The sequence below is a fragment of the Oxyura jamaicensis genome, chromosome 7 (genome assembly GCF_011077185.1).
Source record: "Oxyura jamaicensis isolate SHBP4307 breed ruddy duck chromosome 7, BPBGC_Ojam_1.0, whole genome shotgun sequence".
NCBI classification, from domain to species: Eukaryota; Metazoa; Chordata; class Aves; order Anseriformes; family Anatidae; genus Oxyura; species Oxyura jamaicensis.
In genome coordinates this window covers 874007-1348033 of record NC_048899.1, presented here as the reverse complement: position 1 = coordinate 1348033, position 474027 = coordinate 874007, and the positions used below count along the sequence as shown (strand labels likewise).

General features: G+C 43.0%; 4 protein-coding genes and 4 long non-coding RNA genes across 16 annotated transcripts; 5 read left to right on the top strand and 3 right to left on the bottom strand.

Annotated features, from left to right (window-relative positions):
* Positions 1 to 1320: 1320 nt before the first annotated feature.
* LOC118169856 (MOB-like protein phocein) lies at positions 1321 to 9815 on the top strand. The gene is made up of 7 exons (XM_035331601.1): positions 1321 to 1386; positions 1872 to 1972; positions 3536 to 3578; positions 3837 to 3923; positions 4856 to 4935; positions 5814 to 5925; positions 6494 to 9815. Exons 1-7 carry the CDS (start codon positions 1360 to 1362, stop codon positions 6623 to 6625), a joined length of 582 nt encoding a protein of 193 aa, XP_035187492.1. The 5' UTR covers positions 1321 to 1359; the 3' UTR covers positions 6626 to 9815.
* Positions 9816 to 12260: 2445 nt separating this feature from the next.
* RFTN2 (raftlin family member 2) lies at positions 12261 to 43806 on the bottom strand. Of its 3 annotated transcripts, XM_035331595.1 has the most exons (10): positions 43317 to 43806; positions 42698 to 42893; positions 37778 to 37961; positions 35766 to 35877; positions 33494 to 33806; positions 30627 to 30827; positions 26144 to 26265; positions 25114 to 25217; positions 18704 to 18782; positions 12261 to 14602 (listed from the first exon to the last, which is right to left on the bottom strand). In XM_035331595.1, the coding sequence occupies exons 2-10, from the start codon at positions 42834 to 42836 to the stop codon at positions 14333 to 14335; spliced, it is 1524 nt and encodes a 507-aa protein (XP_035187486.1). In that variant the 5' UTR covers positions 42837 to 42893; positions 43317 to 43806; the 3' UTR covers positions 12261 to 14332. The 3 variants fall into 3 exon arrangements, with proteins under 3 accessions (XP_035187486.1, XP_035187487.1, XP_035187488.1); XM_035331596.1 differs by lacking the exon at positions 43317 to 43806 and having other exon boundaries at positions 12261 to 14599; positions 42698 to 43207; XM_035331597.1 differs by lacking the exons at positions 42698 to 42893; positions 43317 to 43806 and adding an exon at positions 41887 to 41947.
* Positions 43807 to 49634: 5828 nt separating this feature from the next.
* BOLL (boule homolog, RNA binding protein) lies at positions 49635 to 89048 on the bottom strand. Of its 3 annotated transcripts, XM_035331599.1 has the most exons (13): positions 86708 to 86839; positions 84354 to 84416; positions 72306 to 72446; positions 70482 to 70640; positions 68453 to 68544; positions 66173 to 66227; positions 63606 to 63681; positions 61538 to 61665; positions 60712 to 60783; positions 59680 to 59727; positions 58900 to 59028; positions 57632 to 57730; positions 49635 to 51149 (listed from the first exon to the last, which is right to left on the bottom strand). In XM_035331599.1, exons 4-13 carry the CDS (start codon positions 70530 to 70532, stop codon positions 51075 to 51077), a joined length of 825 nt encoding a protein of 274 aa, XP_035187490.1. In that variant the 5' UTR covers positions 70533 to 70640; positions 72306 to 72446; positions 84354 to 84416; positions 86708 to 86839; the 3' UTR covers positions 49635 to 51074. The 3 variants fall into 3 exon arrangements, 2 of the variants coding, with proteins under 2 accessions (XP_035187490.1, XP_035187489.1); XM_035331598.1 differs by lacking the exons at positions 70482 to 70640; positions 84354 to 84416 and adding an exon at positions 88993 to 89048 and having other exon boundaries at positions 86708 to 86836; XR_004752313.1 differs by lacking the exons at positions 49635 to 51149; positions 57632 to 57730; positions 58900 to 59028; ... (6 more) ...; positions 70482 to 70640; positions 72306 to 72446 and adding an exon at positions 76530 to 77036.
* A 192-nt stretch (positions 89049 to 89240) lies between these two features.
* Positions 89241 to 283457, top strand: PLCL1 (phospholipase C like 1 (inactive)). 4 transcript variants are annotated; one of them, XM_035331590.1, is made up of 6 exons: positions 89241 to 89630; positions 240956 to 243427; positions 245533 to 245736; positions 256380 to 256455; positions 260395 to 260504; positions 281541 to 283457. In XM_035331590.1, the coding sequence occupies exons 1-6, from the start codon at positions 89379 to 89381 to the stop codon at positions 281721 to 281723; spliced, it is 3297 nt and encodes a 1098-aa protein (XP_035187481.1). In that variant the 5' UTR covers positions 89241 to 89378; the 3' UTR covers positions 281724 to 283457. The 4 variants fall into 4 exon arrangements, with proteins under 4 accessions (XP_035187481.1, XP_035187483.1, XP_035187482.1 ...); XM_035331592.1 differs by lacking the exon at positions 89241 to 89630 and adding an exon at positions 214189 to 214526; XM_035331591.1 differs by lacking the exon at positions 89241 to 89630 and adding an exon at positions 215435 to 215683.
* Positions 283458 to 309370: 25913 nt separating this feature from the next.
* On the top strand, positions 309371 to 332221 carry LOC118170257. Of its 2 annotated transcripts, XR_004752603.1 has the most exons (3): positions 309371 to 311026; positions 313321 to 313410; positions 330162 to 332221. It is a non-coding gene; the product is annotated as an uncharacterized LOC118170257 (long non-coding RNA). The 2 variants fall into 2 exon arrangements; XR_004752604.1 differs by lacking the exons at positions 309371 to 311026; positions 313321 to 313410 and adding an exon at positions 329300 to 329399.
* A 4110-nt stretch (positions 332222 to 336331) lies between these two features.
* On the top strand, positions 336332 to 350577 carry LOC118170319. The gene is made up of 3 exons (XR_004752643.1): positions 336332 to 337793; positions 338981 to 339138; positions 348793 to 350577. It is a non-coding gene; the product is annotated as an uncharacterized LOC118170319 (long non-coding RNA).
* LOC118170317 lies at positions 341410 to 345193 on the top strand. The gene is made up of 2 exons (XR_004752642.1): positions 341410 to 341997; positions 343314 to 345193. It is a non-coding gene; the product is annotated as an uncharacterized LOC118170317 (long non-coding RNA).
* Positions 350578 to 414771: 64194 nt separating the features above from the next.
* LOC118170301 lies at positions 414772 to 421847 on the bottom strand. The gene is made up of 6 exons (XR_004752634.1): positions 421675 to 421847; positions 418866 to 418945; positions 418389 to 418488; positions 417734 to 417805; positions 416570 to 416654; positions 414772 to 414931 (listed from the first exon to the last, which is right to left on the bottom strand). It is a non-coding gene; the product is annotated as an uncharacterized LOC118170301 (long non-coding RNA).
* Positions 421848 to 474027: the final 52180 nt, after the last annotated feature.

The following is a 474027-nucleotide window of genomic DNA, read 5'->3' as shown; positions in this document are numbered from 1 at the left end:
GCCCTGGCCCCTCGGCCTGGCCCCGTCTCCCCGAAGGGCGGTCTCGGAGGTGCGAGGTGCGTGCCTCGGGCTGAGGTAAGCCTCCCGCGAGGCCCTGCTGGCTGGAAGTCTCGTTTCGTTCGGGCTTTGACCGGAGAGGCCCCGTGTCAGAAGCAGAGCGCTGCGTGACAGTGTCGCAGCAAAACGCGTCTCCTTTCCCCGCCTCGTAACGCACAGAGGTGGAGTTACACAACCCTAGGCCGGCTCGTCTCTACAGGTAGAAGTCGCGAAGAGCAGGGAAAGCGTGTTTTCTGACAGAGATCTCGGGCGTCCTGAAACGCTCAGCACAGAGCTGGATTTGGTGAAGTTAGATGTCAGAAGGCCATGTCAGTTGAAGAAATCTGTTGAAAAGAGAAAGAAATTGATGAAATCACGTTGTTCTGTGGCTGTATTTAACTTGTAATTGTGGATGGTATCGCAGAGGAGCTGTTCTGTATGTCAGTAGAATTACTGAACACCTAAGCACTGGCTATTCACTGCTTTTCTAGAGATGGCTGTGCTCTCTCAGGAACAGCTTGCTAGGCTTTACACTTGGAGCATCTTCATTGAGCCTGTGAGGAGGGCTGTGGGAGACTGACATGTAATGCTTTTGGGTAAAAAGAGGGAGTAGCACAAAATTTTAGATATACATTTTTTTTTGCATTTTTTATGTATCTGGGATTATATTTCCCCCAGATGTGAATTCCTGGATCTGGTGCAAAACTTGAGGTGGCTTTTCTCTTTATCAGTAGCTAGCCCATAACTGCCCAGTTACCCATCGCTCTGACCATGCCAGATGAATGTAGTGCTGAGCTGGGTCAACGCTGTGTTGTATTATCTCAGGTTAGAGAAGGTGTTTCCAAAGGTGTATTATTATGAGAATATTATCACCAGGATTTTATTTCAATACTGATTGTATAATGGTTCTCTCTAAAGACCTCTTATCTTCCCCATTCTTACATGATCTAACGTGTGAGGTCAGCACCATATGCAAATACTTCATCTAAGAAACACAGGCTACGTAGCTGTTAGAACAAGATGTGTGTAAGGGAGGATGTTTATGGTATGCCAAATCAAGTAGAAATTTGATTTCAAGATGTTCTCATATTGCGACTTGAGGAGCATAAGTGCCACTTCACCCTGTTCTTGCTAAGTTTGCATGCTGTTTCTGTTAAGATGCCGCTTCCTGGAATTGTATAAACATTCTACCTCTATTTTCCTGCGTATTTAAGCATATTGTAGGTTGTGTGCTTTTATTTCTCTCCATGTATTTTTGTTAACTTGATTTAAACTTTTTTTTATCAGGATTTCTACAATTGGCCTGATGAATCCTTTGAAGAAATGGATAGTACATTAGCTGTTCAGCAGGTACTCCTGTTTTTTAAGTTCAGTTTCCCAAGTTTTGTATTTTATTGGTTAAAAACAACAGGGAATGTGGCATGTTATTTGTCTGCTTAGTGTTGCTGCACAAGAATGAGTTTCATAAGCAACTTAATTTAAAAAATTGTAATTATTAATTGGATATAAATAAATAGCTAGAATTCTCATGTATAAGGAAATGGTGGGATTTCCCAAGGGTTTCTTTTTTTTGAGAAGGATTTTGTAAAAAAGCTATGCAATTTACCCATTCTTTTACATTTTTTAATTCAGAAGAATTTTTTCAGATCTGGTATTTTTTTATACCAGTTGCCTTACTCCACCCATCGACTTCTTAACTTTTTAGACTATCAATCACTTCTTAAATAAAAGGAAAATGACTTTTTATCTCTGGGAAAATAAGTCTTAAAGATGTGGTAATGTCCTAAATACATACTATAATTACAAGAAAATCTTATTCTACCCGCCTCCCCTAGTATATTCAGCAAAACATAAGGGCAGACTGTTCCAACATTGATAAGATCCTTGAACCTCCTGAAGGCCAGGATGAAGGTGTGTGGAAGTATGAACATTTAAGGTAAGAATCTGTCTTCATCAACGTAGTGTTCTGATATCAAGCTTTGTAGATCGATAGTGGTACAGATTTTATTTTTAATATGACAGGTCAAAAGTAACTTAAATGAAATGTGATATTTCTACTACGAAATACTTTGATAATTTTGTGTTGGATGGTATTCTGAATTCCTTGTTCTTTCTAAAGATGTATAATGCTCTCTGATGTAGTGTTTTTTAATAAAATGATTGTACTTCACTTCAAAAATTATTCTGGCATACTTTGAATATGAAAATAGTCATTAATTTCCACAGGTCTTTCTCCTAGAATCATCAATTCTTCACCGACTGAAAATATCGGTTCCCTCCCTCCAGATGCTGCCAGAGTTTTTCTCTGGAACTTGCAGGAAAATAGGTTTTAGATGGGAAAGCAAGAATAGTCTTGCAGTTCTTGTTGTAAGGGAACTTGAAACATACTGTCCTCTCTTCATTTTGTGCAGTAAAATAGATTCTGTTAAGCATAGGTGCTTTATGCCTGAAAGTATTCCAGTACAGTGTAGCTTTACATCCTGTTAATACGTATGTATTAATCTTTTTTTTTTTTTTTTTCCTGGCATTACTTATCATTCTTGTATCTTGATTTTTTTTTCTTAGTAAGCTTATCTTCTAACTTTATCAAATGTATTTTCAGAAATAGTTCTCATCCTAGATGTACAAATCATGATCTTTTGCCTCTCATTTTCCTTTTTTTTTTTTTTTGTCTTCTCTAGTCTGAAATATTTCCAATAGATATAGTGAATCCTGAAAATAGGAAAAAAGTGAATATGTACAATGGCAAAAGACACATTTTAAGAATTTTGTTGGTCGTCTCATGTACACTGAAAATCACAGTAGATTAATAGAAGTGATTTCTCACTAAATTCTTAGCACTTCTGGAAAGTTTATTCAGTTATCTCTTGTAGTTTGGTGGTGGTGAATTCCCTAAGTTAAAAAATGTACTTCCAGGCACATTCTAGTGGAAGCAGCGTACCTGGAAGTACTGTTCTTTAGTGGGACTTTAGGTACTTTGATTTGGAGGAAGTATATCTTAGAGGGATGGAGTGATTAATCTATATGAATTTAAAATTCACACTCTTAAGAAACTGATTTTCTTGAAGTGTTAATATTTTTTTTAAAAAATCTGTATTTGTGAAATAGCATTTCTTACCTAATAGAGCTTAACAAACAATTTAGTGGAGGTGTTTAAGCTTAGCCTCTACTATCAGATAAGAATTAAAATATAACTGTTTTGCTAAGTAAAAAGATATGCATTCCATATCTCTCAATGAGTAGTCCTTTTATAGTGTGTTAATTAAAAGGCACATACGCCTTTTCAGGTCTTATCTGCTGAAATTATGTGATGATATTCTTTAGGTATGATTTTTTTCATATTATACTTTTTCCAGTTTTAAAGCAATAATTACAAAACATCTTTAGAGATCTGTGAAGATCAGACCAGAATGTTTCATTTTGTCTTGTATCCAGTGTTTCCAGCGCGAAACCAAATTGCTTGATTTTGATGCTGCTGTGTCCAAATTCTTTTTTTTAGACAATTCTGCCTTGAGCTCAATGGACTAGCTGTCAAGCTTCAGGTAATTCTTTTATTGATATTTTTATATTGTGTCAGGGAAGAGACTCTTCTTGTACATAAGCTGCGAAGTTTGTAGAGCTTTACTTTTTTTAAATTAAAAACCTACACTTAAGCAGTAGTTTCAGGTAAGAGTTTTTTAGTGTTTTAAAGGCTTCTGGCAAATAACTCTTCGGTGGTAGACAGGGCAAGAAAGTGATTTCAAAAGACGATCAGATTGTTGCTGTTGGATGATTTCATAACTGAACAATTGTTTTAACAGAGTGAATGTCATCCAGACACATGTACTCAGATGACAGCAACTGAACAATGGATTTTTCTTTGTGCAGCTCATAAAACTCCCAAAGAGGTATGGATGTATTTTGTAAAACTGCCCCAACTGGCATAAGACTTTCTTTTGCAGCTCCTGTGTTCTTGGGGAGACCATTAGTGTTGGCCTGTTAGTCAAACTGAGAGCTTATGTCTGGGTTAAGAATGATCACTTGAGGTTTCCTTCTTTCCTACTTGTTAGTGCATTTACAAAATTATGGGATGAGGTAGGAAGGAGCTGCTTTTTACAGCAGCACCAGAGAGACTGCGTTCCATCCAGGTCTGGTTCACGGTCAGTGAGAAGAGGAAATACTGGTTTATCTCTTAACACGTCCTTCATCTGCAGTTTTCCACCTTGATAATAGTGATCACCCAGTGGTCAGATAGTGGGCGATGCAACCCTGAGAGTCTGCTGACAAAAATGTACAACTGAGAAGTCATTTTCCTGCAACTAGGGGACAACAAAACTTGCAGACATTCCCGATCTCTTTGTGCCTGTCCTAGCTCATCTTGACATCTTGACTTTCTTTTGACAAGGTATACTTAGGGGCAGGTGGCTTTTTTTTTTTTATATATATATATTTTTTAGGGTAGACTGTCAAAGAAACAGTCTGGCAACTTGACAATGTGGAAAGCAAGTGAACTGTGACATAATGATAGTGTACTTCCAATATGTATTCTTATTATATGGTATTACTTAAGGAGATGCATAAAATTCACTACTCTTGTATGTGATCAAATTTCCATAGTAACTTTTCTCTTGAAATACTTGACATGGGTTATAAAACAGAGAAGAAATATCTCACTTAAGGAGGAAATGTAGTTGGATTTTCAGAGAAGCTACATGAAACTTCTGGGAATAAAAACGGCTAGTGATCAGGAAACAGAATTAAAATGTTTTTCTTTAAACATGTCACGTGATAATATCATGCAAACATTCATGCATGTGCTTGTTCACTCTGTGTTTTGTAGTGTCCTGCTATAGATTACACCAGACACACACTTGATGGAGCTGCGTGTCTTCTGAATAGCAATAAGTATTTCCCCAGCAGGTAAAAGTGCTTCCTTTTGGAAGGAGAGGTGGGGGGAGCAGATGGCACCTAAAGTCTTGCTTAGCAACCACATAGAAATGTGTTACATGTTCTTCACGGACTGCTACTGAAACTATCCGAGATCCTACAGAATGTGTCAGTGGTGCTGGTGCAGCTATTATCACTTGTAAGCCAAGGAAGAATTCCTGCCTGTTGAAATAGTCTGCCATTTACCGGAGCTGACGGGTGCTTAAATTGGTGCTTAAATTGGTGCTTAAATTGGGAAATGTTTGTTTTCCTATTATCTGTTGGTGTTACCGTGGGGCTTCCACTAGACTAGTGCCAGTCTAAGTAACAGGATGGCCTTTGGAGGGATGCAGTGACTCAAAGGACTTGAACACTGCTCCGCTGAAAATCTCCAGAAACCAACATCAGTCTAATGCAGGACATCAGTAAGCACAGAAGATAGGCTGAGTGTGTTCAAGACACAGCCCACGTGTGGGATGACAGAAACCTAAAAAGGGAAGTCAGAATGGTGCTTCTCTGGGAATCCTGTATTGGCAAGGAGGTGCAACTGGAAGTCTTTCCGTTTGCTCATCAATAGCTAGAAATCCAGCCCTCACCAGAATAACTGATGATATTTGTATATTACAGGAAAAGCTTTTTTTTTTTTTTTTTTTTTAATTGTAGTTGGGGCAATTTGTAAATGTACAGAATGCAGCAACATTTTTGTTATTCCTGCAAAAACAAGCAATTGCAGACAGATGCCTGCAAAACTTCAGTCCTAATGTCATATGTAATTTGACAGTACAGTTTAACAATCAGAATTCCTGTCAATGTGTATTTTGCTAGTCATTTTAATAGATCTCTCCTGGTAACCTCTCTCCTGGTGCTTACAGGGTTAGCATAAAGGAATCTTCTGTAGCCAAATTAGGATCGGTGTGCCGAAGGATTTACAGAATATTTTCACATGCTTATTTTCATCATCGGCAGATATTTGATGAATATGAAGTAAGTAGTTGAACAGTTCAATCACTTCTCGAGTGAAGGCATTTACTGAAGTTACAGCTGTGATATAATTGTATTATACACTTTGTTTATTGCTACCCGAAAATCTGCACCCAAGTAAAGTGTTGATTGTAGTAGGTAACACGTTTATGAACTGAAATTCCATACTGTAACCTAGTCTTAACTTTAAAGGCATTTAACAGCTGTGAAAGGGTTGTGCCCTGTTCTGTTGGGAACACTATATGCAGAAGGTGTTTCACAATACCTTCAAGTTCTCTTCTGGAGTAGATCAGGACAACATCGGTATTTTAATATATTCTTGTGTAAGTGCTATTAAATTGAGCTGTGACTTAAGCTTTGGGTTTTGATTCATTGTATATTAATCAAGTAGTAAAGGAAAAGTTTTAAAAGAAGTAACAAATGTATCATTTAAGCATTACTACTATTGTTTCTAAGACTTGTAAATCCAGTGAGGCAATTACATATAAGGAGTTTATCTTAGTATGTCTTCCTCAATTGTTTAAAACATTCCTTCTGTATATACTGTTTTCTCCCCTTTTTTCATCTCCAGAATGAAACTTTCTTGTGTCATCGGTTCACTAAGTTTGTGATGAAGTATAATCTGATGTCCAAGGATAACCTGATTGTACCGATTTTGGAAGAAGAAGTGCAAAACTCAGTGGCAGGGGAGAGTGAGGCATGACGTGGATGGTAGTACAGAAGTCTATACCGAATACAAACAAAACATTAATTATGTACTGTATATATCATTTTAGACACTTCAATCACGTATCCTCATAGCTTTTAGTATACTTTTTGTATGCTGTGTGCATTGCCTTTTAATATGGGAAATACTTTAAGTTATTCATGAGCTGTATATTCATCAATGTGGCACTCATGGTTTTTAAATAAAAGTAGTAGTATCTGTTTATAATGCCTGTTAATAAAAGAATTTACAGTTCTTTAAAATTGCTGCTAAACAATCATTGAATCACAATCCTGAAGATGTGTCAGATTGGGTGGGGAAAAAGCAAGATTAACATTACACAGCAAGCCATTTTTTAATGCAGTAGCTATGCTAGTTCAAAGATTATCACCTTAAATATATAATTCTGCAGGAAGCTGTTTGCAGTGTAGCTTATCCCTAATTTAGCTTTTATTTTTTTAAGATAGCTTTTGAAGATTTCCTTTTGGATGTGCATATTCCTGTATGTGTATATCCAAACAATAATAGCATCTATAGAATTAGTAATACCTAAAGGATAATTTTACTATGCTGTTGAACGTATATATTCTTGATATATGTCTAACATACTTTCTGGACTTTTTGTTTTGTTACCAGTGGAGGCTTGTGTACAGCAGAGGGTGGTTTCTGTCCTGCTACAACAGACCTCTGCTGTTCTCCAGTCCACACGACTTCTCTACAGACTAACTGTGGCAGGAAACTCAATGGCTTATACTTGTACATATTTATGGCAATGGCTTACAAATTATACCTCACATAAATATTCACATTACACTACACAACCCGCTAGCATAGTATTTGCTTATATTTTTAGTAAAAACATTAAGTACTTGAAAAATTGAACCTGACTCCTTGCAGGAGCTAATCATGTTTTCAACATAAGTTAATTGTTTTTCTTAATTCACCTGCATTATATTCTTTGACAGAAAGATTTGGATTCACACTACTTCTGTTCCCTTTTAGACGTTTATTTCAAGTTCTCTTTGCAGATTTGCAATAACTGACAATTTCCATGAGTGCTGCTTAATTGTTATGTCTAGAATGATAGAATTAAATGTTGTAGTGTTAATATAGCAGAGACATACTGTTAAGTGTGCATGAATGCAGGGTCTAAAAGCACTAGCAGAGTTCTTATGTGAAATGAATTTTGCTTATCTGTTCAAAAAGGTAGCTGGTTGTTTGTCTTGGAAGTTGCCGGGGGCCTCTTCTATTTCTTTAAGCAGGTCAGAACGGGCTAAGCAAGCTCGTTTCTGTAAATTACCCTTTAAGTTATGCTTAGCTGGACAGAAGGGAGTTCACCTATTTTTAAGAAGTCTTTTTTCATAATATACTAAACATGCCTTAAATTCTATTTTTCTTTATACAAATCAAGCACACCTCAAGCAACTGTACCACCTGGATGTAAAGGGAATTTAAACAATGAGAAAATAAAGAGACTAAACTTCTGAAGTACTTCAGCAGCTGTGTTCTTCAGCAGCTCTTTTGTCTCATGTTTATCATTGTATTTAAAACTGTCAGCAGGGTAATTGCATGAGATGTCTGAGTGAGCGTAGCTTTAGTTATTGTCTGTACAGTTAGCTATAACTTGCCTTGTATGGACCAGATTACTTGATTTTGATAGATATCTTGAAGCTTGTACTGCAGGTAGGAGAAAGACTATTTTGGAAGTAGTCAATTTATTTAGTTCTGTTACACTCTGCTGTAGGACCATTCACGGTGTGTTCTTTAGTACAGTCACGCGGCATGCTTATACTGGTCATAGTGACTGAGACAGGCAAAAACCTGTAACTGGTGTTGCTAATTACATCTCCTCTACAAAATTGAAGAAAATGTGGTGCTCAGGACTGCATTAAAATTTTAAACCTCTTTTCTTCTTATGCTTTAAGAGTTTCACTTCAAAACAAAACTCTGGAAGCTTTAATCCTGTTTATTCTCATTCAGATTTGCACTGTAAAATTGACTTGCTCTACTATTGATTTTATATAAGGCCTAAGTGAAACACTGCTTGTATTTTCCCTTGCTGTTGTTTACATGAGTATGGTGTACACACATGTGCCTGAATGGTACCATAAAACTTCCTTTTGCCTAAGCAAACCATTGATTTGTCGAGTAAATACATGAACAGATTTAACTTACAATCTACATAATAGGGAAGGCAAGACTGTCTTTGAAATATATTGTAAAAAAGGAAAAAAATTAAAATTAAACTGTTTCTTTATCCATACCGCTATGTTTTGGTAAGTGATTCTCATTTTTCAAGTCGTCCAAAAACAGGCAACTGAGTGCTTCCAAGACAAAATGCGGTGCTCTCCCATCTCTGCTACAAGGCGTGCTGATGTGCTATTGCTTCTTTCAAAAGCAGAGAAATACAATATTCATTAGCACCTTAAGGTCAGACCTCAAATTCATACATGGCTCAACTCAGAAAATGCTGGTTCTACAATTGAAGAGTTAGTGAGATCTACAAGAGGGCCTTTCAAATACTCCAAGCATGTTATGGGCAGTGTGTCACAGCTAAAATGGCATGTCACAAGCAAAGGCTAATTTTCAAATAACTTGCTTATTAATTATTTTTCCCGCTTGCTTTAATGTATCTTGCTACAAGTCAGCCCCAGTGATTTTGCTGCTGAGATTTTTATTCTCTTAATGTTGTCACAAGCTTCTGCTTAAAAAATCAAACATGTCATCAGCCCAGTTTCTCTAAACCACTTTGTCTCAAGTTTGTCCCAAAGAATATTCACCACTTCAGTTCATACCATTCATCTAAATTTTGACACAGGAACTTGGCTTTGAAAATTCTCAATCCTAACACTTGTATTCTATAAATTAAACCATAGCCAACTCTCAGAACAGTGACCCGTTTTTTATTACTTACAGAACATTAATATACAACAGAGAAGTAAACTAATCAGCTAAACTAATCAGAAGTAAACTAATTTAATAGATGATTAAATCTAACAATCTTTGCCTTGTGAGCTGTAGGTATGTACTGACAAGACTCACAAAAATATAATTGAAGGAAGTTAGACATTGATCTAAAGAATGTAATGCCAGTGTGAGACAGACGTAATGAAGGACATTGATAGCCGATTAAGTGTTTTTAATGATGAGAATTTTCCTATCAGAAATATAGACCTTAGCTTTACAAGAAGTAAATAGTGCTTTATAGATCAAAGCCAGAGGTTAAGCAGCAGTTTATTACAGCTGATCGGGTAAGTAAATGAACTGTTGTGACAACTGTAAGCAGGGCAAAGATTTTTTTATAGTGGATTATTTCTCCTACTTGCAAACACTGTTAAAAGTATTTCATGTCATAACACTTTAAGATGAAGTATTAACAGTCTTTTGGAGAGGTTTGGGAACAGCAATAATGTCTTTCCGTCTTTGTTTTTTAATAGTCAGGGTGTAGCTGTTGTCACATATAGGTGAGGGATTCATCTATTGAAGTTCAGACTCATAGATGAGTCCATATTAGTGTACTTTTTTTTTGGTCAGAGAATGCATCTAGGCTTTAAGTTTGATCCACAATTCTTTCAATAAAAAGGCTTGAGATAATGAAGTATGTAAAATACATTTGATTAAAATGAGGAGTGTGTGCGTAGTAAGAGCACATAAAAAAGCTTGCTAACAGGAGCTACTAGTAATTTACAATTAGGAGAGTCATATAACTTAATGCTCTAGTATAAGAACATGCTGAAACACATAGCTTTAATTAGAATCCCCTCAATGCAAAATACACCCTCCCCTTCTTTCTTTCCCAAATAAGATGAATTGGTTTCCACATTTTTTCATGGCAAAGAAAGATTTTCCATAATTTCTTTTAAAAGCAGTTTCAACTCTTTATTTCAGCATCCATGCCCTAGGAAGACAGGTTGTTTAATCTGCTCTTCAGCTAGTGCATGAAGTCAAATGGTTTGTGTACAGTCTTCACATGGACTGAGCAAGCAATTTACTCCCATATTTTTTGAAAGAAGTTTTGCAGCAGGAAACCATTCTCAGCTACACTCCCACCATGGTCCTGCTCAATCCACCTAACCCAAGGATGAAGAACTGGTCCTTACAAGAAATAAAAGGAACAGGATGAGCATGCGCATGCAAGTCAGTCAAACCCCTGTTTATAGTCTCTAACAGCTTCTGTCTGGTTCAGTGACTTTCAGAGAGTTTTTTTTCCTTTCAGGATTTTTTCAGTCACCTTTTAAATCCATGTAGTTTTACATACAACATCCTACAGCAAGCAGTTAACAGCCAGCCAAATAAGTACCTTCATTTGGTTCAAACCTGCTACTTACCATTTCCATGATTCCCTTGAATTAGAATGCTGAAGAATTTATTCCTTTGCTACCCTCTCCATGCCACTCCCTTTACACATTTGTATCTTGTCTCCTGCCAGGTTGTCATTTTTTTTTTCAAGGTGAAGTATTATATTTTGTTTGTGTGCAGTACAGAGCCCAAATGTAGCCCTGTGAGGTGAAAGACAGAACTAGGAAAACGCTCTAGATTCGTGTTTGTACATCAGGGACAACTTTATGTACTGTATGCAAAACAAATGACATTCAAAAAATAAACCAGCTGTCCTTAACTAAATAGGCATTTCTAAAGGAGTTTAAAGGAAGCAGTTTAGCATATTTACACTGAATTAAAAGGACTAGAAATAAATTTACAGAAGCTTGCAACACAATCAAAACCTACTGAGATTCAAGAGCAAGGACTGAAGTACAATTAAAACTCTGAAATAAAGCCACATTCCCTTTCTGTGGCCTACAGTTTAAGAAAAGGCTTTCTTAAGAAAGCTTCAAGTGGGAATATTGTAAAATGTACCTGTGGACATCCAGACTACCCTTGTTGCAAAAACAGAATCTTCTTTGTTTATACACCATTAATCATATGGGAAAAGCTCTTTTAAAAAAACATCTGGATGCTAGTTTTGAGTTTTCTGCATTTTTGCTACCTGATATGAGGAAAAGATCTCAAAAGTTAAATGATTCCTTTTTATCCAATAAATGCATTCTAGAAAGAGTAACTGCATTCAGTCTAGTACTTTATACGTTATAATGTTCTAAAAATATTTGCATTTCAGTTTTGTTTTACAATTTACTGCTGTGAATTTTCTTAAACAGTGATACTACTTTATAAAAGGTAATTTCTCTGATACACATTAAAAGCTTTAACTTGGAATATTCAGAGTCCCTAGTTTTTTGACCAATTTTTGCTGCTTTTTACAAATTTGACTTGTATGGAGAACCACCAATAGTTAGTTGCACACGTGAGAGCGTGGGTTTTTTTGATTACTTTTGACAAATATTTTTAGAAGTACAGCATTATCCTCCAAGTTTTACAAGACCAGCTGTTGTCCCATTTTTAATATGCTGCAATTATTTATCTTTCTGCCAGAGACAGATGTGTCTTTTCATCAGTTCTTCCCCATCTGTAGTACCATGGGGCACTACATGGTACCATGGGGTACTACACGAGGAGATGCCTGCTACTGAATGACCGCTACTCAGCGGGCTGTGTGAGAAGACAGGGGTTGGGTCAGGCTCTGGGAGGAGCACCCAGCTAGCAGGGAATACTTTGCCAGACTGCCGGTATTTACCTTAAGAAATTCTAGTGAGAAGAGAGAAGCTGCACTTTCCAACAATGTTCAATAGGAAAATTAGATAAATTTAAAGGGTGTCTCCAGAACCAGGGTTTGGTGAAGCTGAGCAGGAGAGGGATAAAGTCTGCTACAAACAGTTGTTAGGAATTGCTCTTCCAAAGGGAAAAATTAACAACAAACCTGCAACAGTTTTTACCACGAAACTGGGAAGCAACTCCAAAGCCATCATCCTTTCAAGCCCCTAGTACAACAATCAAACCTCATACAAGTGGATAAGGCCCTGTAAAAATAAACTGAAATAGTAGTAAAGCTTCATGCTACTTCTGCTTATCACAGCAAGTGCAACTTTTTTTCTTTCATGAACTATTTCTTGCTCATTGTTATAAGCAGCTCCTGCCAGAGTCCGTTCTGCATGGCTCCCTGCCCTGGAGATCACAGGCTGAATTGCCCCATTCTGTTCATCTTGTAGGTGCTGCAAGTCAGTTGCTGGCATTGCTGTCACTGCATTCTTGTGCCCACTGTGCTGGTGCCATCATCCCACTGTGGGCAAAGAGACTTCTACAGCAGCTGGTGGAACACTGCCACCAGAGGCAGGTGATTTTGATACCTGTTTGACTGCATGCTGTACTGCAAACCTTGAAAGAAATGTTGGGAGTATGATTGATCAGTTCTGTCCTGATTTTTCATCTGGATCAAGTTATTTTCTTAGCTTGAGAGTGACAAGCACTTGAAGTTTTTGCTTCTAAAACTTCTTCAAAAATACATTTTTTTAAGATTTACAATCACCTTTATCTTCTGGAAATGCATTTTTCTTTAGCTTCTCTTTTACATTTTTAATTTTGAAATTTCCCTTAGTAAAAGCTTCTTACAGACAGTAACTAAGTTACAGTATTTTATGTAAAATACCAACAATGATCTGAAAAAAAGAAAAAAAAAAGTAGAATTTCTTTTCCCGTGGCTTTTGTTTCCCAGCTACTGTGGTAGATCAGCTTAGATGGAAGCTGAACTATTATTGCCAGACATAATTTCAAGATAGCACCATAAAAATAATTCCTGTACATGCCTCTTCTCCCAGAAGCCTGTCTTCACTCCTCCCCACAGTGAGGACAGAAGCCAAAGAGCTCCAGTCTTTCCTCTGAATAGTGTTTCTGCTATTTGATGCAATTGGGTATAATTTTTCTGTTAATTGTATATCCCACTAGATATTTTATTTTGCATATACATCAGCATATTTGTAAAAAGTCTCTCATCTAATATTACATTTTGTCTACTTCTTCCCCCTGTATATTATTAGCATCATTGTGCACCTGGCTGTCGGTGCTTCTTACTGTTTCTCAAACTACTTTTTCATAGAAAGCGAATTACCTTTTGGAAGGTGAGAGGCTCTTCATTTCCTCACGAGTAATTTTTTCTATATATACACAAAGCTAAATGCTGGGGTAACTTTTGGCTTACGTGTACATGGAACCCTGGTAAATGCCGCAGAGGTGAGATAGTATTACAGGAGCCTCCAGAGTTCTTCTGTACATACCAGGTCTGAATGCAGCTTAAATTATTAACTGTCTAGCATATGACTTGCATTTCTCTAGGCTTTTGAGCTTAGACAAGGCAAGTAAACTGAAAATCACATTAAAACTTAACAATATTGAGAGATTTAATCCCCCCCCCCCCCCCAATATTTACAATACCCTTGTGGGAAAAAACAAACAAACAAACAAACCCCGCTCCTTCAGCTTGCGGAGAACACCAAACATCCACATTCCTTTCTTTCCTACAGAACACAAACTGTCATTGTTTTGCAGCATTTGCTTCCTTGTTTGCCAAAGAAGATGAACAGACATTAGCAGAGCACCCAGTCAGGTAGTTATTCTATGAAAGAGAGACAGGAAGCCAAAGCATTTTGCAGTAGTATTATTACTACAGTAGGGTTAACACAACAGATAAAAATACAAAATAAGTCTAGGAAAAGTCATAGGATTATATCAATGCATTTAAAGGAGCATGGACTTGGTTTGTTTTACATTTGTGTGAATTATGTACATGTCCATCTGATGCAGTTACTTACTTCATCACATACATGTGACCTGAGTGACTCCATCTTCCTGGTCAAATTGTCCATCATCCAGTTCCCTTAATACTCCATCACTGCTACTGAATCCGGAAAAGCCTCCATACTGGGAGGAAGCCTCTTTGATCCAACATTGTTTAGAAGGCGACAGATGAAACTCATCAGGTGGTTGTCCAATTTCTACAGGGCGAGACGTAGCTGTGTCTAATCCAACACTTCTGCTACCAACTTTGCCTTTTTCCTCCACAATAACTTGCCTTAGGGATTTCTTCTGAAATAAAAGGGGGTGCTTTAATGTTAGCTTATATAGAAAAAAAGCCAAACGCTTCACAATGAGTCATGTATGAATTTAATATGAGCTCCATTTTAACATAAGGCAGCATTTAACATTGGCTTAAACTATGGACTCCTCTCGAGAAAAATCCTAACGGATACATTTTTGTTCTCTAGAAAGATATTTAAGGAGAGATGCAAAAGATACAGCACAGTCAAAGTTCAAAAATGCATAAGCAAATGCTAAGAAAAAGCACTTATTTTGGCAATGCTCAATTCCTATGCTTTACTTGACAGACACAGAATGATTTACAAGTCTTAACCCATGCTAAAATCAGCTGTTTGAAGAAAGCTTTATTTTTGCACCTAACGTACATGTCTGACTCTGACCAAACCAAAACTACAACTGCTTGTGCCAGTTCTTTGCCCCCCCTTCTATACATCTGTAACATTTTTCCCAAACTCTTTTGAAACAGTAAAAACAATGGCCCTTGTGGCTAAAGGAAATGTATTTAAGGGAAGCTGTTACAGGAGACATTGGGAAATTAGACTAAGGGGAAATAGTGTTGCCTCAGGAGAAACAGAAGGAAATAAGCTTTGCCTAGATGCCACGGTAAGAGGATGGAGAAGTCTGCCTAAAGGAAATAAAAAAGAGAAATCCCTCAAGTATGTGTGCAGGTTCAGTCTCAGGTGTCCTCTGAACTATTTTCTTAGGAAAGCAAACGGTGTGTGATAAAGAACTTACTGAGACAATATAGCCCTTCTAAATCCAAGGGGCCTTTGAACCATTACATAAATTGCAAGCCAGATCATAATGCACTAACCAACAAATGTACAAGAAGGCAGAGATAGGATCTGTGAGGACTTGAAACACACACTCTTCTGAAAAGAGACCCTGTGGGAATATCAGGCCAGGTAACAGAGGAGTTCCCTCAATTCTTACTGAATTAAAAGTTCCTTTAGAACTGGCAACTTCAACCTCAAAAGGAAAAACAAAAACAACAAAAAAACACCTACAACAAAACTGACCTTGAGTACACAAAGCGGCCGGTACCATGTACTGCCAGCCCCCAGAAGGCAAGTCACAGGGGTCCAGGAGCTGGACATGCCTGGGGGACAAAGCTGTGCCATGGCTGGACCCTGCCACACTGCAGGCAGCTGCAACGTGGTCAGGCTCTGAGGGTCTGAGACACTCTCATGTAGGCACCCCTCTAACACTGAATTGCTTTCTTAATTAGGTTCTGTTAATGAAAAAGCCTTGCTGGTTTTGTAGGTTGGCTCTCTTAAAGTGAGTATTCTTCTCAAGATATCCGAGTTACCAACACGTTATGGACACGCATAAATAGACAAACTGATGCATTTTATTTAGTTTGGAAATTAAGATATTTTAGATATCTGCAGTAGTTTTGTGTTTCAAAAGCATCCTGAATTATGGACTCGATTTTATTTTTTTAAAACAGCAAGAAACACAGTCAGTGTAAATGCAAATGAAAGTGTCATGACCAACAACGTAGAATCACAGGAGTTAAACCTGTTTACTAAGGTGTTTTCAAAGGTTTGTTTGATAGAATTCCACAACTCTGTTGTCCCTGTCCATGTATCATTTTAAATAAACATATTTATTACAATTTCTAGAGTAAAAGTTAATAGTTAATATTAAGAGTTAATACTGAATGCTTTCAGATTTCAGGAGCTTGTTTCATACCTGCAATCTAGCTATTCCATGCAAAGCTAGCATGACATGCTGTACCAGTTAGGTGTTGTTAAGAAATCGACAGATTACCTCATCTATGAATAAAGGTAATATGCTATTTTGCCAATTGAGACATTTTGGTAATACATAAATACAAAAATGGAGAGATTAAGATTTAGGGGAAAACCTACATGATTGGAAAAACAGAGGGTAAATGCTACTTCAGTACATGTTTTAGCTTTAGCCTGAGCTACCAATTTATCCCATGCTAACATGAAAAACCTCATCATACTGAGATTTCCTGTTGCAGAAGTAAGATATTCGCTGGTACTTAAGGGTCACAGTTTGATACTGTGTCTCTTCAGATTTTAAATACAAGAATCCTCATGTACATGGCTACAAATCAGCTATTTGTTTACTTCCACGATCTTAATGCTTAACTCAAGGGTGTTGCATTACAATCAAGTGACACAATGACCACAGAACACAGGTACCGTTATACTTGTAAAAATAAAGAATATGAAGGTCATTCCAGTACTAACCACCTCACTATTAAGCAACAGAATTTAAACAGCAAACACAAGGATTCCTCTAATTTTAATTTTAAACACATCTCAAAGATTCATGAAGTCCTGACAAGGAATGCTTTTACCGAAGTGTTTTGTATTACAGTGTCTCCTGACAGAATCCAGTATTAATCCTTCCAACCCGAGTCATGTAGTTACACTGTCCTTTAAAAGAAGCTTGTAGTTAGAAGTACCATTTTTTATAGCTACCAATGAAAGAGTACTCACATCAGGAGTCCGGGCACTTATTATACATAGCAATAAAAGGCTATGTATAGGGAAACATCAGGAGAATTTTGACTTTATTTGATTGTGACTGACATAAAATAACATGGTTTTATATACTTACAACACTGACATCAACAAAACTATGTTCCAAATAAAGAACAGATGACAAAGACGAGAGCAGGGACTGTAAGCTTTGAAAGCAAAAAGCCAAAGATAAGTGATATACACAGGAAACTGAAAGAAAACTGCAAGAGGAACTGGCAGAATTTGGAAAAGGGCATGAATGGATGACTGAAACCTTGGCAAGGGAGACTGCACAGAATACTGATGTGGAAAAAAACTAGGAGCTCAAATTAAAGACAGCTAGGAACTGAGTCGGTGATGGAGATGGGCAATTAAATTCCAATTTTTCATGTTGCATGCCATTCTTCCAGGCATGGAAGAATTAATTATCAGGGGACACAGTGAGAAGGAAGTTAGGCTGCAGACAAGCAGAAGTCTGGAGAAGAACAAAAAAGGAAGAGTGTATTTTAGAAACACGTATCAGAGGAAAATACAGATGATGACAGCAATCTGGATATAAGCTGCAAAGTTCAAATATGAATTCCAGCTATTTAGAGTCTCATGAAACATTTATACAGGTGGGGAAGAAGAGGATAGGTACCACTGCTTCATAAAAGTAATCAAATCATGACGGACAGAATTTGTGAAGTTAGTGCTCCAGTGCTTGGCCTGAGTCAAAATGCCTACAGCTTCCATAGCTCCTTAAAAGGCTACTACAGGAGAAGAAAGTTGATTAGCTGAAGACAGAATACCCGCTGAAAAACAAAGGGAAAACCCACCACAGGGTGTAGGAAGCCTTGATAAGGAAGAAGCCAGCGGTTATCCTCCCCTGGCCGCAGCAGGCTTTGCTATAGCACTGTACAAGTGCCACCGCTGTTGTGACCTTGGCCCTGAGCAGGATGTGATGACTACCAGTTATTTAATCCTCAAAGTACTTTTATACAACCACTGTTATGGGAATCTCACTTAAAGGGGACAGGTAGCTGTTGAAGTTCAGCTGTAGGAATTTTAAGTCCTATATTTCTGTCACATGCTTTCACTCACACAGCAATGGCTAACACTCCTTCACCCTGGCAACCCCCAGATTACGGAGCCCCTTGCACAGCTTGGCGCTTGTATCCTGCTACAGGCATGAAAATAGACATTTCGGAGGTCAAAAAAAGTCATCTTTTTCATGTGCAATAGATGCAGGAGTTGAGTCAGCTCACTTAGGACTTCCTCAAGGCTTCTAAACAAATGCTTGCAGCATAGCCAACTTCATCCACCTGAGAAACAACTGTTTCTCAGAACAGGATTCTTAAAGTAACAGGCTTTTAGCATACCTACACTTTTGTTCTCTACAGCTTAGTCTAAGAGCCATATAGCTGAACAACAACAAAAAAAAATGTATCAACTTGCAAGCGTATCTGCAAAAATGTGACAAACAGATTTTCTCAAGCAAAACCTGTTTCTGCCACTCTTTTCCCATTAATTTTGAAATCTGTTTCTGTACTTAACTATTTCACACAAATACTAATTTTTATTTTTTTTAAATCAAGACATTACTCACCTCTGGCGTCTGGACAGCAGAATTCCATATAACAGGTCTCTGAAGAAAAACAACTTGCTTTGTGGCCAGGTTTCCTTCACTAAAATTTAAGGAAAATCAGTTGAATATTTCAGGGCAATAACATTTCTGTAATACATTCATGCCTTTCAGTCTACTGTAAATTGTGTGTATATGAGTCAGAAGAGGATAGATTATCAAGCATTTGCTGGTGTTTTAATTCATAAACTGGTTTGTAGTAATAATAATAATAAAACGAACAGAAGCACACAGCTAGGTTAAGGTGTTGCACATGAAAACTAATATAGAACAAAACATTTTTATTAGTATGACTGGAGTAACTTAACAGGACTGCGCTTGAAAGCTTAAGTACTCAAACTCCTACTTTTAATGAAAGACCACACCTTAGCAACATCTGAAATTAAACATTAAAGAGTATTTTTTTCATCTGTTTGCACTGATAGATATACAACAACATGCAGGTACCTAGTAACACCACAACAAACAGCCTCTATTTCAGAAGATATTGAACATTCAGAAGATGTTGAACAGCTTCAACAAGTATCTCAATACCTTTGACACAGGAAATTTGTGAAGTAAGACTCTTTTAGTTAGCAGTAAAATTGTTTTCTGGTTGTAACGTAACATCTATGACAGTGGGATAAGCTTCCCTTTTCACTATCTATGGACAAAAAGTCTCAGCTCAGTTTAACCAATACATCCACAATGAGCTAAATGACACAGGTGGTTTTGTACATGGGATGGACAAGAGAAGACAGAAGTAAGAGAGCAAAAAAGACTTCAGTTGTGGGTTTTCTGGTGGAAAAAGTTCAAAAACAACTCCAGTGTTCATGTCTCAAAAATGTTGCATTCTTTTACTACTGGTTAAAACACAAAAACAACAAAAAGAATAATCATGTACAACCTCTTGAAGATTTTAGATATTTGTTTTCAAAACCTTTTCAACAAAAATAAAGGCCAGCAAATTGACTGCTCACATGCGACTTACAAAGCAAGACTCTTTAAGGACTCAATGCATGCAAGAATTGTGAGACCAGAGGTCTGGGATGGGAGGGTTTAAAAAATTCCTGTGCTCTTCCACATATCAGAACTGTGTTTTGATAAACTCTTCTTCTCTCCTTACTTTACTTCTGTGCAGTACTCAATGAGCTCTTAACATGCATAAAGGAAAAACACTGAAACACTTTAGCAAGAAAGCAACTACAAATATGAGTAATGTAAATAAAAAAAGCAAAACAGAACCACAAAACTTTAACGACTTAAAACAGACTTGTAGTGATTACCACACAGTGAGCCCACTTCAAGAAGTCCTGATACCACCTATTCCCCTATCAATAGTAAAACTATTTTTACGCTTAACACTCTGGAAGGAAGTACTAAAATAACGTATGATCGCACTTCAGCATGGTAAGTCACAATCTCAGCAACCACACACATAAGGCTGAAATAACTGATATGTATTTCATGCCAGGGCTAGGACTGATAGTATGAATTTGTTTTTTATATTAGGGACTCACTCCAAGAAAAATCAGGGACTAAAACTGTTGCTATGGGATCAGGAAGAACTTACTAACAGCCTACCCTGGTAGAGTGCCTCAAAGTAAGCTCTGAGAACATACACAGAACAGCACTATTCCCAGCTGTATCCGATCAATAGTCAATTATGATGATTTTGTGATGGTGCTTGGCCCATCACAACCTTCCTCTCAACCCAGCTGAACTCAGGTCAAGGCATGTCTTCCTTTGCATACCTTCCTTGGATTAGAGAACTATCCCAAACTGCAGCCTTTGGGGAAGACAGGGAAGTGAGGAGGTTAGTTTCTTCAAGTTAACATGTTTTCTCCTCTGAGAGTCCCTACCCTCCTTATTTCCATTCATTGAAATAAAGTAATACATGTGTTACACTTTTACATTACGAAATCAGCAATCCTGCAAACTTACTCCACATTGCCAGTTAATCTTCCCCTGCCTCATTTATGCCTATTTTGGTAATATCAACTGGGAAATCTCTTTTTCAAGCAAGAAGGTTGCGCAGAATGCCTGGCCTGGGGAATTGCCTATGCTCTATTTTGTAACTGTGTCTGCATTCCTGCAGTGAAAAAAAAGAAACAAACATTAAGCTTCAGCTTGTACAAATTCTACTAGAACAGAGAAAGGACACGATGGTGAGTAGACAATCAGTAAATTAACAATTTTCTAAGTCTGACCTTATTAAAATGCTGCACACGACAAAGTAGCTATGAGCTTAATTCACAAAGAACTCAATGACAGTGGGATTTCCACAGAATTTAAATGAGAAAAAAAAACGCTTAGAGTAAGCCACTCCATAGCTTCCCTCTCATTTCCGCACTTCCACTTTGCCTTGTAAACCAGGGCATTTTGCAAACGTAGATGAAGTTGTTTGTGATGATAAACTAATAACCACAAAGTCAATGTTTTTGCACTGTATTTGCCTGCTTGCTTTCCGGTGCTTGCAGACAGTCCGTCCTGCTGATTTTCAGGGACGACAGCAATCAGCGAGGGGAAATTGAGGTCACTGCGAAGTAAGGCTGCTGGAGCCTTTTTCCTGTCTCTTCTTGTAAGAGGGGTGAGGAGCAACAGAGACTCTTTTGTTAAAACACCAGCTATTTCCTTGTCTGCTTATGCTGCATTGGCAATAAGTCTGTCCTCTTAGTATATGTATATATTAAATAAATCTCTAAGAACAATCATCCAACTAGAAGCTAGTCAGGCCTGCCAATAGCTATGATTTTTGCATCTGTTTTTATTTTCTTCATGCATACACTTTCTATGTATGAATCAACTAAGGTTAGACAGTGTTTCTTGAAAAAAAAATGAAGAAAAGGTGCAGAATACTAAGTTCTTTTAATCTCTTTGGTTTATTTGCATTTGCCCAAAATGAAGTTTTGCACTCCTTTGCAGTTGCACTGCATTTAGACTTTGAGTTATGAGACACGTACCAGTGTGGGACAGTAAGGCTCCCAGCTTACAGGACTTGAGACAACTGTTCCAGCCAGAACAAAACCAGCAAAGAATTCTAACTTTAGACCACAAACATGTATGGAATTCCAGAAATTCACTATAACGTTATTTTGATAACTCCAGTAGCACTAAATTACCAACATAATATTTTCTAACTTTTTTTTTTTTCCCTAATCACTAAATTTAACTTCTAAAAGGGCTATTCATCTTATCCTTGATATACAGCTTCTGAACTTGGCATAATTCTTGTCAAATTCCTGTCATGGAAACATTTAACTGTACGTTACAGCTGTATATAATGCAGGAGGCTCCTGAGGTCACTAGTACTATTGTGGCTCTTCCTTACATTCTTTCCTGGTCTGTTTGGGTCAAAAATACTTTAGTGACTGCTAACCATATTTAAATATCCAAGATACGGATGATATCCAAGAGATGGATACAAACATTGCATCACATCCATTTTTTCATGCTCTGTTCTCTTGTATGTCTGGAAAAACAATCACTGACAGAAGACTAGGAACTTCTGTGGGTTTTATACTTTGTTAACAAAAAAACACCCCAAAATGGTCCTTATCTTTCAAGCAACACTGCACAAAAGGCAATTTTGCATGTTCTCTACTATTGCTCTACTTGTAACAACAAAGATCACATTTCTTGAGGAAATGCTTCCTGTATCCTGCATGATTTAGCCCTTGAGGTAGGGGCTAAAGGACAAAACAGGCCTACAGGCTGCTGCCCAAGCCTGAAATGGGACAGTGATCCATGACATTCAGCCAACATGTGGCATGACACTCCGTGCAACAGGACATTATTTTATGGAGCGGAACATCTGTACAAAAAATAAAAACTTCAAAGAACAGCAACATCAAAACCACACAGGAACAGACTTTACAGCCTGACATTTTTACATTCTGTTTCAAATCCTAACCGTATTTAAAAAAGAAAAAAGAAGGGAGATAGAGAAACACTCTGTGCGTGACAATCCCGTCACACTCCAGGCCTTATTAGCCTGTGGTCACATCTTTTGTCCACAGATGAGCAGTAGGCTTAATGGCTAGGAGCAAATTGTAGAAGATCTGAGATGAGGAAAGTTTTGCAAAAAATTAGGAATAGACTAAGGCAGAGAATACGACATAATATGGAGGTAAATAAAAATGTGGAGCAGGCTGCCTTGCTAACATTTTTTATTCTTAAATAGAATTTTCATTATATATTTTGCATTTTAAAAAAAACAAACATGAAAACATGGATTTGCCAAATTGTTAATTTGTTCAGTCTTTCTGAAACCTGTTAATATTCAGGCTGAGTTTTGAGGTCAGAGATCCCAGTCTGGGAAAAGGACCGCTGTTGGGCAGCATGAAGTTTCTTTCTTTATTCAGCACTTAACTTGAATTCCTAGGATAATCTACCACCACAGTACCAGCATCTTTCCTATCAGACACACAGTAACCATGTAGGAATTTCTTTCGCTTTTTCAAATGCCTGGATCAGTGTCTAATAACAGTATTTATCGATCACTATGCAGGCTGTCAGGACAGAAACACATTCTTTAGAGTCTTTTAAGAATTCCTAATTTCCAACTAGGAATTCTGTTAATGAACATTTATTTTATTTACTTCTAAAAAGAGATTTGAATAGCTGTATATTAGACATACTACAGGCACGCTCAAAATGTGATTTACCGTATTTCTTCTAATGTGGATGTGAGATACTTTCAAGACAACAACTATTAGACAATTCATGCACACACCTACAGAACTATTTAAATCAGAAAACAAATGCTTTGTATTCATCCATCATTCCAGTGTTAATACGAAGTGAATCCAACTTCATGTTTGGCCGGAATACAATCTCGTTTTGCATAATCACATCCAGCACTGGGCTGGTTGTCTCACATCTGGAAAGCAATGCTACTTCAGACACCTAGCATAACTTCAGCGTCTTGCTAATACATCACCTTCTCAGTAACTCAAGAAACAGACCTTGTCTATTGAATCCATTATCACTTCATACTGCAGTTTTTTCTACTATTGTTATTATTATTATTTTTAATAGCACTTAGCTTCTTCTAAGCAGCCCTGCTTTTGCTCTGCAATCTACCAGGTGCAAAATAGCATCTGCTGCCTGCAGTAAGCCCAGACTGAGCTAATGTGGCTGCTCAGGACAGTTTCACCCCTTCTGTCCAACCCCTCGGGGATGGGTACAGGTACACTGCTTCTGTGATAGCAAAGGTTAAGGGTTTAAACCTCTCTCATTCTACGACTTTCAGCACAGCAGGAGTACTAAAACCTTCCTATCCCACTGTTCACTCATGACCTTCCAAAACGTTGATCAGATTCGGAAAGGCTACTCCTCAATCTTTAAGATCAGGCCCAAAGTTTCATCTGTTTATGAAAATCAGCCTCAGCATTTTGCATACCCTAAGAAGTCACCAAGTTCAAAGATAGCACACATAGATTAAGAATTTAAAAAAAAAAGAATTGAAGGATAGATGTTTTGTGTTCTGAAAAATACTTCTTGATGGAGCAGGAGCTTTGTACAGTAAGTTCAGAATTTCATACGTTCCAGAAGAAAACAAAATATACAGAAATCATTAAAAACAGAAAAATGTGCTAGATGTTTTACCTCAATTTCTACTGTCTTAGCTTGTAAACAGTTGACTAATAGTCAACTATTAAAAACAAAACAAAACAAAAAACAACAACAAAACACAGATAAAGAGGATAGCTATTTTCTGACCAGAGAAAACTCCTTCTTACATGGGTGAGTTAATTTAACTACGTCAAATCACTTGAACAAAATTCCGTTTTCTGTAGTGGTTCTCTTAGAAGCTTCCATTCACATCCTTTTTATGCTGTCTTGATTTAATACAGTGAGGTCTGGATCCAGAGATTACTAAAGTCACCCAGCTTCTCCATTATTTTAATGAGCTCTAAGCTATGCCTCAGTACATTTTTTCCCCCAACTTCACCAATCTTAATATGATGGAAGCAGAACTGAAAACAAAACAAAACTGTGTAAGCTTAATTCAGTGATGCATTTGCCATTTTTGATGGCAGGTTCTCTGAATAAAAGCACAGTACCTTTTCCGTTAAAAAGAAATTCTGAAACATTATATGGGATCTAGGTCTACTATTTAGCTCTTCTTACATATACCTGTATATGTAAGACATCCAAAGAAGATAAGAGAACTGAAATCCAGTAGTTCATTACTATATGTAAACTGAAACAATATCTACGTTAAGGAGAAACAGCTGGATTAGATTGTAATTTGCTGGGTTAGCAGCAAATTCTCCTCTTAATTTGCAATAAACAGTGCATGACTGTCTTGTGACAAAATCACTAGATAATTCACCAAAATGTGCAACCGTGAAGACACACCAAAATGCTGCGTCCTGCTGTTTGCGTACCTGTCATGTCGAACAATAGGTGTAGGCAGGACACAGGTCAGGAGCCATCCAAACTCAGCCAGTGTGTGCAATAAAGGTCCATAATCTGTTTTAATTTCACACCCCTACATTAATAATTATAAAAAGTAGTAAAGACACTCTGCACAGGGTTTATTTGCATTTCTACACATAAATTACAACCCCTCTTCTTTCTTAGTTATAACATGATAATTTGAATTTGGTGTGAAAAGGGATTCCCTATTTCAAACTGAAAGCAATTTGAAAAGTTCAAGACAACAGATTAGGTAAGCAGAGGAATAGTAACTTTAGATACGAGTCCTGATTAGGCAAGACACTCAAAGCCCATTTATCTTGTTGAATTTGTCATGTTGCTAAATCAACTCCAGAACACAACTTTTTAAACCAGCAGAAGTGATTTCTCAATTGATATATTTAGGTTTTTACTTCCAATCTGAGTAACAAGCATCTCACCTAGCTATAGGCCTACTTGTACTTTATTTCTAGGTCTTAGTCTTGTGCCATGTCTGTTCACTTAAGTAAATGTATTTATTGCTGAATATTTTAAAAGTAAGCCCTTAGCATCCTCCACTAATTCATATGTAACTTTACTAAAAAATTAAGTCTTTTGATATTTAAAAGTAAATATTTTACTAAGAATATACATCTGAAAACTCTACTTAACTCATACATGATCAGTTTTTTGTTCTAATTCTGAGTTTTACTTCCCCTTTATTTAAGAATACTTCAGCACATTGTCAGCGGAGCTGCACTTGCTGAAATTAGGTCAGTTTTGTTCTGAATATGAAAATTTATGAGCGTCAAGCCAGTACTTCTGCAGCTTATTTCTTTTATGCATATGACTACTGGGCACAGGCCTGACCTCACTTTTATGATTCAAGGCTAGTTTAGCTTATTCAGGCTGCTTAAAGAAATCATCCTGAAATGTTTATCAAATACTGGTACAGTCATTCCATGGAAACAAAGAAAGCTAGAAGTAGGAAATTGTGTTGCTAAATAATTACCAATTTACCTCAATAACTGTCCATTGTTCAACTACTATTGCATCATTTCCTTTCCTGTTAGAACCTGGAACCCCAGCACCTTCTTCTTCATAGATAAATATTCCTTCTAAAGATTTGGGCAAATAATCACCTGTGAGCAAAGACAAACATAAGCAAGAATATACATGTTTAGGTCAGTATCTTACTGAGATGTATACATGGACTTATATTTTCCCACTTCAAATGAAATGAAACTAAGACAGCAAATAACTCAAAGTTCTTTCTGCATCTAATTACAATTTCATGAAGCGTGCAAGTCAACTTATTATTCAAACCCATTTTTCAATACAAATTGAGCTATGAACTGTTTTTTTCTTCCCCTCTAAAGAAACTCTGAATTCACGTTTCCCATATTTAACATATCCTCTGCAGCAAACAGGCACAAAACCTCTTTATTCGACTCCAATACAATAAATGTGACTGACAATAAATGTGGCTTTTGGTGTGGTGGGAGAGACTGTAAAGATAAATGAAGCATGAAGTGTAAAGTCTTGCTACAGTTACTTAAATAAATACATAAATGGCCAAAGGAAAAGCCTGAAAGAAAAGTGATTGTAGGAAGATTCCTGATGTGAAGGACATTTCAGAGAATGCCTCCCTGAATTACTTGTGGAAGTCTAACAGCATCCAGTTAGCCCAAACTAAAGCTGTGCATCAAATATTAGTTCATTTTCTGTCTTTTCTCCTAAGTGCAATCGGGAAGCCTTTTGTGCAGTTCTGCCTTGCCAGCTGGCTATCCTAAACAATTAAACTAAATTTAAACAGAACAGTTATGCATTCCTCAATACTTGCCACATCTTCGGTGGCAGAAATAAGCTTCAAAGGTGTCTAGCAAAGCAAAGCTATGGAATACAACTGGTCTGGCTTTAAAATTGGACCAGACTGGCATGGAAGCTTTCCCAGTCAAACAGGAAATCCTGTTTTGTTGTCGCTGTTTTATTTGTTTTAACAACATGCTTGTTAATGTACAGTAAGACATTGAGCATTTATTCATATTATTTTCATTTTTCCTATATTGCATATAGGAAACTTACTTTGAGCTATGATTATTTAGATACTTACGTATCTATATCCTATGCTTTTGTAAAGCATTGGAACATGTTTTATTTCTAGAATATATGCAAATAAAATGCAGATACTGAATATATGGCTTCAGGCACAAACATGAACGCCTGCAGAATTCCTAATAGTTCATAAATTCTCAGTCTCATTAATTAATGAATTTGAGCCTGTCTTCAGTGTTCAGGCAGATACTTATAATCGTCAACCAGTAACATGGTTAACATGCTAGATTTTATTTTTTTTAAATTATGCTAATACGACTCTAAATTTTAATGCATTATTGAAACAAGGCACCTCCACTAAGTGGCTTTTGAGACAAATGGTTAAGTCGAAACTTCTGTCAAAATAACATCTAGTTTATCCTTCTTACTATTATTTTTTTTTACATGACACTGCCTGGCAGATAAAGCTAAACAGAAAAAGCCAAAGTGTTGTCACAGCACTCCTTCAATCTTAAGTACTTCTATGATTATGAGAACCTGCAAGGTAGCAACAAACGGAAGCAACACTACCTTGACCCAAATGGAGCTAAAAAAGAACTTACCTGGATTACTTTTATGACTCCCTTCTGTTGTGGTTGTCATTGAGAATTAAAAATGACTTAGTTCTTTCAAATTTGTACCTGCCTTAAATTGGGAATTGCATTTTGATCAGAATTGTTTACTGCGTACAACATCCAAACAAAATGAGAATTTCTGCGGCTGCTTTACCTGCATCGTTTTCATTTATATTAAGACATTATCTAAAACTTGCTCATTTCACTACATCAATATAGAAGGACAACTGCTGTTGGAGATAGCTCGCAAACTAAAAGCAAACTTAAAAACTAAAGTGAAGATGACAGACAATTGGATGCACATGCAAACACACAAGAAGTGTAATTCTGGTGATGAGTGCAAACATTTAAACACTTTTTTTCCCCTAAAAAGCATTTCATGTTTCTGCCTGTTGGATGCCCAGTTTTTATCTGGTTATAAAACTCCTCAGCGCTCGTCTCATGAAAAAATATTTTAGCTTATGAAGAACTCAGAAGTGGTTACAGACACTTGATCAGCTACAGAATGCCATCCACGTAGCGGGTTGTGCCTTTAAATACTTCCAGCAGAATTCAGCAGCATCACACCCATGTGTCTTACTGAAATACATCCCAGCCAAGTGGGGCTGAAGAAGCAGCAACTGCTGCGAAGAGGCAGCATGGAATCCCTAAGTCAGTCATAACCTCGGTATTAAAGTTGGGACAGTTATGCACACAGAAAAAAAGCAGACAGCAACAGGGGAACGGAAAGATTGCAAAAACTGTTTTTGGACAACAGCTGCAAAGATTAATTTCAACAGCTGCTGAAACCCCCCTGGTGAATTGTAATGCATCTCCAAAGAGTTATTTTCCAGCTCTAAAAAAAACTATTGAAAACTTGCAGTCTGATTTCTCACCTCTCCTCCCCCAAGTGAATCTTTGTTTTTCCACTGATTTCGATAGGAATATAATTCAAGAAAAATAGATGGCCAATACAACCTGTGCCATTCAACACTTTATGTGCAAAAAATTAGGCAATTTGAGAGAGAATAGCTGACAAATTCAACTTGATGGAAATATAATGATCTTGATGCACTTGTGTTCCTTCACAGGTTCTGGCAAATTACTAAATTTACTTTATTGCCAAGCTACAGAAATATAATTAACATTCAAGGCTAAGTTACTGAGAAGAAAACAAATACACACACACACACACATATATAAAATCAAGCTCTTATTTTTTCAGGGTCGGATTTTTGAAGAACCCATATTTAAACATAAAATCTTTAGAACTTTTTTTTTTAATTCAGCCCTTCACTAACCCAAGCATCGCAAAGTGAATGTTGATTGCATTATTTTTAATCAGAACATCAGACAAGTATGAAGTAAAGCACAAAGAAAATCTAAAAGCTATGCAAAAAAAAAAAAAAAAATCAGCTATCTACTCTACCTGTATAGTTCATATAAGCAGTAGATTTAAAGAGACTCATGAAAACCATTCTGGTATGCTTATCATTACATAAACAACTTCATTTGATAATCAGTCTAAGTCTTGCATAAATTGTTAAGGGGTCTGAAGCCTTGACAGTGAACTTTTTACAACATCTTTCTCCTCCCCTACAGCCTTGTGTTTTATTTACTTATACTGAATTTCCATAAGCAATTCTGAGGGAATACCAAGAGCTGAAAATATGCTACAAGCAAGACACGAACAAATTCAGCCAAAATATCACATTAGTTAACTATAAACCCTAAGTCTCTTCAAGTGAACATTTTTTTTTGCAACAGTCGGTAAATTCTGAAAGAATTAATTACCTCAGACTCTCTTGACCTGTTCACTGAGCACTAGAGTACATTCTTTATACTATTTTTAATTAATTGCATAATGGTAACTACATAATATTTTTGGAACTCTTCTAATTTCTGTCTTTCAGACAAATTCAGTTCAAATGGAGATGAATCTCTTGATCACATAGGAATTCTGAAAGAGCTAGGAGGTTCCCTCCAGGGAAGAACTGTGATCAAATTGAAAATGGCAGAATGAACAAGACAATTTAGGAATTTGAGGAGAAATCCTGTAGCCTGAAGCTCTACGATTCTAACAATTTTAGTGTGCTAACTGGGCTCGTAGGCTCCTGCAGAAGAGAGCAAGAAGCAGGAGGGACCTGGGAAAACTTCCCTCTTCCACCTTCATGAAAAAATGCTGGAGAATCCATCTACAGTTAAGGGTAAGAGCAAAATCAGATTTCTCTACTTAGCCTATGTGTCCAAATCCAACCAGAACCACCTACAGAAAGATGCTGGATCTGAAACTCCAGGATAAACAATCAAATTAATTCAACTCCAGGTTTTGGTAGGAATTTTAATCCTAGCAGAGAACTGACGAAAGGAGAAGTGTGGAAAGTCTTACTTTGCTTAAGGCTTAATGGTGCAGTAAGCACAAGGAGAACAGAAGGTGCTTTTTTGTCTCATTAGAAATGTTCCAAGTGCAGCACAGTGTCTAGAGTGAGCAGCAGCAGAACACAACTGAAATGCATCTAATGATTTTTCCATTATCTTTTCATTTTAAAAAGAGAAAAAGGAAAGAAAAATAGTGCAAAAGGTTTATTTCATTATAATGCTACACTCCTTTTGTGCTTTGGATGTCCCGAATTTGATTAAAAAAGCAGAAATTGCAATTATTCAGAGCTGCAACTGCACAAAAAACAACGGTATTTCCTTTTCAGGTATCAGATTCTACAAGTTTACAATGACTATCTGAACACGTTTACATATTGCCCTTCACACCAACATGCAAAACATCATCTACTTTTTGCAAAATAAGTAGATCCACGTGAATAAGTAAAAGTTTCAAGATATTGTGGGATAGCGCTCACCTTTAGAAGTTTCCCAGTGTACAAAAGAATCGGTTAAGGACAATCCTTGTTTATAATAAAATGTAGTTAGTTCTAGCCAGTCTGCTTCCAGTGTACTAATAACTGGTCCCTTTCTTGTTACTTTCATGGACAAGATGCCCTCGTGATAGGTCCAGCAGGTAGAGTCATCATCAAAAACATTGAAGACTGTATACAGCTTGTCTGAGAAAATAAAAGAAAAAGGAAGAAAAATGAGCTCTCAAATAAAAAGATGATCATCATCTTTCTGCCTGCTTTTGTATTTTAAGCAACAGTTTTACAAATCGCTTCCTTATGCGACTGTACTCACCTAGAGCCCTCAACACCAGAAAAAAACAAACCACCATGATGAGCTGTGAGGAGGGTAAGCTATGGGACACAACAGAACTTTGAACATACTGCACTTGGGTTGTTGCTAGACCTTCGAGGTAGGTGGATTTTGCATAGGGGAGAATATAGTAGATTAAAGAGAAAACCCAGTGGAAATGGGCTTTATTTGTCACTCATGGAGCTTTTGACTACAAATATTCAAAAGGACTAACTGAAGATTAAAAACATTTTTCTAAATGTTTTAATATTATGAATGCCTAGCATAGCATTCCTTTTTACCCTTTTTTTTTTTTTTCAGATTATTTAAGTACCAGTATCATCAGCTCCATACTGGGGTTTTCCACACAGTAATTGATGAGAGTATGAGCTTATGCAAAACAAAAAAGATCTGCACATTCTCAAATGCTTTTCACATCTAGCCATTAATACAATGATGTTACAAAAAGTCAAATATTCAAAAAAAGTAAATTCAGAAATCCATAGTATTTTAGGTATTCACTGGCAATGAGTTATGGAGCCTTAGCTAAATAAATGTATTCTAAAAAGGAAGAACATGAAACAAGTACAGTCATGTCTGGGTCACTGTTTCAGGGAAATAACAAAACAATTGCAAAAAAATTCCGAGATTATGTCTACTACAACTTCTGAGCAGCCTAAATCAACACAAACATCTAGAAAGCAGAAGTATTCACATGGCCAAAACAGAGGAACTTGGTTTAGATGACCCCAGTTAAGACACTAGTCTCTCTAAGCTCCAGAAATAGAGGAAGATTTTCAAAGCCTTATTTGGACTTTTAAGTTTAATCAATCTCTAGGAGAAACCTAGATGGGTGATAACCTAGTGGGTGTAACACATAAGGTATCTGAAGTAAGAGAGTAAATTCAGGACAAATTACTGAACTCCATCACTATGAGATGACTTCTCTTTCTATACAGTTGTATTTTGTCACCTCAACAGGTGGAGGTGCTACCATTAACGTGTTTATCCTGGTAAAGCTTGATTTTCCTGTTAGGAAAATTTTTGAAAATTCCTATCAGTATTTTTAAAAGGATAGTTAAATAGAACATTTACAAAGAAAGGTGTTTACATTTTCAGAAAAATTGTCTTAAAACTTCCAATAACTTTACTGAGTAACTGATTAATAGTAGAGAAGATAGGTATATTCCTGCCAAAACTTTTAGAAGTTTAGAATTTCCTGAGAATTCTGCATCTAGGGGCTGCACTGGTCGGTAATCCACCTGGTTACACCTGTATGCATGAACCAAAACTCAACTGTGAGTTTTCTCATTTTTCCTAACAGGATCTATATTCTGCTACGTATAGCAAGCCCACTGTCTCAAGCTGTAAGGAAAGAGTTAAGGTTTAACAGATCGTGCTCTAATAGCTCAGCATGTTGTAAAAGAACTGCTTGAATTCAAGTGTTAAAAATAAGAGGGACATTGATTATCTCAGTGCATAGAGTCATTATCCTGACCTTCTACCAACTAGAGAGGTGCTTAACTCTTTAACAGGAAAGTGAAGAGGTTGCTTTTGAGAGCAATTAAAACACGTCTGGCACATCACAGAGGACCCTATTGTATCAAAATTCAATCTTAAATGAAAATTTCATGCTGCCTTACTTTCAATACTATAATGCTTTAGTTCCTATAATGCATTACTTCTCATGCGTTAGGTTACTTCTTCCTTTTCGCCTTTTCTTCCTAGTAAGTGTGAAGGGTTTAGCGTTTCAGTATCAGGGATCATTGTTTCAGGCAGTAACTTGCAAAGACCACACTATCTACCTTACAGATTCTTGTACAACTAAGTCTTCCACCACAGCACCAACATCTTTCAATTATACTTTCCCTTCCTAAGCAACTTTCCAACGCTTCATTTTCTCTAGTGTAAATTTGCTTTTTAACAATTATCCTCTTTGATTACACGGTCAATGCATTAGTTTGGTGATCTCTTTTAGAGTACTTCTTGAAGGCATGTTAACCAGAAAGAATCCATTATTAACGGATTTGTTTGCTGTATGTGATGTGAGTTGGCTAGAAGCACACAAAATTACGTCTCTAAACAGAAGGGGATCCCTTTGTTGTCAACTTTAAAACAGGAGAACTGGTTTCATTACAGCATGTTCTTGGATATCCCTTACAAATTTATGGTTCAATATTAGGAGTAGGTAAAAGCCAATGTTATTTGGGAGATATTTTAGAACAACTGCATCACATTTTTCTTGCTATATGCTTACAAGACATATCAAGCAAAAAAAGTTACCTGTTCGCACCACATTTAAAGCCAGAATTATGCCTTTTATTATTACCATAGTTCAGATATATAAAGCAGAAGGTCAATAATTCTTCTGTTTCCTCAGTGGTGACTTTTTTGGAAGTACACATGCATTTAAGGAAGATGCATCTTCCAAAACCAGTACTTGATGACAGAATATGCTGTTCTGTTATTTTTTTTCCAACTGCTTCTTAAAACAACTCAAGAACATATCTTATTTCTGCAATAAACAAACAGAATTCGTTACCGTCTCCTTCTTGTGGCTTAATAGGATTGACTTCTTTTCCAAACTGGAAATCTGCATCCTGTAACAGTCCACTCTCTGCTTGCATTTCCTCTTCATTCCCACTCTCAGATGAGTGACCACACAGTGACCTTTCATTCCAGTTTTTGTAGTCTTCATCAGAGAATCTTCTTCTGGGTTCCCTCTGTCTTCTGCACAATGTTGATTCCAGCTCTGCACTTCCATCTGTGCTTGCTCCATTACAGGCTTTAGGTTGAGGAAAATGTTGTGTTACAAAGCCCACAAACTTCTTTCCTCTTTTAGCTGCTTCATTAACCTGCATTTAAAACACAAATTTACCTGCAAAGTGGTTTTAAGACAGTGTGCAATTTTATTTTATTTTTTTTCAAAACATCTAAAATGCATGCTCTGTTTACTCATTTGCAGATTTTCAAGGACACCCAAAGACACAGCACAGTACTATGCAAGTGTAGCTTGTTTATATAGGTTGGCTGTGTTTTTAAAGTAAACAGAAACCTTCCAGCATGTCTTTGGGCTCAGGCCAAGAAGGGTGGCCAACACTGTTACTGACTTCAGTGTACATAAATTCCTTCAGTTAGGACAAACCCAAAGTATTTCACTTACTACGTCACAGTGACAGACAGTATACTGGTGGAGGAATGTTTCAAGAAGTTTCATGGTGGATCGGTTAGAGGATGGTTAGAGGAATACCATTCCTCTAAACGTGTGGTTCCAGTTCCACTACAATTACTAACTCTTAGCTTTTAGCCAGTGGTGTTTCTTTTTCCCCTCTTCTGGGATCTTAAAATACAACTGCAGAATATGTGCAATCAGTGGGATGTATGTTCTTTGAAGGAGATTTTCTTTTGCTGGGATAAGGAGCACTTTCACGTATGAAGGTGACCCCACTGCAACAAAGTCTTCCCAGGAACACACAAAAAGCCCAGCCCAGATCACAGAAATCACCTGGGAAATACTCAATTAGCAAGGGCAGAGAAGGAAGGATCTCTATCTACCTAGTTAACCCATGTAAACTATTTAGAGTGATTAACTCAAATAACTGGTGGTGCTACAATGCCATTTTAGTATCACATCAGACTGAAGTGGTCACTGTTTATCACCATTCCATATGCACAACAGCGATTTTACCATGTATCCAAATTCAGCCATCGTTATTGATTATATGAAGCTGTAGAAAAAGATGACCTATCACTGACTACCCCCCCGTGCCACAAATTCATAAGGGTTCAAGAAAATATATATATTTTAATAAAAATGTAAATTTACATTTTAATAATTTTAAAATCAGATCAATTTCATGTAGCTTTTCCAGATTTTCTCGCAAGACAGAATCACTTCTTCAATGCTTAATTTTTTTATATATTTTTTTTCCCTGTTGCTTTGTTTTATACTTTTAAGTGTTTGGTATACTCTACCACAAACATGGCAATACACAAATGGTATAAATGGAACACAATTTTAAATCTTGAACACCTGAAAAATTCAAAACAATGTTCAAAAACTTTAAACAACTCTGGTAATTTCAGTGATCATTAAGAATTGCCAGTATGCTTTTTCCTCTGCTTCTTTCTTTCGCAACTCATGTAAAAGATAACACTCAAACTCTTACAATAACAATAATTTCCTGTTTCAGCAAGTCTTCAATTTTGCAGAGGAAGTGAAACAAAAAGAACTGGAACTAGAGCTTGTATTTCAGTGGAAGTTTACTTTTCTGTAACTTTACAATATTTTCAGAAGTTGTGCCAAGGAAATATTTTAATACAATTACTGTATATATTAAATTTCTGTTGAAGGAGGAAGAAAAAAGTGTACTGAGAAAATCAATATATTAATGTACATTATTCCTACTGAACATAACACAGAACATCAAAAAAACTTTTTTTTTTTTTTTTCCAAACGCTAATTCCAGAAGAAGCTATCCAGAAAGTATTTTATGAAGACTGAGTGAAAATTTGGGCCTGCTTCTGCTTCCAGTGCTATAAGTGACCAGTCTCCCAAAATCTTCCACAGCTCAGTAATAAATTCTAAATTACAATAAGCAATTAGTGAAGAAAATGAGCTCTTTTTGCACACAGAAAACACTTGGCAGCTTCTATAAAACAAAAGCAAAGTTAAAACTCAAAGCTAAAAAGAACCATAAGCCTCCCATCATTGACAACTACCTACGTGTATGGGAGAAAAAAATATTTGAAGAGATGTTTAAAAAGAAACCAAATCAAAACAAACAAACAAAAAAAACACAAAATTCCATTACCTTTTCTAAAAGTTCTTTTACTACCTCATTTGTCAGTGTTTCATATGTTAAAGGACATTCCTCAATCACCAGCCTGGGGTGCCTTTGTCCTCTGGGTGCTGCATGCTTCTGGCTAGAACGCAGAAAGAAAGCAGTCTTTGTCAGTAGTTTGCTGCTAACTTGGGCAAATGCTGGCATATAGAATTCTTTTCTTTTGGTGTAAAGGTTATGAATTAAATCCTGGCAATGCTTTTCCACATTTAAAACAACAGTTTTTGGTGCTTCATCATGTTTTTATACAAAGTAGAGTGTGCTGTGTATTAAAATGTCAGGATAAGAATGTTAGTATTTAACAGAAATGTCATTTCAAGATGGTTTACAAACATCTTCTGAAACTCAGCTTTACTGAAAAAACAACGCTGTCTTCCTAGCAAATGTGTCCAAAATGCACTTCCAAATGCAAAAAGTACAGATAGGAGCTTTAAATGCAGCAGGCACAAAACAAAGTATCAGTTTTGCAAGAAAAACACTATGCTATGAAAAGAAATGGTACTTGTACACTGTTAATATACTGCTGCTTACTTTTAGCAATTAAAGCAGAGTTACAGCTACTGTATGAAAAAACAGTGCAGGCACATGCCAGAAACACAGTGCACTAAAATCCCTTTGGGTTACATAGTGTTTATTTCACTCCTACATTTCAGAATCCTACAAGCTTTAACTTCTATTTTAAAGAATAGAATTGATAATTTTTTATCTAAATTAAGTTCTGTTGTTAATCGCGTAACATTTGTTGTATATCATCAATGTAGTATGGCTTTCTTTGCTGTTTCTTTCACAGAAGCTTTGGAGTGAAACATAAGTTAAATATGTTCAAATATAAAAAGGTTACTTTCAAGGTAGTTGCTGGAGAAGGTGCATCCACCTGCAGGAAAACTAGAGGTATGTACATATGGTATCTGCACAAGAAGTCAGGAACTTAGAGCCAGCAGTTTCAGAAGGAGGCCGCTGGTTCTTGTCCTTCACCTATTCAAGGGCCTACTTCAATTACAACTTCATAAGGAACCCACATCTACAGGGATAAGGTGTGTTGAGGGAGCTGAGCACTGCCAGTGTCAGCTCATAGAAAGTTCAGCTCCAGAAAGCAAATATTCTGCCTTTTTCTGTAAGCATCTCTCCATATGGAGAACATTCACCTTGCCTGCAGGTGAATTTATGAAGGTGAGATGTATGAGAAGCAAATGCCATGCCATGGGCAATGCTTGTTTAGTCAAAACGTTTGATGGATAATCTCCCTCAAATGAACTACATATTATAGAACTGCAGAAGTGGGAGGGGGCACCTTCAGAGTTACATCCCTGTAGATTTCCCAGAGAAGCTGAACAAACCTCTGTGCATCACACCAGGACTTGAGATGGAAGGGGAAGCATCACACCTCACAATATAACATGAAATCCACGTTTCTAGTTACTCAAGAACAAAAAGGTTGTTTTTGTTGCAGTTAAAGGAGCTAACTGTAACATTTCTTTGTACATTTTCCTTATGATCACATGGTGATTACAATGCAGCAAAACCAGGAGTAATAAACAAGATTATGGAAGTTGAAATGAAAACAAACTCTTGACTCTCTCCTCACTGAAAAAAAAACAAGCTTTTGTACAGCCTCCCCAGTCACAGAGTATTTCCTTCATAACAATGTTAAATGATTTCTCTGAGGAACTGTGAGTATTTCACACTTTACAGGTACCTTCTACTGTGTAATGCTCTTACAGAAAAAGTGAAAAGAAAAATGTTGAAAACAAGACTAGATAGATGTGAGGGAATTAATTGCAGCTTATTGGTCTCCTAGTGTTCTGTTTCATCTTGTACTTAGGGTTAATTAAAAGAACATTATTAACTTGGTCACCTTTCTAGATAAGGAACAGTTATGTGATTCTTTGAAGTACTTAAGTTAATAAACTATGCGTAATGAGCAACCCTCTTAAAAATAACTTAAGTAATGGGCCCATGTAATTAAATTATTTCACTGTTACCTTAATTTTAATCTTGAAAGTACCACCCGATACATATGACTTGCAGGGAAATTCCTTCTACGTCCAATTGGCAGTAGAATAGGATGAATAGCTCCTACAACATATCCTTTGTTGTAATATTCTTCCACCTTCGATGCTATATCCAACACAGAACTGATTTTGATAACTTCAGGATTTGAGGAAGCTAAAAGCAGTGAAAAAACAGAAGAGAAGCACATTATACTGTGTATATACACACACTTTTAAGTGAGTTCCTTTGATGTAAACTACACAAAACCTATCCCAAAGCATTTACTATCAAGGTAAAGTCCTCTTTGCACACGAAAAAAGAGACTCACTGTGATTATGAAGTATACAACTAGTGAAATACGTATTTTTTTAGGAGACAATATGATATATTTGTAATCTATTTGGCAATACTTCGTTGGACCTAGCCTTGTCAAGCTAATTTAAGAACTGCATCAACATCTTAACACGCAATTGGTCTGGATATTAAGCAACTATTTTGTCTAGTCAAAGACTTAAGCATGCTGCAGCAGTATCCTTTAACCCTAGCTGAGAGGTAAACTTCCACAAAATTAATTTAATCCTAGGAGAACAGGTTTGTTTTCCTCAAACACATTTTTTGGACCCCTTAGAAGTCATCTGTGGATTGTAGGATGGAATTTTAAAATACACACATTTATGTCCTCCAGTAGACTTAAATCCCTATCACAGTAAGATAAATGGTATCACTGATTTCTAAGCTGGATACCTCTGAGTGTATGCAAGCATTTCTGATCAGTAACAGCCAGGTATCACACGGGAGTCGGCAAAAACTAGTGACTGATCCGTGGTCTGGTCCACCGTTTTTGCACAGAGAAAAGGGAAGACTGTGCACCGGCAGTAGTGTTTTGCCACGGTGAGCCTGACTGTCAGCATTTCCTGTTCCTCTCAACTCCAACTGTAATTATTATAGATGCTCTCAGAGCCTCCACTAAGCAACTAGTCAATACGAATATACAGACAGTAACTTAAGAGTAATTTTGCTAGCATATATTTGCTAACATGAACAATTTCATCCTCCACAGATATGGTCTCTTACAACAAGGTAGCTTGGTCTGGAATTTGATGCTTTCTGTCAGTTACCTCTGCTGCAAGTGATGCACACCCTTTTCATACTCTGACAGGTCCCTCTCTCTGCAAAACTCACCGCTTTTTAAATGTATTCCTTAATGTTCTTACCTCCTCCTTTATCTACATGCCAATCCTATACATGCACAGTAGCAAGAAATTTAAGGAGTTTACCAAAGACACAGCAAGTCACAACATCTTCTTACCCTACTGGTCTAAAGTATCATAAACCTACTACATATGAGTATTTTTCTTTGCCAACACTTTTATTCTAATAAACGGAATTAGATTTCTGCTGGTTGCGTGATTTGTTTGCTGTAAAGCTTAAATCACTGTACTGTTTTCCAAGTATAAAGTTGGGATAATACTGATATATACGCTCATTATAGAAAACTTTGCTTTCTTTAAAAACCAAAAATCAACAAAACACCTTTAATGGTATTCAAATTTAATGCTTTTAAATAACAACTTTTATTAAAGTGAAAAAGGAATGGAAAAAAAAGCTGCTACTTTGACTCTTACTGTAAAGCCCTTACCAGCTCAAAAAAAAGCTATCAAGAACCAGAATACCGTGTACAGTGTGAACTGCACACCATCAAAAAGCAACGTTAGCATATATATTGATAGTTTATTGCTGATAGCTATCAAACAACCTAGTAACATAAACTCTACCGCTCTCAGTCACAGCACTGAGTTGTTTCACTTTCTTGAGCTACCTTACAACTCACTGTTGGAACTGCACTGCAATAGGAATAGTTACACTTGTTTTTTTAAGCACACTGCATTACAGAGCTCTCTTTAACAGACTGATGACATTTTGCTCTACAACACCTCTATCCCATAATTCTACCCGGAATAAATCCCAGAGACATTAAATATTTATTGAAGAAATAACTGCTCTACAGCACTCACAAGCCAAAAAAGCAGGTATGGATGCAACATGATCATCACTTCAGTGATTTTCCAATCACCTTAACTGAAAATTCCCACTACAGCTAACTGGCCAATTGTATAGGAAGCTTTGGAGATGATGACAAAACAGCTACCCCATACATATTCATACTGTTATTCAGAGTGACAAAAACTTCACAGCGTGCCATTTTAGTGGGCTGAAATGCAATACACTTGCATCAATATTCCTTCTCTCCCTAGTAGGGGAGTTCTAGAAAAGCTGTAAGCTTTTTGCTTAAGTAGGAATATTTGATCTATCCCTACTTTATATTTAAACTGATCTCCAAAAATAAGAAGTTTTTGTAACTGAGATATGCCTCATGACCGAAACCATTGTATTTCCTGTCTTTGACAGGCATTTAAAATTACATTTCAGAGTCCACTGAACCCCTGCAAAATGCAAGCCTGGCTGTATTCTTCTTGGCTGGGATTCTTCCTTCCCACAAGTACCTCCATGGAACTCAGAACTCATTTATGTAGTACGGATGGGAATACTTGGGTGAACAAGAAGAGACAAATCAAGGTAAATCACACTGCTAATAACTAGTTAAGATGCTCGTGGACTCCAAAAAGCAGATTTAGACACCGGCATGATTGACCTGATCTGCACCACAACTTGAAGAAAGATCAAAAACTCCTGAAAGTCTCTCAAGCAGGACCATTTCAACTCTGTATATCATAAATCTGATGAAGCACAGAATACAGAATATTAAACTGAAATATAATGCATTTATGCTTGCTGTACTTTTACCTGAATGCAGGCTATAGATTACTCTGGGAAGATTTTCTGTTTTACTTGGTTCCAGATCCAATAGTAACATGGCACTCAACAGAACAACAATCTCAGATGCTGGGGAAGACCTTGCTCTGGAAGTCAGCGTGCCATGAAGATATAACATACAACATCACAGCATACTGAAAACTAACTGGTCTGACATGATAATAGGCTCTTACTTAAGCTTCATTTAGCCCAAGAATACTTGAATAGAAGCAACTATGTGAATGAGTTGAATGGGTTACAAAAAAAAAAAAAAGTAGTTCAACGTATTTTCTACAGTATCTCAGCCAATCCCCATGTTTCACAAGCAAACAGCATTCAGAAATACCTCCACGAAAGACAGTATACACCATTTTTCCCTGTATTCATTCATGACCTTACTCTTCAGAAACCTCAAATGAAAAAAAAAGTTAAACATGTAAACATGTGCATGCAGCTAAAACCATCCAACAGAATGATACGTACATTTAAAAATTTAATTGCTTACAGTTAGTGCCTAAAAACAGTCAGGCAATCATCTAAAATTTCTCTCTGCCAATGTTATTTAGCATTTGTAACTCCACAGTACGTCACTGAAGCTAAGCACTTCTGAAATGAATCTTTACTGCTGTAACAACAGGTTATTAACGTACTGCAAAAATGGACCTGTTTAATACGATTTAACTTAAAGCCACCATCTTCTTTAAAACAGATCCCTTACAAAGCATTTCAAGAAGCTCGTTACTTTAAAATAGAGAAAAACTCTAGAACACAGACTATTTAAGAACACCAAACACACTTTAGTCACAAATAAAGTTTTATTATCTTTTCTATTATTAGTAGATTAGTAGGTAATTCACATATACATTCGGGGGTCCATCTTTATTTCCATTATGTTACCACTACTACCTGCCCAAAGTTTTGTTTCTCCAAGAAGAATAAACCAATGAGAAGCTCATCTCGCTATGTGTAAATAAAGAGCCATAAATACAGCTGCCTGTCAAGTACTGTAACTTGGTAAATGATGTTTCTGTTAGCTCTTATAGTTCTTCAGTAAACAGCCAGCTACATTTTAAATAAAAATATGACTGATATGACTGCATTCCTTTAATTTGGAAAGAAAACTAAACAGAGGCCAAGTTTTGTTTGTAAAAAAGTTCCTGAACACATAACAAGACATGCACTTACACTTTCTCCCTTTATCAAATGCCTCTAGCTATTACACTTACTTTAAATCCTCACTATCAAGAATTTCCAGTAGATTCAGTTCTTGTAAAATGCAAGTTACCATGAAGTGACTGCAAAACTGAGCTGTCTGTTCTCCGAGGGCAGCCATCTGGGCTTGTTTATGTTTTCAACTTTCTGGAACAGGGAGTTGCTCTGTTAGAGACGGGACACCCTCGGGAAGGAAGTATCCCACAGAGCACTGTCTGCCTCCAGCTACGCATACAAATTTTGTCTCATTTCGGTCACAATTTCAAAAGCCTATTCAGCAACTATAAATAGAGCATTTGCAAAAAAAAAAAAGAAAAAAAGAAGAAACAACTATAATACTCTTACTAAAACATCCACCAAAAGGCTGGGGTGGGCGTAAGAGAGGAGACTATTACTTGTACAGCTAAGAAATAGACTTGCTTCTGCACAAAGTCACGAGGACAATGACAGCCTGTTTTCCAAAGTTGAACGCATTTTAAGAAACTGTTATTCAGTGAAGGCATTCTGTTACCCTTGCTCAGGCACAGTGTATTTTCTGAACACTCACACTGAATTCAGACAATCATTATTCAAAGTGAGTAAGGATAGCAGTATCTGACTCATAGGAAACTAGGAAAATCTCTAACAGTTTTTAGCCAGCTTCCTTAACAAGGACAGTTGTGTAATTTGGACGGTTTTGTTGTTAAAAATACTTCAGTAGTTTCCATTGTAATTTTATCTAAGTGAAGACCTTCGTCATGATTTGTGTTTCAAAATAAAAGTCTTACATTTGGGCTAGCTTGGATAAAAGCATCTAAGTTTTACTACAACTCAGACAAAACAGAACAAAGTTAAATCCTGTTCCTTACTTTTTCAGAGTAACAAAAGATATAACAGATAATTACCTTCTAAAGTAAAATCCAGCAATACATATTCATAAGCATAATCCGTCTTTGTTTCAACTTGTGGTCTCTTCAATGTAGAAAAAATTTTTCCAGGGCTGCTATCATCTGGGTCTTCCAGCTTTCTCAGTCCGCACCCCATGGCAAGATCTGCAAATGATTAAATCACAGGAAAAGGAGGGGGGAGCAACGAGATCTGCTGCTCTCACAAAAAAAAAAAAAAAGTAACCAATTCCCTTTGATTTTGTTTTCTATTAGCCGTAAATCCAAATACAGAAAAAGTCTGCTTCCCAAATCAAAAGGTGAGGGTACTTTCCATTCATTTTCTTTTATGTATATAGTAACAGTAAGCCTGTAATGTTTTCAAGCTACAAACTTAGTATGAGTAGGCTTGATTTTGCAGCGATGTTAGAGCTGCTAGAAACTAGCAGAGATTTTCCATGCCACGTCAATTTACAGCCAGCCCCCTATCAGTGCTCCCTTGCAGAGGACACCAATAGTGCTTTGTTTGTCCTTCTAGACTGACTGGGAAGGAAGGAGGGGCGGTGGGTGGGTGGGTGGGGGGAAGACAAGAACTGAATAAGAAAGTTATAGAGAAAGTTGTTTTTAAGTAATTACTTACCTCCAGAAATACTACTCAAATGCAGCAGCAAGTCAGAGGGAAAAAAAACACGTTAGTCAGAATGAAAGAATGAGAAAAGAGCCTCAACATGGTTGGAGACGAAAATCATTTCCAGAAAGGAAGTCAGCTTCAAGAGGAAATTGCTTCTGGCATCTCAAAGGGCAGAAAAGTAAATGAAAAGGAGTTTAGTCCTTATTTTAGATTTCAAAGTTTGGTTCCCATTTCCTTTCCACAGGAACTTTCTTCCAAAGAAAGAAAAACATGAACATAATGTAATATATTGTAGTAATGTAAAACCATGTAGTAAAGGAGCTTCTTGTCAAGAAAATCATGTGCGATTACAATAAGCATCTACATCACTAAAATCAGCTTATGTAATTGGTTTTGATCAACACTAACAAGTTACACTGACGTTCAAATCAGAAAGTCCTTTTCAAACTAATATGCACATAGTTACAAGACCTTCTGCCCCGTTTTTCACAGGTATGTAACGACTGAAGTCCTCTCCTCCATCAGGCTGACCTCAGCTGCAACACCAGATGTTCAGTTCTGCTCCCCAAGTATCTTTTTCTTCAAGTCCTGAAAACTTGGTGTAATTTTTAACAAATTAAAGGAATATACCGGGCCCTTAAAAATAATATTAAAAAACCTTACCACTACCTAACATAAGCACTCAGTACTCTTACATTAACTACTGCAAGTAGCTACTACAAGTATGAGCCCTGATGCAGACCACAACAACACTTGGGGAAAAAAGGAACAGTGAGTGATTTTTCGAGGTACTGTTACTGCAGGGATGGGCAGTTCAATAACATAGGTTTTTTTACTTTTAGACTGCATCTAGAGCAATTCAGAATCATCTAGAGGAAACCAGAGATTTAAATTAATCCATTTTGGATTTAAGGGACCATGTATTTGAATTTAAAAAGCTTTATATATTTTTATTCACTGTACGCTATTAGTCTTATCAGAATTGCCCACATTTGCTATCATCAGTCAACGTGATTTAGACATTAACCGCTTGTGGTTTTCTTCCTGTTCACCTATAAGCAAAGTGATGTAACTTTAAGTAGCTTACCAGGAATGACACATCAACAGGCTACATTACCTTTGAAATCCACATTACAGTTTAAAGTTACTTAATTTTGGAATACCTGAATAATCTCTGAGTGCAGAGCCTATGCAACATCACCAATTCAATCTTATAGTCTTAAAAAAAAAAAATCCCATGTACTGTAACAAAGGGGAAATACCTGTGTTGTCTTCTTGATTAAAACCAAGGAAAAAAAAACATATTCAACAATTAAGTTCTCCAGCTTCCCGAATATCTGCTTATACAAAAATTGTTTCCAAATACATTTTTTTTTTCCCCTCCAGAAAAGGTCATCCGTGAACTGCTGCTATCCCAAACATCCACGTAATGGTCCACTCGACCTGGAAAATCCTGTTGATTCCACAAGGGTCTTAAGATCCGCTGCAGCCTCTTGTATAAAGCCACGGCAACAATGGAAATAGCAACAAGTGAAGAAACCTTTTTGCAACGCTAGTCCAGTTGCCAGCTGCTTGCTTTTCTGTTTTTGTTTTTTATTTAACTAAAGATAGCTTTGTTTTTAAATGAGGCCAGAATGCTGTAATTTGAACTCTTTGTAGCAAGGCTAATATCAGATTCCAACCCTCTCTCTGAGACAGGATTTTTCATAGTATAAACAAACCCTTTTTGACACCAATGCAGAACACTTATGGATAAAAATTATGATGCTTATTTTAGGTAACCCCAGATTAGTCAAGTAGTTACAAGCTTCCAAACTGGAAGTCTGTCAATAGCTACTATTGAAGACTTGACTCCAAAGTCATTGGACTGAACCAATGCAATGAAACAGCACACAGCAGAACAAAGGAAACAAAACCAAACCAAAATGAGCAGCATTCCTCACAGAAGTTCAAAACTGCACCAAGATACCTGGACCTGTTTGGAGAGAGACAACTTCATAACATTCCTGGCTTCAAGAAGGGTTTTGTTTATAGATCCATTTTGCAACAAGGTTCTGCAACACTGCCTGCTTCGGTGACTCAAAAAGCAAAGGTTCTGGGAAGTGGTACCAGAGAAGGAAGAGATCCCCATGCTATGCTGGGATTCACTGGGGTGTGCCACTCACAGCAGCTCCCACGGAAAGCACATGAGACTCACTCATCCAAGCTCGGCATCAGTTTTAGACTTCTGAAAAGGCAAACAGAGATAGGCCACGGCCTCACCAAACCACGTGTCAATTAATCCAAAGTGACTCTGCCTCTGTGGAAAGCTTCAGTTTTCATTCTGATGAAATGGGAAACTGATACAAAGGTGGACTCTTAAGAAGGCCTATTAAATCTGTAAGCGCTATCACAGTCATGGGAAATAACTCCTCCTCAGCCAAGTGATTTAGAACCGGCTGGAGCTTCCATCACCAAGAGCACTTCTGTGAGAGGATTATTCACTAACACTTGAGCTGATGAGCTTACCTGGAATAAATTCAGGTATTACAAGCTGCACAGCCTTTTCTATAGAAAAACAGAACCATTTCTATTGTGTAGGGTAAAGGGTTGCGATCATCAGAAATACCTTAAAACTGTACTAATTACCTACAGAATAAATCACCGCTGTTTATAAAGATTTCACTAGGCCCCAAAGTGACTCAACTAGCAAGAAACAAAACAGTTTATTCTTAGTTCCCCTGCCAAAGCCAAAACGTAAAACAACATTTGGACCAAGCGAATTTCCCAGTTGTGATCCTAGCAGCTGTGACTGCAGCTTACAAAAGTGTATTTGAGCAATACTGAGAAAAATAAGCATGATCATTTGGTACAGTGTAGTCATCCCTGACCCAATGTTTTTAGCAGAGGACAGAAATGCCAAGACTCAAGAGGATGAATTACAAATTAGAGCTGAATCAGTGAAATAGCTCCAGAACCTGAGGCTAACTGAGCAATTACAGGAATCCAAGACAATGCAGTAACTAAATAATATTATTCACAAATTGCAACAATTTTGCACTTCTCTGTATTTCTTTCTTGGGTTGCCTTTTTTTTTTTTTTTTTTTTTTTTTAAGTGACACCAGGAAAAAGTAAAGGTTTTGCTTGGGAAAGGACAAAAAAAAACAGTAAAAAAAAGAGAAAAAAATCCATTAGAAAAATACTGCAATTTGATAGCCAAATAATTTTCACATCTCTATCTTCAAGAACTAGTAGAACTATTATTTTTAAGAGAAACTAAAACAAAGCACTGCCATTTACTTTATTCTCTGTAGAATCATTTCAATATAACCACTTTGACCCGCCCCTTTTATCTTTTTAAATTTCACACAGGTTTTTTTTCCCTAAAAGGAACAATTTTGTGAACGCAACAGGAACAACAGTCTTGTTAAACATGTTAGCTTTGAGCAGAAATGCCAGATTTCCTCTTTTAATATTTATCTTAAATATTCTAAAAAGTACAATCAGATGACAATAGGTTGTTTTGATGACTGCAGAAGCTTAGTTTAATGATATCAATTCTTTTTTCACATTTTTCTAGAACTGTTTCAACTATTAATTTATGCTACAATTAAATAAACAAGTTACAATTCAAACCGTATATAGGGACCAATGTATTTGCATTAAACTTTCAGCTACCAAACCAGAACTTTACTAGAAGTTACAAGCCACAGAACTTTTGTTTTTGCTTACTGCTGCATCACAAGCAGCTTCAACAGAAGGAGCTTTGGATTTATAAAGCCATGAACAGTTCTCTAACATGAGACCTACAAATTTATCACACATTTATCTATGTACATCCACAGTATCTCATTTAACAAGGCTGCATTAACTAGATCCTCTGAACCTGCAATACAGTATCGAATGAAACAACTATGTAGTTAAATAAAATCATGCATTTTCAAATCAAACTGGATGTCCTCGTTTAATAATCTGATTAAAAAACTATTTGAAATTTTATGAACAGCATTTTGCTTACATTTAATATACACACTTAAGTAGACTAGAGCTCCACCGATGGACAGAGAAGTAAAATAACCATAGGAAGCCCTCAACCCTAATTTCAATATTTTCTAATTATTTGTGGCTCAAGAAGTCTACAGTGCCAAGTATGTATCCAACGAAACACATACTTCTCCATTACATCTTAGCTTAATTACTCAACATTGTTAAAGTTAGAGCCACATATTAGTGTTTTGCTTTCTGTATTTCTAGTGGGATTTTCTGAATAAAAGCTTTAAAGATTAGCCTACCATGTCCAAAATTGTACATGCGTATCAAGACACTAGCATTATATTTTAGCTCTTTAATGTAATGATTTACTATGTGTATCTTTTAAATAGGAAACAGAACCAAAGGAAATTTTAAACTACTCTAGCAGTTCAATATTACAAAGCTAGAAATCTATTTTACTGTCATTTCTACAGTAAAAAACAACAACCAAACACCCACTATTTCACACCCTTACAGCTTCTGACATTTTAAGACTGTTAAAAACTTAAAAATGTTTCACAATAGCCATGTATTCTGTGAGGTTTTGCTCAGTTAATATTGGAATGCAGTTTACTCATTAACTGAACTATTTGAAAAATGCATTTCAGAATACAAATAATCACTTTAATATGAAATATATAAGCAGTTTTACAGGGATGACAAATGGACTTCTGGTGCTCAAGATTAGAAGTAGCAAGAACTCAAAACATTAGGGAACCAGAAAATTCTACTTAATGCAAGAAACAATCCTTGATCAAATACATAAAAAAAAGGGAGAGAGAAATTTTGTATATCTACAGGTTGTTAGCAAGCGTTACTGACAAAATGTTAGAACTAGCACTTGACCATGTAAATATAACACTAACCAATGGTTGCTAGAAATACTGTAACAGCTAGCTCTGTAGAAAATAAACAATACTAGCAAGGGTCGCTAAATGCTCAGGGAGTGGAAATGAGAAAATTAATTTGGTTTCCTATTACGTGACAAGCAGTGCACAAAGACAAAGATGATTATTTGCCATTAGCTACGCAGTGTCCAGGGACCCTATTCCTAATCTGAACCCTCCTACAGCTACCAAAGGGAAACTACAGAGGTTCAAAGGAGACGTTAACCCTTCTCCAAACCCAAAATCACTGGGAGGAATCTCAATACCTGCACTTAACTAGATGAATTCTGTATAGAAGTATACGAATCTCCCCATTATGAAAATTTTAAGTGGTAGGAAGGTGATACTGTGTAGCCTACGAGATTTTTTAAATATCGTGAAAGCTAGTGTTAAAATAATGCAATTTTAGGCACCACCTGTGAGAAAATTGTGTAGTCCTTTCTTAGTGTAAATTAGTGTATTCCTGTAATAAATTACAGAAGTCAGACACAATTGAGGTCCCTGAATTACTAAGATAGGGTTCAACTACTGAGAGCTTAAAGGTTCAGCTACTAGTAATTCATGTTATGCCTTCATTGTTGGCAGACATCTTAAAAGATAAACTACAATATGAACGGAGAACCATCAATGTTTCAACAGCAATCTGTGGCTCCTCAAGAAAAAACACCTATCACCTTGGTTCATTTTGGTCTTTTCCAGGTGTCAGAACAAAATGAAGCATTGTTAAGACCTGGTGATATAATCCTAACAACTGCTACCTCCAGACTGAAGTTATAGACCTTGCAGTAGAACACTGTGGGTAGACTTCTGTGCTTAATGCTGAATATCCTTCCAAATGATCAAGTTCATATGGAAGCAAAAATGAAGTAAATGTTCTTTGAAGCAAAGGCCACGGGATCAACTCATTATCAACAATCTAACATCTGTTCAATAAACAGAAATAAATGACATTCTGTATTTGCATTAGATGCAACTTAAACTGATAGATGTGTAAATGACTGCACAATATTTACACATTTTGAAGCTATTAGTTCAAAAGACTTCCCCATGAGCACATGTTCAATATAGTACTTGTTAGGAAATTTACCTCTTCTATCTCTAAACCACTTTAGAAACAAGGAAGTCACGTTTAGTAAACTGAAACTGCTAATCCCCAAAATAAGGATTTAGGACTAAATCTTCCAAATTGTGGGTCAAATGTGCATTTGCTTCATGATCCAAGAAAAGCCTCTAACAGAACACACAACTTTCTTTTGGCAGCTTCAGAGACAGCACAGCATTTACAGAAAGATTCACTACATAAAAATTCTCTCATGGAAATGAGTTATTGTTAGTATGTACCAACATTCCTGTAATATTTAAAACCATGAATTCTAAAATCCAAATAAAACAGAAGAATAACTGGACAGATATTTTTGGCGGTACAGACTGGCTCAAAGACACGACAAACTAGAGCAGCAGCTATTTACCCCCTCAGAAATATGCTGATATCCCTGTGGACCCAGTAACTTGCAAATATCTGATACTTGTTGGGCAAAACAATCTCCACAGCTTCCACAGTAACACATTTTTTAAAAAACAAATCATGCTTAAATCATGTAGGATTTTTTTTTCTACCTAGCAAAAGGTATGAAGTAACTTGAGTAAACATGCAACTAAGTACATGGCATCTCCTTTCAGAACATTTTCAAACAACTGTAAGAACAGCACCAGTTTCCATCTCTTTTCCTGCACACTAGTAATACTATTGACTGCTAGAATAATCTTTTAAGATATTTACATATTAGTTACATTGACTGACAATAATGTCAGTCACACTCTGTAAGATTCCTAAGTGATTAAGAAACAAAACAAAAATACAATCAAAAATAAACCAGGGTATTTTACATATATAAAGATGCCAATGCTACTATAAGCTTGTTTTCCTATTAAATACAAAGGTTATATTTTAACCTTTGAGGAACCCAAGTTTTACAAAATACATAAGGTATCCTAGCGGGATGAAAGGAGAAGCAAGGATAAAAAGAAGAAAAATATTTTCCTGCAATTGAGGAGGAAGAAGTATCCCACCTCATTACATTGTCGAGGAGTTCCTAAGTCTTGCTCAGACAACAAAAAAATTCAAAGCAGAGAGGTGAAATTTTCAAATGTTTTCAAGTTTTCATAAAGCCAAATACATTGCTTACCATATAAGAAACATGTCACCATCATATGAAGACAAGCAATTATTCAACTAGTGGTCCAAATTTTGAAAAGTTACTATACCCAAGCACTGAAACAACACGCAAGCGAAGACAACTTATAAGAACAGAGAATTCCGATTGAAAAAAACAAATACACAAAAGCTATTGGAATTGAAACAAAATGCACATAGATTTAAAAAAAATCTGTAACACACAGATGCTGCTAGTGTATATGTGGGAAAATGGCTTTTTCACTGTAATTAAAGGACCTTTTAAATTTATGTAGTACAGAAACTAAATGTGAAATTTTCTGTTTAATAACTTGTATGCCATTTTTCAAGTGTATGTTAGTAACCAATGTTTATACATTAGGCTGTATACCAGAAGTTACAGTTTTGTCCTGTGGAAGTGTTTTTATTAAGAAAAGGAAATGCAGGATAAAAATCATAGTTTCACCTGTTTACCTGTCCTAACTACAAAATTTGATTTTATTTCTTTACGAAACACTATGGCATTTAAATTTAGGCACACTCAGGCAAATGGTAGAAGATAGGAACTACATATCCTCCACGTCAGAGGTGCGTTAGCAAACTGAATACCTAAAAAGACATTTTGGAGAATCTGTAGAAGAAGATGGTATATTCATCTTCCATTCTGTCATGTTTTCCAGGGTGAAAATGGGGACTTCATGTATGTTGAGGTTTGAGACTCACAGACGGATGATGTAAAAAATGTCTTCTCACAGAATGCAATCTTGATTCCTAAAGAGAGGGGAAAAATGCTATGTTGTTTCCTCCAATTCCAAGTGTATCTGATTTATTACATTAATTATGCTTCAATGAAAAAAAGAGTCTATTTTGCTATGGCATCTGCTCAACAGACTTGATTTAAAAAGAAAGTCAGATATCCATTACATACTATAGGTGAAGTTGACAGTGGCCAAGAAATAACTCCATAAGAATGGAGCCTTCAAATTAGTTCAAGTTTATTTTAGCAAAAACAAGTCTTGTTCACTCATCATATAGCTTTACAGAAGCGTATCAAGTCAGCAAAGCAATAGCTATCCTCTTTCAAAATGAGGAGAGAACATTCATTCTTATAATATACTGTGCAAAACTATTTAACCAATGTATATATATATTAAACTTTTGCATTCTAACAGATTAGAATAGATCAAAAAACCACAAACTCATCTTAGCACTAGACCTTCCTAGTAACTGTTTTAGTTTATTTCACAGGTTTCCTAAGTATATAACCTGATACCTGAGCATTTCAACTTAGCTGGGAAAATATTCTAGATAGCTTTAAAACCTTATGTATCTTCATACTATATAAACAGCCTTAATTCTGACTCAAACTGATGGGTCAGCCTTAAAGTTCTTTTGATTTGTATGTAGTTTCCAGTATCTTTAATAACATACAATTCTGAAATTACTATTTGAAATTGTAATCATGCTTATATTATTTTCAGTAGCCAAAGCTCACAGATTGATAAAATGAGTTGAACAACTGATAGCTGTCCTGTTTGTAAACTAACCAATACACAACTGACAGATTAACTTGTCAGCGGATGACACTTGCTGCTGACAAAGGGATGACAGGATCCAGAAAATAGGGCTAATGTTTTAGGTGCTAGCAAGAACTGTTTCTAGAATGCTTGTATTATTCTGTTTTGCCTTCCTGAGATCAGGTTCTTCTCCTACAATCTCCCTTTGCATCTCAGCTGGTCTGTATTCCACTTGTGAAACTCCCAGATATTTTATTTATTTAACCATTCTGAGTCTTTTTACCCCTTTCCTACTATGCCACAGGATAGACTCAAAACGATATTTGTTTTCTAACCTTAGCTCTCTGCTACTCCTCTCTCTTCTGTTATTAAACTTACTTGTCTTTTCCCCTCCCTTCTAGCGCTGCCAGTTTTGTAGTACTACTAGCTGTAGTTCTTGCATTCCTATCAGAATATTCAACTCAACTTAATGAAATCTTTATGAAGATTTCAGTTTCTTTTCATCATCTACTTGCTCCAAATCTTGTACATTTCCTTCCCAAACTTCTAGGCTCGTGGGCCATCTCTAGTATCAGCCTTCATCCAGTACCCACTTTAGCCACTGTTACATCAGCCTTCGAGTTCCAATCTTTCTCTAACTCCTTTAGTTTTGACTTGCATGAGGATATAGAGGACAACACGTTTCCTCCTCTGTAATGCCTGGTCCCAGCAGGACAGTGAAGAACTAATGCTTAACCCCACTGTATTTTTTTTTAAAAGCCACCTCCAGGGATTTATTGTACAGATGCCAACACAGATAAGAAGTCACACCCTAACCAAACAGCAAGCCCCTGCTACACATTGCTGGGCTGTTAAAAGGCTAACAAATAATAAATGGACACAAATAACAACATGTGCAAAGGATATTCTTCCCTAACTTCATCTCACTAAAATATTAAATTTTAAAAGAAAAGTAAGCAACTAAAAGCAGCACCTTTTTCACAACAAAAAGCATGGTTAAGCACTTGCCATATATAACTCCATAACACAAATATAACTCGTATAACTCCATAAACACAAATCACTGTAAATCACCAAAAAAATCAGGAGAAGAGGGGAAGAAGCTAGTTGCTAATAACAGAAACAAAAATCATACATTGAAAAGCTAAAATTTTCCCTTGTTGTTAAAGGAAAAATAATCCCAACATGCACAGAATTTGGAAACTTGAATATGAGAGGAAATAATGATGGAATGAATATATACAAAACTGTCTTGGGAATGAATTACAGGAGCTACTAAACTTTGTTGTCTATAAATAACAGGAAATTTACCAACATGCATGAAGCAACTAAGTCATTTTGCAGATCATACTAAATTCTATCTTAGCATGTTTTATTATTTACCAATTCGTAAATATCAAGCATTGCAATGAAACAACTGACCCTAAGTTCCACAACAGGCAGCTGCTAGCTGGTATGTTGATGATGGATCTCAGCCACATGGGAACGACTGGACAAGAAAATCAGAACAGGTAGACTAAAGCTGCCCAAATGGCTTAATAGTGAATGCTCCATAGCGTCTGTCAAGTAAAGAGACAGAGAGAACATACAGATCAGAAAAAGCAAAAGAAACCACTAAACTAGAATGAGAACAAACTATCAGAACAGAAAAAGAGGAGCCTGTAAAGAGAACGCAGAAGGAAACAACGCAAGACAAAGCATGCCATTCTGCTCTATGTTAACATACAATTAATGAATATGTTTTTGGTGGAGTTTAAAATACCCTTTAAAGAGCAATAAACCATGCCACAGCTCGTGACAAGCCTCCTGTTAATCATATATGAGGACAAGTTTTGTATGCATGTTTTTAAAATTTAGGTAATTTAAAACAAAAGTTTTATTCTTCCTTAGTTCATTACATGTATAAATGAAGAAAAAAATACTTACCTATACTGAAAATTAAACTTGTTTTTTTGTTGTTCCACATTCCATGCTGTTAAGTACATAGTTCTAGAATAAAATTACTATGTTTTCCAAAAATGCTTACACCAAGACTTTCCTTCAAAAACACAATTTAGGTATACATACATTTGTATGTATATGCGTATCTACAGACATAAACATAGGTGTACTTATGCGTATTATAAATGCACATAAACCACAAATTTTACCTTATTGCTCCTAATTGCAGAGAAAAATGGAGCACTCTAAGTTCAGTTAAATTTACAGAATGGCCACTACAAAAAGACCAAGGTGTTATCACCACATGCCATTATAACCAGAATGTAAATATATGAGTACTCGTAATACTACATTTCAAATTAATACTCTAAATTCTCTTTTGACATGGGCAGATTCTCCTGTGCCTTTTGAGTTAGAGGCAATGCAATTACTGCCAATGGACTGTAGACTGGAAGTATCTAAGTTAAGGATCTTTGACCTTTCTGGAAGCCTTTTCTTATGGCAAGTAAAAAATTCCATTTTAAAGCTATTGAAAAGATTGTGGAGAACAGAGAACAAAGTGGTGGCAAAAAAACAAGCAAACAAATCTGAAAGCCAAGTTATATTTCTATCATCGATTGGTTCTTGCTTCAGAGCCCAGCCAGTGGGGTTTTCAGGAAAACAAAACAAAAACACAAAAACCAAGACACACACACAAAACCAAAAAAACCCACAACCTTACTACCTTTGTACTCTTCTGTGACTTTCTAGAAGATTTTCTACAGGTTACGCTTAAGTCCAACCTGGTATATGGCACTTTTAGTTTTCAAGAACTGGATTATGAAAGATTATCAGACTCTCAGCTAAAACTAGTCTACTGTGAGGACAGGCATAAAGGATATAGGTAGATTGATTTCCTTCCCCTTAGACTGTATGTCCAAGAACAAATAAAAAAGAATGCCTCCTAAGAAGTCTTGTGCAGGAAAAGACAGTGTATTATCTCAGAGTTCTCACACCGGCCAAACCATTCCATTGGATTCAGATCACGGGAACAGCAAAGTTACCCCCCATGGGTACACCCTAGTTGGAAAAGATGACCGAGAAAAAAAAACAAAAAGCATAAAACAAAGCAACAAACCACCCTCACCTACCCACCTCCACTTGCCACAACCTTTTATACCTTTGCTCAGTTTTTTAGACTGTAACTGTAATGCACAGCTCCCCAGGCCTCCCAGACAATATCCAGGAAACAGTGACCATGCCAGTACTTCCTAATTCAAGACAGCCATCTACCAAAACAAAAATTTAACTCTGAAGTAATACTTCCAGGTCTGAAACCTGGAAGACAAAATGAATTCCAATCTTAACTTATGTTGCTGCTATTACCATGGACTATACACTATAGCCTGTAACTTCCTACTATATTTGTGCGTATCTGTATTATATGTGGATACTGGCTGTCACCCATCCTGCTCTCACCACATGACTTACAGCTCCTAGTAGTAGTAATATTAAAGCAGATGTTGCAACTCCTAGTGCACTGGGGACAACAAATAACTATCCATACAATGCCTTCATTTTAAAATCTGTTCCCTCTTACATGGCCGTTACTCGTAATTTTCAAGCAGCAGATACATGTTTGTTGGCATATTTTAACAAGAAAGCAGCCAGCAGGCAATATTTTCCTGCAGCTGGGGAGCAGGTGGTAATGAGACAAACACTTGCTTAATACATACCAGCCTGCTCTCAACATTTGCTCTTTTATTTCCAATCACTCTCGAGTGCCCAACCATAGTGACAGACAATACATGCTGATCAAAGGCATTTTGCATGAAACATACTCAAAACTGTAAGAGGGTATGTAAAAAGGTAAGACGAATGGAGGATTATGTTACAGAACTATTAAATACTAAACAAAACTATAAATAAATAAAATTAACTGTCAGAAATTATTTGATATTAATTTATAATGAATAAAATTATAAGAACTCTTCTAGTCTTTGTAAGGGTCTAAATGTATTTGGTAATCTATTTGAGACCTGAATAGAACTTAGTTTTAGTTATAGACTCAAACAAGACTTCTGAGAAAATAGCTGAGTTAGAAAAAAAAAAAAATACAAATAAAGGAATACATAGGATTAGCAGTTCTATGCTTAAGTGAGCACTGCTAACACAAGACTTAGCTCCTCCAACATATCCCAAACTTCTAGTGTAAGTACAAGAGTTTGAGCTATTGCTTGACAAACTGGTTTGAGGAACTGATGCAAATTTTAGTGCTTTATGTGTACTGGGAGCGGGGATTCATCTTTACCTGCATCAGTCCCCTGACCTGTTTTACCATATTGCCACACAAAAACCTGTATGAGCACAGGAAATGGGTGGCATGGAAAAGGAATGAGCTCCTGGGTTATACCAGATTAAGCTGCATGTGAAATTACTGCTACAATGTTTTGTATGTTTTTTCATAGCTGTATCATGAGATAAATGAGTATGAATGTGCAGCTCATTTCCTATGCCACAATAACTTTTCAAACATGGCTTTACCATGCATACACATTCTACCCCAAATTAATATATTATCACTTACCACAGAGTAAACCACTTTGCTCTACGGAAAAGCATGATACTGTGGTCATTAATATGGAAGAGGAAAAGCTAACATGCTTTAGATCTACCTTGTAACTTACTGTACACTATCTTGCTCTTCTTGGTCCTACGATAGATAATAAAAGTCAAGTTTCAAAGTAAAAAGTTTGCTTCTGTATTTGATACAGAAAATATGCATTTGTTTTTGATTCCGAGACTATTGTGTATTTTTTTTGCTTGTGTGTGTGTGAGAGAAAATGGAATGTGAACTGGATAATATGATCACTCTGTCATACCAGCTCCTTTTTAAGTATTACTTGAACAAATGAATCACCCAGGACTATTCTAAAATTCATATTCAGTTTCTATTGTCTTTTTTTTTTTTATTGGAGTAATTGCATTTTATTTCCAGACAACACTTAGTGTTACAGCCCCCTCTGCTGGATAGTTTAGGACATACTGTTACACAATACTCTGGAAAAGATGCTTCTCAAAATAAATCTAAAATAAATTAAGGAAATATATGAGAGCCTGTAACAGGTCTTTGAGTCATTCTTACTCACTGTCATTCGTAATTTACTAATCATCTTTACAGAAGAAGTGCTGTAGTATTAAGTAAACCTACTGACACCTTCAGTCTTTTGTTATCAGGCAAAGTCTAGGCAAAACCTAATTTCAAAAGTTGTGTTAACATCCTTAGAAATTTAGGCAAAGGGCTCTTACACTGAGACTCAAGAAAAACCTTACATCAGGTGATATGGAAGAACCACACTTTTTAGAATGGCCACTCAATACCAAAACTGTGCAGAAAAACACCTGCAGGCAACCAACCCAGACGATTTTTCACACACAGCATTCCAGAACTCCACCTTGACACAACTTGAGGTGCTTATTTGAGGCTGCAAGCAATGAATTCAACTTCTCAAGATCCAGAGACAAAGACAAGGATTTGTACCATCATTTTCTCTCAAAACATATTGAGATTTTGCACTTCTCTGATTCTCAATTTCATAGTAATGAGTTATGCATTTTTTATTTCCAAAAATAGTTCTAAAATCAGTCATCTCTATGCTCTCTCTGTAACCAAGCCTCAAGTGAAGAAAAACCTCAGTTTGTCTGCAACATCTGTTTTCTTTATTTATTAATTCATTATTAAAAGACCGTCACCTTTGCCCCTCTTATCTTCCTGTCCCCCTTCAGAAGAGGGGACAGTAAGACTACTGTGCTTACTTTAACTGGCTTAGTTTGACTCACAGGTGCAGGCATGGCTATGGCACTCTGGGCGTAAGGCTGGTGATGGGGCGCTTGAACTCCATGATCAGAATATGGCTAATATAAAAAATAAAAATAATGATAAAAAAGTGAGCAGAAAAGCTTATTTCATCATGTGATTTTAAATTCCTTGTAACTTCAAATTGTCGAGTAATATATACTATTTATATATGTATATATACACACATATATAAACAGCTACTAAACTTTTTAGAAACAGAAATATCACTATTTAAACATGTTGTTCCTACTGTATCGAGGTTGGGCTAATTTAATTTGTTTAGATCACTATCATATCTTTATCTTATTTATATTAGTGACAGAAAGCATTCTCTTTTACTGAAGTAGCATGCTTTTGTAGTACAAAGCTATTTCACTCAGCTCTAACTAGAATGGTGTTTAAATATTATACAATAAATACTGAGAATCATATGTTTTATAAAAGGAGAAAAAAACAGCAACACAAGTTTTGTATTATTCAAGAAGAAGGCTGTAGTGGTATTATTTACGTGTGTCAGGATTTCTCACCAAAGATGTCTGCAGTATCAGTTTTGGTACTCCTCTCTTGTAGCATTACAGTTATCTCCAACTTTTGGTAAAATACTTTATTACTGAGCTAATTTACCATTTATTCTGACATCTCTGTTACGGATGATGAATTAACAAAGTAGAAGAGTACCAATTAATCATAACACATTTTCAAATTTTAATAATTTTTTTTAGCCTATTACTGTCATTTTTCATACCTAGCATTACTGTACATTAAAAATAGCATTATTGTACATTAAAAATCTCTCACAAATTAGAATTGCTACTGATACAGAAGCAAAAAAAAATCGTAAGCAAAGCATAGCAGAAACTACTCACAATTTACTCTGCTCTTCTGAATATTCAGAAACTAGCTTCTACTTACACAGAAAAAGAACTACTTATTAAGAACTAAATATTATCTTCAAATAAAACAATTTGATGAGCCTTTATACTGCTGTCAGACACCTGTGACCCTCTAAAATAGTTCTGAATCTAAGCATCCTCCTAGAAAATTGCAAGAGTTACTCTAATCTGAAGACAACTAAAGATGAATTAACACTGCAACAGTATGGATTTGGAGGAAAGTACATGGAACTGTTGACGTAAATGCTCTGAACTACCTGTGCTTAAACTAAATGTGTTTTTCAATTGCAGATAAATGCTTTGATTGAGAATAAAAATGATCATGAAAATACCTCTGGAACTGCAGCTTCCACTAGAAGGAAAGGAGGAGGTACACAACCACCTTCCTGGGCAATCCCTGATGGCTGATAAATGACTTCGGAAGGGTGCACATAAAAGAACGAAGGTGAAGAAGCAGGAGACTGAAATAAATCACATTTCTTCCATAAATTAACATGATTTATACGCTATAAGTAGCGAAGCTTATTTTACAGTCATCTTTGCTACATATAAACAAAGTTAAAGCTTTAAATCAAAGTGCCAAATTCATCTTCACTAAGGAAGAACCTAAGAAACCTAAAGAAACAATCTGATGGGGGAAGTAGTTAGGCAAGTCAGATAGCAGGATAAAACAAAGATGTCCTTAAATCCCTTTAAAAGATTTTTCAAATTTCGTTGACATTTTAGAGAGCATTGTTAGAGAATTCCAAAGCTTTATAAAACTGACACTCAAAATCACATATTGCTTACAAAATTGTTATACAAAAAAAACTTTTTGCTAATTTAACACAAACTTATTTGGAAGAAGAGGGGAAGCAGAAGATGATTTCTTTACAAGAAGTTTTTGCTTCATATTTCAGTAAATGCTATTTTATGCCTTCTATTGTACCAGAAACATTGCAGATGCATTAATAAAATATAACTATGTATTTCACCAGCACTGTAAGTAGTGGGAAATTTCATTTTAGCATTTGATTTTAAGAAAAAAATACTGAAAAAATGGATGACCGCATCCTATCTTTAAACTAGATGCAAACTACTAGTAAAATGCTGCAACTATGAACTGTATTTACCTGTGGAACAGACCACTGCCACTGACCTGGAAGACACTGTGTTGGTGCCTAAACTCAACGAGACAGAAGATATTACTTATATAATCAAGAACATATGCACAGAGAAACACCTTCCCAACATACTAGATTCAGAATCATCCCAAATCCTCATTCAAATCTTAATTAAGAACTAATGATTTTCATAAACCCCCAAATAATTCAAAGAACATAATTGTCTTATTTCCACTCAGTCTCTGAGCTGGGCATTTCATCGCTTCTAAAATAACGAAGCATCATTAAAATGTGGCTAAGTAAGAAAATGTACAAAATGCAGTTAACTTTCCAATACACATGAAGCATGCTGCAGAAGTTCAGCAGTGGGCCTCCAAGACAGTTAGGGAACTGGAGAACAGACATGTCAGGATACTGACAGAAGTGGGTTTGTTCAACTTCAAGAAGGATGAAGGTGGAAGGGTACAGCTATCACTGGCTACAACTACCTAATGGGATGACATTAATATGACCGAGCCAGACTCAGAGGTGTTCAGAGCACAAGAGTTAATGGACAAGTTCTGAACTTGAACATTCTACTCAGACACAAGGAGGAAAAGAAATAAAAACATTTTTTAAAAAAAATCTTTTACCAGGAGAAGGATCAACTATTGGAAAAGTCTGTCCAGAGAGGTTGTGGAATCTCCATTGGAGATTTTAAGAATCCATCTGGACAGCTTCCTGAAACACCTGACCTAACCAACACTGCTCTGAGCAGGAGTTTGGCTTAGAATGATAAAAAAGAAAAGAATGGTACTAAGACAGTTGTCTAGCAACAGAGAAAAAAATAATTTATCCCATTTCCATGTAATTAGACAGGTAGGTAGAAATCATATGCTAGTCAAAAATCATTTTCTATGAAGTTAAAATCTGTTTTAAACAGCTATTTTGAACAGTCTTTCTATTTTTTTAAGAATAAACAAAAGTGGGACAGCATTGCAAACAAAAAATGCATGTCTGGAAGGAGTACCAACACTCTGAAAGTAATTTCCAAATGGATACCTGATAATGATAAGTAGGAGGCTGATAAACTGGTTGAGCTACCATCATGGGTGAGCTGGAAACAGAGCGTGGCTTAAAGACAAAAAAGTTACAAGTCAATGCAGCAATTTGATGAATTGTCACTCCTTTAATTTATCTTAAATACTATATGCTGAACCACCTCCCCTCCCTTTTGAAAATGCATTTTCCAGGTTTTAACTTTCATTTAGGTTCTTCAAGACCACCGATTCCTGACAGCCTACTCAATAAATGAAGCAATATGGCCAATTTAAGTTATCACTGACGTATTCCTATCCTCTCCACAGCCCCGGACGTTATCTTCCCTTTTCCAACTCCCTTCCTTGCACCAGCCCTGGCACTTGTATGATTTGGCAGTGAGACAGTTTAAGGAACTAAACCAGCTGGAAATCTGTTTATTGTGGGGGACCAGTTGAGGGTCAGGGAAACACTAGCAAAGTAAAGGGAGCCAACTGCACCAAACCCACTAAAGTCAAACAATTAATCTACCACATTCTTCCTCCTATAAGCAGGACTCCTAGCATAGTACTGACTGTAAGATTACTTTGTTCATCTAGTAGTATGTTCTCCTTTCACCCTCAACATAGCAGCCATTGCAGCCATAAACACCTCACTCACAGCAGAATAATAAACAAAGCCAATCAAGGGTCATAAGCACCAAGAACTCCTCAGTATTAGTAAAAACAAAACAAAAATTTAAATATCAAACATAAGGCATAGCTGGAGAAACCAGAAGCAGGAGGGAATTAAAAACGCTGCACTCATCCTTGTCCATAGAAAAGGATGTATACAAAAATCTGCTACTTACTGGCCATGGCTGTGGAACAGAAGCAACTTCAGGAGTATGAAAATAAGCCACTCCATTATGGTAAATATAAGGATATCCACTTGAAGTAGTCAAGTACATTGTACCAGATTCTGGTATTACAGTAGAACCTGAAAGTGAGTTAATAGTAAATTATTTTTTTTTTAGTGTGAAGATCATAAAAAAGGAGTGAAGATCATTTCCGATCTTCAAAGAATCAAAGGTGCCTAGTGTAACCTCAATTCCCTGTAAGAGAATCACAGGATGATGCCAGAGGTAACTTGGAAGGGCTGCAGAATATAACATGGGTATCAGTTACTCAACACAACTAGAATGTGATATATAGCAGTACTTGAATTTTGAACCCTGATTTTACCCACTTCTGGCAGAGAAAGTAGATATATATACACCTAATACACATCTAAGAAAGAAGATTGTTTTTCTTTTATTCCTACTGCCTTAAATTGAAGTTTAAGAGATCCATAACACTAGATTAGTTGGGCTGGTAAAAACAATGATAAATGAGACTACCAAAGGAATGATTTCTTTGATTCTGCTGAATACAATACAGCTGCAGCCCTACAGTGACTCTGCAAGTCTAGACTTGCACAAGCCTCCAAATGAGCAAACTATCCTAGCCACTAAGGTTAGCGGGCTGAACATGAGAGCAGAAAAACTGAAATCCAATACCAGGATATATACCCAGATGCCAATATGATCTTGTATCACACTTTGAGCACAAGAGTCAGGAGAAGGAAGCGACAAAAGTCTGGCAATGCAACTGATGAAGTCCAAATCAAAGATGAAAAGGAAAGCAAAGCACAACAAAAACAAACAAAAACCCCTTCACCAACCATAAAAAAATACAAACAAATATAAACCCTCAATAATGGCTGAGCAAAGACCATGCAGAATAACTTCTGAAGCAACGAAACTATGCAGTTGGAATAAAGAATTCCATTTCCCCTGGGCAAATGCTACCCTACAAATTTGAAAGGGAGAAGGGCATACCTACGCATATGGAAGGAGAAGAGAGAAATTTCTTGTCTTGAGTGAAAGTATGCCTACAGCAACAGTGGTAATACACTTATGAACTATTTCTCATCAATAAAATGACAATAAAAACTGAAGAAAACTTGAGAATTCAACTGAAATTCTTCTGAGTATAGTCCTCAAATGGAAGAAAAGTATACTTAATTTGCTGCTGCATTCCTAAGGCAAAATATTTCACAACTCTGATACATAGCCTTTACTGAGGAATAACAAAATAGCATGTCTGGCTACATCCAAAAAAACTGTCAGATCTTACCATAACTGGTATGATTTAATCTTTTTCCATGTATTATGGAAATAGAACTGTCCTTGGCAGAAGGCGAGGGCATCTTCTCCAGAAGGAAGTCAGTACAATGGAAAGGTCTCCCCCAGAAGGACATGGTAACAGCATACTTGCCCAAGATAAAGACCAGTTATCTGACAAAGGCGTCTCATCAACGGTCCTCTTACGCAAGTGTTCGGCCCAGATAGTTCTTTGTCAGAGAAGGAACCCCTAGCATCTGTATCTTTATTGCACAGCAGAGAACTGTCATAACTGAGTGGAGACTGAAACTACCCACTCTTTATGGTGTCTGCTGAAGAAAGCAAAGTGCAACGGTTCTGATGGATTTTGCTAAGATAAATAAATGATTAGTGACAACCCAATCACTGAACCAGCAAAATCTGCTTTGTGTTGTAGAATCTGTGAGGATAGATTCTTTATTTTAAGTGTTTAGACTTGAGGTTGTGTCTGGCAATTGAGATAAAAACTTCCATTCAGCTTGTTCCTACATAGATAATCTTTTCTAAGACAGTCATTTTATACATTATACATTTATACATTAAGAGATAAAATAATTCATCAATCCCAGACACTCCAAATCTGGTCATTTCCACTAGTATCTACTTCCAGTGCTAACTACTATGAGTCTGTTCTGTCCACAGTATTAATGCAATGCATGACCAGGCACATCTTGGTTAGAAACTAAAACAACTAATGACACACATGTAACAGAGAAAGGCAAGTGAAAATACATACGAGGAATCCGTATTTGTTGTTTTCTTATTGCTGGACCAATATTCAACTTCTTATCCTTATAATTAAGCTTTTTAGCCTAGAATTAAAAAAAAAAAAAGGCATTCAGTATTTTTATTTTCTACATAAATCTAAGGACCCAAGAATCAGAAAACAGAGGCAGGCAAGCTACTTAGGGTTTCATCCTCCACTGCTTTTTATTTACAGTGCCTCTCAATAAAACAAGAACTACACTAGATCCTTTTTTATGTTATACTTCACATACACCTCATGGAGCCTCTTGAGTAACAGATACCTACTTTTTTGTGGTTTTACCCTTCTCATACAATCATGTTTTTACTGCTTTTATAAAGCCAATGTGTACAGAAATGGGTAACTGCAAACATAAATATTAAATTTCATTTTTTCACGATCATGATGTTATTTTACAAAAGATGACAGCAGTAAGTAATTCTAGGTAATAAGCCCAGAACATAAAACATGTTTTTATTTTATATGAGGCTGTCTTAAACCTTCCTTATACCCAGGGCAACAAAACATAAAAGCACACCAAAACTGATATCCTAGTAAGGTTAAACTATAGCAGAACTAAAACAAGCGCCAGGTTGCTAGGTACAGACACGTAAAGCTGTTTTTTTTCCAATAGCCATACAATTCCTAAACCACCACATGACAGCTCAAACTTTTCAGTGTCAAAGCCATAATTTTTCCAGTAAGGAGGTAATAGCTTACTTCTTAAAGAAGATTATAGACAGAAATAGAAATTACATCCAACAGACGAACAACAGTTAAATAATGAAAATATTTTCTTCATTTGAGCCCTACTTAGTGAAATAACAACTGAACATCTATGCATAATACAAAGTCCCACATAAAGGCTTAAAAGTTAGGAAAAGGCTAAACTTTTTTTTTTCTCTTAATTTTGATGTTCATAAGAAAGTATTATCTATTGCAAACATACCTAGCTTATTAACCATTAAGCAACTCCTGGAAAACTGATGGAAGTTTCAGTCAAACTGCATTCCACCACAGACAACAGAAGATGAACCTTCCCAATGGAATATATTGCATTGATGTGATCTATCACAATTTAGCCTGTTTTTTACATATGACTTCCTCAGTTAAGAGAAATACCTAATCTGTGGAAAAGTTGTGATGATGAAAAAATGAATACAGGAAGGTGGGAAGAGGTAGTACTAGATGCCATAAAATATGACTGGAAAGAGTGTTCCAGTGAAACTCCCCACGGTCTGTTTTTCAGACTAATTCAGTTTAATACACTCAAAGGCTGCAAAACAGAAAAAGAAATTTCTGAAGATGTTACTGATGATAGAAAAGTAGGATGCAAAAATAACTATGCAAACAACTATCAGAGTGCCATATAAATGCAAAGAAATCCAACAGTAGAAAATGAAAGATCATTCATTAGGCATAATAAATTATTAAAGCTTGGAAACTCCACAAAAAAATGTGTGAAAAAAAAGAGGATCTTAAGATGACTAACAGTGGGATGCAGAAGTGAAAAAGGTGATGTTAATGTAGGATATCTACATTAAAGCACTTCCAGCAGACAAAAAGCTATTAGGCTCATTCAATGAAACACCACTAAGACTTCATGGGAATAACCTTTCAGTTACAGGCAAAAATCCTAAACAATTTTCACAATGGTAGTAACTACCCTTGAAGTTCTTCTAGTTCACAGAAAGAGAACAATAAAAACTGGGGAAAAAACAGGTGTTCCTCTCTGTGTACTCTTTCGTCTCCATATGACCATGCTTTTTGAAAGTACCCAAAAAGATTTCTTTTAAAATGTCCCAACTTTTATCTTGAATTTGAGCACATGAATTTTCAACAAAGTCCCAGTATTTAAATATTTTAATTTTTGCATTTGGCAGAGTATGTTGTGCACGGAAAGGAAGAAAATAAAATAGTATTGAAGGCTTCCTAAATCTCAGTACCTTCACAGGTATGGATACCAGCCAACCAACCTACCCAATATATTCCATCCAGAGAACGGAACACACGTTTTAAGTAAGAAGTGAAGAGCTAGTATCCAGCTGAACAGTTAACCCAGTCTCAAGGGAGGTTCTAGAGGGAACATCACAACAGTAATGCAGATAAGCAAAGAAGCAACCGTTACGTGACATAAAATAATCTTACCATTTAAGACTTGAAGTGAATTTCATTATTTCCGAAAAGAGTTACATCAGCTCTGACAATCAAATATGTCAGAATAAACGAAAGCAGATGTCTTTCCTAAGTACCCACAGGATTTTGACAGCAATGGATTTTCCAGTAAAGCAAAAGAAAGCAATTGTGAAGGAGAAAGAGTAATTAGAATGCATAAGAAAAACAGTCCTTATGGAGCAAATGTAGAATAAGTAAACACTGTATGTCAAAGTAAAACATTGTACTAGGAAGTGGCAGCTCCTTTCCCTGGTTCCACAAGATACTGCTATGAAGACATAGTGACCAATCTTAACAGATCTACAAATCCACAGTAGCAAACTAAAAAGAATAAAGTGAAATGAATTATTTAAGAGAGAATCATAATGGGGAATATTACTTACCTCTTGTAGTATCTTCTGTGCATCTTCCTGAGTTTCAAAAGTAATGAAGCCATACCTAAACAAAAAGAGAGCTATGTCTCTGAAGTTCATATTTTCATACTTTGCACATCAATACTTTACATCCAGTAGAAATGCCAATAGAAAGTAAATTACTAGGAAAAAAAACAGCTAGGTAGAAAAGAGACTGTAGTACCAACAGAAATCTTCATTTGTTAATATAAACATATTAGAAAGACTAGAACAAGGATTATTAAGTAGATCGTCATACGTTATTGTTTACATGCAGTGAATGAGTAGCTCACCTAAAGAGCTAGGCAAAACCTGCTGCATTATCTGTGTTGCACAATGAATGTCTTTAGTTCCTTCTTTTTCTAACAAAGAGATTTTGATTTGAAGCTCTCACTTGTTATGAGTACCCAAGATGAGACGTTTGGAATTTTTTTAAAATTATTATCATACATATTTCATAGCACAGTTCCCATCAATGTCAGTGACAACTGTGAATGCTCCATGCTTCCATAGTCACTGCCCAGTACGTTAGAGTTCTCAGAAAAATCAGCAATGCACAGATGGTGTTTACCTGTGAATTACTGTTGTCAGTCTTGACATGACTAACATTAAACAACAGTTTTGTGGTGCACTCGAGGATGAAGTATTCTCACATTTCACAACATAATATATCTCTTTCACCACATCTCTTAACTGCTGCAACAAATCAAACAGGCTTTCTATAAAGAACTCCTACTGTACCAACCCCCCTCAATTAATTCCCAGAGAAATCTATGCTACTGAATGTGGTATTGTCTGTACAAAAATAAGTATCTGATCATAAAATTAAAATCTGTACCACAACGTGTACATACATTTTTTTTCCCCCAAAAAAATGAACTTCAACTTTCAGAATTTCAACTAATAGTTTTGGGTGCATAATTTCTAAGGTTCACGGCTCATTTCCCAAGTTCAGACTTCAGGAAATGCTGAGAAGGCCTCTGGCATTCCAGCCAGCATATCAGAACTTTCAACGACAAATACCAAACTTTCTGAGTATTTCTATGCTTATGTGAGTACAGAGGCTCTGACCAGCCATGCTTTAAATCCATGAGCTTTTGCTGATTGCCTTCTCTAACCAAATTTGGAAACATTTTTAAAACCAAAGACTACAGAAGCTAGTTCCCTAGCTGGGGACCTTACCTACAGAGCCTCTTCATTCTGTGTGCTATCTGGACAATAAACTAATTACGTGTACTCAATCACATAGAGTAAGTTTCTTAAATCGCTTGTTAACTACAAGCAATAAAGCTTGTGCTTGGATTTCAGTAGAAATCCCAAATACCAACAGAAGATTATTTCCCAACATCTTCAGTTTTTATATGGATGTATGTCAAATTGTCAAATACTTCTTGGAATTTAGTGAAAGGACAGGAGACTTCGCGACAGATCTGGGACCACGATCATGCAAGTGTACTCTATGCTATTATGACCTTCAGCTCAGCGAGTGATTTGCTGACCCATGTTAACTACTGACAGCACTAAAATTAGGAGATTCAGACAACACAACATCCTGCTCAGAAGAAAACTTCTCAACTAAGAAAATAAGTATAAATTGTCATGCATATTCCTTTTTGTCTCAGCCCTCTTTCCACCCTTCTGTTGTAGTACCCCGCTTTACTGTTCTTCACCATCCCCTACGTTTAAACAAGTACTTTACTGCCCAGTCTGAATCTTTCTCTGTATTTATTCTTTGGCATTTTTGTCTTTACTGACTTCTAGTCTTAGTTCCCTTTTCTGCAATCATGATTCATTCTCAGATTTGTCCTGCGTTCTTGTTTGAAAAATCTTCACAAAATAATCCTGGTTCTTGTGCTGTACTCCAGCACAATGAGGTACATCTCGCCTCTTCCTCTATCCTCAGGTTCCTTTCCACAATGGCTCTCAGCAATAAAAATTATGTATTTTTAACAGATAATCCAAAAAAGGGTAATTTAATTTAATTATTATTAAAAAAGAACAGAAAGGATCACAATTTCTGTCTTGTTATACACAGCTTCATCTTATAATAAGATGACCACAGGGTTTTAGAGTTATGCAAGTCACTAAGCCATTTATACGCTGATATTAGAGAACACAAGCAGATTTGTGTATACATAGAATATTTGGGGCCACCAATTACATGTATTAATAAGGTTCTGAGCTATGAAAATTTTAATAAAATTCACTGTAGTCAGGCAACTTTCTGTTATATTTTCAATTCACAGAGCATGCTTACTCTACTATACCAACCCCTTTGATATTCCAGCTCTGTCATTTACTATCTTCACCTCTCTCACACAGCCATACTGAGCAAAAAACTTCCTCAGGTCATTTTCATTAGTCTAGTAAAATAAATTAAGAGGAGGGAAAAAAAAGAAAGAAAGAAAGAAGAGCTGATTTGTGTAGTTATTCAAGGAATATTTCCATAAGACTTTTAAAGGATATACTTTGAACAAAGTTTGCCACAAACAAATTATAACCCTGGATCAAATGACAAAAGAGTAAGCAGAAACATGTGACTCAAAGCAAGAGAACAGCATCACTACTTAATAACTGTCTTTTCATATTCAGCAATAACACTAGAAAACCACTAAAATATTACACTGTCTTATTGGATTTACATAACAATCCCTTTACAGGTATGATCACTGAAGACAGTTAACAATATGTGATTTATATATATATATACCCACACACACTTTATGTATTAAGAGTAGTTTACAGTATGAAACAAATCACGTTTTCAACGTCAACAGCAGACTGCATTGGCTTTCATAATGTATATGTGGATATGTGTGTGTATGTATACAAACACATATGCACACACACATACACAGATACACTGAGGGAACTCCCCAGCATAAACTAAGCAAGAAACTTTTGATAGAAAATGCTCTAAATACTGTTCCCTTCTAATCTGAGTACACATGGAAGAAAAGGAGTTCCTAGGAAATGCACACACTTAAGCTATGTGAACACTTGTCTCCCTTCTATGAATTAGTTTTCCTTAACAGTGTTAACATAATAAATATGGTGCCCTAAACACATTTCAGAAATGGAAGTGTTGTTCTGCACAGTCCTTTGTTAATACAATACGTAATGCTGTCAAGAAGTGTGCTTATACACATGGATTTTTATCCACTTTAGATAATTCCTGTATTCATCTATAGTTGTCATTATTTTTAAGGATGTATACAAGAAGTGCTATTTTACCTTTTAGTAAAAAACTTCTGTTGCTTTTAAAAGTATGCATGTAATTTAGCAAAAATCTCCTCCTATGTATCAGAGGCTTAACTGAGTTTGAGAAGGAAAAATAATTTGAAAGAAAAGCAACAAAAGCTGTAATTTAAGTAACTTTCGTAACTGGCAAGAATATGAAGCTAACACTTTTTGAGTAATTCTACCCTCAAGATGTTATTTTACAAAAATAATGTAGTTTGCAGCAACCTTTAAGACCAGAGAGCACTGATGGTACAAGACTTACCTCTCTCACTATTCCAAGCATTCTGCCATTAACACATTAGAAAATAGTCACTCTGAAAGCATGGGGATGAATGACAGATAGGAGTGCACTGAATAGGCAGGAAATAAACTTCATTCAGTAATTGTCTTCTCCTTGGAAAATTCCTGCACCAGTTCCTGAGCAACTATGCACCATCGAAAGGTTAATAAATTACTGAGTGCCATCCAGAATCATTCTCCTCAATAGATGATCATGTTCTGCACTTAAGTAGAAATATGAAAGTCTATTGATGTAGGAAGATAAATCCATTCAAACAACTGATAGCATATGCTGTAGAACCATTTTATATAAGCTGAAGTGTTCTCAATTTCTTAAAGGATAAGAAAACCAAAGAGTTAAAAAAAAAAAGACTGATTTTAAGATGTGCCTTTCCCTTAAAACTTTCCCCAATGAACACCAGAACTTAACCACTTAGAAACTGAAGCTGTACAGATAAAACATTTCCATTTCTAGCAGACTGTCTCTTTTAAGCTCCACGTTATGTGCAGCTCAGCTGCTTCACAAAATTGAGAAAAGGAACCTATGATAAAGTAGCTGAAGGCTAAAATACACTCAAAACAGTTGAAGAGTCCTAAGACTGTGATCAGTGCAGAAAGTTAGACTGAATACCTAAAAGATGTGAAGGATGTATACACAACACTGCAAGCTTCAGAAGCTATGAGATTAATTAAAAATATATGTATCTGTGGAGTAGTGTATTGAAAAAGAATAAAAAAGAAACCCTGTTCTAAGATTCACAGTGCTGTTTACAAGTACCTGGATAAACACAATATCTGTAAGTTTGCTAGAGACACCTTCAGGACTCATGTTTCCATGCTCCTTACAGGACCAAGGCACTTGACAGATTCTGACGAAAGACTAATGTAAGCCTACAGTATGTCAAAGATGACACCATTGAAGAGAGACCCCTTCAGAGTGGATCAAAAGATACACAGCTGTAACTTCTATTATTGAACTGTTTGTCCAAGTTTAAGAAGCCAGGTGTTTCCTCTTACAAATTGGAATCACTGCTATGGCAACACACCAAATGAAGTGTCCAATGAAATGATAAAAGAGCTTGCTGGAAAGCAAGTTATCTGTGTGTGCAAGCATCCATTTTTCACAAAAATAGCTAAATAAAGAGCTTTACATTTTTTTCCAGCAAACTTGAAAAAACAAAATATTGTTTTTTACTGAAATCATAGCAAAGAGCAATCTGAGACTGACAGATAAATATCCTATGATTTGAAAATAAATTTAAGACTCTACTTAGTATCTGAGTCACAATGACTGGAAAGGTAGCTGAAAAGTCTACAGAGGTTTCATTCTCTCCAATTCCTTTCCAAATAAAATCTATCTTCTTCTGTTTTCCAGGTACAAACACATTGTATTCCTCTGCCACTGAAACTAAATAATATTGATAACAGATTTTGACCAATCAGTTACTGAACCAAAGTCACAAGACCTTTCAAAATGTACAATAAATGACAACTAACAAGAATACTCGTAAGTTATATGGAAAAATGTTTTAACCTTTTACATTGCAGTGAAGACAGAACAGACTGAGATCTTTTTACAGCCCTAGTAATTTGCCTACTATTAATGCAAAGTTACTGTGCCTCTTTGCTAAAGCCCAAATACACAGAAGGCCTTGTACAGCTTATCTTGAACTATGAGCAACTCTATCTGAATTGTCTTGGACAAACGAGCCAGGAGATCCTGGAAGTTCTTGTATTATCCAAGATAGTCTGAATACATTGTCATTCTTCCTCCTCTTCATCTGAGTCAATGCTTAAAAGGTCCTCAGCCTAGGAGGAGCGAGGCAGAGAAGATACTGTTGGTAGAAACAACATTTAAGTTGGTGGAAACAACATCTAAGTAAACCAAGACTGCTTCACAAAAGTCCATGACAAACTCATTGTCTAAAATGGTTAAGAAAGAAGTACGACAGTAGCTGTTGTAAAGGTCTGGTGCATATCTTGCTATGAATGTTCAAAATGGCTGAAGAATCTAAGAATGGCCTGATACTCAGTGGTATTTGAAGTCTTTACGGCATATGCAAAGGCACAACCATTTTAAGAGTTCAAATCAATACTGGAAATTGACCAGAGAAGCTTTAATGTATGTTTTAAAAAAAATACTTGCTTTTAAGAAAATGACTGCAATAGATTAAGAATATTGTTACCATAGTTCCTTCTTTTGTATGATCTCAAAGTAAAGTGCTAGAGGAACTGAAGATACTGATGACTGCTCTGTGCAAATTATAACACTGAGCTTACAGTTTAATAAATTAAACTAAATGTTATATTTAAAATTTACATACTGTATTATCTGCTTATTACAAAAGCTACCTTCTTTGAAAAAAAAAAAAAAAAAAATCCTAAGAACCAGCATGACAAAAGCTTCTAGCAGCTGGGTATGGAAGTTTATGCAACTTTGTAGTGCAGTTAGGTACATCAAGGTTTAAAACTTCATTCTCTACTGTTCATTTGAACTTTATAGTGAAAGGCATTTATTACCTGAATAAATACACGTACTTCTGTTATTGTTTTTTATAGGTTATACAATATCATTTAGTAGCAAAATTAGGAAAAAAAGTACCTTAAAATCAATTCCACCTACAAAGATGCGATTTGGAGTAACTGTTCCAAACCTTGGAGCACCGGTTGAATTATTTAATGGCACTGGTGACACAGTGTTGGGAGTTGAAGGTGAAGATTCTGTTTGCGTCTGATTTGCAGCCTGTTGATTGAAAAAAAAAAAAAAAAATTAAAACAGCTTACATAGTACAAGCTACTAGGAGAAGAAATTCTAAATAGAAAATACAGAATTTTTGGTAGGCGCAGCAAGTGCTGAACAGTTGAACATTAAGCACATTTATTTTTATTCTGAATCCAACCCTATAAAGTATTTAAATACAGGCTTAGTTTTAAGCAATTTCCCTAACATCTTAAATATACTACAATCTGACATTTCACCTACACTTAAATACCTTACAGAAATTGGCATTTAGGATCTAATCTGCAAATCCTTTTGTTTTTGTGTGTATGTAGGCGCAGAGTACCCTGCTGTATGAATCCCAAATTATTTATTCTATTTTGGAGATGAATTTATATTAACTAGAAGTCCCTTAATTTATGTCTTTCTTAGCAACAACTTTTTAAGTCAACAGCTTTTAAGCTGCACTCTTTCTCTCACATATACGTGACTCTTTCTCAAACGGTCTCTGGATCAGCAGCCGTACTGCATGGACACAAACGTACCCATTAATACCCTTAGCCCTTTGTTATGGAGCACAGTCTGCCTCACATGATATGATTTGAGACTAGCCTTCCCTGATGGGACATTAAAACAAAATTAATAATGTACTTTAGATTAGTCATCTATTACATACTAAACTCATCTGTCTCTGGTAAACAATGGTAGCATGGATAACACTACTTTCTGCTTGTCACCTAGTCTCTCTTCACAAACTGTTCTAATACAAAGACTCAGAGCAAGCTCTCCAAAACTCTTTCTGTATCTTGTTTTAGCTGTACTGGTCATAATACTCACATGTCAAAAACAATTATAATCCCCATAGACCCAAAGGCTTTTAGATTGAAGAAGATTTTCTGTCAAGAACAACTTCTGAAGTATGAACAGGTTTCTTTCTTCACCTCTTACATAAAATACAACATTCTATTTCATAATTAGGTGCAGAACCAAAATATCCTAATTTAACTATTTAACTACAAAAGAAGACTTAACATTTGACTCCACATCCAAAAGTCTTACCTTCTCTTCCTAAATTTTACTTTCCAACACAAATTTCAAGAGTTTTAAGTGTTATACAAAGAAAAAAAAAAACACATGAAGAAGCCAAATGGAAGAAATGAGGCATTAAAACACACCAATCATGAACTCCCAAGAGAGTAAAAAAACCTCTAATATTTGAAAAATCTTAAAATCTTTATTCTGATAGTCATCTCAAACAACTTCTCCTCTCTTTAATGCCATTGTAGCAGTAAGAAAACAGGATCAAAAAGGATTTGTGTGCTAACTTTATGTGATGATTATTTGTGTTTTTTAACTACTTTTATCACGTGATTTGTTTAGAACAGTGTGCATGTGTAAATTTGTTGGTACTTTTATGTCTTTAGTGTTTGACAACTGCTCCTTTACCAGTATCAACAGTTTTTCATTTCTATGTTGAATACATCCACGATCAGAAAACCAAATACTACATGGGCCTGGTGATTAATCCCACCTTCCAACTTCGACTTGCCTCTTTTTACCACTCCTATCCCGTAACATCAGAAATTGGACATCAACCTCTCCCAGTGATTTACGATTTTACTTCTGCGGCTCTACAGGCCTCCAAAACACGGTCATCCTTAACTGCACTGGGACACCCAAGGAAGCTGAGATCTGATGCAACGCCAGGGGCTGTTCAACACAGAAAGCGGGTGGGATGGCCGGCAGCTCTGACCCTTCTGCTAAGGATAAAAGCTGAAGGGCTTAACTGCCCAGACCGCCATGTCCTGTGCCGTAAAAAAGAACTATACAGAAGGCAAACTACACAGCGGCTCTGCCGCCTCGGAAGGGCCGGGTTTTCCAACTGCGTATGTCTGGAGGCGATGGCAGGGGGCTGCTTCACCAGCCCGTTGCCACCTCAGCGCGCAAAATGGCGGCAGGCCGCAACCGGCGGCGAAGGCGCTTTGGTGGGAAGCGGCCGCCGACAGCCGGGCGGAGGCAGCCCCGTCCCGGCAAACGAAGCCACGGGGCGCAGAGCTGGGCCCTCGGCACCCAGCCCCGCTGTCTGTTCTTCGGCGGAGCGGCTCGTCCAGCCTGGGCGGCTGCCCGAACCCGCCTCTGCCCGCCGCGCTCCTCACCGCGCCGTCGGGCTCCATCTGTCTGCCGCCGCCGCCTCAGCTCCGGCACGTTCCCGGCACGCGTCGCGTCCTCGGCTCCGCCTCGGGCCCTGTTGACGAGCTCCGGGGAGGAGAAAGGGGAAAGGCTGAGCGTGCGGGGACGGGAGGGCAGCGGGGTGCAGGGGAGGCACACAGCAGCCCTCACCCCAGCACCCGGCCCCGCCCCGCCGAGGGGCTCCCCAGCACCCCGGGCCCCGCCGCCCTCCTTCCTGCGGGGAGATCGCCCTTCCTGCGGCCCCCGTGCCTCCGGGGCCTCTCCTCCGGTTCGAGAGCCCCGCGGCTCCCTCTTCGTTTCCCGACCGCCGCCGCACCCGTCACCCGCTGGCGCCGTCACTCACCGCCCGCCCCTCAGGGCCCGGGGGAGGAGGGCTTCGGGAAGGGGGGCCCGAGGCGGGCACCCGGCCCCCGGCAGCTTCGGGGGGAGCCTGGCGGTACTGCCAGGTGAGCGCAGCCCAGCCGCCTCCTCCACCCTCCTGTCCCTCAGGGAGGGGTCGAGCGCCTCGCCTCTTCTCTGGCCTCAACGGAAGAATTTAAACCCCCCCCCCCAAAAAAAAAGAGAAGGTGGTCCCTACGGGTGACTCACCAGGCCGTACCTGATGGAGGCAAAAACACACTTCAGGCTTTCTACTTGTCAGACTTCGTAACTGGAGAAGCCGGAGTCCTTCACACAATTCTGAGACCTTCCAAAGAGACTCAGAGGCAGGCTGCCCTGGCTACTGTGCAACACAAGGCCAGGGATAACCTTAGAGATGCAATCTGGGGGCCAGAGGACTGGAAAACACCAGTCATTTTCATGACCAATTCTCAAAAAGGTGCAGCTTTTTTCAGCTTTTACAGAACCAGAGGAGACAAGTTGATAGTAACACTTCTGTTAGGTGTTTGTCTGTGGTGTTTAATGAACTGCACCTGTTTGCACTTACATCATTTCATGCTGGTTGCAGATGCAAATTGCCCTGAAAGTAGCTGTGCTGCTTAAACAGGTCTGGGGAAAAATAATAAAAAAAGATTCTAGATCATAACCAGCAGAGTTGCAAGGTACAGCCTTGCAGAAATGCTTGGTTTGATGATGGCAAGAGCTAAAATCCCTACAAATGTATTCTGGGAGAACCTTCCCAGTGTAAAAGCTGCCTTTCAAACTGATTAAACAACCAAGAAACAAAAATCAGACATTCACAGGCTAGGTCACAGCAGCTCAATACCGAAATACAATGTCAGGATTATTGCAGTGTCAATTTATCATGGGCTACTCTCCTGCTGTACTTGTTTTGGGTGCTTTGAAATAAAATCTTAAATTAAGATTATCTTGTCTGCAACAAAGTATATTTTAGTCCTTAGAATATAACAAATTATGTTTTAATCCTTCCATCTTGCTTAAATTTGTTTTACGCAAATGGTATGAACCCAATCTAAAACCAACAGTGCTTTCCACGTATTGCATCCTTTACTTCTCAATGAGCATAGGCAGGGCACAGATCCACACTCCATCGGGATATCCTACACTGTTTTTTACCTTTCTGTTCTTGCTTCAGCATTTACCAGTTTCTGCAACATTATTGTTACCACAGGGAATTAAAAAAATAAATACATAAGACCTGTGAATTCTGTGTCTAATGCTTAACTGTTAGCAGTGATTTCTTTAAGCTCTTTGAGTCAACTATAAAAATAAAGGCAATTTTAGCAGAGCTGATGAGATTTTTAGAAATAGTTGGTATTTCATGACAGAACGCTGTTGAACTGCATTTATTCACAACTTTTATGAATATTTATCATGCAGCAATACAGCTTATCCTAGGAACAGCAGTACATTTTAATGATCTGTAAAGCAGAATAGACCAAACCTTTCATGTGCTTCATATGTTGATTTGGGGAATTCAAAGTCCAACAGCTGAAGGAATACAGAAACATTAAAGTGTATTTTGCACAGTTTTAATTGTTGGATATTCTGCGTTACACCTCTTTCTCAGGTTAGAAAACTAAATCTAGGACATTTACATTTAAAATAAGGATATTGTGACAAAAATAGGACGTTCACAAATAAGTGAGAACGATTGATCTATTTTTTATTTTGGTAACTTAAAAACTGAAAACCTGAAGATCCAACACATCTATACATTTAGCAAGATTACTAGCAGAGCTGAAAAAAAATGTTGCCACACATGTAGGTTTTAAATATTACACCAAAAGTTGCTGGGCTGCCCTAGAACCGTGTGGCCGCTTCATTCATGGAACAGCATTCTGGTCTAGCAAGTCATTCTCAAAGGAAATCGGGAGTATGTCTGTTTTTTCCATCTCTGCACGTCAGCAATATACACAGCATGAAGTGATCTCTCCTACGGTTCTCTCCCACAAATTAAAAGGCAGTGCTGGACAAAGACAAGAGTCTGACTGTGCTGGTTCCTGTAGACTCTTGCCTTTTGTCCTTTTTATAGGATCAGAGAAAGCCAGAGGTTAAGTAAGAAAAGATAAAATGAAAAAAAGAGAGAGAAAAAAATAGGGAGAAAAAATGATTTGGGAGGATAAAGGAGGAAAATGATTTTCCAGGCTCAAAAAGACAAGTGTAATTTTATGAGTAATACCTGGCCCTGGCAACGGACTACTCTTTCAGTGATTGATTGCATGACCTTCAAAAGACACAGTACCTCTTTTGCTAGTATTACTGATCTGCAGATAATAATGGCAGATTACCTACCTGCATCTCAAGATCCTTCAGTGGAAATCCAAGCGTTAATATATTGCAGTTTTTAACTTGACCTGATAAAAGATTACTTACTATCTCCTCTCAATTTCAGTGTCACACAGGATGGAACTAAAAGACTGACTTCTGTCTCTATTGCATAGAATGCATTTGTATTTTTTATTTTTTTAAGTAATTTATGAAGATGTACGTGGCGATTTCTCTTACGAGCTTGTGAATGGATTCTTCACATCTTGAACCTGAACCAGAGCAATCAAGAAAACAAGAGCTCTTATGTAAGGAATGTGAGGAATCCTTCTGCAAGGAAGGATTAACGTGCTTATCAGCATGTTATGGTGGTCACCTACGGAGTGCCAATGAATAAAAAAAGTATGGTTGGTGCCATGTGAAAAATGCAGAAGGAAATGACTCGTTTCTGGGAACTTTTCCATTTACTCAAATGTGTATGTGTATTTCTCTGCTACGTTTCCATCTCAGGCTCTCTTTCCACACTGTTCCCCTTACGTAGGTTAGGTGTACACATCTCTCTTGTGGATGAGCCATAACTCCTCAGCCCATCCCAACTTCACCCTTCTCTCTGCCCCGTTTCTACCTCCTACTTTGTTTCTGATTGCTCTAACTGTATTTTTGCTCACTCCCTCTTGTCTCTATCCCCCTTTCTTATCATAATGGCTGCACTGGTATGCTCTTCAGCCCCTGCAGTCATCATAGGGTGGGTACTGGGGGCTCTGGGAATACTGCAGGACTCTATGATAGTACTGAAGGGGCTCTGAGAGATACTGGGAGCACTGGGGGGGCTTTTGGGAGCTCTGGGGACGCTGGTATTACAGGGGAGGTATTGAGTAGTTTGGAGGGGGGCTTTTGAGAACGCTGCAAGGTACCTGGGGACTCTCTTGGACACTGGGAGATCCAAGGGCAGGACACAGGGGTGGCTGAGTGGGGTTCCCACCCTGTTTCCTATGACTCTCTCCAGCTGAGTTGCTCTGCTCAGATCTGATTTGCTGTGTCATATGGAAATGTCACATGAATATACGTCACATGAAATATTAATAGATCTCCAATTAGGTGGGTGAAGAGAAAATTATCAAACTCCTCATTTACTTTAACTTAGCCTGACAGCCTTGATTGGCTTTTCCTCTAATTTTTTCCCTACTGTGTTTCCATTAGTCAAATAAAAATGTAATGTTCCTCCTGACTTTGATAAATTTCACGTTTTTGACTATTCTTTTACCATTGTCATAATATTTTACATGTTTCACTGAACTAAATGTAAAATTCTGCAGACAAAAATACCTAAGTAGAACAGTTTATAAACAATTGATGTGTATTATTAAACAAATGGGAAAAATACTTGCAAGAAAGAGAAAGTATCAGGCTTTGCTTGCTCTGGGAGTGTAAAGCTTAATGAATGTAAGTGTAATCTAACAGCACCTATACACCATCATAATGTTAAAGAGGTTTTCTTATAAGGTAAATGTGTTCACTTGATCACCATCATGCAAATGACTCTATGTTCTATATCTCAGAGGGTGGTGATAGGCGGCGCAGAGTCTGGCTGGAGGCCTGTGACTAGCGGCGTTCCCTGGGGTCGGTGCTGGGTCCGGTCTTGTTCAACATCTTCATTGACGACCTTGATGAGGGAATAGTGTCTGCCCTCAATAACAACGCCGATGACACAAAGTTGGGAGGAGTGGCTGACATGCCAGAAGGCTGTGCTGCCATTTAGCGAGACCTGGACAGGCTGGAGAGATGGGCAGGAGGAAACCAAATGAGATTTAATAAGAGCAAGTGTAGAGTCCTGCACCTGGGAAGGAACAACTGGAAGTATCAGTACAGGCTGGGGGACAACCTGCTGGAGAGGAGCTCTGAGGAGAAGGCCCTGGGGGTCCTGGTGGACGACAGGTTGACCATGAGTCAGCAGTGTGTCCTGGTGGCCAAGAGGGCCAATGAGATCCTGGCGGGCATTAAAAGGAGAGTGGCCAGCAGGTCAAGGGAGGTGATCCTCCTCCTCTACTCTGCCCTGGTCAGGCCTCACCTGGAGTACTGTGTCCAGCTGTGGGCTCCCCGGTACAAAACAGGCAGGGATCTCCTGGAAGGAGTCCAGCGGAGGGCCACAAAGATGATACGGGGCCTGGAGCATCTTCCCTATGAAGAAAGGCTGAGAGACCTGGGTCTGTTCAGCCTGAAGAAGAGAAGACTGAGAGGGGATCTTATCAATGTGTACAAGTATCTGAGGGGTGGGAGACAGAAGGATGTAGCTAACCTCTTCTCAGTGGTTTGTGGGGATAGAACAAAGGGCAATGGCCGCAAGATAGAACATAGGAAGTTCCGCACTGACATGTGTAAGAGTGACGGTGAGAGTGACGGAGCACTGGAACAGGCTGCCTAGAGAGGTTGTGGAGTCTCCTTCTCTGGAGATATTCAAGGCCCATCTGGACACCTACCTGCTCTGAGGAACCTGCTTTGGCAGGGTGGTTGGACCCAATGATCTTTTGAGGTCCCTTCCAACCCCTACAGCTCTGTGATTATGTGATTCTGTGATTCTAATCCCACTTTTTACAACTTGATTCCTTGACTTTCATTAGATGTCTAGGAACTTATGTGATGCCAAATTAAAAAAAAGAAAGAAAGAAAGAAAGAAAGAAAGAAGAATCTCACTGTAAAAATAGGATGTTGCTAATGTGTTCCATACACAAAATTTTAAAGAGTCTTAATTGTCTTTATCTTGTTTCGGTACCACTACTCCAAAATGCCAGGAGCTTTTCTCTCTACTGACTTAGTGATTTAAGATGCTGTACATAAATTCATTATAAGAGCCAAGCTATGTTATTGTTGTCCATTACATATTTTATTTTATTTTTTATGCATGTGGTGATTTACTTCTTACATGCAGTTTTTCAGATTCTGATAAAACAGCTGCTTCTGTTTTAGCAGGTACCACATTTATGGGGGAAAATTTGCATATATTCCTGCACGTTTCTCTTGGTTTTGTTCTATTATCTGCTTTTCAAAGCTTATGCATGAAAAAGTGGAAGAAAAGTATAACAACATAATTGCTATTACTTAGAAACACTATTCTGAATAGCTGAACATAGAAGTAGTCACCCTTGATTTTTTCTCATCTTTCCCACAACAAGTTCTATACTATATAGAGCTGTGCATCGAGTGCATACGGTACACACTCCACATAATGGAACATTTGTCAACCTACCATACACTTTTGTGAATGAAGAACTTCTGTAGCTGTAGCCCTGAACAGCTTCGATTCAGCATGGTTGTAAAGATATGAAACATATCAAGAAGTAATGTCTTTTCCAGTGTTTTCCTTCCATCTTTATGTGAGTTAAGTACCTAGAAGGAGTCAAAAGAGAATTGAAACGGGATGAAGGCAGCTGAGTACAGGAAGAAAAGTTTGTGCTTGGTTTCATTCTATACATTATGGTTTAAATTACTTTCCATGTCAATTGACTGAAACGAATAGGGAATTTAATGCTGAAAAGCAGAATTGCAACTGTAAAGTAGCAATTGCAGAGATGAAAGCAATACATTGTACAATGCAAGACTGATGACCTCTTTTAAATACTTGGTTTCTGACATTTATTATTCAATTTTAGACAAGCTTAGCAAACTTTAATGGACAACACTTGATCATAATCTACTTGTATAGTGACAGAGTATTTTACCTGGAGATCTCAAATAACTCTATGAAAAAGGTCCCTTCCTCTGAAATTTTCTACTATTGCTTTACTTATTTTTAGTTAAATAGGAAGAACAAGAACTCAAAGCATTGATTTTTAAAATTGATTCCTTATCTTTCCCTACTCAACACTGAACTTGAGTTATTTTTAAGTAATGTGAAATAATATTTCCATATTAATATTTCAGGTAGAATAAAGCTGTAAAAGACCACTTTTGTTGTCTGTGTGAGTGACTAGGGGATTTTTTTTCTTTAATTTTGCTAAATTTGTAATTCTGCATTTTGTAGAATGCAATTGCTTTCTCTGATGTGTGAGCTTTGTAACAGTTTTACCTTTTGACTTTCACTCAAATTAAGGCTTTCAAAGTATCTGGACTGATATGTAATTTAAATTCTGTTTGATTTATTGGTAGTGGCTCATGGGAAATAATTCAGTGTAAAGTTGGGCCTATGTTATGGACGTGGGGATTTACAAAACAAGTGCTACCATTCAGATGGACGAGATCTTTTCCAACCTTAATGAGTCTATAACTCTTCCTTTCCTTTTCCCTATTTTGCCTCAAATCACAAACCCTTGAGAAATGATCTGTTCAGGTATAGCTAACTGAGCCTCACCATGGCATAATACCTACAGATAAAAGAACATTTCTTGGAATCCTTGGACATCTCACTTGCAGGGCATTTACAGGCCAAGTCCTGCTGTCTTTTGGCAGCATCATAGCCTGAAAAGTTAATACACTTTAGTTTTAACTTTCCCTAAATCTTGCCACTGAGTCTGACAGCACACCTGAGATTAGATGAAGAGAAGGTAAAATTAGACTAGAATGGGGTAGTTAAAGGATTCTTCCAAGCCACAGTCTGAATAGGTGTCTTCTAAATTTGCTCAGCACAGGTATAATTTTCACTTTTCCTGGGGATTTCAATGGAAATTGCTGCATTTGGGAGTAAAACTCTATAGTATTTTATGTGCAAAATGCTTCACTTTTGCTAATGCTGCTATAAGCTACTGTGGGTGTTAGTATAGACTGCACAGATTTTAACTACCAGCTTATTTAACCCGACTCAGAAAGATATAGATAAACAGTGCTTAACAACACTTTCAACTTAAGCACATTAGCACTCCCACGGTGGCAAATTTCAGGAAAATAAGCTTACATAGATTAGTCATTAGCCTTTCTATTCAATGTCCCTAGAATAGCTTCTAACCTGACATTTAGCAACAAGAGATTTTGCAATAAAAGATTAAGTATACTTCATCCCTGATGGAAAGTATTTTTAATCTTCTTAAAATCCTGTTAAGTTAACATCGGGGAATGTAAGTTATTTGGCAATTACATTTTCATCAACAAATCTTTTATATTTTCTTGGGGATGACTTTCTCTAATAAATTAAGTGAGGCCAAATTTGCATGCATGAGAAACACACATGCATACTTTTAGCAAGTCTTTAGATCCATCTATCCAGACACATGGAAGCTTTTATTTGGCAGTGATATCAAGGCCTGGGCCAAAGATTGCCTAACTTCAGCACCAGCATAAGAAAGCAGACTTTACAAGGTTCCTATCTTTTTCCCTTCACATCTACCACCATCTTAAGCCAGTGTAGGAACTGTCAAAAACACTGGGAAAAACTGCCTTGACGTTTTTCAAACGTTAAGAAATCAGCTTTCTTTGAAATGAGGCAAATGAGGTATGGTTCTTTACACTCTTTCCCTGGGTAGCCAGTCATGCACGGGAGATCTAAAAGTAGCAATGTTCTTCCAACATTGACATACTTTGGGTGCATTTGGTTTAGTGTTTTTGTTTGGAAGAAACGTGCAATTTTGAAGCAAGTCTCCTGATCATCCTAACTTACCTACTTGGTTCACATCACACAGCAGTTTCTGAGTGTGCAAACCACCTTATTCTTGTTGAAACTAAAGTAGAATTTGTTCCCCAACAGCTCAGCTACCACACCCTCCTGTAATGCCTTTCTATTCATGGGGCTGCATTAGGGATTTTCCCAAGTAACCCTCACCCAAAACGCCTGTGGTATGGATGTCAGACCGTCCAGTCCTGTTATATTATTTGTTACTTTTCATGAGATCATTGTCAGGAGCCCCCCAACAGAATTCCTAATGATGAGTGGTCTTTTCTCCTGAGGGCTGAGCTACTTCATACCCCCTTGTTTACAACCAAACTTAACTTGTTTACGACCAAACCTAGTTAAGCAATACAAAACCTTTCAGAGAAAGTTGTGTGTCTGATTAGCAGGCAGAAGAATAGCCTAGATTCCATGCCTGCGATACTCACAACTTGCCTCCAAGCTCTTTAACTGCAAAACGAGTATGAATGTGACTACTGTTGACATTGCTACCAATTTTCTTCTGAGGTCGCAAAATTACGGATGCTGATAGGAGCTTTTTAATTGGGATTATCAGAGAGCATTTTATCCTCAGTAAAAAGAATTCCTGACTAAAAATATCATTTAACACTAATGCTGCTTCCCCAGCACTGTTCATGATAATACAAATGTTCCCAAAAAAATTGCATATAAGTGCACAGGAACCACGGTGCTATTCCTAACACTGAATATATCCATTGAGTTGGCAAGGGTGCCAAGGGCTGCAGCATATAGTATGCTGGCATGAAATTGTATCTTTTGGTAGGTGAATTGCCACAGAAAGGGAAAAATGGATGGTATCGTTCATAGCAGTTAACAAGCAAGATCACATAGCCTGAAAGGTAGCAACAACTACAGTTAGGTTTCTATGCATGTGTCACAGCCAAAGACATAATAAAAGCACTATCTCGGGAGTTAAGAAGAGCTCAGTGAAAAAGACAGTCATTGGTAACCGTACTCATTAAATGGAATTACCACCTACTTTAAAGAGGAGCCATTATTATTAAGTATCATTAGACTTGAAAATGAATTGATGTTTACAACTCCTCCAAATTCTTCAGACAATTTCTGTTATAACATATACAACCTGCCTTTTCTTTCCTTGCACAAACTTAAGCAACCTGCAACTAAACATGGGGAAATTGACAAAGCTTCAGAAGTTACACCAAAGAATAAAGTCTATCAATGCATATAGAAGGGTTTTGCCAAAGTTGTAGCACTGCTTCTGGGATTATCTGATGTTGTCCATTTGAAGATCTTGATGTCAATTACTTGTTAACTACCTGAGCTTCAATCACTTCAGACAACATTTGAAGATGGGTGCATGCCTCATGGTGTGATTTTTTGTTTACATAAAGGGAAAGGAATTCTTGTGAAACATCTGTCCTTGAAAACTGAATAGGAAAAAATGATCATAAATTATTTACAAAAACAAACCAACATATGACATTTTTCCACCCTACCTGTGAAGAGTTCAGACATCACTGATGTCAGATTTGGTAGAGGAAGCAGGGATGTTCTCTTTCCTGTCAGTACAAAAAATAGGTCAAACGTTGCTACCTGCTATGCCTCTGAAAAAAATGTTTAAAGAATCTCTGTATCACAGATCTTATCCCCCTGTTCACACCAGACATTACCTAAACCAGGCTCCAGTCATTCTTCTCTGCAGCTGTGGAGCAGTTGTGCCGTATCACATCCAAAGCCAACCAGCAGAGCTATCAGCAGCAATGTTCTCTCTCTGCCCGCAATGACCCATCGCTATGCCCAGGCTGGGGCTGAAGAAGACATGTAGGTTGAATGTATTGTGGCAAGAGCTGAGCCTGCAGGAGGGAGCAAATGGGTAAGGCAAGCCTACAGCATGAGCAACGAAAGAAGTACCCCCAATTGTGGTAAAAAACATGCCACAACTGTTCTGTCATGGGTGTCCAGTTGTTGTCCCTGTGCTGAGTGGTCCATGGCAGGTGGTAAGCAAAAGATGGTAGCAGTTACTAGGAGGATCCAGGTAAGGGAAGGAAGAACAAGAGGTAGTGAGTATCAGAATGCCTTGTTAAAGCTCATTGGAGAAGGAGCTAGGTGACAGTGAAATGTGGCACCTGCAGAAAGGTGAGAACTGGGCCAGATCTCACAGTGGGGAAAGCAGAGAGAACAGTCTCGTTCCCAGGGATTATCATATGTAGTAAGAGGAGCCAGGGTCCTACAGCATTGTAAGTGATTGCAGTGTGTACATCAAAGGATATTACACTGCATGAAATTAACCTTAATTTTGGTGTTGGGTAACTTTTGGGTGGCTCTTTGCAGTACTCATAGTCCTCTCATATGCACTGACCTCCACACAGAAATCAATACATTCCCCTACAAGCTTGAGCCTATGTCTACATAGTAAACAGTGGTTGTAAAATAGGGTAAGATCAGGACCTGAGTATTTGAGCATGAGTTAAGAATTGGTGGCCTCTTCCAAAACTGGAGTATTCTAATTATTAAAAACATTGGATGAGCCTGACAGTGCTGCCGGACAGTGAAAATAATTCACCGGTGACTTCAGCTGGAACAAGAAAATCATTAAGACAGAGACACATCTAAAAGCTACTTCTTGCTAACTCAGAGAAGACACAACATTAATACTACCTAGAAAATAAGAATATATATAAGCACAGTGAGACTTTTTTTTTTTTTTACAAAGTAGGAGGCAAGAAAAGAGTCATCCAAAGAGAGGCACTGAATGAAGTAATATAAATATGTTTTAAAAACAAACAAACAAAATTTGAAAACATACATAGTATGTTTGAAGTTAAAGATTATGACCTTTTGACTGTATTTGCTGAATACTGACGCAAATTTGCAAATTTGCTTTTTTTATCTAGTTTAGAAACATAGTAATAGTTATATAGGCAAAATAGGAGTTGGAGGTGTTTTGCAGAAACCTGAGTGGTGAAGCTTAGCAAAAAGTACATCTTTGTATAAATTAATTAGACTATTACTGTGCTTTTTTGTTTTATAATCGTGTATTCAGGATATAACAACACAGAAAAACAGGCACAGCAACCACTAAGACTAAGGTAATCACTACTTTAAGAATTACTTAGCAGTACATTTTCTCATCAATAGCTTTGCATGAGTCTCATCAATTCCAAAATGAATTGTGACTTACTATCATTGAGGATGCATACTTGGAGAAATTACAACTTGTTCTCTATTGCTCTTTTCCAGTCTTGCAAATGAAATGTTCCTGACATAGGAAAAGGTGTCGGTTTTCACACTTCATCAGTCATGGTCAATTGCTGCAGGAGCACCACTTTCATGCTCCCAGCAGAACACTTAATTTTAAGAGCTTCCCAAAACACACTATCTACGGGGAAAGTAGTGGCTTATGTAAGCTATATTCCAGCACAGCTCTGAAAAGACTGTATTTTCAGCTCTTTTATGGTACAAAATACACCCACTGAGGAATAATTGCATGCTTCGAGGACAGAGTAAGTTGAGTATACCAAAAACATTAAAAGAGACACTGCAGGCACTTGCTGACTCACGCGCTCAGACGAACACAAATAGATTTTTTTATCTATCATCTTGCCTTTCTTAGCCTGAGTGAATTCCTTGACTGTTTTTGAAAAAATGTCCCTATCTCTTCTTTTCTACCCATTTTAGGATATGTCTGTGCTGCAGATTTCATGCAGGATTGAGATACAGAGAGTTGTTTTAGATGAGTTGCTTCAGTATGAAGCAGAAAGTCTGAGCAGCAGTTACACACAGACTACAGGAAACACTATGTAGGAACCTACAGAACATCTTCTCTGCCTCCACCATCTAAACTACATACCTGCATAAGAAAGCATTCCAGGATGTCCAACATAATGCCAAAGAGAAAATGCCTCTGTCTTGTCATTTCCATTGCTCTGCAAAAAAACTGATCCTTTTGAGTGTTGTCCTGAATATGTAGCCCCACGTCCTGTAAGATTCAATACAAAAATTGTGAACTACAATATAATAAACAATAATTTAATCACTTCAAAGTTGCATAAAGTATTCTTGTAATTATGTTCTCGATCTTTCCTTTTGGGTAAAGTCTGAACCTCCACACCGTACTGCTGTGAGGGCATGGCCCTGCTGGGCTGTCCAGGGCTGTGTCTGGCCCTGGCTCACCTCGCCAGGCCTGATTCTAATCCCACCTGCGGACTGATGTCCTGGTCTGTCCTCAGCCTGTCCCCATGGAGATGCATGATGCCCTTGTGCTCCCTGGCAGGGGTGCTGTGAGTCCCTGACCTGCCTGCCCCAGTGCAGACCCCAGCCCCTGCAGCATGCTGACACGTACAAGCCAACAGCATGCTTACTGCCTTTTAATATAAAAGAATGTGGCTGAAGTCAATTTGTTACAATTTATGGTTTTTGACTGTTTCTACTCTAAAAAAATTAAGCATGATTTCAGCCACTGTTGTTGTTTGCAAAGCGTATACAAATGGCAAATCAAAAAGAAGCAATTGGGGAACACTGGACTGCACCAGATCAGTATCAAAAATGATTTGAGGAAATGATTTCCTCTCAAATTCCTGGTTCTTCATATTTAGGAACAGCAATAGATACAGAGATGTGAAAGGCATCCAGAGGTGTGCAGTCAGAAATATAGCACTAAAAATAGTTAATGTTTTATTATCTTCTGGAGAGAAGTTTTACTGAACCCTCTCTTAGCTGTACTACACAACCTCTGCATCCCGGTGACAAAACAGATACAATTTGTTGTGTGTTCCCCACAACAAATTTTTTGATGTTTATGAAACTTATACACTTTGGGATACTTGTAGGTCCTTTTCCATTACAGATGTCAGACAACAAAGGTTATCATTTAAGGTGACAATAACATGACTTTAAACTTCTGATCTCAGAAGACAAATGCATTTTTTCATGCATATGTTTGCATCTTTCTGCAGACATACCTGGAGAAGGCAGGTAAATCTCTAATTTGAAATGTTAAGAAATACCCTAGGGAGGATGAAGTTGTTTAGCGTTACACGTATCTGCATACCGACAGTTCCTGTTGGCCGCGGCGATGACAGTACTGTGCTGTTTCCAAATAATTAATCTGCTGATTAAAATTCACATGCTGGCACAAAATGCACAAAAAAGCTGCATTGTTTCCAGTAGTAATTCTTCCTGTGGCATACTGCATTGTAATTACCTTTCCATCATCTTTAAGTTAGTTTTCTTAGGTCTGTTTGCGTGACAGTGCGGAGCTGTGCAACCACGAGCTTTTGTTAGCGCTTCTTCCCCCCCTTCTTGGCTGCAATGCCTCAGCCATACACTGACTACGCTGTAAAATACAGGCTGCAACTGAGTCTTCCACTCCCTTCCTAGTTTGTTCTCTCCAGCATTCAATGATCAACATTTCTTCAATGCGTTTTCTTTATTTTCTTCTAGGGTTACATACTTTGTGGCCTTTCCCAATGAAAAACAAAACAAAACTGTTGAACAAACACGTTACAACGTCATTTGGGGGATCTCATTTAAACGCATGGGCTCGAGAAAAGAAGTTTGATGGGGCTTTCATCTGTCCCTCATTTAGTATTTCTGTGTGCTGAATGTGGTAAATGCTCCAGTAGCCTTGACAGAAACTCTCTTCTTTTTTAACGCGGAGTTACAAATACGATGCACGATCCGTGCACGCAGCCCTCACCTCACACCCGCTCGGTGCCAATTACGCCCTGCAGCTCACGGCCGGCTGAGGTGAGCAGCCACCTCGCGTCTCCCCCGCCTGACCACGGGCTGCCAGCAGGTGCCCACCTCAGGAGTTAGGCGGTTCCCGAGGAACCCCGAGGCAGGGGAAGCCTTCGGACGGCCGCGGCGGCCCCGGCCGCCCTGCTCCCCTCCAGAGCAGCGCAGCGGGGCTCGGGGCCCGGCCGGCCGCCAGGGGCCGCTGTGGGCTCGGCGTGTGGGGCCGGCGCTAAGCGACGGAGGCTCGGCCGGTGCCGAAGGGGCTCCCTCCCGCCCTCGGTACCGCGCCTCGCGCCGCGCGCGGCCCTTCAGAGCGCCCAGCACGCGCCGCCTTCCCGCGCCGCCTTTGCACCGAGCGCCGTGGAAACGTCCCGCGGGCACGGCCGCTGCAGCGCTTACCTGCCCCGCGACCGCTCGCCTCCGCGCGCCGCCCGGCCCACCTTCGGCGCGGCCCGCGGGCACGCCCCCTCGCCACGCCCATTGGCCGTGGCGGCGCCCTCGGGGCGGTTTCCGCGGCGCTGAGTGGCCCGGCGCGCCGTCCGTCAGCGCCGCCTGTCACAACACGCCCGGGCTCCTGTCAGAGCGGCGCGGGGCCGCCGCGGCACTTCCTGCAGCCCCGCTCCCGCCACCGGCCCCGCGGCCGCCCTTGGGGATGGCCCCGCGGCGGGCAGGCGCCGCTCGCTGAGGGCAGCGCCGCCGGCCGCTCCCCCCGAGCCGCCCAGCCTCGTCCCGTCCCGTCCCGTGCCCCGGGCGCCCCTCGCGAGTCGCCGCCGCCCGGCGGGGCGATGGCAGAAGCCGCGGGCGGCAGGGAGCAGCCGGCGCCTCCCGACGCCGCTCCCCGCGCCGACGAGGAGCCCGAGGCGGCCCCTCACGAAGCGGCGGAGGGCAGGAGGCGGGAGCGCCGCAGCGGCGTGGCGGCCGTCGGGGCCGCCGAGCGCTTCCCCGGCGGCAGCCCGGGGCCGGCGGCAGCCCCGGAGCCCGATGCCGGCCTCCTGGAGGCGGTCCGGGCCGCCCCGCGGCGCAGCAGCATCATCAAGGTAAGGGCGGGACGCGGACCCCGACGGCGGCTCCGGCTCCGCAGCGGCGGCCCCGGGGGATCTCGGCCCGGGGGCGGCTTCCTCAGCACCGAGCCCCCCCCTTCGCCCCCCGCGGCGCACCGTGCCCCATCGCGGCCTCGGGAGGCGCCTGCAGCGGCGAGGGTGCCCGCGCCGAGCCCGGGTGCCTTTGTCTTCCTCACAGGCTGTGAGGAAACGGCCCCCTGCGCGCGCTCAGCCGGTGCCGTTTGTTGGCTCGTTTTCCGTTTGGTTTTCAGCCAGGGGGAGTTTGCGGTGAAGCGGGGCCGCCTCGCCGCTGGGCTGAGGGCGAGCTGGTGTGAGGGTGCTGGACGGAGCCGGCAGGGGAGAGTTAGCCGGCGTGTGGGCAAGCGCGGGGGGACGTCGGTGGGAGCGCTGCGGGTCGGGTTCGTCTTTGTGAAGGGGGCAAAGCCCCGGCTCCATGCAGGAAGCCAAGGACACAGCGCTGAGAACTTAGAACATCCGTTCCAAGGGGTGGGTGGATAAACAAAACGCCTGCTATATATATTTTTTTTTCTTCATTTTAAAGCTTTAATAATTAGAGGAGACCCGGCTATCAATGAATATGATGGGAACGCTTCCAGTCTGAAGTTACAGAAACACATGGGTGCTTTGCTAAATCAGGACCAAAGTTCTGGAAGTGTTCTGGTGCAGAAATCCAGTTCCCTCCTGGAATTGTGTGAGGGTTTTGGAAATTGAAAATGCACAATCTTGGATGCAAATGAAAGCACACGTTGTTTCTGCAGACTACACTAGCTCTATGAACTCTCACAAATGGCAGATACGCTTTAATGGTTGTGTGGCATTTTCACTATAGGTTGACATTTAGAAATATTATTGAGTATAGAGACATGTCTTCCAGCTGGAGGAAATTTCTTGAGATGCATCCCGGGATGGTGTTAATTGACAGAGATATTTCTGACAGATGAGAAAGTATTAATGTTAAGTAAGGAACTGGTAAGGCTGCATCTGAAATACTGGGTAAAATCTGTTTCATGTGTTTAGAAATGATGCATTCAAACTGAAACAGGTGGTAAGAGAGATAACTAGGATGGGTTTCTAAGGTCAAGGGATGAATGCTATGTGAGCATGGTTTGCTTAGCCTGGTGAAATAATAGCAAAGGGGGATGTGGCTGACCCTGAGTGTTATGTTACAGAGCGAAAATGTGGTTTATAGGAAGCTTTAGAACAAAGGATGCCTGTACATAAACCTGGTCTGGAAACTAGAAAACTGTTGCAGACCATCGCTGTAAGGTCTGAACGGTCATGAGACCATCACTGAGTGGTCTCATGATAGAAATACTAAGAACAAAAAAGAACGTATTTCATCTAAAAGTTAATTGTTAGGGTGATGATTTAAGTAAGATGACATGGTTGTGTTTGAAAGCAGGTAGCTGAACTTGAGCATTTGCAGGCTGTGCATCTCTAAGGCATTATGCTGTTGAGACTCCATATAAAGCATGATTTGTTTTTCCACAAGGTTGTCTCAGTGGTATATGTTGTGAAGCACAGTTTTCCTTTGTTACCACTAACTAACTTGGAAAATACTATTATTTCAGAAGAATTGAATGATTTATTTGTCTGCATCTTTGGGGAATTTAAGGTCCCCTAGAGAATACTCATCAGGTGCTGAGTGCAAATGGAATTAACGTTTAGAAAGTAATGCTTATTTCATTTTTTCAGTTTTCAGCCGAAGGACTTTGGTATGCAGGAGTTCTGGTTAAGCATTGTACATTTTGTAGTGGAAGGAATTTTGCAGTGTTTGATTGTATTCATCTTAATCTAAAATTTCTTTGCGTTCAAGTAAGTCCACAGGCAGAGTAGCATTCCATCACTTTCTTTAAACTGATCTTATCAGGTGGAAAAGAGAGCTTAAGAAAGCAGTGCAAGCTGTATGGTAACGGCGAGTTTTAATTCCGCAGGAGTTGAGCACTTGCCCTATTCTCCAATTTCTTTCCCAGTTCTTTAAAGGTATACTTTAAGCACAAGCAGTCTCACTGAAGTGAACAGAAGGCTTACATTCTGTAGATGAAAGTGATCAAAATGTACTTGTAACACCCTTTTTTCCAACAGTCTTCTAGAGCTCTGCAAGTTTCAAGGTTAGGGTCAGAGACCACAGTTCCAGTAGAAACCAGAGTTGCTTACGTTGGAGGGCTTTGTGTCCATGGGATAATTAAGTGTAAAGGACTGAACAGAGACAGTATATGCCAAACATAATTTGCTGCAGAGAAGGTTTTTAAAGTGAGTAGAATATGAGCCCTTCTAGATAATCTTCAGTGCATTCAAGTGCTCTATATTTGGCCACAGAAACAAGAGAACTCATTTATACAAAAGGAACAAAACGTAGCTGGATTTTTTTTTTGTTCCCATTTTGCTTTGCTAATGTTCACAGCTTTGCATATTGAGGTAAATTTGAAATAGCATCTACGAGAAATAATTGTATCTGCTCCTGTACTTTGGAAATATTCGTAATACACATGCATTAGTGTTTGTTTTTTTTGGTCTTAAATGCAAGAAAGAGGTAAGTGGTCTTAGCACAGAACTGGAGCAAGAAAGGATTATTTTTTTCCATGAGGATCTTGAAATAAGCAGTGTATAATGCTTGGGAGACAGAATTAGAAGACAGGCAATACAGCTTAGAACTTGCCCCATTTTCAAATAAGCCTAAACATGGAGCACGCGTATTGGCTAAGCTTTTTTCCAAGTGTTCCCATATTTCTTTTTTGCTTGTGAATAATCCAGGGCCAATTGTTTGCAAATAAAATGTTAATTATGACCACTTTTAGGGCAGGGGAATGGAAAACAGAGGTCAAAAAACTCCTTTATTTACACGGAATGTTTTGCAACCTTTTCTGCTTCAACTTCCAAACAGTGTTGAATGATGTTTTCCTGCTAGCATGTTCCTTTGGACATCGCCACATACAGGCATTTTAATAAAGAGGTAGGAAGGCTGTGTAATTCATTATGTAATGCCTACTGAAAGATTTTGTAACTTTCACCAAGATATTTCTGGTCAGTGCTTATCAGACTTCTCGCTCTGCTTTGTTTGCATGCAATACATACGGCTGTGACCATGTGTTTTTTCTTCCTGGATCTTTATATGAAGATACTATAGCAGATAGCATTGCTCTGTGCTTTGTCAGTAACACTAGACTGTGTCCATAAGGTGAACTTCAAGTAGGATCTGCAGAATCAGACTTGAACTGTAGTCACAGCAGACCTGTGAGACCTTGCACTTCTAATGAAGTTCTTCCAAAGGCTACGTGCTTCTTTTTCATGCACAGGTACTTTTTTTAAAGGCCATTTGAGTTACCCTTGTGTCTCATATGCTGCTAGTCTAAGAGCTGCAAGGGCTGGGATTTTGCAATTAAATTGCTTAGTGGAAGAGTGTCAAGATAACTAGTTCTTTTCTTTGAAGAAGTTTTATTTATCCCAATGACATTTTTTACCTTTAAAAAAAACTTATAATATCTTTCTTATCAAAAAGAATGCAAGGCTTAGTTTCTTTCAGCTTATGTTTGAAAGCATGGTGACAGAATTTAAATGTTTAAAATACATGATACATCTGTCTGTGCACCGTGGCTATATAATGTTTTTATTTTATTTTATTTTTATTTTTTATTTTTTTATTTTTTTCCAGAAGCCAGTGGAGTTGTTCAGGACTGTGATGTTTCTGCAGTAACTTAGGTACTGTTTTGCCGTGTAAGCTTGCAACTAGATGGAAGAATGATATGCCTAGCCTAGTTATGGAAAGACTGCTACCAAACAAGAAATGCGTTAAATCAGTCTGGAAGAAGGCACCTGGCGGGTGGTATTTAAGATCTGTGCAAATTCCCAAACATTGTGGAAAGAGTAACATGGAGCTGTTATTCCTTCTTCACAGAAAATGAAGTAGGGAAAACCTAGCAATAGCAGCAGGTTTAAAGTAAATGAAAGTATTTTCTGACACAGCATGTAATTAAATTGTGCACTTAACAGCCACAGAAAGTTGTGGCAGTCAGAAAAGTAAAAGGGTTCAAGCAGGTTCAAAATGATAAATTGATAAAGGAGAGCTTCACAAAGCACCAAAAGCATCTGGCTTACCAAGTCCCTAAACTACAAACTGTTGAGCTTTGGAAAGCTGCAGCAGAGGATTGATCGCTTTGTACTTAGTTTCTTGTGTGCCTGCGCATGCATGTACTCCTGTAGCTGGGATACCCGTAGGGATTGACCTTTATCTAACCTGGTAAGGAAAAACTTAGATGCACTGCTAATACACACAAAAGAATGTTTTCTGTTATTGCTAGTGGAATACCTTATTAAAAAGAATCTTTAGTTAATTAGTAATTTAGAATTTTTTGGATTGCAAAGGCATAGCTGTCTGTAATCCTTTTAATATTTTCATAACACTGCACCTGTATTCCATGCACTGCTGTTTTTTCATAAACATGAACTTAAGCCAGAAACTATACTGGTTGTAGACCTGCTTTTGTCAAATTAATTACATCTAGGAGTTAGAAAAACCTACTCCATCTCCAGTGATGCCATGGGACTGTTGCATTTCTTGCTGTGATGCTTTCTGGTGGAGGCCTGTGGGCATTTTAGACTGGACTTGACCCCTGCCCCTTCCTTTAAAGCCAAACAATCTATCTGGCTTTGAAGATAAGCCAAAGATAACAACATTGTAGTGAGCAGAATTTAGGTCCTGTGGAGTTCTTAGAGTCAAATTAGCAAGAATGACTTTCTGTAACAATGTATACAAAGAATTTAACAAAGATTTAAGTGTATAAAATGGGATTCAGGCAGGATTTTAGGCACAGGGGTCCCATGAAGCTGTCTTGGGGGCTCTGCTACCTTCTTATGCATCTCTGGCTTTTCAGGGATTTAAGTTTTGTCAGAAAAGTTTCTTAGATATATTTCTGTTGTGCATGCCCAGAGTTGCTTACACTTGCTGCTGAGCATTTTCATATGACCCTTGTGCCCCAGTCAGTCCATGATTAATAGGTGAAGGTTTCTTTGCTTTCTATTTCTTGGAGTCTTTCATGTTTCATTTAGACTTTGATAGCTTTTTTTTTGTTTGTTTTAATGGAATAAATGTGATTTCCAGCCATCTCACACACAAGTAAATTGCTCTTTAGATTAATTTCCACTGAAGGAGAACTTGAGGCCTTGCTAAAAGTCCCTTAAAAATCCATGAGAGCTCTTAGTTATCCATGAGTGGACTTCAGTTAGTGCTTTTAAAATAAACAAACAACACAAGCATCCAGGGCAAACTGCTTGTATGAAAACTTGTAGCGAATTTCTCTGACATTGGCTGTGAACTGTCCAGTGATTTGCTTGTCAATTGGTTTGATGTAGTACCTACAGTAACGCACAGTCTCATTAAACACAGAGAGAAATGAATAGTAGCACAGCGTTTGTTGTGCCTTTCCATACAGGATCATAATAGTCAAGATTATGTGAATGCCTTCCACTAAAAGTCTCTAAAGGTGACATTTGTCAAACTGGTGGGACAATGTCCTTTCGGTAGGATGCCAGCAAGTGTAGCTCAGCTGGTCTGGTGAGCTGCACATGCAAGTTCTGGCAGGTCTTTTGGGGAAGTCATTTGCTAGATTTCCTAGGGAAGAGATAGCAGCTGTTATTGTCAGGAAGAAGAGATGAGGTTGGTGATAAAGCTTGGTTTGCTTTTGAAGTATGTTGTGTGCACAAAGACCATTATGCAGAATTATGTAATTGTTTAGGAATAATGTTCTGTTAGAGTGATGGCACTGGTGGGTAGGGCAGCAGCAGAGGAATGTTTTCTACGGTTTTGCAAATCTGTTCAGCAGTTTAGTTAACAGAACCAAGTTTTCATATATGTGCTGAGATGCAAATCCTATAATCCTTTAATAATCCTGATAATAATCTTTTATCAATTTTTTTTGTAGTTCCACTGAGATCAACTACACCCATAAGAAAATGTTTTATTTGAATTAATAGTACATTTGCTGCAGGGAAGGAGAGAAAAAAACGTGAAAATGCAAGCAATTATTGTAGAACCAATAATGCATCCTCTGTGGTGAAACATGTAAGTGATCATGCTTACAAACCTAATTACTCTATTTTTCTTTCCAGGATGCAACTGGTAGGTGTAGTTTTTTGTAGTATACCTTGATGATTTTATGAAGGAATGGAGAATGATGATGAATATAAGTATTTATATACTAGTATTTTACTTTTTTTTTTTTTTTTTTTTTTTTTTCCTTTAGCCAATATGACCTGGAGGTTTTGTCATGCATTAAAGTTAAGAAACTCCTTATTTTTTTGATGAATTTTAACTTCTGCAAAAGGCTAAATATGTTTACTGGATATTAAAAAAAAGAAAACGTCTGAAAACGTCTTTGTATATGTTGGTGTAAGAGTGTATTTACCATTGAAGCATTGCTTTTAGTTCTTTCTGTATCATAAACACTTTCAGTTTTGAAGCCTGCTTATGCGCAATACTGTCTCTGGGGGAATTTTCATGTCAGAAGTTTGTTGTAATAGTTACTGAGTCCCTGAAACACGTTTAAATTGAGATTACAGTAATATCTTCCTTTAGTCTCAGCACATTGTTAACTCACATATTTATTAAGCTGGAAATCTCTGACCATTAAGGGTATGTACAGGCTCTCATTTAAATAATTGACTGGAAGTACAGTGAGATACAATATTCCTGTTCCAGAGCCACTTAAACCAAGAAAATTAGTTTGGGGATTATTTGGGACAGTATGTGTCAGGTGATTTTATTGTGACATGCCTGTCTGAAGGTAGATCAAAGTCTGGAAGCTAACTGACATCAAAGTATCACTACCTTGCTTGTGCACTGAGAGGGCTTGAATAAATACATGAATAAATTCTAGCTGTGAACATATAATGTGAAGGTTTGATTATTTTTTCCGAGTTGCATGCTTAGGAGAGTAGTAACACTCACATTGCATCTTTGTTAATCCTGGCAAAAACAGCTCTAAAGAGATAGGAAAAGAGAGGATCCTGAGCTTATATAACTCAAAGCAAGCATTAATTGCATTTATACTGATTATTCCTAGGAGGTTCTCTTTAGGTCTTGTTAGGTCTTGTCTCTCCTGATTGACCTATATTGTGCTGCTTTGGTACTTCTTCAAGGGGCGGAGGGAGCAAGTTTTTTCTGCCCAGTACCTAGTTTGAGGATTCATAGAGAGGGGAGATTAGTTTGAGTACTGCATAGTTGTCGTGTATTGATTTGCATGCCTGTGAACAGCTACAGATGGTAGATAATTAGGATGTTAGATAATTAGGTTTCCCAAATCCTTTTTGTTCACTGAAAGTTTGTTTTGGATACAGCTTGTGAATGTCTGTGATCTGATATCTATTCAGCATGAATCTGCGTTCTCAGTTATATAACTTTCAGATAAGTCAAGGATCAGACAAAGTTCATTGCTCATGGTTTATGTTTTTTTGGACCCAAAGTGTCAAGTCATGCTGAGCAGTGATCCTGCAGTGTGAGATGTAATTACCTGGATAGTGTGTTTTAGCTGCAGGCATAGCATGTTTTTAATTCATTAGGCAGTTCTGATGAATTGTGGATCTCTTTTAACTATATATATAAAAAAGGTGTATCTTCTTTAGCTCTATCAGATAACTTTGGGAAAAAAATGCAACCAAAAAAAAAGGAGTTGATTCAATGAAGTGTGAGGTGCATTTGTAATTTAACAGCAGGTCCCTCTTTATGGACACACAGCTATACCCATCTTGTTTTTGTACTCTGGTGTACCTTTCTTTGCAATTTGTCTTGATGCATGTTCTAGAAACTGTTCCTGCTTTAAAAAACAAAACCCAAAATCAAACGGGGAAAAAAAAACACCAAACCAAAACTCCTGCAATGAGTATTTGAGAAAAAGATCCCCTAAGTTCTAGCAGTTCTGTAATGTTGGACCCAACTGGATCATTAAATCTGTGGGTATGTTCTTCTTGGATTCTGGCCGTCTTATCCTACTGTTGCTATTTGAACAGAAATATAAAAAGCATTGTGTTTTACTTCATGTTGTTTTCTCGTAAGAAGCTTGTAAAATGCAATATAGGCAACTCAAATGTGGATGATTTCTGGATACTTGCATTGCTTTATTTTACAAGCTGTACTTTTATTAGGAAGAGCCGTATGATTTTATTTGCTTTGTTCATATAATTTAATTTTATAACAATTTTCATAAATATCTGATTAGAAGTTGCATTTTACTCGGCTGGAGTGACTGCTGATGTCTGCAAGTCAGAGCTATCAGGGTAGAGTACTGTGAATGAATTACTGTAAGATCTCTCATATTTTTTTCAATGAGGTTATGTTGGAGCTTTATGAAATGAATTTAGTAAATGTACTAGCTTAATAAAAGAATTATATTCCATTGGAGTATCACACACCTCCAGGCTACCTGATATAAATAACGAAGTATTCTGTGAGCACTGAGCATAGACATTGGAATTCATTAAACAGATGAAAACCACTTCTTGTATGTGTTGTGTTTTGCAGTAGACAGAGCCCCGTCCCAGAGCGTGCCTGGAAGCTGTGCAGCCTTCAGCGGGAGCTGTGCTGGGGTTGGCATTGCTCTGCGTGTAACGCCTGATCCTTGGTGCTGTGCCAAATGCAAAATGGGTTCTGGGAAATGTGGATGTAGCCTTCTAATCTCACGTGAAATTGGTTGTGCTTATGTATGATCTGAAAATGCAAGTCATACCATATATATATAGCTTGTGATTTCCTTTCCAGTGTTATGATTTGCTGTGGCATTTGCTCCCCAAAGCAATGCAGATTTTGAGTACACACGTGATTTTGCAGTCTATGAAATCAGAGGCAGTTTTCACACTGTCATGGAGAATGGATTGGCTGAGCTTTTGCAATATTATCATCCAATCACTGTACCCAGTTACTTGGCTTTGAATGTTCTTCTTTGGGTTCATACAAACTTAAAATGTAGTCACTTTTTGTTATGGTTATCCTACTTGCAGCTAGATTAAGTTTTCTGGCAAAACTGTATCAATTTAAACTGATGAAGAATGGATTTTAGGGGATTGTTTCCAGATAATGGTTGCTCCTATTAGAAACACAATAAATAACTTAGAGTAGAGGGAAAAAAGGTAGAAGTGACTTAATAAACAAATGCACTTGCCTGTTAACAAATATAGTTGCATTCCATACTTTTTTTTCTACATCTTTATGGGCAAGTAGTTCATTTCAAGGGACTGGGCCAGATCTCACCGAGATCAAATTAAAGCCTGTTAACTGACTGCTGAATGTTTTCCTGGTGTCCTTGGTCACCAGAAGTAGGAGTGTTCTTGGCAGCAATGTCTCCTGACTTTGAAGACTTGCTTTTTTTTTTTTTTCTTTTTTCTTTTTTTTTTTTTTTCCTTTTTTTTTTTTTTTTTTTTTTTTTTTTTTTTTTTTTTCATGTTTTTTTTTTTTTTTTTTCTTTCCCAAGCCATTATATATTGCTTTCACTATGTTATAGTCTGCTCCTGAGCATGGTCCAGTCCAAAAACTGTGTTGGCTTCCAGCAGATGCAGCATCTTTCACCATAACTATGTCTCATGCACTGTGGAATGTGGAACGCCTGTGACTATTGGAGTGGCATTAAGGGGACTGTCCCTTAGCCTAAAGAGTTTGCTTTTTCGAGGGCGAATGCCTTGACTTGCATTTAGATGGGATCTGGTGCTGGGTGGATGGCCTCATTTCTCAGAAAGAGATGAGCTCAGGGAGGAATGACGAGGAGCACAAAAGGCAGTGAGATGGCAGAGCAATGTGAAGTAAAGGAGGTGTCAGAAAGCTTCACCTTGTTGGCAGGGATGTGCATAGTGCTGAAGATATCTAAAGAAGGGAGAGATTTTGCTGCAGCTTTTCAGAGAATCAGGACATGAGGTCTGTGAAGTAACACACAAGGCCTTAGGACTACATCCTGATCCCGTACCAGTAGTTGGTAATGCATCCAAATATGAAAGAACCATGCATTTTCTTAGCTTTAGGAAATTGACATGTAGCTGCTGTCTTCCATGTATCCCTTCTCTGTAGAAAGAGAACTGCACATTTCCTTCAGATCAGCTTTTAACTTCTCCAAATATACTCGGCTCTCAGCTTGAATAAACTGAGCTCTATCCCACTGCAAGTGCATTTGGCATCACTTTTAGAAATTTGAGGATTTGAAAGGAACAGTGTGGGCACAGTGTTCCATTCACTGGGAGGGGAGAGGAAAGATGAGCTTTCTCACGTAAAAGGTTGCAGCATTTCCTTTCTTGTTTGAGTCATTGTGAGACAAAAGATGTGACCCTGCAAAGACAGACCATTTATGTGGTTTAGCAGTGGTGTAACCCCAAATTCTTTATTTCATTTGCAATGTCATTTGCCTTGTTTAGCTATCGGTACACCTACTCAGGGACTGCAGAATGTCTCTAACTTGTGTTGTGGTGTATTGCAGCCAGGAGCACATATTGCACAGTTCTCCAAATATCATTCAAGGAAAACAAAGAAGTATTTACAGGTCTAGATAGGCTGAATATTCAAAAGAACATAGCTCCACTTGCTCAGTTTATTATCTTTCCGTCCATCTACCTATGTATTGCGCATACTTTGCATGCCTACAGTAATTCACAGGTTGTTACATTGAATTTTTAGGCTAGGTTTTGCAGTGTTACACAGGTATAGCAGTGGGAGATGGTTATGTTGTTTAGTCTAGTGAACCCAGGAGCTAAACTTTGTAGTTATTGTGAAATGCATGTTCTCTTCAAAGGAAAAAAAAAAAAGGCATAATTTGAGTATTGCAGAGAGGTATATGGGTGTATGTAAAAGAGTGCAAAACATGATTTTCACTGCCAAATAACTTTCCCATATTGCAAGTGCTTGTTGGGAGTTATCTGCTACTTTTTGGCCTACTGTAAATACAAGTTACAATGGTTTATTCAAGAAGGATTTTTTTTTTTTTTTAAAAGTGTATGGACCACTCTCAATTTTAAACTGAAATATTCATCAGGAGTTAGCTAAAATTCAAGGTGGTACCAGGTTATCTATACAGCCATTTGCATTAGTCCTTACTGAAACCAAGCTTGTGTGGACAAATACCAAGGGACCTTTTCTTGCAAGGTGGAGAAGTGCCTCTGAAATGAGTGCCAGAAGAGCCAGAGAATGCAAAAGCACAGATGTCGCTCCCATAGCGTGGTGGGTTTGCTTGAAAACTCCTGTGTCTACTTCCAGTCTGAGCTGGCAGTTTTTGCAGAAAGCTGCTGTGCACGTTGCTCTGAGTAGGAAGTGGTGCTGGCCATACCATGCTGCTGTGACAAACTGCAATCCTGAGCACACTTGTGCCAGCAGAATAGCTTGTCTGGAGGTGTTGTAGTCCTGAGACTTTATTTATTTTTCCTTAGGCCTGTTGCATCAAAGGAGGATTTTATCCACAGTGCATTTAGATAGAGAAGACTACTTGAGAAGCTTTTGGCAAAACTGCTGGCATCAGAAGCAAATGCTGATCTTCGTGAGTGCTGAATATTGGCGGTTAGAAAGAAATGCCATCTTTTAGGATAGGAACAATGAATGACCCTATAGAAAATAACACTAATTTGTGGTTTGGACAGTGGAAATGACTCTTGAATCTTCTTGACTGTGTGTAAAGATTGTTAAGTACACTGTTGAATTTATACAACAGTACATGAGCTCATATTTTTAGGAGTTGATTGTGATTCCCTTCTGTATTTTTAGTGGTTGTTAATAGTTCCTCTTCAGGAACTAGCTTTATATCCAGTTACAGGTTCATAGCTGAATCTGTGGGCTATGTTTGGGTGTAACGTCACATAGCCCTTTGGGCTTATTATGCTCCTATGCAGTAATTAATGGATGAATGTAAATATGGGGATAAATGGTAGGAAAGAGAAAAATATTGTAGAAAAGGTGTACATTTGCTGTGTGTTTGTATAACGTGGTATCACCAGTTACTTCTCAGTTAGGAATCTTGGCTACTCAGATTTTACCTGCTTCCAGATAGTAGGCAACCGATTTCCTGCCTCTTCCAAGTTTATGAAAATGCTTTTTTTTTGTTTGTTTGTTTGTTTTGTTTTCATGGCTTTGCCACTGTATAATGGTTGCTGTATAAAATAATTTTCTATGTTGACAAAGTATTCAGGGTGTTTGTCACACTGCTGTATTGATAGTGGCAGTTCCACTGCTATTATGATTTTAAATCTCTTCTAGAAAAGGCTGGAGAAGCTAACTTCAGCAGCATTTAAGACTCCACACATCAGGGATGCATTAAACATCCTTCTGGAAGGTCCTGAGATAGCTGTACATATTACAGAGCTTTTAAATGAGCTTCTAATGATGTCAGATGAGTCCCTAACAACCAATGGATGCCAAGCTTTTCTCGCTTTCCGTGATGATTTAGTGATCAATAGCAGTAAAAGAATCCAGGCAATACAGTGGAGTGTATTGCTACTCATCTCAAATGGTTGTTTAACTTTAAAGATAAGCTTCATGGTGTTTCCAGTGATAACAATGATTAATGCTTCCTTTGCTGTTGACTGCTCTGTACTCCTGTTTTCTTCCTCTGTAGGGTTTGTAGACTATATGAGAAGTTTACTGCTGTCTCTCCCAGCAGGTCACTTCCAGCCATACCTAGTTGCTACTTAAATGACTCATTATGATGATGGATTCATATCTGGTTTTACAGATCTGTCTGAATGCCTTCTTCCTGAAGACACTGCTGTACTTTGTTCTGGGAGGTGTGAAAAGCAAGAAGAGAAATTGACCTGCCTATAATCCTAGCTGGAAACATTCAAGGAGTTGGAGGAGAACAGCCTGGGGCATCGTTCTGATCTGCTCTTTAAAGTAGATTGTGCACAATGCAATAGTGGGCTTCTAGGGGAGGGACTATTTGGCCAGAAATCAGAGCTTGCAGAGAGTTGTTAACTGCAGGGACCTTTGCCACAGTCCCATGTAAATGTTCTGCTGGAGAAGATGCAGCTTGTGCTTATTTCTATAGTGTCTGCTTGGAGCTAAAGGTGAGGAGGTTTTGAACACTGTGTTTGTGAAACACACAAAGGTGCAGGATAGTAACGTCATCTTCTGGAGAAGTGTGTTTGCCCTTGAAGAACAGGCAAGTGAGGGTGGTAGAGCAGTGGGTGCTTGCTAGCAGTTCTGAGGCCTGTTTGATAGAAGACTATCTGTTAACACAGATTACAAAGGTTGTAACGGACCTATAAAATACTTCTGTTGGACTGGGGCATAGGGAAGGGGGAAGTAAGTCATGAATCCTGTTCAGTTTCTTGATTAGTATTTCTCCTGCAGGTTTTCCCCTTCTCCGCCCCCCCCCCCCCCCAGGTGAAAGGATCATCTGTGTGTAAGTTGGATTGTGTTTACCCTGTTGGGTGAAGCTGGTGTGTTGGTGAAGTCAGAACAGAGGGGGTTGGCGTCACTGAATGCATCTGCTGGCTTGGGCAAATAGGCTGGATGTGGACAGCCCAGGCGCAGTGGGAGAAAGCTGGCAGCGTGATTTAATAAGGCCTTGGCTAAACATTTCAGACCTTTGCTGGAATTTGTCAGCTGTTTTTAAATATGTGCTTTATCTCATTTTTACAGCCAAATGTTGCTGCTCTTTTCTATTTTTAGTCTTATCTTACTGCCTAAAAATAGGACACTTTATTTTATGGGAAGAAAAACAGTCATCACTTAATGATGAAGATCATTAATTACATTGTCAAACAAAATCACACATCAGCAAACTTTTGTCCGTGTGGTAATGTTTTTTACCTTGTATGCTGGCATGCGATCTACGCTAATTTGAAACTACAGCGAGTATGCTCACTGCTCTCCAAATGACTGCTCTGGTCAAGGCACTGCGGTGTTGATCAATCTGTAAATTCTGGCTCAGACACTGATCCGCCTGATTCGTTACCCACCACAGCCTTGTTACTGTCAACTCGGAATTTCCCCGTTGCTTTTGATTTTTGGCTTTGCGTTCAGTGGGGGATACTTTGCAAATGGGAAGCCAATTAGCTAAAGATGTAAAAACAAATAGGAAAAGTCCAGATTAAATTCCTTTTGAAAACTTTCAGGAAAAAATAGTGCTTTTAGTTTATGGCCACTTTGATTCCTTGCTGGTGAAGGTTCAGCTCTTGGTAACACATTTTGGTTTAATGCATTCAGTTAATAAGTCTTATTTCTGCACTATCCTGGCATAGTTCAAAGCTAGGTGTTAATTCAGTTACTCAGGTGCTTTTGGGGTTCTGCCTGAGACCACCTTGTGCCACAGTAAGGGTACCAGGGCTTGTCAAAGCATGCAGGGGTGGTTCACTTTGGCCTAAAGACTTATGCTGCAGGCTTCTCTAAGTTGTCATCACTGAGCTGGTAAGAATGACAATAGCCTGTTGTCAACAGGCTTTAGCATTAATGTTAATTATGTTCTTTTTTTTTTTTTTTTTAAAATCGTATTTTCATATTTCTTTAAGCTTGTGTTGTATTTGATGAAGTACAGAGCTATGATTTCTGTTTCCTTAGTAGACTCTACTGGTGTCCCAAGACTTCAAAACATGGAGTGACTGTTTCGGCATGAAGACTAACTTGGGATCATGCAGAAGTTGATTTATGTTGTTTACCTTCATGGTGTTTAAAGCTGTGTTATTTTTGTTGCCACAATAACTTTGTGGTGAGTTTTTGGCTTGTGTAACAATTCCAGAGTTTTTTGTTTTGTTTTGTTTTCTTCTCTATGCTTTGTGGTTTTGGGGATGAAAAAACCAAGGCATTGGATAAAGAAGATAAAATAGATTGTGGGCATTTAACTTTGATGATCAGATAGGAAGATAGATGCTGTAATCATAATATCTACAGGAACACCATGCAGTAAAAGTTATGGGGTGTGTGTGTGTGAGATCTGCTTTCCAAGAAGCAGAATAGCTGCAGCACTGATTTTAAAAATGAAGGTTGGAGAAGGAAATGAGAAAAAAAGAAAAAAGAAAGCAAAGATTATTTCCTTGAATGAGAAGGGAGTATCCCTCTCCAGAAGGATGAGACTTTTAAACCACTGTGTTAGAGACAAAATGAATTTTTTTACTCCATCCAACTTTGAGGATGTCAGATTTCTCTGTTGTGCCTGCTAACAGTGAGGTAAGAGAGCACGCTGTGTCTGTCGTGCCAGGCTTCATGGGCACAGCCCCAGCCTGGCTAGGATGTGTCTCTGCTGGCCCTGGCTGTCCACCCTGCGTGACTGGGGGGAAGCTTTGCTCCCTTCGCAGTAACTTCAATTATGTTGTTGTAAACGCTAACACCTCCTCATAAATATGATAAATATTGCTTGTGCGTTGAGTTGCTGGCTACTCTTATAGCAACAGCTGGTTTAAAATCTTAGAATGTATGTCCTGTTATCTTTCTGCAAATGATCCATCCTATTTGCATGTAAGGATGAAGAGTGTGGATTCGTTACTTTCTCAACTAACATGAAAAGCTGCAAAGCCTTGGATGCTGATCCTGGTATGTATTCAGTTTTTCATATTTTGCTGGACTGTGTCCTAAAGCTATTTAAGTTTCTTATTTTTCCAGACTGGTGGAATCATTTTTTCCCTAAATTTTTCCCTTTTCAGGGGAATAATGATTTTTTTTTTTTCCTAGCTTCATTGTTTTCTACAGTTTCACTGGAGTGAGTTACTGGAAATAACTTTTATATATATATATTCTTTTTTTTTCTGGCAAGGCTGAAACAATTTCACTTTGGGATTTGGTCAGCTCTGCTGGAATTTGTATGTTCTCCCCATGCTGGATACCTTCCCTCTGGGCTTCCCCCTCTCCTTCTGGACCTGCAGTGTACAGTGTGGCAGTGCGACGATCCAGACAGGCCCTAAAAAACTGTTGACAAAGGCCTTGCTGGAAACTTAATTTCTTGGCCTTTCGAGAATGCTTAACTTGGAGAACCAATTGTTTTGCTGTCCTTTGGTTTAAATTCTATTTCTCAAATCTTGATTACTCAGTTTGCTTTTAAAGAAAGCCTTCCCCTCCCCCTCTTTTTTTAAACAAACTTTGATGCCAGTGTAAAATCCTTCCCTCTGTGAGGAAGAGAGCTTCTGCAGATATGTGGGAAACTGCCTGAGGAAAGGTTGGAAATGAGAGAGAGAAGACATTTCATAGATATTTTCTTGATTACTGGTTCCTGATATCAAGACCTCCTGCTGCAGTGTAGGGAATCAGAATTGCCCATCACTTCATTTTTTTTTCCTCTGTCCCTCTTGTATGAAAGTTGATTTTAGTTGTCTTTCCACATTCGTTTTGAACTTCATTTATTTTGGGAAAAAAATACTCCAAATAATGTTGTATTTTATAGGTCCTATAAATAATCATTTCTGACTGTAAAGAAAAATACAAGGCCGGCTTAGTGAGACTGCAGATGAGATTTCAGTTATCCATACTTAAGTAAATGAGGAAAGTAACTGAAAGATGGAAGGAGTTTTACATTAACCAGTTTTCTATAAAACAATGGCAAGACCTGGACTGATTGAACAATGTAACGAGTTATTTGAATGTTTGACAAGTGATGAAAAACCTCAACCTGCAGTTTTTATGGGAGAGTTAAACTTTCATAAGGTTACTTAGGATACAAATTGATAGCGATTTCAGAATGATCACTTCTGCAGCCAAACAAAAATATTATTTCTTTGAGGCTATTGTTACCAAAATTCAGCAAGTTATTATTCTACTCAAAATCTTTGTAGCTCTTTAATTTTTCAGATAATATATATATTTTTATAATGTTGCAATCATGGGAAAGCAAGCCTGCTGTCTATGGAACAGCTATTCCTGCTGCTTCTGCAAAATACTTTTACATGTGTGTTTCTAGAGAAAAGGTGTATTACTTTCCCATCCTGTGAAACTCAGGAGAGTTTAAGTACAGCCAAACCTCCTCCTCCCACAGGAGGGGACCACCAAGAGAAGTGCTTGGTGTCAGCCACCAAACAGGTGTTATTCTTGACTCTTACATATTGGCTATCTGGATAGAAACCTGTTTATTGCTAGATTTGACTGTGTGAATTGTAACACATTTTATTCTTCAAGTATTCTTTAGTTTAAAAGAGATTCTGGTCTCCTCAGAAACCTTTATTTTAGTGGGTTGTAACATCTCATTGAAAAATCATCTCATTAAAAGTTGTAAGGGTATGTGAAAAGCCCTAGGACAGGAGGAAGTGTACTGGCTGGCTACTCTGCCTGGAGCCACTGGGATGTATGTAAGGGGGAGTGAAGAGTCACACATGAGGTTTATATGTTCACAGTAGGTCAGTGTGCAGAGCCATGTGAGCCCACATGTACTTACAACACGTCTTTTTTTTTTTTTTTAAGAAAATCAAAGCTGAGCTCTGGAGGTTGCAGTTTAATATAGCAGAGAGAACTGAGAATTCTGCAATTCAGCCTGGTTTAATTTCTTCCTGTAACTCATTTCTGAGTGTTTTTGCATGCACAAGCTCTCATTTTGGTTTTGTCCATTTATGCATAAATAACTTCCTATTACTGATTTTTGCACTCGAACAGCACATTATTTAAGGCCAAGAAGAAATTCTGAAATCCTATCTGCAATTTCTAGTTGCAAATTTTTGGAGTAGCCGATAGAACAAGTCAGGTAAACTGAATTGTGTTTTTCTGGAGGGTTTAATTTTTGGAAACACTTTTCTCACCTGTAATTACCAGATTACCGTACTTGGGTGATGTAAGAAGCTCTGCAGGATGCCTATTACATAATGTTCTGTGCTTCTTTTTTTTTTTTTTTTTTCCAGGGTGTGTGAAGAGCAAGGCCCACTTAGGAATGCTCTTTGTGACAGTCCCCGTCCTTTCAAACTTGCTATTGGCGCACACAGTGATGGCTGCTACAGTGCTGGCAACTCCTCAAGGAGCCTCGGCAGCTCCGTGTTTGGGTGGGGAGGTGGGGGGAGAGTTGAGTGTCTGCGCCTGGTGCTCAGGTCCTGCTGGTGGCCCTGTGCTGTGGCTGGGCACGAGGGGAGTGGAGGGTATTTGAGGAGCAGCTCCTGCATCTCAGGGGTGGGGGCTTGTGGCTGTAAGCTAAGAAGGACAGGGAAGTTGGGGGTGCTTTGTGGAGCTGTGGGTAATGCTAGGGGACACTGTGTTCATTCCTCAAAGCCTTTTGTTCCACAGAGTTACTTATGTGACTTCCACCTCTAATTTTCAGAGGATGTTTATGCAAAAGTGTCGTTTCTTATCTTCCTAATGCTAATTTATTTTTTGCTGGCTTACAATGACCATCCCAATTGCCCTCATGTTCTTCTCCCTGCAGGGTTGTGATGTTGGGCCTCTCTACAGTTTGTGATGAAGTGTCCTTTCGTTCACTGCCCTTCCAGCTGCTTTGTTTTAGCATATCTGTTTTCTGATGATCCTAGCCTTGTATTAGCTGAATCTGTAAATATTTTTATTGCATCTTTGTTAGGCAACATATTACTGCAGAATGTTTTGTCACAGTCTTCTGGTTCCAAATTAAGGAAGCTTTCAATTTTTTCCCTGTAATCCTGTATGTTTCCCTGTACGTTTAGATGCAGGCAGTAGTTGTCTTACACAGTTGCAATTTGGTTAAGATGTGTTTTAGCTAATTAAACCATGTTAAAAAAATATGAAAAAGCCAATTAATTGAAAACACAAAGATTTTTTTTTTTTTTCTTTTCCTCAGTTTATCCTGTCAATACCAATGGAAACCCATTGCTGCCTTTTCTTTAGCTCTGTTTTTTAGAGGGATTGATCAGGCCATGTGCAGGGTGGGACCTTCCCCTAAATGCCATCTTGATGATTCTTCTGAGGTTTAGAAAGGTCTCAAAGCCGATGGATAGATTACTATTTCTTCTTCCTGTCTTCATTTTGTCAATTTTCCTGTGAAAGTAGGAAATAGAGATCACAGAATCACAGAATTTCTAGGTTGGAAGAGACCTCAAGATCATCGAGTCCAACCTCTAACCTAACACTAACAGTCCCCACTAAACCATATCCCTAAGCTCTACATCTAAACGTCTTTTGAAGACTTCCAGGGATGGTGACTCCACCACCTCCCTGGGCAGCCTGTTCCAATGCCTCACAACCCTTTCAGTAAAAAAGCTCTTCCTAACATCTGACCTAAAACTCCCCTGGCGCAACTTTAGCCCATTCCCCCTCGTCCTGTCACCAGGCACGTGGGAGAACAGGCCAACCCCCACCTCTCTACAGCCTCCTTTAAGGTATCTGTAGAGAGCGATAAGGTCGCCCCTGAGCCTCCTCTTCTCCAGGCTGAACAAGCCCAGCTCCCTCAGCCGCTCCTCGTAAGACTTGTTCTCCAGGCCCCTCACCAGCTTCGTCGCCCTTCTTTGGACCCGCTCAAGCACCTCCATGTCCTTCTTGTAGCGAGGGGCCCAAAACTGAACACAGTACTCGAGGTGCAGCCTCACCAGAGCCGAGTACAGGGGGACGATCACCTCCCTAGCCCTGCTGGTCACACTATTTCTGATACAAGCCAGGATGCCGTTGGCCTTCTTGGCCACCTGAGCACACTGCTGGCTCATATTCAGCCGACTGTCCACTATCACTCCCAGGTCCTTCTCCGCCTGGCAGCTCTCCAACCACTCATCTCCCAGCCTGTAGCTCTGCCTGGGATTATTACGCCCCAGGTGCAGGACCCGGCACTTGGCCTTGTTAAACTTCATGCAGTTGACCCCAGCCCATCGGTGCAGCCTATCCAGATCCTCCTGCAGAGCCTTCCTACCCTCGAGCAGATCGACACTCGCACCTAACTTGGTGTCATCTGCAAACTTACTGAGGGTGCACTCAATGCCCTCGTCCAGATCATTGATGAAGATGTTAAAGAGGACCGGCCCCAGCACCGAGCCCTGGGGGACGCCACTAGTGACTGGCCTCCAACTGGATTTGACTCCATTTACCACAACTCTCTGGGCCCGGCTATCCAGCCAGTTTCTAACCCAACGAAGCGTGCGCCAGTCCAAGCCAAGAGCAGCCAGTTTCTTGAGGAGAATGCTGTGGGAGACGGTGTCAAAAGCCTTGCTGAAGTCAAGGTAGACCACATCCACAGCCTTTCCCTCGTCCACCCAGCGCGACACTTTGTCATAGAAGGAGATCAGGTTCGTCAAGCAGGACCTGCCTTCCATAAACCCATGCTGACTGGGCCTGATCGCCTGCTTGCCCTTCAAGTGCCGCATGATGACTCCCAAGAGGATCTGCTCCATGAGCTTCCCTGGTACTGAGGTCAAACTGACAGGCCTGTAGTTCCCCGGGTCAGCCCTCCGGCCCTTCTTGTAGATGGGCGTCACATTCGCTAGCCGCCAGTCAGCTGGGACCTCCCCCGATAGCCAGGACTGCTGATAAATGATGGATAGTGGCTTGGCCAGCTCCTCTGCCAGTTCTCTCAGTACCCTTGGGTGGATCCCATCCGGCCCCATCGACTTGTGCACATCCAAGTGCCGTAGCAGGTCACCAACCAGTTCTTTGTGGATGGTGAGGGCCACATCCTGCTCCCCATCCCCTTCCACCAGCTCAGGGTACTGGGAATCCAGAGAACAACTGGTATTGCCGCTAAAGACTGAGGCAAAGAAGGCATTGAGCACCTCTGCCTTTTCCTCATCTCCAGATAACTGCAGGATTGATTATAAATGAACTCCTTCAGGCTTTTCATGGATGTTGTCAGTGTAAAAATACTTCTATTTAGCAAAATTTTGCCTTTGGGACTGTTAATCCAAGGAAGGTGTTTAAATGATTAGATGGGCTTTGTAGGAGTGCTTTAACATCATGTTTATGTATTTTAATCAAGATGAATTAGACATTGGATTTAAGGGATTACTTTTTTTCTGGCATCAGTGAAGGATAACTGATGCTGTGCTGAAGCAACCTCAGGGTAACTGTGGAAGAAACTGCTGGATCCACTCATTGAGGTGATGTTGTGTCCTCGTCACTCTCTCGATAATATGCTTTATTTTTAAGGAGTAATGAGCTCAGAGACTTTGGACATGGCTTCCTCAGTGCTTCCCACTGTGCCATGTGTTTGGTGTGACTGATGCTAGGTCTCTCCATGCCCCTGTTTTGGGTTCCTGGCTCCTCTATGACAGCAGAAGTTTCAGTAGTGCTGAGCAAGGAGAATTTGCTGTGTGGGCCTTGGAAAAAAACTACACCTGGAATATTAACTTCCATTGCTACTACTTAACTTTCTATAAACAGTTGATTTAGTGGATAAATCTGGAGTAGGTAAACTTCTCTGGGAGGTGGCTGTGTTATAAAATGAAGGTGGTACAGATCTCCCAAATGACACTTTTGATGAACGCTGGTACCATACAGATCCGAAGCTTGTTGCAGCTGTCCGTCAGCGATGTGCAAAGAAGAAGACACTCTGACACACAAAGGAGGTAATCTGTAAATACAAAAATAACTTCAGTGTTTTTATAAATATCCAAGCAATTCATGTAATGTAGACAGAAGCTCAGTATATTCTAGAACAGAGTACACAGCATAGAGTAGATTGCTTTGAGAAATGAGAAGCTTTTCCCTTGGATTATTCATTATAATCACGGAAATGGACTTTTAAAGCATCACTTATACACGTGGCGCTGTTCTTTGTGCTCACTGCCAGCCAGATGACCTCCCACTGAATTTGTGTTGTAAATCACAGCAAAGTAACTGTACCAGTTACTGTCTTCCTGTATTTGCTGCAAACTTGTGGATGAGGCTTTGAAAATGTTAACGAAGGCAGCTTTTTCAATTACAGGGAGCGAAACATCACTTGTCCAAATGGACACATCATCATTGGGTTGCTAAATCTAAATTTGTTTTAGATGCGTACTGAGCCAAATTCTGTGTAATTCTCATGTTGGAGCGTTTGGTTAAGTATGGGGCTCTGATGGGTAAGTATGTGGCTCTAATGTCATGATGCGTCATGTTACAAGCAAAGACTTCTCTGCTCCCTGGTGAATGTTTCAAGAATATAAAAACTGTATTTCTTTGATGCAGGATCTACACTCTTAACACTGTTTGAATGCAGATCTTAGCCTTTTGTGCTGTATTTTCTCTTAATATGAGCAAAGATTGTGTGTTAGGAGACTTTAAAAGGTGATGTATAATTTACTTTTGCTGGAAATAATAAAGACAGCTCTGATGTATGCCATCAGCAGCAAAAACTCCTTGTGTTCAGTAAAGCTGTGTTGTTGCTGACCCATAGGAGTGATCCCTGTGACTTAAAGACTTTGTGTATATAAATTTCAAATACAAAGAACCCCCACTGTATGCAGTCCCTTTCAGAAAGGGAAAGTAACAGAGATGGGATAACTCACTTCCTATTTGTCATAGGGGGAATGGTAATTTTATAAAAGGAGCGTGAGTAGTTGCATTGTAATCCCAATGTATCGTTTAGATTTGTCTTTGTGAAACTCATTTTTGGGTTGGTATTTTTCTTGATTGGCCAGAAAAGTGACCTTAAATATGTGAACAGATGCAACAGAAGATATAAAAATTTTCTGTCATTAAGATTATAAATATATATGTGAATATATATGCAATTTCATAATCTTGATCTTGCATGTATTTGGCAAGCAGTAGGTTATTCTGAGGGTAAGAAGTAAATTATATGCTCTAGTTGAAAACTGAAGTGATTTGAGTGAGTTAATACTTGCAGGGGGGGAAAAAACAACAAACAAAACACTGTGTGAATTTGCTGAATGTGTGCTATATGTAGCTAGTGACGCTGTTTTCTGTGTATGATGACTTGAGATGTGCAGTAAATGAAGAAAGGGTGCAAACTTGATCTGCTGTACACAAACATTCATTTAAAAATGAATGCATTTAGATTTAAAAACAAGCAGCTGCATTTGCCTAGCCCTTCTCTGATATTAACAGAAACAAGTGATTTAACAGAAAATAGAGATGTGAAATATACAATCCGAAAGCATGGTTTGCATCACTTGGGTCAGGGCTTCGCTTGGAGCCTTGTGAGCCCATGTGTAGCAGGTTCTGTTCACGATTCTTTGCACGTCTGAAGCCAGGTGGTTTCGGAGGAGCCTGTGAATGAATGGATGTGAAGAGTGCAGACACCACAGAAATAATGACAATTTGCATACATGGACTGCATAAGTAACTTCGGCCCAGCTTCCAAGGCATACTTGGGCCTCCCACTCTTAAACTGAAAGAAGAGATGCCAAAGGCATTTGGTATAGTTTAGTGTAGGATCTCCACAAGGGTGGGGTATCCCTAAGCTTTTTGTGAGCCTTTGCAATAGGCAAGGGACTTAAGAGAAAATATAATAAATAGAATGCTTGTACCAACCCAAGCTATTTTTCAGTGAGTATTAGGGTTTTAGGCATGCAACAGGAAGTTCAGGCTTACTAAAAGTTACTTTGCTCTTATTTCTAAGAGAAACAAATTTCCTGCTTTGTTTCAGTGCACACCCTGGAGCCTGCAGACAGCTTCTAAACTCACAGTTTAGTGCATTTGAAAAATTCAGGGTCAGTTGTGGTTAAGGAATGTGACTTTTGTGGCCCTGTGGACAATAACTTGATTTTGTGAAGTGGCATATATTTTGGGAATGAGCTATAGGAAAGGATCTGAATTACAGCAAAATCTATCTGAGGACTGAATTATTTGGCTCATCTCTGTACCAATTGCCATTATACGTCTTTGTCCAATTTTCATACAAACAGGATAAAAAGGGTGAAGTGTTGCAAGAGGAGCTGTTTTGCAGCTTATCAGAAAATGGAATTCTGAGCAGCTGGTAGTATTTTCACCAAGCTGAACTTCTCCAGCCTCAGGCTGGGGGTTCATCATGTAAGGAAGTTGTATCTGAGTGTATACTTCAGCAGCCACCTTGCCTGCAAATAGCTGAGGTCTCTGACTAGCAGAGATATCAAAACCCGAACTGTAAACCACCTTAACAGATGCCCTGCTGATAAGGATCTTGTAAATGCTTGGAGAAAAAACTTTTACCAACATCAATGATTAAGGTATAGTAATGGGATAATTGCTGACTACAGTTAAACAGCAGCTGCCACCACGCAGACCCTGTAGATTTCTCCATTTGTGGGCATTGTAAAACAAACTGGTTGATATACAAGACTCAAGGTTCAGTAGAAAACTTAGTGCAGTGCTAGCAGCAAAGATCTTTTTTTTTAGAAACCTTCAGTGTCCTTAGAAACAGCTTGAGGTTTTATGTGTGTTACAAAGGTAAAGGGGGATGCTAGTGAAACCCTTTATTATGGGACAGCAGCTTATCCTAACAGTGCTCTGCTCCTTGGGCAGCATTCCAGCATCACTGGCAGAGAAGCGGATCCTCCCTGTCCCCTGATGGGCTGGGAGGAGAACTTACTGTCCTGTACCCTGGTGGCTTTACTTTGTTATTCACCACCTTGGTCTGTAATGCTCCAAACGAAAAGGGTCAGTTGAGCAGATCTGCAGATCCAAGAGCCATGTCCAAATTGGAGAGGTCTTGGCCTGCATTGCTTTCTTTTTCTGTGCCACTTCTTCCCCTACCCCATCTCTTTGCAGGACCTGTGTGTTCAGGACGTGAGCCTGCAGCTCCTAATGCAGGGGGCTGTTCTGCATTCAGCCATTCTGGCACAGTACATACTTGATCTGGAATAAGACCTGAAGGACTGACCATAGTACTGATAATAAATAATCATTCCAGGCTTGGCTTTGCCTGCTTGCTCTGTGCAAATTTTCAAGTAATTCAATTCTGCAGCAATATTTGGATGGGCTCAAAGAAAGACAATGCTTTTTAACAACATAACTAAAAGGAGTGTAACAGTTTTTGCAACTATTGCATGTTTAAGTCTACAATTAATTATTTAATATTTATTTGTGATTTTTATCACATTTCCAAATCAAGTGACAAAATTAGAACTGGCACAGTAAATTCTGCACAATGACAAGCTAGCAAAATTATGCTCTCCTACTCAGCTAGAGTGAGTAATGGGTTTTGATGGGTGCATAATATATCATTAGGGATTTATTTTCTTTACTATCACAGTAGGCGTGCATTCTGAGCCTGGACCACTAAGTTTCCTGCCTTCTGCTAAATGTTGCTTTACTCTTGGTTACAATTCTTAGTTCTTATTTATTTATTTTTTTTCAATGGTGTGAATTACAGAAGTCATGGCCCCTTTCTGCAGTGTTACAAAATCCCTATTGGAAATGGGATTGGTGTACAGCCATGGGAAGTCTTCACGGTGCTTGGTTCTGAAGTGTTTGGCAGTGGTAGCTTTATCTACTGCTAGATGAAAGGAAGAGTTTGGTGTCTGGCATGCCAACCTGAACCTTTTGAAGCTTTGGTTGAAGAAAAGGCCTAACATAATGGGAATTCTGCAGAGATCCTACTTGGACAGGGGCCTGGCTGCTCCCATAGGTAGGTATCTGCTTGCAGATGTAGGGCCAGCCAGTGGCAGGCACCCTGAGCTGCAAAGGGAAATGTCTGCATTGCTGTTTGGCCTTGAAGAAGGTGTGCTGAGTTGGACATGATATGTGTGGGGTACCATTTAGCAGCATCTCCAGCTGAGTTCCTTTACTGGGTGCGGTATGCTGCCTTCTGCCCTCCTCTGAGCTTTGCTCTTGCTCAGCAGGGTGCGGACCCTTTCCCACACTTCAATTCTCTTCCCTCGGCTAAGCTAGTTCATGGCCATTGCCAAGATAGCTGGGGCTGGTGAGATATTGCCCTGGTAGCAGGGAGAGAGCTTTTACAGGTGGTCTCAGTTCTTCTGGGGACATGGGGAATGGCTGTCATAAGACTCTTGCAACAAGGAGCCCTTCTTTGAATGTTGCAAGTTACACTGAAGGTAATTTCCAGAAACGCATTTCCAAATTTCCATCAATCCAGTTGTATTTGGACATACAAATGGTAAAATAAACATAGTGGTATGTTGGAGTAACATAACACTGGGCTGCATTGAGGACTCAGAAGGATATTATTATGATAAAGGCTCCATCAGTGATGAAGAGCCCACAGAAAATTCTTTGTCAACACTGTAAGCAATCTGCTGCTGTTGCTGGATGAAGGTTGGTATAGACTGGGTGGTGAAGGGAGAATGGTAGGGAGATTGCTTCTCACTTGTCATTAGATCCAGCCAGCCAGCCAAAAACTTTACCACTTGATTTCAGATCTGGAAGCAAATGTAGCTGCAACAGATTTCATACAAAGGCCCTCGCTGTCATTAGGGTTTTGTGCAATATTTCCTCTTACATGTGTATGTGCAGACTGTTTTGTTGAACAGCATGGCAAGAGTTTTGGAATCAAAATTTATAGTACAAATTTAATACATTTTGGGAAGCTGACACTTGAAATGGAAATAGCGGAGGAAAATGAACATATTGAACCACCCACTTACTGCTTACTCATTCTGTTTCTTGACACACTCAGCTTCTGCTGGGCTTGCTACAGCACAAAGATTGGGAGAGCTGATCTTTCCCTTCCTAGTCCCTTGTGTTGCTGTTAACATTTGGCAAGAATATTGTTACATGTCTCTGGACTTGGAAGTCTGCAGGGAAGGAAAGGCATCAGAGATTCTCTCCTTTGGGCTTTCTGGTCGTGGGCAGCTGGTTAACATAAGTAGGGAATTTGTCTCGTGTATATATGTGTAATACTTTTTGTTCAATAGAAATAATTTTGAGAGAGAAAAGACAGGTGTTCTGGGGCCTGGTTCTTAGAAGCTTTCTACAATTGACTGCTCCCCCTGTCTACTTCTCTGAGAAAAGGCAGCTGGCAGGAACAACACACACCGCTCACATTTAAACCTGCGTTGAGGTGAGTTTGAGTGATACAGCTCTTCCCGTATGAAAATACTTTACACTCAAAGGTTTTTCAAATGTGCTTGGGTAAGGTCAAGGCCTGCCAAGTCGGGCACTCAAAGTGTCGGCCCTCATGTGCAATTATGTTTTTTGAAGAGAGGTCAGGAGAATGCTAACGTGTTAGCAAAGCAACTTACTTTTTCCTAGCTTTGCTCTTCAAACTGCTGAATTATTTTGATACTTCTTATTTTTTTTTTCTTCTTTAAAGGCAGGCAAGTGGTATGGAAAATTTCAGCTCAAAGAGTTGAAATCTGGCAAGTGTATAGCAACTGAAAAAAAAAAGGCAAGCTCTTGCTAATGAGTAAAATTAGCAATAGGTGGTTTTATCAGCTTGGCCTTCTGAACATACAGTTCAAAGAGCTAAAAACATTTCCTCAGCACTCTATATTTAGTCAGAATTCACCTAGCAGCAGACTAATCTGCTGAAAAAATCTCAGTGATGGTCTCAAAAAAGTCAGCATCCGTTTGTTTTCTCTTTCAGTTTACTCACAGGCTGCGCAGGTCAGGCTGATACCCTTGTATTCTCGCTTTCATGAGCAATGTATTTGCTATGAGATTATAAAGCTTTTATGTACTAAAAAAAATATGAAATAAGAGGCATCTAAACCAACTGCAAAGGGCCCCTCCATCATCTCAGCATTAGGAGAGTATTTGTGGCTCCCCTCAGTGCTATTGTCTCTGAATATTTCTGTCTTCTGCTGAAGTTTTAGGGATAAGCAAGGTACTAACTTTGCTCATATGCACACGTGACTTGGCTATTTGATTCCCATTTTATAGGCAGTAAAGTGGAGAAAACTTTCCATTGTGAAGAACCCAAAGAAAATATGCTGTTGAGTTTGTGAAGTGGTTTGCTTCCAGGCTTTGTCTGGGAACCTCATCTCTGTTGCCCACAAGCATTGGTTTACCATGTCTAATGACCATGGGCCCAGAGCTTGTGGCTCTGGTGGTGGTGTAGAAGGAATCAAGATGTTGCACAGGCACAGCTTAGTTCTCTGTTCAGCAGAGAATTGCAACCTGTAAAAGGCGCTGGCTGTCTTCTAAGGCTAGAGTGGTTTCTTTTTAATGGTTTGGGAGCAAAAATAAAACTTTTATACTGTACCCACTAAGTGTACCTGAAGGCTAGTGTATTTTCAGAAGCACATATCATTTAGGTAAAGTAGGGTTATTGTAAAATTCTTAGGTTAAAATAGGATTATTGTAAAATTCTTAGAGAATTCTCGGAATCTGGAATAAAGATAACTTTGAACATAGAGACAATGCATTTTTGCTGCACTGATGCTTTTTAAACAGATTTTGAGCAATCAGATTAAAAAATAAAGAAAAATGCTTTCATTTTCACTTCTTAAAGCCCTATTTTTTATTTTTTTTAAGAGAGAAAACATTATAAAAGTCACTATTTCTTCATGGAGATGAATACTGCACTTAGTCTGCCCTTTGAGCAAGCAACTTAAGGCTTCCTCTGGGTGCATCTCGTAGTGATTCAGCTGAGAGCAGGAGCGGGCATGCTCCTGGGCTGTGCCTCCTGGCTGCCCTCTGCTACTTGCTTCAGCTGTGGGGTGGTCTGGGGAGTGCGTCTGGGGTGCTGGGGAAATCAGGGTGCCAGCAAGGGGGTCCCCACGTACCCATGTGGTGCAGTGTGATGAGCAGGGGCTTGGCACTAGCTGCTTCTATCTACCAGCCCCTGTCTGCGGGCCCACGCTGCTTTACTGATGCATGTACAGCTTGTGTAGTGCGTCAGAAGAGGTTTTAAAGATGGGCAGAACTAAGGCTAGTACAGTAAAAGATGTAAAGCAAAGTCTCCAAATGATGTTTGTGATGGCGTTTTGGTGTATGCAAAATTACGTGCAAGAAGCTATTCTTATTTTTCAGTATGTGCACTTTGTAATAATCACCAGTATTAAAAAAGTAATAAATCTTGCTTATTGCCGTTAACAAAAATCTGAGGTAATTTTGCCAGAGGGCTGCTGAACAGCTCATTTTTCATAATTACTCATTTGTGTGTGATGTAGCTGTTTCTTCCTATTTTATGTAGAAGTTTTTTTTAAGGAGCCCGAGTTATGCTAAATTGTTTTTAAAACTGTGTTTATTAATAGACTTGCTTACTCTCTTTGTCTTAATGCAGCTAATTAAATTGTTAGTAGACTGCTAATGTAGAAGACGAAACTATCCTGGAGTGTAAAATTGCTTGAGGAGATCTTAGATAAGCCATGCATACAAACTTAAGGATACCTTGGGGACTTCAGTGCTTTGCCAGGGTATGGCTGTTGTGCCGTGGTGTCTCAAAGAAGCAACGCCAAAATACCAAGAGCTTTGGGTCTTGCTTCAGGCCAGTAGGACAAAGATAATCAGAGGTGGGTGTTCCTTGGTCTGGGGCTTGTTATCTGGATCTTGGGCAGTCACCAAGGTCTGAATTTAAGCAGCAAGGTGAGGTTAGATCAACTATTTTTACACATATTTATACACACTTACACTTGTCTAAAGAACGCGTTTTCAGTGTCAGGGAACTGTGAAGTCCTGCACATACCTTGAGTGCAGACCCTAAGGAGGAGAGAGAGCTGGTGGTGAAGTGAGCAAAGCTATCCCAAAAATGTAAATGCAGAAAACTTGATTTTCTTGTGCGGAGGAAAGTTGCTTTGGTGCAGATATCAGGTGATCTATTACAGGATTTCATTTGTTCTGAAATGCATTGCAGCCATGGTAGAATTTAAATAGAAATTTATTATGGTGGATTAAGTGCTGTGTGGCATAAAGCCTGGGATTTGGTGACATTCACTTGTCTGAGTTATTTGTATTGTATGCACAGGACAAGAAAGCTATTTTGGTCAAGTTCTTTCAGAATGTCTATGATGGGAGGAAAAAAGCATTTACGAAACTTACTTGCTTTTATTAGTTTTGGCCTTTCTTGCTAATTTGTTATCCTTAAAAAGTTCTGGGATAGAAAAAAAAACAAAAAGATGAAAAACAATGTATTGTAGGGGGGTTTCCTTTCTTATTCTAGATGCAATAAAAAAATGGTAAAATGCTCAAGTCACTCTCTCTGATTTTTGGGGGTTTTCTTGCAGTCATCTCATTTAAAAATGTTTTTTTCTTCCTGCAAGCTGTGGGGAAAAATCCATATACAGCAAAGAAAATTGATGGATACTCCTTAGGGGAGTAGTTCTTGCTATGATCAAACCGTTTACATTGTAAACAAACAAAATTTAAGACTTCTACCTGCTTAATCGTTCTTTGGTCACATTGGAAGAAAACTTGTGATAATAGCAATGAGAGCTTTCCAGAAAGGGGCAGGAGTTTTAAAGCAGAAACAGCATCACCTCCTGCCAGTACTGTGCTTGTGTCCAAACTCCCCGGCCCTGACGTTGGCTGTTAAGCATGCAGCAAGGCCTGGAAGAATTTAGTAGGGATGTGGGGCTGTTTTCCCCTCTGAACAGCAGAGTTCAACTCTTCCTATCTGACTTAGCAGTTGCTTTCTAGTGAGGAGTGCTATGTTCAGCAGGCTGGGCGTAGACCAGGGATCTAATATGTTACATGGTCAGACTTCAGATATTTTTTTTTTCTTTCTGATTTCTCTTTCCAGGGTGGAAAGGGACTTCTTCATGCCAAAGGGAGGCATCTTTGCTTCCTCCTCGCAGCTGTGCAGAGTTGTAGGCAGGCCACCACAGCTCCATAAAAATGTGGTTCTTTACTGGGTGCCAGCTCAGCCAGGTTTCTGGACTTTGCAAGAGCCTCAGGGCAGAGCAGCACACCTGCTGTGGTTTGATTTTTTTTGGATTCTTCTCTGCTGCGGAGGCTCAAGTGTTGGCATTTTGTTTGCAGCCTGGCAGAGAGAGCACATACACTAAAGCATGGTGGTTTAGGACTGGCTCCAAACCCAAGTGCAGTAACTATCCATACAATTTTTTTATGGCTCTGTTTAGGATATTTGTGGTACGAGTGTGGCCAAACCCAGTCAAAAATCCATAGAAAGCATTTTCAACTCTCTTAAATCAGTTCTATTCCCTTTCAGTTGTAGTTTTGTTTGTTCCTTGCGGGCAACAAGCATAGCACAAGGTGAGCAATGAGCAGACCTTCTCTCAGGCTGCTGCTCTCTTCATAGAAAATTTGGCAGGAAATGCACATTGACCCAACAGTTGATATTTGTGGAAGTAGCGTTAAGCTGCTAGAGCATGGGAAGCTAGATAGTTATGAAATCCCAGCTTCATTTGTATTTTGTCTCCCTGACTGTGTGCCCAAGGCTAATTACTGGCTCTAGCACAAAGATTAACTTTTGGATGGAAATTGCCTATGTGGGCTGATGGAAGAAGTGCTGCCAAATGAATATCCCACAGCATCGTATTGACATATCTCCTATGCAAACCTTTATGGCCATAGTCAAGTTGTGTACTGAAAACATCTTTTAAAGAAGCTCTTGAGATCAAATGTCATCTTCTTTAGAAGCATCTGTAGCTGTCGCACACAAAGTAATCACTGTACACCTTATCAGGTCCAGTTTTTCCAATGTGACATGAACAGCGAAGGAGAAATAAAGCTTTTTGCTCCCTTCCCATCTTGGCAAAATAGAATAGAATCAGAGTATCATTCAGGTTGGAAAAGATCTCTAAGATCATCTAGCCCAACCTTTAACATACTAGTTTTATTGAATGATACTGATAGGAGAGAAATAGCATTGTATTGTCACCTCTGTGGTCTTTCTGTATCCTGTGTGCACAAAGGACAGCATTCAGGTCTCTCTTGCTCTATAAATTGCTGCAGAGGAAGACAACAGACATGAGAGACTGTTTTTGGTGGTGAGATGAATGGGAAACTGAGAATCCTTTTGTTGTTCCTTTGCTAGCTTCTTGAAGTTGGATGGTCTGTTTTGGAATGCTACATGCTTCCTGATGACTTCTACTCCCACCCTCCCCGGAATTTTAAAATACTTCAAGACTTGGATGTGAAATCCTCTAGGTGGGAAAGCACTACATGTTAGTGAGTGCAAGTGTAAAATTGGTTGGAAGTACCAGTGAGGGAACAGTGCAATGGAGCTGAGTGGTACACTGAAAATGAGAGTATTATAAATCAAAACACGTTTGTTATTGAGTTTTCACCGCTGGTCGCTGAGAGCACAGCTAATGAATACTGGATCCATAGTCCATTGGATTCAATTGGGAGAATCCTATTGTAATTAATTTGGGCCAGACTTTGAATGAATTCCTTCTTCCAGTGTGCTTTACCTTCAGTTTCTATTATAAGGTATGGATTGCTTTTCCTCATGTGTTTCATACGCTTGTTTGTATAGTGATTTTTTTTTTTTTTTTTTAAATGGTTGAGGTGAATACACTCAGGTATCTTAACCACTAATTAATATAAGCTATAAGAAGCCTTGATTAAGTAATTTTGATCCTCAGGAAAGAACAGGTAAACGAGGATCATTTTCTTTGCATTTACTCATCTGAAATAACTTTCTATGAACCTTTTAAAAAGAAGGATTAAAAGCAATGATTCAGGGAAGCTAAAAGTAAAGTTAATGTTGCTGCTTAGGGCGTGCTTTTTCCTGATCAGGATTACCAGATGCTCAAATTAATTCCATTTATTGCCTAAGCTTTGTCTAACCCCTCTTTAGAGGTGAGGGGTTAATCCACTAAAAAATTAGTATTCTGTATTGTATGCCATTAACTCCTGCAGAACAGGTTTGGGTTGTTGATTTTATTCCATCAGTCTTGTTGTACTAATTGCAGAAAAGCAGTGGTTGAGCTATGTAGTGGAGCTGTCTAATGCTGTGCCCCAGTGTCCTTTCTTAGCATTGAGGCACTTTTTGGTTTACCTGGAGCTGTGCTGGGAGTGCTGTCTGGCAGTACTGAAGCCGGTGCCAGAACTGTTTTGCATCTTTCTTTACAGCTGTCCACACAGTGCACTCTCTCTGGCTCTTCTTCCTCCCTTGTGAGTTGGAAGAACATGATGGGTGTTTCTCACCTTACTGTTTCCATTTAATTTTTCTCTGCTTTGCAAGAGCCAGGAGAGCAGAGATGCTGCTTCATCACCTCATGGCCAGCTCTGCCCCTTGGCCTGGCTGGGGGGACACAGCGCTGGGCTTTTCTTTTTCTTCATCTCCCATAAACATGCAGCTCTCGCTGTGTTATAGGACCATCATTAAAGTGGTGAAATTAGCTCTCAGAAGTGATGAAACAGCAGACTGAAGATTGCCCAGGTAGTCATATTATGGTTTACTGGTCATGTTTGCTCACATACAATGTTTTTCCTAAGACTCCTGATTTATCCAGCACACAAGGAGGATTCTGTTTACCTATAATCATCTCCTCAGTATTTTGTTTTGTCACTGATGTATGCGTGCCCCAGGCTTTTTTTTTTTTTTCTGCATGTTGTTTACATGATGTTTTTTAGGATTACTAAAATTGGTGCATAGAGAAAAACTTTAATTCACACACAATCCCTATTTTATATGGCAAAAAGCAGGAAAGACGTGAACTGCCTGGAGTTCTTTAAGCTAGCAAAATGTGCTATTTGCTGCGATTGCATGCTGCTTTGTTAACACAAGAATTTATTTCCAAAATGCCCAGCTGTAACAAGTTGAGATATGAGTATGTTGAAGGATGACTTTGTCTTTTGTTCCCTGAAAGCATTTTGTGCTAAGTAGCATTTTTATTTAGTGTTGCAAAAGCCACGCTGACCTTGACAAGGAAGCCCAAGGAAAGAAAAATAAAATGTCTGAATACAAAATAGAGACTCTCCAGCCTGGCAGGTATATTGGTTAACAGAATCCAGGGATGTTATGAGATCATGAATGAGTCAGCTATGCAGTGCTAGTGGGGCTTAAAAGAAGGTATTTGTTGTTGTTGTTTTGTTTTGTTTTGTTTTATTTTCCTGGATATTAGCAGGGTTGCCTATGTAAGATTCGGGTGCTGCTCTGTGTTTAGTATCGATGAACCATCACCAGAAAATTCCATTTAAGTTTTGTGCAGCTTAGTTTAAGAAAGAAGCAGGTCAGTTGAAGGTGGTTGAAAAAGAGGTTCTTGAGCACTGAGACCTATTTTTTGAGGAAAATGGGGGAAATCACCAGGTCTGTTGAATTGCTTCTGTCTCAAGTCTGTTTGCTTCTGTCTCCTGGTGACCTGCAAGCTGGAAAGCTGCCACTTAGTCAGGGACTTGCATTTCCCCAGCCTTTCTAAGGATGCTTATGGGAGAGGCGAAACCAGAGGAGCTGTCTGAGAAGGTGAGGCACTCTTCTGCCCTGGGATACTCTCGCTGAATCACTACAGTTTTATGGAACTTACTTTGATAAGAGTGGTGATGGGCATCTTGCTGCAAAGCATTTGGGAGGACTGCTTTGCCTTTCTTCTTGGTGCTACTCAGGTTGCTCACTGCATAGTGTGTCTTCCAGCAGGAAGAATTAAAACTCCTCACTGAGTGAAGCCACTCATCTGCTTGACCACGTCAAATACAGCTCCTGGTGGTAATAACAACAGATATGTAGACTGCAAATACAAGTATGCAAACAGAATGAAATACACTAATACTCTGATCTTAAAAGTAATTTACAGTTGTTTTTCCTTAACCCCCCTTCTTCCCTGAGTCCTCAGGGTTCTAGTTCCCTCATTGCCCCAGATGAGGAAAGAATTTAAATATTGGTCCTAAGGAAGTTGTTATTCAAGACAGGCCTTTTAACATTTGCCTAGTGTTAAACCACATGAGAATGGGGCTTAATCCGCTGTTTGAACTTTAGCATATCCTTTTCTTTTCTGAATATGGATGCTTTTTAAATTTAAGTCTGATGGGATGACTGTGCGGAGAGGAAGTACTTCTTTAGAACTCCTCTGATACAGCTATATTTTGTTCTATAAGAAGGAAAAAGTAACCTTTAACAAGAAGGCTCTTTTCTCCATTTCCCAGTTTTAACGTAGTGTTGCTTATGATGATAGAAGTACTTGGAGGTACAGGACAGGCAGAGGTCAGTGGAGTAAAACAGAACACCTGCCAATGAATGTGCTTAGACTTTCCCCTGAAAATTTCCCCCGAAATGCTCAGGCATGCAAGGGAGGCGTCAGGGACCCACTGGGCAGACTTGGGCATAGGGCAGTGGGTGCTTGGCCTCTCTGCTGCCCCTCACATGCCCTGCGCTCTGGCCCTGGCCCCACTGGGCTCCTGGGCTTTTCTGTGTAGATGCTGCATCTCCAGCTTCCTCTCCGTCCCCATGCCCTGGTAGCATTCAAGTCACTAGCTCTTGGCACTGGATTTCTGATTTCATGTGGAGTCCCTTGGGAACTGAGTGGAGACCCTTGATTCCTGTTGTGCCTTCAGCTTGAACAGCAGGATTTTTGTTGTTCTTGAAGTGCCATCCATGGGTAAATGGGTCGGATGTTGTTTTGTTGTACTAACTGGCTCCCAGATAATGGCAAGTCAATTAGGTGGGTTAACAGTCGGTCTTGTACAAATGCTCTCTGGTCCTTCCATCTCTCCTGTTTTTTTAAAATGAAGATAGAAGTATTTTTGATAAATTTCTCTTCCAGAGTTACTGCTTATGCAGTATAGATATGCAGACTGTTCTGTTCAGTAGTTGTTGTTAAGAAACATGCCTCAAAGTTACAGTGTTGTGTACTCAAGTGAACCAATAGCGTGTACCCACGCCATTTGTTACCAGTTGCTGCTGTTGGTTTGAAGATGTTCCATACAGGTTAGTGATTCTAGTGCAGTTGCTTGTGTTTTGATTAATCTAAGTAGCTGGCTGGAATGACTTGACTGCCTATTTTTGCACTGCTTCCTTTTTTATTTTAGAATCAAATACCTGCACGACAAAAGATCACGGTGCAGAACCCTGGGGTTTCCGAGAGTCCTGTGCTGTGTTTAGTTTTTCCAGTGTGGGAGATCAGTGAGGATACAGTGTGTTTTGCTCTGCTTCTGTCACCTGGGCATACTGTGCGTGTGGACAAAAACTGTCCTCACAGGCTTTAAGCACCTGTATGTTTCATTTTTTCATTTTGTCTTTATTTCTCAGAGTAAGGGGCAGGAAAAAGAGGGAAAAAGTTAAGAGGGCATTGGAAAAGCAGGGAAACGGAGGCAGACTAACCAAGTGGTTTCTTTGATGCAGACAATCAAAGTGGCACACACAGCTTTTGGAAAGGGAGGGTGCCTCACTGTAGGCATCCTGCCATCTGAAATAAGGAGGTACCCAGCTGGGTGCTGGAAGGAGAAGGCTGCTTGTGGTACGGAGCCAATGTGATGGATGAGCTCTGGAAAGGAATCGGTAACAAGAGGAAAAGGCAAATATCCTGGAGAATAACTCTAGCTGCAGCTAGAAAAGAAGAGACTCAGACAATGAAGGGATATAAGAGAAGATGTGTGGAAGGAAGGATAGGCTGCAGAGATGGAACTAGCAAGGGAGATAGACCTGCAGGAGTGAGGACTCCTGGAGATTTGATATGTAACGGGAGAAGAAAAGCAGTAAAATTAAAACAAACAAACAAAAAAGCACATACCACCACTACCACCAAAAAACACGCACACACAAAACACAAAAACTTAATGATTCACTAATTTGTCCCTCATGCCCCTCTTAAGTTCTGCAAGTCTTGTGAGATGGAAACCGAGCGGCCAATTGTTATGAGGAAGAGCATGAATGAATGCAAATCACACTATCTAAACAAATATTTTTTTTGAGAGGAAAAATGCAAGATGCATTTGGTGTACAGTCTTCAGAGAAGACAGTTGTCAGCAAAGACCTTGGTAATTCTCTTACTAGTGTAATCAGAAAATGATGTGTTTTTCATCCAGGAATAAATAAGGCTTTTGCTCACTTAAGAGACTACTAAGGCTGTGACCAACAAGCAATTAATGTCATTAGTGATTAATGTTTGATTGTGTTAGTAGCTGTATTTGATGATTAATAGCAACATCAAGGTATATTTATAAAAGAAGTTAATGGCTGTAGAACGATTTACTGGCTCAGGAGTAAATTGGTTGCTTCCTGGTAAGTATCAAGTTAATGGTGCTTTAGTCAGAGATATAACTGGAAGTAGGCAGCATTGTTTACTTGTAAAATCAACATAACTTTGTGAAATTGCTCTAAATACATTGCACAAAAATGGAATGGATATATTGAGCTGAAAGAGAACCTGAATTTTTTGCATTGTTGTCTCTCCCAATATCCACAAGCGAACTTAGTTTTGTGCAAATGTTTTCTCATCTTAATGAAAGAGAGCACTAAGAAGATCTGTAAGAGGGAAAGTTGATTTTAAATCAAACACTCCCAAGTGTTTTGTTGATCTGTAGTGAAGAAAGACAAACACTGTCATCTGTGCTTTCTCTTCCCATACAATTGCACATAATTTCCTGTACTTGTTATTTAAAATGCTGCAAAAAATATTGGTTTCTTCCATGTAGCTTTGAAAGCAGCAGAGCTGAAGTTTGATTCTTTATTTTATTCACATAAACATTATTCCTTGATTGTGTTACACAAACTGAAAGGAATGTATACATGTTTTGAATTAATTTCCAAAGCTGTCATTTCAATAATCAAAACTGAATTGCTGTCCAAGGGACCCAGAGGTTTTGCTAAAATGAAAACACCTAGGAAATGCTACTCTGCAAGAGAAGGAGGTGCCGTGGTGATGACAATATTGTGTTTGTGTAATTCTTTAGCTCTTCAATACACACTCACTATCCCAGACAAAAGTAGGAGCTCCAGACGTGTGCCTAGTGTAGCTTAGAAGGATGGGGTTTATATTACAGCCACTCCGACAGATAGACCACCTTTTTGTTATTTAGGTTTAACAGCTTAAGCAAGATATAAGGGCCTAAGGTGTGAGTGCTGTGCTGTGTTTGAGACTGCCCAGTATGCTTCTGTAGGTGCCTTTAGTTGATGGTAATTATTGCAATTATTTTCCTGAGCTTTGTAAGGCAGCCAAGCAGTCATCCTCTGCATCATTCCCTGTTGCTGGAAGCTGGATGTTGCATTGTAGCAGTGCCAGTGGAAGGGGACAGTTGGCATTTTTCTCTAAAATTTCTCAGGTGTGGTCTTCTCATCTCATTTCCTCAGGAACAGCTTCCTAGGGAAGTGTGTAGGCTTAGCATGAGCTAGTGCATGGGCAGCAACAGCCTATCAGGTTTATCTCAGGTGACCTTGGATAAGCTGCTTAGTTTCTTCATGCTTTTGTTTCCTCTCCTGCTCTTTGTCCTTATTGGTGCTTTAGTTGGGATGCTATCTGTTACTGAGCACAATAGAAGGTCGTTGTAGATTGATCATTGAAGTATTATCTTAACACAAATGATAAAGAGGATTTTTATCTTCTTCTTTTCTTGTCGAACGTTGACTGTGAAGCAGGCTAGCATTTTTTCTTTATTACTTTTTTTAACTACTAGTCCTTCTCTCATTGGGCTTTTCTGTTTGTTTTGCATCAGAAAGCATCTGTTTTGTGTAAACACCCGATACTTCCAGTTGACCAAACTGTGGATATGTGGGAAGAAGAAGGAAAAAAAAAACAACAGGTTGGTCTGACCTGAATAATATTTAGAGATGTTTTCTCACTGAAACGAAGGAAAAGAGATGTTTTCTCACTGAAACGAAGGAAAAACGAAGGAAAAATGAAGGTCCCGGTAGACTGGAAGCTGGCAAATGTTGTGCCGATTTTCAAGAAGGGTCAGAAAGAAGACCCTTGCAATTACAGGCCTGTCAGTCTCACGTCAGTGCCTGGTAAAATCATGGAGAAGATGGTTCTCGAACTTATTGAGGCGCACCTGGGGGACAAAGCAGTCATTGGTCCCAGCCAGCATGGGTTTGTGAAGGGTAGGTCCTGCCTAACTAATCTGATTTCCTTTTATGATAAGATCACCCGTATGGTGGACCAAGGGAAACCAGCTGATGTGATTTTTTTGGACTTCAGCAAGGCTTTTGACACGGTCTCCCATAGGATCCTACTGGACAAAATGTCCACCATACAGCTAAATAAAAACATCATACAATGGGTGAGCAATTGGCTAACGGGCAGGGCCCAAAGGGTTATGGTAAATGGGGCTGCGTCAGGCTGGCGGGCGGTCACTAGTGGGGTCCCTCAAGGCTCCATTTTAGGGCCGGTACTTTTCAATGTTTTTATAAACGATCTGGATGTAGGAATAGAAGGTATTTTGAGCAAGTTTGCTGATGACACCAAACTTGGAGGAGTCGTGGACTCGAATGAGGGTGGAAAGGCCTTGCAGAGGGATCTGGATAGGTTGGAGAGTTGGGCGATCACCAACCGTATGAAGTTCAATAAGAGCAAATGCCGGGTCCTGCACCTGGGACGGGGAAACCCTGGCTGCACGTACAGACTGGGCGATGAGACGCTGGAGAGCAGCCTAGAAGAGAGGGATCTGGGGGTCGTGGTAGACAGCAAGTTGAATATGAGCCAGCAGTGTGCCCTGGCAGCCAGGAGGGCCAACCGTGTCCTGGGGTGCATCAAGCACGGCATCGCTAGTAGGTCAAGGGAGGTGATTGTCCCGCTCTACTCTGCGCTGGTGCGGCCTCACCTCGAGTACTGTGTGCAGTTCTGGGCACCACAGTATAAAAAGGACGTGAAACTGTTGGAGAGTGTCCAGAGGAGGGCTACGAAGATGATGATAGGCCTGGAGGGGAAGACGTACGAAGAACGGCTGAGGTCACTGGGCCTGTTCAGCCTGGAGAAGAGGAGGCTGAGAGGAGACCTCATCACAGTCTACAACTTCCTCGTAAGGGGGTGTCGAGAGACAGGAGACCTTTTCTCCATTAACACCAGTGACAGGACCCGCGGGAACGGGGTTAAGCTGAGGCAGGGGAAATTTAGGCTTGACATCAGGAGGGGGTTCTTCACAGAGAGGGTGGTTGCACACTGGAACAGGCTCCCCAGGGAAGTTGTCACTGCACCGAGCCTGTCTGAATTTAAGAAGAGATTGGACTGTGCACTTAGTCACATGGTCTGAACTTTTGGGTAGACCTGTGCGGTGTCAAGAGTTGGACTTGATGATCCTTAAGGGTCCCTTCCAACTCAGGATATTCTATGATTCTATGAAAACTGATTTATTCTTTCTGTGCCAAATGCAGTGCTTCTGATATATCAGAATAATTTATTTTAAATGCTTCTGAGGCTAATTGTGTTGGCATTTGCAAAATGCGTTGGTTTCCCTCGAAAAGGAAAAGTCAAGTTCTCAAAACAGGGCCGGGAGCCGCGTTCCCCTTTGCACAAGGGCTGGACTGGCTTGCATATGAGGGCACTGCTCAGGGATTTTGTTCCAGGTGGAGGGGCTGCAAACCAGCCCTGGGGGCTTAAACAACCTGCCTCCCAGCAGGCACTGTTGAGCTGGACGTGGGCCTTGCAGACAGGTTCTGGGACAATGCAAGTCACATTCTTGTGTGACTTACCTTGCTTCTGGTAGCATCTAAAAACTCATCCTGTCAATACGTAGCTGGTGGAGGGCATGTCCCAGTGCTGGCAGATGGATATTGGTGGCTTTAAATTCTTTAGGTGTGTGAAATGTGTTTATTTGATTCGTGTCAGTATGGAACAATGCTAGGGCCGCATGATGAAATATAAGCTCCTATTTAAGAAAAACAGAGTGATTAGTGTACATAGTTCTTGTATCATGCAAAGGAACGATCCAGCAATTTGTGTAAATAGAGGGTTTGAAGGGCGAACATTGAGACTCTAGTCCGGGAGATAAGAGGACCAAGGAGTTTTTTTTTAGGAAACTGCAGACTTTTGCATGGGACGCTGCGCAAGCCTCTGATAACCAGCAAAGAGATCCACCAAATAAGGAGAAAGGGGGAGTTGAAGGACGACCAAAGGACAAAGCCTGGGAGGAAGACTACGAGCCTTCAGCACAAGAGACCCCCAGAAAGACCACCAGAGACTGCTACGCATGCGTCCAGAGAGGGTTTGGATTCCAGGAACTAATTATAATAACCCCGCCTTTTCTAGGAATAGTGATGAATATGTATTAGTCTAGGAGCATAAAAATCAGACACCTGATGTAACAGAGGTGCGTCCTGGTAGAGCAGAGACTCCCGGTGCACCCAGCGCTGTTTGCTTGCCTCTATTCGCTTAATAAATCACAGGTGGCTGCAGACTTGCAATATTAAGTTATGAGCCTGTCAAATGGGAGACCAGAATCCATTCAATCCTTCAGCTGGTTCAGAGCGAGGAAGAGGGATCCCCAGGATTTCATCCATGGGAGACAACATCAGTGTGCTTGGAACAGCGTTGGTTCTTTGTGGCCTGGGGCTGCCTGGGTTGTTGGGTAAAAGGGAGCAGTGGTTTGCAAATCTGACATGAATTCCAGGGTGGGCAGGTGTTCTCTAACAGAGGTTGAAATTTTGTCTTCTAGAGGTGTCGGAATCGCTTGTTCTGGAACTGCTGGAAGAAACTGTTAAGAGGTGTTTTTTTTTCATCTTTTTTTTTTTTTTTTTTTTTTCTCCCAATGTTTTGCTGAACCTGAATCAAATAAGTCCAACAGTTGGAAAATAGCTTCTCTCTTGTGGTAGCCAAAGTGTTTGGCAAAATTCACTTGAATATACCTATTGCTTTGGTTACCCTGAAGTACCTATCCTGACAAAATGAATTGTCTAAAACAAAAGCTGAAAGCTATCAAGTCTAGTTCTCATCTCGCGGGTAAATGCTAGCTGTCTTCACTACCTGCTATGTATTTTAGAAATTAATTCAGTGGTTACATGAGCTACAAATAATAAGACTATTTGTTAGCATAAAACTTTCTAATTGTATAAAATACTTCTAATCTACATTGCATTTTCTTGATTGTAGTAAACATGGCACAGTTCTCACTGAACACTAACAGTAGTGAGCTGATCAACATTCACACAGTAGCTGGAACTGGAGAGTTAGAAATGTAGTCTGGGCATGACATTTATGGTGGTGGCTGTCAAATACTCATGGAAATTCAATTCTTTCGTAAATGTTAATTTGACATGGGCTTAGCATTTAATAAGTGGAATAGCTCAGGATGATAAAAAATAAGCTTGATTACATCCAGAAGGCCTTGGGAAATACTCCTACCTGTCACTTTATTATTATTATTATTACTTTAAATAAAGATTGTTAGGGGGAGATATGAAAAGGTTTTAGGTTGTAAAAAATGAGAGGGTTGGACAGGAGTTTAATTCAGATTTAGAGCGTATAAAATGGAGTCTAAATCTTCTCTTCACGTAAATAAATTAATTCATAGCCCATTCTAAATGAAAAGAGAATGCAACCTCAATTCTGTGTAAATTTGTGAAATATCTGAAGGCATTGTTGCCCCAGCTTTGAAAATATCTGTGTGCAAAGTACAGGCTTTGTTTTACTGTAGCACACACACACAAAATGTCTTAACTGATGGACCGGAGTGACTCAGAGGTGATCTTTTGATTCGTTGCCTGCTTTAAGAGCAAGTTATTTTGGCAAGTTATTTTCTAGCCTGTTGCTTTTGCATTATGCTGAATGCTGCAGAGTCAAAACTGGTGGTTATTTGTGTTGTTCCCGTTGCAAGGTAGGCTACATAATAAGTGATTCCATTTTACTGCCTGCTGGAGCGTGCATCGGATGGTTCCTAGCACTACTGGGCTACTGAAAGAGGACTTGAGAGTATTTAAGCAACCTTAAGCTGAGTTACTTTTGTGTCTTTAATCGTTCTTGTGTGCAAAATAGTCCCAGTAAGTGAGCTGTGCAAGCATAAACGTCCTAGGCCATGGGAAAAGCTAAAAACAAGGAAGAACATCAAAGACAGAATAATAGTGTTTAATGATCTTATTATATTTTCAATATTCAGAGTGTTCCAGAAACACTGATCTTCATAAGCTTACAGGGGATAGATTTAAGTCATGTTCTGCCTGCTTTAAAGGAAGGAGACACTGCTGTTCTGTTCTCCCTGATCATTCCCTTGTTCTGAGCAGCAAAACAAAGAAACTTCATAACAAATAAATGTAGGTTGCACATCCTTTCCTGCTAGAAAGGATGGATGTCTGGAGAACTTGGTTAAGTCTTTCCCTTATGGCAACTTCTCAACTCAGAGAGCAGACAAAGAGAGGGCGATGCTAAGCCATCACGGCAGCTGAGCCTTCTGCTGGCCTTGGGTGGAGGGCGAGGATGGTGCCAGCCTTAGAGTTCCCATACAGAAATTGACGAGTGCCTTGCTGCATTGCCCACCCTGACAGAAGAATAGGTGGGAACTGAAAGGCAAACAAGATGTTGTTTTCCCCTTTTCCTGCTGTTGCTCTGTTATTAAGAGCCTCAGCTGCCCTCTCATTGCTAGTCTCATCGTGTGCCTCCCCTCTCGATGAATTAGATTTTCCTTTCTTCGATTCTCTTTGCAAAACAAGCTATATTGGGCAGATCCTTTGGATATACTGTATTTACTGAGGCTGTCTGTTCGTGTGATGGGTTTCCTTTGCTGCCATATCTGTGTGCATAGCTTCCACCCTGAAAAGATTTCAGTAATCCAGCTGAATCAGAGGTTCTCTTTAAGAGGTTTCTTTGTCCTGTTGAGAAGTTCAGACCTGAAATTTTGGTTTGCATTTAGAATCTCTATAAATTCTAATGAAGTCAGCAGTTCATCTTGTTCCCGTGTTAGGGAATCTACGGATTTCCTGAACTGAGTTTCCTGAAAAAGCAATATTACAAGAGAGAAAGAAGGCTTCCAGAATTGTCCTTCATTCTTTGTTTCCTGTTGTTGCTTTTACTTACCACATTATTTTATGGCATTCTCCAGGTCATAGGTTTGTTGTCATGGAGATGATTCTAATCTTCATAAAATAATAAAATGAATGATTTTTTTGACAGCAGGAAGAGAGAAAGTAGATCAAGTTGTTGATCTGCAATATCATAAGCAGATCTTCTTGGCAGGAAACTTGTGCAGATGAGAGGTCTCTAACAAAAAACAGACTTATGCTTATGTAGGGTTTTTAACCAGGTTTTAGATTAGTAAAGTTAAAGACTGCTTGGAGCTGTTTTTTACTTGTCTGTTTGAAAGCTATGCATCCATTTTAAGGCACATAGGACTAAATTTTTTTAAACAGAAAAACACCCCTCCCTCCCCAACAACAAACAAACAAACCCAGCCAAACAAAATGCCCCCCAGAGATACTGCAGTGCTCCTTGGTAAGGATTTTAATTTGACATTTTAATTGTAGCCCAGAAGCCTCAACACCACTTGAAACGAGGTACCTGCACATAGTAGAGAATTGTCTTTAGTGCTGGGAGCTTGAAGCCAAAGAGCAAAGCCAGAGCAGGTGCCTGAAGTAAGCAGGTGTATCAGCAGTGGGGAGGAAGGCAGAGGCATTTGCTGTGCGCATCCCTGCAGCTGAGCTGTGCTCTCACAGCGAGGAGAAGTTCTGGATCAGAACAGATCAGTTAACGCAGTCCCTGGAGCTCTGTACTCTGGTGGGACAGAGGAGGACACAGAGGGATGTGGGGCAGGAGCCCGGTTCTCTGCAGCAGTAACCTTTTGGCTCGTATTTTGAAAGCCTTTTGGTGTTGTAACAACTCTTTAAATGAGGTTTCAGAGAGCATAGTTGTTTCAGAGAGGGGCCAGTTTATCAAAATGGATCAAGACACAGCTGGCTTATGAACCAGGGTCATTTCAGCTGCACACAGATACTGAAAGCTGCCCGTGCTGCCTTATCATCTAACATACTACTAGTGCAAGGAGCAGTTGCTCCTGTTGTTATAGATACAGAGGTTGAAAATAATTGTTTTCATGTGAGCAATCTGTTCACTGTACAGGGCAGACAAAGCTGGCTCTACCAGCAGGTAATTTTGCCTGAAGATGTGCTACTTTCAGGTTATGCTTAATTTGTATGGAATTTTTCTAGACTTTAACCCCTCCGATCCTCCTTTTTTTTTTCTTGCTGGGCTCATACCTGAATCCCAAGATCTTTAACAAAAGATTATTTTTAATATTTTTGGACAGTCCCAACTAAAGTAACTTGATCTTGTGAGAATACACTAGAGAGGTAACAGCTGCAGGTGGCTCCATGTGAAAGACCCTTCTAGCTATCCCAGGACATTCCTAGTAGGTAGGGAATGCTTGGAGGGGTATTCCACAAATAGAGCCCCATTTTAGCTTCTGAATTTATAACTCCTTTTGGTTGCTGAAGTATTACAGCTGGGAATGTGGCTTTTTGTTTGTTTTTCAAAGCTCTGGGGAACGTCCCTCTAGTAAGGTAAGGAATGTGATGACAGAAAATTTACTGCGGAATTGCAATTAAAGGCAAACTTTTTATATTGCCATTGAAGGCAGTTACTAAGTTAGTCTTGAATGCTCTCCTTCATTAGTTTACTTTCAAATAAAACTAATGTGTCTTTTTTCCACAAACATCACCTTGCAGTAAAGCATGCCTGTACTGTCAGTGACAAACATTGGTCAGTTCCCTTTCTGCCACTGAGCTAGGGTAGGGAGTGCTGCACAGATTAGATGATTGCCACTTTGTTACTGAGTCTAATAATCTGTGGTTTTTTAGACCTTTCTGAGTTGTATTTTGAGGAAAAATACCAAGTCTTTCACATGTTCCCCTCAGCTGTGAAATACAGCTGTACCCTATGCTTATCCTTCCTGCTGGTGCTAATGATCTTTGAAAACACTGCAGAGCAAGTTACTGCAGGACCTGAAATCCCAGCCATACATAGCTTGGTCTTTAACTGTTGTAAAAGGAAGCATTTTAGGAATGTGAGCAGGATATGCTCAAAAAAGTGTGCCTGCTGTATTTCTTTCACATACTTTGAATGCTGAACTTGGTACATTTTGGTTTAGGATATTGGGTTGTTTTCTCTTTGCTCCCTCTCCGAACTCCACTAAATTCTGGATTCAGATACTTCATTTTAGATAACTTTTCTGCCAGAGCATCATCTGAACATTGAAGTAGAAGCTATTTAGAGGTAAATTTGGATAAACTACTGATAAGTTGGATGATATGCCCTTGAAAAATAAGAGTTGTCAACTACTTATTCTTTTCATAGCATCACTATTCAAATGTTAATGTGATAGTGTGAATTAGAGTGAAACACCATTCTCATATCGCTCACAGATTTTCTGAAAGCAGCTAATGTAACTGATAGCTTTCTTCCATTTTGCTGGGTCACGGACAGGTGGCAACAGGTGGGTAATTGTTTGGGTTTACTCAGAAAGGTATAAAAATAGCCATAACTGCATGTTCTTATGGTTTAAATTCTCTGTTAAATGGCATTCATACTTAGTCTTTCTCATGATCTGCCTAGGATAAGCATGACTGAATTACTTACAAGTGAAAAACCCGTGGGACAATGTGGCTCAGAAGTGGGCCTTTTATCTCTAGGTTGAAAGTTCAAATTCAACCCAATTTGGAAGGCCGTTTTTAGCATATGGTATACCGGATAGTTAATGCTCTCATACTGCTAAAGCTTGGATTTCCAGCAGGGTTCCCAGGTATCCAAGAGAGAGTTGAGGATAGCTGGGGCACTGCACAGTTGGTTTCTCTTTTTACTTCAGATGCATTCCCTTGGAAATGAGGCTGGGGCAGTATTTTGTTTTGCACTGCTGTAACAGTGTGTCCTGGTACCCGTCCGGTCAGCATCTTGCAGCTGGAGAACAGCAGGCTCTAATTGTAATCACATCGACCCCATCTTTGTTTTGACAAAGTAACAGAACAGTATCTTAAACTATAATTGAAAGTGGTTTTTGCCTTCCTACTTGTACAACTCTACTTTCTAGCCTCGGGGTTACTTTCAAGTGAGGTCTGAATATTAAGCCTCCTTTTAAGGGCCTCCCTCGTCAGAGAAATTAGATAAGCACTATGTCCATGGATGATGCTTTAAGTTTATACAGTGTGTGTGTGTGTGTGTGTGTGCCTGTGTGAGTGGTAGTCACATTCATACTTTATTTCCACTAGTTTTATATTTATCTTTGTGGAGGGAAGGAGTATACTGAGAGGTGGCAGAAAGTGACTGTTTAAAATTAAGCTTCTGGTTAATAATTAAAATAACAAGGAGAGCCAATTAAAATAAACACTTATTTTTCTTCCAATTATGGCTAGATAAAACTTTCAGCAGTATCAAGTAGTGGAGAAAACTACAGCATTCAGACCTTATCCACTCATCAAGTAAGGGCCTTGTTATTCCTCTGACTGATTAACCATCTGCTAGGTTTTAATCTCTAGGTGTTTGTGGAAGAGAGCTGTCAAAAATTTGGCAATGTATTTGTGAATACAAGGTTAGGTCTCTTTATTTTTCCCTTTCAGTTGCAAATTTAGCTCATTTGAAATGAAATCTAGTTACAATAATGCTGGGGTACCAGTCAAATAATACCTTGTGCCACTTCACTAATCAGTGTAAATTGTAGTGGATGGATTCATTCAATTCTTTACGTTTTAATGCATTGCCATGCTGAGAAGCTGAAGGGGCTTCCCCCGGGTGCTTGGCTGAGACTGAAGCCTGGCTGTGCAGCTTGTCAGTGGCTCTGCGAAGGGCTGGTTCCTCTGGGACCATGCTTGGGTTGTCAGTGAAAAGCCAGACTCAGCAAAGGGATTGGCATTTGTCCTCGTGTATAGGCTTTGAGAGTGAATATGAGGTGTGTACAGCTGCACAAGCCTGCCATGTTCTAGAGAAAATGAAGGAATTAAATACACTGGACTTTGTCAAGACTTGAGCACTGAAGGTGGAAGCCAGCTCTACTGTGGAGAAGGAGAAAGATTTTTGCAAGATCAGTAAGCACCTAAATGCTTTTGATCTCTTAGTATTTTTGCATTTCTCAATACCAGTAGATTACTGGTACTTCTGTTTTATTTAGGACGATAACGTACCAGCATCCCATACATACGTCTTTCTTAGAAAAAAATCTCTATAGGAAGGTATTGTTTCTAAGATCTCCCTTTATCTGTTTAAAAGGAAGTAAGTGAAGATGGAGGCAGCTGAACTGCCTTTGCAGGGCAGCATGCTTCTTCCTCAGCTATGGCAGCCACCTCTAAGCCATACTGACCCTGGCCCAATACTTTGAGCCTAGTTTAAACCATGTCTGGAGGAGGGTTTTAGAGCAGAAATGCTGCATTTTGATCTGCAAGTCTGTCTTGTGTGGGACTGGCCCTGCTGGCTTCTGGGAGAAGGTAAAACCAAAATGTTTCTCAGAAGCGTCTGCACACTCACTTGTGTATACAGAGACCTGCATCAAATGATTTTTCCACGTTTGTGGGAGTTTCTGCCAGGTGATTTGACACATATTTAATCAGGGCTTAGAAAAGAGAGGAAATGTCCTTGAAAGAGCTTGAGCAGTTAGAAAACACTTCGAAGTTGCATTGCTGTTGCCTCCTCCTTTGATCTCCAGATGCACCAGTCAGTTTTATTCCCATGCATGCTTTCCCATTCATTGTGCTTATATTTAGTGTTTTAAGGGGGATCGCTGTTTTGCCAGTAACTAACAGTAAAAGTGTCATGATACCAGGGGGTTGTTCTGGAATTAAGAGTTTACTCAGGAATAAGATGAGGTGTTTTTTTTTTTTTTCCCTAGAGAATTGTGGCCCTGTAGCTGCTACTTGTAACAGTGAGTAGCACACTGTTGACATCCTGTTCCATCTCCAAGGTTCCAACCTTAATTACAGTATCTAATTTGTAAAATGTTACAAGGTATATTAATTTTGTCTGTGGCAATGGATTTCCAATAGTGAGAGGAGGGCTGTAAAAATATTCAGGTCCTTAAGGGTGGTTAAAAGATGGGTCGTTACTGATGCTCCCAGTTACAGCAATATGTTTCATGGTCTGCCATAAGCCATGCTTGCGGCATAATTCTTAAATGTTTGCAAAGCATAAGGGTTTAGACAAACAGTTTAGCATGAAGACCCAATTTTGTAAACAGTTCTAGAAACCAGACCACTGAAGTGAGATATAATTGTTTCAATCCAAACACTAAGTGTGTTTTGTAGAAATCAGCCTGTTGCAGATAAGGAAATAGAGCTGCTACCCAACCCAGTAAAACCATCAGGAGGCATCATGCTTTGTGAGCCTCCCCCACTGTCACCCAGACTGCTGAGTCTAAGAAGTAAAGACAGGCGCAAATACAATGCCCTTGACTCCACTTGGAACTGCTTTGGCCTGGCTGTGGACCTGGGTAAATACTACTATAGGGATTATACCTAGACCACATTTTCAAATTTTCCACCTTAAGGGCTACAACATCATTTTTATGGCTTAAAACTAAGATTTTTTTATTAGTTGTCACATCACTTAGAGCCACATATAGACTTGGTCCTCCTACCTTTGGTTTTAATTCTTTAAACTGATTTCTCTCCTATTTGCAGGAAAAATGAAATAGTCTATGAATGTTTTCAGCAATGCTTTTCTCACAAGGAATGCGGTTCATTTTGTGTGCAATGCTTAAAAGCCAGTAAATAGCCCTGGCTTTTCTTTGAGACAGTAGAATGCAGCAGTCAGGGCTGTTTGCCCTGAATTATAACACAGACTGTAGGACTTGATAAGAAAGCACTGTGTGGGAGCAAGATAAAATTACATCCTTGGGCTTATACTAAAAATACGTTTGTGAAAACTGTGTTTTCATGGCACAGTTTGATTTAACCTGACCTTGAAGACATCACACCTCTTTTGTCTGGTACTGTTTTATCTCGCTTTACAGATGGTATATGGGGAAAATAAAGTACACTGATAATGGTCAGTGTCCGGTGCGTCTGAAGCTGCATGAGTAGCAGTTACACAATGTGTTTATAACCTCAGGCACTGCATGATGGTTATACTGACTCCTGCTTGTCAGGCCAGGCTTCCCACGGGGTGTGAGAGCCTTTTGGGGCTCTTGTCTTAGGAGCAATAGAAGAAATGGGGTCTGTTTTTTAGGAGTACCCGGCTGGAACATTGCCTCTACATCTGTGTTCTAGACTTGACAGTTGGCTTGAAGTCAGGATAATGTAATGAAAACAAATTGGCACTTAGTGAAGGACTTCAAAGTAAACATAGCTTTGGTACTTCATTTAAATAACAATAATAAAATTGTTGATTAGCGTAGTTGCTGCTTGGAGCTTGATATATAAAAGTCAGATGAAGTAAGAACAATTTGACTCTTCTTGGCCATAAATTGAAATATAAAGGTCGTTTTCTCTTTTACTCCTTTACGTACAGGCTGTGAAGTCCTGTGCATCTGGAGTCTTTCTCAGGACCTTGGGAGAGGTATGAATTTACTTACAAATGTGGACCTGGAATCTAGTATCCATCCAGTCTGCGAGAGGAAAGAGAAATCCATGTCTCGCTCTGCTTTACATTTTTGGCATGTCTTGTATATCCAGGTTACATTCATTTTCTTGTTTAGAAACCAATCATTTCACTTTCAAAAAGTGCATGCCCAAATTCAACTCAGTGCCTGGCACTGAATGACAGTAAAAAGAAAGATTCAGTCCCCTAAATGTAGTATGTTGTTGCAGTCAGAACTTGCTCTATTTGAGAGCAGGGAGGAAAAAAACCAACCAAACAAAAAGAAATTGAAAGTTTGTTTACAAGAGTGTTCTGATCTGAGTTTGCAGTAAAGAAGATGCTGTTTCTGGCTGGCTATCCTGTTAATGCATCTTTGCCTTTTAGGGACTTCATGTAACCAAAATTGTGTGCTGAAGAGTTGGAAACATTTAACAAGTTACTGCCAAACTTTTTCTTCAGATAGAAACTGGTGTTGGGGGCTTATGTGATACTGCACACACTTCAGATGGCCCGTCTGATGAACCTTTTGCATTTTAACTATTATCACTGAACACAGCATGGCCTGTGCTCGGGTTATGTGATATTCTAAACGTTTGCAGATAACTTTTATAGTCTGTAATACACTTTTGTTATTTTATGCTTGTTCAAATGTAAATTTAGCTTAATCTGGGACTTGAAATAAATGTTAATGCTAAACGCCATCCCAAAGATATGCGTCTGCAGCAGTTCCAGACCTGGGACCCAGCAAGTGTTCTGAGGAGGTGCTGCTTAGTTTTGGTGATAGCAACCAGCCAGAAGTTTGAATTCTAAGAAATACTGCTGATGGTAAGATAGATCGACAAGGAGTCCTGTGTATAGATCATACTTCTGCAGAGCTGCTCAGTCTCTTGCTCCCTGTGCATGACAAGGACCAGGTCTAGCACTAAATGAATATATAGAGTTGGAGTATCTCTGCCTGCAAGAAGGGAGCAATATTTTATTTGCATTCAGGGAAGGCTTCCCTTGGCTTCATCTGGCTTTATCTCATAGCAGTGAGGTTGGAGGGAGATAAAAACCATTTTCTTCCCTAAAGTGTTTCTTAAGAGAACAATCTTATGCACTTTCACCTTATTTTCATGTAAGCTTATAAAATTGTTTGCCATCTCTGTAAGGGAAGCTCTGTTGTGGTTTAAACACTATTGCGATGCTGGTAGGAAAAAGTAAAATTTGGTCGTCCATCCCTTTTCCAGTTTGATTTTGTGTTACTCCCTTTTCCTGTTCCTCCTCCTTCCACCTCAGCCAGTAACCATGAAGCAGTCAGTCATCTGTTAAATGAAAATTAAAGATCAGAGAGATTAGCAGGCAGCAGTTGTACAAAGCCTTTCGATGAGAGCCATAATGAAATTGAAAGTCTTTTCTGTAATGCTCTGCATCCACTGAAGTTATTTCTTTAAAGAAGAAAATGGGTTACTACTGTCAGCATGTGCACATGGTGAGGCGGTGTGAACTTGGAGGGGTCCAAATGGGTTAAGGCTGTGATGCAGGACTCCCAGGGCCATGCAGCTCATGAGAACTATATCAGATAGGCTTCTGAATACTGTCCCAGGGTGAATACAGTACATATTAATTAAACAGAGATGGAAACAGACCTTTTGAAACTTCTCTTTTGAGTCATTGAGCTGTGGTATTTTGTTTTCCTCTAAGCAATGGCTGTCTTGCCTGCTGTGGCAAGGGCTAGAGCAGGGGCTGGTGGAAATCAGGAGCAAATGGGTTGAAACTGCTGAGGCTAGTGAGTGCTTGTGGGGCTTGTGGCTCTTCAAAAACTGTAAACTTACTTGGAAAAAGAAACACTCAGAGCAGTGTATTGTCTTTGCTAGTGACTCTACCAAGTTTGGGGCCTTTGAGGGAGGGCAGAGAAGCTGTTCTGGTGCATCTGAACTTGCCTCCAAGGTCTAGCACCTGGGCTGTCCTGCTCCTACCCGTCACTTAGGACGCTGTGTTTAGGAAGTGAGTCCTCCTGGCCTTGGCTGCCTCCAGGGTGCCTTGGGATGCCAGCTGTGAAGGCAGCAGCCTGGGGGGGCAGGACCTGAGGGTCAGGCAGTGAGAAGAGCGGAGCTGGGGCAGGGAGCAGGAGAGAGAGGCAGACCAGGAGACACCTTCTGCCTTCCCAGGAGGCTGAAGCAAACTGAGGGGCAGGGAAGGACCCTTCTCTTGGTGCTTCCTTTTCTTCTTTGCTGCTCTGGGTGAATGGGGACATCTGCTTAGACTGAAGGCCAGATTGCAACCAGGGTAGACTGTGGACCAGAAACCTGGGTGCTTGGACTTCTTGTAAGGCATCCGGGCTACATTTAAGCAGCACTTCTTCCAAGCTCAGGATCGGTGCATCCCTAAGAGTAGGAAATCGGGGAAGGGGAGTAGGAAACCTGTGTGGATGAGCAAGGAGCTCATCGACAAGATCAAAAGGAAGTGGAAGGTCTATGAAACATGGAAGAGCCTGTCCTCTTGGGAGGAGTATAGAAGTGTTGTCAGGGCCTGCAGGGACGTGATGAGGAAGGCTAAAGCCCACCAGCTGGGTAGATGGGGGGAGAGCAGTAGATGTCACCTACCTTGACTTTAGCAAGGCTTTCAATACTGTCTCCCATGACATCCTGCTAGTAAAGTGTGGGATAGAGGACTGGGCAGTAAGGTGGCTTGAGAACTGGCTGAATAGCTGAGCTCAGAGGGTCAGCGGTGCAGAGTCCAGCTGGAGGCCTGTGACTAGCGGTGTTCCCCAGGGGTTGGCGCTGGGTCCGTCCTGTTCATCTTCATCGACGACCTTGATGAGGGAATAGTGTCTGCCCTCAGCAAGTACGCCGACAACACAAAGCTGGGAGGAGTGGCTGACACGCCAGAAGGCTGTGCTGCCGTTCAGCGAGACCTGGACCGGCTGGAGAGATGGGCAGGAAGAAACCAAATGAGGTTTAATAAGAGCAAGTGTAGAGTCCTGCACCTGGGAAGGAACAACTGGAAGTATCAGTACAGGCTGGGGGACAAGGGGCAATGGCCACAAGATGGAGCACAGGAAGTTCCGCCCCAACATGCGTAAGAACTTCACGGTGAGGGTGATGGAGCGCTGGAATGGGCTGCCCAGGGAGGTTGTGGAATCTCCTTCTCTGGAGATATTCAAGGCCCATCTGGATGCCTACCTGGGCAGTCTGCTCTAAGAAACCTGCCTTGGCAGGGGTTTGGACCCGATGATCTCTTGAGGTCCCTTCCAACCCCTACAGTTCTGTGATTCTGTGATCTGTGAATGGTAAAGCAAGTTCGCTACTCAGAGGTCTAAAATACACTTCAGTGCACTTCACGCTGTTCACACTGTCACTGGGGAATGAGTAGGAGTCTAGAAGTTGAAAGAAGTTTGAAAACTGCTATTTATACAAAGCTGTCTTGCCTGGTTCTTTCTTATCAGCCTCCAGTTCCCTTTTATGCTTCAAATTAGGCATGTGGCTGTGGATATGCCATTTCTGCATGCTCCCTGCTACTTGTCTGAATAAGTCTGTTCCTCTTGCCAAGGGGCTGTGTGGCACATGCCAAGATGCAATCAGGTTTTGCTTCACTAGAACGAAAGATCCATCTGACTCAGCGCTTCTGTTTCTAATGATGCTCTTGCTCTTTCCGCTCTCCGCCCCAGGCATCTGGTTTATGTTCTGAAAAATGTGATCGCTCATATTTAGACTTCATTTCTGTGCTACTTAACTTAGCATTTAAAATGTTTTTGAACACCTATGCTGAACACGGACTTGTTCAACAGTCAAGACCATGCATGTGGTTGTGGCTGCTGGCACTGTCTTCACTTCCCTGTAGAACAGGACAAGTCATTGAAATGCTGAAGTGAATGTTGAAAAGAGGTCTGAGGCTTAATTCCTGATGGATTTCCCCACTCTGACACTCCGTGCCTTTTGAGATTCCAGTTTTGCCAGAAGTCATAACTTTTTACAAACTACCTTCATTTACAGCAGATAAACTGAAGTCAGACTGCAGCTGCATTCACAGCTCTGCTCTGGGCCTCTTGACACACATCCTGGCGCAGCTCCTCATGCCGCAGGTAGCCCCTGGCTCCTCGCACCGGCAGGTGGAAAGCACCTGGGTGGGAGCTCCAAGGTGTGCAGTGGTCCTCTGAAACAGGTGGTTTGTCTGGGATCCTGCCTTAGATTTTCACAATAGCCTTATGTGTTCCTAAATAGTCTTATTGAATCCAGAGGTGATACTGAATTTCCTTCACTACCTTCTCTGAATAGTGGCAGGACAGTCAAAGGCATCTGTAGGTGACTGGCAGTTTTTCTCTCTGACTTCACTTTTATTTTTGAGAGAAGCATACCCTTTTGAGAGAAGAATAAAAATTAATTTAGGTGGTTAGTCTATAGTACAGGTGGCCCCTACTTCTTTGTCTAACTTCCTCATCTTCTTGCCTATTTGGTCTTTGGTTGTATAGATTTTACAGATAGAAAATAAACTAGAGTGATCCTATTCTGTTTTTACTTGGTTATGACAACAGTTTGTCTTTCATTCTAAAATCCCCATTATACCATAATATGCAACTCAGTGTCTGCAGACTAATTAATCATGACAAAAAGGAAGCAAAACCAAAAGCCCTGCAGTACACAATAGGCGTAATCAGTCCATGGCGTGGTTTTTCTTTCTTTCTTTCTTTTTTTTTTTTTTTTTTTTCCCCGTGTTTTATTTCCTCTATTTTCTCCTTATGGTTTGAAGAGGATGTTAGGATGGAAAGGAGCTATCTTTGAGAGGTTGATTGAATAGCCTCCTCAGAGCTGTTGTTAAAGAAGCAGTAAATATAGCGTAGCCAGCACCTGTTTGATTCTTTACATAAACTCAGTACCTGAGTAAACTCTTTATTAATATACAAACTCTTGGTTTTTAGAGGTCTGTCTCCTTTCCTGATACTGCTGACTTCACAGGCTGTATTAACCTTATTTTAAAATATCTTAAGGACTTAAAATATTACCATGTTATAATTCTGCCATATATCTTCTGAATAATGCATCTGATACAGGTTTGTCCACGTTTGTCTGTGGAAGCAATCAAAATACCACACTTCTTAAGAGCTGTTTGAGTCTAGATTAAACACAGTATGTAGCAATTTGGCATTTCACCAAACCATATGCAATGATGTAGGTGAAGCTTTGCCTTTTTTGTGTGCATCTTCCACAGCCCTCTCAATTTCTTTTTTTCTTGGGAAATCTACCTCATGGCTCCACTGCAGTAGCACCCAGGGATGCTTTAATAAAACCAACAGCAAGAACTTAATAAAAGAGGTGCGTAAATCTGTAGGTCTCCAGAGTGGATTTAGTGGCTTGGGTATATTCCAACTGAAACTAAAATTGTAGTATTGCCATTAAGTTTATTAAGAAAATATGTTGTGGAGAGAAGAGGCAAAAAATGAATACACAAAATGTAGTCAAGGTACGACAAAGTGTGATTATTAAAACATAAATGCTTTGCATCCTGCCTTGGTGAGTAATTATTCCCCCCAAAAGCAGTGTCAGGGGCTTCCGCAAATGCATCGGGGACTCCTAGTATTGATTTTTACAAGAAGATCCTCAGCTATCGTAGTGAGGAGTGACTGTATACAGGATCGGGGAAAAAGTAACGCACGCTGTCTCATGTGATGCGTGGATTTCCAAGCATTGATTGCTATGATAGAGAAGGGCTGCTGACAGCACCCTGCTTCAGCTGAATTCTCAGGTGCATGTGGGCCTGGGCTGAAACGGGCTCCTCCATTTCTGTCCCAGTCTATGAGCTGGTGGGGAGGTGTGCTGGCTCACAGCAGGAAAGTCTGGCTGCTATTTCTGTCTCTGCTAAAACGCATGAAGAACAGCAGCGGTGACGTCTGGTCAGAGGTGCTGAAGAGAGGCTGTGGAGGCCTCTGCATCCTGCAGAGGTGGGGAGCAGAGATGGGCGCTGCTCTGGATGGAGCCACAGCAAGTGGTGGGTGCTGCTGGCGCGGGCCGAGATGTTAAACAGTGGTAAATGAGGAGGTCTGGAAAACACAGCCAAGCGACTGGGGAGAATCCTGTGTTTTCTGGGTAATAGGGTTGTGAAGAATTCATCAGCTTGGGCAGAGCTCGCTGTAGTAATACGGTGAGTAATACAGAGGAGTATAATTGGTTTCAATACTGCTGTTGATTGGGTTATATCAGAGACATCGTTGTGGCATTATTACTGTACGGGATTTCAGCACAAGTCCTTCAGCCTGGAGTGGAGGTGGGGCCCACAAGAGCAGTGCGTGAAGCTGAGAATGACTCCCAGCGCCTCACCCGGTGCTCAATCCCTGCTGGAAGGCAGTTCAGGCACGTGCAGCAGGAGGAAGCCATTGCGTGCTTTCTGCAGGCCTTGCATCTGGCTGGCTCTGGATTTCCTGGAAAGTCTCGAGGAAGCATGGAAACCTGTCTTCCAGGGTAGTGCCTCCGAATTGAGACGACCTGCAGACTATGGCATGCTGTCAGGAATTGCAAATGCATTTAAAGATGGCAAAATAGCAAAGCAAGGCAACTTGAAACATTAGGAACGTGAATAAGAATTAATGAAGTTTGACCTCATACATAAGCAGACGTACTGCGTAGAAGTAAACCAAAGCAGACGTTTAACTGGGACAAGACACTTGGCAAGCAGCAATGGCAAAGGAGACGTAAGTGAAAATTAAACGAGTCTGCCTGTAGGTTATAGACCTGCTTTGTAAAGCTGTGGTGCCTGCATTTAAGCACTTTTATTTATTTCTGTGCTTTTTCAGTGTCAGAATGACATAGACAAACTGGAAGGAGTTTAGATAAGAGAGCAATAAATAATTAAAATGCTGGAGGGAAACTCTGGCGAAAGAGACAAGTACCGATTAAGTTTGGAAAGCGTGGGCTATGGGAAGCTATAAATCTATAGCCCCTTAGGGAGTAATAGCAAGGGAGGGAGAACAGCATTGCAACTGGATTTGTGTGAGGAGATTCTGCTGGACGTTGGGCATGAAGGGGCTGGGTGGGCCTGGATCTGCCGGGCTCTGCTTTAACAAACCAGGCTGCAGGTGCGGGGCTTCCTCCTCGTGAGAGCACAGAGCACCATAAAGGCGAACAAGATGCAAAGTTCAGGGGAAGACCAGCTGCTAGAGAGTGAGATGGGAATAATTCCTGAGCTTAAAATAGTTTAGAATTAAGCTAGAGCAAGCCTGATAAAATACCAAATACTGAGAAGAATCCTGGGGGGGGGGGAAGAGAGGGGAGCACAGGAGGTGGGTGTAGCATTACTTGGGTTTTGCTTTTGTTTGTTTTTTACAAGCTGGAAAGTGGACAGAGCTAGACCGAATGCACAGGACTGCAATTTCTTACTGAAACGAGCTGTGTTCCTGCAGTGTGAATGGCCATTTCCTTAGGAAAGTGATTAAGGAAAGCAGCAGTCTTGATAAAATAGCACAGTGATTTAAATCTCCTTTTAAAAACTCGTACTGTGCAGTGAATCTTGGTCTGAAATTAACAGGGTAAGTAATCTTGATGTTAAAACTCTGTTCTGCTGTTTATGCTCTGAGTCTTGAGGCAGTCCACAAAGCTTTCTGTTCTGCATAAAGCCTGCCACTGGTAGGTTTATACGTGCCTTCCTACCAAAACAAAGGAAAATTCCCACTCCAGAGCTAACATGCTTTTCCACCAGCCCCAGAGCTGTGTGTGGATCATGTTAATACCTACGTGGGGTCAAGTCAGGGACTCTTTGCTGTGTTTGGGCCACAGCCATGTGGTGCTAGGGTTGGTCGCTCCTGGCCCCCCGTGGTGAAGGCACCCCCAGCTCCACTACTTCAGTTGGAGGAAGAGAAAGCAAGATCCCTTCTGCGATCATCAGATAACCTGTGCTGTTCTACTGCATGCACAGTTGGTACCGCCCTGTTCTTGTTTGTTATCTGGTTGTAAGGGGAAACAAAACCAGTGCAATAATTTTTGGTCCAGTACTGCTGTACAGGGCTGGAGTAATGCTGCCCCACCTGTAGACTCTGTGATCCATGCAGTGCTCCCAGGAAGGATATTCTAACCGTGGAGAGCTGGCTTGTCACCTGCAGCCAAAGTTGAGGCAACGAGCAGCTTGTGGCATGAAAGACCTATTTTAGGAGAGCTGTGATCTGAGGCTGGAACCGAGTTGGTTGGAAGTGGCTTTTGTCCTACCAAAGGCACTGACCACAGGCTGAGCTGCCACATGAGAGAAGATAAGTCAAAGCCTGCTGCAGGCCCTGCTCTGTTGGCATCAATAAAGAATGAAGCAAAACAGAAGAAAAACAAGAAACGTTTGGGAAAACCAAAAGCACCATATGAATCTATACACCCACACTGAGTACTTAGCTGCGGAGTCTGATATTCTGTACACATCTGCTGTCAGATGCAAGTAGAAATGAGACTTAATATTGTGCACTTATAGGTTTGAGCAGATCTATCACCATCCACTGCTACCTGGCCTTCCCTGGGTATGTGATTGTGTGCAACGAAGGAGCCAAGTTGCTGACTTTGATCCATCATCTGTCTGTTTGCTGAGGCTGTGAGAGAGATGCTGGCTGTTCTAGCCATGTGGCAACCTAACCTACACAAACTGAAGCAATATTACTGCTAAAAATATGTCTAGAGTAACAGCTTTGCCAGGCTTAATCTGGCCTGAGTGTGAACAGCATCTTTAAACCTGATGTTACCTTAACGCTCACCCTCCTGGAAAGGCTTCCCAGTGAATATCACAACCTAAAATGCCTCCTGGTCACATCATGAAAATGGGGCTGCCCTGAGGACACTGTGTTTTAAAATGCTGTCAGCCTTTAGAGACGCTTGTGCATGTTGAGGATCCAGACTGTTTGCTGGGAAACCATCTCTTGCATTTTTTTCGATGAGAACAGTGAGTGGCGGGGTAAAAATGAAGGGGACAACCTGAGGACATGGGGATACAGCACCTCAAGCACAAGTGTGGTATTCCTTGTCAACACCTAGTGATTCATAGGAGAGACAGCAGTTCTAAATTAGCTTGGATCGGGTCCTCATGGCTTATAAACCAACGTAACTCATGGCTGTAACACAGTATGCGGATTCAGTAGTCCAGAGTTCACTGGATGGTTACTTGTCCTTTCTGCAACAGAAGAGCACTCAGCTGGCTTTTCTGAGAGAAGCTACTTTTGCCTACCTCTAAACTGAATATTTCTTCACTTTTCTGTCATCTGAATTGTGTACACAGAGATTCAACAACTTTCAGAACTGCATTTCATTTATGTTGATAAATGATATGACATTGGTGTTTTAGGTTAAAAGAGTTTATGTTGTAGATTACCACTGGGTTTTCCTTCTTTCCCCCACTGTTTTTGTTTTAAGAGAAGTAGCATGTGCATGCTATACAGGAGGTACTCCTGCTGTTTGTTCATGTTTTCTTCACATTCCTCAAAAATGGAGCAGTTACATGACCTCGGGATGTTCTTTCACCCTGAAAGACTCTGCAGTAACTTCCAAATGTGTGTTGCTATTTGGCAAGATCTGACTTGTTTAGTGGGTGTAAAAAGTTCAAGCTGATGAAACTGCTGAAAATAAGCTCAAGATCTTGAACATTTTTGTTTACTATAACTTCCCATGTTAGGATCAGCTTTGTTCAATTTAGTTTGCTGCATATTGCCAAGGAAAAATCTAGGGATGTTGGAGTGTGCGATGTGTGTTTGGAGAAGAGCGTGTGTTCCAGAAAGGTTAGGTATTTATAACAGATTTGTGTATTCCAGAGCCTAAGAAGATTAGCGTGCTTTTTATTTAAATACTTTCTCCTGTGGAAGCAAAATAGCAAAAGAAGATAACGTTGGCAGAGACCAAAAGTGAACAGGATTGTATCACATGAGAATTCTACCAAATCTGGATTGGCTGCGTAAGCAATATTTGCAATGAAAAAAAACTCGTGCCTTATGGAACAGACTGCATTCAGTCCTTTTTTGGATGTGCAAGGTGACTCAGGGGAAAGAGGAAGAAATGGTTTGTGCTCTATTTTACAGTTGCTTTTACTGGTACTGGGGAGTGCAGGAAAAAAGCTTCAATGTTCAAGTTTAGGAATTTTGCCCAAAGCAAGTCCCTCTGAAAGCATTCCAACTGTGTAGAGACATAGGCATAGATACTCATGCCTTGATTCAATAAACCAAGCATGTGAATAGTTTAAAAACACTTGTGGAGTGTCTTAAAGTTACATGTATGCTGGAGGAATCTGCTGGACGGGGTCTTGTGCAAACACAATTGGGTTTTGAATGGGGCCAGATGGAGTTCAGCCCACCCACTGCCCTGTATTTGTAACTAGCGGAGGGGGAGCCACAGTCCAAATCCATTCATAAGAGGGTATGAAACCCCCTGAAGTCTGAGGAAAAGTCTCTAATAGGAGCAAGTTTACCATGGCATTTACTAGATCCAACATTGCATGCTGTCCAGGCTGTTCAGTGTGGGTAAATGCCACTAAATGCTCTGGAACTGCTGGAGGCAAGCAGAGCCATGCCGAGGGTTGCTCTGTAGTAGCCCTCCCCATCGTCGAGCTAAGGCTATTAGTATTAAAAATCACAGCAGTTCTCTTGTTTGCACTGGTAAGTTGGGAAAGCTAATTTATTAGCACTTATTGTTATACTTTATTAAAGGAAATTTGTTCACATTTTGGATTTGAATAGTTACACTACAGTTCCTTGTTGCTGAGATGTTTCTTATGATATAGATTTGTTTTAATTAGTAGTATCAAGTCAGCGCTCAGTGGCCTGAAGGCAGGTACAGTTACCTCGTCTGTTAGCTGTTGTCTTGAAAATGTTGAGTAAAAATGATGGCTTTCAACTTCATGAGTGATTTTTTTTTTTTTTTTTGGCTGAATTTTTTCCCCTCTTTCTCAAAGAATAGCATTTTCTAGTAGAAATTTACAGGGGTACTCATGGCTTCCTTTGAGTCACTTCAAAAGAGAGAGGTCACCAGAGTGCTTTATGCAGACAGTTCTTTTATTACAGATGCATATTATTTTTGAGTGTAATATTCAAGATATTATCTGTCTGCTGGGAAATTAATAGTGATGCATTACTAAAAGAATTACTTTCTAGGTGAACACATCATTAGTTAACTGCAAGCCATTGTTTTAGGAGCTTACTGCTGGAAAATGTAATAAAGATGCTCGTTACCATTGATGAGCCTTTAAAAAAAAGATTTTAGCTACTGAAACTTAAGCTTCTGGGATGGATTACAGAGAGACACTTCTCCAATGTATGGGTAAGGCCATGCAGTGGGTAGTAAAGCTGTTTCCAGCATTGGAGCTGAGAAGGTGGTCAGATAGCTCCTTCTAAAAGATGGCTATGAAATGTAAAAGTATTTCAGAATGAAATATGAGTGTGCAGGAGCATGGGAATGTGCTCTTCCTATTGCAGTGAACAAATAGGCTACAAGGAAAAACAAGATGAAAAACGGGGAAAACACCAAGAAAGGAAAGAAAGAACAAATAACTGAAATGGTAAGGCACATGGATCTTTTTACAGAAAGTATGAAAATGGCTTCAATCAGGCCCCCACAAAGAGCAGATTTTGGAAATGTTGGCTGTTTTGTGTGAGGGAAAGTAAGATCTGTATATATGAGAAATGGAACGCTGGAAAATAAAGAGGGAGGGCCTTTGAAAACATCAGCTTTACAGGAATGTCCTTCAATGTATTATGGAAGTGTCTATGGATAAGATTACCAGCGATATCCAGAGCAAAAAAAAGCCCTGGAAAAGCAGTGAGAACTTGAAAGCTGAAAGCAAAATGCTGAAGCTGTTGCTCAAAAATTGCAAATAGACATTTTGGAGGAGACATAGAAAAAAGAACAGTGGTGGGGCAAGTAAATGTGGTAGTGTTGTTAAAATACTCCACTAAGATGATTGAATGATCTACAGAAACTTGTGAAGCATTAAAGCTGTAAGAGAGCAGGTCTTCTAAAGTGTCGTCTTAGGTAGGGAAAATCTAGCTGAGGTAAAGCTGACGGAAGATCTGAATTGGTCTCAGCCTAGAAGATAATGTGCTAGCCGGTTTTCACCCCCCAAAATTAGAATCACTGAGTATAAGGAAACCATTTTTTCTTAACTGTATAGGTTTGAAAAAGTGTTTGACAGTTTCCATTGCAAGTTGCTCTGGCACATTTCAAAGTGTTAGGGTATGCCAATAAAAATAATTAACAACACCGAGGCTTTAAATGAGGTTGCAACTTCCACATTTAAGTCATTCACTCAAATCTGTGTTTACTTTAACATAAAAAGTGGTGTCAAAGAAGAAGCCTCCTTTCACCCTCTTGTTTAATACTGCTCTTGAGTCTATTGTAGAAAATCCTGGATAGATGCAGCACATTTGTCATGTACCTTACAAATGGTACTTGATGATGCATTTTGCTTCTGGCACGGTTCTATTGCATGGCAGCTCAGCCCCTGCGGAAACGGGCAATGTGCTCTGTCCAGAAGATGGCAGGATGGGGGGAGCAACTGCTCCCCGCTGGATGGAGCCTTGCTGCAGGGCAGCTGCATGGGGCTGGAGCAGCTCCCACTGCCCCCAGGGGCCTGTCAGTGCCTGCTGTAGGTTAAAAAGCATAAGATAGACCAGGTTTCTGTCCTCTTGTAGCTCTGCAATTCTGTAAGCTGAAAATTGTGTCTTCCCATCATGTTTGGTAGCCTTTGATAGGCACTTTGACATGAACTTGTCTGATTGCTTTTGGACCTTGTTGTGTTTAGGGATCTGCACCACCCCGGAAACTTTTAAGGATGGTTGGGCAAAAGGTAGTAACTTTCCTTCACATTTCCAAGGGTATGCCTCCTTTTCAAAATGGAGGTTTCTGGATAAAAATTTTGGAAAATGTTATTTTTTCCAAAACAGGGCAGCCCAGCAAAGGAGGGATAGTAGGTACCTGAGGGTTTCTGCAAGAAGGTGGGGGTACTTGCGTTTAGCTTTACTGAACTTGTTCTAGAATTACACACACTGTAAGTATGGTTTTCAGAAAGTTGAGAATATTCAAAACAGTTGTGCACTGAATGAGTTCATGGTAAAATGGAGAGGTACTGTGATGCTGCCCGTAGTGCAAACAGTTCATTCAAGCTTTAGATGTTTTTATAACCGTCTTATTCTTAGACTCTTTCCTCATAAATGCCCAGCCACGCGATCTGATTATTGAACAGTGTATTTTCCACGTCTTCAGATAACCTTAAATGTCTATACAACTACATCCAAGTAGTTACACTTGTGGAAAACCATAAAGGCTAAGCCGTTGTTGCATGGTGGATCTGGCTGTGTGTTGTAAGCTGCGAATGGATTCCTGTGCTTCTGTGGTTGTGGTCAGGCAGCCCAGGAGGGCTGTGGGGCAGTGGCATGTCCCACGCTGCCTTGCTGTGGCTGCAGAGGAGCTCACCCAGTGCCCATGGGCAGTGCCACATCCTTGCCACACTGGGCTTGGACCCCAGTCCTCCCTCCCTGCAATTTGCTCCCTTCTTTGTAGTGGGCCTTCTGGGGAGACGGGGAGTGAAAAGAACAATTAGGCTTCATTAGTGACTGAGATCTGCTATTGATGCCGTTGCTTGCTGGATTAAAAAGCAAATTAATGCATATATAACAGCAAAGCTGATGCCATCACAAGATGTACTCTACTGAGTTTATTTGACAAATACAGTTTGAAGTGTTTATCTAGTTATGCTTCCCAAGTAGTTATTTATGGCATGCTGCATAGTGCTATAATAAAGGCAAAGCTCGCTCTTTGTTTCTCTGCTTTATTGAAGCTACCAGACTGTGAGAGCTTATCAAAGCTGTGGGCGCAGAGAAGTGTCTGCTGGCTCCATCTAGATGAATCATAGAACAGGAAGCCCTACAGAAACAGGTCTCTGAGAAATATTCTAGGGTCGCTGTCTTTTCTTTTTTCTGCCCTAACCCAGATTATCTTCCCCTTCCCACTTCTGCCAGTTGTCTCTTCTTCCTCCAAGGAGAGGGCTCTGAGAGCATCCTCACTGTTCATGGCGTTTCCGAGAGGCACTGGGTACCGTGATAACCTACCTAAAGTGGTGGCATGAATTTAGCACTGCACCGTGTGGACTTTCTGACTTTGTTTGGGCATTGCATCTCTGTCCCTTATAGACTTGCTTTGTGAGTGCCTCTAGAGCAGCCAAGTATGGGTTCATGCAACAGGCATCATGGGCATTTTGCCCATCAGCCCAAGGTCATGATTTTTGATGTGGGTCTCCAAGCATGTTAAAGTAACTGCTTGGCTATACCCGCTCAAGAGCTTACTTTACTCTCCTTTAAGCATTTATTACATGAAACACTGGGAAAGGATGCTTACCTGATTTGTCATTTTATGAACCAAGTTTGAATGTAAATGCTCTAAAGACAAAATAGTGAGGAAAGATTGTGGAGCAGGAAATCCAGGTAAGTACTCAGGCCTCCAACGCACTTGCTGCGCTGGTTTTGGCAGTGACTGTTGTGGTACAGTAGACACTGAGTGCAGAGTCTTCATCCTGTGCATCTTCACCTGTATTTAAAAGGAAGAAAAAATGAAAAATGATGTTGGAGTGCTGTGAATAACTTCTGTCTTTCTTGGCTTTTCACATAGTCTGTCTTTGAGTTTTGTGTTCATAGTGACAGTACTTCAAGGTGCATTTGAAACTGAGCCTCTTTACGTTTTGTTACTTTCTGATTCATGGTCCTTATCTGTGGGTCTCTTCTCTGCGTACTCCAGGTGACTTTGATTTATGTATGCAACTGCAATTAAATACTTGTCAGTGCTCGCAGAGCTTAGAGGAAAAGTACAAATAGCAGTTCAATTTTACTTTTAAAGACTTTTAGACTTACACAAATGGAATGCAGCTATTGAAAAAGAACAAAAGTTTCTTCCAGCTACAAAAACGAACCATTAATTTCTGGTTGCTTTGCCTTTACCCCGCAAATTTTACTTGTAGGCTTCCTGAATAGTTATTTATTAACATGATGCATGTTATTTTACTTCAGAGACATTCTTTAAAAATGTGAGTTCTTGTGCATGGCATATTTCATTCTGAAAGATGGATTTGCAGAGGTATCTGTAGGTATTTGTCTGAAAATATTGGCATGTATAGGTGAAATAGCTTTTGTCAGCAATTCTTTGTTCCAGGGAGTATTGGGTGTCATTCTGTTTCTAATTGCTCTTTGCTTATAAAAAATGTAAAAAAAAATTTAAAAAATGCTCCGTTGTATCATAAAGAATGGTGCCTTTCTGGGGTCTGTTGGTTTGTGGCCATTCCTCTGGCTATGGGCTTTTCCTCCTCCTCCTTCTGCCATATTTTGGCAGACCATGTCAGAAAAGGCTGAACTGGGAGCGAGAGGTTCCCCCCCCTACACCCATGTGGCCTTTTCTTTTTTTGCTCTCCTTCTGTGAGGACTGCCCTGCCCCACTGGTGTGCTACCGGCTGATGACAAGCTCTGGTGCTGACAGGGGCAGTGCAATTCCCAGGCTGCAGTGCCGGCTGCCTTGGAGTTGGGAGCAGATCCAACTGCTCAGAGCAGCCTGTTTTGCAACTGCAGTGGTAGTATCGGATTGTTTCAAGGTCTGTATGTGAAGGAAGCTTTTCTCTGTTTATCGTTTTTCTTTTAGATGGCTAGAGGTAAGAGGGCCAACACTTTGACTCTTACCACTCTTGCTTGTCAGCAATTGGCTTGAATGAGTAGGTTGTCTTAAGGTAACTGGACATGGACAAAACTATGTTTTTCACGATTCACTTGATAATTCTGAGCACCCCAGAATCACAGGTTGTTTCTTTAAAAACACAGCTTTCTGCAGTGGGATTGGCTCTCTAGTTCCTCACCTGTACGTATGGAGCCTGCATTTGGACACATGAAACAACAGCGTCTGAAATATGGTGATGTCAGGCCATAAGGGGATGTGGCGTTCATATGTACGTGGCAACTGTGATGAGGGGTTATGGAATCAATTCAAAAGGACTCAAGAATTAGTTCAAAATGAGGGGGCCATATTCACTGAGATTGCTTGCATGATCTGAAATTTCCCCCTCCTTGTTTGTGTAGCATCTTATTAGAGGATAAAATTCAAGTGACCCTCTTAGTTGAGAAAATTAGAAAAGGAAGGTTACCCATAACCATTTTCTGCTGTTATCACTGGTAGAATTTGGTTTGATTTTCCTTTTGTCAATATATTGACTGGTTAGTTATCATTTGGCGTAGGTAGTTTGGTTTACATCCTGCTGCATTTATTAAGAAATACTATCTCTGTTCTTTCTTTAAAGCATTTCACAGTTGGGGATGTTGCTTTCTTTTGCAGAGAGAGGAAGTTGTGAAATAAAGATAACTGACTCGTCTGAGGCCATACTGAAATCAGAGGCAGAAATTAAGCTTCTTTATAAGCTGCTGTTCAGTGCACTAGGTGTTTTGGCTACGTGACCTCTCAGAAAGGAGGCTTGCCAGGACGATGGAGGCAGCCTGGGAAATCAGAACTGCAAATGTTGTAATTAAAAAGGTTTGCCACTTTTCTCAAGCTCCTGAAGAGAGGATCCCATCTGGCATGCAGTGTGGTGTGAGATAGAGGAGGAGGAGACCCCCTGCTCAAGAAACAGCTCTCTTCCTGTCAGCACGGTTTCCATAATAAATTTTGTTTGCTATGGAAACATTTGGCTTTCAAGGAGCCACGGAGTGACTTAAGGGAAGAGCTCTGCGTGTGCCTTTTGCAAAAGACTACCTGCATTCTGGCGTGTGGAAGCTAATCATCTAATTAACTCCTTATTTCTAGAGTAAAGAAGAGTCCGTAGAGTTGTCAGGTAGCCAGGTAATGCCAAGTTCTGCTTTGTCATCTTGTGGTGGCTCACGCAATGCATGTCACAGCATCCTGTAGTAGTGAACAGCACGGAGGGGCATGCTGTACGTCACTGCTTTGCCGTGGGTGCTGAACTGGCTGTGAGTTCACTGCTGGTGGTCCAAAAGCTCTTCTAGAAATGGGTCCAAAATGTTCTCCTGGGGGAAAAGGGTGGCAGGGAGCAGTGATGTACGTGTTTGATAACTGCTGTGATGATGTGGCATACTGCTGAGAAGCAGGGGTAACAGGTATTGCGTGGAGGCTTCTGAGTTCCAAGTGGTTGAGATTTTAGGGCTTGTGTACCCCAGAACCTGTCATCTCCTCCAGCTTTCATATTTTTCAAATCAATGACATCATTTAATACTGCATCTCTCTGCCAAGTGAAACAGTTGAGACTAATGAAATGGTTGCATAATGTCATTGAGAATGTGCTGTAAAGTACTTAGAAGGCATGCCAAAAAAAAGAGCAGTCCATTGTGACTAACTCTTGGAGCAAAAGCACTGGTCATTTAAGAAACAAAACAAACAAACAAACAAAACAACAAAAAAGCAAAAACAAAGAACACACCATAGCACTTGCCTTTGAATTATTAAAAAATAAACAGAGTAATCTGGAATCCAAACAACTAAAAGATCTAGGGGCTTTGATAACTGCAGAACTCATGCAACCTGCAGGAGGATGGAGTAATTGGAAGAGTGGTGGTCATAGCTCCACTAAGAAAGTATATACAATTAAATCTACTATTTCATAAAAACAAAAGTGATTGCCATGGGACTGGTATTATGTGTGGGAGAGGCTGTATCGTCCTCATCTTCAACCAGCTCACCTGCAGACAAAGCACTGAACTTGTCCAAGAGCCCCTGCTCCTTACCAGAGTGCGGCTACATCACGAAGGTGAGCTGAGATCATGGCAGGTAGAGCCTGGGAGGGCGGTGGCACGGAGTGATTCTGGGACAGAAGAGAAGGACAGAAGATATAAACAAGTGGTGGCTGGAGAAGAGTGGGTTTTGCAGTTTTTCAGCTTGCTTTGCGGACAGACAAACATTGCTTCAGGCCTGAATTTGTCAAATTGGGTTTGTCCTCTAGCAGAGGTGTGGGAAAGCCTAAAGGAGCGTGCCAAATGGTTAAATGGATCAGGAGAGAGCACACTGTTCTTAATGGGCTTCACCCACTCTGCTCCGTCTGGTCGGAGCTGGAGAGCATCTGTGCTTGCAGCTCTTAATTGCAGCTGGCTTCACCTTCCCTGTGCTGGAGGAGATGCCCTGCTGCCAGCTCTTCTGGGGCAAGGAAAAGGAAAAGGAGGTCGCACAGGTCAAGGGGTGGCTCGGGGGCAGAAGAGTGAGGAAGGAGTTATGTATGCAGAAAAACAAAACCAGAAACTAAACACTGAGTTAAGTTACTTTGCTTCTTGATGTTGCATGTGGCTGCACACTTGCTTGGAGTGGTATTTCATGTTGGCACGGGCAGTTACAACTACCATTGGATTCAAAGAGTTTTCAGGGCTTTCTCAGAAGCTGCATTTATCCCTCAGGGGCAAAGGCATGTGTGTTTGGTTTGGTTCATTCCTTTTCAAGCCATTTTTACTCCCTGTCAGTAATCTGCCTGGCAAAATTAACAGATAGTAGGTGGAATGAATTTATGGATGGCTTACTGAGCATCTGAAGAGAGTAACTAGTCATAAGATCATTAGTAATTATACTGGCTTTGCTGAAATAATTCCCTTCCAAGTAACTGCTATGAGCTGGCATAAATTATTGGACTGAGTCTTGTGATTCAGATAAGCATGGATATAAGAAGTTAATATTTCAGAGAAGATGGAACAGTTGTATTTATATGGAAATGGCACTTTATTCCATATAGTCAATTCAATCCACTTTATTCTATAGCATAGGCCAACAAACGTGGTTACCACATATTTTTAGAAGAAAATGAACATAGCAGATGTTGCGAGTTACCTCTGGGAAAGCTGTATGATTGAGAGCTACGGGAGAGCAAGAGGACTGGGGAGATGTATAGGATGCAATTATTCTCGACAGTGATAATGCACTTCTTCATCCTGTTTTGCTGTGCAAAGCAACACACACTAACCAATAAAATGTATAGCATGGCTGTAAGTTACATGTGTGGGGATTTCAGCCAGAGTAAAGCTGCATAGCTCCATTGATGTTTACTGTGGATGTGCCAGTTGTCTGCACTCGAATACTTGACCTCTTGATACTCTTCTTAGAAACAAAATAGAACTGCCTAATGATGACTATTTGGTGAAGAAAATGCATGTTCTCTGCTAAACTTGGTCTTAAAAGGTGCTGCCAGATAATCATGGAAAATAGTCCAGCTATTAGGTGAAATACTCCAGCTACTAGGTCAAAAAACTATTTTGTTTGAAATTACATTATTGTTTACTCTAACTGATAAATGAGTCTTGGCAAGAGGAGGCGTTCTGGGCTGCGGTCAGATGCATGCAAATGGTTCTTGTTTTCAGCAGAGCCATGGCCGGCAGAGAACTGAGGGGTGCTCCCTGTGGTTAACACAGACTGGCACTGGCCTTCAGCAGTCTTTCAGTACCCTGTTAATCAGGAAGAATAAAAATGTGACAAATGTCATACTAACCTGATGCTCAGAATGAGACACTTCATTTTTACTGTCGGGTGATTTTTTTTTGTGACATCACTCCTGGAGTCATTCTTTGCAGTGGTTGCAATATCTCTAATGGCTGTTGACTTTTTATTTTTTTCAAGAGCACTTTTATTCATCTAAGCAAGGTCATTTTCCCTTTAAATACATGAACAATAACCCTGATTGTCATCAGGAGCATTTATGTGCACAGTGAGAACAGACTCTGTATGGTTTAAAAGTTTACATTTTAGTCCCCCCTTTACCTGCCCAACCACATTTTTAACCAACTGGAAAAAAATAAATCCTCAGTGCAATGAGAAGTAGTAAAAGCTATCATTACTGCTTCCAGATGTAGTTATTACCATGAATTGATCTCAGAGAAAAAGTCTAGGAAAAACTCCATGGGTACCTGAAAAGCCTCTTGTGGAAAAAAGACCATTTTTTTTTGCCCACATCATCTGTCCCAGTTTCCAAACAATGAGATTTACTGGGGAGGGAGGCTCTGAGTTTTTTCAGCAGAGCTTCTATGAGGATTTGGCCAATCCACGGAGAAGTACCTCTAGCAACCGCAGCAATTCCTGACGGTGCCCGCTTCCCGGTGGCACCCATCTGTTGGGCTGGGGGTTTGGTGGGCAAGCAGGATGGTGGCAGGGCCTCCTCCTGGGCTTGGCCAGGCGGAGTGGAAGGTTCCCTAGGCTTGTCTCCCCTGAGTGGCAGGGTCCTCCTGGGGCTCTGCGATGACTCAGTGGAGGTGGCCCAAGTGGGAAGAGCTGGTTCAAACTGTGCCCCTTGCCCCCTCATGCAGGCCCAGGGCTGGTTCTGCCTCTTCGAGGCCAGAGCTTCAGAGCTGCTGTTAACAGGCCTCCGACTGACCTGTAGCCCAAGGATGTTAACGGACTGGAGAATGCCGCCTTTCACAAACCTGCAAAGCAAATTGCCCTATGCGGCTGCTTCTCGGAAATGCTTAATGTTAAACCATAAATAATTACTGCACAGGGCCAGAGGAGAACTGGGTAAAAAGAAAGAGGAGGTGCTGAGAAGGAAGGTGCTTGGAACAAAACCAGCAGTCATGAAATGCTTACACCTCTGCAGTGGTGAGGCAGTTTCTTGGCTCAGAGCTGGGAGAGAGGAAGTCTGGAGAAGATCAAGCAGCAATAAACAGCATTGGTTTAGAAAGGACAAATTCTGCCAGGCACATTGGATCAAAACTTTAGATCAAATTACACGAGTAGGGGATGAAGCGCTGGCTCTAGGACAAGATGGAACCACATTGCAGTGAAGAGGTAGGCCTGCAGCATTAGGCTGTAGCCTTCACTTTGGCTCCTCCATTGGTGTGAGTGGGGCCAAATGGCAGCTCAGGGGAGGGAGTGGGGAAGAACAATGTGTAGGATGTGGAAAAATACCCAGTGATGTCCATGCAGACTGCAGGTCCTCCTTCCCAGGCTGAGCAGCCTGTGTCATGGGCCACATCCTGCCTGGGACCAGTTTCACCACATGTCCTGTGCTGTTCAACACTGTCACTGTAGGAAAGAGGAGGTGAACTACAGAGCTGGTTTCGTTCAGCAGCACAACTAATGTGCTCATGCTGCATGGCAAGCCAAAGGAATAAAGTAAAGTAGAAACTTGGTGTTTCTAGAGAGCTTAAAAACGTGCTCAAGAAATAAAATGAGATTCAAAGTGGAAGAATACAAGCTGGCACATTTGGTGGGAAATGATTCAAAACACAGATATTCCATGAAAGGGAAAGATGCTTGGAAAGCAGTAGTGCTGAGAAGGACCTAGAGCTGCTCGGGGGAAGGAAATTAACAGGAATTTGGTGTGCGACAGGAAAGACAAGCCAGCGTTCCTGGCAGATTGCTTACAGATCCTGCTGTGATCCAGATACTTTTCTGAAGGTTAGCAAGGAACTAACTTAAAATTGGGTTCACCTCCTACCCATGCCATCTCTTCCTTTGAGCAGGTGTTTGCTAGCAGTAGTTAACAACAGTGCTATAAAACTGAAGCAGGGAAAACTTTGGATTAGAAACAGGGAAAATGTTGCTGAAGCAAAATCTTGAATGCATCTAACCATACCTCTGACTTAAAGCATTCACTTTGGTGATAATCCTCTTGCACTTTAATATGTTGCATTTAAATACTGGGGATAACTGAGAATTCTCAAGCAATGCTTGACAGTTTTGGAAAGCAAATCCATCTTTGTTTTATGTTATTTAAAAGTACAATTTTTTAAGATGGTCCTTGATTTTACATTCTTTTTATAATCAAGAATAATTATGAAGAATTCATGAAAATAACAGAAAACTCTCATGATTTTTTATTTTTCAAAAAGGTTTTTGATGCATAGGGGTGTTGGTAGAAACATTTCCACTGTGTCTGTTAATTTTTTTTTATTTTTTTTTTTTTTTTTTTTTTTTTAAAAAAAAAAGGCGAGGGTGCCCTCTAGGCTGTAGAATCAGAATTTCAGGAACAGAAGAATCAGCTTAAGCCCTAACACTGGGCTAATTGAGGTAACTGGAAATGTACAGGTCTTAAGGTAACATTTCGCTACTGTGCTTGGTTCATGCCAGTCAAACCTTAACATGCATAAGTAAGCCGGAATGTCCCAGGAGCTTTGAGGGTAAGGTCTTTACAGTTCAGATATGGATTGCAAATTTTGTAAAAATAAATAATATATTCTTTCTATTTGTTTATTTTTTATAATAGATCTTATTTGTTTTGGAGAAACAATGGGTCTACAGCATGTGTCTGTCCTTGAGGAAAGGTGCTCAGCTATGCTAAATAAACCAAACAGCAGGTACTAACCATTTTGAATCCCAATCATATGCTATGTGGTTCGTGTGAAACTGGCATTAAAACAAAAGCGTGAAGTAGTGAAACACATCAGAAGCTTCTGCTTGAAAGACTACTGTTATTTTAGAGCTGTAGCAATTCAAATTAGCAGCCTTGTCCTTCACAGAGAAGAATATATCCAGAGGGCATGGCTGCAATCCAGCTGTAATTGTGAATGTTTCTTATATTCAGCAATCACAACTGTTCCCATTGAGAAGCAGATAATGTATTCACTGTGCAGGAGAGGATTATTTCAGTGAGCCCAGCCCTCTAATGATCACTTCTCCAGGTAAGTAATTTTACTGCCTGGTGTTAATCAACCCGTGGGTATGTGCTTCCAAGCGTCAGGCACCTGGAGCAGGAGCCAGCATCTGGCACTGACTCTCCCCGTTCCTCTGTGCAGACAAGTGTTCTGCTATAGCACTCCCCCATGTCGGTTTCTGAGCATGTCGTGCCATTGTAGAACAACAAATACCTGTCTTTCATTGACAGTTCTGATGTTCTGGGGGGATAGAGGGGAGAATTCACAGTATGATGGATTTCCTTCCCCAAGTACTTATGTGATTGAATCAAGTTTGAAGTTAATGGTGATGAAGGCTTCTGTTCAGCCACCCAAAGCCAAATATTTACATCCAACAGCATCTTTCTGCTGGGGTTGTGGAGGCCTTAAACAAGTAAATGGGGGTGTTCTGTATAAAACGTCACAGAGGTGTCTCTTGCTAGACATTGCTCATTCGGGAGTAGAGGGAGGTAGATAATTGCATTTTTGTTTCTTTCTTGTTGCTTTCCCCCACAAAAGAATCTGTTTCCTGACCTTGGTCTACTTTTGGAAATAAAGTGGTTCAGCCCAAGCAAGATAAATTCTGTGCACTTTTTCAGTGTCACTTAGAACAGTTTCATCTTGTTCTGACAACTTTTACAAGTGTGCATGCAGTTTGTGATCATCTTAGAGGAACGTTATGCAAACATTCAAGATACAAAACACCAAGCTGGATTTTTCGAAATGACAATAAACAGAAGTCTTTCTATTTGGGTAAAGGGGACTTGAGATAGGACAGAAGTCTGATACCAGTATGACCTGTCACCCAAGTTGCAAACACCACCTCAACAACAGCTCTGCAGGGCGGAGGCTGCTGTGTTCTGAGGGAGGCCTTTCAACTGCTTGTACTCGGTGCTTGTTGCAGGGAAGGAAGTGGTCTCAGACGATTGATGAAGGATAGTTTTGCTGGTTGATGCTCTCATGTTGGAAATAGGTTGCAACTTGAGTCATGGCAGCAAGCTGCAGAGACACAAACAGTTGTGGATCTAGACTGTAGCCACAGGGCAGGTACTTCTGCAGGGTGTTTGCTGATGTCTCCATCCCTCTTACAGAAAGGGGTTTGTACAAGTCACAGCATGGGGCATCCAGCGCTCTCCTTCGGCATTTGTGCATTATCACGTGGAGGTTTTTGTAGGCTGTGCCTCTGCTTTACAGCCCTGCAGCTCCTCCTGTTTGACACCCGCAGGGTTCAGGTCTCTGGCATCTGGCTGCTGCTAACGACCCGTGCCTGGGCTCAGGCAGTAGGCCCAAGTGCCACAGGGTTCCTGTGACTTGAAGGGGACAAATACGGGCAAAGCATTTCAGATAGGCAATGTGGTCTTGTGTAGTTCTGTGGGGTCTTGGGCAAAGAATTCAACGATGATGGACTTGGTAGGTACTTCACAGTAAATGTTTATAGTAATGAGGAGACTAACAATTCCCATAAGCACAGGAATAATCCTACCCAAGGTGACTGCAGGATTTGAATTAAACTCCCTCTAGGGCAAGGCAGGAGCTTCTCAAACAACGGAGGAAATACCTCAGGTTATTCAGGTTTAGACATCTAATAAAGTAAAAGGAAATGCCAAACATCTCATTTATCCTCAAACCTCAGTCTGTGTTTTCCTACTAGCATGTATTACAAGAGATTGTCTTCTGAGGCAAATATTTTACATCTGTTGTGTAGGACTGATGGTCTAAATGACGTGAAATGGAAAAAAGTAATTCGTGTATGGACTGCAGCATTTTATCAGACTCACTGGAACTGAATTCGCCATCTGTGCCTTTTTGTCAGGGTCAATAATAGCTTTTCCTAATAGTTTATTTGTTAGAGGGTTCTGTTTTCCATGCCAGGTATGTGACGTTAATACACTTGCTAATGTACATTTTGACGAATATTATGGGATAGTTGTTATATTTTTCTAAGACTGGTTTACATATCTTTTCTGGTTCTGTCTTTGCAAAGAAGCTTAAAAACTTAATTTTTTGAATGAGTGACTCTAACAATCTTTTCTCTGCTTCTCTGCCAAGATGGATAATTCACTGAGCACCTTATGCCTTGTGAGGCTGTCTTAAAGCTGGCAAACCAGAAATGTCACTTGAAACTTACGTTACAGACTAGAGACACTTCTAAGAGGAGCACCATGTCCCATGTTTGCACCTGGAAATAGAGTACAGTTCCCTTTGGATATGCCAAAAAAGACAGCTTCAGATTGAGTTGTGTGTGCATTTACCCCTGCCTACGTTAGGCAGTCAAAAAGGCAGCAGTTGCTTTTGCTTCTCCAGCAGCTCCCTACCAAAACAGCTCCCTCCCAGCTGCGTGGTGGACGTTAGCATTTAGCTCTGGATGTACCCATCTATACTTCCTGCCTTCTTTGAAAACTCTTACTGCTGTAATCTCTTCGCCCTCCGTTGTCTTTCCCCAGTTGTGGGACAGTTCTGATCTCCTTGAAGAGCAAGTGCTTCTGATGACCAAGCTCCAGGAAATCTCCTTGCTCATGTTCCTCCTCCCGAGCTCCGGCCAGATCTGGCTGCTGCTTTTGCTCATTAGAGAGAGGATGCAAACAGCAGCAGATGCCTGTTGGTGGTAATTAGATAAAAGAAACGAGTACTTTAAATGCTGCAGTGAGAGGGGAAGTGCTTCCCAGGCAGGTTGGAGAAGCACCATTCTGTTTCAAAAGGCTGATAGTAAACTTCCTATTGCCCTGCTTTTTTGTTTCCCTAGCTAAGCAAACGTACCTCTTATCCTCTGTCCTCCTAGCTTCTTTCTGTCTCTTTCTGACCTTTACATGTCCTCATTCTCCTCTCTTCCTCTTACTACTTTAGAGGGCTCTGTTAGGTGTTAGTTGGGTACTGTCAATCTGTACCTCTGTGTAGCAATACTCACTTGGAAATAGCGATTTCTTCCTGGCTTTCATTTCCCAGAAATGGAAAAGTGGCCTAAGAAGCCCCAGGGGCACAGATGAGTAAGCGCCCTTTGCTGCAGCTCAGGCTGCAAAGGCTGTGTTTTGGGGTGGTTCAGCTGCATGCTCTGGGGCTGGCTCTGGCTTCTGAGCCAGGCTGTCTTGTGGCATGGCCGGAGCGGGTAGGAGGTCCCTGCACGGAGCAGTGGATGAGCTGCCATGCACTGCTGGCTGTGCTGGGCTCAGGGAGGGCAATGGGCCTGGTGCCTCCCCTGGGCATCCTCAGCCATGGAAATGTCATCCCTGGAGATAAGGGGCTGAGGATGAGTGAGCCTGGGAAGGGGAAGGACATGGTGATACCTTGCTTTGAGGCCAGTGCTTTGAGTGGCCCAGTAAATAGGCACCGGTAGTTACAAAGGGCAGGAAGAATCTTTTGGCAGGGCTGCTGGAAAGGGATGCCACAAACGTGATGGAGCCTCAGGAACATCCTCCTCTGCTTTTATCCAGATTGGCACCTAACATGCTGGGGCAGGCTTTAAACCTGCTGTATTCCTATCTCACGAAGATGTGAATAGTTTACATTTAAGATGCTTTTGTTAAGCAGCAAGCTACAATAAGTGCTCCTTTGTGTATTAACACTCACAGTTCCTTGAAAACTGTAAAGACAGTGCAAACTCCTTTTATGTTTAATAGGAGCGTGCAAATTCCACTCTAGCCAGCTGGCTTTGTGTTTTGCTATTACTTTGCAGTGTTCTTAGCTGTCAAGTGGGCTTTATCAGCAGCTACGTGTAACTGCAGTATTTCATTCAAGCTGTGGCAAGGTCTCCTTATAAGCATTGTGTAGTGTTTAATCTAGGCTTTTCCTCTTGTGCTCCTTTACAGGTTGAAAATTCCTCATCTACACGACCAGTTAGTTTCCTGTTTCAGTTTACCTGTTAGAAACTGCCCAGCCTCTTGGGATGCAAGCACTCTGCTGGCTTCTGTGCCATTAGCAAGGAGCTCACCCAGCTGCCACAGTTCACCCAAGACCTTTTCAATATGGACCGGGGGCTGGTGTACCCATGCTGGTAACCGCAGCTTAGCTGGTTGGGTGTGCAGTGCTTTAGAGAAGAGCGTGGGAGTCAAGAGGGCTTTGGTGTTAAGTGGAAATCAACTGTAAATCAGAGTAGCTAGAAGGAAATGCAGATGCTTGTTTATGAAGTTTAAAGGGGGTAACACTGTTACAAGAGCAGGATAAACAGAAATTAAAAGCTGTGCACAGTAATTGCTGTCTGCCTGTCTATTTGGGTTAGCTCCACAGGTTCCTCTCTCCTCACGGCATGTTCAGGGCTTCCTGGTGGAGGCTTGTGTGTTCTTTATTTTTATCCAGGCTTGCAGAGAACAACCTGGCTCCAGGGAGTCCTGGCTCCCTTCTGTGCTTCCAGCCCAACTGAGGGGTTTCTTCAGATGCAAAACCTCCCCATGGGAATTTAGTAATCCTTACTTTGATTGGGGTGATATTCCAGTGTCCTTCACAACAGCTAATTGGCTGCCCTTTTCTGCTGTGGGAGGCTGAAGTCCTTTGGACATCGCTGGATGAGATAAGAAACTGCCCAGACTGTTAAACTGAGTCTGCTAGGGTTTAGCCAAGCAGAAGAGTCCTTCTGAGCAAATGAAGTAGAATGACAGCAACTCTTTCCTTCTAGGCCATAGGGTGACCCACTCTCAGAGCTGATTGATTTAGCATTATGATTCCTACGGCCTCTATAAACACTTAACTTGCTAATGACATTTTGGGCTGTTATGTAAGTGGGCTGAATGCAGGCAGCTTGCTTTGTACTCGACAAATAAATACGCTGCGAGCTGCAGCTCTTAGAAAATCAGCTAGGTCTTTCAAAGAGACTAATTTGGAAACTATTAGATAATTGTCTGTCTGATGTATTTTATGTAAAGTTCAGTAAATAAAGAGCTTAAGTAAAACAGCATATCATTTTACAGTGAAGATGATAAACTGGTCCAGTGAATTCTGTCTGTTCCTAATGCCTCACTCAGTTTGCAATACCCTGCCCTCACGTTAAATTATTTTCATAATAAGCCTCGAAGTGCTAGTTGTCATGAGGGAGATGGATCTTCCCCCAGGTTGGCTTAGGGGAATGTTTTAACGCATCCATGGCTGTATCCTTGACTGTCTCTTCTGATGCTGTGGTTTGAAAGCAGATGACAGCTGCAGATAAAACATACGGCGTAACGTGTGATTCACGTGGGAGTGGAAGAGGACCCTCTGAGAACATACTCCCGCTTCAGAGAGAAATGTCAGCATTTAGTTAAGTATGTCATTTAACGAGCTTTCTTAGTCTGCAGGTCAGACCTGACATTAACTAAAATGACTCGGAATAATTTTGATCGGATGGCTTAAAAGGTCGTATATAAACTGAGTTGCATGGTCACAGATGACTTTCTAATGGATTACAAGCTTTGTTGTGAAAGCATTGATTACAATCAGTTCATACTTAAAAAGGAACTCCGACTAAGATTAGGTGAAATTAGAAAAGCAGAAAGCCAGGTTGAATTTCTTTAGGGTTCATGGGGCTTAATTCCCTCTTGGACACTGAGAGCCCTTTAGTTTGGGGATTATCTTCCAAGCAAAATAATCACATTCCATCTAGAGGCATCTGAAACTAAATTGGATGAAGTACTGGAAAAAAACCTGTCAAGAGCAATCCAGCACTAGTAGTAAAATGGGCCGAACAACCTCAGACTGTCTGAAAAGGCCATGTTTACCATGTCAGCAGAGAGTACATGGCAAAGTCTGGCATATAATTATTTTGCTCCTAGGGTACTACAGTGCCTCAGATATCTCCTGATAAAGGCTGGTAGAACCGTGCTATATTTCTGTCTGCTGGACCTCATTCAACTGTTAGTATTAATGTAGAGGGAGACCATTTTCACACTGTATTTTTACATTCTAGATACCTCAGGACTGAGATATTGTAGCCAGTAGTACAGCTGACAGCAGGGCACAGAGACTTGTTTACTTTGATCAGAAAATGAGACTTTTTTGGGTGTTTGAAACCCATACTAATTGTTCCTTGGCATGGACCTCTTCCTTTTCATTGCTAATAAAATTGAGAATAACTGTTCAGACAGACTAATGCAATATGAGTGTAGTAAAGGGCACACAACAAAATTCTGTGGAAGGGTTGCAGAACCTGGTTATGGTCATAAACTTTTCAGATGCATATTAATCCCAACGATGCCACTGTCTGATTAGCAGCTCAGGTTTTAAAGTACTGGTATTTTGAATCGGGTGTTTGTAGAGGGAGCAACTGGGAGGGATCTGTAGGCAGTTGCTTTATGAAAGGTCGTTCATGGGAATGTGGCCACTCTTGAGCATGCAGTTGATGCAGGGAATTGAATGTAGCACCAATTAGAGTGAAGAAGAGCATTCTTGGAAGTCAAGCCTAAGTCTGCTTCCCACTGAATCTTCTCTAAATTCATATTTTCAGATTCCAGGGCTGACCTTCTGTAGCCTTATTTGAGCCTTTAGGTCCTCCTGAGTTGGCAGACTACACGAAAACACAGATGTTCGTTCAGTGTTTAGTCTGTGACTGCTGAAATTATTGCACAATCTATGTATTTTATTCAAATAGATTTTATTTACTTTCTGCAGCATTGAGATCTGAATTAAAATGACTTCGTAATTGGTTTGCATTATTAAGTAGTGATGAGATGTGGGAATAGCTAGCTTCTAGAGGATGTTTGGGTAATGTAATCTTAAGAGTGAATAATTTCTTGTCTCTCACTTTTAGGAACAAAAAAGCTAATTCATGTTAGTTTGAAAGAATTTTCATTTGTAATGCTAGGTCATGCTGAATAGTGTATGACAGTATGATTCAGGTTTTTATAAATTACATCCATATGGTTGGCTTGTTTTGAAAAGCAGTGTGAAAATAACAGAGGCCAAAGCATGAGTTTCTACCTTTCCTTTTTCCTTCTTACTTTACAGAGGAGATGCCTTGTTTTCAGAATGCCTTAATTAATTTCTATTTAGAAGTAAAAGTGCAAAAAGTTGCATGTTGTTTATGCACTGCAATTTTATTTTATTTGTTTTTCATGATTGGTACTGAGAAGTGTGAGCCAGACATTGGAAACAAGCCGTTCCTGTAGAAGCTCATCATGGCTGGTGAACCTGTATCAAGAAACTCATTTAGCTTGAGAGAATAATTATAGGGTAGTCAGTGAATGTTAAAGTCTTCCCATGTGAAGTGCTGGTAGGTTTGGCAAGTGGATATTTACAGAAAGAATTTGAGCACAGTAAATGAGAACATCAGTTAAGCAGAGGACATGATGATACTGTAAAATAAATTATTTTGAAAAACTTTAAATTTACTAGTTTTGACACAGTAAATCACTGTCACCATAAAATCAAGGAGCTGCAAAATTCCTCAGGCTTAGGGGGGGAGATGGTTGGTGGTCTTTGGGTGAATATTTTTAGGAAAAAGCAACAACAACAAAAACTTTTGCCTAAGAACATGTTCTTGAGTATAGATTTCATCTGTGACAAAATACGGGACAACCCCCCTCCCCATCTTTATTTAAAAGAGATACAATTTGAAGGCTTTATGTTTTCAGTAACCCAGGAGCAAGAATGTTTGGCGGTTGGCCATAAAGGCCTGGACAACCTTATTCATGAAAACCTCAGCAACTCTGCCAAGCAAGGGGTCAACAAAAAAGCATCTTTTCCAGATTCTTGGGAATTCTTTACTCCATAGTAGGTGTATGGGATAGCAGACTTCGAGCTGCATCTAGCCACAAGCACAGGCGGTACGTGTGAGCCTGAGGAGTGCTTTTACTGCCGGAGAGGGCACTCAGCTGTGGCTGGGGGCAGCAGCCTGGGGAGAAGCCATCAGCCCCCTGAGGCCCGGGACAGGATTTAGGCCTGAAATGTGGAACCGTCTCACACATTTCTGTTGCAATATGGCACGTAACCCTTACGATAGTTTTCTTTTCTTTTAATTTGTTTGTTATCTTTAAATAATAAAGGAGAGCGTAGCAGATAGGAAGAATACAACAGTGCCAGAGCTTCCTACAAGCCCAAACTTTTCCCACTCCAACTTCATTTACAGGCATCATTTATCACGTTAGTGGGAGGGCTGCAGGCAGGTCACCTTGTGTGATCCCTTAGGTATTCATCTTACTGTAGATAGTGCAAGTCATATCAAATGTGCCTGGATTACAGGTGCCATAATAATTGCTCATAATCTGCATATGATGTGGATTCAAAACGGCTTTCAGAGCTGACAAACCGTGAGGGTGAAAACAAAGCACTGGCAAACAAAGGTTGAGGAGACAGCAAGCACAGCCTGCGGATGGATGCAGGTGACTTCCCCGTTGGCTGCACACGCATTTGGCTTTTTTAAGGTTGTTTCCACAGCAGAGTGGGTGGAACTTGTGGCAGTTTTTAGATTGTAGTACAGCACATCTTCTGTTGTAGGAGTCTTCTGTGGAAAAAAAAAAAAAGGTCAACAGAAATAGAAGTGGTAATGAAACCATTTTAAAGATTGACAAGCAGTCTTCCTGTTACCTTATGTCCCCTCTCCTATGTGCTTTTGCTTGTTCATCCATGATCTCGTATCAGCAGGGCAACATCTAGGGTCTGTTAGACGGGGCTGTGGGGAAATTATATCTGTATTTGTTGTTCCTAAAGCAATTGAAATAGGGCTAATAAGGTTAAGGCTAACCCAATAAAACGTGCAACTTAATATGACAACGATTTTGGAAAACAATCTTTTTTTTTTTTTTTTATTAATTTCAGATAAATTCCTATTTTGTGGCTTCAAATACTGAAATGAAAGTCTGTTTGTTGGAAGCTTTCACAAGTGTGAGACAATGTGGAAACCTGGAATATTTTATGTGTGTAACAAGGTTGGTTTGTTTTATATGGAAAAGATATTCGCTGTTTCTGCAATGGCAATTTATATTCCAGCAAGATAATTGCCTGGATGAAGATTCACAGTTCAGCTTGCAAACGGAAGCAGGGGCTTAATTGCCAGACCATCTTCTTTGTGTTGCTCTTATATTTAACTTATAATACCACATGTAGTGATTTAGATGCAATATAGATTTAACTAGCACTTCATTAAGAATTTGGAGCCTAATGACTTCTTTTTGTTGAGGCTGTGTTTATCAGTTTGTAACAGGCTTGTCATCCTAAAGTGAAAATAAAACAAATCCCCACCCCCCCAAGCTAACCCACAAGCCCTCTCTGTCCGACCCCACATGTTGTTATTTCCTTAGGAAGCTACAAAATAGGTGTGTGTTTTAAAAAGCTTCCTGAATTAAGACCTGTGTTGGGAGTTGCATTTTGTGGGGGTAGCAAGCTCCTCATTGGATTCCTTCCTGATTTCTTATCTTAATGATTTATAGCATATTTTGAGGTTAATCTGTGCCATGCTGAATGGTGATCCGCACCACTGTGGTCTCCGGGGATTCAAGGCCCGTCGAGGGGAGCACTTTTGTCAGGCAAGGCAGGATGCATGGGGACAATGGGTCTCGATCTTCCTGCGCCCATTCCCTCCCTGGAGAACAGGCAGGTCATGGGGGAGTTTGGGCTCCTTCCATGTCTCGTCTTCTGTGGCCAGGCCAGGGAGCTGAAGGGAGAGGGTGCTGCAGGCTGGCCAGTGTTACTACCAGGATGGGCGAGGGACGGAGTAACACCAGCATTCTTGAGAGGAGCAGTATGCCTTGTGCGGGTCCTGAGATGGCACAACCTGGCTAACTGCCCTATTACGTCTGCTAAGATTTTAGAGGATGTTATTTTCCATCTAAAATAAAATTATCCAGAGAGAATTTACTTGAGGAAGATGGACCCAAAGTGCTGGCACAGAAGTGACTCACGATTTTAAAGCCTAATGCTCTGTGCTGTCTCTTGACAGCTGGATTTAGTTTTAAAGGAGAGGGAAAAGATGGTCTCTGCAGTTTATTGTGTTTTATTTGTGCTGAGGAGGAATGGGGAGCTGATTTCCAAGGGTGAATTCTGCAGAGAAACCTTCTATAAAAGATAACCCTCTGTGTGACGAGTGCTTCTTTGAGAGAGCACTTGTTGATGGAGCCAGCTTGCTGTCTTTGTCCCTGCTGTGATGTGGTCCTTGAGACGGTGTATAAATATATGAAAAATGAACTGTTGTTTCAAATGAAAAAGTTGGTTTTGTGGGGAAAATAAAAACCCTTGAACTGCACCAAATGGTGTTCTAGTTGAGGGGAAAAAAAAGGGTGTTACAATGTGAGAAATATGGTTTAAACATTTGTAAATGTCCAATTAAGCTTCCATACTTCATACTTCTCTAAGATGTGTGGGTCTTCTAGGAAAATTTTTCTTAAGCAGACTGCCTTTTTGGTAGGTTGATACATCTTTCAAGTAAGAGAAATGGAAAGCGTACAGGAGAAGAAAGAATAATAAATTAGCAGTGCAAATATGTTCATCAGTCTCAGTAGAGATGAGACTAGCGTTACAGTTGAATTGACCCTGGTGAGTAAAACCCTTATGTTTTAGGCTCTGACTAGTCCCAGTGAATCTTTCAAAATCTTAACTAGTGCTGAGGCTGGATTGCTCTCTCGTTGCTGGCATTTACAGGTCGGTCTTGCTGCCCTTGGGCACATGAGGACTGTTGGGATACCTGCTGCTGCACAACCTGGCCATTGTTCAAGAAGGCACTCCATACATGGCTACATTTCAGATTCCAAACCTGGAATTTGGAATAGGAATTTTTTGTTGTTGTTTTATTTGTTTGTTTTTTTTTTTGATCATGTTTTAAGGTGAGCAGCAAGTGCCTGAGTTTTATTGCTAAGAGTATGAAATAAAAATAGAGGGCTTAAAACCAGCCTATTTTTTTCCCCCGATAATATTGTAATGAGGAGGAAAAAAGCTGAGACTGATTCAAAGAATTTACCACCTTCTCCTATCCTTATGAACATGCAAAACCATGGAGTAACCTGTCTATAGAAGGCAGTTGTTTAAAAATCAGTGTGGTTGAGATCTGTAGTGGAAATGTTTTGGAGATAGAGCGGTGTGCTGGAGATTTCTGTCATGCAGACAAAGGCAAACCTCCCTTGAAATAAAGAATTGCTTTCTCCTTCATTTCAGAAGTGTTTGCTGAAGGTGCTACTGCCAGCAAAATGCAACTGCTCTTCCCTCAAATAGCTGTTTTCCTTTAACATTAGTCCATCTCCATTCTGTTTTTCTCTCTAGCTATGCAATGGGTTGCACAGATGGCCAAGCATAAGGAAGAAGGAGAATAAAGATGATGCTCTCTGACGGATTTATTTGTATACAAGTCCCAGAGGATCTAAGTATTAAATAGCTTCAGTTTTTTTTAAGTGGTCATGTCTGTACAGAACACTGGGTACACACTGCTAAAGCTGGATTTTTTTTTAGTAGATAAAGTGGATTTTAGTCTTAAAATTGATTTTTTTTTTTTTTTTTTTTTTAGTAGAAGCTTGTAAATGGCTGAACTTGATTTTCTGAGAGGCATAACATACTGGGGAGGGGGGGGATAGCAAATGCTGTCTGAGTAGAAAATAATATTTAAAAAGAAATCTTGAAGCTGTTGTTGAGAATAGCCAGACACCGATTGCCCCGACCTATTCCTTTCTCAGTGCAGAAGTGTTTGAACAGACAATGCGAAGTGCTATCGGCTGTTAAACCTGCCTGTCTGGCGTGGGAGCAAGTGGTGGAAGTCAGCATACCAGAGCCGTGGTGGTCAGTGTCCGCTGAAAAGCTGGTCTCTACCAATTCTGTTGTAAGCTGGGGCTGTCTGCTAAATGTCAAGAAGAATGGAGAGGTCAGAAAGAGGTTCAAGAGCTCATTTCATCTACCAGCATTGATTTTTTACTTCTTTTTCGTTTCCATTGAAGGCAACTGCTCATCCGTTGTTTGGATGGAGGGAGGCATCTTCATCTCCACTTACAGCTGTGTTACAAATGCAGTCACGGATTAGATGCTTGCTAATGCAAAGATAACTTGGCTAAAAAGTTAGCTGAAAACAGCATGTTTGCACATGAAATGGTGGAGATGGACTCCCAGCTTGTACATACAAAGGGCTGGTCAATGTTTTTGAGATTCATAGTCAGTGAATTACCTCAGGATCTGAACTATAGACATCCCAATTTTGCTTTATTGGCAACGTAACAAGCAGTACTGGAGGTACCAGTCTCTGGAAGAATCCCAGCATTCATTAACATTTGGAAATCACTTGTCTTTTACACACCGAGACTATTCACTTTTTTATTATTATTATTATTTTTTTGTGGAGAGAGGTTTAAATTTGGGGGGCATGGGGAGTGGGGAGGAATGCAAGCTTAGTACGGGAAGCTTCCCAGGCACAGGTAATTGAGAAAGGTGTTTGTGTGTGTGTGTGTTTTTTTTTTGTTTTTTTCATGTTTAAGGAATGTTTCCATTCAAGGGAAACTAGTTTGTGAATGTGTCCTGTCTTTGTAGTCCAGTTTGTGTATTTTTCAGTGTAAGATATATTTATAGTTTAATTGCAAACTGATGCTTGACAATGAAAGTTTTCGTAATTGAAATCATGTGTCAGTAACTTGAGGAAGATATTACGGTCCTGTTTTTCTGGGCATCTTCATGAACTGAACCATGAAAAGAGTGTGATTTAGTGGTGTCTAAATATAGAAAATAATTATTTCTTTTTTTGGAACTGCAAATACCAATATACTCTAGAGAGGTGTTTGGTTATTGTCAAGTTGTTCTCTGCATGTATGAGCATGTAGACAATTTGCTTTCTGTGTAGTGTCTGCAGTATCCTATTGTGTTTTTTTACTTAAAGATGCAGGTACACACAGAGGAAACTGGAAGCAACGGCAGAGAGATTTTTGCCTTCTTGCTGCAGAAAAACAGTCTGATTTGGGGTGGAAAGAAGGGGGAAGAATGAAAAGACTTCCTGAAAAATCAACAAAGCAGGTAGTATGCTGTGAACAGGAAGCTACTTAAGGGCTTTGTACCCAGAAGGGAAAGTTTTTAAACGTTTGGTGACTCCCAGACAGAATGGAATTGATCCTGGTTTGTCAGTGGATGAGAATCTGTGGAATCAAGTCAAAGAAGTTGTTCTACCCTGTAAGAACTGGGGAGTGAGTAGTATGTTTGGTGGGACTGAAGAAGGAGCGTGCAGGAGCTGAGTGAACAGCCCAGCTTTGGAAAGGAAGACTTTTGTGGACCCAGCAGCTGGGAGAACGAAGGTGGCTTTTGTGGTCATCTTAACAGAGAACTAGTAAAAACCGTGCAGCGCATTGATGGATGGAGAACGGTTGGAAAGGAAGGGAAGGTCATAAAAGGTTCAGGCAAAAAAAAGTCTGAGTCCCAAATATTGCTTATTTTCCCTGGGTGACTACCAGGGTCATGATGCAGGGTGGTAACAGGGAGAAGTGGAAAGAAAAAGATACTGTGTAGAGTTGCAGCCACAAATATTTTGTCTTTGCTGTAGGTGGTGGAAGTGAACAGGGCTGTAAAGCTACTGTATATGTGGCCATTCTGTTTTTGTGAGAGATGCCAAGCAGAGCTCCAGAGCAGAAGACTGTGAAATAATTAAAATTCTCACGTGGTAGTTAATATGTTTATCATCTGTATCCTTGTTTGAGCTTCATGACTGTTAATCACAGAAGGCTGCATCGTGATTAAGCCCACTTCATTGGTTGTGAATAGCTCTGCTGCTTGAAACGGGTGGAAACAAAAAGAACTGAAAGGATAGCTGGCTGAAAAATGTGGTTGGCAGAGTGATGAGGAGACAATTGAAGAGTCAAATTCTTGGTTAATCTAAGCAGGCACAAAATTAGGTTGTAGTCCTGGATAAAGTCAAGTAGATTGTTAGTATGGCTGAGTGCCAGTTTTTTTCTTTTCTTCTTGCTTCAAAAACTATGGCAAAATCGGAAACATGAGTGAAATGTTAAAACCTGTAAATAAAATCTCACTTTGTCAGCCCCAATGTAGCTGGTATTTCCTATCTGGAGTCAGAATGAATGGGTCAATCAACTGTTATTAATATGTAATGAGGTCTTACTGAAACAATAGCATTGCAAGCAAAGGAAAAGAGGGATTTAAAGGAGGAAATAATTTATGTAAGAGCTGGGATTGGCATACCCGTGCAGTAGTGATAATAGGGCAGGTGTGGTCCTAAAGGCTTGTGCCAATGTATTTCCAAAAGATGGAAATAGCGGGATGCTTGGGCCATGAAAGCAGGAGCCCTCCCGACATTGTGCTGTGTCACTTCTCTTGTTCTACTTCCCTGCCTTTTACAATGTATTCTCATTCCACTGTAAACTGCTTGGGACAGGGGTCATGCCTTTCATTTGTCTATAAAGTGCTGCTACTTGTGAGGAACATAATTTGTTGACTGCTGGAGGAGTGAGAGCATAAATAATAGTGCCATGTATCCAAAACCTTTAAGCCTCTGCAAAGATACGTTTTTTTTCCCATCTCCATGGGAGTCTGTGACCCCTGGGGTTTCTTTTCTTTTTTATTTTTCCTTATTTTTTAAACAACAATGACAAAAATCTGGCTGGATGCTACTGGCCATACATTATCTGGGCTGGATGCAAGCTGGGTCTGATCCATTGCTTTGTCCTTGTGCTGTATTGCATGGTCAGAGCAACCCCATTAGAGCTCATGGCCTTCCTATGTGAGAGAAATGCACCCAAAACTGCTGTTGTCCATGGAACATCACTCTTGGGGTGTTTAAATAGCATTCAGTGCATGCTTTGGTTGTAATGTACTGTTTACTGAACCAAATCAATGTCTTTGGCTTCGTCACCAAGAAATGTAGAGGCTGGGTCACTTTTGATGGACCTCAGCCTTGCAGTAGCAACACGGCCCTTGCACTCTGCTGCACAGATAATATATTGCAGCTTATTGGAAGATGGAGGATGACCTTTTTTTTTTTTTTTTAAATACAATTTACCAAGATTTTTTCCCAAGGTTTTATCACCCAGGAACTGTGCTGTGAGAGACAGAACCTGCCATGGCTAATTTTGAACGCTGTCAGTTCCTGTCAGGGGCTTAAGCCTATCAAAACGATCGAGTCCATCAAAACAACTAATCAAACAAGAAACTTTAAAATGCAATTCATATAAAAATAAATAATAGGCTGTTAGTGCAGGCAGCTCCAGTTCACTATTTACACATAACAGCAACAAATGCAGCTGGTTATGCTGGGTTTTCAAACCAGGGTGCAAATATGAAGTAGAGTAGCTGTCAGAGAGAGGCCTTGATGAGGCAGGAAGCTCTCTGCTGGGCCTGGCCTCGCTCCAAGTCTGGAAATGCCCGAAGATGGCATTTCATCACAAAACTAGGCAGCCTGAGGCCTAGGAAGTAGGGTCAGCCCTCTGACCCCTCATGGAGGCACACATGTTGAATAACAAGTCCTGCTTTGAGGAAAACATCCATGAGTTGTTTTTCAGCTTCTTTACAAGTGTGTTTCTCAGTTCCCCAGCAGGCTCCCTGGCATGCCGCAACGCTGACCAGGCATTCAGACGTGTCCAAAGTGCAAGTCTGTTGTTTGGGGAAGATGCAAAGAGTAATTGAAGGAAGAAAAGGTAAATCACCTTGATAGGTATTAAGCTTACAGTATAAAAGGGATAGGTTACTTCTGAGTTTCCAGTCTTGCTCAGATGACTTTGCTGTGCCAGCTTTTCTAGTGCTGTTTCGTCAGCAGCACTGCAAAACATGTGAGTTCTATGGGGATTGTACTAAAACTTGTTTCCCAGACAACTTCTGCTGATCTATTACTGACACAAGTAGCCAATTAATATATCCACTGACATGCTTTCAAGTCTGTATGATCTTTTAGGGTCATTTCTACTTCTAAGTTCCAGAGGCTGCTCACACTTGCACCGGTGGAGATTTAGTGGATTTCTGGTATTTTTGAAATGTTTTGTGGAAAGGAATTTTAAGAGTTGGGTCATAAATACAGTTGAGCAAAATGGATACAACGGTGGTAGGCTGACTCTTGAGAGTGCTCATGCATCTCTCACCCAAACCAGCAAATGAAAGAGACTGAGGAAACAAAAATGCACAATGTATACTTGGAAGCAGAGGAAACATAGAGGTATAACTGTGTAATGCAGACTGCTTCTGTAAACAGTGCAGCATGAGGGCAGAGATCCTAATCAGACACGGAAACTGAATTTCCAAGGATTTCAGAGGAGGGAAATACCTGAAAGCAAACCTTGATTTTCTACAGTATAGCATGAATGACTTGTCTTTATTAGCTATCTAGGAATTCAGATTTAGTAGAGTTCAGAGCTTTTTAGGATTAGAAGGGGATGTGACAAGCTCAAACTTCTTTCTGAATGGGCAGGTCTGGCCTACATGCTCTTAGGTTTAAAAATTCATTTAAAAGAATGAAATGTTTATGACTTAGCTGGAGATTACCCTTCTTTTAGCTCTCACCCTGCTCAGTATTTGGCCAGGCTGTTAAAGGCTCTTTGCTCAGCTGAGTTATTTGCATGAAGTTGTAACTGTGGGTTCTTATTAGAGGCAGAGATGCTGATGCATCTTACCTGAGCAATAAAGAAATCACAGGATTTATAACTTTTCAAAGCCTGGTAGCTATGAAGAGAATCCCAGCCACAATGATCTGTCAGTGTCACTGTCTACCCATTCATACATAGCTGTGAGAAAGGGCTATTAATCATACTGCCTGGGGACATGTGGAAACGCATGGAGAATTACCATAGCTTCAGAACAGTCAACACGGCAGGCTCTGACAGTTGCTCCATGCTTTATGTCTGAAGTGATGACAGAATCACAGAATCATCTAGGTTGGAAGAGACCTCCAAGATCACCGAGTCCAACCTCCGACCTAACGCTAACAAGTCCTCCACTAAACCATATGCCTAAGCTCTACATCTAAACGTCTTTTAAAGACCTCCAGGGATGGTGGCTCAACCACTTCCCTGGGCAGACCATTCCAGTGACTAACAACCCGTTCAGTAAAGAAGTTCTTCCTAATATCCAACCTAAACCTCCCCTGGCACAACTTTAGCCCATTCCCCCTCGTCCTGTCACCAGGCACGTGGGAGAACAGACCAACCCCCACCTCGCTACAGCCTCCTTTCAGGTACCTGTAGAGTGGGATAAAGGTTGCCCCTGAGCCTCCTCTTCTCCAGGCTGAACAAGCCCAGCTCCCTCAGCCGCTCCTCGTAAGCCTTGTTCTCCAGACCCTTCACCAGCTTCGTTGCCCTCCTCTGGGCTCACTCAAGCACCTCCATGTCCTTCTTGTAGCGAGGGGCCCAAAACTGAACGCAGTACTCGAGGTGCGGCCTCACCAGAGCTGAGTACAGGGGGACAATCACTTCCCTGGACCTGCTGGCCACACTGTTTCTTATGCAAGCCAGGATGCTGCTGGCCTTCTTGGCCACCTGAGCACACTGCTGGCTCATATTCAGCCAACTGTCAACCACTACTCCCAGGTCCTTCTCTGCCAGGCAGCTTTCTAACCACACATCTCCCAGCCTGTAGCACTGCTTGGGGTTATTACGCCCCAGGTGCAGGACCCGGCAGTTGACCTTGTTGAACTTCATACCGTTGGCCTCGGCCCATCGGTCCAGCCTATCCAGATCCTCCTGCAGAGTCTTCCTACCCTCGAGCAGATCGACACATGCACCTAACTTGGTGTCATCTGCAAACTTGCTGAGGGTGCACTCAATCCCCTCGTTCATATCGTCGATAAAGCTATTAAAGACAATTGCCCTCAATACTGAGGCCAGTTCATTCACTAATGCGTGCATTAGTGTAGGTGCACTTCAGCTGGGCAATTGCCTGCTCCCCCAGCCCTGACATTGTTCTCCCTGGCACACCTCTAACGAGCCTTATTCCCTCCCCATCCCCCTTCCTACCTAGTTTAAAGCCCTCTCAATGACAAGTTCACTGAAGTTCCTGTATTTTTTTTCTCTGCCCTTTCTAGGCTTGTTTTACAGCTGCCACCTTCTCTCCCCCTTGGGAAGAAGGCAATCAACTTAGGAAGGATTCAGGGGCAGTCAGGGTGAGATGAGAGCTGATTTTGGCAGGAGAGGCTACAGGCTATTTAGCAGGTGTTGGCACTAAGGCACTGCTAGTGAGGAGAGGGCACAGACCCCATCCCTCTGTATGGGTGAGGAAGCACAGGGGGGAGAGAGCTGGTGCTAGGGGGGAAGGTGCCAGCTTAGTTTTGTGCACCTGCTGCTGATCAAGGGCTGTAAGGCTGGAGTTATGGCTGGGTATGCTTAAGTTTTGAAAATGGAAGAGACACTTTGTGTCGCTTATTAAATCTTTCGTGGCCCTCAGGTTTGGGATACAGGTTGGGTTGCGAAGAAGAGAGTAGCATTAATTTTTTTTAGCTAAGCTATCTGTAATTAGTGATCTGGGCATTTATTACATTAGCATCCTTGTTAGTGTTAGGGCTTGTTAAAAAAGGACAAGTAGTCGTAAAAGTGACTGGGTCCCAGACCTGTGGTATGGGCTGGGGCTTTGTTTTTGGGTAATAATCACTTGTATTCAATGTCAGATTTTTTTTTGTATTGTATGGTTTTGGATGAGAGAGCGTTGTAAACTTTGGTTTCTATCAGTCTTAGGTTTTGTGCTGGGGTGGGTGAGGAGATGGCTGGCAGCCAGGAATGTTGCATTTATGTATGAACGGCTTGCATTAATTTTCTTATTCCAGACAAATTTTAGAGTTGTGGCTGGGATGGTGAAGGCTTGTGGAGTATCAGAGGGATAAGCAGTTCAATATAATTTTGGACCCTGCAGGAATCAGATTGGTAACAGAAATGCTGGTGGTACCCAAGACAAATGACTTAAATATAATTTTGCAAAGGTATTGGTGTTCTAAAGTTTAGGATATTTATATTTCTCGCTGTTTGCTCGTGATTGCTGTTCATATGGCTGGATATCCCTAAAGCTCTATGCTTCATATAAGCTGTTGCTGTAAATTACTTTTTCCATAAACACAGTTTTCCTTCCTGGCAACCAAGGATACATGAGAAGCTTTCTCATAAAAACAAATTTATTACTTATCATACTACAGCGTTGGTTTAAAGAGATTAAACACTGAGTACATGACATGATTAACAATTTAATTGTATAATAGGAAGCCTAATGCTTTCTAGTTCCCTGCCTCATTGCTGCTTGCTCCTGTGCTTCACAAGGCTTGTTAGTTATTATTATAAAAATCAAATAATACTATTGTTTCAGAAGCATCTGTTAATTTCGCTTTTATGAAAGCATTAAAAAAAATCTTGAAGCTCTCATGAATTTGTACAAGTGCAATTCTGTGGAGTACTTTTAGGCTAGTACTGAAAGTATTACTTGCCTTTTTTTTTTTTTTAGTATAGCAGATATTTACAGCATTATTGCACAATTTCTTATGCTTTATGGAGTTACGATATTTGTATGTGGTGTTTTATTTCCAGTGGGTAGCATGTGAACAACATCTAGCTTGAAGGCCATGACTGTCTTATATCTACAAACCAGAGGATAATATCCCTGTTGCATTGGAGGGTTTCAGCAAAGGAGAAAGCAGACTTGTCTTTACCCTGTTATGTCCTTCAGAAGGCCCCTTCAGTGCCAGCTAGTCCCCTTTTCCAGTTTTTCTAAAAAAAAAAAAAAAAGTGTTGATTTGCTGCTCATGAACTGAAGTACTAGAAATATGTAAGGTTTTGGCGAGTGGTTCAAAAATTCCTTATCAATCTGAGTTGAGAGCTGCAGTCTTCTTCCTGTTTAAGGGAAGTCTGTGCTGCAGGGTTGAGCTCTGCTGGAAGACGCACTCTTCCTCGGATTGCTCAGTAAGTGCTGTTCCTAAACCACAGATGGTTAGAAACTGTGAGCAAAACCATAATGTGGTCTGCCTGCGCACATGCCTGTGCGTCCCATGTCACTTCTCTGCAGGGCGGGACAACACACATCTCACCTTGAGGCTGCTAGAAGGACAGCTTTCTTCTTGTCACACAACATAATTTTGAAGACCTTGGCTTGCTTTATTATGTAAACACTTAAAATGGCCTTTTCAGCATACCTGTTTTACAGCATAAGACAGCACAGGAGAGGCTTTGTCTCCATAGCCACCTTGGCCCTTATTTTATACACAATATCTGTGGGCTGAACCTGAAAACTCCCAAGATGATGGCAGTTTTTCCTCTGTCCTTGAGCCAAACATTTTGGTAACTTCATTGTTAAGAGAAATACATGTGCTGGCTGAAAATGCAGAAAAATCATCACAGTTTATTATCTTCGCAAAGCACATGAAGCCTTAGATTTTCTGATTAATTCCAGCTTCAGAGCTGAAAGCTCACGTGTCTACGCAGGGCGTGTGGGTTAGTACTGACGGCTGCTGCCCAGGCGTATTTCTGATTTTCAGTTTGGTCTATAGGGGAGCAACAGAAGAGGGAAAGGCTTGTATGTGTTGGTAACGTAAACTGCGTCATGACTGAAGGGAGGTAAGTTAGATAATTTTGCCCGTTCATTGAAGAAGCAGTTGAATTTATTCTCTTGAATGAAAATCTTCTTTCTTGGTATTTTGATTGATACAAGTGCTTTTTAATTTTTTTTTATTTATTTATTTAATGGGAGATAAAGGACCAGAGCTGATGTGCTTTGGGTTAAATACAAAGCAGAAAAACTTCATTCCTAACAGGATGCTGGACTTTGCGGTTTGAGACAGCCTTGCAGAGCCTTGACAGGACCCATCCCCATTCTCTGCCACCTACCGAAGCACTGATGGCAAATGGGCAGCAGCTTGTCCAGGTCAGCTAAGCTAAGGGCGAGCAAGATAGTTAATGTGTAGGAGCTTTCTCGAAGAGGCTTCAGCTTTGGCTGGTGGGAGATGTTACATATGGATTTGTTCACGTAAAATACATGGGGCTTCTGCAACACCTTCTGCAAAGCCTACCCATTAATTCCAGAGACACACTAACTGATTTCTGTGTATCGTTCATCTCCCAAACAGTAATGGGCAGGCAGAGCTTCGAAGTAAGCTTTGGAAGGTCTGTTTGTTTTATCTGGTAAAAATGGGCATGGCTATAAAATGCTAGAGGTATCGGCATGACTTAGGTCATGTTCAGCTTGGAAAGGTCTTTGTTGTAATAATTTAAGTTTCCATCCTTCTGTGCAAATGGCAAGTTTTGGCTGTCAGCTGGACAGCTGTAGACCTGACATAAATTGTTTGAATTGGACAACCAAAAGTGATTAACATTTTCCTAATAAATTTAGCAGGCAAACCGTGAGCCAGTAAACCATTTGAAGGACTGAATCCCTTACAGTGTTGCAAATACCAGTCTGTGATTGCATTGTAAAATCTCTTACAATTGTTGTCAGTGCTTATGATAATCCGTATTGTTCATGAAATATATTTTACGTAGATGAGTTTTTTTTTTTTTTTTTAAACTAAATCAAAAATGGCTTTAACAAGGAAAGCAGCTGCATATGTGAAAACTCATTGTAATGGGCCTGAGATCACACACACAAAGAAAGAAAAGAAAAGGAAGAGAAAAATGAAACAATCGGAGGAAGAAAACTTTGAAAGGTCAGAATACTGGTGTCTGAAGTTTTCAAATATTTGAGTTCTAGACTCTACTTGTTGTAGGCAAGTCACTTAATTTCATAGGTGCTTCATAGCTTATGAAATGCAAAATGAAGTAGAGGAGATAATCCTCTGATAATTGATGACTACTTTCATAAGTAGTGCATGCGAAGTTACACATGGAAATACTATGGAGGTGACCGTGTTATTAGAGCTGACATTATTAATAAGACTGACTAGAGCTGCCCTTTTTGGTTGTCTGCTCCCTTATCCAAAGAGGAGGTTTTCACTGGGAAGAGTGAAGAGAATTGGAATTTTTGTCCACAGAAATGTAATACCAGTGACTTAAAAGAAATATTGTCAAATTTGGGGCAGGCAGCACTGCCTCTGTACACAGTCTGTTTGGGGAATGTAAGGCCATTAAATTCAGCAATTACTCCAGAGACAGCTTTGCTGAGGCAATATTCAACTTCCACAGAACATCTATCATGGTTAGAATTACTAGAAAAAAGCCTTGCTGTCTCTGAGTTGTTACGGAAATTAGGCAAGGAGAAGAGTTCTGCTGCTGACGAGATGGCGAGCTCGTCTTGGACCATGGCCTGCAGCACTCACTCAGGCAAAGTTCCCTCCCAAAACAGGATGAAATAGCAATTCCATCAGAGTCATGGCAGGTTTCCCACTGACATTGGTAGAGGCAAAATTTCCCCGAGGCTGTTGGAGCAGCTCTTGGAAAGTTCTGTGGAGAAACGGAGGAAGGAAGAAAGGAAGGAGCAGTGCTTTCAAATAGGGAGTTGCACTGCATGGAAGAAGGTAATTCCTATGTTTTCTCTGTGCAGAAGAGATATTACCAATAGATGTAACTGCAGTGGAGGGTTTTCTGCTGGAATTTCTTCTCTTATGCTGCAAGACCTACCTTTTACCAGATAGTGCAAGTAAGTAACTCTGTACTGGACAATATCAAGCTGCTTTAGCTCTGGGTGAGCTGCATGTCATGCAGACTTGGTAAAACACCAAACAGGTTCTCAGTCCTTTTCAGCTTGCAGCCCTGCAGCAGCTCTCCAGTAGAGAGGCAGATGTGCATGGTGCTGGTATAAGCTTCCTACAGCACCCTCCTTTTCCACAGGAACTTCTTGCAGACTCGTGAGTAGTAGCGAGTGCATCATGTCTTCAGAGAATGCCTGGAAAAGGACACTCACTGAGTTTGCACAGCTACTGCCTCATGTGCTGAACATGCCCCTGAAATGGATTGCTGGGCATCTTGTGGTTCAAGCCTACCACCACAAAAGCTGAATAAAGAAATGTCAAATTATGTTAGCATTGCCCCTTTTGAGATTGAATTTTAAATAACTCCCATGCAATTGCTAAATTCAGGTTGGCCTTCATTTCTGCAAGCAGGAAACTAAGTAATCCCTGAAATTTGACATGTATGTTGCTTAATGTATACACGGTTTTGCAGTGTTGGCAAGCAATCATGTAGCTGAAGTATGAAAGAATGATTTTTGTGCCACTCCAAATATTTATTATTTGGATAGGGAAACATCATGGTGAAAGGTGACCACCAGCCTTACATAGCCTGGCTGTAGAAGAGGAGCTAGGCTGGTGACAAACACGTTACGCAGTGACCTATCTTCCTAAGGTGTGTTTTTCTTTAAAAACAACTATCAAAACAGATCTAGAGAAACTTGCATTTTTAATGGTTCCTGTTTGTTATGCAGGGTATGCTTTAATTTTTATTTATTTATTTTAATGGCAATTTTTATTGGTCTGGTGTAACATGTCTAGGCTGAGGCTTTGACTCTGGACATTGCTTGAGGAGCACTGCTGGTTGCCTCCTGCCTTGCACATTGCCATGCAAACACTTTCCATCAGGGAAGGCTGGGATAATGCAAGCCAAGCTCAGAGGGATTGGGTGAATCAAAGGAGCTTGTTCAAGGACCCTTGGTGTCTCTGGCCTCAGTGTTCAGAACAAGAGGTTGCACGCCAAGTCAGCTCCTGTCCATGGGCCATGTAACAGAGAACTGTGTGCTGAGTAGTTTCTGAATAGTTTCCTCAGCCAGCTGCAGCTTTTCTGGCACACCACCGCATCACAGCCTTGAATTTATCCTATTATAATAGCTAGATCTTTTCTATCCAGTGGAAATTCAAAAGGAAAAAATATAAGCTGCAACTGCTCCACCCCACAAACATCTGTTTTGAAGACCAAGATGATGGATTCAGCTGAGTTTTACGTTTGCTTGACCAAATCCTCAGCTGTTGTGTCACCTTGAAGGGTGGCTGTCTAAAACCAGAACCGTTATGGTGTAAGGGCACTGCTGGCTTTAATTCCCTCCAAATGAGCTTTAATAGACTCCCAGTTTTACTGGTATTAATTGCAGCGCGTTTATTACCCTGCAAGGGCTACAATAAACCTACTGAATTATGCAGGCCAACCAGCTAGATAGTTTCCCAGTGCTCTCACTTTTCCTTTGGGTTAGTTTATTTTGAGTGCAGTTCCTCTCTGGAAAGTGTCCGTGTAGAAGCGCAGAGGTAGCGCACCAGGACTGTGTCCTTGCTGCCAGCTGGATTCCAGCACTGCGCAGGCAGGCTGCAGAGGTCTAAATCAGACCAGTTTTTCCCCCTCAATGCTCCCCCTCCCCTTTTTTTTAATGATTTTCAGCTGACTTGGCCAGTTCCAGCAGCAACAGGAATCCGCGGAGCCATGCTGCCCTGTGCACGCAGGGTGTCAGAGGGCAGCGTTTGGCTCTGGTGAGCACTTGACTGGGGTGTAGCTGGCTCGGTAGCAGAGGGCAATGTGCTTGGAGGAGAGGTGCTCGTCTTGTCCTGGCTGCTTGGCCCTGTGCTGTTGGCTGGAGCACAACCAGACAGGACCTTGGAGCCAGTCCTAAGGGCTTCGTGCTGTGTGCAGCATAATTTTTGCAATTGGCTCTCTGTCTTTATTTGCACTAAGTCACTGTCTGTACAAACAGTTTAATTCCCTCACGTGAGGAGGGGAAATGTCTCAATACCTATGGGAGTATCCCTTGTGTAGCAGGAGTAGGTATTGCTGTGCCCCTTTTAGGCGCTGGGAGTTACTTCAGAGGAGATACTTGGCATCTCCTGCCCTCAGCTTCTTTACCTCATGTCCCGAAACTGACTGGAGATGGGGCAGCCATCAGGGGCTGGGTTGGACCTTTATTTCTCTCTTTTACAGCATTACCTGATTAACTGCACAGATAGAGTTGCCATTCCTGAGGATCCCTTTAGGTGATTGTGCAGCTTGTCTGTGCAGCTGGAACCACAAAGGCCAATGGATTGTATTAAAAAGGATTGCAGAATGAAAATAGATAATCCTAAAATCTAAGGTCTGTTTTTATTTGCTGAGAGAGAGGGACAGTTTTACGTGTTTTGTCACACTAGGTTATTACTTAAAGTCATATTCCTAGAATTTATTCTCTTTTGCCCTGTCAGGCTCAACTCTGGACACATGCTTTTCACTGTGGTGGGTTCTCTCCTAGAAGCTGAAGATTGCCTTCTTTTCCATGGGTGTCCTGTCCCACAGCAGCAACATGCCCATGGGGCAGCTCCCAGTAAAACCGACAAACTCCTGTTGATTTTTGTGGGAACGTGACCAGACTGAGAAGACTGAAGTCTTTGCTCGAGTCTTGTACAGCTGAACTCTACGTATCTGGACCGGCTGCTTTCCTCATCCTGAATATGATTTCTGAAATGAGGAAGGCTATTGCCATGTTGGCCTCTCAGGCACTTCATGCGCCTGTTTTCCTTTTTTTTTTTTTCTTTTTCTTTTGTCTTTTTATTTCATGAAAACTACTAGTGAACTGAAAAGAAGGGAAGTTAGTGGCTGGAGTTGAAGGAGGCAGGGGCATCTCTGTGCTAGAGATGAAGGTGGTCGGTTCCCTGGGGCCAGGCTGCAGTGGGGCCATGAGCAGAGGCCATTGCTTGTGTCAGTAGGAGGTTTTAGAATCACAGAATCATAGTTTTGTTTTAAAGCCAGTGGATGGATTTGGCTTGTGGGAAACAGAGTTCTAAAAATCTGCTTTAAAAACTTCCTGAAACTTATGAAGAATCTAACTCTTTCAGGCACTGAGCACAATGTTGTAGAGCACTGCTGGGTGGCTTAGAATTTCTTTATGGTTTTTAGAAGGGTTATCATGCACTGTTAAATTCTGCGGGATTTAAATTCTGTTATGGAAGTAGTGTGGTTTTGATCTAGTCTTTATTAAAAAGAAGTGTGTTAGTTCATGACTGGTTACTTGGAACAGTTCTTACATTTCCTTAAAAATAAAAGGATCCAAAGAGGGTGCAACTGAAATGAAAAGCCATGCAAGGACCAATTCAACCAGCTTATTTTCCTGAACATATTTGGGATATGGAGGATAGGAATCTGTGAATTTTTAAACTTGAAGCAATAAAAAAGGACCCTGAGCTTTCAAACAGGCATGTAATTAAATTTTTCCCTGCTCCATAATTTTCCATCATGCTCTTGTTACCTTTTTTTGTCATATCTATTTGCATCTTAACAAACCCCAAATATCTTAATTTGAATAAAACAAAAGCCTATTCATACTTGTACTATTCATGTGGTTTAATTGGTTTACAAAATACAAATGTTCTTTGAAAGGAACTGATTTGATTTCAAGAGGCTGGTAGCTGTCTGTCATACATGGTCCTTCTGCTCAGGAAAGACAAAGGAACAGAACTAGACATAAATGGGTTTGTTTCAACTTGCTTTGTTTCTGATTCTGTATTGACTGAACTCTCTGTTGCCTGGTGAATACAGTAGGAAAGTATTCTTAGGGTTGTAGCTAATTGCACAAGCGAAAATCATTTTCCACATGTTAAGTTTAAATGGAGAACTGAAAATACTTCTGAAACTCTCAATTTCCCTGTTTTAGGTAGTATCTGCATGATATATCTGTGGGCTGCAAAATTTATGTTCTTGAAACCCTGGATGAAGGTTATTACAGATGTAGAGGTATTAGCAGCATATATTGATGCAAGTCTGCGTTAGAATGGAGACCTACATTTTTTTTAACTCTTATGATATGGAAGAGCGGATGGATAGGTGGGAAAAGGTATTGTGTTCTTACATTTCCAGTTTAATTAAATTTAAATTGAATTACAACCAAGAATTATTTGAAGTTAATTTCTGATACCACCTGTGGAATAGTTCATTAAGTAATGATTTGTTAATGCAGAACGAGGTTTTTCACCCCACAGGTCTCAATAAAGGCCAGGTTGGGCAGGTGATGCAGGCATGCATTGGGCAGACACGTGTGTAGTTTTGCTGTGGTTGGGGAGCTGCTGAAGTATCTGCGTGTGTAGGTGAGATCTGGGCTGGGTGACAGCCGGAGCAACGAGGACTTGGCAGCATTAAGCTTCAGGTCAATAAGGCTAATGGGAACTGAGCTTCAAAATCTGGCCAGATTTAAACAAACAAACAAAAACCAACAACATTCCTTGTCTACGTGTGGGTTTCTGTTTTGGAAAATCATGGTCTTTTGGTGCCTCCAAATATCATCACCAGTGATATCTCCACTGATCCTATTGCAGAGGTGTTCCTCGTGGAGAGGAACTCTTACTGCCTCAGAAATCCCTTCTTGGCCAGCCCCCGGGCATCCTGCCATGCAGCAGTGGGGCCCAGCCTCTGCGTTGGTCCCCAGGCATGGTGTCTGGGTGCTTGGCCTCCTTTGGCAGGTGGGATGATGTTCCCCTCACTGCGCCCACCCTGGTTATCTGGCAGAGATCTGTGCAATATCTTTTCTGCAGCTGCTGATTTGGGAGGAACAGCCCTTGGTGTCTTCCCAAAACAGCTCTTCCAGGGCCAGAAGATGAAAATGTGCTTCCTCTCAGGCTGTGCTCCCAGCTGAAGTCACTTGTCGGGGTGCCTGTTTCTTATACCTATCTCAGCAGGCCTTGCAGCTTGCACTCAGTCTCTGCAGGGTCTCAGTATTTTGGAGGCTTCTGAGATTGCATCCCTTTCCTCCTCTTCCATTGAGGGAGGGACCCTCTAGCAGTAGCTGTGCAACAGCAGTAAGGCAGTACAGCACAGGCTGAACACCTCACTGTGCAGCGTGTCAGATACAGTCTGAATACAAAGCAAGGAGCTCAATTATATATCCTTCTGCAGGAAGAAGAGGGTTTAATGATATGTCTTGTTACTTCTATTTACATTTGTTGCCTGTTCTCCAATGCTTCATATGGGGACCATTCACCAAATAATATTCATGTTGCCTTGGGGAGCAGCTGAGTGCGTGGGATTATGTGCAGGGCCTCAGTGAGGCTGCCTGCTATGGAGGCGTCTTCAGTGATGCCAGCTCCTTGCCTGTGCCTTCATGAGACTGCACCCAACGTTTACAGGCTGAACTCAGCAGGGAGACATGGGGAGCTGTCAGTCAAGTCTGAGCTGTCAATATAGTTTATGTTCAAGCACAAGGCTGAAGGGCGCAAGAAGTGGCATTGCTAGCAAAGTAAATCAAATCATGGCTGACATCAGGTTGCAACTGCTGGAGAGAGCTGAGAATGGATGGGCAATGGAATCATAAAGCAGAGGGAAGTCTCTGAGGGATACAGAGATGATAAAAATGGAAAATATTGGTTATTGGCAGCAATAATGTGAAGCCATGCTGTGTTACCTCAATGGGAAAGTACTTACATGTCAAGTTTTATGCACAGTGTCGTGTGATGGTAGTAGGAAAAAAGAAAAAAAATGCATTTACACTGTACGTTGTTGCTGCACATCTTCATGAGTTCTGAGGCTACTTTAGAAAAAATAATATTACTTACACTGAACTGCAGATTAAGTAGTCAAGTTAATGAATAATTAAAGTCTTTATTTTATCCAAAACATCCCTGCTTGGTTTCTATACTTCGCTGACAGGAAATGAGATGACAAGCTTGTTGCAATTATAGGTGTTGTTTTGTTCTCTTCTTTTGCTAAGCAAAAGCCCTGGTTTGTGCTTTGCTGAGATGGACTAGATCAAGGATTCATGGCAGTAGATTTAGCAACCTGCTGAATAGGCAACCATTTACCATCTAGTGCTTTTGTTTAACGAGAGGTTCGTTGGGTGAAACTCTTTTAAGGTATTTATCTTTTAGACTGTTTCACAGAAGAAAAAACATGTAGCAGCAAATCATTTATACTTTTTATTGTTTTTCATTTACCATGTAAAGTGGCTTACTTAACCTTTGCTCTTTTTATATGGAGCAGAAATCAGCCTGGAATACTTAACCAGTGTAGATTATAGAAGTGTTTTAGTGTGGTGGAAGCAGAGGTTCTCAGCTGATATTTACTGCTGTTAGGAAAAGCTGATCTCACTTGCTCATCTGCATGGATGTAATAAATCCTGTGTATCTCTACTGGAGAGCTGGAAGAAAGCAGATCTGTACACAACCCAGTGATACTAAGAAGGCTCTGCTTTACACAGCTGCTGTCAGCTGCTGACAGTCTTTTAACACCTTTGTGTCCATTTTCCCTCTGTTTGCTGCTAACTGATGTTCATGTGAGAGGCAGTTGGGGTGAGCCAGTCTGCCCCCAGGGTCTGCCCTCAGGACATGTCCCTCATGGCAGCATGTGGCTGGAGAGGGGCTCTAGCTGGGTTGTTTTCCTGTGTGTGTGACCAAGGCTGCTGTGCCTTTTGGGGAGAAGAAGAAATAGGCCAGCTAAGTTGGAAAAAAAAAGATCAGATGCAGCTCACAAATATGGTGACTGCTGAACAGGAGCCAAAGCACATCTAGGACCCTGTTGAGCTGTGAAGGCTTTGAAATGAACCTCTGTGTTACTTTGGGTAAAAATAATCTCTGAGGGAAGTAATGAGTGTAAATAGTAATTCATGTGCTCAAATAATTCTATCTTTGGACTTCCATGACATCTCTTCTGCAGAGCTGGAAACTTCAGAGCCTGCTGTGCTGTCAGAAGCAGCCACCATACAAGTCCGGGTCCTGCACCTGGGGCACAACAACCCCAAGCAGTGCTACAGGCTGGGAGATGTGTGGTTAGAAAGCTGCCTGGCAGAGAAGGACCTGGGAGTAGTGGTTGACAGTTGGCTGAATATGAGCCTGCAGTGTGCTCAGGTGGCCAAGAAGGCCAGCAGCATGCTGGCTTGCATAAGAAACAGCGTGGCCAGCAGGTCCAGGGAAGTGATTGTCCCCCTGTACTCAGCTCTGGTGAGGCCGCACCTCGAGTACTGCGTTCAGTTTTGGGCCCCTCGCTACAAGAAGGACATGGAGGTGCTTGAGTGAGCCCAGAGGAGGGCAACGAAGCTGGTGAAGGGTCTGGAGAACAAGGCTTACGAGGAGCGGCTGAGGGAGCTGGGCTTGTTCAGCCTGGAGAAGAGGAGGCTCAGGGGCAACCTTTATCCCACTCTACAGGTACCTGAAAGGAGGCTGTAGCGAGGTGGGGGTTGGTCTGTTCTCCCACGTGCCTGGTGACAGGACGAGGGGGAATGGGCTAAAGTTGTGCCAGGGGAGGTTTAGGTTGGATATTAGGAAGAACTTCTTTACTGAAAGGGTTGTGAGGCATTGGGATGGTCTGCCCAGGGAAGTGGTTGAGTCACCATCCCTGGAGGTCTTTAAAAGACGTTTAGATGTAGAGCTTAGGGATATGGTTTAGTGGAGGACTTGTTAGCGTTAGGTCGGAGGTTGGACTCGGTGATCTTGGAGGTCTCTTCCAACCTAGACTATTCTGTGATTCTGTGAAGTCCAACCTGCAGATGGGCATTGCTGATGGGATGACTTTGGTTTTAGGTGCAGGAAGGGTACATTTTGCTTCCAAAAAGCTGGTAACCTCCCTGGGTTCATTGGCAATTTAGTGTACGCAGCTTTTTTGGAAGAGGAGACTTTGTTTCAGGGTTAGAGTGGGCTGGTGGGAAGCTGTGTCTTTGTGACGCTGCTCTGAATGTGGCAGGTACAGGGCAGTGCTTTGCAGAGTGGGTAGGAGGAGGCTTCAGACATCTGTGTGTGATTTGCCAATGAAAAGGGTTAACAATACTTTTACTGCTCCGTCTTTTGTAAGACCATCCAGACAGCTTTCAGACATCCTCTAAAAGCTCTTTTCTGGTGCAGGGAGACTTGCAGAAGCACCAAATATTCTTGTTTCCCAAAGGTTTTCCTCCATCTGCTTAGGTATTGTCCTCTGATGTTATACGGTTCCTGTGGCAATAAATAACAACATAGTCCAAGGAACCAGCTTCATGTGAGAGATCAATAAGCCAGAGCAAATGACTTGTCAGACAGTTATGTTTCCTCCCTGTTTATTACATGGAAAAAAAGGAGGTGGATGGATGATGAGAAAGTGATAAATACTTTTGTTTCTCTCTCCAAGGAAGTATGTGCTTTCTAAGCCAAATGCCTGTCAGTTCTTTTAGACTTCAGAAGAGTTTGCAGTAATCCCCCTAAAGATGTAAAGGGAATTCAAGTCAGGGAGTTGGTAATTTCCCACTAGTTACGTCATATCTTGTGTTCCACTTATTTCCATTTCATTTTCTGTTTTGGGACCAGTTAGCCTGTAGAATACCTTAAAAGGAGCTGGAAGAGATGCTGTCAGCTCAGTCTGCAAGATAACTGGGACTCCTGCAAGTACACCACCCGGTATCGCCTCTGTCTCTCAGCCCTTCCTTGTGATCCTCCCCTCATTAGGTGCCTCTGTCATGGCCTCTGCTGTCTGTGTGCAGGGAGCCAGGTGATACTGGCCCCCCCCTTACCTGGGGAATCCACCACAGCCCCAGATGAGCTGGGGCATGGAAGGCAGCTCACAGGAGCCTTTCCAAGACCAGCCCGGTTACTCTGGGGATTTTTACACGAGGTATCTCTTCCTTGGAATGAAGGAGCCTTCCCTGTCCAGGGGGGATTATTTGGGTGGATTGCTGCAAAATGTGTGAGAGGAGGTAAAATGGGCGGTGTGTTTTCATCTAGGTTGTGTCAGTGCCGTAGTCCTCAGAAAGAACACAACCAAGTGAAGGTCCTAAGGTAAAGCTTGTGTCCTAAATAGCTGCTTTTGACATGGTTCATAAATTAAGGAAGTTAAATTGCAAGTGGTTTAACTACCAGGAAAAAAAAAAAGCCTCTAGAGTAAATATTAAACTATGTAGTTAAAAGAAAACTTCAAACTGTTTTAAAGCCTACATAAATTAAAGTCTACTTCATGTGTCATGCACATCAAAACAACTATTATCATCTGAAGTAAAGCAACAAATACTTTGCAGATGACAACATTTTTCATTGTAAGGGCACTGGTGCACTACTCAACATGTGGTGGATCATCTTAAAGGGATTAGCAGCCAATTCACTTCTTTGCTGGAAGGTTGGGCAAGGAGACCGCAGTGCTGAGTGGATTTGCTGTCACTTTTTGAGGAATTAGATTGCTCTTGCTGTGACAGGAGCACATGTGAATCCTGAAAGCACATTTGAATTCTGAGAGAATCAGCTGTGCAAGGGCAGTGCTTCAAGAGGTGGAGTGTAGCCCATGTCGTATATATACATTTGTGTGGCAGTGGGCTCTTTTTCAATACTTGCTGGAATGAAAAGGCCTGAACTAAAACAGATGTAGGGAGCAAGTCCTGCTCTGACAAGATGTGGTGGTACAACAGAGCTGCAAATGTTGCAAACTGCTGTGGTTTATGGCTGAACAGAGGAGCTCAACACGGAGTCCTCTCTGGTTAATCTCTTTGTAAGCATTAGTTAGCACTCACCAGCTGTACAAATGCCAAGGACACACGAGGATATTACCCAGGCATCTGCAATACTGCAGCATGACCTAGCAGCAGAATGCAGATGTTGCATATGCATTGTCTTTCAAACGCAGACATTTGAACAACTGTCAGGTTTAACTTAAGCCATACATCTGTGCAAGACACAATGGCAGAAGGGTTCGATGTGAAACTTTTTTTTGGGTAATGCCCCTTAAGAGATTGCAGCTCTGCCAGCTGGTGCAATTGGTCTCACCTGACAGCTTCACTTCCCCACTGCACATCCCTTAATGGACCAGCTCAGCAGCACAGGGATGATGACTGCTCACCAGCCTGAACTGCAATGGGGAGTAACATCCAAGAAGACAGCTTCAAGCATTCTTCTGCTGAAATATAGCTGCAGCTATTTAATGCTGTGGGAAGAAAAACAGTATTGGGGGAAAGTTATTGAAGCAGAACAGGGACAAGTGTAACGGCAAACTTTTTTCTTTTTCTTTTTTTTTTTTTTTTCAAGGAAAAGGTCTTAGGCTTTATTGTCTGCTATTCTATCCTGACTCTCTTAGCATCATGTATGAGAGCAGGAGCTTCCCTCCTTTAGCGCCTCGCTGTTTAAACTACTATTCTGTTTAAACCCCAGGTTGTGAGATCACCGCAGTATCAAGAGTAGCCTACAGGACGTGGCACTCAAAATTATTGGCAGAGGTTAAGTCCTGTCTGCTTTGCAGAAATAGTTCTGTTGAAGTCAACAAAATTATTTGTGTGACCAAGGCAAGCATGATTTGGCTCGCTGGGGAGACAGCTTTTGATAGTAGATGACGCAGCAGTGGTTTAGGAGGCCTTTCTCAAGTTACCTGACAATGCCTGCAAATTACTCTGTAGGATGCATGTGTGTATACACAGGTGTACCCTTAGAGATTACAGCTCCCTCGTGCAGAGAAGGGCTTTCTGATGTGACGGCAAGAGGAAGTGATGCACAGAAATGACGTTAGTTAATGCCACGATTTGGAAATCCAGATGCCAGGTCATTGAGTTAAAGTACTGGTGCTGTGTAAAGCAGAAGGCACAATTCTCGCCAGTTGTTTCTAGAAACATTATAATCTGTTTATATTCTGTTAGTTTCTGGAAGCCCCAGTCACGATGCGAACTGCATTATGTTAAGTGAGTTTATGGAGTACTTCAAAGCAGTTCCGTGTTTAGTGAGTGCTGGGCTAATCTCTCTTCCATGTCCATACGTGAGGAGCCACAATTGCATGTTCATATACGTGCAGGAAAACAGCTGTGCTTACAGAGCTGGGTGCCTACACGTGAAGATCGTGTGCCAGTACACAAGTAGCTGTATCTGTGAGGCATTACTCATAAAAACGACATACAGAAAACTATTTTGCGTGTTGTATATTTATATAAACACAAGATGGAGATGGGGATTTGTCAGAGGCTGCCCAGTCTCGGGAGAGTTGGTTCCGTGGTGCTTTGCAGCGAGGTAGGTAATGTGTGAGGGGAAAACATCTGACTGCTCAGTCTGGGTTTCCCATGCAGTCACTAACAATTTGTTCAGTGCAAATTGGAGTTAAAAGAGGAGCTTAAGAAACAACATAAGTATCAGCAGGTACAGGGGTTAAAAAAGATGTGAATAATTTACAAAAGTAAAGATTCAACAGGAACTTGCGCATCCGGTATGTGTGGGGCAGGTAGGTGCTCAGTACCATTGCCAGCAATGGTGCAGCAGGAGTGGAGGTGCCTGGGGTTTCCTCCGAGTGCTGGAGCCATGCGGCCACCTGCTGGGGCTGGGGTGTGAGGAAGGGGCAGGAGGGTGTGAGGCAGGGCCCACTCAGGTGTTTTGGTGTCCTCTGGTGTTGAGCAGCATCACCCAGAAGACCTCAGGGAGTTAGCAGCAGCACTCTCTGAAACAACAATGCTCATTTTTGACAAATCTTGGAAAACTGGGGAGGTTCCGAAGGACTACGGGACCCTCAGGTCGTGCCAGTGCTTAAAAAGGGCCCCGAAGCGTAACCGTAGTTCGTAGGTCAGGTTGATTTGATGCTAGCGCCAGGCTGAAAGAGAACACTTTGTTCTTTGGACTCTGTATTCTTTTAAGAACCCAAAGGATTGAAGGTTAGAAATATAGTTCTTCCTAGTATGGTTTAACCACTGGTAAATTTATCAACTATTTATTTGTGGAGATAGGGCTATGTGCCTTCATGCTAAAGAGGCAACAGCCTCTTGATAATGCACTTGGATTTCTTAAATTGTTTGAACCTGTAATGTTTTTCTTTTTGATTAAAAGCAATATCCAAAAAACTTGTATGCTATAGAATTAGCCTGTCGAGTGGATTTAAAACCTGAGATTTTGAAATAAATTTGTTAGCATGTACATATGAACAATGAGATCCACTTCTGTCTTACCCTACCTATTGTTGGCCTGGTGAGAGGATTTGTTGGTAGTGTTTGCATACAGAAGTGCAAGCGAGTAATGAGGATGGCAGCTAAGAGATGATGTAAATCACCTTTGTTTTCATTCAGCCAGAAGCAATAAAAGAAGGAACTAAGAACCCCATTTACATGAATAAGAAATACAGTAATCATTATATATTAGCATTCACCAGGCAGGTTTTAGCTCTAGCTTGAACTACTATTTAAAAAAATAATAATACAAAATTTGTTCCAAGCAGTCCATCAAGTGAAGCCAGAAGTGCAAAACAAAATGTGAGCAGATTGATGCTGGGGTAGAAAAGGAATCACATCCATACCAACCGTGCGGAAAGGTGAAAGCATAGAGAACTCTGCAAACTGTTCTGTGAGGGGTAGGAGTCCCTTCCTAATGCACGGGGGACTGAATTTTACACCCCTCAGGGCAGCAGTTGGATCACCCAGCCTGCAGCAGCACAGGCTGGGGGATCCCCACGTGCAACCACTGATGGCAGCTGGCAGCACAGCGATGGCTGAGTAGGTAAAGATTGCTTCACCTCCACACTGCAGCTCCAAAGGCGTGCTGATGAACTGATCAGTGTTTTGTGAATAAAAGAGCTGTGAAGGGAGTGCAGAAATCCATTATTATTTAGCTCAGCAGACTCGGGTTTCCACAGGTTGAAACACTTTGTGTACAAACTCTGGGAAAGGTGTTCAAAAAACAGTTCTTTAGTTTAAATGGCCATTTCTGAGCCCCTCCTAGCAATACATACCTCTTTTTTTTTTTTTTTTTTTTTTTTTTTTTTTTTTTGAAAGGCAGTATTCTTTCTGCCAGCTTTAATTAAATATTTTTCCTTCTTCCAAGTTTCTTGTTATTTCTGTAAATCTGCTGGCGTTGCTGGCTGGGAACAATTGGGAAGAGTGTATGTGTCTGCTCCAGCACAGCTGCGTTTGCCGACTGGCAGGGCAACGGGGAGGTGCTGGGACGCTCATCCTCTCCTGCTGCTGGGTTTTCATGCTGTGTAAGTCCTGGCAGCAGCTGGGGTTCAGCAGCATTAAAACAAGTTTCCAGCACGGAGGGCCAAGTGCTGGTAGGGGTGCCGTGGGCGCAGTTAGAGCTCAGCGGATGCCTGGCCAACAAGTGAGATCCTTCACTCCCGGGTTCAATGCTGACAATGAAACAAAGCAAAAGAAAAAAGTGGCACTTTTGCCCTCTCGTGACAGGCATGTTGGGCACCAAATACTGATCAGAGGCATGCAAAAGCTCTGATTCTGTGCTCTCTGCAGGAGTGAAGATTTGGTCAATAGCCTTCTAAGAATTCATCAGACAGAACAAGCCACACTGTCCTTGGTGTCATTTTATTAATTGAGCTGGAAATTTACATTAAGAGCATGTGGTCCTCGGTGCTGCTGGACGCTGATTGCTTCCAGCTATTAGCAGTGGCCACAAGGCATTTGCAAAATGTTGCTCTGAGTGATACAAAGTGAGTTGTCAGCGCATGCTGTCCTCTGAGATCAGGGAGCTGATAAACGATGCTTGTGGCTTTCTTTGCACAGGTGTTAGATCTAATCCAGAAACTGCTGATTGTCAAGAAAACTCAAAATGAGTAAAACACTCATTGTATTAACAAGTGATAGGAGACTTGACTCATTATTTCAAGGGTAGTTGCTCTGTTTATGTCAAAGAGAAACAAGTTATTAAAGTACACAAATGCTTTCTAGTAAGACACAAACACTTCTGTTATTGCCTCAGAAAGTTACAAATGTTGTGGAAGAGCTCTGAGACCAAAGGTGGAGATGGACTGCCTTGTTTGAAATGTAACTTTAAACTACAAATAAAATAATCCTCAGTACAGGGGAAAAAAAAATAGCTTGATTAACAAAGATTTTTTTTTCTGATGTTTTGTAAGATTGTTTCATGCCTTTTTTTCTTTTCCCTTTCTGGCCAAAAAAAAGAAAAAAAAAAAAAAAGAAAAAAAAAAAAACTCAGTCCTTTGATATCTTCCTAAGCAGTGACTCAGTGTGTGACCATTACAGGCCATCAGAGAGGTTGGGTGTCTGAGTGGTGCTGGAAGGGCACGGTGTGGGGTGACAGGAACAGCCCTAGGTAAAGGGCTCGCTTCCAAACAAGCATCGACTTCCCAGATGAAGGCTCTTCCTCCCAGAAAAGAGCCTGCAGAAAGTACAGGTAGAGCTCTATAAAACATGAATGAAACTGATTGGAAAGAACCACTTGTTTTTGCTCATAATAAAGCTAAGGGACATCAAATGAAGCTGCCGGGTGGCAGGCTCAGAACCAGAAGGTGTATATTTGAAGTAATTAAGCTGTGAAATAGGTCAGCAAATATATTTTGATAAGGATGTCAAAAACAGAGCTGGTTCCAAAAAATCAAAATCATGACACAAACATTTACTGAGAGCCATTAAACACAAAAATACCATTGCTGGCCCAGGGAGACTGTGTCGTAAATACCAAGAATCTTTCCAGAGAGCCTGCACCAGGAGAGTGTCACGGGCTGCCACTAATGTTCTCCTGTATGTCTCCTGCCTTGGCAGTTGTCAGAGAGGGACTGGCGGGCAGATGGACCTCTTCTATAACCTGCCTCAGCCTCGGCCCTGATGTCGTGATGATGCAGAGAGTTCTGAGCACCTGAGAAACTTGGTACAACTTCTCTTTATCTCAGGTATTGATTTTTCCTTTCTGGATGTGCACTGCCGTTAGAGAAGCATGTACTCTATTTGTTTGTGTGGGCCTACGCAGACATGAAAAATGATTTTTATCCCTAGGCTTAAGCATCCTGCCCTCAGGGGAAAGGAAGTGTCCTTTTTTCTTAGGAGGCATCCCGCTGGCTTCAGTGAGGTGATCTCCTGACTACTGACTTCAAAGCAAACCAAGCGGTGTGCAGATACTGGAGGCTGAAGGGGCCTTGGCACAAAATATGTTCTGTAGTTTGCCTTACCAGCTGCATTAGTCCAAATGTTTTGGTCGCTACAGCTGTTGGTTACAAGACCCTAGTACGAGGAGGTGAGCAGTTCATGGTTGTTTTTGAACTTTTAAAGAGGAAAGCAGAAACCACAATCTTGGTATGATGGTTCTTTTTTTAATGCTGCCTTTTTTTTTTTTTTTTTTGGCTGCATACTTCATTGGAGGGGAATATTTTCTCCGCTGGTGTGGAGCTGTATTAGTATTTTAACAAAAGGCACAAGAGGCCCAACAACACACAGATAAAATCATACTGAGCTGTGCTTCCTGGAATGTGGCACATCAAACAGGGCTTTGCTGGGGTTGTTAAAGAGCTGGTTTCATTTGGATACTCTTTGACAGAATGCATTGTTTTCAGAGACCCTAGAAATTATGCCTATAAAATGTGTTCAGTGGCTACGTTTGGAGGCTCGATTCAGCACTGGTGATAGCGTTGTCTGGGGGCCTTTAAAGGCCAGACATGAAAGCAGCATGGTAATTCACAAGTTGAATCTCATCTGTCATGCAAGAGCATCTTTCCTGGCATCTCATGTCCACCACTGGCTGCTGGGCAGGGGTCGCAGAAGCCCCCCTTGGCCTTGTACAACTGGAGGAAGGGATGGCATAGAGCCTCTGCTCTCTCCAGCACGTCAACGGGGTCTTCAGGCTAGTGGGCTTTGCTGGCCGACCTTTGAGGGAAAGGTGTGAAGGCTGTCCCCCCAGACAGGGCAGGTTACTTGCAGGGTGCTGTGCAGAATCACAGCCCCCGGTTGTGGACTGTTCTGCAGGCACTGCTGCTGAGGCCCGCAGGTCTTCCCAGACGCCACCGGGCTGGCAGGGTTCAGCGCTGCGGCCTTCGGGCTCATCTTGAGCTGGGAAGGTGTCCGTCAGGCAGCCCATGGTATAGCTGACCAGCGGGCCAGCTGCCAGTCGGGAGAAAGCAGGGAAGAAATCCTTCTTGTATTGAACTCAGAGCAGGCTCTCCTCGTCCTGGATGGTGTTTTCCAGAGAAATCCTCTCTGTCCTCACAGTCTCTTTCCCTAGCCTCTGTGGTAAGTTGTGCTTGAGGATACTGATGTAGCATATAGAAATACAACACATCTTACTTTCCGCACACAAAGGGGAGGAAATACTTCCTAGTCTCATCTGATACCACACTCGGATTTGAGATCGAGCTTTGGCTCCTTTGGGTGTGAATTTGGTCATGGAGCTGCTTGGAGCTTAGGGATTGGTGCGGGGGTGCTGAGCAGCACCGGGCTTGTGATGTGAACACAGGCAGAAATACTCAGGTTCTTCAAGCTATGAGGGAAACTGGACGATAAAGTCTAGAAATGCTGGCTGAAAACAGCCATAGGGTGCACTTAGCACTGAGGCTGTAGTGGGCCAAACAGACATCAGGTTAGTAACTTGTCTTCCACAGGAGGATTCTTGCTTCGTGTTTAAGTATGTAATTCTAGATCTTCACAGCTATTTGTTGTGTCCTTTTGTCTATAAAAATAAAATGAATCATCTTTATCTGTTTCAGCAGTGCTTTCTCTGTCTTAGCTAATGAGATTTCCTGGCAGATAATTCTTGAATTAGTTATCAGTGTTTAGAAACTCCCAACCGGGGCTGGATACCTGAGAAGATAATGAGAGAAAAAAAAAAAAAAAAAAAAAAGAGTGTACTGAAAGATAGGTTAAACAGCTTGGTATATTTGTGCAAAACATGCATAAAATGATCTGGAAAAATGCTGGCACTGCACTGCAAAGCATCCTATAGATAAGAAGGCAGTTTGTAACTAGAATTCACCTTCTATGCAGTTATGCATTATGGCACTGTCATTTAGTACATAATTATACTCTTTTTGATTAGGATTCTTGCCTTTTCTCACTTATGTTGATTCCTGTTCCTTCCGTGTCTGCTCTGGTACTAATGATGGTAGAAGAAGTAATCTGATGGTATCAGTCAAATTCCTGATGACTGTGGATAAACAAATTTCTCTCTGGCTCCATCTGATTTACCTGTGAGAGAAGTTTCTCATGAAAGAGCTCTCTTGGAGGGATCACCACAAGATTGCTGTCACCCGTGAACTGAATGCGGACACACGGAATGGCACGAGACACTGGCCCATGCACAAAACCTCTCAGGTGACTGGGGAGAAGTAAGAGGGGGGACCATGGTGTGATTTGCTTTGCAGAAAGAACTTAAATTACCGAAGGAGATGGTGATGCCTTGTGTCTTGCATGCAAGAGACTTTTTCTAATTAAAACCAGAATCTATTAGCATAGGGATGACAAGAGAAAACAAAGTTATTTTTAAAGCTCCCTTTCATTCAGTGACTATTTTTGAAATGCTAATGGTGGTATATTTGCCTTGTGCTTCTGTATCATACGCAAAATTTGCAAATGTTTAAATAGTATACTATTTTGACACTTGGCAACTCCAGCTCAAATTCTGCTGACATGTTTTTACAGCTTGTTACTACATGCATCGAAGCTCCAGCCTAGATACTTTGCATCATGAATGCACAGATTGATCTCTGCAGGCTTTCAGTATGTGAGGCGTCCCTTAGAGCCCAGCTAAGCGGCTCCGTTGTCACTGCTGCAACGTGCCCGTGGTCTGCACCTGGAGTTCCAGCAGAGGACTGGTGGACTGTGCCCTGCAGTGGTTACGTGGAGAGCAATTTAAAGGCCTTGTGCTGAATTTTAGCCTGGAAAAAGACTGATAAAGATGCAGTGATTATTTCAAGAGGTTTTAGTGCTTTGCTGATTCTGGGCTGAGTATGGAAACCACTCTGAAGTAGAACAACCTTGGTGTCCGTGGATTTGCACATGCTTTGCAGTGAGCTGGTCTCCAGAGTGGTGACTTCTGCACCAGGAGATGAGAAGTCCTCAAGTGGCAAATTGTTTGTTGCCTATCTCAGGAAAATATTTTATTGGAAACCTTTCCCTGGAAAACCAGGAAGATTTAGGTCTCTGTGTGAAGCTGAGCAAACAGGAGATTTGCTCCCATTTCACTCTGGAAGTGTGAAGCTGCTTCTGGGAAGCACTGAGCTTTAGGAGAGCAGGCAGCACGCTAAATCAAGAGATACTGAGCACACAAGTACTTCTCTGGGTCAGGCATTATATAGCACTGACCTGGAAATTGCGGTGCATTGGTTCTCTTACCTACTATTGCTGCAGTCTGCTATTTTGAGTTTGCATAGCTGAGGTTTCCTTGTGAATGGCCAGAAAGTGTTGAGAGAGTTCAACACCCTATCAGCCTCTGAACACTGGCACAGAAATATGTCTTTTCTTGTGAACTCTGTGATGCTAAGTGTCTGTTAATTTTTATGATGTTACCAGCAGCATGGGAGCCTTTCTCACCAGGAAAACTTATGGACAGGAATGTTATAAAGCACTTTGTGTTCTCCCAGCTCTCGTGGTCTTTTCCTTCACCAGGGAGCTGAAGTCCTGGGAAGAGGATAAGCAGAAGTGTAGCTAAAAATGATGATAATGCAACAACAACAAGTCAATCTCTAGTTCAATTCCATTTTGCAAATCAGAGTTACCCTAAGGAATAGTTTAGTGTAGTCTAATAGCGATAGGAAACTTCCTGCGGGGACCAGTTTGCATTGCTATTTGCAATGAATGGGGTGGGCCTCTCCAGTGTATGGAGGCAGATCTGGGCTAGAGTTTAACTGTGCCTTTGCAACTCCAGTATCTGCCATCTTTGGCTGTTGTTGGGCTCTACCAGCCAATTTGGTACCAGTAATACAGAAAAGTTGGCACGTGGAGCTGAGGGATGGCTTGGTGGTGGGGGAGTCACAGAACAGAAGGGCAGTCTGAACACTGAAGAGGAGCCAGCTGAGCAGGGTTGTGCTTAGTGAGGTGCTATATAAAGCATTCAGGTTGTCTTCATCCTCTTTAACGAGCAGCTGCTGAATGCACCCTGCCTCTGCCCCAGGGATCTGGGCTGTGAGCTGCTGGTATCCCACCTGTGGTTCTTTCAGCTGCCCTTTTGCTGTGGTGGCACCCTAACACTCTGAAATCTTTTCCCATGTAGTGCCTTTGCTCATAAGCAATTGCTGAGCATTTTGCAGGCATGAAAGGCTCAAGCAGGCAAGGGGAGCTGGTCGAGCATTCGTAAGGTGAATTTTTTCACCTCACCCAGAGGAGAATTTGCAGTCACTTTGTGGAAACCTGGGAGAGCCTAGCCACGTAACTGGGCCACTGGATATGGGAAAGGCAGAGGAGTGTTGAGTGGGATAAATAGAGGAACAAAGACAATTAAGTGCTAGCTGGTGAGTATTTCCTAATGTATGCAAGATCTAAGGAAGAGGGTGGTACAAACCATGTGATGGGGAGGCAAGGAAAGATAATAAGAAATATCCCAAATCTTTGTTGAGATGAGCGCTCTGTAAAAAAAAACACAAAGGCTTCTTATCTTCTTACCTATTTAAAATATGTAATTGTTCAAAATTCATACCAGTGCTGGAAGGTGAGTCATGAGATAATTGCAGTCGATCCACAGGATAGTTAACATTTTAACATAAGCAAAGGGTCCTACCAGCCTTTAAAAACGCTGCTTTCCAATACACTGAAATGTACAGCTTGTGCAGTCTGGCCAAATTTACAGCTGTAAAAAGGCCTCTAGGTCTCTGTAGGTACTTCTAAATCCCACAGGGACTGGGGGAAGGAGCCATCCTTCGGCACTGTGCTCCCCAGGTGGGCTCCCTGCTGCGAGGGGCTGGCAGCAGCAGGAAGCTCTCAGTGGCTGCCTGGCTGGAGAGCTTTTTGCACTGGAAGTTAAATGTGGCTCCTTCCTCTTCTTAGCACGGTAGCGCCTGCCTGCTGTGCAGATAGACAGTGACTGTCCGAATTATTGCGAGCTCACTTGTTGGGATGGAAGAATAATTAAAAACCTTTGTAATGTACATAATGTAAATACAGAGGCACATTCGTGGAACGACAATTTGAAAAATGTAGCTACGTGTATGGGGATTTACTGAGGTTCTGCAGCCACTCTCTGTTTATAATAAGCTGCAAAGTGGAAAGCTTAGGAAAAGATGAATGTGCAGCATTCAGCAGCAGGATGCTGTGTCAGTGATTAATGCAACTTGGCTAGTTGTACTGCTTGGCAGTTTTACCTCTATGAGGTGCCTGTTACCATGTAGTCCATCTATAATCGTATTGTCTGTAGCCATTTGGACCCACAACATAAACCATGATAGAACAAACAATTCTGGTGTGCCACTGTTCAATCAGATTATTAATAAATGCATATTCATTGTGACAATGAAGCAGGCATTTTCAAGCATTTTATGACTTAAAAAGGCATCTTTTTGGAGGTACAACATCCTTTTGAACAGTTATTAATCACTGTCAGGTTATCTTGGATGAAATGAGTTCTGGAGTTCACTTCCATCCTCCTGAAGGGCACCGTTTATTGTTTTCATTCCAAAGCTTGCCTGCATTTTTAACACAGCATCCATCCCTTGCAATCGTGTAAGCACAGCAAACGGCACTGGCTCCGTTCCTGTTGGGTGAGCCTCCAGGAAGCCTTTAGAGGAATCCCCCGAGCGGGGACACAAGAGCCCTCAGGGCCTTTGTGGTGGCTGTGGCTGGAGAAGCACTTGTGCTGCATGGGGGGGACATGCTGGGACAAAGCTGTGGCCAGAAAGCTGGGCCGGGCTGTTGGGACATGCAGGCTTGCCCTTATGCGGAAGACCTGCACCTTGGTGCTTTCTGGGGGAGTGGCACTGGCAGCGAGGTGGCTGGGGAGGGTTTGGGATGGGAGTGGCTGGCAGCCACAGGAATTGGGAATGGGGATTCCCCAGTTCTGCAGGGGGATGCCCCACCCTTCCCCATCCCCACCCGGTCACTGAGGCTTTCCGGTGTTTCTTTTCATTTCGTCCTCACCAGTTGTTGGTTGTTAAATACAGAGGAAGCCTGATTTCGCTAGTGTTCCTCTTGACAAATTTTTTCATGTTACAAAAGAATCGCTGTTTTCTCAAGATTTCTGGCCTTGACTATAAAAAAACCAGCAGCGGGATGTGGAGGACCAGTCTGACTTGGCACTGCCGTGTGAAACAAAAGCAGGGATGTTTTTTGCAGGTGTGGATCTGCAGAAAAAGCTGCATGTGTGGTAGGAGCTGACCCATTTTCTCCTTGCCTGCACCCTTGGATAAAGCTCCCTGTGGTTGTACCAGCCTTTAGCGGAGGAGGAGAGGAGACATGGGTGTCCAATGGGGTGCTGAGAACCTGGGGGCGGCGGGACGGGTGCCCACACCTGTGGACACACTGTACCTGCCGTGTCCCGTGCTGTGGGTGGGCAGCTGGCGACTCCAGTGTTGGAGTCCTGCACAGGAGGCATGGCTTGCAGGCTCGCCCTCCGTCTGTCTTGTTTGCCTGGGAGCTACATTTTGCATTCTCTTTATTCGACATGGATAATGACAAGGTTTAAACAGCATATCAGATAATTAGTTCTGAATGCATAATTTAATACCACTTCTATGAGTATGGGAAAGTGCCTTGCCCTTGCTTAATTTAATAGGTGAAAGGCAATGTATTAAACTCAGCATGGTGGAATACCTGTCTTTGTCTTGGTTCCAGTTCAGATTCACATAAATGTTCTGCGGAGCTCTCCCTGCTGTCATATGCCAGTTTGCACCATAGCGGTTGTGAGGGGATTTGCTACAGAAATGCTTCTGTACAAAAGGAATAGCAGATCAAAGCGCTGGTTAGGGCTCACTGGTTCCAGTTACTGCCTGTAGTGGTCTGGATGAGAATAATTGCAATAGGTATATCAGCATGCATAAATTACAAACAAACAAAACCCGAAACAACAGAACAGCAGGTAATACTGCATGGTTTGGACACTGTGTCCGGTGGTTGCAGTCTGTCTGTGCCTGGGGCGTTGGTATGGCAGAGCCCACGTGTGAAGCTAGAGGCTCCACTCAGTGACTGAGGAGCAGCGTGGCATTAATTGCCTTCCATCACCTCGGTGACTGCGTAGCTCTCTGTAGCATCATTTCCTTCAGGACAGAAGTGTCAGTGTTTGTTAAGCAATTCAAGATGGTGAGAAAATATTCCTGTGTTTTGTTTCTAAGCTGATTAAAAACGTGGGAGAGAGGCTATTCCCTTCCATTTTTGACACTTCCAGAAATAACCATAGTTGAAATCTGCATGACTTTCATGTTACCTCTTTGAGAGCAATAAGAGTGGTGCCTGGGTGTAAGCCCGACTGAATATGAATTACTGTGCTTTCCAAGCGTGGTGGCACACCTCTCCTTTCTGAGGAGATGTGAAGCTGTTATACGATGTAGAGTGTCACTTGTAATTTCAGTCCAGGTTGCTTTGTTTTTAGTCCTAAAGGTCTGAACACGGTGGGTCCTCTTGACTGGACTACCAGCTTAGAGACAGCACAGTTTAATTTGCTTCCATTTGACTCAAAAGCTGCCCTGACCTCAGTGAGAAGAGAATCATGTTCTGTATGGCTTTGCCCTTCAGTGGAATAAATACAATATTTACGCCCTTACAGACCGTACAAATCCTATCACTTTTCCTGGTGAATGAATGACATGCTTGTTCTCTGAATTAGGGTCAGAGTAGCTGAAATAGCATTTATTGTATTTGTGAGTGAGCTCTGCCTGTCTTCATCAGCTGTAACAAGTTACCATTTACTGCTCTAATCAGCAATTTTCTTGTTAGATGTTCTAATGAACACAAGTTTAAAATTATTCTTACTTCCAGCATTCTCTTGATAAACACAGCTCCTAAAATATACAGGAAGCAAGGCTTATAGAACAGGTTTTGCTTTGGAACATAGGCTGCATTAATGAGTGCAGGAGTTATCATACCAGATTCATCAGTAGTACTAAAATACCACGCAGACAAAATGGCAAAAGCCTTTATTTCTAAAGCTTCTTTAAAAACAAACAAACAAAAGTTTTGTAGCTTGGATGTTGTGGGGGTTTGTGATTATCAGAGTGATTACAATACTGCAACAGACTTGGCAACTACTCTGCTGCTGTGCTGAATTTAAATTATTGCTTAACTGTGCTTGTGGGACAGATCTTTTGGGGATGTGCTTTGGGTTGTAGGAAAGACCCCCTTCTATTGTTTGTTGTTGTTGTTGTTTTTCCATACTAAGTTAATTAAGTGTAAAGCTTCATTTAATTTATTTGTTTGTAAATCTTCTGTTCCATACTCAATCTTTCCCTACGTTCCATATTGGAATTGCAACCAAAGGAGAGTGGTTTTTTTTCGTTTGTTTGTGGGACAAATTACTTTTCTGAACAACAAATTGCAGGCTTCCAACACCGTGGTGTTTTTTGTGCTTCTGAGCCAGAGGGAGGTGTCAGGCATGCCCAGGTGACAGCCCCAGAAGGAGTTATGGGAGGGACCTCCACAGCACTGTCCACTCACCTGGGATTATTTTTTTTAGTAATGGGGAGATTCTTGTGGATTTTAACCCAGTTAGTGGTTGGTGCTCTTCTCCCTTAGCTCGTTCTTCTTTTACTTGAGCCCTTGAGTATCCAGCTCTGTCCTCTACCATTGCTGTCTCCTTCCACAGCAATTTTAGATTCGTTTGCAGATCTGTTAATCTGTTTTTTCAGGAAAAAAAAAAAAAAAGAAAAGCTACTTTGTGTTAACCAGAAAGGAACTTTCTCCTGTTTCTTACAGGTTAGTCCTCACACAGTCTCCATTTTTATCCTGACATTCCAGGCCTGTCTGTGCTGCACCATGCAATGAGACAAGTGATGTTTAATTATTTCGGTTCTCTCAACTGAAAAGCATGTCCTCTTAATCTCCTTTTAAACCCCTCAGTGCCTGATGCAACTCACTTTTAATCAGCAGGCTTCATTCAGCTCCTCTTAATCCAACTCAAATGCTTTTGGAGGCTGCAATTTCCCTTAATCTCCATGGGAGATGAACCCTTATTTCTTTCTGGTTGGGTAAACCAAAAAGATAGATTACCGTGATCCCCGTGCTCCACTGAGGGCTTCCCTTGCCCACCAGTGCAGCAGCCACGTTGTTGTGGCTCATGAAGGAACGTGTGAGCTTGTTCTGTGCTGCCTCTTCAGCCAGCGGCCTCCTCAGTGCCCATGCCTCTGCAGCAGTTTTACTAGAACATGGTGGTTTTACTACAGTACGTTTTGAAAGATGTGCCACTGTATTACTGAAACATCCGAAATACGGCAGCATGAAGCGTGGCCCTACCTTCTGTGGGCGCTTCCTCGCTGTGACTAGAGGATAGTTCAGTCAGGATTGCTCTGGCACCCGACGGCCTAATGGGCCGTTAAGGTAACACTGCCATTTACTCTACATTTTTGTGTTGTTTTTGTGGTGGTGGGATTGGCAGAGCACAGGAGCCTCATTTATGCCCATGGTAATAAAGGCTTGGTGATATTTACTAAATAAAACCAGTTTTTTTTTGAATAGAAACAGATGATGAAATTTCACCTGCTGAAGGCGGCATGTCTGAGGTCAAGTAGCGCCATCACTTCTGCCTTATGGGTCCTAATGCGTCTTGGGCTTGCTGAAATCCACAGTGAAGTTTCCTCTGGTTTCAGTAAGGTTGCAGTTTCACCTCAGTACTGATGGAAATTTTTGTGATAATCAGGCGTGTGATCTGTGAGTCATCTTTAAACACTTAAGGTCCAATCTTAGCTTTCTGTAACACTGCTTTTGCTGTGGTTGCAGAGAGTGACTGGAACAGAACAGCGCTCCGTCCACTCAGCTGTGTTCCAGCTTCTTCACCTTGTTGACATTTTTTTTTAAGTCTTTTTTTCTTCAGGCCAGAAGAAAGAGTGAGATGCCTGTCAATCCAGAAGTGCTCAGTGTTAGCTATTTAACAGCACATTTTTGTTTACCGAGTGGCACTACAGAGCGCATTGCTATAAAAAGTGAACTCATTTTAAATGGCTGCCCTCGGTTGACAGAGGCGTTTGTTTCCTTTCAGCAGCTCCCTAGCAGAGGCTGCATGCTCAGCCTCGGTGGCTGACTGGGACTGCAGATGTCAGCTACCGTCTGCCTCTCAAGCCACAGCTGGCTTTGCGGGTTGCGCTCGGGAGAGGGCTGCCAACCGGAGCCTCGGTAATGTTAACAGGGGAGGTGCTGTCAAGGAAAGCTTCATAGCAGCCCCCCTTTTTGCCTTCTGGAGCCCTCTTAGCCAAACACATCAGAATTCTTCTGGATACTCTCCTCTATAAGGCACTAATAGGTGAGATTGTGTGGGGGTGGCTTTGTGGAGAAACAGATGTTTGTTAGATGGTGAGCTTAGGCCGTATGATAAACTGGGAGAAAAGTGAGTGTAGAGCAAGAGGGATTGGGCTGGCATGTCCCCATGTACTGACCAGCATCTCTCTGCAGCAATGCATGTTTTAGGGGAGGGTGGCTGCTGCTGGCTGCGAACACAAAGCAAAGTAGCCATTCATTTTCAGAGGATTTCTGGGATTAAGTTAAATTTTCAGAGTCATTTAGATGTTTAACATATCTGAACTAGTGTTTCGTGGCTGCTCTCAAAGGTTTGGCTTGGGTGTTTTTCTACACTTCTAAATCTCTAGATTTTGCCATATTTTAAGATATCAATGCTCTGCTTTTGACCTGACAGAGGGAGACAGTTTTCATGGCTTCTGCTGTGTAGTAATCAGTGTGGGTATCAAAGAACCTTGGGGGCTGCTGTGCTGTGAGGGATGACTCCCACTATTTTAAAACGACGACGGAAAAATTAGGAGTGCTGAAAGCAGTGAAGAAATGTTGGCAGCCTTTCCTCCGTCAGAAATTAGAAACTGGTCCTTGAGCATTTCAGAAATGTCAGTTTCATGTTACAACAGGAATACATTTTTTTTTCTTTTGCATATGTTGAAAATCAGATACTTAACCTAAAATGAAATTTGGAAGTAATTTTTTACTCAAGCATTAATCACCATGCTACCTGAGAGAAGGCGTATGAACTAGAACGAATGATCTATGCCAGTGCAATCATTGCAACGTACTGGCAAGGTGATGGACAAAATTTTGAATTGTCCTGCAGTCTTAGGTGTGTGAGTGGGGTCTGAAGTCAAATTCTAATCTTAACTGAAGCATTTTTTAAAACATATTCAAACCTTTTGTGCAACTTTAGTAAATCACTTAGAAAGGGGGGTTCAGGCAAGGAAACATGAGGCTCTGAGTACTTTTCAGCTCTGGCTGCAGATACTGGTTTTAATGTGAACATGAAAGGTGAACTAAGGTGTGTGGCTCTGGCTTTCCAAATGTGAAAATGGAGCTGAGATGGGTCTCACTCTTCTTCCTGATTTGTCTAAAACAAATAAAAAATGAGTTTTTTTTTTTTGTTTTTTTTTTTTCCCCAAAGCTTTAATATTCTATGAAATACTTAGTATGCCAAATGTAAGTTCTCCAGCAGAAAAGTTAGGCAAGTATTTGTGGTCTGTACCGTGGTGTTTCTTGTTAACTGAAACATGGTTTTTGTTCCTTCCTATTTCTAAATGGATGGGGTCGAGATTAATCTCCTGTCAAAAGTTCATGTGCACGAGCATGGGAGAACAGGCCTTTTCTTCTTCTTTTTTTTTTTTTTTTTTTTTTTCCTGTTTTCGAAGCAGCCCAACACCAGCCCATTTTCCTCCTCCTCTGCACGAAGCTGCCCAGGAGGTTGCAGCCCAGACCCGGTGCTGCTGGCAGGTGCCTGAGAGCCTGTCCGATTGCAGACGCCAACCTGGCAGGCACCAGCAGCATGTGCCCAGTGCCCGTTCTCTGCGCTCCCAGCTCGACGTTTGCCTGCCTCTAAGCAGCTTGTGCTCGTGACCATTTCCCATCTTTTGTAGCAAACATTTGGCTCGTTTTACACAAACCAATCTTATGCATCCATCAGATGATCCTACAGATCCAAGCTGGAAAAAAAAAAAGGCCATGCAAAATGAGTGGCATTTAGCTAATCAACACCTCCGTGCAAGGTTTTGCACAGAGTACATTTCCCTGAAAATAATCTATTTGCAGGTGATGAAACTCTTAGAAAGAAGTCTTAATGATGTACTAACCAAGGGAAGCTGTGTGCACTTGTGCTTCGGAAAAATGAGAGCAATCTTTGGTATATCTTCCTTTTCATGGGAATTAAAAATATTTTTGCACCTCCCAACTTGAACTCCAACAGAATTTAAGTAGGTGAATGTGTCTCAGAGACAGCAGTAGTGAGAGGGAATAAAAGAGATGATTCTTTAAAGTGTAGTCCTGAGCAACGGATGACATTAGGAGTGGATGCCAGCACCATTAGCATAAGGAAAAGCTTTTCTCCCTCCCTTCTACAGATGCATCTTGGAGGGCGCTTGCTGTGAACAAAAGGAACCTGCAGCATTAATAGCACACAGGGAGATGTTTCTGGCACAGAGAAAATACTAGGTTGTTGTCAGTTCCTGGAAAAATAAACATAGAGGGAGAACGTGCTGCAGGATTAGGGAAAGGAAAGCCCAAATTACACTAACTGAAATGTTCCTACAAAAAATATTTTCAATTTCTGAAGTTCTGGGTTCATTAATACTTCAATACTTCATATATTGCTGTCTTTGAGGAATCTAGAGGAGCAAGTTGGTTTTAATCATGGAACAAGTGGAATATGATCCCATGAACAGATATTTTAGTGTAAGGGTACTATGATGACATCTTGCCATGTAGATATCACCAAGAAATAGAATAATTCCAAAAGCTTAGGCTACTTGGAAAAAGAAAGCACTAACACATTTGCTACCATGGTTGTCTGCCATAGGGGTTTGAAGTAGCAGGGCATGAACGTGTCAGGAGGTGCATTTTTGCCTTTGTCCTTTGCCCGGGGAACCACGCGTTGCTCTCCTCTGGCTCCTGCAAAGGTTTGGCAGGGTGCAGTTACTGTAGCAGAGGAAAACGTGATCCCAAACAGAAATTCCTCCAATCTTTATTTTCCATGAGATATTGAGTAAGGGTCAGAGGTTCTGGGAAGAAGCATCCAGTGTTCTGGCCAGTGACTGAAATACATTTGATTTGTGGGCTTTTGATTCATTTCCTGTGTGTGAGATTACTAAGGGATTTGCCATTAGGAGATGCATGTTCCAGCGCCCTTCATGACTTTGGGTCTGGAGGTAAGCTATATTTACAGAACTGCAGCTGACCTTTTTGTATAAACTAAAGCCACTGGACACATATTTTGGGTTGGAAAGTTCAGGATAAGCCATCTGTAACTTGCAGTCACTTCAGTAACATAAAAGTAGCAGTAAATAGTTGTTGCTCTGTTTGCAGTAAACATGCTCTTCTGAGAAGGGTTTCCAAGGGAAGCTGGATCTACAGGATTTACTATTGCCAAAAAAAAACCAATCCAACAAACCATTACTTGCAAAGTTTGTGCCTCTGCACCCAGTGCCTCAATGTTTAGGTGGTAGGAGATGTCTGGTTTGCGTCCTCCTCTTAACCCACGTACAGGTGGCCTGGACCTAGGTCTCTGAGCTGTGTGCTGGGGTGACCCTTCTCACCAGGCTGTGGTGGCCCTCCCCAGGACAAGGAGGAGGCACTGGGAAGGTGGAGGCACTGAGGCTTCCTTTTGCCCAGTGTGTGGTGAAGCTTGACTCAGCGTGCTGTTGTTTGATGTTGGCTCCTTGGTTCTTCTCTTTTTTTCAGTGAAATCCTTCTAATGAATTTTGCTCATCCTTCTGCTTTGTAGCTTTTTCTTCCTGAGCATCCTGTGTCAGAAAGCAGTTTGTGGTGAGGAAAGCGCTTCCTGTTTTGCTTGATCATCTTCATGGTTCTCCTTTTCCCTCCATGCTGTTCAGAGGTACAGCAGCCAAGAAGAGCATCTGAAGAGCAAACTTCAAATTTCTCTAATTGGTAGGAATTTGCTTTGTAGCAGATGATCAAGAAAAGAATTCGTAGCTAGTTGACATATTTATTCCCTTAGATGTTTCTAGATGAAAAAATAAGTTCTTACAGAGTTTTGAAAATATTGTTAAGTCATCTAACAGGAACTAGCTGTTAGAAGAGAAATTGTATATTTTATTTTGCTAGGAGTGAAGTAAATAATTTGTCAGAATTTTGACTGCAGTGGGCTTGCTGTTGCTGTTGAAGCATCCTATTCTTTTAATTGAAAATCAGAAACTACAAAGTCTTATGAGGGTTAAGTGCAAGAAGAGTTATTCTCCCCAAAACGGTCAAACAAAAGACTTTGGGGAAAAAAAAAAAAAGTTTTTAACTTATTTTTCTGCTTAAAAGTTTTTTATGATATGCTTATCTGTTGAAATCAGCAGAACTATCAAGATTTGCACCAGCTTGGGGACAGCATTTTCTCAATACATTTTAAACTGCAAACTCTTAAAAGAGTATGTACTTTTTTAATAGAAAGGAATTGTCTGTTTCAAGGTGTATGTGAAGACTGTGCGGACAAGTTAAATGATCTAAAGTCACCTGGAATTCCTTTTCCTAGTGACATATTACTTAACTTTGCACATTTTAGAGAATGATCTGTTGCCTGCAGATGAACAGTCTGTTTGTACTCCCATTAAATTCTGTGTGGAGGTGTGAATATGTATAATTAGAGACCTGGGGACAGGCTGTGAAACAGAAAATGAGAGAGGAAGGCTTCCCCATTTGTGAAGTGATCTCAGTGTCACCTGCTAATTAAAGCAACCTTCCTGTTCCCTGGATGTTTTGTGGCCTGTGGGAGCACTGCAGCACCTCCAGATAAACGTGGGGCAGGGACAGCTCAGGGTAAAGTATTTGCTTTTGGCTCTTGAGGATTTGAGTGCTGGAAGATGCATTATTCAGGGCTTGCTGTGGCTAGCTTTCTGTGATCTGAAGTATATTAAGGGTAGGAAGTGTAGTAATAATACTATAGCTCTTCACAGAAGGGGCAGCTGAAGGTGAAGCGCATGGCAGAAGACGACGGTGCTCGGCGAAAGGTAGTGTAAAACAGTTTGTTGTTATTGTCGGATGAGCCCAAATGTATTGTCACACCTGTGCAGTTCAACAGAAGTTACTTCTATAAAAGGATGTTCATCAGCAAATGGTCTTCACTTCAAGTTGCAGACCAACGGCAACATGCTTAGCAGACTTAAAAAACATGAATGGCCACTTGACAATTGAGGAAGGCTCCTCTGTCTTTTTAATTGTTCACATGGGCTTCTGCTGTGAGCTGTTGCTTTCTGTTAGGCACAATCTTGAAATGAATGTTAATCATCTGACCTCAGGGCTCAGATGTTATACTTAACTGTCACGCAGTAGAAGACAATCAGGTTGAAAGATGAAAGTTTGTCTGGAGGAAACAGAGTTCAGAATTACCATCTTTGAAGAATTTACAGTAAATGCAAAGTTAGGTATAAATACATTGAGGTACCACACGGAGGGTTTAGTAGGCAGTAGTTACAGGGGAAATGCTCTAGGTAGGAGGCTGCGGATTCTGTATCTTGCTCTTCTCTTGAGATTGCTGGTGCAGTAACAGAAACCTCAGACTCTGCTAAACAGAGTAGGGGTTTCGAGGCACTGTACAGCAAATGTTTCCAGTGCATTAGTAGTATCAACCTATCAGGTTTTCAGCTTAGAAGAACAAGCTGGATGCTTTTGAAGAATGTTGTGTAAAGCTTCTTCATGATTACAGTGCAATTCCCTAGAAAAGTCAACTAACACCCACAAAATCTTGATCCACTAAGTAGTGGGGTAAGGGGGTGTTGGTGTTTCTGTCCTGCTTTAATTAGTTACCTGCACAGATGTTAGGCATGTGGATGTGAGGGGGTGGGCGTGTTCCTTTGCAGGGCTCCATCTCTTCATGTGGCTAAAGTGCTTGTGTAGATAGGCTTGAGGCTTGGACTGTGGGTTCCTTTAGCAAGGTTGCCTTTTCATTGACGTAGCCTTCAGCTGAGCGGTGCTCTGCAAATTTTAGGGAAAAACATAGCCCATACAGACTCCACATAAAATCAGCAGTTGCATAGCTTATAGGCAGTTGCTCTGTCCTTTCTTTTTTTTGTTCTTATGCCTTTTGATGGAGAAATTTAAGGGATAATGTGCCTTGCGGGGGAAGGTGGGAATGCTGACAAGACAGATGACCATCCCTGGAGCTTGGGTAGGTCATGGCTGTCCGTAGAGGAAAGCAACAGCATCATCTTGTCAGTATCTCTGCCTGCTGTTCTCACATCTCAGCTGCTTCTTCTGGCTTCCTTGTTGCATTACTGACAAAGTTTAACAAGGCATATTGCTAACGCTTGTCTCATGCTCCCTTGTCAGTCAAAGCCATGTTTGCAAGGAGCAGAGAAAATCTCCCAGTCTGAGGGACCTCCACAGTCACACTGGATAGCCTCTCTGAGCACCACTGAAATGATTATTCAACTAAATGTTGTTGTTTTTAAAGCCCCTTGCTTACATTTTCATTGCAGCCTATGGATCTATGTTTGCTAACACTGGTAACAGCTGCAAAAGGGAGCGTGCTTGTCCCGTTGGGTGGCTTCCCTCTGGGAGGTTGACTGCAGGAGGGGGATGCAGGGACTCCCCAGCTGTGCCCTGCTCTGTTGTGGCTGCAGCTCTCCCTTGCCTCACACCGAAGCACCCAGGTGCCTCCCACTCAGGGACAATTTTCAGACTCCTCCAGTGAGTGGAGGAAGGCAGAAATTAATCTGGAGGAGAAATTGTTCTGCTTGAGCAGGCAAACTGTCTCATTGGCTGTGTTGCTTTAATCTCTTTTTATGAGCTACCTGGAGTACAGAGCTCTTTATCTGACCCACCATCAGAGCTGGCGGGGGCTCAGCAGGATCTGTGCTAGTTTCAGCTGAAGGTTTTATTGGCTTTTGCCAGCTGCTTTCCCCTTGGCAAATCTCACTGGGAGCAGACCCAGACCAGGGCATCTCAGAGCGGGCAGCTGGGTGCAGCCCCCGGGAGGTGCGGCAGCAGTTGTTACCCGAGCACTGCACTGCAACGGAGCCGAGCTCCTGCTTCTCCTTCTGGTCCTGGAAGGCCCCGCGTGCTCCATGGCAGATGGGTGGGAGCAGTGCCCACGTTTCCCAAAGGTGCAGTCATGCTGGCCGGGTGCTGCCTTCCGCTTGCTGCAGCCGGCATCACCACCCGGGGAAACTGCCTGGCTCATGAAGGGAAATTGCGCGTCCTTGCCTTCCCTTGGTCCTCCCGTGATTGCCACCCCATCACTGTCAAACTGCACCCCTCGGCCTGGGAGCTGGGACTTGCCGCCGGTCTCTCAGGGGCATTGATACGGGGTGAAAGCTTCTTGTCCCCCAGAGGCACCGGCCATGGGCACATGGCTTGCTGGAGAGGCCAAGTTCCAGTCTAGAACGTATCTGCTGCATGCAGAGATTAAAGTGACATCACGGAAAATCAGTGATAGGTTAAGGATCACAGACATTTCTGTGACAGTTTCATTGTTAAACCTTTGCTTTCTGTTTCTTAAAACTTAATATAAAAATTTGCATGTAGCACACGGTTTAAAAGGAGACCTTGAATGACGTGGTACAGGTGTTAAATTCAGCACAAAGTGCCATGCCCTCTGCCAGGCAGACGCTGTGGCGGCGGGCAGCATTAACGCTGCTGCTCCCCGAGCAAGGTGGCCCCTGTTGCGTGCACCCCCCCGTGCCGCCGCGGTGGAGCCGGGCGCTTTGCTCCCACAGACACGGCGCTGGGAGTGGAGGGAGGCTCGTGGGAATGCCGGCAATGCACACCCCTTCGCAGAGCCCTCGTGGGTTTGTTGCTCTTTCCCCGAACCTTTTGTTTAGAGTACATCAGTGGGAAGCTTAAAGGCACTTCAAGCCGCTTCCCACCCGCTTTCCTTTTTTGCGCTTAGTGAGAATTACAGATGAACCGAGCCTCATAAGGTTAATTGTTTCATGCACAACTTGAGTCTATTTTGCAATTAAATACACTTCCATGTTTCACAAACTCTTTTCCAGTTGGATTTAAAAATGACTCGTGCCTCGCATGGGAAATGCCTTAAACTCTCCCCATTCACCAGACAATGCATTCAGTGCCAGGGACGAGAAAGCCACTGTTATTAGTAGGCTTTGTCTCAAGCTTTGTTACTTGCTGTTACTGCTCTGAGTCATTTGTGTTTAGCTGGACAGTTATTGTATGTGAGTAATGTAAGTGATGAAATGGGAAGTAGTGCAATATTAACAGTCAAGCCTTTAGGCCACCTATTGCCTCTTTTTATTCATACAGTGCTAACACGGCGTTTTCCAACTCCCTGTTGCAACACCTAGATGCTGCCACCAGGCAAGTATTTACTAGCCACTAATTATGGCAGTGTTTTTTTTTTTTAGGATAACTAGTTGTTTTTGTTTCCTACTACTCCTGTAGCTGCATGCTCCCAAGCTTGCACCCCAGTGTGTTCTGCCAAAGGTGGTTTATTTCTTGTGTGCTGGTGTCTTGTTCCTCTGTGGTTGGTGTTGCGTTTCTGAGGGCAGGCCTATGAATTAATGTTCAACTGGATAGCTCTAGCAGACAAGAAAGTAAACCCACAGGCAAATAGTGGCCCACCACGGGATGAAGATTTGATTTTGAACACTAATTGTTCTATGTTTTTTTTGTTGTTAATAAAAGCAAAACAAGATAAAGCATCGTACTTCACCAGAGGAGGCACACTTCAGCACGAGCCAGTTACGCGCAGCACTGGAGGCATATGACCTGGGTAAAGCCAAATCTCTCCAACTGGTGCTCAAACCCATCTTGGCTGCCACTGGAGAACTGGCAGCTGCGGAGATGCAGCCTTGTTGTCCCGAATGCTCATCTGAGCTAAACTTTACTTTGTGTTCTGCCGTATTACGGGGTTTGGCAGGGAATCTTCCCGATGCTGTGTGCAGGTGTGTGCTCACAGTAAGGACCTCTGGGGGTTTGCTGGCTTTTGTGCCAAGACAGCGACCGTCAGGTTAGTACGCAGCAGCAGGGGTTTGCCCCAGGCTGAAATCTGGTGCGTGAAATTCCTGCCCTGCTTCCCCCTCCCCTGTCTGCATAGAGTGGCCACGTGATGAATTCGTACATCAAAATCAACCAAAGGTTTCACGGTTAGCTTTTGTTGCTGTTCATTTTTTAGGAGCCACGGGCTTATTTAAAAACTCCCTCCCCGTAGATCACTCTCCTGCATTCCTTTGACATCTCAGGCACTTAAGGAGGTGATTAACATGTGGCTGTTCAACATCAGCATGACTTACCAAATATAAAGAGGATGTTCACATGCTGGCACTGCTGACTTGCGGGGTGGTTTTTTGGTAGGTGAGTTTTACTCGTGGCCATATCTAAACAACCAAAATGACGTGTATTGTGAAAGTTGCAGGGGAGTAGTGTAGGTGGTCATGCAGGTTGAGATTTGAGTGCTGGCCTTTCCAGTGGTGATCTGCTGATTGCGATCAGGACGTTTGCTGCGTGACTGCTCGCTGTGATTAGAAGTGCCTGTTAGACAGCAGGAGTCCAGCTGTGATGCACGGAGGGATAACAGATCGGTCCTGATTCCTGGCCGTGGCAGCTACAGCTGCGTTACAGCGGTTCATGCTGTACCATGGTAGAGCTGGAGTAAATCTTCCCGTGGAAACTGAATGGCACCAGCCTGTGCCCAAGTCCTGGGCTGCTGTTTGTCTCTTCCATGCTGTTTCTTGCAAATGTTTTTATAGAAAAGAGAAGGACTTGCCTACAAGGCAGACTTGTAAGAAACATGTTTTCAAATAAGGTGCAAAATGTACTCACCATTCAATTTTCTGTCCTCATTAAGTCTGTCAGAGGTGAGTTCAAGGGAAAAAATAGATGGGAAGAGCTTGAAAATGAAGACTATTTACAAGGAAAAAAGATAAAGAACCCAACAAATATGGAAAAAGGCTGAAACTCAGTGGCTTGAGAGGCGGAGGGCAGACTCAATTATCATAATGTTCTGCAGCTGCGCTAACATGTATTATTTTCTCTTTACTCTCAGATATTTAATACACGTGTGTAGCCAGTGTTTTCTTTTTGCTCTATTTAATGTGTGCAGTACAGAATATTTATAAGATGTGGTTCCTAGTTGTTACAACGGAACAGAGATTTATGTAGCAAAAAAAAACGACCCATCAGTGTTTGCACACACCACAAATGTAATGATAGATACAGACTAATAATAGAATGTGTATTCCTAGCTGAACTGAAAGGGAAGAAAAAGCAACCAAACTTCCACTGTGAAGCTGGAATTACATTTTAAGGAAAAAAAAATCTGATAGTAGTGGTCAAGTAATCAGTTGTTTGGACTTTTGGACCAAATTTGCATAGGATGTGCAGGGTGAATCATTCTCTCTTGTTCTTGAATACGTGTGAGATTTAACTTGTTCATCTGTTTTGTGCTCCTGGAGGTTACGGGGATGTGCAGAAGAGCATCCTCCCAGCTTCTAGCTTGCAGGAAGGTGTATGTAGCCAGCAAGCCCCTAAATCCTCTGTGTCCCGGAGCTTCAGAGCTGAAGCTCTGAAATTTGTTTTTCACCATGCAGGGTACTCTGAAGAAGGCCCCATTGGGTTGCATGAGTTTTGGGTCTTGAATGGGTTAAGCTGCATCTTCCCTGTTTGAGGTAAGGCCCTTTTCTTGTGTTTGAGCTCTGTCATAGTGAGGCAGGCAGGAAAAGGGTTAATGCACAGTAGTATATTATCTGGATGTGTTTCCCATTTACCTGACAGATGATGCTACGCTGGTGAAGTTTAATGAACAATTGAATGAATCATGCATTGTCTTGTGATGCAGTCCTTGTGAGAAGGAGAAGTACATAAATCTGCAATCCACTGAAAGGAAGGAAGGTGGGAGAAAGCGCTCAGATAATTCTGTTTCTCCACACTGATGTGCTGTTTGTCACTGAGGACTTCCCTACTAATAACTAATTTAAAAGCACAACCTTTGTTAAAGGAATTGTTCCATCAGCAATCTTTTGTATTTAACTGATGGTTCAGAAAACAGTGGTGATGGTAGTAATTTCTGAGCTGAGGGAAGAACAATTTACTTTTCCCCCAGATTACTTTCTGTATTTTGACAAACACAGTGTACATTCATTTCACTCTTTCTTGTTTGGGATTCTTCTTTCGGAGTTAGCAGTTTGGTATGTGAGATGTGTGCATGCCCCTTCTAAACTGGAAGGTGTGCACCATTTGTATCGAGGAGACAATTACAGCTTGAATACATTCGATTTTCAGTATGCTTCATTGTAAGCAGGCAGAGAATAACAGCTAACGTTTTATATCAGCTGCTGTTTGCTTAAATAAGGTGTTTCAGTATTTGCTGGAGTCTGTAAGCTCAGTCATTTCAAACAGTGGTTAAAAACACAGCGGGAGTAATTTAACGTATGGATTGTGATTTGGCTCTCTGCGGTCTCCGTCTCCGTGATGGGTTTTGCCCATTGCCGTGAGGCCGATGGGAGGGCTGCTGGTGTGTGCTGTGCGCTCTTTGTCTCGACCCTTTAAGATGCTGACTTCCTCCCTGCTATTTCAGGAGGTCATTAGTGATGATGAAATTAGAGGTTTATATCTTTAGGTCCAAGTCATTATTCCTAATTTAATCAATGCATTTGAAAATGCTTCCTCTAATAAAATTGTAATGACTTTACGTGATTTGTCATGCTTATCAGAAACATGGCTTTAACATTTTCATATTCAGAGGCTCTGAGCTTCTGGAGGGGAGCATACATCACATCAGTACATCACTGCTGCACCAATTTGCTGCCTCTCCGTCTCTCCAGTGAATGGAAATAGCCCGGGCAGTGCGGTGGTGGCAACGTACGGCCAGTTAGGCCCTGCAGGCAGTGGGAAATCCTGGGAGAGGTGCTGGGCCCGAGCAGGGCTGGTTCTCTTCTGCCTTTCTGGTGGCTCAGCTGCATGCTTTGTCTTGGTGTGAAATCATCTATTAGTGGGCTCGTGATAAAGAAGAGAATAACCATCTGTAATGTAGAGTTTGACTGGAGAAATGGCTTTTATGTTGCGCAGGGAATGAGATAAATAGCACCCCACAATGGGAACGGAATAACTAAGGCAAGGCCAGAGCAGTGGTGTTACAGCAGGGCCAGGTGTTCGCTCAGGGATTTGAATAAAATGCATCTCAATGCTTGGTTCTGTTTGCGAGATTGTTCCTGGAAGGTGTTAAGACTACTATTTAATTCAAATTACCTCTGGTTTTTAAACAGTCTGCGGTGCACCTTTGTGTCCGGGCAGGTGAGGAAGGAGCAGGAGACATGAACTTGCTGAGTGCCAGCTCTGTTAGCATCCTATTTGACCCTCAGCAGCTGCTGCTCCATGCATTGTTCTCACAGCTCAGCTGGGAGAAATTCAGATTGGGCCCTTGGTCCCTCACCTGCTCCTTTGGGGCATGGTTAGTATGGACAAACCCTGGGGGCTTACTTAGTTGGAAAGTCCACTGAGAGCCCCACATGAGAATAAAGTCATTGTGGCAGCACCTCTGAAAAAACATAGGCATTTCTGAATGTCATCCTTCCCCGTAGGTGTTCAATTTATCCCAGCAGGGCTTCCGAGGGAGACATCTGGGACTTGGGTCTGGCGGAGATCCCACTCCTGCTTAACAGCTCGCAAGCAGCCACGGGATGAAGGACAAGGGGGGTTTGTCTGTCTGCGTGACAGCAGTGTGGTGGCGGCACCATGGCTGGCAGTACGGCAGCGTAACTGGCAAACGGCGGTAGGCAGATGGCAGGTCTCGCACTAGAAGAGAGGATGTGTAAACGACCAAAGATAGGTTTTTACAGTCTTGTTCAAAGCCAGAAGTATGTCACTGTGTGAGCTCTCAGTCTAAACATCCCTGTGAAATTTCAAGCCTGAAGACTACTTGTGGTTTATTAAATAGCTCTGGCAGCAGGGCTGTGAAGGACCAGCAGCTTTGTGGGGAAACACTCACCCCCAGAAGGTGTGGGGTTGTCCACATCGTTTCTGGGCAGAGCCATCGCTGGTGACCTGGTGGCATGGCAGGGACTCTGCCCTGGGGGATGGCTGGGGGTTGGCTCAGGTTGCCCGTGTCTCTCAAGGACGGGAGCTGCGGGTGCTTTTGTGCAGTCCTGCGTTGAGTGCTCCGAGGGGATGTGCTTGCGCTCTCCCCAGGCTGGTAATTTTTTCCCATTCCAACCCCCATTCTTTTTTTTTTTTTTTTTTTTTTCCCAGCTGATCCTTTTTAACAGCAAGACTCAGGGTGGAGGAATATTTCCTGTACAGAGCAAATTGCCATGTGCCAGTATGTAATGTAACTCATCTCTGTGGCATTGCCGTATCCTGGAGGAACAGCAGCACTGGAGCTGCCCGTTAGTAATATTCATTTTCTTTTTTCAGCCTTTTTAATGCTGCAGAGAAGTCATTTTGTCCCCAGCACCTGACAGGTACAGTGATATTAGATACCTCAGGAATGGAAAAGGTGATAAATGCAGTTGCTGAGAGAGTAGGAAAAAACTGCCAGAAAATTAGGCTCAAACTATTAGCAGCTTGAGCATCAGAACCTCATCAAAAAAAACCAAACTAGCTCTAGTGATTAAACTACTCTCCTTTTATTAACTTTAATAGTGCAATTCGCAGTAATGTTTGTCAGGAGGTAAACGTGCTCAACGGAGAAGGGAAGTTTCTTTTTTCAGGTCAGGTTTAAAGAGGAGGGAAAGTTAGTGTGAGCCAGGTATCAAAAGCTCTTTAGCTTGTCCACTTTTGCATGGATTTAATGACTTTTCCTTTGTGTTTATAATTCCTTCATGTATCGGTCTTTTTTGTCTGACTTATTCTCTACAACTCATGGCCTGGTTCTCATTTGCGCATTCACACCCCCATTCACAGGAAGTGCACGTGGCGGTATGTGATGTTTTATTGTCACTCTCATTTAGTTTGTACAGCAAAACCAAAGTTAAGCCATGGAATGGGCTTCATTTGTGGAATCGGAAGAGGTGTCTCCACAAACGACCATCAGCATCGGCAGGGCCTGACTGGGTGTGCTGGGGGCTTGGCCAAACCACGCGTGGATCTAGAAATTCAGACCGAAGCCAGGGGCTAGTTCGTGGCACGTGAACCCCTGTAGGGACGGTCCTGGAAACTGTTCTCATAACACAGGGAGATGGCAATGTCAGGTAGCACGCATGCTTAGGAGTGGCCGCTTCTGTTTTTTCTGGATTAATAACGGACCGATGTGGACTTCCCCTTGGGATCCTGGTGTAGCCCTCTGTGGAGCTGGAGGCAGTTGCTGTGGGAGGAGAGCGCAGAGGCAAGGGCAGGGAGGGGAAAGCAGGCGGCTGCTGACTGATGGCACGGTACCATCCGCACCCTGAGCTCTGATTTCAGGAGCCTGAGGGACTTCCTTGTATTTCAGCCGTTTCAGGATCCTAGTGAGAAAAATGTTGCAATCACAGACATCCGGAGAGCCAGCTGAGCATGTCAAAAACAAAGGAGTTCAAGGCTTCGGTTTGCTAAGTGGCGATCTTTTGTCTGATGAGTGAGAAAGCTGTCTGTGTCTTAAGGCATGCATTAGGCACACGGTGCTAATATGCAGCATCTAGGAGCTGTTCTCTTTTACATCCCTCTGCTAGTAGAATAACAGTTTATCTGGGTAGTCCTTAATCCCGCAAGCATGTAACTGGCAGCAAAACGTATGTTTAGAGAGAAAATGCAACCCCAGGACTCGATTTGATGGCGGTCAGTCCCTGATGCTGGCTGATCAAAGTATTGCTTGAAACTTTTGCTCTTTTATTTATGCTGGGGACAAAATAAATCTGTCAGTACCAACTGTGCATCACCACTGACATTTTAGATTTCAGTTAAAAGATTTTAATTAAAATCTGACATCACTTGGTGTGAAAAATGAATGAATTGAAATTATACATGCAGACTGAACTAATGTCAATTCATGTATTGATTTCAAGAACATCTCTATCTGATTAATCCAAACAGTAGAAACCTATGCTTGGAAGGGGCTCCTGGTTGCTCCTTTTGTCTAATTCTGCTGTTACTCTACCAAGGTAATTATAAGGAGAGAAGTTTTGTGCTGATATTCCCAGTTTCTCTCAGCTGGAGTTCTTCCTCTTGTTCTGTTTCTCTTTCCTCTTCTGGATGCCACCTGACCAACCCTGGGAGATGTGACTGCACTCTGTGCTGCAAGGAGACATTTGGGTGGAAGAGAGCACTTGCTTTGGAACGGCCCAGGATGTACCAAGGTGGTTTTTGGTTTGGTTCATTGGCTTTTTCTTTTTTTTTTCTGTTACAAAATGCACTTGAGAAGGAGGTGATAAAGTCCCTCTGAGGCTCCCGCTTAGGTGTGTGTTGGCATGTGCTGTGTGCTCACACAGCTGCACACATATGCTCCTCCTACTCATGTGGTCCTGACAAGTCACAGGACTGACCGTGGCTTTGTTCTTGGTTCTCTGTTATTCACAAATGGAGTATAAACATGTCCAGGATGTGTACTTAAAATATATTTATTTGCCAAATGTTGTCTGTCTCTTTGGTCAAGAAACTGCACAGGCTTACACAGGAAAACAAGTGAAAAGATTTTTCCAGGCCTTTTAGTCCCATTCTTAGCATAAACACCAGCATCTTGCAGGCATTTTCTGTTTCTGAAAATTCTGGTTAAATTATGGGCAACGTGTCACTTTCTTAGTGAAGCTCTGCATACAAACTGCTTGTGAGTGACTTTGCCTTTCCATTGCACCAGCTCTGCACAAAACTATGACATAAACTTGGTGTCATCACTTCTGTGAAGCACACAAAGGAAATGGCAGAAGTAACAGGGCACCTCCATGCATCTCTTCTGGTACTGCATGAACAAGGACATTCAAAAAAAAAAAAAAAGAAAAAAAAAGCAACAAAAACCTATTACGCTGAAACATTTTAGGCATGACACCAATACTTGGTGTTAGCTAAAGTGAATCATTTTTCCCCCTGCTTAATTGTTATGAAACTTAGGTCAAATTTATGGTTTAGGTTAAGAGGTTTCCAGTCCATTTCTCTTACCTTCCCTCAATTCCTGTTTACGGTCAAAAATGAAAAAGTTCATCTTCAGATGTGTGTGCTGTTTTACTCAAGATATCTTGAGCAGTCTAGTTCAAAAAGTGTTCAACTAGCGTGCGGTATTGTTTCTGCACTTGCAAAGAAAAGCCTGGTTTTACTAAGACACCTGACTTATTTTCACTACATGCTGATGTAATCCTGTGAAGCTGTGATTCATGGAACACGTAGAATTGATTAAAAAAAAAAATAAGAAAAGAAAAAAGCACAATCTCTGAAAACAGCGGGCTGGTTTTGTGGCTCAATATAAAGGTGTTGGCAGCGTTCATTGCTGCTCTGCCCTGCAATTCCTGCACAGCTGTGGGTAGCTCTCAGAATTCATCAAAATGCTCAAATGTATTTTACTGAGCCCAGCTCAGGTAACCCTCCAAAAATCTCCGTTCTTCAGTTCTTCACAGGCTTAGCTTCGGTCCTTCTGCAACTTAAGAGAGATCCATATTGAACCCAAAAAGATATGCTTAGAACCCTTCCTAATTTATCCCTTGTCATTGAATATAGCGGCTAATTTCTGGATAGTGCGGTTTTCATAGTTTCATTCCCTTTTCTCTGTTGAGTTTGAATTTACTTTGGTGTACGTGGTTATTGATAGGATAAAATTTTGTATCAGGGCATAGGAAGGAACTGATGGCTGAGGTGGTGTTGTGCCAGCATTTTAATGTGGAAGCACCACAAACTGAAGTCTCTGCGTGTGTGCTTGTGCACAGTGCTGGCTGAGCGACCACACTTGATTTGGAGCACTTGCACTAGTGTTTGTGTTTTAGGATGCTGGCATATTGAAATGGCAAATGGTTGCTGGATGAAGCATTAATTTTTCATGAGGGTGGTAATGCCATTTGAATTTGCTGAGGCACAACAGTGTGGTTTGATCAAGGGGCAAATATTCAGCCGCTGCAGAGCATCCAATGTGCCTCAGTATACCTGGTAGGTGAGAAACTCCTTGGCAGAAATCAGCTGGTTTTGGAAAAAGAATTAGAAATGCATTGTGTTCCGCAATACATAGTGAAAAAATGTTTTCTTCTAATCTGCATGCAGAAAGTTGATTGTTTTTCTTCTCTCGGTTGATAATGATCCCAGCTGAAAATATTGTTAGGAAAAAAAAAACAACAACACAAACAGCTTTAAGTCATTTTGTTCATATATAAGCAGGAAGACGAAAACATTTTCCATAAGCTTCAATATTGATTCCAAAATTGGAGAACAGCAGAGACAAAACCCACTGAAATAAATGAGCTATGGAGTTTATTGTCTGTGATAGTTCTAATAGATTTTTTTTCAATCTAGCTGTAAATGATCTGGTGCTACTACAGTGTTTCATGCTTTCTTCTGGTTCCAAATATATCTTGAAAGAGCATGGCTAGAAAATAAGGTGTAAATAGGAGTAGGATTTTCATGAACTTCAAACACTGTTCTGTGGTCTAGACACTTCTTTCATTATCATCCCAGTAAGTTTGTGTGAAGTAAGAGGATTTATGATTCAGACTACAGATAGTATTAGGGCATTCATACTTTACTCTTGGTCTCCTTGGTAAAACACAGGACTGAAGCATGTGCATGCCATTCAGCATCTACAGAGACACCATCCAAACTGTTTTCTCTGTTTTCTGTATTTCTGCTTTAAGAAGTGTGATGGTAGTGCTAGGAACTGCACCAAAAAGCAGTGTATGCCCTATGCAAAAAGTCGAGCTGTTGTGCCATTATGGAAGGTGCTTGACATAGAAGTCACTACGTTCTGCATCTGAGAGGAGACTTAATTAAGACAGACAAATTCTCTTGGGTACGACAAAGCAGTTCTCTGGATACAGCATTGATTATACTGCAGTTCTTTTAAATGCATTACCAAAGTCTTCATTATTATAATTAAACAGATATAAAATATGTCTGCCCTTCATTGCATAAAGCTTTGCTTTAGTGTTAAGACTGGAAATTTCATGAAGAGCTTTGAAACTGAAAGCTGGCAGGGCAAAGCAAATGAATTCTGCAATTTTCAGAAAATGATATGATTTTTTAGTTATTGTCCTTTTTAATCTTCCACTAAGAGACAGAGACATGAAAAAAAATATAGCAAAATAGCATCTTTACAGCATTATGATTTTCCTTTGATTACCAGCTGGCAAAAATACAGTATCATTTGTGAAAAATGGACCTTTAAAGTTGGCTTCTTCAAAATACTCTGCGTTTGGAGCAGTCCCACCTGAGAGAAGGCTGTGTCCCCGGCTCACCCCCCAGTGCGCGACACCTGCTGCTGCCCAGCTCTCTGGCAGGGTGCTTCCTTGTCCACCTTGCCTCTCTTTTTCCAAGGAGTTGGCAAGTCCTTGTCCACCTTTCCTCTCTTTTTCCAAGGAGTTGGCAAGTCCTGCAGCCTTTTAACCTTGTGTACCGTGGAGCAGTGTGTCAGGGAGTGTTCGTTCATCATGCACCTGCTTAAAGGAATGAATAAAAACAAGAAGGAAGAAAAGAGGGAGATAATTCTTTTAGAATAAGAAAAAGGCTTTTCCTTAATTTTTTAAAAAACCCTGTTTACTTAGGTAAAAGTACACTGACAACATGGGTATTAGCTGTGGACGTCTTCAAAAGCCAGAACAGTGGTGCTTAAAAAGGATTTGAGGAGTTGTTGACTGAACAAATGCCCAGGCACACCTCTTTTATGCTGGAAAGAACCTTAACAGATGAACTGCACGACCATGGAGACTAAATGTGCGTGTAAGTGTTTGTAATATTAAAGTTTCAAATGAGCAACTGCTAAAGTAACAGCTAAGTCACACAGTTGTTGCAAATCGTGAGCTGTTTTAAAGGACCCATTGAATGGGCTTTGACTTCTGAGCTGGTTTTTGTCCAATGAAAAGTGGTTTACAATGGTTAACACCAATTTCCTGCAAATACCTTTCCTTTTTTTGTGTGTGTATGTGCTCTCTGTAAATAGCTTCTATCCTTGTTGTGACTGTGTACGGATGTAGAAAGTGCGATGTCCGCTTGGTATGTGTGGCTTTTGCTTAATTCTCTGCAGCATAACTCTAAGTCGCTCATTTGTCCCAGCTTTGGAGGCATGGCTCACTCGTGCCACACTTCTGCCACTATCTGCAGGATCAGGCACTGCTGGTATTTAGCAGATGTCTGTCGGGTGCCATTTGGGTTGGCTTTGGGAGCATGCCTGCTGGTGCTAGGGGCAGCTGAGCATGATGATGAGCAGAGCTTGGGGCTTAGCTCGGGGGTGGCGAGAGGGGCAGGGGCTAGGGGAGTGCAGTGACTGCTGTGGCAGGGACCCATCCTCACCCTCTCTGAGCCCTGTTTCTGCTTCACATGTCCGGGCAAGTGGCACAAGAGAAGGAGTTAAAGATGTATCCACGTAAAGTATGTTGAGGGTTGTAAATCAGGTCTTGCTTTCAGGGGCTTGTGTGCTTTCAGGCAGAAATAAACCCAACTGCTCTGCAGCCTGGGTGCCAACCACTGAGTCCTCGCAAAAGAGGCGTAAAGCAGTAAGCACACTTATACTGCAGTTACAGTACAATTGTATTGCGGTTAGGTTTTTTTTTTTTTTAATACCCTTAGTGCTGCTAATTCGTAATGTACAAATATTAGCTGGATGGAAGCTATTATGCCAGGTAGGTGATACGCTTCAGCCATAACAATGCATGTGCTGTGTGAAACCCAGGGGACTGTAATACTCAGGCAAGCAGCTAATTTGCTTGTGAGAAAAAGGAATGATAATGGATTAACAAAATATGTGACCAGAGTGATACTACATTACAACTGTAAGCCTTATTTATTTAAAAAAATAGTAAATAAACAAGCAAAAATTTGACTTGAGCTCCTGGGAGTAGGAGAGTTCTGCCCCTGAAGGTAGGCAGCTTTGGAGAAATACGCTAAAACTTTTAACACCTCTCCAGAGTAAATCAACTATTCTTTAAATAAATGAGATGTTTATGATGCTGCAGTTTGCTGTGAAAGCTTAACAAGCACTCATAATCTGCACCATTTACTCCTGATTTTGATGAGTAATGCAAACATTCAGAGTCTGCATTGGGAAAATCTTTGCTTCTGAGGCAGACATTTAGCTCGTTAGACAATTGCCAAGTAGGTCCCTGTAATCCCCCATCACTTGCATGTCAGTTTTAGCCCTCTAACTCTACGTTTCTGTACTGGAGCGTGGCAGCATGGATCATTGCTTGGTGTGTGTGGTGGTTTTACCACCTGCTCCATGGGCTGGGATTTTATCAGCAGGTATAATTTACACCTCAGCTTAGCTTGTCAGCCTATGTGTGCTGAAGGTGAAAATAGTTAATATTGGAATGTGTGCCTAGTTGCTAAAGAGAACAAACAAAAACCAACACTGACCAAATAGACAAAAAATCCACAGCCCCCTGTAGATGGAAGAAATAATTGGGCCTAAGTATCCATACAGACACGCATGGCTAGCTGTATGTGTGCTTTGATATGGAGGAGCTAGCAGAAAGTTTTCCCTAAACCTGATTTTGTGAGGAATCTTATTGGCAGGGGACAGTAAAGCACAGAGAGGACCTCCGAAGGCCACAGCCTGTGGGAAGATGAACCCGCAGCCTCCCACCCCAGAAGAGCCCCGGGGCAGCAGGGTGCCAAAGGGATCTGTGTCTTGGGCTCCCATGCAGGTGGTGCCTTTTGTACCGTGCTGTATGAACTCCCGCACCTCAAAGACACTTTGCTAAATTCATAAATGATTTCCTCTGAGGAGCTAATGACTTTCTCAGATATGCTGGAAGTTACTTTTCTCTCTTATGGAAAGCTGGGACCTTTAGACAACAACCCTGAGTCAAAATTTCACCCCAAGTACGTTGCAGACCGACTAAAACAATGCTTGCCCACATAGCTCACATTTGGCTCTGTCTCCTGTCTCAACATGTTTGATAATTCAATTATGAATGACAAAGAAAAACAGTCCTATTAGAACAATTTGACTACCTTGTCCTATAGATTTTTTGGAACTTCATTGCTAAGCTTCAGCTAAATTTAAGGATTTGTGATGATCTGAATCAGCATAAATGTAATTAATGAAAAAAATATTTTAAGCTGATTAAAAAGGGCTTAAAATAATGTGATTAGACTATGGAGATTTGGGTGGTTTATTGGATTATGCATGTTATTCCTGGAGGATTGTTATAAGAGTCAGAATGAAATTAAATTGGCCATCTTACTTTGGGCCCCCTGTGCCTAGTAATGTACGGTGCCATGATAGCAGACTAAAATGTATAGTCATGTTTAACAGTTTTCTACAGAAAAATACGGGATTGAATTTTTGAGCTAGTATCAGGCTAAAATACACTGCTGAAGTCTGCAGTGCTCTTCATTATATAGGACTTGAATGAAATCACAACTGATCTGATGTGACATCCTTTTGGAAGGAGTGCTGCTGAATGTGTGTCAAGCGATGGAGACTCTACTGTCATCCTGGGGAGTTTGTGACCATGGCCAGCTCTCCTCACTGTTTCTTGCTGTTTTCACTTTGAGTGTGTCAATTTACTGCAGATTAAAGGGTGTATCACATGACAATACTAATCTTTATATAATCATCTATAATCTGTAAAAATCAGTCTACGTTTTGAGTTTATACAGGGTCAATATCAGAATGTAATATGAAGGACTTCTTAAAGTAGATTGATTCACTATTTAATTCAACTACTGATTTGAAACCATTAAATTCTGAATAAAATGGCCCAAATATGGCTTTAATATGTCATAAGAAGTGTGCTTTAAAGTTGTTCCTTATATTAATTTGGGCTTCTACAATTTTCTTGCAGTTAGACAGCGTGTGTATTGAACTAAAAGAATCTGGGATCTCTTACTTGTATATGTCTTCCAAATCTTCCTGATTCTTGTGGTTCCTGTGAACTCTCTCCAATTTTCAGCATAATTTCTAAACTGAGAGTATCTCATGATCAATGAATATGGAGATACTAAACTTCCCTGTCCCTAGCAGGTATTATATTTATATAGCCAAGTATACAATTTTGATATTTTTGTCACATTCGCTGCCAACCCAGCAGATGGTTGTGGTTGTTTCGTTGTTTGTTTTGTTTGTTGTTTTTTTCCAAAATTACTGTTTCCTGGATCACAGTACTGTAAGTAAGGCTTGCTCTTCATGTCTCTATAGATTCATGTCTTCACATTTTGGTCCCTATTGGAACATACTTTATTTTTTTATGCATCACTCGTCAAGCAGTCTTTTGATCATTGACCCATATTCTTTGTTATTCATCACTGTTCAAATCTCTGGACTCCATGTATACTGATTTTATACTTCCTATCAGGTTACTTAAAAAAATGCTAAGCGGAATTGAGCTAAGAACAGGTCCCTGCAGAACCTCATGTGAAGCACATCTACGTGACGAGTGTTTCACATTTACTCTAGCATTTGAGACTTTGTTTATCCAGTGTTTGATCCATTTAATGTCTCCTGAATTGATTTTTTATTGCTAAATCTTAATCAAAATCTCATCTAGTACCAAGTCAAATGCATTGCAGAAACCATAATAGAGTAGTGTCCAAGTATATTATGATGACTTTATTGCATATATCAACCAAACTTTTAATCTCATAAAACAAGAGCTATGAGCTTAGTCTGCCAGGCACTGTTTTCTATAACGTTGGAAATAGTGCTAATGATTATTTTATTCTTTGCCAGTTAAATCTTTTTGCAGCTCTTCCATAATTTTGGAAATGGAAAGCATCCACTCATGGATAAGCCATAAATCCAGCATTTGGAGGTGCAACACAGATGAGTACGAGTGGTACAAGTTGTTACTTAGCCAGGTCTATTCAAACCTGTTCGGCTTTTCCTCCTGAGTTACTACTGGAATTCTATTACCATTTTTGAGTAAACAAATCCTCTTTTGTACTATTAAGAATACCGGTGTTGCTGCTCAGTGATGGGCTGCTGGTGGGAACTGCCTGTTCGGGGTATTTTCAGGAGCAAAACAAACGATCCCTCTGCGTGCTCCCTGCCTAATTGCCACTGGCCACCAAACCCTTCTGCTTGTATCAGCTCCTCCGGTTGCTGCAGTTCCTGCTGTGTTTCTTCTTTTACTGACGTCCTGCTCTTTCTCACTTTATAACCCACACCAACAACTTTTCTTATGTTCAGTTTGTAATATACTGCTTTCTTGTAGCTGATTTTCTTTCCTGCTCAGAAGGCAGTGTTTTTAACCAGCATAACCTTCTTTCTGCCTTGTCTGGCTTAGGTAGCGTTTTCTGTGGGCTGACTGATGATCAGAGAAGGTTTAGATGCTTTAACTGTATCCTGTAGGTCATCTCCTTGTGTCAGATTTTGAAGAGGACTCAACACAGATAGAATGGAGGTCTCTTCAAGAAAAGAAAAAAGAAAAAAGAAAAAAAAAAAAGTCTTCAAAGTTCATCTAGGTCAGATCCTTGCTATTTTCTCAGAGCTGTAGTTTTCGTTTTTCTCTGAACAAGGGGTACAGAGAAGGTCTTGCTCAGATTTAATGTCTGTGTCTTAATAACTAATTTCTTCCGAATACCAGGTGGGTATTGTTCCAAAGAGCTGTGGAAATGAACAAATTCACTGCAAGTAAAAGCCCAGGGGAAGGTGTATGCATAAAGTGCCCTTTTCATGTTGGGATTTCTGTGTCATGAGCTGTGTCACTGTTCTGCCAGGTGCCTGGGTGAAGTGGCAGCAAAAAGCCCATCCTTTAGAGTTTTAAAGGCTTCCAGCCTTACAGGTGCTTTCTAGTCTGAATGCCACCACCCTGCTGGGGATGGCTGGGTTTTCTGCCACGGGTTATCTCCTCTGGTCTCTCACTGTGGGCTCCCAGGAGTGCAACCTCTGCCGTCCCACCAGACTTGGGCTCCGTTAGCAGAGGTGTGGGGCGGCTGCTGAGCCATGTTGCAGCTGGTGACAGCGGGAGGCTGCTCCAGTCTGGTCTGGAAAGATGTTGAGGCGGTGTCCTCTGTGCTCGCGGTAGAGCTGGTTGATCTCTGACTAGCGGAAGTGATGAACGTTAACGCTGTGCTGAGGTGTGCAGACATTGCTGTGCTCATTTTCCTATCCCCCAGGACCATGGTGGCCCTTATGTCAGGTTAATGCTGTAACTAAGTGAGCCTGAGCAGGGTTTGCCAGCAATATTTTCAAGTCCTTCTGGTCAGGGTGCACAGTGCTGTCAGGAAGATGCTAAGACATTGGACCTTTGCTGTTTTCCAGCTCTTGATCCCATTCTTCTTCATGCTTTTTTCTTATTTATTATGCCTGGTGGAAGAATAACCCATCTGCTTGTTTAGATTATATGGGTACACTAATGAACGGGATTTGTGTTCCTTGCACCATGGCCCCACGAATCACATCTTGCAACATGTCACCAGAATAAAGGTCGCTCAGCTTTAAGGTATGTCCCCTCGCCCAGTTTTATAAACACACCCCCTCTTTTAGCGTGCCCTGTAAAATGGTGTTACAGCAGCAGCAGTCAAGAGCATGCCTGCCTGTCCCTCCCTTCTGTGAAGGCTGCTCAGCTGCAGCTCCTTCTGCTGCAACCTGTGCTTTGGTCAGCACAAAGCCCCATCGCTGCAGTCCCTTCTGTAAGCCTTTACATCAATTTGGGAGTTTTAAGTAGGTATCAGTTGGGGGAGCTTGTATTGCCTGAACTTTTCCAGTTAGTATTGGTGCTGGATTGTCTCCAAATTCAATTTAAGGCATGAATCTATTGCATCCAGGTCACTTGGGACCTTCCAACCTGAGAGGGACTTTTGCTGTGGCACTTAGTGAAAGACCTCTGTTCTTTTTACTCAGTTCTCCGTGGTCTGGAATAGCACAGATCAGATCTCGTAGTACTCAGTACATCCTACTTGTCTGCAGGTGGGAACTGATAGGAGGGAAGAGGAGCTCTGTAAAGCAGGTCTGAGACTGCTGTAGGGTTAGCTGCTTTAAGCAGACACCCTTTTTAATTTTTGCCTTCAATTGCATCCAAAATAGACTCAGTAGAAGATTGAGGGTTTGTACTATGGAGACCTCCTGGGAATGCTGCAGCTGAGATCTCATTTTCCCAGGGGTTGCTGTTAGTGCTTCTGCTTTAAGATAGACTGTCTTCCTGTCTTTCTCAGGTTTATATTCCCCTAGAGCATGAAGATAAATTCAATCTATGTCCAAGGTGCCCTCGGAGACTCATAAGCGTTGCAGCCTGCAAGCAAGCAGAATGCTTGGAAATAACAGAACATCTGGGAGAGGCAGTGGTTGGAGACATTAAGTCCAGTGGGCTGTGCGAGACCTTTCCAAACTAAAACCATGTGGTTGGATGTGGCTAGGAATAGATCTGGCACTGGGAGTGTCATAAAGGAAGGTTTCGTTCTGGGAGTATGAAGAGGATCCACGAAAAATCTGCGTCAGGTAGGGTCTTCCACAGCGTAATACAGAGGTGTTGTGTGTATGTATTAAAGTGTCGTACGGAAATTAATTTCTGGATAGAATAGGTAGATACTCACACCTTTGTTTAAGGGATGTCATGGAAACCAGTTGGATGGTGAAGTGTAGAGAGAACTTGAGGAACAGTGGTGGCAGACAAAGCTGTGACTGGTAGGATCACTACAGGCACTGAACAGTTCTTCATGTTCTTGTGCTCTTTCCCGTTTCTTGACATTTGGCTTCATGGCCCTAAAAGAAAAAAAGTTGAAATAGTAACTCAGTGTCATACCATGCCAGAAAACAAACCTTTCTTGCATTATGTAGACTTTGTTTCTTAAAGTACTTCCAGAAGGAGTCTTTACATACTGCTGCTTTTTTCTTTTGCTGTCATTTGTCATGTATGCAGCAAAGGTAAATTTTCTTAAAGGAAAAATCAAATAAATTTGGCAATGCTAGTGATTTAAAACAAACCAACCGACCCACACAACAAAGCATTCTTTGATCAGCAAATTATTTTGGTTCAGATGTTTCTTCTCAAAGATCTCCAGCCATTCTTTTCTATCTCTCTGTCTCAACTTGTCATTTCTCTTCAGCATGCGCTCCAATATTTGAAAGGGATTTTTAGTACTGGAGAGAAAGAGGATAGCAGCCCAGCTGTTGTAATCTTGCCTCCTCTTGAACTTCTCTGGAGGGGACTATCCAGCCTCACAGAATAGTTGAACTACTACTGTCTTCACTGTATTTTCCTGCCCTTGGGGTGCCCATTCTGCAGGGTGACATTTCCTCCCTCTTGGATGAGAAGCTCACCGTAATGTCGTTGTTACAGGGCTTGGTGACAGTCCTTCCCTTCCCATAGCCAACAGCTGGGCAGTTCGGGGGAGCTAGGAAGAGCCTGCCATAAATGCTGGTACTGCAGTTCCCTGCCGTAGTTTTCTCCCCCCCCCCCCCCCCGTGTGTGAGAGCCCTCAGTCATTGCTGTCTCATGAATGAAAATGGTGCTTAGGCTGTTGCGTGGAGCTTGAGCTCAGGTTAAATTGCTACATTGTGAGAACTAGTTGGATTTCTCAGACTGTTTTGGTATTTGCAAAATGGTTGGATCTTGCCATCTGAAGCTATTTCTTATATATTTGTCCATGTCGTATTTTCGATCCGCCTTAAATTTTCTGTTTATTCCATTACGTGCATATCTCAGTTTTTAAGAGAGGGTGTGTTAAACTTTGGATTCAGTCCTTATTCCACATGTGGTCAAATCCCTGAATTAGCAGGAAATTTGCCATGAAAAGACTACCACAGCATCAACATCTGCTCAGCTAATCTGCGTTGCGCTGTTTCCCGGGTGCGACTGGCAGCACCCCTGCGGCCACCTCAGCGATATGCATGTGGTGTTGGTGAGTCCCTCTGCAAAGGTGGCCGCTTCAGGCCCTGAGTTGTCAGCACGGATGCATGTTTTGAGTATGTAACCTTTTCTTTGTGATTCCGTAGGCTGTCACTGTGGTTAGCGGATACTTGTGTCCTGCAGGCCTTGCCAAGAAAGCTTACGGGGAGTTCAGCTCGTTAATTTGTTGTACAGCAGAGGCTGTAATGAGAACCAATGAAATCTGTGAAATGGGCTGTTCTGGGACGCTCTGTGAGGGTGGCCAGAATGTGTCTGAGATTCACAGCAAAAAAATCTTTGCTAATGAATGCCAGTTTCTCTAACGAGTGCTGTCACCTTTAGTAATAACCTGCTAGTGCTGTGTGTGCAAGCTCTGAGTTGCCTCATGTGCACAAGGTCTGCTGGCAGCCCTGGCCCCAACACTGGTACAAAGCTTCTCAGCTCTGGCTTACTTCATTATTGAAAAATTATGCTATCATTCGTCAAGCAAATTCGAGGTGTTTTGAGTGCATTGGTGGCACACTGACTTCTTTAATGTAAAGGTACATTTTCTCACCACCAATTCTGTAAACCTTTAACAATCTGGGGGACTGGGATTCTTGCGCTGTATGACAAATACCTAGAAGCATCCCAAAAGGTCAAAATGAGTGTCCTTATTCGGTGGGATTCGTTTTGTTTTTTAAAACCAAAAAAAAAAGGGAAAAAAATGAAAAAAAGAAAAAGAAAATAAAAACCTACCCTGTAGAGTGTAAAGCTAATTAGTTTCTCCTTGGGGAAGAAAATTCAGGTAATCAGTTGGCCAATTAAGTGGATCATCTGCTGTCTGCAGAACAGGTAGTTTTTAGGATGCATTGTTTATCACGGTCTATTTCTGAGTTCAGACTACACTGCCTGTTATTGATTTCTTAGTGCTAAATTCACAGGAAATAGCAAAGATCCGAATTAAGCTTTTCTTTTAGCAATGGTGGTACTCACTGGTGAACATGAACATTTTTTTGGGGGGGGAATGACTCTTAACTGCACTTAACAAGTTTAGCTCTCAACATTGATACTGCATTTCACAGCCTTTCACAGAAGCCTTGCACCTCTTTAAGAGCTTTTGGTGTCTTCTGTTAGAGATGCTTTTTGCCTTTCTTGTTCTTCTAACAGCATCTTGGAATGCAGTTGATTTTGTAGTGGTCCTTCAGGTAATTTAATTTCAGATAAATTATACATGAGCTTGACTTCCAAGTGCGGGCTGTTATGTAGCCGTTGCTGCCCTGTTTCTTAACTTCAGACTCAGCAATTTATGTCCTGTAGTTTTGCTAAAGGCAGTGGCATGAGGTGGAGTGTTTATTCGTTTTTTTTTTTTAACCTCACATATTTATTTCTGTTAGCTCTTTGATTTAAACAGCCGAAGATTGAATGGTCAAAGGTTAGGCTGGATAGGGTGGAGTTTTCCCACAGCTGCTGATGGCTTACTGGTCCCGCTGTTTACATATCCAGTCCCTCTGACGAGCACGATGTGTTCAACAGGAGAGCTTCTACTATTCTGGGAGCATGCTTAGACTGGAGCTCTGGATCCCTCCCTTAGAAACCTTCGGAAAACAGTCAGTGGCGATTTTAGGGTGCCATCAGGCCAGTGCTCAAACACGTCCTTGGTGCTTACAGATTTCAGTACAGCTGTACATACAATGAAAGCTGAGCGTGTGCTGAAGTGGGCCTGTGGCTGAGGTCTCAAGGTATTTTCACATAATAGATATTACGCAGGCTCAGGAGCAGGAGATGGGATCAGCCCGTTCGGTCACATTACGGGGGTATCCAAAGGAACCAAAGTTTGAGTCACTTTGAAAGAGCCTTTCCCGTGAAAGTACAAGGGTCTCCCATGTAAGCAGATTTACTCTTTGTGTGTGTGCTTTTCATGCAAAATGGTTGTGTTTTGTTTCCAATAACAATGTTTGGTATGGAGCCGTGTTATTTACGTGGAAATCTGCAGAAGTTCTTGTTGAGAAGTGCAACATGAAGCTGAAGCAGGTCTTTTCAGCTGAACATATTTATGGCAGTTTTATTCATTTGTTTTAAATCACAGGAAATCAACTATTCTTAAACAATATTATGCAGCTTATGCCTATTCTTGATGAATTTTACTAAGCCTATGTGTTGTAAATGGGAAGAATTTTTGAAGTGCATTTTTACAAAATGCCCCAGGAAAGAAAAGGATGCATAGGACTGTACACCTAATGTCTGGACCTATTGTCTAGATACAGTCAAAACTACTTGATAAGTTTTAATGTAATTGCTTTTGGGATTCCTGGCAACTGGTCTCAGTACATTCCTAGAGAGGGTGCTTTATAGGTCGAAGTCAAGCTTGGAAGTGCTATGGAGACAAATTCTGCTCTTAAGACACAAGACACAAATAAGTAGCAAAAGGGAAAGGAACTGAGAACTCCAACATGAGATGCGACATTTCTGAGTTTTGTGCAGGACACCCTGTTATCAAATGGCCTTCTAAAGCTGACCTTTCTCTGTATCATCAAAGTATCTGTCACTAACCAATACTGGGTGCCTCAGAGGAAGCGGTACATGTTTTGTTTCTGGCCTTCCCAAAATTCTTATTTGAGGAATAGTTTAATAATTGATCCCTTAAATCTAAACAAAGAAGAAAGAAAACTCTTCTAGAACCTGCAGGGTGATCAGTTGTATTTGTTTGTATTCATTAGCATCTATTGCTTGAAGATTTTCATGGCTGTAGCTGCATATTAAAACACAGGGTATTAGTGCAGCAACAGGACATTTTAACAGAAAGCTGTAGTTAATAAGGCGACTGACCCAAGACACTCACTTCATCGACTTTCCTCCATTTTTTTTTTTATCTTAAAAGACCGATTCTGATAAGTACTACAATAAAGGGCTAGCATAATTCTCCTTGTCAGTCAAAGTCACTCTATCAGTTTAATGAGAAATCTTTAGCATAAGAAATTTAGAGGTTTTGTGTTTGTTTCCAGTAGCTCCTATGCCTTTAAGCCCATTTGTGTGCAGTTGAGGTTTTGGAAATATTTCAGATGTTATTCAATGGAGTGAGTGAGTAGCGAGCAATTCTATAAAAATGTTTATACTAATTTGCTGAACATAGCTATACAAAATGCAAATTATGAGTGAAGACATTCTCACAAGTGCAAGACTGCTCTATAACCGTGAGAGCAACACGGGATCCTGCCTGGGTGCAGACAGTGGGGAGCATCGTGAAGACAGTGATGTCTGGATGGTGGGCGTTCCTAGAGTACAGGGGCTGAATTTAGGATTTGCAGTGTTGTATGACTTGAGGAAGGGTGAATGATACAGCAGGTGCAGGGGGGCTGCAGGAAATCAGCTCCTGGGGTAGTTTGTTCTGCAAAGTGTTTGGGAACTGCAGATTCTGGTGTCTCAAAGGGGGTCCCCCGAGCTGCTGGGAAGCTGCTCCCTGGTGCATGTCTAAGGGCTGTACACACACCTCCAGCAAGAAAACTTGCTCACCTTGAGACTCCTCTTCTGCCTGGAATCCATGCAGGCAGCAGAAGTTCCTTCAATGGCAAAAGGCAGAGAACTGAGGAAGTATTGCTGGTGGCCAGGGAAATAGGAGGGAAAGCAGCTGTAAGAAGTGTTTCACTAGGAATTGCATCCTTGAATGATGTTTTAAAAATATTTTTATAGCTATTGGATAGTTTGCATACTAACAGAGCAGCTGGAAATCATGCAGAGAAAAAGAATGATTTGCAATTTATAATTATTGTGAAATGTTTTGAGTTGATAATACGTGGGGAAAGACTTAAATTTAGTTGCGGCACTAAAATCACAGAAAGCTTTGCAGGCGGTTGGGTTTACATCCCACAGTAAGTAGGTAGTTGCTATTAAAAACACAGTCACACATGTGCAAGTATTTTCTCCAAAGGAGTTAGAAAATATGCCCTAAAGAAAAGAGCTTTGGCTCTCTTGCCTTGTTGTCTACTTTCCAATGATGTCTTGTGATCCTGTTTCACAGAAAGTATCAGAACAACTACTTTCTAAAGCAGATGGAGAGATGAGCAAGTGTAAAGAAGGTTAGGGCTGAGCAGAGCAGCCACAAGAGCCATGCAGTTGGTTGTGCGCACGGCTAAGATGAGCTTCTCTGCCTGGTGAGAACATCCTTTGGCAAAGGACACTAAAACTTGCAGACAGGAAAGCCCAGACTCTCCTGGGTGTGTATGTCAGTGGTCTGACTCACAACTGTTGTTTGTTTGTTTGTTTGTTTTTTTCACTTGAGGTATTTAAGATTACCGAGAAGAGGCAGAGTTGAGGCAGGATGCTCATCTGCGGAGCACCTAGGTTTCACAACTGAATACCACCTCCTCACACCAGCAGCAAGTTGTTGAGATCTGGAGGGGAGTTTAATAGCTACAAAAGTCACTTATGAAAACTTGGTATCTGTAATGCTGCAATCAATCAAGTCACCGTTGTTACATTTTATTGCTCAGCAGGGAACTGAATGGTGGGAAGGGATAATGTGTTTTGAGGTTCAGAAGAACATGAATAATCTTTACATAAACATCTCTATTATTTATGCACTTGTGGAATGGCCAGAGAAAACTTACTCTCTTTTTAATGTAATTATTCTGCAGGATCCTTCAAACCAAAAATGTGGAAGAAAGAAAACTGTGTCCTTCAGCAGCATGCCATCAGAGAAGAAAATAAGCAGCGCCAGTGACTGTATCAGCTTTATGCAGGCTGGGTGTGAACTGAAGAAAGTTCGTCCAAATTCCCGGATTTATAACCGTTTTTTTACTCTGGATCCTGACCTGCAGGCTCTTCGCTGGGAGCCTTCCAAGAAGGACCTTGAGAAAGCCAAGCTTGATATTTCTGCTATAAAAGAAATCAGACTAGGGAAGAACACAGAAACATTCAGGAATAATGGACTTGCGGATCAGATTTCTGAGGACTGTGCTTTGTCAGTAATTCATGGTGAGAACTATGAGTCCCTCGACCTGGTTGCCAATTCAGCTGATGTGGCCAATATTTGGGTATCAGGATTAAGGTACTTGGTTTCTCGTAGCAAACAACCCCTGGATTTGATGGAAAGCAGCCACAATACCCCACGATTTGCCTGGCTAAAAACTGTATTTGAAGCAGCAGATGTTGATGGTAATGGCATAATGTTAGAAGATACATCTGTGGAGCTAATAAAGAAGCTTAACCCCACCTTAAAGGAATCAAAGATTAGACTGAAATTTAAGGAAATCCAGAAGAGCAAAGAGAAACTGACAACGCGAGTAACAAAAGAGGAATTCTGTGAAGCATTCAGCGAACTTTGCACGAGACCTGAAGTTTATTTCTTACTTGTGCAGATATCTAAAAACAAGGAGTATCTAGATGCCAATGATCTCATGCTGTTTTTAGAGGCTGAGCAAGGAGTGACCCACATAACAGAAGAAATGTGTCTAGACATTATACGCAGGTATGAGCTTTCTCAAGAAGGACGATTGAAAGGTTTTCTTGCAATTGATGGATTTACTCAATATTTGTTGTCCCCAGAATGTGATATTTTTGACCCAGAGCACAAAAAGGTTGTCCAAGACATGACACAGCCTTTGTCCCATTACTACATCAATGCATCCCACAATACGTACCTAATAGAAGACCAGCTGAGAGGACCAGCTGATATCAATGGTTACGTAAGAGCTTTAAAGATGAGCTGTCGGAGTATTGAACTAGACATCTGTGATGGCCCAGACAACGAGCCGATTATTTGTAACCGTAACAACATGACGTCGCCACTTTCCTTTCGAAGTGTTATTGAGGTGATAAACAAATTGGCCTTCTTTGCTTCAGATTACCCCCTTATTCTCTGCTTGGGGAACCACTGTTCAGTACAACAACAGAAGGTAGTAGTGCAGCACATGAAAAGGATCTTTGGAAACAAACTCTACACGGAGACACCTTTATCCTCAGAAGCCTACCTTCCATCACCTGAGAAACTGAAAATGAAGATCATTGTGAAGGGGAAGAAGCTGCCCTGTGACCAGGATATATTAGAAGGAGAAGTCACGGATGAAGATGAAGAAGCTGAAATATCCCGGAGACTGTCAGAGGACTTCTCAAGGGAACCAAAGCTTATCTGGCTCTGCAAAGAATTGTCTGACTTGGTGTCTCTATGCAAATCTGTCCAATACAAAGACTTTGAGACATCCATGAAAGCTCAGAATTACTGGGAAATCTGTTCCTTTAGTGAGGCAGAAGCCAGTCGGATTGCAAATGAATATCCTGAAGATTTTGTCAACTACAACAAGAAGTTTCTCTCCAGGGTGTACCCAAGTGCTATGAGGATAGACTCTAGTAACTTAAATCCTCAAGATTTTTGGAATTGTGGTTGCCAGATAGTGGCAATGAACTATCAGACCCCGGGGCCCATGATGGACCTGCACACTGGCTGGTTTCTACAGAACGGGGGTTGTGGGTACGTTCTCAGGCCTTCAGTCATGCGTGATGAAGTATCTTATTTCAGTGCAAATACAAAGGGCATTGTTCCAGGGGTCTCTCCCCAAGTCCTCCATGTCAAAATAATCAGTGGTCAGAATTTCCCAAAGCCCAAGGGTGCATGTGCAAAGGGGGATGTCATAGATCCCTATGTTTGCATAGAAATCCATGGGATTCCTGCAGATTGCACCGAGCAAAGAACTAAAACTGTTCAGCAAAACAGCGATAACCCCATTTTTGATGAGAGCTTTGAGTTCCAGATCAATCTACCGGAGCTGGCCATGATCCGTTTTGTTGTTTTGGATGATGACTACATCGGGGATGAGTTCATAGGCCAGTACACCATCCCGCTGGAGTGCCTGCAGCCTGGCTACAGGCACATACCGCTGCGGTCTTTTGTCGGCGATATCATGGAGCATGTTACCCTCTTTGTGCACATCGCAATAACCAATCGAAGCGGAGGTGGAAAGGCACAAAAGCGCAGCCTCTCCGTCAGGATAGGAAAGAAAGCAAGGGAGTACACCATGCTGAGGAACACTGGTCTCAAGACTATTGATGACATCTTTAAGCTGGCCGTGCATCCGCTCCGAGAGGCCACCGACATGAGAGAAAACATGCAGGTATGGCCGTCATGTGTGCTGGCGTGTGCTCAGCGTGGAAGCAGAGATCCCGGTGAGAGTTGCCGGGAGGGCAAACTCGCCGAAGCTGGTGAAGCTTCGGACCCACAGCCGTTGTCAGCTTTTAACTGCACGTCAGGAAGCTGATAGCTGCAGCTGCTAACTAGCAAGCGGATGTGGGATTAGGCAAAAATGTTTTAAAAATCAATGTCCCCTCTGAACACACACTTCGCTGGTTTTGTTTGAGGAAACAGAATTTGAGGGTACATTTGTGCCCCCAGGCCTCGGGTCTTAAAAACTTAATTTCCTCGCTGTTCCTGGAAAATGTCAGTAAGCTTTTGTTTTGCTAACTCAATGAGGGTTATGCTGTTATTTTATTTTATTTTTTGTCTGAAAGAGTGAGTGGATGTGTCATTAAGGTCTTGTCTACAACAGAGAAACCCACTGTGCTAAGAGCAGCAGGTTTCCCTGGGTGCCTGTTGCCACTGTTCACCCAAGGGCTGCGAATGTTTAATGTACACAGCTGAAGGCTACTTGGGCTGTAATTTCCTCCCTGCTAAATAGCTGTGTTGCCTTGGCTGGCTGAGTGCCTCACAGACACCTCTGACGCATCTTGGCTCAGCCGCTCTCCAGGCACATCCAGGTGCTGGCGCTCAGCACAGCTCCCCACTTCAGACCTTGGTGGTCAGTGGGAGCTGATGCTGCAGCACGGCCAAGCCTGACCAGTGCTGGCGTCTGCTCTGGTGGGCGACTGTGCAGCTTTGGTAAGGGTCACCTCAGTTCAGAGGCCCAGGCGCTGCCTAGAAACAAAACTGAGTAGCATTAAACAATGAGTTTTCTGTAATAACTAGCTGAAATCAGCCACAACTATCTCCTTGGTAAAGATACAAAAATGATTCATTTTTCTTTCCAGAAAACAGGAGGAAAATGCATAGCATTTCATTGACCCCACTCTTCTGGACAGAGTCTAAAGCAAATTAAATGCTGGCAGCTGGAAAAGTTTACAAAATGACATAAGTTTTAAATCACTCCCGAAGGAATAGTCTAAGCATATTTTTAAGAATGGGAAACTCTTCCCAGCCTTTCCTTTCCTGCGGGCCTTGAAAGTATCAAGTTTGAACCGCTGACTCCACCTTCTGTCTAGGTCAGGATTATATCTATGAACTGTATGAAATAAAATGTTCTTCGACTTTGCTGAGGAATAGCATTAATCTGCCTGCCAAATGAAATTTCAGTACAGTATCTGAAATTTCTTGATCTTGGGAATGCTCTGTAAAGACCCAGTCATCAGCTTTAACTGCATGCTAATATATTTGATTAATGAGAGAAGTCTCTATTAATTAGCTGGGCGTTCTTCTGATGACTGTTTTTTCAGGAAGATGTTTTGGGGTAACAAGGTATGGATTGTTATAATATTGTCTTGCTTAAATTTTGTGTGTCTTGGTCACTACTTGTATGACTCAAGAGAAGCTAAATTATGAGGGTGAGTCAGCCGTGCATCCATCGACTTGATAAATAAATAAACTCTGGCATGTTGGTTTGGTTTGACCTGTATATCCTGTATTGATTTTCTTATATGCGACCTAAAAAGGAGAAAAGAGTGTTTGTGTTTCTTTATGATGTGGAAATGCAAGGCTGAAAACAAAGTGTGTTTTTCCTGCTTGTCTTTCCCATGGGAAATATGAGGTCTGTCGAACTTGTTCTTGCTGGAGGATGATAATGATAGGAGAACGAGGTGATTACAGCATCAAAAGCAGTTGGAGTTGGAACAGCTGAGAAGAGAAATAGCATTTTAGGCTGGTGGTTTAATGTGCTGGGGACCAACGCATGTCCCCATTGGGGCTGGATTTGCAATGCAGAGTAATTGCAGAACTGGCCACTGGGATTTCCCCAGCAATGTTGTCCTGTGGACGTCTTGAGCATGCAAAACAAAAATCTTACAATCCTCAGAATGCTAGCGTGACCCTTCTGACTTCAAGGCATGCTTGTGCTTGTACGTGGGCACGCAGTAGAAAAGAGAAGCAGAAAGGCACTGCCTAGGTATTAGCAGGTGGGTAGCTGAGAGCAAGTGGGGATATGTGCTCAGGTATTTCTTTTCCTTCCCCCAGAACGCCATGGTGTCCGTCAAAGAGCTGTGCGGGCTCCCGCCCATTGCGAGCCTGAAGCAGTGCATCCTGACCCTGTCCTCGCGGCTTGTGAGCAGCGAGAACACGCCCTCCGTTACCCTCTGCATGAAGGACATGTTTCCTTACCTAGAGCCTCTGGGGACCATGCCCGACGTGCAGAAAAAGGTCCTGGCTGCATATGACCTGGTAGGTGCTTCCCACTGCTACCTGTGGCCTTCCCCAAGGCTGTGAAAGTGGCAGACTGTTTGCTGGCTTTCATGCACCTTGAAGTTTCTGTTAAGTGAACGGATCTCTTCAAACGACTTAAGCTATGCAAAATTGACCTTTTATTGTCCAAAATGCCATACTGGGCTTTTTGTTGTTTATTTTTTTCTTTAAACACAGTTGTGACTAGCACAGGTTGGCACTTGAGGAGGGACTTTTGTTTATAAAAATAGCAACCATTCAACATGTACCAGCGGCTGTTCGTTGTTGTCCTTGAGAAGACACAAGATTTGTGTGTTTCTCTTTGCTTCCCTGCCCTCAGCAGAGGGCAAGGCCATCAGACAGGGAAGCGCAGTGGGGGAGTTCCCAGGCAAAGCTGAGCCATCCCCCTCCTGATGCCTTTTGGCAGCACTGTAATGCCTGTGTTCCTGCTAAACCAAGTAAATGTCACCGTTGGAGTGAACGCAGTTGGAAGAGAAGTTTTAAAATGCTGACTATTTTGTGGGAGGAAGGAAAGGGCAATATGGTACAGCAATACTTGTGAAATTAGATATATGAGCTAAAATAAGTTGAGGCAAATGCTGCTGTGTGCTGAGCACATATATCACAGCCTCTGGCGACTGAGTATCAGCTGCATGCGACTTAGAGCAGCAGTAGTTGCTCTCACGTTGTGCCTCTCCGGTTATTGGACTGCTCCATGACTTCCCATCCTTAGTAGTTGATCCGCATCAACTGATAGAAAGCTGTATAGTTCGGTGAAACGTGACTTAAATATTACACTGTGGCAACTAGACGAAATCACAACGCATGTTCAGTGCGCCAGCCACTATTTCCACATCTTGCGTTTGTAAGGAATGAAATGGCAAGCACCTCTGGGGACATCAAATTGCTTCCAGAGACCCTGAAGTGCTGCGAAGAGTGATTGCATCTTTGACCAGCTATTCTGTGTGCCAAATGCTCTCCTCTCCATCTCAGTTTTTGCTGCTATAACACACTGTGCAAGAGAAAATCAGCTGGGAGGAGGGGGGGAAAGGGGAGGCACTAATGTAATTAAAAGACATACTAAAACACTCTGAGAAAACTTTGCATTCCTTCTGGGTAGTTTATCTTACTTGGAGGTAATAAAGTTGTGGTAGTGAAATACCAGCGGTACCAACACCAGAAGGAGGATTTGGAAGACCAGTCAACTGCCATGTTTTAGATTTTACTTCTTTGTACGGAGTTGTTACATGGTGTGATGTTTGTTCCAAAGAGCAAATACCACAAAGCTAGGACGTTTTTCTGTATTTGGAGGCCTGGTTGTGGAGATTTAACAAAATGAATGTGTCACCTCTTAACTTTGTAATTATGTACCAAAGAGTTTACATGGGACATTTCAAGGCCTCCTTCTGCTTTATAAAAAGCTTTTCAGTTTTGAATAGGTGAAAGACCTCTTTCAGATGCAGATAAAAACACTTTTACAACTGCTGTTAGATGGTTGCTTTCACGTGTGTCTCTGATGGAGGAAGATATAGCTCTAATGTCAGGATACAGCACAAGGGCTTCAAAATTAGAGTGAAGAGAAAGAGAAGGGAATTCTTCCATGCCTGTATAAAGGCTGATATGAGATGCAATCCTGGTTAATGAGAACGTATTGCTTTAAAATATTGTTATTCATGTTGTCTGGCTTGGCCTGCATCTTATTTTTCTACAGCTATTTGCTTCTGAAAAAGCAAAAGCCAGATTTAATGAGTGTTTTTGCTTTATCTTGGATATTTTCTTTTTCAGACAATGTCAGCAGCAGAAGATTGAAATCTGTCTTTCGTCTATTAAAAAAACATTAAAAAAAAAGTTGCTGTCAATTTTAACATTGAGATAGGACTCTTGCTATAGTATTTGTAGTGACTTGGTATAATCCAGGGTGTATTTCTTTTGTAAGGAAATTGCTGTGATGAAGCTTTTCATGGTCAGTTTGAGTGAGAGGTTAAATCAGGCAGGCAGCATGAGATTCACCTGGCTTGGTGAGTGTGAGCTAGAGCACGTCAGCGAGCATTGAGGAAGATGTGAGGACAGAAAGAGAAAGGAAGAGTTTAACAGAAAGGGGGATTTTTGTTGTTGTTCTTTTGTTATCCAGGAAGAAATGCTTGGTAGCAGTGCGAATGAGGACACAAAGAGATGTTGGTAGAAAGCAATATAAAATATTTTAGGTATGGTTAAAACAAACAAACGAAGAGGATCTACTGAAATTTGGCTTTTCAAGTTGTTGATAAGCATGGCTTCAAGGAACTGGATCTACAATTGCTTGCATGTCTTCAACTCCCCGGAATGTCTGTTCAACCCAAAGCACGTTTTGGGTGAACAGGCCTGAAAGCAATTTCAAATACATTTAATATAAAGTATTGATGTTGGCCTCTCTCTTGTATGAATGGTTGTACTTCATTTCTGTTACAGTATGGTGGAGAAAAGTTTGCCCTTAAATCTCGCAGTGGAAAGCTGTTGGCTGCAGGTGTGCCTTGCTCAGAGGTCTGAGGGCCAAGTAGCTTGGGGCCAGCATCTGTCCCTCCCCGCCTCAGAAAGCATCACACATTTGAAACAATTGAAAGAGTCTGCTCTGAAAGTCATCTCTGATAAAACAGCCCTAACATGCTGATTTTTTCCCCCTACTGGAAATTGCCAACTGACCATATCTTTTTTTTTTTTTTTTTCCCCCAAAGAAAACACAGACTCTGTCAGTGTGTTTAATGGGGCATGGGCAGTTCTGACAGCCTGGGCAAATGGAGGTGCAACTACTCAGAGACCTGCCACAGCCATCCTGAAAACAATTAGCTGTCTGTTCCCTTGTGTTCAGCCTTTGTCAGCAGGCGATAGACAAAGATCGTTTTGTGCAGTTTTTTGTTTGTTTGTTGTTTTTTTTCCCAGGGTAATTAGTTTTACCATTGTGTTCTGCCTTAAATATTTCCTTTTCAGAGAGGCCCTATTAGAATAAAATTTAATGTGCTTTGTTTAGGGAACTGAAATGATTTTTTCAAGGCTCTATTTTTTGTTCTTCTGGTTATGTTGCAGCGGTTTTGTGGAACTCAGCTACTGCTGTGTCTTGTGGAGGAGGCTTCGGTGATGATACCGGGTTGTAAGGGAGTTCCTGCAGAGAACAGGGAGTGGAAGCACTTGAAAATAAGATGGAGCGTGGGCAATACACAGAAAACATTCTTGGAAAATACGCGAACTACCAGAAACATGGTTTAGAACAGTTTATTTCAACTTGCATACAGTTTTGGTTATTATCATACATAGTGTAGCATATAATGAATTGATTCCAATGCTGTCATCCATTCCCACATACATCCGAGGGTAGTGCAGCATGCCATCTGCAGAGCTGCTCTTCAGACCTTTCCTCTCCACCAGGAAAGGACTCTTCTCCTTTGGCTCCACATCACCTGTGGCCAGGCACTGGAAGAAGCTCACTCAGGTGGGGGCAGCTCATGGGGTGCAACTTATAACCTGCCAAACTGGTGCCAGTATTCAGTGATCATGCGGGGGGGCGGGAACGAAAAGAAAAAAGGAGCTGTCAGTGTGAAGAAAAGGGATAGGGCCCAGCTGCACGTGACAGATGGCAGAATTATTCACTGCAAACACTTATCTTGTGAAGTTAGATTTTTTTTTGGTGGAGATTTTTTCATGGACAGATTGTGGTTTCTTATCACAGTATATTCATTTGCTGATGCAAGTGTGTGTGAACTCAGAGACACTTGTGCAGTTTCCTTTTCAGTTATTGGTTCAGCATTATTTTTCCTCTGAGGTGAAACGATTGAATCATTTGAAAATCAAAAGTAACAAACAAGTGATAATAAATGTTTCTGTTGTTACCTGTTCTTCTGGCTCTTGTGCACGTAGAATTTTTTCTAGAAAAATGAAAGCCTCTTTACAGGGACTGATTGTGATTATTTTGTACCAGGTAAGGAAGGGCAGCACGTCTGCTGGTACAGTTGAGGGAAGGCAAGTTGGAGTTAACCTCTCGGCTAATGTGGAGATGGACTGGGGATTTTTGAGCAGTGAAATGGTATCTGTCACACTGTTGTAGACACCGAGGTATTTAATGACAGTGGTATTTTGACACAGGGATTGGTCCATGCATGCTAGCAGAAGTCTGCAGAGGTGTGTACAGAGAGAACCTGACCTGCTCTTCTGTCTGCTTTTCTTTCAGATTCAGTCCTTGTCTTGATGCAGGCATGACAGTTATTTATTCTCAGAGAGGAAGCCCATTTTCCCAGTTTATGTAAATACAAAATGACTAAATAGATTTTTGGTGAGCTTTTCCACTGAAATCCCTATTTCAGCTGGGACAGTGTCATCCCCAAAGGGCCATTTTTCACAATTCTCTGAACAGCTGAAAACAAGGGATATTGCAGAGCATAATGCTCACTGCCAAGAAAGTGTCATAATGCACTGACGTCAAACACAGTCCGGTACATGGACACTGAATTCATAGCTGTCTTAAAGAGCTTTCTATCCAAAATTGGACATAGACTGGGAAAGCAATTATCCTTTTTCTTTCTCATTTTCTTGTAATTCTCTCTCTTTTCCCACCACTCTCTCAATTTCTCTCTGAGAGCCGCATCCAATAGACCCTTCTAAAATAGGAAAATGGTCAGATCAGAACTTTTCTTACAGAATGGGATTCCAGTTGGGTGCTTTAGATGGCCTGTTTTAGCACAAGCATGTTGAAAGCTGCCCCCTTCCCCTGTTCCTCCACTGTTCCTGTTGTTTTGTAGAGAACTGGTATTCATGCACGAGGTCACATTCTGCAATGCTCTGACACCATATTTCCCCAGAAATACTTGGAAGCAAAACCATAAAATTAGAGCTTAAAGTGAATTTTTCTTTTGCAGTTTATGTGGCTAAGGTGTTTCAGAGATTTCCGGCTAATGTAGCCGTCCCTGATAACTGTTCCTCTTACTGGGCTGTTGCAGGTAAAGGCTCAGATACAGAAAACTGGCTTGGAGGGCACTGGGACACCAGCGAGGCTTAGTAGGCGGCCAGCATTCCTTCCCACGTCCTGGCACCACGGGGACATCCTCTTAACAAGACTTGCTGGCACATGATTAATTGTCTGGCAGTTTCATGTCCCAAATGTCTGCAAGAAATGCTTGATGCTAAGGAGGGAATCCTGCTGAAATTTTCATGAGCTCAATTTGCACTTCAGATGTTTTTCCAGTTGGCTGTGTTTCTGTAGCTTTTTTCTTTTACTTTTGGTAGCAATAGAAGCATGATGTGGTTACTCCTTACCAAGACAAAATTATTCATTGTCCAAGGCAGGCATAAGAGACTGGGACAACAGCAAAGAGGAGACACTTCAGAGGGAAGCTCCTATTGGATATATATATATATATAATTTGATGTTTTGTTGGTTTCTGTTCTAAACTTTGGAATATTTATGAGAAGATTCTTTGAACTGTCCTTTCTGTATCATTTATCTCCCCAGCAGGAGCAGGACTTTAATTTGCCACCAGGAGCTTTTCTTGTCTTCTTGTCTTCTCCTTTTATTTTATTTATTTATTTATTTATTTATTGTGCTGATACTCTGCTGTGTTAATTTCCTCTCCCCTTTTAAATTTGTAGAATAGCTTCTAGTAAAAGGTTTCTAGCACAGGAGTTCATTAAAGTAAAAAATAACATTTGTTCATTTTGTACTGATCCTGTGATTAAAATGTCTTTAGTACACACAAGAAATAAGTCTGTTAATTTCTTGTGAACTAAAAAATGACATCTTTAGTGTTAAAAATATTTTATGTTTCACTTAAAAAATATTTATCTTTGTATTAACACTTAACAGGTATGACAAAGTTAAATATAATTCCTTCTGCAAATGTGATTTTAAAGTTGATATTTCAGATTATGTTTGGATGCTTAAATAAGCCAGGTCAGTTATGTTTTCAGCTTGTGGTCTGTTCTCCCTCTTGGTTCTCATGCCCTGTCTGTTAGGGAGCTCCTGGGTTTGTGCCAGCTCCTGCTTCCCGTGCTGTTGTGAGAAACCTGCATGACTGTAACAGGGTGCTTCAGGTGGATTGAGGTGAATTAAGTTTAAGATTCTTGTTTTCGGCCGTTCATAAGAACATTTCAATTAAAAGAGCTAACTTGCAGAACAAAGCTAACACATGCAGATGAGGGTTTGTGTTCCTCACCCCCATTAGCTCCTTAAACGTGACACCTACTTCAGGGATCTGTGCCACGTGCATCCTCTGTCAGGCTGAACAACCCCTTCTTTGCCGTGCAGTGGAAGAGCATTTCTTGCGCTGCAGCCCCTACAGTCGAGTCAGCAGCTCCGGGACGTGTGCAGTCCTGGTGGCCCCGCTCCATGGAGATGTGGCAGGGCTCATGACGGAGGAGCACGGCCATCCTTTGCTCCCGGAGGGCTCTGCCTCCAGTGCAGCTACCAAGCGCAGAAGGGCCCCGCACACTCTCTGTGGGTCCCCTGTCCATCAGGAGGCAGAGCCCGGTTCTGAAACGAGTGGGATCCCAAATGGCATTGAGCTGTGCGCCAAATAGCGCTCAGAGGATCCCAAATGGCACTGAGGTGCGCAGCAAATAGCAGTCAGACCAAGTGGTGACTCAGGGTGTGTAACTCGCTCCCCAAGTTTCATGGTAATGTGGATGCTGAGGGAGTTCTGTTCTCGTGCCTTGAGTAAAGCTTCTGTTTTTATGCTCTTCCCTTCTGCGTCTGTTTTAAAGTCTGTTAAAGGTAGTTTTTCCCATTCACCCTATTCCTCGTGCTTACTTTAATAGGTGTACACTGCTGGTCAGCAAAGTAGTTTTATAAGTCCCTATAGCAAAATCAGGTTTTTGTCTGGCTTCACTCTTATTTTTGTCCTTTTTCTCCTTGTAGTTATTTTAAACACATCACTCTCAAAATTAATCTTTCCAACATGGGAAACAGGAACTGTCCTAGCTGCAAGTGGACCCAGATATAGCATCCATCCTTTAAAGGTTGCTTTTCGTACATGTTTCTGTGTGGTTAATCCCTTGCCTTAGCAGAGTGAAGATGAATGGAAATTCAGGCTGCAAAGAGTGCTCATTCTTCGCATCTGAGACGTGTTGCTGGATTTCATAATATTGCTGGCAAGACTGGGCTTGAAAATCTGGGACTGTTGTGTGAATTATGGGGTTACCTTCCCAGAGGAAAATCTCACAGCCCTCCCTGTTGTGTTTAGAGCTTCTGGTTCTTGTTTTGGCACCACAAATAGAAGTAGGTGACATCCACAAGCAGGGCTTTGGATTTGATGCCAACTGGACAAGCTGGGAGCATTCAGGCTGGGAGATGGAGGAGTCACTTGAGAACTGGTGCCAAAAAAAAAACACACCAACCCTGTGTATCTAGATGCCGTATCACAGGGCTGTGTGCTGGCGCTGTTGACATGATCAGAGCCATGGTAGCTACATCTCCCAGGGGCTGATAGTAGGGCCCAAGTGGAGGTGCCTGTAGCCAGCGTGCTGCATCTGTGGACAGCATCCTCTGCTGCAGCTGGGAAACCTGCTGAAACTACTGTCTGCTCTCCAGTGTCCAGCACGAGGGGCCACGGGGTGCCAGCTGAGGCTGTCACCTGCTTTCACCTGTGCCAGGCTGAGCAGTGACCAACTGTTAGCATTAATTCCAGTATGCAGTTACCAGGAACAGCTTCTTAGCTGGTCCTTACAATGAGGACCTAACTTAGTAAATATCCCGCGAGGATATTTACCTCACGTGCAAGTGAAAACATAAGAGGGGAAGGGGGAGGGAGTAGATTTTTAATTAGTGTTTGACTGTTTGTTGAGGGTTGTATCAGTTGTATTCCCAGGATTTGAAGAACATCTACTGTGACAGGCTTAAAGAAACAAACAAACAAAAAAAAACCAAAGCTCCGTGCTATAATTTTATTCTTGGAAAGCAGTTACTTGCCTGTCGTACTCTTACCTGCATGAATCCGTCTCTGATTCTTCAGAGTGAACATCTTTGCTTCATCCACACCAACTTGTCATTACAGTCCTTAACAGTGGAGCTAGGAAGTGTGATCTCAGGCCAGTTAAAAATGTGCACCTGATTCTTGATGGTAGCAGAGTCTGGCCTGTAATGCAGAAGTACTGGGTCCTGCGTGCAGTGTTACCACACCTGGGAAAGACACCATAGGCCTGCCAAAGTCTTGTACAATAGTAGACCCAGGATGTTTTATTTCTTCCTAATGCATACGTCCTAAAGAAACCTCTGAGAACAAATACCCGGTGGTGAAATAAAGGCATCGTTTAACCCCAGATACTGAGCCACAAGACTCTGAAATAACTCTCTGGATTTATCATGGGGCAAAAGCAGCTTATTTTTGTCAAGAGTGCTGCTGTGTGAGAAGATATGAGAAGCTTTAATTCTGCTGTATGATCTGGTTTTAATTGTTCTTGCTGAGGGGAGAGCAATGAGACTTTGATGTCAGCATCAAAGGAGTGGAGGGCTGCTCTACCTGCTCTGCAGTAAAGGAAAATTGACATCCTGTTGCTACTTCTCTCTTAAAAGCAAATGTAATACCTTCATGTTTGATAATCCAAAGACAACTGCACCAGAAGCTCCTGGGAGTGAGTCCAGTAGTTGGAAGAAGACGTGGTCAAACTCATTTGTACCAAATTGCACGTAAAACTCACGATTTTCAAACTTGGTTTGTGTGTGTGTGGCATAAATGTGACTCCCGTAAATCAAGTTTTATACTTTGGAGATCTGAGCACGTGACAGCCAGGCACTTTGGCTCCATGGGTCAGCTCCCTGGTGCTGCTGCGTGGCACAGACCCATGCCCCGGTGGTGGGCAGGCCTTGGGGGTGATGGGGATGTGAGGCATGGAGGAGCCATCAGGGCCTGGCTGGACAGGGTGGCAGGGGAGCTGCCTGCAGGCACCGTGTCTGTGTGCCGCGAGACCACCTTCCACCTCTGCCTGCCTCTGTAGTGACTTGCTGCTGGGGGGTTCTCACTCCCTGTGCTGTTCAGACCAGCTGCAGAACTTTTAGCTGGCAGCCGAACAGCTCCTTTGACACAAAATGACTACATGCTGCAGCACGGAAAAGCCAGAGGCTGGGTAGAAATTGTCATTTCTTTCTAGATGTCAAGCAAAAATATCAAAGAGAAGAAATCAACGCGATGCACGAACAAGCAAGTATTAGAGTGAAAGGCCAAGGGTATACGTCTCAGGTATATCCACCAAGCATCTTCTGTTGAAAAATAATTTTACACCCTATCGATGTGTCAGACCTTTTTCTTTCTGCCTGTGAATCTGGTAATGGATTTTATTTTTTTCATGTTCTTGTTTAGGTCAAAGTAAAGGCGTAGGTATTTTTTATTAAATTAAGCCGATCTTAATAGCTTTGATTAGTGACAGAGATGGCAGAAGCAGCAAAATTTGGATCTGCATTTCTCCAGAATTTGGAAGTTTGGGTGTGACGTGTGGAAATGTCTCCTCCCTTGTATCTAATTAAAACAATAAGAAGTGCTAATATGTTAGCTTAGTGTTAGCTTAGTAATTTTATACCGTCTTCCACCAAAATTGTTGCGATTGACTGGTTGTGTTTTCATACTTAGTACATTTGAAAGTAGGAATGCTTTTAACAGTTGTCACATTTTGGCAAAGCTTTCAGATGGTGGCTTCTGTAATTTCGGGATGTAAAATTAGGCAGTACTCGGTTTGCTTCATTTCTAATTGGCACCTCTTTCATGCTGCCTGGATTTGATTGAGTTTTGCAATGTAGGTCCCAGGAGAGTGAGATTATTCTCAGACATAGTTTGCTATACAGCATGTTCATTCCTTCTGTAACAGATGTATGTGCCGCCTCCTGCAATTTCACAGACTATAGCATTGAAACAATTTGTTTGTTTGTCCGGGCTTCTGCAGGGCTTTGGGAGGATTGTTAACAGCAAAGGAGAAAAGCAGTTGCAAGAAGGGAGGCTCAGGAAACTTGTCACGTAATGGGTATTTTGTCTGTGTTTCTCTTACTGGCATACTCTAGGAAGCCGCATAGACACGGGTCTCTCTGAAACTTGTGAGCATTCTTGGTGAAACTACCTGCCTTTTTTTTTTTTCCCTTTTAAACTTCAGCAGCAGTGTTGAGATGCTGAAAGCTATAGGATTTAGATTAGAATTTCTCCAAAGGGAACCTCAAGAAACACTGAAGCTTTTTGAACCACCATAGTGCATAAAGATGTGCACAGGCTTAAGTATCTCTTGAAATCAGTTCTATTCATGGCTTGGTAACATTTTTGATAGCAACTTATGTTGAGCACTGTATTTATTTCTCCTTGCATTTCAATAAAAGTACTGATTACAAAGGGCTTGGTTTCACATAGCGTGAGTGTTGTTTGTCTACTAACTCTGCTTTCTCCTGAAATCACTTCACATTATTTACAGTGGTGTCTCACTGATGTAAAACAGCTGTTCTTTGGTTTCTGGAACAGAGTTCTTCTGAGCAACTGTCACTTAGCCTGATGTAGATCTAGGGGACGTGATATGAAGCAATGATCCAATTGTTATAGTGCTGTTTGCAGAACAGAGCTCTTCTTGAGTTTTACCCTTGTTGTACCATTCTGTGGACGAGATGTTGCAGGAAACCATAGTAATGAAGTTGTTTTCTGTTTGTTTTCTGACAGATGATTCAAGAGAGCAAGGTTCTTATCGAGACGGCAGACATCATTCATGACAAGATCGTTCAGTGTCAGAAAGCAGGTAATTCTCCTCTAATGTGCAGTTCTGGATAGGAGATGGGAAACAACGTGCCATCATTTTCTTAGTTTGCGACTTGAGCAGGATCTTTCACCTGGTGTTTAAGTGAGTATCATGGTCTTTCCGTAGATCTCCTGAAGGCTCATCCCCCAGCAGCAGTGGAGGTGTAATATCAGGGAGAAATCCTCAGTTTTCACCTCAAGTATATCTCTCCATCTGCTTTACAGCTCTGAAATGTCTGACAGCATTTAAATGAGTCAAATGAACTAGAAAGGAATTCAATTAAAATGAGGGAGTGAGAAGGTTTGCTGCCTTTACTGAGCTCTGTTCTCTGCCATAGTTATTGCCTTAAACACTAAGGCTTTGAAACCTACAGAACCAAGCTGTCTTGCCTATGTTTATTTAATTTTGCATTTTAGGTTTGATTTTGAGCTTGGAAACTTGCACCAATATAATCCCATCATGTTACAACGAATCTGTGTGGCTATGCATTATGTATGTTAGTTACATGGGTGCAAATAGGTGTAAGTAGACTTAGAGCAGATCATATTTTGCTGGTGTATGATATTGGATGTCTCTGCCTGAATTAGTGCTGTCTTGTGTGCATCAGTAGAAAGGGAGGAGATGATTTCAGAAGTGGCTGTCTGTATGCTGTCTGCTCTGCCACGGGTTCACACTCCTTTTTCAGGATGGTCAGAATGACCAAAGTGTCTGCGATTCACAGTTCAGCTTACTCATGCAAACCCTCTTCATCACTTGTTCAGGACAGTAAGCCAGACTCCAAACTAGGACATTTCCTGTAGTTTCTGCTGGTACACAGAAATAAACCCTGCTTGAGAGATAAGAGTCCACATTTGGTGTTAGTAAGATCTTAATCCTCTACAGCTAAATCCGTCAGCTTTCATATATCAAAAACCATGCAGAATAAATCCTTGCAGTGTATTTCTATTACGGGTTTACAATGCTGAAATAAAATCTGTTTTCAGTCTAGTTGTACAGCTGCACCTTTGGTAATCTGCAGCAAGCCTCAAAGGTCAGGAATGCAAACACTTGCTACTGTATTTAATTCCTGATCTCAGAAAAGTCTTCTGGGACCACAACAATCATAAATACTGTTTTATTCCAATAGGCATTTTGGATTTGGCAAGTGACAAGAGGCTACAGCCATTTGTTTCTATTAAGTGTAAATAATGAATGAAACTGACACTTTGCAGTAAATTCCTTAATTCATCTTTTTAATTAGAAGAAACTAGGGAACTGTTTCAGTGATAGCATTTAAGTGATTTTTAATGTGGTACAAGAGCAGGGTGGAACCCAGTCTTTGCTCTTGGAAATTCAGAGCTCTGGAGCCATGGCCAGAGCTGTGGTAGCAAGGGGAGGAGAGGCGAGCACATTTGTCTTTGTGCATTTCGTGGGCCTCATCTTGGGTTGTGCCTTGGCTCCTCCTGTGTATCTGCACAAACAGCATAAATGTCCTCAGCACAAAGCCTTCAACAGGTGCAGAGCGTTTAGGAAATGGGACAGTGACCAGAAAATACAGCACTAATGGTCTTTCTAGCTGCTATAATTTAGAGCAGCACCAAATTATGCAGACCCTCAGGAACATCAACCAGCTCTGTACCCACCCAGCTCTGTGCAAAGAGAGAAGGATCTGTGAAGTCCGTGTGAGCTGGGGGCAGGTGACGTGGGCAGAGAACACAACACAGGACTGTAGAACAGCTCAGGTTGGAAGGGACCTTAAAGATCATCTAGTTCCAACCCCCTGCCATGGACAGGGACGCCACCCACTAGATCAGGCTGCACAGGGCCTCATCCAACCTGGCCTTGAACCCCTCCAGGGAAGGGGCATCCACAGCTTCTCTGGGCAAGAAGCATATCACCAGGCTGATGTCCAAAGTTAAATGCAATTCCTTTCTCCTTCCTTCCCCCAGCAAAAAGAATAATTTCTTTACTCTCTTTACTATTGTATCTCCTTGTACTTGCACTGGTTTCGCTTTGTTAGCCTTAAAATATTTCTGATTGAGAAGAAGGCTGGAGAGAGACACAGTACTCATATAAAACCTTGGGATTTACACAGAGGAAAGGAGCAGGAGAGAGAGGATTGATCCCTCACAGTGCTTGATTGCCGATTAGTTTGTTGCAAATGTTACCCAGGCAAATTGTCCAAAGAACAGTTCAAATGTGGCAAGATGAAGAACTCATAAGTTAAGAGGTGTCAGAGGTACAATTGCCAGTGACATTGTCCTTCACCTCAGCCCAGTCCTACTCCCTTTGGACACGTGTTCCTACCTGACCTCTGCTTCACCGCCCAGCCCGTTTTGGTCCCTGCTCCCTGTGCTACAGGACCCTCTCTGCTCCCCCAAATGACTTCTCAGACTGCTGAGTTTATGGGGGGGGGGAGGGTTCATGTATGGTTTTGGCCCAATGCATTAGCAGGTTGGAGGACTGACCTGCCAGATTTCCAGTTTACAAGTGGGAAAGTGAGATCTGGGAAAGGGGAAAAACAAAGTATGCTACATAAAGGCAGGGCTGCCCAAGTGGAACTGAGCAATGTATTTCTTCAAGTCACTTGGAGGTTTTCTTCCACTTACTCAAGTGAAATTATTTGAGTCAGTTGGCACAAGGCAGCTTGCAGGGGAATCTTTCTTGAGGTGCAGTTGTTTAGACTGTTTTCCAAAGGAGGTGTTGCAGGAACTCTGTTACCTTAGATATGCAAAACTTGTGAGTGAAGTTTTGGAGAATAAACAGTAGATAAACCTTACATTGTGTGAGGTTGAAGGCCCTCAGTGCTTCTCAAGCAGTGGCTCTGCTGCCTCCAGATTCAGTGCAAGGCAGAAGGAAGCCTATTGTCAGTCTTCCAGGAGAGCTTTGGGCAAGCTTACACTGACTGCAAGCTGCCTTGGAGTATCAGAGGGCTGACTCCTTCAGTCACCCTGCTAAAACAGCCCCTCAGTGCTCCATGCAGGTGTTCTCTGTCAGGTGCCGATGGGGGTTTCTTTGATGTAATTTCAATGAAGCCTGAACTTGTGAGTGACATTTGCCTTAAAACAACAGGGGAGGGAGAGCTATGAAACAACTGGAGATTGAACTTGGTTTGTTCAGCTGGGATGGGCTTCAGATATTTTGGAATGATTTAGGGCCAATTTGGCCTTTGTAAGGTACAAATTAAGGGAACACAACCAGCTCTCTCTCCGATTTGTCTTTTCATCCACAGCAGCCTTGGAGAAATGTTTGCATACATTGTGCAAATCTCACAGAACTGGTGAGCTAATTGGGCTCATTAAAGTTTTTAATCTGCTCCCAGATTCTCAAGTTCTTGTGTCCAGCAAAGGATTTGCAGACATTTGCTACAGAAACTAGCAACGAAATGTTGCCAGTTCCCAAGTCTGTGGTTGGAAGTCTCAGTTCCACAGGCTGTAGGAATAGCAATCTTGTGATTAGCAGTGTGCATTAAAGAAATAATCTGTCATTGTGGAGTACAAGGGTTTTTCTATATGACTGTGATTAAGACTAATGAGGAGTTGTGCACTTGAGTCTGTATTTGCCGTGCTGCACAGGTACCTGTCCTGTCTGCCAGACTGCCTCCCAAGGTACATCTATTGAAGGACAGTGAGAAGTGATTGCCTTTTGTCATGATACTTCCAGCAAAGCAGACTGCAATCAGAAGCACTCGGGGGTGTTTGTGTGGGGAACAGGCACGTGCCTGTGTAGGACCCCGGCACTGGAAAGGAGAGTTAAATACACAATTGGAGGCAGAGCTGCAGGGCTGCACATAACACTTCTATTTGGGAGATGCTCTCCAGGGTGGGATCATGACAGGGAAAAGGGGGGAACACAGAAAGAGGATGTAGGAAATATCAGCCTCAAGGGTGAAAGTGCTCACTGAACATTTTACGGGGGTAATCAATCATACAGAGGGTGATGTAGTGATCTGTTTTTTAGGGATGGAATTCCATGAAGAGCTCCATAACCTCGGCACAAAGGAAGGCTTGAAAGGAAGAAAATTAAGCAAAGCCATTGAAAGCTTTGCATGGAATATCACAGTGCTGAAGGTAAGCACAGAAAGCACCACCTGGTGTCTCCTATTAACTTTATAAGCACATCCTTGCTCTTTTTAGCTTATCTCTTGGTACTGTGTTATTAACACTGGAGACACATTTTGTTTAAATGGGATGTATAAATTACTCCCCAATTATTAAGATTTATCAAATACATCTAATTACAACTGTGGTTTGGAAGCTGTGGAAGGGAATTTATCTAAGCCTGCACAAAAGAGGAAGGATAGCTCATTAGTTTGTATGCTCAGAGACCTGGTCTCAGTTGCCTGTTCTGTTTCACACAGAATGTGTGAATGTGACCTGTCTGAGGTCACTGGGTCTCAGACACTTGATGTGTAGTATGAAGACACGGGAATCTCTTCAGGAAGGAGAGGGGAAGGGGGCAGGCTGTCATGAAAGCACACACAACAAATACTATAGATCCTGCAGGTGTCAGGGGTGTGTTTCAAAAGTGGAGCACCATCTAAATGGCTAAAAGAGCCGCCCTCCATCTTGGTTGCACAGTGACACACTGTCTAGTGAGCACCTCAGTCAGTGGGCTTTAGCTCCTGGTTCAGCTCTCATCAGCCAGAAACTGCCATGACAGCTGGATGTCTGACCTTGCGTAAAGTTGCCCAGGGACAGCCTAAGGTGAAAACAATTGAGGATCTGGTGCAGCCCCAGCAGATGGCAAGGAGAGGACCTGAGCCAAGCATTCAGGTCATTAGCATTCAGGTCACATTTTGTTTCACAGCCTCATTTCCCACCTTGCTCTGATAGATCACACATTGCTCACTGATGTCCCCTTGCTCCCTCCCTGCTGCTTCCTCCCTCCAGCTGCCATTAAGCAGGTTGCCCTCTCTGTGGCCCTCTGTCACCTTCCCTGCACTGGAATCCCAGGGCAGGCCAGCTGATGACAGGGAATTTTTACAAGGTTGCTAATCAAATATACACCAAAACATGATGTGCAACAGCAGTAGCAAAATCAGCAGGAGGTGGCATGCTTTCAGCCTCCTGGAGATGGAAAGAGCACTAACAAAAACAAGTGGGGAATGGAGAGAAACAAAAATGGTTGGGAGAGGCTCTTGGTGGTGGGGAAGGGTTAGAAGAACCGGGGGACATCTGCAGTTCCTTGTGTACTTTGATTCACTGTGAGAGAGGGATGGAAAGAAAGTAACGGAGTCAGCACAGGATCAGTTCATAAGACCTCTGATGAAGAGAAAAGGCAACCAATTCAAACATGATGGAAGAGACTGACCTTTTCGACACAGCATAATTAAGGTGAGTAGTTAGAGGACAAAAAAAAAATGCACTAGGCAGTTCTGTACACTATTCTGAATGCCTGTAGCTGTGTTAGGTAAAATAAATGCTTCATGCTCAGAGTCAACATAAACACAGTCGGGGTTGCTCTAAACTTTTAAATTTTTAGATGCTTGTCAAATGAGAAGTTCAGACCTCTGAGGGTGATCTGTGATTAATGAAGATATGAGTAGGGTATTATAGAAACATTTCCCATGAAAAATATTTGCTGCCTAGCACACACTGCCACAATCAGTATTATGAACATTTAGTCAAGGTCAAAAAATAATTGATGTGTCATTTCTAAGCCACAGCTTCTTGGGGATTTTTTGATTTTTGTTTGTTTTACTTGTATATTGAAATGCCAACAGTGTGTGTTGCAACTATCCTCTGGTACAAAAGCGGATGAAACACCTTTTCCTTCTGACTGAAGTCCAATTCAGCAATGACAGTAGGCAAAGGAGAACCACTTTGTACTTCAGTTGTCTGATATGAGGCAGTTGGTCACCATTCTTTTTTTCTTTTTCCCTCCTCTTCAAGAATACTGTATTTCAGTGACCTTACCCCTAACAAACCTATTGCTGGTTACAACTGCATCTTGCGTTTGGCACTGTCTCTCCCCAGTGTGCTGGTGAGAGCTCCCCAGGAGGTTGTGGTGAGGAGAGATCAGCAACCCTTCCCCACTCGAACCATCGGCGTCCACCGGGTGCCTGGTCTCAGGGTGGTCAGGTTAAACCACAACAGTTGCACATACATGTCACTAGCTGTTGGCATAGCGATGTAAGAAAAGAAAAAAGTGCCTGCAACATTTAGGAAATGCATCGGCTGCTTCACACTGGGTGAGGTGAGAGAAAGGCAAAACAACTCCAGAAGAAAGCTTCTTTGTGTGCTAGGGGTTGTTGGAGGCAGTTACGTCATGCAGTAGTAGTCAGCTTTGCTTGCAAGTTCGTGCAAGGTGCCCATGAGCAATAGCGGGTATTATGTTTTGCTCGTGCCTGCCAGATGATTAATAGTCTTTTCCTGTGCTAATGAAGCAAAAGCATATTTAATGAAGGTATTTATAAATATTCATTGCAGTAGGTAAGTTTTGAATACAAAGAATGGAAACAATAAAAAAAATTGCTTCTGGCAAAATCATTAAACAGTAACAGTGTAAGATTAAAGTATATTTTATAAAAAACATAACTGTGGGCATTCTTCATGTTTAAAAATCCCCTGGGGTACTTTTATGAAGTGCATAATAAGAATGAATCAAAACAATATGCTTTTTTTTTCCCTTAGTTTATATAATGAAATTACATGTTAGCAATACACACCAGAAGGACGAACTATTTGCCAGAACATAAAAATGTTAGTAAGAACAGGGAAGCCACAATTCGGTGACAGTCGAGCAAGTCAACTTTGACACGTATTATTAAAATGGTACATCTTTTTGTGTGTCCCATGTAAAACAGTGTCAGACATCCAGCCAGTAATATTGAGAGGCACAGCGTAATTAAAGTAGACAGAAGAATCATGTTCTTACAGCAAACTTAGTCATTAGGATCCTAAGTGTAGGCTTGCTTTTGTTTTTATTTCCATGCACCTCTGTTTCTGTGCCTCCGTTTTTCTTTCTGTGTTTATGTTCCACTAAAATGCAAATGTGGCAAGAAACATTTTGTTTGCCACCTGAGGCAAGCCCCCATGCTAGGAACCACTCGTTTCATCCTGATGGATGCAGCAAAACCACTCTGTGGGATCTGCTTGGCAAGTAAGCTGAGCAAGGTTCACGTGAGGTTCAGGTTTATTGCTCTCATGTGGACGTGCTTTGTCTGTCCGCAGACATGTCTTCCTGGGCTATCTGTGCTTTGGTGGTATCAGCAGATACCAAGTCCAGTAACAGTGCCACCAAATACTTGGCTGCATGTTGATGGTAAATATCTAGTTAGTATACCTACATACAGACTTATTTATAGACTAAACACGGAAAGACAAAGTGGCATTTACTGCTTTGATCTTCTACTGAAGGAGAAAAAAACCACAGAGGTTTGTGTCTGGTCTTTGCTCTGAAATGCATTCATGTTTCTAAACCCTTCTTGCTGCCCATGATAACACTTTGCTTCTAGTGCCATAAGTGTGTTCTGTGTGATTAGGACTCCCAGCTATTATTGTGTGCTGCTTTTCACACTGCCAGGCTACAAGACATCAAGTGGTTAATTTCAGAGATCGTTTCATCACCTGTCCATCAGTGTATCTGCTAATTAACTTGCATTTAAATTAATGCTGATTAGATGTATAAAGAGAGAGGTTGCTGAATGCAGAAGGCATGCAATTATTAAATTGCAAATGCAATTCACTCTGAGGGAGAAATCTGCACTTTTATGATGTAGTCATCAACAATGTTAGCTCTGGTATAATGTTGTTATGCAGCAAAACTGTGCGTGAATAGTGATTCCGGATGATGATGTCCACAAATGACCTGTTTCTTCATCAGAGTCATTTGTGCCAGCCTTTGGTTGCTTGAGAGATGTGCAGCATCCAGACCTCTCACTTGGGTGGTGGAGACCCAGAACACTCTTGTGATCTTGTCACTCCAAGAACCTTGAGGCTTCTTGGAGTGACTAAAGCCAGATTTCTGAAAGATGTACATACAGATAGGCGTATACTTACCTAGCTTCACCTAATCTGAGCTGAATTTTGCATCACTAAGAAGGTATCAATTTTCTTTAGGAAGAAAAGCCATGTATCTGACAGTGATTATTATGCAAGAACATCCTTGGGCACAATGGCACCATGTAGAGAGATGCTGCTGATCCTTTGGAAGAACTAGGTCCTTTCACAGTCTTAATTTAAAGATCATTATATTACAGTATGGCACTGTTTTTAATGTATACTGTACAGTACTCTAAAGCCATCTGGTAAGTAAGATTTGCTTGTTTCCACATCAGTCCTTTTTTCTGTAGTTAGGCAAGAACACATGATTTTGCTGCTTGGCATGCTACAGAGTGGACTCCAGAGCAGCGCGGCATTTTCATGAGGACATTTCATGTGATTAAACTTGACTGCAACAATATATTCTACCCCATGTCATGCAATTGCTGCCAAAGGATTTGCGTGACATTTTACTCTCCAGACATTAAGCTAGAACCTGGTGAAATCGTGAGCACCTGTAAAGTTGCTGTATTCCACGAACCGTGTATTTCCTTCCCTGGAAGTGTCAGTTAGGCTCCCACCCATGCCTCCCCAAAGTATCCCTCGTATCTGACATTTCTTGTTTTCCCAGCATCTCTCTGTGAACACAGGTGCTCAATCTGTGAAGCTGCAAAAATAGATGCAATGCAAGCCACGGTGGCTTAGCAACAAATTCTGGTGATTTGCTGTCACCTTGTGACAGTGATAGTCCAGCAAGAGCAGTAAGGCAGGAGCAGTTTGAGTGGCATGGAGAGTTCTCACTTGCCTTTCAATGCAGGCCTAGTTGGATTATTCCGTGTCTACTCATCTCTAGATCTCCCTAGATAAATATGTTTTGAATGTGGTTACCCTGAAGGCTCATTTTCCAGAGATGTCTCTGCTGCTGTCTAGTCCCCATGTGGTTTGCATTTCCATTGTTGCTGCAGTTCAGTGTTGTTTCTAACTTTTAAACTTCTCTGGGCTGCATGACCTGGCTGTTTCTGAAGTACCTGATGCATTGCTCAGTCTGGCTCAGCTACAGCTCAGGTTGGCTGAGCCCATCAGACTTCACTGAGACAACAGATTTTGCAAAGGTAGGAGGAAATGTAGAGCTGAGCTAATTATTCATGCAGTTACTAGGTCAGGTTTGTCTTTTACGCATTAACTGAAGGACAAAGAAGGAAAAAAAAATAACATAAAAAGGTTGATGGAGAGGGTGCTAAATAGAAGGTTAAGAAGTCCAGTCAGCATCTGCTTATTCTTGTAAATGCTGGCCTGCTTGACTGGATTCATTTTATTTAACAGTAAAGGGAAAGGTCAGGGAGGACAGAAGTGTTTAGGTTGCTCCTTGTTGAGCATGTGAAGAGCTTGGAAGAATGGCATAGGATGGGAGTGTGGTTCTTTCCTGGTCCTTGTGTGGCCAGAAGATGGTGGCAAGTGTGGTGGAGGCTCCTGGCTGCAGGAGGCTGCCTGTGCCCTGATGCTCAGGATGCCCCTGTTTATAGGGGCTTCATGCCTTTTGGGATGTGTTTGGTGATTTTTCTGGGACCAAGGTGGGGTTTAGAGACCTTTAAATGATACTGAGTTAGAAAATAGAGAAGTAACAGCATGTGATTTCCACACAAAGCTCTTCTGATCAGTGGATTTTGTATATAGACAAACCCAAACCACATAATTATTAGGTGGATCCTTCTTGTACTTCGAGTGCTGTTCTCTGCTGATTAGGTTGGTTACTGCCTCCATGAGCTCTCCCTCATACTGCTCACTAGTTTTTGCCTTTCTTACCCAAGCCTAAAAGTAGAAATGCTCCTGCAGAGCTCATTAAAAGACACTTGGTCTCGGTGGATCTTGTCAGCTGTATGTGGTGATGGAAACTTCTCAAGTTACTTTAACAGTGTGTATCAGGGTAAAACAATTGTAATCCCAGTTTCTCAGCGGTACTAGTTAATCAGCTGGAATATCCTGTTCTTCTGGGCTGTCAGCCAGGCTGCAGGGACATTGCTCCAGGGAGGGTGCAATCTCAGACAAGTACAGCACAGGCTCTCTAGGTACCTCACTGCTCCGTGCAAGCTTTTGAAGACCTAATGCTGTTTCTGACAAGGTGTCTGTTTTCTTGGCCAAGGAAAATTTCAAGACATAAATCAGATTTGGAGCAAATTAAATATTCACGTTTAAAATATATGTGAAGGCCACCCAGGCAATCTTAAATCTGCAAACACCAAATGGTGGCAATTGAAGAGACTAGCAGGGAAAGGGAGAGCACCAACTGCCGGCGTTCACAGCTCTGGCTCCCTTGTGATACTTGAATCTCTCAGGAGCTGTGCTACTGCATGGAGTGCCAGCATGGCTCTCAGTTTGACAAAAAGAAGAGACTTCATCCCATGTTGGTTATTCCTGTTTTTTTTTTTTTTTTTTTTTTTTTTTTTTTGTCCAGTACTGGCATAAGAGGAGTGCTTTGTTAACTGGCAGGAAGCAATGGTCCAGACACTCAGGTCAGGCAAAGTAAGAGCCCATCAAGTATATACAGAACAACAGGAACATTGGGACAAGAGCAGATTAGAGAAGTGAAAGATGGTATGAAATGCCTCTGATGATATCTTGTCTTTGCTCATTTTTCTTGTGTTTGACTAAAGTAAGCCAGAGAGAGATGGCAAGGAATATCACAAGATGCCTTTTATTTCCAGTGATGGGACAAATTGCCAAAAGCTGTGGACATGATGCTGCCACTGGCCGACACAAGGAGCACGTCGCGTTGTGGTGGTGGTGAGAGGCATGGCCAGGAGCTTGTGGGGTCGCTGTGCCTGGTGCTCCTTGTGCCAAGGCTGCCTTGGTGGCACAGGCTTGGAGCCCAGCAGAGGGTTGGCACGCTGAAGTCCTCTGTGTAGAAAGCGGATTTTAGCATCACTTCACAGAGGCTTGTCAAGATGTTTAAATAGCCGTGGTCTGCCAAAATAGATGTCTCATTCTCTTCTGGTGTAGGTTGGCTGCTTGCTGAAGCCCCCTGCTTGATGAGGTCCTGCCTTGGATTCCCCTTGTGCCTCCCTGTCATCACTGTCTTTCCTGGCTCTTCTCCTTGACCCTAAATCCTTGTTCCCTTTGTGTCGCTCTAGCCCTATTCACCATTCTTATTCTGTTCAGTGCATCCCTTCATTTCAATTTTTTTCCATAACCGTAGGCAGTGAAATGACATACATTATCTAAATCACTCTAAAACAGTTGGAGAACTCCATTTAAAGTATAGCGCTGTGTTTATGAAGATATATAAAAAAGAGAGCCAGCAGATAGTACATGGTGCTGCTCACTGCCAAGGTATTTGTTTCACCCGTGTGTCAGGTTCTTCCCCATCCTTGACCTGGACTAGGCTTCTCGTGGCTCTGAAACTGCCCCTGTATGTGACCCAGTTCACGTGAGTTTATCACTCCAGGTCCACACCAACTTCCCCCTGGGGTGGCCGTGTGTGGGAGCTGGCACTGCTCCATGCTGCTGGGGCAGACACAGCCTGCGCCACGGCTGCTCTCGTCTTTGTTCTCCACCAACCTGGAGCTGGTTTTAATACCTAGGTGCAAAGACCAGCTTCTCGCACATTTGTGGGCCATCCTGTGCAAAGACTGCGCAACTGGAAAAGTAATTAATAATGTTCAGGTGAAGATGTGTGACTGCAAAGAGAGTTTGTTCTATGAGAGCTGCTCTGAGCAGTAATAGGATTATCACCTGTGAGGAGCTTATTTGAAAAATCAACAGATATGATTACAAGTACCTTGAGGGAACTCATCTTTTGAGGAAAGTGAGCTGTTTCTGCACGTGTGTGTGTGTCTGAGCTGAGCTTGAAAATGGGTAGCAGTAAGAAAAGAAAAATGAAATACAAAACAGCTGAATGGAACAGCCTTTGTAGATGGTTCCCCACTGAAGAAGGCTTACATGAAACTAGGTCACTATCATCTCCCATCCTTTGAAGGAGACGGTGAAGGCAGGAACTGCAAGTAGTGTAGGAACTTCAGCAACTTCTTCTACCATCCCCTCCCCTGCACTGGTGACATCTGCATCTGAGACACAGCTATCAAAGGCTGCCGCACCCGGCAGTGGAGTTAATTAGCACAACCTGGAAGACGTGGAAGTCAGGAATCTTATTTGTGCCGATCTGACAACGTGCCCTCATTCGGAAGAATTAAAAGGACTGTATTGAAAGTATAAGTTTCAGCTGAAATTTGCACATTTCATCCTTCTATCTGTCACTAGCTGAACTAACAAAGAAAGAAAGGAAATGAGGAGCTGTCTCTGATGTGTTGAAGGTCACGTTATAAACTGCACCGAGCTGTCATCCTGCCAGGCAGTTGGGCAGTTGCTGGAGGGGACGGGAGCCTTTCCCCTGGGTCTTTGCCCGACCAGTGGGTTGGCAGTGGGCTTGTGCCCCCTACGGTGCCCCTGCCTCAGCTCCTCATGGCAGTGAGGGGCTTGGTGAGACCTCGTCCTTCCCAGGTTGGCCGTGTCCCTTGGTACCTCGCCTGGGTGGGGATTCAAACACAGAAGAACTCGGTGGTCCCCTCCTTTGCTCTATTGCATTCACTGTTGATTCATTTCAGGGCGATCAGTTAAACAGGGTGATATTATTCATTGCTGAGACGCATAAAATGGATGATTTTTCTTGGACACAGTTGGCTAGATTTGTCTGTATCAACTTGGGCACTGACTATTGCTTAGGAAACTCCAGTTATCTCTTTACACAACTTGGAAGATTCCTGATGTCCCTTAAATAATATATGAGAAGAGAGATTCAGTTGCATGGTTATTTATTATTGAAAAGACATGCTACATTTTTAAATTATTTCAGTTGTAGTTTAATCTCCATTATTTAGCAGATTCACATTACAACCCAGGATGTGCTGTTGCTGTGCTGGTCTTGTCCCTCCCCAGCTGATACGCGTTGTTGCTTCTGGTCTGTGTAGAGATGAGACTGCGTGCCTGGAAGGGCATTTTGCCTTCCTTGTGTTTTAGGTTGTTAAATGCCATTGCGAATCAGCATCACACGTCCTGATAAAGGTCTGGTGGAGCTGTGATTGTTTCAGAGCTAACAAAAGGCAGGTAAAATAAACTCCCTTTGTTTTCCTCTAAACATGGAGCTCGTATGCATCAGCTCAGTGCCCTAACCCAGCAAGGGTAACCCACAGGGCTCTGGAAGGACATTTACCCTAAGTGTTTGTGTTCCTAAGCTGTTAAATTCACCAGTTCATTTAGATGACAGGGCTGTGTGCCACAGAGTAGCTTCTTTTGGCAGCCTGTGCATGCATTGTCATCGTATGAGGGTGCCTGTGTCTGAGCCAAAGGCTCTGTGACTTGGTTATCCATCCTGGGACAGAGCAAGCGGGGGGCTCTGCTGGAATCCTCCAGGCACAGTGAATTTTCCCAATTTTGTGCAAGGCTGTTGAGTATCAGGGAGAGACTGGGGGACAGATTTGTGCGTGGGGGAGGGCCCTACAAAGGGATGACATATATGTTGCTTTTTCTCTAGTGTTTGCTTGTTGTTAAATCTCAGTGGTGTCGTTCTGGGAGCTTTAAACCAGTGCTAGTCTGAAACGGTTGTAGTTGAATGTAAACTTTGGTGTGTGCCAGGAGGTTAACGTCCTTTAAAAATTACCTGTGTTGTATGTTTTGAGCTCACTACAGCAGATCACATATAGTTTCTGAGTGTTTATAAAGGATGTGAAGTTGACTGCCCCTTTTGTGAAGTGAATGACGTGCCCGTGTCTACAAAATGGTGCTCCCCGCAGGCAGAACGGGTGTCTAATTGAGGCTGATCCCTCAGGGGGCTCAAGAGGTGATGAACACTGACGTTTGCTCCGTTGAAACTTCCCCTTCTCCTGTTGCTGAGAGGGTGTTTCTGGTTTTCCCTGGCACTGTCAGTGGCCTCAGTCACATCTGGTAACGTACTTTACAACTGTTTTACTGAAGCTAGGGGCTAGCATACCTCTTTATGAATGACAAGTCCTCCCCGCCTCCCTCATGAACATAGATAGGAATCCTCTCTGCATTTGTCAGGACGTGTATGCCGCCATTGCTAGCAAGGACCTTTGTGACTTTTTCTGCACTCACATGAGAACAGGAGTCAGAAGAGCTGAATTCTGAATCTAGCAGGCAGTGACTTGTTTGTGTGACCTTCCCCATTTCAATATATGAGTCCTAATTCCATTTTTTGCCTCCTTACATTGAAATGAGAAAATGTTCATCCACACTGCTAATGTATTCCAAGGTCTGAGGTGAACAGAATAAAACGCTCTTTAGCACAATGATGATATTGATTTATTTTTGTAGTCTGGGGTCACTGGCTGTTGAGTAAAGACTTCCATGTTAACATACACATTTATTGGCAATATGGATCTGTGGATTGGGCTTAGGCAGTCAGTGGAAAGCCACAAACTGCATTAAACAGAAGTCGTAGGTGTTTCTTCGCAGTTATTCTTCCCCAGCAGCACTGGTGGATCCTCTAAGTTGCAGCCGTGGCAAGTGTTCCCAAAAATGCACGCAGGAGCTGTGTGGCAGTGCTTGAGGAACGAGAGGCTGCAGGGCTTGCAGGTGGAAGTAAGCTTTGCAGTTTCCCATTCCACTGTACAGTAATCTTGTTCCATATCCGTGACAGCTACAGTTTTTTTTTTTTTTCCCTTGGATCATGTGAAATAAAGTGCAAGATGATGAGCCCTAGGTGAGGGCTGGAGCCAAAGGTGATTCTCTCTCCTATGGGTTACTGCCCACTTCACAGGGTCCTGTGGGATATGTCTGGTGAGAAAAGCTGAGGCAAAAGCAGAGACTGTTGCTGCGGCAGGTTCTGTTTATTTTTAGATCACAAAAAGAAAAAGGCAGCATTGCTTATGTCAGGCTATGTACACAAGAGAGCAGACTTAGAGAGACACAACAGTCAGACATAAAAGAGTAAATTAAAAAGGCCTGTGCTCAGGATCCTCCATGTTACAGATCAGAAATAGGTCCTGTGTTGGCAGGAGAAGCTTTACTGACGCACTGTGCTTCACTCTGTACAATGACAGTTAAGCGCTCTGCCTGTTCTCACCTGGTGTTGCCCAACTCCTGCTCCTTAGCACCTGTGGTCTGGTCGTGCTGGTGTACCGAGAGGAGGTGAGCCAGATGAAGGCAATGAAAAGCACCTGAAAAAGACACGCGTTTGTGCAGGCTCCTTTGGGATGGCTTGGAGGCCCCACAGCATGGCAACCATCTCCTCGAAGTCACACCAGTGTGAATCCAGAAGAGCTCCTACTGACTGGCCTTGCAAGAGGTGGTTCAATAAGGATTTTTAGCTCTCCATTATTTAAATGGAGGAAGAAAAGATTCTTTAAGTTTTGCAATTTCTTTCCTAAAGCTGTGACTAGGCAGTTGTGTATAGATCCCTGCTCCAGGCATCTGCACGTTGTTTTAGTTTTGACTGCTCCAGGCCATCTGTATGGTTAACGCAAGGAGGTCACCAAAGACCATTCCCAAAGCTAGGTGCCCTCAACACCCCCTTGATGTCCCTGATACCTTTATTTTTCAGACAGAGACCTCACACTCTTGTTTAGTAACCTGTGATAAATAAAGCATAGGACTCAACTGAGGTCCATAATCTAATCATATGCTTTGCTTTGCTGAACAAAATTCAGAGGAGCTGTCTGAACGAGGTGTACTTGTCAGAGATAAATGAGCTGAGTCTGGAGGCTCCCGGCAGCATCAGCAGAAGGACAGCCTCAGTGGGTGACTCGGTGGTCTGAAGCTGGGGAATCTAAATTCCCCCAGTGTAACCTCCTCTCCAGCCCTCACCAGTAAATTTGGAAGTATTACTATATCAGGCTTACAAATTGTTCTCAGTCCACAAGTTGGACTAGATGATCCTTATGGGTCCCTTCCAACTTGGGATATTCTGATTCTCTGAATTAAATTTGATTTTGCTGAAAAGTCTCTTATTTTCAGTGGCATGGCATCATAGCGGTTTGGAAATCGTTTCCCTCACTGAAGTTTTAGGGGAATGAGTGTGTAAGTCAATACTACACTACCCATCTCGTGCCATTTTTTTGGTGCTTGGTTCACTTGATTTGCTTTGTATTTCCATTTCTGTGTTTCATGGAAAGTTCTCACATCCAGTCATGCTTGTTTGTGACCCTTCCTAATTTTTTTATTCCCTCAGTCACTTTGTTTCAGTAGCTCTTTGCCTCCTGGGTCAGTGTGTTTCTTACAAAAATAACCTTATACGCTCTTGTTTGTAGTTGGTTTCACATCTGCACTGGGAGGGAGAAGCTGGGATTCTCCCAAGGTAAACAAGCTGTGTTAGCACACGGGTCCCAGAGTTGCTGGCAAACAGCAGCCTTTCTGACCTCTGGCTGGGGGAACGTGAGCAGAGAACATGGCTCAGTTCTGTTTTTACCAAACTCTCACCGGCAAACCTGCTGTTACCTTCAGGGCAATGACATTGGAGCTGGCGGACATGAGGTGGATCAGATCACTGGAAGGTACCTTTTAAAAAAAATGTTTCATCCTAACTGTTAGTTTTTGTTTGTTTGAATACCGCCCCCCCCCCCCCCCCCCCCCAACACACACACACCTCTCCTGTCTTTCATGTGATTTAGCATTTTTTGGTCTCAGCTTAAAGCTTTCTGCTACAGCATGAAGTCCTTTATTTGTCTGTGCTGCTCATGGGCAGGTTGCAAGCTGACTGCCCAGCACCGCAGCCAAAGGGAGGAGAGTTTTACATGTCCCCTGTGTAGAAACAGGGAGCTGTGGTGGGCTCTCCAAATTCCTGCACCCTAATCAGCTGGTGTTTGCCAGCCACCTTCAGAGAGACAGAGGATCTGCAAACCATACAGTTCCTTGTGCCAAGCAATTACTCTGAGTCCAGGAGAGCGTAAGGAGCAGTATGTATGAAGAAGTGCTGTGTGAGTATGCACTGTTGCCCGTCCAGAGACTCAGTGCTCTGTCTGAGCTAATTTAATTTCATCTTAATTAGATTATTTCAGTTAGCAGTAAGCACAGCTGCAGGTATTTTTTTTTTAGCTATTGCTCTAAGCAGTGGTCTGAGGAGAGCAGGGAATAATTGTGCTACATCTCCTGTAACAACCCCCCTCCAAAACCCCAAAAAGCAAGCAAGAGAAAACACCTGAAAGCCAAAAATAGCACAGTTGCCTGTTCAGTCAACATAGAACCAGATCTGAGAAGGCTCGTAAGGCCTTCCCAGTTTCCGATGAACTTAATGGACATTTTGCTGTCACCACTTGTGAAGAAGGACATGATTTCAGTGTTAGCTGTGTGGTTTGCAGCCGGTGCGGCTGTGCGTCAGTGTGGACGACATCGGGGGGTGGGGGAGCGCCAGCTATTTCCAGCCAAGTGTTTTGCTCAGGGTTTGCTTTGCACAGGTGTTCTGTGAGCTGCAAAGCATATCTTTTCCCACAGCTGGTCCTTTTATTAGAAAAATGAAATGCAAGAAAAGTCTGCCCTTAGTGCCTTGTTTTTCCTCCCCCTTGTTTTGTTTTTGCTAGGACTTTTCAGACTTTACTAGAATTACGAGCTGGTGCTGGTACATGTGTGGAACTGGGTTTTATGACCAAAGGAGGACCAAAAAATGCCTGGACACACAGCTTAGACTTCCACCTCGTGGCTGTGTATTAAAAATAAGTAGCGCCTCTATTTCTTCAGTGGTATGGGGTTTTCTTTCTATTGATTATGCACTCCTGGGCTTCCCTCCAATTTCAAACTTAGCACCAGAAAAAAGACAGGCTCTGAGTATGGAGGGGTTGAGAGCCAGAGTCCGTACATTTGTGTCTGTGCGTGCAAACTGTGAGATGCAGTGCCTGGGAGACATACAGACAGCTGAACTGCTTGGCGTATTGCTAACGTGAAATTAATGCCGTTATTTCTGAAAGCAAATTCTTGCTGCAACACAGTTACAGACAGTCAATGTTCACATTTATGGCTTTTGACAGCCTCATATAAGGTAATTTAATTGAAACACTCAGATGAGAGAGAACCAAGAGGCATTAAAAAAGCCTGCTTTTTTATACATAGAATGCCTGCGTGAAACAATAGGTTAGTATCTGTACAGTGCCATTGATTTACGAGAGGCCATAGATTTCAGTAGAAAGGTCTGTTTAAAGATCAATAGGGAACACTACAGCGTGAGTGCTTTTGCCACTTAGTAGGTCAAGAAAGTGCTTGACGTTAATTCCTTCTCCGGCTTTGGTCTAGAGCCAGCAGTGTTTGGGAGGGCACTTGACTGTGTTTTAGAGAGCAAGCTGGCCACATAGGTCCTTCCCAGTTATTTCATTAGGCAGATCATGTAAGAGAATTACAAACACAGACAGTCTTCCCTAAGTTGCTGCAGCTGCACAAGGCAGTGATATCCTTGCACTGGGAAGGCTGGCAGCCAGAATCGGAAGTTTTTCCTGAGTATTTGTGTTTTTGCTGGTTGCGTGACTGTATTTGAGATTCTCCTTAACATCACAGCTGAGTTTTGCCCGTTTCCACCTCCCAGGCTGCCCTCAAAGTCTCCATTTGGCTGTGTTGTGCCATTTGGAAATCTACAAGTGGTAGGCTGGCAGTTGTGTAGTAAACTACTAGTAAAAGACCTTGAGTGTCTTTCTACTCTCTGAGCCTTCTCAGCCCCCTCTGTAATGAGAGAGAGGCAGGAAAGCCTGGAGTCAGCATCCATGCAGCTGGTTCATGAAATGTATGGGGGTTGTCTTGGCGTCTTGAGCCTCACCTCTGTCCTATGAGGAAACATGCCCATAAGCAAGTCATCAAACAGGATGGTGGCTCCTCCTGGGGAGAGAGGAGGTGTCTCTGCTATGGCTGTTCTGATTCTCACCCCAGCATGTAAATCTGCCTTTCACCTCAGGCAAACCTTCTTTCTGCTGGTGTCCCAGCAGAGCCTGTTCGGGAGGCAGGTAGGTTGTGCTGCCCTGGAGACAGCAGCTAGGGAACAGTCACAGGTCAGGGGGTGCAGCTGTTGCTTCTGTAATTAAAAGAATCTGAACGGCTCTGATTGCAGGAGACTGTTCCTCTTCCTCTTCCTTCTGTATTTCTCGTCCTGATCTTCCTCTTCCTTTGCTGTCTGAGCTGCAGGCTATGTTGTGCTGAGCAGATCAGCCCTCATTGCTTGGCACAACCTTTGATTCAACTTTGATACTCATCTAAAAACTCATGTTCCCCTTATCTTTATCATCTCACCTTGTGTCAAACAAAACTGCGCAAAAAAGCTATTCAAAAATAGTTTCCCTTTCCAGCTCTCATTAAAGAGATTTAATGCTTCACATAATGGTAACTGCCTTTCCCTGGGTGGATATTTTCTTTTTCATGCACCTCAGATCTGTTCTCTGTGTGATATAATTGATACTCAGCTGCATTTCCTTCTTGCAAAGTTTTGCAAGACCCTGCTTTGGGAAGTGGCAGAGGAGGTCTCCAAGCAACACACCAATACCAAAGTGAGGCGCCCAGTTTGACATCTGTGATTGCTCATGAGTCCTGAGAAACGGGGGTGACTCTGGCCTCAGTGGGGATTCATTTGGCTCTCCTGTTTTGCTCAGTGGCTGGTTTAAGCCGTGTAGGAACAAGCTGTTGTGTTTGGATCAGAATTTGGTATGTGGGAAGCTACTCTCCAAAATCCTGCCCTTAAATGATACAAGAAGTGCCATTTAAATGCCAGCTTTTATATTTGTGGCCTTCCTTCCTAATTCATTTTCTGACAGTGAGTAAATTTCTCCTATGCCAGAGCTTAAAAAAATGGCAAGTAACATTTGGTCCCTGCTTTTTCCGTGAGGTAACTTATTTTCACAAGTCCTTATTTTTGAGATTGTGTGTGATTATACGCTTTGTGGGTAATCTTTGTGTAGAGTCATTTTTCATGCTAACATGGACATTATGATCTTTATCACAGAGAGTAAAGTAAAGCTCCTGACAAAAGAAATACAGTAATAATAAAAAGTTTTTTTTTTTTTTTTTTCTTCTTTTTCAAGTCTGCATTGATATAGAAATACTCTGTATATTTTTGGATCATTCTCTTCTGAAACCTGGATGTATCATAATCAAATTCATATCAGTTGTTCCCACGTTTGACTTTGAGGAAGGCTTGGAAAATTATCTGCTCTTTGTAATAAGTTTAAGATAGCGGACTAATCATTTCATTAATGATTTCCTCCTCAGGATTACACTTTCAAAGCCATGTGTGATCATTTAATTGCATGCCTCCTTATTAATATTAAACACAATTAAAGTCTCGCTGTGACACTTTGAAAATGTGCCCCTCACAGTAAATGCAGCCTTCGCACAGAGTATATGAATACCCCAACCACTTCAGCATTTCTGCTTTCCAGGGCCCTCAGCACTGATTCTCAGTGCTGTTATTCTACCTGTGCCACATCGGAAATGTGGAGTGACACAGTGCTTACAGTTGTTTTATTTGGCTGTGCCTGGCTTCTTCAGCCAAGCACTCTGGGGTGGGGATTTTACTTGGAGATTAAATAATAATGCAAAGGCTTCCTTATTTGTGAAAAAAAGTTTTTTTGGTGTTTTTGTTTGTTTGTTTTTAAAAAGTAGCATTAATATCATGAGTATGATGTGGCATGGACAGCAGGGGAGGAACTGAGATCTCTGTCATTTATTGTTTGTGTACTCAGTCCCTGTGGAATGAAAAGGAAAGCTCCCATAATATGCTATCAGGGAATGTGTCTGCCAGGAGATACGTGACGTCTGATTTAATAAGAAGCAGATTACAAAATGGCCTTCGCGGCCAGTGTTTCAGCCTGCCTGAAAACACAGCTGATTTTGGATGTTGGAAAGGCACTTTTGCCCAAAACAGGCTTTTCTGTGTGGCTGGTGGCAAAGAAAATCATTTGTATCAGCCAGCCTTCTAGTGCTGCTGGTGTCTGAGTGGGCCAAGCTGTGGCCTTCAGGGACCTCCTGCAGCCCCCTGATGCTGGTGCGGGCAGCCACAGCCTGGGGGTCCCTGTCCTGCCTTTGCCACCGTCTGGGCCCCTCTAAGGGTAGGAGCCCCAAACTAACAGTGCATCATGATGTAAATGTGTTTCCTGGAAACATTAGAACAGAAATAATAATTTATGTACATACCTTTACCAGAGTTGTTGTATCTGTGTAGAAATGTACATGCATTGTATTAAAAAAAAAGTGTTGTGGAATCAAACACAGAATAGTGTTTCACTTGCATACCTAAACCACCACCACCTTTCACTTCCCCAAGACCTCAGTGTCTGGCTGGTAGGTGGATTTAATGAGCTGTGGTCTTGACTCATAAAAACTTCACAGTCTGGAAAAAAGAAAAAAGCATACAAAATTCATCCAATCTGTAGCCATCACCACTATCTAACTGAGCAATATTTAAAGCCATGACAGATTATTCCTGGTTCCTAAATAGTGTTAACCTGTCAAGGTACGGGTTTGCAATCTTACGCTTGCTTGACAAGCTTTGTTATTTGTACAATAATGTCAATTTGTGCTGAGGTTTCACAGCTAGTTGTAGTTGGGCATAGGGACCTTACATTTAATGTTCCCTAACTCTAAATAAAAATGGGTCTCTTGATCAGATTTTCAATTGCAACGCTTTATTAATCTATTTTGGCTTAATTTAGTGTCTTGCCAAATACGAAGTTCAACCCTTCTCACAAGTATTTATTTTTAGGAAGGCTGGTGATACCAATAGCAGAAGGAAGATAGATTGATAGATGTCCAAATGGACCACTGTGATCTCTGTATGGAAAAGAGATGCTTTGTTTGTAAGAGCAAAGAGGATTGTTCTGTGCACAGAGATGATCACAATGACTGTTTTATGAAGGTTGTTTCAAAGCAATCTTATTTTCAAAGTTTACCCCAGTTTCTATCCAGTGTTTAGTTCGTTAAGGTGTTGACACAATTTTGCTGACACTTTTCTTAAATGGATTATGTTCACAGCCAGTTTTTCAAAGCAAACAGATGGCTTTTCAAACAGAGCATGCCCACAGATTTTTTTTATGCTGTCTCTAGAATTATGACATATCTGTCAGAGGGGATTGGTTTGTCATTAATTTTCTTGTGATAGATGATTCAAAATCATTTTGGCTCTTTCAGTTTGCTCAAACAAACCAACTGTTTAAAAATAAAAAGCACAAGGAAACTAAGACATAAATCAATTGGTCTGCACATGAATGGAATCGCACTGTTTTGATAAGTCCATTTCTGTTTTTAGATCACTGCAAAATAAGAATATCTTCAAAACATTGGAAGTATGCTCAGGAAGAGTTTTTCTCTTCTTGGAACCAGAAGACATGTCAGCATTGCCTCAAATGAAACCTGTAATCTGAATTGCCTGGTTACTTAAATGTGAAATCAGAATATGCATAAGGGAGAGCTGATGGCTCAGCACTGTCACACTGGCTGTGAAGTCTCTTGGCTTCTGGTGACTTCAGAAATGAGTTTTGGCAGGATGGGCTGAGGCTGTTGTTCTCCAACTGTGTTTATCAGATCCCAAGAAGCTTCCTTTAAATGGGTGTCTCAAATGAGAGTCCCTAAGCAAAGATACAGCTCATGGGCCACCCTGAGAAAGATTTCCCTCTCCCTGTGAAGGAAAAGAACATAAGAAGGCAATGTAGGCTCAGCTGAAGCTCTTTTTGCATCAGCTTATGGAGCTGTATTCATCTGCTGCTGCTGCATGACAGGAAATCCTCCTCTTACATGCACAGCATATGTGACTGTTCCCACTGCCCAGGGAAGTGTCCACCATGCTGCAACAGAGAACAAGCTCTAAGAGGTCTTTCCCTGGACACCCCAACTAAGGGGACACCAGATGCTTCCATGTGCTGGGCCTCCCTCATCATCGTCAGCAGCATTATTTCACCTCTCCGTTGCACTGGCTCTCTCAGGTTTTGGGTGTAGTTGTTCATGGTGCTGTAGGATTGTCTATTTTGAGTTGCTTTTTGTGCTCAGGGGATTTTTCTGTTCCTGTGCATGAATATGTAATGATAGTTTTTTACTCAGATAATTTAAGGCTGCAAAGCATCGTTACACTGATTGGCAACTCATTGATGCAACCTTCAGTGTCTGCAGTCCTGTACGTGTGACACAACGAAAGAACTAGCAACCAGCCCTGCTGCAGCTGGGTCTATTTCATTCTAAAACCAAAGTACTTTAAATTGCATCTGTGTAATGAAGAATCTACCACCGTGTTTGACATTGTGTCAGTGCTGCTGCTGTGGGAGCTCTCTGGCTGTGCTGTGGCATGTTGTCCCTCTCACTACAGTATTGGCTTGCATCCCCAGCCAGCTGCAGACAGAGACAGTGGGCTGTGCTGGGCACTGGAGGCAGGTGAGGGGCTCTTGAATCCCTGCCTACCACCTTTAAACATAAGCTCAACCTTTGTCCTGAAGGCAAGATCACAGCTATGTGAAGTATGTGCTGTGTAAATTTTATTCTTGTCTTGTTTTTCCAAGCCATGCCTGCTTGCTGGGTTCCAAGCTGTTCGTCTGTGTATTCCCATAACTGTCACGCTGCCGAGATACTAATCTCTTAAAAAGTGCTCCATATCAAACAGCACGGAGCTGCTTGCTCAGTCCCAGCACTCTCTGTTATTCTAGCATTAAGTTGGATTTCCAGCATCTGGGTATTGATTTGCGTTGTTCAGCAAGGACAAATTCATGTCACCAGGAGATGAGGCAATCACCTCCTCGGGTGCAGGATGCCATCGCTGGCTGATGTTGTTTCCCACGTGGTGTTTACCAGTGCTGGGGGACTTGCAAGCCACCATTGTTTCTTGCTTGTGAACATTGTTAACAGAGGCTCAGGCGGTGCAAGCCTGGTGCCAGGCGCTGGCAAAAAGGGAAGTGTGGTCATCAGTGTCAGATGAACCCCTTCCTCTCATCACTGGGGAAGGGAGAGCTGAGGTGCTCCCACTGCTGGAAGGTGTTGTGTTGTCTCCTCTCCAACACATCTGGTTTATTTTGAAAACTGAAGGAGAGGTGGTCAGTCACCCTTCCAGTGTGCCACAGCTCTTGCTGTAACATCTGTTGTCTGCTGTGAGAACTCACAACGCATCTGTGCTTGCAGTAGGTCAGGTTAGGTTGCAAGGATGTGAATGTGACATTTCAGTCAGCATGGTTATTCCTTCTGAATACGCTCACAAACAGCTGCACAGAGTGGTGTGCTTTAGGCTGTACTTGGGGTGACATTAGGAGAAGAGCAGCTCAAGTTCTTAGTGATACTGAATTTTAATTTCCAGATGCATCTCCTGGTTTTTATTTATTTGTATCCTCTAGCACCAGAATCTTGTATTATGGCACTTGAGATATTAATATTGCATAAATATTCATTTTGGCGTTTTTGAACACAAACTCTTTAATATAAATTTCATGTAACACGTTTTTCTGGTAGTTATGAATTGGATCGACAGTCTGTTAGTCACTTCACCCTTGCATGCTTTGAGCAGACATAAAATTAGGCTTTTACTCATTTAGTCTTTCATTCCAAAGTGACTGAATGAAGGTCTTGGAGTGCTCTGGATGGATTCACTGTGGTGTTACAGGCTGCCCTGCTTCTTATAACCACGCAGTTTGGCCTGCTTCTGCTAAAGGCTGGATAGCAAGTCCAGGTGCAAGGAGGGGTGGGTAACTGGGGTCTCATGGCCTGTAAGGGGCTGGGTACCTGCAGTCATCTGCGATCTGATGTGAGGGGTGTTCTCATGAGGAGAGGGTACCATGTGCTGCCCTGTCTTTGGCAGGACCTTGCTATTGACCATGGAAGAAGAGAGTCCATTTCCCTGCAGGAATAGGCTCTTGGGAGGTGACGGGCTCCTTACAGCAGTCCAAATTGCCTTCCAAGGGGTGTTCTGGAAAGGGGGAAGTTTGGTGCCCATCACACTCACTATTCCCAGTGTGCTGGCTGCTGCCTTCCCTGGTGAGCCGAGCTGCACAAGGGGCTTCAGTCCCTTTCACTAAGGGTGGCATTCAGGGGGGCAGAGGGGATTTGAACAAGGACCTGGGTCACATTCCATGGTACCGAACAATTCAGCAGACACATGAGAGTGGTATTCTTGCTTTTGGTCCCAAGCAATGTGTGTGATCCCTGACTCTCTCTGCCTGTCTGTCTGTGCATCCTCAGGGCCAAGGTGACCTCCTGAAGAACGCCAAGAATGAAGCCCTGGAGAACATGAAACAGATCCAGCTGGCCTGTCTGTCCTGCGGACTGAGCAAAACTGGAAGCGGGCATGCAGATGCAAAGTCAAAACGGTGCCTGGAGGCGATACAGGAGAAGGATACAGGAGATGAGAATGGGAGGCTGTGATCGGAGGCAGAACTGTCGTGTTTGTCACAGATTTCAATAACTCTAAACTATTTTTTTAAAGCATTTAAAAATTCACACAGGAATGCCCTCTACAGGGTGTTGATAGTATTAAAATCCTCACAATGTCAGTATTTTAATGCAGTTAATTTATCTAAGTTAAACTCTGGTAGTGAGATTTCTAATGAAGCCAAGCTGTCTGTACGCAAGTGCGCGTGTGCGCACATGCAAATCTTGTAGACGCTCTTTTATGAGTTACATTAGCCATTTGCTAATTTATTCCTTTCTCATCTTTGAATAGGCGTGTTCATTCTGAAGATCAAAACAAATAGAGCGTACTTGTATCAGTTTTGTCCTTTATTTTACTCTCCAGCTTTTATCATTTAACTTATAGGTTATATTACTGTTAAGCTGTTAAAACTAAGTGCATTGACAAATGTCACTAACGGCTGTTTTTGTCAGGGCAAAAACAGAGGTTTGCTGCAGATCCTGAACGTGATTTTTAATGAACAATTCAAGCAAAGGATATATTAAATGGTCAGAATTTTTGGATAGCTTATGATTAGATTTCAGGTGTACATTTCAGTGAATTTTAGCAAACTGCTCTTTGGGGTACATCCAGATAACAGACATTAATGTAAGAACTAGCTGATTTATTTCATTCTAGTGAATCATTGCTACCTTGTAGATCTGCAGGACAGCTATAGTCTTTGCTGATAGGCATTTAACTCGTGTAGTGATGAACATAGCTAGTCAGCCCCGTAGCTACGAGGAGCTGTGAATCTCCTTCGGTGATTGTGAACTCTGAAGGTGAGCTTCAGGTCCTTCTGAAACACCCGATGATGCCAATATTGGAAGGAAGATTTTATAAATTTCATAAACTGTGAGCTTTACTGGAAGAGGTGTGAGAGGTCAGATCTTGCTTACCTTCTTCTACTTAGTGATCCTGTTGAAGTCAGTGGGATGAATCGGGCAGGATCTGGCCTTATGTCTGTGGTTAAGAATCATGCTGTGCTAGAAATTTGAAACAAGGCTGCAGAACTGCTACGGATGGAGTGTTAGAGAAATAGCTTGGGGAAAAAACAGGGTACCAGCAATTATGTGCAGCAGTTACAAATGTCCTGGCGCATGTCAAGTGTTCAGGGTAGAGCTGAGGATTGGATGCCTTTTTGTGCCGCTACTGAAGGGAGACAGAAAATGTCCCAAAGCAATGCATCCCTCCCCTTCCCAGTGTCCAGCTCATGTACGCTTGCAACGTTCATTTCAATCATTTAAGTGCTGTGCTCAAGTGTCGTATTTGTGTTACCTAAACAGGACTAAGTGTTTTATGGTTATAAAAAAAGACTATATTTATTTAAAGCATTGCTTTTATTTTGAAAAGCTACTTTTTAAATTAATTTGATTAACAAATATACTAATTTTCTGAACTTAACGAAAAGTAATTGCTGAAAGTTTGACCATTGGAGAATCTTATATAGCTATTGTGTTAAGTTATTTTTGACTTCTTAATAACACTATTATGTTCATGTTGCACATTACTGAGAGAGTAAAGCTATGAAACAACTTTGACCCATGTTTTTAAAGCGTTTTAACACAGAAGGTAACCAACCAGTGATACTCGGGGTGGGTGAATTGCTTGTGATAAGGTCCTGCTTGAACAGGAACTGTATTAATGCAAAGGTTTTATCTCAGACGCCTTAAATACCATTTAAGTAAAACTTTCCATATTTGTTCAGATCCAATCCTAATTCCTCTGTTTATCTCTCCGTTAGATTATGAGTGTGTATTTAGCCTTTGATAAGGTTCAGAGGAGTGTCTTGTGTTTCATGCAAGGCCTAAAGCTCAGATCATGGTGCATGGTCACGTTTTATCCTCCTGGGTTACCTTCTTTATTTCATCATGAGTTGTGTTTATATGAAAAACAGCACTTGGCCTTCAGAATTTACGATTAGGGAAGACAGAAGTTGTTAACCTAATGCCACCAGTTGTGAAAGAAGCAGTCTTCATAAGGCATTTCTCTCAGAAGGTCGAAGTTGCTTCAGAAAAGGAGAGAAGGGCTTACTGTCTGTGCTGAAGTTGCAAGAGGTACCACACAGCACTTGGTCTATATGCATTTGCTGATCCAGAAGATGGTGGCTGGACAGAAATCCCATAGCACGCAGGCACATACTTTTCATACTATATTTAGCATTCAGATCATGTCCTGTACCAGTCTCAGGCTGTGGCGCTCTGTGCTGAAATACAAGAAGAAAACGTCACGTGCCCTACAGAGTCCTGAGCAGCTGTGGCCACTCCACGCACTGGCACTTGCAGCCCCACGGCTGGAGCAGCCCTGTGCTCCCTCCTGTGTGAAGAGGGGATGGTGGAAAAATTCTGTTTCACCTTTTTTTATGCACCTTTCAAAGTCACTGGGAGAGGATGCTAGTGGCCACCAGTGTAATAAAAAATCAGCCTTGAAAGAGAGGACATGGGAAAGATCATATCCAGCACTGATGGCAACAACGTACGAGGGGCTGCCCAGCCTGCCGGGAAGGGTTTCATGACATGCCTGGCTTCCTGCAGTTGTACAACCTTCTCCTTGCTCCATGTCAGCATGATTTGCCTCATTTCCCACCTGAATGGTCAGATATGATCTATAGCAATTACTTCTGCAGAAGTGATGGTAGGAAAGGGTTTATAGGTATTCACAGTTGTTTACAGTGTGTTTGGCAAGAGAAATCAGAGAAGCTCTCAGCAGACTGGCATGCAAAGATGTCTGCTAGAGGGAGTACAGGAATGAATTTACCTGGGTACTTGTTCCCACTCTGCCACCAAGTCCTTAATCTTTATTTTCTCTGTGTCATTCTCTCATCTGCAAGATAAGTAATTATTTTTCCCTTCCCAAGTATAGGTTAGATGATGGATTTCTGAAGCCCCCTTGAAGTGTGCTGATGCTCTCAGAACATCCAGTGCTGTGTTTGGGCTGTCCTGCAGCACCAGTGTCCGACAACTCCTTTCCTGCCAGTGAACATAGGGGAATCAACAGGTGTGAGGAGGGCTGAGCCTCAACCTGCTGTCCTCTCCTGAGGGCATCGCTTCCACCAGCACTCAGGAGTACATTGCCCACACGCTTCTGTGTCTCGCACCTGCTAAACTGCACCTTTGGTCAAGTGTGGTGGAGTGTTTGGTCAGAGGTGTTAGTAAGTTCCTGCAGATTTCCTGAGAAAAGATGGGACAAGAATCTCAGAGCCCTGCAACGAGGCTGCAGTGTGACCTCTGTCTGTGTTCAGCACCATGACCCATGAGGGAAAGAGCAGACGCAGAGGTTTCACTTGTATTTTGCTTCTTGTGTACTCAAAGGAATCCAGACATGAGGTACAGGAAAGGAGGCTGAATTAGTCCAGCCATTCACGGACCTTATTAATTTTAAATCAGCAGGGATATTTTTTTACCAAATTTTACATGCTGGTTTGACCAGCAGAACTGACCCCTTCCCCCTTCTTCTCCTGAGCTCAGCATGAGTTAAAGCACCATGCTTCTACACTTCTTTTTCTGTGTTCTTCATGGATTTTATTCCCTACTTTTAAAGCAATAATGCAGCTTCCCAGTGCAAACAAGGTGAGAGCTTTGTGTGTTCCTCCTTCTGAGGTTGATCTCCCAAAATAGCTCATTATCAGATAATTACATGCACGGCAAGAGCTTTCCTGTATAATAATCCATCTCTTCCGTCTATTGGTTCAGACTAAAACATTGGGTCGTAGCCTCCTTGGCCTCCATCCCAGTCCTATTGCACTAGACAGCAGCCTCACACAGGGGCTAACTCAGGAAGGTCTGTTATACAAAAAGGTGATGGGGTTGCAGGAGCGCTCTCTTTTCCCCTCCTCCTGCTTGCTGTGGGACTGGGTGTGTTGGTCCCAGCTCACGCTGCAGCAGCAGCAGATGATGTATGCGTTCAATAAATCTGAGATTTACTTCTTGTGAAGTGTGGTGCTTAGCAGAGGCAAGGTGATTGTGAGATACGAAAACATCTGGGCACTGTGAACGTGTACTTGGGAACAGAGGATGATTTAATGATTTCAGGCAGCAGGGTTCACTCCAGAAATACTTACTTTGAATCTCCTGGGACGCATGAGAAGTGGATGTGATGGGCAGGAACAGCACTGAAGGAACGGTTATTTAAGGGGGGATTTTGATTTTGTCTCATATTCATCCGCAGCTGACTGTGGCTCTGCTGGGGAGCAGCCTGTGCGTGAGGAGCAGGTGAGCACCTGATGTGGGAACAGAGAGCTGGAAGACCTGCATGCTGGGTGTGTTAGCCAGTGCTGCAGAAACTGGGGAACTAAATCTGGCTTAGATAGGCCTGGGCTAGGTTGTTGTTGTTTTGTGGCTCACTAATAAAATAATTCTCCAAATTCCAAATGTGGGAGAAAATCCTTACCGTGTCTGCACCTATACTGCTCAGCTGTCTTATGGACATCTTGCATAAGAGGAGGTGGATGGTGGGGATGGCTTTGAGGGGAGCTCTCTAGGTGGAGGCCTCACCAGGAACCAAGATGTCCCCCTTCTCCTCCCAGGGCAGGTATGAAAATCCCAAGGTATCCCCACGTATGAGAATAATCTGGCACCACTCTTTGAGTTGCCTTTGTATAGATTCAGGCTGGCAGTCTGAACCAGCTGTTCCTGTGCAACAGAAAATATTGTGTGAACATGCCCTGATGAAACAGGTCATGTTTCAAATGAGGATTTTCTGTTCTCTTTGATTATTTGAAGTAGTTTATGAACAATAAATTGCTTTTGCAGAAAATATTCATAGGGTAATTTCAAGAGAACATGCAGAAATCAAATCTCTGCAGACAACACATGAGCAGGAAAAAGTGTTAGATTTGACAGCTGCTTGCTGTACACAGTGCGTAACACTCTACTCTGGAAACTGGAAGAAAAATGAATGATTGCAAAGGCAAGTTTGAATTATTAGTGGTGTTAGAAGTAATTTCCCTGTTAAACTGTGCAGCAGGGTCCCATTAATTTATTAAGACACGAATACAGCAGGCTCAGGAAGCAAACATGACACTTGAGACCAAGAGTAAGCATGCAGGGAGAGGAGATGGAGGGTCGACGTGTGTCGTGTGCGGGGAGGAATGTGGGCTGCTGAGGGGCCGCGTGGGCGAGAGCTACCTGAGAGCCCCCAGGAGCGGCTGCTGCCCTCGCTGTGCAGGTGGAGAGGGGCACTTGGGGCAGGGAGCGGGTTGGTAACTGGTGGGGCTGGTTTCTACCAGCAGAGATTTGCACAGATCTCAGTGAGGGCTGGGGGCACGGTGGCTCTGTCCCAGATCAGTAGGTTGGTGTGGCTGCAGCACAGCTGTGGGAGAAGGCAAGAGGATGGGGTGGCCTGCAGCTGTGGCCCTGGGACCAAGAAGCATTTCCAGCAGTGGGAGCCCTCTGGAGTCGGGTGGGTTTGGGGCCGTGGCACAGTTGATGCTGTGTGTGTGCGGTTTGGTGCTCCAGCCTGGCAGGTAGGAGTGTACTGTCCAGTGCAGTTCCTGGCTGCAGGTGTCAGCCAGTTTTAAGCAATACCTCATTAAATCACCTCATTTGACACTGGCATGCAAAACTCACAAAATTGCTGTGCTTCAATGATACAATGTGCCATTAAGAGCATTTTAGATATTTTTGCTTGCAATAATGAGTGAGGTATTCTTTTTTGTAAGATAAAACTGATGATCGTTTTTGACCCAATGTCTTACCCCTTAAAGTCAACCTGACTGAATGCCTATAGTTCATCCTTGGTCTCTGAATTGAATTTAATCAAGAATTTAGACTATGGGAAGAGATTGAATATGCCAAGCAAAGCATCAATTTCAGATGGCATCTGAAAATGCAGCTCAGTAAGATACTTAGATATACAGGATGGAGATGAGTTTAGACGTAGGCAAAGCCAGTAATAATATGGTTTGTCTGGAAGGGCATATGGGGAGGGTGGAAGAATATAGATGGATTATTTGTATGCTTTCTCAGATGGGTCTGCTGGGCCAGCCACACATCATACAATTAGAAAAGAGATACAAATTATGATTCAGACAGCAGGAGCTGCTGTGATTATTTATGATGCTGGTGGATGGAGAAGGGTTCTGGCAGCAGAGAGCAGCAGGAGCTTTGCAGTTGCAGCATTAGCGTGCCACGCACAAAGGAGAGGGTGAGTGATGCTGCTGCTCCCTGCCACATGAAGCAAATAGGCCAAAGCATCAGCTGCTGCTGTGTTTTGTAGCTGGGTCCTCTGAAACTGAAAAATGAGTCAGGGTGCTGGAGAGGCAGAAACAAAATATTGAAGAACATATTGATATTGGCAAGTCCATTTGTTTCTAGTGTTGATGTACTTTCTAAAGCCAGTGCAGCGCAGCTACACTACTGAAAAAGAGCACCACTCTTTCTGCATATCTCACCTTGCTGCACAGAGACCGGGAGGCGATGGGGCTGCAGCAGATAGACTGGGGAGAAGTGAGACGGGCACCTGAACAGCTGGGACAATGCAGAGGCAGCAAAGGACATTGGAGCGTGCGTTTTATATCAACAGTTTTGCAAAGGAAGGTTGTCCCAGGGCTGAGGCCACCTGCAGAGCTCAGCCCTGGGGCAGTGTGGCAGGGCTGCCCTAGAACAGGTCTCCAGGAGCAGCCTTTGAGTCTCCTCTGCACTACTGCATCTGACAGCCAGTGCACTGGGACGCAGGTATTATCTTCAGCTATTTGTCAGCATGCTGGGCTCGCTGAGTTGGCAGAGTTAACCTAGTTGCTGAAATATGAAAACCACCTGCTTGCATCTTTGCATTTGATACTTGCTTTTCTTGCTTTCTTTGCCCCTCCCACTGGGGACTCTGAAAACTGTGAATTTTATTTCAGTGGTGTTCCCCTGTCTTGGGATGTACTGGAAGAGCCATGAGTGCACAACAATTGATGCCACTGAATGGTACTGCTGAGTTCAATGCTTCTACTTGTGCCAGGGTGTGTCACTTCCACAGTAAAGGAGATTTTTGTTTATTTGTTTGCTATTGATTCTAAGTTGATATTTCCTAGTAAGGTGACTGTAATAAACCTGCAGCCATGATTCAGTTGGAATTCTTTCCTCTCTTGAGGAGGCGTGTTATTTGAACACTGACACCATGGTCTGTCACGCTTTTTTTGTGAACAGAGGCTGTTGCTGAGGGATTTTTCTTAATGCTTAAAGGTCATAATTGACATCAAATGAACACAAATGTCCACAGGAAAATTGTTTCTACCAGGCAGTAAATCAAGGACAGATGAAATTCTCCAATGTGGAGTCAGACAACAGCATTAATGAAGACAGGATGGCACCAGTTTTAATTCTTCCAATTATTTATGTGAAATGGATGTGAAAATCAACTAAACAGTATTTAGTAATGATGTGCATGGGAAAGAGCCTTAGGCCTGGTGAGGAGTTTTTATAGGGCAGCCTTACACACTGGTGTCTCTGGATCCCAGCTATCCAGAAAAAAAAAAAAAAAAAAAAAAAAAAAAAAAAAAAAAAAAAAAAAAAGAGCTGTTCATGTGTCCCTGGTACCTGAGGCAGCAAGTAGTGTAAGGGCCTGCCTTGTCCTAGACAGCAAGGAGGATGGAGATGGTGCTCTGAGATGGGCTAGGCACCACCCAAGGGTTGGTGCATGCCTGCGTGGGACCCTCTGACTGGGAGCTCCCTGCAAGGGAGCACAGGGGCTCCTGCAGTGGACAGAGCAGAGCTGGGCCATCCACAGCCAGTGCTGCCCAGCCCAAGAGATATAAACCTCAGAGAAGCAGCTGAGAGCAGTGCTTCTGCCAGGAGCAAAGCTATGGGGAGGAAATAGGAACCTGTTAAGAAAGTAAAGTGTGATTTTGTGTGATATGGTAGCAATGCTGCAACCTGACTTGATGGGAGCATGAAGATGATCTTCAAGAGACTGAAGCAGGCACAAGGACAATGCAATGAAATTTGGTAAGTCAGCATCAGGGATCCTAGGGTGTCTCTGCTGCTCCTGTGTAACAGGTTTCAGCCCCCTTGGTGAGAGTGAGTTACCTTTTCCCTGAGACCGGCGGTGCTTTTACAGCATATCATGAACCCTTAATTTCCTCCTTCATTGAAAACAATTGCACCTTCTCCCAGGGAAGGCAAATTGATTGTCGGGAATTCAAAGAATGAAAGCTGAGCAGGTGGCTTTCTAGATTATACACTTTTCTTGGCAAGAGCTACTTCTCTGATGAATGTTCCTGCCTGCAAGAGAGAAACATAGAGTGACTGTAATTCCCCAGGATGAGAGCAGTGGCAGCTTGAGAGTGAAGGCTCTGCAGAGTGAAGCTGAAAGGATGAATCTGTTTAACTGCACATCACATTAAAATGGGTGGCTGGTCAGAAAATTGCCTCTAGCAGCACCCAGAATGCTTGAGGCATTCGACAGGGATTTAGTGCCACTGCCCGCATGGTTGTGCCAGGGAGACTCAGAGCCCAGCCTCTGCATCCCACCATGGCAGAGGGTCAGCCCCTGAGTGAGGACAGAGCAGGATGTGCGCCTGCTTGGTGCTGCGGGGTGACTTGTAGGCATGGCGAGGCTGCAGGGTGGCATGGTGAAGGTGTGCAGCCTCTGCTCTCATGGCATATTTTCAGCAACTCAGCTCTGTCTGCTTCTTGGAGAAGGCACCTTAAACCTGTGAGGTCCCTGCTGAATGTTGCTTTCTGCCATTTTGGAGGGAAACAGGCCATGAAATCACCTTTTTTTTTGTAGTGTCTGTTCAAGGTTTGTCCTATTTTCCTGGAAGGGCTCCCAAGCAACTTTTGGGCTCCCAAGGCTGAGACTTGTTATTATAACACTGTAGCACCATGCATCATTTCTGCTCCCCGTATCCATCAAGCACAGCAGCGTGCCCTCACTGGGTGTGTGGGAGACATGGAGATAGAAAGCAGGGGGGTTGGCTAATGAGGACTCGAGGCATGGCAGAGCAGGGAAAACCTCTCTGGGAACATAATGTGGTGCTCACATACCCTGTGCAGGCCACAATCCCCTGTCCTCCATGAACCACAAAGTCCAAGAAAAGCTTTTAACGGAGATTAAGCTTTTCTTCACAACAGATGAGAGAGATATGGTGAAGGTTAAAGGTAATTAATGACATCAGTCTTTTTTTTTTTTTTTTAAAAAAAAAAAAAAAAAAAAAGAGTTTAAGCAGGTGTAAGCCAAGATTAGGAAGAATTTCTGCCTGGTAGCCCGAATGTGATGTCTTCCACTTAGTAATCCTTTTTCAGGTCAATGAATCTTGTTGTAAAAGGTAAAAAAAAAACACATATATATATACACACAGTAATGAGAACTCAGCTGATACTTTATAACTTGGTTGTCTGTCTGTACACAAGAAAAAGTGAATGTGGCATCAGGTTGCCAGTGGTTGAATAGTGTTAAGGATACATGGACAGCTAAAATGTCCTAGATTTGGAATTTAGTTAAGATCAATCTAATTAAGGCTGAAGTAATTAGGAATGTGAGTATCCCCGACAGCATTTGATATAGTTTAACAGATTTGCCTTAAGTTCAGACGTTAGTTAATGCAGACCAAACTTCTTTGTTGACAAGCACTGAGCTGGAGGACTGCCCGTGGAGTGCTGGGCAGCTCCAGGCAAGTTAGCGCACAGCTTCTGCTCTGCAGTAAGGTGAGAGAGCAGGGCGCTTAACCAGCATTCCCTGGGTTAAAGAAAACTCAATCTGTGAGGCTATGTTTTATCATTATAATCCCTTGTGCTTTGACTGAGCCATATGGCAGTAGTTTTGTTCACAGATCATCTCAGGGCACAGATGACGCCAATCTCCCGCTTGTAAATTAGCTGGTGCATTGATGAATTGGGCAGCAATGTGAGCTGCAGCAGATTATTGCATGGTTACTCCCCAGCAGTCCATGTGGGATCCTGCTTTTGTTGCTCTTGGTCTTGCCAAAAGGAAGAGAGGGCAGAGGCACTGGCTGGTGGTTGGGTCTCACTCCAGCTCCAACCTGTCTGCAGATGGGCCAGATCCCGCATTTTAATTGAGCAGCACACAGTACAGCCTGCACAGCAGAGGGGTGACAGTGTTTTTGGCCATGTGAGTGTACGAGCGTGGTGCAAAGCTGCATCCTCCTTGTACATGTGGCTTTGCAGCACTGTTGCTGCAGCTCCTTTAACCAGGCCTGGGCCTACAGCACTCACCAGCTCCCAGCCTCATGAGCTGTGGAGGGGACCCTGTCCAAGGCTGGTCTTCATCAAAGTGCCTGAGGCCCAGGGCAGGTCCCTTGCAGGAAGGCAACCGCTGAAGAGGTTGCGGCTGCAAGGCCACAGCTTGGGGGACCTGAGCCAGCCTGTGGGCATGGCGAGGGAGGTGACTGCCCCAGGCCTTCCCTCTCCTCTGGCCCCAAGGTAGGGCAGTAGCTCCATGTCTGTGCCAGGTGGACCTGCCTGCTTCCCATTGTCTCTGGGGAAAAGCTCTTCTTGCCTTCACCTTGAAGGGAACACAGATACACCTCAGCCCGGGAAGCCTTGCTCCAGGTTTTGCTGGCACTACATGGAAAGAGGTTGTCCTGTGAGTCCTTACATTCAGTAGCAAATGCTAACAAGCAGGTCAGAGCTGGACCTCATTCAGCCTGGAGTAAGTCTCTGACCCGCTGCTCAGCTGGCAGCCTGTCATCTGTTTGCATGAGCAGCAGAGAGATTTTCTGTGCTAAGTGAATGTCCTCCCAGCTTGGCAGCGGCTGTGCTGTTAATTCCTCTGCTTGGCAAGGCTTCTGCACTTGTATTTTCTTCTGAATCACAGAGGTCAATGGTGCAAACCACCCTGTTGCTGTAACTGAGAAACTCTTTCAGGCAACTAGAGAGCCCACACCACATACACAGGGTGAGATTTTTAAATTACTTTTTTTTTTTTTTTTTTTCTCTTTTATATATAAAAAGAAGTCTGCAGGCATCCTCTTCCACTCTTTCTCTCAAATCATTAGGGCATATGTATGTCTGCTCACTAACAGAGGGGAGACAAATAGGGACATCATAGAAGGAGACACTGTAGAAGGACCAAGCAAAGATTTGTTTCCATTTTGAGGAGCATAAATTCTTGTGCTGTGACTGTGCAGGAAGCAAGGAGTGAATTTTTCACCTTGACTTCTAGACAGTAAAAAATGAAGCCTTTCTGGACAAGAGAAAGCTGAACAAATGTGTCTATTTTGAATCAAAACTATCATTTAATTGCACTCTGATGCAAACATAAAGCAAAAGTCAGACAGGTTTGGCATGTTCCTTGGTCTGCTGTTTTTCAGTATTTATTTTACATTGTTTCAGATGGATTTCAGTGAATATCATTTATTCACCTTCTATTTGGCACCTTTATCTGAGCTTAATATTAATCTGTGGCTTGAGAAAAATGAATATTTCAAGACTTAAATTATGTATGTACTGCAGCTCTGCTGGCATCTCAGACTTTTGTGCAGTTTTTGCATCTCATCTCTTTTATGGCGTCTCCTGAAACTGTCAGGGAACTTTTGCTGGCCTGCTGGAGAGCAGTGCCTGGCTGCAGCGGGCTGCAGGACACATATCGGGAGGCTAGAGAGCCTTATCCTCCTTGGACACCGCCCCTGAGCCCTTTGCTTTCCCCCTTCAGCAGCAGTGGGCTGCACCTCTCCTCTCCCACCTTTGTTTCTCCCTTTATTGTGGGTTTCTCCATGCTAAGTGTTTTCTTGGCTGTGCTTTCTGGGTTTTATTCTCCCCTCTCTTTCTTCTCTTCTCCTCAGCGTGCACGGTGCTTCTCCCTGGCAGTTGCCATAGAGATCACAGAGCACTTCCATCTGCGAAAGGCACTCCTACCCCTGTGTAGCTTGGCTGGCTGTGCCAGCTGCCTCATCCCAACTGTGTCAGCTTTCCCTCCTCCACACTGTGTGACCCAACTGTCCTGCAGGATGACAAGCTGCATGCCTCTGTCCTGGGATGCGTGGTTATGCACTTCATATTGCACTTCAGTCTACTTATACTTACTCCAGTAAGCATTCCTGATCTGTGCACAGTAGTGGAGGACACTGAATCTCTGAGTAGCCCCATGTCAAGACTAGCCCTTCCCAGCTCCATGCCCTTAAATTTCAATCCGCCATCTGCCTTCCAGCTGCTGGGTACCGTGGTCCTACTCATGTGCAAAAGTCAGAGCAGCAAGAGTGCCGGTGCCTATGAACGCCAGGGCGCCGTGAACCCCTGCTTACCTGGGCTGACGTGCAGGAGAGAGGCAGATGGACAAAGAAGGGGTAAGGGACTTCACCATGGTCTGTCCTTTTACTTCCTTCTCTTTGTGCCCTGGCCATGACTTTAAGTTGCTGCAATCTGTAGCTGACTCAGTAGTGGTGATACAAGATTCAGTGCTGATGGCTGGTTGAGAGATGAGAGGTAAATGCTTTTCTCTCTGGCTAATCTTACACCCCAGAGGAAAGAGATCATGTGGAAACTAACCAAAGCGCTGGGAGTTAGTGTCCTCTGCTGGCCTCATGAATACGATTATCTGAAACTTTTACTTGGCAGCTTTGTACATACTGTTCCAGCACTATTACCTTGTACGTTGATTCAAAACGATCAATAAGCCTTCAAGAAGGTTGTCCTGAATCCTTTTGACAAATTATTAATAGAAGTCATTTGAGCAGTTGAGCTATTCAGAACTTTTTACTGTTCAAATTCTTGACTGTTGGGAATGCAGCGTGCAAAATATTAATTTTACTTCATACATTTCTAAGAAGAATTTCTGATGGAAGAGAAGCTTCATTCTTTTGAAGTGCGCTAGAAGTAATGACACAACCACTCAGACTGCATTTGATCAGTTGTAGACAGAGTTACCTGAAGAGTCTGTGTTTTCCTCCCATGTTCACAGGCATTTAGGAAAGGTTGTGGCTCTATATGGCAAAAATGAACAGAACGGCAGTGAACTTTGGAAAGTTCAGAAAGGAGAGTGTATTTGAATGGAGTTTCTCAAGCACTACTGGATGAAAACTGTCCTGCTTGCATCTAAGTCAGAATAAATGAGGAAGATATGAACTGAGCCTGGTGTGGAGGAGTACCAGGTAATAGTTGTCATTGCAGAAAATATTACCTTTGTCACCTTTGGGGACATGGGATTTGACCAGAGCTGAATTCACAGGGAGATGAATCTGTCTTCCCTGCAGAGATTCAAATAGAAGAGACACTGAGTAAATTAGATACAGGACAAAGGCCTTCTGATCACAGCTGGTTTCAGTGGGCTTATTTTAATGGGATAACTCTTAGCTGAGGGCGAGCTGAGCTAATGACTCAGAGTTGTGTATTGCAATAAAGGAGTTGTAGTGTTTTTTATTATTTTTAGTAATTATGAGATTTCCTGTTCCCTACTGAAACCATTATGAAAATGTTAAAAGATCTGAAGGGATGGAAAAACAGCCCACTTGCAGTGTTTGCTTTCCTGCCAAATGACCACTAGCAAGGCAATTTTACCAATCAGTCAGAAGCAAAATAAATTTTTATTGCAACTTTGCAAAATCTGCCTCAATCATTCATGATAGGAAGAATTGCCCTGTGGAGAAGGCAGTGACTTGGCCCTCTGAAGCTTAAAGCTGAGTTTGAGACATACTGATTTGTTTTGGGAAAAGTGCCTAATCTTTGTTCATCCCTTTAAAACATGATTGATGCTTTACTAGCTGGCCTGGGCAGTTTCTGTCACAAGTCATTCCTGACAGTGACAGTACTTTATGTTCAGTGTCCTGCCACCACAGGGTCCTGATCTTTCTGCAGACTTTTTGCTCCAACTAAAATATAGCTATAAATATCAGAATGCAGGATGTTGTAAGTACAAAACTAGTTCATATGAAAACAACCGGAGAGTAACCAGATTACACTCCAGTACACTGGATTGTTGGCCAAGGTTATTCAGTAATGTGCCAAGTGACACAGCTTCTAGGTTTTAGGTTCTTACTGCTTTTGAAGATTGTTGCTTATCCTGTGTCTGATGAATGAATGATTTATGCCTCAAACTGTCCCAGCAGTGCTTCTGAGCCATTGGGATTATAACTATGAAGTATTAAAAAAAAAAAAAAAAGTCACTATTTTCTCCCCATGCTGACTTGAGAACACGGATCAAACAGATAACAGATCTGAGATAACCCAGATGTGGATATGTTTCCCCAGAAACTGGAGCCTTGCATGTGTTTACGGTTGCAACAGCTCTATGTATGTGTCCCCTCCAGCACAGATGAACCTGTTATCCAGTGGAAGCAGCCGAAGGCTCGAGCAGCCTGTCTGGCACCCGATACGCTGGCTGCTGTAGCAGCGCTGGGCCTGGGAGTGACAGGTTTAATGCTGTCACGGCTTTGCTCACTGATGTCACTGGTGCTGAAATAAAACTGCAGCAGCTGAAGTCAGTGGCTCTGCTGGCTGGCTGGAGGCTGTTCCAGCTGTAATGACCACTGTGTACTTTACGGAAAGATGTCTGCATTTCTTCTCGCTGAGTACTTTGAAAAATGCTGCAAGGAAGCAGCAAGGGACACAGGTGGCCAGTGGCTCCAACACAGCCCCAGCCCTAAGGGGCTTCCCTGTCTGTGTGAATCTGTCTGAAGCAGGCACTGAAATTCTCTCTTCTTTTTCATGCCACTGGGCCAGAGGCTGCCTGCTTGCGTAGCTCACCGTGAGTGCTCAGGGCCTCCAGGGCAGCTGGAGTGCCAGCTTGCTGCCAGCTCATTTGGGGAAACTGGTGACCCTGCCTTTGCAGGTGTGTGGTCATTCATGCTTGGGGGGTCTTCTTTGCCCCTGTCTTGTGGTGCTCGTGGATATTGCCCAGCCCAGCTGTCAGTGGTACCGTTGCCCTGTCTGGGTGGGTATGCACTGTTTCTTCTAGAGACAGTTCAGAAAGCTAACAGTATCAGTATGTCCCATGGTGACACATCATCGGAAGCTAAATATACAAAGGAAGAACATGGTGGAATCAGTAGGAATCATTTGAGTGAAGTAAAAGGTGCCCCTGAATTTCTATTTCTTCTTGCTAAGAAAAAATAAAAGAAAGTTGCATTTTGAGCATAAACTCTGCCTTCATTCAGAGTTGGCGAATCCTGGTTTTTGTTCTGTTTGTTTTTAATGTTCTTGCACTAATTTCCTGGCTATTCCTGCTTGAAAGTCTTACTGGACAACGACTGAATCCTTTTGTCTTGCCTGCCAAATAAAGCAGATTGTCAAAAGCAAAACATGTCATGTATCATGTTTTGCAGACAAACCGGAAAAGAACTTGGATGCTTCACTTCCTCTGAACTTGCTGCCAGATCTCATGGGGTTCATATTCAAGCTATATGGCAAAAGACTGCTTTGCAATAGCTCTATAGAAATGTAATAAAAGTTGGGCCACACTCTGAGCAGTAACTTGAGTTGGGCAGCTCTTGTGCACAAAGGTTGTGGTTGTTCTGTTTCCTGAGGGGCCCCACAATGTTCAGAGGGGTTATCTGGTGAGTAGGACAGTTTGTGTGACCTGGAGTGTGAGGCTCAGCACTGAAGTTAACACAGGCTTTGTATGCAACTTCTTATGCACCAAGGAATAGTAATCATGTATTAAAATGCTGATTGTAACATCTGTCTTCTCCAACAAAAGTATCAGACAATAAGTTTGATAAAAGGTGTTTGTGATATATTTACTGATAATTTTACTTGTTTTGAGACCAAGCAAGGTTTTCTTGGGTACTTTGTGCACCAGGCGGTTGGGAATCTGTCACGAGTACAGATTTTAGCAAGGTGGCCCTCACCGCATGCTAAGCCTTGCAGCAGCTGTTGGTGACCTCAAGGTGTGAGATAGCCCTGAAAGCTCCGTTATCACAATTTCTACTTAAGTATTGCAATGATACAGCTGCAAATGAACCTGCTTTAATTACAATGATCTATCAAGTCTTTTATGTTTGGCATTAGGCATTGCCATGCTGTCGTTGGGTCAGCAGCTTCTAAGTTTGCTTTCTCAGACAGGCTTGTTCACTGTTCTCTAAGATCTGCCTTGTCCTAGATCTAGACCTCTCTGGAGACCTGAGCGCATTTGACCTCAACTGGGTTTGTTTTTTTGTATGTGGCTGGACTGGGCAGAGACGTGGCCTGGGCAGCTCAGTCTGCCAGCAAATATCCTCTGCTCAGCGCCTGTGAAGTGGTGTGCCATCGTGGCCATGTGGCAGCAGGTGTACCAGGTGTCTGTGTGAGCAGAAAGGCAGGCTCTAAGGCTTGGTGAGCTCAAATATGCTGTTGAGGCTGCTCTTCATCCTGGCATGTATGCAAGGCATCACTCCACACCTTGCAAAGGGGACATGTAGCACCTGACTCCACACTCAGCACAGATCTGAGGAGTTTGAGTTTTGAAGCTTTTGGAATTTGAGTATGAGGCTGGTTGTTCAGAGGCAATATCTTTTCATAGCTGTTATCTCAAAGCTTTGTGCAAATACTCTAGGTAAAATTTCCAGATGAAAATCTAACCACAAATTAGGAGAGGTGGTGAAAGACAGTGGGTTGGAAAGAAACTTCCTCCCCTCCAAACAGCCTACTTTAATTTTATGTTGTGAAATATGGGGGCTCTAAGTAAGCCAGCCAAGTATTCTCAGAAGATTTGAACTATCTGCAATGTTTTTATCTTCAGTAAGATAGTTTGTTGTTGTTGTTTGTTTGTTTGTTTTCACCTTTCTATAGGGAATTAAGCTGTCACTTGATGAAGCAGATCTGTGGTGCTTTGTGCCTGAGTCCCAAATTCTTGTCAGAGGGGGAGGAATTACATAACTGGCAGGAGGCGTGCAAAATTCCCACTATGCTGGGCTCGCTCTGTGAAAATGGTGTCAGGGGAATAGACACACAAAAGTAAGATTAAATAAATAGAGCTGAGAGAATGATCCCAAATGATACATGGAAGGGTTATAGAGAAGAAGATGGTAGTTGTAGTTGTGATTTAAGAATTTAAAGGGCTAATGGCAGAATAGAGTTAAATCCAGTTTTCTTCCAGAAGTTACAAACAGCTGATTATTTTCATTTAAATATTTTTTCTTTCACTTCTGTTTTTGTTTTCCTATCACACTTGCAGCCTCTGTATAGCCAGTAAGTACGTGTGTGTGTGAATATATATATATTGGAGTAGAGCTTCCCACAGAAGCTCACACTGCTCACCTTCCCCCACCTCCTGATATAAATATAGATGTGCAGTAGCTCCTTTCTAAGAAAGCATTTGTTTCTGGTAGGAATTGAAAGAGTTCTTTTATGTGTGGAAAAAAAAGAGGAAACCTATAGCCCCATCTTATATTATTGTTCACATATTATTGCTCATTCATGTGTGCTCTGCTTTCTTGCTTCTTCAGAATTTAGTGTAACAGAGGTAATTGCCATTGCGCAGATACACCTCCTTTTCTGTAAGCTTAATTAAAGCTAGGTATAGAACAGCAATACTGTGCTTTCACAATGCGAGGGCACACCCACAGAGGACATCTGATGGGCAAATGTCATTGGCAAAAAGCCAGACTAACTTGAATTTGGATAATATTAGCACACGTGAAGGAATTCCAGGTTAACTAGAGACCTGCCACAAATCTGTGTGAAGGAGCAAAATCATCTCTCTTAGTGCTCAGTAGCAGCAGAAGGTATAGGAACCCTGGAGGATCATTGGCATTTCTCCCTCCTTGCTTCCCATGTCTGGCCTGCACATTGTCCAGGGCCCAGTCTCTTCAGAGTCTCATCCCCAGGGAACATGTTGCCAATGTGGCATGGACATCACTGCAAAAGGCACTTTTCCCTGACAGCCTCAGTTGGCTTTTGAATGCTGAGATTCAATGGAAATGTCCCTGGTGCACCTCAGTGAGGATACATTACTATACGCTGACCCCAGTTCTTTATGATCACCTACAAAAATGAGAAAATGCCAACCTTCGCTATATGTAAATGTTTTCAGAGAGGCAAAGAGAGGTACTAAAGAATGGGGGTCAATTGGAAGAAGAATGTTTCTCACTTCTCCAATAGAAATTACAGTGGCTGAGTCTCACTGACGCCTCGCTTGGTAATGAAAAACAGGGCCGGAAATGATGGCATGGCTATAGCAGCACTGCAGCTGGGGAGCTGTTCATTACAAATAGCCTGTGCCAATATGGTGTTGTGGAAAAACTCTTCAGTACCTCTTCTACCTTTCAAGCACTTCTTATTTTCCTTCCGTCCTATCTGTATGCTCTTACAGTCTGCTGCTAGGAGGCCTTGTGCATCCTGTTTTGCATTTGGACTCCTACACCTGGCTCTTGGTTCTTCCATCAGCTGTTTTCAAATAACCTTTTGTGCCAATCTAATAAACACTGGATGTATAAATTTAGTGAAGGACTGATCCCAGATGCTTTTCTGTCTTGTACTATAATACATTTTTCATAAGCAGAAATTTTGTTCTTAGTGTTCCAAAAGTGATATAGAACTTGGAAAAGCAGCCATGTCTCCCTTACCTGCTGTTTCTCATTTCTGCAAAGAGAACTGTAAGTAAAATTACACGCCAAGGTCTTTAATCACAATCTGAAGGTTAATACCAAGGGTTTATGATCTGTATTTCCCTCAAAGCTTTAGCAAAATACTCGATTCCTGTGCTTGTCACAATTTCTTTGCTATGCCAGCTGTTGCCTGATTATTATTGGTTCACTAATAAAGAGTCACATGGTTGGAGATTAAGGTGAGCTGTGATATGGCAGTGCATCACCATTGAGTTGTGTGGATGAAGCCTTGATGGAAATCTCTGTTCTGTGATGTACATACTCTCAAAATTCACTTTGGGAGGCATTCTTGCTTTTATTGTGTCAGCCTGAGAGGAGACACCATGTGAGGAATTTGCACAGGACCTGGTTCACAGCCCATCAAATATTTGCATGCTCCCAACTAGAAGGAAATCGGCATTCAGTGAAGGGGATGCGTGTGGTGGGAACAGAGCTGTGCACTGTGTTGGGCTGCTGCTCTGCTGGTGCAAGAGCAGGATGGCTCAGCTCTGTAAGGCTTTGGGCTTAGCTGGGTAAATGTGCCCCACTGGCAACTGTGCACTGGCATGGCAGAGCTCTCTGCACTGTGTGGCATGCAGCGCAGGGAGCTGCTGCTTGGGCCAAGCTGATGAAGCCCACTTTGTTATGGTATGAAGCTTTGAGGCTGTGACCAGCTGAACACTTTCAACACGTAGTAGTGAATGCAAGTGTAAACACCCTGTACAACTGAACAGTGACTCTTACGTCTTCTCTGGAGATTTCTTACCAGAAGATAAAAATAGAGACTATTCACTTTGCCTGAAAATAATTTAATCCTGTGCATCTTTGAACTGTTTGGAAATGTGACGTTCAAGCAGATCAGTTTTCTCTAGGCAGATGTGTGATATGCCATTTCTCTAATTACTTTCTATGCATGTTTTAAAATCAAGAAGTTAAATTTCAACATACTATTTTATCTTATCCAGGAAGAACAGCTTTTTTCTCCTTACACCCACTGCCCAATAACAGATTGAGAAACACACAGACATGCACACACTTATAGTCTACTATATCATTTCTCTAATAAAATAGTGTGTGGTTTTGTGTGGAAAAAAAAAAGCAACTGTTTAATTACTAAAACTCTATTATTTCTGCTCTTTAGCTCTGCTCACCCCTTTATAGATTAAAAAAGAATTAACCCCCCTGGCATAGATTCCTTCTGCCATTTCATTGTGTGTTTGGGTTTTGAACATGTAGTGGAAGAGCAAGGAAGAAGACTCAGATAAACCTCACGATGATTAGACAAGTTTTGCTGACCAGTATTTCTCATCGTACTGACTAATACTTGTTATGCCTGCAGGTTGTAATGGAGGTGTCTGGCCTAGCTCTGAGGAAAAGAAGATGAGCATTAGAAGCTGCAGCATGGGGCTGATCACCCCAAGTGACTGACCTCCTTTTGGGTACCATAGCTAGTTTGTTGGAAGCTAGCCCAATCCTCTCTCCATGGCACTGCCATTTCTCTGTAGGCACACTACAGTTTCCTTCTGCTTGCTCATTTGTCTCCCTCTGCCTGTTGTCTTTTATTTGCCATTGAAATTGCAAGCACTGTCGGGCAGGAATGGTCTTTTGTTCTGCACATTCCTCAGCAAACACAAAGGTATCCTAGAATCATGGATGCTACTGCGATAGCTTTAATTGTTTTCACTGGAAACCACAGTTGAACTGAACGTTTCAAATTTGTTTGGTGAAGTGGAATTGTCTTGTCAAAATCCATGATTACTTTCACATATTCTACTAACTTTGCTTCTATGGTCTACGTGAGCATAAATCCTAACCTACTGCCATGTTATTTGAGATTAGTCACTGGAGATTCTCTTATATAGACTCCAAGAAAGTTCATTGCTCACTGTCTTGAAATGTGTTGGCAAGGTATGGTGCATTGGTTTCTTGGTACTGTGCATGCTTCTGATAATTAATGCTGGGGTCTTGTCTCACTTAACCAGGAGTTATAGTGGAGTTTCCCACTAGAATTTAGTGTACCTTGCTGGTGGTTTTCTATATTGTTCCCTCTAAATAGCAACATGCAGCAATAGTGTAACACAGTGAAGTTTTAACTCCGTTGTACAGCAGTTTTTACTCCCCATCAATAAAGATTTTTAGAGCCACCACCAAACAGGACATACCACTTTCATATTCTGTGAAGGGAAAAGATTTCAGCAGCTGAGAAAAGCACGCTGCAGTTGGTATTTCATGACTGATACTGATGCAATATTGATAACTAGTAACAAAACTGTAAGAGAAGAGTATAGTATAGTACTCCAGCAAGATGTCTGGGTGTGTCCTTGGCAATACTGTCAGTAGAAAATTATTGCTAGAGATGCAGCAGCACTGACTTCACTGAGGGAGACAGACACTGGCTGAATAGGGTCTGCCAGCAGATTTATGGAAAGACAGATGCAGAACCTGCAATCCAGATAAAGTATCATGCCCCAAGTACTTTCACACACACACACACACACACACCGAAAACAAACAAACAAACAAAAAACCTTTATGGGATTCTTTTTTGGGATTCTTTTTTTTTTTTTTTTTTTTTTTTTTTTTGATGATGATGAAAGCTGGGTAGAAAGAAACTAACAAACAACCTTAGTTATTATATTGCTGATGTGTTACCAGTCCAACTTTTGATACAGAATGAAGCTAACTCAGTGCATCCTAGTGAAGAAAGAATAAAGGAATGGAAGGTAATCAGTATTATACTGAATGAATCTTTTTCCTATCTTCTGGAAGGCAACAAGTCCACAGTCTTTTTGAATTCTCAGAACAAAACAATAAAATATCTTGTGTTTTAAAGCCATTTTTGAGGCTGTTATTTGGCCATACTGTCTGGAGCCTTTTTATGTTGCTCAAAATGGAATTCATAAATTGCTTTTTGATGGTTATGCACATGTAACATCCACTGGATGACAGTAACAGTTGAACATCTAACTAAATGTGCTCAAGAAAACAAGACTTTCTGTAATAACTAAGTCCCAACAATGTGGAGATTACAATTTGAAGCTTGCCAGCTCATAGGATATTTGTGTTGTTCATTCTTGTTAGCCAGAAGCACGAGGCTGAGATCTGACAAGAGTGATGGTTTCATCCTTTGGATACCAAAGCTTGAATATTTCAGTGTTGGAAGAAAAATGACACCATTTTATAGCTGTATAGGATGTAACTGATACTTGTTTTTTCTTCTACCTGAACTCACACACCTAACAATTATGTTTATGTTGTTGGCTTCTTTTTCTCAGCTGAACTTGCAGCATCTGTGCTGAGCTTGATCCCAAACCAGCAAAAATAGATAAAATCTCTTTAGAAAGGTTTTTCTTGATTTTAATGTCTGTGATGTCTTTTCACAGAGAATTTGCAATGATTTAGTAGCATTCTAATAACTAGCATAATTAGACTTGTAGGGAGATGTAATAAAAAAAGAAGACAAAATGGTATAGTCTTGGATTAAAATGAAAACAAAACAGAGGCTGTCAAGTACTCAAGAAGGCTTGGAAACTTCTGTTTATTTCCATTATATCAACTGGTTTAATAAAAGGCATAACTTCTTATAATCTGATAATTCTTATAATCATATAATCACTGAAACCTTGCAGACATGATATATGTTTTGCTAGGAATTCTTGGAACATCCCTTCTTGCATTCCTTCCAGAACTAGAGTTTCCCATTCCTTTACATGCAGTATCTCAGTGAAGGAAAAAGCCTGACCTTCATTTACAAACCAATCACTGCTGGAGTATATGGACCAATATTTCAAAAGGAAAAATAATTCAAGGCACAGTGAGTATTTTGATGGCTATGTTCAAAAAGCAAATCCAAAGTCTGTCTCTCTTACCAGTTGTGTATTGCTCTAACCTCATTCTGATGTCATGCCAAAGATAGTTCTGTCTCTAAATGTACAAAAATATCAGGGAGTGGCCAACTCTCTCAATATACAGACCCTCTAACCTCTTTGTTCTTAGCACTCATCAGCCAGGATCAGCACAGTATAACAAACCATTACCTTCATTTTTCTTGTACATTTTGGGGCCCTCTTTTCAAGCCTTTTTTGGTTTTGCTGAAATGTGAGGCTAATTTTACTGTAAGTCAAAATGTTGACAAGCATACACTCCCTCTGTAGGTTTTGAGACTGTGGGTGAATAGCATGTCTCTGTGCCACATTTAGCTTTGGATTTTGATGGAACAGACTGTTCCAACACGTCAGGTTTTTTCTCCTAGACCTCACCTTTCTGCCCATATGAAATGCAAGCTGTTTGCTATTTTGTATCCTGCTCCTGTATAATGGACTAATTCTTTTCTTATTACTGTCTTCCTTCTACTGTCACATCTTTTCTACATTATGGTGATCTTTCAAGCGGGAAATAGGTCTCTTCAAGCCAAGTGCTGTGCTGTGCTTGATTGCTGCTTTGTATTTTCTATAACTGTGGTGGTCTAGTGGTCTGGGGTCTCTGGAGGAGACCATGGAAGGTGGTGCTGGTGATTCCCAGGGAAGTGAGAAGTGTTAGATTTACATTCTATGTTTCAGTGCCAAACTGTGGTATGAGATTCTAGACATTCCTGTCTCTCTTCTCCTTTAGGAAGGAGCTGCAGTTGCCATGGATATGTGTTGTGATCTTGAATGGAAGGGGAAGTGGATGAGAAGATGTGCCATGATTTAGTCTGGGCATTTAGACAGCAGTCCTGTCAGACTGTTGTAGCCAGTTAAACCCAAACTCAGCAAAATAAGAAAAATGCACATGCACTTTCCAAACCATCTCCAGATTTAAGTGCTGATGCGGGAAGTAGATCTGAAATGAAAATGCCTGGGAATTTAATTTTTGGTTGGCAAAATATGGCTATCTGAGGAACAGCTTAGGTAGTTAAGGCTCTTGAAGAAGGGCTTGTAGAAATAACTGAAAGCATGTTTGTGTAGACTGGGTAGACATCAGAGGTGTATGCACTGCTATAGCTTTCTCAGATTTTTCAGTGTTTAGTGCACTTTTATAATCAGGTTTATAGTTGTTCTTAGAATAAAAAGTTTTCTTTGAAGATTTAGACCTGTACATCTTTATATGCATTTTCAGGCATTGGACAAGTGCTTCAGTAAGTGGCTATGGTTCTTTTCTCAACAGGTGTATTAGCGTGCTAAGAGTTTAAGAGTTCCCCTGTTTTCTCTATGGAATGCATTCATATCTCTTGATCTGCATGTTGTGGTATTATTATTATTTTTTATCTATGCACCTGGCTTGCCTATTCTGTTTGTGCTCTGAATTGGGAACACAACTCTGCAAGAAACCCAGGCTTATACAGATGAATTTATTGATCTAGGTGTTTCATGAGAATTAGGTTCACATTTGTGTTCTCAAAAATAAGAGATTAAGGGCTTTTTAATTTTTTTTTTTCTTCCCAAGCATTAAATGAAGCATTTACTTATCATGTTTTATCTTCTGCTGTGAAGAGTGAAATATACATAAGATTTGCAGTAGTTTTTTCTTTTCTTTCAATAATGTTTGATGCCCTGTGAGATATTCTGGCTTTGCTAACAACAGTGATAGGCTTCCAGTCTTCAAGGGCAGTGGGGTTTACCCCTACTGTGTTGGGATTTTTAGATGATAGCTTGATAAGCATGTTGTATAATTCCGACTTGCCCAAGCTCTTGCGAACACTTAAAGTTTCAGGTTTATATGTCTATCTTCTCTGTAGACTTTTTTTTCTTTTCCTGTAGAAATATAACTTCATATCATGGCAGTTGTGCCTCTTCCATCTATCTCTGGACTCCTGTGGATGAGCAGTGAGGCCTGGCTGGAACGACCCTACATCCTGTGACAACTGGCAGGCTCTTCTTAATAGACTGGTCCAGCTTCTCAGTACAGCCCTTAAAGTTGTGGACTCTTGGTCATTTCAAGCCCACCTTGAAATGTCTTGCTGTTTCTTGCTGAAATCTGTTTTTTGGTGAGTGAGTACCATTTCACCTCTGAGATACCACAAGTGCTGATGATGGCTCCTTGCTTTGGAGGGTGTTGACTGTGAGTCCTGGCCCCTGCTTTTAGATGAGCCTGGAAGATTTTTTTGTTGTAATTTGGAATGGTGCCTCCTTTGGCACCAAGCGTTGCAAAATACATTTTTCCTTTAGAGAAACAAGCTGTCCCTGGTACATTCTCCTGCATCTGTGCTCATACTGATCTTTCTTCTCCTGTTCCATTACCATGGATATTTGGCAGGCCCATGAAACCTCTGGGCGTTCGCTCAGTAGCCCAACCTGAAACACCACTACTTCCAGAATTAGGATGCTTTGGGAGAGTAAAGCACCCAGGGGTCCTAGAGATGCCATGTATCCCTGCCCCTTTCCATCCCCCAATGTCCTCCCGTATCTTCCTGTCTTTCCTCTGTCCCAGTCCATCCTGCATCCCACCTACAGTTCCTTCCTAACATGCTCCAGCCCCTGCTGCAGAATCACCTGTGTGCCCCAGCCCCACCATGTCCATGTAGCCCCCTTGGCCATGCACAGGTGATATCAGGGCTGGGCTCATCCCACAGCAGTGACTGCAGACACAGCTGAGTCAGCAACTCCAGCACCACCAGCATGTCCTGGGGGCAGGGACCCTCATGTCCAGCAAGACCCTGCCAACTGGAGTAATGCTGCCTCATGGGGACTGAGGCTTTGGGGACACCTATCCACAGGGACTCAGGCATCTAGGAGACCCACTGACCTGTGGGGACCCCTTTCTATAGAAAAACTTGACACTGCAAAGAAATAAGGGGTATTAGTAAATATTAAGTTGAATAACGTTTCTTTATGCTACAAACAGTATATGTTTAAATTAACTCATTGCATTCAGTAACAAGTTTTGCCGGCAAATAGGCAAAATCTTCTGTATGAAATAGTTCACTTCTAATAGCTCAGGATCTGTCAGACTTTCACCAGATTAATAGTTATTAAATTAAGTGAGGATATATGCACTGCACTATTTAATATATAATGAAACTCTTTTGATAAATATATGAGCTGAGATTAAGGCTGCTTATTTAATCACTGACAGCAGAGTCTCTGTGTATGGAAAATAACCCTTTTGCATTGAAACATTCATTTCTGCTAATTTTTCCATGTGGTTATTATACTTGCAAAGATCCTAAAAAGGCCATTTTCCTGGAGGCAGAAAGAAAACTACAAAAGCTTTAGAGGCAGCTGGGCAGGGAGCTGTGGGTCTGACTTTGCTGACAGAAAAAGTGATTTGGAGGGGAGCACAGTCTGACGTTTTATTGAGAAAGTCCTTGGGTAGAAAACTGCTGATTAGTTTTACCCTAGCATTGTCTCAACTGAGTCTGACCACCTTATTTCCCAGCTCCCAGTGCCAGTTTCAGGTGCTTGGGGGAGAAGTGTGGTTCCTCGCTGGGACGTGGATGACTCTGTCATGGTGTTGCTGGCTGGTTCTCCACCCCCAGCACAATGATGGTTTCTTAAAATTACTGCTGATTTCTCAGGAACAGATTGTATGTTTTTGTATGAGGGCTGCATCTGCTGAATGTTAAATAGATTTTGTGTGTACCGGTGTCAGGAGACAGAACGAATAAATAGTCCCTAAGCAGACAGAAAGGCTATATTTAGGTGTAGGCTGAGTATGCCCTCTGCCTGCCAAATAAAAATAAAATAAAATAAAAAAAAAAAAAAAAAAAAAAAAAAAAACTTCATTTCCTGCTGGACCTTTATATATAATTTTTTCTTCATTGTGTTTTAAAACTTTCAAATGTGGATACAGTCTAGTGTTGGGAAGCTGCACAGTCCTGCCTCTGTGACAGCCCCAAAAGCATACAGAGTTACTTCCAGGCTCCAGCCACAGCCCTGCCCTGCCTGGCCATCAGCTCACTGAGCCTGACCTGATCTGTGGGCTGACATCCTGACCCAGCCTCAGCCTATTTCCACCCCCAAGGTCTTGCCCCTGGTTGCCCTCACCAAGCTTAAACGTAACTCCCACTCACAGGGTACATCCCAGCCAAGCCTTCCCTACACTGTCCCTATGCCTATCCCCATCCCCAGGGAACTGGGGCTGCCTCCTGGCTTCCCTGCTCTCTGGCTGGGGTGGTGGGGTGGGCTGTGGCTGTGAGACCTGGCCCCAAGGATGACCCCACTGCTCCTGGCCTTTGCAGTGCCCTGATGTATGTGGTGTCCAGTCTTCCAGACAACACCCTGTCATGCTTTCAGCTATTATGAAAGATTAATCTGCAGAAGTCTTAGGTTAAAGGGAACATGAAGGACTTCCATGATTCCTCCTTTATGATTTTTCATGGAGAGTACCAGACTCCCTTTTAAAGAGGCTTTTGTGTCTTTGGACTTTGCAAAGCATGGGGAGTGTGCCTGTGTTGCAGCGGAGTACAGAAGTACCTGAGCTAGTGTTAGATGAAGTGCTTTGGATATCACAGAGCAATCCAGCCATGGAACTCAGCATGAGCTAAATTTACCCTACTTCTCTGCACTGTAGACATACTCTGGTTTAGAGGTTTGACAAATGGTCTGTAGGTTTGAAACAGCTTCAGGAACAGACTGGCATTAATCCCAGGTTGAAATAGGAAACAAAGAGTGCCAAGAGACATTGAAAAAAGAACAAGAGTTTCTTGTCACAAGCACTCAGAGGACTTTAGCCCTTGAAGAGGAGATTCTAAGCTCCTGGTGTGAGCAGACTTTCATATACTGCTTTCCAGTTTTAAAATTGTACAGCTGGGCTTGGTCTTTTGTTCCAACCACTTCAGAAGTTGCTAAAAACCTGCCAGTTATAGGAAGCCTCTTTCCCTCCTCTTTTGTCAAGAATGACTCTTGTAAGTAACGGTGAGCCTGTGCATACTGCTCTGCTCTATCAGGAATTAAACTGCAGCTTATCATGAAATGGAGAAACACGATGTACGCCTTCATGAGGAAAACAGTTGAGGAGATAGGATATCAACTGTTATTTTCTACTAGAGGTTTTTTTTTTTTTTTTTTTTTTTTTTTTCTAGAACAGTCTGTGTTCCTGGTTTGAAGCTGTGCCAGGGGAGATTCAGGCTGGATGTCAGGAAAATGTTCTTCACCAAGAGGGCAGTCAGGCACTGGAGCAGGCTCTCCAGGGAAGTGTTCATGGCACCAGGCCTGGTGGAGTTCAAGAAGTGTTTGGATAACGATCTCAGACACATGGTCTGATTTATTTGGTGGTCCTTTGGAGACCCAGGAGTTGGACTAGATGATCCTTGTGGGTCTCTTCCAACTTGGGATATTCTATGATTTTATGTTTCCCTAGTTTTCCCTTTTATATATTGCTTCCTTCCATATGTAGACTACGAGTAAATGTGAGCAGAGAACCACAAACTCCATGAGCCCAGTGTTTTGGAGCACGCATGAAAGTTGGGTTGGTAAGGTCCTGTCTAATGCCCAGTACAAAGTCATGCTTCGTGACCTGCAGTTTCAGGAACGACAGCTCTGTTTTAATTCCTTCAGTACATGTTTATGACTCACTGGGTCATCTGTGTTTTGAATGTAGCAGATTCTGTTGTGTGGGTACATATGTAAGTGGTGTATATGTAAGTGCGAAAAAGCTAGGGTTGAATATCTGACTACTAGTACTTCTCATTTCCATAAATTAGAGGTGACAATGGTAGCCTAACCTGAAGCTAAAAATGCAGTAAATACGGGATGGTGGGATTAGGAGCTTTCTACACAACTCATTGTAGAAATAGTGAAGAGTTTTTGCACAACCAAATGCTTGTTGCTAGTATGAAGCAGAGTGCTATCTTCTAGCTGAATTGCAAATTCAAAACTGGCTATGAATGACCAAGGGAATGATAAAACTTTCTTTAACCAGACAGGTCAAAACATGCAAATCCTTTATCTTTGTCTCCGGTAAAAATGCTCCTCTGGTTCAATTGTCACTTAAATGAGTATAAATCAGGAATAGCTCATGTAAATCCTACATCTGTGCTGCACCTTCTGGTAAGTCTCATGGGCTTGACAGTGATGTGATCTAATTTAAAGTGTCATTGAGGATTTATTCAAAATGAGTTTTACAAGAGTACTCTGCAACATTTCTCTATTTGAAAGGAGAAAGTAGGTTAAAGGAAAGATAATTTACAAGGAAAAGTCAAGGCAAGAATAATCAGCATGAGGGCCTGGTTAGACACATGGCAATGTTTAATCCTTACTCTTACTAATCCTTCAGGCCAGGATTGCAAAAATGAGAGTTTTTATTTTCTTTCTCATGTATTACCAACTGCTTAGAGGACAGAGCAGCCCCAGTCTCCTTATTTTGCGTCAGGTTAATAGGAACAGTGTAAAGGACAAGATGCAGCACATGTTAAAGTATATGCCTATGGGCTACATACCTCATTCAACTGGAAAACTACTGCCTTATAAATCTAAGTAACCAAGAAGAATGAAACCAGAGCCTGATGGTGCCCAGTAACATGGCCAAGAGTCAGTCATAACGACCAGGCATATGGGCAGCCAAGTGAATAATGCTGCCAGAAGGGATGTCTGCAGTGCAGCAGTTGGGAAATGCTTATTAAAGGTCCTAACATGGCTGCATGCCCCTGAGAAGTCATTTCTGTTCAAAGAGGCATCTTTCCAGACTGCTGGTGAGTTTCTATATGTATTTTCATACTTGTGCATTTTGGAAGTGTTTAGCTGAAACTGACTTGTTCTTCCTATCAATATCTGATGCCTCCTATCAAACCCATCATTTCAATTTATTATCACCCTACTGGGAAGCTTCAACAAAAATGTCTGGAAACCTCCCCTCCTGCATCATTTCCTGAGCAATTCGATCAGCTTAGGAGGAAAGGCTTAAAGCCAAAAGCTAGAAGTAAGATTAGCTTTATTTTGGTAAAGGAAACACTAAATCTATCTGCTGTTTTTCTCGTTTTCCTTCTTTTCCGATTGCTGCACTTCATTCTCATTGTATGTGCAAGGTGAGAATGAAGTCTGCCTCTGTCAGAATGTGAATGCTGTCAAAAATAGACATCTCTAGTAAGGTATTTTGGTGTAAGTGTGGTATGTTTTTTATGTTATAGTTAAGGATATATTCATGACAATTTTCTGGCAAGCTGATCAAAGGTACTGCTTTGCAATCTTTCTTATCTTTCCTTTTTTTTTCCCTCCATGACCTGAATACATTTTTGCTCAGAAGTTTTATTCCTTATTTTAAATAAAGTCTTGCCACAATACTATCAGCAAACTAAACATAAAAGAAGTTGCTATGCAAGGCTAAACAATGAATATATGATATTTTTATCCTATTTGGTCATTCTTAGAGTTTTACCACAGTAATATTTGATTATTGTAGGCAAAGTCATATCAATAATATTTAAGATAAAATAGAAAGCAGAACTTCTTAGCATTGCTGCTTCTAGAAAACCATGTCTGCTTCAAAACAGCCCTAGGAACTTGACTGCATCTCAGCAGCCACGAGATTGAGCACTGTGATCAGCACTGTCCCGTTTTGATGCAAAATATTGCTGTGGGCTCTTGAGTGTTATTCTCTTGCACTCAGAATATTGGTGCTCATTCTGCTGGCAGTCTGTTCAGCCTATCACTACGAGAAGTGCCCGTGAGACTCATTTTGTCATGTATATGGCCTAGTCTCCAGGTAAGAGAAGTGTTAAGTCTACATGATGTACATAGTTGTTGACAGTTACAAAACTTTTTCTGTAATCACAAGTGGCAAGTTCAGAATACAGTTATTGCTGCCGTTGTCTTTTTCAAACTTCCTTATGGTATTTGTGTCAATGTCACTATCTGTAGAAGGTGAAGGAGCTGATGAAGTTAAATTCTGAGATTATTTTACCATCACAAAATGCTAAAGTGTGACTGCAGATGTTCGTCATAAAAAATGAATAGAAGACCTGTGTTTCTTCTCCCTGATTCTATTGGAGTGGAGGAAATCCTGAGTCATGGTGGCCGGCAAGACAGAAGGGCCAGATCCCTAGGCTTTTGATCCCAATTAGTCAGGGAAAATGCATAACAACATTTAAAAATTAAAAATTTGAATGTTGGCTCCTCCTTGTAAAGAAACATAAGGCTGGAGGTTGTGTACTTGTCAGATAGTGGTTAAAGCCACTCATTCCCCAAGCAGCAGCAGTGTATTTCTGTGTCTTGACTGACATTTACCTGTTAGGGTTTGTTAAGTGCTTCTTCTGGGCTCTGAAGGACACTACAGCAGCCTACTACTAATTATCTTCTAATCTGCACAAAAAGTTTTTTCCTCTTCCACTCTTAAGGTTTCAGAACAGAGCTCTTCTAAGAGCACAGAATTTTAAACAAATGTATGCAGCTTAGTGCTGCATACACAGAGATATATAGTCTGATCTTCTATTAATGACTGTGAATGGTGATGGATATAGGAAGATACAATATGGCCTTAAAAAATAACGTGTTAGTATGTGGTGCAGTACAGCCAACTTGTTTGTCATTTGCAAATCAATAAAATTACTTTTCCAGACGTGAATGAGAATTAATGAGGTTTGATGTTATTTTTTGATTTTTGTTTATTTAAAAATCTCTGACTAATATCTTCACTAGTTAGTAGCAAACATTATTAGCTTGTGTAAAACAGCACTGAAATCACTGTAATGTGCTCACTGATGCTAACTACTGTAGACCTCCCGCACATTTTCAGTATGTATCCACTGCTTTGGAGCAGTGGTACCTGCAGTTTTATTGGCACATTTGTAAGAAATGAGATGTGCTTTTTAAACATGATTGTCTCAGTTTCATTTGGGGTGGTTTAACAGCGTTGATCTCAGATCTCAGCAGCATACACTAAAATGCAGTTTTGGACAGAAATGAGTCCGGGGTCCAGCCACCAGAGACTCTGAAAGCTTCTCTGCTGAATCTTGGTACCACTGTGGGAGTACAGAAAAGAAGAAATGTTTGCATTAGGAATTATACTGTCTTTAGTTGGCATCTCTGTCACTGCACCATGAACTAGAACTTGCTCAGTTGCTGTATAAGCTCATGACTAGATTGGCATTGCATTTGTGAGTCTTCTATGAGGGAAAAACATTACAATATACTTAGAATTGCCCTTGGCTAAAGTCATTTTAAGTGAGAAAGAGAGTATGAGTGAGATTTACAGCAAAGGTCCTTTCTTCTTTCTAGATTGCTGAAGGACAAAGATCCTCACTCTCCCTGCCTGTTTGAACTTGAGTACTGATCTGTGTGGCAGCAGGACTTGGGGTTCCTTGCAAGGTAAGGTCTTTGAAGCTCTTTAAGTTGCTGAATGCATGTGCTTGTCCATAGACAAGAGGGTAATTATATATCTGGAAAATAATTTTCACATGTCAAGATTATTATACATGGCAGATGAAAGATGGGAGAGAGACAAGCACATGAAGGAGAGGCAGCAAAGGCTCACTGGAGTAAAGATCTTGGGATGATATGAAGCTCACAATGGGAATGGTGTGTCACTTCAGCTGCTAACTCTTCAGGAACAGATTTCTATTCATATCTTGGCATTGGCTCTGCTAGTGGGATCACTTTGGAATAACTCCTATTATCCTATTATCTGGAGCTCCTAAGAAGTGTCAGTCTACAGTGTAATTGGGCATTGTATCCAGGCAGATTGTAACACACCAGAAAGGTCAAGCAGTATATCGCGGATTCCACAATTATCAGTCCGTTCCTTATCACATTAGTCATCTTTGTTTTTATTATCTTCAGTACTACAGGGTTAGTCAGGTCAATAGTGCTGAAGTGACATACCACCTCCTTTAATTTGTGCTTTTAGATGCTATATCCCTAGTTTTCAGATACAGAATGGGAGGAAGGAGATAGGGTGGCCTAATTTGGGTAGCTAGTGTTGTCCTAAAACACCACCTAGTCTAGAAATAGCAGCTTTTCTTAGGTACACCGAATAGAGGCATGACTGGTTTAGTCCTCTGAGGCACTTGTTGTCTTTTGAGAACAGTGACTAAATAAAGAGTTAACCAGCCTGAACAGCAAATTTAGGTATCAGACCTCTGGCTTTCTTTTGGAGCTCAGGTTCTACTTATTCTTGTATAATTTGTGTTCCCCTACACTCATTCAGAACTGTAAGAAGTAAGTGGTCATCAGGACAAAAATACTATTGGCAGCTCTGTGGCCATTGGAGAACATATTTGTATTGGGCACCTACGTTCCTCAAATATTGCAGCTGGTAAAGAGTTGAACTCCCTTTTGTCAGCCTCATAAAGATGAGGACTGCTGAGTTTAATCTCTCTTTCTTTTTATTTTTTTTAGATAGGTTTGTCCTTCTAAAGAGCCACAAGACATTATTAAAATTATTATTGGAAATTCAGTAGTTTGCACAAGAGAAGTCACAGGATTTAAGTGTATACTAAAATAAATTGAATATTCTGCATCTTCTTCTGAAGGATAGCACTCTTAACTGTCTAATAATTAAAGCCTCATATGTTGGTGGAAGCAGGAAGGATAACTTATAACAGAAATCATAGAAAAATAGCTTGTCTTACTTCTAAACCATTAAGCATAAGCATTAAGATGTTACTATCATCTTTGAAGTCTCAGGCATATGCCTTTGTAGTTTATGCATTGCTTGCACTTATGCTACAACTAATGTGCCTTAGTCAGATATTTAACATTACATGACCCTTTATTTTTGCATTCCAATGTCACCAGTGTTAGACTTTTAAAGATTAACCTGGCAAGTATTTTGAAAAATACAACCTGACTTCATTAACCTCGTGAAATAACTTAATGTTAAAATATGCCATTACATATTTCCAAGCCTAGCATGGTGATGCACTGCATGTTTTATTGCTCTTAATGTTCTATTACCAGAGACAGTTCACCCTTTCTTATAGTAAATGACATCGTTATACATTTATTTGACTCTTGGTTCTAAGGTCCAGGTACTCTTATGTTTATTAAAGAAGCTAACAAAATGCTTAGGTGGGCCCTCAAAACCTTAACTGCTTTCTGTTTAGAGATATCCATTAACCATTACTGCTGAAAATGTTAAAACACCAACAGTAATTCCATATCCTCAGCAGGACCAAAGCTGGGCAGATCTCCATGTTTCTTGCTAATATTCAGGACGGGTTTTCTCTCCCATAGTATGTTGTCCTGAATAACTGCTTTCAGCCACCCAGTTTGGCCTCCTGTTTACTTCAAACATTTTATGATCTAATAACAGAAATTAATAAAATAAGCTTGATACCAATTTCCGCCTAGGGCTTTCTTTCCCTCCCTAGTGAAGCACTTTGCACCAGTGGTGAAGATGATTGCTTTTCTAGCAGCAATATTCTTCCTAGGCATCTTTTCTAGGGAGTGCTGTAGAGTTCATTGCTGTGCTCTGAATTCATCTTATTTGTCTAGGGACTTTGGTTTTTTGTTTGTTTGCTTGTTTTTTCTTTAGTTTCATGCAAGACCTCTAGGCTAAAGCCATATTAAAAAATAAAAAATAATAAAAAAGGGAAATTACAGGGGTTTTATCTCTCAAAGGTAATTTTACTTTATTAATTTTTGGTGCTGGTAGAATCCCAGGCAAACTCATTATTTGGTGGATTGAGGGTAAGAAGGAACAGGCAAAGAGGCACCAGATGTAGGATGGAAAGCTTCCCCAGAAAGCTTTAGACTGAGCTTAGAGAAGCAACCGATGTAGACAAGAACAGTCTTTTGGTAGGCACAATTCTTAGAAATTTTCTGAGATGTCCCCTATGACAGGAGCTGGTGAGAAACTAGTCTGCCACCAGATGGCATTGCGTGGGGTCAAAGCTGCATCTGAAGCATGGGATGGAGAGGGAAAAGCTCTCATAACCTTGCTGCTCATCTATATCTCTCCCTTTTTCCTGTAACTCCCACTGCCTGGATTAATGGCAAAAATTGAGAAGAGGCCAGTATATGAACTTAAGATGCATGAATATGGCCTGTAGTACCAGTGGCACTGATTGTGCTGATGGCTTGGGCTATGTTTAAACTGTTTTCAAGCTTTCCAGTCCAAGGTTATGCTCGACTCTGTCTTGCTCTGTTATGGGATGAGTGCCAACCCATCCCAACTTTGCACTTCTCCTTCTGGAGAAGGGAGCTGTGTTGTGCTCTAACCTGCGACTGAGGGAGACTAACCCTCTAACCCCTTGAGAATGAGCCAATAGTCATTTGGTTGTCTGAGGGATACTATGCTTATTTTACTGGACTGTGAAACAAAATAGTTTTAATCTACTAGGAGTAGATTACAGATCTTGAAAAATATGAAAACTCTTGTGTCTCCTATGCTGGAATATGTTTGTCCAGCTGACAAACATGAGTTCTGAGTTCTTTCTGTGCAGAATTCCCTCACTTTCTATCTCCTTCAAAGTATCCAGTTGAAGCATGACAGAGACTGTGTAAAGGACAGTCTTGCTCTGAAATCATTAGGTAAGTCAGATTCAAATCATGCTGACAGCTGTGTAACATGCCTGGGTCTTCCTTCTCCTTTGTGCTCTTCCTCAAAAATAAATGCCCTGAATTAGAATAGTTTTTTTTTTTTTTTTTAATTATTATTTTCCTTAATCTGGAAAAATAATATGAATATGCAGACCTATTGCTTTTCAGTGTTGTTGTGAGCCTTACCTCAGGACTGGAACCCCAGTTTTGTTCCCTGTATATAGAAGGAAGTAACGGGCTGTCTGCAGCACACAAGCATTAGAGTTTTTATATACCCAATTCTGTGACTGTTCCTTTTATTTCATAGTATGTGATGACAGGAGGGCTTTTTTTCATCAGTGCATAGACTATAATGTTTGCAGGTGTCCTTGCAAAATAGAATGAAACACCCTATGGAGCAGTACATTTGTGCATGTGTGGATTCTGCTGGGAATATGTGTGTTTCTGGAAGTCATTCTCCAGGTAAGAAATCAGGGTGTTACACCCTCCCTCTTTGTTCCCCTCTTTCCTAAAGTATTCGTATAATGGCACCACAACGCAGGGTGATCAGGAGCCAGCCACCCAGATACAAACCCCACTAGAAAACACTTCTCAGCATACTGATTTCGTAAGAGGCCCATGACTGAGACACTAGAAATGAGACACTAGAGCAGATATGTCTACACCTTCCACTCCCTTTCTGAAGGACTCACACGTTCTGGGGATCTCTCCAAAGTGATGCAGATAGTCTGTACAGAGCTGGGAAGGCAGAGGAGGTGAGTGGTATTGGCAGCCGGGCAAAGAACTAGCTAGCTGTTCTCTTCCAGACTTTCACGGCTGCACAGAGCATTGTGTCTCCCTCTACCATGTGACTTTATGATATCACCACCTGTTACCATGGAAATCCAGAAACTACAAATTTTGATCTTGGCAGCAAGGTATAAGGAGGAAATATCTTCCTCTTTAGGGGGTCAAAAAGGAAAGCTGAAACAAATTTTCAGAATGTCTTTAAATTGGAATAAGGTTGGGAGAGGTTAATAATTCCAAACCAAACAATTGTAGCTGTTAAAGTGCCAGTGTGGTCCCTACTATGTGCTTCATAAAAAGCAAACGTGGGAGATCAAGTACAGAACCCCTAACTTCATGCATCTTAAACATATCCCTCAGATATAAGACCATTGCTATTGACTTATAACTTTAGCTCTGACCAGCAGATATAAAGAGCTGCTTTTAGAGATGAGATATCCACTGACCAAGGATTTTCAGGAAGTGCTAATAATTGCTGCTTCTTGAGAAAGAATTTGCTTGTGTTTCACAGCAAAGAAAGTATGTAGTGTTGAGTTCTGATAAAATTGTGTGCAAATACCATTACTGTTGTGATGACGTGCTTTTTATACCTTTTAATTATTATTATTATTATTTTTTTGTGAGAACTGGTGTCTTTAGACATGAATTTTATGGCTTTTAAGTGCTTGAGATTTTTGAAGTTATGGAATTGAGATTTTTGAAGAATGGAATAACATTTTTGTCTTTTAGTAACATTAGCTGACATTTTACTTACGTTGCACAGAGCTAAATGAAAACACTGCTTTTTAAATGGATGGTTATTAAATTAAATTATTGAGTAGTTGAGGGCCAGCTAATATTAGCTCTTACACAGGCTTGTTTGATTTCACTGACATTGCACAAGATGTACAAGTACGGTATGTACTTGAGTTGCCTACAGATGCATGCACCCTTGCTGCAAAGGCAGGTGGAGCAGGAGCTGACCTTGGCTCTGGAATCTTAACAGCTGCTTTGTCTCCATATGCACCTGCAAGGCTGTGGGCTGTGTGTGGCTGTACTTCCTTCCACCTGAGGTCCCATGTCAGAAAGGTAGAGGTTGTTAATGCTCACTAGGTGTGAGGGAGATCTGACTCAACCTGTACAGAGTATGAAAGACCTGTGGACTCATTTTATTTGGCTGTCTTCACTAAGGATCAAAATCATCTGGAAACAAACAAACAAACAAACAAACAAAACAAACAAACAAGCAAACAAAAAAACTTGTTGATAATCTGGTGTCAAGTATATCCATGATGGCAGTTCTGTGGACATAGAGCAGCATTTCTAGCACTGTTCCATAACTGTCTCAGACAAGCACAGGAACATGATTAATCTAATTCATGTCCTCCATATAAAAAAGCAAACAAGACCTGCTCACCAAACAACCAGTCTGTTGTTCCCCTATTTAGTTGGCGGCTTGGTTCCTGGGATTTCTATTCTACAAGAGCAGTTTGAATATGGTCAAGCTCTTGTTATCTGGAATATGTCTCAGTGTTCCCTGTTATGCCTTGTTTCAGTGGGATAATGACCAAGGAAGCTGCTGAGCCATGGAAGGATTGTAGGAATGTCATGAGAAAGATGCCTGGAGTCATTTGTCTACACGCTGTGATGCTGGCTCACATTTCCAAAACAGAGTTACAGATCATGACTGCTCTGAAGAACTTTGCTATCTATGCACGTTCCTTTTTTATGCTTTATAGTGAGTCACTTTGAAAGGCTCCCTTTTTGGTCCTCTTTAGTTAGACTGCTGGTTACTTTTTCCAGCTTGCCGGAACTGTTGTCATGTTTTTTCTCTCTGGAATAGTTAAAGTGTCATCCTTTTCCATTTTTTTCTCCTTTATTTATTTATTTATTTATTTGGGAGGTATGAAAAATACTTCTGAAGAGGAAGGATTTTACTTCTTGGAAAAATTCACATACTACCAGGATGGGCGCCCCACACAGGCTTTCAGGCAGGAGATATGCTCTGGAATTCCCGTGGAGGAGAGAACATTTTGTTTTGGGTAGTAAATTGCTGGTTCTGGTGGTCTCTGCCATGGTTTCAGAGTGAGGTGGACTCCTGTGGCCTTTGTGTCCATCCCAAATATGCTCTCCAAATTCTGGCTGATCTGGAGCTACTCTTAGGTGTACCCACAAGGGATTAGGGGAAAGTCCTGTGACACTGCCTGATTCCCATACAAATCTTTAGGTAAATAAATCACAGAATCACAGAATAGTCTAGGTTGGAAGAGACCTCCAAGATCACCGAGTCCAACCTCTGACCTAACGCTAACAAATCTTCCACTAAACCATATCCCTAAGCTCTACATCTAAACGTCTTTTAAAGACCTACAGGGATGGTGACTCAACCACTTCCCTGGGCAGCTCATCCCAATGCCTCACAACCCTTTCAGTAAAGAAGTTCTTCCTAATATCCAACCTAAACCTCCCCTGGCACAACTTTAGCCCATTCCCCCTCGTCCTGTCACCAGGCACGTGGGAGAATAGACCAACCCCCACCTCGCTACAGCCTCCTTTCAGGTACCTGTAGAGTGTGATAAGGTCGCCCCTGAGCCTCCTCTTCTCCAGGCTAAACAGTCCCAGCTCCCTCAGCTGCTCCTCGTGAGACCTGGTCTCCAGACCCTTCACCAGCTTCGTAGCCCTTCTCTGGACTCGCTCAAGCACCTCCATGTCCTTCTTGTAGCGAGGGGCCCAAAACTGAACACAGTACTCGAGGTGCGGCCTCACCAGAGCCGAGTACAGGGGGACAATCACTTCCCTGGACCTGCTGGCCACGCTGTTTGAATATGACAAGTATCATATTAAGCCATTAAGCTGACAAATAAATGTTTTTCTTATTTCTTATATAATATACACTTGCACTTATAAATCTAAATTATTACTGGGCACTTTCATGTCTGTGCTGATGCTCTTCCTTGTATTTGATAAAGTGGAACTGAAAGGGCAGCTTAATGAGACATACAGGGACAGAGACTGCTGTATCTTGCCATCTTCAGCATAACCATATTGACTCCTCAGCTCAGAGAAAGGGGTTGAAAGGAATGCAGTGTAGAGTATCCTTAGAGAATAAACTAATTGTCTTTCTCATGTTTTCATCCTCCTTTTCCTCCGGAGGCAAACACACACCTGAACCTGAGAGTCATTCAAACTACACATGTATTTATTGAATTCAACTGCATGGAACCCCATCCCTTGAAGAAAACACTTGTGAAGAGCCAGAAAATAGATCATTACATCTGGTAACAGCATTGATACAGGCTGGTAACATCAATGCAGTGTGATTCTCTCCCTTCCTTCTGGATTGCACTGCGATGGGATAGATGATTAAAAGTGCCTATCTGATAGGCAAATTGTGATTGTAATAGATGAAAGCCCCTTTAAAGACAGCCCTTTCTTGTTCCCTTTCCTGGCCTTCTGGTTTTGTGTCAAGTCTTGGTTGCTGACTGAAGTGGCAACACAGATAATCAAGTTTTTAAAGGCTCCACTTCATAAAACTAGTAACAACACTAAGAGAAGCTGATGTATATTCTCCTCTGACTAGTGTGTCATTAATGAAACTGGTATCACATTTTCCTTGCAAAATAGCTAATCCTGCAGGGACCAAGAAAAGGATCTGGGCTGACTTCAGGCTCCAGTGGGCTGACCATTAGGAATAAAGCCTTCCTGCTGCCTTCCTTAGGAAGGGGACACTGTGCGAGAGTTTTTTTTTCAAAGCAGAGCCTCATCTTCAGCCCTGTGTTGTGGAGTTGATGGCCTGCAGCTGGGGATCATTAAACCATGGTGTCATTCAGAAAGGGGATGCACTGGCTGCTAGCTGACACAGGCCAGTTTTGAGTTGCTATGCTCCTCGAAAAGGACTTTGCTAAGAAAAGAGAAGAACTTCACAGAATCACAGTATCATCTAGATTGGAAGAGACCTCCAAGATCACCAAGTCCAACCTCTGACCTAACACTAACAAGTCCTCCACTAAACCATATAACTAAGCTCTACATCTAAACATCTTTTAAAGACCTCCAGGGATGGTGACTTGACCACTTCCCTGGGCAGCTCATCCCAATGCCTCACAATCCTTTCAGTAAAGGAGTTCTTCCTAATATTCAACCTAAACCTCCCCTGGCACAACTTTAGCCCATTCCCCCTCGTCCTGTCACCAGGCACGTGGGAGAATAGACCAACCCCCACCTTGCTACAGCCTCCTTTCAGGTACCTGTAGAGTGTGATAAGGTCGCCCCTGAGCCTCCTCTTCTCCAGGCTAAACAGTCCCAGCTCCCTCAGCCGCTCCTCGTGAGACCTGGTCTCCAGACCCCTCACCAGCTTTGTTGCCCTTCTCTGGACTCGCTCAAGCACCTCCATGTCCTTCTTGTAGAGAGGGGCCCAAAACTGAACGCAGTACTCAAGGTACGGCCTCACCAGAGCCGAGTACAGGGGGACAATCACTTCCCTGGACCTGCTGGCCACGCTGTTTCTTATGCAAGCCAGGATGCTGCTGGCCTTCTTGGCCGCCTGAGTACACTGCTGGCTCATATTCAGCTGACTGTCAACCAATACTCCCAGGAACTTATCACCTATTAGAACATACTATGGCTATACTTCACTAGATCCATATCGTGAAGGCCTGAATTGCCAATAAAGGGCTACTGCAAATTCATAAATCATAGCCACAGCTCCATTTTTCTATGACAATCAGCACCACACCTGCTTAGGATCTAGCCTTGCACACCTGTAACTCTGTCTATATCTCACTCATTAGTCATTCATGAGATTAATTTATTCCTACTTGTTTTTGCTAGAACTTTTTTTTTTTTTTTTTTTTTTTTTTTTTTAGCAATTAAGAGCATCTTTTTAAAAAAGTGTTTGAAGGCAAGTTATACTGCTGGGTGCTTAGTGCTTCAGTGTTTGGGCTTCAAACACATTGAGATATGCTGATTTGTTTAAGAGCTACAGTCTCTCCTGGAATGTTTTTAAATCATGTAAACATTCCTACTAGTTTTATGGATTTCTGAACTGTTTTTGTAAATGTGGGTACAAATTTAAGTTGACAGTGTACTTTCTAAACTTCCACTAAATAGGGCCAACTTGCTATTGATAGAGAATATCTCTCAAATTGCCTTATGATGTCTTGCAATGGAAGACTTTTCATTAGAAAAACAACCTACCATGTATGTGTAAGTCTTTTGTGAGTTCTTACAATGTCCTAATATCTGTGGGACTCCTGGTGGTGGAAAGGGGAAGAGAAGAGAGAGAAAAAGTATAAGGATTATTTAATAGAGAAAGAAACATATTTTCACTGAGCAATGTTTGCCAGTTACTATTATCATGCAGCCAACAAAAGTCTTAATGCTTAGAATCTTCCCACTTACAGGCAGTGTATTGGTGCTTTCCTTGCACAAGTACTTTTTAACCTCTCACCAAGTGTGTTAATGATGCTTTAAAAAGTTACAATGGAAAACTTTTGCAACTATACCATCTGGCTTTAATTTTCTTTAATCTGGTGTCAGACAAGATCCTACAGTCCAGTGAAAATGGACAGAGCTAAACCTGCTGCATTTTAAGGATTTAAGCCTGCCTTTTCCCCCTGTAAATTCTGACCTTTTTGAAATGAGCACTTTTTTTTTTTTTTTTTTTTTTTTAATTTTCAGAAAGGGGAACATAAAGCAAATGTTTGCTGCTTTTATTAGTGGAGCCAAATTCCATGCATTCTGTCTGCTTTTCACTGACAGAAAATTTATTCCAAAATAATTAGAGCTTTTAAATGGCACTGTATGTCACTGACTTGGCTGACTTAGACTTTTGTAAAGCATGTATTTTCTCAAGAAACTTAAGTTTAATAGGTAAAACACTGATTATGATGACCTTGGGAAAATACATACTAAAGAAAGTTGTGGATGTTTGTGAGTATTTTGAAATCTCCTGAGTTGAGCAGTTTGCTGTTGAGGAACAGTGTTGTTGTGTTACATCCTATGGCAGGGTTCTCTTGCCTGCCCTTTTTTTCTGCCTGGGTCCTGAAGGCTCTAAAGGGAGCAGGGGCAACCTCAGTCCCCTCTTCTGGGGAGCTCCCTGGGGAAGGAAAATATGTTATGCATGCAAAATATATATATATATATATATATATAAATAATGCTGAAACCACAGTTTAATTGTCTGTCTTATTACATGGCTAAACAGACCTGGGGTGTGTACTGATATGCCATATACACTGCTTTCTTGTGTTCCCAGGGGCATGGCTGGGCCTTGGGAACAGTTGCTCAATGGCGTCATTGGGTCTTGATGAGCTGCCAAATTCTTCCTTGTTTAGTTTACTTTTTTGAGTTTACTTCCAATTATCAAAAAAATTCATTATTTTACACACACACACACCATTTAAATCCATATAGGTGATACTCTTCATGCTGAAAATGGGTTACATAATTCTTAGGTTTTGCAGCTGCCTGAGCAGTGATGGTGGATATTTGTTTGGTAACTGAGCTGGGAAGGAAAAGAGCTTGGAAATTCATTTTTAATGCTTTCTTTTAGATAGTCCTGTTGGACCATGCACATAACTCTTCCCGTATATATTATGAAAGAAACCAGGAGAGTCTAAAATTAAAAAAAAAAAAAAAAAAAGTATTTTAAAATTAAAACCTTTGAGAGCTTAATTAAATGTACTGTGAGAAAAAATGTGCAGTTCACTTACAGCTATTGACTTGAGGTTTATACATTATTGCCAAGTCCTGGAATGAATAAAGTTTTAATGTTGAATCAGGAGCAATTTTTGTGTACATTTTTTATGTTGAAACAATGAGAAAATATATACTTAGATTTCATTTAAATACCAAAAAAAGAGGGTCTTTGGGTTGCAAGTAATGAAGCTGAGTTGTTTAAAACTTGCAGTCCTCTTAAGAGAAAATTTTCTGTCGGTCCCTGGAAAACTCAGGAAGTTTCAAGGTTTGCATGGGATGAACATGAAGAATGGCATCTTGTTAAATCTACATTTGCTTTAAATCCTGAGACACATACATGAGCTTTGCTCATTTCGGCCTCACTCATGCTGGATGCTGCCTTTCTGGTCTGCAGAAATGTCAGCGAATCCCAGGTACAGCTCTCTGTAGCAGTGCCCCTGGGGCTAGCAGGTGGCAGTTAATCAGGGTGGTTTGCCTGGCTACAGCTGGGCATGACCTACTGTCCCGTCTTTGAAGGGGGCGAAGAGGGAGTGCAGCAGAGCTCTGAGTAAGTTACTGAATGAAGATCAGAGCCTGTGCTCTGTATTGGGCCACGCTTGAATCTTTCAAAAGATCTCGGAATCTTTTAACCTTTCCTTCCTTTCCTTTTCTATTTATTTCTTTATTTAAAATTTAGAAAGCTGTTTCTTATAGAATGCAGGGAAAAGCATCTGGAGACTGTAAAAAACTTGTGACGGGGTATGTAGGGGATGAACAACTGGCAGGGAAATGGACAGCTCAGGGTTGTTCAGGGAGGAACAAACATAGGAAAACAGAGTGATAAGGGAATAAAAGTTACTGGTTGCTTGTGAACCAGTTGCTGGTCAGCACACTTGTCTGGCTATATGCTATGCATTATCTGTCCTGTCTAAATAAACTCCACTTGCAATTATTTTTCTGGTGAGGGACTCATTTTTTTGCAAGTGTATGGATGGAGATCTATGTGCCACAAACTGGAGTCAGGTGTCCATGCATGTGTGGTGTTTCATCTGAAGTGCATCTTTCCTCATACTTACAGCTGTACCCACCTGACTGGTGAATCATTTTGATATGTTCATTCTTTTCCTGCATGTCCCTTATTCTGGGGAGGGAGCCTCCCCCTGTAGTCCCCTGCTCGCCTGGCTATTCCCAACAGGCTATTCTCCCTTTGCCAGCTCACCTGCAAACCTCGCGCTGCAGCGGGGACGCGGGGCCGGGCGGCGGGGCCCTGCCCTCTGGCGGCGGCGGCGCGCAGCTATGGGCCGCCTGCCGTGCCCCGGGCTTAGTTTAACATTAAAAAATACTGTGACTGTTTTCCAAGTAATTATTTCAGAACATACAGTTTTCAGTGACTGTATTCCATGCAGACTGTAGGTAGATATGCACTTTCAATGCATGAATATTGCAGGTCCTTAACCCTGTCCTATGTTAAGGTCATCCTGAAGACCACACATAGAGATACTGCATTCAGGCTTAATCTTTAGGAACATGCCTATTAGTTTGTCACTAATAAAACACATCTTTATGTACTGAGCTCTATGCATACACTTCACCAGTACTGGTGATGAAGATTTTCAACACATTTTTTCTTATTTTAGAGCTATACCACCAGCAGGAGAAAATAAACTTCAGTGCTCAGCATCTCTAGTGCTAGCTGTATGTCATTGTTTGAGAGTAAAGAATGTGTAGGTATGTATTTCTAGCAGCCCTTTTTGTGAATAACCAACCAGATACTTATCTTGGATTTAACCTATGCTAACCAGTTTTCTTGCATTTTCTGTTTGTTTTTAACCATTCCAATTCTTTGAATTCATGGTTTCCCTAAGAGGACAGATTATCAGACAGAAAATCTAAACTGCCTGGGTTCCTCTCAGATATCATGGCAAAAGAGACATAGAGCAGAAGTAGGACTGTGCTTGAGCAAGTGCATCTTGGGATCATTTGTGCTGTGTTGTACCACTTGTAGCTTCCAGAGAAGAACTGATGATGCAGATAGGTGTGAGCAGCCTCCTGGGGTGTGTAAGGCTCCAGAGAGCAGCTTCACCCCACAGGGCACCCTGACATGGGAAGGTAGTGCAAGAGTCCAAGGTCCTGAAACAATTCACCAAGACTTCTCCACTCCTAACCCTGCAGAGCACTGACACTCCGCTCCAGGCCTTTCTTTTTAGGCAAAAAGGCCTTTGTGATTCCTTTATTTTGCTTGCTCTCTGCTCAGTGCAAGAAACTCTGATGTCAAGCAACATACAGTCGTTTTCTGAAATGGCGCTGTAGGGTTCTGTGCACCTCTGATAGATGCTGAGCACCTTCAGTTTTGGTGTTTCTGAGAGTTGCAGGCTATCAGATACAAATCCTCATTTGAAGAGAGCATATGATTCCCCAGTTTCTCTCGCAGCAAAGCAGCATGTGTTTTTCAAGGGTTTGTGCCAATAAGGCCTACTGCATTTTTTCTATGGGCATGACCAGGAAGATAATCTTCCTTCATCATTTACTTACAATTTAATTCAAATGTCCATGACAATGGGAGATAGTCCCTGCCTGGGAAAGGTTCTCAGTGAGCCTGCATGGTAGGCCATGGTGGTTTTTGCGGCTTCTTGCCATGTCATGACTTTCTAAAACCAGTTTTGTCCGGTGTTGGTTAGAATTATGTTAGGTGAGGTAAAGGGAAGCTGTGCAATTCCCTGCCTTCAGCTCACACCTTTTTGACATCTGTTTTCCCTGGTGTTTATGGTATGGCTTTGCTGTGCTACCTGCTGCACAGTGTTATGACTCCTAGCAATGAGCAACACTTGTGTTTTCCAGCTCATTGAGCTCTTTTCCTGGACTGAATTGTAAGTGTGTGTGTGTATGTATGTGTGTGTGTTTTAAATTAGCCTCTCTAGCTTCAAAGCTAGTGAGCTAGCTATACTTTTCCACAGATAAAGTGGTTTTGGTTGCCATGAACAGGAGAAAACAGTAAGAATCAGGTAACTGAGCTGGCCACAAAATTGGAGTGATGAGAGAAGGTAACTATAGAGACAGGATTTCCCCTGGTACAGAGGAAATAAATTAGCATCGTGACTCAATAAACCTGGGCAAAGGTTCCTGTCTGAGATCAATTTCTGAGGTCCCTGTCTATATGACTTTCAATTGATGGCCTAACATAATGGTGCTGGTGGTTTTCAGCTTGAGTTCACCTAGAAACACAAAAGAAACAGCAGCCACTGGAGTGGCATAAAATACAGATTGATTCATTCAGCTGGGGCAAGGAGGTGCTACTTGGAGGTGAGCCCTAGGGAAAGACCCAACAGGGTTATGAAGGTAAGCTCCCCAAAAGCGGTCAGAATCTGAGTTCCCTACCAACTGTAGTGTGAGAATTTGTGTGGTTACACATCAGTGCAGTCATTGTAAAGTTGGAGCTCATCATCTCTTCATGCCAAAACAGCAGGGACAGAGTGTTTACAGGTGAAGGCCAGGCATACTTGTGGAGATGTCACATTCTCTCTTAGAACACTGGGAAAGAGATGAGATCTGCTGAATCTGTTTTGCTCTGATGGATCCACTGGACAACATTTCTGGTGACCCTCAGCCAGGAAATCTGGATGTGTAATGGCACAGGTTATACCCAGTGCTAGCACCCTTCTGTTGGCAGACTGGAGCCAAGATGTCTGGCAAGGCTGGTCTAGAGCGAGTGAATGAAAGAGAACTTACCTCCAAACTGCCATCAGTGGTGAGGCTAGAACAGCTCAGTTCCCTCCAGTGGTGGTAAGTTGTGCAGAGGAGACACTGATCGTACCTCAGATGTGATGGGGATTTTTTTGCTGGTACACTGGTAGGTGTTGAAAGTAACCATATCATGATGCAGAAATAAGCATAATGCCCCAAACTCTATTCTGACCAAATGAGTGAAATGCTTGTAGGACAAGAAACTGTAATGAAAAAGCACCAATTCTTACTGTGGAACATTTCTTGCAGTAGACTTGGTCTGGAGGCACATCTCTTGAACTGTGCAGAATTGGATGGGATTTAGATGTTAAGAAATAAGCTGTCCTTTTTTAGTCCTTAGAGCAACAAAATCATAGAGCTGTGCTTTGTTACTGGGAGGTGAATGTTCACAGGATAAGAGCAGGCATTGGATTGGTCAGGATCAGTAACAAATTATCAGATTTTAACATAAAAAAAGGCGGTGAGGGGGCTAGAAAGTCTGAATGATTACAAGGCCAGGCTACAGCTGAAGACAGTCATAACAGTTAATAACCACAGACATATTTGACGCCATTTTGACCTTTTCACTTCTGCTGTCTGTGCAAAGTGGTTCACCCCCATTGTGTACCCACATGGGAAACCTGCAGTAGAGTTGCAGTGCTCTTTGATTCACTTCTGGTGCGTTTATGTGAGAGAGGGACAGGCCCTGTGCAGTCACGGATGTTATAGATTCAGGTACTGATGTTTTAGAGAAAGGATTTCCAGGCTTTTTTTTTTTTTTTTTTTTTTCTTTTTTTTTTTTTTCCTGCCAATTGTATACAATTGATTTGTATCACTGATGCTGAATTTTCAACCATACTGCACGGTTACTAGGTAATGTCTTTTACTACTTCAAGGAACAATGATGAACTTGCCAGTAGCTGCTGCAGTGCCAATGGTGCAACGTTGTCCTGTAAAAAAAGATTTCCAATGTGCGCGCTCCAACAGATTACAGAGTCACGGAAACCTTGCAAGTGTGACTTTCTGTCCTGATTTTTCTCGTCCAAGTCTGAGGTAAATCTGCTGAGATGGAAGGATCAACTCATACCTGAAGGCCGCTCTGCTGCCTTCTTCTGTGGTGTGCGCGCATCGGGGGCCCAGCGGGCGGCGGCAGCGCTCGGGCAGCTCACGTTAACCCTGACAGGCTGCGTGCCGCCTGAGGAGCGGTAACGGCCGCCCGAGGAGCGAGTAACGGCCGCTGCGCGAGGCGGTAACGGCCGCGGCGCGAGCGGGTAACGGCCGCCTGTCATGGCGCAGTGCGCGCGCCCGTCCGCTAGGGGGCAGCAAACCCCTTCGGGAGCGCGGCGCTGCGGGTGGGGTGCGAGCCCCGCTGCCCGCCGAACCCCGGAGCGTAGCGGGGCAGGTTCGGGGGCCGCCGGCCGCCTTCGTGCCCCGCGGCCTGTGCCCTTGAGTTGCATGCGGCTTTCCCGTCCCACGAGGGGGGCGGGCCTCAGCGCTTGCCTTCTGTCCGGCCGGGGGGTGGAAGAGGGGGGGCAGCGGTTCGTTAGCCGTCCGCGGCCGGGACACGGGGCCCTCGCTCGGCCCCCCCCTCCCCGCCCCGGTCCCCGGCGCCGTCCCGGAGGTCGGCGGCGCTTCCCGCGAAGGGCCGGCAGGTGGCAGTGGTGCCCGGCGGGACGGGGCCGCGGCGGGCCTGTGTGTGTCTGTGTCCGTGTGTCTGTGTGTCCGTGTGTCCGTGTGTCCGTGTGTCTGTGTGTCCGTGTGTCTGTCTGTCTGTGTGTCCGTGTGTCTGTGTGTCCGTGTGTCTGTCTGTGTGTCCGTGGGTGCCAGGAGCGGAGCGCGCCGGCCGCCCCGTGCTGCCGGGTCTCGGACGGGCTCCTCTGCTCCCCGCTAGCTGCCCGCGTCTCCTCCGCAGGTTTTGGTTGTGACGGGGGAGCTGAGTGCTCTTCGTCCCCCCTAAACCAAGCGCTGTGCGTAGCGCTCAGATATACTGCGAATAAGCTAAAGTTGTGAGCGTGTTAAAATGAAATCATTTGTCCTCGGGGCAGGGGGCAGCCCTGGACTTGGGCTCCTGACTGTCTCTTATTTGGCAGCACAACTTTTTATCTCGGACACACACTTTCGGTGGCGCAAATTAATCTACAAGGAGGGACACCGCGTTGCCGCTGGCAAAGAAACCTTCCTTTTGTAGTAGTAGTGACTAATTTACACGCCTGCCTCCGCTCTCTTTCTAGCCTTCTATTCATAAGCAACGTATCAAGGGTGGACGAATGCCAGCAGAACAGCCTGTCTTCGGGAAAGATACTAGCTTTTTTTTTTCACCATTGCTTGACTCTACTTGTGCTGGCACAGAAAGCCTGTCAGTACAACCTCCATCGTTACCTTATTTTTCCTCGTTGACTTTCCTCCCTCTCCAGGTCCCTTCAACCCTTCAGTTTGTTCCTGATAAATATCTTGACACCGAGAAAGGTGCTAACAGGTTTGTGTGTGTTTTTATTTAGAAGTCATTCTTTCTGAGCTCGATTTGGAAGAAGCGAAAGTCTCTGTAACTGCCACCTGAATATTTCAGGTCTGATTCTGCTGCCTTGTCTTTCTTGCTCAGGGTAATTATAAGCTGCCCCGTAGCCACGAAAGAACTTGAGCTTCTTGCTGAAATCGCACCCAGCCATTTCTTTCCACAAGGCGAGGGAGAAAGGAGGTCTGCAAGAGTTCACATTAATAATGACTTAAATGCCCATTTCCCACACATCTTTGCTAGCACAAACAACTAAAATAGTCCACTTGCAAAGAACCTGATTCAGCTTTCTTGCATTCCACAATAACAGATGGATTGCTAGACTGTTTACTGTTGCTTCCCACAAACTTCCTGTTAGTAAACTCCTGTATTATTTATGAAACAGAAAAATTACAAAGAAGTACCCTAGCTGATTACTGCCTGCTGGTGAACCACTGCCAGAGAAACTTTTTATACAAATATATGTATGAGAGCAAAGATTGCTCCGGCTGCTGCTTTTTTTTGTTGTTGTTGTTTTATTCCTACAATTGTTCATTTCACAGTATTCTGCAACCCTGACTGGACTTGTGGCCCTATTGTGTTGCATTCCCAAGCAGGTATTTCCTGCATCCAGACATTTACAGTCAAATTGAGGCATTCATGGATGTGTGAAGGAGCAAGGGGGAATAAAATAAAATAATAAAAAAAAGGATGCATGCATTGTTACAGCAATCAGCTACGAATAAGAAATGTTTGAAGCCTTTTTGTTTTACAATGACAATGATGAACGAGATGTTACTAATGTGATATTAATCTCTGCTGCCTTAGTGTATGAAGCCTGTTATCTTGGAGCTGTTGGTAGAAAAGAGAGAGAATATCAATCACCTTCATGCTACTTCTGACATAAGTAGGTAGCAAATGCAAAGAAACTATTTTCCTCTCAGTTTGGCTGTTAAACTCTGTGAGACATATGAGCTGAGAAAAGCACTTTGTTTTCACTGCATCCTGTGGGTTAGATTGATTTCTGACTTTCGGCAGCATGAGAAGGCAGGCCAACCTGTAGTCCATTTGCACCATGTATCAACAAAGCTAGCTAATTTAAAAATTAGTCTGTAATAAAAAGGAATAAAATGTAACGCAGAAATATGAATCTTGTATGTTCCCCAAATACTTGTAGTGATTCTAGAAATAACACTTGACCTAACACTAACACAGTCGTTCTGTTTTTTGAATAGCTGCTATTATATTTCCCTGCATTTCTGTTCTATGTATGTGTTCTATATGAACGAATTGGCTGCTCCACCTGATATTTATGACTGTAGACGTGCATTATACATACATACAGAAACAGAATGAAAATTTTCCTGATCTGAGATACAGATAAGTCTTCCTTGAGATTTTTATTTGATTCCCTAAACTGAAATCAAAACTCAAACCAGCACTGCAGGCTGAGTGCTTTCTAATGTTATAGACCTGCTATCATGGATCTTTAATTGTATAAAGTTTAACACAAAAAACCTGCTGTACATTGTAGGCATCTGCAGGATGCCGATTAAATCATCATATACCTTTATAAGGACTGTATCTGCAAAGAGCCGATACCGAATGGAATGGGGCATCTGCTGATCCTGGGGCAGAGCTCATTTGTGTGCATTTATCTGTGAGACAATGTCACATAACTTATCACTCGTTTCAAATAATAATATTTTCTCTGATCAAATTCTCTCTCTTCTCTGCATTTTCAAACGCTCTCACTCGAAGCTCCTATTGACAGGAAAAGTATTCGATATTATTAAGGGCAGATGATCAACTGCAGTATCTGTCTCCTGATGCTTCACTCCACCAACAAGAAACTTGTGACAGATGTTTCTATGCTTTATGCAAATAGGATCTTCATGGATCAGTTTTCCTTTCCTCCGTGGAATATATGCAGCTGGAAAATAGAAATCCAGCTCCACGGCATGAAGGAAAAAAAAAAAAAAAAAAAGAAAGAAAGGAAGAAAGAAAGAAAGAAAAGCCACTGACCAAACAGGCAGCCGAGAGAAAGCAAGCGGTACATGTGAAATCAAAATAATTGGACTGCTGGTTCCTAGGATCACTTCTGGGTGTCTTAAGTTAAGCAGTGTACGCGATGATAGAGTTTTTGTGGGCTTTCTCTGTGACTACACAATCACACACAAGTCGTTGTTGAAAGACGAAAAAATCTTTCCTGGGTTGTGTGTGTATGATTGCTTCTTCACAAATAATTTTTTACCGTTTCTGATGTGCCGTTTTCATTCTTGCAGTAGTTATGGAGAACTATCTGTATTAGATTTAATATGTAAGTATATTAAAAATAGTGAAGCTGAGCTTGCATATGAAGAAATGATTACAGTTTATATGTTATAAATAGTGTAGAGACATTTATATAAACAGTATGGATTTAGTTATGTTCTTTATAATAGCACAGAAAACTGGCTACGTAAAAGTGATTGATGAAAAGAAGATGGAAAATTTCCTTCCTGTTTATTAAAAGAAACAAAACCCCCCAAACTTAGCAATTTAGTGGAGGTTTAAGGGAAATATAGTTTTACAGATTATGATACAGTACAGAAAATTTCTATTTAGTGATTTCTAAAATAGCTTACAGTAAGGACAGATTGTTGAATCTTACCTACTATTACCCTAGAAAAACATGAGAGGTGATCATCCTAAATGCTAATGATAAAAAAAAAACTATATTTTTAAATGATTATTAAATAAAATTAATATTGTTCTTTTAAACTGACCTGGTCTTCTTACATCATTTCTAATTTTATATAGTTCTTTTAATATTTCTGTGCAATTAATTTTTATCATCAGACGTTAGAACATGTCTAATGGATTCTTAGTCAGTTTGTCTGTACCTTATTTTCTCAGTGAAGTTTTTCTTAATCTTGTATATTTTCAGTGCTTTAAAATCTATTGTGGGTCACAGAAATGTTTTTTTGGAGATTCTCATTTAGAATTTAATTTTAAATCTATATCTCACATACTGTAAACACTCAGTTGGGAACTCTGATAATTTTTGTTTCCCCGAAGCCTGGTTTTGTATCATAGTACTGTATAGAATCTTGTCTCGATCTCACAACTAGTCAAAAGCTGGGAGGAGATATTTATCCACTTCAGATATGCCACAAAGTTTTCTTGAAAAGTCCCTTTCTGTACCTTTTTCTATTTAAATTTATAATGTGCATTAGTGATTTTATGTAGATTTATTTTAATTGAGTTCCTTAAAAAAACATAGCCAAAGATAAAGTGCCAGTATCGGGAAAAGAAGAAACAAACAGGCTACATGTGTAAATGACTATCCTGCTTAACTGAATCTAATTTAATTGGACAGCAAATAATTAGCAATATGTTTGTACATATTATATCATGTCTGCTTTTGCAAGTAGCTGTGCAGCTAGTAATGTTCTGCAGGTAAGGTGCTGTTTCAGCTAAGACCTGTATCTGAAGAGTCAAATGCCATCCTAGAATCAAGTATTAATAGAATAAACTTAATTTTAGTTTTTCATAAGTGCAGCTGCATTTTCTATTTAATTATAGGTTCCCACAGCAGTAATTTTTCCATGACCTGCTCAATCTCAAAAGTCAGAAAATTGCTTCTTTTTTAAAGCTGACAATAGCACGGTATGTTTCCAAAGGAAAAAGACAAATTACAGAAAATCATTACTTTAAGCATATTTAAATAGCCAGGAAGAAATCCTAATTGAAAAGTTTGCTAAAATGAGAAAAACTTAGCAGTGCTTTTTTTTTTTTTTTTTCTTTTTTCTTTTTTCTTTTTTTTTTTTTGAAAAAAAAATGTTGTTGGTAGCTTTAGAAGCTGCATATGATATCAAGCCTTTAATTTCACTGCTCACCTACCATGCCCCTTCTTTTCTCTCTGATAAGGTTACACAAAATACAAAATACTTTTAGGATGCAAACATTTTAACTGAAGAGTAATTAATTTGTAGATGTGTTTAATAATCTAAATAGATTGTTCTTTGAGAAGCTGATGCAAAGGTAATGGGAATCTTCATATTTCTTTGCATGGGCTTTCCAAGCAGTCTGTGAGCCTGTATTTTCCAGTAGTAGATAGTTTCCGTAGTTTCCGAAGGGGAAATTGCTATTTTAAAAGGATTTTGTAACCATATAATTATTGTAATATATGTACAGGTGATATTTATGTTAAAGTTTAACATGATTCAAGTCAATAATTGACTTAGAAATGAGCAACGTTAGAGTAATCCTTAAATGAGTATGTACTTTAACAAAGACAGCTTGGCTAGTGGGGTGGGAGTGTGACAAAGGCAGTGCCCAGGCCGTGGGGCAGCCGTGATCAAGCTCACAGGGTAGATCTTTTCCTGAGTCCTGAAGCTCTCTGTTTGGGGGAATGTGGGGCGGTGGATTTACAAGTGCTGTGTGCAAAGGCATTATGCAGTATTGTAAGGAAATGGCACTGCTGCTGGCAAGTAGCCCCAGGATGGGGCTGCAGTATGTCTGCAGCTGCTGGGAGCCAGTCCCCCTTTTGTCCCTCTGCTGCCATCCAGCAGGGTTTTATTTGGGCAAGGCACCACATGGCATCACCAGGAGCATCACCATGCCCTCACCTCCTGCATTCCCCCAGCAGAGACCTCCCGCACCAGGGGAACGCCAGGAAAAAACCTGCAGAGCAGCAGCACTGCCCTTCTGTTTTCCATGCCCCTTGTTCTGCCACCTGTGTAGGTGCAAGCTACCAGTCATTAACTCCATTACTGCCAGCTAAGGCATTTCTGCCCATAGTTTTTCAAAAAGAAGAAGAAGAAAAAAAAAGAAAATAGGTTTGAAATTCATAACTTGCAACCCTCTCTCTCCAGATGCCTCCTAGCTTATTTATTAGGGGAACTGTGGTCCTGCACATGCTGCCATCACTGAACTTTAACTTGGAGCTGAGCTAATGATACCTTGCCTCCCATTGCTCATCACTGCTGTTTGACCTGTGCAGTGCAGAGCAGCTATCACAGAGCAGAGGGAATGCAGATGTGGCACAGGCAGCCCCAGGGCATCCGCATGGGATTTCAGAGGGGCCGGTGCTGGCACGGAAGGTGTGGGCGGTGTGGCAGGAGGAGGGCTGGCTGTGGGGAACAGCCACTCGCATCTCCTCATGGGGATGATCCATCCCCACCTGAAGAAAGCCTTCCCTGGGTCCCTTCTGCTGCCATAAAATACCTGGAAAAGAGTTGCCTGCCTAGGTGGGTAGCCATGGTAATATGTCTTGAGCAGTTTCAGTAAGAGATCACAGAAAAAGGTCTTACTCTTTATCAGCTGAAGCCTTCGTGCCTTTCCCCATCCCTGTGTTCTGCATTTCCCATCGTTAAATGACAGTAGCTCTTCCAATTAGGCCCAGATCATGGTCCTGTTAGAGAAAGAGGTGATTAGAGTGATTCTTATCACAAAGACGACGACCATTAGAGGAGAAATTTTATGTGTTTTGTCTTATTTCCATGAACCAACAGGTCAGGTTTACCCAGGTGGCTCTCACTATAAAATACACAGAACAAGCTCAGGAACACTGTTGTCTCTGCACAAATGCTGGGGCAGCTCCATGGTAATAGAAGCTGTTATAACTCTGTCAAAGCTGACTCCAGCTTATAGTCTGTAATGTAATGATCTAATCCAAACCATTTCTGCATGACGCACCCCATGCTTATTTTTTAGTTTTCTGCATTTTAAGCTATTGAATTAAAAAAAGTTTAAATGTAAATTAACACTTCTATTTTTGGCTCTGGTTAATCACCCAATAAATACATGAGAAAAAAAATGCTGTTTTCAGTCCAAATGTTGACCTGTACCTTATGGTGCAAGCACACCCAGGGGAAATGAATGGGCTGTCTTGTAGTATAAGGGCAATTCAAAGCAAGCAAGGGGGGCAGGACATCCTCCTCCTCTTGCAGTCATGCTGGCCAGGCTTTCATTTAAAGTCAAATGAACAAATAGGGTAAGTTTACCATACTTGCCCAGTACTTTTGCTTTCCACTACTTTGTTTCTTTCTTCACTGGTGTGAAAAAGCGGGCATTTACTTATGAGGGAGGGGGTTGCACTTTTCTTTTCTTTTCTTTTTTTTTTTTTTTTTTTTAATTTTGTTCTAATTTTTCAGTCATTTATTAACGCTCTCTCGTTTTATGACCCACCTGTTCCCATGCCACGCTGATCTAGAGAGCCTTGTTTTCCTGACAGCTGGCTGATCACCAGCACAATCTGATGGAGAACTGGGGGACTCAATGGAAGGACCTTGACCCCCAGCCAGCCGCTCTTTGTTGGGTGCTTTCAGGCCGAGTCCTCCCCCAAAGACGAAGGCGATTTCTATTTGTCAAAGTGGAGAGACAACAGGAGAAAGAATAAAGAAAATCTTCTAAGCAGTCAGCTGAACTTGTTCAGACTGATACCAGCTTGCGGTATTCAGACGGCAGCTAACCCAAGGTTTCCCTAACCTTGGCAGAAGTGCGGGAAATAGTTGCAGGAGGATGAAGTGTTCTTGAACTGTTTCTCCAATGTATCAAGCACAAGAAGGCTTTTCTGCAATATTAAGCATGTGCCTCTCTTTTCTTCCCCTTTAAAGAAACTTTTTATTGTAGACTATAAAAGGGGGAAAAAAATCAATATCTGTCTGTTTGTGGACCCCTGTGCTGCTTCTACACTACCCAAGGACAAAGATGCAAATCAGGACCTCCCCAGTATAATAGCATTTAGAAGGCAAATTACTTTTTAAAGTCTTACAGTAAAAGCAAAAGGTTAAAAGAAATAGCTGTACTCAAGTGTCGTTTTAAACAAAAAGGAAAAAAAAATATTAACCACATTCTTGAAAACATCAGCCAGAGCTTCCCTGGAAGCATCAAAAACAGCATTCCAGATAAAAGCAGCATGATGTGAAAAGACCTGATCAGCAACAGATTGATGTCTGGGCTTGGGGACTAATGTAAGAACTTAAAGACTTGGCTAGAGAATATATCTTGAGAAGCATAAACATATAAGAGGATGCCAAACCATGAAAGGCTTCCTTTGCACTGAGAATTCAGAAATCGGCGTGTTGACAAGCAGGGAAGCCAATGCTGCAAGCAAAGCGCACAGGGTGATGAATAAACTCAGCCTTTAGGAGCCTAGGATAAGATTGAGAAAGGGGCCAACCTATTTAGCCGCAGCTGGCAGTCTCTACACCCAGCATTTAGGTGCTGTCAAGCCTCCGACCTCTCCTCCCAGCTGCCACCCAGTGCTGCTGGTGTTGGTGTCCCACTGACTAGCACTGCTGGATTTGATGTTGCCCAGCTGCTCCAAAGCCTTGCTCCATGCCAGCGTAGCCAGGACACATCCTCAAAAGCATGTGTGCTGGCTGGCCCTAACACAGGCACAACCAAGGACCAAGCTTTGTGTGTCACAGTGTATGCAACATGGCTGTCACCACGCAGGTAGAAAATATCTCTGCCTGACTCCTCCTGCACCTGATAGGCATCCTATGTGATTCAGTCTTAGAGAGTCTTCCAGGAGACTCTGTATGGACCTCCTCCCATGCACCAGGTGAGAGCTTGAAGGCCATGGGGCATTTGGCTAGCAGAGGGGGTTGGGGCAGACACATGCCTCCACAACAGCCAGCTCCACCACGGCCTGCTCGGAGCTACGGTGGTAGAAAATGAGCTGTAATCCTTCAAGCAACATGCAAAGCGAAGGGACAGGTATGGCTCACATGGTTCTTCAGTGTGAGACCTAGTCACCCTTCATCAGCTGGAGGAGTCTCTCAGGGATACCAGCAGCAAAGCCGTATTCCTCCTGTGTAAGAACAAATTACAGTTTTCTTCCAGCTGTACTTAAAATTGCATAGTTCAATAACTAGCCTAGAAATACACAGCAGATTTACATATGAAGCAGTTATTAGGGAGCTGGATAGGTCCTAGCTGATGTGCAGGCTGATTTTTGATGGATAAACTCAGTTTAAAAGTTCATTTTTAAGGAAAAAAGACATCTGCAAAAACATGTGATGTGCTTGTTGTAATCAGGTGGAGAGGAAAAAATAAACTCTACACCTAAAAGAGCAACTTTAGAGTGCAAATCAGAGAACTCTGACAACTTCAGCTTTTGCATTTAGCAAACCCTACCACGCAACAGCCCAAGCTAAACTGCCTTTCTTTGGTTTGCAAGAGATCTTGAAAGTCCTTTAAACTTGTTGACTTGCTCCACTTTTGCCAGGCCTTCCCACGTAAGCACACTGATCCAAACACAATCATCCCTTGAGATGTACTCATGTTATTGTCAGGTACCTCCTGGAGGCTGAACACCTACCCCTGGGAGGATGCCGCTAAGTAATGCGGCACCTCTTCTTCCAGCAAAGCAATTAATGAGTGTGCAGCTGATGGCTCTCGTTTGCGTTCGGCTGGCAGGGATGGCACCACCAAACTTGAGCTCACTTGTCACAATGGCAATTGAGTGGAATTTAATTATCTGCTGGAGAGAAGCCCTGACAGCTGTGGCGTAGGTTTTTCAGTGTGGATGTTGCCTTGATTGCAAGAAAAATATCAAGGGCTGGTGAGAAAAGCCATGTTCTAAAAGCATCTCTGCCTGGGTTAGACCACTGCCTACCAAAGAGGTATGTGTGATAAGCCCAAAGCTATTTATTGACTTTTGTGTCAGATTGCGGATAGAGTTTGTCTTTACTGAAAGTTGTCCTCAAGAATTCTTTTACTTCATTGGAAGCAACTTTTATTTTCCAGGCCTTAGGCTGGAGGTGCAGTGTTTGCCCACCACATTGCCCTGTGGTTGCCTCTTGCTTGTGCTTCCCGGAGAAGAGGCGATGGTTCTGCTGCTTCCTGCTGCTTCCCAAATCAGTGCCCTGCTGGCAGGAAAACCATTGTACTAGTGGCAGCGTCAGGTAAGACCTCATTGTTTTCTTACAGCAATGGCTATCACTGTTAACCAAAAAAAAAAAAAAAATTGTTTTTTTTTTTTTTTTTTTAATGTAACTTACCCTTAGCTTGTTAATATTGCTTCTTACACATGGCATCACAACCAGTGTACTGTTTTTTAGTTTTTTATTTTTATAAGTCTTTTTCTTGTTGGCAAGCAAGTTCTCATATCAGTAAACCTCTGAAGTCACTGACATGCTCTGAGATGCTGAAGGCACTTTTGTAATAATTTTCTTTATAGACTTGCAGGAGTAAAGGACCCATACTAGGAAGAAGAAGCTGCCCCATTTTGGCATCTTACACTTTTGGGTCAAATCATGAAAGTTGCTGAAATCATACTGGTTTGGCCATAGCAGCCCACTTTTCACTCTTTCTTTTCAGAGATGATGGACAGTGCTTCAAGATGGTTTTCCCCAGGGCTCCCTCATGTAACCACCAGTAATTCTGATGTGATTTTGTCAAGCATTGTCCTGCAGTTAGCCACACTGCACCCAGTTTTCCTCTCTGACATGACTACCTTTGCCTACAATTTATTCTGCTTCCTGGTGCCATTGCCAGGGGCTAAATTCAGAAGTTAGACACAAGGTGTATACACTGCTCTTCTTGCAGTCTAGATGTTTTTTACTCATTCAGTTTTCCCTAGGCACACACGAGCTCATGCTTTCTATAATAAATAAAAAAAAAAAAAAAAAAAAAAAAAGCAGCCCTTCTGAAATGCTTCTGTATTAACACAGGAGCCAGAACAATGAATAGCAAGAGTCGGCCGGGTGCTTACTTGCTGCCTGACTGCCTCAGGGGTTGGGACTGGGTGATCTTTAAGGTCCCTTCCAACCCGAACCATTCCATGGTTCTGTGATCAGTGATGCTGGTTTGTGCTTGGAGCAGATCTCCCTCCATGCCCAGGCATTGCTTCCCATGTCACTTGCCTCCCCTGCTGCAGCAAGGGCAGCGGGAGGGCCCGTCTGGGAGAGAGCCTCGGGAAAGCCTTTCTTCCCCCAAAAAAGCCTGTGCGCTGTAATCTGTTTATATCAAGCACTGGCAGCCCTTGCTGACTGCTGTTAAGATTAGGGGAAGAAATATTTGGAAATTCTGGAGTTAAATCTCTGTAAGTTGCACAAAGTTAATACTTAATAAACATGAATACATGGTTGGGCTTTTTTTTTCCCATCTTCTTTATATGACTTTTAGACTTACAAGCTTTTATCTTATTTTATGAGGCCATGTGAAAAAAATTAAATGTAACACAAGCTGCTGTTAAAAAAGATTTTATTACATCAAGAACTGGTTCTATATTAGGACCAGATCCTACATAGACTTATGCATGTGAGTTATTTTGCTCCCATAGATAAGCTATTGAATCAAGCATGGCTAACCATTAAAATTTTCAGAATCAGGCCCTCATTTTGGAAGCTCTTATCATTGTTAAATCAATGTGAAAGTGAAATCTGTCTCCTCTCAAAAGGAAATTGCCAAGACTTTCTACACAGAGATTTGGGATCTGTAGAAAATGAAGCCTTTTTATTTTTTTTTCCCTCCAATAATCTGTTCAGTGAACAAGCTGTGAAAAATAGTTCTATATTTTTTCCATGTGATGCAGCAGACGGTAAATTTCCATTTAAAAGAATGATCAGAGTAGCTGCTGGCACTGAACTCTGTTGTCTTAGTCAAATCTACTTACAAAGAGTTTACAGCAATACAATAGTTTATTATTTCACTCAACCAGAAATCAGATGAAAAAGGCAAAGGGGAAGCCTGAAGTAGGTTCATGGTCAGAATTCTTTTCTTTCTTAACATCTCGTTTTTTTAAATGCAGGAGTTGAGATCAGTAGTTTTATGTGTAAGGAGGAGAATATTTCTTTTCACCTCTACTTTTGTATGCCGTGAAATAATCAGACTTCACACTTCTATAGTGCCTTTCTTCTGGGGATCTGAAAGCACTTTACAAACATTAATTAAAGTCTCACAACACCCATGTGGAGGTAAAGCAGCATTGTTTGTACATCTAATGCAGAACGCTTAACCTGATTCTTTAAGTACTATACAAGGACTACAGTAAAATAATGGAATATCCAAAGTAAATTAATCTAACTGAATTGCTAGCAGTGTATGTATGTTTATATATATATGTGTGTGTGCATGCATGTGTATATGTCTGCAGATTTATATATATTGTTGTATGCCTTATCCTACACTTCATCTGCCCTGTATATTCTGTCCATTGTTGTCTCAGGTGATACTGTGAGTACTGCTGTATCTCTCTGCAAGATCTTCCAGTAAAATGAAAATTTAAAAGAAATATCCTTTTTCTTGAAAAGCAAAATGAGCCCCGATGGTGCTCGCTTTCCTCAGCCCTAGTCCCATGCTCTCTTGCAATTTAAAAATGCTTCTGGGTCACCAGCATTAGATTGGTTTCTTAATCTTCATCATGTCTTCTTTCTGCAAACTTGGCTTTCTTCGTTTGTTTGCCTGATGTAGTCTCAGATCTTCAGCATAGAGATAGAGCCTTTTATCTCCGTGAAGTGTCATACAAAATTATGGTGGAGCGTAAATATTTAATAATAATATTAGCAATGGGTATTAGAGTCCTGGAGGAGCATGTTTCCTCCCTTGCAAGAGGCAGAACATATAATGGGGGCTTGTGCTCTTTCAATGCCATGGGAAAAGTTTCTCTGCTCCCATTTTCCTGTTGTCACTCTTGTCTTCTTGCTGGGGCTGTTGGGACATACTGGACGTGACTGGGAATGGCTTGGTTAGTGCTAGGCGAAGGACTGCTCTTTCAGGCTGGTGGCCTGCTTGAGCCTCAAAAAGAAACTCAACTAAAATAGGTTTACATAGCCAACATGGATTCATAATAGCCAGCAATAAAAAAATGGGTTCACAATAGCCAATATGGGTTCATGAGGGGTATGTCTTGCCTAACAAATTTGATTTCCTTTTATGATAAGATCACCCATCTAGTCGACCAAGGGAAACCAGCTGATGTGATCTTTTTGGACTTCAGCAAAGCTTTTGACACGGTTTCCCATAGGATCCTACTGGGCAAAATGTCCAGCATACAACTAAACAAAAACATCATCTGATGGGTGAGCAGTTGGCTGATGGGCAGGGCTCAAAGGGTTGTGGTAAATGGGGCCACATCAGGCTGGCAGATGGTCACTAGTGGGGTCCCTCAAGGCTCCATTTTAGGGCCAGTCCTCTTCAATGTTTTTATAAATGATTTGGATGTAGGACTAGAAGGTGTTTTGAGCAAATTTGCTGACAACACCAAACTTAGAGGAGTTGTGGACTTGGATGAGGGTGGAAAGGCCTTGCAGAGAGATCTGGACAGGTTGGAGAGCTGGGCAATCACCAACCGCATGAAATTTAACAAAAGCAAGTGCCGGGTCCTGCACCTGGGACGGGGCAACCCTGGCTATACGTACAGACTGGGCGACGAGACGCTGGAGTGCAGTCCCGCAGAGAGGGATGTGAGGGTTGTGGTTGACAGCAAGTTGAATGTGAGCCAGCAGTGTGCCCTGGCAGCCAGGAGGGCCAACTGTACCCTGGGGTGCATCAAGCACGGCATCGCTAGTCGGGCGAGGGAAGTGATTGTCCCACTTTGCGCTGGTGTGGCCTCACCTCGAGCACTGTGTGCAGTTCTGGGCACCACAGCACAAAAAGGACATTCAACTGTTGGAGAGTGTCCAGAGGAGGGCAACGAAGATGGTGAAGGGCCTAGAGGGGAAGATGTATGAGGAGCGGCTGAGGTCACTGCCTATTCAGCCTGGAGAAGGGGAGGCTGAGGGGGGGACCTCACTGCAGTCTACAATGTCTTCGTGGGGGGGAGTGGAGAGGCAGGTGACCTATTCTCTGTAATCACCAGTGATAGGACCTGCAGGAGTGGTGTTAAGCTGAGGCAGGGGAAGTTTAGGCTCATGACATCAGAGGTTCTTCACCAAGAGGGTGGTCACACACTGGAACAGGCTTCCAGTGAAGCAGTCACTGCACCGAGCCTGTCTGAATTTAAGAAGTGATTGCACTGTGCACTAAATCACATGGTCTAGACTTTTGGGTAGACCTGTGTGGTGCCAGGAGTTGGACTTGATGATCCTTATGGGTCCCTTCCAACTCGGGATATTCTATGATTCTATGATTCTGTGAGGTTTCCTTATTTTCTAGTTGGTGAAATGAAAACCAAGGGAAGCAGTCATACCTTCTGACACCTGTCCTAAGGCCTTAACCATCTCTACTTGGAAGGAAAATCGAATGCAACTTCAAGTAATTGCAAAATCACGTTTTGGGACAGGAAATCAAAACTTCTCATCAAGAAAGCATCACAACAAAAGTGTGGTGGTTTTCCCAAAACTCTCATTTTTGGACAGTGCCTGTTGTGTCCTGCAATCCCCATTGTAGTGCCACTGGGAGGATGTGCCACGGATGGAGGTGGCCAGAGGCTGTGCTGTGGGACACGGGTGTACCTCGGGGGGACCAGGCGCGTGGAGCTCCAGGCTAACAGCTAAACCTGCGCAGCACTTGTATCATACAAGGGCCCTTCACAAAAATGTTTTCCTTTAGCTGGGGATAAGCTTAATCTCTCAAGGGTCCTTCAGGAGTGAAGTACAGGGAGAAATCCACTTTTTATTTTACGTTTCAACAATAATCTTCTCACCACCGTGCAGAGGAGCAATGTCAACAGCCTGCTGCAGGCAGGAGCCCAGCCACTGCTGCCACGGGAACATCCAGGGGTGCCCCAACAGGGGACAGCCACGACCTCGGGGGCTGCCTTGGGGGCTGGAGGGACACTGCGGAAGTGCCATGGTACATGGGCTGCCAGCAGCTTGGGGCCATCCCCAGCTCACAGCTCATCTGTCCTTCTTGCTTCCCCCCTCTGAGCAGCCCAGATCCCCAAGCGGCTTGGCTCTCTAACTAGATCCCTTTTCTAGGAGGGGCTTTATTGCCGTACCTTACTTAAATCTGAAGTTTTCTAATGATTGTAGCAAATAACAATTAATTTAACATAATTAAGGCAAATATACACACTAAATTGCCAAGCACAACATTTTTCTCATTCATTTATGACTTAATAGACATCAGTGTATATGTTCAGTCTTTACTAATTGCACAGTTGATAATTCTTTATGACTTCGAGGAGTTCAACGTTTTCTGTCTTTACTTCACTGACTGCACCCTCTTAGTGTAATCATAGTCTTAATTTTGTTTAACTTATGCTAAAGCAAAATATGAATCTAAACCACAGGAGGCAAATAAAACACGTCATTGTACAGTTCGCTACATTTTATAAAACCATTTTACAACGGGAGCTATCCACCCGTTCTGTTCAGTGGAATAAATGGGATCTAACCACGCTTTAAGGACCGTGCTCATCTTTAAACTGATTAGTTTCTACCCTTATTACAAAGCACAGACTGGGTCTAACGTCTCATTTTATATACAATTAAACAGGCGAGCCCTGCTGCCTCTAGCACAGTCATTGCATTGTTATTATTTACCTTGCTGGCTTTGCAGTACGATTCCTGGGCTGCAGGCAGGATCTGCCCCAAGGGGATGCCCTGGGGACGTGGTGCTATGGCAGAGAGAGAGGCATCCTCCTGCTCCCTGCACCCGGCTGGGGATGCATTCCCCCTCGGCACCAGGCATTGGAAAAGGAGCCAGCACCTTAACCCAGGGCTAGATTTGGGTGGCCTGTACCTCGTCAGGTATGACCAGTACGGGTCGGTGCTGCTCCTGCAGCGCTGTGGGGATGCCAGACCTGCCCTGTGTGAGATGCCTGCCTTCTGCGAAACTCCACCACAAAAAGGTGAGTCTGAAATATAGCACTTCCACTGAGACAAGATAGATATAATTTCCTATGCACAAGGAAAATGTCAAATTTATTTTATTTTTTTGCCATTTCTGAAGCTCCTCTCTGCTGGCCCAGCACACCCCAGACACTTCCACAGAAGAGGCAATGAATAAATGTAATGCAGAAAAACAAACAAATAAACAAACAAAAACTTAAAAAAAAAAAAAAAGACCCCAAACTCAGTTAGTTTTACCCCCCACTGACAAGCAGTGCCCAGCAAAACTGCCCCACCAGCATCCTGCCGGGGTCCCAAAAAGCCTCCCCCAGCAGCTGGGGGTCAGATCCTGCTTGCCTCTGGCAGCCTGGTTAAAAACACGCAGGGCTTAAAGCAGGCACAGAGCGGGCAAGGTGAGCGAGCAGCAGGTCTCTGCTCCCGGGGCCAGGTTTCTTTCTCTCCCGCTCCTTCTCCTCCTCTCCTTCTCCGTCTTTTTTTTTTTGGACATCGTGTTTAACACTTGCACAATTTGGTGAAATTACAAGCCTTAGAGGACAGAGGGAGAAGCCAGTCTGTTTAAAAAATAAAAAGAGGACATGATTACTTTGCTGAAGCTGTACTTTATATTTTATCTTCCAAAAGAGACAAAGGGAATAAATACTTAAAACCCAGTGGTGACGACAGTGAAGCAATCATGCAGTCGCTGGATACCTTTGTCTCGGGGAGGCATGTAGTCATTTTTACATGTCTGCCACTGCGTGTCAAACCTTTCTTTTCTTCCCCTTTCCATTTTGGATGGCCAAACTGATTATCTAAAATAGAAAATTAGCACACAATGGCTTTACTCTGTGATACCCCTTATGCAACTAATGGGCAAAGCTTGTTAATTGGTTGTAAATGCCAGCAGGTTGCCAAGATAATACTTCAGAAATAAGCGGGTATTCTGATAATTACAGCAATCTTCATCTATAAAAGCTTAAGTAGATGAAGTACTGGCTGGCTTAAAACCAAGATTTATCCCGCTGCACTCGCATTAAAAGAAAAAATAAGATGAAAACAATAATGTAGCAAAACAATTATATAGCAGGAAGCGTTGTAGGTTTTAGAGATTGTGAAAACTCAGAAAGTAAAACAGTGCTGTAATAACCAGTTATGGAAAAATAGGCCATTTACATTTGTGTATAATTAAATAGTAGGCTATGCAATTTCACTTTTTAAAGTAAACTGCCTTTTCCTTTTTTTATAGGGCAACGTAGCCATAATTGCTGCATTAAAGCTTTAATGAAAGAAAAAAGCAGCAGATCAAGATGACATGTAACATCCACATTTGTACCGTGGCGTTCTGCTTGTTTAGTAATGGGAAGCTACTGAGGAGATTAAAATTGCAGAATTCTTCCTAGTTTTTTTTTCCCCACTAAAATTGCTATAGGAAGATCATTCAAAGTCTAAAATACATACAATTTATTTTTCTACCTTCAATCCATAAGGATTTAATGGCTTTCCTTACTCTGAAAGTGTTTTAAGAAATACTTTCTTTCAAAAGCCGGGTATTATTCCAGCTCATCACAATTATCAGAAGTAAGCGGCGCAAACTTACAGAGGGCTCACCTCTCGTTTTAGAATATTACTGCAAATGCTGCACATCATTATTTTTTAACTTAGTGGTGCTTTTCAGCATTCCTGTCAGAATTATCAACAGGTTGACATATAATATTGTTATTTGGAGTTTTGATACCTTTCCTGTTAACTGTTACAAACAAATTGCGAGCTGCACTGATGCTGGCCTCAGCCTTTGGGATAAGGTTGCAGCCCTTGAAGCAAATGCTCACCTACGAAAGTCAGATGTGAGTTGATACTAGCAGGGAAAAAGCCGTGTTGTTATTTTAGTACTTGGACGTGGGCATGCTCTCATGGCAGTTTGCTCACCCAGCATGGGACTGGATGGAGACGCCTTCCCCACGCATGGTGGCACAACACCAACCTAAAGACTTCCCCCACACCTCACCACTACAAAAGCCAAGAAAAGCCCATCGGGTGACCGAGGACCGTTCACTGGCGAGCCAAGCCCTTAAATTTCGGCACAGAAGCTCATTGCCTTGCCTCGCCTCGAGCCCCGGTGCCGCGGCAGCAAGTGGTAGGTGCTGCGCGCCCCCGTGCTGGCCTCTCCCTGCCAGTACATAATACATGGGGCCGGGGCGGCTTGCCGGGCTCCCTTAATGGACCCAGCTCCCTCGTCTTCTGGGAGCAAAATAAATGGGAGACTTTCTCGGCTGGCGTGTATTTCCATTTGTGCTTTAAAAATTCATGAGCATAGGTTTCATACGACGGTGTAGTTACTATGGTAATTGTTTATTAATCTGGAGGAGCTTGGTAATTACCACAGATCAGTTTATATAACTCAGACCTGGAGTTGAAGTGCGGGTATGATTTCTTTACGCATCCATCTTTTAGACACTTTTTTCAACTTTTTTTTTTTTTTAACAGAATATGCATTTTACCCTCTCAGCTCTACTTTTATCCAAGTGCGTACATTTCTGGAAGTGTAGAGAGAGTGTAAAAATGAGAGAGAAACGCTCGCTCGGAGTTGGCAGGCCAGGACAGCCAGGAAAAAAAAAATGTGCGGAGTTAAGAAGCAGGTGCTTTGGGGATTTTTTTTTTTTCATTTAAAAAAAGTTTTTTTGTTGCTTTAATTTTTTCATGGAGGCAGGGCTCCTTCTTAGAAGGGCAGCAAGGGGCAGAGAACAGTATGTGGCCAGGCGGGGAGCAGGGGACTACAGGAGCCTGGTCCCGTGCCCCCATCCCAGGCAGATGTGATGGATGCACTGCCCCTTGCTGAGGTGGTGGCATGCCAAGGGGATCTCCTCAGGTGCATACTTGTGAAACAATCTGGAAACAGGGCTTGCACAATCAAAAATTAATTAGTAATGGCTTTTTCAGATAGGCATCACCAACCCTTTTGCAAGGCAGTGTCTTTACGGTGGACACTTCAGGGATGCTGTCTGGAAATCTATAAAATGATACCGCTATTTTTTGAGGAACTTTTTTCATTTACCTAGCAGCTCATTTCAGAGAGTGAAAATGTTTGACCTGTAAAACCTGTGTACATTTTTTGCCTGTCTCTGCTCTCACTTGGACAAAATTGGGCACTGCCAGCTTGCTCCGTAACAAAGCTGTAGGAAGACCCATCCGCCCCCTGCATGCCCGCGACCCCTCCACGCCTGTCCCAGCCCGCTCCTCTCATGGCAGTGCCCGGCCTCAGCTTGCTGAGATTCACATTATTTATATGAAAAAGGCGCAGGATGCCATCTCCCCACTCACTCTGCCTGCATAAATTGCGCGTGTTTATTATTCATTGTAACACGGCACATTCTCTGTTTCTGTGTCACTTGTCACTAATCACTTATGCATCTGATGTGCGGATCCAGAGCCGGTTCTCAAACATTCTTGGCTTTGAAACATAAGATATGCATGGGTAAGAGTTTATCCCACCCCCAAAATAACAACTTTGATACATTTTCAAAAGGGAAAGTGCATATGTTACAGTACTCAGGAGCAGCAATAACCAAACTAGCTGAGAAGTGACACGGACTTGGGTTATTTTCTTGTGTTTTTTTTTTTTTTTTTTTTTTTTTTTCCTTCCTTTTTTTTTTTTTTTGGTTTCTCTTTAGTATTTCATGAAAGTGTGTAAAAATCTTAACATTTGAATGCCACACACTTCATTCTGCCTGCGAGATAAAGGACATTTCTCTAAAAGAAACATACGCTCCTTGTTCCTTGTTTTGATTCCTCGTACAGCTTGTCACAATGCATTTACATTTTGTCCATACATTCGTTTTTTTTCAGCCGGAGCTGTGCTTTTGAGGAAGGGATGCAAACTCTTCTCCTCCAGTGTCCCAGGCAGCCAGCAGTGGGGCTGCCTGTGGGCTGGGGCACGTTTGGGACATGCTTTTCTGGCACCTCTCTCCCCGGTACCATCTCGCTTTCTTCACAGCCAGCCTCCATACCTACAGGAACCACCCGCCAAAGCTCAGTGGATGGGGGCACTTCGTCTGCCCCATGCATCGCCTCCTGCCAGCCCTGCAGCCTGGCCAGCCTGGGGGCAATGCCAGCTACTGCTCTTCCCTGCCCAGATCTGCTCGGGGAAGCTCTGCAAAAAGGCTGGCAGCCCTGTAGCACTCGTGCTAGGGCTCTGACCTGCTTTCTGCCACCTCACGGAGCTGGGGGAGCAGTCACAGTGGTGGCAGAGCCCATCTTACTGTGATGAACCTGGTGCCTACAAACAGTGATGAAGCCCCCTACAAAGCCAAAGGGTTTCAGCTTCTCTGTTTGGCATTTGTGTCATGACATCTGGCATTTGAGGCACGGCTGTGCCATGTTGTATGTTGGTCTGTTACTCCCCCTCCTCACAGTAACCCAGGATATAAGATCTGTGAGGTTGGCCTGGCCTGGTGGGCAGGCAGCATGTGTACCAGCCAGCAGAGCAGGAGCCTGATCACACCACGTCCACCGCAGTAATAATTCCTGTGGCAATACTGAAAAAGAAGTCAGGAAACTGGTCAAGCTGTCTGATGCGAACATTTTCTCCTCTCTGCAAGGCTACTGAAAGAGTGAACTGCTTCCAAAGTAGTTTTATCTGAGGAGATAATTCTAATTGTTCCCAGTTCTGCTGTTATCTGATGGGAACGCTCTCGGCAGTGACCTCCTTGCTGAGTGAAGTAAGCCCTACAAAACACCAGAGAGGCAGCTTGAAATTAGGATACAGAAAACCGATGCCAAAAATATGTCAGCTTGGAAGGTCATTAAGAATTATCCATTTGTGCATGTTCACATGCCAACAATACCTTAAGTGATTACCTTGGAGGGACAGATTTGTCTAATGAACATACAAATTAACAATATAAAATTGTGATTGATAAATCAAATAAGAATTTATAATTTGGCAATGCATCTAACTGGGATGGAGTTTCACTGGATGTGGATGCAAGAGGCGCCGCTGGTGTTCTTTGCTAAAAATGACTCTTGGTGGTATTTTTCCACTTTATGACACCACAGCTTTAGGTGACTGATCTAAGAGCTAGCTTGCTCGTACCTCAGGCAGATACAACTTGTTCTAAAGAGCTTGACTCACAGTTTCCAGGAGTTATTTTTTTAAACCTCTCTGCCCACACCTTTATTGATTTTATTTTTTTAGCTCAGCTTAGAAATTAGCCTGGACTGGTACTGGCATACAAATGCTTGGTTTTTAAACTATGTAATAATTGGTATAATTCGGGTTATTTTCAAATTTAGGAACTCAGATAAAAGCAGCTGACATTTAGCTCTGTTTTTCTGCACTGACATAGTTGAGGAGGGTTTGATTTTTTTTTTTTTTTCTATGAAAGTTAGGCTACATTAGCAGTTTACTGAGTTTGAAACGGCATTTCCTACTCACAGAATTTAAAAAGTCTAGGAGAACAACAGGTTTAGGTTTAAAAAATGTCTTGTACAGGTGGGCTTTTATTTTTCTTCCAGAGCTTTAGACTCCTATTGGATACAACCAATGCAATATACACATAGTGATTTTAAATAAGCTGTTACTGGCAGATGTACTTCATGTAACATTTACAATAAATTCTTAGTGACTCCTTAAATCATTGCTGTCTTTTTGGCTTGTTGAGCTCAGGGCACTCCCAGTGCATGTGAGCAATGACAAAAATTTTTGGTAGCAGCTCCTGTTTGAGCTATAACCACCTAGCACTTGTCAAACTGCACACTACAGATCCTGACAATAAGAATGCACCAGAGGAATTATTATGTTTCATTACTCTGTGTGATCAGTGCCTCCTTGTGTGCTAATGAACCAAAGTTAGGTCATAATTGCTTTTAAAGATAAAATTATTTAGGATTTCTTTGACTTGATATAAAAGGGAAACTTCAGTCTGTCAGGTTGGTGATGCATTGAGTACCTTGTCTCTTGCTAATTCAGAATTGCCACAGTAAAACCCGCTGTTTATCTGAGGTGGAAATTTCAGAGGTGTTTATGTTGGAGCATGCTATAAAATGGGTTGGGTGATCACAAAATGCACAAAATCAGTTACCGAAACCCTGCCCAATGTGAGGCCAGACAGAAACAGGGCTGGCCTGTGGTTCCCTGGTGCATCTGTGGCTGGGAACCATGGCATGAGAACACACCTGCACCAGGAGCCAGCCTTGCGAATCCTGTGGCTCCTCTTGGCCTTGGCCAAACCTCCCTCAGCAGGCTGTAGCACTGCTTTTTGGTAGCACTGTGGGATGTCTCTGTGGCTGGAAACCAGCAACCTCTGTGCTAGAGCCTGCTGCAGGTGAGGGAGCTCTGCTACCCTGCACAAGTACCATAGCACTTCCTAATTCATCGCATGCTGTCTTTAAAGTGAGAAAATGCCCCATAAGAAGAAATTTGAAAGTAGAAGCAGTGATGTTTGGGACTATAACCAGAAAACAGACCATTAGGACTCAAAAACAGATGTCATTGTGTCTGTGGACTGTACAGATAACGTAACAATACCACATTGTACAGAGTGCTCTGTGATGTGTCGGGTTACGAGGGGAGGGAAGCGGCAAGAGAGCTCATGAGACCTGGTCCATCACAGTCATGTCTTCAAGGTCTCCATGGAGACCACAAAGGAAAACCAGGCAAAAATGTAAAGAATAGCGTTTCACCAGGTGATGCAGAATTTTCCTTGTCATCATCTTTGGCACTGATAGAATCCATGAGGGTGCTGGCCGGAGGCCACCATGCAGTTGCCCTATTAAGCAACGGGTGTGATGGGAGGTGGCAAGACCAGACGGGTAAACTCGTAAATGAAATCAGAGCCTCACAGGTAAGCTATGGGCAGCTCCCTTGGAGCAACAGAGGACCCAGCTGTTACTGCTGAGCTAGCATGCTTTACACACACATAGGAAGAGTTCTGTTAAGCGGATGACACCCTTTATATATAATTCATAAAACCGAATTTCACAGCCAAGTTTATCAATGGTTTCCCACAGAGACACCATGTGGGAGAGGTGTTGTTTTGCCCCTGCAGTTGTCCCCAGGACCTGGCTGCCACCAGCGCTGGTACACCAAGGGTGCTGCGAGAGCACTGCAAGGGCATTGCAAGGGCAGTGGGGACCTCACATTTGCTGGCCTGAGGAGCAGCTCAGCTCCCTCGCCACCCACCGGCTGTGTTCCCACCCCCTCTCGATGGCAAGGGCAGGTTTGTGGCCACCAGGTGCGAGCTACAAGCGAGCAGCGTGCCCAGCACAGCACAGGCATGCGGCAGCCGCCCCGGCAGGAGTGGGGCACCAGTTAGAGGGGCGCGGGATGCAGCTCCGTGTCTCCGCCAGTCCCGGGGAGGCTTCAGAGCAAAGTGTGACATAACCCCTTAGACATTTAGGGAGGGGGCACATTATTTTAATATCCTTTTTTGTGCTTAATAGAAAAGGGGTTTGTGGTTAATTCTTTATTATCTCCGACAGCAGTTCTCGCTTCGGCTCCTCTTTCTTTAACTGCCAGGCTAGCATTTTCCTTTTTTATTGCTCCTTTCTTAGAGGTTTGCTTTGGACTATTGCCAGTTATCATTTCCCATTAGGGCAAATATTGCATCAAACTCATGATTAGGGATTTGAGGGCTTGGGAATATTATTCTCGAACATTTGTCTTTCATTTTCTCAGAGTTTTTTTTCTCCTCTCTTTGCACACACATACGCACACATGCCTGCGTATCTGTGGATGTACATATGTGTGTATATTTTTATAGAGAGAGAGAAAGAGAGAGCTGCATGCGTCTGATTGCACACCTATGCTTCCGTGGAGGCATGTGCCTATTTGTGCGTAAAGTTTTAAACCCCCTCGCCTAGGCCAAGGGAGGCTCTCACCTCATGAGGGATTTCCAAGGAAGCTGAAGGCACCCAGGGAGGAGGATGACAGATTTGTTTGTGTGCGCTGGGCTCCGTGCTCCAGCTCCGTGCAAGGGAAGGTGCTAACGCATGCTGTCAGTGGGGAGGGGACGCCACGGCGAGGAGCTGCCACAAGTATCACTGCCCTTGCGGAGCCGGGCAGCGATGCTGCCTGTGCCTGAGCCTGCCTTTTGCTGTGCCACATGCACTGCTGTGGGCTGCAGGCTCTATTGATCTCCATCATCCAGGCACTGGGCACTGCTGTGATCTTCAAAAGCCTTTCCAGCTGCCACCTGCTCGTGATGCTGGCTTGCAAAACAAAACACACCAAGGTTTGGTACCTCATTTAGGGGAGGATTTTTTGAGGAATACTTTTTTTTTTTTTTTTTTTTTTTTTTTTGGGTAAAATTTTGCTCACACCTGGCCTGGGGCAGCTGACGTGGTGGGGCTGGGGGTTGGAGGTGATGCTGTGAGAATGGGGCTGGGCACATCCTCCACATCCTCCACCAGTTCTCGCAGCTGTTAATGAGGGGAATGGATTTACTTGGCCTCCTCTCATACCGACTGCTGCAGCTCTGATTAACCAGGGCCCACGGCCTTACTGCTGCTTACAGGTAAGTTGGATTTCAGCAGCTGGGAAGTGAGCACATTCATCTTGGTAAAAATCCCCTGGTGGGGAAGCTTTATGCGGCAGGTGCAAAGCAACACCAGCAGTATCCAGAGCACACGGCGGGCTGGGGGTGGGCTTGGCCCATGGAGGCTGCCGGGGAGGTTGGAGGGCGGCGGGGCGAGGCGGGCTGGGGCACTCCCGGCCCGCGCAGATAGCCGCCGGGCTCCCAAATGCATTTACAGGCAGCCAATTTGTCTGCCTCCAAAAAAAAAAATATTCTTCAAGGCTTGTTCCCATCTGCCAGAAGAAAACATGTCATTTAAAAAAAAGAAAAAGAAAAAGAAAAACAAAAGGAAAAAGAAAAAGAAAAAGAAAAAAAAACACACTAACGTTGACAGACAGGAGTGCATTCTGGAGATAAAGCCCTCTGCTTTTACCTGATTCGGGTGACAGCACTGAGTGGCGAGACAGCCGTGTCATCCACACGCTTTATTAACAGTCAGCTTTTAATCTTGCTTCTCCCTGGCAAGCTGACAAATATTTTCCCCTTTACTCACTGTTCACCCTTTCATTCTTCCGACAAATACCGCACTTACTTCATTTAAATTTTGCAAAACTGAGCCCAGGCGAAATGATTCAGTCATTGTGCAGATGAAAGACAATGTCACCTCTTTTCCTGCTTGTATGACAATGGCTGCAAGTTAAAATCACTGCATGATGGTGTCAGTAGTTCTTGTCATAATTTCTGCCGATGATAAACCCAACTGTGTATTTCCAGTTTGGCCCTGCTGCTTCTGCCCTCCCTTCCTAAAAATAGAGTCATGGTCCCCACATGGGGAAGCTCGGTGTCGAGAGAAGGTGCAGCAAGCTCCCAGTTATTTCAGCAATCTTAAAGTGATTAAGGGAGGCGGATAGTGAATTAGAATATTCTAAAAACACAGCTGCTAAAAAGAAAAAAAAAAGTTTCAAACAGCCACCAACTTATTATTTTGTCATCGTCTCATGACACGCTCGCGACATATGGGAGAAATAAGAGACGCAATCCCCTTCCCTGCAGTGCCCCGGCGGCCGTGCCGTCCTGCAGCCTCAGCCCCTTCAGCAGGGGCTCTGCCAGGCAGCGCCCAGCCCCGCAGCCATCTCTGGGCCCACGCACCCCACCTGGCTCCTGCCCCTCGTGCGAGGAAGGATGCTGCTGCTGCTGTGACTACTGCGGGCGCACAGGGACCGTCCCCATCTGGAGCAGGGCGGAGGCGCCTCTGCTGCCCGCCACCAGCACAAGCTGCACTAGTGGGGTGGGAAGAGCTCAGGATGCACACACACTGCGCTGCCTGGGGCTGGATGAATAAGAATAATGATAATAAGAGCAATAATAATATATTCACGCAGGTTCGCAGTGCTGTGCTCCTGCAAGCAGCACTCTGGCCATCTCAGCTGAAACATGCTCTTTCCTTCTAGTCCTGTAAAAAAATATATACTACTCCCTTCACAAGGTTTTCCCAGCACTTCTCCTGGACAGAAAATCCGTATTATTTTTCCTCTTAACTTTGTATAACACTGGCCAGCTTAACTTTATAGCGCTTCTTTTTATAGAGTAGCATTCATTTCTTGTACCAACTCTCAAGGATGTTTTATCTGTTTTATATCTCATTGAATCCTCTGTGAAACTGCACTAGTTTACAATAATTTTATTACTTTATTAATTAAACGTTTTCCAACAAGCTAGCTATGGCATTTCTTATCATCAAGGGTTCCATTAGTTTTTAATGGTGTGAGACAAAATTACCATTTACCCACATGCAATTTAAGAAGCATCATTAACACAGTGAAAGCACCAGGTGGGATTTCTAATAGTTACTGTTTCTCATTTTTGTTTTTATTTAAAAGGAATAACTGGTTTTGAGGTTTTTGCTGCAAGGTTGCCAAATCCTCACTTTGTTTTTATGTTCGAGATAATTTAAAATAATGTTCCTCTGTCTCCTAAGGCTCTGCTCAACGACATCTCACGTATCAGCACATCACTTGCACGCAGTGTCTCGGCACAGCCGGGTGAGTGTGTTGTCTGCACAGTAATCACCAAGAACAAAGACTCATCTGCATGGCCACCTAGCACAGGGGCATGCATGTGCATGCTTGTGCGCACACTTGTGCACGTGTGTGCCTAGGGGACGGGTCCGCAGAGCCACGGCAAGCCTCAAACCCCAGCCAGATGCCACCTTGTGTGGCCTGGGCCCTGAAGGTTGTGGCCACCAGCATTCACGGAGACCCCGTCCCCAGCACAGGGAGATGTTTCGGAGGGGCCCGGCTGCACAGGGTACAACCTGCAGCGTTCAAGTTTTTGGGAAACTTTGCCCTCTGCGCAGATACCTTCTTTCCATTCAGGAGACAATGGAAAGAAACATGGTTGTGGTAAATATTTACCTTTAGCAAAATGGGAATAATTAAATGGCAACTTAATAACTATATTCTATTCAATTATGCGGAGTGTTGACTAATTGCTGACTCAGTCCATTTGCATGTTAATAAATGCCTGTATTTGAGGTCCTTCTCTAGGTTTTACAACACAGAGTTCTCTAGGTTTTACAACACAGAGTTGCTGGGCTTTTTTACTCCTACTGCCCTTGCTTAGCCCTGTCATTTCCCAGCACCGGGGTGGCTGCTGTTGGCGTTGGCCACCTTGCTCTTCCTTCTCCGTGGGTCTGCTGCTTGTCACAGGTGTTCCCAGGGGGACCAGAGGCCCCATCCATGCCTGCCCTGTCTGGGATGCCCAGCCACCCCACGGCAGCAGCCCCAGTGCCCCGGGGGCATCGGGGGCATCCGCAGTGTGTCCGAGGCACCACGGCGCTGCGCGGGGCCCAGATGGTGCACGATCCCGCGAAGCGCGGGAGGGATATTCAGAGGGATGTGTTTGACAAGGTGTTTCCTTATTTAAAGGGGAGGGGAGGAGAAGGCAGATGGCATGGCTGCTTCTAATGACATTCCCTGGCTGGGTTTGTTAGCAGCAGACATGAGAGGGGCAGGAGCACCTGACGTGCCGGTCTGCTTGGCTGCCGGTAGGGAAAGGGACGCTGGCAGAGCCGTCCCCAGTGCTGTCCCCCAGCCATCCTACCATTGGCTTGATTTCCCAGGGTGCTCGGGAGAGGCTGATGAACTGGTGTCAGCACAGGGAAACAGCATTTTTTTTTTATTTTTTTTTCAGAAATCCCCCATGGTGTTGGACTGGTATGTGCTGGCACAGCCACGTGGCCTCCCAGGGACCTGCAGGGAGATGCTCGGTGTGTGGGGGGCACAAACTGGGGTTTCCTCTAGGAGGTTTTTCAGCATGCTACAATTGACACCAATCTGATATTTTTATGGCCAGGATCATCTATCAAAATAGAAACAAATTTTGCATTTTCTAAATGGGCAGATAATTGTTCCATGACGAAGAGAGTAAATACGTGCGCAGTAATAGCCTGTGCCTCAAACGCACACTGAACTGAACTTCTGGTCATATCAATTTCTAATTAATTTGCTTGTGCAAGCCACGGAACAAAAGCTCTGATTACACATTAGAGCAAGAGGTGCACAAACACCCGCCCTGCTGCTTGCCCGCAGAGAGGCGTGCCCGCACCTCTGGAGCCTGGGGATGTGGGGACGGTGCCACCAGCAAGGTGGCGGTGGCCGTGCCAGGCTGGCAGTGGCTGGCGCATTATGCTAATGGCCCAATCATTATTTATTCCTCTGGAATTCATTACGGTGGCATTATTTGGCATCGGCTCATTGAGCGTCACAGGCCCATCCACAGGATTTTTAGCATGACCTCATTAATAATGAATGGCTCTGCCTTGAAGCGGTGCCGTGCCCTGGATTTTAAGGAAGCTTTTGGAGGGCTGGCCAGGCTGTGGCGAAGCACCCCGATAGCAGGGTGGGATTGCACAGTGACTGCTCCAGATTTGGATCCATTCTGATTAATTTTCTTTTCATGGCAGCAGCTTGGAGCTGACTCCTCCATCAAAAACGAAGTTCGGCACTGCTACTGTCTGAAGCAAGTAAAACCTTCAGCAACCTTTTTTGGAGAATTCTCAGGTTGTGTTAATTAACAATATCATTTGGTATTGTAAAGCTGTTCACGAGAAGAAAATCACGACTGGCAGAAATCTTTCTCTATTTAAAATTGACTATTTTGTTTGAAGAGTTCACTTTTTCAAAAACACTTTTTTTTTTTTCCCAACTGAAGTTCCCAGGAATATTTAAAAAATAATTTTATCTTGAAAGCATGTTTTGAATGTCCCTCATCCCAGCAACATCTCGAGGCAGCTCCTCTCACAAAGGAGACTGGCAGGGGCTGGCTTTCCCCGTCTAAGACAGCTCTGCCTGTCATAGCCCAGCAGCTCTGATGTCCCCCTGAAGCCAATGGGAAACTGCAGCTTCTGTTCTTGCACCTCCCCACAGCATTGCATTTGCTGACAAACTTCTAAGCGAGTTTCATTCCTTTAACGAAGGCACTGCAGGCAGCTTCATCGCAGGTTCTTAAGGCTAATCAAGTGACCTCGTCTCATTTTGTTATAATGAATAATTGTAATTCAGGTAATTAACCTGAAGTAACAGCTGATAGCGAACACTGTGCCTGGTGGCAGAGTACATCATACGCATTCCTGACATCACAACACGTTAGGGCTTTTCCTCTGTGTGGTCATTGCTGGTGTCACATCTCCGTCTCCAAGAGAACTGCTCTCCTGCTTCCTCTGCTCAGAGCTTGAGGTCAGTGTAATACATTAAATTCTTTCTGAACAGCTCCAAGAAAAACATACAAACAGCTTCTCTAGCATAAACTCAGGGAATATATTACACTAATACACCAGTACCAAATATTCTTAAAAAAAAAAAAATGTTATGGCCAAGAAAGACAGATAGAAAATTGCTCTTGCTTGTGGTAGGACATCCAGGCCATTGTCCCGGAGCACAGTACCTCCTGATGTGGTCTCAGCAGAGGCCGTGCTCCTCCCATGCCTTGCTGCTGCCCTCAGGCCCTCATGGAGAAGAATACTTAAGCAAACGCTCCCTGTAAGGCTACAAGTAAAGGCCTTAGGGTGGAAATCACAAACTTGCAAGTTAGGACATGGATGGCCACATTTGGTCATACCACGCCGCTGTTCAGGTATAGCCCACTTTGGGCACCCCTGCAAGGATATGCACTTGTGGAAGACGGAGCTGGTGAAAAGGACAGGCCGTTGAGCCCATCACGGTGGCACAGTGATTTCCAGGGGCAGAAGGAACTAAAGTCACCAGAGCTGATGACTGCAGCGATTATTCCCCAGTAACGCAAAATAAATCAGTAGTGGCAGCACTTGGGGCCGGGCTCTGGTGCAGAGCCTTGGGCTAGCCAGCATCCTTTTTGGGCTCACGTTCTCCCCTCCTCTGGAAACCAAGGGTGACAGCACCCACCTTGCAGGTACGTCACAAGTCCAAATGCACGTTCACGTGCCCATGTGCTCCCAACCCCCTGCTCCCAGGCCCTGGGGTGAAAGCCCTGACCATCGTCCCCGAGAAGTGCCGTGATCAGCCTGAGAACGTGGCTGGTGTCAGCAGCTCGTGAGGGCTTCTCCAGCACAGCTGCTGCAAGGGGCACGCGTGAGTTGGCCGCTGGCTTTTCTAAATAAACCTACTCTGAATAAACATCAACAGACTTCTCTGGCCAGTATATAAAACCACGTAAGGCACTTGTGCTTGTTAGGAGACGAGTCAAATGATTGTGTGTATTGCATACGAACGCACAGGCTCAGATGTGCAGCTTATCTTAGCGGAGAGCTGCATGGAGCTGGTGTGCGTGGGGAGCAGCCGCATGCGTCCCTGTTCCTGCGTGTGATCGCTGTGGTGAAACCCACATCAAGCAGCGAACCGGAGGCTGTGTTCTTCTATGTGAAACACAGCTTAATTTTAGAGCAAGTACTGCTGCAGAAAAGGCTGCCAGAGTCTGCCTCACACTACTCTGGGTACCATCTTTCATAAAACAATTATATTTTTTTCTGGATGTAGTGAAAGCCGTGAAAAAAGTTTACTTGATGTCTAACCAAGCAATGCTGCATCTTCACATTTGAAGGAGAGCTCAGAAAGTTAGTTTTTTATTATTCTTCATTTAAGTATTATTTTTTTAATTGCAGCGTATTAAACATAAAATCTGGTACAATCTTTAAAAATAAATAGGACCTAACTATAAATGGGCCCTGTTGTGTTTTTATCTTTGACAAGCAAGTAATTGCTTCTCAAATTTATCAGTTTGTTTATGCAAAAACCATTTACCAAGCCTAGCTCAAAAGCATCAATTTCATCATTATCATCTTATTAATTTAGCCAAGCTATAACACAGCTGATTATTCCTGAGTAATATCCTCTGCAGCACATCATGTGTGGCAAAACCATCTGTACAGTACCTATTTAATAAATAAACCCTCGGCTAAATGTCTCTGTTTATTGAGAACTAATGTTTATAGAAAATATAATGGAACTCAATAAATAACTCAGCTTCATCAACCTGCATATGAATCAGTGCGAAGAACGCTGACATCATCACCTTTCAAGTACCAGAGAAAGCAAAATTACCCAAAAGAGCTATAGAGTCAATATTAAGGCATTAAAACTGCAATGAAGGCATATTAATGCTTAAAACTTCATTGTTGGCAGTAGAATTGCCACAACGGACATATTTTATAACTCTAAGAATACTTAGGCTTTATGACTGCTTCTTTGTTGAGTGCCTTGCACTTAATGTAGTTTTCCACTTTAAATAAAAAAAACCCTCAAGATCTTAATAAAAAAAAAAAAAAAAAAAGAGGAAACAGAAAATTGCTGATTCCAGGCATTCATTTTTAAAATAATGCAAACTGCTGATTCTGATTGTTCAGATGGAGAGAAACACAAACTTATTTAACTCCATGCTTCCTGAGCCCCCGCTGCGGGCTCTGGGTGTCCCGGGCTCCACAGGGCGAGGTGAGGATCACACCGCAGCATGGCGCAAGGATTATGGAGCAAGCCATGCACAGCTAAAGATGTTATTAATATCACAACCAGGTTTTAGGGGAGGAAAAATGAATGGCATTGCTGCAGACAGCGTGCTAGGTATCGATTGCTGGTTGTTCCAGCTCAGGCAGCTCATGCTGGTTGATCTGATTTGGAGCTTTACAAGGGCTCCTCAGCTACAAATCGGACATTTAAACCAAACCTCTCCATGCTGGCGTGGTACCACCACAAGGAATAGCAGACTGCTTTCCTACAGCACTGTGGGGGGTTTGGGGAGCAGGGCGCTGTTTGCTGGTGCTTCGCTGCCCCATCTCCTTGCAGCAGCGCTGCGGCAGGCACCTTTCCATGGGCACCTTTCCACGGGTACCTTGCATGGGCACCTTTCTGGTGGCACCACCACCGTGCCGTGTGTGCCCGACTCCAGTGACCAGGGGGACACAAGCCAGGACCCTTGCACCCAGTCTGGGCAAGCCCCAGCATCACCAGGGCTCCGCGAGCGCCTCGAGTCCTTCCCGTCCCCGAAAACTTCTGCTGCACATATGCAGCGCTTGTTTTCCTTCCTGAATAAAACAGCAGATCCGCAGTGCGTCTCCGCCTAATGAAACTGAACATATTTAGAACATATGTGAGCCCGCTCCTTGCGAAAAGAACCATTTGTGGTTAACGAAGAAAGTATTCATGGTTTTGCTGCTAATTGCAGGGCGGTCTGAGTTTTCTTTATGAGAAAATAAAAAGGTAGCGCTGCCATTGTAAGCACACAATGGAAGGGGGGCTTTTTTTTCATTTGTATTTTTTGCTGAGATTTGGTGCCCTTCGACTGGGGATTCAACCTGTGGGGTTTGCCCCGGCCAAGGAGAAAGACACCATGGGTAGTTCCTATGTGGCTGCACACCAGCTAAAAAACATATGCTTCTTTTAATGAATACTCGTACTGCACATGAAAGGCTGCGATATTTTTCTCACTCCAAGTCAACGGGAGGTTTGCCATTTGTTTGAATCTAGGGAGAGATCTGCCCACTGCCAGAAAGGGATGAGCACTCGCCTTCCCAGAGTCAAACTCCCGCGGCAGTGCATCCTCCTGGCCTCCCCCTCTCGCCCCTATCCCCTCCTGGCCTCAGAGAGGTTACTTCCTCATCGCTAAGGTTTGCTGTGAACTCAGCCCCTGAGAAACTTGAAGGCAATGTTGGGTGAATTACAGAAAACGAGGCGGTATTTTTAACTACCGTGCCTCAGCCTACTGCTCCGTGGCAGGCATCAATTCTCTGCTAATTTTGGAGTGTTCTATTGAGGCAAATTCTTCTGGCCAACATGATATTTTATTTTAATTAATCAAAGTGCCTTATTATACCCTACTCTCAGAATTGCCCCTGAACCTTGTCTTCACTTCTGAAGATAAATAGCAGGTTTTTTGTTCAAAAGGAGAATTAAAAGGGTGATTAAGATCTCCTTCAGAAATATAATCTGCTAAATCTACATGTTATGGAATGGGAAAAAAAATCCCTTTTGTCACTATCTTTAACCATTGCAAAAATCCATTATAACGTATGGTTTGAGAACATATTAGCAAGTGAACAAACTGTTACCAAATGAACGCAGAGCTGGAAAGTCACAAATGAACCCTAAATTAGAAGTGCATAAAGCATCAAGCCAGTTGAATAGAATAGTGAGCATCTTAGCTGAAAAAAATCATGATCAAAATACGAGATAAATGCTGCAGGGCAGAATACACAATTTGAAAGGCTTATTCATACGCTATACAGGGATCCAAGCTGATGTTACACAGTCAGTGCTAACGCATCTCTGCGAGTGGGAGGATGACAATTTAATTCAGAGTAGGGCTTTGGGTTTTGAATGAGTCCACGCATGCACAGGCAGCTGTACGTGCCAGGGAAACGGCTTTGTGTCGTCTAAATGAGTGCTTCGGAGAGCTGAAGCTTAAGAGGTGCAATGACAGCAGGTTTTCACCTTAGGTTTGAATCTCCACAGGCTTCCTATGCAAGGATCTAAATGCTTGCAGGTGTGGGTTGGGCTCCTCTGAGGACGCCTCTTGACTCCTCAGCCCGCCAAGGGCACATGCCTAGGCACAGAGATGATAGGGACATGCCTCGTACTCTGCTGCACTCCAGGATAGGGCACAGACATCAGCATTTATAGGGCCAAAGCAAAATGCCGCGTTTCTGGAGATGTTTGTGTTAGCTTGGCTTTGGGCTACAGTGCAATGCACTGCTTCTAGCGTGTTGGGGCAGAAGGCACAGTCAGAAATGTTTCCCTTTTGGCTACCTTTTAAGAGCAGCCAGGCGGTCATAAAGAGAATCTTTCCTCTTCATAAAAGATTAGAGGCAGCAATTAATATCTGGTCTGCTTTTTGAGTCCCAGTTGCCCCATCCCCCTCTGCAGACTGCAAGCCGTGCGGCTCATTCACCCACCGGTGCTGCTGCAGCACTTCAGGAAGAAATTAAACACCAGCACATACCGGCTGTGCTTGGTGCTGTGACCTTGCAGCACCTGGGAAGACAAAACCAATTCCCTCTAGGAAATGACACAATGGGCCCAGAGACCGCCAACAGTAAGTGTCACTGCTATCTCCTTGCTGTCCTGCTGACTGGGCCATACCCCAGGTAGGATAGCTTTCTGCAGGCTATGCTACAGCTCAGCTCCAGCTTTCCAGGCTTAGTTTTGGAGCCACAAGGTGAAAATGGTTACCCATGTGAAGACCAAAGTCCTTCAAACTTCCCAGGTGTACGTTCTTCTATTCAGAGCACCACTAGCCCTCACACAGTGCTTGCAGCAGCTAGGAGAGGCCAAGACCTTGCATGCCCATCCAAGAACCACAAGATCTCCTTTCCTGGAGGCTGCAAAATATTTTTCAGCACCTCACAGTCCCTCCAGTTGCCTCTTGTGAGGCTGTCTGAGGACGACGACATGCTGCTGCGGATTGTCTGGGCAAGGTAACTGTAACCAAGGGAGATGAAGGCAGCGAGCCCTCTGGAGCTGAAGGTCTCCAGACACGAGCATGTCCTGGGAGTGAGCTGGTTGCCAGCTGGGCTGGTGAACATGGCTGTGCTGCCATCCCAGCGCGTATGCTGAAATAGCCTCAGTGAGACTATTAAGAAACTAAATTACATCTTTCGTGTCCGCTGGCTTTCAGAGAGCTGGCTTTGTTTACAGTATGGGCAAGCGCCAGTGGCTCCACAGGCAGGAATAGAAACCCTTCCCTGCCTGCGCGGACGTACAGCTGATGCAGGGAAGGCTGTGGGCTGGGGCTGTGACCGCGGGCAGCAAGACAGCGTCCTGGCCTTTGAGGACACCCAGGCTCGGCCGGCAGCTCCCTGAATGCCGCGGCCTCTCTTCCCCCCTGCTGGCGTGGCAGGGATGCGGGATGCTGGTGCGGGCAGGCTGCAGGCAGGGCCAGCGGGCACCAGCTTCTGCCCACGCAGGAGCAGGCAAGGGATGCTCGCAGGAAGTGTACGAGGTCAGGAAGCTGGTCCCCGGGTTATTTTGGGTTGATTATTGCAGGTTATGCCTTTTGGGGGCTGTAATGCGGTGAGAGCAGCATAGGGGGAGGGAGGGTAATGAGGTTGTCCCGAGGTTGGGCTGTGTGGTTCTGGCAGAGCCCTGTGCAATTTCCCTGGGCAGCCGTGTGACGGCCTGTCACCTCCACGTCGAAGGGAGCAGTGCTGCTCCTTGCACTGTGTCTGCTTTTACTGGCTCTTCAGTGCCACATGGCGCAGCTGCTCAGTTACACACGGTGGTGACCAGCTACCAGGCCCTGCTCTGCCCTGCCCTGCATGTGCACTGAACGTTACAGCCTCCTACGCAAGGTAAAGAGTTAAAATGAAGAATTGGTCTGGTCTTGAGAGCAGCTCCGGAGAATCCTGCCGGGTAGCTGCCCCTCAGGCAGCGCGTCCCCCCACAGCCCACGGAGCCACGGTGTCCCCTCAGCTCGCTGCCTCACCGTCCTGCAGCGCCCGTGCCGGCTCCCCTCAGCTCCCCCTGCACTAATCATTTCCCACAGGGCGTCATACCAAACGGAGCGGGTTCCCTCCCTTTAGAGAAACCATTTGCTAAATAAGGAAATTAGATTAGCCTGACACCAACCGCCGTTTAGTAAACCTACGCTACACTTTATTGCATTTACCCTTCAATATTATTCCTGGAAAAATGTGTTCGGCGTTATCTGACCCGGGCACAGGAGGCCCCACTGGCAGGTTGGCAGTTGCCTGCAGTGACTGCCACCATGGCATCACCACGGGTTTCAGCACTGCTGTGCCACCCACTAACTCTTGCTGCCCGCCTGCCCTCCCGCCTTCAGCTCCACCATCTCCCAGGGAAACAGAGGCAATCATTTTGGGGCCACTCCAAAATTACGTTTAATCCTCGGCGCATTGTGCCCTCACTTCTTTCCCCCTTTGTTTTCTTTCCTTCATGCTGATAAAGAGTTGCTCGGGGTTTGTTTTCATTTCCATTGCAAGGTCTGCCACAGCCGCTGCAGTAGAAACGGCTCTTGCTCTTTGCATGATGCTTTGTCCTAGACAATAGCTCTTGAATACGGGGTGAGCCAAGGAGCTTCATTTCTGCTGTGCCTCAGTAATAATGCACTTACCTTCCTCCGCAAGTAAGGAAATACTGTCATTGCCAGGTTAACTGTTGCTTCAGAAACACAAAATCCCTAGTCCTGGAGGCAACTGCAGTTTGGTTGATCAAAGAGCGCGGGTCTTTGTGGCAAACCAACTGACAGAGCTTTGCCCCACAGTGCTGGCAGCACGAGGCCAGCCCTTCTCCCGCGATCCCCGTAGCCCCTGGTGGGACATCGCATGGGCACCCATCTGGGGATATCTGCCAGAAACTCCTGGTGGAGACCAGGGTTGCAAATGGACTGTGTGGGCAGGGGACACCAGGGCTACTACTGCCGGCACCGGCCATCAGAGCCCCATCCCCACGTCCACACTTGACCCCAGGCAGGGTCCGATGCTTGGGGAACATCCCAGCCTTAGCACACGGGCTGGCCCAGCCATGGGGAACAGCTCGGTGCAGCTCCAGGCTGCCTAGGCACCCACGACACCTTAAACCTGAGCACTGCTTGACTGGAGTGAGGACATAGCATCCGGAGCCACAATTAGCCATTTGTGTTCTACCCCATTGACAAAAATGCACGTTTACATGTAAAACAATAGGCTTGCTTGCTTGCCAAAAGCAGAAATCATTTATATCGAAACACACTTGACAGGAACATAAATAAATAAAGATACATTGAAACAGAAACGCTGAAGGAAGGTTAATTTCTGAAATCTGTAAATCAGATGTCAGATTAAATTTGAGAAGTAGTGAAGAACATAAACAAGTAGATGAGAAGACTGTGATTAATGAAAATCAATTAACTGCACCAGAGGGGCTCTGGTGATCCGAAAGACCAAAGCACAGGTCCAGAGCCCACCGCGGCGCAGCCGGCAGGGCAGCCCAGTGGGTGGCTGAAGGCCAGCGGGGACTGGGACCAGCACAGGTGACCACTGCCTCCAGGCGGTGCCCATGGGGACGGGGGGATGCTGCTGGGACCCCCGGCATGGTGCCACCCTGCCAGGAGGTGGCAGGCACTGTGCCCCTCTGCCGTCGGGTCTCCCCCAGCCAGTACCTATAAATACATTTCTCTGCTAATACACTGAATTAAACACCTACCTCTGGGAGGGTAGGGAAACGGTACGCTTTATTTTTTTTTTCCTCTGCAAGCAAGCAATTTGCTGCATGCTGTAATTTGTCTGCATGCTGTCCTTTTTTGGGACACATGTAATTTTGCTTTGATGAATGATACGCATTAGTGATAGCCCTCCACACTGGCCAGGGATGGAGGCACTGACAGCCTGTGGGACGCTTACAGAGAAACTTGGTCAGCAACCGCACGAGCGGCGGCCTCTCCAAGGAAAACAAGGGGGAAAAGTGGGTTACAGAGGGACCTTCCTTGTGACAGGTTAATGAGGACACTCTGCAGCTGGGCAGACCAGCAGGGAGCAGAATCTGGGCGCTTTGTGGTTTTGACAGGGCTTTCCCCGAAGAGGAGGAGACACGGGGGATGGGGTGTCCTGGCCACAGACACCATGCATCTCTCCCCGCAGTGCCGGCACGTGCCTATGGGTGCATTTCCAGCCCTGCTTCCCGCAGGAGCCCCCGAAGGGCTGGCAGACAGGCAAGAGAGAAAACACGTGCCACCTCTTCCCCAATGGGGGCTGGTCGATGGGTGGCAGGGAGAGAAGTGGCTGCTTGCTGCACTGCCTGCCAGCGAATTCGTGACTCCCATCCAAGCCCCGGAGGAGCAACTGGCAGTGGGGAAAGACCTTATGGCACACAACAATATTTGGAAAACATTTTTTGAAACCCCAGGGGAGAGAAAACTAAACATTATTTCCCGTTAATAAGCTCGGCTAAGCGCTCAGCCCCAGGCAGCGGGATGCTGCACGGGACAGCAGCGTGAGGCCGGCCTCTCCCTCATGTGCTGGTGGCGGAGAGGCTGGCTGCCTCCCCTGTGAAGCTTCTCCGCCTCCCTCCTGCTTCCTGTGAGGCTCTCATGCTGCGATCTCGGCTGCTGGAGAGCACTTCAGCCCTGGTGAGCACTGCCAGCACGTGGCCGGGGGATGCCTTGGGGATGCGTGTTGAAGGCCCGGGCTCAGTGGGCAACAGGGTGCCTGTGGCTGGGGTGGCTGATACAGCCCCTCGGGGACCAGCCATGGTGACACCAGGGGCATCAACGGGGGACAGCGCCAGGGCTGGCGGAAATGGGAAACCTGGGCAGCGCATAAACAAACCCCATTCAGCTGGAGGGAAAAGGCGAGTTGAAAAGCAGCTGGGGAAAAACGATTCAAAACACATGTGGTTTTTATCTGCTGCAGTGTTCGGGAAGATGTTTTAGTCCCTGCGAGTGGGCATCCACATAGGGCTGTGATGGGATAAAGACCAGCCACTGAGGAGGGGATGCGCTGGGGACATGCCCAGGCACAAGCAGGGAGGGCAGAACCTGGGGCAGAGCAGCCCTAAATGCTGGTGGTGCCAGCAGGAGCTGCTTCAGCATCCCTGGGGACCATGGCAGCAGGTCCAGGGCCAGAAGGAGACATTGCAGCTTCGGGTCAGATGAGAAATCATTTATTAATAGTGTCCTGGCAGCATCCGCAGCCCGAGCAGGGAGAGGGGCTGCTCGTGCAGGACCTGGGCGAAGGCGGGTGAGAGCGGAGGGCTGATGACCCGCAGTGTTTACAATCCAAACAACAACACAGAAAACTGCTAGCGTTCAACAAATCTGGTTGATATCATGCTTTCCCCCTCAGGCAAGAAGAAAAACAGCTCTTCAAGACAGGACAGCTCTACAAAGCCAAACATAACACCATTTCTTGTGCAAAACTTTGCAGGGAAAGATTAAAACATCCTGTTGCTTCCCAAGCCTGCTGCAAGCCCCCTCCCCAGCAGAGCCAGCCGTGCCCCTCATGCTGGGCCCAGCGCAGCCCAGGGCTTTGTCTCTCCTTCACGGCTGGGTACCTGACCACAGCACAGATCATCCCTTTGGTGGAAAAAGGCAGTTTTTAAAATAGCTTGAGTCCCACTGCTGGCAATCTCATGTGCACAAGCGAACACATGCTAGGATTCAGGGGAATCCGTGTTTTTTTTTTTTTTTTTTTTTTTTTTCCCAGTCTTTGTGCATGAGACCTGTGGTGTTAAACGAGCTGAGGGAAGACCTTTGATTGGCTGAGGTTGTTTTTTAAGTGAATCTTGGAGACTGGGAAGGTGCTCGAAGCCCCGACCCCCTCAGTGCCGGGTAAAACCCTTTCCCTTAGCGTTGCCGAGATTTCGACATTTCGCACACGCTTGCCTGCCTCCAAGCATGGAGCTGGCGGGCAGCAGCCCCACGGGGCTTTGTGTATGGCTCTTGTGAATGGCAAGGAGAGCCTCGAGTCAATGGAAATAAAAGCGTCACGGGAGCACTGGATGAGAAAGCCGGAGAAGCCCCACATTGTTCACGAGTCTCTAAAACGCCTCCCTGGATCACACAATCGTATTTGAGAACGAGAAATAGAGGGCAAAGATTATTTTGAACTGTGAAATTAACAGACTCTTCACCCCCCACCTGGGGAAAAGTTTCAAGGCTTCCAGGAACAAAGAAGGGGACCTGAGGACCCGAGCCACCTGTGGTCTGCTGACACCACCGCTCCACCGGTGCTGGAGACCTTGAAGCAAGTACGTGGGAACGCACAGCACCTGCCAGGCATGGGGACGCAGCCTCTGTGTGCGAGGCACCTGGGAGCCAACGGGAAGGTCTGCCTCAGCTTCAGGGGGCAGAAGGGGCTGGGGCAGGACCCAGGGCTTCCCTACAGCTTTGGTCCTGTCCGGGGGAGCTGGGGACAAGCAGAAGGATGGAGAGTGGATGCCACAGAGCTCGCAGGGGGGCACTGGAGGTCTGCCACCAAGTACTGCTGGTGGGTCAGCAAAAGGCAAGCCTGTAGACTCACAATTAATCCCCAGGGCCTCTAGAAAGTGAAGCAATGATGGGATGCCAGTGGGGCAGCATCAGAAAGAGTTTTGCCCTGGGAGAAAGCAGGGTGTCAGAAGAGGGTTGGTGGCCTTTCTCAGTTTCCTGCCCTGCTGTGCAGGCACCTCTCACTGACCTGCCTCAAAACCCTGTCCGTGGGCATGATGGGGGTTGTTGCCAGCATGCGTGGGCTTGCAAAGTTGTGCATTTGCCCCTAAATTCATGCCCACTGACCTCCAGCTGCACAGCACTCGGCAGCACCATCGCAATGCTCTCAGAAAGCCCATTGCTCGCTGCCCAGCCTTCCCAGGCATGCCTCAAGCACTGGGAGCACCAAACCACCACAGATCCTCGGCAGGGATCACTGCATTAACCTTCTCTTGCATGATGTTTGGACCTCCTACTGCACCCCGAGGGACAAGCACGGGACTGCAAACACGGAGTTGAGCTTGCTGTACATACAGCGAGGCCGAGAGTAAGGTACCCCGAGGTAACGAGAATGGGAAACAACAGGAAAATGAAGGCAGAGACTTTCAGTGCATTTGAGGATTTTGTTTTCATGAAATAACCTGGAACACAAGAAGGGAAACACCAGATCAGTGCAGGTCTGCCCGCTGCAGGACACAGTCTGTGCCCTACCACGAGGAGGCTGGGCAGCTTGGGAGGGGAGCTCTGCTCATGTAGGGCCTGCCGCCTCACCTGCTGTGGGCCACAGGCATCCACCAAGCGAGGCCAGTGTCTTAGGGACCATCCGGCAGCCCATCCATGGATTTTGCTGTTTTTCCACAGCGGCTTCCCACAGTGTGCTGGGTCACAAGCTATCAGTGTGGATAGAGGCAAGGAGGCAAACACAGAGTCTGGGAACTGTGGGGTTAGGGGCTCTAGGATTATCACAAAAGCCTCCCATTTTCCCCAGGATCCCAAAAATGCTTCTCCAAATTTCTCCTGTTGAGCCCCCTGCATGGGTGGCTCCAACTGAGCAAAAGAACCAAAAAGCAGAATACAGCAGAGAGCAGCTGGGGAGTCGCCTAAGGTCAGTGGCTATGCAGAAGCTTTTATTTTTTGGGAGGCAGAAGATGTGAGAGGAAAAGCCATGGCCCAGATGACAGTGCCATGGGGCGTTAGCTAGAAGCTGGTGCTTTTTAGAGCAAACAGAGAGAGGGAAATATCCAAAGCCCTGAGGCCAGAGGGAAGAATCCATATAATCCCAGCGGTCTACAGACTGGACACACATGGATTTGGCTGAAAAAATGCTTTATTTAATGGTGCTGTGTAACGGCGTGGCTCCCAGCAAGCACTTGATGGTGACAGACCTTGAGGCTTTCTGGGACAATGGCATTTCAGCTTCAGAAATGGGGTGCAAAGATCACCGTTGAGAGCAGGTTTGACAGACACCATTTCACTAAACTAATTAGAAAAAAGAAGGAGTGGTGGAGAATGACAGCTGCCTCTTAAGATAATAGGAAACCTGTCTCTTTAAATGTGCTTGTGTTTTTCAATACAGACCAGGCAGGGCTATAATCAGAGCAGCAGCGGGTCGGATTTAGGTTCAGTACAGTATAATTCCATTGCAGGGCCCATCCAAGAATACTTTGGCAAGCTCAAATATATTGAAATTGCCTTGGCCAGTGGCTTGCAAAATGGCTGTGGAAAGTCAAGATAATTAGAGCATTGTGAAGAGGAGAGACAGTAAAATAAAGGGTAGCAGATGAAAAAAGACAAGCAAATAAAAACAGGATTACAGACATGAAGAAAGTTTGAGAACAGAATAATTTAAGGGATAAAGGCGTATACGGCAGATCGGAATCGTGTGATTTACGCAGGAGGAAAACGATGAGTGCAAAGTGAAAAAGAGCAACCTCTCAACATATTTAGATTAATAAATGAACTTAAAAGCACCAAGAAAAATACAGCTGGCTGTGTCAAGAGGTTTCTGAAAGGATTAAAGTTGGAAATCCAAGAGAAGAAGCACAGGAGGAGAAAGCTGCTGCTTTGGGAAGCAGCATTTTGAGCTGCTCCCAGCTCGCTCGAGCAGGTAACAGGATAGGCTTTGTAGAGCAGAAAGTCTCTCCGTGAGGAAGCAATGCCTTGGCTGATGTTAGTGAACCTGACCCCACTGAGCCGGGTGCTTGAACCCGTGCCCTGGCTTGTCTCGATGCTATGCTCTCACATGGGGAGAGGCTGTGTTCGACTCCGCAACGCGTTTGCCATTTGCCTTTGAGTTCCCTAATCCTGATTGTTACTTGCCATCTCCTCTGTGTTTAAATATCCACCAAAACATATTTGCTTAAGTGTTTGGTTCTACACAAACACAGTAATGGAGATGTTTCTCTCCTGCACAAGCAAAATTATACTTGTACATATTACTTGCACATGTATTCAGAATGATGCATATACATACTATAAACACACACATGTATATATAACTGCACAGTTCAGTTTTCCACAGAGGAAGCAGCTTTTGGGACTAATGAGCAACATTATCATCGCAGTTGCCACAACTAATTAGGAAGCAGTAACAGTGGGGAGTTTTCGTGTGGGTGAGCGCTGCTCGGCTCCCCATTGGAGCAGGGCAACATGTCCAGACACTGCTGGGCCCTGCTTCCAACCCGTCGCACATCCCGGGGGTCCCAGACCTACGTCAGACACGAAGCACAGCTCCCTGTGGGTGCCCGGCAGGCCACGGCCCCCTCTGCCCTGCCACCTGTACGTTGCCTTTTTTGCGCTTGCACTGGGAAACTGGCTCAGGATTTTAAGGCTTGGAGGCCTGACTGATCCTTGGCTGTTGCAAACCAACACCTGTATGGTATTGGTGGAGCAGGTGAGCTCTGGGCCTTGTGGGTTGTTTTTTGCTCACTGACTGAAGCAGAGGGGACTCAGGCACGGTTCTCTTTGTGGCGATATGTACCGGCGTCACTGCCACTTAACTGTCATGGTGAAGCAAAAGGATTTATAAAGATAAGTCACCTACATTTCTGCAGGTGGAGGTCACTCATGTCTCTGGGATCCTGGCTAGCAACAGAGGTTTACTGACATTTGTTTCAAACTCAGCATTAGGGTATTTCCTGCACCTTCCTTTAAATCTGACTGCCCTTGCCATGGATGGCAGCAGGAGGCTCCACTAGACAGCCTGGTGGTCCTTCCAGAATGGAATTTTCTGTTTTTCTCTGATCTTATTCTCGCTTTCTGCTGCAAGAGAGGGACAGGACCAAAACAAAGAACTTCCCCCTAAACTGGCCTGTGGCCTCCCCAGGAAGAGTGGGCCCCATAGCGACATCCAAGTGATGGGGTCACCACATGTAGCATCACAGTGGCACTCGGTGGCACTTTATCTGAGAGCAGCCTGTGGTCAGTGACACCACGCAGTTAGCCTGAGCTGTGATGACCATCACCAAATGAAGCAGGAACCACAGTGACTTTTAACGAGGACCTTCTGGACATGGAAAATGAGCTCAAAGGCCGTGGTGCTGCCCTGGGATGCAAGCTTGTAAAATGGCTGAGCTGGCCGTGGTGTGGGTGTGTGGGGAGAGCCAGGGCTGGGCCAGGTTGAGGTCCTGCAGTGAAACAATTTAAGGAGCAAGACAGGAAAAATATCACTGTAGGCGCCTGGACGTGCAACTGCTGACGCAAAGAGCATCCGCCCCGCTTTCTTTTCATCCTCGTGGATGCACTTCATTATTAACTTTTCATGTGACAACTGTTTGTGCATTAAAAGTGCTTCACAAAACATAAATATTGGAAGCCAAGACTCACAACAGCCCCTGCTAGTGGGTCCAGCCTTTCTGATGATGGTGACCGGGAAACTGGAACATGAGTGAGAGGGGTCTGCTCTGACCATCCCATCCCTGATTTCCATCCCTCATTTAAACCACTGCTTTTAGCTCTTCGTTGTTATCAGTATTATATAAAACTAGGACAGAGTAAATGAAAATTTATAATTTATAAACAATCTGGGGAAAAATCACTGAATTATTTATGGCACTTTTGAAATATGTGTTTGTTACTTGTACAAAAATTAGTTGTTAGGTCTTAATCACAGTGGTGCCACAAATATGTTGGAAATTAGGACTCGCAAACCTGCTTGTTTGCAAAGAACAAGCTCCGTAACTCTACCTACAATTGGAAAACCCAAACCAAACTGATTCTGAATGGTCTAGTTAAACAAGTGCCAATTATTGAATAATTCTCTGACCTAAACAGAAAGTTATTGTATATGGAAAGATTTTTTTTTTTTTTTTTTTTTTTCTTTCCTGGAGAGTGCTTTATACCAGATGCCCTTTTAAATTGTTTTGAATTCTCTGTAGGCAGTAGATAACTAAACCTACAGAATGTAGTAATGGCAAAAAGGAAGCAATCAAGTTGGCCACTTCTAGTTAAGAGTCATGGAAAAGGCATCTGTTCTATATGAATTGCAGACTATAAGGACTTTGACAGTTCATAGCCCAGACTTAATTTATTAAACTAAGTTTCTAATATAAACAGTAATTCGTTTCAGGCACTGACACTGAAGGTCTGGATTATGTGAATAAAATATAGAGACCTCCGCTGGCCTCCTGGAAGAAAGGTGGCTTGGCTGCACAGGGAGAAAGGCACCGAGCGTGCCCCGCAGCAGGCACCGGTGATGTGGATGGACCCTGGCTGCGCAGAGGTGTGGCTTCACCCCCATCCCAACACCGAGTCCGGCCTCACCACGATGGCATGGGCATCGCTGGTGGCACTCGGGCATGTGCCCAGCCCTTGGGCATGTAGCGCTCTTGAGGTCAGGGATGGTGGGCATTTGGAGACATTTGTTTCCCAGCAAGCCAAGGACTGAGAGGTGAATGCTGGAAAAAGGATAGAGATTGCCTTTGGTGTGGTACTTACTGCTCTGACATACCTGCCTACGGGTGACCTGCACCTACTTGGAGCATGATTTACGGGAGACCCTCACTTTGCTTGCCCAACCCCAACCCCATGCAGGTCTTGGAGAAGCACAGATCAGGGGGCTCAGGGGCTGATGTCGGCAAATGTTTATCTTCAAGTACTCAAGTAATTCAGGTGAATGCAGTAGGACTATTTCACTGCTTAAAATTAGGCAGGTACCTAAACAATTTCCTGGATTGAATTTACATTCAGCTCAAGTTTCACATACTGGCTTTGCTGTAGCTTTGACCAAAAGTTCAGTTGTAACTCAGAAATCACACACAAGTATTTCCTTATGTCATCAGTCTGATGACAGGATGAGCATGAAAAGCTTCTGTTAGTGTTCCTTCCCCGCAAAAAAAAAATAAATAAAAAATTAGGGAAACGAATGAGTAAAAGAAAACGTTTTGCTGCCTTTGCAGCAGCAAGTTTCATTCACGCTGTCGCTGGCCAGGCCATTTGCTGCCGCTGCTAGCAGGGAGCACAAGAGCAGCTGCTTGGCCGCGTGGCAGGAGGCAGGGGCCGGGCTGCGCATCGCTGCTCGCTCCCGCAGGCAGTGAAGGCGGCTCTCGTTCCGGCGCAGCCCCACCACGTTGCCAAGCCGAGCTAATTGCTTGCTTCTGTGTTTCATTTGGCGGAGAACGACCGAGAACGAGAGACAACACAGGGTCTATAAAATCATTAATTGAATTACTATTGTGGAATAAGTAGCGCATCAATCTGAATTCCCCATCATCCCCCTCCTCTTCTCCCCCATTTTTTAGAGACCAATCCTACTGTTGATATGTGCTTATCTTCGGGAGGAGGCTCAATAAATAGATGCGCTATTCTAGCTAAACGCATTTATTTTTCCAGCTGTTCTTCTACTGAATTTGTAAATTGCAATGTTGACTTCAGACTATCTTCCCCATAAAATATATGCCGGCCTGTATATTATACTGGCACCTCTTTACAGGCTGATCTGATCCATACCCAAATCAATAGGAATTCTGCTTCAACTTTACCGAGCTTTGGACCAGGATGCAATATTAATTCAATCCATACAATATTTTGTTGTTGAATCATTATCAGAATATTTTTGCTCTCTCCCTTACTTGGTTTTGCAGGAGATTTTAGAGCAATACTCGCAGGTATGAGTGGACCTGGAATTTTGTGCCTGAACGTGGTTTCTGAGCTTACACCCCTCTTGCATGAGTGCATGTGGTTGCACTGGTATTTACTGATGCTTGCTTGTTGGGGAAGGATGTCAGCACAGCAATTTTTGTCCTGCCTTGATATGGTGAATTTTCTTTAGAGAAGCCTCTGAACTCAAGTCTACTCAGCACATTTCCCAGCAAAGGTGCAGCACAACCAACACATCACCAAAACCTACTTGGTGCTGGCAAACCAGCACTTTGCTTGCTAGCGAATGCCTGCTGGGCACCACTGTACAGTGCCTTGCCAGCCAGCAGGGAGCAGGGATGCTTATGTGAGCTCCTAGGCTGCAGGTACCATTTAAAATGCTTGAGAGAAGTAAATGAGGACAAAAATGGCTGTTGACACTATCCCTCTCAGCTGAGGAAGAAAAATGAATCTGTGTGCTGTAATGGTGATAAATAGACGCAGTTGTTCACAGCTGAGCTGCTAACTTCTTTGGAGGGTTTGGAATTCCCCAGCATCACTAAAATCTCCTTTAATAATAATAAAACAATCAATCTAAAGTCTAAAAATATCTATTTAAGTTTTGAAATAGGAGCACTGGGTTGAGGAGAAGGACAAGAGTATCTCCCTGCAGTTCTCCACAATAAAACTAAAGCCAAACAAAACCTCAGCAAAACTTGCAAACAAGGAGATAAAAAGCAAATAACTTGCTTTTAATGTCCTGATGCAAAAGGGATCTAATACCATTTCCACATCCATTAGGCAAAGAATTTTGCATGTTCATTCACAAAGACTGAGCATTTTCAGTGGCTTTCACTTAAATTAAGATGACAGGTTACTGCTGCACAGCGTTGTTAATCTTTTCCTAAAAGCTTAATGTTACTACTTAGTCATTTACTAATAAATCAGGGACAATATGTAGTGTCATTCTGGTTTAGGTATAGATGGATGACTTTGTGGTGTCTGTGAAGTTGTAAAACAGGTACTGCCGTGGGGTCCAGAGCTAGCTGTGCTCCTCCCTGCCCTCGGGCCATGGCATGCTGCGCGGAGCTCAGAGCCAGCTTGGTGCCATGCCATCTGAACTCAGCCTGCAACAGGCTTCCAGCTGTCTTTCAGGTGAGATGTATTAAGGAAAATCATTAATTTTCATCTGTTTTTCAGTACTTTGTTCCTATTTTTCGTTATTTTAACCTTTCTTTCCCCATACATTATTCCGGTCTTAGCCTGTAGGGTTTGTATTTTTAAACACGCATTATTGCTGCATTCATCCTGCACTTGATCTTGCTGCCCAGTTCCCTGCAGTTACTGCAGTCTCCTGCAAGCAGCACGAGCAGCCCCGGGCTTGGCTCCTTTATCCCCATGTCCTTGTTGCGTGCAGGGGTCCCGACAAGCCAGTGGGCACCAGTAACCACCAGCACGGAGTGAGGGCTGTCTGCTGCTTCGACTTTACGGCAGGATTTTACAAGCAAAGCCCGGCAGCCCGTTTTGTACTTCCTAACGCCAGATCCCGTCTATATTCTTAGGTGCTCCCAGGCCTCCCAGTTATTGCTTCCTGGTCACTTTTACTCCTCCTTATTAACTTAATAGGTTCCCTGATGAGCAGGAGAAACTACAGGCACCACCAAGCGACCGCTCTCCTTTAATTCGCAATTCGGAGTTTTGTGCCGGCAAACTATGCATTTTTTGCTGCACAATAGATGGCAGTAGAGAAAAAAGGCTGAGACAAGGCAACTTATACTTGGGAATACGTAGCTGATTTTCTTCTCAAATTGCTATCCAGTATTTGCTGCTTTCTTCTCAACAGAGAGCTTTCCTAGAAAAGGCAGTCTGGTGCGGATGGGGCTAGATGAAATAAAAGATTCGTGTATGAATAATTAACATACTGGAGGCCTCACTTGAACTTGTTGCCTTACCCAGATGAATGAGTTAACATGTTTGAGATTATTATAAAGAGGGACTATTCTGCTCTGGTAGATCAAATCAGCTGAAAACGATGAAGTATTGCCGTACATATAAATATGAGCTCGGCACTTAAAAATAACCCTTCCAATAAGTATAGACATATCGGAGTTCAGCTGCACTGACAGTAGCAGTGCAGATTTGGGATGAGTCATCCAGCTTGACTTCTGCACCACCACGAGATGCGTGTGGGGGAAACTTGTTTTTCTGGGGGCAGAGCCACGGGGAGCAGGACCAGAGCACCCCAGGCTCAACGCAGAGGGCTGCGGACACCACTGCCCTCCAACCTGGGAGCAGCCGCAGCACAAATATCCACCTTGGTAATACTTCCATCAAGCATCAACAGAAAAAAAAAATGTAGGCATGGGGATGCTGATAGCAACCCTGCTTGGTACTGAAGCGAGGCGAAGCATGTGCCAGCCACAGAGAGCAGCCCAGTGTGGACGAGCGTGTGTCCCAGGACTGCACTACCCATTGTGTACCATGCTCCTCTTAGCTTAGCAAATGCTTTCCATTACTGCCTATTTCTTTGAAGGCTACTTGCCACAAAAAAAGGAGGAGTCTTCCCTGTAAATCAACATCAAACCCCTGCTAATCACAGGAGGGAGAGCAAGTTTAATTACAAACCTTAATTCTTACCTCAGCTTTACTAATTTTTAATTGTGCCTAATAACAATGAAAACCAAGCAGGTTTTCACACACTCACTGCAAAGGAATCACTAGATTTGCTATGGAAAAGCATGCGGCGGCTTTCCCCTGTGGACATAGCTCTCTGTATCCCACAGCGCTAATAGCAAAATTAGGTGTTGGGAGAAAACCATGCCGTCCCTTCCCATTAAGTAACACCTCCCTGATGCAGGCAGCAGGAATGGTGAGTCTATGCCACACGTCTTGCTCTGGGGCTGCAGGTTAAGGGCAACCAGTGGCCACAGGCAGGTTGGACATGCTGCAGGAGGCGCTAATAAACCCACGGCACAGCATGCATCGTCTCCGCTGTGCTCCTCATTACATTAGTGCACAAAAACTATTCCAGAATCCTGTGAGTTTTCTTTTCGTCAGAGCTCCATAACACAATTTCAGAGCTATGGCCATGCCTCATTTCAAAGCCAAGGCACAAGGAGGGTTTTCACTACGTGCCACATTGCAGCAAACCCTGCTGGATGGAGACCCTAGTGCCGGTCCAAGGGTTGAGCAAGAGCAATGCTGCATCACCCTGACCACATGGCAGTGTGTGGGCGACGGGGCCGTGCTGCCTGCATTTTCTTTTCCAGAGCAAGCCGAAGGTGCACCATGCTGTGACATTACCCAGGGCTGCTTGAAAATAAAAATAGATTGCAAGCATTTTGAAGATGTTTCTGTGTATTATCTCTTGGTTGTACAGTGCTGTCAAGCAAAACGTCTTCTTTCTTAAATCAGTGCATAAACATAGACCAGATATAACAGGGTGTGGAATTTGTGTGCAAAAATGCCCGATTCCCACATACAACTCAATTTTAGACAAAGTTACTGCAGGCTGACTCTGGGTGCGAAGGTGCGGGCGCAGGACGCGCTAGCAGCAGAGCTCCAGTGGTGAACCAGGGCTGACTGGCTGCCTGTGGCCAGGCTTGGGCTACCGGGGCTTGGGCTACCGAGCCTGGGTAGATGTTTGGTGACCATTGAACAACGCTTGTCTATACACAGGTCCTCCAGTTGCTTACATGGCCATAAATGGCCTTATTCATTCACCTAACCCTTCAGTAAATGTCTGTCCCAAAACCTGGAAAGCAGCAGGGGGGTATTGAGTGTGTCTTTCACCTGGTGGCATATATATTCCCAACACTGCTCACCAGCTGTGGCTGGGCTGCCACAGGAGGCAGTCTCCTCTGCCATTCAAATGCCCTCCTTGGAATGCTTTCCAATTAAACTCACCTGTTTAGCAGATAGCTAAGGAATCTGGTAAGGAAACCTTCACCTGCTAACAATATTTTTCCACTTAGATCTGTTCCTAGAGCTTATTGCCACATCAAATCCCATTATAGAAAATAAGGAAATGTTAAAATTAAGAACTAATGTTCACATGAAAGAATTTTTTTTACTATTTCCTTCAGCAAACCAATGAATGTTTAACAGTTGAAATTGCTTTGAAACAGCAATAAATTATTTCATGCATACATGCCAAATATTAAAACCAGAAGGTTTCTTAATATGAAGTCACTGGTACCGAGACTCATGTTTGCCTTTGTTAATTATCTACTTGTTTATTAGCTTAGTTTCACTCAGGAGCTGCTGATATCCCAGAGTTAAGGATTTCAGAGCTGTTCACAGGATGTAATAATGCAGTTTTATTGGGTGCTTGTTGAGAAAGCGTCTTTAGTTGTTTGCACTTAAGCAGTAAAACCACCATTTCGCTCAGCCCTGAGCGCTCCACGCAGGTTCCTCCCCACCCGCACCCTCCGCCTGCCCTGGATGGATGCTCCTCCTGGTGGCTCTGGTGGCCCTTGCCACCACAGCCACTGATGGTGAGGGAAGGTGTGGTGGGATGTGCCCTGACACCTCAGCTGGAACAAATCCCTCCCTTTCAGCTAAGACCAACCTTGGTCAGCACACACCTGCCCTGAGGCAGCACTCCCTGCAGCTTGGCCGTGTGCCTGAGGCCAGGACTCGAGCAACACCTCTCAGAAAGTCACAGCCTGGGTGGGCAAACCCAAAGAGACTCAACCTTTGGGTCTCTATTTTAGGCTTCTAGTTTGGGAAGGTTGTTTTTGAATCAGTTTGTTGTGCAATCTCTACCCAGAAAAGTGCTCCAGCCTGTGATGGTCTCCTCCAGTAGGAAAAGACAGTGGCACAGGGTCTGGGAGGATATGACCATTGACTAGGTCATGTTTATCGTCGTGATTAAGGATAAACCTCCTCAAGCGTCACCTCCCAGAACCTGGACTTGGCATTTAAGTCAACTTTAAGGGAAAAAAGATGCTTCCAGCTATACTGATTGCAAAGAGATGATTGATCTCTCCAAGGAATGTACAAGCTGGGAAAACTCATGACTCCAGATCTCACAAGGCAGCAAGATCTCATGGTGTTCTGCCCACTCTGCTCACTCCTGAGGACTGGATGTGCTCAGTGCTGCCTACATCCCACAGGGAACTCATCTTCCTGCTCATCAACCCCACCTGAAGCACCATCTGCACCAATTGGCCTTGTAGGGCCCACGGGAGCCTCTTGCAGCCCTACTGCCCATCCTGCCCATGTCTATGGGTGACTTGTCACCCAGCATGGTGGTGTGGGACCAAAGTGCTGCCAGGTCCCTGGGAGACCCGTGGCGATGGCCACGTCGGACGGCTCCCTTTGGGCATCTGTCCACATGCCATCTGGCCATCCCTGTAAAAACATGCAGATAATAGCAGGGCACTTTTGCTCCTATGGTAAAAGCTACGTCAGTATTTCCATAACAAACCCCTATTTGGAGGAATTTTCAAACGTGACCATAAAGCTTTGCTCGAAGCCTTAAATGTGGCTTTAAACCAAGGACTAAGCCAAAGCGTATTTTCTTCAAACTCAAGTCCTCTGAAAAAAACAACGTGGCCTTTCTTAAAGCAATACCGGCACAAAGCGTTTCTCCCCAGGGCAGGATTTCTCTCCTAGTTTGGATAAGGTGGGACCGATCTTACAGCCGCAGCTTGATGCCTCCTTGGCTGGTGGGGCACAGCCAGAGGAGGGCACCAGCTCAGCACCAACATCAGCTTTTTTTCTGCTGAGTATGGATATGCTAAGTATGGAAATGCCACAGAATTTTAATGGGAAAAAATTGAAAATGACCCTTCTAGAAATGTTTGTTAATTTTTTTTTCAGTGACTAGAAAATATGAACTTTGGTTTTGAAAGCCTGAGACATATTTGAAATCCTGAGACAACTTTTTCTATCATTGCTCAAAATCCATGAAGTTCAACAAGCACAGAACAGCACAAAGAATCGCAAACATATCTGACCCACTCTGGTGCTTTCCAGCAGCAATCCAGGTCCCACCTGCAGCCCCCTGCGGTGTGCACACTCCTTCAGTGCGTGATGGTAACTCTATACGGGTTACTGACAGACTTAGGGATGTGCTTTTAGAAAAACAGAATCATTTTGGGGGTATGTGTGGCAGATGGAAGTGTTAACTCATAGTGCTAGGAGTTAACCTGATTGTATTATAATGTGAGAGCTCCACAGCTAATGCCCATCAGCACCGTGGGCCATTTACTTTATCATAAAATAAAATTAATTGAGTGAAAATAAATTGCAGAGGGATGCAGAAGAATTTGAGACCGTATACATGAAATACAAGATAGCTCGCGTTTCCCCTGACACTTATCTTCATTAGTGAGGAAACAATTATTATTAATTCTCCCTTTAAAAACACATATCCTGAAACCTGCAACAAGATTTACTGCACAGACTGTGGATGCCGATGCAGCTAAATGAGTGCTGAAATTTCTTCTCCTTTGAAGGAGGATGCTCAGGCTCAGCAAAAAGTCACGGCAGGCACGAGGGAAGGGTTGGTGGGGGCCAGCCCCTCCCAGAGCCTCTGTAGGTGCCTAGGAGGGAGGGCATGGGGTAGGGATGCAGAGAGGGGGGGCACAGGGTAACCCCTCTGGGCAGGTGAGCACCCAGGAGCCATAGAATGAGGCTCCCTGCAGCTATCGTTAGCTAATGGGCTGCAATACTTCTAATGGAGAATGCTTATTAGAGTGCATGGGTGCATTTGCCAAACATAGCGACGTAATGACATTGAGGCTTATTGATAATATAGTTATAATTTCATGTAATGACCAACTGAGCAGAATGATACAACCGTCTTCCCTTCATCTATTATGCTCCTGTCCATGGAGACTTCCCAGTTAAGGGCTGTTTATTTCTGCAGTGAGACATAGACCAGATATGCCGAATATAAACCTTCCTATTAGGACCCTCTAGAACAGTTTTTTCCCTTCCAAGTCATTTAACGGCATGTAATTTTGCTTTCTGGTTGTGCAGAGAGCTAGGAGTCAGAAACACACCAGCATCTTCTGCATTCACCCAGCAGCACCTACTGGCGCGGACACCCCGCCTGCCACGCGGGGTTTGCTTACAAGCCCACCCTGCCAAGTCACCCCTACCCCAAACTGGCACCAGGGATGGACTTGTCACCAGCAGGTGACATCTCCAGCCTGGCTGCCGAGGGGCCGTGGGGCATTACATCTCTGAGGCTCTGGGCGATCAGGAGGGGCCCTGTAAGCTCACAGGCATTTGACTTTGTTATTGAGGGCTTTGTAGGGCTTTTATATCACGGGGCTGGCTACAGCTCTCAAATGCCTGTACCACTCAAGGTTAATTGGATAGACTTAATAGAAGTAGCCATATCTGAAAGAGGTTTATGCCATGCAAAAGGATGAAACGTGCTGCTTTAGAGAAGAAAACCTAGTCCAGGAGGGCTGGAAGACTACACAAAATCCAGTCCTCTCATCTCCCACCCCTTGCTCCTCTGTGTGCCCTGGGTTTCCCAGGGTAAACCACCCAGCCTCTGCATCTGCTTCCCCACCTAAGGGACGGGATGCCAACTGCCTGAGAATTGCATCTGAGGCACGCTCTTGTACTGACTGAGTGATGAGAACATCAGATCAGATTAAATCCCTTGCAAGTTCATCAGCATAGGAAGGGTTATTGGATCCCGATGCTCTATGCAGGCGCACCGCGGTAGCAACCCAGTCTTGGGGCATTGTTCTGGACATGCAGGAAGACAGATAAGATGCAAGGGATGTCGTTTAATTAGGCCACAAGTTTATTAAGTTAACTCATCTGGGATCTATCCAGCACGATTCTTTCTGTAATCGCTCCCACATGGTGGAGGGCTGCCATCAACCCCGCTCCCCCCGCAGCTGGTCACCAGCCCTGCGTGGGGCTCTGCCACCCACCCGCCTCCCGTGCAAGGGCCCAGGGAGGCTCCACCAGGGATGGGACATGACGATGCACCCAGCATGGCTGGCTAAAGCATCCCATGGGGACAGCCCGTGGCACCGCGCTTGTCCCTCTGCCACTGGCCCCACCGGCCAGCACAGGGTGACCATGCGCTGGTAAAAACCACCCCTGAGATGCAAAGGCCAAGGAGAGTTAGTATCGTGTCCCAAAATAGATTTAAAAAATGTTTATGTTAACCCTGTAGGAAGAATGCAGCAGTAAAAAGGCTATTTTAGCGAGGGAGATCTGTTTCGGAGGGAGAAAAGAGCTAAGCTTCTTCCAGCTATTGTCCGTGGCATTGCACAGCAGCCAACGTTTTTTTCTCCCTGACGAAACGCAGACTACCTTTCTGTGTTACAGCATTTCAGTGACTTTAATTACCCGCCTGTGTGCGCTTCGGGCTTGCGTCTCTCTCTCTGCCCCAATGCAGAACAGACGCTGCGCTGCACTGCCAAGGTCAGCGCTGGTCATCAAGCTGCAGCAAGGGCTCCTCTCTTCCCTGCGCCATGCTTGCACCTTACAGCCAACACGTCTTGGCTGAGCCGTGTTACTCGCACTTCCACGCAGAAATATTGCCCAGGACGAGCCCACTTTTCCCCTTTCTCTGTGGGTTGAGCATGCTGGTTTCCTGACCAAATACAACCCAGGAAGCCCCCTCTGAGGCCTGGCCCTGCATGTCATGTCCCCCAGCGGCTGACATACTGTGCCGCCAGGCTGCTCGCTGGCATGCAGCAACGTTTCTGCAACGTAGCTTGAACAAATAACAGTTGTTGTGTCATGGATGCTTCTTTCTTCTTCAGAACACCAGGGGTCAGAGGAAAAGGGCATTCCCTGCTGCACAACTTCGCTGCTACATGCTCAGTGCACCAAAAGAGTCAGCACTTTGCCCTGGATTCCCCACAGCGCGGCACGGTGTGGGCGGCTCGCGATGCTCTGTGCTGACAAAGAGCGAAAACTCACAGCCAAGCAAATGGTGGTTATTTCCTTTGTTCAGCGACCCACCTTGCTCTTTTCAGTTCTCACATGCAGCCTTTCAACTCCACTTTATCTTTCAGACAGTCATTATGTGGCTGCTGCAACTCAAGGTCTGAACCAGGCTCAAAACTAAGTCATGCTGGAAATCCCCCAGGGAGCAGGGGTAACACTAGGCTCGTCCTGGCCACTGGCTCAGCAGATGCGCAGCATTGTTTATTCTAAGATATATCTATACCTCTAGAAGATATATACAGCTCGGAGCACCAGCAGCCCTGTCAAACACCAGCGCTGAGACTGCTGTTGGAGCAGCCAAGGTGTGCCCGCATTTTAGCCTTTCAGTCAAAGGCCATGTTTTTCCTGGAATATTGAAGTCCCACTGCTCTCGGCCTCCATCTCCTCCTGGGAAGGACTCTGCCTCCTGCGGGGGCAGCACGAGTCACAAACCTTGGAGCATGTCTGTCCCCTGGCACCGGCCCTGTAGGACCTCGTGCACTGAAGGATGCTGGAGAAACCTGTGGGCTGCAGGCAACGTGACGTGTCCTGCGTGTGCTCCCTGAGCCCTGCATGTGCTCCACGAGCCCTGCGTGTGGCCTGTCTCTCCCAGTTGCTTCATGCCTTCCCGGGCTCTTTTCTGCCCTCCCCACCCTGCTGAAAAGCCAAGCTGTCAAACACTGGTGCTCGTGTAGGTGTTGCCGATGTTTGCTCAGTGCAAACACAGTGACATGCCTGTCACATTTCTTTAGGTGACACGTGGCTTTCTCCGAGGAAAGAATGGTATTGAGCTCTTTTTGCAGGTGAGCAGGGGTAGCTCAAACAACAACAAACCAACCCCCAGGCCAGCAGCCTCCCAGCTTCATCCTGCTGAAGAGCCCCCCCAAGTCCAGTAACCCCAGCAAACACCTTCTCTGAGGGATGGTCAGGATTTAAGCCTTGCTCCAGGACTTGAGGCACAGCTACTGTACTTCTGATGAGAGCTTTTTTTTTCTGTGCCATGCCTACGCATTTAGGGACGTGCAGCCAAAACAAAACAAAGAAGTTTTGCAGTTTTACTCAGTTATTAACACCTCCTCTGACTTTGTTCACGGACACCATCCAAAAAGACAAATTTAGTGTTACTAAATTGCACAGATTTTTAAATGCCAATATGTGTGTTGTGCATTTATCTTAAAGATTTATGGCTCTGTGTTGCCCTCAGACAAGTAGAGCTGAACGCCGTACATCTGGGGACTTTAACCACAAGAAAATTCCTTTGCCCCTCCCACCCCCAAGGTCTTTGCAGGGTTTGAGCACCAGAGGATCTCATAACCCTTCCCCCGGCTAAATTAGAGAGTGAAAGCAAGAAATTGCATTTAATTTGATTACAGAAGTTCTTTCCAGGATGGGCAGTAAAGACACGCTCCTGCACTCGCTTCCCAGGAATGTTATCTTGCCTTCGGTCTAGAACCTAGTGCAACAACACGAAGTTTTCCTTGGAACATTTTCCCCTCTGAGCCTCTTTCTAAATCAGCTGGCTTGGCGAGTACACCCAGTCACACTACAAGGATACTAGACCGTTGATTGTAAACTAGCTAGAATTTACCCTTCATCCAGACAGTCTTTGGCATTAGTACGCTGATCTAGTTATATTATGCAGATGTTTGTTTCTGTTGAATATACTTAGGTTTCATAAGCCTGCCAGCGAGAAAATAATGGGATTGAATCTGAGAAAATAGTAGGATTGAATCTGTGAGTGTCTCCTACTTTTTTTTTTTCTTTGTTTTTAATACTATACTCGAGCATTTTCCAGATTACATGACTGCTCTGCTTATACAGAGCTAACAATGTCTGCCCATGCTGGGGACCTCCTCTTCCAGCCCAGACCTTCCTCTCCACACCAAGCCCTGCTCCCCTGCTGGTGGGAAGTACCCCAGGGACATGCCTTACCCCACTACCAGACAGAACTGAACAGGTTTAATAACTACCTGACAGAGCTACCCATAACTACCCAGACAAAGCAGAGCGGGTTTAATAAGCTGCCCAAGCTCTCCCTACACGGGCAGAGCAGGGCACACGTCACAGGAACAGTTTTCAGCAGGTGGGTGGAGGCATCTCCACCTCAAATGGCTGCTCGTCTTCCCATGACCGACATGTTTTGTGGTCACCTTCAGGTCAGCCTTTCCACTTGATCTGTGTCTTACACTGGCTCCATTGATTGGCATGGGGCAACTCAGCAACAGGGTATTTTAACGTTGCGGAGACCTCTGTTAGAGACAATCAACTCATTTTCATATATATGCCCTAGTATCTCCATGTGCTGGAAGTAACAAGATCACAAGAGACATGCAGCGCCGTGCTAGGCTGGACATCCATGCAGACCCAGTGGGAGCTCGGAGCAGGCCGCATGTGGGGCAGCGGTATGGCAGGCATTGGCAAGTTCGCTGCCTCCGGCACCTCAGGCCAGGCCCTGCACCCTCAGACCACATCTAGCAAGCTTTTCGTCTTCAGTTCAAAGCAACCAAGATGGAGAAAAGCAGGGAGGCAAAGGTTGTGCTGCTCGGGCACAGGAATACTTCAGGTGCTCAAGGAGCCTCCTTGTTACTCGACTCCGAGCACGTTTCACCCAGCTATTTCCCTGACGGTTATTTCTCCTCTGCCACCCTGCTGCTGGCGCCTCTCTCCCCAGAGGAAGGCTTCTCGCTGCTTTTTCCTGCTGCCCCCAGGCTGGTTGCCCTGTATAAGTCAGTACAGCTGATATCCCAAGGATATTAGCTTACCCTGCATCTGCTGCTGTCTCTTAGGAAAACAGTCATGTTTGACCAGAACACAGAGATCAGAAAGAGGATAGAAATTGCACTTGTACATGTAGCATTGCTTCCTTTTACTTAGTGTATAATCTCAGGTATACCTCTTAAAGTACACACATTTCATCTCAGGTATACAATTTTCATCTGTAGTGCAAGCACTACGAAATTACAGCCCAAAGCAAAGATGACACTAATACTGCACGTGGGATCCACAAAAGCACACAGCTTCCTCCTATAAATCAGTCTATCATGTGCGCAGTGAACACCCCCTTGTATTTATTTTGCTTGTGTGTTTTCCTTCTGCTTCCCCCAAAGGCGAGCCTTCCCCTCCTACTGTAACGGAGAGCTGGCTGAGAGGGAAGTTCAGCTTCGTGTCCGAGCCATCCCAGCCCACCAGCCCACCCAGCCCACACACACGGGGCCAGGACCATGCTTGGTCCACGGCACAGGTCAGCCGCGAGAAGGCCTGGTCTCAGAAGACCGAGACGCAATACCAACACATCTGCTTATTGCTGCTTTCTTTACAATGCAGGAGCAATGCTTTGTGTGCTTTTTTTTTGGTTGGTTGTTTTTTTTTCATGGGATGTGCGGCTTCCTAAGAGAGGGGAAGGTGAGCGAGCGCTGCCTCTGCCTTGGTCAGTGCTGTCCCTCATATGCAGCGATGCCAAGACAGGCACCACCCTCCCCTCGCCCCGACTTCACTGACAGGGCATCAGCAGCTGGTCGTTACTTAGGGCTTTTACCTCGGCTGGCCACTCCATAACCATCTCTTTGCCCCGTCACTAAAATTAACATCTATCAGGAACATTTTGGAACGTGACTTTAAAGCTTTCAAGCAAATACAAGCAGATAGACACACATAAAATAGGTCTCCGTGGCATGCCTACAAGCCTTCTGAAATGGCAGGCATGAAGGCTGTCTCTTTTCATGGGGTACAGTACATGCTTTGGAACTGTTTGATAGTTTTAAAATATTTCTGATGCAACGGGTTTTAATGCCTTCCAGATGTTTATATAGAGTGCAAAAGGTAACGGCACAGACACTTCACTGTTCTACCTCTCGCTGCATTTCTTCCCATATTAAGAGGAATGCTCCCATCTTATCTCTAGTTTACTGGTAAATACGAGTTACTCGCTTCCCCTCATACTAAACTGAAAATATTGTTAAATGTACCATAAACAAAACTTATGAACTTTTTTTTATGTGATTAAAATGGTCATAACTATCTGATGTTTCTTGCTGATTGAATCTGCCACTTCCATTTACTAGGAAAATAAATAACACATGTTTGCTGTCTTTCTAAAAGGTTCCTATTTATTCTGTGGTCATTTCCCACTTATGATATTTCCAGCTTAATTTCATAAAACAGCTTTTACATGGCTAAAAAAAAGGCTCTTATTGTACATTGTCTTCAAAATATTTTGCCTTTGAGCTGTGGGCTTTTATTTGTAGGAACAACCAACCACCCTGTTTGCGAGGCCTGTATTCCTCCAAATTAAAAAGAGAAACAGCTGTATGTCTCATAAATGTCTGCAGAGCTCCGACTAGAGATTGCTGAATTGTTTGCTTCCCTATCTTCCCACAGGATATGCCTCCTAAATCCACCGCGTGAGAGAAAAATGTAGGTAAAAGCCAAACAAATGTTCCCCTCTCAGTGCATGCCTGCAGACACAAGTCATACAGCTACCTCCAGCAGTGGTGAGGACTACTTTGGGGGATTTACGGGCTGTAAATACAAACACCAGCCCTCTGATAAGCAGCGGCAGACTGCTGCCCAAAGCCAGGTTGATTTTCTGAGAGGGGGCTGCAGCACCCAACCCATCAGCCCTCAGCCCCAGAGCAGCCAGGGCCACGTTCAGCTCTGTGGTGTGAGGCACGAAGGGAACACCCCGACATCTTCATCTGCACCCACTCATCTGCCTCAGTGCCTCATGGGAGTGCGAGGGCTCAGCACCAAGCTACTGTCCATAAAGTGACAAGGAAGAACCTAGAGGGGCCATAAACCCAAGGCCCAGAAAAAGCCTAATGAAGGAAGATCCACAGCTGTTTGTGTTGAGGAAAAGTAATCGGGGAGCTTTGATTACTGCTGGAACCTAGCACATGGTCCCCGATGCTGCGGATGCGGGTCCAGAAGCGCTGCAGCCAGTTTCACCAGGCTGTGTCCCACCACCCCAGCCCTCGCCCATGTCCACCGCGCACGGGGCTGCTGCCTTCACGAGATGGGCTGCGCTGCGCTCACACATAACGACGAGCAGATTTGAGCCCTAAATCTGGAGAGCTCAACAGCTGCCCCCAAGTCAAACAGGAACAGAGACAATGCATAACTGAAATGGCAAGTCATGGGATAATTAAATTATTTGTGACAGTAAACCAAAATAGAAAGAAACAAAAAAAAAACTAAAACAAACAAACAAACCAGACTCAGAGCCATATGCTCCCATGTGCTGCGTGCTGCAGAGCGGAGGGGCTCCTTGCAACACCGCGCGCAGACCCCGCAGCCCAGCCCTGCCAAGCGAGCACTGGGACGGGGCACATGGCTTGGGTGCATGCGGGTGGCGAGACCCCTGGCCAGGGGGGATTTACTCTGCCCTGTTAAACGCACTAGTTATAGCAGGGAAAACCGAGCTCCCACTGCCTCCCGGGCTCCCCAGGTATCTTCAGCAAGGTTGCTTCGAGCACTGGTGTGGTGCCTGGTGAGGTCAGTTGAATTAAAACCGAAGCATGAGCCCTACCCACTAGGTGAGGGGCAGGGACCTGAGGGTGCCAGGGGCAGCGTGCCCACCTCCTGCCGCAGGAACTTGCAGGAGCCTGGCCACGCGCGTGGGTGACAGCAGCCCCACCTTCGGGTGTTCCTCGTACAGGAGGAGCGGACACAGGATTTGTCAGGACCCCTTTGGGCTTGGGGGTGGGGGACAATTAATGAAAAAAAGAAAAGTGTTTTTCTTTTCTAAATGCTGCAGCTACGGCCTTTGTTAGAAGCACTTAAAATATACATATAACAAGTTGTTGTGTGCAGGCTTTACAACATGGCAATATTTACTGATCAGCATCCATTAGTGGACCAAGTCAACAGTTTATGTACGTGTACAGCTTTGCTTGTTTACAAATTGCTCACTTATTCAGGCAGTATCATTATTATTATTCCTAATGTTTTGCCCCTGGAATGCTGGATCTGCTGTGTCTGGCTCCAGTTTGTGTTCCTGGACCTATCCTCCAGAATAAAAACTCACTGCAGGCTGGGCTACCACATCCCAGGCAAGGAGTTCAAGCTTTTTCCACCGCCACCACCCCCATGCCATTTCACCACGGCCCCGTGGCAGCACAGTCCCTGCTCGGCCCTGATACATGGCTCCTGCTCCTCCATGGCACTGCACAAGCACCAAAATTCCCCCTTTGCCATGTGGCACCCCCAGGATTATTTTTTTCCACGTGGAAAAATAAATAAATGACTGCTTCCATTCATCTTCCTAGGCTTTCGGAAGACAAGGCCCTCGCGTGTAATTTGGTTGACGCTTTGAGAAGAGAAAGGGGGGGGGGAAGCAAACTGACACCAAAACCTTGGGAGGGAATTTGTTTGTGAATTAAAAAAAAAACAACACTAAAATAGAATTGCGTTAGATATTTACAGCTTAATGTTTTTTAAGTCAGCAGAACAAAAACTCTGGTTTTCCTTATTGACTGTTAACCACAATAACATAAGGCTTGCTCAATTGCGTCTCAGTTCCTTTAATATTGGGAATTTCTTTTTCATTTTATTGACAAGGAAACATCCAGTTTTCTGGCTGGAGCCTGTTACGTAAAGAAAGCATAAAAGGACTCATTACTTTTTAACTGCTGGCAGGGAAGCAGACGGAGCCCCTGCCTTCCTCTCGTGAGCTCAGCAGCTGCTCCCGACAGCGTTTCAAGCAGCACACTGACAGCACCCACGTCCCAAATGCCTCACAGTGACATCAGTACAGGAGCTGGCTAATACATCACGCAGGCACGTAGCAGGCACCAGCACGCACCGCCAGCACGCGACTTTTGCTCACACACGAGGGCTGTGCCATGGCCAGGAGGAGACCTGGGACAGGGACACATCCTCCCCACCACCGGGCAGGAAGCCCACCCCCGCGCATCTCCTTTTGCACGGGCTATCTAAAGATTACATAGGTTTGCAATACAAAATTCGATTTTTTTTCCCCTCCCCCCCAGCCCAGAGGGTAATTAAAGCAGCGGGCTGAGCAGTGAGCGGGGTGGCCGCCTCGGGGCTCGAGGCGATGGGATCCCAGACTCAGCAGAGACTGAACACTGCAAAGCGCTCGGCTGCTAAGGGCCGGGCAGCTGGGCGGTGGGAAACGCGGAGCCGCGAGGAAGCATCATTGGTGCTGTTTGTTGTGCGCTCGCTGATGAAACGCCAGCAAAACTGAGCCGGTTCAGAATGACATGTTTATGTGACATCAAAGAGGCTGGGCTGACTTTACATTATATCTGTGACAAATGTATATATTGGATCGCTGTTTGCCATTTAGACCTTCTCTGATTACTTCTCATTGTAAAGAGAAACATTTGCGATTCTGCTCACTTGGTAAATCTGTGGAGCGACTTGTTAGCAACACATGCAGGGAAAGTTGTTGAAAAGCCCTTCTGGGCCTGCCGTAGTAAATATGTATTCACACACCCGATAATGTGCCGCTGCTCCGTGCCTGGGAGACGGAGGCAGGCAGGGAGGCGAGCGGGGCGGCGCTGGGGCTCCTGCTCCTGGCCAAGCGCTCGCGCTTTGCAGCTGACCCTGCTGAGCTCCACAGCATTGCAAAAACAAAAACAAAAAACCACAACATTGCAAAAACAAATCCTGAGCCTCAGTGCAGGTAATAGCCTCGCACTGCTCGCTGCAACAACAAAGCAGGATTTTGTAGCCCCAAAATGAGCGTGGCTGTTTTGGGAAGGCAAGGCAGAGATGCGCTGTGGGCCTTGGAGGAGCTGCCTCGTGCTGCACAAGTGCGAGCAGAGGCTGAGCTGCACCCTCTGTGGCCCTCACGCTGACAGAGAGATCTTTGACCTGCCTCTGAGCATCCCTGCTACACCTCAGCCCCCAGCCAGCCTGCCCATGGGGTATTTCTCTGCCACCGCCCGCAGCAGCTCCGCTCCCCTCCCGGGGGCAGTGGCTGCTGAGGATGCAGGAATCCCAGCCTCGTGGGCTGCAGCAATGTCTGCCCACTATCTGGCCAGCTCCTGCATTTCGTTTCTACTTTAACCTTTTTTTTTTTTTTTTTTTTGCTTTTAAAGCATGTTTATGATTGTCATACTCAAGGAATGCACTAAATATATAGCATAACTGGAGGAAGGAATTATTGCTGGGGGAATCTATAACATGTGTGCGCACAGCTCTGTAACACTACCTCCCTTTCATTGATAAACTTGGACAGATTTTGGAGGCAGATGTATTTGTAAACAGTGAGGGAGCAGAGGGGATGCTCTGGGGGCTGATGCCCACAAAGGGCCCCATAAAGGCATCCCAGTAAAAATCTGCTGATGAAACTCCAGGCTTTTGTATCAAGTTTGTACAAGGGCAACCCACGCGGGGCACTTGGTGCCCAGAGCTGATGTGGCAGCCACAGCTGGGCAGGGAAGATGACCCTGCCTAAGGAGCCACGATGCTCCTGCGGGACGCAGTGTGCTCCCAAACACACCTCTGCATCCACACCTATGTGGGAACCACAAGCTTTGGCCTCACCATCATATTTACTAGTGGGTCACAAGCAAGGCCAGCCATCACTTCCTTCCGGTCCCACCAGGAGAACTGTTTCAGAGCAGAGCATCTTTCTGGGATTATGGATTCTTTGCCAAACACTGAGTACTTCTCACTCCAAACAACTGACTCAGGGCTTCCAGGGGGCTTATCCAGCCAGACCATCGTGTGTGTGCAGGATCAGTGCCTAATAAGAGAACAGGTACACTCAAAGCACCACATGAGCAAGCCATATACACTTCCAGCTGGGGACAGGGGAGATGAAGTGACACTGCTGTGCAATAGCATGTTTATATATATATACACACGTACATACACATATATACACACACGTATGTTTTTCCCAGACTGGTTTCTCAAGGACGCAAGATTTATGCAACTGCACTATTTGCTTCCCAGCCCTTTCTGGTACTACTGTACTCTAATGGCAGATTTCAGCCCAGTTTCATGTCACGGAGGAACCTCAGAAGTACCAAATTCCTAGGAGCCTCAGGAAAATATGTACGGAGACTTGAACTACTGTTCCCTCTGAGGAACAAGGCTGTGATGTGAAATTACTACTAGATACTACAGATCCAACATGGGAAAACAATGCTATGAATAACTCCAGCTGCAGGAAGTTTTCATCAGAAGGGCAAGATCATCAAGCCATGGGAGAGAGCACCAGAGAAAAAACAGGATTCGTAAGTTCTGCCGCTTCTGCAGCAATTCTGGCCCCCCCCCCCCCCCCCCCGCCGGCCCCCCTTTAGGAGCTGAATAATCAAGTGGCTCTTTTTCCAGCCTTCTGTTCGCATGCTCTTTTTGGACTGCCTTTCTCTAGCTGCTTGCATGCCATGCAGAGGTGACCGGCTTTGCGCTGCCTGGCAGCTGCGAGGGCCAGGGGCAGGACAGCCCCAGCTGCCGCTTCAGTGCCCCCAGGGACACACGTCCTCGGAGCCATGGCTCCAGCGATGCGACACACGCGGTGCAGCCCCTGCATCATCCCTCCCACCGCTCGCAGCCAGCTCCAAGGCGTTTGGGTAACGCGGGCGTCACGCACACAATGCTGCTGCGCGTTCCCACGGCATCCCACTCACTCAGACTCTGCTGCAAGTTGTAAGCACTTTGAACAGACACGTGGATGCTCCTGTCGCACAATGCAGACCGAAACAGACGTACCACAGGGCAGAATCTGGCCCTGTGCATTGAGACCGGGACCCGAGGCTCTACCCTTCCCATCTGGGCGAGTCGTGCTGCCAGATCTGCTGGCACAGCCCAGGCAGGACCCGTCCCCACCTCACGGAGAGGTCAGAGCTCCAACTTCCCCCCAGAATGTCACCAAGCCCCCTGCGTTGGCCATGGAGGGACATAGCCACTGGAGAGACAAACAAGGAGGCCACCAGCGACAAAATCAGGATGAGATCATTCGTTCAATCCAACAGCTGCATGCTGCTCCTGGCTTAGTCTGCCCGGTTATCTCAGCGAAACCATACTTCAAAGAACAAAACCCCACCTCTACAACTGATTTTAGTTTAACTGTATTTTTCTGGTTATTTTCTTGGTCGAGAAAGAGGATACAATGGGCTCACTATATTTTTATTTGCCTCTGAAGAGAGGCAGTAATGGCTTTGCAGGTGTGGAATAGGGGTTTTAAAACAAATAAGGTCCATCCCTCCTAACGGAATTTAATCAGTTCCACCTACGACTCCCCCAAGCTATTGAACTCTTTGCACACCTATGTTTTATGCATAATGACTTTTCTAGCTGGTATCAGACAGTAATCATTCCAGAAGGCAAAAATCTCAAAATAACTACAGTATATGCATACAGAATACATTTAAAAGAAAAATCTAAATTGACTGTTCAGACCTTCCCTCACTTGCCAGTGGATCCTCTCCAAACAGAAGGCATTCCAAGTCGGCGTAGGAAATGCTAAGATAGCATGCTTTCCATATTGTGTTATCGGAGCGTCTTCCAAAAACTCAAGCTTTCCCATACAACAAAATGTCATGAAGAAGGTTTTACTCCAGTCTGCGTATCACAGGCTGTACATACTGCTTCAGCTACTGTAACGTTGGCAAGCAGAGCTTGTAATGACTTGAAGTACAGTTTAGGAGCAGAAAAACTTTGCTTCAGCACCACTTGCTCACACTGTCTGATTTTCATTAGAAGGGGTTTGTGTGCGCGTGTTTTTTCCCCCAGGAATGAAGACAGAGATAAATGTCACAGAGGATTTTTTGGCTTTCCATGCTTTTACTGTATGGAGCCTGCCTAATTGAGCTGATCCTGCATTGTGCTGAAGGGGGGAAGCCAGCAGACCCGGCCAGGCTGAGTGCAGCCTGGGTGCAGTCCTGGCAGTGACGGTGGGCTTTGGAGCACCCTGAGCATCCTTGCTTGGAAACAGACTTACACCCAAGTAGGTGGCTTCCCTCGTCCCTGCCACTGACATAAAATTGCTTGCTCACCCCTCTGCTTCTGTGAGGACAGCAAGGAGCTGCCTCTGCCATACCTCGCTCAGGCATCATTGCAAGGAAGCCAGCGGAGCTGGGTTCGAGCAGCACAAAAGGCAGCATCACTGCCAGGAAAGCACCCTTAACAACCCAGTGCGAGCACCGCCGAACAAACCGCCCGACCACAAGCACACGCTCATCCTGCCTTATCTGGCAGAACCCGAGCTGCTCGCTGGCCTCCAGCAGCATCACTCCTCCTGCCTCAGGGTGGGCTGTGGGGGACACGGGCAGGGGCAGCCTGGGCTGGGCTGCAGGAGCACCTTGGCTGGCAGGGAGGCAGCCAGGCTGCCCTCGCTGCACATCTGGGCTGGGGCGGACAGGGACAGCCCTTCCCAGAGCTGCAGCCCCTGCATGGGGCAGCCCCGCTCCCAAAATGGCTCCTCTGGGCCCCAGCTGCAATCAATGGACAAAGCGAGCTCGCCCGGGTAACCCTGAGCAGCTAGTGTTGCACTGGGCAGCGTAAACTCAGCCTCACCAGGGGTTGCTCCACGTGTCCCTGCCTGTGGTCATGGCAAGTCCTCAGCTGCACTGACAGCAGCGTGCAGGAACCCCTGGGACAGGGCAGGTACAGGTACCTGCTCCTGTGCAAGGGGAGGGGAAGGTGACGGAGTTTCACCACAAGCAGTCCCTGGTGGGTGACCCACAGTGAGCTCTGAGTGAAAAAAATATGCTTCAAAGATTTTAATAAAAATTGAGTTATCTGAATAAAGTTCTCCTTTTCATTTTAAAAAGTTTTTAGACTGTCAAAGCATTTAACACATTTGACCAGATCACATCGCTCAGCCCCAAGCATGAGCTGCAGCTCCCCACAGGCAGCCCCAGCCTTGCTGCACGACCCTCTCTGCCCGCGGCAGACCTGCGGCTGGGTGCATGTACCTGGGCAGGCACGGGCCTCCTCACAGCTCAGAAGGCAGAGCTCTCACCCGCAGCTGGGACAGGGCCGGCTGGGTTTGGGGGTTGAGCTTTACAGCTGCCCTGAGGTGTGAAGTGGCAGTGAGGAAGAGGAGAAGGAGGATGGGCAGGGGCTCCTCCATCAGTCTCAGCCCCACACGGGGTTCCCATGCGTCCCCCTCATGCACTGTGCTGCCAGCACCAAAACTGCTTTTGATAATGAAAAGTAACAGCCAGGCTTTACATTCAGCAGAAGCCCATATATAAACAACCACCTTGGTGTTCTTCAGAGGCTCTTTTTCCCTCAAGGAGCCCAAACCAGAAGGTATTTCCATCAGCAAAGTCAGAAGTCCCATGACACTGCGCAGGATGGTTTGCTCACTCAGCCCCTCAAAAAGACCTCAAAAAAGTCATAAAAGCCATTAAAACATAGTCATCGAGTTTCAGATTTCCATTTTTCCCTTTCATGACAGGCAAATGGACATTTGACTGGGAGAGCTTTTATTTTGTAAAGGGGTCAGAAACACAGAGAAAAACCTCAAATTATGCATGTGCAGCCAGGGGGCTCGGTGCATGTTTGGGAAGGGGTATGTGAAGATTGCTCAGGAGAGCAGCACGTAACTGGCACACGTGCACACACACTCACAGCTTATCCCAGATAGGTTAGGAGTCACCTTTTCTAACTTTGGAAGTATTGAGGTGTTTCTAATTCCAAAATATCCCCATGCCTTGGGAATGCAATGTAAAAGGGTAATTAAATGCAATGTAAAAGGGTATGCAATGTAAAAGGGTAATTAAAAAATAAAAATAGGCAACTATATATATATTTTTAATGAAAATAATTGAGCATCAAATATTGAAACATTCCCACTCCATCCACCGGGCTGAACCCTGTCTGCCTGTAGTTCTCTATTTACAAGAAATATTTTCTTTTGATGCTCAAACAGCATTTTTATGATAGAAAATTCCCAGCCAGCTCCAAGTGTAAGTCAATACACCACAGCAAAGAAGTCCAAGCTGAAGACTCAAGCCTTCATATGCTGTGCTGGCCATTGGGAAATAAAGCTTTCACTTCTAGACTGAACTTCTTTGGTGTGTGCCTGCTGAAATCCAATAAAGTGGAGACCCTGCAAAGAAACTGTCAGCACCAGCCTTGGAGTGAAGCAGATTGGACCTCGGCTTGTTGACCTCGTAGGGCTGTTTCCTTTATGAGGAGTTTTAAGTAGGAGAACGCCACCACGGACTTGCCCAGCTCCCACTGCCTCCCCATATCATCCTCACTGGGTACACGCTGGGTTTAGCACATCTATAAGGGAATTTCTGCAGCACATCTGCAGCTACTGCATTAGCAGTGTGTTTCTTACAGACAGTCTGGCCGTATAGTAATCATCTTTTTATGTCCAGAGTCAGACCACTTCCATTCTGCTTTCCAAGGGGGAAGTATTTAGAAAGGGAGAAAAAACATATCCAGTGCTGCAGAAAAGAGCATGGAAATAAAAAGCTTCAAAATAACCAGCACTGGCCGTGAGGTCAGCTTGGGTGAGCAGTGTTTTTCTGGATAAAGGAAAGCCAAAGCGGACAGAAAAGCACTGTTGTGCCCAGGCAGGGAGCACATCACCTCCTGGGAGTGGCTCAGAGCTCATGTGCAGCATCCACAGGGGTTGTACAGTGCAGAAACGATGCAGAATAGCCATCCTCACCAGCAAAGCCTGTGGTCACTGGTACGTGCTCAGGGCAGGTTTTCGAGTGAGCACATCAGGACAACAGCGGCTCGTGGCCATGACTTCCCTTGGCTGGGATCCCGCTGCTGCTTGATGGCTCAACTGAAGCTTTATGTTTATGGTGGAAATTGTCTTGATTTCTTTAGATGAGATGAGCATCCACGGAGTTTGAAAATGTGTTTTAATTAAGATTCTGCTAAATTCTACCAGACACCTACTTGGAAAACAAAGCAACTGAATAATTAACTCTGATGAGAGCAGATGCTGCTCTAATGACAACCTGTTACTGCTCAAGTGCATCATTAGTTGTTTTACTATGTTCTTTTAATATGTCCAGAGATCCTCAGCTAATGAATATATTGGTAGCAGTGCACCTAAAATAATTCTTCGATGTGGATTGCCGCAAGAAGAAAATTTAAAAAAAAAAAAAAAAAAAAGGAAAAAGACAATGCAGCCAACCACCCAAACCCCCTCAACTGAAATGGCGTTTCCGCTGGTCTGACTTGTGTGTGCCTGAAAGCAAATGCTTCTATAGTTAGCCTTGTGGGATTATTTTAGCCATACATCAAGTGAAGCTTACAAATTGATGGAGATCTAATGATGCATTTATTTACAGATGTGCAGTTCTGTTCCTGGGTATGTTGCTGGGGGTGAGAAAAGGGAAGACTCTTTCTTTCCCTCATGCAGCATGCACTGTCGTGTGTTTCACGAAGTGGCTAGAAAAACACCACCAGCATGATTTTACCATTATTTCTAGCTTTCAAAAAAATAATAAAAAAAGTGTATAATCTCCTAAAAATACAGACAGAACTCTTCAAAAAATAGAAAATAGAATATTTATACTTAAATAAGCCACTTTAATGACACACTGGACTTCCTGCTTTCACATTATCTTGTGGTTTCTTCTTAAGGCCCATATTATTTTTATATTAAAAGTTGTGGGATTCTATTTTGAACTATCAGCATCAAGGTTTGGCCTGACCATAAAAGTAATGAGATGAAGTGCCTAAAGCAAGCAAAAACATCTAATGAGAGGATCTAGCTCATACTTTTATATTTCCTTTTCTCTCTCTTTTTTTTTTTTTTTTCCTCCCAAAACACCAGAGCTATCCCTTTTGCCTTAAAATAATTACAGGACAAACTGAGTATTTACTGAGGTGTTATGCAGGGCCCACTGAGCCTGACGGAGACCAGCCCATAGGCCAGAGGGCAGCGGGAACTCTGCAGCCCTGGAAGAGGAACTGGAGATTGCTGGGGAGCACAGGGAAGACTCTATCAGCCCCTGGGGAGCAGCACTGCTTGTTGCCAGCAGCACAGCTTTCAAAGCCTCAAATCCTGTAAAACCTGCAGGTATTCAACATATGAAGCCCTGTGTGTACGTGGGGCTGGCTCACCTCAGCACAGGGCAACATGCAGGCCTCTGCCTTGTCCTGTCCCAGCCATTGCGTTACTGCCTCTCCACTAGAAACCAACGCAGCTATTGCCACCATGCTCATGCTTTCAAGCAAACTTAAAACAAACAAACAAACAGCCAAACCAACCAAAAGCACACTAATATTCACATACTTTGAAGTAAGAAAGTCAGCCAGTTCATTTCATCCTGGCACTTCTCACTGCCTTCTGAACACTGCTTTACTGCAACCAACCTGGCTGCACTGCCATTAAGCACAGGAAGGAGACGAGAAAAAACAAACAAACAAACACACTTTAATAAGTTTGCATTTTCCCAGGGCCAGCACCCAAGCACAAGACACACATCTTCCTAGGTCACCTTTCCAACTTTGGAAAAAAAAAAAACACACACACAAAAAAAAAAAACAACCAACAAGCCCCCAAGAACCCCTTTGGATTTATAGGGCTCACAGCTGACTGCTATGCCTTTTATGGAGACCTGGTTGGGTCTGATTAATTAGTAATTGGGGCGGGAGCTATGCACTTCAGTGACTCTTGTTGCCTTGATTGTAAATCGCAATCTGGTGCTAAATCTCAGCAGGTCACATTGCTGTTTTTGCTGTGCCCCTGTGACACAACTGATTAAATCTGTATAAACAGTACCTTAACAGAAATGTTGGGGGGGGGGATGGAGGGCTGTGTTCAGTTCAGAAGAAAGGGGCTATTTATTTCTGGGGATTCTGTTTGTTTTAAAGCATTTCCATCAATTGTCAGTCGTCCCGATTGATCATGCGGCAAACTAATGGTTTTAATTTGGCCTTAGAAAGCTTGCCCACTGTGGGGGCTTTTAAGCAGAGAGTCAGCACTCCATTCACACAGGCAAGCCCAGGATGAAAAACAAACACTACCCTGGGTGGCTTTACAACAAAAGAAAAGGAAGGACGGTGCTACAACAGTTCTTTCTGCACATTTTCCTGCCTCCTGCCAGGAGGCCCCACAGTGCCCAGTGGGCTGCCTCCCTGCCAGGCGTGTGTGGTGCAGGTTACCTTGTGTGAATGCTCTTGGCCGTGTCACTGGGAAAATGCAGGACTGCCCCCTTTCCAGGTTGTTTCGGGGCTGGCAGGGGACTCCCACCTTCTGGCACAAGGGCTCAGCAGGGCAGGCTCCCCGCAGTCTGGCCCTCAGTCTCATGCCATCCTCTTCCCCCATGCAAACAGGTCTGGTTTTCCATGGTGTTGGGGCCGCTGTGGCTCTTCCCCACATCAGGAGCTCCTATTTCTGTCCTGTTACCAGCTTGCTCCCCACGGACCCAACCCAGCTCCCCAGCCCTCACAGTATCCTCACCTTGAAGGACAAGAGGAATCTCCCCGAGGCCAACCACCTGGCCCACCTCAATCCCACGGCTGCACAAGTCCACGTTGTCCCAAACCTGGTGGCGTTGAGCCCTGCCTACACCTCTGAAGCAAGGAAAGTGAAATGAGCATTACTGTAAGGCTTTAGAAGTGTTTGACATGCTGCCTGCCTCAGAAGTCTGATCCTTTAAACCCACGACTTTTTTCCCCTTAGTCCACAAATACAAGTTAAAAAACATGGGAAGCAAAACAGTGAGTCTGACAAATAAATCATTATCTTTTCTTTGCTCCAGCTTCCTCTCCAGCCAGCATAGCTTAGTGCAGGAGATGGGTGCTTCTCAGACCTTTGGATTACCTAAGAACAACTGCCTTTGAAGAGACAAGAAATAATTTGCAACACACTGTAATGCTGAACAGCTGTTTCTGCCCGCTCTTCGGGAAGGAGGTGTATTTATCTGCAGTTTAGATGAGCTGCAATGCTGTCCGTGACCTTGCGGCAATGTTTTAACAACTGCTGTGTGAAGGAAAAACCAGCCAGGGCTCTCCACAACCCTCCTTGGGCTGGGGGTGGTGTTTAAGTTCATTGTGGGACATGCACAAATCCTTAGCCTAGGCTGTGTGTTCACACCTGAGTCACCTGCTGGTTGCTGTGGTTGAGCTGGATCTGACCTCTCCAACAGCGTGACTTGCATCTTTCACATGCAGGTGTTCAAATTAGTTCCAGAGAATCCAGCTCTGGGGCCATGGCAGGCAACTTGGACCTGGAGGTGACAAGCCAGTGAACAGACCTCCTCTCTTGGCTAAGGATGGCACTCACAGAGGGAAAAGAAGGAGCTGGGGGAGGCCAGGGAGAGGTAGCAGCCCCTCTGGCAGCCCTGGTGGTTCGCAGAGCTCCTCCTGGCACAGTGGGTGGCTTTTCTGAGCGCTGTGTTGGGCTGCACCCGTGGCTCAGGCTCCTGGGAATTGCTAAAAGCTGGAGACCCTAAGTGCAGAGCAAGGAGGGAAATGTTCCAACCCCTGGGCTTGTGAAAAGGAAGCTAGTCAGGAAACAGCATCAAAAACCCCATTGCAAATTTGGCGTCAAAATTGTGCAGATCTATCCAAAATTTCTCCCATTATAAACCTCTGGGATCTGGAGCACAGATTAAAAATCTTGGAAGATCAGAGGAATGTTTTGGGTAGATTTCCAACATTTCATGACACTTTTCCCCACCGTGGTGCTGCTGCAAGAACACTTTCCCTTGTGTTAATTTGTTACTTCCTCTCCTGATTCCAGAAAACAGCAGTAAAGCACACAGCAGCGAATACAAACTACTGAACTTTTAGGAGCCTCACATAAATAGCCTTGTGTTGGGTAAGAAAATCTTGTCAGTCCTTATATTGCCTGCATTTTTTTTGCCCTGTCCAAAGCTTCAGCACAGCCCTGATATCTGCAGAGCTGGAGAGTTTGCCACGAACCAGAGCACCAAGTGAATCTGCACATCACCCACTGGGCTTGTTGTGAGGAGAGATGGGCTCACCTGGTGTGGGGCACCAGGGACAGTCCCAGTGGGGCTTGCTTGGAGCTGGTGCTCAGGGCAGATTGTTGGGGAAATGGACACAATTTGCAAAGCTTAGCCCTGGATACTGGCACCACAGGCCTGTGGAGGGTTCAGATCCACTGCTGCTGCTGGCACTAAGATTGCTTCTCCTCAAATCGTTGGCTTGTTATGCTGCAGCCTTACTGCTATATATCAAACAGGCATCAGAGCCACCAAATGAGCCTCAATCCCTGAGCCCAAGATGCTGCTGTGGTAAGCGGTCTGGTGCAGCGATTAAGCCTTTATTCTCTCAGAGACCGCGGTACGTATGGCCCTGGGACTTAAATGTTAAGCACATTACATGGATGCTTATGGAGCCCGAGGAGGATGCTCTGATGCTTTTAGTAGGGATCAGGCAGATGATTTCTTATTGAGATGCACAAGGCAAAATGTAAGAGCTATAAAAGCATCTGTCAGAAGGCAAACAGCAAGTCACAGACTGGGCAGGAATATCCTTCTGTCTCCTGAAGGCAGCAAGCCATGGCTTACCTACCGGCCTCTGCAGCCTTGCAGTCACTTCCTCAACACAGATTCCTCTTCTCTCTTTCTCTCATTTTTCCACGGAGGGAGAAAGATCTGCAGCTGTTTTCACATGTAGCAGTTTTTATATGACTAACATTGAGGCCTCGTTGAAGACATCAGGATTTTGCTACCAACTTCAGTAGTCACGTCTGGAAGTGACTGGAGCATATGTTACACTAACTGCAGGGCAACTATTCACTGTGCATCTCTTAATTGCATCCATACAGACAAGATGTTCTACTGCACATGGTCAATTCCAAATGAGCATGAATCTGGCTAATGAAGCTAGATTTTCTCCAGAGCAACTGTAAGTGCTAGTCCTTACTTGAAGACTGCATTCTTGCCAAACTTCAAGATTTTAGCTCTATCCATTCCTGCAGGAGCCTTGTCTGAATAATCACGGTTGATTGCTCCTGGAGTTGTGTGAGTATTCACAACAGCATTTGTCATCTTCTCATTTAGTGTTTTTCTAAGAAAATAATTTTGCTGTCAACAAATCCATTTCTTGAATGAAAAGCAAGTAGCTAAAGTAGCAGGCTCAGAATAGGAATGGGTTTTTGTCCTCGCTTTGCCAAACTCAGCACTGCTTCAGAGCTTAGCATCTGAAAGATCACAGTGAATTAGAGGATCAGCCATGTGTGAATTCTTGCCCAACCAATGGCAACTATCAGCACCCCTTCATAGTAATTAACCATGAGGTTGCTTGACTTTTCTTCTACTCTGTGACAGCTGAGTCCTGTGGAACCTGTTCAGACACTGGTACCTATCACCCAGTTTTGCTTATGTTTAGGTATACGACCTTATCTTCCGTTAACCCCCTTTTTCCTTATTACCATACCAAGGCAAAGTTGATTTATTCAAATCCATGCAAATATTTTATCACCAAGAATTAATGAACTCATAGGTACACCCTAAACTAAGCTGTTAAGCTGAATTTAGTTCTGTTTTGTGTTCTTTCTGAGCAGAGATAACAGCACAGAGTTAAACCTGGGGCATAAAAGAACAGGACAAATATGCACAGCATGCAATTTTCCTTGCCAACCTGCTGGACAGTTCAGCAGCTGCAGTCTGGGGATGTGCAACACCCCTGTTCTGTGGAGCAGATTATTTCAGATGAGATGTTCCAATGTTTAAGCTCTTCTCATTCGAATAACTAGGGCTTCCGTAGAGATTAGATTTTGTATGTAATATTTAATCATTAGATCATTTATTGTCTGCTTCATGCATGATTTCACTTTTGCTTCCATTTCATCTATGGTGGCTCAGTCCTGAAACACCGTTCTTGCATGTGACACTTAATTGTTTATCAGTATAAACAAGGTGCTCCATTCTTAAGAGATTTAGACTAGGCAAATTTTATGTTCTTGTGGTATTTTCTGTGTTGATTCTTGAGAAAACGGAGAAAGCATTTTGGCTGCAGAGCTGGCAGTAGGCTGCTCCTGTGAGTTAGAATTGGCATTAGCAGACACAAGGATGCGCTGCCAGTTCATTGCTGGATCACACCTGGGTGGGAGAATTCAACTGAATGTTTATTCACTTGGAGCAGAGAGTCAGCAGGAGGTAGTGAGCAGAGCACATATTTCCCTTCTTTGGGAAAGCCACTTTTACTGTCACTTTATATCAGGTCATCCTGGATTAATATCTCAAGCAAATAGTTTTATATCTTTTGTACCATGCAGTTAAAAGCACAGGCTGTTTAACCTCACTGCTGGAGCAATAAATGGCTATCAGCATTGATGCCCTTTTACTGATATGCTTTCAGAACAAAGTATAAATTAATTACTCTGGACAGGAATGTTCAAGAAGAGTTAGACATCAAGGTTTAAAGTAAGCATTAATAAGAATGCAGAAGAAGCCACTACAATTTATCGAGGATAGTTTCTTTGGTATTGTGCTATTTCTACATATCTATCCATGTACGTACTACTGCAAAACAACTGGCTTGTTAATAGCTAGCTTTGGGCAATGGAAGATCAACTGTTTATTTTATGCAAGGTGGGGGAAGGTTTATCTCAGAAGGGCAGGGCACATCCTTTTCTGTGACTGCGGCACCAGGCTTGATGCTGGCATATGCCCATCTGTTCCATGTGTTTTCTGCAAAGAAAATAACTCAAAGAATTGCTGAAGTTACCCCCAGTGGCCAGGAAGAAATGAACCCCAGCAGAAGGGCCACCCCTCAGTCTGAGGGTTTTTAAGACAGGTAGTGTGTGCAGAGGCTAGCAGTGAGCCAGGGATGTTGCACATTAAGAGATACACACAGGCATAAGATGCTTAATTGAACAAGTATTGTCTCATCATGTATGGCAGGATTCCTGGTCTGCCGGGGCCTTTTCATCTCTTTCAGCATGACAGGTTCAGCCTTTTCAGCATTGCTCAGTTTCCCCCAATCACAGACAGCCTTGGTGGCTGTGCAGATAGACCCCGGTCCTGCAGGAGATCTGCAGAGGATGAATTAGTTGGGCTGCAGATGGGTGTATGTCTCTGCTCACAATAATCACATTACCGGATCACGGCCATCATCTGGAGCTTCTAAAAACAACATTCCCTCATCTGTTTGCCTAGCTGATGCATACCACATATTTACATAGGCTCTCATCTTAGAAAGTTTGATCATCTCTTGTGTAGGAGAATGCTGAAATGATGTTTGCACCATAAATGTTCCAGATTCCACACATATGTTCAGTAGTCCAGCGTGGTCATGCAGGCAAAAATATGAAAATACCACTGTACCATAGCGTAAAAGTAGCATTCAACTGAGTTTTCCAGTTTATTCTCTGATCTAAAAGGTCCTAGCCTTCAAATATTAGTGCAGTTGCTTAAGCATGAATAGACCCATAGAGGCCAACAGGATTATTCATGTGCTCAAAGTAAAATTTCTGCATTTGCAGTAGTAGGATGTTAGGCTGATTCACCAACATGTCTAAAAACAGGATTAACTTTAAGGGTGTGAAAAGCAGAAGGCAATAGGACCATTTGCCCACTTTAATTTCTTGAGTCAGAGTTTAACCCCATAGTCAGGGTCTAAGCACCAACCGCAGACTCAAAAACTATAATCTGAAATTTAGGAAATGTGCATCTTCAGGCTGAGTAAAATTGGGATTAGATTCTTGAAGGCAGCCACAACAAAAGGAACAGAAGTAGCCACAGCTGGACAGGGGTATTGCCCAGCCATATGTTCCTGCTGTTGTGTAAGCCAGGAACACCAACAGCATGGGGTTAGCAGGTTGGTAGTCCCATAGACCCCCCTTCACCCCTCCCTCACTTATTCCTTGAAACTAATGGCCACTAGACCAATTCAATACACTTTCCAGCCTCTAGCCACTAGTTACAGTATTTTTTAGTCAAAATCAGCGTGAGCTGGATATACAGTTGATAATTTCTCATGTCATCATATTGTGTGGTTAATACAAATTATTACATTAATGTTTTCTCTTCCTGTACTACATCTTGTTATTTTGCCATCATATAGTTAAGCAAATCAAGAAATTGAAGATCCTGTGTGCCAGATCAATTTGGGTGACCATAACATAAAATAACCTTTCAGTCAAGAAAGCTAGAGCTAAGTGTTGAGTTTTCTGGGTTTACATACACATTGCTACAGGAAGTTTGCAGTAATAAGAAATCCTTTGGTGATGTGCTAATATTATTACGACTTTCCAAGGCACTGTGCCTGAACTAAGGACTCCAAGTAACACTCAAGGCCCATGAACACTTGGGCCACCTCAGTCTTAACGGATTCTCAGTATCTCAGCAAGCAGAATAACTGAAAGTCAGTCAACATGAAATTGCTGGAAATGCTGGCTCCAGAGCACAAAGCTCAGGCAGCTGGGTGTCCAAGGGGGTAAAAGCCTACCACAAAAACAGTAGAGATCAAATAGATTTGGTAAAACCAAAAGAAAATACCTCCCCCTATGAAAACTGTTTATTTCCAGTAAATTCCAGTGTGTTCAAGTTGATTTTAGGCAGTCAGAACCAGCAGTAAGCCAATTGCTGGAAGGACACTAGCAGTGTTACGAGACTATCTGCGGGGCTCCACAAGAAATTGTTCAACCTTCAAAATTTTATGAAATGTGAAAAGTTTCGTAATTGTACTATAACTCCTTTAACTAATATACAGTGGAATTGATATATAGAGAGAGACCTCAGAATGACTGCAGAAAAGGGTAATTACTGTGGGTTTTGTAGCACTCTGAAAACTTGATTGCCCAAGGACACGGACTTTGTCAATACAGAACAGTGTGAAACGACAAATGAATGCTTAGAGAGGGTGTTTTCAGTAATTTTATCTGGTTACTCTTACACGCAAATCTCCCAGTAATTTCAAGAACACAGTAAGAAGGAATAATTTATATTCTGATATCTGCTCAAAAGGGACCTCCACAGACACACCAGGCAAATAATTTATTTTGACATTTGTCCCGCATTTCCTACTAAATTGTTTCTTCTCTCATTTCTGAGGGGAAAGTTGCATGGACAGAGGCTGGGATTGCAGCAAAGCTAAGGTGGACACTATACAGGATAAGCACAGTTTGCTTGAGGAAGACTTTCTGAATGAAGCCAGTCATTTCTGCTTTGAGAATAAATAGCTCTCACAGTCCCTGGTCCCCATAAGATTTCTGCAGGCACACTTTATTTTATTGTACTTTGAAATCTAAAGGACTCTTCAGGAAGGGAAGGTTAAACCTACATGTAAGCGTTCACTAAGCCAGAGCGTTATTTGTCTAATTTCTCCTAGGCTGATAATCAAATACTAAATAGCCATAGCTTTTGGAGCAAACATTTCCCCCTGAGGACAAACCTCTTCACTGAACAATAGATCAGAAGTGAGCTGGCACTCTGGAGTTCAAGACAGACCTACTGTAATTAATTCAGTTAGAGCACAGCAATTTAGAGGTAGCAGAAGGATGGCAAATCCCACCCTGTTTCCTAATCTTCCCCAAAGGAACATATTTATTACAAACTCTTAAAATCACCTTTTGATAACGTTGAACAGCCTGTGAGGGGCCCATTAAAGCATACAAGGCAGACCCATTTTAATCCTTAATACCACTTGAAGATTATCCATTTTAAATGGCCTTGCAGAGCTTATCATAATTTTGTAAACTATTAAAAAGTATTTAAAAGCACTACTATATCTATCTGATGAGAAACATGGGCTCTTCCAGCTTGTCTGATACTCTGCATCTATGCGGCTGCCTGGTGGTGATTCCAGCTTTGGCAACCCAGATTCTCACTGGTACCAAAGCTTCCTGAATTTCACTGAGAGTACAGACTGTGTTACAGCCACCTGGGTCACTCTGCTCCTCAGGGTGAATGCAGAGATCTCATTTTGCTTCTTTACACGGGGCACTGTCAACCAAAACCAAGTCAGCTAACTCACAACTGCCCATGCTTTTCAGGATACGCAGTAACTGGCATTTAAAAGCATTTTGGCTTTCGAGAGTGTTGCTGAAACAAAGCCATCTTTTACTCAGTACTTTAAGAAAGATCTCCCATCTAAATCACTTAAGAAAGAGAAAACCAAGCTGTTCTGTGGCTCCAGGAACAGGCAGTGGCTGACATTAGCTAGAGGTCTTCCTCTCACCCACTGGCAAAGGCAAGATGTGAGGACAATCCTCATCTCTAAGTGAGCTCAGACAGCAGATTTTACAAGACTCCCCATTCAAGAGTAGACAAACTAACCTTCGTTCCTGAGAAGCATCATAGCAGCTGCACGAACTGTGTGCAGGTCTGTGATGGTGTCTCTTGCTGCTCTCCTTCAGATGCAGCAGCAGTACGCTGCTCTTAAACCCTAGTGACTGCACCAGTAACACAGCCAGGCTGGAAAAGGAGAGAAAGAAAATGGAGCAAAGTCATGCCTCCACAAATGTGCAGTGGAAATAAACTGAAATGCAGGTGTGCCTGGTTGAATCCTGGTTGGCTAACTCCCTCTAAGTGCTGCCTTAGAAGCATGGGGAATAGAGGAGGGAGAGAAAGGAGCTGGGCATGCTGTCCACTTTGCTTGACTTCTGTCTGTGCCATTGAGCTTGTAGAGGAGAGGTCAGCATGGAGGGACTTCTTGACTTGGTAATTTGCAATTGTATGGTGTGGCTCTTTCTCATGCCCTTGGTTGCCTTCACTAGATGAATAACTGTCACATTTAGAAGGCTAAAAGGAAAAGAAATGTGAGCTCAAGAGGAAAGTGCAGCATTGCATATTTGCTCTTCAAACCCAGGAGAGCAACCACAGCAAACCGAAAAGCATACAAGGCATGAAATAATTGCGATGCCTTGGAAAACAGGGGGCTAATTAACCCATCTTGTGCCAGATAAGCTGGGCTTCTCTCACAGCAGCACCAATAACACATCTAAACTTGACCTGCAACACTGGTTCAAGCTTATGAGCAGAGAAGCGTTCAGGCTGAAATCAAGCAGATAAGAAGTGAGGGGAGGCTGCCAAACTCATTTTCAATGGGGATCTGAACCACAATTCAGTCCAGGTGACATTTTACATATTTTCACCATTGTTTTTGTTTAATTTGTGAAAGCAATTACACAGCCAATTGAACAGTGTAAAGCAACTGCTGCAATAGTCGATATTTCAAAGAGGTACAGCACAGCTCGGCTCTCCCAGTTCAGATACTCAGGCATAGCCCTATGGTATCTGTACCATCCATCACTGACATTGCCATCTGGCTTACCAGAATCCTCCCCAAATACAACGTGTGCTGAACAAACCTGACTTTTCTTTGGGCTCCTTATGAGGAAAATGAGGCAAGGAAACACCCTGCGCTGCAAGGCGATATGGACTATCTTAGCTGGCATTGTCAGCTCTTAACTGAAGCATGACAGGGGACAGTTAAGTGACAGATGAGGCCAAATACACTGGGCCTCTGGGTGGTCATTTTGATGCAGATAATTGGCGGCTCACCCTGTTGAATTGCACAGTGTAAACATGTAATACTAGACTCCTACAGGACTGCTCTGCCCTTCTCTCACTTCAGCTGAACTACTCTGATTTTTACTGCTGTGGCTGAACTCCAACCTGTGCCTCTGGTCCCTTTTTCTGCTGGAACTGAATGGGTGCAGCTCCAGTGACCTTACTCCTCCCCCCCCCCACTCCTCGCAGGCCTTCAATTAGATATATTCTTGTTAAGTTTTCACCCAATAAAAGTGGATAAAGAGAAATTTCAGAATTAAACTACCATATAATTTTCTGCATTGTATTTCTGCGTTGCACTTTGCAAATTCAGGATATAATCAATCTTCCTCTCTCCTTCTTCCTATTTACTGCCAGCTCTCCTCCCCTTCACCCCAGTGCCATTTACCTTCCTGTCAGTCCAGCTGTAGACCTCTGCCTCCTCATCTGCTATGTTTCTGCTGGTTGTGTCCTGCTGGAGTCGGCAGGCAGACAAGAGGAAGGTGCGTGCTCTAAGCGGAATTTCAGCGAGGGAGACAAGTTCAAATGTTTCTATGCGTCAGTTTCAGAGTGTTCCTGAACAACAGTGAAGTTCAAGTCCATACTCAGTCCATACTTTTGCTCAGTTTAGATTTTGGCAGGTCAGATGGGACATGAAGAGGCAGCAATCAGGCATCTCCAGCACCCCGGAAGATGGCATGACCAGAGAATGCCCTTTGCTGTTTCAACCGCACAAGGGAGAACCCTGGAAAAGATGCAAGTCCCATGAGGATGTAGAAGGAGAAATTTGGGCCTGCTGCTGGTCTGCCTGATATATGGAGCAATATCAAATCCCAAACTGTTTCATCAGCAGTGAAACCTATTAATTTAGGGTGTGCAAGGGTTCAATATGTTATAGCTGACTTTACCTGAAGGGAAAGGAGAGACTTACTGGGCTTCCCTCTTCTACCCAGCTGCCTCCTTTGGTGTTTGTGGTGTTTGTAGGAACTTCATCTTACAAAGAAGGAATGCTCACAAGGTATTAGGGGATGCACAAATCAGTGTCGATTGTACACTCAAAATGGCATCTCACCATGTCAGGGCATATCACAGAATAGTCTAGGTTGGAAGAGACCTCCAAGATCACCGAGTCCAACCTCTGACCTAACGCTAACAAATCTTCCACTAAACCATATCCCTAAGCTCTACATCTAAACATCTTTTAAAGACCTCCAGGGATGCTGACTCAACCACTTCCCTGGGCAGCCTATTCCAGTGACTAACAACCTGTTCAGTAAAGAAGTTCTTCCTAATATCCAACCTGAACCTCCCCTGGCGCCACTTTAGCCCATTCCCCCTCGTCCTGTCACCAGGCACATGGGAGAATAGACCAACCCCCACCTCCCTACAGCCTCCTTTCAGGTACCTGTAGAGTGCGATAAGGTCGCCCCTGAGCCTCCTCTTCTCCAGGCTAAACAGTCCCAGCTCCCTCAGCTGCTCCTCATAAGACTTGTTCTCCAGACCCTTCACCAGCTTCATTGCCCTTCTCTGGACTCACTCAAGCACCTCCATGTCCTTCTTGTAGCGAGTGGCCCAAAACTGAATGCACTACTCGAGGTGTGGCCTCACCAGAGCCGAGTACAGGGGGACAATCACTTCCCTGGACCTGCTGGCCACGCTGTTTCTTATGCAAGCCAGGATGCTGCTGGCCTTCTTGGCCGCCGGAGCACACTGCTGGCTCATATTCAGCTGACTGTCAACCACTACTCCCAGGTCCTTCTCTGCCTGGCAGCTTTCTAACCACACATCTCCCAGCCTGTAGTGCTGTTTGGGGTTGTTGTGCCCCAGGTGCAGGACCCGGCACTTGACCTTGTTGAACTTCATATCGTTGGCCTTGGCCCATCGGTCCAGCCTATCCAGATCCTCCTGCAGAGCCTTCCTACCCTCGAGCAGATCGACACACACACCTAACTTGGTGTCGTCTGCAAACTTGCTGAGGGTGCACTCGATCCCCTCGTCCAGATCATCGATGAAGATGTTAAAGAGGACTGGCCCCAGTACCGAGCCCTGGGGGTCTCCACTAGTGACCGGCCTCCAACTGGATGTAACTCCATTCACCACAACTCTCTGGGCCCGGCCATCTAGCCGGCTCTTCACCCAACGAAGTGTACGCCAGTCCAAGCCATGAGCAGCCAGTTTCCTGAGGAGAATGCTGTGGGGAACGGTGTCAAATGCCTGACTGAAGTCAAGGTAGACCATGTCCACAGCCTTTCCCTCATCCACTAAGCGTGTCACCTTATCATAGAAGGAGATCAGGTTCGTCAAGCAGGACCTGCCCTTCATTAACCCATGCTGACTAGGCCTGATTGCCTGCTTGCCCTGCAACTGCCGCATGATGACACCCAAGATAATCTGCTCCATGAGCTTCCCTGGCACTGATGTTAAACTAACAGGCCTATAGTTCCCCGGGTCTACCCTCCGGCCCTTCTTGTAGATGGGCGTCACGTTTGCTAGCCGCCAGTCAAGCGGGACCTCCCCCGATAGCCAGGACTGCCGATAAATGATGGAAAGCAGCTTGGCCAGCTCCTCCGCCAGTTCTCCCAGTACCCTCGGGTGGATCCCATCCGGCCCCATCAACTTGCGTACATCCAAATGCTGTAGCAGGTCGCCAACCATTTCCTCGTGGATTGTGGGGGCCACATTCTGCTCCCCATCCCCTTCCACCAGCTCAGGGTACTGGGCATCCAGAGAACAACTGGTTTTGCTGTTAAAGCCTGAGGCAAAGAAGGCGTTAAGCACCTCAGCTTTTTCCTCATCTCTGGTTACGTAAAGGGTGGAGATTCTCCTTAGTCCTCCTTTTGGTATTGATGTATTTATAAAAACATTTTTTGTTGTCTTTAACAGCAGTGGCCAGATTGAGCTCCAGATGAGCTTTGGCCTTTCTGATTTTGTCCCTGCACCGCCTCGCAGCATCCTTGTAGTTCCCCTGAGTGGCCTGCCCTCTTTTCCAAAGATTATAAACCTTTTTTTTCTCCTAAGCTCGAGCCACAGTTCTCTGCTCAGCCAGGCTGGTCTTCTTCCACGCCGGCTCATCTTTGGGCACGTGGGGACAGACCGCTCCTGAGCCATTAAGATTTCTTTCTTGAAGAGTGTCCAGCCCTCCTGGGCTCCTCTGTCTTTCAGTACCGCCTCCCAAGGGACTCTGCCAACCAGTGTCTTGAACAGCTCAAAGTCAGCCCTCCGGAAGTCCAAGACAACGGTTTTACTGATCCCCTTCCTGACTTTGCCGAGTATCGAGAACTCTACCATTTTGTGGTCACTCTGCCCATGACAGCCCCCAGCCAGCACGTCTCCCACCAGTCCTTCTCTGTTAGTGAACAGAAGGTCTAGTGGGGCACCTCCCCTGGTAGGCTCGCCAACCAGCTGCGTCAGGAAGTTATCTTCCACGCTCTCCAGAAACCTCCTGGACTGCTTTCTCTGGGCTGTGTTGTGCTTCCAGGGTATGTCTGGGAAGTTAGAGTCCCCCACAAGAACAAGCACTGACGATTTCGCAACTTCTGCCAGCTGCCTGTAGAACTCCTCATCTGTCCCCTCATCCTGGTTTGGCGGTCTATAACAGACCCCCACCAGGATGCTTCCCTTGTTGGCCTTTCCGCTGATCCTAACCCATAGCGACTCCACCTTGTCATTCCCAGCCTCAAGTTCGATGACATCAAAACACTCTCTAATATAGAGAGCCACTCCACCGCCCCTTCCGTGCTGCCTGTCCCTTCTGAAGAGCCTATAGCCAGACATTGCAGCACTCCAGTCATGAGACTGGTCCCACCACGTTTCCGTGATGGCAACCAAGTCACAGCCTGCGTGCTGCGCAATGGCTTCCAGCTCCTCCTGCTTGTTGCCCATGCTGCATGCATTAGTGTAGATGCACTTCAGCTGGGCCTTAGCCTTCTCCCCCAGCCTTGCCACTGTTCCCCCTGGCACACCTCCAACAGGCTTTGTTTCATCCCCACCCCCCTTCTTACCTAGTTTAAAGCCCTCTCAATGAGCCCTGCCAGCTCCTGGGCCAGGATCCGTTTTCCCCTTACAGACAGTTGGGACCCATCTGCGGCCATCAGGCCAGGTGCCGAGTAGAGCGCCCCGTGGTCAAAGAACCCAAAACTTCTGTGTTGGCACCAGCCTCTGAGCCACGTGTTTATCAGGTGGACTTTTTGTGTCTTCTCTGAACCATTCCCTGCCACTGTAGGAATGGACAAAAACACCACCTGTACTCCCGCTCCATCCACTAAGCGTCCCAGCCCCCTGAAGTCCCGTTTGATAGCCTTCAGGCTTCTCTCATCAATGGTATCACTGCCAGCCTGGACTATCAGTAGCGGGTAGGAATCAGAGGGGCGAACCAGGTTGGGAAGCTTTCTGGCGACATCCCTGACCCTGGCCCCAGGGAGGCAGCAGACTTCCCTATGGGTGGGGTCAGGCCAACAGATAGGGCCCTCCATTCCTCTGAGAAGGGAGTCACCCACCACGATCACCCTTCTCTCCTTCTTAGTGGGAGAAGTCTTGAGGCGTGGAGCAGACTTCCTCACCCTGGGCTTCCTGGTTAACTTTTCTGTCACACCCTCCTCCACCGCTCTCTCGAGCTCCAGGGCCTCAAACCTGTTGTGTAAGGGCACCTGGGAAGGTGGGGCAGGTGGTGGGGGGATTTTCCTGCAACGCCGAGCAGGGACCTGTCTCCACTCCTCCTCAACTCCTAGGTCCCCTCTCTCTGCCCGACAGCGACCGGGCAGGGGGTCCACCCCCACTTGGGGAGCCTCCCCCCGGTGCTTCTCCTTCAGGCCTTGCAGGGAGTTGCTCCACCAGTCTATCTCCCGCTCGCACTCCCTGATGGCCCTCAACCTCTCCACCTCCTCCTTGAGCTCTGCCACCAGGCAGACCAGATCGTCCACCTGCTCGCACCTCACGCACACAGTATCTCCGCCTCCCTCGGATGGCAGCAGCAGGCTCTGGCACTCCCTGCATCCAGAGACCTGCACTGCCGCACTTCTGAGCGGGCACTCTGTCTGGGTGCCTACAGACTTTCTAGCGCGAGCTCTCTACCTAGCGAGGACCATAGCGGCCTAGCTGGTGGTCGAAAGCCGTCGGCTGAGGTGTTCTTAGGGGCGGGGGATCGCCCGGCCCTCCCTGCTCGCCCTGCCTGCGCGAACTGCCGCGCCCCACCCTGTTTGCCCGTCCTGGTCGCCGCGCTCCCCAGGGGCTGCTTTTGAACGGCCGGGGAGGGGGCTCTGCTGGCTCCGCCTACGCCTCGTCAGCGTCCCTCACGAGGGCTGCCGGGCTGTGGCGGCTGTCTCGGCTGCCGGGAGTGGCCTCGATGCCGCGAAAATAGCCCTGCCTGTCCCGATCCCCCGCTCCTCTGCAGAGCATGTCTGCCCCGGGGGCGATCGCCTCGGCAAGTGGCTGACCATGGTCATTTGGAAGGGGAGACTTGGAGGAAGGGCTGGGTCTGGCTAAAAAGCAAGGGAGAGCCCTGCCTGGCTGGAGCAGGCTACCTACCCGTGCCAGTGCAGCTAGATAAGTCAAGTGATATTCCTCAAAAAGTGGCATGGGACTCCTCAGTGTGGGGTAGGGTGGATGAGTAATGCAGAGGGCATCAGCAAAGTTTACCCGGTGAGTGATGTGCTCCAAAGAACAAAACTTGTGAAAGGTCAACTAGGGAGTCTAGGGCAGAGCACAAAGCTGAATCCAGAAGTCCTGGATTTGAAATGCTGCCTTTTCTCCTCATTCTTGTACTAACCACTCCCCAAGACCAAAGCAGGTATTTATCGCTATGATCCCCAACAAACACAGTAGCCCGGATGTGCTGGAATATTTTTGGTGGGCAAATCAGAGAAATTGCGTATCATTACTTAACAGAAAATAAATAGTTTAGAGCAGATAACTAAATAGGAACTATTGTGGCAGCTGCTTGTCAGAAAAGACACAAAGCAGCTCTATGACCAATGTGGTATCAATACTGCACACAGGTATGTATGCAATCTACTCTTTCCATTGAAATCTAATTATAGCAAAACTGCAGTTACATTAGCAAGTTTATATTACAAAGCATTACAAAGCAAGTTTAACCCTAAGAAACACCTGTATATTGAGTGCATCTTCTCAGGCTACACCTCTGCTTTCACGGTGGGATTGGTTTGCTGGTGGACCTCGCTGCACAGCCAACCAGGAGGGAGCTGGACTCTCTTTTGACTCAAACCACAGGGGATTGTTTCTCTCAAATCCTCTCACAGAGCCCAAGTCCTTAGAGATCCCATTGCTTTCTGTTTCTCTTTGCTGTGGTGCAGAGCAGGAACCCCTCCTACCTCAGGCCCTGGCTAGGGCTGAGCCACCAGGACCCACTGCTGCAGGTCTGTGGTAGGACACCTTGGTGTTACAGGTGGGTTGCTGAAATGGTATAACGTTGCCAGTAGAGTAGGAGATAACTGTGCACACTACTGCGCTGGAAGCTGGCAGTAGTGTCGCTGTGTTACCTATGATAAATAGCCTGTGTCACCGCAGTAGCTGGTCTCCAGATTGAAGCAGACTTTTGCGAATCAGCAGGGTCAGCATTTGAAAAGCATGTGAATATTGTGCACTTGTAAATATTTGAGCACATCTGTTTAGCTCCCTCTCAAAAACCACTGGGAAAAACTACTTCACATTGTGCCATGCGATGCTGTTACCCTGCTCTAATTGTCAAATCTGTTGAGTGTTTTTCTCATGCGCACAAAAATTAAAAATTACTGTCCTCATTCATGATTAATTCAGCTGCAGTGCTGCACTGTGTCACACTGCATTTTTTAAAGTATTAAATCCCATCTCATAATCAGAAGAGTTTTAATTAACTTTTTGCCAGTTCATCTTTTTCCCCTCCTTAACAGTGCCTCAGACAATCTCCAGAGCTGCTCACCCCACAAACGTCTCCCTGGATGCTACCATGACAGCAGCTGAGCACCAGGCTGGCACTGTGAAAACTGCCTGCACCAACCCACAGTGTCTCCTTGCTACAGGTCTCCATGCCAATTTGCTACAGGTCTAAGGCCAGTTGCCTGCCCTCACGCAGCTTACCTGGCCAGGGGATGACAGAGGTCTAACCCAAGGCATTTTCAGTTGCCTGAGAAGAGCATCAGCCTATTATTTTCCTTCAGCTCAAATCTTCTAGCGGGTATGGCATTGGTCTTTTATATTAAATCTTTAGGAAGTATAAGGGAGAACTTCAGAAGAACAGTATTCCTGCCTGTCTGTCATGTTTCTGCAACCTCATCTGCCCTCTTTCCAGCACCTGGTACTCCACAGGACTGCCCCAAACTGCTCACACACCTCTCCTGAATTCACAGGCACTCTACCAAGCAGGGATGCATTTGCAGCTAGGAAAAACTGCTGTTTCCTCTTGCCCAAGCTGGCCCTGACAAGAAGGAAGGAAAGCAGTTATTATACATTATTATTTTCAGAACACAGCAAAAGGCAAAGCAAACAGCATGGAAAGAAGATCCACAGGAGACCCAACTCCCTTCCAGAGGTTTCATGAACCTTTCCGGACCAACGTGATTTTTAGACTCAGCTTGGAAGGGATTACAGAGCCAACAGCCAAGTAGGCTTGAGCAGGTTTGGACCTCAATACACAAGTTTTCCATGTGAGCAGAGCATGCAGCAAGCATTGAGAAAGACAGCAGGAGCTGCCCTGCCTCTGCCCTGGTGGGACCCTGATGGGAAGCTGCCCTGGCAACATGAGCACGCTGTCTCTAGACAGCTTTTCCTTGCAGGACCAACACTTACTCAGCGGATCTCTTCAGGTTTTTCTGACCTTGGCAGTATTACAAGGGTCACGTTTTCACATGGCTGAATTACTTCTGAACAATTTCTCTGATGTATTAGGCACAAACACGCTTTCTGTCAGCATCAGGCATATCTAATCTCTCCACCTGCTTTCTCCCCTGGCAGTTACATCCAGTCTCTGTTGCATGGAAAATCCCACTGTCCTTTTTTTGGTTGGTAGCAGATTCCTGCTGCAGGCCGTGGGAGCACTCTTTGTCCATGCTTGCTTCCCTCATAGCCTAGCTCTGACAGGTCCCAGCTCTGCTTCCCCCTTCCTTTCTGCAGACTCATTGCTTATGATTTCATAACCTCACTTTACCTCATTTAATGTTTAACATTTCACATCTTAATTGCCCTAATGAGTAACTTATGCGGGTCGCACAGTAGTATCTCCTCCAAGCACGTGCCAGTGAGATACCTGCTAACAAAGTGGTGCCCCTGCAAAATGTCCGGGGTACCCAAGTGGGAATTTATGACTATCCTCCCCGCCCACCTGCAGGGACTGCCAGCCAGTCCCCCTGCTCACAGCCCTGGCCAAGGGTCACCTCACACCACCCACTAACAGGGCAGGGAGGAGGCCTCAGGGGAGGACTTCCCTGGAGAAACACCTGGAGGTGCTCCTGCATCGTGCTCAGCCTCTCCTCAACAACCCAACCCAGGGACATGTACCAGTGCTGTCCTGCTACATGACATGCAACATGGCAGCACTCCATGGGTGCTTCTTCTCACAGGCTGCAGCGACTGGAAAACAGAGGATATGGGGTTTCACATAATGCATGCTGCTTAATATGGCATTGCACAATACGGACAAAATACAAGCAACGGAGAATGGAAAGCAAGAAGAAATGAAAGGGAAGAGGATCAAGAGCACATTTAATGACAGTCATTTCTGAAAGTTGCTGTGTATTTGAAAACAGAAAGATGGGCAGTGGCCATTTACCAGCTCTCATCTGAGGGGACATGGGACACTCAGCAAGGGCAGAGGTGATGTTGGTTTGCTGTCACACATGACATCTTGCAATATTTGCTGCTCTTCTATTTCTTTTTGTCTTCAAGGATCACATTCCTTGGAAGATCTCAGCCTCTGTAAGGAGCTGGGAATCCCATCAGTAACTGGGAGGATAAAACATTGTTATATATATGATATGAGGCGAGAAGCATCTTCTGAAACATTTGCTTTTCAATAAGAAAACAAGCAAAGGCATTCCTGACTCAGGGTCATTTTTAATGGGATTTCCTTAATACTTGTTTCTTATCCCCTCCTGCCTGCTTTCCCCCAGCTCTGAATCCACTCATCCATAGCACAGGTTGAAAACAAACGTACCCTGAGCCAGAGCAGCTTGAACCTCATCAGGGCGGGAGCTGCTCTGGGGAGGACTCCTCCTTCCAAGCTGACACTCGCCTAGCACAGCTTGTTTTGCTTTCTGGAATGAAAGAAGCTGTAGTCACCAAGAGACTTTCATGCCATTATTTTGTATTTGTTGTCACAACAGTTGTGTGCACACAGCAGTTTTATTCTGGCTCTAGAGCGGTCAATACACTACTAGCTGTTTTAGAATAAGCTCATGTAATGACTAGGCCAACTGATATTAAAAGTGCGCTCCTCCATTTCCTGATTTTTATTTTTTTTTGTTCGGCTTTGCTGCCACCCCCAGCAGCACCCAGGATGGGCAGACCCTCTCCAGGCTTTCCTACAGAGCCTATTGAATAGCATCAGCCAAAGAGATGCCCCTTTGGTCTGAAACACAGCCCTCCCCTGCCTGGAGTTTGCTTTGGTGTATGCCCAAAATATTGTGCATACCTTCCGCCATGAGAAACTCTCCAGGAAAACATTTGTGCAGAAAGGAAGAGCTGCTTCTTTTAGCTCTGAAGTATTATAGGCTGAAAACAGAGATCAACAAATGCTTTGTGGAATAAAGGTAAGAAGGACCATTGAAATAAAGTATGGCTGTTGTTTATAGCTGAGCATTGCAAGGCTGTGTAAGAGATTTGGGCATTTTACCACTAAAATTAATCAAAGACATGCATTACAGTCCCCTAGGCTGATTTGCAAATACAACTGCAAGTCTCAAGTGTACATTGCATATGTGTAATTGTCAGCTCTAGTTTATTTTGAATACAGTCAAGGTAAGATAAAACAGACAAAAATGCATGCACCCAGGTATATCCTGCATTTGAGAGAATGAAGAACAACACCCACCTATCTGCCTGACGTTCATTTGAAAGCCCTCAGCTATGCTGTACATTCACCTTACAGGTTATTCCCAGATGAAAAATTGCATTTAAGAGATTGGTAAAAGCAGAGCTGAGCCCACAGATTTATAGGAACCTGTCTCTCCAGAAAGCATAATTCTTATTATCACTTCTTCAGCCACCCCTCCTCTGCTAGAGGTTCCCCTTCTCCCCAGCCCAGCTTCCAGTCTCATGACACACACAGGTTTTTCCCTGTCCACAGCCACGTTTTTGCCTCCCTAGAGCCATGGCTTTGTACAACAGGGCTGTTACCAGCCCCTCTGCTTGTGAATCTAAGCTGCCTGGTGCAATCATCTTCTCTCCCATAAACACCAAGTAGCTGCTGTCTGTGGACCATGGGCAGTGACTTTGGATGTGTCTGGTTTTGTCCATTCAGCAAGTTATCCAGGTGCTACAAAGTTCTGTGTCCCCTGCTTCAGGACACAGAGACTCTGGCTGCTATTCCACTTCTGGTGCATCTCCTTCAATATGAGTTTTTTTCCTCATGTAACCATGAATGTAGAATATAGAGAATTACAAACTATCAGTGAAAAGAATGTGTTCTTGCATAAAAACACCATTATGCTTTAATAAATGGGACACAGGAAGAGGCATTAGCATGGACAAGGTTATGAAAGGGGGGGGCCTTATGAAAGGGTCAGCCTAACCTGGCCAACAAAACAGTACTGAAAGGGTCTTCAAGAGTTTCCTCACTGTTCAGTGTGATGGGTAATAGTGGATGAGCAGAAGGGAGAACTAGAACTCCTCAGAGCAAAATGGATCTGGCAGAGCTTCTGGCTACGTCAAAGGATAAGGCTGGATTCCCCAGAAATAGCTAGGTAACCAACAGGAATTAAACACGTCTGCTTGGAAACATTTTAAGCTGATTTTTGGTCATAAAAGGCCATCATTAAGATCTGAAAGTTAATGAAAAAACTGTTTTCACCAGATCTGGAAAAGGAAATTTGGAAACATTCTTTTATTTTCTTAATTACATTTTTCTTTCTCTTCCTTCCTCTCCCTACTTTCCACTTTTTCTGTGGTGGCAAATGTAATAAAGGATAACAAAGGAGAGGCAGGAAAGGAGCAGGAGGAAGAATTCTGCCCCCCCCCGCACGCCCCCCCATTCCCCCCCCCCCCAAAAAAAAAAAAAGGAAGAAAGGATGCAAAAACAAATAATAAAGAACAGAACAACAAAAACTGAGATCTTTCAACTGCAATTATTTTCCCTAAATTTCAATGAAACCATTCAGGAAAACAAAATATTACTAATTTTCTCTCCAGAGGTTTTTGAAATGGTTTCAGCATTCTTCCCCAGCTGGGTTTTCTCCTGTCTCCAAGCCATTGTGATGAGTGGTGCCGGAGGAGCTGCTCCACCAACGCGGGAGCTGGGGAAAGGGCCACCACGCCACCAGAGGACACATTGCTGGGATTAAGAAATCGGCAGCACCAGGCTGAGCCCAGCAGGCCTTAGCAGGAATACACCAGCCACCCCATCACCTCCTCTCTCCACATTTCAAAACCAGTTTTGTTTATATGGGATGCAGGCTGCCATTCAGACAGCTGTCGGTGTCAACATCTGACAGACTAAGCATCTAGAAAGAAAAACTCAAAAACCGAGGAGCTCCTTTGTCCAGGTCAGCCACCTGCAAGGCATTCACGGGAGGCTCCTGTGCACATCTTGGCTGGTAGAGGTGCACATGCAAACCAAACCCAGTGGACTGCATCAGGGACCGGCTTGAACCTCACCAGCACCGTGCCTGTGCCCAGCCCTTGGGCAGGCTCCCTTGCTCTTGGCCAGAAGGCACGTGCCAGAAAAGAGGGTGCTGGACTTCTGAAACGTGCAAAATGTGCTGGCTGATGGAGCCCTGTGAGCACTGATCTGAACAGCTTGTGAACCGTTACTATCTAGAAGTGTCAAGTAAGATTAGAACAAACATCAAGCAAAGATGAAATAAACAGCTATTGTATGGGCAGAAATGGATTTTCAGTTTCCACAGTAAATAAAATAATGTGCTGTCTTTGTCAGTGCCCCTGTGATGATACAGTTTGCAGGATTTTTACTGGCAAGCTGCCATACTTACTTTCATTTATCTGCCTCAAAGCACCATTTCAAAAAGTGCAAAAGCATGTTGTTGATAGAGTAGATTGTTTATAGCTGAATTGAGTATTTCAGAACAACACGCATTGTAATAAAGTGGGGGAGGGGACGAGGAAGCCAGCACAGCTGCAGCTTCTTGAATCCTTTGTCAAAAATCAATGCCAGAAAGCTGAGACGTATTTATTCTGTCTCGGTAAATGCAATACGCAACCCCCTCACCGCTCCACTCTGTGACAAGTGCTAACAAAGGCCCTGAAGTCCTGGAGGCCTACGTTACCTCACACCGATGGTGCTGGCATCTTGGGAGGGTTGTCTGGTGCTTCCCATGGGCTCCTTGATGGCCAGCAGATCCTGGAGGGCCCATCACCCCTGAGCACCACCAACAGCTCTGCTGCTGCTCCTAGATGATGCGCAGCACATGGTACAACAACTCCTTCAGTGATCTAAGGGCAGCCTGGGACTGTGGAGAGAGAGAGGAGGAGGGTATTAAAAATAACAGCATAAATAAAATGAAAGTGTTTTTAGAGCAGAGGAACACAGCCCTGGGACCTGCTGCTGCCTAAGCCAGCCAGCTGAGAGGGACAAGAAGCCAGGACAGCCCACTGCAGGTAGGAAGTGGTGGCTGAAGCAGAAAGGTGGCTTGTCTGAGTTTACCAGTCTCCTTCTGTACTCAGTATCTTCAGAAAGACAGTGTCAGAAAGGCTGTTCTCTATGTTGAAAAACAGCATGAAAAGCACATGCCTCTGGAGGTTTCCACTGCTAACAAGGGCTGGTTTCCTCAGCGCAAACAATAAAAGACTGATGAGTGAGGACTTCAGTTCCCCTAAGACCATAGCATCTAAACAAATAACAGACTGAAAAATATGAGTGGAATTAAGGTAAAAAGAGAACATAACTGTATTGGAGGACAACTGTAACTACCACCCAAAGTCAGAGGACACAGGGAGAACGTGAGGGTCTCCTTTCCCAGCCTTGCTGGTGCCAGAAGCAAAATGTCTCACACTCCCACCATGCTGGGGGCAAGCAGCTTTTCTAGCCCCCATTCCTTCAGCTTGCTGGAGGTAACAGTGGTGGCATCACCTCCACCCTGGCAGTGGAAGGCACCAGACCACATGGCCTGGGAGAGAGATAACAGCCTTAGTTTCTCCCTCAGCCTGGTTTCTCAAGTGTCCTGCCCCATAGGCCCCACATTTGCTGGTGCTTCATGAGACAGATACTGGCCACCTGGGGCCCAGAATGGGCACCTCAGTTGCTTGGGGGCTTCTCACCTTGCTAGGTCCCCCTTGGCTTGCCTGGCTGATGGGATGCTTGTTCAGAGCACAGTGCTCCCAGGCACAGTAGGCTTTCAGGAGGTGCTGCAGTGCCTCAGCTCCCTTTGTCAGCAGGAGCTCCTGGAGGCACTCAGCACCCCAGAGCAACACTTGATCCTTGGCTGAATCAAACCCCATTAGCATATTTCCAGGCATTTACAGATGCCATATTTTCTACATTAATATTTAACCCACCAAGTCTTTCAAAGCCCATCTTTTCAAACCTCAAGTTCCCAGATGCTTTTTAATGCCCTTCTCAATAGTGCAATAAAAGTCTGATATTTTATTACTCCCATGAATTATTGTCCTAATTTGTAATTTGCCAGACTTTCTTAAACTTCAAAATCTGTACTGTATTTTCCCACACACCAAAAAAAAAAAAAAAAAAAAAATGCTGTGTGCAACGCATTTTTCACTAACAAGCTGAAGCCTAATATTTAAATAGACACGATGATTTTTCTGAAACAGTGTACTATCTTTGTCACGCTGTCAGCAAAATTGTTTTATGTCACCCCAAATCATGTTAAAAGGTTTTCCTAAAATAGAAAGGATAACCTAGAACTGTGCACGAAAGACTGGAAGCAGAATGAAACAGTTATACATTCTTATGAACTTTGATGTAACATAAACTTCCAGGATGGTTTATAGGCACCATTTTTTTTTTTTTAAAAAAGAAGTTAGCATCTTGGTTATCTGGAATGCAGATGCTGGGCAAATTCAGAAGCTCTGGAATGCTTGCAAGCTGTGCTCCCTATGCAGTAGACGCCAAAGATAATGGAGTAAAAGACACTCAAGATCTCATCCAATATCTACTGAATTCAACAGAGTCCTTTTACTGACTGTGTGGAGATGCGGATTAGGCTTCCAAGAGCACCTTCCTGACAATAGAGACCTGACTGGATCCAGAACAACACAAATGAGGTGGGTCAAATCAGTCAAAGAAAGCACAGACACTGCAAGGGAGACCTCAATGCCAAATTTAGTACACTCATAATGTGCAAAGAGTCTTCTAAAGACACGAGGCTGATGGTGTCCCAATTCTACTGACACAGGTTGCCCACAAAAGCAGAGACAAGTTTGTATCAAGAAAGACTGATCTACCAACATGAGGGCAGAAACCTCCATTGGCACCCAGTGAGAAATGAGATTTTAATACTTATTAAATCGCAGAATTGCCTTTCACTGACATCTCAATTCTAAGTTCTGGAGAAGCACAAGTGAAACTACTTGAAACTACTTGTTTTTTCTTCCTGCAGACCTACTGAAAATGAAAGCAGAAAACTTCTGTGGAGCTGCCTAATGGCTCAAAGGTTGCCACAGCTTTGTGCAGAATGCTATGTTGGAAACTTTTCTAACAAGAGGACAAAAGCTTTTATTTTTCTACATGAAAACATAGCAATATACTTCCCAAAGGCACAGGCCATGCCATCCAGGAAGGCTGGAGACTGAACATTAAACACTCAAATCCTGGAGCATTTAAACTCAGGTGTGGCTGGACAAATCTGAGCCAGAAATGTGAGAGCACCTTGACTGGAGAACCAGTAATGAAAAATACAGTAATTTCTGTATCATTTTCTAGAGATCCTTTCCCACCATGGGAGAGATCCACCTCGCAGTGAACCTGTCAGAGCCTATTTTAAGATGGACAACAGCTTTGGGTATCAAACTCTCCTCGGAGAGGAGTGATTCCTAGTGATGGAAATGTATTTCCACAGAGCATCTGTGAAGGTGGATGAGAGGGCTCATCACAGGCACAAATGCTCCAGTCCACTAATCCTTCTTGCTCTGCCTTAGGCCCCTTCAATTATTCCTTCCCACTTAAAATTCTCCGTGGAGCAGAGCACCATGTAATGCAGCAAAAGCTCTGTTTGAGCCCAGGCTCTCTTATCTCCTTGTTTCCCCTTGTGTGTTCCAGTTGTTGCGGGCATCCTCTTACCCACTACCTCTTGCATAATTACTCATTTGGAAAACTTAAGAACAGAAGTAAAAGTGGAATCTGGAGTTAACGGGAGGGAACTGCTTCTTCCTACAAATGCTGTGTGGAGTTAAAACCTCTTTTAGGAAAGAAAATATGACTTCAGCAGGGTTCTCATCAGCTCAGTATTCCACATAGGACCAGTACTGGATCTTAGCCTTAACAGTGGGCAACCTGATCCCACAGAGGAAAGCAGGCAGACTCCCCTCCGAACTGCCAGGGATTAGTCCTGTCCCAGGTTCAAGCCTGGGAGCAAATGCCAGGTCACTGGAATTACTTGGCTCCAGTAAAACAGGATTTGCTTTGGGTATGACCCTGAGTAACAAACTAACAGTAACATACAATACACCCACATATAGCTACTATGTTTTCTATATACATGCTATAGGCACTGAAATTATTTATTTTTCCTCAGTTACAATTTCATTCCTAGTTCTTGCTCTTTTTTTTTTTTTTTAAAACAAAACAAAACAAAACAAAACAAAACACCTTTCCTCCGAGGAGCTGTTGAAGACAACTCTCCCTTTTGCTGAATACACACTTCCCGCCTTTGACTCTATCTGCTGTGATAGTTGGCAAAGTAGGCATTTCTTCTGCATCTCTCCCAGCCAAGCAGCAGCCACTGATCTTGAAAAGAGGATTCAAGGCCCCTTCTGCATCACTCTGATGGTTTTTGGAGAGGATCACTTCAAACCTAAGACTTCACTTGAGGCTGAGGAAGCTGAGAAGAACAAATTCCCTTCAGCATTCAGGGCACCATAGTCACATTGTTAATATAACACAGGGAAGACACACAGCTACGCTACTGGGTGAAACACAAGCATGCTCAGGGTAAGTACTGCCTCAAATTGCCTCATAAGTCAAAAAGTCATCCAAAGCTGTGAAGCAGAAAGGTGAAAGCCCCACAGAAAAGTCAAATAGATTCTTCTAAAGATCACAGAGAAAGAATTTGGAGAGTGGTTCAGGTGTTTCTCAGCACACACAACCATGGCATTTACCCCAGAAGTCCCACCATCAGAAGACTGCTATTAGGACCGGTCAGCTATGTTGTCATGTTCCCCTTGTACCCCTTCCATCACCTCTCCAGGCTAACCCAAACCAGAAACCCACCATCTGCAGAGCTAGCAAAGCCTTAGTGAGCAAAATGAGATGATGTGCGAGAGCCTAGCATTGCACCCAACAGCATCTATATGTGACTGACGGCCTCCGTGTGGCACTTAACCCTCTGTTGATTTTTCAGGGCTGCAATGTATCAACAGTATTACCTTTTCTGATGAAATATCATCATTGCATGTAAACATCATTGACGGCATTAATTGCAGACAATACCTTCAATCAACAATTGGGCGCTAATAAGCACAGACCTTGAGAATTAACACAATGAGACACTTGTACTTAATCACTAAAGAGTACTTCTCATAAAGAAAACCCTTTCCTTTTGTTCCTAAAAAGGTCAAAGTCTTCTCTATTTGACAAGGAGAAAAACCACACATAGGAGAGCATATCTAGGCTGCTTTATGTGGCTTAAATTATTTCCATCCATGCGTAAAAAAACATTCAATTTCAAAGATGTTCACCAAGTTTTTGTGTGTGATCTACAGCTCCCAGAGTCTCTGTTCCTGAAATTATTAGGTTAGCTGCTGAAAGCAGCAATCAAGTTTTACTGTTAATCTTAAAAGCTAATCCTTTTTATTGACTTCCCAGTCAATAAACTTGTAGCTCTCAAACTACTTTCAGGTTTACTTGAGTAATAAGAGGGTTTGTGTGTACCTGTGCATGTGTTTGAAGCTGCTAATTTCCTTGCTGAGTAAGTTGCACTCACAGGTTAAAACTATAAAGCAATTTGCCTTATCTGCTGGCATGGGGTCCTACTTCCACTGAAACCAGAGCAAGGCTTGAGCTGAGAGGGCTCAAGGAGTAAGGTCAGGACCCTCATCTGGTCACAGTTTATGGGGGCTCTTACAGGGAGTGAATCTTCCTGACAAAGAGGAAGGATAAAGAGAGAGATTTTATTTGTTAAAAGAAACCCAGCAGATATAGCCCTGTCCCTATTCTTAAATTGAAGTCTAGCCCAGAGAACAAAATAGCAAAGCATCACACAGATTTATCGCTCCTCAGCTCCAGCCAAAGACGAGGGAACGAGGGGCATGCCAGATGTCTCGGCCTCCTTCCAGTTGCCGTGAACCAGGTGGGCTGTGCTCTCCCCACTCTCAGCTCTCCCCTTACTCACGCCTGTCTCCAACAGCACAAGGCTCCCCAGCAGCCCCAGCACCACCTCAGCACGACGAAGAAGGCACAGCATGGGAGAAGAAAAGCAGGTCTGGTCTCAGCTTACGTGCTATGTTGAACACTAAAATATAAATAGCTCTCTGAGCAGCAGGGAAAACATGAAGGCTTCCTCAGCTTTGTAATTTGTGGTGGGATTTTCTTGTGCTGAGCAGTATGCGAGCTCCAACTGAAGCTCTTCCCACTGGTGGGGGGCATTCGTGCTGCCTCTCGGAGCACAGCCCTTCCCCCGGCAGCAGGATTAATGCTGTGTCTCTGTCCATCACCAGTTTCACACAGTCTGCCAGAACTAAAATCCTCACCATGCACAGCTGCTGCTCAAGCAGTGCAGGGACCAGCCCCTGGGCTCAGAAGGTGCTGGGGGGATATTTTCTCCCTCCCGCGCTGGGCGTCGGTTTTTACCTCAGCCCACCCCCTCTTCCAGGCCCCTCCGGCTGTCCCAGCTCCGGCAGCACCGGGAGACGGCCACCGACCACCGTGTGAGCTCCGCTCCCAGACGCGGAGCAAGGCCGCGCGCACAGGGCAGGACCAGGCCGCGGTGCGGGCTCGCCGCTGCGCTCGGGTTTCAGGTGGGCCCATTCCCCGCCCGCTCCAAACGCATACAGCGAGTTTCATGCTCTTAACATTTCCCAGAAATTCAAAGTGACAGAACCGGAGGTATTGCAATCTGGAACTCTTAACTTTAGTAAACTGGTGAGAATACTGGAATGTGCATGTTCCTTATTTAACTGCTCCACCAGCTTTCCTTATATGCTGCTCGGCGCAGCCGTTCAGGATACATATTAGACAACTAACATCTGGACTGAATATCTATTAGGACCATATGCTCTACTCAGCTACAGCATCATGTTGGAGATTGGGAAAATCCAAACCAAATGGAGATATCAGAAACTTTCAAGGGTCAAAAATAAAGTCATTTTGGTTTTCCCAGTCCCAACGAACACAGTATATTGGCCTGCGCTCTATGCCTCATGCAAAAGTCTCATTGTAGAAATAACCTGACTTTATAAATGAAAAGCAACTTGAGTATTGTGGTTGAAAACAGATCTATCTCGATGATTTTTTCCCCAGTAAGGTTTTGAGTGAGGCAATGAATGCCTGTCTCCTAAATGAGACTGAACAGTAAGAGACCCAGCCTTTACCTTTCTGTCAATGCTTTATGATGGTGCTTTCACTGTGGGAGTAATGGTTTCCAGTTTCGCCCCAATAGGATTGTCTTGGTTTACAGCTGAAAAGGCTACATGTGCCCTAAATGGCGGTGCATGGGAATGTACCGCTTACATAAACAGGAGTCGCATTTAAATGCCATCAGAGCCCCTCAAGACAGCCAGAGGAGCACAGCATGACTCCCTCACTGCTGAATAACGAATCGAGAGCGCTGAGCAGCTAAAGCCATTTTGTACATGAAAGGAAGAAGGTAGAAAGAGTCCCTTTAACGAGCTTTGAGGCCCAATCAGGAAAAAAATAGACTTGCCTGGAGCAAGGAGCAGAACTTAATAACTGGGCTTCTTCACACTGCTTCAAATGAGCGCGCTTCAAATTCACTTCAAATGAATGTGCTTTTGGGCAGTGCACTTGGCAGAGGGTGGTGTCTCAGGCCCCAGATGAAGGGATTTCTTCTGATTTAGCTGGGGCACCAGGAGAACCATTGCATTTTATCAAAGTAATATCCGTGCCATATTTTTCCAGGTCAAGATGGCAACCCTCCCCCCCCCTCCAAAAAAAATAAAAATAAAAAAAAAACATTTGCAAGAGAAAACAATTGCATTTTCCACTATCATTTTTCAAGACAAAATTAAATAAATAAGATTAAAAAATGTATCTAAAACCCAACTTTCTATGCTATCCTTTTTAATGTTTTGGATGGATGGATCAACATAACGATTTTGGAGAAAAAGAGGGCATAGGGTTGATATTTTTGGTCCAGAGAAGTGGATGAGCAGGCAGTAAGGGGCTGGGTGTCTGGAGAGAGAAATGAGGTGGGGTTGAACAGCACAGCGTGCCCAGTCGTAGCTTGTAAGGACTCAGCACAGCAGCACTGCTGTGCCCTGGGAGCCCATCGGCTTAGAAGGGCAGGGAGTGAGAAGGGCTGGAGATGGTCACAGGACGTGTGTGAGTCACCAGCACCTGGCCTTGAGAGTCCACTATGGCAGGTGAGGTAAGGTAAGGTAATGCCCCCAGAGATAAGGCAGTGTAACAGCACTGCTCAAGGCCAGGGGACCTCATCAACTGTGCAGCAAGCTCTTACCACCACTCACATTCAGGAAAGATGAAAGAGACAGTCAGAAACGTTATCAGGGTGACCAGGAGGTTGGATGCTGAGGATCGTGGCTGGATTAGCCCAGAAGCAGACTCTGATCTTGTCTGTAGATCAGTGGGATGCAAAAGGAAAATGAGAAATAAGCACTATGGAGGGGAATTCTTTTCAATAATTGTGTCGGCAAAAGGTAGAGAACAAGTGATTAACTTGCCATAAATGCACACTGATATTTTCTTTAAGGTGCTAAATTGAACTATGGTCTCTCAGCCAGAGAAAAAAATGCAAGGCTTGATAATCCTCCCAAAGCCCTGACATCCCAATGAAACCAACGACAAATTCCTGCCGTCCATCCCTGTGCCTGGCTACCCACAGCTTCAAGCAGATGTTCCTGAACTTATATTCAATTCCTTTCAGAAGCTTTTTTTTTTTTTTTTTTTTTTTTTTTCCTTCAAAACTCTGAGGTCTAGAGACTTCGTTTTCTTGAGATGAAAGATTAGATTCTGTCAGCTCTGAGTACATATGTGGGCTGATCTGGCCTATGGGCCGTATGTTTGACACCTCTAGTGTACTGTGTTATTGTACCCGGGGGAGGTGACGGGGACTTATTTATAGAGACAGTGTCTGTCAGGGGAAGTTGTTAAGTGAGATTCGTGTGGGTTAAAATAGGAAGAGTATGTACTCTCTTCAGTGGACACTCCCTTGATTTTAGGCACGGTCAGGGTGAGCACCCTTAGCAAATCTTAACAGTTTATTAATTTTTTTATTTTTTATTTTTGCAGGAACATGCAGTATTTTTAGAATCTTCATGCATATCAAAATTTGGAGAAGTGACAAGCCCAGCGACTTCTGGGACACTCAGAGCAGACCTAACCTGTCATCTGTGCCTTGCGGAGCTGCAGACGCCACTGCAGAGCTGGTGCAAGCGCGGCACCGCTGCAGGGTCGGTGCTCAGCACCACGTGGCACGTGGGGCACGCAGCACCGGGGCTGCGGTCCCCAGCCCCCTGCACACACAGTGCCCGAACTGCTGCATGCCACGCATGATCCATAGCCTTTTTCCAAGCAGCCACCATGCAGCGAGGGCTGAGACAAGATGGACACCCAGTCTGACCCAAGGAAGCAGCTCATGTGGTCTGATGGTCAACCCCAAAACCCCTGCCCACATGCGATCCAACAGCCCACTTCTTCCAGAACGCCTCAGCGTGAAACAAAAAGCCACCCTGGGTTAAAAGGAAGGAAAACATCTCCTGTTGACTTCACGACAGGGGCCCGGGGCTTCACCCTGTCTCACTGAATCTGCTCCTTCTCTAGTGCAAATTATTTGAGAAAGAAAGTTTCCTGATATTAGCATCTCACACATCACCAAGCAGATTGCTAGTGCTTGAGAAATGGCCAACAAAAATAACTTCCTCGCAGGGTTTAAGTACATAAGATTTAAAGTAGCCAATGAAGTTTTCAGACTCCTAACACTTCAAACAGAAGAGCTCCAGCAGTAAGCGTACAGCTTGAAAACTTTAATCAAACGCACTAGTTCACAGCAAGAGCAAGTAGATAAAACAGATGCGAGATTTCTAGCCCAAGTTGTTCTCACATATGGTAACGCCATCCTCTCTTAGGGGAAACCAATAACAGCAAACAATGAAAATGCCCTTATTTAAAAAAAAAAAAAAAAAAAAAAATCCATAGTATGTCCAAACTGCCATCTCTGTTTAATCTCAAACTTACAAAAACCAATCCCCTTGGTTTGGAGTCTGCTGATGCTTTAGGTTAAAAAAAAAAAACAAAAACCAAAGCACCACAACTTTCCCCCTCCCTCAATTGACTGGAGTTGCTGTTATGAGGGAAATCCTTTGAGAAGCTCGTCTCAGTCAGGTTCCTATTAGAGGGCACAGGGGCAGCATCCCTAAGTGTGGGTCTGGGCTGTGCCAGCACAACGCTGTGGTTCCCTCATATTTCTCCATTGGCAATTTTTCCAGTGGCAACAGAGCTGGGACCTTCTCATGCCATGGCGTGGCATGCGTGGAGCAGAGCTGTCCTGCTCGTACTTGAGCTTCCTTACGGCTCTTTGCATTTAATCAAAAGTTTTTTTTTCTTTCTCTGGCCTGGACTGGATGTGGCTCATGATCTCATTGATGGAAAAGCCAATAATTAATCTCACTAGTCAGACCTTCATTTTCTCTGTTCATTTATTGAATTAAATTCCAGCTGTTACCAACTATGCTCTCTCTTGGTTGTACGAATCCACGTACACTGAAACAGCAATGTTCATTAAAAGGTAGTACTGTTAGGGTTCCCCTCCTAACAGCCACCTTATTAAGTACCGTTTTCAGACAAAACTGAAAGCCTTGAAATCAGTGGTGCCTAATGCAAAATGAGAAAAACAATGGTCTGGTTTTTGAGGTGCGTGCACCAGCACAGCAGCACTGGGTCGGGTGGGACTGCTCCGTTTCACACCTGGTGCAAGTCTCCCCTTAGGCTGCTATCATCAGTCCCACTTTTTCAGGATTAAGTGCATGCAGCAGAGGATTTTGCAGCAAGGACAAGCTGTCAGCTCTGATGCAGGACAGCAGCAGCAGTGCTAGAGGCAAGAGCAGCCGTGTGCCTGTGCTCGGCAGTGCTCACCTCAGCTCCCTTCCAACACTCCTCTCCTGCACAGCCTGAAGACACGGATTCAAGCCTGCTCTGGCTTGCAGGCTTTGCAGGAGAGGACAGTGCAACTTCTCCTGTTCTCTAGGAAAAAACGAGTCACTTGGTGGCTGTGAAGTTGGGAGAAGTCTGGTCTAACCCCTCACATTTTGGCCACTCAGAAATAAAGTTGGTAACTTCTAAGCTTAGCTCACTGGGGCAGACGTTCCCACAGTGTGGCTGTACTGGCTCTGGGGAGAGGCCAGCCCTGGCACCCCAGCCGGGGATCTGGCCCCGATGCTACGGCCATGGGGCAGTGGGCACCCCCTGTGCCAGGGCACGCAAGGCAATTTTGGAATTCATTCTCCAATGGTCACACAGCCCTCCAGGCTATGGATTAGTAACGACTAAGCCCAGACCTCCTCCTGAAACTGAAACAATATCAGCTTTGAGCAAACAGTTGTCCTAAATGAAAATTCATCCCCTGCTAAATTTAACCAGGTTGCATGACAGCACATATGTGTTGATTTCAGTGAGGTTTCTGAGGCATGAGGGAGATCATAAATAGGCCCTAACATCTGAGAAAATTAGACAGAAAACACAGTTTTGCTTCCCGTTACACTTTTGTTTAGAATTCAGCTCAGTATCTGCTCTTCCTTAAATGTTCTGGCACACGGCTTAATTATTAGCACGGTTTCCTTCAAAGGGAATAGAAAGTGGAAATGGTTATTTTTATGTAAGTGTCATACACAAATTAATGGCAAAAATGGCTTGCAAGTGGAGAGTTTTTAGCTTCTGCACCCCGTGCATCATAAACTCCTGCGGTCTGACATCCTGCTCGATGTCAGACAGCCCCCGGGGTTGTCAGGTTAATCATCTTGTGTGCAAACGAGCACCCAAACAAGGTGAATGCAGAAGGATGCAAAACCCAAGGCACACTTTTGGTCTCTCGCAGAGCAGAACTTAGGTGGGGGTGGAAGTGTGGGACCGTAGCGTCCTCACGCAGTGCTGCTGGCCCCAGAGCTCAGCCTCAGCTTTCAGGCTTCATCCCTGGGACTGGCACTGAGCAGACATGGAGTTAGGGGAAATTGTTACGAGAGCAGGCTTTGTATCTGTCTCAGAAAAGCTCTTATTTTGGCTGACGCTAGATTGTGCTGGTCTCTGAGCACTGAACGACGAAGCCCGCAACGTGATATTCTGTGGTTTTAACAGAAGTCGCACCACATATGGACGGGCTATGCCACCGTCCCCAGCCACTGAGCGCAGGACCTGCCCAGAGGAGATGGGAGCCAGTGCTGGGAGCAGGCCTCCATCAAGCCAGCAGCTTGGGGCCTACACACCGCAACAAGGGTCCCTTCCCATCACTTCCCACTGATGGGCATTTGTGCCACCCAGCCATGGGGAAGGTCGCTAATGGCTTTGTCACAAAACACCTCGCTTCTGCCTCACCTGCTAAGCTCTCTGGGCTGCCCCACGGCAGCAGAGACAGCCAGAAGAGCCCAGGTCCCCGGGGCCTGTGGCTGTGTGCACATCCATGCAGGACAGTGGAAATGGCTCTGCAGACAGCAGGAGCTAAAAACACACTTCAAGCACGTTTCATGTACACCATTACTAGAAAGCATCCACACCACGAGCCTACATGCCCTTCTTGACCAGCATGGGAGTGCACATGCACACATGTTTTGTGCACTTACAGATAACAGTAAAATAATTTTCATTATGTTTATAGCAAAACTGGATTTAAGCCAAAAGTGAATTAAGTCTTGATCTCAGCCAAAGGAGATGTGCTAGCAAGCCTAGCAGTCACGGGGAAGGAGGACTACCAAGTACTGGGGAAATGGCACACGTTTACTTCTGAGCTGCGCTCTGCTGCTATGCATTATGCTGGTGGATGCGTGGCACATCTCGGCAGTCACGGCGGCTGGTTTCCTTGTGGTCTCTGCAAATAACCTTGACTAAGTTCAATTTTGCAAGCACTTCTGCAAGCACTATCCACCACACACAAACATGCCATGGGTTTTGATCAATTAAATATGTGCTGAGAATGGGGCACACAATGTACATTCTCCACACAGAGCCCCTTTTGGGTTAGGGGCTCAGTGCTACCACCCTATGCTCGTACACGGGGCATGCAGGGCACACTCACAGCAGACATCTAGCCTGGCACGGAGAACGGCTGCCCTTTGTAGGGAACGTGAACGCATTTCAGCTGAAGTTATTTACCTGACTTTGCTCCTGAAACTGAACAAGTGGAAGAGAAAGAGAGCCACTCTGAGAGCAGTTGTGGCTCATCAGTTCTGTCTCTGTGATTTCCCCTAGACATACTAAATTATATGGCAATAGGAAGCTTTGTCAAATCTTTGCCATCTATAAGCTGAGAACAAGAAAAATCTCTCTCTCTGAAAAAAAAAAAAAAAAAAAAAAAGTAAAGTAAAATGCAGTCCTAATAAATAACTAATTATCACGATTTGAAAACGTGCGTCTGATGCACAAGTCACCCCGACGCTCCTCGTTCCCGCAGCAGGCAGTGACGCAGAGGGGAAATGCTGGCCCCCCATGGCCTCCCTGTGCAGAACGCGCTTGGAGGAGCCAGGACTAGGTGAGCCATTCAAAGCCAGCCCCTCGGGACAGCAGGCAGAGCATCCACACTGCTCCTCACTCCCTCTTCATCTCACTGACACTTTGCTATTGTTAGCAGGATCTTAATATCTGTCCTCTACCTGGTATACAAAGAGCAAGCACTAATCAAGTAAATAATGGTATTAAGTAAATGTTAATGTAAAATAACATCATTGACCTTGTCACTGCCTAAGTCTCTCCACTTAAAATTGAACTGCATTTACCGTAGTGTTGCCAAACATTATTTCTGAGTGATGAAACACCCTCTTCATCCACTCAGGATGAACACACCAAGGCTTATAAAGCTCTCATATCAGTGCCAAGAAGAAAGGGGCTGCTACTTTGCCACTAGGATAGATTGCAGGTCCTATCTGAAATCCTTTTTCCTAAGGATTCTCAGTTCTGATGCTACTGTTCTTAACAGTGCAGTTGATTTGTTTACAAATCATGAAATAAGATCATTTTTCCTTTAGATATCTGGCAACTCAGTATTTTTCTGCAGCACAGATGAAGGTAACCTGTGTTTCGTGATTTCCTCAAAGGACTGAAGCCCTCAGCAGTGGCATGCTGGGGCTCTTGGATGCCACGCACCATGCTCAGATGAACCGTCTGGATACTCTACGTAACAGATTTTCTGTGTTTTGAGAGCATCACTTGGAAGGTTCATTTTTACATGGAAATATTACCGAGCTGGGGAGGGTGAGGCTGGATATCACTGCCCTGTTTTCCCAGGGACTTTGCTCTCTTTGTTTGGCCCCACTCTTGGTTCTCTGGAAGAACGTACAGGTCCTCCAGGTGCTGGAGACCATGGTTAAAACCCAGTGCATGAGAAGCAGTTGGGAAGGTCAGAGGAGACAATAAGATGAAGAGTGAGTTTTGGAAGAAGCTGTTTGGGAATAAGAAATTTCCCCATCAATTTCTGTCTGACATGGTGGAGTGGATGCTTCAGCATCCCCAAAGGAACATCTCTGTGGAGGTAACAATGTTTTCTACTGAAAGTTTCTGAATAGTCAGATTTTTAAATTTAACCAGATTTCATTTTTTAGGGAGAAGTCCAAGCAACACAAGGACTTAGTAAAAAGAGATGAAACCGTTTTGGTGGGAAATAAGTTAGGATCCTGCAGATCAAACATTGTGCAGGAATCAAGCTGATTGCTACTTCCTGACTTGTCTAGAAATGTCCAGCTGCTAAGAAGAAGATCTGGCCAGTCTATTCTAGGATACTTGGGTTTCAAACTTGGGATATTTACTCAAAGAAATTCATCCCCTAACCCAAACTAATGCTCTTGGCAAAGAAACATGTTCAAGTCTAAAGGGAGTGGTCTCCATCTCCTCAGGCTTCTACTTGAAGGAAGGAAAAAAGAATGAGAATTTACTCCTCCCCTGGCTCAAAATCTCAGTTTACCCCAAGAAAACATATTTGCCTCCCATGCAATGTAATTACAAGTCAGCTGAGAAACTTGGAATGAAGGAAAACAGATCCATACATTGGCAAATTCATGTAGTCCCTCCGCTTTGAGGGATGCCAGCAAAGCCATTACTGCAAAAGCATTTTGCACGGAGTCCCACTTCTGGATTTACAGGCTTAATATAGGGAACTTAGTCTGGAAAGGAAAAAAAAACAAACAAAAAAAAAAAAACAAAAAAAAACACCTCTCATTCACTATTTCCAATGGAAAAGGATTTTTCCCAAGTGAAAAGTAAATTGCTGAGAAAATGCAATTGGAATGATTAAAATTGCTGAAGGTTTTCCCCTTAATTCTGTTCATGTCCTTCCCCACAAAAATTCCCACGATAGTCAGCGTCAGAAGATTTCGCTTGCTCTTGAATTCCTCCTCCTGAATCATAAATATTTATCACGTGAATGGGGTCCTTACAAGTCTCTCACATTTGTGAAAGAAAGCAGTTTGCTGCAGGATTTGACCTTGAAAATCTTCCCTCGTCTCACTGACAGGAGCCAATGCTATTTTTCCTTTTTAATAGCCTTGGAAATTTGTGCCAGACAGACAGAACAGCCAGACAGACCACACGCAGATTATTAAAAACAGTTAAGGGTGTGTGATTTTGGTATAGGGACATAATGGCCACTACATTGTGGGCACATAGGAGGTGCTAGGGAGGAAGGTGGGATTGATCATTAATGAATATAACTAATGAAAGGACATTGGAATATGGTTCACTCAACATAAAGAGCCTTCTTCTTCAGCTAGAAAATGGAATCAATTTCCTGAAGTAATGCAGGAATTAAAAAAACACCAGCAACCTTTAGATCTTGGAACTATCGGCATCTCTTCCACAAATTCCTGTACCGAAGTGCCCTTAGCCCCTCAGCACACGCCTCCACCATAAATACATAACCCACAAAGTAACGCAGATAAATAATGTGCTTCAGCCTCTGCCAGGCGCTTAAACACTGAGGAAGCAATGCAGACCGAGGCAGGGAAGAGAGCAGGCAATGCTGCTTTGGACAGCTCAGCCGTGAGAAGCTGGGGGATGCATTTTGTTTCCCTCCGTGTTCTCCCTCCCTGCATCTTCTGGCAGTGCTGCACTCTGAGTACAGCTAGCTTACACCCTAGCTACTTTGACCATCAGTGGTCTGTTTTTTTTTGTTTTTTTTTTTTAAATAACACGAAAATCGATCCCTTAAAGGGAGTGGGCATCTCAGCCAGCTGCCTGAGGTGGGCTTGCTCTTGTTCTTTTTGAAGAGAACAGAAAATTTCCAACACACTCAATGAGTATTGGACTATCATCCAGGGATGAGTCTGACTCCAATGTTAAATTAATACCAGCCAATGCACAGCCCCTGTAAAGGTACCAATGGAAGGGGCTGCACAGAGCTGGAGAAACTTTCTTGACACGCTACCTTAGGAAGACCAGAAAAGACCACGCATGATCACCTCAGCATTTGCCTTGATGCTTGTGGCACAGAAAGAACCCCTGGATACACACAATCTCCAAGGCCCATTGAATTTGTAGAGTCAAACAAGCATGGGAAAGTCAGCAAGTCCTGCAGGACAGAAGACTTCTTGATCCTGGAGCCAGGAAGCTGATGTGGTCAGGAAACCCATTGCCTGCTCCTTCTTCCCTGAATTTCCTCCTGTCCCTTTATCTCCCCATAAATATTTTGACAAAAATGGGGAAAGGGGTGGCAAGGAAGATGATTTTCTCAGAAATTTTCTTGGTTTCCCAAGGCTCTATGGTGAAACACAAAGATGTTTTGGACAGGTTTCCCCTTTCGCCTCAGTTCCCTGACACACAATAGAGTCCCGTTCTGCTGGCAGGAAGTGATTACTCATGGTATCTCTGGCAAAGGAACATTTCCATTGAAAAATGGCTTTTGGAAAACTCACTTGTTTTCCATTGGCCTTAAAAAGACCATTGACTGAAAAGGCCTCTCTATTTGACATCCTGGTTTAAGGTCAGGAGCCTTGTCTGAATTCAGCAGCATCTCAGTACCTCTGAAGCGGAGGCAGCTTCCAAACATTATTTGGACTCTTATCACTTCTTCCACTTGCCTTCCCCAGCCTACAACACAGCCGCAAACACACGCCAGCCAACTAACCCCAATACAAGCCGCTAAAGCAGTTCAGCAGCTGCCTGCGCATGAAAGTCCCATCCCAGGGAAAAAAAAAAAAAAAAAAAAAAAAAAAGGCCTTACAAATTCTTCAGGATGCAAAAAATGGGCTTGTAGGCTTGTATCACAAAGAAAAAGAAATATTTTCCATCACCACAATGAAATATTTATTAATAGCAGACACTAAATAATCTAATACAGACTTGTTCTCCAGAGTGCAGATTTTAGTGGGAGTCTCTGAGAACCAAGGCCCATTTAATTGTAATGAATAATAGCACAGATTTCCTGTATTTGGGCTCATATTTTTCAAAAAGCATTAGCAAGTAAACATGGATATTCCCAAACTGTGAATATTTAGCTAAGTTCTATTCTGATGTTTCTTGTTCTGAATATTACTCTATGAATTATTGAATTGCAACCGAATTTCATAAGGATGATTTTTTTTGTTTGCAAAAATTGCTACTTTATTCCACCTGAAGCAAAATCCTCTACACATGGAGACAACTAAAGGCAATACACACTTGAAAAGGAAGACAAGGTCAGAGCCAAAGGATATATATATCAGATAAAAAACAGAGATGATACCTTTCTTTGAGTGTCAAACACCCATAATGGCTTCAGACAAATGAGGATTTTTACAAATTACTTACTAGTATTAAAACTTTATGCGCAGGATTTGCTTAAGCTGACCACACGCTACTGACTGCACATTTTCACGTTATTTACACCTCAAGTCTCTGACCAGAAGTATGCAAAAAGTCATATCCCAAATGCAGGGTGTAGGGGACAGGGCAGAGGGGCTGGAGGAGGAGAAGCCAAGTGCTTTCCACGCACAGACACTTCTCTGGTCTGGCCTGAGCTGCTGCAGGGCACTGAGGAGCCCATCTCATGCTGGGGGGTGGTCGGGAACTGAGAACCAGCCCCAGTGGAAACCCATGCTCTGCTCTGAAACACCAACTTCCCATCACCACTCTTGCTTTAAACTCTCTGTTCATTCTTTCCTTTGAGACTGGACAATCCTGGGGGCAACGGGCTGAGACCTAAGGCAGTGACCGAGGCCCCACAGCCACACTGATGTGCCCTGGGGAGGTGAGGGTGCTCGTGTCGCAGCGGCACTCTTAGCCAAGTGAGGCAGAGCAGACCTCCTGCAGCTGACACCTCAGGGGCGAAAGGAAGGGGGTACTTTTAAACTAGCGTAGCTAAAGTATAGGCTGGAGTGAGCATTAAAGGATGATCATGACAGAGGTGCTCAGGTGCAGAGGGATAATTAGCATTAACACCAGTTCATAGAGTCAGCTGCTCGCACTCCTGCTCCTAGAGCTATCCCTGTGACTGTTGCAGGCTCAGGGGAAATGCCCTTTGCTCTTGTAGAAAACATTTTTGTAATACTGAGCCTATACAGAGAAAGGGGAGACAGAAGTGCCAAGAGCTGCCACCATCTCCTCAGGCCAGCCTGTGGATACACGGTAATGCTGCCGAGTGGGCAAACTTTTGCTGCTGCTTGCCTTGCAATTTGAGTAGAATGGCTCATAGTGTAGCATGTCCCTCTCCCCCCCCCCCACCCCCAAAAAAACAAACAAACAAACAAACAAAAACTATTTGACAAGTAACAAGTGACAGCGGTGAGCTTATTTAGCCACTCAACTGCTGAGTAGCTTGCTGGGTGCCATGGCTTTTTCCAAAAGGCTTGGCTTATGGACACCTTGCAATTGTCCTGCCTATTTTAACATCCCATACACAAGGCTGAAAATCAGCCTGACAGCATGAAGAAGCCTCTGGTTAAACAGCAAACTTCACTTTCTGTCCTTTTTAAGTGTAACATTTTCATTCTCACACATGTGCATGCTCATTTGGGAAGCATCTGACTAGTTCTGGCACCAGATTTGGACACCTTAATGTGTGCATCTTCCTCGCAGCCTCATAGCACTGAATAACACATGAATCTGCGTTTGTCTAGAGGTCTGCTCAGATCGGCCCAGGCTGGTGAAGCAGCCAATATTTATCTTGCTGCTGCCGGCAAGGGGGAGATTGCACGGTGCAGGGTGTGCGGGAGCTGGCCGTGAGCACAGCAGAGCACAGCACCGCACAGCTGGAGCTGGTGTCTCCTGGGCCGGGCCTCGCCTTCCAGCCTCAGAGAGGCCAGTGCTGCGGGGGGCACCTGAAGGGCTGCCTTCATCAGCACCTCTCGCATGCTGTCCGCAAGGCCGTGGTACCTAGAATGACGAACCGCAAAGCCAATGCAATGTTTGCCTGCAAAGACTGGCTCTTAGTGGCAAGTGGCAAGTGCTAGTGTTGAGCGCAGATTCATTTGACAAACCACATCCCATCACAGACAGAAGATCAAACTCCAGAGGAAAGACATCCTTTAATGTTGGGTAGCTTAGGGTTAAGCTCGCACGGCCTTCTTGTGTCCCTTACAGCAATACACTCTCCAAGAGGTGCTGGGAGTAAAAAGACAGCAGGGTCATTGCGACAGCACAGAATAGATTTTGAATGGAAAATCCCATCATTTTCTTGAAAAAACAAATCCAAAAAGAATTTATAGGATAGGTTTGTTTTTTTTTTCAGCGTGCAGGAGGGTTTTAATTTTTTTTCCTTGCCACATGAACTGCCAACTAAACTGAGAAACAAAAATCCTAAATAAAAGTTTAAAACCAACCACCAACTGTTTGGAAACCAAAAAAGAAACTCTACTAGGAAACCAGCCTGTTCAAGACCGTGTTCCAGTAAGATGCCAGGGACAGGTCACTTGGTTGTCTCATTGGAATAACCACATCTTAGGTTTCCAGAGTAAAATATATGAGGTTGGGCTGCCAAGAGGGTTAGTACAGGGCTCACATTTTAACACAAACAAAGGGTAATCTGGTCTGGCGCAGTCTGGTCACTGCAGCAGTGTATCTGAAGGTTAGGTTTTATGTTTATTAGCATCATCCAGATGGCGTTTTATGTCCTTAATAACTTTGTCCCTGACTAAGCCATGAACCTACTGTTTGACAAACACTGTAGGAAATATCCATCAGCAGAAAAGCCATTTTGTAATGAGGGGTAGAGCCGATATGTTTAAGATGGCTACAATTTACTTCTGTGTTCCTGTCACCTTTTGTTGTTTACACTTAGCATTGTAAAGCACTATAAGCAGTTGTCCTTAAGCTCAGGGGTCTGGACAAATTAGTATGGTACGTTTGCTGGCTCCAGAGAGCCTTGCAGCTCCTCCTAGCACACCACGGAGCAGTGTGGGCTCCTCCACCATGCCCGGTCCCATCCCCACCATGTGCCTCATGCCATGCCCAGTGTCTTAAGCTCAGAGGTTATCTGCAAATCAGTGTAAACCCGCCTTTGTCACAAAGTTGGTATGGGAAGGCAATGATCTCAGCTCATAGGAAGCCTTGACATCGCTGAGGAGAATGTGTTTTGTATCTCATGAGCAGAAATACCTCATCCAGCCCTGCTTCCCTCTGACACCTCACCCCAAACTCCGTACTCCTTGCAGAACCTCCAGGATTTACTGTATTTTGATGACAGACACAAAAGCTCCACTTCTAATTAGTGGGATCTGTGAGTTTGCGTGCAACACTATTTTGGTTTCTAACTGATAAAATAAAAGGGCCACTGACTCTAATTTTAGCAAGACCGCTGTTGTCCCATATGACAGCTCAGCATCCCAGGAGCCTCTCTCAGTACATCAGAGGTCTACAAGTTTTTCCACTTTCCATTTAAACCCCAAAACACTTAATTCCTTCCTAACTGCAAAACACACGGCCAAGGCAGTACCCTGAAGTGAGCAGAAGTCACTTTGTGTTTGCAGAGAGCAGCGCCCGGAGAGCAGCCGGCAGCACTCAGCCCCTCCAAATGCGGCAGCCAAGAAGGGACTGCTCAGGCACCCTGGCAGCACAACGAGGTGTGCCATTTCCTACCCGGGCAGTCCTGGGCATAAATGCCGATATGACACTTAAAACCGGAATTGTGGCCAGCTATCACAGACTTATCAAACGTACGGGCTAAAAGATAATGAGTTTAAACAATCCAGGAGACTATATACTTGTTCCACTGTTTTACTGAACTAATTTGAGTTAAATTGGTTCAGCCTCATGATTCAGACAAGACCAGAATGAACATTAACAGCACTTTCAGTGTTTCATGACACAATTTACATAGAATTAAAGCAACTGGAAAAAACCTTGCGCTCAGGGAAGTATGCATGCATCGGAGTTGAAGCAGACACTGGCAGTAGTGACATCAGCATGTTTTTTTAAGCATACGTTCGTCTTTTGCAGTGATATTTTGGGACCCTAAAAATGTCACTACAGAACTGTCCCAGTTTTTGATTTTGAAAATGTCACCTGTGTCATCATTGGAACTGGGCTGTTATTTCCAGAACTAACCATTTGGGGAACGGTTGCATGTGAAAGCGAAACCTTAGCACCAGTTCTGCAGCGAAAGAGGGAAGGCAAAAGTGCTGGCGCTCTCACTGGCGCTGGAGTCATCCAGGAATTGGCTGCCTTACCTCAGGCCAGCCTGCCACTTGCCAGCATTCAGAAATTCACATTTCTTTTCAAATTTGCTATTTTCTTTAGGCATTCATTTTGAACGTGACCAGCTGTTCTCAGAACAGGGATCTGGAGCCATATTCTGTATTTTTAGAGCAGGCATCTTTCCTGTTAAACAGAAAGATGAAAAACTCCAAATTAGAATGTAGTTCGGAGGAATGGAAGAAAATTCACAAGTGCAGAACTGCTGCTGTTCACTCAAAAGGCTTGCAACAAAGATACAGGGCAACTTTCCTGATAATAGCAATGGTTTACCTGAAATGTGAGGAGAAATGAAGCCAGGACAACTGCTCAGCAAATAGCTCACTGAGAGCCCCAGGGTCTGGTTTCATGAAGGTACCAAATGGTACAATTCCACTCCAGTACAGGTTCCCATCCATCCCTTAGGCCAGCACCAACACTGACACAGCTGTGTCAGGCACTAGATCCAGGATCTGATCAAGCTACAGACTAACCTGGCCAAAACGATCCTGTTCTGGACTCAGCAAGTCTCTCAGCTGTGCCACAGCACACATATTGGTGCTGTCCCCACAACAAGGGTGGGAGTGGGAAGGTGGGACTGCAATGGACAGCAGAACTACCCCTTTGGGCAGCAAAGTGACAGGAAATGTGCACCCTGAGTAAAATTACCAGGCATTTCCAACAGCACTGGAAATGACGAAGCCTGAGCTCACAGCGCCTTGGGCTGTGAGCTACTAGTCAGGTGCGGCCAGTGGCACAACTTCCCCAGACACGTTCGTCCTCTGATGCCTGGTAACACGTGTGTTCGTGCCACATCATTCCCCTCCACCAAAGCTGATGGAGCCTTTCTCCTCTAATCAACCACATCTATGCCTAAAACCTGTACGCAATTAATTATCCTTGAGACCTGTACTGCTTCAGCCTACTTGGTTGAGGACAGCCAACAGCTTCCACTGCCTTTGAATGGGGTAAAAATAAACAAAACGTTACAAAGCAATCCCGTATTCTTAACAAATCATCTAACAAATTGAATCAAAACAACATAAAACAAAGTAGGAAAAAAAAAAAAAACAACAAAAAAAAACACCATCAATCACCAAGGTCAAGGGAAATGTATGCAGAAGACCAGCCCTGGGGCACTCTTTCCCAAAGGCCTTCATCTTGAGTAGTCACTTCCCCCAAGACATCCCCAGCTCCTTTGGAGATCAGTAATTCTATGCTGCTTTACAGGCAGAAAGCTGAAGAATAAGGGACAAAGACAATGTTGGCCTTCAGCGATCAGTATGGGTATCCAGTATCAGGTTGTTTCCTCACCCACTAGGCAGCGCCACTTTTCAGTTTATTTTTATGTTGTGCATCTTGGAAATTCAGAAAAAAAAACACCACCCCAAGTCCAAAATATTGGAATATTAGCTCATTGCTGCAACCAAGCCTCAATGGATCATCTATAATTATTCATGGTGTTCTGGTGAACTGTGTTAAGCAAAATTTCAAAACTTTACATTTTTATAAAGCTATACATTTATCAGTTGGCCACATGTGCATCTCCTATTTGCCATTGTTAAGTACCTCTCTTTTAGAAGAAAGCCTTGGTTTATTCCATATGCTGCAATGAATGCTAGAAATTCATAGCAAGGCAATTTACAAAAAGTTTCACCAACACTCCATGCTGTCAGGATATACAAATACGGATTAAATGCCCTGTGGGAGAGTTTACCCCTAATTAAGTGTTAAAAGGAGAGAGTTTATCCCTCCTCAGTGGAGGCAGGACCCTTTCCATCCTGCTCCAGAAAAAGAGCTCTGCTCCCCTCCTGCCACCCCCGGCCAGCAGCATGTGTGGGGCACTGCCAGCACACAGACAACCTGTGCCACCTCCCACTTGAATCCAAGGGTTGTCCACCCTGCGAGCACCATCTGTAAAGCCCTCTTTTTTAAAGGAACGCAAAGAAGGGCTCTTTCAAAGTGCTTTTACAGGTTCTTTCCTTCCCATAGGAACGAAGAAAGCGAAAAACTCAGAGTGGTATTTTCATCAGATTGTCGCAAACTGCTCCCAACTCTTGGCTGTAGGAGAATGTCCTAGGTGAAGGTGAAAGAAAGGCTCTCGTACAAGTGGATGCTCACTGTTCCCCAGCACCACACAGCGCAGACATCCACTGACAGCAGTGAAGGGTTCTCAGGCAACGCGCTGTACTATGCACCACTCAGTCCCAAAGAAAAACATGGGCTCCAGTGAATAATCCTCGATAAAACAGGGTACATTTACTTTACATTTGTAATTTTAAAGATGAAAGGGTATGAAACACCCTTGGCTTGTTATTAGGAAATGCCTTGTTAGCCACTTTCTTTTGAATTCACTCAGTGCCATTTGCAGAAAAGCCATTTCTCCCCAGGAACCATTTCTTTTCAGATCGCTTTTTTCCCTGCTTCCCAGCAATTTCTGTTTTCAGAGTAATGAAGACCAATGTGGTTCTCTTCCACACCATTTCACTACATTTACATTTTTTAAAATAATTGATCATATCTCTGTAATTTTATACTTTTATTCTAAAACATAGGATACATACAGTCACTACTCAGCATGGCGAGTGAATTATGGCTTATTTGGGATTTTAAATACAAAGATTATAAAAGCATTGGTTAAAGTGCTGCCAAGTGAACTAAACTTAGTGTTCATGGTATCTAGCTAAATATATGTTTTTTAAGTAATAGGAAGGAGTTGTTACTGAAACTGCAATCATCTTTCACAATAAATACTGTTTTACTTGAAGGTTTCTATAGAATAAAGTTATATCAGTACTTGTGTATGCTGTACTTGTAATTAACACAAATATAGGGAAAACATAGTAATGGTTCGTAAATTGCATTTCTTTTGTTTATGCTAATGCAAAGAGTAATTTGGTGTGCCACATGCACCAAGGACTGATAAAGGCATGGCTGGATAGTAGGCAAAGATGTCTGCTCAGGGATTCTCAGCTTGGACAGTTGTAAGCAGAAGCATTATCAAGTGTAATCAATGGATTAAAAAGGAGGTAAGGCTCCCAGACTGTTAACAAGCACAGGCTTGGGAGCTGAATTACGATGATGATATTGTTTAGACTGAGATTCCCTAGGTATGCTTGCAACCGCATAAATACAGCCTACGTGGACACTCCTGGGACCTGCCGAACTCAGATGATCTCTGCCAGGATGAAAGCTCTGCAAAATTAGCAGCTAGCATCAAATTTCAGACGCGCGCTCTCCAAAGTAAAAATTAGCTTTATCTGAGCTCACATGAGATCTAAAAGCAAGACTCATAAGCATTTAAAAAAATTGAAGTTGTGTTTTCCCTCTGTTGTAACTAAAGGCAATTGAAAGAACTGTAGATTTGTACTTTTATGTATGTGTACGTATTTAAGTAAAATAAATAAATACAAAAAAAGTTTATTAAAAATATAAAAAGTTTGTTAAAAAATATATTATATTTTTAGCAGATCAGAGTGAAAAAGCACATACAGTAACAGTCTGCAGCATCAACAATGCAATAAGGAAAAGTTAAAAACAGTTCATTTACTGGGGGGTGGGGGGGAGCAGGAGACTGAGCAGAGTTTGAAGTTAAGGGGTTTCTGTTTTGTTTTTTTCTCTTGTATACAAAAAAATCTTGTTGTGGTTTCTGTCACTAAAAGTTGAACTTCCTGAGTATCTCGAAAAATCGCACTCATTTTTTGTTAAAATCACATCACTCATCCTGGTGAGATCAATGAGACATTAAACACAAATAATGAAAGGATTGGGTTTCTGCAAGGCTATTTATTGTAGTAACTTCTGTGTTTTTAGGGTTTGTAGGGCCCTGTCATATTCTCAACATTTGCACAGCCAGGGAATTGGATTCCTAATGACCTATCTTCCCTCTCTCTGGGAGATGCATGTGCTTTAAAAGACGTGAAGAAGGAACAATCTTTCTGGTGAAAGCAAGAAGGAATAATCTTTCTGGGGTCTCCTATTCAGAAGCACTCCCTCACCTAGAGTACTCAACCAGAGTACCCTTCAGACCCCAGATACAGCTGGCATCTCCAGAGGAGTACCGCATGGGGAAGAGCCCACAGGTTTGTCCTTCACTCCCAGTTTCTCCCTGGCTGAAATCTATGAAAGCATCAAACCCCAAAAGCATCAACACAGCCCCTACCACTTCAGACGAGTGAGTCTGTGAGAGCCTTCATCCAAGGATTTTTCATCCTGGACCTTTTCCAATGGGAGGATGTATGGAGTCAGGATGGGGACCACATCTGGCAGGTGGACATAATGCCCCAGCCTTGCTCATCCATCCACCTCTGAGAGGGCCTGGGGTTGAGGACACCTCAGGGCCATGCATCTTCTCTTGCTCTGCTCCCTCTCCTTGCCCTCATCCCCTTCAAAGCACCATGGGGAAACATGGCCACCTGACACCAACTGACAGCCACTCAAAGGCAGCTAGTCCCATAAAGTCTCACACATAAAGGCTCATAAAGGCTTACACAAAACCTCTGTCAGGAGGTTTCCCCAGCTGAGGAGCTGAGCTGGTGTGGATGGCCAGCACAGCCTTGAGGCCCTGATGCGAGGCCTGCTCACAGTGGATGCGCACAGCTCAGCCTCACGTTAGGGCTGGTCCAACTCCCTCAGTCAATAAGATTTCCCACAGGAAGAAGGTGATTTTCAGAACTTGAAACTTTTTCATGTGAAAATGGCAGTTTTGACAAAGGCCTTTCACTCCGTGATGGAGATAATCAAAATGAAAAAATCTCATCTTGAATCAAAATGAAAAGAAACGCAAAACTGAAACAGTTACACTGTTTTGACATTTCCCATTCAAAACTCCTCAGAATCCTTTCCCTGCTGTGTGAAAATGTTCCTTTTCTGATTTTTTTTTTTTTTTTTATTATTTGTTTCACTGGGGGAAAAGAATTTGGAAATGCTGACATTTCTCACATGAGATATTTCAAGATTTATCTAGGGAAGTTGTGCCTACAAGTACACTGAGTAAGGCTTGGTTCCTTGCACCCCACCCCACAAGCATTTCAGAAGACTTGCTGGAAAATATCAAATTTAAATAATATCCTTCCAATATTAAAAGCAAAGTTACTGGGTTATGTTTTTTCTCTTCAAATCCAAACACTCTTCCGGGATTTAAAATATTAAAAGGTAACCAGATTTAAAACCAATTTCACAGCAGAAATCCTTCCATAGAAAATCATAGACCAGCTGATGCAACTGGCAAAATTCACACTTCTAATTAAAATGATTAAACACAGGAGACCCCATTGCCTGTTTTATGTATAAAACAACAACAAAGTAGGGATTTATGAAAGAAATATCATGTTTCTGTGCATCTTAAAGGAAAAGCTGAGAACTGAATTTAAACTGAGGACTCTTTGTGAGGTGTTTACACTTTTCTTCATTCTCCAAACTACTAATACAAACCTGAGACTAGCCCAGTGTTCAAATTTTTATGCTGTCAAAGGCAGTCTGCTTTTACATATTTCTTCTGTAAAATGTATCCATGTATATACACTGGATGACTCTGCTAATTTCAGTGAGATTCCAGCAGTAAACACAACATGAAATTAATCTTTTCCTCAATGGTCAAAGGTTTGCTATTGCAAAAATCAGTATTGTTCTGAAACATGACATATTTTTAATGTGCTCTTATATGAAATGTTACATAAATGATTTGTCATATTTCGTAATACAGAACTCCTCTGAAATGAGTAAACAACTTTCATGAGGAGATCAAGAGAAATATATATATTTTTAGTAATATTAAATGTATTTATAGATGATTTTACACTTAGGCTCCCTGCAAAAATAATACCATATTCTCTCTATACAAGTTCCCCTCAATGTGATCAGTAGAGACACTTTATTCACTTCCTGGGAAGCAAGGCTCTTTTAACAATTATTTGTAAATGCAGTTAAATTAAAATCTTCAACTGCTTTTACTCCACAGTCATGAAAATAACTATACCCAGAATCATTTCACTTTAAAAAAGTCATTTTAGTCTAAAGTTTGGCAAAAAAAATAAACTGAAATGCTTAGAAATTTACATTTTTGTCACTCCATAAATCAAAACTTACTTTACATATTAGAACAATTTTTGTGAGAATTTTGGATCTGAGCTGATAACCTTTTGCCAAGTTTTAACGAAATGCAAATTGAAACATCTGAGATATTAAACAGACAATCGAGGTTTATGGTTACATCATAAGATTATTGCCCAGTAACACTGCATACTATGGCCCCAATTCTGAAACACTTGCACGCTTTATGTATGCAAGCAACCCTTGTGAACACAAATATAAGTGCTAATATAACCTCATGGCATCGAGAACACAATGTTGTATCAGCAATTGACATGCAAACTGCTTTGCTAAGGGAACATTCCTCCAAAAGATGTAGGAGGGTGTATGTGTAGAAAAGGGCAGCAAACTATGGCAGAAGCTTAATTATAGTACCTCTAATGGCAGGAGGAGAATGCAGCTTTGAAGACAGCCAGCACTCTGTGCTCAGAGCATCTAGACCAGCTCCTTGGCTTGTGTAAGCTGTAGTGGGTTTGCTGGAGTCACGTTGCATGGATTTAGACCAGGTCGGGATCGGACCCATATCTGTAGATACTGTTTAAAGCAAAAAAGCCCTCTGACTGACAGAATGAAGACTAGGGATGCTCCCTGTAGATCACCAAGTCTTCTCCTTCAAAAGCCCATGCTGTAGATGCACACCATAATGCAGACTTTATGTAGTGCTGAGGGAAGTGCTAATTAATATCTTTAATCTTTACATACCACAGCAAGATAAGAATAAGCGACTTGCTGGACATACAGTCTTTCCAGATACTGCACACAGACTCCATTACAACCACTCCCCGCTCCCACACATCACAGAGGCAGTGCTGATCCGTTCCTGTCTAGCCTGGGATTTTCTTTCACAATAGATTCCAGGAAGAGTTAAACATGCAAACCCTAATGCATTTATGGTTCCTATTAATTCAACCTTGGCCTCCATGAAAGCTACTGACAAATTTCCGACAACAGAGACGTGGCTGTTTTAAATGGACTGCTGTTAATAACACAAGGTATTCAATACTCTAAGGAAGGTCAGATTTGAAGAGATGGGATTCACCAAGACCAAACCCAGACCCCCCGAAGGGGCAACCAGGAGGGGACCTTCAGGTGAGGCTGGCATGGGTTTCACAAGTGAAATGAGGTTTCTCCTTCCTTGGAGTCCAAAGCAGAGGAGACAAAGAGCAAGTCCTTTAAGTGGCTCCACCGTAAACTTGGGAGAAAGAGGTCAAGGGCTCGAAAACAGACGCACCACAAATGGGTCACCGTGAAGTTACTGACCAGGGGATGTCCCTGTAGTCTTGTTTTTCAGATCTTCTAACCAAACAAATTGAGACTAAATTGTAGGCTAAGCTTTTCTCTGGTAGAAAAATGTTCCCACTCAAATTTCACTGTTCTAATTGCAGAAACTAGAAATAAAAATACTTTCATTCAAATAACCAGCATTCAAAATGCTTTCAGCTGGACTTTGCCTCCCAAAAGCAGCAAAGGCACAGGAACGATGTTCTGTATTATCATTTTTTATTGGTGTTATGGGCCAGGACCCTGTAGGTGCTGTCCTGCCACAAACCAAAGATGATTATCCCTACTCCAAATCAAGATCTTTTATTACAACACTTTATAGTCCTTATTTAATCATCTCAGCATGTATTGCATGAAGTCTGCAGTGGAATCAATTCATTTCTAGCAAGCATTGGGCCAAATAGTGCTTTTACTCCCTGGAGGAGGGGTGGGGTTAAAATATACAGAGCAGCTGGGGCCACCCAGTAGTTCACTGAGGCACCCTGACAGCAGTAATGGCAGATACAAGCAGAAAATGTCTTTAAAGAGCCCTTAATTCTTCAGCAAAGCCATAATTATATTCTGAACATTTTTCCCATAATCATTTTCATCCAAAAATTTGCCAAAAAAAATCATCATGAAAGGCGTAGAAATCTACATTTTTGACACTCCATAAATCAAAAGCTTATTTTACATAGCAGAACCAAACTGCAGTATATTTTACCTCAACTGTACTGTCTTTTAGCATTACCTGCTCCATTTGCAGACTTGAGGATTTTTATATGCCCTTCCACTGCTCCTCCTCAGACTTTTTAAATTCATCATTCTCTTCATTAAAACATATAAAATGTAATTTCTCAAAACCAGAACCCACAAAGCGCAACATGGCCCTCCAGCTGAACTAGCTCAGAATTTGCTACGATGACTTGGAGCAGCCTGGGATCGCTCTCCCCTGCCTTTCCGTCTCTCCAGGTTCCCATCCAGCTATTCCGCACAGGTTAACAACACTCCCCCTCGTGCCAAAGGTGCAGCAAATGTTTTGCAAGCACTTCCAGGCTGCAAATGAACGCAGCCTTCCCTTCCAGTGCAGCCACCCCGTCCTGGAGGCTGGGAAGGTTTCCTCCAGGGAAGAATCATTTCCACATTTCGGGGGACTCGTTCTAAGGGGAGGGAGAAGCAAGCCCTGCTTTTGTGTCAGCGCGTTAAAAATGTTTGCTCTTCAGTTTCAACTCTGACTTCTTTTCTAAATTGGAATGAGTCACCTTTTAATTTGGGGAACTGGAATTCATATAGTCCCACCACAACCAAAACAAAACAAAAATATAGGTAAATCTGAGAATAATAGCAACTTTCAGACATGATCAAGCTGGGTTTGATTTGTGTTATTTATCAAGAGTTAAGAAACCTTGTTTCCCTTCACCAATCCCCTGAGCCATTAGCTTTCACATTGCACCACATTCTTATAAGATTATGGGAATTTTCAGTTTAGAAAATCCAAAGCATTCTGCAGCCGAGCATATTTAGTTGCATTTTCCAGTTCTATTTTAAAATAATACCACTACATCTGATACCCCATACTTGTCTGTGACAAATGTAATATGCAAACATCTTCCATTGCATAAACGGCACAGGAATGGCAATAACAATACGCTGAATATCTAACTCCCATTGTCTGGAGAGTGATCTTAATGTTGCTGAGTTAATGAGTGAAATGAGCATTGTGGTCTAAGTGTCGCGTAAATAATGGTTTCCATTACAAAAAATAAAAAAATAAAAAAAACTGTACCACCACACCCTGGCCATCTCAAAAAGCAAAGCTCTAGAGGTTTCCCACAGACAAATATATAAACCAGTGCTGAATTTCTCCCCCTTCCCCCTCTCTAAGGCAGCTAGCTTAGCGGCCTTTCTCTTTCTGGAACCTATTTTTTGTGACAAAACGCAGTTAAAATATTATGTGGTTTTTCTATGAACGGGAGTAAAACAGGCTCACTGTAGACCAGCCTCTTCCCTGGTGCAAAGGTCATCCACCAGAGCTGCTGAGTGGCAATTCAAGCCATTCTCACAGGGATATAAATCTCCCTTTTTCTGTGTGCATCTCCCTTGTCCTGGGCCACACTGTCACACCTTCGCTACCAGGCAGTGAGGAGCGCACATGAGGATGGGTGGGCAGGTCACGCCAGCAAGTGCCCGGATGCAGTTGCATACAGCCACGGGTCTGCTGCCAGCCGCACGCTGAGAACTTTCAAGCAAGGTTTGCAAAGGGAAAGGGAACAAAACATACACAACTGAGCTATGGGTTATCATAACAATAACAGTTAGAGGGACACAAAAGGCTAAGCATTTCGAAACTTGAGTCAGCATCAGCACAGCCTTTCTACAGATGCAGAAGCCAAGGCAGAGAGGAAAAGGGAGAGATGACCAAACTAACCTGGGAATTCAGCCTTGCATGAAACCAGGCTCCCAAATTACCATGAGATGGCCTGCTCTCCTACTGCCGCAGGCACAGAAGTAGATGCTTCTTTCCCCCAAAACTCCTGAAGAAGTGTGAAAATTACACTGACAATCTTTGGGTAAAACTATCTGCAATCTGTCACGGGCTTTGTATCTGACATCTGGCAAGATGCACAATCAACCACAGAGCGCTTTACAAGGATGCAGGGGACAGCCTACAAAATGGTTGCTTGCCTCCACTGGCTTTTGTTAGTTTTCTGTAATTTCCTGGTGTGGCTTCTGTCAATGGGGATCTGCAAAAGGATTTAAGAGGAGCCAGGCCCTCTAACCCACTGTCACTAAAGGTTGCCCAGATGCCTGGTACACTCCTGAAGGCACCAGCCCTGCCACCTGCAGCCCGAGCAGCGTCGGCTGCACGTGGTGCTCCTCCGTAGCCTTCACACAGCGTCCGACCCAAACCAGGATGAACTTGCACAGAAATTGGGTCCCTGCCTTCATTTCATAGCAAACCCATGCCTTTCGGTTGTGCTTGCACCAGCAAGTCACAGGTTTGCAGAAGGCTTGGATGGAAACGAAGTAACCTACTCTAGGAAAACAGGAAAGGTTCCGGTAATTGAGGGTGGGAACACAGTGGCAATTTAGTTTATGGATAATAGCAATAAATCATGCTTGAACTGGCCACTCCCATTTTATCATGATTTTCTAGAACTATTTTTGGAGCACCTGGAATTAATAGCCCTTGTTTGAACTGCAGTAGCAGCTCTAGGAGCTTCAGCTACAAGTGAATTCACAGGTCAGTTTGCTGGTGTCTGCACCAGGAAGAACACAGCAGCTTGTCCTTGCTCTGCACTGTTTACAGCGTAAATCTCTTGTGAAAGAGAAAAACAAACCCAGAGAGAGAAGGCACAGAAAAACGATGAGTGAAGATTAGCGCGTACAGTGCCGAGCTGTTCTCTCTCTTTCATTTCATCAGTTGAAACATCTGGAGCTTTTTAATGTTACTTTCTTTCTAGATGTACAGCATATTGATCTATAGGGTAGAACTCACTTTGTGAAGATAGCTAACCGAAGCAAGGTGATAAAGATTGCTTGAAAAGCCTAAGATATGCAGACTCTGTCAAGGCTGGTCGCTCTCTCACAGTGAAAGGTAAACTCCCAGTCTTTCTTGAAGTGAACTTACTTAGCACACAAGTTATTTGAAAAAGTCCTGCACTCTGAGAAACCATCACCTGACCCTCCTGACAGTACACGGCAGCAGCAACATCAGACTTGCTAAATGGAAGGATGGGCTTCTTTCTTCTCCAATTTAAAAGTGAGCCTCTTTATCAACACAATATGTAAAACGTTAAGCACAGGGGTTACCTATTCAAGAAAAAATAGCTACCGTGTGTGCTGTATATTCCCTTGTTTAACATACAGTTTTATTTACTTTACTGTTTAGAAGGGTATTCCTAAAAAGATAAAGGCAAAACTTAAATCACTTTGTCCTGAACTAGTGTGGTTTCTTCTGCCTCACCTTCAATTTCTGAAGCTCAGCTTTGTGAGGCAGACCAGAGTATTACACTCAGCAATAAATGTTTTAAGATCCACTATGGAACCGCTAAATTTCCAAATTGAAATGTGTACCCAATGCTGATGCAGATCCAACTCACCTCCAGCTGCCCTGCACCTCCAGCCATGCTCCCACGTCTGGCTGCACAGCACAAGTTACACTCATCACCACCAACAGGCAAAAATTGTTATTAGGAAATAATGTAACTACTGGAATCACAGCTAGTATGTGATCCATGGGATTTGACTGCTAGGTAAAAATACAGTGTTTTCTGAGGCAGTGACAAACTTGTCTGGTTTCAAAGGTAGCACAGATATGTTGATGAGACAGGAGGCACTGGGCATTCACCAAATCCTGCCCTCTGGATACGGTTAGGTGCCATGACAGGCCAAGCTCTGGACATAGGTTGTAAAACCATGCTGAGTACAGGTTGTCAACTCTCCACTTTATTTCTTGGCACATACAACCACATCTCCTGTCTGTCCTCCTGTTTTCTGTTTTGCCATGTTTTGACTGCACACTTCAGGGCAGAAATGATTTTAGAATGTCTTGCTATTGTACTGCAATCATTTTTAAGTATTTCAATTGGCCAATATTGAAATAAGGTTAGTAGAGAAGATACTGTCTCGTTTACTATGGATTTATGCCAATCAAAAATAGATTTGTTAGTCTTAACTTCATCCTCCATGACTCCGAGCAAAAAGCACAAACCTCCAGGTTCCATCCAATGCAGGCTGTAGGACAATATCTTCATTTCAGACAGAGCTATCAAGCACAACACCAAGGCCAATATAATATTTTCAGCTGGGTTTAAAATATGCGAGTCTAACTCATAACATGTTTTTCTGATATGAAATCTGCTCCCACTAATGACTAACAGATTATCAAAGATTGATAAACCTATAGAAACATAAAAAAGATAAATCCTTCAAGGAAACTGACTGCTCACTGTTTCTTCCAAACCAAGAACTAAAGGTGGAAAGAGTAACCAACGAGCCATAAGGGTGACAGGGTCCAAGGCAGCAACGCAATAATAATAATCTTCACACCAAGCACAGGTAAGCTGTGAACTCCTCGCTGCAGGATGCTGGGGAAGTTAGAAGCTAAGTGGGTTCAGAGGGCAACTGGGCAATTCTGTTGACACATGGGACTCTCCCCATGCAGGAAGCCTCTGAGCCTCACAGAACTGGAGGCTGGGCCACTCTCCTGCCCCATTTTTATCCTTTTCCAAAGGCTCCTGTGACCAGCAATGCGGTGCCAGAATTCTCAGGGTGTTTAGCTTGCTTTACAGAGCCAGGTCCGACCTGAAGCCAGGCAGAGGCTCAGTCAGTCTCCACAAAGGGGATGCAGGGCATGGTGCCACACAGTCCTGTCCCTCCAAGGTAGGCAGCAAAGAGCTGGGGCCAGAAATGAAAGCATGTCCAATCAGGAAACCAAAGGCATGTTGTCCCTTCATGACATACAAGCCATTTGGGACAGATCAGTGCATCTAAATCTGAAGTAGTTGTTTTCATCCTTTTTCAGAAAGCCATTTGAGCCATGACTTACAGAACAGTACCTTAAAACATTTCTGTAACAAAAGTACATTAGGAAAATTTGCTACAGTAGTTGACATAAATTTTAATTATTGTTTGCGTCTCAGCTTTTGGGTGGACATTCCCTTCTTTCAATCATCCTGGGACTTACTGCAGACAAGCTAGCACTCCCTTTGCCACGTGAATGTTTGTAATGCCCACTGCAATACTGTTCTGCTCTGTGAGTCACCTGTGGACTCTACTCACCTCAGCCAGCTGCTACCCAAAAAGAAATGGTAAAATAATAGTAATAATGAAAATAAATACTTGAATGATGAGGAATGTCAAAGTCATTCCCCAGAAAGTTCATGTCTGGCTGCTCATGGCTTGGCCTGGCGTAGACTTCGTTGGGTTAGAAACTGGCTGGGTAGCCGGGCCCAAAGAGCCGTAGTGAATGGAGTTACATCCAGTTGGAGGCCAGTCACTAGTGGAGTCCCCAGGGCTCAGTACTGGGGCCAGTTCTCTTTAATAGCTTTATCAATGATCTGGATGAGGGGATCGAGTGCGCCCTCAGCAAGTTTGCAGACGACACCAAGTTAGGTGTGTGTGTCGATCTGCTCGAGGGTAGGAAGGCTTTGCAGGAGGATCTGGATAGGCTGGACCAATGGGCCAAGGCCAACGGTATGAAGTTCAACAAGGTCAAGTGCCGGGTCCTGCACCTGGGGCACAACAACCCCAAACAGCGCTACAGGCTGGGAGATGTGTGGTTAGAAAGCTGCCAGGCAGTTAGAAAGCTGCCAGGACCTGGGAGTAGTGGTTGACAGTCAGCTGAATATGAGCCAGCAGTGTGCTCCGGCGGCCAAGAAGGCCAGCAGCATCCTGGCTTGCATAAGAAACAGCGTGGCCAGCAGGTCCAGGGAAGTGATTGTCCCCCTGTACTCAGTTCTGGTGAGGCCACACCTCGAGTAGTGCATTCAGTTTTGGGCCCCTCGCTACAAGAAGGACATGGAGGTGCTTGAGTGAGTCCAGAGGAGGGCAACTAAGCTGGTGAAGGGTCTGGAGAACAAGTCTTCTGAGGAGCAGCTGAGGGAGCTGGGCTTGTTCAGCCTGGAGAAGAGGAGGCTCAGGGGTGACCTTATTGTACTCTACAGGTACCTGAAGGGAGGCTGTAGCAAGGTGGGGGTTGGTCTATTCTCCCACGTGCCTGGTGACAGGACGAGGGGGAATGGGCTAAAGTTGTGCCAGGGGAGGTTTAGGTTGGATATTAGGAAGAACTTCTTTACTGAACGGGTTGTTAGTCACTGGAATAGGCTGCCCAGGGAAGTGGTTGAGTCACCATCCCTGAAGGTCTTTAAAAGACGTTTAGATGTAGAGCTTAGGGATATGGTTTAGTGGAAGATTTGTTAGTGTTAGGTCAGAGGTTGGACTCGGTGTTCTTGGAGGTCTATTCCAACCTAGATGACTCTGTGATTCTGTAAATCCCCTCCTTTGCTCTCCACTAATCTCCCTGCTCAGTGAGGCTTGTGGCTTCCCTGACCCTGCATAATCACCCCCTTCTCCCAGCCTGTCCTTCTGGAGGTTTGTACGCCCCCCCCCCCCCCCCCACCAGGGTATATGGAGACCTGATGCTTTTAATGCCCAGTGCAGCTGGCTCCTCTCCCTCTCTTGCCTTTGGGATCCCTGAACTCCTTCACCCCAGGGGCTGTGCCACTCCGGGTTTCTGCTCGGGGCCATCAGGAGCTGGAGGACAGCTCCTGCATCCTCTCCCTGCCTACCACCACCCCGCCCCAAGCTGGGGAGCTGTGGTTGGGGGTCACCTCCTTGTGGGGCCTGGCGGCTGCACTGCAGAGGCTTGTGCCAGGTGCCACTACAAGACAGGCGGCAGGCCGCAGGGACAGCAAAGCAACAGCGAGGGGTTGTTGTGAGGCGTGCAAGACTTGGTGGTGTCTTTCTGGAGTTTGCAGGATTTATCAGCAGGCGCTGACTGGGATTTTGGCTTAGCTTTCTGACAAAAATGTTGGCAGTTCAGCACTGCTCCCCACATCTGAGCTTACACTAGTGTCTCACTGAAAATGGATGGCATGGTCATAAATGAGTTCCACCCCAAGATCCACCCTCAGGCTGCAGAGCCAAGCCCGCAGCTTTTCCTAGGCACTGCACCTTCTCGCATGCCCTTCCATTATTTGTGAGGTGCAGTGTACAAGTCAGATATTTTGGGTCCATCTCACAGACTGTTAGCGTTGCCAGCAAAGTCTTTGCTCTGATCCGAGAAGCTAGGTAATACAGACTGCAGAATACTGTAGTTTGCTTGTGGGCATGGGAGTTAATTTTAATGCCAGCTTTTATACCTGAGGTACTGTAAACAAGTATCTTCAACTTATATTGCCCATCGTAAACTTTTTTAACCTGTGAGTCATTTTCAAAATAATAAACGTAACTATTCCATAAAAATATCTCAACACAGAAGAGCCAGAAAAGTGAAGGACATGAACAGATGGCACATCAATCTTCTGCATTTATACAATTTGTTTTTTAATGCAAATAGTGTGGGTTGCCTGCTCTTGCCTTGGATATTGTTCCAAAGACGAGCACATTTTCTTATCTTTCTGGATCAATGTGACATTTGCAGTTATCATAAAGTGGGAGCCCATTTAATGATGTTAATGCTTCCTTAATGTAAAAATAAAATCACCTCCTTTATAAAAGCAAACAGATTAAAAGTCCCAAAGAGACCATTGAAATCTGTGACATTTGCAGTTACTGGTGGCTAGATGGCTTGATTATACACAGGTAAAAATATCTTAAAAGCATTGTTTACGCTCATTAATCAGAACATTGAAAAGGAATGCTGGAGGCTCCTCAGCTAAAATCAGCTTTAAAAATGTATTAATAAAAAAATGGAGGCATCATGTCATACAGCCTGTTTAGATGGTTCAAAAAACTGCAAACAACCAAACTTATGGCCTTATGGCAGCTTGGTAAATCTTCAGACCCCAGATGTAATATGTGGTCTGCATTTTTATTTGCACATATTGGAAGCTGACTCTGCCAGCAGTCCCTGATTCATGCCTGTACCATTCCTGCCACAGTGCCACCAAACAAGTGGCACATCACTAATATTTCTGTTCTTGCCCCTGGGGAAAAATTGAATCTTTAGCTTTTGTAAGGGATTTAGAGGAAAAAAAAAAAAGGAAAAAAAAAAAAAAAAGAACAACCTAAAACCCTTCTCTTCTGTTCTGGATTCTTATGAAAAGGGAAATAAAGAATCGTTAAAATATCTCACTTGAAACTATTCTCAGTACAATGCTGCAAGCCCCAGATTCCCAGACTCCCAGACACGGCTGGGGCTGCTTTATGTCTCTGCAATTCAAATAGGAAAAAGTAAATGTCATGAAGGACATATATTTTAAAATGAAAAATATTCTAGGTAAAAACATCTTTTAGCAAAACTATTTTTGTTTTGTGCTCACATTGGCCACCCATGGCTCACAACCCCTGTGCACATGGGATGTATCCTGAAGGGTCTCCGTGAGCTCCCTAAGGGACCCTGTAGACAGGGGGTTTAATGTGCTTTCACTCCTCGACTGACCTCACACTGCCCAGGCAGAGGTTCAGTTCTCCACGGTGTCTCAATAGCCCAGTCCTACCTGGGCACAGGCAGCTGGGGGGCTTGAGAGGAGAGAGACAAAGGAGATGCAAGGTAGGTAAACGGTCTGAGACAAATAACTCCATGCATTATTTCTCTTAAATTGTACTGAGAAGGTGGGATGAATGCTATAATCAGGAAGAGCTGGAGGAAATATTCATAGAATATAAGTAACTAGGTAACCTTGGCATTCCCCTTGTACGTGCTATCCCTATCACCTCTCAGGCTTCCTTCTCGACCTGCAGCTTCTTGCAACTATCTTCTTTCCCTTTGCTACCCAAAGTCCTGCCCAAAAGAGCCCAGCTTGCTCAGGCACTGGAACAAAACCCCGATTTAGACATCGCTTGCACAGTTGCACATAGGGCAGACCTTCACAATCCCTCCCTGCACAGTACTTGCAAAGCGGGCCAGAGGAGCACTCAAGGTGGTAGAAAGCTGAATTTAACTTACAGCCCGCAGAGGAATACTTCTTCGCTGTATGTTTGGAGTCACTGCCCTCAGACACAAAACAGGGGCTCCTTGCTCTCATGGAGAACGAACCCCGTTTGAAACACCCGACTATCTAGAAAAGGTAATGAAAAAACGCCTTTTAATTCCCTGCCCTTCCCCTTCTGAATGAGCTGTTAAAAGACCAAGAAAAACTGTTATAGTGATACCATAAAAAGAATAAAAGCCCAAAAAAACAAAGAGCTCTCAGCTCCAGGCATGTCCGAGGGCTGGCAGGGAGAGACAGCGCCCACATGGGAAAGTTCTGTCACCCCATCTGAGATATCACTTAGCGGTGGCAGCTCTCCAGAGGCAGAACGGGTCCCACCTGTTTGCAATGTGTTTAGCTATTAATATTTATATAGTAGTTCAAGTGGGTATAAAAAAAAAAAAAAAGGATGAAATTCATCAAATTGTATGTCATCTCTGGTGGTGTAAAATAAAAACCGTCGTGGTGGGGGGAGAGGGGAATGGCTTGTTTTCTTGCCTTTCTGCAGAGAGAAATGTCATTGCTCTCAAAATGTCTCAGCGCAAAGTGTTTGGCAATCACCTTGGTGTGATCCACACCTTGACATCCAGGCTAAATACCATGGCCACGGCCTGGCCCCGATATCACAAGGCTTTGAATAGCACCACACAAATAACACATTTATCAGCTCTGTGGCTCAACAGCAGGAAAAAAAAGAAAAAAAGAAAAAAGAAAAAAAAAAAAAAACAGAAAGGATTCACATGGAAGTGGAAGTAATTTTCTTTAGCTTCTCTTACTGTGCTGAAAAAAAAATAAGCCAACCCCAAACATTCAATTTAAAATTTGTATAAAGTATGGATTCAGAGATTGCAGTGAGGGTGAAGGATGTCCAAGGGGAGCCCATCTTCCTGAGATACGGGTATCCCAGACACGCTACTGGTCCAATCCTTTTGGACCTGTTCTGCTTTCTAAAAACAATACTTCAGTGTTCATTGGACCACAAGGGAGGGAAATAACCCAGTAATAACTATACGATCATCCTTGATACGCATTTGAAGTAAATGTTTTATATGAAGTGGATAGCTTACACATGGGAGAGACTGAAACGGCCCCTCTCGGTGTCCCCAGTCTCAGAGCGTGGCACCCTTTCCAGGCAGATAGAGGACAGGGCTGAGGATGCTGCCTGAAAAAGGAGGCATGGAGGCTTCAAGCTACCTCTTTATTCTTCACATTTAAAATTAATCCACCTGGCTTATTAAGATATACGCCGTAGAAAATGCAAAGGTTTTAAAAGCAAACCACTAAGAGTCATTCTTGCCAAAATGAACACCCATCTTTGGGTGGTGGCCTGAGTATTCACATTCTCTTTGCATAAACGAGAAGTTTGCCCATCCCCAAGGGGTGTCCCCTAAACAAGGAGCAGGCAAGGGAGGTAGGAGTCCAAAACTGCATTTTCTGTTCAATCCTCTGAATGGGATCCCAATATTTTTCAGAACTGAATCCAGTGAGGAAATTCAATGTAAAATCTGCGAGCAATTTTGGGCCTGCTGAAACATCTTTTGTCAGTGAATTATGTATTCGCCCAACCGAGAGCAGAAATTGGCCAGCCTCTGCACTGAATATGAATGGCATGCAAGAGCCTCCCTGAACAGCTCTGAGTGACGGGGCATGGAGCAAGGAGAGCGGCTCTCTTCTTACCCACGCTCATCTGTAGCCTCCTGAAAGTTGCTCTAAGTTCTGCACCTCTCTCACCTGAATGGAGAACGTGCATCCGATTAAATGAACTTGCTGAGAAGCTGAGCTCGCTGGATCTGACCTCCCCAGCCCATGCCTCTGACTGTGCCCACAACAGGTAAACACCAGAGCTTAGCACACGGCAGTGCTGGGACCCAGGTCAGTCACTGTTATGCTTTTCTCTCCCTCATGCACAAAACCAAAAACAACACAGACCCTTTTGCACAATATCTCTCAGTCCGGGAGGGAAAATTAAGCCAAAGAAAACATGAGAAAGGAGGAAATGATAAACCAGAATGACATAGTGCAATCATAAAAAGTCTAGGTCTAACCATGCCAGGAAGCCTTGTGAGGGCAAATAAGACTAGCACATATTTTACTTGACCTGACTCAAGTAACCAACAAGCCACATGTGACAAAGCCACCACAAGCACTGGATAACAATATTTAGTTCAGCTTTCTCCAGCAGGTACTGCTACTTTCAACTTTGTCTTAACCTCGTCTCTCCAAGAACTTTCACTCCCACCGACCCATTTGAAGCCTTGTTACTCACCATTAGAAACCTTCTGTGTTAGACTTCATCAAATCCAGGGGAAGTTCTGTACGTTCTTGTAGTGAATTCATGTGAACGAGAGCATTTGCCCTTGCTACTCAGACTTATTATATTATTGGTATTTTGAAACCTGAGTGACTTCCTTCTTTCCAGAAATAAAAATGAAGAAACTCTTTCCTCTGCCTTCAGTCTCCATGCACTTGAGCACTTGCAGAGTTCGTAGTTTCAAACAAAGATTTTTTATTACTCTTTTTCATGCTCCATTCAACAAATGCTTTTAAAAACCAGGCTCTTTTAAAAGCAGGCTCTTTTAAAATTTCACCCTTCTCGAGGTCCTCTTGTTGGTAAAGAGGGCCATGTAAATTTCTTGCGTACAAGAGAGCACCTTGTTCTGGAAGTGGAGAGGATGAGAGCATACAGATGAGCCAATGTGCCATTGTAGTGTTGCATCTGTTACAAGCAATATGCAGAAGAACAGAGAAACAGGATTAGCCGGGGTGGAAATCCACTAGCAAGTTAGCCAACAGAGCAGCTGGACTACCAGAAGAAACCTTTTCCCTTTTCATCCAAGCATGAGCTCAAAATTCACCAGAACTTTGGGTTATATAGGGAAAAAGTAGTCTTGAGTCTCCTCTATCCTTAGTAGTACTTTTATCTGATAAATATGACTGGGTGAAGATGCAGACAACTGACAGGTTGATTTTCTCAAGCATTTTGGCCTATCCTAACAGTACAAAAAATAGAAGAGTCACAGGAATCATATTTCCTTTTTAAGCTCCAACCCAGATTTTGGGGTTCTGTGAGAGCACAGCATTGTTTGCTGATTTTGGCCTCAGTGAACCTTGTTAACAGTTTTGTGCCATTGATAAGGATGCTCTTTGTGTGAGGCAGCCTTCAACAAAACTTTCCTGCAAACAAATAGGTGAGGTTAAGAGAGGCAGCCCCATGGAAGCATGGATTCAGTTATTTTCTGTGTTACAGGCAATGTGCACACAACTCCCAACCTACTCAGGTGGACAAGGGAGGAGGGGGTGAGCTTGCTCCTCTACAAATACACCTTGGCTGATATCCTCAGCACAAAAATGTGCAGCATACCAAGGCAGACAACATTCCTCCTCCTTCACAAGGGAAACCAATGACACGACTGGACAGGAGCCACTCAGGGGCAGAGAGTTCAGAGCATGAGGAAGCCTCTGAACTGCAGGGAAGGCAGGAGTCAGTTCCCGTCCTTCTTTCTTGCACGCACCTAAACCTGGGGGACCACATGTGTTTCTTTGGCTTTGACCCCCAATAGAGAGAAGAAAAGTGTTGTCTAAACATACTAATTAACATTCTAGCACATCTTCAGGTGTGATTTTTTATCTCCAGGTACCCTCTAGAGTTTTGCCTTTGGATCAAATCTAGAGCAGAAGGATCACCTTGCGCGTGGATAACAAAATTCCTCTTTGGACCTGTCAGGACAACTTGGCCAAAACCACACAGGTACTAGGGGCCAACTGAGGTCTGAGTGCCCCTGTGATGTCCCCCATCTCTGAACTACAACTCCCTGCCTGAACCCTCCCCAGGTTTTTCATAAAACAGAAATTCAACCATTGAAAAATAATGTATTGAAAACGAGAGATTAAAATCACTGAAACACACAAATGGCACTGCAGGTCAAACCAAGGTCCATCTAGGTTAGCGCTTCGTCTCCCATAGGAACTGGTATTGAATGCCAGGCCAAGTTAGCATCATTTCTATTTAAAGAATGTGAGAATTCTTCAGAGTGAACAAAAAGTAGTAGTACGTGCCTGGCCACCACATCCTCAGACACCATAACTAACTTTTACCCCATGCCAGGAAAATGCCAAATCAGCCTCAGATTTGTTGCAATATCATTATTCTCCAATCTTGTCAAATAAAGAAACTGGATAAGCAATATGAACCTTGTCTCTAGTGCCAGCCCATGACAAGACTGCAGTGTGCAGACTTGACACACCAGACAGAAAACCCTCCGCACTGCGCTGCCCCCTCTGCTTCCTTCCCCTGAAGCACCCTACCGGTGCAGACTGCATGCCTCTCCCCACCTCTGCCAGAAGATGCACAAGGAGCAGGATGGAGGGCAGAGAGCAGCGCCCAGGGCTTGGCAAGTCACTCCTTCAGCCGTCTGCCTCCCCAGCTCTCAGAGACCGAAACCTGGAGGATATCATCCGAAACCTCAGCACCCGAAACCTGGTGAGGCAGAGATGCTGCCCATTCTGCTGGGCTGAGGATGGGGTTTCGGCAGCCATGCCGGGAAGCTCTCAACGCTTGTTTTGTGTGCCTCACGTGTCTGCACTGTGGTGCAGAAGAGACACCATTAAACAGCCATATATATTACCACTTTAACATGTTTAAATCAATTCCACCTCCATTCAGATGAGTGTTGAAACCCCCGTGCGGCTGGCAATTCCTAGAAGAGGACAGATCTCTTCCAAAAGCTAAGCTGAACTTAAAGTAGATACAAAATAATACTATAGGTTTTCTTTCTCTCTCGCACTCATCACAGCCCTAAGATTAGCATAAAAATGTGCTATCCTAACTAAGCAGTCTGTTAACTGATAAGCTATCAAAAAATCATCTGTTATTTTTATAGCTCTAAGGCAGATGCCATTTCAAGAACCAGAGTTGATTGAGTAGGATTTTTAGTGTTTCATAGATTTATCATTGTAAACTTGAGGTATTTTAAAACAGAATGATTCAAGCCTTGAAATATTACCTCAAGAACAATCAAGCATTAGGATTTTTGCTGGTCTTAAGTTTTATACGGGAAGAAGTCATTTAATCTCATATCATAAAAAAAAATGAGTTGTTTTCTAATGCATGCACTAAAAAATCTTTTCTGCATTATGGTCCAAACCAATGTAATTACTCAAAAGCGTGGATGTCAAAGCCTCCCAGATCCTCCTGCTGAGTCCCCTTCTGCATATTCCACTCATATCCCCCTTCTGAGGAGCATATTTGGTGAGGACCTCAGACAGCAAGCTGCAGTCGTGCTTTCCGTATCGGGTTGAATTGGCCTGGCACTGACGTGCTGCCCTGCCAGTGTCTATTCCTTTACCCCACCACATGTTGCACAGAGACTTTATGGTAGAGCCAAAGCACACATGCCGCTGCAGGAAGAGGAAGAGACTACCAGTGTGTGTGTTGTGCACAGTAAATCAAGTATGCCGACTTTTTCAATAGTAGGCAGAGTGGAAGTGGGCCAAGATGCAACTTGCAGGAAGCGAGAAGAAAATGTGGAATAGCACTAACCCTGCGCTGTGTGTGATGTGGCTGCTGCACCGGGAAAGTATATATCACTGCGGAGGAGCACTAAGCAATGCACAGAGCACTGAAAAGCTTCAGTAGAGGGGCTGCTTCTTCTGTAATGAAACACAGGTGCCAACAGGAATTAAGAGCCTGCAACCAGTTATTGTTATTAATATTGAATTTTATGAGGTCTATAAGCCCTCACATCAAGGCTTGGGCAGGCTGGCCTTCCAGGGCAGCTCTTCCACATTTTATACCAGTCAAATCAATTAGACATACCTCCAAGCTGATGTCCTCTGAGAAAGACGCATGACGTTACCCCCAAAAGAGAAATAACAGGAGTGTCATAACATACATATCATCCATTTCCAGAGGAACTTGCCTCCAAAACACTTCAGTGCCTAAGAAAGCTTATGTTTGCAGGCCTTGTTGGGATGAACCTCCTTTCTCACTAGCTTTTACTCATCTCAGGGTTCTCTGCACAATTAAGGGAATTGCTTCAGTCAGGAAACAGACTGTGGGAATTGTTAAGGTTTTGGGGCAAGAAATACTCAGCCAGCCCAAAGAGACAGCGAAGAGCCACAGAGTACCTAGATATAGCCTGACAGACCAGCAATGTGGTTTCTGGGTTGGTTCAACACAAATGACATTTTAAAATGCCACATAATTGTGCCTAGATAATCCTAGCACGTGGTGTCCTGCAGAGATGCTCTGCCCGGGGACACCTCTGAGCTGCCACCTCGCGGCCTGCACTGCTGGGAACCCTCCACAGGCTCCCCGTTACCACATGCTCCTGTGGGCACCTGGGCTCCTCACCGCACAGCCACCAGCCACCTGGCCCCACAGCAAAGGAGGGGGGCAGAGCTGAGGGATTCCTGCAGCTATGGAGAAGGCAAGAAGCAGCCTGACATAACCTGACTGGCGTCATGGTGGTCTGGAGAGGTAAACCAAGGGTGGAAGAGGTTCGCCTGAGCCTCACCAGCTACCCTGCGGTAAAAAAAAAAAAAAAGTGCCAGCCTACTCTTAGGGTTTTACAGACTTTGTTACAGGAAATAAATCAACAAATAATAACAGTAATATATATAAATCCACCATCTTCTTTTTTAACAAAGACAAAGCTCTCCAACTGCCTCCCAAACACACAATCTCCTGCTAACTCTTTGCCACCGCTGGGACCATCTCTAGGTTTCAGCCTCTTCCCAGCGTGTGTGAGGTGACTTGGTTTTGGAGATGGCATGACATGCTTTACTACACACCACCAAAGTGCTGGCAGAGCCACAGCAGCATCCCATGGATTCATATCCTCCAAATAAATGAATTTTAAAACTCAAGAGCAGCAAAATGCTGGAACAGGTTCAAAGTCACTGCATCAAAGCTGAAACACCATTAATGGCACAGGGACACCTCACCACGCATGAATTTGCCCCATCAATTTTAGCAACCAGTTCCCTAAGAGGCCTCAGCTTTTGCCTGCTTATCTCCCACAGACAAGGGCAGAGATGTTTTTCTTGCCCAGAATAGTTAAAAGTCATCAAACGGCTCTGTACTTACAAGACCAACCTTTCCTGACCTTTCTGGCTAGACCAACTCCTGTTACATTAACCTCTGACCTCCAGCCTCCTTAATAGCAATATTCCTGGGCACTGTAATTTCCCTCCCACCATGTTGGCTCAGGGAAATATTTACTATCTTGGCTTCAGAATTTATTTTTCAACAGAAGTGGCAGGGACCACCCTCTTCCACCCCCTCCTCATGCAGTGCAAGTGAAGTAATTCCCGAGATATTATTTTACCCGAACAAATGTGCTTCAGAGTCTCCTTAGCTTTGTATGAAGCCCTGACTTCCTATCAAAATCAAACAGGGACCTTGTCAGATTTGAGATGGATATAAACAAGAAATGGGAGCCCATAATTGGTGATGGAAATCAGATAAGCCCCTTTTAAATACAACCATTGATAGAGAAATGGGAACTCAAATTACCTTTGATTAAGTCTCTTAAGAAAATAAAGCGTGGGGGAGGGAAAGGAGGGTCTGACTTAGTAAAACCACCCTCGTGGATAAAATCACTGGGGAAGGAATGGAGGGAGATGGCTGCAGCTCGTCAGCCTGCCCAGGCTGCATGCAGCTGAACTACAAGAATGCCTCACCCACCGTCAGCAGTGCTAGCACTCGCGTGGCGGGCCGCAGAGAGCCACCACAAGAATTTCGGCCCCATCCTCTTTGGCCCCTGATGTCCTCACAGCTCCTGCCTCTGTAGGCAGAGGTTATGCACGCAGAGTCTTCTGAACGCAGATGGGGACACATGCTGCCAGCTTTGTGCAAGCTCTTTAGACTTTCGGGGTTCACCTCGCTGCTGCCACATTTAGGTAAATCAAGGGATTTCAAAACTGGACTGTGAGGACTGAGGAAGTTGCTTGATGACTTCAGCACAAACCACTGATGCATTTGTTTGTAAGCCTGTCTGGTGCCCCTTTAGAAGGAGGAAAAAACAGCCTGGCTGGAGGTCTCAATCTTAATTTCTCACCATTACATTACACTTAATTGTAGTGACCAGGGATTTGCAGATGCTTCATCCACTTGGGAATGAAATTCCCATTCCCATCTAAATGATATTTTCAGACACACACCAGACAGCAAGAAAAGAACAACTTACAAAATCAGTCCAAAATAAGCAAGAAGAAGGATCTTCCTGTGCACAAGGTACTATTTGCCAGTAGTCCTTTTCCATTTCCATGACTTGCTCCCTCTTCGTGTGTCCCCCACCCACCTGATGTTTTAAGAACCTTCTCCTTGCTCGAAGGCAAGCACAAAACATAAATATGTTTCAAAAGAGGATGAGGCAGGTTCACTAATACCACTGATGTATGAGTCCCATCTGTTGGCACAGGTGCTCAGCATCCCTTGCCCTGGGGACAGTGGTGCCATGTGCTGCACCTTCTCATGGCACTGCCGCACCACGTGGAAGGAGGGGAGCACGCCCGCAGGGCCTGATCCCAATCCTGCCAGGAGCCCTGTGGCCTCGGCCAGGCATCGTTGGGGTGGCCGGGTGGTGACACAGCACAGACACAATGAAGGGGAAGCACGCTGCCTGAGATGTCACAGGCTTGTTTTCACATGGCACGGCTGGCTCTGAACACCATCCAAAACCATGTCCTCCGGCGGTACATGCTGATGCAGCAGTGATCAAGTCAAGGTCACCCCCAGCCTGTCACTGTGTCGCCTCACCCCGATCCACAGGCTCCTGGGCTGCGGACCAGGCACCCGAGGCTCAGGACAGGTAGGATTGCTGAGCTACTGTAAGTAATACCCCTGGCTTAATTACACACCAAAACCGTATTTGCGGGTCAGTACTCTGTCAGGATAAATAAGCATTTTCACACAGTATTACATTTCTCTATTTCTTTTGGCTGATAATGTTGGACACTGCCCAAGTCTGTCCCTAATGGCCGCAATAATCATTCTTATCTGGACTCTAATCAGTGTCATATGCAGCCTTATCACGCACACATCTCTGTAAACACGCGGTGTTTAAACAAGTGTAAGGTCATGAGGAACTTTAATATTTTGAGCAAGTTTGTGAAACGCAAACTATTTATTTTTTGAAGACTGCTTAAAATTAAAACTTCTGACTCTGGAAAACTGGATATTTGAGGGGTTTGAAATACTGCTGCATGCAAAAGTGATCTTTATAGTGACGGATGGGTCCCTCTGTGCAGATAAAACCCAGATTTTAAATATTTCTTTTAATTGTTATTGTCTTTGTGCTCAAGGACTGATTGTGGGAAAAATGCCATTCTCTGACCATAAAAATAAAAAGAAAATATAATAAAGCAGTAATTGGTCAATGATGATTGAACTAACGACTTTACAGTGCCAGTCAAACAGACATAATAATTGCTCTTTGGACTCTTTATGAAGGTACACCACTGTTTCATAAGACTAATCCAGCATTATAAATTCTCCATTTTATGTCAGTTTCCAACATTATCACATAAACCTTATGATACATTGCATACATTATTAAAGTTCCCTAATTTAGACAGCACAATGTGTGAGAAAATGAGGGGTTATCTCACCGAAAGCAGGTTGGATGCAAGTTGTCACCAAGTCATCTATCCTTTTTTTCCTTTTAGGTTGAATTGCATTGCTTGGGAAGCACTGGGCACTATGACCTGCCCTCCTCCTGCCGTGCTGCCTGACTTTTTCCAGCTCTGAGGAAGAGCCAAAGGCAATGTCATGAAGAAGTAACAGGGAGTGTGTGCAGGTATTGTTACTCACTGGTGCAAGAGTTGTGCCCAGGGGTGCACGCTGAGAAGAGGGCTCACCTGTGCAGGTGAGTACATGCCCCAGGGGGCTCAGCAGCGCAGCCAGGAGCCAAGGGAGGAGAGCACCGAATCTGCCTGTGTCATTCTGTAGGGAGGGTGTGGGGCTGAGAAAAGGCAACAGGCTCTCCTGGAGTACTACACTATGCAAGAGGGGGAAAGGAGCCCCTCTTTTTCCCCACATCCCTGTTAAGGAATTACAGACAAGCCATCAGTTCTTGGTGTTGCTAATTGAAGTAGGAAAACTATTCTGTTTTCCATCATGCACTATCTGGAGCCTAACAGTGCTCCCAGAACTCGTATTTTACTTTTTCTTTTCTCTCTCTTAAATGAAGCCTTGGAAATGTATCAGGAGAAGACCATGATTTAATTTGCAACATTAGGGTAGGCTCCTCCGGCAATTCCCCATCCTGGTCACGCCCTCCTCCCATGCTCAGACCCGCTCCGTGGGATTTGCTAAGGAAGCAGGCTCTCCATGCCAGTGCAGTCGCACAGGGTCTGTTCCCTGTGTGGTCAATTCTGAGATTTCACAGCCTCTGTCAGGCATGCTAATAAAGTTCTCAGTAGTTGGTTTGGTGATCGTCTATCAACCACCACCACAAAAGACAGTTTGCTCTCCACAGCGGCATTCAGTCCCCACCCTCCCACTGGACAGCCTTTTCGGACCCATCTGGAAATGACTGGCCAAAGCACAATGTGACACAGACCCTCGCCCTATGCCAACGATCTTTGTGCAGTCCCTCAAGCTTGAATTACTGTGACCCCTTGGTGTGTTCGTGTTGCCCAAGGAGCAATGTCAGCTTCCTCCAGCCCGGGCTCTGCCACACTGGGAAGCCGCAGCATGAAGCACCAGGAGAAGGTAAAAAAGCGAGCCCCGAACAATGAGCACTAGGCTCCCTTGCCTGCTCCAAACTGTACAAAAATTGACAAGAGATATCAGATAGAGATAAAACCCTCACAGGGAGGAGATAAAATGTGTTTGCATGTCAGCGAAAGCTCTACAGCACCAAATCACACCGCACACTTTGCATATCCACATGAAAACACATAAGGGAAGAAACTAACAGAAATCTTTGGGTCACAGAGTTAAGTACTGAAACAATATTGCTCCATCATATGCTGTTAACATGCATTGGCACTGCAGGACTTACAGCTCAGGTTGCAATCTCATCTCCAGTGGAAGGGATGAAGATACAAGCTAAAAGAATGAGGAGTAATTTGCAGCAGAAGGGAAGCAGCGAGGGACTTGCACTTGCCTGCAGCCAGAGCCAGGGCAGGTGGCACAGCCATGAAGCAGATGTGCCCATGGTGGCTCTAATGCTCGCCAGGCAGTGGGGATGCCCCACTGTGGGCCGCTGCACTGGTCTGAGCTCTTTCCCCTACTGCAATTTCTGTTGGAGAAGCCAAGATGAGGGGAGGATGGCACTGTCCCTGTTTGGAGTGGGGGGCAGGCGTCCCCAGCCTGCTCCAGATTGGCACGAGGAGCGGTATGGCAGTGGGTACAGTGGCGCTGGCTCAGGGCAGGGCAGGACAGCTGGCACGCACATGCTGCCTCCCAGAGAACAACGCCGGGCAGCCAGAGGTGAGCAGCTGAAATACAGCCTTTGTAATTAAGCTTTGTCTGCTGTGCGCTGCTTTGAAGAATGCACTGAGATCACCAAGTGGAAAATATGTCAGAGCTCTGAAAGGGTAATGCCTGCATCAGGCTTACCTACATACAGTATCCAGAGGAGTTCCGGGTACACGTTAAAGGAAAAACATAAGAATTAACCCTGACAGTAGAAGACAAAGCCTTCCTTGCGGACCTGGAGCACACCTGAACGAGAAGCCGAGGAGCTCCAGCTTTGGCTCATTGGTCACAGCACAAAGCTCCTCAGACCTGACCTTGACCTCTGGAGAGAAGGGTGGCTTCGTCAGCACTCAGCCTCTGCAAAATCAAGAATAACTGTCCTGTAGGAATTTAGAAACAGCAATTTCATCCTGAGCTGCCATCCAACAACAATGCTATTTCGACACGGGGGATGTGGGCAGCACCCTCCGTCGCCTTTACCCGCCCACTGCCCGCGGCCCAGGCACGCCAGCCAGCCCCACAGCAGTGGGGCGAGGGGGCTGTCAGAGGCTGGCCACTGACATTTCACATGGCGAACACTCGCTGCACAGATCAGAATTTATATTTGCTCTGTGCAGGCAGCAGTCTCAAGCATCAAAGCTTCTGTTTCAATACTGTGCCAAAACCCATAAAGTTTAAGGCTTGACCAAGCATTGATTCAGCACTAAAGCAGAAGCCTGGGCTCTGGAGACTACTGAATAGCTGGATTAAATAAACACTTTAAAAATACCTCTAGTGCTGCTAATAAAAAATGGGACTAAAAAAATGCATAAATGAACCTTTGTTTGCTGAACAGTTTTTATTTTCATATACATGGTATTTATGTTTACAATGGGAAACGTTTTTTCTATAATAACTATAAAAATGAAAGCATTCATGGTGAAACCAAGGTGCTAAAAATGCCTATTTAGGGAACACAGGCAAAATTATTGCTATTTGATGCTCATTAACATGGTTTGAGGGTCCTGCCAGCACTTCCTGTCTCTCTCACGGAGAAGGAAGACAAGGAATGATCAGAGGGAGCAAAAGAAAAGGGACAAGGAGGGGAACGTGAGTTACAGAAGCAACTGTGGCAGCCAGCACAACTTCAGTACTTCGGAGTTTCAAAAGGCTAGATGAAAAATAGATGTACTTTTGGTTAGAAATTCATCTTGGCTTTTGATCAAGCTGATACAGAGGTTAGCTAGGCGGTGCTACAGCATACCTGAACGTCTTGTGCTGGAGCTGGCCAGGGCACGTGGGGTACATGGTCACTACCCTCGCCTCTTTAGCACAGCCTGATCAATAGTGCATCTCTAGGAGCAGAAAGGCCAGATTTAGTGCTGGAAGTGCTCACAGCTTCATCTACGGTTTCATTTTACCATCCACTTGACATAAACCTGCTATCCTGGAGTCATGTGATTGCCTGAAAACTAAAATGAACTGTACTCTTCCATGCTTTATGAATGGCATTTAAAGCTCTGCAAGTGACTCTACTGGGAGTAAGGTATATCAGGAAAGAGAGTGGATGATTCCAGACTAACAGCAGAGTTTAAGAGAGTTGCTTGGGGCTAGCAAAGCAAACCTCATCATTTTATACTTGGGATTGTGCAGGGGATGGGGGACTTCAGAGACCCTTCTCCCTTCCTCACTGTAGCCCAACCTGATGCTAGGACTAGGGCAACAAAGAGAGAGCAGCCCCAGGGAGCAGCTCAGAGAGGGTGTCTTGGCTGAGGAGGAAGGCAGTAGCAGTATGGCACAGGCCTTTCCATCTGGAAGGAATAACCAATTATACCCCACCTCTACTTATGTCTAATTTTAAAAGCAAATTTCCTAGGATATAAAACATGATCTGTTAGCAGTCAGACTCAGCACTAACTGATTTCAATGAGCACTGTGTTACCCCAGCACTAAATGCTTTTGAGTTGAGTTTAGTACTTCAGGATTTAAAGAGTACGTCAGATAGGATCTTCTCAACGGGACCATTTGACAAAGATGCATTTCAAAACATACCTTTCTCAGGACTTCCTCATCTGCGTAAAAAACACCACCATTAAACAACAAAAGACTGAAAAAAAATGATTAAAACAACTATAACCTGGCTAGGGTGAAAACCAAGTTTGAGGTTGGGCCACTGAGGCCCTCTCATGGCTCCAGCACAGGGAAGAAGGGTCATTAAAAGTGTACTAATGCAAAACAAAACTAGGGAGCTACCCCTAAAAAACTAACAAAGTGTAACTGTGAACTGTTCCACCTAATAAAGTGACTGACTTTACATTTCTCTTTATGACATTTACTCACTGACAAAACCCCTTGCGTGCCCTTTGTTAATGTTCCCCACAAGTTCTCCGTGTTGCCCATCCAGTGCCAATGTGGGATGTGCGTCATCTGCCTTATCTGTGAGGCCGTAATAGGGCTGAGAGCTGCCAGAATCTACCAAAAATGTTTTCCACCTGATGTTATTTTCACACCTTCTATTGCAATGACAAATTTTCATTTATTCCTACTATCAATCTTTTATCTTTGGGTTTGACAACTGTTGGAGCTTGAACAAGTGATCAGCAAAGAAAGTTGACAGAGCACGCCAAAGTAAAGATGTGGCATGGCTGCTTCAAATAAGGCCAGGAAGATGAAGTATAGCTGCAAAATGATGGCTACTCCTGCCCTCGCTAGTAAACAGCTGGGTTGCTACAGCCCAAACATGCTGTAAGTTAGGGAGATGCTGCACTGAATGCCCTGCAAAGAGGGAATTATAGTAATCAAGTCTTGTGGTCAGAAAGACTGGGGCTGCTCCTAGGAGTTCATTGCGGGATACTAAAGGGCTCACCGCAGCCTACGCAAACTTCACAACAAAAAAAAAATCCCCTTTGATACCACATCAGCATGTGGCAAATTTCCAGAGAAAGTGTGGGATCACAAGCCTCGTGAAGTCTGCCAGGTTGCTGAAATACCTCAATACCTCTGAGATTCCTTCTCACTAGGCAAGGGAACAGCAAAAGGAGGTTCTTTTTTTTTTTTTTTTTTTTTTTTTTTTTTTTTT

Bases quoted from the DNA above. Each gene is read 5' to 3' on its own strand.
- RFTN2 (XM_035331595.1), bottom strand. From the start codon at position 42,836: ATGGGGTGCGGACTGAGAAAGCTGGAAGACCCAGATGATAGCAGCCCT. The intron at 37,962-42,697 runs GTAATTATCTGT...CACTGCTTTTAG, and splicing joins GCTGGATTTTACTTTAGAAG to CTTCCTCAAATCCTGAAGTT. The intron at 33,807-35,765 runs GTAATGGAATTT...TTTTAAATGCAG, and splicing joins TAAAAGAACTTTTAGAAAAG to GTTAATGAAGCAGCTAAAAG.
- PLCL1 (XM_035331590.1), top strand. From the start codon at position 89,379: ATGGCAGAAGCCGCGGGCGGCAGGGAGCAGCCGGCGCCTCCCGACGCC. The intron at 243,428-245,532 runs GTATGGCCGTCA...TCCTTCCCCCAG, and splicing joins ACATGAGAGAAAACATGCAG to AACGCCATGGTGTCCGTCAA. The intron at 245,737-256,379 runs GTAGGTGCTTCC...GTTTTCTGACAG, and splicing joins TCCTGGCTGCATATGACCTG to ATGATTCAAGAGAGCAAGGT.
- LOC118169856 (XM_035331601.1), top strand. From the start codon at position 1,360: ATGGATAGTACATTAGCTGTTCAGCAG. The intron at 1,387-1,871 runs GTACTCCTGTTT...CGCCTCCCCTAG, and splicing joins GTACATTAGCTGTTCAGCAG to TATATTCAGCAAAACATAAG. The intron at 5,926-6,493 runs GTAAGTAGTTGA...TTTCATCTCCAG, and splicing joins AGATATTTGATGAATATGAA to AATGAAACTTTCTTGTGTCA.
- BOLL (XM_035331598.1), bottom strand. From the start codon at position 86,779: ATGGAAATGACAAGACAGAGGCATTTTCTCTTTGGCATTATGTTGGAC. The intron at 63,682-66,172 runs GTAAGTAATATT...TTTTAATTCTAG, and splicing joins CACAGAAGATACTACAAGAG to GCTAAAAAGCTTAATTATAA. The intron at 59,029-59,679 runs GTAAATACAGTT...GATTTATTTCAG, and splicing joins GGCAGTGGTCTGTTCCACAG to TCTCCTGCTTCTTCACCTTC.